The sequence below is a fragment of the Salmo salar genome, chromosome 15 (genome assembly GCF_965601325.2).
Source record: "Salmo salar chromosome 15, fSalSal1, whole genome shotgun sequence".
NCBI classification, from domain to species: Eukaryota; Metazoa; Chordata; class Actinopteri; order Salmoniformes; family Salmonidae; genus Salmo; species Salmo salar.
In genome coordinates, this window is record NC_138305.1 from 88,095,474 (window position 1) to 88,672,189 (window position 576,716).

General features: G+C 42.8%; 15 protein-coding genes, 1 long non-coding RNA gene, 1 other non-coding gene and 2 pseudogenes across 38 annotated transcripts; 11 read left to right on the forward strand and 8 right to left on the reverse strand.

Annotated features, from left to right (window-relative positions):
• Nucleotides 1–2,313: 2,313 nt before the first annotated feature.
• On the forward strand, nucleotides 2,314–7,624 carry LOC106572353 (complement receptor type 2). The gene is made up of 11 exons (XM_014146412.3): nucleotides 2,314–2,446; nucleotides 2,830–3,030; nucleotides 3,386–3,482; nucleotides 3,756–3,829; nucleotides 4,282–4,524; nucleotides 4,656–4,841; nucleotides 5,097–5,193; nucleotides 5,318–5,391; nucleotides 6,584–6,763; nucleotides 7,007–7,086; nucleotides 7,201–7,624. The coding sequence occupies exons 1-10, from the start codon at nucleotides 2,389–2,391 to the stop codon at nucleotides 7,015–7,017; spliced, it is 1,221 nt and encodes a 406-aa protein (XP_014001887.1). The 5' UTR covers nucleotides 2,314–2,388; the 3' UTR covers nucleotides 7,018–7,086; nucleotides 7,201–7,624.
• Nucleotides 7,625–17,136: 9,512 nt separating this feature from the next.
• Nucleotides 17,137–17,189, forward strand: LOC123727494 (U7 small nuclear RNA). Its single transcript, XR_006759489.1, has one exon. It is a non-coding gene; the product is annotated as a U7 small nuclear RNA (small nuclear RNA).
• A 4,834-nt stretch (nucleotides 17,190–22,023) lies between these two features.
• Nucleotides 22,024–137,135, forward strand: LOC106572352 (signal peptide, CUB and EGF-like domain-containing protein 3). 4 transcript variants are annotated; one of them, XM_014146408.3, is made up of 23 exons: nucleotides 22,024–22,445; nucleotides 55,038–55,160; nucleotides 61,759–61,884; nucleotides 75,459–75,593; nucleotides 99,466–99,612; nucleotides 100,568–100,684; nucleotides 108,359–108,406; nucleotides 112,921–113,037; nucleotides 115,074–115,196; nucleotides 123,612–123,728; nucleotides 129,983–130,105; nucleotides 130,238–130,351; nucleotides 130,478–130,573; nucleotides 130,847–130,999; nucleotides 131,292–131,453; nucleotides 131,606–131,809; nucleotides 132,127–132,288; nucleotides 132,443–132,610; nucleotides 132,714–132,875; nucleotides 133,346–133,543; nucleotides 133,908–134,060; nucleotides 134,165–134,244; nucleotides 134,391–137,135. In XM_014146408.3, the coding sequence occupies exons 1-23, from the start codon at nucleotides 22,340–22,342 to the stop codon at nucleotides 134,541–134,543; spliced, it is 3,087 nt and encodes a 1,028-aa protein (XP_014001883.1). In that variant the 5' UTR covers nucleotides 22,024–22,339; the 3' UTR covers nucleotides 134,544–137,135. The 4 variants fall into 4 exon arrangements, with proteins under 4 accessions (XP_014001883.1, XP_014001884.1, XP_014001885.1 ...); XM_014146409.3 differs by having other exon boundaries at nucleotides 130,847–130,963; XM_014146410.3 differs by lacking the exon at nucleotides 108,359–108,406.
• An 896-nt stretch (nucleotides 137,136–138,031) lies between these two features.
• Nucleotides 138,032–152,236, reverse strand: LOC106572351 (specifically androgen-regulated gene protein). Of its 2 annotated transcripts, XM_014146407.3 has the most exons (4): nucleotides 152,072–152,236; nucleotides 145,543–145,728; nucleotides 144,092–144,269; nucleotides 138,032–143,918 (listed from the first exon to the last, which is right to left on the reverse strand). In XM_014146407.3, exons 2-4 carry the CDS (start codon nucleotides 145,645–145,647, stop codon nucleotides 142,282–142,284), a joined length of 1,920 nt encoding a protein of 639 aa, XP_014001882.1. In that variant the 5' UTR covers nucleotides 145,648–145,728; nucleotides 152,072–152,236; the 3' UTR covers nucleotides 138,032–142,281. The 2 variants fall into 2 exon arrangements, with proteins under 2 accessions (XP_014001882.1, XP_082818246.1); XM_082962120.1 differs by lacking the exons at nucleotides 145,543–145,728; nucleotides 152,072–152,236 and adding an exon at nucleotides 144,627–145,535.
• Nucleotides 152,237–154,379: 2,143 nt separating this feature from the next.
• Nucleotides 154,380–159,105, reverse strand: LOC106572370 (major histocompatibility complex class I-related protein 1-like; annotated as a pseudogene).
• Nucleotides 159,106–159,405: 300 nt separating this feature from the next.
• Nucleotides 159,406–279,036, reverse strand: LOC106572349 (ankyrin repeat and SAM domain-containing protein 1A). 9 transcript variants are annotated; one of them, XM_014146400.3, is made up of 26 exons: nucleotides 278,576–279,034; nucleotides 241,690–241,770; nucleotides 241,354–241,510; nucleotides 240,252–240,317; nucleotides 230,278–230,574; nucleotides 229,233–229,308; nucleotides 228,985–229,086; nucleotides 228,758–228,844; nucleotides 228,426–228,595; nucleotides 226,113–226,175; nucleotides 225,626–225,752; nucleotides 224,296–224,342; nucleotides 222,966–223,083; nucleotides 216,316–216,842; nucleotides 191,599–191,643; nucleotides 189,250–189,319; nucleotides 184,698–184,813; nucleotides 170,119–170,217; nucleotides 169,839–169,985; nucleotides 169,250–169,666; nucleotides 169,043–169,114; nucleotides 168,826–168,912; nucleotides 168,229–168,366; nucleotides 165,312–165,494; nucleotides 163,740–163,840; nucleotides 159,406–163,585 (listed from the first exon to the last, which is right to left on the reverse strand). In XM_014146400.3, the coding sequence occupies exons 1-26, from the start codon at nucleotides 278,749–278,751 to the stop codon at nucleotides 163,513–163,515; spliced, it is 3,642 nt and encodes a 1,213-aa protein (XP_014001875.1). In that variant the 5' UTR covers nucleotides 278,752–279,034; the 3' UTR covers nucleotides 159,406–163,512. The 9 variants fall into 9 exon arrangements, with proteins under 9 accessions (XP_014001875.1, XP_014001879.1, XP_082818245.1 ...); XM_014146404.3 differs by having other exon boundaries at nucleotides 159,406–161,312; nucleotides 278,576–279,033; XM_082962119.1 differs by lacking the exon at nucleotides 191,599–191,643 and having other exon boundaries at nucleotides 278,576–279,033.
• On the forward strand, nucleotides 176,193–183,242 carry LOC145860911 (uncharacterized). Its single transcript, XR_014380677.1, has 2 exons — nucleotides 176,193–176,315; nucleotides 181,488–183,242. It is a non-coding gene; the product is annotated as an uncharacterized LOC145860911 (long non-coding RNA).
• Nucleotides 279,037–280,259: 1,223 nt separating the features above from the next.
• On the forward strand, nucleotides 280,260–282,098 carry taf11 (TAF11 RNA polymerase II, TATA box binding protein (TBP)-associated factor). Its single transcript, NM_001141392.2, is given in 5 exon segments — nucleotides 280,260–280,742; nucleotides 280,880–281,010; nucleotides 281,116–281,203; nucleotides 281,318–281,414; nucleotides 281,551–282,098. Coding segments are annotated over 5 exon segments (612 nt in total). The 5' UTR covers nucleotides 280,260–280,577; the 3' UTR covers nucleotides 281,682–282,098.
• A 168-nt stretch (nucleotides 282,099–282,266) lies between these two features.
• Nucleotides 282,267–344,087, reverse strand: LOC106572346 (bridge-like lipid transfer protein family member 3A). Its single transcript, XM_014146391.3, has 21 exons — nucleotides 343,849–344,087; nucleotides 319,905–320,067; nucleotides 317,639–317,677; nucleotides 317,370–317,461; nucleotides 317,004–317,193; nucleotides 312,088–312,228; nucleotides 311,706–311,876; nucleotides 307,012–307,195; nucleotides 306,582–306,668; nucleotides 300,339–300,509; nucleotides 299,986–300,122; nucleotides 298,758–298,899; nucleotides 298,362–298,555; nucleotides 296,743–298,016; nucleotides 296,430–296,593; nucleotides 295,988–296,136; nucleotides 288,680–288,830; nucleotides 286,600–286,856; nucleotides 286,305–286,413; nucleotides 286,080–286,168; nucleotides 282,267–285,474 (listed from the first exon to the last, which is right to left on the reverse strand). The coding sequence occupies exons 1-21, from the start codon at nucleotides 343,890–343,892 to the stop codon at nucleotides 285,358–285,360; spliced, it is 4,065 nt and encodes a 1,354-aa protein (XP_014001866.3). The 5' UTR covers nucleotides 343,893–344,087; the 3' UTR covers nucleotides 282,267–285,357.
• Nucleotides 337,652–342,361, forward strand: LOC145860912 (uncharacterized). The gene is made up of 2 exons (XM_082962121.1): nucleotides 337,652–337,987; nucleotides 339,830–342,361. Exon 2 carries the CDS (start codon nucleotides 340,537–340,539, stop codon nucleotides 341,500–341,502), a length of 966 nt encoding a protein of 321 aa, XP_082818247.1. The 5' UTR covers nucleotides 337,652–337,987; nucleotides 339,830–340,536; the 3' UTR covers nucleotides 341,503–342,361.
• A 127-nt stretch (nucleotides 344,088–344,214) lies between the features above and the next one.
• LOC106572348 (U1 small nuclear ribonucleoprotein C) lies at nucleotides 344,215–347,639 on the reverse strand. The gene is made up of 6 exons (XM_014146394.3): nucleotides 347,349–347,639; nucleotides 346,631–346,673; nucleotides 346,377–346,485; nucleotides 346,160–346,249; nucleotides 345,179–345,286; nucleotides 344,215–344,995 (listed from the first exon to the last, which is right to left on the reverse strand). The coding sequence occupies exons 1-6, from the start codon at nucleotides 347,354–347,356 to the stop codon at nucleotides 344,883–344,885; spliced, it is 471 nt and encodes a 156-aa protein (XP_014001869.1). The 5' UTR covers nucleotides 347,357–347,639; the 3' UTR covers nucleotides 344,215–344,882.
• Nucleotides 347,640–349,085: 1,446 nt separating this feature from the next.
• ilrun (inflammation and lipid regulator with UBA-like and NBR1-like domains) lies at nucleotides 349,086–355,519 on the forward strand. The gene is made up of 5 exons (XM_014146393.3): nucleotides 349,086–349,483; nucleotides 350,887–351,041; nucleotides 351,260–351,457; nucleotides 352,819–353,132; nucleotides 353,277–355,519. Exons 1-5 carry the CDS (start codon nucleotides 349,326–349,328, stop codon nucleotides 353,310–353,312), a joined length of 861 nt encoding a protein of 286 aa, XP_014001868.1. The 5' UTR covers nucleotides 349,086–349,325; the 3' UTR covers nucleotides 353,313–355,519.
• An 8,523-nt stretch (nucleotides 355,520–364,042) lies between these two features.
• Nucleotides 364,043–374,241, forward strand: LOC106572345 (SAM pointed domain-containing Ets transcription factor). The gene is made up of 5 exons (XM_014146390.1): nucleotides 364,043–364,542; nucleotides 367,862–368,310; nucleotides 372,091–372,288; nucleotides 372,526–372,708; nucleotides 372,946–374,241. The coding sequence occupies exons 2-5, from the start codon at nucleotides 367,875–367,877 to the stop codon at nucleotides 373,122–373,124; spliced, it is 996 nt and encodes a 331-aa protein (XP_014001865.1). The 5' UTR covers nucleotides 364,043–364,542; nucleotides 367,862–367,874; the 3' UTR covers nucleotides 373,125–374,241.
• Nucleotides 374,242–375,102: 861 nt separating this feature from the next.
• LOC106572344 (protein kinase C and casein kinase substrate in neurons protein 1) lies at nucleotides 375,103–427,090 on the reverse strand. 3 transcript variants are annotated; one of them, XM_014146386.3, is made up of 12 exons: nucleotides 426,965–427,090; nucleotides 416,638–416,708; nucleotides 386,483–386,612; nucleotides 384,380–384,536; nucleotides 383,592–383,827; nucleotides 382,665–382,820; nucleotides 381,412–381,587; nucleotides 379,832–379,952; nucleotides 379,440–379,555; nucleotides 379,253–379,294; nucleotides 378,178–378,410; nucleotides 375,103–377,675 (listed from the first exon to the last, which is right to left on the reverse strand). In XM_014146386.3, the coding sequence occupies exons 3-12, from the start codon at nucleotides 386,543–386,545 to the stop codon at nucleotides 377,566–377,568; spliced, it is 1,410 nt and encodes a 469-aa protein (XP_014001861.1). In that variant the 5' UTR covers nucleotides 386,546–386,612; nucleotides 416,638–416,708; nucleotides 426,965–427,090; the 3' UTR covers nucleotides 375,103–377,565. The 3 variants fall into 3 exon arrangements, with proteins under 3 accessions (XP_014001861.1, XP_014001864.1, XP_014001863.1); XM_014146389.3 differs by lacking the exon at nucleotides 379,253–379,294; XM_014146388.3 differs by lacking the exons at nucleotides 416,638–416,708; nucleotides 426,965–427,090 and adding an exon at nucleotides 397,021–398,567.
• Nucleotides 427,091–430,695: 3,605 nt separating this feature from the next.
• LOC106572342 (small ribosomal subunit protein eS10) lies at nucleotides 430,696–437,478 on the forward strand. 2 transcript variants are annotated; one of them, XM_014146384.3, is made up of 7 exons: nucleotides 430,760–430,844; nucleotides 431,379–431,525; nucleotides 432,184–432,333; nucleotides 432,519–432,693; nucleotides 436,373–436,459; nucleotides 436,630–436,685; nucleotides 436,793–437,478. In XM_014146384.3, the coding sequence occupies exons 3-7, from the start codon at nucleotides 432,184–432,186 to the stop codon at nucleotides 436,838–436,840; spliced, it is 516 nt and encodes a 171-aa protein (XP_014001859.1). In that variant the 5' UTR covers nucleotides 430,760–430,844; nucleotides 431,379–431,525; the 3' UTR covers nucleotides 436,841–437,478. The 2 variants fall into 2 exon arrangements, with proteins under 2 accessions (XP_014001858.1, XP_014001859.1); XM_014146383.3 differs by lacking the exon at nucleotides 431,379–431,525 and having other exon boundaries at nucleotides 430,696–430,844.
• LOC106572341 (diphosphoinositol polyphosphate phosphohydrolase 1) lies at nucleotides 437,049–443,412 on the reverse strand. 2 transcript variants are annotated; one of them, XM_014146382.3, is made up of 5 exons: nucleotides 442,942–443,412; nucleotides 441,541–441,639; nucleotides 440,644–440,688; nucleotides 440,405–440,489; nucleotides 437,049–440,181 (listed from the first exon to the last, which is right to left on the reverse strand). In XM_014146382.3, the coding sequence occupies exons 1-5, from the start codon at nucleotides 443,038–443,040 to the stop codon at nucleotides 439,982–439,984; spliced, it is 528 nt and encodes a 175-aa protein (XP_014001857.1). In that variant the 5' UTR covers nucleotides 443,041–443,412; the 3' UTR covers nucleotides 437,049–439,981. The 2 variants fall into 2 exon arrangements, with proteins under 2 accessions (XP_014001857.1, XP_014001856.1); XM_014146381.3 differs by having other exon boundaries at nucleotides 441,529–441,639; nucleotides 442,942–443,395.
• An 877-nt stretch (nucleotides 443,413–444,289) lies between these two features.
• On the forward strand, nucleotides 444,290–471,197 carry LOC106572343 (small integral membrane protein 29). Of its 2 annotated transcripts, none has more exons than XM_082962122.1 (5): nucleotides 444,290–444,616; nucleotides 465,588–465,886; nucleotides 466,052–466,077; nucleotides 466,610–466,715; nucleotides 467,388–471,197. In XM_082962122.1, exons 2-5 carry the CDS (start codon nucleotides 465,779–465,781, stop codon nucleotides 467,454–467,456), a joined length of 309 nt encoding a protein of 102 aa, XP_082818248.1. In that variant the 5' UTR covers nucleotides 444,290–444,616; nucleotides 465,588–465,778; the 3' UTR covers nucleotides 467,457–471,197. The 2 variants fall into 2 exon arrangements, with proteins under 2 accessions (XP_082818248.1, XP_014001860.1); XM_014146385.3 differs by lacking the exon at nucleotides 444,290–444,616 and adding an exon at nucleotides 464,619–464,758.
• On the forward strand, nucleotides 458,467–460,519 carry LOC106572340 (suppressor of cytokine signaling 2-like; annotated as a pseudogene).
• A 180-nt stretch (nucleotides 471,198–471,377) lies between the features above and the next one.
• On the reverse strand, nucleotides 471,378–480,533 carry LOC106572339 (high mobility group protein HMG-I/HMG-Y). Of its 5 annotated transcripts, none has more exons than XR_014380679.1 (6): nucleotides 480,136–480,329; nucleotides 479,325–479,434; nucleotides 478,464–478,544; nucleotides 477,281–477,337; nucleotides 476,380–476,457; nucleotides 473,664–476,116 (listed from the first exon to the last, which is right to left on the reverse strand). XR_014380679.1 is itself a non-coding variant. In XM_014146375.3 (5 exons), the coding sequence occupies exons 2-5, from the start codon at nucleotides 479,418–479,420 to the stop codon at nucleotides 473,578–473,580; spliced, it is 300 nt and encodes a 99-aa protein (XP_014001850.1). In that variant the 5' UTR covers nucleotides 479,421–479,434; nucleotides 480,377–480,532; the 3' UTR covers nucleotides 471,378–473,577. The 5 variants fall into 5 exon arrangements, 3 of the variants coding, with proteins under 3 accessions (XP_014001850.1, XP_014001851.1, XP_045552128.1); XR_014380678.1 differs by lacking the exon at nucleotides 480,136–480,329 and adding an exon at nucleotides 480,377–480,533 and having other exon boundaries at nucleotides 473,666–476,116; XM_014146375.3 differs by lacking the exons at nucleotides 473,664–476,116; nucleotides 476,380–476,457; nucleotides 480,136–480,329 and adding exons at nucleotides 471,378–473,643; nucleotides 480,377–480,532.
• Nucleotides 480,534–576,716: the final 96,183 nt, after the last annotated feature.

Below are 576,716 nucleotides of genomic sequence, written 5' to 3' on the forward strand. Positions count from 1 at the left end.
GACTGAGAACCAAAATAAATCAGTACTCCACCTATAGCGATCTTGTCCTTGGATGAGTGGTTCATCAGTAATCAAATGTTGATAACATGGCTAGTCTACACAAATGCACTGAACAAAAATATAAACGCAACATGCAACAAAGTATTTACTGAGTTACAGTTCATATAAGGAAATCAGTCAATTAAAATACATTATTTAGGCCATAATCTATGGATTTCACATAACTGGGAATACACATATGGATCTGTTGGTCACAGATGCCTTTTAAAAAAAGGTAGGGGCGTAGATCAGAAAACCAGTCAGTATCTGGCCACCATTTGCCTCATGCAGCGCGACATCTCCTTCGCATAGAGTTGATCAGGCTGTTGATTGTGGCCTGTGGAATTTTGTCCCATTCCTCTTTAATGGCTGTGTGAAGTTGCTGGATATTGGCGGGAACTGGAACACGCTGTTGTACACGTTGATCCAGAGCATCCCAAACATGCTCAATGGGTGACATGTCTGGTGAGTATAAAGGCCATGGAAGAACTGGCACACTTTCAGCTTCCAGGAATTGTGTACGCTCCTTGCGACATGGGGCTGTGCATTATCATGCTGAAAGATGAGGTGATGACAGTGGATGAATGGCACGACAATGGGCCTCAGGATCTGGTCATGGTATCTCTGTGCATTCAAAATGCCATTGTGTTCGTTGTCTGTAGCTTATGCCTGCCCATACCATAACCTCACCGCCACCATGGGGCACTCTGTTCACAACATTGACATCAGAAAACCACTCACCCACAGTACACAATGCCATCTATCTTGTACAGTTGAAACCAGAATTAATCTGAAGAGCATACTTTTCCAGCGTGCCAGTGGCCATCGAAGGTGAGCATTTGCTCACAAGTCGTTCACGACGCCGAATTGCAGTCGGGTCAAGACACCGGTGAGGACGATGAGCTCGCAGATGAGCTTCCCTGAGATGATTTCTGACAGTTGTGCAGAAATTCTTCAGTTATGCAAACACACAGTTTCATCAGCTGTCCGGGTGGCTGGTCTCGAACCATCCCAGGTGAAGAAGCCAGCTGTGGAGGTCCTGGGCTGGCATGGTTCCACGTGGTCTTGGGGTGTGAGGCCAGTTGGACATACTGCCAAATTCTCAAAATGACGTTGGAGGCAGCTTATGGTAGAGAAATTAACAATCAATTCTCTGGCAACAACTATGGTGGACATTCCTGCTGTCAGCATGCCAGTTGCATGCTCCCTCAAAACTTGAAACATCTTTGGCATTGTGGCCTTTTTTATTGTTCCCAGTACATGGTGCACCTGTGTAAAGATCATGCTGTTTAATCAGTTTCTTGATATGCCACACTTGTCAGGTGGATGGATTATTTTGGCAAAGGAGAAATGCTCACTAACTGGGATGTAAACACATTTTTGCACAACGTTTCAGAGAAGTAAGCTTTGGTGCGTATGGAGCATTTCTGGGATATTTTATTTCAGCTCACGAAACATGGGACCAACACTTTACGTGTTGCATTTATATTTTTGTTCAGTTTTGTACAAATACAATTGGGGACAGTAAACAAGTTGACAAGATAGACTTTTATTAGTCATGTTTTGATAATAAGAAGTTTGGTGGGAACTGGATTGGGTGGAAACTGGGTTGCCCTGCATGTTTAACTACCATCAGGAAACATATTTTGTCTGGCCAAAGCATGTACAAAACAGAGGGTGTGGTAAACTAGTGCTCCCACTACAAGTTCAGTGGCATGATCTTGCCTCACTGCATTTTGTGTGCAGAAGTAAGAATTGTATAATCTTACTAAAATGGGAGTGTTGCTCTCTGTGGACCTGCTCTGCAGAGCAGAAATGTGGGTGAAATTGGAGGAGCAGGAGTGGAGGGGAAGTCAGTGAAGAGAAAGAAGAGGCAGACAATGCTAGTGTTAACAAATCATGTTCTGTCAAGTTTAAAAAATTTTTTAATCTTGTGTCTATGTATTTGACAATTAGATTTGTCCCCAAAGTGAAATTGGCCATAGAGCTTTCCACTCTTGACAGACGTGTGCAACTCGAATTTCAGGAGGAAATTTGATATGTAAAACATATCACCTTTGACTCACTCCTATTTTGGAGTGCATCTTAGTCCACTTATCATACATGATGTACAAATATCAGTGGGAAAACACAGGTTGTAGGCTAGGCCATGCAAAACGAACACGCCCCTTGTGAGTAAAGCCATTGTAGCTGACGTAAATAAACATCTGAATAGAAATAAGCCTACTTGCATGTCTACTCCGCCCTCCAACTATAAAATACAGCCTACTCTAGATAGTATTTCATTAAGCACGATAACATTTCAACGGGTAGGCCTACAGATCCAAATGCACATAAAACGTGGATGAAATGATGAATCTGGGGTATAAAATCATGTTCTTTTTATCAATTGCCATACATCCCTCAGGTAAGATTATTATATTCGTAAACATAACATTGCACAGACCACTGTAACACCGACAATGTAATTTGTAGAATTTTTCCATATTCATCGGATTAATGCAGTGATTCAAATTGCCACTGTTGCTGAGTACTACAAAGCAGGATCAATGAGTTAACCAGCTAGATTTCCTAAATATGTTGAAATAACTTAGTATTTTGGGGGGGAAAGATAAGCTTGGAATGGACATGGTGTAATTGTCTCAACAACAAAAAACACATTGAAGATTATTTCTTAATGAACCAGAAAGTCAATAGTTATTTCTGTTTTTTTTTTTTTTTATCAACGTTGGCTAACTCTTGATTGATTCTGCTTTACCTCTCTGGTGTGGGTCATTTGTTTGTAAACAGCTGAGGTTCCATCGACATGTGGTACGCCGCCGTCCTTTCCACACATGGAAGTCAGGGACAAATACCTGAGACAGAAAAACATATTCAGCAAAGGAGATAAAGTCCTCTACAGATGTGCTGAGGGCTACACTCAGTACAGTGGCATTCGGTCTATCATGTGTGAAGCTGGAAAATGGACAAGGTTATCCATGAAGTGTGAAAGTAAGTAATAGGCTACAGCTAAGCATTTAGCTCAGTATATTGTTGTTGTGCATAACACTGGTTCAATGGATGTCATGTCATCATATCATTATGGTTATGATAAGTGTCTCTGTCTGAGTCTGATGTGATGCGTGGGATGAGATTGTTGTGGCAAGGAGCTATCATTTGACACTACTCTGGTGGTTGCAAAGAGAGAGAATTTGGGAAGTTGAATGTATATTCTCTTCAGTCGTTGAGGGCTGCAGTGTCGCCGTCTTAACACTTCTCTGTATGAGTCTTTATGTTGAGTTTGGCACATCCACCCTGGATTCGTTCCCTGACTGCTCTGCTGTTTTCTAATGTGTCCTCTCCTTAGAGAAAATGTGTGGATCTGCTGGGGAGTTGTTCAATGGACACTATGATTACACGGGGGCTTCGTTCAGGGACAAGGCATATGCAGTGTGCAATGAGGGGTAAGTAACCAACTGGACAAAAACTGACTCAATCAATGTGTTTTCCACATCATTTAACCCAAAAAATCTATGTGATGACATTGAATCAACGTGGAAAACTGATTGGATTTGCAAAAAGTCATCAAAAAGTCATCACCTAAATTTTAAACTAAATGACAGTGAATTATTATTATTTTTCTCGTTGACTTCACATTAGTTAAACTCAACCAAATAAAAATGAAATGGGCCTGTAGCCTGAGATTTGTTGTTATCCTCTCTGTGATATTGGAACAGGTTTACACTGAAGGGGATGGAATACAGAATGTGTAAGGAGTCTGGCTGGAGTGGAGAGATTCCCACTTGTGAAGGTGTGCAACATTAAATGACCAATCTTACAGTAATATGCAGCAATAAGATCTATCCCTTTCTAAGTAGGATACATAACACACCTCCTAATCAATGTAGTAGGCCCTGCTGTATGAAATACCAGACTGGCATGACCCTGTACTTGTCTAAGAGATTGTGGGCACGACACACCAAGATACTCCTGTTGAGACTTGACGATGTTGGCCTTGGACATTCAGTCCGTAGTTGTCCCATCATCACAAAGGCATGATAATATCACATAAACAAACGTTTCTTTAGACTACTACAGCATGGCTAATGTCCTATCTACTGTACTGCAACGCTTTTTACCAAAGCATGAGCTCATTGTCTCCATGGAGGCATCTCCAAAATGAGCCACATTAACAATTATGTCATTATTGATGCAATAATGAATGAAACAAAACCACTAACATTTTAAATGTCCTCATTCTAGAGGGAGGTGAACCACAAGTGGTTCCAGCAGAAGTGACCTGCCCTGCTCCTTCTGTGGCCAACGGTGTGAAGCTGAGTGAGGCTGACTCAGTGTACAGGGTCGGAGACTCGGTGACCTTCACCTGCTCTGAGGGTTTCCTCCTGACTGGAGCCCAGCAGCTTACCTGTGGACCAGATGGGCAGTGGCAGCCCCAGCTCCCACTCTGTCAGGCCTCTGATATAACTCAAAGCTCCAAGCCTGATGGTAAACATAACAACATCCAAGATCTGTCTCTTTGATCATTGAAATATTATGATCCACGTTATGATGCATTGGTATTATACTAGATGTACTTTCTATCTATTGTCAAAATGGTCCATCTCCCTTTCCTTTAGGCAGATGTAGAGTGCCACCGTACCTCCCCAACGCACACCTTTCTGACCGCTACATAACACAGACAGACTTTGGTCCTGGTGAACGGGTCCGTTACAGATGTGCCTTGGGATACGTGAGAGCAAGAGGCACTTACTATAGTACCTGTGTCAGTGGGAAGTGGACGCCAGTAACTCTGAGATGTGAACGTAAGAACGCATAAGGAGAAGTATTAATGATGTTCAGAATATATTAAATGTACATGCACAGTATGTAGTACATAAAGAACATTCAACAAAATGCAGCTGCCCGTCTCATTGGCAGCGTGTTCAGGAGGTTGCACTTCTCTTATTTAACCATTAGGTGGCAGCAGATCCATAGCTAGTCTATATTATATCACTCTGGGGGAGTGAAGGTTTGTGTATTTTGTTCTTTCCCAAAAAATTATTGTTTCTTGTCCAAAGGCAAATCATGTGGATCTGCTGGAGAAATCTCTTATGGTGATTTCATTTATACTGGTGTAAAGTTTGGGGATACAGCTACAGGGGTTTGTAATGAGGGGTAAGTATTCTGTTAGTATGTCTATTTTCTCTCGAGGCTACCTAACCCTCATAATTGTTACAGTGTATAAATAAAATTATGCATTGCCAGATTAAATCACTTTTGGTGCCCATTTTTTAACCAGGTATCAACTGGTTGGACGGGGTGTAAGAAATTGCATGACTGATGGCTGGGATGGGCGTGTTCCCGTGTGTGAAGGTAGGCTGTCACATACATTTTCTAGATAGGCTACTGGGCGATTTCCCACCAGCGGGAGCGGGAAATATTTTTGGTATCTCAGATTGTCCTGCCAATTCTCACATAGCAACTTCATTGGGAGGAAGAATGTTTAACATGTTTTTTACTTTTGTATCACAAAGTAATTTTGAGAAAATCACGATGACATTTTAGGCCCTTTATAGAGCTATACATGCCTCCTGTGAGACCCTATGATCCGTGAACTGTACATGATACAGACATCTTGGTGTCATTATACTCCTTATAGTCTGCTCTAAAATATGGAGTACTTCTACATTCTGAAATACACATTCTCACATTCATTTATTCAACATTGAAAATATTAATATCTCAAAACTACTCTTTTTGATTTTGTTCATTTTAAGACATATTGTTTGTAACAATATGTACTGTACAAGTATATACATACAATTTCCAGAGTGGGCTCTCTGCTAATTCTGAAGGTATTATACATTTTATGAGCACCATCAACACAGTGAATGGGAAATTCTCTCTGCTGGTGACTTGCTGAATGTGCAATCCTAAAGGAGGGCTGTGATTGGTTAATAACCTATAATATCAATTTCTATGTATAAAATGGGTCATGTCATTAAAAGTACCAGAGAGACCATTCTAGAAATGTGACATGTTTGAAGAGTATATTGTTACAAACAATATGTCTACAAATAAGCAAAATGTTGAATAAATGAATGTGAGAATGTGTATTTCAGAATGTAGAAATACTCCATATTTTAGAGCAGACTATAAGGAGTATAATGACACCAAGATGTCTGTATCATGTACGGTTCACAGATCATAGGGTCTCACAGGAGGCATGTATAGCTCTATAAAGGGCCTAAAATGTCCACTTTCATTATGATTTTCTCAAAAATGGTTTGTGATACAAATGGAAAAAGCTTTTCAAGCATCCTTCCTCCCAATGAAGTTTCTATGTGAGATTTGCCAGAACAGTCTGAGATGCCAAAAATATTTTCTGCTCTCGCTGGCGTGGAACCGAATCGCCCTATTGCACCACACGGTATCACACCCGGGTCATAGGTAAATTGCTTTAGGTATCATTGTTTTAGTTTATAGCATCCCTGAACTTCCAATACTGTCACCATAATATTTTCAAAATTGTTGTAATGTAATCATGTAAATGTGTGTCTTTCAGCTGTGCAGTGTGCTGAACTTCCTACGGTGGTAAATGGAGAGACAAATGGCTATTTGGAACCACCTTACTTTTACAGCACTGTGATTGGCTATCGATGTCGCGTAGGGAAACTGATTGGCGCGAAAGAGATCTACTGTACCAAAGATGGGACATGGAGTGATCCACCTCCAGAGTGCAAAGGTTCCAAATCCTTTTCAAGTATATAGCTTCTCCAGCTGCACTATTTTGCAATGTTTTTTTAGCAAACTAGGAACATCCCTTAGGTGTTGAGAACTTGTCCCCGAGAGTAATGTTAGGGAACAAACCACTCATCCCCTTTAAAAACAATAGAATGAAAACATATGTTGTCATTTATATGCTCAATGGACAAGAGGAGCAAGAATGTCTCTTAAGTTTGGTGACTCTGACATTTGTCTGTGATAGGGGAATGGTGATGGATGGACCAGGCACCATCACATGTGGCCTGGAAGGGAAATGGACTCCTGCCCTTCCCACATGTAAATGTGAGTAATTCTGAATGTTCTAATCCCTGACAATATAACACTTTGTAGGCTTGGCTGATACATAACTGGAGTGCATTGTATAAAATTGTATTTAAAAAAAATCTTGTTTTACAGAACAGAAGAAATGAAAGTCAGATACAATTGATCATTATCCTGAATGGCACCAAGTCAACAACTTTACCATAATAACTTTTACCATAATAATTCAACTCAATCCACTTTATCTAGTGGTGTAAAGTACTTAAGTAAAAATACTTTAAAGTTCTCCGTAAGTCGTTTTTGGGGTATCTGTACTTTACTATTTATATTTTTGATAACTTTTACTTCACTACATTCCTAAAGAAAATTATGTACTTTTTTACTTCATACATTTTCCCTGACACTCAAAAGTACTAACTACATTTAGAATTCTTAGCAGGACAGGAAAATGGTCTGATTCACAACCTTTTCACTAAACACATGCTTTGTTTGTAAATGGTGTCTGAGTGTTGGAGTGTGTCCCTGGCTATCAATAAATTAAAAAAAGAAAAAAAGAAAATGGGGCCGTCTGCTTTGCTTAATATAAGGAATTTGAAATGATTTATACTTGTACTTTTATATATTTTAGCAATTATATGTACTTTTAATACTTAAGTATATTTAAAACCAAATACTTTTAGACTTTTACTCAAGTAGTATTTTACTGGGTGACTTTCACTTTTACTTTAGTCATTTTCTATGAAGGTATCTGTACTTTTACTCAAGTGTGACAATTGGGTACTTTTTCCACCACTGATTTTACCTTAGGGCATTTCCATGTAAAAGGACCAATGAGTACAAAGTTCATAGGAGCATGTCAAATGAAACCTAAGAGTCTATTATTATTGTTTGCATTGTGACATATGGTGTCTGAGTGTTGGAGTGTGTCTTCCCTGTGGCTCAGTTGGTAGAGCATGAGGGTTGTGGGTTCGTTTCCAACGGGGGGCCAGTACAAAAAAATGCATGAAATGTATGCATTCACTACTGTAAGTCGCTCTGGATAAGAGCGTCTGCTAAATGACTATAATGTATAAAAATGTAACATATATACAGCCATTTTCCATGTTAAAAATGTGGAATAAGCAAAGGCTTTGATTTCTGGTCAAATATATGGTAAAAAAAAAAAAAAGAAGAAACCCGCACACTGCTCGTGATAGTATCACTGCTCTTTAATGAGCTTTACGTATCAGACCCAAGGCCTTCGTCAGAGCTCCTGACAGTATCACTGCTCTTTAATGAGCTTTACGTATCAGACCCAAGGCCTTCGTCAGAGCTCCTGACAGTATCACTGCTCTTTAATGAGCTTTATGTATCAGACCCAAGGCCTTCGTCAGAGCTCGTGATAGTATCACTGCTCTTTAATGAGCTTTACGTATCAGACCCAAGGCCTTCGTCAGAGCTCCTGATAGTATCACTGCTCTTTAATGAGCTTTACGTATCAGACCCAAGGCCTTCGTCAGAGCTCCTGATAGTATCACTGCTCTTTAATGAGCTTTACGTATCAGACCCAAGGCCTTCGTCAGAGCTCCTGATAGTATCACTGCTCTTTAATGAGCTTTACGTATCAGACCCAAGGCCTTCGTCAGAGCTCCTGATAGTATCACTGCTCTTTAATGAGCTTTACGTATCAGACCCAAGGCCTTCGTCAGAGCTCCTGATAGTATCACTGCTCTTTAATCAGCTTTACGTATCAGACCCAAGGCCTTCGTCAGAGCTCCTGATAGTATCACTGCTCTTTAATGAGCTTTACGTATCAGACCCAAGGCCTTCGTCAGAGCTCCTGATAGTATCACTGCTCTTTAATCAGCTTTACGTATCAGACCCAAGGCCTTCGTCAGAGCTCGTGATAGTATCACTGCTCTTTAATGAGCTTTACGTATCAGACCCAAGGCCTTCGTCAGAGCTCCTGATAGTATCACTGCTCTTTAATGAGCTTTACGTATCAGACCCAAGGCCTTCGTCAGAGCTCCTGATAGTATCACTGCTCTTTAATGAGCTTTACGTATCAGACCCAAGGCCTTCGTCAGAGCTCCTGATAGTATCACTGCTCTTTAATGAGCTTTACGTATCAGACCCAAGGCCTTCGTCAGAGCTCCTGATAGTATCACTGCTCTTTAATGAGCTTTACGTATCAGACCCAAGGCCTTCGTCAGAGCTCCTGATAGTATCACTGCTCTTTAATGAGCTTTACGTATCAGACCCAAGGCCTTCGTCAGAGCTCCTGATAGTATCACTGCTCTTTAATGAGCTTTACGTATCAGACCCAAGGCCTTCGTCAGAGCTCCTGATAGTATCACTGCTCTTGAGCTTTACATATCAGACCCAAAGCCTTCGTCAGAGCTCCTGATAGTATCACTGCTCTTTAATGAGCTTTACGTATCAGACCCAAGGCCTTCGTCAGAGCTCCTGATAGTATCACTGCTCTTTAATGAGCTTTACGTATCAGACCCAAGGCCTTCGTCAGAGCTCCTGATAGTATCACTGCTCTTTAATGAGCTTTACGTATCAGACCCAAGGCCTTCGTCAGAGCTCCTGACAGTATCACTGCTCTTTAATGAGCTTTACGTATCAGACCCAAGGCCTTCGTCAGAGCTCCTGATAGTATCACTGCTCTTTAATGAGCTTTACGTATCAGACCCAAGGCCTTCGTCAGAGCTCCTGACAGTATCACTGCTCTTTAATGAGCTTTACGTATCAGACCCAAGGCCTTCGTCAGAGCTCCTGACAGTATCACTGCTCTTTAATGAGCTTTACGTATCAGACCCAAGGCCTTCGTCAGAGCTCCTGACAGTATCACTGCTCTTTAATGAGCTTTACGTATCAGACCCAAGGCCTTCGTCAGAGCTCCTGACAGTATCACTGCTCTTTAATGAGCTTTACGTATCAGACCCAAGGCCTTCGTCAGAGCTCCTGACAGTATCACTGCTCTTTAATGAGCTTTACGTATCAGACCCAAGGCCTTCGTCAGAGCTCCTGACAGTATCACTGCTCTTTAATGAGCTTTACGTATCAGACCCAAGGCCTTCGTCAGAGCTCCTGACAGTATCACTGCTCTTTAATGAGCTTTACATATCAGACCCAAGGCCTTCGTCAGAGCTCCTGACAGTATCACTTCTCTTTAATGAGCTTTACGTATCAGACCCAAGGCCTTCGTCAGAGCTCCTGACAGTATCACTGCTCTTTAATGAGCTTTACGTATCAGACCCAAGGCCTTCGTCAGAGCTCCTGACAGTATCACTGCTCTTTAATGAGCTTTACGTATCAGACCCAAGGCCTTCGTCAGAGCTCCTGACAGTATCACTGCTCTTTAATGAGCTTTACGTATCAGACCCAAGGCCTTCGTCAGAGCTCCTGACAGTATCACTGCTCTTTAATGAGCTTTACGTATCAGACCCAAGGCCTTCGTCAGAGCTCCTGACAGTATCACTGCTCTTTAATGAGCTTTACGTATCAGACCCAAGGCCTTCGTCAGAGCTCCTGACAGTATCACTGCTCTTTAATGAGCTTTACGTATCAGACCCAAGGCCTTCGTCAGAGCTCCTGACAGTATCACTGCTCTTTAATGAGCTTTACGTATCAGACCCAAGGCCTTCGTCAGAGCTCCTGACAGTATCACTGCTCTTTAATGAGCTTTACGTATCAGACCCAAGGCCTTCGTCAGAGCTCCTGACAGTATCACTGCTCTTTAATGAGCTTTACGTACCAGACCCAAGGCCTTCGTCAGAGCTCCTGACAGTATCACTGCTCTTTAATAAGCTTTACGTATCAGACCCAAGGCCTTCGTCAGAGCCTGACAGTATCACTGCTCTTTAATAAGCTTTACGTATCAGACTCAAGGCCTTCGTCAGAGCTTTTGTGAGTTTAAAAAATAATTTGCATCCTTATGTAGACAGCTCCATCCACATCCGTTTTCTAAGAAGAGGCTACTCTCCACAATGTGACAATGAAACTCTTGATTTGGCATTGGGGAAAACACGAGATGAACTGCCACAAAAAGGACCCACTAGAGCTAAAGAACAGTCTGTAATGTTCACCAGCACATATACTTTGAACTCGCGCAAAGTGGGAGATGCTGTCAAGAAACACTGGCATGTTTTATCATTGGACCCAGCTTTGCCAGCTGAATTTAAGAATCTACCACTTATTGTATATAGGAGAGGTCGCAATTTACGCGATAAATTGGTCCATGCCAACAGCCAGATTTAAAAGAAAATGAGCCAGGCTATTTTACGCCCTCTTCCGACTGGTAGCTATAAATGCAGAGGTTGCTCACAGTGTAACAACATGATGAAGTGTGAATATATCTGCCACCCACATACAGGAAAACGGTTCCAAATGAATGACATTATTACGTGCTCTACCACCCATGTTATCTATATGATTAAATGTCCATGTGGGCTGTGTTATGTAGGTAAAACCTCTCGTTCTCTCAAACAGAGAATTAGTGAACATACAAGTTCAATCAGGAGAAACGACAGGGATTATCCAATCGCAGTACATTTTAATGACCAAAAACATGACATTTCTACCTTTTAGATTTTGTGGCGTAGAGAAAGTCAAGATATCAGACAGGGAAGGAGATATTAATAATACTCTGAGAAAAAGAGAATGTTTTTGGATTTTCACCCTCCAGACATTCTTTCCTAAAGGTCTTAATGATGAAATGCCTATGTATGTGATGTTGTAAATGTGAACATGAATTTTCTATTTTATTTTATTTTATTTCACCTTTATTTAACCAGGTAGGCTAGTTGAGAACAAGTTCTCATTTACAACTGCGACCTGGCCAAGATAAAGCAAAGCAGTGCGACACAAACAACAACACAGAGTTACACATGGAATAAACAAGCGTACAGTCAATAACACAATAGAAAAAAAGAAAGTCAATATACAGTGTGTGCAAATGACGTGAGGAGGTCGGCAATAAATAGGCCATAGTAGCGGAATGATTACGATTTAGCAGATTAACACTGGAGTGATAAATGAGCAGATGACGATGTGCAAGTAGAGATACTGGTTTGCAAAAGAGCAGAAAAGTAAATAAAAATAATATGGGGATGAGGTAGGTAGATAGGGTGGGCTATTTACAGATGGACTATGTACAGCTGCAGCGATCGGTTAGCTGCTCAGATAGCTGATGTTTAAAGTTAGTGAGGAAAATATAAATCTCCAGCTTCAGAGATTTTTGCAATTCGTTTCAGTCACTGGCAGCAGAGAACTGGAATGAAAGGCGGCCAAAGGGGGTGTTGGCTTTGGGGATTACCAGTGAGATATACCTGCTGGAGCGTGTGCTACGGATGGGTGTTGTTATCGTGACCAGTGAGCTGAGATAAGGCGGAGCTTTACCTAGCATAGACTTATAGATGACCTGGAGCCAGTGGGTCTGGCGATGAATATGTAGCGAGGGCCAGCCGACTAGATCATACAGGTCGCAGTGGTGGGTGCTATAAGGGGCTTTGGTAACAAAACGGATGGCACTGTGATAGACTGCATCCAGTTTGCTGAGTAGAGTATTGGAAGCTATTTTGTAGATGAAATCGCCGAAGTCGAGGATCGGTAGGATAGTCAGTTTTACTAGGGTAAGTTTGGCGACGTGAGTGAAGGAGGCATTGTTTGCGAAATAGGAAGCCGATTCTAGATTTGATTTTGGATTGGAGATGTTTAATATGAGTCTGGAAGGAGAGTTTACAGTCTAACCAGACACCTAGGTATTTGTAGTTGTCCACATATTCTAGGTCAGAACCGTCCAGAGTAGTGATGCTAGTCGGACTGGCGGGTGCGGGCAGCGAACGGTTCAAAAGCATGCATTTGGTTTAACTAGCGTTTAAGAGCAGTTGGAGGCCACGGAAGGAGTGTTGTATGGCATTGAAGCTCGTTTGGAGGTTAGTTAACACATGAATGAATGCCCTCATTTCAAATGACTCTGACGTTTTTCTTGCGTTGTACCCAATGATTTATGGAAACTTGCTTGGTGGTTCGATGGCCTCATTGTAGTTTTACGGACGTGTTTAATACGTTTTATGTACACTATTAGAATATTTATAAAATTCACATTGTTATATTTGGTAACACTTACTTATTTTCCCTCGACTCCAAACCCATTCGAAGCATGGTACGAATGTGGGTGGAGCTAGGTCTAAATAAGGGTGCAAAAAACTAATTTTACTCACAAAAGCTCTGACGAAGGCCTTGAGTCAGATACGTAAAGCTCATTAAAGAGCAGTGATACTGTCACGAAGCAGTGTGCGGGTTTCTTCTTTTTTCTCATCTTATTCAACTGTTTCCATGAACCTGCAACAAAGATAGCTCAGATGTGCGAGTGCCTTTTGAATTTTGGTCCAATATATGGAAAAGGGGTCTTAGACAACATCTACCAGAAAAAGTCTTAAAAGTTATTTGAAATACATCAAACACATGAATATTGAACTAAAGACCCCTGCCAACTAATATAAACACATATTTAGTTTTGGGGAAATGATTTAGTTTAAGAAAGTTTAAGAAACATTGCCTTGTGACTAAAAACCCACATATCTTTAATATATTTTCTAATTTCTCTCCCTCATGAGGAGGGAGGATAATAAAAGTTAAAAGAAGTAACAAGTAAAGGTAAACTTACCAATTAGTTATAGTGTTTTAAAATATGTTTTATTGCCACATACACAGGATAAGTGCAATGAAATGGGTTGTTTTACAGGGTCAGCCATAGTATCGGGATGACCGTGGAGCAAATTAGGGGTAAGTCCTTTGCTCAAGGGCACATCGACAGATTTTACACCTTGTCGGCTTGGGTATTCAAACCAGCGACCTTTCAGTTACAGGCCAAATGCTCTAACCACTAGGCTACCTACCGCCTTTCAGGATACATCACCATGAAGAGAACAATATTCATATCCATAGTTATGCATTTCTGTAGCTGACATCCAATTATTTCTGCAGACATCTTTGAATCTTAATTCGGAGTAGATATTTAGATTTTGGAAAATGTGGTCACATAAAAAACTGAGGGAGATTTTGGCGTAATTCTGTATCCAAACTTTGCCTCTACACAGTTCTTCCAGTAAATGTGTTTCTGTGAAATTTGTTGTGTAAATTGTTCAATGTACTCCTTGTGCATAGAGTTGTATGGTTTGTTAAACGTTTTCTGTCTTCTGCAAGGCGTGGTATAAAATATTGTATCAAACGATAACACACGTGAATTTGAAACTTTTTTTTCTTCTCCAATTGCTGCTTCAAGTTTGTATCTGTGGAATTTGGCTCATGTTCGCTGAGGTGGGGCAGCTTTGAGGTGCATGTTGCCTCAGGAAAGAATGAGTGAGAACGTGCCAAACTGACAGTACGCAGTCTGTCTCTGTACCAATGAGAGCCCAGCCTAAGGCACTTCCTCCCTTCACTGTTCAGGCCTAGAGCAGGAGGACCAGGTATAGGGGTAATCTGCGGTTGCTACATAATTGTTTTACTTATAAATTAATTATACCCATTGATTCTTGAAGAATATAACTTATAAATGCCTTATGAGCATACTTCAACTGTTGTATCCCATCATAACCCAAAATATAAGCTTGTTTTACTCCAATGTTTGTAAACAAAGCAAATGTAAACAAACACTATATAGCCTCAAAACATGGTTAAACTACACATGTTATATCATGGATGGTCAGTCCTTGCATCCAGAGCTCTGTCTATTCATTTAAGAGTGGTTACATTTCTCCAACCCCATCCCTCAGCTTTTTACTGAAACAGTGTTATTATACACTTTATTGCTTCAACTGCTGATTGCTTCTTTAAAGGGAATCATTGATGAGCAAATGCAGAAATAAGAGTGCTTTGTGCTTCTCTGTGACATGATTATTATGTTTTATTTAACCTTTATTTTACTAGGCAAGTCAGTTAAGAATAAATTCTTATATACAATGACAGCCTACCCCGGCCAAACCCGGACGACGCTGGGCCAATTTTGCCCTATGGGATTCCCAATCACGGCCGAATGTGATACAGCCTTGATGATGGTGACATGATGATAGAAATATACTATTTAGAACAAACACGCATCTCTGACATGTAGAATAAGGAATCCCATCAGCTCTATTATTGGTATTTCTGCAACGTTAATAAAGAACGTTTTCATACTGAACATGGACAGAAACAGGTGGACAACCTTCAGAGCTTGTGTGAGCACCATGCTGCCACTAGAGGGCAGTCCAGCTTTGTGCTGGATGGTTTCTGCTGAATAGGTCTGTAGGCAACCGTCTGTAAACCTATGCAGACTAGTCTGTCCTCACAGCAGATGTATATGCAGACTGGAACAGTGAGAGACTATAGAGGAGTGCGGTAATTGCACAGTATTGATTGAGGCTGTAACGTCATGTGCTGATATAAGACAACGTACTGTTTACAGACCACTTTATGAAGGACTGCTGGTGTTGCCCTTATTTGCATGTGCACAGCTACACAGGCCTTCTTACAGCTTTACCACTTCACTCACTTAACAGCTGTTGCATTTAACTGCCTGTTGTAATCATAATGTCCCGACAAACATTGATCTGAAATCATTTCAGGCAGGCAGAACAAACAGGCAGGCAGAACAAACAGACTTCAAAACAAATTGATGGGCTTTACCGTCATCCTCTTTCATAACCCCTTGTTAGATGTTCATAATGACCAAATTGCTTCAGAGTGTTTCAAACAGGATTATGCTGCATATGGTGCGGATTTAATGAGGATTTATTTATGTATTTTCTATTGTTGCCGAGAAATGAGGTGATGTGAGCACAGTTATCCAAAAACAAAAGCTACGGGAGGATAAACAGTCTGCAATGTTGCTCTCTCATAGGAAAGAATGCTCCCTGTTACTGTCAAGATTATATTTATATAATGTCATTATAGTTATATTTATATAATGCCATTGTAGTTATATTTATATAATGCCATTATAGTTATATTTATATAATTCCATCAGAATTATGTTTATATAATTCCATCAGAATTATATTTATATAATGCCATTGTAATTATATTTATATAATGCCATTAGAATTATATTTATATAATGCCATTAGAATTATATTTACATAATGCCATTAGAATTATATTTATATAATGCCATTAGAATAATATTTATATAATGCCATTAGAATTATATTTTTATAGTACCATTAGAATTCTCCATCTGTAGGTTGCGAGAGGGAAATAATTACTTTTAACAGCTTTCTCTTTGGCGATTACACAGAGCAATAAATGAGTAGTGAATGAATGTGTTTAATGTGTTTCATATTCCATACCATTTATCATAAGCCATTAAGTAATTAATTTTGTACAAAATGTTGGTAATTTGTACCTCACTAATAAGAGGAATTGCCTCCACTTAAATGAACAGCATGCCTCCAGGTAACAGTATAAATGTTGAACTGTTGAATTGTGTTTTATTTTGCCTTGTATCAATTTTAACCTGCTTCCACTGGAGGTTTAAAATCAAGTCTTAAGGCTGAGTAACAAAAAACAATTTGTTTTGCAGCCTCGAAAAGTGAAACCTTGGCTGACCCTGCCCACCTGAAAAAATACTACAGTATATTGTAGAATTCTATAATGAACTGTAGTATAAGCTACTGTAGAATACTACATTAAATACTACAGTATAATCCGGAAGAAAAAAAACTGTAGTCAATACTACAGTAAAGTCTGCAAAAACAGCACAGTCCGCAAAAACCCTACACTTTTTTAACTATTGTAAATACTACAGTATATAATTTGCATATACCCTGCCCATTCCCCTCCCCCATATTGCAATTTGTCCCACCCCTAAGTGAGAAACCTACAAGCCACATATTTACATTACATTACATTTAAGTCATTTAGCAGACGCTCTTAACCAGAGCGACTTACAAATTGGTGCATTCACCTTATGATATCCAGTGGAAAATAATATAAAATAAATAAAATAATATGGACATATAGTCCATATTGCGTTCCCTACAAGTCATAGAAAAGAGCAGAAGTGCTGAACTATCTGTTCAGATCCCAATCCTATCTACATAGAAATGTTCTGTTTTAGTATTTCTCCAGTAGGTTTTCTGAAGGAGAAAGCCTCCACTTTCATGTCAAAGATAGTAAAACAAAAACACAACAGTAAATACAGTAATGTCTGCAAAAACACTACAGTAAATACTGCAGTATACTACAGTCTACAAAAACGCTACAGTAAATACAGCAGTATACTATCAATCTAATGTATTTATAAAGCCATTCTTACATCAGCTCATGTCACAAAGTGCTGTACAGAAACCCAGCCTAAATCCCCAAACAGCAAGCAATGCAAGTGTAGAAGCACGGTGGCTAGGAAAAACTCTCTAGAAACTCCCTACATTCTGCAAAAACAGCACATTAATTACTATAGTACATACGCCAGTTATTTTACTACAGTATTTATACTATAGTTAACTGTAAATACTACAGTGAATACTATAGTATATATACCATAGTATCCTATTATCATGACGCAAGGTGAGACCCAGATGCAGACACCGAAGGCAGATGGTTGGAGTCTTACAATGTTTATTAATCCAAAAGGGGTAGGCAAGAGAATGGTCGTGGACAGGCAAAAGGTCAAAACCAGATCAGAGTCCAGGAGGTACAGAGTGGCAGACAGGCTCGTGGTCAAGGCAGGCAAGAAGGTCAGGCAGGCAGGTACAGAGTCCAGAAACAGGCAAGGGTCAAAACCCGGAAGACTAGAAAAAGGAGAATGCAAAAAGCAGGAGAACGGGAAAACCGCTGGTTGACTTGGAAACATACAAGACGAACTGGCACAGAGAGACAGGAAACACAGGGATAAATACACTGGGGAAAATAAGCGACACCTGGAGGCGGTGGAGACAATCACAGGGACAGGTGAAATAAATCAGGGCGTGACACCTATAGTATTTCTTCATATGGGAGTGACCCAGAGAGCTCAGAGTGGTGTGGTTGTTTTAATCTCTTTCAGAGGAAACATTTATTTTCTCCAGAGTAAAAAAAGGTTTAGGACTGATCTTGACCTGTGCCACTTAGTCTGAATGTTTTGTATGAAATCTTTTACTCAACAAAGCATCTCTGCATTTGTGTTTTCTCTCGTCGGTTTGCTTGTCAAGGTTAAGTTCTAGGGATCAGACAGAGAGGAGTGAATGAATGCCTTAGAGATGTATTTTCAAATAACGTATTTCTTCAAAAGGAGCAAAGTTTCATGTCATTCTACTGTGAGCGTGCTTTTCTACTTGGTTAAGATACAAACCTAGCAGAAATCTATGACCCTCATCTACTGTAGGCCTTGTTAAATGCTGACTGGGATAAAGGCATACACGTTGTGCCGTATAGCTAGACACTGAGGTCATGGTACTTCCCCATAATCCCTGGTCGCTCTTGGGGCAGGCGTTCGTCATCTGACTGTATCTGTGTGGGAGATTGGCAGGTCTCATCCTGTGACTGTAGCTGTGTTGGAGATTGGCAGGTCTCATCTTGTGACTGTAGCTGTGTTGGAGATTGGCAGGTCTCATCCTGTGACTGTAGCTGTGTTGGAGATTGGCAGGTCTCATCCTCTGACTGTAGCTGTGTTGGAGATTGGCAGGTCTCATCCTCTGACTGTAGCTGTGTTGGAGATTGGCAGGTCTCATCCTCTGACTGTAGCTGTGTTGGAGATTGGCAGGTCTCATCCTCTGACTGTAGCTGTGTTGGAGATTGGCAGGTCTCATCCTCTGACTGTAGCTGTGTTGGAGATTGGCAGGTCTCATCCTCTGACTGTAGCTGTGTTGGAGATTGGCAGGTCTCATCCTGTGACTGTAGTTATGTTGGAGATTGGCAGGTCTCATCCTCTGACTGTAGCTGTGTTGGAGATTGGCAGGTCTCATCCTGTGACTGTAGCTGTGTTGGAGATTGGCAGGTCTCATCCTCTGACTGTAGCTGTGTTGGAGATTGGCAGGTCTCATCCTCTGACGGTAGCTGTGTTGGAGATTGGCAGGTCTCATCCTCTGACGGTAGCTGTGTTGGAGATTGGCAGGTCTCATCCTCTGACGGTAGCTGTGTGGAAGGTCTGCCTCAGGCTGGATCTTAGTTGATCATAGGGGGATTCGTGAAGATTCTTTGCAGTCTGTACAGTAAAGCCACTACTGAGTATGCAGCTCTTACCCAGCCTATTTAGCTCATTCAAATAGGTCACCACCAAAACAGGTGGGAGATAATCACCCATAGCCTTGGAGCACAGTTTTGATGTTCCTGCTCATGCAAAGGTTCCAAATCATCTAACCCTCAATCGATTCTTAGTTTACCTCCCCCATCTGATCCCCTGTGGCTCTGGCATGGTCAATGCCCAAATACCCTGCTGTGTTGCTTGGAGGGAGAAGATGGGGAATGAGTAATATACCATCTTGGTCCTGTGTGGCTCAATTGCTTGAGCATGGCGTTTGCAACGTCAGTGTTGTAGGAAAATGTAAGCAAGCACTACTGTAAATTTAAGCAAGCACTACTGCATGTAAAATGGTATGGTAGAGTGAGTCCCATTGCTGAAGTATATGATGCCATTTGGTTACATAATGGGGCTGTGTGCTTATCTAATAGGAGAAGCCTGTATTGCAGCCTGCAGCTGTATTTTCCCAGTCTCTTTCTTTACCCTACCGGCATACTCTTTCCTTTTCCTCCAGATTCACAGTGTAACTGAAGTCCTTTCATGACGACTCGGGTCATAAATTAAACATTACCTGGGCTTCTCTTATGCATCTGTTCAAGTAAAAATAGGTATGTTTGTGTGTAGAGTGATGCCCATGCACACCCCTCTACCATTAATGAAGTAAGTGTTACTGCTGTACCCATATGAAAACCTATGCATCACTTACAGCTCCCAGGCTCAGGCCCCCCTGCCACTGTGGCCTGACTTTCTCTGGCTCCCCAGTGATTCTCAGCTCATTTGGTTATACAGGGCTCACAATTACCTGGAGATTTGGGGTTTGGGATATGGATATTTACATATTTCTTCTGACAGATGTTATTATAATTACACAGGCCAGGCTGCCAGACTTCACAATTTGGATTTGAATGGTCATTACTATGAATCCTTTCAAATTATGTATGTTACAAGCCAAGAGGGATTTCTTTTAAAGGGCATTTTTATACTTTGTCTGATTATTCCTGGTTATAAAAACAACTCTAGGGAAACCATTAAGATTCACGACATGAAGGTTCACAACAGAGGAGTACCATCCATGTTCATTTTTTTTCTTCAAAATTAGACGCACGTCCATAAAATTGTATATGATCAGGCTGCATTTTACCACCCAAATATTAATAAGGAGCATTAGACATTGCCAGAAAGTGTCTTCCATCCTGCAAGGCAAAAACAAAGAACAAATACTTAATCAAAGATTAAACTTGGGTTAAAAAAAATAAGAAAGAAACCTTAATGTTCCTCTGTACCTTTGAACTATTGAAAAAAAAATAAACATTTTATCAGCCACAGAGAACTATCTTTATGGTCAAGCTTTTATCAGATTGTTTGCTATCAAAAGTTTCCGTTATCTTACTAAGCCTGTAGAAAATAGATTTATTTTTAATCTCCAAATCAATTTTAATGCGATATCCTAATTGCATTTTTGATTAAAGAGAAATAAAACAGGGGAGCTAGAGAACATCATTATTGGGCATTATCTTTCTCAAAACAAATGTCAACTTAAAGCGTAATGCATCAGTACAGCAGATTAAATCCTAGAGGAAATGAAATATAATAAGCATATCTTCTGTCTAATACTGATGCAGAGCTGAATCTAATCTCCATGTTCCAATCTTCTTTTAACTCTTTCAAGATGAAAAGCACCCATGATGCACTGCCACAATGAAAGAACAGGAACATGCTGATTCTTGTTTGCATTTCCTTTTGTTCGGCTTTTATTGATTCTTTTAAAGAGACAAGGGGGAGGTATAGACTAGCTGCAAAACACAAAGACATATTAATTAATGGGACACTTATCCGCTAGGAGGCAAGCAGTATAGGTTTGGCCTGCTGTAAATAAAAAGGAAATGTATCATTTGAGGGGTGTTAACAGGCAGGTGATGGGAAATGTAGGCTGCTTGGAGATAGCCATTGCTGGGTTTTAGAAGATGTGAAAACCTATTTGTGAGGTGTGGCCAGGGAAATGTAATACTTGTTCTGTGTCTGCCTTGTGTAGCCTACACCTGGGTATAGAAATAAGCAAATTCAAGTGGTGGTGCAGACAAATTGGACAGGGTACAAACTCATTTGAAAAAGGAGTAGGCCTGTGTATACAAAAAGATTATATAAAATGCCAGACTTGTGTTTTTTATTTAAGTAAAGCCAGCATGTAAAGCCAGCGGAACAAATATATGAGTAAGATGTGATAATTAAACTGAATCTCCTGCAGGCTATTGCTCAATAGCAGATCATGTCATGGGGTTTATTGCTCTCTAGATCTTTTTGAATGCGATTTGCTCCTGGCTTTTTTGAGGTGGCAAAAATAGGTAATAATAATTTAGTATGAGAAGCAATCATGGGAGATGGAGTGTCCACGAGAGCTCGCGTAGCACACGCAGGGACTACGACCTGTTCGCGGTCATTGTGCATGGGGAGCTATCAACACAACTCCTTATATTTGACATTGTATGTGTCAGTTGCAGGTTTTCATTTTATTTTTTTTCCGCACCGCTCTTTTCCCTTGTCTGTGGGGAAAGTGTCCAAATTGGTTGTGGTGTGGCGCGCGGTCCATAGATTGCACCCAGATTTTGACCTTTCGCCCACGGAAGTCTCCTCCATGACAACCCCCGACTTCGTTCCAACCAGCAGCTGATTGTAAATTCCTGCAGAAAAATAAATACTTGCAAGTAGTTGGAGAAAGAGAGAGAGCGCGTGTGGGAGAGCGAGAGCAGGAGCAATGCGCGGATCCTCATCTCTCCACCCCTTTCCTCCTCTCTGCCTCACTCCATCTCTCTCAAGCGTCCTTCTGCCTCTCTCTTATATTGAAATTGGTCTGGGTCGAACAGGATCACAGAACACCGCTTCTCTATTGCTGCACATTGTCGGGCATTCCGCAAAACCCGATCACTTGAAACACAATAAGCATACACAAAGGAAAGGACATAGTACCACAATATATTTTTAAAGGTGGAACACGTTTTTCTTATAAAAAAAATACCGTCCGTTTGTGCGTGTTAAGCGTTTTAAAGTAGGTGTTTAACTATAACAGTCCAACTACAGTATAAAGTAGCCATGCATCTGCACATTATAATGCGCGCTAGCATTGGATTAGTCGGTTTCTGTCTGCTTGCCTTTGTCCAACAGCCAGCTCGCGCTTCAGGAGGCAAATCCACTCAAGGTAAGTTTTCCCATTAAAATACCTTTATTCCTCCAGGCTTTATCTTTCAGACCCTGGGGAGCAGCTATGATTATTTAGTGCAGATTTCATTACCTCAATCCGCTGTGCATTGTGAATTTGTAAGCTAATGCCTGACCAATTTCTAATTGAGTTACAAATTAGTTCATTTTTAAAGATTACACACACACCAATAAATTCAGCATCTCACAATAAAAAATAAAAAACGAAGTATGCCTCATTAATCCTATTCAACATTATATTATATTTAAAGAACAGGCACACTGGTAAGCAAATTGAAAGCTCTTTTAGTAGGCTGATACAAAATATGTTTATGTATTAAGTACCTAGGAAATTCCACTCTGTTTAAATATTGTTTTGCACTGGCATGTGTCCTGAGATCAGGAAATCGTTTATTCTGTTGCATGCCCAGACTATATTTGTCTCCCCACGATGGTTAAGCTACTGCTGCACTTTTCTGAGATTGGCACAAAAGTGGCAAATTAACCTGTTTTATAGGTCTGATCCAAAACCGTTAATCAATGTTTAAATCCCCCTGACACTCCCGTTTTCTAACCATGAAGATAAACTGGCGACACTTCAAACAACAACAGTGTGAACAGAACAGGTTTGTTGAGAACTTCAACAACAGAGTAGTTGTTAATGAGAGAGAGAGACCATCAAGATGTATTTGTCATTACCAAGCCAAGTATTTGAAAATACTCTGTAACACTCTCATGGAGGAGCAGGGCTCTCCCTAGTCTCTCTGTCAAAGCCTCCACTGAGCTAGGCTACAGTACTGCACTCAGGTTGCTTTCATGTCTTGCCTCCTCTGTTTGATTCATACACAGATTGTGCCTCAAGGCTTTAAGGTGAAAAACTCTAAATCCTCATTGAGCACTCAGACTAAAGATGTTGATGATTATGAGGATTAGGGTAATGAAAGTCATTGAAAATGCATGCACGATGCAGGTCATAGGACAACATTTTACTTGCAGTTATAAGTCATCCATCCACACAATAAAAGGTCTGAAATAAGTTGCTGCCTGAGTGCTGTTTTCTTACCTGTTTACTATTTCCCGTCTTCTGTCTGTTTCTCTCTTTAAATAATAAGAATATGCTTACTCATGTCAATCTGTAGCAACCAGATCTATATATGCCAGGGACAGAGCACAGTGTGTGTGTGCCAGCCTCAGCAGCTTTGATTATGTTTGGTTATGTTTCACACACAGATAGACACAAAAAGACATCCCTCAGCCCGTCAGGCAAGGAGTGTGTGTGGGGGGGGGGGGCTATTTAGCATCCTGGGTGGTCGGCCCCCACTTGTGGGAAAACCGAATATTTACATGTTGCAATTATAACTACTTTTTTCTAACTTAATTTCCCACAACATCGATTACACGCTTGCTTGTCATGTGGAATGTTACCGGAACAGTGTTATCACTCAGTAATGGCATGCACCTGTTTGTAGCCTAAGTGACATAGCCTGGCAGAGAATGGACTCTGTGAAAACAGAAGTCTTAAGAGTGGGAGGATAGTCTATGAATAATGTGCAGTTAGTAATATTTGTATGGTTTTTTATCTTTAGACATCTGTAAGAGGGAGAGATGAGAAGGAGAGATGAGAGAGATGAGAGAGGGAGAAAGATGCGATTGAAAAAGATGAGGAAGCGGGAGAGAGATGAGATAGAGATCGAGAGGAGAGATGAGAAAGAGAGAGAGACAGATGAGATCGAGAGGAGAGATGAGAAAGAGAGACAGATGAGATCGAGAGGAGAGGAGAGATGAGAAAGAGAGAGAGAGACAGATGAGATGAGAAAGAGAGAGTGACAGATGAGATGAGAGAGACAGATGAGATCGAGAGGAGAGATGAGAGAGAGACAGATGAGATCGAGAGAGATGAGAAAGAGAGAAACAGATGAGGGAGAGATGAGAAAGAGAGAGAGACAGATGAGATCAAGAGGAGAGATGAGAAAGAGAGAGACAGTTGAGATCGAGAGATGAGAAAGAGAGAGAGAGACAGATGAGATCGAGAGGGAGAGACATGAGATCGAGAGGAGAGGAGAGATGAGAAAGAGAGAGACAGATGAGATCGAGAGGAGAGGAGAGCGATACTGGAACAATAAAAGGTACAATTTGTCAGGTCAATATTGATTCAACAAAGATGTTGGTGACAAGTCCCTTTGTCCTTCATCAAATTAACTAAGGAATATTGTGGAGGATATGGTGAAGAACAGGTAGAAAAATGATGAAGAAGATTAGAGGTGCAGGTGGAGAGAGAGAAAGCGAGAAAAGAAAAAGGGAAATAGTGAAGGGCCTCGGACAAGGCTAATCACTGAGCCTTTGAGCTAACCTCAAGTTGAAAGTTACTGGCTAGCTAATACAGCACCAAGGCAACCGTTGGTGAGGTCCTGACATGCTGTGGTGCGGTGCAGAGCGGTGGCTGTGTTGGTGTAACCTTTGCTCCTGGGCCCGAGGGTCTCTCTGGAAGGCAAAGCTCCTACTGCAGCCAGGGAGGGAGCCAGAGGCAGCAGCCCTCAGCCCTGAGCCACAATGTGGGAATCAACAAGCCCTGGCCTGGAGGGAGCGACTCAACAAAATGAGGCCCAAGTGGAGTGAGGGAGGGAGGCCTAGAAGTGGTGTGTCTTCCACAAAGAATGGTCTGGAAGGAAGGCCAGCGGTTCCCCCCCTCCCTTTTGCTTTTATCCCTCCTCTTTGTTTGCTTTGTCTTCTTTTTCTTTCCTTTATACTAAATGAATTAGTCATGTCTGATTCCACCGTCTGCCATAGGCTATGGCTGTGTGTGTGTGTTACAGACATGCACAAGCTCTATTTAACGGGGCTCCTATTCCTCATTTTGTTATCCTCTAGTTGTAAATCATTAAACATGTCCGGTCCTCATACATTCTCTGTCGTGGAAGGTGAAGATGTTTATAGATTTGCTCTGCTTTTCTTAGCAAATATTGCAGGCATTTACCTGTGAAAGTCAAAGCTGTACAATTAATGAAGATGTCAAATACCGACATCTCTTGTGATCTCTTGGTAATGGTTCCTGTTAACCACATATGAAGCCACATGAAAATATCTGTTTAAATGGTGCTTTTCTTCCTGCTTAGCTTTCTGGGCTTGGACCACCCTAAGAACACCACAGAAGAAGAATGCAACTATTGTGAAGACAACATTCTATTCTCTGTGATCATCGTGGACCATGGCCAGTCCTTTCCCACTTTGGCACACATCTCATCACATTCACTCTTAGGTGCTGGCTGTGAGCATTCATTTGTCTAGACAGCAGTGGTATTTGTTGTGCTATTACAGTGCTGTTATCTACTCACAGAGTGGATATGTGTCGTAAAGCGTACTGATGCAAAAGTCCCTTTCAGTTTGCCAAGGTATTAGGGACTCAGGGGTGTTGGCATATCTATTTGACACGCAGAACACTTTTTCTTTATTATTTACTCAATATAGCTCCAGGTCACATATTCAAATGGTTGTATGAAATCACATTTACATCTCTTTAGATATTTGCTGCTGATGTGTATGTTTTTCTCTTTGCTGTCCTTTTCTTCTTTTTAATCAATACATCACGGTCGTCATGGAACCATGTCAGGGTCATTGATCTTCATGAGTGTAGAGTAGACAATCAATTTCGCTGTGCTTTGCCACTCTGAGAATGGATATTCGGTTACGACGTGCCTGAGAAGTGGTGCTCCAATACCACTGGACATGTTGTTACAGAGCAGCTGTGTGAAAGGAGGGAGATCATAATCTTTGCAGTGGTTGAGTGGTTGAAACGATTGATTACAGTTCCGTCCAAGACAAATATACAGTCTGAATAGTGAACATGGCTTTGATCTTTAAGGACATGTGGTGATGACGTTAGGACAAGCATAGGTCTGATACTGGTCTAGTTTGCATATTGATATACACTGACTGTATAAAACATTAAGAACACCTACTCTTTCCATGACAGCCTGACCAGGTGAATCCAGGTGAAAGCTATGATCCCTCATTGATGTCACCTGTTAAATCCACTTCAATCCGTATACATGAAGGGGTGAAGACAGGTTAAAGAAGGATTTTTAAGCCTTGAGACAATTGAGACATGGATTGTGTATGTGTGCCATTCATGGGCAAGACAAAATATGTACGTGCCGGTCTGGACTAGGGCTGTTGCAGTCGTATTACCACCACACTGGCAGTCATGAGTCATGACCGCAGTAAAATTCCACAAGACCGTTGAGTCAAGGTAATCTCCTGTTATGCACTCTGGACATGCTTTGGTAGTACCCAACTTGCTAACGACCATCAGGTTCTAATGGCCTGCTACTCAGGGCTGTATTATCCCTCCATCACGTCCTAATGGCCTGGTACTCAGGGCTCTATTGTCCCTCCATCAGGTCCTAATGGCCTGGTACTCAGGGCTCTATTGTCCCTCCATCAGGTCCTAATGGCCTGGTACTCAGGGCTCTATTGTCCTTCCACCAGGTCCTAATGGCTTGGTACTCAGGGCTCTATTATCCCTCCATCACGTCCTAATGGCCTGGTACTCAGGGCTCTATTGTCCCTCCATCAGGTCCTAATGGCCTGGTACTCAGGGCTCTATTGTCCTTCCACCAGGTTCTAATGGCTTGGTACTCAGGGCTCTATTATCCCTCCATCAGGTCCTAATGGCCTGGTACTCAGGGCTCTATTGTCCCTCCATCAGGTTCTAATGGCCTGGTACTCAGGGCTCTATTGTCCCTCCATCAGGTTCTAATGGCCTGGTACTCAGGGCTCTATTGTCCTTCCATCAGGTCCTAATGGCCTGGTACTCAGGGCTCTATTGTCCCTCCATCAGGTCCTAATGGCCTGGTACTCAGGGCTCTATTGTCCCTCCATCAGGTCCTAATGGCCTGGTACTCAGGGCTCTATTATCCCTCCATCAGGTCCTAATGGCCTGGTACTCAGGGCTCTATTGTCCCTCCATCAGGTCCTAATGGCCTGGTACTCAGGGCTCTATTGTCCCTCCATCAGGTCCTAATGGCCTGGTACTCAGCCTGCTATTGTCCCTCTAACTACTCTGACATCAATGCAAATACAACTAAAATCAAACACTTATCATCAAAACATCATCATGCTTTTAAAACTCACCTCACTGTGATTGAAGAATTTGAAGAAGTTAAACAGCAGGTTGAAACTGAGTGGAAAACATGGTCATTGTGGATGTTGTTTCAAAGCCAAACACAACAAAATGGACAGTGCTTTCTAAGGTGATGATTTCTAAGGTGATGATTCATTCAAAACAACCATATGCGTATTAGAGCTTATGCATACGCATAGGCTTATGAGCCCAAGCCCCCCCAAAAAACTGAATTAAAATGATGATTGTGCCGTTATGTTATACATAGCCTACCGCATATTACGCATCTCATTAAAACATAAAACAAAACTGATTTAAGATGTCTTTGGTACATAATTGGTCTAGCCTATACTCCAAAATTAAACAAATTTGAGTAATCACCTTTGAGTGTGGACTGTATTATTATGCATACTGGATGGACTGGTTACAATATGCAATGCTACAAAATGTCGATCTGAGTCTTGGAGAGAATGTGTAGCCCTAGGCCATGCTGTTGGTTCATAGTTTGTGCAGGGCAATTTTGAATAGCCTAGTAATAGGGATTTTTTTCAGATTTTCATAATTAATTGGGTGACACATTTTTAGCTATACAGAATATCTCACCACTATGCATTTCCATCTCCACTTTCTACTTTATTCCTTTCTCGAGCCCGCAGAGGGGCTCAAATATTTTTGTTGTGAAAACATGTTACTGTCGATGTTCCCAAACAGATTTCACTTGGTTTCCCAAATGAAGCACTGGGTAGCTGCAGCAACAAGGTTTGAGAGCCCATGACATACAGAGTTTGGGTGGAATATCCCTCAGCGAGAGTATGCTCCTCAAACAGTGGTTGATGCATGGAGTGAAATAAGTGTTTTTATATTTATTTCTCAGCTGCTCATATTAAGCACATGCTCCACTACTGTATAAAACCGAAGTAGCCAACCTGGAAAAAATGGACCAGCGGAAAGTGCGCAGCCTCCATTTGATATTGGAGTGCATACAGATGACATGTCGTTTTCCCCCTGCCCGGTTCCTGCCCATTTGATAACGGTCCATTCTAGATCAAAACCTTCACATACAGTACCAGTCAAAAGTTTGGACACACCTACTCATTCAAGGGTTTTTCTTTATTTTTTACTATTTTCTATACTGTAGAATAATAGTGATAATAATAATATGGACTTGGTCTTTTACCACCCCTACTTTGTCACAACACAAATGATTGGCTGAAATGCATTAAGAAGGAAAGAAATTCCACACATTACCTTTTAACAAGGCACAACTGTTAATTGAAATGCATTCCAGGTGACTACATTATGAAGCTGGTGGAGAGAATGCCAAGAGTGTGCAAAGCTGTCATCAAGGCAAAGGGTGGCTTTTGAAGAATCTCAAATATAAAATATATTTTGATTTGTTTAACACTTTTTTGGTTACTACATGATTCCATATGTATTTTTTCATAGTTTTGATGTCTTCACTATTAGCCTAATCAAATCAAATCAAAGTTTATTTGTCACGTATGCCGAATACAACAGGTGTAGACCTTACAGTGAAATGCTTACTTACAGGCTCTAACCAATAGTGCAAAAAAGGTGTTAGGTGAACAATAGGTAAGTAAAGAAATAAAACAACAGTAAAAAGACAGGCTATATACAGTAGCGAGGCTATAAAAGTAGCGAGGCTATAAAAGTAGCGAGGCTACATACAGACACTGGTTAGTCAGGCTGATTGAGGTAGTATGTACATGTAGATATGGTTAAAGTGACTATGCATAAATGATGAACAGAGAGTACAATGTAGAAAATAGTAAAAATAAAGAAAAACTCTGAAATGAATAGGTGTGTCCAAACTTTTGACTGGTACTGTATTAGTAAAGACAAGATTCAATTGAGAATAGTATGATGGGTGAAAATATGATCCCTTGATGAGAGAACAGCTGTGCAGCCAGAGGCAAGGAACAGAGCCCAAGCTTTTTTTGCTTCTTTCTCAAACCATCAATAGCCTATTGTCACATCATGCAGCCCATATATTTTTTGATTTCTAAGACATTCTACATTTTGTATCATTCACAACCAAAGTTGCCAAATAACTTTAAATCTACCTGTTTCAAATGATCACTTCTACGCTCAATAAACGTGTTTATGTTAATTAATGGTCAATTACCTTGAGACCGGCAGTCTTTTGACAATAACCGGCTGACAAAATTTCATGACCGCCAAAGCTCTAGTCTGGAACGAACCAAATCTGATCCAAACATAGACATCTATGATTGGTTAGATTTGGTCCGGACTGAACTAAAAAACCAATGTGGAAATCAAGGCCAGTCCGGAGTGCACCAAAAAAAGACGTTGGCGTCGGTCCGTGCTTACTGAGGTGTAGCCTACAGTGTTCCCTGAAATAGAATTTTAGAAATGCCCTTTTATTTGGTAAGCCTACCATTTGTAAAACACCCAAAAAAGACGTCCGGACAGGACCAAATTAAGACGTCCAGTAGACATTGGCTTGTGCTTATTAGGGTGTAGCAACCATGTCAGTCGTAATGGAATTTTATGAACGCTTATCCATGTGGTAGGCCCACCGTTTGTAAAACAGGCCAATGCATTGGTGTTATTAGTCCTGATTCCCGTGACAAATCATTGTGGGTATTTAAGCTCTGAATATCAGCTAACCAACTTTATCAGGAGTTATTGTGAGCCTACTTGCAATGTGTTTACACAGCGGGGACTGCAGAAGTATTTTCTTCTTCGCTATGATCAATTTGTCAAAAATGTACGGATACAAACTTGAAACCACTGATCTTGATAATGGGGTGAAACTCGTGGAAACAGTTGTAATTGTCCATTCCATATTGTTCATTTTACTCTGACCTGTCCAGTTTTTAGGATATGTTGTTTGTTTTACATCACAGGGCATTTTTTATTTGATTGAGCGCCATTTGGGTTGATCAGGAAAACCTGCATGATGAAAAAAGTGTCCATCTCTTCCAATTTTTCAGATCTGAAGACTCATAGTCATTCAATCAATAATATAATACTCTTAGCAAAAATGTTCATCTTTAATTTACAATCTGTAGAAAATAGTAAGGTTCAGAAGAGAGAATAGAAAGGTTCAGAACTCTTGTGAAACATCTCAGCACAGTTGAAAAATATATGACAAATAGAAATCAAAACTGGATGGTGTTCAGAGATAGATGGGAGGGGTTGAGGGGAGCTGAAGGGTGGGACTAAAAATAACAACAACAAAAAAGAGAACTATTGTAAAATATACTGTGTCTGTAAAATGTATATAATATGTATAAGCTAGAAGCAGAATCGTAAGTGTTGTTGTCCATTACTTTACTCCAATTAAGGGAGGGGTAGTAGGGTTAAGGGAAATAATATACATAAAAATATACAGTTGAAGTTGGAAGTTTATATACACCTTAGCCAAATTTTAGTTTTTCAGTTTTTCACAATTCCTGACATTTAATCCTAGTAAAAAATTCCCTGTCTTAGGTCAGTTAGGATCACCACTTTATTTTAAGAATGTGAAATGTCAGAATAATAGTAGAGAATTATTTATTTCACCTTTTATTTATTTAATCACATTCCCAGTGGGTCAGAAGTTTACATATACTCAATTAGTATTTGGTAGCATTGCCTTTAAATTGTTGAACTTGGGTCAAATGTTTCGGGTAGCCTTCCACAAGCTTCCCACAATAAGTTGGGTGAATTTTGGCCCATTCCTCCTGACAGGAAACCAAACTGAGTTTAAATGTATTTGGCTAAGGTATATGTAAACTTCCGACTTCAACTGTATATTTAAAATAATATATTTGGAGGATTGGAAATGATGCAGACAATTTCAATTGATAGAAGTCACAATCTATTTGCAATAAAACAAAAATATATTTTTTAAATTGTCATACATTTTATCTCCTACAGAATAGGCTACAGAAAAAGCCACATACTCTTTATACCATATCCTATATCTGCTACATCATTTATGTTAGATCATTTTTGGACTAAACGTTGGTGGACACCACAGCGATGGGTCTCTCCAACAGCACCCTGGAGAGGTGCTGTTGCTGGGAATGGACAATCAAAATATTTTGCCCCCCTTGGCTTTGACAAAGTGGGAATTGCTTATCACTGGGCGGCATCAACGCTCACCTAAAAAGCCCTAATGCCACTGGTTGAGAGAAATTGCCATTGTTTTTGGCCAGAATTATGTGAGGTTTTATGTGTGGTTGTTTGTGGTCGTCTTGGTCAGTTTAGCTCATAAAATGCCGCCCTCGTTAATCTGCAGCATAATCCTGCCTAATGAGCGGGCCAGCCGTGGTGTTTATTGTCTATGATGCTATTGTTTCTAAGTTTCTCTTTGACAGAGGTTCTAGAGGGGCGTAGTGTAGGCAAAGCATGGTAGAGAACAACACAATCAGCCAGTTAGCATGCATGTTTACAGCCATGTGTAAAAGCTGGGCTGTCTGGCACAGGCCATGACCCAGGCCAGTTCTGTCTCTTGCTTTCATCCTGGCTGCTGGAATGTAAAACCAATACACTTCCTCCTTGCCAACGGTGTGTGAAATATTTAAAGTGTCAGAACTAGGGAAATACTGTATGGGATCACTATTCTTTCTCTGTGACTGATCCACTCTTGGTTACTAAAGAGAAAATGGCAGAAGCGTTCACAGCAAATGTATAGATTTGGCCTGGGTGAAGGGGTAACATTTTTGTTGTTATTGTGTTGGAAAAACACAAGTCTGTTTGCTCTAAGGTGTTTGTTACACTCTAGGTTGCTAAGAAAACACTGCTTGGGTTAGCCAATGAAAACTGTTTGCCAGTACGCAGTGTTGTCAGACACAGGGTCGAATTAATCGGCAGGATTTGGGGCTCCCTCAAAAAGAGAAATATGTATTAAGTTATATGAAATAAGTTATTTAGATTTAATTTGTGAGAAGCCTTCTGGAGTCGGTTTGGGGGTTTGACTGAAGTAGTGCTCCTGCCTTGGTATCTGAGCCTTGTTCTGGATGTGTGAGATTGTGTCTGCAGGTTTGGGTTGTCATGGGGCATTCAGAACCTGCCCACTGCCCAGGGGAAGCAATCAGGTCTGGGTTGTCATGGGGCATTCAGAACCTGCCCACTGCCCAGGGGAAGCAATCAGGTCTGGGTTGTCATGGGGCATTCAGAACCTGCCCACTGCCCAGGGGAAGCAATCAGGTCTGGGTTGTCATGGGGCATTCAGAACCTGCCCACTGCCCAGGGGAAGCAATCAGGTTTTTTACACGCCTCATAACTCTGTCATGGCACCTTTTCTTCTCCCCTGGAGCAGAGAAACCACTTTATCAGCACCCAGCAGATCAACCCCACAATGCCAGCGCTCCAGCGCCCCAGCGCTCCTATGCTCAATTAGGATGGTCTTAATGCTGACAGAGGGGTAGCTTCTACATGGACAGGACAGGACAGTGAAAATCTGTCCCAACATACACACTCACCCTCCCTCCCTTCCTACATAAATACATGGACAAGCACGTGAAAACACCAACATTTACTGACAAGATTACACTCAACACACACATGAAGACACACAAATCCAAATAATGGGGCCAGACTCAGGCTGTTCCTCTACACCCTCCCAAACTGAGACCCCTAGCTCTTAGAAGCCCATTTATTTATTGGGCTGTAATGTAAAAAGTGTGCTTCAAATGAGGCCTGTAATACTTGTTCTCTGCGCTGTGGTGGGACATCTGATAGCTCTCTCTCTCTCTCTGTCTTTCTGTTTCTGTTTCTCTCTCTCTGTCTTTCTCTCTCTCTCTCTCTCTCTCTCTCTCTCTCTCTCTCTCTCTCTCTCTCTCTCTCTCTCTCTCTCTCTCTCTCTCTCTCTCTCTCTCTGTGCCCTTTGTTCTCTGTGCGGAGGCGCTGACAGCGTCCCCATCGGTTAGTGGGAGGATATAGAACATAGTTGATGGTACACTGAACCCAGGCCCTGAGCCCTGGGCCTGAGCCACTCAACAACCCCCTCTTCAAAGTGCTGATGGCTCCAGCAAGGAGAGGAGAGCTTCCAAGCGACTGGATGGCCGGCCTGTCCGTCCCCCGTTAGGAGCCAACAGCTGGGGCTGCTCTCAGATCATTAATCCCCCCATTTTTCTGTTCCATGACTCACTGATTGGCAATGGTGTGATCCACTGAGTGAGTGTCTGCTCTGTGGGATTGTCTGCTTTAGTTCTCTGTTCTCTCCACTACTAAGGCTCAACATGGTTCGAGTGGAGAGGAGTGGAGTGGAGAACAGAGGAGAGCCTTGCTGCCATTGTCCCCGACGTTCCTCCTCCTCCTTACACCTCTTTCTCCTGAGACCCCTTTGGCCTGGCCTAATAATGCAGCTGTGCCTCTCTTTGAATTTTGGGGTCAGTGAGGGACGTCATTAGGCTGGTCTGTGGTGGTCAGTCAGTCAGTTTTGTTGGAGGGGGGTTGGGGGCCCAGAGAGAGTCCTGTTTACAGACTGCTTGTGTTTACATTCCTTGAGGTTAGCGCCAGCTTTGGGGACTGCTGTATATGAAAGGAAATGCTCTTATTCTGCTTAGTAATGGAAAAACACAACACATCAAGGAATGTTTCGTATGAAAAAAACTAGCTCATTTATTTGGTGCAGTACATGGAGTTTGGCTGAAGCTTTTTAGGTCTGAAACGACAGTGGTGGCGTCACTAATAAAACTGATACTTCCTCGGTGAGAGGAGTCATGAGAAAAGCTGTGATCTTCTCAAATTGAGGATAATTGTAGAAAGATATCCCAGGATGTTAACACTTTATACTGTATATAAACCCTATAGCTCGAAGTCTGTGCCAGACGTTGCACTACCCCGTTCGACAACCAATATCTTCCATGTACTCTTAAATTAACAGTTTTCTTCTCTATTTCCCTTTTATTTTATCTTTAGTAGTGTGTTGATAGTTCTATTAGGAGAAGCCAGATGGACTGTCTCACATTGCATTGCTGTTCATGTGAAACAGAGATGTCTAATGGATGTCAGTCACACGTCAAAATTAACAATCATTCCATATACGGTAGTGTTTGTCTCTAATGACACTTTTATGTAATTAGAACGATTTGAGCACAGTGAAGAATGCGTTCTACATCTACTTGAATTTAGGGCTGACCCCATTTAGTCGACTGGTTGATTGCTTGGTCGATAGGCTGTTGGTCGACCAAGATTTCTTTAGTCAAGCAGTCGCAAATGTAAAACAATGTTCCCGGTCCACAAGACACATGTCTGATTGGCGCCTGTCTCAGTGGACTAATCCATTGCGGAGGCCACAGGGATGGCACAGTCCATCACTCTAAGACATGTGTTCCTGAAATTGTATATGGTTATATTATGTACAAATAATGGTGCAACGCTAATAAGTCGAATATTATTTCATAACAAATGTGCTTTCTCCCGGTGTTGGATACGGCCACTGTCCGCGGTTCTGAAACATATTCCTTAGTTCCCAGTAGAATTGGCGCCTTTCCCTATGTTGCTATGTGCATAACAGCAAAGTTAACCAGCATATTGGGATTGAGAACAATGTGGCGGAGGCAGCAGCAGCAGAGATGAGGAAACAGCCCTTGCCTTAGCCTAATTGTCTAAGAAAATTGAGGAGAGAGGAAACCCCAATTTAATTAGCTCTGTAATCAATAATCAAGTGTTAAATGTGCCTGGCTTTATAAATCATCCATATATATCTAGAGAAATAAGAAATATGGCTTCTGTTGCCTGTTTTAGTGTTTGTTTAATAGCCGATTGATTCTGTGAGCACCAAGCCTCATGCAAATGTGAAATGTTGGATATAGTAATTTCACAGATACGGCTGTTTTGAATCTTTGCTATGCTGTAATAAAGGCTTTACTATTTTTTCTCTCTCGATTGAACAGACTGGTATTACTTATAATTTATTTTGATTGTTTCACTGTTCCAAACATGCAGAAAAATGACATTGTAATCTAACAGCACCTGTTTGTCACACATAATATACACAAAGCTCTCGCTCCTATACCCTCCTTGTTCTTGATCTTGTTATTGTTATGAGTACATTTATCATTATGATCATCATTATAATAATCATTAATGTCGTTATCATTAGTAGGCTGAGTATAGTATCCTTGTATAACCACCATCGAGCTGTAGGACTAAGAGCACCTCCTGTTTAGTCTTAATAACCTAACTAACTTAGGCCTATATTTAAAAAAATAGGCTACTGTATCAATCAATCAAGCATTCATTCGTTCATGCCATCACACAGCATACGAGATATTCATGCTTTGAAATGCAATCAAGCATTTTAGTTTTAAAATTAAATAATAAAGGGAGCTTTGAATAATTTGCCAAAACAATAAATATATATGAACAGTCTCTGGTAGACTTATTTATTTACTGTTGTTTACACTGTTGCAAATGGTAATATTGTAATCAAACAGCAACTGTTTGGCACACATAATACTCACACAATCCCTGCTCCTATACCCTCCTTTATCTGGATCTGCAGTAGTTTCCACAACTATGTCAAATGTCTTCCACAGATCTGACTTCCCCTTTCCCTCCCAAGCAACCAGTAAACAAACATTCGCCCGTTTCGAGTTTCTTTTTCACATCTTCCGCATTCATTTTGCTGTCGACATTACTGTGTTCGGAGTTTGTTATAACCAATTTATTGATGTAATTATGATAGGCTATCGGTCAGGCCCTATTGGTCACATGCATGCAATGCTTACATGTTTCATGTAAAGAGAGCAAGGTTGAGGGAATAGGGAATGTTTTCCTAAACAAATTAGGGATTTTGGTAGCAGAACCTTTCAGTCAGAAACAAGTAAGAAACTAATGTTGCAGCTCCAGCACGGACAGCGCAATAAACACTTGCTGTACTGTGGTGCCTTTTCGCTGCTGTAGGGAGGAGAGCAAAACAACGTGCGCCAGTTTCACAGACTCTCACTATCATTTCTTTTAACACAGTGTGACCATCGGGCTCTTTCTTGAGTCATTTGTGTGTCTTAATTATTTAATCAAGCAGTGTGCTTAAAGCATCAGACAATCTCAGTGCATATGTAGTTGATTTTATTCAAACACATAGGGTGTGTCTGCCTCTATGTGGAAAAATAAGTTTAAATATTTTGACCAATCGATTGATCGAAATAACAGGATGATTCTCGGTCGACCAAGATTTTTTTTAGTCTGGGACAGCCCTAATAGAATTTCACTCATCTGGCATTAATTCCTTGAGCTGTATACACTGAGTGTACAAAACATTAGGAATACCTTCCTAATATTGAGTTTCACCCCCATTTGTCCTCAGAACAGCCTCAATTCGTCGGGCATGGACTACAAGGTGTTGAAAGTGTTCCACAGGGATGCTGGCCCATGTTGACTCCAATGCTTTCCACTGTTGTGTCAAGTTGGCTGGATGTCATTTGGGTGGTGGACCATTCTTGATACACATGGGAAACTGTTAAGCGTGAAAAACCCAGCAGCGTTACAGTTCTTGACACACTCAAACCGGTGCGCCTGGCACCTCTACCTCATTGAAAGGCACTTAAATCTTTTGTCTTGCCCTTTCACTCTCTGAATGGCACACATACACAATCCATGTCTCATTTGTCTTAAGTCTTAAAAATCCTTCTTTAACCTGTCTCCTCACCTTCATCTACACTGATTGAAGTGGATTTAACAAGTGACATCAATAAGGGATCATAGCTTTCACCTGGATTCACCTGGTCAGTCTATGTCATGTACACACAGTGTATGTCAGATAAGAACTGCCATGCTCTACTTGCACACAGAAAGTCATTCCCTTTATACTTCATAGTTTGACAGGAAGCAACTAAAAAATATCAGACTAACAGTTCTGCTGTAATTGCTATGTTGCCCTCTTTATAGTTGGTACTGTATCTTGCTAAAGCAGCCGCCAATTAATTTAATTGCTGTGTGCACAGGGGAGAGTGTCATGTCAGTTAGCGCTGGCTGTATAGATATAAGGTATATAACAGCAAAATAAGGTAAATACCAACACTATCAAGTATATAACAACACTATTGGGTATATAGCAGCACTATAAGGTATATAACGACACTGTAAGGTATATAACAGCAATATAAGGTATATAACGGCACTATAATGTATATAACAGCAATATAAGGTATATAACAACACTATAAGGTATAAAACAGCAATATAAGGTATAGTGAGTGATGTTACAGTATATACCTTATATTACTGTTATATATGTTAAAGTGTTGTTATATATCTTATAGTGCTGCTATATATCTTATGCTATATACCTTATAGTGAGTGCTGTTACAGTATATACAGTATATAGTATAAGGTATATAACAACACTATAAGGTATATAACAGCTATATAAGGTTTAAACTGTAACAGCACTCACTATAAGGTATATAGTATAAGGTATATAACAACACTATAAGGTATATAGCAGCATTATAAGGTCTATAGTATAAGGTAAATAACAACACTATAAGGTATATAACAACACTATAAGGTATATAGCAGCACTATAAGGTATTCTCCGCTATGCAATCTGGTTTCAGAGCTGGTCATGGGTGCACCTCAGCCACGCTCAAGGTCCTAAACGATATCTTAACCGCCATCGATAAGAAACAATACTTTGCAGCCGTATTCATTGACCTGGCCAAGGCTTTCGACTCTGTCAATCACCACATCCTCATCGGCAGACTCAACAGCCTTGGTTTCTCAAATGATTGCCTCGCCTGGTTCACCAACTACTTCTCTGATAGAGTTCAGTGTGTCAAATCGGAGGGCCTGTTGTCCGGGCCTCTGGCAGTCTCTATGGGGGTGCCACAGGGTTCAATTCTTGGGCCGACTCTTTTCTCTGTATACATCAATGATGTCGCTCTTGCTGCTGGTGAGTCGCTGATCCACCTCTACGCAGACGACACCATTCTGTATACTTCTGGCCCTTCTTTGGACACTGTGTTAACTACCCTCCAGATGAGCTTCAATGCCATACAACTCTCCTTCCGTGGCCTCCAACTGCTCTTAAATACAAGTAAAACTAAATGCATGCTCTTCAACCGATTGCTGCCTGCACCTGCCCGCCCGTCCAGCATCACTACTCTGGACGGTTCTGACTTAGAATATGTGGACAACTACAAATACCTAGGTGTCTGGTTAGACTGTAAACTCTCCTTCCAGACTCACATCAAACATCTCCAATCCAAAGTTAAATCTAGAATTTGCTTCCTATTTCGCAACAAAGCATCTTTCACTCATGCTGCCAAACATACCCTCGTAAAACTGACCATCCTACCGATCCTCGACTTCGGCGATGTCATTTACAAAATAGCCTCCAATACCCTACTCAATAAATTGGATGCAGTCTATCACAGTGCCATCCATTTTGTCACCAAAGCCCCATATACTACCCACCACTGCGACCTCTACGCTCTCGTTAGCTGGCCCTCGCTTCCTACTCGTCGCCAATCCCACTGGTACCAGGTCATCTACAAGACCCTGCTAGGTAAAGTTCCCCCTTATCTCAGCTCGCTGGTCGCCATAGCAGCACCCACCTGTAGCATGCACTCCAGCAGGTATATCTCTCTGGTCACCCCAAAAGCCAATTCCTCCTTCGGGCCGCCTCTCCTTCCAGTTCTCTGCTGCCAATGACTGGAACGAACTACGAAAATCTCTAAAACTGGAAACACTTATCTCCCTCACTAGCTTTAAGCACCAGTTGTCAGAGCAGCTCACAGATTACTGCACCTGTACATAGCCCATCTATAATTTAGCCCAAACAACTACCTCTTCCCCTACTATATTTATTTATTTATTTATTTTGCTCCTTTGCACCCCATTATTTCTATTTCTACTTTGCACTTTCTTCCACTGCAAATCTACCATTCCAGTGTTTTACTTGCTATATTGTATTTACTTCGCCACCATGGCTTTTTTTTCCTTTACCTCCCTTATCTCACCTCATTTGCTCACTTTGTATATAGACTTATTTTTCTACTATATTATTGACTGTATGTTTGTTTTAGTCCATGTGTAACTCTGCGTTGTTGTATGTGTCGAACTGCTCTGCTTTATCTTGGCCAGGTCGCAATTGTAAATGAGAACTTGTTCTCAACTTGCCTACCTGGTTAAATAAAGAAAAAAATATATATAGTATAAGGTATATAACAACACTGTAAGGTAATTAACAACACTGTAAGGTATATAGCAGCACTATAAGGTATATAACAACACTATAAGGTATGTAGTATAAGGTATATAACAGCACTATAAGGTATATAACAACATTTTAAGGAATATAACAGCACTATAAGGTATATTATAAACTGGGTGGTTCGAGCCCTGAATGCTGATTGGCTGAAAGCATATGGTATGTCAGACCGTATACCACAGGTATGACAAAACATTTATTTTTACTGCTCTAATTACGTTGGTAACAAGTTTATAATAACAATAAGGCACCTCAGGCGGTTGTGGTATATGGCCATTATACCACGGCTAAGGTCTGTATCCAGGCACTCCTCGTTGCGTTGTGCATAAGAACATCCCTTAGCCGTGGTATATTGGCCATATACCACACCCCCTCGGGCCTCATTACTTAATTACAGCACTATAAGATATATAACAGCTTTATCAGGCATATAACAGCACTATGAGGTATATAACAGCAAAATAAGCTATATAGTATAAGGTATATGTCATGACTGTCCTGTGAGGCTCCAAGTAGGTCAGATCAGCTTTGCAATAAATAGCTTCAACCAAACCCGCTCTCACCCACAGAGGGGGGAGAAGGGAACTGGTGGGGGTTGACAGTTCACTCCCTGTTGTAATCAAGGACAGAACATTCAGCTCTCTCCCTCTCCAATGTTCACCAGAGGAATGTGTCTTCGTTTGAACACTAATGTCATATTATGTGTTATTTTGTTATTTAGTCAAAAACAAATGTTATAAAGGAAATACTGTAACTTGAAGTGTCCATCCGATGCGTTGTGCCATAAGAGATAAGAGTTTTACATAACTTTGCACAGTGACAAACCACGCCCCTGAGTGAGGTCAGAGAGCGTGTCAGCCTGACGGAACCTCCCTTTCTAACAAACTGTATAAAATGATGGGTTAAGAATTAACATATCAGACCAGAGAGACGTTGAGCTGCAGCTCACGTTTAAAGTGGTTTGAACTCTGAAATCTCAACACGAGGTAGAGACGATAAAGTCACCTCCCGGACAATCACTGGTACAGCTAATTAGCTATCCTAAGTAAAGTATCAAGAAAAGCAAATTTGGGATCAAGTTGGGTTAAATCAAGCAAGTGGGATCATTCTACTACAAATCACCGTAGTATGCTACTCTCACACTGAGAACCATCGACACGGCTGGCTAGACTATCTTCAAAGAAGCATCTTCCCGAGCAAATGGAAGTAGAATACACTGTAGTTCTGTTCAGGACTACACAACAAGTCACCAGATCCCAGACGACAGTAGAGGAGAACAGTAGAAGACGGGTAGGGACCCCTTTGGACAATCAGAGCCTTAGCGTGCCGTGTAAAGGCCCAACAAACCCCCTTTCCAAGAAGGCCCGGTTAGGAGAGAAACATGTTTATTCTGTGTTACCATTTAGTTAGCTTGTAAATAATTAATTAAATCAATTTGTGTAGTATTGAATCACAAGTAAGGCACTGGATTTTGCTGATGCAAGGTTACGACTGTTCAGAATGATGATAGGATTAATAAATTGACTGTTTATGGATGTGATAGGTAAAGACCTTTAGAGTTTAATTCGGGAGATGGTAACTCTTTAAACAACCGTTCTCGTAGTACCACAAATTCTAATGAGTTAATTGTTACATGATGAATTTAAAAAAGGGTAACAAACAGTCATCAGATTATTGAATGTACAGTCACGACATACTATCACATTTAAGGTAAGACCCAGATGCAGACTGTCGAAGTAACAATGTTTACAGGGGCAAAGGTACAGGACGGCAGGCAGGCTCAGGGTCAGGGCAGGCAGAAGTTGGTAATCCAGAGTAGTGGGGCAAAGGTACAGGATGGCAGGCAGGGTCAGGACAGGCAGAAGGGTCAACGCCGGGAAAACTAGAGGACAGGAACTTAGACAAGACAGGAGCAAGGGGAAAAACGCAGGTAGGTTCTACGAACAAAACAAACTGGCAACAAGCAAACAGAGAACACAGGTATAAATACACAGGGGAAAATGGGGAAGATGGGCGACATCTGGAGGGGGTTGGAGACAAGCACAAAGACAAGTGAAACAGATCAGGGCGTGACACATACAGTACCAGCCAAAAGTTTGGACACACCTAGTCATTCAAGGGTTTTCCTTAATTTTTACTTTTTCCTACATTGTAGAATAATAGAGAAGACATTAAAGCTATGAAATAACACATTTGGAATCATGTAGTAACCAAAAAAGTGTTAAACAAATCCAAATATAATTTATTTTTGAGATTCTTTAAAGTAGCCACCCTTTGCCTTGATGACAGCTTTGCACACTCTTGACATTCTCTTCATGAGGTAGTCACCTAGAATGCATTTCAATTAACAGGTGTACCTTGTTAAAAGTTAATTTGTGGAATGTCTTTCCTTCTTAAATGCGTTTGAGCCAATCAGTTGTGTTGTGACAAGGTGGGGGTGGTATACAGAAAATAGCCCTATTTGGTAAAAAAAAAACGAGTCCATATTAGGGCAAGAATAGATCAAATAAGCAAAGAGAAACGACAGTCCATCATTGCTTTAAGACATGAAGGTCAGTAAATCCAGAAAATGTAAAGAATTTTGTAAGTTTCTTCAAATGCAGTTGCAAAAAGCATCAAACGCTATGATGAAACTGGCTCTCATGAGGAACGCCACAGGAACGGAAGACCCAGGGTTACCTCTGCTGCAGAGGATATGTTCATTAGAGTTACCAGCCTTAGAAATTGCAGCCCAAATAAATCCTTCACAGAGTTCAAGTAACAGACACATCTCAACATCAACTGTTCAGAAGAGACTGCGTGAATCAGGCCTTCATGGTCGAATTGCTGCAAAGAAACAACTACTAAAGGACACCAATAAGAAGAAGAGACTTGCTTGAGCCAAGAAACACGAGCAATGGACATTAGACCGGTGGAAATCTGTCCTTTGGTCTGATTAGTCAACATTTTCGATTTTTGGTTCCAACCGCCGTGTCTTTGTGAGACGCAGAGTAGGTGAGCGGATGATCTCTGTATGTGTGGTTCACACCGTGAAGCATGGAGGAGGAGGTGTGATGGTGTGGGGGTGCTTTGCTGGTGACACTGTCTGTGATTTATTTAGAATTCAAGGCTGGTTTGCGCTTAGTGGGACTATCATTTGTTTTTCAACAGGACAATGACCCAACACACCTCCAGGTTGTGTAAGGGCTATTTAACCAAGAAGGAGAGTGATGGAGTGCTGCATCAGATGACCTGTCCTCCACAATCACCCAACCTCAACCCAATTGAGATGGTTTGGGATGAGTTGGACCACAGAGTGAAGGAAAAGCAGCCAACAAGTGCTCAGCATATGTGGGAACTCCTTCAAGATTGTTGGAAAGCGTTCTAGGTGAAGCTTGTTGAGAGAATGCCAACCGTATACCATGGGTATGACAAAACATACATTTTTTCTGCTCTAATTATGTGGTAACCAGTTTATAATAGCAATAAGGCACCTCTGGGGTTTGGGATATATGGCCAGTATACCACGGCTTAGGGCTGTGTCCTAGCACTCTGCGTTGCGTCGTGCTTAAGAACAGCCCTTAGCTGTGGTATATTGGAAATATATGACCCAACACACCTCCAGGCTGTGTAAGGGCTATTTGGCCATATACCTCACCCCCTCGGGCCTTATATAACAACACTAAGGAGTTTAACAATACTATAGGGTATATAACAGCACTATAAGGTATAGCATAAGGTATATAACAGCAGTATAAGGTATATAGTATAAGATATATAACAGCACTATAAGGTATATAACAACACTGTAAGGTATATAACAGCTCTATAAGGTATATAACAACACCATCAGGTATATAACAACACTATATCAAACTATTTCTGTATGGACCTCGCTTTGTGCATGGGTGCTGCTGAGCAGTTGTTGCTCCTAGTCGTTTCCACTTCACAATAACAGCACTTACAGTTGACCAAAATTTGACAAACTAACTTGTTGGAAAGGTTGAAAGTCACTTAGCTCTTCAGTACAGGCCATTCTACTGGCAATGTTTGTCTATGGAGATTGCATGGCTGTGTGCTCGATTTTATACACGTGTCAGCAACGGGTGTGGCTGAAATAGCCAAATCCACTAATTTGAAGGGATGTCCACATACTTTTTGTGGATGTAGTATAAGCTATATAACAGGACTATAAGGTATATAACAGCACTATAAGGTACATAACAACACTATAAGGCATATAACAACACTATAAGGTATATAGCTGCACTATAAGGTATATATACTGAACAAAAATATAAACGCAACATGTACTGTTCCCTGTGCGCCGAAGACATGGATGTCGATTAAGGCAGCCCCCCGCACCTCTCTGATTCAGAGGGGTTGGGTTAAATGCGGCAGACCCATTTCAGCTGAAGGCATTCAGTTGTACAACTGACTATGTATCCCCCTTTCCCTTTCCTTTCTCTAATGTTGATCCCATGTTTCATGAGCTGAAATTAAAGATCCCAGAAATTTTCCAAACGCACAAAAAGGTTATTTCTCTCAAATCTTGTGCACATATTTGTTTATATCGCTGTTGAGCATTTCTCCTTTGCCAAGATAATCCATCCACCTGACAAGTGTGGCATATCAAGAAACTGATTAAACACCATGATCATTACACAGGTGCAACTTGTTCTGGGGACAATAAAAGGCCACTCTAAAATGTGCAGTTTTGTCACACAACACAATGCCACAGATGTCTCAAGTTGAAGGAGCGTGCAATTGGCATGCTGACTGCAGGATGTCCACCAGAGCTGTTGACAGAGAATTGAATGTTAATTTCTCTACCATAAGCCGCCTCCAACATCGTTTTAGAGAATTTGGCAGTACATCCAACTGGCCTTACAACCGCAGACCACATGTAACCACGGCAGCCCACGACCTCTACATCTGGCGTCTTCACCTGTGCGATCATCTGAGACCAGCCACCCGGACAGCTGATGAAACTGTGGGTTTGCACAACCAAATTATTTCTGCACAAACTGTCAACAACCGTCTCTGCGTACTTGTCGTTCTTACCAGGGTCTTGATCTGACAGCAGTTTAGCGTCATAACCGACATCATTGGGAAAATGCTCTTCCCGGAAGAATCCCGATTTCAACTGTACTGGGCAGATGGCAGACAACTTGTATGGCGTCGTGTGGCGAGTGGTTTACTGATGTCAACGTTGTGAACAGAGTGCTCCTTGGTGGCGGTGGGTTTATGGTATGGGCAGAGATAAGCTACAGACAACGAACACAATTGCATTTTATCGATGGCAATTTGAATGCACAGAGATACCATGATGAGATCCTGAGACCCATTGTCATGCCATTCATCCGCCGCCATCACCTCATGTTTCAGCATGATAATGCATGGCCCCATGTCGCAAGGATCTGTACACAATTCCTGGGAGCTGAAAATGTCCCAGTTCTTCCATAGCCAGCATACTCACCAGACATGTCACCCATTGAGCATGTTTGGGATGCTCTGGATTGATGTGTACGACAGCGTGTTCCAGTTCCTGCCAATATCCAGAAACTTCACACAGCCATTGAAGAGGAGTGGGACAACATTCCACAGTCCACAATCAACAGCCTGATCAACTCTATGCGAAGAAGATGTTTGCCTGAGGCACATGGTGGTCACACCAGATACTGACTGGTTTTCTGATGCATGCCCCTACTTTTTTTAAGGTATCTGTGACCAACTGATGCATATCTGTATTCCCAGTCATGTGAAATCCATAGATTAAGGCCTAATTAATTTATTTCGTTTGACAGATTTTTTATATGAGATATACCTCAGTAAAATCTTTGATGAACTATGCAAGACCTAGTATGCCAAACTTTTCAAGAGATTTTTTTGTAGGCAGAAGGCATCGGAGTAGGATTCTGTTGCATTGACAGGCATGACTCAGGCCCATACTCTACACAATTTACACACAATGCCCCATAATGACAAAGCAAAAACAGTTTTGTAGAAATGTTTGCAAATATTGCATTTACATACTGTAAGTATTCCGACCCTTTACTAAGTACTTTGTTGAAGCACCTTTGGCAGCCTTGAGTCTTCTTGGGTATGACGTTACAAGCTTGGCACACCTGTATTTGGGGAGTTCCTCCCATTCTGTTCTGCAGATCCTCTCAAGCTCTGTCAGGTTGGATGGGGAGCATCGGTGCACAGCTATTTTCAGGTCACTCCGGAGATGTTAGATCGGGTTCAAGTCTGGGCTCTGGCTGGTCTACTCAAGGATATTCAGAGACATGTCCCGAAGCCTCCTGCATTGTCTTGGCTGTGTGCTTAGGGTTGTTGTCCTGTTGGAAGGTGAACCCCAGTCTGAGATCCTGAGCGCTCCAGAGTAGGTTTTCATCAAGGATCTTTCTGTACTTTGCTCCGTTCATCTTTCCCTCGATCCTGACTAGTCTGCCAGTCCGTGCCGCTGGAAAAACATCTCCACAGCATGATGCTGCTATCACCATGCTTCACTGTAGGGATGTTGCCAGGTTTCCTCCAGACGTGACACTTGGCATTCAGGCCAAAAAGTAAAATCTTGGATTCATTAGACCAGAGAATCTTGTTTCTCATGGTCTGAGATTCCAAGCGGGCTGTCATGTGCCTTTTACTGAGAAGTGGCTTCCGTCTGGCCACTCTACCATAAAGGCCTGATTGGTGGAGTGTCGCAGAGATGGTTGTCCTTCTGGAAGGTTCTCCCATCTCCACAGAGGAACTCTAGAGCTCTGTCAAAGTGACCATCGGGTCCTTGGTCACCTCCCTGACAAAGGCCCTTCTCCTCACAATTGCTCAGTTTGGCTGGGTGGCCAGCTCTAGGAACAGTCTTGATGGTTCCAAAGTTCTTCCATCTAAGAATGATGGAGGCCACTGTGTTCTACGGACATTCCTTCGATCTCATGGCTTGGTTTTTGCTCTGACATGCACTGTCAACTGTGAGACCTTATATAGACAGGTGTGTGCCTTTCCAAATCATGTCCAATCAATTGAATTCACCATAGGTGGACTCCAATCAAGTTGTAGAAACATCTCAAGGATGATCAATGGAAACAGGATGCACCTGAGCTCAATTTCTAGTCTCATAGCAAAGGGTCTGATTACTTATGTAAATAAGGTATTTCTGTTGTTTAATTTTAATACATTTGCAAACATTTCTAAAAACCAGTTTTTGCTTTTTCATTATGGGATATTGTGCGTAGATTGATGAGGATTTTTTATTTATTTAATCCATTTTAGAATAAGGCTATAACGTAACAAAATGTGGAAAAAGGGAAGGGGTCAGAATACTTTCCAGATGCTCTGTATATAGCAGCAATATAAGATATATGGTATAAGTTATATAACAGCACTATAATGTATATAACAGCGCTATAAGGTATTTAGTTTAAGGTATATAACAGCACTATAAGGTATATATAGTGGTGTACTTCATTACTGTAATACGTTTTTTTCCACAGTATAGGAGGGTCTATGAGTCAAGTGTGGCCACACGTCACAGCCATTCATCCTAATTATATGGACACAGCACAGCATGGCACCCCAAACACTGGATGCAGCCCATGAAAGCCACAGAGCATTGACCGCCATTCAGAAAGGTTGAGCTGAAGTTGTAGGGTAGCTGTAGGGTAGCTGTTCATTCAAGGCTGTAAAAATAGAATGTCACTCAAAGCATCTCCGGGCACGATGGTCTCCAAGCAACAGATGGTGAGCAAGGACATTCCCACTGGGCACACACTGGTTGAATCAACATTGTTTCATTTCAATTAAATTACATTGAATCAACATGGAATAGACGTCTGTGCCCAGTGATCTTTGTTCTCCGGTAGAGAGAACTTTGTTCTTCTCTTTGTTTTCTGGTAGAGAAAGGCACACATTAATGCACTCCCAGGCCTTATGAGCCAAAGAGCTACACTGTTTTAGTATAACATGAGCTTGAGCTGCCCAACATCTCACAACGTAAGACCCCAATGACATGTCAACATTCTACCCTGTGAGCTTCCTACCCAGTCTCATTTAGTGTCAGTAGAATGGTAGCTACTCCTGGCTAGATATGAACACCTGCCGTGCTGTTTCAAATTAGACCAGGATAATCAATTTGCAGTGCTGCTACAGCTCTTATTTACAGTACACTCTTAACAGTTTGTTTTCTTCCGTCGTGTTCTGTTTTGTTCCTTTTTCTTATTACCGTACAGTAAGATCCATCTACAGTAGACTATTTTGCTGCATGGTTGGTGGACCCAGCTAGGGAGAGGTTTGAAGTTGGTGTCATTGTTTTTAGAAGATCAGGATCAAGTCAGTGGTCATAGTTCCTAAACATTTAGAGTGTGTGAAGGATGGGTGAAACAGCCCCAAATGGAAGCAGTTTATATTTTTATTCACAACTTTTAAAAGCTTTGCCGGACGTCAAACAGTGCATCCCTTCATGAGCTGGAGGGGATTTGGGTGGGGGAGGGGGAGGATTAAAAAAAGTGCACTAATGTTGACGTCTGCATTTCATCAAACCCTTTTTTTAGACCACCGGTCTCCTGCCCCAGTCGGTGCAGATCAGAAGGTGTGCAGATCAGAAGGTGTGTTGATGTAGAGATGGTGTTGAGTCGCAAGCCCCATCAGTACTGCCATTGGTATTCTTAAAAAACGATTTAAGAGTGATGATGGACTGGCCATCCTGTTTATTGTTTCTATTATTACTCTATGACAAAAAAATGATCTGCATTCCTGTCTGGATTTGGGATTACTCATTTTAGTCTCAGACTCTTGACATTCCTGTTGGGCATTATGTATTGGTCAGCCACAACAACACTGGCCTGGCTGGATCACTGTTCTGTTTGCCTTAGTGCTAGCATGCCGTTCTGTTCTGCCAAGGGTCTACCCTATAGGGTGTCCCAGCATTATTCAGTCTATTTCTGTGGTAGGAGGAGGAAGGGGGTTTGCCCAGGACAGGGCAGGGGGCGGTCTGGGTTACTCGAGCAAACAGTCAGGGTCTCAACACACAAAGTAAACATTACCCTGTGTTTGAACTGTACACCTTGAGTTTGGCAAATCTCCCTCACACACTCTCTCCCCTTTCCCCTCAGCCCTGTTCGCACTCACACACCCCTTTCCTTTTAGCTGACCGGCCCAGCTAAATACACCGCTTATCCCTGGACCTGCCCATTAATCAGAGGGGGAAAGCACCTCTGACAACGTCTCACCTCCACAGCCCTGGCCTAGAAGCTCTCTCTGGCTCAGGGGAGTGTATTGGACGTGTATTGGACGTGGCTGCACAGCAGCGGACTCAGAGAGTTGTATGGTTGTTCTTCTCGAAATATCAGAAAAAACTCCTTGACTTGCTGTATGTCTGAGTACTATGATGGTGAGGATGGAACCACATTTGTCTGAAGATATTTGTTAAACCAAGGCAATAATCAACTTGATTCAATCAATTAGTTATCTCCACTTCTGCTCTCTAGTCTAGGAAAAATGTTGTTCAGTCAAGACTAGAGCATGCGTAGTCACAGTGACAGATTTACAGGCTGATGATAGGAAAAGCCTGGAGACACAGCAGTTTTCCTGGATTTGGGTTGTTAAACCAGGGCTTAGTTCATGACATGCTCTCTTTTTCACTTCATACGGTATTAAGAGCACCCAGCCAACCCGGCCCAGCTATGAAGGGAAGAGACCAGACTTTGAATGATGTGCCTCATTACAGGGATTCTACTCAGAGAAAGTGCATTGGCCTACTTGTCTTCCTAGGGATCCAACCGTAGGTTCAAGCTTTGAGCAGAAAGGTCAACTTACTTACATCAAGTTTGTATTTCTGGGCTCCTAAACTTAAAACTGAATTTCTACATGAAAACAGAACTACAGCAACAATACCACATTTCACACATTCATTTCCATGAGGGAATTGGGTAAACAGCTGACCATTTCCCAATTTACATTTTTTTTGTTCTTTCGTTTTGTTGTTTTGACTTTGTTTATTCATCCTTGTCTCAAATCACTGACTTCAACATCTGCTGCCTTAACTTGTTCCCAACAACTTTGATACATCAGCACCAAAGAAAAAAATCTACATACACAGACGGCCTGAAAAAGCAAAGCTTTTCATCTGTAGCATGAGTCAATTTGGAGGGCAGCGTTACTGAATGCATTCGGCAAATTTGTTTCTGAAGTGTTCAGAGGGTTGTCCTCGGGACTGAACCGTAGGACCTATTGATTCTGACATGTTTATTTTCCCAGGGAAAAAGGCCTTTTGGATTTCTAATAACTTCTTTCAGCTTTTGTTGTACATGTGTTAGAGGGAATGCACCCAATTCCCTAGATGGGTGCATTTTTATTTAAACAACCAACTCCTCATTCACTCAGCCTACAGGGTCCACTGGTCCCACTCACACTGAACTACCCTACTCCTTGACCTCTTTCTTCCCTCTCCAGACGAAATCCTGCAACTAGTTATGTCCGGCCACGCAACAATCTACCCTCTTGACCCCATCCCCGCCTCACTTCTCCACACCATCTCTGGAGACCTCCCATTCCTCACTTCCCTTATTAACTCAGCAATGACCACTGGCTGCGTCCCATCTGACTTCAAGATGGCCAGAGTCGCTCCCCTCCTCAAGTGAGACTGCTCTCCTCTGTGTCACAGAGGCTCTCTGCTCTGCCAAAGCTGACTCTCTCTCCTCTGTTCTCATCCTTCTAGATCTATCCCCTGCCTTCAACACCGTGAACCGTCAGATCCTCCTCCCTACTCGGTTTGGGCAGTATCCAGATTATCATACCTTCATACCGACCTTGTGCCATAGCGGGATATTCAGTAATACTGAACACAAGGGGCGCTGTTTTCAAACCCCACTGATACTCTCTAAACTGAAGGTTAGCAATGCTAACAAGTACATGTAAAATCCCATAGAGAATGTTAACTAAATGCTAACAAGCATATTGCAAACATTTTCTACAGTTTCTGACTTAAACTATACATGTATACAAGTAACTCAAAAATGCTACACACACAAAACAAATATTAGCCAGCTAGGCTCTTGATCCAGGAGTGGATTCTCTGCTGTTACCAAGTGAATGCTTGATTTTGGAAGATAGCTAACTAGCTACTAAATTAACAAAAACCAAACGCACAACTGCAGAGCATTTAGCACATTTTAGACAGTTAACTTGATAGTTATAAGATATCTAGCTGGCAAACATTTAGTTGTGAATTCCATACTGTAATTAGATCATCTGGTGCATGCTGCACAACAGTGACTGACTCACAAGGCTGCAGACTCTCGTCGCTATGTGCTTGTAAACAAACACCAGGTGACTGGGGACTACCATAAGCTTCATAATAATGTGACAGGTAAAATGAAGAACGCAATGTTCTTTATCTCCTAACGTATTGCTCAAGTTGACTGCAGGTATTTACTTAACGGTATTGAAAAATGGTATTGAAAAACCATCCTGTGGCTTTTTCCAAATATCCTGGTATACGGTATATATGGTATAACACCCAACCCTACTCCGCACCCTCTCAGGGTTGGGCGTCTCTGCACACTTCTGGATTGCATCCTACCTGGCAGGTTGCTCCTATCTGGTGGCGTGGAGAGGATCTGTGTCTGCACCACGTGCTCTCACTACTGGTGTCCCCCAGGGCTCGGATCTAGGCCCTCTCCTGTTTTCTCTTTACACCAAGTCACTCGGCTCTGTCATATCCTCACATGGTCTCTCCTATCATTGCTATGCGGATGACACTCAACTACTTTTCTCCTTCCGCCCTTCTGACACCTAGATGGCGACACGCATCTCTGTGTGCCTGGCAGACATCTCAGCTTGGATGTCGGCCCACCATCTCAAGCTCAACCTCGACAAAATGGAGCTGCTCTTCCTCCTGGGAATGGCCCGCCTGCTCCAAGACCTCTCCATCACGGTTGACACGGTGTGCCCCTACCTGAGTGCAAAGAACCTTGGCGGGACCCTGGACAACACTCTGTCGTTCTCTGCAAACATCAAAGCAGTGACTCGATCCTGCAAGTTCATGCTCCAAAACATCTGTAGAGTACAACCTTTACTCACACAAGAAGTGGCACAGGTCCTAATCCAGGCACTTGAAATCTCCCGTCTAGGCTACTGTAACTCTCTGTTGGCCGCAGCCCGCCTGTTGTTCAACCTTCAAAGTTCTCCCATGTCACCCCGCTCCTCCGCACACTCCACTGACTTTCAGTCGAGGTTTGCATAATTTTCAAGACCCTGGTGCTTGCCTACGGAGCAGCAAGGAGAACTACCCCTCTTTACCTTCAGGCTATGCTCAAACCCTACTTCCCAACCTGAGCACCTGCACCTGCCCGAGTCCCTGCCCATCTTTCAAAAAAGTCTGAAACCCTACCTGAACCCCCCCCCCCCCCCCCGAAAAAAGAAAAAAGTCACTTCTCTTTACCCACTAACACTTTGCTGATAAATACTTTGTTGAGAGAAAATGTACATGATACAATTGTGATGTCATGTTGTCTCATCTGGCTATCTTAAGATGAATGCACTAATTGTAAGTCACTCTGGATAACAGCGTCTGCTAAATTACTAAAATGTCAACTGTAAACGTATCTGACGTCCTCTTTTCTTTTTTCATGGCTAAGATTCTATTTTTGCTCAAAGTGCCACTTTATTGAATTACTCCTGGAGTATGAGTGACTAACTAACTGCCGTTATTTGTGAGCCATTTAAAAAAAATGACCGTTTCTGTAAACAAGATATGAACTCAAGTAGATTAAAAACATATATATTACTCTGTTCCCTGATCTAACCTGACAGCTCATGAGCTCACAAAGTGTTGGCATAATTATCCACTTCCATCACTCTCGTTTAGCTAATTAGGGGGACACAAATTGCTGTCGCCTTCAAGAACACAGCACTAGCAGAGATGTGCTTGTTCCATGGTAAACAGAAACGTATCAGTTATAGGGGTGTATCAAACTGGAAGCTCATTCCTATACAATGCTATATAATTGTAGAATAATATTATGAGCATTGAACAAATGTTGAAGTTGGAGAGCCTTGGCCTTGCACAGTAAACACTGAGCTTGGCTCTGCTCTGTTCTTAAGTGTTGAGGAGAGGGAGGTTCAGTGTAATTGAATGTTGTCCAGATTTGTGGAAATATAATATCTGTATAAAGTATGGCAGTGCTTGTTGAAATGTTGAGTTTAGCGTCAGCCAATCTAGACAACAGATTAGTTTGTGTAGGCTTTGCTTAGAAATGAGTTTCCCACACACTCTTGTGCATTTTGAGTGAAGTGGTTGCTCGTGATGGTTGGGTCTGCTGATACAGTAGGTTTGCTGATTGAGGAGGTTGATCTCTGCAAGATTGGTGATACAAGAAGAAATAGAAAGTTGAGAACAGTCAGGTCATATAGATCGTAATGAAACTGCACTGTATTAGCTTATAAATGATTTCTGAAGCATCTACATTGGCCTTCTAAATGGGTTTATGAAGTCTGTTTGAAGTTTTTTATTTTTATTGATTTAGTATGTCTGTTAGGAAATACGTTGTACAGTTCACTCGTGGTTTATGTAATACAGGATATTATATTGTCAGCAGCTCAGAGTTGCAAATCAAGCATGATACTTAAAAAGAAGTTTCACATCTTGGTGGTACACTAATAGTCTTACATCTGAATCACTTTAAAGCCTGACTGCATGCACAATTAGGATTTATTTTGACAGATAGACTGACACTCTTTTCAAACAGCATATTAATTAATTCCAAGGTGTGTTGCCTCAAATCCTAAATGGTTGATTTTTGAATGCATAAATTATACCACAGTTTATCTTGTTGTGCAAAGTGTTCTATTGCATCTTGTCTGAGATGTAACAATATATATTTTTTAGAACAATGTGTTAATAAAAACAAAGCATTATTTAGCAGTAAAACCAAGTGCACCTTCTCCAGACAGTTAATGATCTAGAGTTGAATTGATGACCCGGATAGGAGCATTAATGTAAAGTGGAAATGTGAGATTCTTTAGTTTTTGTTGTTAATTAATATTAATCACCATAGAGCCTTAGAATCCTTAAACCTGACTAAAAGATGAATCTGTTTGATGTGGAATGTTGCTTGCTTGACTATCACAGAACCTTTCCAAATGGTGGTTATCCTATTCATCCTTAAGGATAATCAGTGAGGAGAAAAGATCCAGCCTGTTTCTATCCCTGAGGAGAACAGCATGTGTTTTCTAATGTCATTGTCCTCTGTGGTCAGGCCCATGGAAGTGATGGTCTATGGCTCCCAGGGTAGATGCTAAGCTAACGGGGCTCAGATTTCAGCCAGTGTTCCCCTGGGATCAGTCCTCAGGGCCCCAGCAGAGAGAAGATTTGTGATAAGGGTCGATATTGGAAGCTGTGTAAACTTTGTTAAGCTTTTCCACCCTGCGAACGGGGGGTAATCCCAAACATCTGGGCTCTCTAACCGGGATCAGGTGGGATTAGGGAGGAGGGCACCATAGAGCCCACCCCACTCCACCCCACTTCACTCCCCAGTTACCTCTTTTAATAAAACCCATAATTTACCATATCTATGTGCGTGATCTTTTATGAGAATATATGATGAAGTGTTGGGATTTTTACATCCTCCTCTATTCATAAAGTATTTAAATTGATCTCAAACTAATATCCTATTTGTCCTGAGTTTATATTATTTTCTGATCACATGCCTGATTATATATTTATAAACACAATTGTTCCCTCTAACTCTGGTCCATTACCATGGCAGAGGGCTATCTATCTTATCCTCCCAATGAAAGCATTGGCTTCTTACTCAATTTCCTGGCCCATGTATCAGAGGTACAGATTGTTCAAGTCAGCAGCCAGTCAAACAGAGGTTCATCACAGATCAATCAATGATAGACTGTTTATTTACACATTATAATAATTACTCAACTACTTATTTATTGTTATGAAGCAATCGGTTCTTCAAAAACGCCTGAATTAACTGTTTATTAGTACCATGGTTTCCGAGAACTATTAAACTGTCAAACATACCACAATGTAGCAGGGTTTATTGAGCTGCGTTGTTTTGTCTTTATCAAGTGTGACTGCTTGTATTCTCGTGGTGGTCTGTCTGTCTGACCAGGTACTTTACAGAGGTTGTGTATCCACAGTGAACATCCTATATGGTGAATGGCTTGCCAGATGGATGATTGACCCTCCTCCCCTACTGTACATTAGCCACCTGGGGGTAGTAAACATTGTTAGTTGTTATTGTCCTTAGACCTCACTGTTCCCTCCATCTCTCCCTGTCTGTCAGATGTGGATGAGTGTGCAGAGCAAATTGACAACTGCAGCACCGATGCCATCTGCCAGAATACACTCAAGTCATACAAATGCATCTGCAAGTCGGGCTACAAGGGGGATGGCAAGCACTGTGAAGGTAAGGTGTCAGAGACGCACCCATGCACGCACGCCCCACACACACACACACACACACACACACACACACACACACACACACACACACACACACACACACACACACACACACACACACACACACACACACACACACACACACACACACATAATGCTTTACATTTCTCATAGGCTTTAAATCTCAGACCCGAGAGAGAGGATAGAGATGCTGCGTGGAAAGGAGAGAGAGAAAAAGACAGGTGCAGCCAACTGCTCTTTTGTGTCAAATATTAAATGAAGCAGTACATTTCCTACACATTTTAGAGAATAGAATTAAGATAGCGGATGAAACAGCAGCCAGAGGCCTCTGCCTGCCAAACGGTCAGAGATATTTCCACAGCCCAGGGCTTCTTGTGACTCTAGTCTGTCAGACACAACCCTGTTTTTTTAGCAGGGAGCGTTCAAAGCCTCTGGACTGTTATTTCCCTCCATTTTTATTAGTATTACTGCAGAACCATTACTGCAGAACCAAATCACAATGTCATTTTTTCCCCATTGCTATTATAATTCTTTAATTTATTTGACTGTGTTTGTCATTGCTCTTTTCCTTCAGGCTATAAGGTTTGCTTTTGAATTTAACGTAAAAAGGAAAATAAAAAACTGCCCATTTGAAAGGCTAATCTAAGGTGAGGACAGAGTAGAGAGCTGATTTCTGACAGTCTGTGCCTCTCTCTCTTCAATAGCAGCACATCTGTATAGACTCCTCCAGGCCCATTAAAACCATCAGGGTAGTTGGCCATGAGCTGCCTTCCTCTCTTGTATTGACTGGGGTTAATAATTATATTAATAATCATAGAAGGTAGAAGGCAGTGCAGTAAAGTACAAGGCTGTTGGTCCTGCCCTGGTTTCTACCTAATTCAAAGTATACTTTAATCAAAGAAAAACCTGATGTTTTCTGTAAAAGGGTAAAAAAAAACAGTTAAAATTTAACCCGTGTAGGTTTCAACTGCATTCAAAAGCTGCGCAAGTGGGGCAGCAGATGCGATACTGTAGTGGTTGATATGGTGTTCCTGAAACAAACACCTTATACCCTGGCAAAGCATGGGCCAATGGGTTGAATATGCTGAGCTAGAATTACAGCCTTTTCAATCATAACATTTGACGCGTAGGCCTCGTGCTTGTGGGTGAAGAAGTGTGGAAATTGAGATATTAGGATAGCTGTTCAAATATACTGTCCGTGTTACTTTTCAGTTCATTCTGAAACTGTACACACTAGATGATTACTGGTAGTATACACTACATGTCAAGCGATTAGGCCTGACAGTCGGCGTTCCAATTCATCCCAAAGGTGTTCGATGAGGTTGAGGTCAAGGCTCTGTGCAGGCCAGTCAAGTTCTTCCACACCGATCTCAACAAACCATTTCTGTATGGATCTCGCTTTGTGCACGGGGGCATTGTCATGCTGAAACAGGAAAGGGCCTTCCCCAAACTGTTGCCAGAAAGTTGTAAGCACAGAATCATCTAGAATGTCATTGTATGCTGTAGCGTTAAGATTTCCCCTCACTGGAACTAAGGGGCCCAGCCTGAACCATGAAAAACAGCCCCAGACAATTATTCCTCCTCCACCAAAATGTACAGTTGGCACTATGCATTCGGGCAGGTAGCATTCTCCTGACATACGCCAAACCCAGATTCGTACATCAGATGCTAGATGGTGAAGCGTGATTCATCACTCCAGAGAGCGCGTTCCCACTGCGGCAAGCTTTACACCACTCCAGCTGATGCTTGGCATTGCGCATGGTGATCTTAGCCTTCTGTGCGGCTGCTTGGCCATGGAAACCCATTTCATGAAGCTCCCGAAGAACAGTTCTTGTGCTGACGTTGCTTCAAGAGGCAGTTTGGAACTCAGTAGAGTGTTGCAACCGAGGACATACGATTTTTACACGCTACGCGCTTCAGCACTCGCCGGTCCCGTTCTGTGAGCTTGTGTGGTCTACCACTTCGCGGCTGAGCCGGTGTTGCTCCTAGACATTTCCACTCCACAATAACAGCGCTCTAGCAGGGCAGACATTTGATGAGCTGACTTGTTCGAAAGGTGGCATCCTATGACGGTACCACGTTGAAAGTTACTGAGCTCTGTCAGCAACGGGTGTGGCTGAAATAGCCAAACCCACTAATTTGAAGGGGTGTCCACATACTTTTGTCCATGTAGTGTATGTTTTATAAGCTATCGCATGTCTTTGTTATTTACGAGTACTGTATGATTAAACCGCCAACCCTGTCCATGTCCATCCAGTCCAATTAGCTGATGTGTCTGTCTATCATCTACTCTCTATCCCACGTCAGGTACTAGATGAGGATTCTTTGTCTTGGAGGCTAAAGGCGATATTTTATCATACGGTAACGGAGTTAACATCTGCAGAAACCTCATTATGATTGCGGAAACAATTTCATTTTAATGACGGACTCACTCACACGCTAATGAACACGAGGGGAGACAGAGAGCTGGTTTCAAGCGCAGGGCACAGCAGGTGTTTATTTGTAAAGGACCACAGGAGGAGGCAGGTAGCTGGGTCCAGGGGCAGGCAGAAGGTCATACACAGGAGGAGGCAGGTAGCTGGGTCCAGGGACAGGCAGAAGGCCATACACAGGAGGAGGCAGGTAGCTGGGTCCAGGGGCAGGCAGAAGGTCATACACAGGGGGACCAAAAAGGCAACAGTACAGGCAGGGAAAAGGCTAGTAATGTAGTCCGAGAGATCAGGCAATAGGTAGATAACAGGAAATCCGATAGGCTAAAGTACAGGCAGGGAATAGGCAAAAGGCGTCGTGAGGCAGGCAAAAATGATCATACATGGGAGGAGTAAATCACAGGGAAACCCAGCGCTCTGAAAGACGTGTGTCACAAAACAAACAATACCTCACAGTGATGGGGTGCAAAGAACTGAACTAAATAGTGTATGATAATGACATACAGGTGTGTGAACAGGTGATTGGGATCTGGAGAGTGAGCTGCGTTCAGGGGATCTATGTGTTTGAGAGTGTGAGCTGGAAAGTGGCCTGGAAAGTGAGCTGCGTTCAGGGGATCTACGTGTCTGCGGGTGTGAGTTGGAAGCAGACGTTACACACACCAAATGCTCCTTTTATCCCTCTCTCTCTCTCTCTCTCTCTCTCACACACACACACACACACACACACACACACACACACACACACACACACACACACACACACACACACACACACACACACACACACACACACACACACACACACACACACACACACACACACACACACACACACACACACACACACACACACACACACACACAGCCCAAAGCGCCCTGTAGATAATGCTTTCATATATACTGGATTGTATACTGCATGTTTTTGCCTGTTTCTCTGCATGTTTACCCATACAATAACACCAAGGTTGAGCATTCTGTATTCAACATTAGAATACCATTAACAAATGTAAGCCTTCACCGACTGTTAAGCACAGGAACAGTATTTTTACCCTGCTACTATAGGTTCTTAGAGTTCTGCTGAGAGAGGAGAGAATTAAAGCAAAACAGGGAGAGAGGAGAATAATACATATTCATGTGCTAGTTCTAGATATGGTATTTGCTGATGGGGCCTGACTCATGGTGTGTGGAGGGAGCTTTGGTCCTTAGAGTGGTCTCAGGTGACGTGCTGCACTGAGAGTCCTGTTAGCAGTCTGGCAGACATGAGGCTGGCAAACACACCTTGGCAGGGCACACCCTCTGTCTCAAGATGCCAGGGAGGTTGTCAGGGAGAGCAGGAAACAGGAAACATGACAGGCTGGTTCAGAACCATTCTATCCACTCAATCTAGTCTAGTCAATCAGCAGGGGAACCACTGCAGCTGCATCATTCCTCAGTGCCTCTTAGCAAAGTCCCCTGTCCAAGTCATCACAGAGACCTCTCTCTTTCTCTTTCTCTCTCTCTCTTTCTCTCTCTTGATCTCTCTCTCTCTTTTAACCCCTAGAACATGATTTAGTTTTTATCTCACTGGTATTGCCCGTTGAGTAAATCCCCCTGTTTGATAGGAATTTGATGGTGCTGCATTCATGAGTCAAATTGGTCTGTAACAGACTGAACAATGGAGTTGAGTGGATAGAATCATTTTCATCTTGAGAAATGACAGTGTTGTGAAGAAGAGGGAGGAAGCCTCCACTCGTCGAGGGGATGAGATGCTCTTAGCCCGAGGTAGATGAGAGTGAGACTGGCATTAGTGTCTCCTGTGTGACATCATGGGATGGAGCAGCAGAATGTTGTGGTAGCAGGCAGCTCTGGGAGTTAGAGGGATAGTGCACTGGTCCAGGCTCAGCCCACTGCTGTCAAGTCAAATCAAGCACTGAGGCATCTGTACCAGTCAGCTGCAAAGAGGAGCTGAACCACGCAGATTGTTGGCCCTATACGGGCCAACAATCTCTCTTTCTCTCTCTCTCTCTCTCTCTCTCTCTCTCTCTCTCTCCCTCTGTCTCTCTCTCTCTCTTTGCCTCTCTCTCCTACCACCAAAGCATATCTCAGCTGTTATCTTCCTGTCTTCATGGACAAATTCACTTTCCCCATCCACAATTACTGTACCCAGGGGCAAAAATCTGATATGAACTTTGGAGGGGACAATTACATGAAATTTTCTCAAGAGCAATTCCTGAGGGGGACACCAAAAGTAGTGCTGTAACACATAGCCTACATTGTAATATGGTAAATGTATATTGAGGAACCAAAGAAAAAAGGTGTTTGCCGTACTCCTAACTACCGGTACCCAAAACAACACAACTAATCACAACAGCAATACCATTGCCTTTAACAAATCTTAGTTCAGTCACCAGTTTAAGTTGAGAGTGGTTGGTATCCATGGCATTTTCCAATTATGTTCCTATTTTACAAGTCAAAAAAATGGAGAACCTTTCATAATGTTGCCAAACAAAGACTCAACAAACTTACCTGAGACTCCCTGTCTCTGCCAGTCTGTCCCTGCATATCTGTCCCCAACTCTGCTGTCTGTGTGCCATCTGTTGCCTGCTCTGCCTAATGACATCATTGTGAAACATTTCCATTAGAATTTCATTTCTTTCTTATGAGCATTTTATCAAGTAGTCTTTGACATATTAGGCTACTAGGGTTCTTACTTTGCGTTTTGGTGTACTGAAAAATACTCTGATGTCCGTCCTGCCATTTTTCTACCTGGCTGGCTGGCTACACACACACACAGTGTGTGTAGGTTATTTACAGTAGGAGATGGGCTTCTATCATCTTATCTTCTATCATTCTATTTGGGCTTCGATCTAAAAGGTAGCTAGCAAATGTGAAACGGATTAAAATGACAAGAGTTGACAGCTGTATGAGTTCACCATTTACACAACATATGCTGCAACCTTTTGTAATTTTAATAGTTTGTTTCATATTGGCTGGCTTCCAACAATAGCTGAATTTGCAAAGCTAGCGAGCACCAATTCCGTTTCAGTGGTGTTTGCTATAATCTTTGCTACCCGGGTTAAATAAAGGTGAAATAAAATAAATAAATAAAAGTTCCCTTGCGACAATTTAGCTTTTGCAACGAGACCATTAAATATATTTGAGACAATGGTAGAAGAGAGTGTAGTTCTGTTCAGTTTGGACTTCAGTTTATCGCTAACCTTATCACAGGGACTTTGAAGCACTAACTTACATCATCTGCATGCTGATCTTGGAATAAATTGACGATAGCAAAGATTCCATCTTTGACGACGCCACATAAATGGAATAGGTACTAGCTAGCTTAATAATTAATATTTGCCCGCTAGCTCTGCATATTCAGCTAGTGTGTGTGCGTGATTGACTGGATTAACCTCACGTCAGTTACGTTCATTGAGTGCCTTTCAGACAGTAGACACGACCCCTCTGTTACCTTGCCAACTAAAGAACTGTCAGTGGATCAAACCATTGTGAGGCAAAGGGTGGGGGGGTCGCAATCTTTTGAAACTTAAAAACGCGCTATTAAGTGTCTATAATCAGCACAATTGCTTTCATTGCGTATTATTAATATTATTTAAATTACATAGTTATGTTTCAGTGACATATTGGGGGGGACAAATCATATTTTTCCCAGGATGGGGGGGTCGTGTCCCCCCTGTCCCCCCCGGGATTTCCGCCTCTGACTGTACCCTCTCTGCCTGCCTCTAAAGGTTGATTCAACTTGACTTACTAATATTTATAGTACATTAAATATATCACATCAGGTCTTGTTTCATACCCATTTGTCTCCCATCACACCCACTCACTGATTCAGTCTCTTCTCATGTGCATCTTTTTTGTCTTCTGCCACTTGGATTTGTTGTGCTTATGCAGATTTCATGAGGGATACTGTACATGCAACATTTCCGACCTGAATGCAAACAATTGTTGAAATAAAATACTCCTTAAAAATGTCTTACAAGTAGCAAAGTTTGTCATACCAATCTCTGTTTCATTTGACCAACAACACCCTCTCAGGCTATATGCTGAGTGAAACCAAGGGTGGTGGGGTGCAGGTCAATCATTAACATCCCATAGTCTTGACCCATACCCCTTACCCATTTCATAACCCGTCCCTCTGTCTCTTCCTCCCTGCAGATTTAGACGAGTGTGCGAGTGAGTACAACGGTGGCTGTGTCCATGACTGCATCAACATCCCGGGGAACTACAGGTGCATATGCTATGACGGCTTCCGGCTGGCACACGACGGACACAACTGCCTTGGTGAGTGTGTGTGAGTGCGTCCTGGTGTGTGTTTTCTGATGAACAGATGTATGACCTTGTGTCCTTACAGTCATTTTGCTGGATAGCTCAAGGAGAGAACTATACTGAACAAAAATATAAACGCAACATGTAAAGTGTTGGTCCCATGTTTCATGAGCTAAAATAAAAGATCCCAGAAATCTTCCATATGCACAAAAAAGCTTATTTCTCGCAAATTTTGTGCACACATTTGTTTACATCCCTGTTAGTGAGCATTTCTCCTTTGCCAAGATAATCCATCCCACTGACAGATGTGGCATATCAACAAGCTGATTAAACAGCATCATCATTACCCAGGTGCAACTTGTGCAGAGGACAATAAAAGGCCACTCTAAAATGATCCGTTTTGTCACACACCACAATGCTACAGATGTCTCAAGTTTTGAGGGAGCATGCAAGTGGCATGCTGACTGCAGGAATGTCCACCAGAGCTGTTGCCAGAATATTGAATGTTCATTTCTCTACCATAAGCCACCTCCAACGTCGTTTTAGAGAATTTGCCATTTGGCCTCACAACCCACAGACCACGTGTAACCACGGCAGCCCAGGACTTCCACATCTGGCTTCTACATCTGCGGGATCGTCTAAGGAATGGGACCCAACCATGGCAGCGCCCATGCCCAGTCATGTGAAATCCATATATTAGGGCCTAATTTATTTATTTCAAATGACTGTTTTCCTTCTCTGAACTGTAACTCAGTAAAATCTTTGAAACTGTTGCATGTCGCGTTTATATTTCTGCACACATAAGGTCCCTGAGTAGGAAATGCCTGGTTTCCTTTCAACAGCACATGTGCAAGTCTTAAATATTGAACTTGACATAATTCATGTTGTTGCACGAATGTATCTTCCAGACTGGATGTCTATCATACCTCAAAAAAGGGCTTTGGGGCTGGGATGATTTATTTGTCAGGGCTAAAGTGTGACTTTTAGACTACTACCACAGATAGAACAATGAGCCAGATATTTCACCGGATGTATAAATGTGAAGCATCCGGTTGGCGTTTCCACTCACTACCAAATATGGTGATGAGAGGAAGCCATGTGGCCGGCGGTGGGAGAAGATGGAGCGAGATGGATTTTGGTCAGCATTCTGCAAAATTTCTCATCAATAAAATATTTGATCTCCATAGAGTTTTCTGTTTGCAAACTAGACTCTGTAACAAACAGAGTGGATTGCGTTTAGTAGACTTTACCCATTTCCAACGTTTGATTAGGAGAGCAAGGGCCAATTTAGTTGTTGCACACACACACCTCACAGGGTAGGCATTCCCTAATGGAAATATGCAAATATGCTAGAATAAGCCAATAGGATCTCACTAGCTCGTGTTTGACTCTGCCCACTTTCTTGCTCGTTCTGCCCACTATGATTCATTTGCTCCCATTAAAAAGACAGGTTCGGGTCTATCTTGGGTTAGTTCTAAAAATCTTTGCTACTACTGTAGTTCACTTCTGGAAGACGTTTCCTGGTCCCATATAGCAGGTAGACTACGCTCTCACTACTTATTTTTTCCACATGTGAATAAAGCCTCCTGTTTTTTCAACAGGTCAGGGTAGTACTACAACAGTGTGCCATTCATATCAGCCCCGTGGAGCACACCTTTAACTTAAAAGGTTAAACAATTAATTCTTCTCAGGTGCTAAACATAGCCACCCTCCCTTTCCCTCTCCCCCTCTATTCTTCTCTCCCTCTCTCCACAGTCTCCCACTCCCTTTAGCCTCCCTCCCTCCCTCTACCATATCCCCTCTCCCTCCTCTCCCTCTCCCACAGGCTCCCTCTCCCTGCTCCAAAACCTCAAGTCAAACCTGGCTTCTCCTCAGACAGAAACATTGATTTGAACCTCATCATGAAACATTTGAAACTTTTATGTTGTTTGTTGCTGTGTGTTCACCATGAATGAGAATAACTACTCTAATCTGTCATAGACAGGTTATGTGTTGACAGATGTCTCTCTCTTCTCTGTGAGTCATTGTCTCTGTATTATTGTCAGTTTGCAAAATGCTTAATTGGTGTAGGATAGAGTGATTATGTGTTGGTTGTGAATTAAATCAGTGTATTCTTTCTAGCATGGTAACATGAACAATAGATAAACTATTTATCAGCACTTAACCTACAACTTTACTTATCAACATCGTATACCTGCTGTGGGCATTAAAAGTCAACAACCACCCATGTATGTTTCTCATGCCCTTAAAGAACTCAAAGTAGCAAAGTGTCTCTCTCTCTCTCTCTCTCTCTCTCTCTCTCTCTCTCTCTCTCTCTCTCTCTCTCTCTCTCTCTCTCTCTCTCTCTCCTAACTCAAAACAAGTGTACAGTCTGAAGCAGGGTTATTTTCCAAGTCATTTAGCATGGCCTATTTATTTGTGTGTGGATCATTTGCTATGCTGTGGATGAGCTCTTCCCTTGCATGCAGGTGTGTAACTGGAGTATCTGTGGTTGTAAGCCTGCTGCCTCTTCAGGCCAAGCTTCCATCAATCCCTTTGATATATTTCCCTCTGTCTTATCATCCATGCACTTGTTTTATGTGCAGGCACACACACACACACACACACACACACACACACACACACACACACACACACACACACACACACACACACACACACACACACACACACACACACACACACACACACACACACACACACACACACACACACACACACACAGACAAACACAAACACGCACGCAATCACGTACACAGAGATGTACACACCCTTGCACATACTCACACACATACATAGTTCTGTATTCAATTGTTTGTTTGTGTGTGTGTGTTCATGTGGGGATGATTTGTTATGTGTGTATCATCCTATAAATATTCCTGCCATGGTTGTACTTCAGTGTTCTTCACAGATGACCTGTTGGCCAGCAGGCAGAGGAATCATCCAACTGACCCTGCTTTTCCTGTTTTCTCTCACTCCGTCCCAGGTCTCAGCAGCTTTTCGTGGATTTAGATGTATAAAATGACTCCTTGTCCTTCTGCATTACACATGGTGTCCCTGGTAATATGCCGTAGTTAGTCCCCCCGCAGATGTAAATAACAAGTGGATGAATCATCGTTGAATCGTTTGAATCGTTTGACCTCCCATAGAGACAGTGCAATAACACGTTCAATGAAACAGATGTAACTTTTTTTGCACACATTCAATGACTAACAAATGTAAAGCATGTAATTAGCGATAAACTATTTCGAGTGGGTAAGGCATGTAATGGTGCTGAAAAGGTTTCTAGTTTCCGAGCGCCACCTATTATTTCTCAGCAATTACCCTGGCCTTGTGGGCTGGATGAGAGTTTGGAAGATTTGGAAAGAAAACCTTATACATCCCCGCTCCAGAATGCTAAGAGATTCATCCTTACCACAGAAACAGGGGAGGAAGAAGCATTGGTGGGGGTTTCATGTTACCCCTCAATTTCCTACAGGTTTAAGTGCTTTTAGACCCCTTCGATAAGATTAGTTCTGTTGGCCTGTAACTGGAGTGGTTGTGCAGCTGGTGCCCAAAGGAGATCAGACCTAATTGAGCCTCTGGCTAGTGGGTTGGAGAACAGACTGACACATGGACAAGACAGGACAGATGTATCACTTTAATCAGTGAGTGATTCACCTGATCTGATCCTCCAAAGTTCACATAGAGCCAAGTCCCTTTCGCTCTTACCAACAGAAAAATCTGTTTAACACCTGAGGTTGATGATTCACATGCTTGGGATGGCTTTGATTCCCTCACTCCTCTACTCTCCTGTTGCCCTCTCTCACATGGCCCTGGCACTTCCTCTCCCTCCTCCTCTCCTCTCCTCTCCTCTCCTCTCCTCTCCTCTCCTCTCCTCTCCTCTCCTCTCCTCTCCTCTCCTCTCCCTCTCCTCTCCTCTCCTCTCCTCTCCTCTCCTGTTGCCCTCTGTCACATGGCCCTGGCACTTCCTCTCCTCTCCTCTCCTCTCCTGTTGCCCTCTCTCACATGGCCCTGGCACTTCCTCTCCTCTCCTCTCCTCTCCTCTCCTCTCCTCTCCTCTCCTCTCCTCTCCTCTCCTCTCCTCTCCTCTCCTCTCCTCTCCTCTCCTCTCCCTCCTCTCCTCTCCTCTCCTCTCCTGTTGCCCTCTGTCACATGGCCCTGGCACTTCCTCTCCTCTCCTCTCGTCTCCTCTCATCTCCTCTCCTCTCCTCTCCTCTCCTCTCCTCTCCTCTCCTCTCCTCTCCTCTCCTCTCCTCTCCTCTCCTCTCCTCTCCTCTCCTCTCCTCTCCTCTCCTCTCCTCTCCTGTTGCCCTCTGTCACGGCCCTGGCCCCTCCTCTCCTCTCCTGTTGTCCTTTGTCACACGGTCCTGCCCCCTCCTCTCCTCTCCTATTGCCCTCTGTCACACGGTCCTGGCCCCTCCTCTCCTCTCCTGTTGCCTTCTCTCACACGGTCCTGGCCCCTCCTCTCCTCTCCTGTTGCCCTCTGGCACACGGCCCTGGCCCCTCCTCTCCTCTCCTGTTGCCTTCTCTCACACGGTCCTGGCCCCTCCTCTCCTCTCCTGTTGCCCTCTGTCAGACGGCCCTGGCCACTCCTCTACTCTCCTGTTGCCCTCTGTCACACGGCCCTGGCCCCTCCTCTCCTCTCCTGTTGCCTTCTCTCACACGGTCCTGGCCCCTCCTCTACTCTCCTGTTGCCTTCTCTCACACGGTCCTGGCCCCTCCTCTCCTCTCCTGTTGCCTTCTGTCACACGGCCCTGGCCCCTCCTCTCCTCTCCTGTTGCCTTCTCTCACACGGTCCTGGCCCCTCCTCTCCTCTCCTGTCGCCCTCTGTCACACGGCCCTGGCCACTCCTCTACTCTCCTGTTGCCCTCTGTCAGACGGCCCTAGCCCCTCCTCTCCTCTCCTGTTGCCTTCTCTCACACGGTCCTGGCCCCTCCTCTCCTCTCCTGTTGCCCTCTGTCACACGGCCCTGGCCCCTCCTCTCCTCTCCTGTTGCCTTCTCTCACACGGTCCTGGCCCCTCCTCTCCTCTCCTGTTGCCCTCTGTCAGACGGCTGGGCTAGGGCAGGAGTTGCCAACGAGGCGTTCTTCTGGCCCCCACCGGCCGGTCAGCACCACATGACTCCTGGTAATTGGCTCTAGCAGTGTTAATGATGTTGGGCGGCAGTGGCAGGCGGCAGAGCCCTACACACCTCACAAAGACATGAGGAAGTCAGGAATTCAGGTGGAAGCAACGTGATGTCATAGCCAGAGGTCGACCGCTTATGATTTTTCAACGCCGATACCGATTAAGATACCGATTAATCGGCCGATTTGTCATTTTTTTATTTGTAATAATGACAATTACAACAATACTGAATGAACACTTATTTTAACTTAATATAATACATCAATACAATCAATTTAGCTCAAATAAATAATGAAACATGTTCAATTTGGTTTAAATAATGCAAAAACAAAGTGTTGGAGAAGAAAGTAAAAGTGCAATATGTGCCATGTAAAAAAGCTAACGTTTAAGTTCCTTGCTCAGAACATGAGAACATATGAAAGCTGGTGGTTCCTTTTAACATGAGTCTTCAATATTCCCAGGTAAGAAGTTTTAGGTTGTAGTTATTATTAGGAATTATAGGACTATTTCTCTCTATACAATTTGTATTTCATATACCTTTGACTATTGGATGTTCTTATAGGCACTTTAGTATTGCCAGTGTAACAGTATAGCTTCCGTCCCTCTCCTCACTCCTACCTGGGCTCGAACCAGGAACACATCGACAACAGCCACCCTCGAAGCAGCGTTACCCATGCAGATACAAGGGGAACAACTACTCCAAGTCTCAGAGCGAGTGACGTTTGAAACACTATTAGCGCGCACCCGGCTAACTAGCTAGCCATTTCACATCGGTTACGCCAGCCTAATCTTGGGAGTTAATAGGCTTGAAGTCATAAACAGCGCTATGCATTGCGAAGAGCTGCTGGCAAAACGCACGAAGTGCTGTTTTGAATGAATGCTTACGAGCCTGCTGCTGCCTACCACTGCTCAGTCAGACTGCTCTATCAAATCATAGACTTAATTATAACATAATAACACACAGAAATACGAGCCTTAGGTCATTAATATGGTCGAATCTGGAAACTATCATCTCGAAAACAACACGTTTTTCCTGTCAGTGAAATACAGAACCAAAAATATATACTTCTGTGTATTGATTTTAAGAAAGGCATTGATGTTTATGGTTAGGTACAGTCGTGCAACGATTGTGATTTTTTCGCAAATGCGCTTTTGTTAAATCATCCCCCGTTTGGCGAAGTCGGCTGTCTTTGTTAGGAAGAAATAGTCTTCACAGTTCGCAACGAGCCAGGCGGCCCAAACTGCTGCATATACCCTGACTCTGTTTGCAAGAGAAGTGACACATATTCCCTAGTTAAAAGAAATTCATGTTAGCAGGCAATATGAACTAAAAATGCAGGTTTAAAAATATATACTTGTGTATTGATTTTAAGAAAGGCATTGATGTTTATGGTTGGAGCAACGTGTACCTAAGCGATTATATGCAACGCAGGACAGGCTAGATAAACTAGTAATATCATCAACCATGTGTAGTTAACTAGTGATTATGATTGATTGATTGTTTTTTATAAGATAGGTTTAGTGCTAGCTAGCAACTTACCTTGGCTTCTTACTGCATTCGCGTAACAGGCAGGCTCCTCGTGGAGTGCAACGTAAAGCAGGTGGTTAGAGCGTTGGACTAGTTAACCATAAGGTTGCAAGATTGAATCCCTGAGCTGACAAGGTAAAAATCTGTCTTTCTGCCCCTGAACAAGGCAGTTAACCCACCGTTACTAGGCCGTCATTGAAAATAAGAATGTGTTCTTAACTGACTTGCCTAGTTAAATAAAGGTCTAAAAAAAAACGGCCAAATCGGCGTCCAAAAATACAGATTTCCGATTGTTATGAAAACTTGAAATCGGCCCTAACTAATCGGCCATTCTGCTTAATCGGTCGACCTCTAGTCACAGCACAGTGAAGATGTGCATGTGGAGTAAGATGTCTCTGTGGGTCGCTGTATAATTTACCTCATGGTGCGCTCTGTAGTCACTGATGTCTCGAGATCTCTACGACGAGGCACACTGTAGTGCTGAAGTGAAGCGGAAACAATGTCATTATATTCTTTATGAGCGAAACCACTTTTTTTAACGGCCTTTACTGAATTACCACCACAAGTTCATCATGATGTTGGGAGAGAAGGACTTTTTATGCTCTTAAAAGGTGGCCTGTAGGATAATTATTTTTTTGATTTGAATTCAATTCAAAACACACATTCGCATAACAATCAATAGCAAATGCATGATGTCCATTATTCCCCACTAAGGTACAAATGTCCCCACATTGATGAGCTATGTGTTTTCTTTTATATGGTTCTCTAGAACCCCAAATCCTTCTTATCATTGGTATGGTCCATTGGAATTGCTCAAGTAGGGATATGTGGTGCCAACAACTGTATCATTAACATCTGTAGAAGTACACCCTGATGGATTTATAGCTACCAAATCACAAATCCCATCTTTACTAACCTTTGGCCCCGGCAGAAAACCCTGTCTGTCTGTGTTCTCTGGAAGGAAGAAGCACTGCACGGCCGCCCCTGTTCCTAACCTTCCACCACTCCCTCTCCATATCTCTCTCTCCCTAAATTCAATTCAAGGGGCTTTATTGGCATGGGAAACATATGTTTACATTGCCAAAGCAATTGAAATGGATAAACAAATGTGAAATAAACAATAAAAAGTGAACAGCAAATATTACACTCACACAAGTTCCAAAAGAATATAGACATTTCAAATATATAATGTCTATATACAGTGTTTTAACGATGTGCAAATAAAGTAAAAAAACACCATTTACAATGGTGTTTGTTCTTCACTGGTTGCCATTTTCTTGGGTCAACAGGTCACAAATCTTGCTGCTGTTATTGCACACTATGGTATTTCACCCAATAGATATGTGAGTTTATCAAAATTGTGTTTGTTTTCAAATTCATTGTGGGTCTGTGTAATCTGAGGGAAATATGTGTCTCTAATATGGTCATACATTTTGCAGGAGGTTAGGAAGTGCAGCTCAGTTTCCACCTCATTTTGTGGGCAGTGTGCACATAGCCTGTCTTCTCTTGAGAGCCAGGTCTGCCTACGGCAACCTTTTTAAATCTCTCTCTCTCTCTCTCTCTCTCTCTCTCGCTCTCTCTCTCTCTCTCTCTCTCGCTCTCTCTCTCTCTCGTCAGTTGTAGGAGCAGTACCTAGGGTCTCAGACTCACATAACTTGTGTTTAGTTAAGAGAGAACAATATCAATACTATTGCTTATAACACCTTTACTTATGTTAAAGTAACAATATGATTATCCTCAGTCATCTTCTGTCAACAAAGAGCATGAACTACTGTATAGTCAAAGTATTCACTGTTCTTCTATTTCAACCTCAAACCAAAGTTGTCTACATGAAATGTCCTTATTCTCTTTTGTGATAATCCCATTCCCATGGCAACAGCCCTCTGACTAAATGTTTTTCCCCCAATCTATTGTGACAGCTTTGAGTGATCGCTTGGTTGAGCCTGTACCTCTAATCCCCAGGGATCTTGTTCTAAGGCTGGCTAATCAAACTGCCAGGATTCAGCCTGATGTATTATTGACCAGGGGGCTGATGGGAAAGTCCAGTCATCAGAGAGCCTCACGTTGATTCACTCCATCCTCACTCTTTGAAGCACGCATCCTTTGATGCATCACTTTTAAGTGCTTTTGTTACACTTTAAATGGTAGTGTGATAACCCCTCACATGACTAGATTTTGACAGATAGTGTTTTATTCTCTTCTGGACATGAGTAGATTACTTTACCCTCACTGTTCCCCTATGGTCATCATGTGGGTCAGTCTGTTGGCTATCTGAGAGGGAGCCCAGATAATGATGCCTTGGTTAACACCTCTACTCTCCTAGCATGGCCAAGAGGAAAGGCTATCACTCCTCTGGTTTGATCCAGGGGAAATCAAAAAGTCTAAGCTCTTAGTAATAAACGTCCCCTCCACCATCTCTCCATTGCAGATGCAGATACCCAGAGCTATCTAATCAGATACCCTCCCAGTGCAATCAATTTGCTGCTGTTGTGACACACACAGGTCAGGTTTGGGCATGGAGGCTTTCCACAGTCCAGGAAGAGGAGATGGAGGGTGGAGTGAGGAGTTGCAAGGGAGGAGGAGGATTTGGGTTTGGTGTATTAGCTGGCTCCTGAAGAGGATATCAACACTCTCTTTCCCTCAGGATTGTTCGGCCCCATTCACCATGACATGAACAATTCCAGCTGAGCCGACTGGCAGGGAAACTCAAGCCTGGGATTGGGCTTTAGGGATGTAAGCATCCAGCAGACAGCCAGCCGTCAGGGCCTCTTGTCTTCTTGGCACCAGCCTGTTCACCCCAAACACACATCCTGGGGTTTGTTTTTAAAATACTTCCAGACTTCTTTTGGAGGAACTGAGGAATACCATTTGGTATGACCAAAGCTCATTTTTCATTTATGGGATAACTGAGTGAGACAGTGGGAGTTCAGGCTCTCTGTGTATATTTACCAAAAATCGTTACCTGAGCGACGAGCGCATCGTTGGAGGCTGGGTTTCAATCAAAGCAGCATTAGCTTTGTTTATATCGTGTTAGTATGAAAACAAGCTGTTCCACTGAATTCAAATCTAAATACAGCCTAAGCAAAGGCTTGTTTGTTTTTGTGTGTTGTGGTCACGCTAGTCAGGGTTTAAATCATCCTGAGTAAAAGTGACCTGAACGTACAACACTATACATTGGCTTAACCTAAGAAAGTGCATTGACTAAGCAACACAAAGTATCTCTAGTCTAGTAGCACCCCCACTGCTCTGAGTTCAGTTTCTCATCCATCCAGCTAACCGACAGAGAGCATGCGTGGCCTCAGGCAACACATCAACTTGTGCATCCTCCTGCTGACATGTGCCTGATTAGCGCAGTGTGTTTGTTTACACGTGGCCAGTGTCTGTGTGCACTGAGGGCTCCTCTCAGAGCGGCTCGGCTCGGTTCAAACCTGGCGCCGTGGTCACCGTTCAGTGAAGAGGGTGGAAAGAGTCGTGTCATTGAACTCCAGCAGCAATGGAGAGGAAAGAGGAAATCCTCTAATCCTGTTTAAAAGAGAAAGGATCTTGTTTTAATTTGGGACTATGCTCCTTCCTTCCTTCCTTCCTTCCTTCCTTCCTTCCTTCCTTCCTTCCTTCCTTCCTTCCTTCCTTCCTTCCTTCCTTCCTTCCTTCCTTCCTTCCTTCCTTCCTTCCTTCCTCCCATCCGACATTATCCTCATAATGTCTCCTTCACCTACTAGAGCAGCTCAGGCAGCATGCCTTCAGCCTGGCCCTTACTGCTGCCTTATTAGGTAGCGTGTGTTTCTTAAACCCCTGTAAATGAAAATCACAAACAGGGTGAATGGCCGGCCTCGGTCTCACCTCCTCATTTCTCTGTGATGTCTGCTCTGGTCTGGACGACAAAGACTTCTGTCTGTCTGCCTGTGTCTGCCTGCCAGCCTGCCTGCCTGCCTGCCTTCCTGTCTGTCTGTGTCTGTCTGCCGGTTGGGTCTGTTGAAACACAAATCTTGGTCAGCACTGAGGAGGAGATACACATATTTTTCTATTTTTCTCCTCAAAACTCCAGTGCTGGGTCAGCAATAAATGCCCAGAGAGTCATTGAACCCGTTTAGAAAAAAGACGAGCGCGTCTCCAAAATACGGCTTGAGGAGTTTCTGTAACTCAATCGCCATGTTTACACGGCTCTGAAGCTCAGCACAAGGCCAAATGTTATATATACAGTCAAGGCTATCTGAGAAACCAGCGGACATGGCCTCCGCAAACACAACCAATCTCTTAATCTTCCCTTTTCCCCCTCTCCTCCTCGCAGCAAATCGAGGGATAGAATGGAGAGATGTCTCATTTTGCTGAACTGAGGCAGCCCTTTTGACTTCATTAAGACGTTATTCCATCCTCTACAGATATTTTTTTGTTAACGTTTTAAATCCAAATAAATGAGCACTTCTCCTGGCCATGCCAGAATCCTTTTCCGCTTGGAAATATTTGCTTTGGATGCCAGCCTTGTCCAGCACAAAACACAGGTAATTATTGGAGCTATTTGAACAGGAGAGATCTACTGACAGGCGATGCCTCATTTGGAGTGATGAAGGAATCAGGAAATGAAGCCATCATTAATGCACTGGGGGTTTGGAAAGATAATTCCTTTTTGAGGCTGACTGTGTATTTGGTGTGCATTTCTGCATGTGTCATGAGTGTATTTCTGTGTGTGTATGTGTGCGTGCTCGTGTGCACTCATACTTGTGTGTGAGCCCACTTGTGTTGGTGTGTGTATTTGGGCGTATGTTTCATGGGGGTTGGTGTTTGGCTTTACAGTTTATCTGCAAAGGTGCAGCTGCAGGTTCCTTGCAGCTAAGCTGAAAGGTGTTACCGCTGCCACTCTCCCTCTCTCTCACGGTGAAGAAAGACTCTGTCAAGTCAAAGCCAAAGCAGCTGCACTGAGGCTGGGGTGGATTGCAGCTCTGCTTAAATGGAGCACATTACTCCACTACGAAATGACTCCAACTTCTTTAACCTTCATAGACCCTCCAGTCTGTCCTTATAACACTAAGTGTATTTAGCATCTCTTTTCAAGGATGCAGGGACAGACACATCACCTGGATGGCAGTTGTGCTCAGGTTTTCCCAGTGGGTGGGTGACATGATGACATTGTTTTGAGAGGAGGGAAGCATCGGTGCTGATGGAGTGTGAGAACAGAGGACTAGACTTGTGGTCAGGAGGGTCACATGCCACTAACCCACTTAGCTACCCCAGAGGTTTCTGTCTAGTCAGGTTCCACTTTGACATCACTCAGGAGTTTGAGGTGTATGTGTGTGTTTGTGTGTGTGTGTGTGTGTGTCTATGCCTGTGTGTGTGCGTCTGTGTGTGAAAGAGAGGAGGACAGAGTGAAGTTTAGTTTCTAACTATGCTGGGCTGAGAATCCCTCAGAAAGGAAACTTCATCCAGAGGCCTTCTCAGACTGGAAAAATAGGCAGAAAATTTGTTTCACATGACAGTTTCTTAAAAAAAAGCCTTGTGTATACAGCAGATTATTGATGTGTCGAGCATGGGGATGGATAGGGTTCCAAGGACAGAGCACAGGTCTCCAGGGGAGGAGGAGGCCTAGAGTCAAGGCACTGTCACGCAAAGGGGATGCTGGGCTGGCTAGTAACATTACTAATATCTAATGACGTAGAGAGGTCTTTCCTTGGGAAAGAGGTCTTCTGACCTCAATGGGACTTCCTGGTTAAATAAAGGTTAAATAAAAATATTGTATGACACTGTGCAAGACCTTCCATTTTTATAAGGTTTTCTAAGATTAGTGGATGGCCCCAAAGGTCCCTAATTTGATACTGTTAAGTATTTTTTCCGCACCATAAAATGGTGGCTTGATGCTATAAATATAAAAGAGCTTACACCTGGCTGCACTTTGGTCCAATACCCCATGTAGTTACCTGTGAGCTCTGACGTTTTTAACAAGTTGTTCGTGAATAGATGTTGTCCTGTTACCACTGACTGGGTGTAGTCTCAGAACACTTTTAGTAATATCTTATAGAGGCACGATGAAGTCTCAGTGGGATTAAATGCTATGTCAGCACCTACCGCGTTAGAACCTACTCATTAGTCTACTGCGCTATGCCCTGTGGCAAAGCATAGCCCCCGGAGATACCTCTGTACAGACTGCTGCTGTGTGCTGCACTTCACTAGGCTTCAAGTGGCTCACCTCCCTCTCCTCCCCTCTCTACCCCCTCCTCCCTCTCCTCTCCCCTCCCTCCCTCCCTCCCTCCCTCCCTCACCTTCCCCTCCCTTTCTTCACCCTCTTTTCTCTCCCTCTCCCCTCTTCTCCCTCCTCCCTCCCCCCTCTCGTGGCATTCCTTCTTTGGAGGGGCTGACAGAGGCTCGTCATCGACAGGTATTCTGCCCCAGGTGGATCAGGTTACCACTGTCGCCAGAGGAGTGTGCTGCTCAGGCTTAGTGCTGCACAGTTGGAGGCTTTCAAACTGTGAGCCCTCCGCTCCATCTTCTGCCACGCAAGATAACCGTGAACTGAGACATCAACTCTTCCGACGCCTTTAGACAACCCCCTCCTGGCGTCTCTTGTCCATGTCTCATATCTCCCCTCATGTTGTGACCTCTGCAGTCTACACGGCTGAAACCACTAAACCACTCCCCTGGTGCAATTGCATTAATGTGCATGTTATTTTGCTCGTCATTTTCCAGAAATTATAATGAACAACTGTGTTCTCCTGTGTCAACGCTTCCATGACAATAATCTTTCATTTTGTTATGTTGCTGTTACAGTATATCATCATATCTAGTTTAATTCAGTAAAATCTATCTGACTGGGTGCAAAAAAGTAACTGCAGTGTAGATCCCTTACTCCAATTGACCATACTGGTTTATCTCCTTCTCCTCATTCCTGGACCCATTTGTTTTCTATGATTGTAATGATTGTTCACTTCCTGTTTCATTGCAGATGTGGATGAGTGTTCAGAGGGGAATGGTGGATGTCAGCAGATCTGTGTCAACATGATGGGCAGTTACGAGTGCCGCTGCAGAGAAGGATTCTTCCTGAGCGACAACCAGCACACCTGCATCCAAAGGCCTAAAGGTTAGCCTTGCATCCTCAACACGCACACACACGCATACACACACACACAAGCATTCCAGCGAAGGGACTGCTCCAGATTTATGGTGCAGGAGAGGATACCAGTATGATCTCATTAGTCCTGCTCTCTGACCTGAAAGTACCTATTAAACTGCTGGGGTCATGACCTCATTATGGTCCCATTCAGGGGAAGTATCATTTACACTTCAGATGGTGCATTTTCATTAAGCCTTGTTTAAGCATTACTACAAGTGAAAGGCTGTAGGCTGCATCTCAAATTGCACCCTATTCCCTATATAGTGTACTTCTTTTGATCAGGGCCCATAGGGCTCTGGTCAAAAGTAGTGCACTATATAGGGAATAGGGTGCCATTTCGGACACATCACTACTGTAGCAATACTGCTGGCCTGCAGGTATGTCTTCTGTGACTGATCTGATATGATAGGGAATCAAACCGGGTCGTTGACAGCAGGATCCGCCCTAACATGCCTGCCCTGCAGCAAAGGTGAACAAAGGTAACAGTATGAGTGCTTAGAAAACACCTGAGCTGTGAGGAAAGCTGTGTGTTGTTATTTTCTGTCCTTTTCGAATGAGACTGATCTTATCTGGCAGTCTGACAGCTTTTTTGAAGCATAACTGCCAGTGGTATGAATGGCCTTGGGGTGGCTGAGAGAAAATAAACTATTAAATGTGTAGCCAGGAGCGGGAACACCACTTGTTTATGGAGAATTCCTGTGGGATTGGGATGGATGTGTCAGAGAATGGAAGGTGGGGAGCCAATCTTATCATAGTCGTACATAGACATACCTGTAGAGGAACAACAACAATGACTGCTCCCAATAACTTGACTGATAAGTACATTATCATGCCTTTTGTTTGGGTAGCATGTAAATTCATGAATAACAATATTATTTCCACTGAATAAGTCTCGAGATGGAGATGTTTTGTATTTTCATCCACCTGAATAAGGAAGCCCCAAGGTCTCTTTCACAAGGGAAACCTTGAATGCTGTTTTACTCTATTGTTCAGTACCACTAAAACAGAAAAAACTAGCCTCAATGATTTGAGTACAACAGTCTCATGAGGTCTCAGGGAAGGTGAAGTCACAGTGAGGCAGATTATCAACACCTGCTCTCTGTCAGCTCTCTGTCTGCTCCCAGTCTGCTCTCTGTCTGCTCTCTGTCTGCTCTCAGTCTGCTCTCTGTCTGTTCTCAGTCTGGTCTCAGTCTGCTCTCTGTCTGCTCTCTGTCTGCCCCCAGTCTGCTCTCTGTCTGCTCTCTGTCTGCTCCCAGTCTGCTCTATGTCTGTTCTCTGTCTGCTCTGTCTGCTCTCTGTCTGTCTCAGTCTGCTCTCATTCTGCTCTCTGTCTGCTCTCTGTCTGCGCTTTGTCTGCTCTCTGTCTGTACTCAGTCTGCTCTCTGTCTGTCTCTGTCTGCTCTCTGTCTGCTCTCTGTCTGTTCTCTGTCTGCTCTCTGTCTGTTCTCTGTCTGCTCTCTGTCTTCTCTCTGTCTGCTCTCTGTCTGCTCTCTGTCTGCTCTCTGTCTGCTCTCTGTCTGTTCTCAGTCTGCTCTCTGTCTGCTCTCTGTCTGCTCTCTGTCTTCTCTCTGTCTGCCCTCTGTCTGCACTCTGTCTGCTCTCTGTCTGCTCTCTGTCTGCTCTGCTGGCTGCAGTGTGGGTGTGTGAGCCGTTACCCAAGTGTTTTCTCTTTTCTTCTCTGCTCTCTCTCTGTTCTCTGTCTGCTCTCTGTCTGCTCTCTCTCTGTTCTCTGACTGCTCTCTGTCTGCTCTCAGTCTGCTCTCAGTCTGCTCTCAGTCTGCTCTCAGTCTGCTCTCTCTCTGTTCTCTGACTGCTCTCTGTCTGCTCTCAGTCTGCTCTCAGTCTGCTCTCAGTCTGCTCTCTGTCTGCTCTCAGTCTGCTCTCAGTCTGCTCTCAGTCTGCTCTCTGTCTGTACTCAGTCTGCTCTCTGTCTGTCTCTGTCTGCTCTCTGTCTGCTCTCTGTCTGTTCTCTGTCTGCTCTCTGTCTGTTCTCTGTCTGCTCTCTGTCTTCTCTCTGTCTGCTCTCTGTCTGCTCTCTGTCTGCTCTCTGTCTGCTCTCTGTCTGTTCTCAGTCTGCTCTCTGTCTGCTCTCTGTCTGCTCTCTGTCTTCTCTCTGTCTGCCCTCTGTCTGCACTCTGTCTGCTCTCTGTCTGCTCTCTGTCTGCTCTGCTGGCTGCAGTGTGGGTGTGTGAGCCGTTACCCAAGTGTTTTCTCTTTTCTTCTCTGCTCTCTCTCTGTTCTCTGTCTGCTCTCTGTCTGCTCTCTCTCTGTTCTCTGACTGCTCTCTGTCTGCTCTCAGTCTGCTCTCAGTCTGCTCTCAGTCTGCTCTCAGTCTGCTCTCTCTCTGTTCTCTGACTGCTCTCTGTCTGCTCTCAGTCTGCTCTCAGTCTGCTCTCAGTCTGCTCTCTGTCTGCTCTCTCTCTGTTCTCTGTATGCTCTCTGTCTGCTCTCTGTCTGCTCTGCTGGCTGCAGTGTGGGTGTGTGAGCCGTTACCCAAGTGTTTTCTCTTTTCTTCTCTGCTCTCTCTCTAATCTTTCGCTCGTGTCCACATCATGTAGTCTTTTGTATAGAGATAAATAGTAATGGCGTCTTTTTGTAGGCACTTACTCCGCCATGGTTCGTTGGACAAAGCATATGGGGAAAATGAATGCCGTTTTGAATGACTTGGTGCAAGACCTTCCATTTTAAAAGGTTTTCTAAGATGAAATGAATGGCGTTTTTGGAGGGTTTTTGGATAAACACCGAAAATAAGTTTTGTGGTGAACCCAGGCTCAGGAGATCTTATACATTTTGTTCTAGGAGATAATCTTCATCAGCTGACGTCAACTTTTGTGAATTTTGAAGAATTTATGTAATGATAAAAAGCACATAAAGGCTTCATAATTCATAAAAGTCATGTTAACTGACTGATGTTATCTCATAGAAAAAAACGTATAAGCCTGTGTTAACCTCAGAACTGATTTTCGGCATTTATTCCAAAACCCTATTCATTCACCATAATTGTTTTCCATAGGGATGGCTAAACAAACCAGAGGTAACTTATTTCCTGGTTTTAGGACTACAAGCTAGTGAACTCTATTGTCTTGGGGTCTGGGACAGTGATGTCACTACAGGATCTCGTTTCAGTCTCATGTAGTCTCAGAATAGAAAGCCAGGGATCTTGGAAGCCTGGTTTATGAGATCAATATGGCCTAGTGCACTGTCAATGTTTATGTTTCATACGCAGTGTTATTTGAGTGTGGCAAATGGCTGGATCGTGTGCTTCAAAGGAAAGGGTCTGTCTGCCTCGCTGTCTGTCAGAGACACATCCTCAGGACCAGGCAGATAGCACAACCTAACCAGGCTCATTTTACTCTCTCTCTCTCTCTCTCTCTCTCTCTCTCTCTCTCTCTCTGTCTCTCTGTCTCTCGGTCTCTCGGTCTCTCGTCTCCCTCTCTCTCTCTCTCTCTCTCTCTCTCTCTCTGTCTCTCTGTCTCTCTGTCTCTCGTCTCTCTTGCTCTCCCTCCCTCTCTCTCTCTCCCTCTCTCTCTCTCTCTCTCTCCGTCTCGATGAAGTACCCCATTAATGTTACATTTTTCATGTGAATAATATTGGTTTTATTGCTTCCAGATGAGCTCCATATGGACAGAGAGATTAAAGCTGCCATACATCTACAAACTCACTTCACTCAACAGATCGTTCACTGCCTGTCATTTTTCCATTATTCTAGAAAAGACATTGGGAACAACAGCAGGTCGTATTATTATTGCTATTATTACAACAGTGTGTGCTAATAGGGAAAAGGAAGAAGCCAGTCAACCAAGTTATTGGACAATAATCCTAACTCATCCTCAGCATTACCATTCTCAGCGTATTGAAATATTATGTTTAATTGGCAAAGGCTACACTAATAGTCATTTGCGGGTTTTACGCACCAGCCAAACTTCTGGGAGAGCGCAATGGTTCTCTTTTGATTACACTAAAAGTCACAAAGAGAAAATATGGAATTAAACATACATTCTCGAGTGTATTTGCCAAGTTTGCTTATAGGAGACCCTCAGTGCTTTCATAAATACGGCCCTGGCCAGCCAACTCCTTAAACGTGTTAGGCCTGGGGTGCAGTTAGCTTTATCACCCTCATTAGAAAGACATCAGCTTCCCATTCCTTTCATCAATGGATCAGGTGTTACCCGGGTGAGTTAGGGGAGGGGGAGGCTGATAGGGTGGTCTGGGTGTGGTGCTAGGGCTGGTCTGGGGCTGGTCTGGGGCTGGGCAATGGCTTGGCTGGTCTGGGGCTGGGCTAGAGCTGGGCTGGGGTTAGGGCTGGGGCTTGATCTGGGGCTGGGGCTTATTCTGGGGCTGGGCTTTGGCTGGGGCTTGGTCTGGAGCTGGGTTAGGGCTGGGGCTGGGGCTTGGTCTGGGGCTGGGTTAGGGCTGGGGCTTGGTCTGGGGCTGGGCTAGGGCTGGGGCTTGGTCTGGGGCTGGGCTAGGGCTGGGGCTTGGTCTGGGGCTGGGCTAGGGGTGGGGCTTGGTCTGGGGCTGGGCTAGGGCTGGGGCTTGGTCTGGGGCTGGGCTAGGGCTGGGGCTTGGTCTGGGGCTGGGCTGGGGCTGGGGCTTGGTCTGGGGCTGGGCTAGGGCTGGGGCTTGGTCTGGGGCTGGGTTAGGGCTGGGGCTTAGTCTGGGGCTGGGTGATACCAGGCTATTCCCCTGCTGGCTGAGAGCCCTTGTTAGTAGAGAGCTTGGTCAATTAGGCAACAGGGGGCTGCCAGCCTTCACAGCTACTAGCCTGCTGCCCCCTTCAAAAAAGGAATGAAAAACTCTCCCCCCAAATGAAGGCTCCCATCGTTTCACTGGGCAGAATGTAACAGTTAATTTATTCTTGCCCAAAATGTCTTCCCAGTCAAGACATAAAATCTTTGAGAGAACAGCCAAGGTGCTTACAGGTTGATAGGTATGCCATTCAGGTCAGCGAGGGTTCCACTTCTTAGCATTTTATTTCTTGTTTCCTTTTTTCATGTGTTGGGGAGATAACAGGGTCCTTGCTACCCACATATGTGCGTGAGATTGAGTCCGGCAAATTTGAGTGCCTCCCTTAGGAATTCCTTGCTGCTTAGTCAATTCAGACATCTATAATTTCAGTTTCAGTACATTTTTAAATATCTTGTATGGCAGTACCTATGGTGTGTACTGATGAGCTATTATATAAGTTCACATATCCAGTTTCAGCCTGTCTACTTTTTAACTGGCAAACTGCAGATTTTTCAACATTCATTACACAGAAAAGTAACCTGTAACGGTCTGGGTGTAGCTGGTGCAGAGGAGTCAGGCGCAGGACAGCAGAGATGAGTAATAAAAGTAACTTTACTCAATAATGTACATTCCATGTAGTAAATACCAAGCCCACGCAAAAGGACCGAAATACATAAAACAAACAGGCACAAAAACCATAGGGAAAGCAGAGGGTTAAATAATGAACATGTAATTGGGGAATTGAAATCAGGTGTGTAAAACAAAGACAAAACAAATGGAAAATGAAAAGTGGATCGGCGATGGCTAGAAGGCCGGTGACGTCGACCGCCGAATGCTGCCCGAACAAGGAGAGGGACCGACTTCGGCGGAAGTCGTGACATAACCTGACATTGTAGAGAAAATACATATTTACATATACACGTGTACAGTGGCTTGCGAAAGGAATCACCCCCCTTGGCATTTTTCCTATTTTGTTGCATTACAACCTGTAATTTAAATAGATTTTTATTTGGGTTTCATGTAATGGACATACACAAAATAGTCAAAATCGGTGAAGTGAAATGAAAATATTACTTGTTTAAAAAAATAAATAAAAAATGGAAAAGTGGTGCGTGCATATGCATTCACCCCCTTTGCTATGAAGCCCCTAAATAAGATCTGGTGCAACCAATTACCTTCAGAAGTCACATAATTAGTTAAATAAAGTCCACCTGTGTGCAATCTAAGTGTCACATGATCTCAGTATATATACATCTGTTCTAAAAGGCCCCAGAGTCTGCAACACCACTAAGCAAGGGGCACCAACAAGCAAGCAGCACCATGAAGACAAAGGAGCTCTCCAAACAGGTCAGGGACAAAGTTGTGGAGAAGTACAGATCAGGGTTGGGTTATAAAAATATCAGAAACTTTGAACATCCCACAGAGCACCATTAAATCCACTATTAAAAAATGGAAAGAATATGGCACCACAACAAACCTGCCAAGAGAGGGCCGCCGACCAAAACTCATGGACCAGGCAAGGAGGGCATTAATCAGAGAGGCAGCAAAGAGACCAAAAAGCTGCAAAGCTCCACAGCGGAGATTGGTGTATCTGTCCATAGGACCACTTTAAGCCGTACACTCCACAGAGCTGGGCTTTACGGAAAAGTGGCCAGAAAAAAAACATTGCTTAAAGAAAAAAATAAGCAAACACTTTTGGTGTTCACCAAAAGGCAATGTGGGAGACTCCCAAACATATGGAAGAAGGTACTCTGGTCAGATGAGACAAAAATTTAGCTTTTTGGTCTTTCAAGGAAACCGCTATGTCTGGCGCAAACCCAACACCTCTCATCACCCCGAGAGCAACATCCCCACAGTGAAGCATGGTGGTGGCAACCTCATGCTGTGGGGATGTTTTTCATCGGCAGGGACTGGGAAACTGGTCAGAATTTAAGGAATGATGGATGGCGCTAAATACAGGGAAATTCTTGAGGGAAACCTGTTTCAGTCTTCCAGATATTTGAGACTGGGACAGAGGTTCACCTTCCAGCAGGACAATGACCCTAAGCCTACTGCTAAAGCAACACTCGAGGGGTTTAAGGGGAAACATTTAAATGTCTTGGAATGGCTTAGTCAAAGCCCAGACCTCAGACCAATTGAGAATCTGTGGTATGACTTAAAGATTGCTCTACACCAGCGGAACCCATCCAACTTGAAGGAGCTGGAGCAGTTTTGCCTTGAAGAATGGCAAAAATCCCAGTGGCTAGATGTGCCAAGCTTATAGAGACATCCCCCAAGAAACTTGCAGCTGTAATTGTTGTAAAACGTGGCTCTACAAAGTATTGACTTTGGGGGGGGGGTGAATAGTTATGCACGCTCAAGTTTTCTGTTTTTTTGTCTTATTTCTTGTTTGTTTCACAATAAAAAATATTTTGCATCTTCAAAGTGGTAGGCATGTTGTGTAAATCAAATGATACAAACCCCCCAAAAATCTATTTTAATTCCATGTTGTAAGGCAACAAAATAGGAAAAAATGCCAAGGGGTGTGAATACTTTCGCAAGCCACTGTATATGCCTTAAGCAGTGGTTGTTGTGGGCAGCAGGTAACCTAGCGCTTAGAGCTTTAGGCCAGTAACTAAAAGGGACACCCCACTGAAGGTGTCTCAGGGAGAGTTGGGATATGCAACAACACATTTCCAATTCAGACATGTGTATAATACACACTTGTGAAAAAGGACAAATATAAGCACCCACCTAATTATTATTCTATACCTACACTGATAATTATAATCTCCTAGAGCAGGTGTTCTGTGGGAACTCATTACAGACGAGAACAGTGATAGAACTTTTAATGAGTGTTAGAATAATACCTCACACTCCCAATCACACAATCAAACTGATGACAGGTGCTTCATGGCACCAGGCCTAGGCAAAGCGCGATACAGTGCCTGATGGTTTGGTTTAAATATAGAAATAGGAAATGACACCCACACATACTTGTTCACTGAACTCAATGTAGTCTCAGTATATCAGGTTTAGAGAGATCACCTGGAGAGGGCCTTGAGAGCAGTTTGATATCCACTAATAATACCACTCAATTTGCTATATTTTTGAAGCGTGTCGGACGTTTACCACTAAATTCACATCCAGCCATTTCTAGTCAACTACCTGACCATGGGTACAACCAATACATTTCTAATAATCTCTTTCCTTAACTGTAGAACATGAGTGTCTTTGCCGTTCCTGGAAATGTTTATTTTGCCATTGAAAACCTCTTCCTGTGGTTGGAGGTTTCATTAGCTTCCCAGAGGGGTTGTTGCCCCTTTTGCAATGAGACTTGCTGGCAGTGTCTCTCGTCTTGTCTATCATACACACGCGCGTGCGCACACACGCGCATACACAAACAGACGCATGCGTACACACACATACAGACGGATCTGAACACACACAAACACACACACAAGTTTTTAATTGACTTTAGCTTTAGGCCCGGTTCTTGAGATACATTCTATTATAGCATTTGGATGCAGAACACGCCATGTGTACTTCAGGACATCATGTCCAGCCATAACTGCAGCGGTTCATAGAATTTTGCAGTCAATGTGATGAATCCATTACACATGGTGGCATCATATACGCAGTTAGTTTTGCTGCTTCACTGCAGCTAACCGGCTACATTCGTTTAGTATGATGGTATGATGGTGACAGTGATCCCTGACTTTAAAAATTCTTTATCACTAGGGGACATGTAAAACACTTCCTAAACAAAGTAGCAGCTAATGTTCCCTAATTTCTATCACTAATTTATCTGCATTACCGTGGAGAGTGTCAGGTGCTTGTTTTATACATTGCACACAGGACTTTCTGTTACTGTTATTGGGACAGTCTTATTTTCTATTTCTGCTTCTTTTCTGAAAGCATTGACACATTATATTTATTCTTAATATATAATAGGGCATGCCATGGCTGGCTATGGCAGTCATGGGAAAAGAAAAGCCTATATTTCTCCTGTCTGGTGTCCCTACTTTGAAGGGCTTATATTGTCGTTCTTGGAGCTGTGTCTCAGCATGTCTGCTTGCCTGTCTGGCTGTATGCTAGCCGCGGAGCTGTTTTTACAAGTGCAGGAGTGGCTGCTCCATTGCTCTGCAGCCCGACCGTATAACTAGTCTATTTTCCTATTCTGGGGAACGTCCCGCACTCCCATGGCTACCTATTAAGTCTCACCATTAGTCCAGCATCAAAGACTGTTTCTTCACGACACCTACAGTTCAGGACGCTCCACCTCTTCTCCATTCTGTCTTTTTCTCTCCCTCCCGCTTTCATATTTTTCTCTCTTGCTCTTTCTTTAAAAATTCTCTCACTCTCATCCTCTCACTCTCTGCCTTCTCCTCCCTCCCTCCCTCCCTCCCTCCCTCCCTCCCTCCCTCCCTCCCTCACTCACTCACTCACTCACTCACTCTCTCTCTCTCTCTCCCTTTCTCTCTCTCCCTCTCTCTCTATCTCTCTCCCCCTCCCTCTCTCTCGCTCTCTCTCTCTCTCCTTCTTTCTCCCCCTCATGCTCTCTCCTCCTCCCCCTCACTCTTTCCCTCTCTCCTTCTCCCCCTCTCTCTCTCTTCCTCTCGCTCTCCTTCTCTCTGTCTCTAAATTACCTTCAGTTGCTACCCCCTCTTTGTCTAGACTGGGCTTTCATAGGCCCCATGGCTCCCCACGCTTGAAGAAATATATACCTGCTGTACATCACTGGCTTGGGCTCTAGCAAATTCTGGCTGCCCTACTGCTGAATCCTCCATACTTCTTTTGTGGCAGACATCCCTTTTCATAGTGCGGTTTTGTTGAAGGCCATCTCTAAGCTAACCGGGCCAGCATGCCGCAGTGGACTGCCTTAGTGCCGGTGGGATTTTTCCACGAATGCTTTTCTGTCATTGCTTTACCCAGAGGGCCAGCATGAATCATGTCTCCCTCTCCTCTCTGGTCTACCTTTGATTTCAAGAAGAATGTGGCTTTGAAATAACATATCTCTTTTTATTACAGAGAGAGGATAGTTTCCTTTATTTGTGCAGGCATGCTATCCTTCTGGTGTGTTGTGTAGCTTTATGTTGTTCTGTGTTCTTCTCTGTCGGTGGAGGGGGATAATGGATAAGCTTGGTCTGCTGGGAGAGGAGAGGTGACCTTGAAGTGATGAGAGGAGGAGTGAGGGGGAGAGGGGCATGTCCCACAGCAGGTGCTGCAGAATATACTCATATATACTGTAGATGGATGCAGTCACACACACACACACACACACACACACACACACACACACACACACACACACACACACACACACACACACACACACACACACACACACACACACACACACACACACACACACACACACACACACACACACACACACACACACACACACACACACACACACACACACACACACACACACACACACACACACACACACACACACACACACACACACACACACACACACACACACACACACACACACACACACACACACACACACACACACACACACACACACACACACACACACACACACACACACCACACACACACACACAGAAATGCACATACTGTATACAATAAATAACACAAATACATACACACCATCAACAGAAACAATGATAAGAGCAACCACAATAACAACAACATCAACAGCAACAATAAAGAATGTATGCACCCACAGGTAGAAAAGCAGAGTCACAGAAAAAATCAGGTCTAATCTAGTCTGTTACACCAAAAGTATTTAAACCACTTGGCTATACTATAGTTAGGATCATTAGGAAACTATGCAAGGATTGTTTTGGAAACACAGCTATAGAATGTAAATTAACATGTCATTAGGTTTGTTGGTAGCTCAGGTGCCTGTCATCCTAACCACAGACATGCAAATGTATCCTGTAGGAAAATATCATTCCACAATCAACTTCCACCTTCCCTGGCTGAGACCATTTATGCCCTGTCTCTCTTCCCAGTGAGGGAATGTTGCTGCTTCTACTATTAGGCCTTCGGGAGTTGAAGGGAACCAACGGTTGGCAGAAGGGCCCAAACAGTAACGCTTGGCTCAGAGGGCTGGCTCTGCCGTCTCTCTTTGGGGGCATCTGCTTGCCATCGGGACGGCGCTGTGCCGTGACGTGGACCCACTGGACGCCCTGTCACTTCCCGGCCCATGGCACCTCGGCCCGGTCCAGACTCCCTCTCCGCCTTTTCCAACTCTGACATCTTTATCCTCCTGTGAAAAGTTTTAATGGCCTATTATCTATGATGAAGGAATGCTGCTTTAATTGCCTGGTGGCTCCATGTTTAGGCCCTGCTCCCAGTGGCGCCGTATCAAGACCATGGGGCTTCCCTCTCCCTTCCAGGGGCTTCAGTCCTGTATGACGGAGTCTGGGGACAACAAGCCTTCCTGTCACCAGCCCAAACACTTAGACTGACTATGCCTATAAAACCCCAGTATGTCCTATCACTTTACAATCTATCGTGTGGGACTCTCCAAATCAAATCAAATAAATTATATTTGTCACATGTGCCGAATACAACGGGTGTAGACTTTAAAGTGAAATGCTTACTTACAAGCCCTTAACCAACAATGCAGTTTAAGGAAAATACCTAAAAAAATAAGAAATAAAACTAACAAGAGCAGCAGTAAAATAACAATAGCGAGGCTATATACAGGGGGTACCGGTACAGAGTCAATGTGCAGGGGCACCGGTTAGTCAAGGTAATTGAGGTAGTATGTACACGTAGGTAGAGTTATTAAAGTGACTATGCGTAGATAATAACAGAGAGTAGCAGCAGCGTCAAGAGGGGGGTGGGTAGCCATTTGATTAGATGTTTCAGGAGTCTTATGGCTTGTGGGTAGAAGCTGTTAAGAAGCCTCTTGGACCTAGACTTGGCACTCCGGTACCGCTTGCCATGCGGTAGCTGGAGCCTTTGACCATTTTTAGGGCCTTCCTCTGACACCGCGTGGTATAGAGGTCCTGGATGGCAGGAAGCTTGGCCCCAGTGATGTACTGGGCCGCACGCATTACCCTCTGTAGTGCCTTGCAGTCGGAGGCCAAGCAGTTGCCATACCAGGCAGTGATGCAACCCGTCAAGATGCTCTTGATGGTGCAGCTGTAAAACCTTTTGAGGATCTGAGGACCCATGCCAAATCTTTTCAGTCTCCTGAGGGGGAATAGGTTTTGCCGTGCGCTCTTCACGACTGTCTTAGTGTGCTTGGACCATGTTAGTTTGTTGGTGATGTGGACACCAAGGAACTTGAAGCTCTCAACCTGCTCCACTACAGCCCCATCGATGAGAATAGGGGCATGCTCGGTCCTCCTTTTCCTGTAGTCCACAATAATCTCCTTTGTCTTGATCACGTTGAGGGAGAGGTTGTTGTCCTGGCACCACACTGCCAGGTCTCTGACCTCCTCCCTATAGGCTGTTGTTACGCACGCCTCTAGAAAGAGGGAACGCAACACCCTGCTACAACTCAACTCTCCTTGTTGTGAATAAGGTAGGGAAGTGTAGGTGTGAACAAGTATGACGAATAGGCAGAGAATACCGTTAACAGGGAATTTATTCCTTCACGTGGTAAGGTTTGGGAAAAAGGGGCTGGACGGAACCAAAGCAAAGAAAGTAAATATCAAAGCCCCCTCTCCTACCTTACCTGACTACCCACTACTTACCTATCTAGCACCACCTGGTGCACTAACCAAAATACAGGGGATGGTCCGCCCAGGTCTTTCCTAGTGTGCATAGACAGCAAACTACTACGGGTATATGTATGCCCGCGGGCCTCTTGCCTAAACACTCCCTAGGTGCCTTCCCCTTCCCCCCTGGGAACAAATGAAACAGAATAACACAAATGTAAGTCAATAATCAAAACACTGCATCCTATTGACACACACAACCAATCAGCTCCCTCAGCAACAACGGACACAGTACATACCAAAATTCTTGGAAACAACCAACATGCTATAACCCTCAGCCATTAGCCTTGTCTCTCAGCAATCATCTCCCTTCTGAGCAACAGAACTGGGGCTTATATAGCTTCAGAAGAAGTTAGTAATTGGAGACAGCTGCGTCCTGATGAGGGGGGGCGGGGTCAGCTCTCCAAACAATCAATGTTGATTGCCCAATCAGCTGCTCGTTGATAACTTCAGGAATCCATCTCCTGAAATACATACATGATAATACACAAACCACAACAGAAACTGGGGAACGTAACACGCCCAACACAAAAAATGCAAACATACAGTTTGCAATAACAAAAATCAACGCTTCCCCAGTTACTAAACCCGTGATAGAGCGTCGGCAACCACATTTGCCGAGCCCTTCACATAGGCTATCTGTACATTATATCCTTGTACAATCAGAGCCCACCGCATAAGGCGGCGGTTCTGATTGTACATTTGCTTTAAGAACACCAAAGGATTATGGTCCGTGAAGACCATTACAGGCAAGGCACTGGAACCCACATATACCTCAAAGAACTGTAATGCTAGCAATAAAGCCAGCGTTTCCTGTTCAATTGTGGAGTACCTTGACTGACACGAGTTGAACTTACGGGAGAAGAAACTGACGGGTCGATCCACTCCATCTTCATCTTCCTGCAAGAGAACCGCACCCACCCCCACTATACTAGCGTCTACCTCCAACTTAAAAGGTTTGTCAAAGTTGGGGGCGGCAAGCACTGGGGCACTACAAAGTAGCGCTTTAGCGGACTCAAAAGCATAGTTACAGTCCTGGGACCACTTAAATGGTACCTTCGGACTAAGCAGAGATGAAAGGGGAGCTACTACCGTCGAGAAATTCTTACAGAAAGTACGATAGTAACCTACCATCCCCAGGAATCTGCGCAACTGGCGGCGAGTCGTGGGAGCAGGAAAAGCAACAATTGCTTCCACTTTGCCAGTTACTGGGCGCACTTGACCTCGTCCCACTTGTTTCCCTAAGTAAGTCACTGTAGCCTTCCCAAACTCACACTTGGCCAAATTGAGGGTTAAAGAAGCATTCGCCAACCGCTGAAACACACTTTTCAAGGTGGCGAAATGATCAGACCAAGTAGACGAATGTATTACCACATCGTCAAGATAAGCAGTACAATTTGGTACATCGGCAAAAACAATGTTAACTAACCGCTGAAAAGTAGCAGGTGCATTACACATTCCAAAGGGCATCACAGAATATTGTACGAAGTTATCTGGCGTAACGAAAGCCGAGATGTCAGAAGCTCGAGAGGTCAAAGGCACCTGCCAATAACCTTTTAGCAAATCTAATTTACTAACGTAAGCAGCAGAGCCAATTCTATCAATGCAGTCATCTAAGCGAGGTAGAGGAAAAGAATCAGACTTTGTAACGGCATTTACTCGACGATAGTCCGTACATAAGCGAGACGTACCGTCAGGCTTAGGAACAAGAATACACGGGGAACTCCAGGAGCTGTTACTGGGTTTTGCCATGTCATTCTGTAATAAATAAGCTACCTCACTTTTCATTACCTCCCTTTTCTTTGCATTAACCCGGTACGGATGCTGACTTATAGGAACAGCGTCCCCCACATCCACGTCATGTTCCAAGATGGACGTGCGACTTGGAACATCCTGAAACACAGTGAGAAAACTGTTTATCAATAAGACAAGATCCTTAGTTTGGTCTTTATCCAAATGTTCCATTTGAGATGGTAACTTTTTCAGCATCTCTGAATTACATAAGCGTTCACACTGCTGTAACGTATGGCGTAACTCCAACCCATCCTCCTTATCCTCCTCTAGATACCAGCCAGGCTTCAGCACCACCGCAGCCACACTGGAAACGGCGGGCTGGACAGGCTTTCTTGAGGAGCTGTTGGGAGAATCACGCATATAATATGCTTTCAGCATGTTAACATGACACATTCGGGAAGAACGCCTCCGATCTGGGGTCTTTATCACATCATTGGTGTCACTGAGTTTCTTTTCCACAAGATATGGTCCAGAAAAACGTGCTGACAGAGATGAGCCAGGGATTGGCAACAAAACTAAAACTTGATCACCTGGTGCAAAAGAACGGCCAACAGCCTTTTTGTCATAATGCAACTTCATGCGTTTTTGAGTAGAGGAGAGAGACTTTTGGGCTAATGCACCTGCAGCGTGCAGTCTCTCCCGCATCTTACTGACATAATCCAACACATTTTTAGGGGCGCTACTGGGTGTAGGAGATAAGATATGCTCCTTCAAAACCTTTAGCGGACCCCGTGGGGTGTGTCCAAACACAAGGTCAGCAGGGCTGAACCCTAAGGACTCTTGTATTGTTTCCCTAATAGCAAATAAGACAAAGGGCACCCCCTCATCCCAATCAGTACTGGTATCCATGCAATACTTGCGTAGCATTGCCTTCAGCGTCTGATGCCAGCGTTCGAGAGCCCCTTGACTCTCTGGATGATACGGACTGGAGACCTGATGGGAAATACACAGCGTCTTTAACACACTAGAGAACAGCTTTGACATAAAGTTGGATCCCTGGTCAGTTTGGATTACTTTAGGGAGTCCAAACGTAGAGAAGAACTTGACTAATGCCTTCACCACAGTCTTAGCCGTTATTGTCCGTAGAGGAATAGCCTCTGGGTATCGAGTAGCACTGCACATTATTGTTAGTAAGAACTGGTTACCTGACCTGGTTTTCGGCAATGGACCTACACAATCAATTATCACTTTTTCAAACGGTTCCCCCACCACAGGAATCGGGCAGAGCGGCGCACGTGGAACTGTTTGATTCGCTTTCCCAGTGAGTTGACATACGTGGCATGTCTTACAGAATTGGACAACGTCAGACTTCAAACCTGGCCAAAAAAAATGTCGAAGGACTCGGTTATAAGTCTTCGTGATCCCTAAGTGTCCGGACCACGCCTGGTCATGGGCGAGTGACAGCACCTGCTGTCGGAATGGTGTAGGAACAACCACTTGACACACTTCACTCCAGTCACTAACGGTGTCATGAGCTGCCCATTTACGCATCAAAACTCCTGCTTCCATAAAGTAGGCAGTCTCTTTAGTTTTAGCTTCCTCAATGGAAGTTACCGAAGCAAAACACTTGCGAAGACTGATGTCTCCCTTTTGACATTCAATCACCTTCTCGGGGGTGACAGTCAAAAGAATGTCATGTAATTGGGGCGCGATTTCACTTCCCCTGGGCTGTTTGTCAGAGGTGATCAGCTTCTTAGAGGTAGTACACAACCCATCCTCTTGATCAACTTCTTTAAACAAAACAGTTTTTTGACAAATCTATCACGTCACCCATTTGTCTTGCCTGAGCACGAGTGACAGCACAAGCGGGGAACACATGGGGATAACTCTGTGCCAACTCATTGGAGAGAGAGTGGTCACTTTTATCCAACACTTCCAATACGGGTACTACCTTTCCTCCAGCAATATCGTTACCCATTATAAAGGTCACACCTTTTACTGGCAACTTAGGACGTACCCCTACTCTGAATATTCCACTGATTAACTCAGAGTGTACATTCACAAAGTGCAACGGCACTGGGACAAAACCCATTTCAATACCCTGAACTAACACACTGGAACCACAGTATGTATTGTCGGATAAGGGCAACACATCAACCAATATAAATGACTGCGCCGCCCCTGTATCTCTAAGGATTTTAACAGGACGCTGAGATGCTTCGTCATTCGCTATGGACACAAACCCCTCAAAAATGAACGGTTCGTAACTGCGGTCGGGTACTGAGACTTTCAAACTACAGTTACCCTGAGGCACCTGTTTTGTTTCAGACCTCACAACAGTACGAATTAGCCCAACACCTGTTGGCGGCTTGGCACGAAAAGGCATCCCTTGTTTGCGTTTTAGTAGGAAGCAATCATTAATCACATGTCCCACTTTATGACAATAGAAACAGGGACGCTCATTTTTCTGGCGTGCTTGATATACTGTGGGCCGACTGGGACTAAAAGTAGGCAACTCAGTAGCTCTACTCTCAGTATGAGCCGAAAACACACTCTTGTGCGTCAATACAAACTCGTCTGCCAACACAGACGCTTCTGACAGGGAGGATACTTTCTGTTCATTTAGGTATACTACAATGCGTTCGGGTAAGCAATTTTTAAACTCTTCCAACAAAATTAACTCCCGGAGAGAGTTGAAATCAGTTACCTTACTAGCAGCATGCCATTTATCAAACAGATTTCCCTTGTCTCTAGCAAATTCCACATAAGTCTTACTAGGAGACTTTCTATGAGACCTAAATCTCTGTCGGTATGCCTCAGGCACAAGCTCATAAGCACGAAGAACGGTAGCTTTGACCACTTCATAGTTCAAACTATCTTCCAAAGGTAGCGCTGATAAAACCTCTTGGGCTTTTCCAGTTAATTTACACTGAAGTAATAAGCACCATACTTCTTCAGGCCATTTCAAGGCTACGGCTATACGTTCAAACACACAAAAATAGGAGTCAACCTCTGATTCTCTAAACAAAGGTACTAAGGCAATCTGCCTACTAATGTCAAACGTGTTGGAAACTCCAGCTGGTGAGGACGACTCACTAACAGGCACAGTAGGAACAAAGGCTAGCCTCGCTGTCTCTGCCTCCAATTCCATTTGGCGCATTTTGAAATCCATCTGCCGCTGTTCTCTTTCTTTTTCAGCCTCTATTTTACAGATTTCCAACTGCCGCTGTTCTCTTTCTTTTTCAGCCTCTATTTTACAGATTTCTAACTGGAGATTTTCTCGCCTAATTTGGGCTCTCTCTTCCGCTTCCAGTTGAAACTGTATAGAACGGACATCCCTTCTGGCATCACCAGTTGACAGTGGGGAGAGCGGATCAAAACGGGGCAATGTGGCTGGAGCTTTAGCCTCGCCTTCGGTCTCAGAAACCGACGGGCTTACAGGAGCAGCAACATCCCCTACAGGGGTAGTAGGTTCAGGCAGCGGTAACTCAAGCACCTCCTCTTCTAACAATACATTTAACACTAGTTTCTTAACCTCCGCCTTAACTAAATTGTGCGAAATAGACAATGAATAATGGTCAGCTAAGGTCATTAAATCACTTTTACGACACTTATTATACACCTCCCACGACGGGTTATCCAAAAAGGATTGTACATCAAAAGTAGCCATTGTAAACTACTACACCAAACACAAGAGCCAACAAATAGCTAATGCTATGACGCTCAACACTGAACTAACCACAAACTAAACTAGTCACCCTTTACTCACAAATCACAGAAAGCTCAGTGCAGCAGGGTCCGGGGGGGGTTTTAATGGGATCCCGGATGAGCCCCCATTATGTTACGCACGCCTCTAGAAAGAGGGAACGCAACACCCTGCTACAACTCAACTCTCCTTGTTGTGAATAAGGTAGGGAAGTGTAGGTGTGAACAAGTATGACGAATAGGCAGAGAATACCGTTAACAGGGAATTTATTCCTTCACGTGGTAAGGTTTGGGAAAAAGGGGCTGGACGGAACCAAAGCAAAGAAAGTAAATATCAAAGCCCCCTCTCCTACCTTACCTGACTACCCACTACTTACCTATCTAGCACCACCTGGTGCACTAACCAAAATACAGGGGATGGTCCGCCCAGGTCTTTCCTAGTGTGCATAGACAGCAAACTACTACGGGTATATGTATGCCCGCGGGCCTCTTGCCTAAACACTCCCTAGGTGCCTTCCCCTTCCCCCCTGGGAACAAATGAAACAGAATAACACAAATGTAAGTCAATAATCAAAACACTGCATCCTATTGACACACACAACCAATCAGCTCCCTCAGCAACAACGGACACAGTACATACCAAAATTCTTGGAAACAACCAACATGCTATAACCCTCAGCCATTAGCCTTGTCTCTCAGCAATCATCTCCCTTCTGAGCAACAGAACTGGGGCTTATATAGCTTCAGAAGAAGTTAGTAATTGGAGACAGCTGCGTCCTGATGAGGGGGGGCGGGGTCAGCTCTCCAAACAATCAATGTTGATTGCCCAATCAGCTGCTCGTTGATAACTTCAGGAATCCATCTCCTGAAATACATACATGATAATACACAAACCACAACAGAAACTGGGGAACGTAACAGCTGTCTCGTCATTGTCCGTGATCAGGCCTACCACTGTTGTGTCATCAGCAAACTTAATGATGGTGTTGGAGTCGTGCCTGGCCGTAAAGTCATGCGTTAACAGGGAGTACAGGAGGGGACTGAGCATGCAACCTTTTTCCCCTGTTTGAGGATCAACGTGGTGGATGTGTTGTTACCTACCCTTAGCACCTGGGGGCGGCCCATCAGGAAGTCCAGGATTCAGTTGCAGAGGGAGGTGTTTAGTCCCAGGGTCCTTAGCTTAGTGATGAGCTTTGAGGGCACTATGGTGCATTCTCACATAGGTGTTCCTTTCGTCCAGGTGGGAAAGGGCAGTGTGGAGTGCAATAAAAATTGCATCATCTGTGGATCTTTTGGGGCAGTATGCAAATTGGAGTGGGTCTAGGGTTTCTGGAATAATGGTGTTGATGTAAGCCATGACCAGCTTTTCAAAGCACTTCATGGCTACAGACGTGAGTGCTACGGGTCGGTAGTCATTTAAGCCGGTTACCTTAGTGTTCTTGGGCACAGGGACTATGGTGGTCTGCTTGAAACATGTTGGTATTACAGATTCAGACAGGGAGAGGTTGAAAATGTCAGTGAAGACCCTTGCCAGTTGGTCAGCGCATGCTCGTAGTACACGTCCTGGTAATCCATCTGGCCCTGCGGCCTTGTGAATGTTGACCTGTTTAAAGGTCTTACTCACATCGGCTGTGGAGAGCTGATCACACAGTTGTCTGGAACAGCTGATGCTCTCATGCATGTTTCAGTGTTACTTGCCTCGAAGCGAACATAGAAGTAATTTAGCTCATCTGGTAGGCCCATGTCATGGATATGCTTCCCTTTGTAGTCTGTAATAGTTTGCAAGCCCTGCCACATCCGACAAGCGTCGGAGCTGGTGTAGTACAATTCGATCTTAGTCCTGTGTTGACGCTTTGCCTGTTTGATGGTTCGTTGGAGGACAAGGCGGGATTTCTTATCAGCTTCCAGGTTAGGGTCCCGCTCCTTGAATGCGGCAACTTTGCCCTTTAGCTCAGTTCGGATGTTGCCTGTAATCCATGGCTTCTGGTTGGGGTATGTACGTACAGTCACTGTGGGGACGACGTGATCGATGTACTTATTGATGAAGCCAGTAACTGATGTGGTCTACTCCTCAATGCCATTGGAAGAATCCCGGAACATATTCCAGTCTGTCGAAAACAGTCCTGTAGCTTAGCATCTGCTTCATCTGACCACTTTTTTATTGACCGAGTCACTGGTGCTTCCTGCTTTAATTTTAGCTTGTAAAGCAGGAATCAGGAGGATAGAATTATGGTCAGATTTGCCAAATGGAGGGCGAGGGAGAGCTTTCCAATACATGGCCCTAAAGTTTACTGACCAGGCCCTCATGTAGTTGGGAAGCGCTGGCGTGGAAGCTTTGTTCCAGGCGCCCAACTGTCTCCACCTCAGTGAGAATTGGGGACTACAGTATATAACGTGTTTCTTCTTCATTAGCTGAGGGTCACTTTCCACATGGGATCGTAGCCAATATTGTAGCCAAAGGTGGAAAGTTTCATCCTGCAAAACATTTGCAAATAAATAATTTACATAAACTAAAGACTGCCTTAATCCTACTATAACAGTCCAGGGGTATGATTGTACCCTATTCGTTTTACAACCTGTTGTATAATACAGGTAGTAATAACAATTTCCTAAATTGCTCCATTTAGTTGACAGTGTTAATGAAGTGCTATAAGAGGAACGAGTGTTAGTGTAGAATGGCCCATAAAGGCACATTGTGTTTAGTTCCAGATGAATCTAAAGGACTACGTTAGAGGGGTGTAACTGTGGTTACTGATGGGGTCTGAACATTGAGACAAACAGAAGCGTTCTCCAGGCAACAAGTCTAGGCCTATTTCTCCACTCATTATATCCTGTCCTCTTCTATTTCTCTTTTTTTTGGAGGGAAGTGTCCCTGTACTGTAATTGTCAGAGATGCACATAAAATTATTGTATTATTGGAAGCTCTTGAGAAGTCTCCAAATGGCCTTGTTTTTGTTTCTTTTACTGTGTTCCGGTGCACTTTAAAGGCCTTAGCCTTGAGCCTGAACAGTATTGTGTCTGGAGCTGTGAGGGAGAGGGGGATTATAGATGGCAGTATTTTAGCTTTGGGCTGCTGAGGTGGCACTGCAGGACAGTAGTCCTTGAGTTACAAGCCTCTCCTGAGTGTCTGGTGGGCAGGTCATGACCTGTCTTGGTTGGATACTGCTGCTGTAGCTATGTCGCTTCTGGGGAAAAGCTTTCTCTTTCCTGCTGTTCTTTGCATCTAATTGCCGGGTGTTATTTTTTCCACCGTGAATTTATTTAGTCAGTAGTTTTTGATGATCGCTGTCCTTGTTCAATTGTGTGAGAACAAATGTCCAGTCTGTCCCTTGGTAACCATTTGGAAGGTTCCCCTCTGGCTCCATGATTTTAACAGATATTGCTTATCCAGCGATCCGTCTATAAAGTGCCCTGTGATATTTTTTATTGGCTTCTACATATAAAGTTATGTTTCATGGGTCAAAGGCTTGTTTTAGTGGACTGGCGGTGTTTGCAATCCGCAGTCCTATTCTTTGCTTCACAACTTTCCCCAGCTCACTTCTCCACGGGCCGTTTTTTTCTTTCTACGTCCCTATTATTTATTTATATTTCATTTCTCAACAAGAGACCTCGCATAAATTATAATAGCTGTAGTAATAATAATAAAAAATGTCGGTATTTGGCAGCCAGTTGAACGGAACCACAAAGTGTGGTTCCATAGCTTGGCCAGGGAGAAAAGGGCTATTGTGTCAACACTTAGGCTTTTCTAGGTCCTCAGAGAGAGAGCAGGGCCAGGTTTTGGCCCTAGCCCCACCCGCTATTGATGGATGAGTCTGCGGTATTAGGGGACAGGGGTCTCATATACTGTAGGTGGGGAGAGAGTGGGGGGATTTTGGGGGATTCACGTTGTGACACTGGTAAGTGAACTGGAGTCTCTTAGGGGCTGCCAAGTGGGAAACTCTATCCCTCTGTCTGTGTGTTGGGTTCGCCTCCCCCTCAGACAGACACGGAGCAGTGGGAAAGGACCGTTAAGTTTCCCCTCGCACTGACCTCCTGAGGTTTGCTGCACCTTAAAGAGGGTGTGTTGTTATATGGTCAGTGGAGTCCAGTCATCATCCCTGTATTTACTGTGTCTCAATGGCCATGGTGGTGGAATGGTGTTTTTGTTCAGAGTTGACCCTCTGTCCTAGGACTGTTTTTGCACTCAATGTCTGATTGCTCAGCCTCTCCCATCTTTCTGCCTTCGCCATCACCCTTTTTTACATATCAGGAAAGCACAAGCAGAGAAGTCTGTCAGAAGGGCTGAAGCCTGACATCCTATCACCTCTGAACAGGCTTGAGGTGATGGGCAGCACTAATGCGAGACATCAACATCGCCTATGATTCTTGCATCGTCAACTAGATAAAAAGTAGAGAGGGACTGGAAATATATCTGTCTCTCTGACGTCAGCCCTAACTTACTAAGTGAAACTAAATAAAAGGGCCGGTGCAGTTTGTTGGCAGAACACGTGGAAAACAAGAGGGTGTAATTAAAAGAAGCCTATTCAGGCAGGTGTTAAAGTACATAAATAAGTCATTCAGGATAATACAAGGCTCTGAATCTTTGCCATGATTCGTCAACACATTTACACATACTGATAGCATTTTCCCATGTGTCCACAGGGCAGTCACATGAACACACTGTAGAATGATTGTCTATGTACAGAACAGTGCAGTCCTCTATGGCATGTAATTTATAATACTACTACTAATAATAATAATATGCCGTTTTGCAGACACCTTTATCCAAAGCAACATTCAGTAGTTTATGCATACTTTTTCATATGGGTGGCCTGTAAGAATGACGTGGCGCTCCTTGGGCATTATGTGCTTACATGCATGTACACATGCAAACAAAAAGGAGATTTACAATATTCATGTGTGTGACTAGAACAGTATACAGCTCTGAAGTGTAGACCCAAACATCCTTCTGAGAGTCAGCAGGTCCAGTGAGTCTCAATTGAGACATCTTCTGCCTGGGTTGCATCCTGAATGGCACCCTATTCCCTACATAGGCCACTACTATGGACCAAAGCCCTACGGGCACTAGTCAAAAGTAGTGAACTTAATAGGGAATAGGGTGCCATTTGTAAGTCAACCACCGTGTCTGCTCACCATATAGGGGAAGAGGGGTGGGGGATGAGAGATGGATTTGGTTTCTAATGAGACAGTGGGTTTGGGGCTTGTCACTGCATCTGTAATAGTGACATTATCTCACATCGCATGGGGGCAAATCTCAGCTCTGATCCCTAAAGGTGTCACCCGTAATACATAGTGGCATAACAGATGTGCCACTGACTTCTGTTATAATTTATAACACAAGTGAGACCTGGAATGGAATCCTCTTGAGTTGCAGATGTGTTGAATAAGTGACTTTCATACATTTATACATGAGATAAAAATGATGTATCTGCATGGCACTTTGAGAGTAGCTTTGAATAGCTAAAACACTCAGATATTGTGAGATGACTTTATATAATCGAGGCCAACAAAAGCATCCCTTTGTTGTGTTTAGACTCATAACGGATCCATGCATCCACAGAAAACGGACCCATTTTAACTGAACCAAAGCATAGTGGTTAGAGTGTGGTAAACCTCTGAAAATAGATGTGTTTTTTAGGCCTCTCCGCTCTGACCGAGCCCTTCTTGCCTCGAAGCTTGAAGAATTTGTCTGCGAGTTAAAATGTCTACTTCTGTTTGTTAGGGATTACCTCATTTATGCTTACAGGACTACAGGATCAACTCCTGGTGGGAGTTTGATCTGTTCTTTAGGCGGGCTAGTTTTTATAGCCTGACACAATGCAGTGTGTTCTAACAGGCTATCATCCACCCTGGAGATTTACGTGTGTGTGTATTCAGTCATGTAAGGGGGCGTGGCATCGGGAAAAGGAGTTGTACCTAGTACGTGTTGGAAACTCTGATCAGGTCACCTCTAACTCATGTTCTTTTCCCTGTAGCGCGACCAGAGGGCACCAAGGAGGGCCCCACCTGCATGGATAAGAACCATGGCTGTGCTCACATCTGCCGGGAGACACCAAAGGGAGGCATTGCCTGCGAGTGCAGGCCTGGCTTCCAGCTCACCAGGAACATGAGGGACTGCAAGTGTAAGTGTGAACCCCCCCCCCCCCCCCCCCCCCAATCAACCCACATACCCACCTTCATTACTCTACACAATGTACACATTGCCACCACATGATGATCTGCTCTATCTTACATGGGTTTCTAACATGATAATACATGGTCTATGTGGTGCCAACGTGTACATTGTGTAGAGTTATGAAGATACTACCATCCAACAGACGCATCCAACAGATTTTCACACAGCGTCAGAAACAAAGCCATTTTACAGTGATTGTTTCCAAATGAAACTGCCAGTTTATCACACTAAATGATTTATAGCATCCGATAAGATAACCGACAGAACTGGAGTAACTAAGGGAGTGGGTAGCAGGTTTCTGAGAAAGAGCCGTTGTGATGGACAGCACACACTTCCTGTTGCCTTGCAACAGGGCTCGTCCTGTCAGGGCTGGGGTCGGGGCTGGTGGGGGATTTGCCTATGTTTGAATAAGGATTGGAGAAGTGTTATTCTACATTTTTTGGGCAATAGCCCAGGATAAGGCCAAAAGGCACAGGGGTAGTGGTGTGCAGACTGGATGGCGGTGGAAGCCTTGGCTCTGTCATCACAGGTGTATTCAGAGTGGTAATGTTGACACTCAACACACCACAAACTCACAGTGTAACTGACACCCAGATTCGTCTTTTTGAATAGTTATGAACGTTCCAATTTTTCTGTGTCACTCTGAAGAACCAGTATTCTCATTCCAAAGTGGAACTAGTGTCTTCTAGTGAGAATGAAACTCTGAAGTCAATCAGCTCCGCTCCATTAAGTAGGCGACGATTTAGTGGTGTGAGATCCTTCATACCAAGGTGTGAACGGGAGGAGTTTCTAAACATCTTCATCACACTGAGGTTGAGAGGGTGATGATGTCGCAGTACACCTCCAGGCATGGATGACAGTACATCATGTCCCTACTGCTTTAACTGTGTGCTCCTCGGCAGTGACCTGTAACTACGGCAACGGGGGTTGCCAGCACATCTGCGAGGAGACGGACCACGGCCCCAGATGTGCGTGTCACATGAAGTTTGCCCTGCAAACCGACGAAAAGACATGTGTAGGTGAGTCAGCTCACATTTGATGGGTTGTGGAGGAGAATTGAGTAAAGGATGTGATCTGCATGTACTGAATCATTCATCTCCATAGCCTTAGTCACACATTACCAGGCTACTCCGGAGGCAATGTTGAGCTCTATAATGACTGCATACAACTCCTTTCACTTAGATTGACAAGTACCTATTTTATGTCCAAGTCTCTACTGCTGCTTCTTCTCTCACACACAAAATGCAAAATGCTTCCATTCTCTGCTGGTGCTGGTGGTGCTGCAGTCTACAGCTGTGACACATCTCTCTCTCTCTCTCTCTCTCTCTCTCTCTCTCTCTCTCTCTCTCTCTCTCTCTCTCTCTCTCTCTCTCTCTCTCTCTATGCGGCTGCATTTGCTTTGTTCTGTTGTCTCTCCCTGCTTCGCTGGACAGTGTGTTTCCTCTGGTTCTTCTTTATCACCCTATGCAGCCATACACAGCTCCTCTTTCAGACCTAGGGTCAACTCCTCAATGATGTAACACTGAAACCCAACCTTAACCTTCATTAACGTGTTAATATTATTTGCTGTGGTTGACATTAACTAATTAAATAGAGGCTGTGTAGAATGATTTTTAGTTCAGCGCTTGTCATTTTGAAAGTGAACTGAGGCTGTGTGTAGGCTGGTTGGCTGGTTTGTAGTGCTGAGCGATTAACCAAAATGTCAGATATTTTTCAGTTTTTAAACAACTACACAGCACTTGGAAAGTATTCAGACCCCTTGACTTTTTCCACATTTTGTTATGTTACAGCCTTATTCTAAAATGGATTAAATGCAAAAAAATCCTCATCAATCTATACACAATACTCCATAATAACAAAGCAAAAACAGGTTTTTAGACAATTTTGCAAATGTATTAAAAATAAAAAACATTATTCAGACCATTTGCTATGAGACTCGAAATTGAGCTCAGGTGCATCCTGTTTTCATTGATCATCCTTGAGATGTTTCTACATCTTGATTGGAGTCCACCTGTGGTAAATTCAATTGATTGGACATTAGGCACACACCTGTCTATATAAGGTCCCACAGTTGACGGTGCATGTCAGAGCAAAAAGGAATTGTCCGTAGAGCTCCGAGACAGGATTGTGTCGAGGCAAAGATCTGGGTAAGGGTACCAAAAATTGTATGCAGCATTGAAGGTCCCCAAGAACACAGTGGCCTCCATCATTCTTCAATGGAAGAAGTTTGGAACCACCAAGGCTCTTCCAATAGCTGGCCGCCCGACCAAACTGAGCAATCGGGGGAGAAGGGCCTTGGTCAGGGAGGTGACCAAGAACCTGACAAAGCTCCAGAGTTCCTCTGTGGAGATGGGAGATCCTTCCTGAAGGACAACCATCTCCGCAGCACTCCACCAATCAGGCCTTTATGGTAGAGCAGCCAGACGGAAGCCACTCCTCAGTAAAAGGCACATGACAGCCTGCTTGGAGTTTGCCAAAAGGCACCTAAAGGACTCTCAGACCATGAGAAACAATATTCTCTGGTCTGATCCACAGACGATGCAATCTCTATTGCACTCCACACTGCCCTTTCCCACCTGAACAAAAGCAACACCTATGTGAGAATGCTATTCATTCAGAACAATTTACCATTCAACACCATAGTGCCCTCAAAGCTCATCACTAAGCTAAGGACCCTGGGACTAAACACCTCCCTCTGCAACTGGATCCTGGACTTCCTGATGGGCCGCCCCCAGGTGGTAAGGGTAGGTAACAACACAACTGCCATGCTGATCCTCAACACGGGGGCCCCTCAGGGGTGTGTGCTCAGCCCCCTTCTGTACTCCCTGTTCACTCATGACTTTACGGCCAGGCACGACTCCCAACACCACCATTAAGTTTGCCGATGACACAACAGTGGTAGGCCTGATCACTGACAACAATGAGAGAGCCTATAGGGAGGAGGTCAGAGACCTGGCAGTGTGGTGCCAGGATAACAACCTCTCCCTCAACGTGATCAAGACAAAAGAGATTATTGTGGACTACAGGAAAAGGAGGACCGAGCACGCCCCCATTCTCATCGATGGGGCTGTAGTGGAGCCTATCATGGTCCAAACACACCAAGACAGTCGTGAAGAGGGCATAACAATGCCTATTCCCTCTCAGGAGACTGAAAAGATTTGGCATGGGTCCTCAGATCCTCAGAAAGTTCTACAGCTGCATCATCGAGTACATCCTGACTGGTTGCACCACTGCCTGGTATGGAACCTGCTCGGCCGCCGAACGCGAGGCACTACAGAGGGTAGTGCATACGGCCCAGTACATCACAGGGGCCAAGCTTCCTGCCATCCAGGACCTCTATACCATCCGTTGTCAGAGGAAGCCCCAAAAAATGTCCAATGACTCCAGCCACCCTAGTCATAGACTGTTCTCTCTGCTACCGCACGGCAAATGGTACCGGAGCACCAAGTCCAGGACCAAAAGGCTTCTTAACAGCTTCTACCCCCAAGCCATAAGACTCCTGAACACCTAATCAAATGGTTACCCGGACTATTTGCATTTTCCCCCCAACCCCCATTTTTACGCTGCTGCTACTCTTTTTTATTCATGCATATTCACTTTACCTCTACCTACATATTACCTCAATTAACATTAAGCTCTACAGCTGTTGTATTTTGCGCATGTGACAAATAACATTTGATTTGATTTGATTTTGATTTGATGAAACCAAGAATGAACTCTTTGGCCTGAATGCCAAGCATCATGTCTGGAGGAAACCTGGCACCATCCCTACGTTGAAGCATGGTGGTGGCGGCATCATGCTGTGGGGATGTTTTTCAGCGGCAGGGACTGGGAGACTATTCAGGATCCAGGGAAAGATGAACGGAGCAAAATACAGAAAGCTCCTTGATGGAAACCTGCTCCAGAGTGCTCAGGACCTCAGACCGGGGCGAAGGTTCACCTTCCAACAGGATAACGACCCTAAGCACACAGCCAAGACAACGCAAGAGTGTCTTCAGGACAAGTCTCTGAATGTCCTTGAATGGCCCAGCCAGAGCCCGGACATGAACCCGATCGAACATCTCTGGAGAGGCCTGACAGAGCTTGAGAGGATCTGCAGAGAAGGATGGTATAAACTCCCCAAATACAGGTGTGCCAAGCTTGTAGCCTCATACCCAAGAAGACTCAAGGCTGTAATCGCTGCCAAAGGTGCTTCAACAAAGTACTGAGTAAAGGGTCTGAATACTTATGTTAATGTCATATTTCCGGGGGGGGGGCGTTGAAAAATGATTTAAAAAACTGTTTTTGCTTCGTCATTATGGCCTATTGTGTGTAGATTGATGCGGAGAAAAAACAATTTAATACATTTTAGAATAAGGCTGTAATGTAACAAAATGTGTAAAAAGTCAAGGGTTCTGAATACTTTCCGAATGCACTGTAATTGACTGATGTCGTTTCCATTATTTGAATTCCATTTTCTACGTTATTTTTTCTGTGAGCTCGATGCTCAATTTCTGCGAGCTCGATACTCAGTTTCTGTAGAGATAAATCAGATCAAGCCCTACTGTGCGTTGTAGTAGTTGTAGTTTCCATCAGGACAATATTCTACATAGAGCAGAAAATGTGGTCATTAAGTACAATGACCATAATCCATTGCGCGCCCGCTTACTTGTCCAGGCCTCGAGAAGAGTGAACGTACGAGAGGGTTATAAATCAGTTGCTTTGCGAGGTATCTCTACCTGAAAATACATGATCTAGTGATTGATAGTTGGTATTCAGAGGTCGTAAAAGTATGCCTTATTTACTTTGAAGAACTACTAAAATAGTGTTTTAGTCAGACAGCTGCTCTATAGAGATGAGATGATGACTTAGAATGAAATAATAAAATCATAAAATAAAACAAATATTTTATTAAAGTAAAGAAATGTGAAAAAATGATGGTTAATAAGTGATAAGTAGTAATGGGCAGTCAATACCATCATGGGACTTTTATTAATTGTTTTATTCTGTGTTGTTACAGCATTCAACCCACATAGTTTTATTCTGTGGTGTTACAGCATTCAACCCACATAGTTTTATTCTGTGGTGTTACAGCATTCAACCCACATAGTTTTATTCTGTGTTGTTACAGCATTCAACCCACATAGTTTTATTCTGTGTTGTTACAGCATTCAACCCACATAGTTTTATTCTGTGGTGTTACAGCATTCAACCCACATAGTTTTATTCTGTGGTGTTACAGCATTCAACCCACATAGTTTTATTCTGTGGTGTTACAGCATTCAACCCACATAGTTTTATTCTGTGGTGTTACAGCATTCAACCCACATAGTTTTATTCTGTGGTGTTACAGCATTCAACCCACATAGTTTTATTCTGTGGTGTTACAGCATTCAACCCACATAGTTTTATTCTGTGTTGTTACAGCATTCAACACACATAGTTTTATTCTGTGGTGTTACAGCATTCAACACACACAGTTTTATTCTGTGTTGTTACAGCATTCAACCCACATAATGCATACTGCTTTTAATGAATAAAAATAAAATCTAAACCAAAAACCGTGATTATTTTTTTAATAATCGAACCGAAACCGAACCGACCTCAAAAAGCACAACTGGTTTGGGTGGCTGGTTGACTGGTTTGGTTGGCTCGTGTCGGTGGCTGGTCAGCTGGTTTGGGTGGCTGGTTGGCTGGTTTCAGTGGCTGGTTGGCTGGTGGTTAATTGGCTGTTGTAGGTCGCTGCTTGGCATGTTTGCTCAGTGTGTCTGGTTCTACCCTGTCCACCACGGTGCTGATGAGATCCAGACCCATGTCAAGGACTGGTCAGCCACCCTATCATTACTGCCGTACACTAGCGAGGCTGCCGGGACTCCACAAAGCCCGCTGTGGCCAAACTAGATGTCTGAGCCGCCATTACCAAGACCGAAAACATGTGCGCCTGATGTGACAGATTAGGGAGCGCTCAGGCAGTTAGGGTCTTGGGTTTCCCTCCACAGGCTCTGGGGGTACGGTGGGTTGGAGTAGGGGGAGACGGGGGAGACGGGGGACAGGGAGGGGTGGTGGCAGCCCACTCTGTGGTTTAGTGCTAATGCGATCCATCTATCTGAGGGGCTATTAGTTAATAAAACCACAATAAAATAAACAAACCGCCAAACCAGCCCCTGACGGCAGGCTGACTGACAGGATAATTGGGACTGCTTCAGCCAGACACGAACATTACTACAAGCAGACAGACAGGACAGACTGGAAGCTGGAGACTCGGAGTGAAAATACATTTCCTCAGTGAAAATGTCACCAAATAAGGATGGGAGAGGGTTTTCGGAGAAAAAAAATGATAGCGGTAGTGGAGGATGATGGTTGACAAAACAACCAAAGCAATCTTTATGTAAGTTAGAGTATTCTGTTCATATAGCTTCAATATACATTCTAAACTACAGTAGTTTCATTGAACCGGGCTTCCACTTCAATGCTCTCAGTCCCATTAATGACACTGGAACAGAACCAACTAAACCGTTGTTGACCAAGATTAGTTGGCAATATGAACAGCACGGTGGATTTCTGTTTAATGGATATCCCATTAAAAACGACACACTGTCAGTAGTCCTACAGACTGTTAAAGTAAAGTAATGTGTTAAAGTAAAGTAACAGACTGTTGGACTACCGACAGTGTGTCGTTTTTAATGGGATATCCATTAAACAGAAATCCACCGTGCTGTTCATATTGCCAACTAATCTTGGTCACCACCCGGTAGTGGAATATCCATTAAGGGTGGTGTTTCATATGCACTTTACCACATCTTCATTCTGTTGTCTCAGTCTCTCCACACAAACTCAATTACTATTCAACAATAACGGGTAATGACGCAGGCCTCTTTTATTTGAAACGGTTTGCCTTTTCATCTTTCCTATCTATCATTTTTAGTACGTTGTTGGGGGTTTAGAGTTTATAGTGCAAGTCTCAAGACATTTACTTTTACATGCAGCATATCTACATTTATGCTGTCCCTGTCATACACACGCCCACACATACACACACACGCACACGCACATGCACGCACGCACGCACGCACGCACGCACACACACACACACACACACACACACACACACACACACACAAGTTGTATTAACACACCATAATTCCCTCCTGGACTGGTCTCCAGTGTGTTTGCACATACTGCATGTTTCTGTAGAGCAAGAAAGTTAACAAAACAGAAAGGAGCAGCCATCATGTGGAAGTATTCAAGTGGTTCATATAGCGAATCATAAACATCTCCAAATAGCAGGCAGACATGCTCACACACACACACACACACACACACACACACACACACACACACACACACACACACACACACACACACACACATACACACACACACACACGCACACACACACACACACACACACACACACACACACACACGCACACACACACACACACACAAATGTATATGGACATGCACTCACAATCACAAACACATGCATGCACAAAAGAGAGCACACACTCCACTTACTGAAACGCACACACACATACATACTAACTTTTCAAGTGGTCCATACTGTATATCCATTCTTACATACATACTAACTTTTCAAGTGGTCCATACTGTATATCCATTCTTACATATTAACTTTTCAGGTCGTTCATACTGTATATCAATCAAATGTATTTATAAAGCCCTTCTTACATCAGCTGATGTCACAAAGTGCTGTACAGAAACCCAGCCTATATCCATTCTTATGGTGGTTGTACATGGTTTTGACAGTGCTCTGTCTTTCTGTCTGGGGGCGTGGCCTAGAGGCATGGTTGTTGGTGCATGTTGGGATGCAGTCATGTCGGTATAATGGTGACAGTAGATGTAAACAGTGCATGCTGTGTGTGCCGTCTCCTCACTGAGGTAAAGAATCCTCAACCGTTCTCATGCGATGATTCTATGAAAACAGAGAGTGATATGGAACTGTGTGATCCCTCATTTACCTGAATGACATCAGAGGAATAAGAGATTGTAAGCACGTCGAGGAGAGTAGTGTCACACTCACACAACATAACACAACAGTAGCACCATGCTGTGTGACGTCACAACTTCCGGGTCGTCCCCCCCCCCCCCCCCCCCCAAATGCCTGCTAGCAAAGCATGAGGGTGAATCTGACTGTTTCTGACCTGCCTTTCCTTACTAACCACTAACTACCTTCTATAATGGCTTGTAGAGCTTGAACTAACTGAATGACACCCCTGGCGTTACCTCAAGTCTGCCTGCACCCTACAACTCTTGAATGCGTGGCTCTTGTATGTGCATGATGGCTTCTTTCTGCCTTTGTCGTTAGAGGTGACCCTCTTGTTCTAGAGAATGATCTATCATAGACATTTTCTGGTTTGATTTAGAAAGTACACACCATTCTTTGGTCAGTCATTATCAGTAGCGCTGTGTATCAATAGTTTTGCCCTTGTGACAAATCAATGGTTTTCTGCAACTCCTCTGGGCATTGATTCTGAGTAGAAATAGATTACCTATATGATGTGTGTCATGAATATGCCTGCTGAGTCAACCAGCCCAGAAATGGGGGCAATTCCAGTGAAAAGTGTACCACTAATGTACAGTATTATATACATGCAGAATTATTCTCATGATGACATCACCGATGTTTGGCCCATGGTCCTAATTGGAGCACTAAAGCAGTGTTTTTGCAATGTATGTGTATGTGTGTGCAGGGGAGAGGAGTCTCCAGAACCAGGCAGCCCCACAGCTGTTCCCCAATGGTAAATATCTCTGTTCCTCTGGTTCCTCTCTGGGGGCTCCACTGACCATCTGACTCCTGTCTGCGCCCCTTCGTCCGTCTATGTGGGTGTGGGCTGTAGGCTGACCAACCCGGGGGAAACTAACTAAGCTAACACACATTGCACCCCTCCCAAAGGGGAATCATCCCTCTCTGACCCCTGACCTTTGACACCTTCCCACTTTCCTTGTCCATCTGTGAATTCCCTTTCAATAACAATGGTGGCTGCCCATGTCAAACCATGCCTTTTCAAAACAACGCTGCTGTATTAGGAAGAAGCCTTCAACTTACCAGAACAAGACAGTTTGAGGAAAATAAAAGACAGGTAAGAGATATATGGGATGTATTGAATACTACAATATAGAGGCTTTAGAATGGACTTCCTGGAGCTGTATCATAGAACAGCCCTTCCCAACCTAGGGTTAATCCTTAGCCAATCTGTTCTGTCTGACCCTTTCATAAACGTTCTATGCCTTTCTTTTCATAGCTGTAAATGGATGTGCTGGTAATAGCTGGGCTAAGTGAAAGGCCTGACTCAAAGTCTTCAACCTCTCTTCCAATTACTGTGATGGCTGTTTAGAAACAGGCCAAGGAAGGAGCCTGTGGTTTATTTGTGTTTTGATACAACTGCCATGAAGGGAATTAAGCCCTGTGCCGAGCAGCTATCCGTGGCCGGTTCTGAAATGCTATGACAGAGTATTAGTGCTTGAGAGGGAGCCACAGGCATGGCCATGACTTAACAGTCAGCCACACAATAGACGGAACACAGAATACCTCTTTGTTGTAAAGTTTCATGTAGGCCTACACCATCCAACTGTTTGGATGCACAGAATCACGTATTTTGGAAGTTATCATGTGCTGTAAATGTATGCCGTTACCTAGTGTGGAATGTATACTTCCACTTGGAGAAATGTACAGTACAGGTTTTATATTTCTTTCAAGATTTATCTGAACATTTAAGAGGGGGTGCATAGTATATAAAAGTCACTCTTTCTCCATCAAACACAATATTATGATCAATTGTATTGAGAAACAATCAAATATTATTACATAACAATTCAAGTCATGAAAAATACACTTCAACCCAAATTGTCTGCTGGATAAATTGTGCTGTTATGATCTGAAAGAAATGCCAAGAAAAATAAGCACATAAATCTGTATAAATGAATCAGACAATAGGATGATGACAACCCCATATCAGAGAGATTTATGACTTAATTACAAAGCTCCAAATAGTGGGGGAACCTGATGAGAGAGGGGGAGAGAGAGAGCAAGAGAGAGAGAGACCGAAAGCGATAGAGGCGCGTGCAGTGCATTCTCTAAGGAGATTCACTCTCAAGGTATTTTAAGAGAGATAAAGTCATTTTGTCTAAACTAATAGTAAAAGTAAGTTGTTACCATGGTCGCTTGTGCTCTCTGCCGGGGTTTCAGTCAGCTCAAACAGAGCTCAAAGAGCTTCCCTAAATGAGCCCAGAAATCAATACTGCCAAGCCAGACAAAAGCTCACCTTTGGTTGCTTTCAAAGCTGCGGTGGTAGAGGATATTTGCAGACCATTTCAGGGGTTGTCATCATCCTATTGTATTTTTTTATTATTATTGAAAAAGTATTTACTACATTATTTTCCTTCTTTCCAAATAACCTTGTGTACTATTTTCATAATAACCCAATTCTAACTGCATGTCTGCTGCTAGGTGAACTCAGAGGCTTGGATTTGGAAGAGAGAGTGTGTGTGTGTGTGTGTGTGTGTGTGTGTGTGTGTGTGTGTGTGTGTGTGTGTGTGTGTGTGTGTGTGTGTGTGTGTGTGTGTGTGTGTGTGTGTGTGTGTGTGTGTGTGTGTGTCTATGTGTGTGTGTGTCTATGTGTTTGTTTGCATATGCTTATGAAATATTTTGTTCGACTATCCAATTGGTGGGCATTGACCACTTTGGACATATTGCCTATGTCCACCCAAATTCAATTGTATTTTATAGCAGCCAGCTAGATGTATGTCGCCCCTTGGCAAACAACCAAAGCTTATCACCACGTAGGTGTAATTTGCCAGTCAAATGACAACGTATTGCTATTGCTTCAGGGAGAGAGGTGAACTGTACTTTACATCAACATATGGAACTGATAAACACTGTACATATCAGAGCCTTTATGTTGTACAATTTACAAAAGTCTGCCCACAGCTGTGGATGTGTCTGGTCTGCCCACAGCTGTGGACGTGGCTGGTCTGCCCACAGCTGTGGACGTGTCTGGTCTGCCCACAGCTGTGGACGTGGCTGGTCTGCCCACAGCTGTGGACGTGGCTGGTCTGCCCACAGCTGTGGACGTGGCTGGTCTGCCCACAGCTGTGGACGTGGCTGGTCTGCCCACAGCTGTGGACGTGGCTGGTCTGCCCACAGCTGTGGACGTGTCTGGTCTGCCCACAGCTGTGGACGTGGCTGGTCTGCCCACAGCTGTGGACGTGGCTGGTCTGCCCACAGCTGTGGACGTGTCTGGTCTGCCCACAGCTGTGGACGTGTCTGGTCTGCCCACAGCTGTGGACGTGTCTGGTCTGCCCACAGCTGTGGACGTGTCTGGTCTGCCCACAGCTGTGGACGTGGCTGGTCTGCCCACAGCTGTGGACGTGGCTGGTCTGCCCACAGCTGTGGACGTGGCTTGTCTGCCCACAGCTGTGGACGTGGCTGGTCTGCCCACAGCTGTGGACGTGTCTGGTCCGCATCCAGAAAACCCAACCCACACACATACCAGGGCTTGTGTCGCTCTCTTCTTTTTTGGCAAGCCATAATCGTCATAAATGTTTCTTTACCCTCTTAACACATGATCATTACTGTTTTGTGTGGTAACTGCTCCACTAAGCATTTTGGAGGCATGTCGTGACAGTTCTGCATCACTGTGCCTGCCAACTCTCTATGCCTCACAGACAGTGTGCAATTTGAACAAACACACAGGCTGTGCCACTCATCACCACACAACACTACCGTGGTTCACTAGGAATGCTCTCTCTCTCTCTACCCCAGCGCAGAGCCCTTGGTCTTTCACAGGATGGCTGAGCCATCGTCTTTCATTTACAGCCAGAGCCAGGCCCATGAATGCCCATACCAGCAGAACACTGCCTGGGGTCTCTGTCACAGTGTTGCTGTGATACCACTGTCTATCACCAGAAGTGAAACGAGCAACAAATGCTTAAACACTTTCTCCCACTTAGATAGAATTCCTTGATCTATGATCCTTGACGGTTTGGTCTGCCTCGTCATGGCTGCTCGCTGCTGCATAATGTCATGTTAGCCTAGGTATTCCCCCAAAATATAAAGTTATTCTCTGTGGAGACTTGGGCAGCTGTGCTTCCTCTGTGGTGTCACGTGTGAGAAGCCCTCTCCATACCAGTCTCTCAGCAGTCTGTGATGAAGCCCACAGCCAGGCCAGCTGTTCCGGTGCTCTTTATGAGATAGGTTCTTGGGTCTTTAATAGACTTATTTGTGAGTTAACTGCCGACTGGTATCCCTCAGCTTATTAGAAGAAAAGTGATGCAATGTGCTTCTCTGTGAGTGATCAGCTGCCCTTAGAGCAAGATATCGTATATGAGGTTTAGTTTTTTAATGGTGTTATTTTCCCAGAGTGTTTGAAGCTATTGGTGAGGGCTGCCAAAAGAATGTAACATTAGACGGACACCAAGCTCTTTAAAGTGTGATCAAATTTCTTCTCTTCTGCGATTTGTTAAAAATCTCCTATCTCCTACGTGAAATGTGTCAGCGTCTGTAGATGAGGTCATGAGGCATGGCCTGGCAGCCAAGCTGCTCTCCTTTCCCTGACTGACCACCCTCCATTCCTCAAATCAATCTTTCTAACGCACGGACTGGCCTGGCGAAATTGCTTTTTTATCCCCAAAATGCCTGGAAGCTCTTGTCAAAGCCAGGGTAAGAAATATATATTTTGACCACAACTGTCTGGGGGAAGAGCTGGTTTGTCATGAGAGGAATTGGTTGATGTCCTGTGAGGAAGTTGGGGGAGGAATGGGAGTGGGGGGGGGGGGGGTTTAACTCACTGCTCCCAAAAGCAGCTAAACATGCACACACGTACGCACTCATTTGTTTATGTCTTGACATTATGCTCTTAGTACTCTGATCCTCTATTCTCCATAGTGTTGTTGTTAGTCTGGTGCATTATCTAACTCTGTCTTCTTTGTCCACTTCCCCTGAGCAAACAGGAGAAAAGTACTTCAGCACTTCCTGTCTCTTATTTGTCTTGTTCTTATCCTCTTTGAAACTACACTGTACACTAATATACATCTTTTAAACAAGCAACCGGTTTTGGGAACAGTTACACCACCTATAAAATCCCTGTGTGTGTGTGTGTGTGTGTGTGTGTGTGTGTGTGTGTGTGTGTGTGTGTGTGTGTGTGTGTGTGTGTGTGTGTCTGTGTGTGTGTGTGTGTGTGTGTGTGTGTGTGTGTGTGTGTGTGTGTGTGTGTGTGTGTGTGTGTCTAACTGTGATGTATGTTTCTCTTTGCAGAGACGTGTTTAGTGAACAACGGTGGCTGTGACAGCACATGTCACGATGCAGTGACCGGAGTCCGCTGCAGCTGTCCTGTAGGCTTCACTCTCCAGCCAGACCGCAAGACCTGCAAAGGTAACCTAACACACACACCCTCTCACCTCACCCTATCAAACAAAAATCACCTGTCAATCACCTGGTTGCAGATCAATCTTTCTTTCTATGTTTTCCTTTTGATCTATCTTGCTGGTTCCTTTACTGGCCCCCCTTCCATCCCCACAGCACTCCATGTACATTGTGTCCACAGTCACAGTGGCCATGGGAATCAGGGCTCTAACAGACTCTAATCAGGGAGGCATTGTGGGCTTGTTGAGGCGCGTAGGACTGCCGCTGTCTGGTTCCCCAGGCGTGGCTCACCTGACCTCACCTTGCCACCCTACTCTGCCTCCCTCCCCTGCCCTTCCTCATCCCCTCTGCCTTATTGGCTGCCTCCGCCTCTTTCAGAGCTCTCACATTGGGATTGATGAGTAACCCAGGTCTTTCAGAGCTCTCACATTGGGATTGAGGGGTAGCCCAGGTCTTTCAGAGCTCTCACATTGGGATTGATGGGTAGCCCAGGTCTTTCAGAGCTCTCACATTGGGATTGATGGGTAGCCCAGGTCTTTCAGAGCTCTCACATTGGGATTGATGGGTAGCCCAGGTCTTTCAGAGCTCTCACATTGGGATTGAGGGGTAGCCCAGGTCTTTCAGAGCTCTCACATTGAAACTGAGGAGTAGCCCAGGTCTTTCAGAGCTCTCACATGGGGATTGATGGGTAGCCCAGGTCTTTCAGAGCTCTCACATTGGGATTGAGGAGTAGCCCAGGTCTTTCAGAGCTCTCACATTGGGATTGAGGGGTAGCCCAGGTCTTTCAGAGCTCTCACATTGGGATTGAGGGGTAGCCCAGGTCTTTCAGAGCTCTCACATTGGGATTGAGGTGTAGCCCAGGTCATTCAGAGCTCTCACATGGGGATTGAGGAGTAGCCCAGGTCTTTCAGAGCTCTCACATTGGGATTGAGGGGTAGCCAAGGTCTTATTAGGATGCCAACAATTTAATGCTGTGTATATATTTCGTATGACCATAACCCTGAGGTAATGGGTACTGCTTTAGCAGCACATCCTTTTGTCAAGCTGCCCGTATCTTGTTATTGCTGTTAAACACAAATAGCATAATTTTCTCAAAACTTATCAAAAAGCTTTTGTAAATGTATGCAAAGAAGAGCATTGGAGTAAGAAGGATTTAGATTAGGAGTACATTTTGGGAAGATGAAAACCTAGAAGAAGAGACAAAGAGGGAAAAGAAGAAGCAGACGAGCTCTGTGGAGAAACTCAAGACTGTTGATGCTGCCAAGAAGCCAAGAATAGGAGTCTGCTTCCCCTCCAGTGCTCATAACATTAAAGCTAACAACTCTGATAAAAGTACATTGGATTTTATTAGTTTTGTTTCAGAGGAAATAAAAGGAAAACAACCTCAGAGAGCACTGGCACGAGAGGACAAAGAGACAGAGAAAGAGAGAGTGTTATTATTTTATTCCATTTCTGAGGCATTTATTTTAACCAGATGATGGACTGAACTCTCCCTCAAGAAACAAATGCCTCATTTACGACAATGTTTAAGATTTAATCTGAAACATGACCCAACCTGCCAGGCCCGGGTGAGCCATATGATGTATTGATTGGTTATTGACGATGAAAAGAACGGTCGATTTGTGTCGGGCTGTGCTGCTGAGACATAGTTCTCCCCTGGCTGTCTCTGTAAGGGCTGTGATCTATTCTAACAACATGTGGACCCAGATCATACTCGTCTTAATGCCGGCCCTAAGGGAAAATCTCTAATGCACTTTCCTTGTGCAACTCTCTCTTCTCTTTCTGGGATGGATCTCCACTCAGCTGTGTGCACCATTGTCCTCTACTTAACACGCTTGTTCTGTTCTCGCCTGCTGCCTGGGCCCCAGAGTCATCCATCACACATGCATATTTCAGCCATCAAACACACATCACATCCTTACCCTCTATGTCTCTCTCTTCCTCTCTGCCTCTCTCCCTCTCTCCCATCCCCCTCTCTCTCTCTCTCTCTCCCCATCTGTGCGTTAAAGTGAATGCTATGTACTGTATGTGTTTTCTGTCCGCAGACATTGACGAGTGTCGCCTGAACAACGGGGGGTGTGATCACGTATGTCGGAACACAGTGGGCAGCTTCGAGTGCAGCTGCAAGAAGGGCTACAAGCTGCTGACCAATGAGAGGACATGCCAAGGTAGGAGCCCATCCCTTCAACCAATCATCGGTCAGAAAACAGACCTAACAAGACCAGGTCATACTGCTCATGATCCAATGTCCCAGTGACCACTACCTGTTCTGTGTGCCCTTCAGCTAATGACATAGATTTCAGATGTTTATGAGTTCAGCAGGTTTATTCACCATGTTACTGAGGTGAATTGGAAGGTATTAGCATAGTCGTGATAATAATACGTTGACTTCCTCCTCCCTAATTGTTTTGGCTTCAGCACGCTGAGGGAAGCTGCAGAACCAGGCCTCTATCTGGCTTGTTTGTTTCTGAGATTCGGTGGGAGCCGGGGGAGCCAGCTGCAGAACAAATAAAGAGTTTGCCATGCAGAACTATGGAACCATGGACCTATGGAACTGAGCTAACTGACATTCTGAGTGGAAAAATAGACGATGTGCCTTGTCAATCAGTGTCAAGGCTGATGCATATCAGGGACATGCCTTGGGCTCAACACTGAAACACATCATCCTAAACATGCACATCTATACCAAGTATGCTGTCCAACTCACTGTATGGAGACCAACTGTTTAACTTTAGAGCATGTGAAGGTACATCAACCTGACTATTTGGGGGAGCGATCTTTCTCTCCTCATTTGGAATCTATTTACATCATTTTTCAGATGCTTTCACCCAAAGCGTCTCACATTTAACACATTTAATATGGCCCAAGGGAGAAAACACATCTTTAATGTTCCCTCCAACCAACTCAGCCATATGGTTTTGGGAATATTCCGAGGTGAGAGGAGAAGGGTGGTGTTGTGTTATATGTGTGGGGAGCTACTTGGGAACAGTGTGGAGATTGTCAGGAACAGTTTGTTTTGTCTGCAGATGAGGGGTGTTGATAAAGCTGGCCTCTTGTTGAGTGAGGCGTTGTCAGGCCAACATGCTCTGCTGCACCCTGTGCTACACCGCGCCACACTGGCTACAGACTCATCCGTCTAGTCTACTCCGCCAGCCCCTATCCCTCCTGCGCTCCCTGACAACTGAAAAGAAAGAAAAAGAGAGAAAGCTTAATTTCTCTAAATTGCTGTCAGGTTGTTGCAGTAATCCTGGGTGTCTGCTACACCTGGGTGACTGACTGACTGATTGGTCCATGGCAGGGAGACAGGGATTTTAGCAGGTCTATAGTGTTATTCTAGTGGACTGTTTGTTTACAGTGTGTGAAGAGGTGTTTTGTTCCTCAATATATCATGGTTAGGTAGTCCCACATGATCTTACTGTATTTCCTTGATAGGTAACTGTCAATATAGTGCTTGGCCATTTTTTCTAAGATGTTTTTTGTGCAGATCTTTTTTGAGTGGACACCTTTATCCAATGTCCTAACATCAACAGCAATATACTATGCTGAAAAAATATAAATGCAACATTTTTCATAAGCTGAAATAAACGATCCCTGAGATTTTCATACACACAAAAAGCTTATTTCTCTCAGATTTTGTGCACACATTTGTTTACATCCTTGTTAGTGAGCATATCTCATTTGCCAAGATAATCCATCCACCTGGCAGATGTAGCATATCAAGAAGCTGATTAAACAGCATTATCATTACACAGGGGCACCTTGTGCTGGGGGTCAATAAAATGCCACACTAAAATGTGCAGTTTTGTCACACAAGAAAATGCCACAGATATCTCAAGTTTTCAGTGAGCATGTAATAGGCAAGCTGACTGCAGGAATGTCAACCAGAGCTGTTGCCAAAGAATTGAATGTTCATTTCTCTACCATAAGCCACCTCCAACATTGTTTTAGAGAATTTGGCAGTGCGTCCAACCGGCCTCACAACCGCAGACCACGTGTATGGTGTCGTGTGGGGGAGCGGTTTACTTATGTCAACGTTGTGAACAGAATGCCCCATGGTAGCGGTGGTGTTATGGTATGGGCAGGCATAAGCTACAGACAACGAACACAATTGCAATTGCATGTTTCAGCATGATAATGCACAACCCCATGTCGCAAGGATCTGTACACAATTCCTGGAAGCTGAAAGTGTGCCAGTTCTTCCATGGCCTGTATACTCACCAGACATGTCACCCATTGAGCATGTTTGGGATGCTCTGGATTAACGTGTACAACAGCGTGTTCCAGTTCCCGCCAATATCCAGCAACTTCACACAGCCATTAAAGAGGAATGGGACAACATTCCACAGGCCACAATCAACAGCCTGATCAACTCTATGCGAAGGAGATATTTAGCACTGCATGAGCCAAATGGTGGTCACACCAGATACTGACTGGTTTTCTGATCCATGTCCTATCTTTTTTTTAAGGTATCTGTGACCAACAGATGGATGTCAAGTTTCATGTTTTTCATGTCACATGCACAAGTACAGTGAAATTCCTTTCTTGCAAACTCAAAACCCAGCAATGCAATAATCAATAACAATGTAATACTAGAAAAACACACAAGAAATAAGAAGAAATATGAAGAACACAATAAGTAAGTAAGCATACTATATACAGGGTCAGTTCCAATACCATATTCAGAATGTGCAGGTGTTCTGGAGTGATAGAGGTAGAAATGTATAGGGGTAAGATGACTAGGCAACAGGATGTATGATGAACAGAGTAGCAGCAGCTTGTATGTGAGTGGGTGGGTGTGATTGTGTGTAGAGTCAGTATAAATGTGTGTGTGAGTGAGCAGATGATGGAGTGAGTGTTTGTGAGTGTGTATGGCCCTCTCCGTGTGCATCGATACAGTGCAAAAATACAAATAGGTCAATAAAGATACAAGGCTAACTCAGATAGTCTGTGTAGCTATTGTGTTAGCTATTTATCAGTCTTATTGCTTGGGGATAGAAGCTGCTCAAGAGCCTGTTGGTGCCAGACTTGATGTACCGGTGGAAGCAGTGGAAGCAGTGAGAATAGTCTATGGCTTGGGTGGTTGAAGTCTTTAACGATTTTCCGGACCTTCCTACCACATCGCCTGATATAGATGTCTGGGATGGAAGGGAGCTCGGCCCCAGTGATGTACTGGGCTGTCTGCACCACCTTCTGTAGCGCCATGAGATCGAGGGTGCTATTGCCATACCAGGCAGTGATGCAGCCAGTCAAGATGCTCTCAATGGTACAGCTTTGAACTTTTTCAACCTCCTGAGGGGCTGTCTTACTTTCTTCACTACTGTGCGTGTGTGTTTGGACCATTTTAAGTCTTTAGTGATTTGGGCACTCTTGACCTACTCTTGACCTACTCAACTGCAGTCCTCCCCCCCTTGTAGTCCACGATCAGCTCCTTGGTCTTACTGATGTTGAGGGAGAGACTGTTGATCTGGCACTACTCTGCCAGGTCACTAACCTCCTCCCTGTAGGCTGAGTCATCGTCGCCAGTGATCAGGCCTACCACCATCGTGTTGTCAGCAAAGTTGATGATGGTGTTGGTCATGCGTGGCCACGCAGTCCTGGGTGAACAGGGAGTATAGGAGGGGACTAAACACACACCCCTGTGGGGCCCCTGTGTTGACGTCCAGGATCCAGTTGTAGAGGGAGGTGTTCAGTCCCAGGGTCCTGAGCTTGGTGATGAGCTTGGAGGGGACAATGGTGTTGAACGCTGAGCTGTAGTCAATGAACAGCATTTTCACATAGGTACAGTATCTTATCTAGGTGGGTGAGGGCAGTGTGGAGAGCAATTGAGATTGTGTCATCTATGGATCTGTTGGGGCGGTTTGCAAATTGGAGTGGGTCTAGGGTGTCTGGTATGGTCACATACACATGGTTAGCAGATGTTAATGCGAGTGTAGCGAAATGCTTGTGTTTCTAGTTCTGACCGTGCAGTAATATCTAACAAGTAATCTAACAATTTCACAACAACTACCTTTTACACACAAGTGTAAAGGAATTAATAAGAATATGTACATATAAATATATGGATGAGCGATGGCCGAACGGCATAGGCAAGATGCAGTAGATGGTATAGAGTACAGTATATACATATGAGATGAGTAATATAAACATTATATAAAGTGGCATTGTTTAAAGTGACTAGTGATACATTTATTACATCCAATTTTTAATTATTAAAGTGGCTAGAGATTTGAGTCAGTATGTTGGCAGCAGCCACTCAATGTTAGTCATGGCTGTTTTTCAGTCTCTCGGTCCCAGCTTTGATGCACCTGTACTGACCTCGCCTTCTGGATGATAGCGGGGTGAACAGGCAGTGGCTCGGGTGGTTGATGTCCTTGATGATCTTTTTGGCCTTCCTGTGACATCGGGTGGTATAGGTGTCCTGGAGGGCAGGTAGTTTGCCCCCGGTGATGCGTTGTGCAGACCTCACTACCCTCTGGAGAGCCTTACGGTTGTGGGTGGAGCAGTTGCCGTACCAGGCGGTGATACAGCCCGACAGGATGCTCTCGATTGTGCATCTGTAAAGGTTTGTGAGTGTTTTTGGTGACAAGCCAAATTTCTTCAGCCTCCTGAGGTTGAAGAGGCGCTGCTGCTCCTTCTTCACCATGCTGTCTGTGTGGGTGGACCATTTCAGTTTGTCCGTGATGTGTACGCCGAGGAACTTAAAACTTTCCACCTTCTCCACTACTCTTCATGATTACAGAGGTGAGTACTACAGGGCGGTAGTCCTTGTGGCATGAAGCCTTAGAGTTCTTGGGGACCGGAAGGATGGTGCTCATCTTAAAACATGTGGGGATTACAGACTAGGACAAGGAGAGGTTGAAAATGAATATGCATGCCAACTGTTCTGCTCCTGCTCGGAGAACACTCCCTGGATTCTGTATCTGTGTTTGGGCCATTTATTTCAATTGACTGATTTCATCATATGAACTGTAACTCAGTAAAATCGTAGAAATTGTTGTGTGTTGCGTTTATATTCTTGTTCAGTATAATTCTTAGGTAAGTGGTGTGTGGTCAGCACTTCCTCAGTCCAAGGCCCAGCTGGGTGACTGGAGCAGGGACCATCTCCCACGCTAGCTAGCTGAGATCTGGCCTGGCTGGCCATTGTTGTTGGACACTTTGGGGAGCAAAAAGGAAGAGGGAAATGTGGTAAGCATAGGCCCAAATAACACTCTTATCTATACCACATGAAGGCAGTGCCATACGTGAGTAAAATAGCTATAAAAACAATCCTAATAAGTCCTGACTTATTAGAGATGTGGCTGTGCTGTTCGGTAAAAAGAAGAGCCTACTACAGTACACAAAGTGCATACTGTAGTAAGGTGTTGGGATGTATAAACTGAACTCCACAACCCCGTTTATCTTGCTTTGAACGGCCACTGTGTTTCCCAACTGTCAGCGGCCCGCGGCCCATCAATCAAGACGCGACATGTCTGGCCCGGTCCAGGGCTTGGAGGCATTTCTCGACCCTTCCTCCCCCCTACCCTACCCTCCCTTCCCCTCATCCCCTGCTAATCCCTATGAGGGCGTTGTCGGAGGGCCCTTATCAGATCTTACTAGGTCTCCCCCAGGAGGAGCATCAAGGCCTTATCTACTCTGTGTAAACAGCCTCGGCCAGGCATTGTTCCACCATTCTATTGTTGTAACATTTATTTGCTCTGAAGGATTGTTATTTTGTGCAGCTGAGGGGGGAAGAGGAGGTGGTGGGGTGATTCGTAGGCCAGTTCGGCACAGCGTGAGTCAGCGTAATTGCTGCTACGGAGGAGGATTGGTGTAAGAAACCTGTGTCCTTGTAAATAACACAATTGTAGAAATGTGAAATTGTTCAGATTGAGGGAGCAAGCAAGGGGGTTTCTGCCTGTGTTGTGTTAAAAAACACCAGCCACTGTTCCTTCAGTGTATTCCTCATCTGCACGTACACCATGGGTCTCAAGCCCTGCCAACCACTGCATACCTCACCTTACCTGCTGGTAAACAACGAACATAGTCCCAGGCATCCTGAAACATCCAAGCCCATCCCTTACTTTGTACAGTGTAGTACAATACAACACTACAGGTTGCTTCTTCCCATTGAATCATATTGATCAGAGCTGGATAGAGTATGTCCCAGTAGCAAAGCATGTACCCAGTCAACCCCAGTCCTGAGATGTTAGCTAGCATCCCAAAATCCCAGAGGAGTTCTTTCAAACAAAACAAATTATGCCATTTAGATGCCAATTAATTTCTATTTTTGACAGCTAAGTAAAAGTTAGCTCTTAAAGCCCCCATGCAGTCTTTTACATTTTAGATTTTTTTTTAAATCATCACTGTATTTTTAAATCATCACTGTATGACTAATAAATCACTGTGTGTTTTTATTTCATGAAAATAACTCAAAATATATTTTTTATAATTTATTTCCCTGAGCCTCCTTTTGCCATTGAAATGCTCTGTCTGATCGTGTTGGTGTGTTGATACAAATTTAAATATATATACATACACAGCTAGGGCCTACCTAGCTTACCCTAGAAGGGATACAGCTTTTGTCAAATTGCCGTCAAAACTTTTCCTAACCTTAACCTATTTCTCCTAACCTGCTACGTTAATTATCCTAACCTGCTGCGTAAGTTATCTTAACCTGCTACGAAAAGTCAAATCTGACAAATGCTGTATCCCATTTAGTCAAAACCCACTTACCCATTCAAAGTATGAGGATTCATATGCAGATATAAGATGACTGGTCATTGGTCAGATTGGGATTTCATGATTTGGGCCAAAAACTCCATCCCACAGGTTGAAATTCCAGGATTTTTCATTCAAACAGCTCTTACACAACAAGGGCATTATCATAATTTTCACAGTTTCTGAGTGTTATTTCGACCTCATAGTGTGGAAATATCATTAAAAAAAATCTACAATCAAATGTTTAACTGCACTGCCCCTTAAAGCTCTACTCTGCCCCAAAATAATAAACCAATGTGGTAATACATGAAAAGCATTTCTTTCTCAGTAGCCCAGTGTTAAACAGAAATATGATTCCATTCAAGATAGAGAGTTCACAACGTGAACATGAAGTGGAGATCACTTCCAATTCTTTACCTGGATGAATATCTCCTCTTTATGCCAAATTGCAGTAATAAAACCTTTTAGGGGTGTTTGAAATGTTCGACATCAGCCTGTGTTCCTCCCGACACACTGAAGACTCCCTGTCTACTCTTTTTGAAAACGGATCACTTAATGGGCGTGGCGTTTAACTCAACCCAAGCCCACTTCTTTGGTTGGAGGTATTCTTACAAGAGGCTTGCCAAGTAGAAAACTCATTGGCTGTGTCTATGACGCATACATAAAATATAAATGCAACATGCAACAATTTCAATGATTTTACAGTTCATATAAAGAAATCAGTTAATAAAAATGTATGGATTTCACATGACTGGGCAGGGGCGCAGCCATGGGTGGACATGGGAAGCTATAGGCCCACCCACTTTGGTCTCAGACGACCCCGCAGGTGAAGAAGCCGGATGTGGAGGGCTGACATGGTTACACGTGGTCTGTGGTTTTGAGGCCGGTTGGACGTATTGCCAAATTCTCTAAAACGACGTTGGAGATGGCTTATGGTAGAGAAATGAACATGAAATTCTCTGGCAACAGCTCTGGTGGACATTCCTGCAGTCAGCATGCCAATTGCATGTTCCCTCATAGAGAGAAAAACGTTTTCTGTAAAATGTCTGGGATTTTTTATTTTAGCTCATGAAACATGGGACCAACACTTTACATGTTGCGTTTATATTTTTGTTCAGTGTAGTTTGGTAAACTATGATTTCAGAGTAGCTTCCCCAACACTGGTAATTGCAGTCATTTAAATATTGGATGGTAGGCTCCTGAACCCAATGTCCTCCACCTACTTTCATGTATTATGTTAATGGACTCAGCTCCATTGTATTCACAGGCATGGAGAGTGATATCAGAGGTACATGTATGAGTCCAGTGGTGTTCCATTCATCTGATAAAGACAAGCAGGGAATAAGGATAGAGAAAGTAACAATGCAGTGCTGGGTGGCAGGGGCAGGGGCAGGGAAGTTGGCTGCAGAGGTATGGGGTATTTCCTTTAGACAGACATATTCATGACTCTCTGCTTCTCAGACAGATTATTTCCAATTGGCTTCAGAACAAAATAATGAGACATTTGTAAGATAGTGAGCTAGAGGGAATGTTCATTAAATTGTCATTTTTTTTGTGGACGAAACAGTGATATGGGGAAATGATCGACAGGTAGTTCAGGAATTGAAAAATGGTCCAAAGCTCCTGTTATCAGTAGGGGAAACATACTCCTGCTCAGACTCCTGCTCAGACTGTCAACCAATGTCTCATTCCAAACAAAATAATTTTCTATTTAAAAAAACGTTTTGTTATTTGCCAAGTCGCATTGCAATTTATTACTAATTCAAGCTGCAAGCTGCCATAAATATTATTTTTTCTCATTATAAAATCTTAAATGAGTTGTAAGAAGTTGTGTAAGTGAATAATGGGAATTCATACCTGTCTCTCTATATTCCCCCTCTTCCCAGACATTGACGAGTGTTCTTTTGACCGGGCGTGTGACCATTCCTGCGTCAACTCCCCTGGCAGCTTCCAGTGCTTCTGTCATAAAGGCTATGTTCTCTACGGTCTGGCACATTGTGGAGGTAAGGTGACACTTATCCCCCCTCTCCAGGTCTCTGTACACTATTACTCACCCAGTCCACCACACTTTCTCTAGACCGTTATCCCCCCTCTCCAGATCTCTGTACACTATTACTCACCCAGTCCACCACACTTTCTCTAGACCGTTATCCCCCCTCTCCAGATCTCTGTACACTATTACTCACCCAGTCCACCACACTTTCTCTAGACCGTTATCCCCCCTCTCCAGATCTCTGTACACTATTACTCACCCAGTCCACCACACTTTCTCTAGACCGTTATCCCCCCTCTCCAGATCTCTGTACACTATTACTCACCCAGTCCACCACACTTTCTCTAGACCGTTATCCCCCCTCTCCAGATCTCTGTACACTATTACTCACCCAGTCCACCACACTTTCTCTAGACCGTTATCCCCCCCTCTCCAGATCTCTGTACACCATTACTCACCCAGTCCACCACACTTTCTCTAGACCGTTATCCCTCGTAACTTGAATATTCATTGGCATTACTTCATCTAGTTTCTATACCAACTGTATTTTGTGTAGTCTGTTTGTATGGCTAATAATTCCATATTGCTCACCAGACCAGTCAGTCTAATGCTAGCAATCCCGAGTTGGAGGAAGACTGATTTAGCCTTGATTTTGTGACATGAGTAGTAGACAGTAGCACACATGGCTCCACCTGTTGCACTAAAACAAACAGCTCTTATAAGAGGATGTGCTTGATGCTGTGGTAAAGTTAATCTATTCCAGTGTGCTAGAGGTTTGGTAGTTCCAGACGACTGGTGTGTGCCAGATCTGCAGGGCAGAGAGAGAGAGGGACCTGTTTGAGCACATCAGGCTGTTTCAGCGGCCCTTTGATGGTCTGTGTATCACGGGTCTGAATCTGATGCTGTCTCCAGAGACCTCTCAGCAGAGGGTCTCTCAGAGGAGGTGTAGGACATTGAGAGTGAGAGAGAGAGTGACAGAGAGAGAAAGAGAGAGACAGAGCGAGACAGAGAAAGAGGAGAGAGAGAGAGAATTCACAAAATTGGACAAACACCAAATTGAGACTGTATGCAGAATGAAAAAATATCCTCCATGTACAATGTAAAACACCAAATAATGCATGCAGAGCAGAATTAGGCCGATACCCGCTAATTATCAAAATCCAGAAAAAGAGACGTTAAATTCTACAACCACTTAAAAGGAAGCGATTCCCAAACCTTCCATAACAAAGCCCTCACCAATAGAGGGATGAACCTGGAGAAGAGTCCACTAAGCAAGCTGGTCCTGCGGCTCTGTTCACAAACACAAACAGACTGCACAGAGCCCAAGGAGAGTAACACAATTAAACCCAAACATATCATGAGAAAACAAAAAGATAATTACTTGACACATTGGAAAGAATTTACAAAAAAACAGAGCAAACTAGAATGCTATTTGGCCCTAAACAGAGAGTACACATTTGCAGAATACCTGACCACTGTGACTGACCAAACCTTAAGGAAAGCTTTGACTATGTACAGACTCAGTGAGCATAGCCTTGCTATTGAGAAAGGCCGCCATAGGCAGACCTGGCTCTCAAGAGAAGACAGTCTATGAGCACACTGCCCACAAAATGAGATGGAATTTGAGCTGTACTTCCTAACCTCCTGCCAAATGTATGACCATATTAGAGACACATATTTCCCTCAGATTACACAGATCCACAAAGAATTTGAAAACAAACCCAATTTAGATAAACTCCCATATCTATTGGGTGAAATACCACAGTGTGCCATCACAGCAGCAATATTTGTGACCAGTGAAGAACAAACACCATTGTAAATATAACCCATACTTATGTTGATTTATTTTCCCTTTTGTACTTTAACTATTTGCACATAATATGACATTTGAAATGTCTTTGTTCTTTTGGAACTTTTGTGAGTGCAATGTTTACTGTAAATTGTAATTGTTTATTTAACTTTTTATTATCTATTTTACTTGCTTTGGCAAAGTTAACATATGTTTTCCATGCCAATAAAGCCCTTAAATTGAAATTGAATTGAGAGAGACCGAGAGAGAGACAAAGAGAAATAGAGACAGAGAGAGAGAGACAAAGAGAGAGAGCGACAGAGAGAGAGGAGAGAGAAAGAGACAGAGAGAGAGAGACAGAGAGACAGACTATGTACACACACAAAACACATAGCTTTCCAATTATTTATTCTCCATTCTTGTTTGTTTTGACAGGTCTACCAATGCAGGAATGTTATGATAGCATATTTCCAGCACATGGAATGTAAAATGTGTGAATGAGAGGGCAGAGTAGTTGCCTGGCATAAGAGCTGTGTGTGTATCTGTGTGCCATTCTAGAAAAGTCCTACTGGTGATGAATGACTCTCCCTCCCTCTTCTAGTCTACACTGTCGGAACTGTTAGATAACCCTGAGATTTATGTTGCTTCCCCTGCACCTCCTCTTCCACAGCAGTAACCAAGGTTGTGTTATTCCCCACCGTAGTTTATCAGTTGAAATATAGCTGCCAAACACTCCAGAGACTGCTCCTCAGTGCTTAACAATGGACTCACCCTAAATAACCCCTATTAGGTCAGTGACCTGCTGTGGAGGCCTGTCATCACTGGCTTCAGCTGACATCTGAGAGAGACTACCCTGACTGAGACATTAGGAAAACCACATGGTGGAGTTATACTGTGGCGTTAAAGTGAGAGAGGCATGCATTGAGGTGGTACGCTAGCTGTAGAGTAGATGTTACTGTCTGATTATTCTATCTGAATGAATCAATATGTTGTTTACATAAAACCAAGTTGATATTTGATCATTGGAATACAACTTATATATGTGTTCTATTTTACTTGGTTACAATCACTTGATAAGCATTGAGTAGACTTAAACTTCCTAAGGCTAGGTGGGACGCTAGCGCCCCATCTCGACAACATCCAGTGAAATTGCAGAGCGCGAAATTCAAAATACAAAAATCGTTAATATTAAACATGAATGAAAATACATGTGTCATACATAATTTAAAAGCTTATCTTCTTATTAATCCAGCCGCATTGTCAGATTTCAAAAAGGCTTTTCGATGAAAGCATACCATGCGATTATCTGAGGACAGCGCCCCGCCCAAAAAATCTTTAAAATCATTTTCCAAACCAGCAGAGGCGTCACAAAAGTCAGAAATAGCAATAAAATAAATCACTTACCTTTGAAGATTTTCCTCTGTTTGCAATCCCAAGGGTCCCAGCTACACAACAAATGGTCATTTTGTTCGATAAAGGCCTTCTTTATATCCCCAAAAAGTCAGTTTAGTTGGCGCATTTGATTCAGTAATCCACCCATTCCAGTCGTTCAACATGCAGACAAAGCAATCCCAAAAGTTACCAATAAACTTTGTCCAAACAAGTCAAACAACGGTTCTAATCAATCCTCAGGTACCCTAATATGTAAATAAACTATAACATTTAAGAAGGAGAATAGTATGTTCAATACCGGAGATAAATAACGAAGTGCGCGCCCTCAACCATGGGCGCCACAAGACTACAGTCCAAATGAGAGCCACCTTGAAAAAGTACAAATTCTAGCAATCTTTTCAAAAAACAAGCATGAAACCCTTTCTAAAGACTATTGACATCTAGTGGAAGCCATAGGAACTGCAATCTGGGAGGATTTCCTTTGAATATCCCATAGACAAGTGTCTGAATGGGTGGTGACCTCAAAAAACAAAAATTCCGGATGGATTCTCCTCTGGTTTTTTCCGGCCATATCAGTTCTGTTATACTCACATACATTATTTTAACAGTTTTAGAAACTGAGTGTTTTCTATCCAATACTACCAATTATATACATATCCTAGCTTCTGGGCCTGAGTAACAGGCAGTTTACTTTGGGCACGTCAGTTATCCGAACTTCCGAATACCGCCCCCTAGCCCTAAGAAGTTTTTAAGAAAACAAGGTACCCCATTCTCTACAGACATGGTGCCCTCAGTTTACTGTTGACCTTCACAGTCAAACTGTGATTAGCCTATTCTATAGCCTCTCAGTCTCACTGGAGTCTGGGGCAGAAGAATGTGTGTCTGCGTGTCAGGGAGATGACAGGTATTGCTGCCTATTGAAGAAAGCAAGAGCCGGCGGGTGAGCTAGCTCATTTTCATGTTTCTTTTCGTTCCCCCGTGGAGTTGGAGTAATGCCTTTGAAACCAGCGGATGATATCATCCACAGACAATAATGATGCATGAGGTCAGCATACGTCAATCTGAATGTCTTTTTCTTCTCTCTCTTTGACTCTCCCCTCTTATTCTCCAATCCCACATTGGCCTCTGGGATAAATGAGTTGATTTCTTCTGAGCAAACAGAAAGAAAAACAGACAGAGCTAGCTGTAGAGAGGGCTTGACAAAGATTTACTCAAAGTTTTTTTCACATTTCAAGCTTGAGAAGAAAAATAGAAACAACTCTCTCTCTCTCTGTCTCTCACTCTCTCTCTCTGTCTCTCTCTCTCACACACACTCTTTCTCTCACTCTCTCTGTCTCTCTCTCTCTCTCTCTCTCACACACTCTTTCTCTCACTCTCTCTCTCTGTCATTAAATGGAGTTATTCAAGGTGAAGGTCAGATTTCTTCAGACAAGCAGCTTGACAGACAGATGCATCTCCTTTGCTTTGTGGCAACACAACCCCAGCCAAACACTATTGATGAAGTCATCATCTCCATGGTGGGAGAGAGCAGTGGAGGCTTGTAGACTGTTTTATTCACGCTGAATAATCAAGCTAATCGATATTCTATCAGCAGGCCATATCATCAATCACTGTTATTATCTGTGTTTCTCTCCTGGTGTCCCTGTCACTAAGTCTGGCTTGGCCCAGCACCGAGCCACACCCCTTTGCCTTGTCCCCCTCATCCTCAGCACCAAGCCACACTGCCTTGCCTTGTCCTCCTCATCCTCAGCCCCGAACCACACTGCCTTGCCTTGTCCTCCTCATCCTCAGCCCCGAGCCACACCGCCTTGCCTTGTCCTCCTCATCCTCAGCCCCGAGCCACACCGCCTTGCCTTGTCCTCCTCATCCTCAGCACCGAGCCACACCGCCTTGCCTTGTCCTCCTCATCCTCAGCCCCGAGCCACACCGCCTTGCCTTGTCCTCCTCATCCTCAGCACCGAGCCACACCGCCTTGCCTTGGTTTTGGTTTATGTGTGTTAAAAAGTTATTATCATTTACTCCTCTCTGGCTCTGTAAAGTCCCTCCAAGTGTTCTTCTTCCCAAAGAGAGAGAACTTTGGTGGGAAGAGAAGTTTCTGACCAAGGGGAAATGCAAAGCAGTGATATCACGTCCTGGATTGAAATGAGAAATCAGGCCTGTTTATCAAAACAGACATTCATCTTTTGTAGAAGTGATCACTGACAGTAGAACTGAGTGAGTGAGTGAGTGAGTGAGTGAGTGAGTGAGTGAGTGAGTGAGTGAGTGAGTGAGTGAGTGAGTGAGTGAGTGAGTGAGTGAGTGAGTGAGTGAGTGAGTGAGTGAGTGAGTGAGTGAGTGAGTGAGTGAGTGAGTGAGTGAGTGAGCATACAGTACCAGGCAAAAGTTTGGCCACACCTACTCGTTCAAGGGTTTTTCTTAATTTTTACTATTTTCAACCCAATTGAGATGGTTTGAGATGAGTTGGGCCGCAGAGTGAAGGAAGGGCTGCCAACAAGTGCTCAGCATATGTGGGAACTCCTTCAAGGCTGTTGGAAAATGCATTCCAAACCCTTGAATGAGTAGGTGTGTCCAAACTTTTGACTGGTACTGTATGTCTATGTGTTTGATGTGTTTAATTGTTGCCTTGTGGATTTCCACTCATATGAGTGTCTTGGATGCTGGGTCTAGACATACAGGTAACTGTGATAATAAAAGTGTCTGGAACTCTATTGGAGGGATGTGACACCATCTTCCATGAGAAATTCCATTTTGTTGATGGTGGTGGAAAAAGCTGTCTCAGCCACCGCTCCAGAATCTCTCATTGGTGTTACAATTGGGTTGAGATCTGGTGACTGAGACACACAGCCTTTATACCCCCATGCTCATTTGAGACCCATTTTGAGATATGTATTTCTTCTTGCCATGGTAGCCAAAATAATGAGCAACTGGGCATTTTTATACATAACCCTAAGCATTATGGGATGTTTTAATTGCTTAATTAACTCAGCACTGGATTTCAAAATATTTTGTATCTCAAGTTTTTATCTTAAGTATTTACAAAAGTTTACCTGTACATGGTCATAACTGTCCATTTTCCTCTGCAGATATTGATGAGTGCAGTATAAACCGCGGTAGCTGTAAATATGGCTGTGTCAACACTCAGGGCAGCTATGAGTGTACTTGTCCAACTGGATACAAGCTGCACTGGAACAGGAAGGACTGCATTGGTATGTAACAACACCACCACCCGGTGGTCGGGACATAGAAACACACATTATGGCTCTGTTCCAAAGTCATGGAAAGGATGTTGTAATTGATGAGTAGTGTATGATTGTGATGTTGTTTTTATGTTCATCCAGAGCTGGTGAAATGTCTGCCTGGCCTAGCTCCCAAGACCACTCTGACCTGCAGTAAAACGGGCAAGAAGGAGAGCTGCTCCCTCACCTGCACCTCCAAGGCTCACTATCTGGCAGGTAGAGGCATCCATATACAATATCAGCGTTAATACACGTTGTTACAGTTTCTATCTCAAACATTGTGTGCTATTGATTTAAATGACTTCTGACTGAAGCTGTAACGATATGTTGGATCATTTACAGAATCTGACAGCAGCTATACAGTGAGCTGTGGCATCCCCATCCTACGAGGCAAATCCCCAGCCAGACTGAACACAAGCAGCAGTCCGAGCTGCATAGGTACAGCGTCCTACAGAGGCATTCTTAGGACTTAGGTAGAAGGTTGCAGATGTAGCTAGGGTTAGGGTTAGGGTTGCAGCTGGATCTAGGGTTAAGGTTAGGGTTGCAGCTGGATCTAGGGTTAGGGTTAGGGGTTGTGGTCAGTATCAATGGGTTTGTATATTGTTCCTATCTGTGCCACTGCATATATGCATCTGTTGTGGACGGAATGGTCCTATTGTAGTGTGGTCCTCCTCTACACCCATCCACCTGCAATGCTCTGTTTGCCTGTAGAAACAGGGGCCCCTCCAGTGAAGCAGACCGCCTCTTTCAAGATCAAAGATGCCAAGTGCCACCTGCACCCCAAGCTGACAGGCCGGGCTGAGGACAGGGGCCGAGCGCTGGGGCCAGGTGAGGGGCCACATCTGGCCTACATTCCAGACCTTGGTAATGATGGCCTTACAAAAAAACTGACAATTCAACTACAGTGCATTCTTTTTTCTGTATGTCTCATATTCAGTGTGTGCATATTCAACAGCAAATTTGTAGGTAAGTGGGTCTCTGTGTATTTGCTACATAGTAACCCTCACTGTGATTATGTGCAATGAAGGCAGAAATCTGTCTAACATATGCTGCTAACAGACCAACGCTACCACCCCACCCCTAACCCATGAAAGACCCAGCATTGATGTTGACTCCCAGTAACTTACAATGTTGTTTTACAATAATGTGTCTCTAGGAAGTGGACAGCCCTGCAATAACTGCCTGGTTACGTTTGTCAACCTCAAATGTGACTCCTCCAAGAAGGCCAAAGGGCGTCGTGTCCGTAATCCCACCAACAAAGAAGTGACACGCATCACCCTGGAGCTCGAGGCGGAGGTCAAGCCAGGAGACACTACAGGTCAATCAGTACTGAGATTTACAAGATGTCTGCTTTGATATATCTCCCTGACACTGTGATTGACTGATTGATTCATTTTTGATTGCTTAATTCATTCATTGATGAATTGATTGATTGATCTGGTAATATGGACTGTCCCTTCTCCCCCATAGGGAGCTGTAACCTGAGTTGCCTGCGCCAGCGCATGGAGAAGCAGGTAAAGACATACATCAAGGCCCTAAAGAAGTCGATCAACCAGGAGCGTTTCCTGATCCGCGTGGCTGGGCTGGAGTACGAGGTGGCCCAGAAGCTGCCCCAGGTCGCTTCAGGCCACGAGAACTGTGGTCCAGGACGGGAGAAGGACAGTGGACGCTGTGGTAAGAAAGACCAGTTTGGCAGCCATCTTTCTCTGTCACCGGTTACCATGCAGACCATGACTCTGTACGAAAATGTTATTATATCACAGATGGCATAAACAGTCAAGACACTGTCGTGACACAAACCATAAACTGACATAGGTTCTCATGACTATTTATGACTCGTGTGTACTTATGTATTCATATAGTCTCATGTACTGAATACAAAAACATCTCCAGAGCTGTGGTGTGCTAGTTAGTTTGGAGCCAGGAGTTTTTGGTGTCAGTGTGTGTACTGTATAGCTCTCTCACCAGACCCCTCCTGGCTATTCTCTCAGTCAGATGTTTGCCAGGATCGTACTACCACGGGGAACAGGAGCGCTGCATCCAGTGCCCACCTGGCACCTTTCAGGAGAGGGAGGGGCAGCTGGCCTGTGACCTGTGCCCTGGCAGTGATGGGCATGGACCTGCCGGAGCACGCAACATCTCCTCCTGTGCAGGTACATACACACCCCTGATGGCAGACTGCACTAATTATCCATTCATATGTCTGCATGTGCCAACATTGTACAGTAACCTATAGTGAAGTGCAGCACAGGGTACTGTACATCTCTATCTGACTGAAAGTGTCTTGTTACTGTTGTCTTCATCAAGGTCAGTGCCCTACTGGCTACTTCTCCAGTGATGGGTTTCAGCCATGCCAGCCATGCCCGTTTGGCTCCTACCAGCCTGACCTGGGACGGACCCTATGCTTCCCCTGCGGAGGGGGGCTGAGCACCAAACGGGAGGGGTCCAGCTCCTTCCATGACTGTGAGGTCAAAGGTCAGTTACATCATATTATCCTCACATCTGTGCCATCAATATTATTTCACCTCAGATTTGGTTTGTAAGTGTGCATATGTGTGTGTCCCTCTCCTCTCTGCAGTTCAGTGCTCCCCTGGCCACTACTACAACACTACGGTGCACCGCTGTATTCGCTGCCCTTTGGGCAGCTACCAGACAGAGTTCAGACAGAACTACTGCATCACCTGTCCTGGTAACACCACTACAGACTTTGATGGGGCCACCAGTGTCTCTCAGTGCAAGAGTACGTTCCTGATTGTATAAACCTGCTATTTGCATACAGAATGCATTTTCTGACAGAATCACTTTTTATTTTGGACTTTCAAAAATTTAGCCTTGAGCCTTCATTTGCATACCTTTTCTATGAATATTACATTAAACATCCAGGTTGCAAATCCACACGTAACAAATATTTTTTTTTATTGTATCTATCTAGCCAAATAGAAATATGTATTTTATTTTGAAATATTGGCTCTCTTCCCAAAACTCCAGATGGACTCACTAATAACTTGTATTATTTTGTGTGTGTGTGTGTGTGTGTGTGTGTGTGTGTGTGTGTGTGTGTGTGTGTGTGTGTGTGTGTGTGTGTGTGTGTGTGTGTGTGTGTGTGTGTGTGTGTGTGTGTGTGTGTGTGTGTGTGTGTGTGTGTGTGTGTGTGTGTGTGTGTGTGTGTGTGTGTGTGTGTGTGTGTGTGTGTGTGTGTGTGTACATTAGACCGAGAATGCGGAGGAGAGATGGGCGAGTTCACAGGTTACATTGAGTCGCCCAACTACCCCGGAAACTACCCAGCTAATGTAGAATGTATCTGGATCATCAACCCACCCAACAAGCGCAAGATCCTCATGGTGGTGCCTGAGATCTTCCTGCCCTCAGAGGACGAGTGTGGAGACGTACTGGTTATGAGGAAGAACTGTAAGCACCTCTCATATAACCCAGCGCATGTGTTTAATACCATTCCATTCACTACATTCCAGCCATTATTATGAGCCGTCCTCCCATCACCAGCCTCCTCTCAACCCAGTGTGGTGTTCCACAACCACAATACCCATCCACTCTATAGAGATCGGATCTAGGTTTCAATAAACACTGAAAATTCTCAAACAACAAATACTGTACTATACATAGTTCCATTTTAAGGTTTTAGTTTTTAATGCGTCAACTTGAGAAGCTTTCAAGTTGAGGAAATGATCTTAAGAGCAGATTGAGATTGAGTGCCTGCATACCCAATGTGCAAAGTATTTTGTCAATCTTCTGTGTATCTCGTCTGTTCTTCCAGGGTCGGCCACATCCATCACCACCTATGAGACGTGTCAGACGTACGAGCGACCTATAGCCTTCACCGCTCGCTCCCGCAGACTCTGGATTAACTTCAAGTCCAACGAGGCTAACAGTGCCCGAGGCTTCCAGATCCCCTATGTCACCTATGACGGTAAACTCTCACCCAACCACACAGACACCCACTGAGGAAACAGAGGGGGCAAGTCTTCAGATTCTGAGGTGTTTACTGTATCATGTGTTTTTGTGGATTCACAGAGGATTATGAACAGCTTGTAGAGGACATTGTCAGAGATGGAAGACTCTATGCCTCTGAAAACCATCAAGAAATCCTAAAGGTTAGTGCCTGCTGCTAAGATACATACTACTGCATCCCTCAGTGGGTCATGTTCATGTTAAAGTCAGGTATTGTCTGAGTAAACACTTTTGTATACTTGAATACTTGTCAGTAAAGTGTGCTGTGTTGTTCTCTTCTTCCTATCAGGATAAAAAGCTGATTAAAACTCTCTTCGACGTGCTGGCCCACCCAAACAACTACTTCAAGTACACCCCTCGGGAGTTCAGCGAGATGCTGCCGCGCTCCTTCTTGCGCCTCATAAGCAGCAAAGTCTCCGCCTTCTTGCGACCATATAAGTAGTCTCCACATCAAACCCCGCCCCAGAAGGACCAGATCCCGCCCCCCTCTAACAGGCCAAACAACAAACTCTCACAGGACTTCTAACAAGTTGACAGAAATAACTATTTTTTTCTTCTATTTTTTCATACTGTAGGCTTTGACGACACACTTCACTATGCAGCCTCATATGTTGAACTCAATCTGTTTTGCAGTATTTAGTTGTATGCCCTTTTAATTTCTCCAAAACCATGCAGTATCTGAAGCCAACCAACTTGAGTCAAAGTACAGTACAGGCTTTCTTGCCCATCTCTTCTTTCTGAATATTTATCACGACTCCAATATGCTTGTGTCGTTCTATTTTTTTGTTTGTTGCTGTTGTCATTCTTGTTTCTATTATCATATAGCATAGATGGCCTTGTCTGTCATTTTCACAGCAATCCATAATTAGAAGGATATGTGTGCATTTCAGATGACGCATGTTGTCTGTTTGTTGACAAAATGGACAACGGTAGAGGCATTTATGTCAAACAGGAAGAAGGATATTACAAGGGCAATATGTTTGTCACATTTGTTTTGAGCTGGAACAGGATTATCGTAAACGTGCTTTAATAAATAGTCTTTCACTTAAATTCCAGCTTTAACTCTTACCATGCCAGGATGAGTCTGTTTTGATAAATGAGTATCCTTTTGTATATCTATATCCTCCATAAGCAATCCTCAAGGAGAAGGACCTGTCAGTTTCATGTCATTGTTACATTCCATAACATTCAAAGCCTTACTATATCTGAGCTCTTAGAGCAACTTCTTGTTAAGGTATTACTGTTAAAACAGTTATTCAGTTTTTTTCTTCTGTCCAGATTGTATAACTGTCTGTTACCTACCTACAGATATTTTCTGTTAGTCTATATCCAAGTTAACTTAACAAAGTGTATAAATTGTAGTTTATTTTAAAAAATTGAGACGGTGATGGACATTTTGGAAAATAAATAGAAAACTAGATTTGTGAGAATCACAGGAGAGAGACAAAATAATGTCTCTATGGTCCATGACTGGTGAGGATAGAGACAGATAAATGTCTCTATGGTCCATGACTGGTGAGGATAGAGACAGATAAATGTCTCTATGGTCCATGACTGGTGAGGAGAGATACAGAGAAATGTCTCTATGGTCCATGACTGGTGAGTGAAACAGAGATACATCTTAATTAAAGGACAAGGCTCTGTGATACAGAAAATGTCTTTATTGGACACAACTCTGTGAGAGAGAGATAGAGAAATGTCTATGAGGGACATACGTTTGCTGCTTCTTTTAAAAAAGGTCACTTTAATTCTTCAATTTCAAGTCCTCTTTCTGTGCTCGCATCACACTAATAGTCCATTGAATTAATATAAAAGAATGTTGTGTTCAGAGAGATGCATCATAAGTATAAATACAGTCCTACACCTGTCCTCATCCAAGTTGAATGTCATATCACATTTGCATCTCCATCCATGGATTACCAACTGATTGTAATGTTTTTCTTTCTTTCAAAAATTGACACGGTTTGAATCCTTTTTAATCTAAATACACTTGAGCAGATTCTGTCCCAATAAGACCAGCTCTTCCAAAGACTGTCCGCACAGCAAAAGCCTAGTTATTATCTTGTGCACTAGATCTAGAGCCTGTCATCCTACCTTTGTTGTGTAAGTGCAATGAATGAAGTCTCCATTGTGCTACTCCTCTCTTTGTGTCTAAAGAAATACTAAAAAACAATGTTAATATTTGTCAAAACATAACAAAGGATTGTCTTTTCTGGGACTAATTTAAAAAACAAATGTGACTGGCGTTAGGGTTTTGAATGAAGTTACTTTATATTCAGCATCACACTACAATAATGTTGAAAAACAAATATAGTTGATCAATGCAATACTATTACAATGGAATTATTGCAATGTAAAAACAAATGACAATGATAACAAGTAATCCTAATACACTCAAACCTTTGTTGAAGAAGAATCAACATGTTAGCTACTGCTCTTAAATATAAAGGATTTCCCTTGGAAACTCTGTTTTTATTTGATTTTAGATTTTTTTTTTTGTAAATAAAAGAGAAAATGAACAGTGTAAATGGTAAAAGCTATTGTACAATACCTTTAGATAGTTGTAAGCACAGGTGCTTCTGGATAAGAGAAAAGGATTTTCACCACATTGCTAAATTGTAAGACAAGCGTGGCCTAGCCATGCAGACCTCATAGTCAGAAGGAACTGTTTAATACACATCACAGAATATCTGCTATATCTGTATTCTTTTCAATGTTTGTTTTAAAGTTGCCATTAGTATTTATACCACCCTGTTTTTTTTTAAATCCCAACATTTCGATGTCAATAGCAACAGTCCATAGCACTCACTGTTACCACCTGTCCCAACTCACCCTTTCCCTCTCTTCATCCCTCTGTCCCTGCAGCCTGAACACACCAGATGGTTGAGTTTTTTTGGTTTGTTTTTTTTACATGAGTTTGCTATGATGTATCATAGACTTGATAATGGTATTTGCACTTGAAAATTGTTATTGCTCATGTAAAAATGTCTGGATTTTGTATTGTCTTTTTAAATGAATGGAATTGCTGTTCTTACATTTCTTGTAGCTCTCGTTTGTTCTCTAAATGCTCGCCTACTGTGTTCAACCCATGAAGATGAAGATGCCCACATGCATGTAACTTTATCAACTGTAAAAAAAAAAAAAAAAAAAAAGTATGTACAGAGATGAAATGAAACAAGATTATGAGCTTGTTTCTGTCAAAAACACTTATCAAAATAAACATACTGTAATTGAGTTTAATTTCTAATATTATTTGATGTCAAAGTAGCCCTTTTCTTTAAATATGTTCATGAGACTAAGGAGGACATCTCAGAATCCCTGTTTATACCTGGTTCTAACTTGCATCCTTTGTCCTGATCTTGTCCACATTCTGAATGTGCCCACATTTTTTGACAGGCGTAGACAATCAAAAGACACATTGTGATCTGATTGTGATGAGATCCTGCTGCCCGCCTCCGGAGGTAGTCGAACATGCATTGTATAGACATCTCTGGACAGAGAAACCATTTAAATCAGAATTATTCCACCCTCTAAAATCATTGACAGGTTGCTGCATTGACTGATTACATCAATATGTGTCTTACAAAAAAATAACATATCTTATTTTGAAAGAAAAGCTGTGAAATAATGTGCCTAAAGGAAGGGACCAGGATATCTGGTCACAACACAGACACAGTGGACAGATAACATACATTTAAAATACTATGTGTAGACAACACATTTCTGGAAATGTGGGAACAATCAGAATGTACACAAGATCAGGACAAAGGACCCATGTTAGCACCAGGCATAAACGGGGCTAGACAATAACCATCTCTTAAAAACAATTACAGCAGATAAGGGGTGTGTCAGGTATTATTTTGTGTATTAGGTTTGTGTACTGGTCTTTCTGACTCACCCTTGAAACTGGAATGGAAAAAGACAAGAAAATAATTTGAGCATCAATTTAATCCAAAACTGTGCTGAAATTACATCCAGTGCTGTAGAAGTACAACAAGTTTTTAAACCATGTATAATGTCTCTAAATGATAAAATCTTAAATCAAGTCATACTAACACTTGTGTTGTCTTAAAGGTTAAAAAAAAAAAGTTAAAAAAATTACCCCTCACCATGTTTAACAGCAGACAAAGTCCCCTAAATGATATTTTTTCAACTTGAAATTTGCTTACTTTCCTAGAGTGACCCCAACATTAGAAAAAGTGAAACATCGCTTTTGTTCATATTTCCATGAAAGCTGTACACCACCAGGGTACAAAGATTGTCTTAGGGTCATTTTTGACCCGGTAATTATAAAATAATTTACACACCACAAAAACCACAAAGACACACACACACACACACAATGAGAAATTGAGATTGTGTGCTACTGATTGAACTCAGACAAAACTAAAACTTTCTTGTTCACGTTTTTGTATCTATTATCTTATTTTATTTGTATTTATTGTTGTTTATACACCTTGTGGGTGGGGGCAATGGTTAAAGAATGGGAGAAGACTAGTACTTTGTAGTTGAATTCCTCATTGTATATAAGAATATATAAGAATATGTCACTATGTTGCCAAAAACGTTCAAGACTTTTTGTTTCCCTTCTGCTACTTTCTTAGGCTATACTAGTGCTATCTCGTGCTAAAAAATGTGTTTACACCTTTGCAGTACCTTTAGCAATAATAATAAACCTCTACTTTAGTAAAGAAAACAATTGACAGGTGTGTTGTAATAAAAACGAGTGGTGTCCACTGGTTAAATGCCGTCTTTCTGCAATGTGAAGAGGGAAAACCAAGATATTCACAAAGTTTGATGAATGACAGGTTGTTTCTTCATGCAAAATAGATTTGGGGTTTAAAATTCAACTTAGCTGCTTTATTTTAGGGGTTTAGTGAAGGCGGGTCATTTTTTACCCTTAGGACAAGGGGAGTATACAGAATGTTAAGGCTACACAAGGGTTAAACAGTGATCAATAGAATAGAAAGGTCGTTGCAGCACACAAGGGTTAATATGAGCTAATTAACAGGTTCCTCCACTTTTGTGTCATCAGATAAAACTGCTGACACTGCAGCCGTGACACCAATTTGTTGACCGTATACGTGTTGACATGACAAACCAGGGCCTGTATTGGGGACACTCACAGTAGGCAAAGCCCAATGCAGCTGACAGATAAATAGACATAACATTCCTTTACTTTGAAGGGCCCGTATCAACAATGTGCTGTTCTATCTGTAGCCTACATGTCACCTTTTGTTTCACAACAAAAATTCATTGGACCAACCATTTCATTATATTAAAAGCATTATACCCCACTCATAACGTTAAAGTGTTGTCTAAATTGAAGAGGTCATATACAAAGGGTATCAAGGTCTATTCTCTTTCCAAAACAAACCATTGACATGGTTTAGTAAGTCCTGCCATTGGGAACACCCGTTTCAGTCAGATCCGCTTTAGCAAACATCTGCATAGCTGATGTTTTCTTGGTGTCGGAGGTGGAACTGCATTAGAGCTGTCAAATCCACAAGCAGCTCCGGGCATTGTACCTATAGCGGACATTGCCATTGGATGCACGGAGTCGCATTAATATAAATCCCATTCAGCTTTGTTTACAAGTTCTAACACTGGAATGTGAGATATAATCTACACTTCAATTAGGCTAATAGAAATCCTCATTATTTTGTTTAATAATTGTACAATTTGAGCAACATTATTTCTATTTAGCCTAGTTTCTCACTGTAAACTTCTAACACGAGTGGGACGGGTGTGGCTTCGTGACAATGGTCAAGAACAACTGCTCACCAATTTGACAGCTCCAACCGTTACCCCCGACACCTCCAAAACAACATCTATGCGGGTGTAGACTATCGCCGGTTAATGCTTGATCTGATTAAATCTAGACCTTAATGAGCCACTTCAATTCTAAATGCTATACTTCATCATTTTGACTTGAGTATGATGATTTTTGACAGACAATGATTAGAAACCATATGAACCCAACCTGATGGTATTTTAAAAGGGGATACAATTTTAGGAACCACAAAAGAGGAACCAGCTCTCTATCTCAACTAGACAGACCTATATTGCTGCTCAACAACCAGTTTGTATAATGGGTTTTCATGTGCGTCACACCTAAAACCACACAAACCACATTTCAGATTTCTATCACTGACTGGCTGGCTACTGAAGCTTCTATCTACTGTACTGTAGGCTATGTAGTAGTACATTTTCTCTACCTTCTAATTTGGTTCCTTTACAACTGCCAATCACTACACCAAACAAAATAATATGAGCGAATCAGATCATTTTTTCACTGGTTAGCATGGTTCCAAAAACATTGAGGAATTAGAGGAACTTTAGGAAATGAAGTCCAACCAATGCTGTCAATGTTCTTGTCAAAGGATATGTGAAAGGAGAAGTTATAAAGGCACATACCTAACTGTAAAAATACCATCAGGTTTATTCTCCATTTGAAAACACAGCGCAAAGGGTTGTGCATTGTTCTATATAAGAGCACAACATACACTACATAACCAAAAGTATGTGGACACTTGCTTGTCGAACATCTCATTCCAAAATCATGGGCAGTAATATGGAGTTGGTCCCCCTTTGCTGCTATAACAACCTGTACTCTCCTGGGAAGGCTTTCCACTAGATGTTCAAATATCGCTGCGGAGACTTGGTTTCATTCAGCCACAAGAGCATTAGTGAGGTCGGGCACTGATGTTGGGCAATTAGCCCTGGTTAACAGTCAGCTTTCCAATTCCTCCCAAAGCTGTTCGATGGGGTTGAGGCCAGTCAAGTTCTTCCAGACTGATTTGGACCTCACTTTGTGCACAGGGGCATTGTCATGCTGAAACAGGAAAGGGCCTTCCCGAAACTGTTGCCACAAAGTTGGAAGCACAGAATCGTCTAGAATGTCATTGTATGCTGTAGCTTTAAGATTTCCCTTTACTGGAACTAAGGGTCCTAGCCCGAACCATGAAAAACAGCTGCAGAGCATTATTCCTCCTCCACCAAACTTTACAGTAGGCACTATGCATTCAGGCAGGTAGCGTTCTCCTGGCATCCGCCAAACCCAGATTTGTCCGTCGGACTGCCATATGGTGACGAGTGATTCACCACTCCAGAGAACGCATATCCACTGCTCCAGAGTCCAATGGCGGCTGGCTTTACACCACTCAAGCCGACACTTGGCATTGCGCATGGTGATCTTAGGCTTGTGTGCGGCTGCTCGGCCATGGAAACTCATTTAACGAAGCTCCTGATGAATAGTTATTGTGCTGATGTTGCTTCCAGAGACAGTTTGGAACTCGGTAGGGAGTGTTGCAACCGAGGAGAGACCCACTCGTGGTCCTGTTCTGTGAGCTTGTTTGGCCTACCACGTTGCATCTGAGCCGTTGTTGCTCCTAGACATTTCCACTTCACAATAACAGCACTTACAGTTGACCGGGGCAGCTGTAGCAGGGCAGAAATTTGACGAACTGACTTGTTAGAAAGGTGGCATCCTATTACGTTGAAAGTCTTCAGTGAGACCATTTTACTCCCAATGTTTGTCCATGGAGATTGCATGGCTGTGTTTTGGATTTTATACACCTGTCAACAGAAAATGGTGTGGCTGAAATAGCGAAATCCACTAATTTGAAGGGGTGTCCACATATTTTTGTATATATTATGAACGAGTTAATGACACACAAACATCCTTACATAAAGTGTATTATATTCTATTTAGAAAATAGACAATGATCAAATTACTGAATATGTCAATTTAGATTCACAAACAGCCTAACACATTTCACGAGGAATGTACATACATACTCATTGTACTGCAAACTGTAGTTAGAGTAGTATCTCATAGTAGTATGATACTGTAATCATGTTATTCATGAAAGCCAGTCTTGGGGTACATACAACATTTCTGTGCAGCAAGAAGGCAAAAAGACACTCCCCTCTATAAATATACAGGTTTCGGTAAAGCCAAGCAATCCTTCATCAAACAAATAGTGCTCTCTGCATGTTGCTTCAAAGAAGGCCTTATGGAGAGAGTAATATTCCCATAAGTTTCAGTGTCCCAGTGACTAAAAACTAGAGGAGGGCTTAGTTATACAGAATCCATATTAAGAACATTCCTCCTCCTCAGACCTCACCCCTCATATGGATTCCATAATGGTGCAGTTCCATTTCCCCTCTCCCTTCCCTCAGTCGCTCAGCAGTCCTAGCTTCTTCAAGGCCTCTCGTCGGTCTTCTCCACTCTTGCTGTTGGGGCAGATCAGCACACTGATACCATGGGAGCGGGGCAGCTTGTTCTGAGACTCCCCATGACCTGGTTGGGGGTGGCAGGCCTCACCCTGAACATTCATGAAGTCTTTCCCAGTTCCTAGGGAGGCCGGGCGGGGTCTAGAGTTACGCTGGTCTCTGGGGGACAAAGGGACACTGGGAGCCTGGTTTGCCCTGAGGGAGGCATTGCTGGCCATGTAGCTTCTCTGGCCCATGCTGGAGCGCTCCAGAGTGGCTGATTTGACCCTTACGGGAGGGGGAATATGCTTGGGTGGTGAAGGAGGGGTTGCAAGGGGCGAGAGCAGATCTTTGGCATTGTCACTGAATTGGATTGGGGCTGGAAGTGGAGCAAGGGTAGTGGCCCGGGCTGGTACTGTGGTAGCTGGGACAGCAACTGCAGCAGGCACTGGGATTGGGGTATGGAGAGTGGCTGGGACTGGGCCAGGGGTAGCGGCTGGGGAAGTAGTAGGGATTTGGGCTGGGGCTTGGGTCTGGGTGGCAGCTGGGCTGCGAGGAGAGGGTGCCCATGACTTCCGGGATTTGGGTGAAACTACAGGGCCTGAGTCTCCATCCTCACCCTTCAGGAGCCCGAGCTTCCGTAGGGCCTCCAAACGCACCTTCTGGGGGTCAATGATCGACCTGTCAATGGGCAAGGGGAGAGGAGGGCCTGGGTGACTATCCGACTTGTGGGACTTCTGGATGATGTTGGAGGGAAGCCTCTTGGGCTTAGGGGCCACGGCAGGTGGGTTCTTTGTTTCCAGGGCCTCAGGAATGGGGATGGTTAGGGCCTCTGAGGGGGAGGGTGGTGAGTTGGTACTAACAGGTAGAGGCAGATCAACAGGAGGTTTAGAAGGTGGTGCCTGTTGGGCTCCAGGTGAGGCTGGTGGAGCTCTCCTGCGTAGTTGCTCCAGCTCACTGTAGGTCAGTGGAACTCTGAGTTCTGCAGGCACTAGAAGTTCGCTCTCCTCCTCTGGCTCATCATCCCTGAAGTCTGAGGGAGGGGGAATCAGCTTCAGATCCAGCTCAGAGTGAACCTTAGATTGACGTTTTGCAGACTTGCTGTCTACAGAGACTCCTTTAGGCATGCTGTCCACAGAATTATCTGAGGTGGCTGAGGAAAGGCTTGTGTCCGAGGCAGAAGCTTTTGGGTCTGCAGCTATCTCTGGAGTTTTAGACTCAGTGGACAACTCCGGAACTTTTGTAATAGTGTCCAACCCAGGAGATTTGATGTCAGTAATCAACTCTGGGGACTTAGGCACAGTTGCTATCTCTGGAGCTTTACTGTCTGTGAATACCTCTGAGACTGTGGGTTCAGTGACTACCCCTGGAGGTTTGAGATCAGTAAATGCCCCTGGGGTATTGAGCTGGGTTGCTACTACTGGGGCTGGGGCTCTGGGCTCAATTGCTGCAGCTGGAGTAGTGGGCTGGGTGGCAGAAGCTGTCGCTTTGAGCTGGATACTCGCAAGGCTATTTGCCACTCGAAGTGGTGTAGGCACTATGCAGTTCAGAAAGGACTTCTGATCCCTTCCTGAGTCAGCATGCTGGAGTTCTGATACATCTAAAAGGCAAGCAGAAACAGCAATTATTTTACTGTCAAATTCCCACAAGTTCCTAAGCTTGGCTCGCACAATCATGACCCAAAACCTGGAAACATTTGTTAGTCTCCTGCATGATAAATTCCTGATAAAACAACAACATAGAAATGAACAAACTATTTTTGGTGATACTCACCCTCCAGTCTGGTCTGTCCCATAGAGAGGTGGCCAGGTTTGGCTGCCAGGCTGCTGGGGTCTGGCTCATCATTTGACAGGCCACTGTCCTCCTCCATCTCCAGGGACTCAATGGTGGACTCCAGAAACATGAGGCACGCCCGCTCCTCAGCAGAGAGGTGCTCCAGACTGTCATCACTCTGCCCCCCCCCCCCCACACACACACACATACACATGTAATTAACACAAAAGAAGAAACACAGGAACGTAGACCAACTGCAAATGTAGAGAGTTAACAGATTCAGAATAAAGATACCAATGCAATCAAGTGCTCCTCTTTAATCAAGATTACATAGCTATGTTGAGATGTATGCCAGGAATGTCTGTGTACACTATATCATTGTATAATGTTAGGTGAGGCCTTCAAACTATTTTGCCTTGCTTTTCAGTTGTTAATAGTCAGGGTTTATTCAGTCTCCCTGTTGCTTTCAGCTAGGCTGAACATTACATTGAGGCCCAGTGAGACTGGAGACACAGATGATCAAAATGACATTTACCTTTCACACAACACCGATGGAAAGACAATTTACCACAGCACTGCTCCTGGCTAGCTTGTATCCTATACTGCATTGCCAGAGGAATGTATTGCAGTGGATTTCAGTGAGGGGCCTCTGAACAGCTCTGAACTAAACAGACTATGTGGTCTCTCCTCAAAGTGGTCTCTCTCTCTCTCTCTGATTTCTCTCTCTATATTTCTCTCTCTGAACAAACATCTGAATCTCTCACCCACAACCTGAAACAAGCCCAGCAGCTCACTAACTCTTACAATCTCTCACCCCCAACATGAAACAAGCCCAGCAGCTCACTCTTACAATCTCTCACCCCCAACATGAAACAAGCCCAGCAGCTCACTCTTACAATCTCTCACCCCAACATGAAACAAGCCCAGCAGCTCACTGACTCTTACAATCTCTCACCCTCAACATGAAACAAGCCCAGCAGCTCACTGACTCTTACAATCTCTCACCCTCAACATGAAACAAGCCCAGCAGCTCACTGACTCTTAAAGTTGAGAGACAGTGGCTCTGAACCCTATCTACTGTACACTGCGTTCTAGGGAGTTGTTCCTAGCCACTGTGCTTATGCATCTGCATTGCTTGCTCTTTGGGGTTTTAGGCTGGGTATCTGTAAAGGGCTTTATAAAATATATTTGATTGATTGAACATGCCGATTTATAATAGTCAATATTAAATCTAAGATGGGAGTGAGAAAGGCCTTTCAATGTTTGACCTTTTGTCATTTAAATCCTTTCTAAAGTATCCCTAAGTGTTTACCACCAAGGCAGCAGGGCAGCACATCAACTAAATAAACTAGAAACCGGTAAAACCAGGGTCTCAAACATTTTCCTGGTCAGCGAGTGCTAATAACAGTTGGCGTGAAAAGGGGCAAGGCTAGGGTTATGGCAGCACTCACAAAGCCAGAGTTCATGCTAACCACACTGTCACAACTCCCAGTGCTGTCCATACTGATCAAGGATTCCATGGCAACGCTGCCCGGCCACGTGTCACTCTTCGGCATGGCACAGGGACAGGTGCCAGGGGTTCAGGGGGCCTCTGCTAATTGGCTGAAACTCACAGATGGATCCAGATGGGGAAGTAACTGAAAAAAAGAAGGAAGGAGAAAAGAAGAAGTTAACGCGAAAGGCAAAAATCCTTACATCATCATGATGCTCCATTCAGCAGAGCTTCCCTAGCGGAAATGGTGGTATTTCTCTATTACAGCCCAGCCCAATACTAGGACACGTATGTTACACACTCTTATTCATGTTTTTAAACCATGTCTTTTCTTAGCACTAACATTTGATCAGTGATATCATGGTAGAGTTCTACAACAAACAGGCATCCTGTTACACATCTCTAATACAGTACAGTATATCAGTGTACAAGAGGGACAATAGTACGCCAGCCAGCAGCTTACAGGCAGAATTATTACATCACCAATACTGTCTCCCTATTTAGTCTCTATGTGCCCTTATCCAATAGTGGGATACACTGACAAAGCCGTGGACAAAGCTCAAGCAGTGAGCAAAGGACAGGTTATTATTAGCCTTTGATTCATGCTATATCTTTAAACTGCAAAGGAGCGACCGGCATATTGCGGGGTCTTGTTGTGGCCTTCTGCTTCACAGGGATCGAAGAGGAATAAAATCTTTAACCCCATGAGGTTCGTAACCCGGCTACATACTCACTGAAGCTACTAAACCGTATCAAGTGGCACTGTGTGAACCCAATCACCAACATGCCACACCATGCCATGCCACCAACAACCTGTTGACATCTAGGCTTACACTGTAGTTAAAATACTGTAGATGTACTAGTGGTGACAAATATGCATAGCAGGGATTTTTGGGCAGTTTTATTAGAACAAAACATGTCAAATGACATTTTACTATCAGTTCCTATTCGGTTTGCTTTCATGAATTTCTATCCAGGCATAGGCCTATACTGTAGTTCAACACGTTCAGATGGTTCAGTGCCAGTGTCAATGGCAACTGTGTTTTATTACCCTCTATCATTTGATTACACATACAGAAGCATAGAGGAACAGTAATGATAGTGAATTTCCATTGAAGTCATTGTAAAATGCGTCATCGGTCCATCATTAATTCGATTTCCACTGAAACACCCAGACTATGGCTGATCCATGAAAAAGGCACTCAATGCTGCTGAATTGCATGGGGTTAGGGTTGGGACACTTAGGCCTATGTCATTTTGATTACACAAATATAAGCAATTGCCAAATATATCCTGACACTCTGTATAGAGTATCGCCCCACCCAACGATGTCACATTTAGACGTCATAAGGTCCAACTGAACAAAATGCTCTGTTCTGTAGCTGTGAAGTTATTTAACAAGGGAGTTGCAAGTGAAATGTCAGTTTCTTTAAGGAGTTTTCCTTTCAGCCCTTCACCTGGAGGGTTCCAATAAACAGAATTTTCCTTTGCTTTTCAGAATGACATGTATCTGAGTCTACCTGCAGCTTTAGCAAGTCAATAACAATGGAAATATGGGCATGTTGACAGTAGCAAAACATGTGGGTCAATATAGGCCACACAGTACGGTGTTGGCAACAACAAATAGTGGGCTTTCTAGTTCACACAGTATCCCAGGGCACCCTCCTTCCCATTTAGTCTAGTGCTCAAATGTAGACCTACTTCCTGCCCCACCCAAACGAGACATAAAAATACTATGAGCAAAAGACAGAGAGAAAATGTTCCAGAATCTGCCCCTCCCTAGTCTGGATACCAGTCGTTTTAGCTAACATTCCACTCCTGTCAAGGACACAGAGTACAAAATAGCTGAACAGAGACGGCAACCAGGCTTGCACCTCCCAGTGAGTCCCAGCCTACACACCTACAGGGTTGTAGTGGGAGAGACAGCCTCACTACACCAACCTCAAAGCTTTAATACACCTAGGAATGTGACTTTGCCTGCTTCCTAGAAAACATGTTTTGTCATTTAACTAACCGCTCTGGCTGTTGCCCTATGCTCTGACGTACACTCTTAGAAAAAAGGGTTCCAAAAGGGTTCTTCGGCTGTCCCCATAGGGGGACCGTTTTTGGTTTGATGATATGTGCCCTAGCCTACCATGCAAAGACACTATAGATTTATTTTCCCTGGTTGACACAGAAATACTCAGGAAAGTGATATCACAACCTTGTACCTGCCTTCTCGATCCTATCCAACCACCTTCTTCAAAACAGTTTTTAATTGCAAATCTGAAGAAGTGCAAGCTATTGTTAATCACTCCCTGTTCACAGGCACTTTCCCACTGCACTAAAAAAAGGAATCTAGATTCTTCAGCTCTTAGCAAATTTCGGACAATCTCCAACATTCCATTCAAGAAATTGGTTTTCAAACAGCTAAATACAGTGTCAACTGTATTTTTGAAAAATTCCAATCTGTTTTTTGGGCCACCACAGCAGAGACAGCCTTAGTTAAAGTGGTAAATGATCTTAGAGCCAACACAGATACCAAACAGCTCTCTGTCCTTGTACTCTTGGATTTAAGTGCTGCATTCGACACTGTTGACCATGATGTGCTTCTGGACAGACTGGAGAGGTGGGTTGGCCTCTCCGGTCCAGTTCTAAATTGGTTTAGAACGGTCGAGAGTTTTTTTTGTGACCCTTGGTGAACACAACTCAGAGAAAATTCATATCACATGTGGCATTCCACAAGGTTCGATTTTGGGTCCGGTACTGTTCAGTTGGTATATGTTACCCCTTGGCAGCTTTATCAGTAAGTACAACATTGATTTTCTCTGCTATGCAGACGATACACAGCTTTACATTTCTGTGTCACCAGAGGATTTTAGCTCCACGTGAACATGCGATTCGGTGGCATTCTCTCTGTGCCTCTTTACTGTGTTGCCATCATGCTCGATGCTAGGTACAAGGACCGCTACTTCGATGCAGACAAGAAACAGGGTTTACGTGAAATGTTAGACACAGTTGAACAAGATGGAAATGGACACAGTGACAGTGTGCACTGAGGAAGAGGCCACAGACAGACAGAGCTGAAACTTCACTGCTTTACATCTATGATGAAATCCTGGTTGAGACTGAACAAATGAACAACGAAACAGCACAGCAAGTAAGTGAAATAAATAGGTTTTGATTATATTTTACTGGTAATGGGGACATACGTAAATGCCAACAAAATAACTTTTTGGTGTGTGTGTGTGTCAACTATTTAACTGTACTAGAATGCTTAAAAGGCCGCTGAAATGTTAAATATCGGTATCGGGATTTTTTGGGGCAAGGAAAATATTGTGTATCGGCCAAAAATGTCATATCGGTACATCACTAATTTAAATCCCTAATACAGTCTAATCATTTATCCAGCCTCTTGTAAAGTACTTTTGTAAGTTTTAACCCCAACGGTCTGTGTTGACATCTTTGTTGAGCAGGAGTTTCAATGCCATGACAGAGGGTATCACGTCTGCTGCAGACACAGTTGAGCTTTTTTCTCGAGTCAGTTGTTTGAATGGAGCTAGGAGTGTGTTCATGTTTCAAAGTTTCAAAGTCTCAAATGCCATTGAAATGGCAGCAGCAGTATGAGAACCATCACATTCTTGAGCATGCAATACGGCTTTCCTCAGTATGAAATCCTCGTCGACCCACTTTGCTGTCAGACTCCACATGCTCATGGGGCTGACATCGCTGGTCCAAATGTCAGTCGTGAAGCTAATAGCAGTGACACCCATAGCAAGTAGCTCATGGATGTGGGTTTCAACAATACTGTGTAACTCCGGTAGGGCAACATCTGAAAAATAGCGCCTACTTGGTAGTGTGTACCAGGGCTCGAGGTGCTCGACCAGTCGGCAAAAGCCAACATCATCCATGACAGAGAACGGTTGATTGTCAAGGGCAATATTTATTTATTTAATTTTATTTATTTCACCTTTATTTAACCAATATAAACACAACATGCAACAATTTCAAAGCTTTTACTGAGTTACAGTTCATATAAGGAAATCAGTCAATTGAAATAAATTCATTAGGCCCTAATCTATGGATTTCACATGACTGGGAATACAGTGATGCATCTATTGGTCACAGATACCTTAAAGAAAAGGTAGGGGTGTGGATCAGAAAACCAGTCAGTATCTGGTGTGACCACCATTTTCCTCATGCAGCAAGACACATCTCTTTCACATAGAGTTGATAAGGCTGATTGTGGCCTATGTAATGTTGTCCCACTCCTCTTTAATTGCTGTGCAAAGTTTCTGGATATTGGCGGGAACTCGAACACGCGGTTGTACACGTCGATCCAGAACATCCCAAACATGCTCAATGGGTGACATGTCTGGTGAGTATAAAGGCCATAGAAGAACTGGGACATTTTCAGCTTCCAGGAATGGTGTACAGATCCTTGCAACATTGGGCCGTGCATTATCATGCTGAAACATGAGGTGATGGCGGCAGATGAATGGCACGACAATGGGCCTCAGGATCTCGTCACGGTATCTCTGTGCATTCAAATTGCCAAAGATTAAAATGCAATTGTGTTCATTGTCCGTGGCTCATGCCTGCCCATACCATAACCACAATGCCACCATGTGCCACTCTGTTCACAACGTTGACATCAGCAAACCACTCGCCCACACAATGCCATGCACGTAGTTTGCGGTTGTGAGGACGGTTGGACGCACTGCCAAATTCTCTAAAACGACGTTGGAGGCGGCTTATAAGAGCAATTAACATTAATTTATCTGGCAACAGCTCTGGTGGACATTCCTGCATCAGCATGCCAATTGCATGCTCCCTCAAAACTTGAGACATCTTTGGCATTGTGTTGTGTGACAAAACTGCATATTTTAGAGTGGACTTTTATTGTCCCCAGCACAAGGTGCACTTGAGTAATGATCATGCTGTTTAAAAAGCTTGTTGATATGCCACTCCTGTCAGGTGGATGGATTAGCTTGGCAAAGGAGAAATCCTCACCAACAGGGATGTAACAAATTTGTGCACAGAATTTGAGAGAAATAAGCTTTTTGTGCATATGGAGCATTTCTGGGATCTTTTATTTCAGCTCATGAAACATGGGACCAACACTTTACATGTTTTGTTTATATTTTTGTTCAGTATAGAATCCTCTGGAGAAAAGGGTTGTCCATCGACCCAAAAAGTCCTTCAAAGGGTTCACTAGATAGCAGCTTTTTTTCTAAGACTGTACCTCTGTGCATTTCAGGTAAATTACAAAGCAGAAGGGGAAATAGAGAAAGCTGATCAGGTGCACTGTAAATGAAAGGGGTAGCACGGTGTCCACTGTCTGGCCTGCTCTTCCATGCACTTTGAACTGCTGGAAAGCCCTGGGATTCAGGAAGGGGATTGCCTTAGGTTCCATTTCAATGAGTGACAGTGATCTTATTGTGGTGATAAAAGAGGCCAGAGAGAGAAATGTGAAGTATGTGTCCTGTGACACGAAGGACAGGCTGAGCAGAAACATTGTTCCCCCCCTGCTGCTGTCTTGGTTGGACCAGGTATCTCTTCAAAAATATATTTGATCTCAATAAGACTAACCTGGATATGTAATGGTTAAGTAAAGAACTAGTTAATCATTTACAGTAAATAAAGGTTCATAACAGACATTCACACCATGTTGTGCAACTCCCAACCTGCACAGAGTACATGCATGAAGAAATATTCCATTAATGTTTAGCTTGGCAGTTGGCACTCAGTTAGTCTGCACCATTAAAATGTCAATGTCCAGGCTTTGGGAATAGTTTTATTGATTGTCAAACATTGAAATCTCAAGTACGCATTGGCACATATCACTAATTTATAGTCCACACTAGAGCTTGCCTTTTGGTCTGGACCCCATATGACATAACAGTGATTATGATGTTGAATTGTGTCAATCATCTTTCTTGTGGAAAACTTTCCCACAGTACACCTGTTTGATTCTATCTCTCCCATAATTAACCAACTGAAAGGCAACTCAGTGCTTTTATGTTGTCTTCCAGGGTGGTGTCTCAACCATAGCAGTGAACCATAAGATAACATGACCACAACAGTGTGAACGAACATCTGTGTCTGTCAGTCTTCTTGATGAGAGAGATATATACCATGGCAGGCCCCTGATATCATGACAGCCGTGTAAAACATATTATATATAGTAGCCTAGGCTCTTTTACGCCTCCGTATAGATAGGCTCATCCACAACGGGGCCAATAGTTGAACTTTGGTCGTAATAATATAAAAACAACTGTACAGTAAAATATTGTTTTCCTGTTCCATTACCAATACTAGTGTATCCTCAGACTGTGTATAATCTACATATCGCATAGGATTCTAACGAAACATACACCTGTTGTTTACAAAGCATGTGACAAATACAATTTCATTTGATGTGTCAATTCATGCTTGAAAGCATAAAAACAGTTTCTTAGAGGAAAAATACTTCAAAAGAGAATAAAAGTATAAAAAGTGAAACGTACCTGAGAGCAGTAGAATTCCCTGTCCACAAAGTGCATTTGCACTCAAAGAAACGTGCTATCGTCACAATTATCCAAACCCAAACCCAGTGAAATACAATACCAGTTTTCTGTGAAACTATGCAATAAGCCTTTACTAAAGCAGTGCCAAAGACTGGCAGTCGTTGTTGAATTCCAGGTGAGCGGGCGAGGCTCACTTTGTCCCTCCCCCTAATATCTTTGTAGCCAATCAACACATGTTTGATCTACCGTGTTTCCGGAAGAGCCAATGGGGTAACAGAGGAACACCCCCACATTTCAAATCGAATTGTGATTCTGTATTACAGGGTTAATGAACAAAAACTATAATACCATTTTTAATTGGGAACCTGGATTCATAATTGTAATTTTCTTATATCTTGCTCAAATCATTGTTGAAATTGTTCTATGAATTATATAGATTTTTATTGCACGCACATATAATTTGATGCAATATAGATTCTCTGCAACACACATGAACTGCAATGAATTTTCCATTACATATCTCACTCACATTGCTGTCATTCCAAAAATAGCATGCCGATTTTATCAATTCTTGTGATGACATGTCCTTTTCTGAGACTGAAAGCAGGTTGACGTCTTTAGCATATCTATGGAAATCCTAGCTTTGCATAGTATTTCCATTTGAACAAACAGTGATGCCATCTCATATTTGCATGATGATGATGACTGTTGTCCTGGCTCTACCCGAAATAGACACTGATAGTTAATGATGCAGTTTCGTCCATGAATAGAGGTCCCTGTTAATGAGTCTGGTATGAGGAGTGAGGTATATGTTATGTGCTTGCATACCTGTTCCTCAAATATTGAAAATCAATGCTTGTCTTGGCATTGTGCAACCTGAATTTCCACTTATCATTAAGTATCAACAAACACATATCAAGCATTTTGCAAGAGTGCTTTAATAAAGCCATGGTAAACAGAGAGATCTCTTCGGGGAAAGAGTGGTATGGTATTGTTAGCCATGTTGACATTAGGCCCAGCCAGCCAGTCACTAATTAACTAGAGTGAAGACTGGTGCTTCTATAAGTGGATCAATTTTAGAGCTATGAATCCCTAGTTCTGAAAGCACCTGACTTGACAAGCAGCCACACTCATGTTTGATACAAGGTTATGAAGCATATTACTACACACTACAAGGCTGATAATTTTGCCCATTGTTTAACATAAATAATGTTAAACAAATTACCAGCAAATAGGCTAATAGAAACAAAAACATGTACTATACATATGATTTTTTGTTGTTGTTGTATTTTGTGTATCAAATAATGAATAACATATTTTAGATGTTTAATTGACATGTCTCATGGTGCACCCTGCTGTTCCATAATAGCACGTATTTCCACACACTATTTACCATTCATTTTTATTGGGCACAGCATAATCTGAAACACAACCAAAACAAACTGCAAATGCACCTAACAAGTTTGTAGAGTCACAAGCTTAATGTAGTCACTGCGTACTACTATGGGAATATGGGATCAAATACTACAATTTTGGCTACTTTAATACACATAAGTAAAGTTGCCCAAACACTTATGACAACTTCAAAAAGGAGGACTAGATACATAAAGTGCTTTCATTTCTAAACGGTAGAACATACAGTATGGATGAAAATACCCTCAAATAAAAGGTGACAGTCTGTATTGTCGCCTCGTGAAACATTTGATCTCAAAGTATAGAGCCAAATTAAAAGTTTCAGCTTCACTGTCCAAATAAATATGTAGAGGAGTGTATACACAATTCACTTACACAGTTTAGCCAATTACTATTGGCCATATAACAAGTCTCATTAAATAACAACAGAACAGTGCAAAGCTGGCTTGTTCTATTACTTCTGGATTTCTTCATTTTCCTTTTTGAAAAAAGGTGACCATCGTTCACTTCTTTTCATCTCCAGCCGAGGTGGTATTACCATAATATGGTATGATGGTGGTTTGAGTACAGCTGTATCAAGACTGTTGATTCCATCTCTAAAGATGAGTTGCTCTGTTCTATCTCTGGAAGAGAAATGAAAAAACATTGCATTCTTCTCCTTACGATATGAGTAGTATCAGACAGGAATGATTGAGTACAAGCCACAATGATACAATAGGGACAAAGTAAACATAAATTCTAACATACTTTCCAGTACCTTTGGCAGCAAAGTAAGTAGGTCCACAAAATGGAGGAAAGCCTAGAACAACACATTGACACAGGTAGGTCACCAATGGGACGTGTTCTATCGGCCACTAATTACATTGTTGATAAAGATGTTAAACATTAAAGATAGTCATCCTATAAACGTGAAGATATGTCCATGTTAGACCATTCACCACCTGAAGAGGGCAGCCTTATTGCAGAAATCATTGTATTAGTTCAACTAATAAACATCACTACAAGTACAGAAATGAACCCTATCCAAACACTTTTTCTGCATCTGTAACCCCATCTCACCTGTGCGTTTCCACTTCCACATGCCAAAGATAATAAAGGATAGGCCCCCAATCAGAATGAATACCATTGCCACTACCGGGACGACTGCAAGGATGGAAACGCCATCTGGGCCTAATACCAGGATCTGTCAATAAATACAAACAGTATTACAATACTTGTATTTATTATTGGAACAACGTTGTAATTTGTAACCTCTAACAGAGGTGAACTAGGCTAGAGGTGGACCATAGTGGTTGCTAAATAGCACATAATCTGATGATATCTCTGGGCACCCCTTGGTTTTTCGTTTTACCCCAACTGACATCCAACTTGTTGTCCAGACAGATGAGTGGCAGTAGAGGTGTAATGATGTCTCTCTCTCTCTCAGCTCCTGGGCACTGATTGTCAGAATCATCCTCAGCTGGTACAGCCTGTCTCCATTGGGCAGCAGCTGCCCCCCTATGAGATCATGCTCTGCCACTGGCTGGCCATTTCTCAGCAGGGTTAGGTTGATGTGGCATGGGTAGAAACCAAAAGCTTGTCCCCTCCAGAATCTAGGTTTGTTTTCTTCTTTTTTGTTGTTGAATGATTCTAACTCTGGGATGCACTGAGGAAGAGGAAGAAATGTGTATCAATGGATCCACTGTAGATTTGCTCCTGTTGTATTCCTAATGTTTTTTTAAACATGGAATAACAACAGACAATGGTATGTCCACAAACCTCTTCTCATCACATGCATCTCCTCTTTTTTCAGGTAATCTTTTAATGTTTTAATGCAAATGGGGAGGCGAACCTTTTCCAAGGCCCATTTGAATGTACTGTGTCCTATGTTGATTAAACACAAGTTCGGGCCACTTAGGATGGTACTGCAGTTTGTTGAAGTTCAGAGCACCATCAATTCCATTGAAAGATTCCTTTATCATGATTTGGCCCTGCTTGTCGTTGTCCCTCAATTCACAACCACGTCTCTGATTAACAAATATTCCTGTAATAATTTAGGGAGTAAAGGTAAAGAACAAATATTTGAGGCCAAAGTTCTAGATTTCCGGCTAGTCGGAAACTAAGACAAATCTGTTTATTACAGTTTGCTCACCTGATGTGTAGTTCCCCTCTACGTGTCCCTAAACCGGGACGGTTGTTGCTAACGTGCGCTAATGTGACTAGAATGACATTGTAAGTAACAGCCAACTTTCCAGGACATAGACTTGTCTTATATTGGCAGAAAGCTTAAATTCATGTTAATCTAACTGAAGTGTCCAATTTACAGTAGCTGTTACAGTGAAAATACCATGCTATTGTTTGAGGAGAGTGCACAACAACAACAAAAATGTTATCACGGCAACTGGTTTGATACATTCACCTCTGAAGGTAAATAATGTACTTACATTCAGTAATCTTGCTCTGATTTGTCATCCTGAGGGTCCCAGAGATAAAATGTAGCATAGTTTTTCTTTGATAAAATCCATTTTTATATTCAAATGCAGGAACTGGGTTCTACAGTTTGAATCCCTGCTGTGTCTCCTACATTCATTTCACTACAGGCAGTTAGATTTGGGTATGTCATTTTAGGCGAATTAAAAAAAAATAAGGGTTTGATCCTTATTAAAGCGGTGCTGTAAGAAAGACAACTGCTTCCTCATGCTGAGGAACACGCCCCAAAACGTATTCTGAGCTAATGTTTCAAACGCTTCATCTGAGTTCCCATCTGTCTTAGAGACACATATCCATGCATTTGAATAGCGACACAACACAGAATTCAGGAAAGTACAGTTGAAGTCGGAAGTTTACATACACCTTAGCCAAATACATATATTTCCTGACAATATATCCATTAAAAATGTCCTTTCTTAGGTCAGTTAGGGTCACCAGTTTATTTTAAGAATGTAAAATGTCAGAATAATAGTAGAGAGAATGATTGATTTCAGCTTTTATTTCTTTCATCACATTCCCAGTGGGTCAAATACACTCAACTAGTATTTGGTAGCATTGCCTTTAAATTGTTTAATTTGGGTCAAATGTTTCGGGCAGCCTTCCACAATAAGTTGGGTGAATTTTGGCCCATTCCTCCTGACAGAGCTGGTGTAACTGAGCCAGGTTTGTAGACCTCCTTGCTTGCACACGCTTTTTCAGTTCTGCCCACACATTTTCTATAGGATTGAGGTCAGGGCTTTTTGATGGCCACTCCAATACCTTGACTTTGTTGTCCTTAAGCCATTTTGCCACAACTTTGGAAGTATGCTTGGGGTCATTGTCCATTTGGAAGACCCATTAGCGACCAAGCTTTAACTTCCTGACTAATGTCTTGAGATGTTGCTTCCATATATCCACATATTTTTCCTACCTCATGATGCCATCTATTTTGTGAAGTGCACCAGTCCCTCCTGCAGCAAAGCACCCCCACAACATGATGCTGCTACACCCGTGCTTCACGGTTGGGATGGTGTTCTTCGGCTTGCAAGCCTCCCCCTTTTTCCTCCAAACATAACGATGGTCATTATGGCCAAACAGTTATATTTTTGTTTCATCAGACCAGAGGACATTTCTCCAAAAGTACATTCTTTGTCCCCATGTGCTGTTGTAAACTGTAGTCTGGCTTTTTTTATGGCAATTTTGGAGCAGTAGCTTCTTCCTTGCTGATTGGCCTTTCAGGTTATGTCAGTATAGGACACATTTTACAGTGGATATAGACACTTTTGTACCTGTTTCCTCCAGCATCTTCACAAGGTCCCTTGCTGTGGTTCTGGGATTGATTTGCACTTTCCGCACCAAAGTACGTTCATCTCTAGGAGACAGAACGCGTCTCCTTCCTGGGCGGTATGACGGCTGCGTGGACCCATAGTGTTTATTCTTGCGTACTATTGTTTGTACAGATGAACATGGTACCTTCAGGCATTTGGAAATTACTCCCAAAGATGAACCAGACTTGTGGAGGTCTACAATAATTTTTCTGAGGTCTTGGCTGATTTCTTTTGATTTTCCATTGATGTCAAGCAAAGAGGCACTGAGTTTGAAGGTAGGCCTTGAAATACATCCACAGGTACACCTCCAATTGACTCAAATTATGTCAATTAGCCTATCAGAAGCTTCTAAAGCCATGACATCCTTTTCTGGAATTTTCCAAGCCGTTTAAAGGCACTGTCAATTTAGTGTATGTAAACTTCTGACCCACTGGAATTGTGATAGTGAATTATAAGTGAAATAATCTGTAAACAATTGTCGGAAAAATGACTTGTGTCATGCACAAAGTAGATGTCCTAACCGATTTGCCAAAGCTATAGTTTGTTAACAAGAAATTTGTGGAATGGTTGAAAAACAAGTTTTAATGACTCCAACCTAAGTGAATGTAAACTTCCAATTTCAACTGTATGTCTCTCCAAGTATGTGTGTTGCTAACACCAAAAGAGAGTGGGAACCTTTACCTGTGAGGTTAGAAAGCCATTAGTAACTATTAGCAGTGGACTCTAAATTGCAACAATATACTCAGTGGTGTAAAGTACTTAAGTAAAAATACTTTAAAGTACTGCTTAAGTAGTTTTTTGGGGGCATCTGTACTTTACTTTACTATTTATATTTGACTTCCTTCACTTTTACCTCACTACATTCCTAATGAAAATAATGTACTTTTTACTCCATACATTTTCCGTGACACCCAAAAGTACTCAGTACATTCTGAATGCTTAGCAGGACAGGAAAATGTTTCAATTCACACACTTATCAAGAGAACATCCCTGGCCTCTAATCTGGCAGACTCATTAAATGTTGTTTTAGTGTTGGATTATACCCCTGGTAAATAAAAAAACAAGAAAATGGTGATGTCTGTTTTGCTTAATATAAGGAATTTAAAATAATTAATATTTTTACTTTTGATACTTAAGTATATTTTTGCAATTACATTTACTTTTGATACTTAAATATACTTAAAACTGAATACTTTTAGACTTTCACTCATGTAGTATTTTACTGGGTGACTCACTTTTACTTGTGTCATTTTCTATTAAGGTATCTTTACTAAGTATGACAATTGTGTACTTTTTCCACCAATTAATCTACTTATGACAAATCAAAAGACCTTACCTGCATTAACAGTTGAAAGATATGAGAAATAACATGCAGGTTTAATGCTTCATTTAAAAATCCTCCAGCAGGTGTAGAGGCCAGGGTTTCCCAAACTCGATCCTGGGCCCCCCCTTGGGTGCACATTTTGGTTTTTGCCCTAGCACTTCACAGCTGATCCAAATAATCAAACCTTGATGAATTGGTTATTTGAATCAGCTGTGTAGTGCCAGGACCCCCTGGTATAGACTGTCACGAAGCTCCTTAAAAATATTTTACTTCTTGTACCTGTGGCTTGAAAAACACCTTTTCCTTACACCTCTTACATCTTAACGTTACACAGACAAACTCTTTTACCTGTGTATTGGCTTTATGCTCCTAAACACCTGACGAGAATGACACAGCTTAGCTATTACAGCTGCAAATTAAAAGTATAAAGCAATTAAACAAACCCTATCTGTAAAAATGTAAACCTGTCCCATTCCCAACCAATTGTCGAGCTCTTCTTCTGCTCTCCTCCTCACCGTCATTTTATTGAAACATGAAATATATTTGTTATCGACTATCCCGGCCCTCAGTTAACACTACAAACTAAGTCCAATGAGGAATTCATTTTGGTGCATCTTTTGAAACAGCTCAATATCAGCTGCTTCAAAGGATGCACGGTCAAGCCTGTCTGTTTTCCTTGCCCAGACTTGTTCATGTTGGTTTGTCATATTACAGTATCATCACCATTACCTTTTGTCTGTCTGGGACTACGCAAATGTAAAGGATAGTACTATGCAACTCTTCATGGCTGAACGATTGTCATGAAAGAAAGAAAACAGGAATCTGGTTCATCATTTCTTCATTTATTAGTTGTACAATTATGAAAAATAATAAATCATAAAAAGACTGGAAGCCCAAGATTATTTACAATCTTTTTCTTTGTTTCTTTAGTGCGGTCGCTCTAAGTTCTTTCTGTTTGTTTTCAATCGTTGGGTATCATGATATGTTGAACTTTATAAGACGCAGTCCTTTTTCTCTTTACGACAAATGTGGCAAAAAATTACATACATATATATAGATATCTATAAAAGCAAAATCATTCAAGTATCAAAATACAGACTGCTAGAGATTAATTTACAATCCAATATTGTTCTCATCATCATAGTCATCATCAATATCATCAGAATAGTCGCATTGTACTACCAATGATCCTTAGTAAATGTGCAAACGCGAAGATGGGACCAAGTTGATGGCTGCAGGTGCTATCAACCAGCTGAAGCCAGTGTACCATATTGAGTGTACCATAACTAGTCAACATACCAACAGACTCAGCATTCACAGAGTACCCAAAACAGACTCAGCATTCACAGAGTACCCAAAACAGTCTAAGTACCAGGAGAGATAGCGTATGGGGAGAAAATGCTTGGTACATTATTGTACCTAAAATCTTACATGACTGGTTTTGTGGTTTGACTAGTTCAAAATTAATTCAGAAATAAAGTGAGGGGGAATAAAATGCAATCAGTAGGACTATCTCCTAACACCAGCCTGGTCATATAGTATCCAGCATCAGGACAGTTAAAACGTACAAAAAGACAATACATTATTATTATTTTTATCAAATAAAAGCCATTCACCCTGTTTAAATATGATCTGTAGTGTCAGTTTAACAGCCGTCCAAAATTCCTCCCGCACACTATTCCATTATTTATCACAGTTCTGTATGAATGAGGAGATGAAAATAAGGAAGAGATGCTTTGATGTCGCTGACCTGGTGCTTGGATGGATGGACAGGAGAGAGTCTGTGAGTGTACTGCTGCATCTCACATTGTAATCATTTTACCCAATTCTTCCCAAATGTAGCTCTCATTTCCCATAGGTATTGCATTGAAATAGTCAGGTAGGATCTCGATTTTCTCTGCTCAAAATCTATAATTTATGTTGATTACTATCACTGTCAGAGTAAAGAGTAGCTTAGCGTAGCCCTCAGTGAAGACACATTTAAGTGTATGGGAAAGGCCTCTCTGAGGAGGAGTTGTTTGAGGCACCAATCTAGAGGAGGCAACCATCTTCACCTCTCATGGAATGGATAAACAAGTCACAAAATGTCTGGCAAAAAACAACAACTGGGAACTTGTCACTCTCGTACCCATAAATAGAATACACTGTCTGTCTGAACAGCATTCACAGGCCTGTAAAGGATAAACATGCTTCATTTGTACCATGTTTATGTTTAAGTTGTACCATGTTGTACCAAGGTGGGATGTTGAAGTTGAGTGCTTCACAATGAAAGAGGGACACGTACCAAACAAACACCCACCTTTGTGATCTCTAGATAACTGACCAAGTTTTGACATATTGAGTCCATTGTTCAGTATATGTAAGTGGATGCAGTGAGGGTGTTGGTTGATTCGGTTTACTGCCTGGGGGCAGTCCGTCACAGTGCTCAAAGGACAGGACAGGGTGGAAGAAGCCAATAGCTGACTTCCTGTCTGTCTGCTACAGAGCTACAGCGCTGACCCCTGGAGCTGAAGAAGTGGAGGATGAGGAGAGGGCCGGGGGCGGCAGAGAGCAGGTAGGGCCTTCCTGGTGTATGCAAGCACGACCCCCAGTGGGTGGAGGGGTGCATGGAAAGTGGGCCTGGCCTTTCTCTTGATTCCAAAAGGGCATCCTGCCCCACAACAAAATACCATTTGTCTGGGCACCCCTGATCTCTCACTCTGGCTGGGTGTCTGGTCATGGTAGTCAGCTACATGGAATGGAGATACACACCAACACAGCACTGGGGTTAAAATAATGTATAAACATGACGGAGCCAACTGAAAACTAAATGGAGAAGATATAAAAATGATGGATTTTTCTAGATAATGATCAACTGCCGCTTCAATGTTAGCACTCTGAATATTGACTGAGGCAGCGTGGATTCTAAATCAAACACAGACAGACATCCATTAATGACAACATGAACATCAAGAAGGCATGAGTTCTGAAAAGGAAAAGAAGGAAAGGAAAGCCCCCATTCCGCTGGGTTTAAGTTTCAACAGTGGGTTGATTGGGTCTTAACACTATTTGGAATGTGGCGATGAGTTTGAATTTTAGATGGATGTGAACAGTGATTTGAACACTTAATGCACTGAACCTAGCACACCAACAGTAAGTAATGATGTACTTGTATTATGTCTATGTAGAATCAGTGCCTTGCCAACCTAATGCCTTCCTCTTTCAGTCCATTAAGACATGCTTGGATTGTGAACAATGGTATATATATTTGTTTTTACGTACTTCATATAACCTCTCCTCTCCACTGAGAGATATGATGAGCTCTCGTCCTCGTCATTAAGGTTACTGGCACTAATCAGCTCTATATTGACTGATGTACCAGCTAGGCTGAGTTATTACCCTAAGACCATCACCCAGGTCTATTACGGGTGGCTAGAGCAGAATTCACCCATTTCGGCATCTCTTTGGTTCCTACTCTATTAAATGAACAGTCAATTCAATTTCTCTTCATATCATCTTGGATGCACACAATATTTCCCCAGCATCCAAGCACTCACAAAAAGTGCTCATGACACTCCAAATTAGGATTGCACTAGATATTAAATCAAAGTCATCTCAGTCATAAACAGAGAAAGGCATGCTCAAATAGATGTCCCACTAGGCTGTCTGTCTATAACAGTAAGCACCTCTACGTAGGACACTATATTCTGTGTGAGCCTCTGTGTCCTATCCTGCCCACTGTCGTTCCCTAACAAAAGGCCCTGTCAATGTTAACTCCATTAGTTCCCAATAGAGATCTCCTATCACAGAGCTGGACCCTAGCCTCCTTTGGCAGCCTGACACAGAGGGACAGTTTTCCCCAGACAGTTTCCGGTAAACCCACACAAAGAGTGTAAATCAGTCTGACAGGACACGTATGTACGTGCCCTTCCCACTGTTAACCCAAATGGACCAATCCCAGGGGGGGATGGGTTTAGGGTTTAGTCCTGTGCAACAAGGTTGTCATCCATCCCCTTGCAGGGAAACAGGCAATGTTCCTACTAATGTGTGTAGAGTTACAACAATGGAACAGCCTTACAGATTCTTCTAGAAAACAATGTTCATCCAGGTAGTTGATCCTTGGCTGTAGAGAATCATAATTTTTTTTTTAAGCACTGGAGTCAGGAGATTATTGTTCAGAAAACAAGGAGGGAAAGTTCTTCAAGAGCATCTCACAGTGGCCGTCGCCTGGTAGAGCAGGAAAAGCACCCAGAGGAGAAAACAAGATTGATGAGTAAAATGAATGAAAAAGAAAGGAGGGATGTATAGAAGGAAACATGAAGGATTGTTCTAAGAGATTTTGGGGGATAGTAGTTTGTGAGTAAGAGGTAAATTAGAGTGGTGAGAAGTGGGAAGGTACTGTAGGTAGAATGGAGATTGCTACCACTGAACAAACTTAGTCAGTGACTTGTGGATTACATTAGCTGTCTTACACACTTCACAGCTACTGTACTGGATCGGTCAGATAATGCCACTGAGCCTACTAGCATTGGTAAATGCTACAAATAACAGCACCATACATTACAAAATTGAAAGCAGGGCTAATGCAGTGCCAATGTGAATGTGAGGAAGCACAGGGTTCATGAGAAAACGAAACAGAGGGAAGGTTGTAGAAGGATAAGGTCTCATGCTTCTTGGTCACAAAGGTAAGAGGAACTACAGTAAATGCCTGGGGAACGGTTGATGATTGCTTCACAATCATAGAGAAGGTTGGAAGGATTCAGGGCCCAGTAGTTGGCAGGACTTATTAATTAAAGGGAAGCAAGAGGTACGTGTTCAAGTTAGGAGAGCGGTCCAGTAACAGTTAGTCCCCACAGTCAGAGCTGTGGTTGGGGGGAGACAGCACAGTGGCGAGGAGAGCAGAAGGTAGACGTGGTAGACTAAGTGGGGTAGGGATGGGGGTGAACTTCTCAGACAGCAGGGTCCAACAGTGGCAGAGGAGAGGAAAGGAGGTGTAGGGAGACAGGAGAGCAGGGGTCAGGCCTGGAGCGGAGACAGGCAGAGTCACATTGAAAGGCACACAGAAGGAGAAGGAGAGGAGGAAAGGTACAGTAGATTAGGAGGTCAGATCCAAGGTAAAAGGTCAGGAGAGGTGAGGTGAGGAGGCAGATCTACTCAGAATATGGTGGTCTCGTACTTAGTGCTGATTGTCCTCTTGGAGTCCTTGGGGACGGGGTCCACCAGCCACGTGGCACTGCCCTGGGACTGGGAATCCCCCACCAGCTCCAACGGGTCCACCTGTAGGGGTAGGGGACACAGAGGGGGGTCAGACAGGATACAAGTCAGACTTAGGGTGAGAGAGCCAACAAATGAAAAATCGGTGTGCTGAGCTACGTTAGTCATTCTGAGATGATCATTTCCTTTCCCTGAAAGCGTTGTGAAATCAGAGAAATCATCAGAGGAAATGATGACTCATTGTACTAAGTAAGTGTGATTAACAAAATATGAACAGAAGAACCCCTGAGGGAAAAGCTAAAGCACATCATCATCACCAAATCAAAAGTGTGATTACCAACCTGGAATGTTCATACCACTAGGGGGCTCCCAAGGGTCTTACAACTATCAAGGGGTCTAGTAAAGAACAACACAGTAATCAACAGAGTTGATGGTGTTTCAAAATGTCATCTTTTGAAAGAAAAAATAATAATGTGATTCCAGGTTGGGAACCCCGTTGAGACAAAAACAGAGAAAATGAGGTGTGAAGAGGAGAGATAAATGAGTAATGTGGATGGATTGAAGGTGAGGAGAGACAATGTGAAAACTGTATTGGTGATTGGGGGGGGGAATCAAGCCAAAGTGGTAACATTATATAGAAAGGGTAGATGATAGAAGGATGCAGAGAGAGAGAAAGGATGAGGAGAGGGAGAAAGAGCAGCACCTGAGCGGCAGGGCTGGCAGAGTGGTGCAGTGGAAGAAAGGAGGGACGGTGGGTGGTGCAGGTGTGACAGTAACAGCAGTAGTGAGTGTCCAGCTGGGGAGGAGAGCCCTGGGAGAGACAGACAGGACAGCCAGGAAGTGAATGGACAACGAGAGAGAGAGAAGAGAGAGAGAGAGAGAGAGAGAGAGGAGAGAGAGAGGAAAGAGAGAGAGAGAGAGACAGAGAGACAGAGAGGGACAGGGAGGAGGTAGGGACAGATTCTTACAAGACCCTGGTTAGTGGGGGACATGAGATGTGTGTGATTTCAGGTGTGTGTACCGATGAGAGGGATGGGAGTGATGTGCCCATGCTGTGGTGAATCATCCCCCGCTCCACTACAATAACATCACTACATAACTGTCTTTGTGTGGTTTTCATGCCAAGCAAAAATCACACCATTCCCATTAAAGGCAGGATGAGATTGTGTGCGAACACACATTCTGGTTGTTATATCTAATGAATGTTCCCAGCTGTGCGATCGTAACATTATCATTAAGTAGCATTCCATCCGTTAATGTTTTAATGCTAATGGGGTGTTGCTACTGGCAGATTTTCACAATGTATTCACAATGAGAGAATTTTGTGTGCGTGTGTCGGCAGGTAGCCTAGTGGTTAAGAGCGTGGGGCCAGTTACCGAAAGGTTACTGGTTGGAATCCCGAGGCGACTAGGTGAAAAATCGGCTGATGTGCCCTTGAGCAAGGCACTTAAGCCTAACTGCTCCTGTAAGTTGCTCTGGATAAGAGCGCCTGCTAAATTAATAAAATGTAAATGTTTGCGTGTGACAAACTCACCCCTAATTTTCTTACGCTGCCCCGTGGTTTAGGAACGGGCCGGCTGGATTTGGTCTCGATGACCTCTGTCCCAGGTCCTGCTGGGATGCCCTGGTGCTGTTTGGTCCTCTGGGCCTGGAGAGCCAGCTGATAGGCCACCTCAAAAGCTTGTCCCAGTGTCAGGATAATCTCATAGGTCAGGTTCTACCAGAGGGGGAGGAGAGAGAATCCTGCTCAGTATTCTACTCCTCAGTAGGGTTGGGGGAAAGCAGAAACATCCGGTTCTCAGGGATACAGTATGTTCAACCTAGCTTCCTTTTCCCCTGAAAAACGGATGTGGGGACCCCGCTCGGGTGTTTCTTTTACACCTGCTATGTTAAGTTACATGTCAACAGACAGACAGACCTGGTCCTGAATATAATGCTGCTGCATCACTCTACAGCAGACTGAGTCTTAGTCATTATGAAAGTAAACACAGGCATACGGTGCATCTATAATTCCTAGGTAAGACAAGTCAGGGGCTAAGTATGTACAGTATTTAAAAGCATACACATTGAGTGGATGAGACACAACAAGCCACAATCTCAGCTCAGCTCAGTCTCCTCCAAAGACCCAGGAGAGATGCTCAGTCATACAATGGCATCGAATACTTTACTCTAAAGTTGATTTGCCTGTGCAACTTTGTAAACAGACTTAACTCAATGGCAGAGAAAGCAGTCAGGTAGAGAGGAAGTGTAGCGAGAGAGCAAGCAGTTCCCCCCTGACTGCAAACACATGCTACTGCAACCCACTGAGGCTGGAGCTGCACCACATTAAAACACTCAGATTCTACATAGTGGAAAGGTGCAGCTGAAGGTGAACATGCACTTGGGACCAGAGACAAACACATTGGGTGGGGTCCATGTGTGTATTTATTTGTACACCCAAAAAGCCCTGGATTTGTTTTGCATTGAGAAAGATGGATTTTAATGGCTTCCTCTGATACTCTTTGTCGCTGACACATAGAGCACCATGGGAAGCTCAACCCAGTCCAGTGAGACACCACCTGATTGGCTCTGTTAAACATATTCTTGTAAAGTTAAGTAACAAAACAACTCCAGCTTGAGAAAAACAGAAGGCTGATTATTAGTCTCTGTCTCCGAGGAACTTTCTCTTTGTTTATTTCCTTTGATCTGGGATCCGTCCCATTGTGTGGGCTGGTGAAAAATGAGCCTGTGGCGTCCGATAGCAGCCTGGTCAATACTGTTTAAAAGCTCTGATCACATCTCCGGCTATTACACCCCCCCACCTCACCTCATCTCAGATAGTCATCAGCCTACTGCATTACCCCTGAGGCCATTCAGTTCACAGCCCTATTGAGTACAACACAAGCCACAGGGCCAACAGCAGACCTCTCAGAAAGGTGAACTGTCCTTATGTTAGGTCCTGATCTGGCTATGCCAAATGGCTGTGGGCTACACTAGTTCATTTAGCAGACAAGATTTGCTTAGAATTCCGTGGCATTATGATTTGAAAAAAGGCATGAGCTCTGCTTTGTTCTTTGCACAGGATTCACTGTTTATTGCCTTAAGCTGGGCATCATTCACAAGTGATAATATACAATTCACAAGTGATAGGCTAATATTGTCACTCATCAGACTATTCTTAATTTAATCTTGTCTTTACATATACTGAATAATATACGTGTGAAATTTGGTTTGATTTCGAATGGACCATTATCATGCACCTGTCTCGAAACAGAAGTGGAAAAAATACATGTCATCTATGCACTTAAATAGCAAAAGGACAACGCTTTTCACATGGTTCATTTTCATGCCAGCCTGGTGGGCTATACTCCTGTTGTAAATAGAACCAAACGTGCTTAATATTAGGAAAGTTGAGAAATAAATATAGTAGGCCTAGCCTATGGAAAGCTGATGCGATCCTCCTCTTTTTAATAGAGGCCATCACTCTGTTTTCTCATGCAATTGCATAGCGTATAGAAATGTTGCACAACATGAGCTCATGGGCTCTCATGAAGTGTTTGATTAGATGTTCGATTACATTTGCAATGATGTCAGAGTGATTAGCGGGACAATAGAGTGCTGAATACCAGGCGGTTAGCAAGTTTGGTAGGCTACTAATGACTAGCAGCAGCATCAGAGCTTGGAGAAGCCTAATTACTGTGGCTAAACGTTTATGTGGAATTTGACTGCCATCATGAGCCGTGACCACCAGTGTGGCGGTAATACGGTCACCGTCACGGGCCAATTTTGTCTTGAGCAGATGGTTTGTGGCCAGAACATACTTCAAACCTTGATTACATATGATCAAATATGCCTCTCTATTTATGCGTGGGAATACTTGGGACAGATTTTCTAAATTAAAATCACTTTGAGCTGAATTCCTGGTGATTTTACAGTCCTTAATGTCCAACATAATTTTTTTAAAGTACCCCCCAAAACAATTCACTCAGAAAACATGGTTGCCCGCCTATTGGGGAACCCTGGTTTAGACAAACGATCAGTTCTCAGGAGGAACGGTGTGGTGGAGGTTGGCAGTTTAGTGATGGCCACATAGCGCCATGACAGTTGGAAAAAGGCAATCAAGCGTTGCTGAAGTGTGAAACCTCACAGGTAGATAAGCTGGTCTAGAGAGTAAAGATAACAGAGATGCTGTGTTGCTGCCAATCAGAGTCACATCTCCTCTGAGGATTAAAAAAGGTGGCTGGGAAAGAACCAACATGAGGACAGAGGAGAGGACATCACAGACCATTCTGTATGGACCTGCATCTACAGCTGAAAGATATTTGTATATGTACTGTGGCAATATCATGTCTTAGTTTGGACATATTCTGAAACGAATGCGATAGTATAACGTACAATGAAGTCAAGTCACGTCACTGCACGCTGGAGTGATTGGGTTAGAGTGGGATGATTGTTTAGGCATGTATTCTCACCACGTCCACTGTGCTGAACACATGGCAGTAGTGGTGGTTGGTCTGCAGGTCCTTGGTGATGTAGGCAAACGTGCACAGATCCTCTGGGTCCTGGGCCGCACACGAGATGTTCCGGATCTCATGCTCAGCTATGATGTTCTGTATGGGAGGAGAGTCCAACAAGACACTACAATAAGTATACTGTATGTATAGTCACAGAGACATCAATAAATATCACATTCACATCTCCATTATGAAAGAACATGTCAAAATGTTCTTAATTGCAATGGCGACACAGAAGTTTCTACCCTTGTGACCCCTCAAAAAAGGCCTATCGGTCATGTCTATGATACACTTAACAGACACACTTAACAGACAGGGGTGACATTTAGTATGAAGGAGGGAGAGGGTGGGGCTGGATCAATGTGATGCTGGGCAGCCTCTTCCTCCCCTGGTGTCTAGTCTCCCTGGCTGGGACAGGTGTGTGTGTGTGTGTGTGTGTGTGTGTGTGTGTGTGTGTGTGTGTGTGTGTGTGTGTGTGTGTGTGTGTGTGTCTAGTTTTCAGATATCGCCGTATGGTCAGGTCCAAGGTGAAAAAGGGGCACCCAGCCAACCAACCTTATTGGCTGCGTCAATGAACTTCACCCCTTTGTATGTGATGGAGAGGACGATGGTGGGGACCTTCCTCATCTGCTCTGTCGACCTCTGGGGGAGAGAGGGAGAGAGAGAGAGAGAGAGAGAGGAGGAAATTAGTCTGGGTCCTTTCAGCAGAGATAGAGAATGATGTCTCTCTAAACATGAAGAGACTAGAGTAGTAGTTAAAGGCATGACCTACCCTCATTTTGGCACAGGCGTCCTGGGTGGACTCTGTCCCACGTAGCTCCTTAATGAGCATAGATCCCAGGTACTGGATTTTGAGTGAGAGAGTGTGAGAGTGAGAGAGAGAGACAGAGAAACATTAATATAGTAGTACATAGAGTGGGAGACCATATATATTAATGAAAGCCATTAGTGAGTTACTGCAGGAAAAGGTGTCCCTTACATTGGCTTCATAGTCACAGGACTCAAAGATGAGCTTCTCAGGCTGGTGGTGCCAGTTTTGTACAGGGGTGTAAGGGGCTGCCAGGCTGGGGGGTCGCAGGGTCAGACGGGGCTCCCGATGCCGCTCCTCATACCTCTCATGTGAGCGGTGTCTTCCACTTCGGGGCCGGTGGGGGTCCACATCGTAAGCTGGGTCAGGCCCCTTCCTCCTCCCAGGCTCCCCCAACGGCAGGAGGGGGTCCATGGAACGACCCGCGTAGGAGTCCATGTGACTGATGGGAGAGGAGGTCTGTGATACCAGGTCCTGACACCTGATCTGGGACAGGCGGGGGGGCTTGACAGGAGGTTCCTCATAGGGCCTTTCTGCCAGCGAGGCGATGATGCGTTTTCTGTGTCCCAGCAGGGTGATTTTCAGTACCTGGAAGATACAAAACAGTCCTAACCGCTGAACAAACCCCAACACACATTTCAAGTTAAGTCCACAGTAACTCATCGAGCATATTGCCATTTCAATATATTTACTATTAAAAAATGAAATTACTATTTCAAAATGTGCTCTCTCAAAGTAGATTTCAGAGAGACACACTCACGTTGACAATCTCCAGCTCCCACAGGTTCTTGACACAGTCGAGGCTGCGGTATCCGCTGGACAGGAAGTTGTGGAGGTACTCCTGCAGGCCCAGGAGGTCCAGCCAGGAGGTGAGAGAGATGCTGCCGTCACAGCCCAGGGCCTTCACCTGCAGGGGGAGACAGTCACACACTGATCACTCCACTCCCCACATAGTCAGGGCTGATGACACTCGCTAGAGCTACTTCATGGGGCCGTAGGGGAACTCATTAAAGTCAGGAGTTTGGAGAGACTAGGCTCACCTTTGGCAGGGACCGAGCTGCATGCAGGATCTTCCTCCGATGTCCTGGGTCAGTGATGCCTATCTCGCTCAGGTCCTGTTCCTCCATCACATTACTGCCCTGTAACAGACAGAGGACAGGTTGGGTTAAAATGACATCACAGTGACCATACTAACATGGCTTCAATGTTACCGTAACAGGCTTAGCTGTTTAAACTGGACAGTAATTCAATGGAGGTGGTTTTCTCATATTTTCAATAGAAATCTAACACAGCATTTTAGTGTTAAAAGGCTAACCAGACCCAGACAAAGACACACCCACGTGGTTGGTTAGTGAGCTGCCTCCCCTAATGCTGCCATTGCAAAAATAAGGGGTCCATTTCTTTGGAGTGTCAAGCACTTCTCCCTTCTCCCATAGAGAGAACATACAGCTGACTACAGCACTGAAATGAATGTCAATAAATCACTCTAGTAAATGTAATTTAAGTGGATGAGAGAGGAAAGGGGAGGGAGGGGGACAAGCACCAGGGAGCATGAGCAAGGGTCAAACCTTGCTCATGCGGCAGGTAGCCTAGTGGTTAGAGCGTTGGGCCAGTAACCGAAAGGTTTCTAGGTCGAATCCCCAAACTGACAAGGTAAAGAATCTGTCGTTCTGCCCCTGAATAAGGCAGTTAACCCACTGTTCCTAGGCCGTCATTGTAAATAAGAATTTGTTCTTAACTGAATTGCCTAGTTAAATAAAGGTTAAAAAAAACTAAACAAAAGATCTACAGTTCCACACAATACCATCTCCAAGGCTGAGACAGCCAGCGGGAGCAACAGGTGGCTAATCAATGGATCAATCAGGGAACTTCAGGAGGGGGACAGGGAGGAGCAAGGTGGGAAGAGCTGAGTCCTACTGAGTCGACAACCGCAGGCAGCACTAAATGACTTTGACCACAAAGGAAGGTTAGCCTCCCTCCACCGAGTGTCATTCATCAGGGTCACTCGATGGGTCCTTCCGTGGGCCTGACGTGGTCAAATGAAAGAGGAATTACTAGCCATTACTCAAATGACCAACTAGCTAGAAGTCTGCTTGTGTATGAGCATTGTAGACTTGGAAGGTGCTGCTGGCACACACTTAGTAGAAAAGTGTGTGAAGCTCCATGGACCCTGCAACAGTGTTGTGCATGAGCCCTGTCAGTGGGGTGGAGGTTCAGGAGCTGACAAGCTGCTTTCCTGCAAGGGCAAAGGGCGTGAGATGGAGCTGGATAGGAGGGAGGGGGCATCAGTGTGTTACACAGCGTAATCTATACAGGGGTGAAATGAGGACTGTGGCTCAGCCATGGCAGATACCCAGGGATTTTGTGTGTGTGTGTGTGTGTGTGTGTGTGTGTGTGTGTGTGTGTGTGTGTGTGTGTGTGTGTGTGTGTGTGTGTGTGTGTGTGTGTGTGTGTGTGTACTTTCTTTTGGCTCTACTGTATTAACCTGAGCATTCGGGTATTTTCCACTCTGTTAGGATTATGTATGTGTTTATGGGAAGAGGGTAGATACAGAGAGAGAGATTCACAGAGAGAGAGAGAGAGAGAGAGATTCACACAGACAGAGAGAGACAGACAGAGAGAGACAGAGAGAGAGAGAGAGAGAGAGAGAGAGAGAGAGAGAGAGAGAGAGAGAGAGAGAGATAGGAGTGTCAGTGGGCAATCAGACCACAGCAAATTCACAGTCAACTTGAACAGAGCCATACTCAATCATGAGGCATCAAAGCCAAAGGAACTGAGTAATATTAAGAAATGCTATAGATTGAAGGAATGTAGTTTGGAAACTTACCAAACAACAGTTAAGCAACAACAAATTAAATTCCTTTTAGACAACTTCCTGGACAAAACGTTCCACTGTAATAGTGAAGGTGTAAACTTGACAGTATAAAATCTTAACAGTATATTTGACCTCTCAGCTTCCCTATCAAATCTAAAAATCTCAAATAGATAACCGAAGAAAATGAACAACAATGACAAATGGTTTGATGAAGAATGCAAAAATCTAATAAAGAAATTGAGAAACCTGTCCATCCAAAAACATAGAGACCCGGAAAACCTGAGTCTACGCCTTCACTGTGGTGAATCACTAAAACAATACAGAAATACAATATCAAAAAGAAGGAACAGCACGTCAGAAATCAGCTCAATGTAATTGAAGAATCCATAGACTCTAACCACTTCTGGTAAAATTGGAAAACACTAAACAAACAACACGAAGAATTATCTATCCAAAATGGAGATGTATGGGTAAACCACTTCTCCAATCTTTTTGTCACTATAACAAAGAACTAACAGCAAAAACATACACATGATCAAATACAAATCTTAGACTCAACTATTAAAGACTACCAGAAGCCACTGGATTCTCCAATTATCTTGAATGAGCTACAGGCCAAAATAAAAACCCTCCAACCCAAAAAGGCCTGTGGTGTTGATGGTGTCCTCAATGAAATGATCAAATATACAGACAACAAATTCCAATGGGCTATACTAAAACTCTTTAACATCATCCTTAGCTCTGGCACCTTCCCCAATATTTGCAACCAAGGACTGATCACCCCAATCCACAAAAGTGGAGACAAATTTGACCCCAATAACTACTGTGGGATATGCATCAACAGCAACCTTGGGAAAATCCTCTGCATTATCATTAACAGCAGACTCGTACATTTCCTCAGTGAAAACAATGTACTGAGCAAATGGCAAATTGACTTTTAACCAAATTATCATACGACAGACCACGTATTCACCCTGCACACCCTAATTGACAAACAAACAAACCAAAACAAAGGCAAAGCCTTCTCATACTTTGTTGATTTCAAAAAAGCCTTTGACTCAATTTGGCTTGAGGGTCTGCTATACAATTGATGGAAAGTGGTGTGCGGTTAAAATAGTAAAAAACAAACATTTCTTCCCACAGGGCCATGGGGTGAGACAGGGATGCAGCTTAACCCCCACCCTCTTCAACATATATATCAACGAATTGGCGAGGGCACTAGAAAAACCTGCAGAACCCGGCCTCACCCTACTAGAATCTGAAGTCAAATGTCTACTGATGATCTGGTGCTTCTGTCACCAACCAAGGAGGGCCTACAGCAGCACCTAGATATTCTGCACAGATTCTCTCAGACCTGGGCCCTGACAGTAAATCTCAGTAAGGCCAAAATAATAGTGTTCCAAAAAAAGGTCCAGTCACCAGGACCACAAATACAAATTCCATCTAGACACTGTTGCCCTTGAACACACAAAAAAACTATACATACCTTAGCTGTGGTGCTGATGTTTAGGCCAACTTCCACAAAGCTGTGAACGATCTGAGACCCAAGGCAAGAAGGGCATTCTATGCCATCAAAAGGAACATAAAATTCGACATACCAATTAGGATCTGGCTAAAAGCACTTGAATCAGTTATAGAGCACATTGCCCTTTATGGTTGTGAGGTCTGGGGTCCGCTCACCAACCAAGAACTCACAAAATGGGACAAACACCAAATTGAGAATCTGCATGCAGAATTCTGCAAAAATATCCTCCGTGTTCAACGTAGAACACCAAATAATGCACGCAGAGCAGAATTAGGCCGATACCCGCTAACTATCAAAATCCAGAAAAGAGGAGTTCAATTCTACAACCACTCAAAAGGAAGCGATTCCCAAACCTTCCATAACAAAGCCATCACCTACAGAGAGATGAACCTGGAAAAGAGTGCCCTAAGCAAGCTGGTCCTGGGGCTCTGTTCACAAACACAACCCACAGAGCCCCAGTACAGCAACACAATAAAACCCAACCAAATCATGAGAAAACAAAAGATAATTACTTAACACATTGGAAATAATTAACAAAAAAACAGAGCAAATTAGAATGCTATTTGGCCCTAAACAGAGAGTAGACAGTGGCAGAATACCTGACCACTGTGACTGACCAAAACCTAAAGAAAGCTTTGACTATGTACAGACTCAGTGTGCATAGCCTTGCTATTGAGAAAGGCAGACCTGGCTGTCAAGAGAAGACAGGCTATGTGCACACTGCCCACAAAATAAGGTGGAAACTGAGCTGCACTTCCTAACCTCCTGCCCAATGTATGACCATATTAGAGACACATATTTCCCTCAGATTACACAGATCCACAAAAAATCTGAAAACAAACCCCGATTTTGATAAACTCCCATATCTACTGGGTGAAATACCAGTGTGCCATCACAGCAGCAAGATTTGTGACCTGTTGCCACAAGAAAAGGTCAACCAGTGAAGAACAAACACCATTATAAATACAACCCATATTTATGCTTATTTATTTTCCCTTTTGTACTTTAACCATTTGTACATCGTTACAACACTGTATATATACACATAATGACATTTGTAACGTCTTTATTCTTTTGGAACTTCTGTGAGTGTAATGTTTACTGTTAATATTTATTGTTTATATCACTTTTGTATATTATCTACTTCACTTGCTTTGACAATGTAAACATATGTTTCCCATGCCAGTAAAGCCCCTTGAATTGAAATGAGATACAGAGATACAGAGCGAGAGAGATAGAGATACAGAGCGAGAGAGATAGAGATACAGAGCAAGATAAATACAGAGAGAGAGAGATACACACAGAGAGATGCACACAGACAGAGAAAGATACAGACAGAGAGAGAGACACACACAGAGCGAGTGAGAGATACACACACAAGAGAGAGAGGTACACAGAGAGACACACACAGAGAGAGAGAGAGAGAGAGAGAGAGAGAGAGAGAGAGACACAAAGATACAGAGAGAGAGAGAGAGAGAGAGAGAGAGACAGAGAGAGACAGAGAGCGACAGAGAGAGAGAGCGAGAGAGAGAGCGAGAGCGCGAGATACAGAGAGAGCGAGATACAGAGAGAGCGATACAGAGAAAGAGATACAGAAAGAGAGAGATACAGAGAAAGAGAGAGTTACAGAGAAAGAGAGAGATACAGAGAAATGAGAAGAGGAAATAAAACATTGAGACAAAGGCTCATTGTGTTTCCTTTATTCCTCTAATAACTCATAGTGGAATGACAGCTCTGGGGACTTCTACACTCACACCTTATCAGATCACTTCATTCATCTCTCCAGCTGATGATTTAGAGCTGAACAATACAATGATGAGGGGAATGAAGCCAGAGTACAGCTGCCCACATTTTCTTGGAGTGTTTAGAGTTTGGAGCACAGATGGTACTACTGCTGCTGGTGCAGATGAGGCTATAGCTGATCAATGGCTCTTTCTGTGTATGGAATACTAACGGGGGAGTAGCTACCATTCACATCAGCCCCATCCATCCGTCAGCACCAGGATTCAATTACGTTACGCAACAGGTATATCAAAAGACCACTATGGAACACATACTGCTACATTTTTACTGCTGGGCCGGGCTGGGGAGTCAGTGAGAGGTACGAGGCAACATGGTGCAAGGCACCGGTAAATTATACAAATCAGTATATTTTCCCAATCAGGCCATCATATGAGGATCCAAGATGTAAAGGGGAGTTATTCAACAGTGTAGTAGCATTCATAAGACATTCATAAGGTTTTTCTCTATTGGAGACTATGTTTGGAAGATTTAGTGTCCTTCACTAATGGCGTCAGAGGCTGCCGTCCATGTCGACAGAGTGATTTCCAGGACCAACACAGACACACATACTGTAGATCCCTCATCGCTGGCTGACTGCATCTCTCTGATCCTGACACTCACACTAAACGCCTTCTGACAACCCCCCACATCTACACCAGTTACCACAGAGACTAGAGAAGGGCCCTTGCCTCAATGACAAAGGAAACTTGAAATGGATTATCCAATTTCTGATGAAAGGCAATTGAGTGGAGGAAATTCTCTAACTGTCTGATATGAGACAAAATGCAACATTCACCCCAACCTATCCCTGCTGTATAAGCGTTCATTGGTCAACCCACCAAGGCCACAAACTGCAAGAGAACATGTGATACAGTCTTAATCAGACTCCGACGACTGGGAACTCTGGGAGAATCTCTCATGGACTTTGACCTCTTTGCAGAATATAGTGAGAATACATTACATAGAGCTGACTACAGCACCAAGGACTGAAGGGGACATGCTCAGTCTGGAAAACGACTGGTGCAGACAGTCTTGTGCCATGAGCCTGGGGGACTGAGGCAGTTAGCCTGGCTAATGGATCATACCCACCTATGTTATGCCAACCGAAGAAAAAAGTGAGTGGCGGGCTGGAGGGGGTGTGTGTGTAGATTGTGAAAATGTTTTGACAAATGGACCTCAATCAAGAAATTCCCTTCCAACTTAAAGCTAGTCCTTTTTAAATGGCTCAACGCACACAACAATGTAAAAATCTATTAGGTCCTTCCTCCGCTATCTCTGAGTTTACCGGGCGCGGAAGTTAGTCTGTCCTCTCTCTGTAATTTATTCTCACTATAACTCACACACACCACTGCCTCAGATGAATAGGTAATGGAAATATTATTCCCATTAGAGGCTGTGGTGTGTTCATTACGTGACTACTTTGAGCCAAACCAAACAGAATAGAAGAGAGAGACTGGACTGTGAGGATCACACAGGCTGGCGTATTAACAGAGGAAGGACTGGCTGGCTGCTCCTCTCCTCTAATATTGCTCATTGGCATCATTGTGATGTTTGATTACAAGCCGAGCAGCAGTCTGAGCCTCTTCCCTGGGCAATCATTACCGCCACTGTGTGCCTGCGACTTCTCCGCTGATCTCAGAGACTTCAAGGAAATACATTTTCCCTGGCTGCCTTGATGAACACACACTCTACTGCTGTGAAGTCTCACCAACAGAGCGGGAGCCTCAACGAAGATAAGAGATGTTGTGAATGCTAACTCAGTCTCGTTTCTATCACAGTACCGCCTGCCACTAGTAGGATGCTTTTGAAGTTAGAGTAGTCATTTATGTAGAAGGAAGAGATGTCAGTTTCTTGCGACAGGCATTACCAGTCCAGCTGACCGCGTGCAGAGTACAGATGGATGCTTGCTTCTTCCACTCGTTCTCTCTCTGGGTCAATATAGATTCAAGTTTCAATGTCACGTGCACAAATACAGTGAAATGTCTTTCTTGCCAGCTCCAAACACAACAATGCACTAATCAATATCAATGTAGCACAAAAAAAATACAAAGGTAGAAACACAAGAGAAATACAAATAAAAGGAACATGAGAAAGTAAGAAGCTATATACAGGGTCAGTTTCAATACCATATTTACAATGTGCAGGGATCCTGGAGTGATAGAGGTAGATATGTATGGGGGTAAGGTGACTACGCAACAGGATATAAGATAAACAGAGTAGCAGCAGATAAATTAAGATTGTATGTGAGTGTGTGTGCGTAGAGTCAGTATAAATGTGTATGCATGTTATGTGTGTGTTGGCGTGTCAGTGTGCAGAGTCCTGTGAGTGTGCATAGAGGCAGTGCAAAGATCAAAATAAATACAAGGGTCAACTCAGATGGTCTGTGTAGACATTCTGTTAGCTATTTAGCAGTCTTATGGCTTGGGGATAGAAACTGTTAAGGAGCCTGTTGGTGTCAGACTTGATGCACCGTTACCGCTTGCCGTGTGGCAGCAGAGAGAACAGTCTATGGCTTGGGTGGCTGGAGTTTAACAATTTTCTGGGCCTTCCTTTCACACCCACTGATATTGAGGTCCTGGATGGCAGGGAGCTTGGCCCCAGTGATGTACTGGGCTGTCCGCTCCACCCTCTGTAGCGCCATGCGATCGAGGACGGTGCTGTTGCCATACCAAGCAGTGATGCAACCAGACAAGATGCTCTCAATGGCGCAGCTGTAGAACTTTTGGAAAATTTGAGGGCTCGTGCCAAACTTTTTCAACCTCCTGAGGAGGAAGAGGTGCTGTCTTGCCTTCTCCACGATCAGCTCCTTGGTCTTACTGATGTTGAGGGAGAGGTTGTTGTCCCTGCACCACACTGCCAGGTCATGGACCTCCTCCCTGTAGGCTGTCTCATCATCGCCGATGATCAGGCCTACCACCGTCATGTCATCAGCAAACTTGATGATAGTGTTGGAGTCGTGCATAGCCACGCAGTCATGGGTGAACAGGGAGTACAGGAGGGGACTAAGCATACACGCCTGTGGGGCGCCCGTGTTGAGGGTCAGCATGGCGGATGTGATGTTGCCTACCCTAACTACGTAGGGTCAGCTCGTCAGAAAGTCCAAGATCCAGTTGCAGAGGGAGGTGTTCAGTCCCAGGGTCCTGAGCTTGGTGATGAGCTTGGAGGGGACAATGGTGTTGAACGCTGAGCTGTAGTCAATGAACAGCATTTTCACATAGGTACAGTATCTTATCTAGGTGGGTGAGGGCAGTGTGGAGAGCAATTGAGATTGTGTCATCTATGGATCTGTTGGGGCGGTTTGCAAATTGGAGTGGGTATAGGGTGTCTGAAATGGTGGAGTTAGCGTGTGCCATAACCAGCCTCTCAAAACACCTCATGATTACGGATGTCTGTGCTCCAGGGCGGTAGTCATTGTGACATGAAGCCTTCGAGTTCTTAGGAACAGGGATGATGGTGGTCAACTGTAGGGATTTCAGACTGGGACAAGGAAAGGTTGAAAATGACTGAATATGCCTGTGCATGCTCTGAGAATGCGCCCTGGAATACCATCCAGCCCCACGGCCTTGCGAGCCTAAGAGAGCGAGATCACCTGGATCGGTGGGGGCCCTCACGCACGGTTCTTATTGTCGAAGCGTGCATCAAATGTGTTGAGTTCGTTTGGTAGATCACGGCTGGGTCTTCCTTTGTAATCCTTAATGGACTGTAGACCCTGCCACATGCGTTGGGCGTCAGAGCCTGTGTAATAGGATTCCAATTTATTCCTACATTGTCCTTTTGCTCGTTTGATGACTCTGCGGAGGTCATAGTGGGACTCCTTGTACTTGTTCCGGTCCTCAGCCATAGCATCAGGGTGGTCTGCGATGGCCCCATGTGTGGTAGCCCTGTCATTTATTTTAGTGCCAATCTGTTTTAATCCAGAGTTTTTGATTGGGAAAGCAGCGAACCTTCACTGTGGGGACAACGTCGCAGATGCATTTCCTTATGATGCCAGTGACGAAGGTGGTTAGCTTGTTGATGTTATCGGCAGAGTCTCAGAACATTATTTTATTTTATATTTTATTTTAATTTTTTACCTTTATTTAACTAGGCAAGTCAGTTAAGAACAAATTCTTATTTACAATGACGGCCTAGGAACAGTGGGTTAACTGCCTTGTTCAGGGGCAGAACGACAGATTTGTACTTTGCCAGCTCGGGGATTCGATCTGGCAAACTTTCGGTTACTAGTCCAACGCTCTAACCACTAGGCTACGCTGCTGCCCCATATTCCAATCAGTGTTAGCAAAGCATAATCTCTGATTCTGATGATCATTTCTCAACAGAAGCGAGTCACGGGTTCTTCCTGTTTGAGGAAGCAGGAATACGGAGTCATGATCTGATATAGAAACACATCTCATCATTTTTTTAAAGGGCTTTCCTTCACTCGTATCCGACAACACAATCACTGTTATCGTATTGATCTGGTGCTGGGAGCAGCTCGAGGGCCAAGGAGAGATCACAGTACTCAGACTGCTGGAATAAATTGAGTTTAATTAGGAAACTTAAAGGCAGCTCTGTACAACATACATTAAGACACAACACTGACTCCCCCCAAAACCATGGGTAAAATCTTCAGATGGGTTGCTCTCAGATAGCCATCATTTAATTTCACATGCATTTTTGTGCAGTCAATATGAATTGAAGATGGGGGGAAACTGATTAAAATGTATTTTAATTATTTTCTGACAGCAGACTCTTTGAGCAGCTGAACCTAAAAGCTGAGAGTTGTCAGGTAGCTGGAATAGAGGTCTTAATCACACACAAAAAAAAATGTGTGTGTGGAGTCTGTTTTTGTACCCCATTGACAGACATGTGGCAGAGTGACTTAGTGCTGTGAAAGTTTATTAATGAGAAGGGTATATGAGGAGCTTATGCAGCTTTCAAAACCTACTGGTAATGGACCAGGAGATTAATATAAAGGGGTTCAGCTGTCTGGTAAGCACAGTTTTAATTACTTTTGGCAAGGACCATCATCTTCCTTCCAAATTCGGCAACAGATATAGGTCCAGTACAGTTGGCACGAGCAGATAGATATTCTCTCTCTCTCCCTCTCTCCCTCCCTCTCTCTCCCTCCCTCTCTCCCTCCCTCCCTCCCTCCCTCCCTCCCTGATGATTTGTGCACATCCGATATTCATAGCGCATAGGGAGGGATGTAGAGTCACTGGTGCTTAGCATGCCTGGCACTTGTTGTAGGCCCAGTGCTGTCACATCCCTGGGCCAAAATATTACACTTGTTTCTATGTGTCTCAAGCTGGAAATGCTTGATCGATTACAAACCAGTCCACGCACATTTGAAAGACTGTACAGATTCCTGTGGGTGTTTTGGGGGGGGTTGGGGATCTGGAACAAATTGAGAACTCTAAAAAGGTCACCATTTACTGAAATATCTGACAAGAAGAAATGCTACAAAAAGGTTACTGCTTTTATCCAAATCCCTGGGAAAAGCAGGTGGTATCTGAGCCTAATAAAGAGGTAGAAAATTGGCAGTGCCATCCTTTGGAGAGGATTGAGGGAAAGAGGAGGGAGAGAATGAAGGGAGAGGGAGATCAGAGCTTCACGTCAGAGCATTTAACACAGGTACTGATGTGAAAGAGAGAGACAGTTAGCCTTTCCCAACCCCATGTCCTTCTCGCAAGCTCCAGAATCTAGACACTCTATACAAACTTGTCTGTCTGTGCGTTAGAATTTCAAAAGGCTGATCATGGATTGTGCAGAAACCCAGAGAAATAAACCAATCAGGAGGTGAGAGAAAATGTAAACGACTCAGCCCTTTAAAATCCCACTGGAGAATGATCTGCAATTCGCTGGCGTATGCAGAGTATGCACCCATGATGTAGTAGTTCATTAAAGATAATCATAGCAGGTGCATTTTCATGTAGCGTATCCACTCTGACACAGCTGGTCCATTCAGCCATTAAACCAAAGTGGCAGTATAGACAAGGCCAGGGGCAGGTCAGGATCATAAACCCAGGCCAAGCTGCTCCTGGTCAGGCTGCTGTCTCCAAGGTTCTGTTGAAGCCACGGGTGACTTTTTTTCCAAAGTACACCGCAAAGCTGGAAAATACATCAGATTGGCGTTAATTAAACACAAAGTCTAGTTAGTGTCTGTTGTACAAGGGTACATCTAAACCACTGAGGGAGGATACAAACACATCTGGAGTATTTCTCTTGTCTTTTCCGGTGTCCTGTGTGAATTTAAATATGCTCTCTCTAATTCTCTCTTTCTCCTTCTTTCTTTCTCTCTCTCGGAGGACCTGAGCCCTAGGACCATGCCTCAGGACTACCTGGCTTGATGACTCCTTGCTGTCCCCAGTTCACCTGGCCGTGCTGCTGCTCCAGTTCCAACTGTTCTGCCTGCGGCTATGGAACCCTGACCTGTTCACCGGACGTTCTACCTGTCCCAGACCTGCTGTCCCAGACCTGCTGGAACCCTGACCTGTTCACCGGACGTGCTACCTGTCCCAGACCTGCTGTTTTCAACTCTCTAGAGACAGCAGGAGCGGTAGAGATACTCTCAAAGATCGGCTATGAAAAAGCCAATTGACACTTACTCTTGTGTTACTGACTTGTTGCACCCTAGACAACTACTATGATTATTATTATTTGACCATGCTGGTCATTTATGAACATTTGAACATCTTGGCCATGTGCTGTTATAATCTCCACCCGACACAGCCAGAAGAGGACTGGCCACCCCTCATAGCCTGGTTCCTCTCTAGGTTTCTTCCTAGGTTTTGGCCTTTCTAGGGAGTTTTTCCTAGGCACCGTGCTTCTACACCTGCATTGCTTGCTGTTTGGGGTTTTAGGCTGGGTTTCTGTACAGCACTTTGAGATATCAGCCGATGTAAGAAGGGCTATATAAATAAATTTGATTTGAAATTTGATTTCATTCAGCACCTGTGACTGTAGATATTTTAAGGGAAGTAGCCTCTAAATATTCTCTCACAAGCCCACACACACACACACAGACGAACACAGGCACTAACTCTTTTGAGAGGTGAATGTTTCAGGGAAGGTGGGTGTGTGTAGGATAGAGCGTTAAGCCTAGGTGAGGAGGGACATCTTCATTCTGACACAACATGGCTCTCTAATTTACAGCTCCCGGCCCAACGGCCTACTCTTCTGCCTGGCCAGCAGGGACCTCCATCCTCTCCTCCATCAATCATTACTGAAGCTGCTAAAAACCAACATGGCTGGAAAACAACAACGCAGCACATCGGGGGCTGGATAACCCTTGTCAGCCTGGTAACACCACAATAACAGCAACCCACCGGTTATTGGCATACAGTTCAATTATGGTGAGGCAGCAGCTGGTACTCAGGCAGTCAACTGATTGTGAGTGAAAGAATGTGAGACTGTGGAAGTGTTGGCTGAGTAGCTGTAAGGTGAGAGTTAGGCACAATGGGGCTCCCAACAGTAATAATGGCATCAAACACATAACTGCTGACAGCTGCGTGATAACACTGGATAAGAGCGTCTGCTAAATGACGTAAATGTAAAATGTAAATGTGTTGGACTTGTGAACAGGCTGAATAGGTTTTGTGTGTACTGTGCAGCTTTCTGTTCGGCACAGAGCCTAGATACCTCGAGTGTTAAGCCTTTCCTTGTCCCCCTCGCTCAACCCTGACTTGGGTTGCAAAGCTACCAATAATTTACCAAAGTTACAGGAATTTTCTGTAATTTTGGTAATTAACAGAAAATCTATGGCAATCTATCATAACTTTGGTAATGTATAATTGAATAACTTAAAAAAATATATATTCATATATAGTATTCATTGTTTATGTCTCCATATTGTCCATGAGTTTCTAGTAGATAAACCATATGGTTCAATAGAAAATAGCCTAATTAATGAAAAAATCTTAACAATGGCATTATTTTCTATTAACTCTGCAACTCTTCCAACTATTGACTTATTTCGCAACTGCCCCCAGTTTGATGCCAAAACATTGACAACAAATACATATTGACATAGTGAAATAAATAAAAGTGTGTATAAAAAATAATGGTATTCACGGAGTTGATGGTTTATATTTAGGATAATGTTTTACCGCTTTGTCAATGTATGTTTTACTTAAAATCATGTTATTTCATTATTTCAAATATTTTACTTGTGATACGGCCACACAGTGGGCTAGAGATAATTACAGACACCTGTGATAATCTCAAGTACCCAAAAGGGCCACTAGATGTCTTGTGATAGATTATATAAAATCCTTGAAAGATATCAAAATTATGGTAGTTTACTGGTAAAGTTTCCAGTAATATACCCTCTGGTAGTTTACTGGTAAAGTTTCCAGTAATATACCCTTTGAAACTCTAACTGCTCCATCTGCAGTGCTGTGGTGTGCTCTTGGCTGCGGCTCTTTATTAATCACTGCACTTTCCTTGGAAATATTTAACAGTAATTTATTCACAGCAGTTGTGACTGACTGTCAGTGTGTGTGTGTGTGTGTGTGTTAGAAACAGTGTGAGAGAGAGGGAGAGGGAGCCTAGGGGGTTCACTGGTATTTTCATCTTTAAACGCTTTCGTTAATTTCGTTTACAGAGTAATTTAGTAAACAGGAACATCACATTAAGGGGATTCGATGCCAATGTCACCAACCATGTGAACATCATCTAATCAGACAGCCACTGAGAGGGGGGGACCCAATACGTCAACCTCCAAGCATCAAACCAACCAACTGCTACAGTCCTGTCAGAAGGGCAATGCTAAAAGGTGACCTTTCCAATGAGATGATGCATGCATGCCTCAACACTGTACAGCACATGTAATCTGAGCAGGGAATTTGATTAACTGTATTCAATTACCCAATGAGGAAAATTGCATGGAATATTTGGTGACATCACATACATAAACACCCTTTTCAATTCTTTTCAACATAAAGCTTAAATCATGAAACACAATGATGCAATCAATCATGCAATGTAGGCTTTAACCTGTGTGAATGAAGAAACGGCAATTCTTCAAAAAGTTCCTGACGTGAATGAGATTTCTGACAAAGACATCACACGAGGAAGGACAGGACCCCTTGAGGACCTGTGTCTTATTGCACAGAGGAGAATCAGGAATGTGTGATTGAATGAAAGGGGGAGGCAGGGATCTCAGGGGGGATTCAGTAAATTGGAATTTACAGGGAAAGCTAATGGGATCTGCTAAGGCTAATGGATGGCTGCATCGATACTTGATTAATACCCACTGAAGGAAGAAGAGGAGACTGACTCTCTGAGGTCTGACTGACTTTGAAAGGAGGTAGGCTGGCAGAACAAAATAATAGACAGAGTTCCAGAAGATGAGAGAAAGAGGCAGTGAGATAGGAAGGCGGGGGTGAGACAGCCCCAGATTAGCCCCCAAAGGAGTGAGAGGTAGGTACAATTTAAGAGGATAAGGAGAGAGCGAGAGAGAGACAGCGAGAGAGGAAGGAGGGGTGTGTTTGTGTGTGTGTGTGAGATTGACTCACCATGTAGTGCAGGTCGTCAAAGCCATTGAGCAGCAGCTTGCTCTCGTACTGCGGCAGCCCCACGTGTTCCAGCCAGTCTCCCACTGGCTGGTCCAGCAGCCGCCCAGCCGCCCCACCTGCAGACAGAGGGAAGCGCTTGAGCAGGGAGAAGCCTTTGAGCCGGTAGCAGCGGCACTCCGACGACGACACATGGCACTGCCACATCATCCTGGGCCAGCAGAACCGAGCGCACCAGCACCACGAGGGCAGGGGAGACAGCGTGACGGTGGCACCACGAGGGCAGGCGGTGGCTCCCGCACAACAGCGGGGGCCAAACCACTTTCACCTGGGATCGAGTTAAAGACCACTGGGTCTCAGGGGGCGAGGGACTTCTGGTCCCCTCTCCTAGTTAACACCTAGAGTGCTCTGTCCACTCTGCTCTGGTTACCAGCTCAAAACAGAAATAATTCAACAGGGTCGAGAACAGCCACACATGTAACACTGTCAATGGTCCATATACTAGATTTTATTTACACAAGATGAGTTCCCTTGAAACAGGAAATAGGCTATTCTGTCTAAAGTTGCAAGCTTGCTGATTCCTCCTCGCGCTAATTTTCTCCAGTTGTTAATGAGGGAGAGGATCTCTGAAACGAGAGAGAAGCATATCACAGCAGTTGGGGGGTTTGTCTCCCAGTGAAAAGTTCTTTAGAACTCGCACGGAGCAGCAGGAGACGAATGATTAAGACAGTTCATCCGTGGCCCATCCCAGTTTCTCACCACTTCTCCACACGGTCAGCAGATCACACTCGCGCGCGCGCGCCCCCCCCCCCCCCCCCCCCCCCCCCCACACACACACACACACACACACACACACACACACACACACACACACACACACACACACACACACACACACACACACACACACCAGGCAGGAGTCTCCCACCTGATTTACATGTGTGAATCAGGAAACCCAGCGTGGCAGAGAGGAACGACAGACAGCGGTGATAATTGAAAACAGAGTGACAGTAATTAGCTTTAGATGGCTATGATGAATCGATCAAGGTTTCTAGCTGTGCTTAGAATTAACTCAATGTCTACATGTGACTCCTGAAACAGAAAACACTAGAGTGGGATGGGTAAGTGCTGAGATGGGGCATTCACTCTGGACCTGTAAACAATTTAATCTAATACATGAAGTAACTAATTCTGATCAAAGCTAACTCAAAACATGCACTTTTGAGTTAATCCTAACGATTTAGGCTGTAAATGGTCACAAGCTTGCATGACTTGGGATCATCATCACTCATTTAACTCAAAGCTGAATATTAGAACTTTCCAGCAAAAATAATCTGTCCCCCTGTGCAGCCATCTGCCATCACCACTCAAACAGTTGGTCTAGTATCCTTCAAATGAACTGCAAATCATTTCAATATTTAAATAGGGCACTCACTGCTTCCAGGCCAATCTTGAGAATCAATTATTTCTGTGCCAAAATTATGTTATAGATACAGTAGATTTAAGTCATCAACACAGAGATATCTAATGCAAAACAATCTATATTACAATCAATGTTGTTAACCTATAGAAACGCTACTACAACCCCTGATCCTGTCCTGTCAGAGTGTACTACAACCCCTGATCCTGTCCTGTCAGAGTGTACTACAACCCCTGATCCTGTCCTGTCAGAGTGTACCCAGAGTTCTGATCCTGTCCTGTCAGAGTTCTGATCCTGTCATTCTACACAGAACATACTGTACACACACACACACACACGTTAGTCCTCACAGCACACACACACACTTCAGTCCTGTCCACAGCCAGTACACTTCAGATTAGGAACAAATCTAGCAAGTATCCAGAGTCCACTACTTCATGCGGCTTTTAAGACCAGGTGCAAGTCTCCAGGTTAAACTCCTATGCTTCCGGCATGAAGCTTTGAGACCGCAGCTCTTCAGGCACACAGTCTGTTTGTCACTCCTCGAGTCTAACGGCACGCAGCTCTCTTCTGCTTTAACTCACATACACCACTCAAGGTGCTCATGCAAACGGACGGTGCACACACAATCCTAGAGCTGCTCGGGGTGGTGTCCTTCCATTGTCTGGACTGTTCACAGAACAACTGCCTGCAATTCCTCTCTCTCTCCCTCTCGCTCTCTCTTTCTCTCTCTCTCGCTCTCTCTTTCTCGCTCACTCTGACTTCCAACTCGCTTGCTCTTCCTCGATTACTCCCTCCTCTTCCCTTTCCCCTCCCCTCTCTCCTTCTCTCTTTCTCTGAGACACCACAGGGCTGCTGTTCATTGTCTGTGAGTGTGAGCTGCTGCCATTCCTTTCAGCTACAGGGAACCCTGTCACTGCTTTCACTTGTTCTCTGTTAGTCCCTGATCTTTTGATCACCATCTCTTTCTTTTTTCTTTCTATATCTCTCCATCTGCCAGCAGAGAAGAATAGGACAGGGTCTTGGGACAGGTTCTATAGGGACCAGCAGTGGGGAACTTCACAGCTCCGCCGCTATCTACCACCACCACCGTGGAGAAGGAATACACTGAATTCAATCAGAAGAGAGAACAGTGTCTTTTCACATGGTGTGCAACAGAAAGACAGCCTTTCTCAAAGAAGCCTTTCCTAGCAGCAGGTCCCATGAGCCCATGACAGTCAACTCATTGAGATGGCGCTAAGGGGTGTGGCTGGTGGAAAATATGCTTTAGTTGATTTAGGCTCACAGAGGAAGGTTAACAACCCAAACAGCAGGAGCGCAGCAGAAGCCGTCCAGGGCAACAGCTTTACTGCAGTGGGCTTGCCTTATTGCAAGTTTGCAAGGTAAAATGAGCTCATTCCCTGAAATACATGCCTCTTAATATTTTAACAGCTCACTCCAAATGCAGACCACAACAAACAAGCGAAAAACTGCCAGAATGCAATAACGAGATGGCCAACGGTTTTGGAACATAGCCGTCGGCTTAATGTTCAAGGCTGGTTCATCTTCCTTCTGTGACTGTAAAGAAGCAGCATGTTGTGGAGAGGAGGAGGAGGAGGAGGAGGATGGAGGCTGACAGGAATGGAGGCCATGGTTCTGGTTCACTACCACAGTCCCCTGGTCCCTGAGTGACTATCCATCAGAGCTAAAGGACAGGCCAGCTTAACAGGAGAGTAGCAGACTGTACTTTAGGCTAACATAGGTGGTATATTCAGTGCCCATAATCCTGGGACTGCACAGATACCTGTTAATATGGGTCTATAGTAAATCCAATTTACGGAAATACACTCGGTCCCTTCCAAGTTTAACCATATTGTCCTACAGCCACAAAGGAAACGAGGGCAAAACCAGCGAGTGGGGGGTACAGTGTCAGACCCCCAGTGAAGACATTTTGGCAAAAGTGGTGTACCAATCTGGGTCAGAAAACAGTGTCTGAGACAGCCTTAAACCAAGGACAGCCACAGTGTGAGCCAATGGATTCATGTCCTCACAGTAAACCTTCTACTTAGGTTACATAGAACACACTGGGAATTGTTGAAAGTCGTTTAGAACAATGGCTGATTAAACTCAACTATTAATCTACATTCAAAATATGGCCATGTCCTTCACTGGTACTAATGTCATCTCTGGTCAGCCACTATTATAACAGGTCCCTCTTGTGCTATTCAAAGAGCCAGCTGCCACCCGGATGGTACATTTGTGTGTCCGACTCAGTCATCACTAACATCAACCCATTCATCATTTCCCACATGCTCTCTGATTCCGAGGGGTTGGTGTTTAAATGCGGAAGACACATTTTGGTTGAATGCATTCAGACTAGCTATGCCCCTTCCCTCTATGCCGCCAGTGTGGGTATCATGATTCATGTATTACAGTATCTTTCAGTTCCCCGGCTGTAAGCTATTCACATGGCTCAAATGACTGGTCTCCAGGGACCATTACAAAGCCCAAACAGCATACACATGAAGTGGTGGTGGTGGGTCCACTAACAGAATGCCTAAAAGACACACACAAGCACAAATAGGATGCCAAGGCGTGAACAACAAGGCCAACTGAATTACATACTTTATTAAGACTAATGGACATGGCTTTGGAGAAAACAGAAAGCAATGAAATGGAACATTCTGGAAAAAAATGTACGGCCTAAATAGCCAGGCGTGTAATGAAAAGGTTTTACCTTATAGCACCAGGGACACATTGTTGTAATCACAGAGCACACCATTCTAACTGGGATGGAATGTATTACACAAGATGGTAAAGGACGTTAAAAATCTAGAGGAAAGAAACGATCAAATGTATTTATTCTATTTATACCCAACCACACGCAGAACTGACTATAGGAAAGATAATACAAAGCTGGACTTTGGAAAGATGGATCATGGGAGTCTTAACCAGAAAGAGAGAGTTTCAATAGTAGACCAGGGAAATAAAAGTTGACATCAGGTTGGGATGTTCTTAAATGAAAGTGACAGGGGAAATGTAACCTGTACCATGTTCACCAAGCAGAGTAAGTGGATGCATTGCATATGCTATGATAATACTGCATGATAAGTTACGTAAAATGCTTTGGTTCAGGGGACTGTCATCTTACAGTACCTGGGGTAGCGAACTGCTGGTCTCTGGAGAAATCAATGCCTGCGCCAATCAGCGTCATGATCTTCTCAATCTGAGGAGAGGAACAGAGCAGAGTGTCAGAGGGAAAGACAAGATGGCTGCCACACCTCTCACCACCAAGGGGACAAGAGTTACCCACATGCATTGAATCCCACACTGCAGTACAGTAACCCTAAATGAACCCTTAAATAATGTAGAATCTCACTGACCAGATTTGTCTGAGACCTGGGGGCTGTGAGAAGAGAATGGGCTAACCAATACATAGAAATGTTATTAAGAATTGATCAAAAATGACTACACATCTGAGGTTCATGTTACAACTTCATTTTTAGAGGGACTGCAGGGTAGTCTAATTCATTTAATTTCAACATTTCTTTCTTCTGAGCCTTAGCCGCCTGCAGTCAAAACATTGTAACAATGTAGCTAGGCTCGATATTACAGCAGCAGCCAGTGAGCCATTCTTACATTAATTCATTTACAGTACCTGATGTCAAACTGAATCAGACTTCAACAGGAAAGAACACACATTTGGTTAGAGAAAAAGAACTGGGGCTGCATATGATGTAGCTATTATTTCCCTACTTCAGGGACCTCTATGTTTCCTTATTTCTCCTTTCTAAATATACGACAGAAATATGGCAATCGATCCAAACCCATGAGGACTTGTTATTGATTATACCCCAACGAAGCATGCCTCTAACACATACAGAACACTCCTCCCCCATCTCATCCATCTATAGATGATGCCCAGGTACTCTGATGAGGTATAATTCACCATGAATCCACATAAGAACGGAACACACACACACAACACACACACCTGTCCCAAACCCATCTCCCTCACACTCATTCAGCAGCGAAGCAGCAGTACCAACAGGCCGTAGAGCAGAAAGATTAAAAATGTCACACACCAGACAGGCCGACCCAACATGAGAAATAGAATCCCTCATTCTAGTTCTGTGGACCCAGGGCAGAGACAGACGACCAACAAACACTGCTGTCAGCCACTATCACTGTGTCCCCCGAACACTTCAGTCTCCACTTGCAGGACAAATGTGCTCCGTCATGAGAGACAGGCTCTATTGTTTACATGAGGCCCCTTTTCATAGTATGGAACAGATGGCTGTTCCACATGACTGACGCTGAATCAGTGATCATTTTCAAGGAGAGACGTCATTTCACACAGGAATAATTGTAGGGTTTTGATGTAAATGTCAACAGTGCTTTTGCACAGTTGTAAAGAAAAAGGCTAAAACTCTAAAAGCAATGGAATTTCACTACCTAGAGCACTTTATAGTTTATGAAAAAGCCTCGTCTCTATCCAGGTGAGAGGTTAGATGCAGTGCAGAGACTAGCTATGGGCCACTCTGCGTCAGCATGTCTGATTTGACCTCTCGGCTCTACGCTGACCTTTTCTACAAGGAGCACCTGCGCGGCTAAGTTAAAATATGTCGGCGCACGCAAAGAAATTTAGGAGCACAATGGCAAATACTTGAGATATTAAAGCTAGAATCCTTCATTTTTCGAGGCGCACTGGTGCTCCTAAATTAAAATTCCAGGTCGCAGAGGAAAATATTTAGGCGCATATGCAAGTACAATGGTCACAATGTAGTGCCCTGCCTCTGGTAGACACTGCATGCTGCTGCCTGGAGGCACTAGGGGAACAGGAAGCCTTATATAAACTCTTGTTAAAAACTTAATAATACTATCTACCATTCTCAACCACTAGAACTAAAAGGAAGAGATGGGAAGTAATCCCACATTATACACATCGGACCAGAATAATGAAATGTGATTGCCAGTTTCTCAGGTCAATGCACAAAGAACAGGCCTGGACTCTTATTATGTAACCTTACATTTGAAAGGAGGAGAATGAAATGCATTAGTCCCAATTCCACATGAGAGGGCTACCTTGGAAATGACTTTAACTGGACACCTTAGTCAGTTAGACTGACTGCTCACCAAGTGTCAATGTATATTTCCCAGCAAAAAAGATAGTGTATATTAGCGTTCAGAGTGATCACGGTTTAATCATCATGGGAAGAGGTAGCTAGCAATAAAAGAAGTTCACTATGAAATGTCAAGCAATGGAGCCTACTTAGGTAGGGGTCTTGCCTTACAGACAAAGCAGTGAACAACAGACTAAACGGTTAGATTGTTAGAGTAACAAGAATCTCACAAAAAGGTTATTCCCAGAAATGAACAATCGTATTCACCTCCATCAATAAGGACCAAGAAGAAGTGGAAAGACACACACCAGAAAGAGAAGAGTACCACAGGACAAAAAAAAAAAAACACCAACGGAGATATATGAAGGACGTGCTCTCTTACACTTTCAGAGGACTGAGATCTCCGAGGAGGTAGTGTGGGAGGCATCTGCTGGGAGAGAGTCAGGTTGTTGTTTGGTTTTCATTTCCACATTCTCATTTTTTGGCCCAGCAGAGCAAAATGTGTGAGACCAGACCTGACTTCCTACATTAGAAGAACATTCAAAATGGAAAACATAAAACAAAATTCCATATGGCCATGACAAACAGCCTCATTGAAAAGGAGAACATCCTGCATCAAGAACCAAACTGCAATTGTGAGAATACTTTGTTGATAAGCGATGCCCAGATCTTAATGCATATTAGATCATTGCAGAATTATTATTATTTTTTTTGTAAACTATGAACTAGCATCATGCAGCCATCCGGCTGATCATTTAAAGAGCTGAAGTGTGTGGTAGTGCGTGTGTATTACTCTTTTGAAGTTTCCTTTCCCCTTATTCACTTTCAAAGTTAATCCTGCAAGAAAGACACTTCATTTTCATTTCGATGCACGGTGTGAAAAGATAAAAAAGAATTTGATCCATTTCATGCTCTATCCGATCTCAGACTTTTACGTCTCCCTACACTGAGGAGCAGCACACTCCAGAAGCAGCCTCAGCGTCACCCTAGACAGATCAGGACCTGGATGAGTCACACAGCTCTATTAGAAACACCCACACACCTCTCCATGCAGTACCATCAGAGATGGCTCTCGTTTTACTGAGGGTTTTACCCTCCAGGTGTCAAAAACTGTTTCATATCTTTTCTGCCATTTAGAACAATACTGGAGCTGAAGGTAGGCCCGGAAATCTTCCTTGACCCTTCTATTAACATTTTTCACTGACACTATGCACACTCACAGGACTCTACACACTCACTCACTCACAGGACTCTACACACTCACTCACACACACACAGGACTCTACACACTCACTCACTCACTCACAGGACTCTACACACTCACTCACACACACACACACACACACACACACATTCATACTGACTCTACACACACACACACACACACACACACTCACATACAATCATCATATATGCTGCTGCTACTCTGTTTATCATACATCCTGATGCATAATCAACTTACCCCTATAAATATCTACCTCTATCACTCCAGTATCCCTGCACATTGCAAATATTGTATTGGAACGGACACTGGAACTGATCCTGTATATACAGTACCAGTCAAGTTTGGACACACCTACTCATTCCATTTATTTATTTTTTTATTTTTTACTATTGTCTACATTGTAGAATAATAGGGAAGCCATCAAAACTATGAAATAACACATATAAAATCATGTACTAACATAAAATATTTTATATTTGAGACTCTTGAAAGTAACCACCCTTTGCCTTGATGACAGCGTCGCACACCCTTGGCATTCTCTCAACCAGCTTCAAGAGGTAGTTACCTGGAATGCATTTCAATTAACAGGTGTGCCTTGTTAAGTTAATTTGTGGCATTCTCTCAACCAGCTTCACCTGGAATGCTTTTCCAACAGTCTTGAAGGAGTTCCCAAATATGCTGAGCACTTGTTGGCTTCTTTTCCTTCACTCTGTGGTCCAACTCATCCCAAACCATCTCATTTAGGTTGAGGTCGGGTGATTGTGGAGGCTAGGTCATCTGATGCCGCACTTCATTACTCTCCTTCTTGGTCAAATAGCCCTTACACAGCCTGCAGGTGTGTTGGGTCATTGTTCTGTTGAAAAACAAATTATAGTCCCACTAAGCGCAAACCAGATGGGATGGCGTATCACTGCAGAATGCTGCGGTAGCCATGCTGGTTAAGTGTGCCTTGAATTCTAAATAAATCACTGACAGTGTCACCAGCAAAGCACCCCCACACCATTACATCTCCTCCTCCATGCTTCATGGTGGGACCCACACATGCGGAGATCATCCGTTTCACAAAGACACAGCGGTTGGAACCAAAAATTTGGACTGATCAGACCAAAGGACAGATTTCCACCGGTTTAATGTCCATTGCTCGTGTGTCTTGGCCAAAGCAAGTCTCTTCTTATTATTATTGGTGTCCTTTAGTAGTGATTTCTTTGCAGCAATTCAACCATCAAGGCCTCATTCATGCAGTCTCCTCTGAACAGTTGATGTTGAGATGTGTCTGTTACTTGAACTCTGGAGTATTTACTTGGGCTGCAATTTCCGAGGCTGGAAACTCTAATGAACTTGTCCTCTGAAGCAGAGGTAACTCTGGGTCTTCCTTTCCTGTGGCGGTCCTCACGAGAGCCAGTTTCATCATAGGGCTTGATGGTTTTTGCGACTGCACTTGAAGAAACGTTCAAAGTTCTTGAAATTTTCCAGATTGACTGAACTTCATGTCTTAAAGTAATGATGGACTGTCGTTTCTCTTTGCTTATTTGAGCTGTTCTTGCCATAATATGAACTTGGTCTTTTACCAAATAGGGCTATCTTCTGTATACCACCCCTACCTTGTCACAACACAACTGATTGGCTCAAACGCATTAAGAAGGACAGAAATTCCACAAATGAACTTTTAACAAGGCACACCTATTAATTGAAATGCATTCCAGGTAACTACTGTACCTCATGAAGCTGGTTGAGAGAATGCCAAGAGTGTGCAAAGCTGTCATCAAGGAAAAGGGTGGCTACTTTGAAGAATCTCAAATATATTTTTATTTGTTTAACACTTTTTTGGTTACTACATGATTACATGTGTTATTTCATAGTTTTGATGTCTTCACTATTATTCTACAATGTAGAAAATATAAAAAATAGAGAAAAATCCTGGAATGAGTAGGTGTGTCCAAACTTTTGACTGGTACTGTAGCTTACTGGCACTGACCCTGGAACTGATCCTGTATATAGCTTACTTACTTCTCGTGTTTTTGTTCTACTTTACTTTATAGTACTACTGATATTGATAACTGTATTGTTGGGAAAGAGCAAGTAAGAAAGGCATTTCACTGTACTTGTGCACGTGACAATAACTTGAAACTTGCTCACCAACAGAAATGAACATAGCATAACATGCATAAACACATTTTAACCTGTAAAAACATGCGGCAGGTTGCAAATGGGACTTCTATGACAGCAAGCAACAAGCTGGCTGGCACGCTGGCTGGCTCATTCAGGTAGCCTAATTTGAAACAGATGGGACTAAACTACCTTTCCCATCACCATCTGCTGGTTCTCCATATCAGTCTTAACTGGCAGCCTCCATACTGGCTCTCCTCTCTGTGTGCTCACTAAGGATGAGGCACATGCATGCTCAAAAGAAAGGGGACAAGAGGGTTTAGCCTGAACCATCTGTGGAATAGGGGGGTTCACTGAGCTTTTTGATCCCACTCTTTTCTCTCTGCCCCTCCCTCCTCATTAACTAGTCCACTCCATGGCACTGGCACGGTTCTCTTTACAATGAAAACACCATGGAATGACAGATCCCTCCCCCATTATAGATAGATAGGCTATGTACAGTGCCTTTGAAAAGTATTCAGACCCCTTGACTTTTTCCACATTTTGATACGTTACAGCCTTATTCTAAAATGCATTAAAAAAAATGTTTTTTACCCTCATCAATCTACACACAATACCCCATAATGACAAAGCAAAAACAGGTTTGTAGAAAAACGGAAATATCACATTTATATAAGAATTCAGACCCTTTACTCAGTACTTTGTTGAAGTGCCTTTGGGAGCGATTACAGCCTTGAGTCTTCTTGGGTATGACGCTACAAGTTTGGCACACCTGTATTTGGGGAGTTTCTCCCATTCTTCTCCGCAGATCCTCTCAAGCTCTGTCAGATTTGATGGGGAGCATTGCCGCACAGCTATTTTCAGGTCTCTCCAGAGATGTTCGATCGGGTTCAAGTCCGGACTCTGGCTGGGCCACTCAAGGACATTCAGACTTGTCCCAAAGCCACTCACGCATTGTCTTAGCTGTGTGATTAGGGTCGTTGTCCTGTTAGAAGGTGAACCTTCACCCCGGTCTGAGGTCCTGAGCGCTGTGGAGCAGGTTTTCATCAAGGATCTCTGTACTTTGCCCCGTTCATCTTTGCCTCGATCTTGACTAGTCTCCCAGCCCCTTCCGCTGAAAAACATCCCCACAGCATGATGCTGCCACCATCATGCTTCACCGTAGGGATGGTGCCAGGTTTCCTCCAGATGTGACACTTGGCATTCAGGACAAAGAGTTCAATCTTGGTTTCATCAGACCAGAGAATCTTGTTTCTTATGGTCTAAGAGTCTTTAGGTGCCTTCTGGCAATCTCCAAGCGGGCGGTCATGTGCCTTTTACTGAGGAGTGGCTTCCATCTGGCCACTCTACCATGAAGGCCTGATTGGTGGAGTGCTGCAGAGATGGTTGTCCCTCTGGAAGGTTCTCCCATCTCCACAGAGGAACTCTGGAGCTCTGCCAGAGTGACCATCGGGTTCCTGGTCACCTCCCTGACCAAGGCCTGTCTCCCCCGATTGCTCAGTTTGGCCGGGCGGACAGCTCTAGGAAGAGTCTTGGTGGTTCCAAACTTCTTCCATTTAAGAATGATGGAGGCCACTGTGTTCTTGGGGACCTTCAATGCTGCAGAAATGTTTTGGTACCCTGCCCCAGATCTGTGCCTCGACAAAATCCTGTCTCAGAGCTCTAGGGTTGGTTTTTGATCTGACATGCACTGTCAACTGTGGGATCTTATATAGACAGGTGTGTGCCTTTCCAAATCATGTTCAATCAATTGAATTTACCAAAGGAAGACTCCACTCAAGTTGTAGAAACATCAAGGATGATCAATGGAAACAGGTTGCACCTGATCTCAATTTCGAGTCTCATAGCAAGGGGTCTGAATACTTACGTAAATAAGGCATTTATGTTTTCTAAAAACCTGTTTTCGCTTTGTCATTATGGGGTATTGTGTATAGATTGCCGAGGATTGTTTTCATTTAATGAATTTTAGAATAAGGCTGTAAGATTTGGAAAAAGTCAAGGGGTCTGAATACTTTCCGAACGTGTGTTAGACACTCATGAGCAGGGATGTTTATTTTCAAACAGGACAGGTTTATTATATAGAACTCTCTCGGGGTGGAGGAGCGTTGGGAATGAGAAAGAAATAAACTAACTATGAGAACAATGGATGTCATAACCATAAATCATGCTGAATAAAAGACAAAAAGGTCAATAAGGATACCTTCCTGAATACTGGTATTCTCACAGGATGAGGGCATTCTTTTCTAAATATCTATTTAAAGCTTGTGTAAAATATAATTTAGCTCACTCTAGTGTCCATAAATGACATTGCATTGCTTCCCTTCCAAACCTGATGTTGCAATTAAACGGAGAGATTGATGAGTTGGGACAATTATCACCCTGTGGAGGAATGCTAGGTCTCCTGTAAAGTGGTTACACAAAGCTCTAAGTGTGGCCTGCCCAGATAAAGATGACAGGACTGTGGCTTCATTCAGATCTATAGGCTCTCCGTTTGCCTGCAGAATAAAACCCTTGAGTGTCATCAGTTCCCGGTAATGAGCAGTTTTGGACAATACAGCCCAGCCAGCATCCTCTGTCTGTCTGAGTGGCTGTGCTATACGCTGCTGTCTGGTAATCTGGCTAGGAGCTGTGGCTCTCAGGGGAAAATGCTACAGTAATGTTATGCTACATTCTTTCATGGAGGAGATGTCTGGATTCTATCTCCCCCTCCAGAACCTGACTGCCAAACCCTGTACCTCTCTGTAATAGTCTACCAGCCTGTGACTCAGGACAATACCCTGAATACACCTCCTTCGAGCATATTGGACCCGAAAGGTGTCAATAGGAAGAAATGATTGAGTACTGTACATCACACAGCTGTATACACACACCAAGCTGTGCTCTGACACACAGACACGCACATGCACCAAACACACACAAAAACACACACACACTATGCGGTGCTAGCACCATTCAACTTTGATATTTTGGCACCCCTCATCCAACATAAGAATCAGCTTTCAAGGCTGCAGTTGGCTGGCTGTGACAGACAGGTCTAATATACTGTGAGACTAAGTAAATACATCCTGATCTGAGCAGAGGATATAACGGCCTGGTGGTTCCTCAAGGTACAGCCTATAGGCCTACATACACAGCCAAGGAAGCTTCTCACTGGGATAGATACTCATAACCAAACACAACCAAACACAGAGCTGAGACAAGAGAGAAGGTTTTAATCCATATATAGGTCCTACAGACACATCCATTGTGAGAGGGGCTCTCTAGTGTCCATGGGCACCATCGACCTGATAGGATGAGAAGAGGTCAGAGGTCAGGGGGGTGTTAAAGGTCAACAGCTGAGGAAGGAGTGGGTTAGCTACCAGGTGGGGTTGGGGTGATGCAGATAAAAAAAATCAGAAAGCGGGAGGGAGATGGAAATGGAGAGAGAGTGATAGAGAGAGAGACAAAGACAGAAAGAGCCCTGAGGCACTGTGACCCAGGGCCAGCTGGCAAGAGTGTGTTGGAGGTAAAATAAAGGTCTTCCACATGGAAAGCTTGCCCAGACCAAGGAGCCGAGGCTCACATTGGCAAGCTGGCACCGAGAGCAGGGCCTGGAGAGGCCATTCAGAGGGCCTAAACACTAACACAACACCCTCTGAACAGGTGCCACGGGATCTACACTGACACTGGTACACAGCATAATCAATAGTCTCCACCAAATGCCCCAGAGTGACCCTCTGTTGGTCACCCCAGGCGATGACACACCACACAGAGTTTGGTTTGATCCCAGCAGCAGGTCCTAACCCACAGCATGGGGATTTACCGCTCTTATTTCTACAGGGTCTCTAGCCATCTCCTCTCTCAGAGGGAGAATCTGGGAAAAGAGCTTAACCCTCTCCATGCAAACAGAGTTTACATTAATCATGCTAACAGATACAGAAAAAGATCATAGCAACATATATATACTCTCAAAAACCAGCCTGTGGAGACTAAAATGCCACAGAAGATTAAGCAGAAGTCTTGATCAATGAGGTTGGCTAAAGTAGGAAAACATCCTTGGCTTAGTTTTAATAAGATGGAAAAGAAAATGTTACAATATTATTAATATTAATGGAAAAATATCCTAAAAGAAAGAGAGGTAGGCTACAACATAATTTCTATTAATGGAAAATTGAAAGACACTGTGTAAAGAGAATCAATATACTCACAAAAGCTGGCTTCATAGTGGCCATGGGATCCGTGGGGAGCAGGACAAAAAACGAAGCAAAAGTGAAGTGGGCTGTTAGATGACTACCCTTTCTTCTCAGTCTGTCTATGCGTCGCCCTCCCCGTTCTCTTTCTTCTTCTCTCTCTATCCCCTCCCATCTGTGGGTCTACTCTAACTGGCCCACACAATGTATCCCCTGGATTGTCATGTTTAGTATGATCCTAAGACTGAGACAAACCTGCATTAGCATGGGCTTTAAACACACACACACACACACACACACACACACACACACACACACACACACACACACACACACACACACACACACACACACACACACACACACACACACACACACACACACACACACACACACACACACACACTTAAATGCAGAAGCGCAGGCCAAGACCTCATGCAAGTCAAATCTCCTCGTCTGTAAAGGCAGGCTGTGTGTGTAAAGAGAAGAGGGTGTGAGAAAAGGAGGAGTCAGCAGACCCAGACACACAATGAAATAGCTTTTTTTGGTGCCCTGGGACCCCCTCGTCCACACGCTGTCACACAGCTCAGTAGAGTGTTCCAGAGCAGCCAGCCGTGACCAGCAAGATGGCCGCCCGCAGCCAGGCTGGCTGCTCCTTACAGCAACAGTAGGGAGTGAGAGACAGCTAAGAGAGGGATAGAGAAAATAGAGAAGGGCTACACTTTAAAAACTGACCTATTTACAGAGGATATTCACAGGCTTCTAAATAACTAAAACAAAGGATGGGGAAAGTTAGAAAACATACTTTTGCTTAATATTGCTTTCATTTGTTATAAACATTCCATCAATGATGCAGACCGAGTACTTGAGGTTTTCTTGAAAACAGTGTGAGAAAAGAGTTTCAGCTTGAGAAATTGCTCTTTGCTAAGAAGCAATTTGTTTATTTTGCTTGCTTTTGCTGCTTGCTTGCTAACCCGGTCTGCTAACTTGCCAGCCCCGGTCTGCTAACTGCTAGCTTGTTTAACCCCAGCCTACTAACTGTTAGCATCGGCCTGCTAACTGACTGAATCACCGTGTCCCCAGTCATCCCAACCACTCACTGGACCCATATGTTCACTTGGCTACGCATGCCTCTCTCTAATATCAATATGCCTCGTCCATTACTGTCCTGGTTAGTGATTACTGTCTTATTTTACTGTAGCCTCTAGCCCTGGTCAATATGCCTTAACCAACCATGTTGTTCCACCTCCTACATATGCGATGACATCACCTGGTTTAAACGTCTCTAGAGACTATATCTCTCTCATCATTACTCAATGCCTAGGTTTACCTCCAATGTACTCACATCCTACCTTACCTTTGTCTGTACACAATGCCTTGAATCTATGCTATCGTGCCCAGAAACCTGCTCCTTTTACTCTCTGTTCCGAACGTGCTAGACGGCCAGTTCGTATAGCCTTTAGCCGTACCCTTATCCTGCTTCTCCTCTGGTGATGTAGAGGTTAATCCAGGTTCTGCAGTGCCTAGCTCCACTCCCACTCCCCAGGTGCTCTCATTTGTTGACTTCTTTAACCGTAAAAGCCTTGGTTTCATGCATGTTAACATTAGAAGCCTACTCCCTAAGTTTGTTTCACTCACTGCTTTAGCACACTCTCCCTACCCGAATGTCTTAGGGAGAGTCTTACAATTTGAGCTCCTACTAAAACTGCACCTTTCCAGAAACAAGTCTCTCACTGTTGCCGCTTGCTATAGACCACCCTCTGCCCCCAGCTGTGCCCTCGATATCATATGTGAATTGATTGCCCCCCATCTATCTTCTGAGCTCGTGCTGCTAGGTGACCTAAACTGGGACATGCTTAACACCCCGGCCATCCTACAATCTAAGCTTGATGCCCTCAATCTCACACAAATTATCAATGAACCTACCAGGTACAACCCCAAATCCGTAAACACGGGCACCCTCATAGATGTCATCCAAACTAACTCGCCCTCCAAATACACCTCTGCTGTTTTCAACCAAGATCTCAGCGATCACTGCCTCATTGCCTGCATCCGTAATGGGTCTACGACCACCCCTCATCACTGTCAAACGCTCCCTAAAACACTTCTGCGAGCAGGCCTTTCTAATCAACCTGGCCGGGGTATCCTGGAATGACATTGACCTCATCCCGTCAGTAGAGGATGCCTGGCTATTCTTTAAAAAGTGCCTTCCTCACCATCTTAACCTGTTGGGGATAGGGGGCAGTATTTGCACGGCCGGATAAAAAACGTACCGATTTAATCTGGTTACTACTCCTGCCCATTAACTAGAATATGCATATAATTGTTTGATTTGGATAGAAAACACCCTAAAGTTTCTAAAACTGTTTGAATGGTGTCTGTGAGTATAACAGAATTCATTTGGCAGGCCAAAACCTGAGAAGATTCCAAACAGGAAGCGCTCTCTCTGACTATTTCTTGGCCTTCTTGATCATCTCTAACCAAAACAGGGGATCTCTGGCATAACGTGACATTTTCTAACGCTCCCATAGGCTCTCAGAAGGCGCCAGAACGATGAATTGTGGCTTTGCAGGCCATGGCTGAAAAACATTAGCGCATTTGGATAGTGGTCGATCTGAGGACAATGAGACTGGAGGCACGTGCACGAGCCGACACCATGTTTACTTTCTCTCTCTTTGAACGAAAACAACGACTCCCGGTCGGAATATTATCGCTTTTTTACCAACATTTGTTATTGAAGTAGAAGTCCTGGGAGTGCATTCTGACGAAGAACAGCAAAGGTAATCAAACTTTTCTAATAGTAAATCGGAGTTTGGTGAGTACCACACTTGGTGGGTGTCAAAATAGCTAGCCTGTGATGGCCGGGCTATCTACTCAGAATATTGCAAAATGTGCTTTCACCGAAAAGCTATTTTAAAATCGGACATAGCGAGTGCATAAAGGAGTTCTGTATCTATAATTCTTAAAATAATTGTTATGTTTTTTTGTGAACGTTTATCGTGAGTAATTTAGTAAATTCACCGGAAGTGCTCCGTGGGAATGCTAGTCACATGCTAGTCACATGCTAATGTAAAAAGCTGTTTTTTGATATAAATATGAACTTGATTGAACAAAACATGCATGTATTGTATAACATAATGTCCTAGGATTGTCATCTGATGAAGATCATCAAAGGTTAGTGCTGCATTTAGCTGTGGTTTGGGTTTATGTGACATTATATGCTAGCTTGAAAAATGGGTGTCTGATTATTTCTGGCTGGGTAATCTGCTGACATAATCTAATGTTCGGCTTTCGTTGTCAAGCCTTTTTGAAATCGGACAGTTTGGTTAGATTAACGAGAGTCTTGTCTTTAAAATGGTGTAAAATAGTCATATGTTTGAGAAATTGAAGTAATAGCATTTCTAAGGTATTTGAATATCGCGCCACGGGATTACACTGGCTGTTACGTAGGTGGGACGATTTTCGCAAGCGTCCCACCTAGCCCATAGAGGTTAAATAAGCATGCCCCATTCAAAAAATGTAGAACTAGGAATAGATATCCTCTTGAGCATCTGATCCCGTTAGCGGGATCAAAATCCAGCGAAAAATCATATCGCCAATTAGCATTAAAAAATTATCATAATTTTTTACAAAAATAAAAAATATATATTTTTTTTTTTTATAGATACACCTCTCCTGAATCGACCCACGTCGTCCGATTTCAAAAAGGTTTTACAGGAAAAGCAAATCATTAGATTATATTAGATGAGTCCATCGTAAAAAGCAGCTTCATAGCCATTTTCCGACCAACCACTTCCATCACATATTATCAATAAACAGCTAAATGTAGCACTAACCTTTTACAAACTTCATCAGATGGCACCCCTAGGACATCATGTTATACAATGCATGCATTCTTTTGTTCAATAAAGGTCATATTTATATATAAAAACAGCATTTTACATCTCTGTCTGACGTTGACTACCTAATTTCCCCTCAAAAGCGTCCCGGTAAACAATGCTACGTTTCAATAAATTGCTATACTATAACGATTTTTTAAATGTATATTGTCAATCTAACATTTATAGATGAATATCTCTTGAGAACACCCGTCATACCAGATTTTAAATTAACTTTACTGGGTAATCACACTTTGCGATAAAAGGAGATGCGATACTCAGAAAATCAGCTAATATACAGTGCTCGGCGCCATCTTGGATGCAACAGTATGAACCATCTCATCTTCAATAATATTGTCAATAATCGCCTACCTTTAGTTGTCTTCATCAGAAAGCATCCCAGGTCCACAACAGATGTATTTTCGGTCAAAAAGTCCATACTTCACGTTCCATTAGCCTGATGTTGGTAGCGCGTCCTATGGCTCTCTCCAAACGCAGCTCTGCACTTCATACTGAAAGCAATCCTCGCGCATGTAGGTTCGTTCAAACATGTCAAACGTTGTATAAAATAAATGTTCAGGGCCACTAACACCAAGAGAGCCAATAAGATTCGAGGGGGATGATTTCATTGCCTTTAAAACCGTTTCCAAAGGTGGGGGCAGACATGGCCGCCGGCGTCATAATGGTGATGGCCCATCCCCTGTGACCAATTTCAAACTCCTGTCATTCACTGAGTTTTGACTCTATAAGGCTCAAACCACTGTGAAAGGACTGGCGACATCTAGTGGAAGCAATAGGAAGTGCCAAAATATTCCTAAACCCCTGTGTTTTTCAATGGGATAGGTTAGAACTCAATACAACACATCAGGTATCCACTTCCTGTCAGAAAATGTCTCAGGGTTTTGCCTGCCAAATGAGTTCTGTTATACTCACAGACACCATTCAAACAGTTTTAGAAACTTTAGAGTGTTTTCTATCCATATATAATAAGTATATGCATGCCCTATCTTCTGAGTTTGATTAGTAGGCCGTTGAAAATGGGAACGATTTTTTTTCAAAATGCGCTGTGGCGCCCCCTATCCTAGGGTATCCTCAAGAGGATATAGTCCTTGGTTCACTCCAGACCTGTCTGCCCTTGACCAGCACAAAAACATCCTGTGGCATTCTGCATTAGCATCGAATAGCCCCCGTGATATGCAACTTTTCAGGGAAGTTAGGAAGAAATATACACAGGCAGTTAGAAAAGCTAAGGCTAGCTTTTTCAAACAGAAATTTGCATCCTGTAGGATGAACTCAAAAAAGTTCTGGGACACTGTAAAGTCCATGGAGAATAAGAGCACCTCCTCCCAGCTGCCCACTGCTCTGAGGCTAGGAAACACTGTTACCACCGATAAAACCACTATAATTGAGAATTTCAATAAGCATTTCTCTACGGCTGACCATGCTTTCCACCTGGCTACTCCTACCCCGGTCAACTGCCCAGCACCCTCCACAGCAACCCGCCAAAGCCCCCACATTTTTCCTTCACCCAAATCCAAATAGCTGATGTTCTGAAAGAGCTGCAAAAGCTGGACCCATACAAATCAGCCGGGCTAGACAATCTGGACCCTCTCTTTCTAAAATTATCTGCCAAAATTGTTGCAACCCCTATTACTAGCCTGTTCAACCTCACTTTCGTATCGTCTGAGATTCCCAAAGATTGGAAAGCTGTCGCAGTCATCCCCCTATTCCAAGGGGGTGACACTCTAGACCCAAACTGCTACAGACCTATATCTATCCTACCCTGTCTTTCTAAGGTCTTCGAAAGCCAAGTTAACAAACAGATTACCGACCATTTCGAATCCAACCGTACCTTCTCCGCAAATGCAATATGGTTTCAGAGCTGGTCATGGGTGCACCTCAGCCACGCTCAAGGTCCTAAATGACATCATAACCGACATCTATAAGAGACATTACTGTGCAGCCGTATTCATCGACCTGGCCAAGGCTTTCAACTCTGTCAATCACCACATTCTTATTGGCAGACTCGACAGCCTTGGTTTCTCAAATGATTGCCTCGCCTGGTTTACCAACTACTTCTCTGATAGAGTTCAGTGTGTCAAATCGGAGGGCCTGTTGTCCGGACCTCTGGCAGTCTCTATGGGTGTGCCACAGGGTTCAATTCTCGGGCCGACTCTCTTCTCTGTATACATCAATGATGTCGCTCTTGCTGCTGGTGATTCTCTGATCCACCTCTACGCAGACGACACCATTCTGTATACTTCTGGCCCCTCTTTGGACACTGTGTTAACTGACCTCCAGACGAGCTTCAATGCCATACAACTCTCCTTCCGTGGCCTCTAACTGCTCTTAAATGCAAGTAAAACTAAATGCATGCTATTCAATCGATCACTGCCCGCACCTGCTCACCCGTCCAGCATCACTACCCTGGATGGCTCCGACTTAGAATACGTGGACAACTACAAATACCTGGGTGTCTGGTTAGACTGTAAACTCTGCTTCCAGACACACATTAAGCATCTCCAATCCAAAATTAAATATAGAATCGGCTTCCTATATCACAACAAAGCATCCTTCACTCATGCTGCCAAACATACCCTCGTAAAATTGACCATCCTACCGATCCTCGACTTCGGTGATGTCATCTAGAAAATAGCCTCCAACACTCTACTCAACAAACTGGATGCAGTCTATCACAGTGCCCTCCGTTTTGTCACCAAAGCCCCATACACTACCCACCATTGCGACCTGTACACTCTCGTTGGTTGGCCCTCACTTCATACTCGTCGCCAAACCCACTGGCTACAAGTCTCTGTTAGGTAAAGCCCCGCCTTATCTCAGCTCACTGGTCACCATAGCAGCACCCACTCGCAGCACGCGCTCCTGCAGGTTTATCTCACTGGTCACCCCCAAAGCCAATTCCTCCTTTAGTCGTCTTTCCTTCCAGTTCTCTGCTGCCAATGACTGGAATGAACTGCAAAAATCTCTGAAGCTGGAGACTCATATCTCCCTCACTAGCTTTAAGCACCAGCTGTCAGAGCAGCTCACAGATCACTGCACCTGTACATAGCCCATCTGTAAACAGCCCATCCATCTACCTACCTCATCCCCATAATGTATTTATTTATTTATCTTGCTCCTTTGCACCCTAGTATCTCTACTTGCACATTCATCTTCTGCACATCTACCATTCCAGTGTTTAAATGCTATATTGTAATTACTTCGCCACCATGGCCTATTTACTGCCTTAACTTACCTCATTTGCACTCACTGTATATAGACTTTTTGTTTTCTTTTGTCCTACTGTATTATTGACTGTATGTTTTGATTATTCCATGTGTAACTCTGTGTTGTTGTATGTGTCGAATTGCAATGCTTTATCTTGGCCAGGTCGCAGTTGCAAATGAGAACTTGTTCTCAACTAGCCTACCTGGTTAAATAAAGGTGAAATAAATCAAATAAAATAAATTTTGGGCCATTTTCATTGAAAACAATCCAGTAAGGTATTCAATTGTTACCCAGAAATGATTTGATGTTGAGATAAAAACTGTATTAGACCTTTAAGAAAACTGTCCAATGGGTGATGAATCTGGTATAATGTAACCCAGGGAAACCCCTCCTGGGTGACTGAGCATTACAGCCCTATTAACTATTCAATAGACAAAAAAAAGAAGAAATAGAATAGTCATGAAAACGAGGACATAAAAAGAAATCTGAAAATGAACTTTTTCTTGCCAAAGGAAATAACTTGCATACCGTACTCTCTCTTACACACACATACGCATCACGGACAGGCTACATGCTAATCCGAGTGATGGGTTGAAAGGCAACGTTCGGCTGTTATCTTGAACACTGCAGCTCAGGGTTTCTGCATTAGCATTCACCTCGGCTAGGTTGTTGAGCAAACTGTCAACTCTCCGGGCTGCTACACCGCAATAAGTGATCCTACCTGACAACCTTCAGGCTGAGGGGGTGACAGAGAGAGCGACAGGGAGCCTGTGAATACAGACAAGGTGGCAATAATGGGCGATGTAGAAACTGAGATCTCTGGTAACCGTCAAACCTTTACATGAAAGGTGTGTGAAGAAAAAAAAAAGATTGTCTTTTAAACGTTCAAATATGAAGCAAACAAATGTGAAATGACAGTGAAAATAACAGTAGCGAGGCTATATACAGGTGGTACCGGTACAGAGTCAATGTGCGGGGGCACCGGTTAGTAGGGCTAATTGAGGTAATACGTACATGTATACTACCATTCAAAAGCTTGGGTTCACTTAGAAATATCCTTGTTTTTGAAAGAAAAGCACATTCTTTGTTCATTAAAAAAAACATCAAATTGATCAGAAATACAGTGTAGACATTGTTAATGATGTAAATGATTATTGTAGCTGGAAACAACTGATTTTTAATGGAATATCTACATATGCATACAGAGGCCCATTATCAGCAACCATCACTCCTGTGTTCCAATGGCACGTTGTGTTAGCTAATCCAAGTTAATCATTTTACAAGGCTAATTGATCATTAGTAAACCCTTTTGCAATTATGTTAGCACAGCTGAAAACTGTTGTTCTGATTAAAGAAGCAATACACCTGGCCTTCTTTAGACTAGTTGAGTATCTGGAGCATCAGCATTACTGGGTTTGATTACAGGCTCAAAATGGCCAGAAACAAAGCACTTTCTTCTGAAACTCGTCAGTCTATTCTTGTTCTGAGAAATGAAAGCTATTCCATGCGAGAAATTACCAATTGAGCAGCGCAAACTGGCTCTAACCAGAATAGAAAGAGGAGCTGGAGGCCCTGGTGCACAACTGCGCAAGAGAACAAGTACATTAGAGTGTCTAGTTTGAGAAACAGACGCCTCACAAGTCCTCAACTGGCAGCTTCATTAAATAGTACCCGCAAAACACCAGTCTCAACGTCTACAGTGAAGAGGCGACTCCGGGATGCTGGCCTTCTAGGCAGAGATGCAAAGAAAAAGCCTTCAATCAGACTTGTCAATAAAAAGAAAAGATTAAGATGGGCGGGACACAATGCAAATAGTCGGGGTAGCTATTTGATTACCTTTTCAGGAGTCTTATGGCATGGGGGTAAAAGCTGTTGAGGAGCCTTTTGGTCCAAGACTAAGTGCTCCGGTACCGCTTGCCATGCGGTAGCAGAGAGAACAGTCTATGACTGGGGTGGCTGGGGTCTTTGACAATTTTTTGGGCCTTCCTCTGACACGGCCTGATGTAGAGGTCTTGGGTGGCAGGCAGCTTAGCCCCAGTGATGTACTGGGCCGTTCGCACTACCCTCTGTAGTGCCTTGTGGTCGGAGGTCGAGCAGTTGCCGTACCAGGCAGTGATGCAACCAGTTAGGATGCCCTCGATGTTGCAGCTGTAGAACCTTTTGAGGATCTGAGGACCCATGCCAAATCTTTTCAGTCTCCTGAGAGGGAATAGGTTTTGTCGTGCCTTCTTCACGACTGTCTTGGTGTGTTTAGACCATTCTAGTTTGTTGGTGATGTGGACACCAAGGAACTTGAAGCTCTCAACCTGCTCTACTACAGCCCCATCAATGAGAATGGGGGCGTGCTAGGTCCTCCTTTTCCTGTAGGCCACAATCATCTCCTTTATCTTGATTACGTTGAGGGATAGGTTGTTATTCTGACACCACCCGGCCAGGTCTCTGACCTCTTACACTGTTGTGTCATCTACAAACTTAATGATGATGTTGGAGTCGTGCCTGGCCATGCAGTCGTGGGTGAACAGGGAGTAATGGAGGGGACTGAGCACGCACCCCTGTGAAGCTCCAGTGTTGAGGATCAGCGTGGCAGATGTGTTGCTACCTACCCTCACTACCTGGGGAGGCCCATCAGAAAGTCCAGGATCCAGTTGCAGAGGGAGGTGTTTAGTACCAGGATCCTTAGCTGCTCTGTGACTAGATCCTGCCACAGGCAAGGGAACACTAGTCTCCAAGCGGATAACCCTCTGCTTTCCTTTGCTGCTTAGGTTCAACTCCTACATTATGCAACCAGATGCATTGAGGCTATTCTCATTGACGGACATTTAAGGAGAGCAGTGTAACGAGATTTCAATTTACACAAAACATACATAAAATGTTCAGTTTACAATACATCCTTGCCTTACCTTTTCGTTGTGATTGGCAACGTGACATTCTTCTTAAGCTCAGTCAATTCAGATCTAAATAACTAACTGTAGAGAGTAGACATTAGACTGTATAATAAGGGAGAGCCGACCAGGAAATAACATCTGCAGGATTATAGCTGGTGCTGCTCTGATCAGTAGGGACCTGCTGTGGTGTGGCGTCTCCTCTTCCTATCGTCACACAACTGCATCATGACTTAATCCACAGGCAGCCTCTAGGAAAGGCCGAATCCCATCTTCCAGCTCCAGGACTTCATGAGGTGAGGTGTTCAATCAAGCTGTGGGTGATTACAGCGTACAGAGTTGGGTCTGGCTCCTGTGTCACTCATAATGTAGGCTAGTCCCAGTAGCTACAGTATCACCAGGAGGGTATAAAGTAGTCTCATATTGCTGAACGTTTCAGCAGGGGAACTAAAGATTCAAGTCGGCAAGCTGTTCCAGTCTGGTGACCCCGATACCCAGTTGGGACTGAATGCTCTACAACAGAGAGAAGACCCACACTGATAACACTAACACTGTGCCTGCAGGAGGGGACTGGAATGACAGAGCACTTTGAAGTAATGGGACAAAGTTCATTCTCTGCAACTTCTAATGAACTGTTTTTCATTTGAAGTAATTCGATATTGGAAAACGATGTATCTATTTAGAAGGTGAACTCTGAACGACGGCTGCGATACAGACGTATTCATGAAGTTCACAGCATAACATTTGAACAGTAGCTTCATGAAAGTAATTTAAGTGGTGAATGAATACGTTTAATATGTCTTACAGTTGTACAAACAGAATGTTATGACTGGAGTCTCGATACAAAAGTGAAACAGTCTGTTCTCTTCAGTTTATCTTCTCCTCCTCTCTCTCCCATTGTCAGAGTGTAATAGTCAACACAGCAGAGACCACCCCCCCCCACAGTCTACTTGAACAGAACAATGCTGAATGATGAGACATCAAAGCCGAACAAACGGCATACTATTAAGACATGCTATAGATGGAAGGAAAGTAGTCTAGAAATCTACCGGGTCAAAATGTTTCACTGCAACAGTGAAGGTGTAAACTTGTCAGTAGAAAGCCTAAACAGTATATTTGACCTTTCAACTTCGCTACCAAATCAAAACATTTCTATGCAGACAATCTAAGAAAATTAACAACAATGACAAATGGTTTGATGAAGAATGCAAAAACCTAAGAAATAAATGAGAAACCTGTCCAACCAAAAACAGACTTGAGCCTACGCCTTCACTATGGTGAAACACTAAAACAGTACAGAAATACACTAAGAAAAAAGAAGCAACAGCACGTCAGAAACCGGCCCAATGTAATTGAAGAATCCATAGAATCTAACAACTTCTGTGAAAACTGGAACACACTAAACATACAACAACATGAAGACCTATCTATCCAAAATGGAGACGTACAGTGGGGGGAAAAAGTATTTGATCCCCTGCTGATTTTGTACGTTTGCCCAGTTAAAAAGAAATGATCAGTCTATCATTTTAATAGTAGGTTTATTTGAACAGTGAGAGACAGAATAACAACAAAGAAATCCAGAAAAACGCATGTCAAAAATGTTATAAAATGATTTGCATTTTAATGAGGGAAATAAGTATTTGACCCCTCTGCAAAACATGACTTAGTACTTGGTGGCAAAACCCTTGTTGGCAATCACAGAGGTCAGACGTTTCTTGTAGTTGGCCACCAGGTTTGCACACATCTCAGGAGGGATTTTGTCCCACTCCTCTTTGCAGATCTTCTCCAAGTCATTAAGGTTTCGAGGCTGACGTTTGGCAACTCGAACCTTCAGCTCCCTCCACAGATTTTCTATGGGATTAAGGTCTAGAGACTGGCTAGGCCACTCCAGGACCTTAATGTGCTTCTTCTTGAGCCACTCCTTTGTTGCCTTGGCCGTGTGTTTTGGGTCATTGTCATGCTGGAATACCCATCCACGACCCATTTTCAATGCCCTGGCTGAGGGAAGGAGGTTCTTACCCAAGATTTGACGGTACATGGCCCCGTCCATCATCCCTTTGATGCGGTGAAGTTGTCCTGTCCCCTTAGCAGAAAAACACCCCCAAAGCATAATGTTTCCACCTCCATGTTTGACGGTGGAGATGGTGTTCTTGGGGTCATAGGCAGCATTCCTCCTCCTCCAAACACGGCGAGTTGAGTTGTCCTCTGAGTCATTCAGATGTTCATTGGCAAACTTCAGATGGGCATGTATATGTATTCTTGAGCAGGGGGACCTTGCGGACGCTGCAGGATTTCAGTCCTTCACGGCGTAGTGTGTTACCAATTGTTTTCTTGGTGACTATGGTCCCAGCTGCCTTGAGATCATTGACAAGATCCTCCCGTGTAGTTCTGGGCTGATTCCTCACCGTTCTCATGATCATTGCAACTCCACGAGGTGAGATCTTGCATGGAGCCCCAGGCCGAGGGATATTGACAGTTATTTTGTGTTTCTTCCATTTGCGAATAATCGCACCAAATGTTGTCACCTTCTCACCAAGCTGCTTGGCGATGGTCTTGTAGCCCATTCCAGCCTTGTGTAGGTCTACAATCTTGTCCCTGACATCCTTGGAGAGCTCTTTGGTCTTGGCCATGGTGGAGAGTTTGGAATCTGATTGATTGATTGCTTCTGTGGACAGGTGTCTTTTTTACAGGTAACAAGCTGCGGTTAGGAGCACTCCCTTTAAAGAGTGTGCTCCTAATCTCAGTTCGTTACCTGTATAAAAGACACCTGGGAGCCAGAAATCTTTCTGATTGAGAAGGGGTCAAATACTTATTTCCCTCATTAAAATGCAAATCAATTTATAACATTTTTGACATGCATTTTTCTGGATATTGTTGTTGTTATTCTGTCTCTCACTGTTCAAATAAACCTACCATTAAAATTATAGACTGATCCTTTCTTTGTCAGTGGGCAAACGTACAAAATCAGCAGGGGATCAAATACTCCCCCCCCCCCCCACTGTATGGATAACCCACTTCTCTAATCTTTTTCGCCCTATAACAAAGACCAAACAGCAAAAACATACACATGATCAATTACAAATCTTAGAACCAGCTATTAAAAAGACTACCAGAGCCCACTGGACTCTCCAATTACATTGAATGAACTACAGGACAGAATACAAACCCTCCAACCCAAAAAGGTCTGTGGTGTTGATAGTAGGGATGCACAATATATCGGTAAGCATTTCGGAATTAGCCAATATTAGCTAAAAATGGCAACATTGGCATCGGCCCGATGTCTAGTTTAACGCCGACGTGTAAAACCGATGTCAAAGCTGACGTACATATTTCACCCTGCACACCCTATAAACGTAGGTAGATGACGTAATGACCCCACGAAAAATATAGCGCTACACATGCAACACAGCATTCCTAACCTAGCCCACAATGGATGCTGTGTGGATCGAGCAGTCAACAAGTCGAGCAGTCATTTGAAAGAGTAAGAATATTGCAGCGAGACAACTGAAAAGGTGAAATCCATTAACACCATAATGGAATTCCTTGCCCTTGACAATCAACCGTTTTCTGTCGTGGGTGATGTTGGCTTTCGCCGACTGGTTGAGCACCGGTACACACTACCAAATAGGCGCTATTTTTCAGATGTTGCCCTGCCGGAGTTACAAAGTATTGTTGAAACTCACATCCATGAGCTAACGTTACTTGCTATGGGCGTCACTGCTATTAGCTTCACGACGGACATTTGGACCAGCGATGTCAGCCCCATGAGCATTATTAGTCTGACAGTACAGTGGGTCGACGAGCATTTCGTACTGAGGAAAGCCGTATTGCATGCTCAAGGACGTGCTGGTTCTCATAACGCTGCTGCCATTTCAATGGCATGAGAACATGTTTGAAACTTGTAAACATGAAAACTCCTAGCTCCATTCAAACAACTGACTCGAGAAAAAAGCTCAACTGTGTCTGCAGCGGACGTGATACCCTCTGTCATGGCATTGAAACTCCTACTCAACAAAGATGTCAACACAGACCGTTGGGTTAACTTGGAAATGTACTCTACTAGAGACTGTGAACAAGCGATTCGGTGGCATTCTCTCTGAGCCTCTGCTGTGTCGCCACCATGCTCGATGCTAGGTACAAGTATCCAAAATGAAATAAAATACACAGACCACAAATTCCAATTGGCTATACTTAAACTCTTTAACATCGTCCTCAGCTCTGGCTGATCACCCAAATCCCAAAAAGTGGAGACAAATTTGACCGTGAGATCAAAATGAACCTTGGGAAAATCCTCTGCATTATTATTAACAGCAGACACCTACATTTCCTGAGCAAATGTCAAATTGGCTTTTTTAACACATTTCTGTACGGCAGACCACATATTTCACCCTGCACACCCTAACTAACAAACAAACAAAACAAACGCAAAGTCTTCTCATGCTTTGTTGATTTCAAAAAAGCTTTTGACTCAATTTGGAATGAGGATCTGCTATACACATTGATGGAAAGTGGTGCTGAGGAAAAACCTTATAAAATCCATGTACACAAATAACAAGTGTGTGGTTAAAATTGTCAAAAAAAATGCAGATTTCATTCCTCAGTGTCGTGGGGTGAGACAGGGATGCAGCTTGAGCCGCAGCCTCTTCAACATACAGTATATATCAACAAACTGGCAAGGTCACTAGAACAGTCTGCAGCACCCAGCCTCACCCTACTAGAATATGAGGTCAAATGTCTACTGTTAGCTGAAGATCTGGTGCTTCTATCTCCAAACAAGGAGGGCCTACATTAGCACGTTGATCTGCTGCACAGATTCTGTCAGACCTGGGCCCTGACAGGGAATCTCAGTAAGACAAAATGAATGGTGTTCCAAAAAAGGTCCAGTTGCCAGGACAACAAATACAAATTCCACCTAGACACCGTTGCCCTAGAGAACACCGAAAACTATACCTACCTCGGCCTAAACATCAGCACCACAGGTAACTTCCACAAAGCTGTGAACCATCTGAGAGACAAGGAAAGAAGGGCCTTTGCCATCAAAAGGAACATAAAATCCAACATCCCAAATAGGATGTGGCAAAAAAATACTTATAGAATCAGTTATAGAACCCATTGCCCTCAACAGTTGTGAGGTCTGGAGACCGCTCAACAACCAACAATTCACAAAATGGGACAAACACCAAATTGAGACTCTGCATGTGGAATTCTGGAAAAGCATTCTCTGTGTACAACATAAAACACCAAATAATGAATGCAGAGCAGAATTGGGACGATACCAGCAAATTATCAAAATCCAGATAAGACAATCCCCTAAAAGGTCAGCGATTCCCAAACCTTCCATAACAAAGCCCTCACCTACAGAGAGATGAACCTGGAGAAGAGTCCCCTAAACAAGCTGGTCCTGGGGCTCTGTTCACAAACACAAACAGACCCCACAGAGCCCCAGGACAGCAACACAATTCACGAGACAACTAAAATATATATTGGAAAGAACTAAACAAAAAACAAAGCAAACTGGAATGCTATTTGGCCCTAAACAGAGAGTACACAGTGGCAGAATACCTGACCACTGTGACTGACACAAAATGAAGGAAAGCTTTGACTTAACTCCCATATCTATTAGAGATGGAATACGACAGATGGAATACGACAGAGTGGTATTTGCTTTCCCTTTCATACTTCAACTATTTGCACATTGTTACAACACTGCACATAGACAATAATATAACATTTGAAATGTCTCTATTATTTTAAAACTTTTCGCTGTTAATTTGATCGTTTATCATCTATTCAACTTGCTTCAGCAATAGAAACATGTTTCCCATGCCAATAAATTGTATATAAATAAATACATTCCCTTTGCATTGAATGTAATAGCCTTTTGTAGATAAAATAGCTGAGTGTGTTGAGGAGAGGCATCAATGGCTCAAATAAACAGGCTATTGAGATAATGATCTGTGGTTCAGTTCCCTGAGTGGACACTCACTGACTGTCCCTCCACTTCCTCTCTACAGCTGTCATCACAACTATACTACTGGGGCCGAGTCTGAGCTGTGTGTCTGAAATGACACCCTATTCCCTAGGCCTATACAGAGCCTTGGCCAAAAGTATTGCACTATATAGGGAATAAAGTGCTAATTTGGATACAGCCAGAGCCTAGCTCTTGTTATCATTCCTCTCAGCTGAGGTGAAGGTGGGGCACAAAAGGCTCCACTCTAGGTTGATTATCAATCATTTTGGCTGATGGAACAAAAACACAATTCTCTCCTGCTCCACCACCCCTCTTGGAGAGGTCAGGGAGAGGGGTCATCTAAAAGCATACTTCTGTGTAGGACACTCAAGGTCGGGCACACAGGCAGACTCTGCTCTGGCCACCTGCATACTAACCACAGAGAAGAGAAACCAGGATATCGACCCCCATCTCTCCCATTATCACGACTCCCAGTGCCTGTTGGTATAGGGTTGTGTAAAGGTACACCGACTGACCGCAGAGCAACGTGATCTGGTCACTGTGGAAAGCCTGTTACTTGAGCCCCTGGCTGACTCACTCTGCTCGGCATCACAAATGCATCATGGCTGATTCTGCCACAGACATAATAGGGGAATCGAGTCATGCCAGTTCGCAGACAAAGGATGTAAATAGTGGAAGATTTAAAAATCCATGCAGATTGCATCTCAAAATACCATACTGGTGCAGTTACACACGTACACAATGTTGCGGATAACACTTATTCCAAATGGCTCTATTTTAGAATACTGAATGAAAAGTCTCTCTCTCCCTCTCCCCCTCTCCCTCGCCCTCTCGCCCTCGCTCTCTCGCCCTCTGAATATATACAATTTTGAATATTATCTTTTCACTGCAGTGATAGACCGGGTTAGGCTCCTATTTCAGCAGGGTTAATACAGAGTTTAGGGGCAGAAAAACAGCAGATATGAATGTGAAAACCTGGCTAAAGAGAGGGGTGTGTGTGTGTGGATCTCACTCATGCAGGCCTAATGTTCCCGAGTCTCTCAGCTCCATGATGTCATTCTACTGTACAGGTTAACCCCTCGATAACTAGACAACAGCTCCATGATGTCATTCTACTGTACAGGTTAACCCCTCGATAACTAGACAACAGCTCCATGATGTCATTCTACTGTACAGGTTAACCCCTCGATAACTAGACAACAGCTCCATGATGTCATTCTACTGTACAGGTTAACCCCTCGATAACTAGACAACAGCTCCATGATGTCATTCTAATGTACAGGTTAACCCCTCGATAACTAGACAACAGCCCCATGATGTCATTCTACTGTACAGGTTAACCCCTCGATAACTAGACAACAGCTCCATGATGTCATTCTACTGTACAGGTTAACCCCTCGATAACTAGACAACAGCTCCATGATGTCATTCTACTGTACAGGTTAACCCCTCGATAACTAGACAACAGCCCCATGAGGAGGGCTATAATGTGACCATGTAGTCTCCTTTCACCTGTAACACTATATGGTGATGGTATAGAAGTCATCCCGGAGAACTCACCCAGGTGAGTGTATAAACTATGAATACAGAACACCATATTATAACATAAGTCCAACGGAACAGTGAAGCAAGGGTCTTACCTCGTCCCATTCAGAGGTGAAAGAGGGCGACTTCTCCAGCCGCTTCTTGGCTGCGCTGCAGTTGGAGACGGACTCACTCCGGCTGCCCAGCCCTCCTTCTTCCTCGCTAGGCGGCGATACCAGCAGGTCCGAGTCCGACTTGGAGAGGCTGCGGGCCAGCTTCAGGTCCCCAGGGGGACGCATCCTGCCAGCAGGCACAGCCCCAGACCCAAAGTCCCTCATCCTGTCTCTGTCTCTGTCCCTGGGCACCCCCTTAGACACTGTGGCATAGATGGCTTTGGGGTCACAGTCTGTCAGGATGGCAGCCATGTTGATGTTTGGAGGAGGCAGAGGCGGAGCTTCTGTTGTTTTGGTGGGTACCGCTGGAGCTGGCGCCGGCTGTTGGCCCTGGCTGGACTGTGTCAGTACCCCACCTGGCAGCCTGCTGAGGGGCTCCACCTGACAGTCAAACACAGGCGAGGATCCGTGCAAGAGGCCTGTGAACACTTCAGGTACTGCGACTAGGTCCTGGCCGAGTAGGGAGTTATCTGCAGAGATGAGAGGAGACCAGGAGATTTAGGAGGAGAGACTAAAGAGCAGGGAGTTATCTGCAGAGATGAGAGGAGACCAGGAGAGTTAGGAGGAGAGAGTAAAGAGCAGGGAGTTATCTGTAGAGATGAGAGGAGACCAGGAGAGTTAGGAGGAGAGACTAAAGAGCAGGGAGTTATCTGTAGAGATGAGAGGAGACCAGGAGAGTTAGGAGGAGAGAGTAAAGAGCAGGGAGTTATCTGTAGAGATGAGAGGAGACCAGGAGAGTTAGGAGGAGAGACTAAAGAGCAGGGAGTTATCTGTAGAGATGAGAGGAGACCAGGAGATTTAGGAGGAGAGACTAAAGAGCAGGGAGTTATCTGTAGAGATGAGAGGAGACCAGGAGAGTTAGGAGGAGAGACTAAAGAGCAGGGAGTTATCTGTAGAGATGATGAGACCAGGAGAGTTAGGAGGAGAGACTAAAGAGCAGGGAGTTATCTGTAGAGATGAGAGGAGACCAGGAGAGTTAGGAGGAGAGAGTAAAGAGCAGGGAGTTATCTGTAGAGATGAGAGGAGACCAGGAAAGTTAGGAGGAGAGACTAAAGAGCAGGGAGTTATCTGTAGAGATGAGAGGAGATCAGGAGAGTTAGGAGGAGAGACTAAAGAGCAGGGAGTAATGAGTAAGGAGTAGTGAGTCAAGGCAGGCAGGAGGCTGGACTGAGACTGAAGGTAGATATCTAGCAGGACTAATAACACCGCCCCCACAGCCCCAGAAACAGATCTGTGATTGTTTGGGCATGAGAGAGAAGGAGAGACGGACCTACAGAATGCTGTCCGAAGCACTGGAAGACAGATAATTCCAATCCCAGCTTGCAGCCATCTCTCTGGATGTTTGGAAGTTTGTTACATTACTCAATGCTCTGCCATTTTTTCCCCACTCCTCCATCCCAGCCTGTCTCTGTGTGTGTCTCACTCCCTTTGAGATAACCAGCAGCAGCCCCTGTTTGAGGTCAGGTTCCACAGAAATGATACAGCACTGAGGAATCCCCACAGGAAATCAGCAATGGAAGAAACCGGATGGGAGCAAGACAACAAGCATACTCCGCACGCCCCCCCCCCCCCCCCCCCCCCCCCACACACACACACACACACACACACACACACACACACACACCACACACACACACACACCACACCACACACACACACACACACACACACACACACACACACACACACACACACACACACACACACACACACACACACACACAAACAGAAACTTACTTCTGCTTCGAGCTATAGCATGAAAACAATCCCTGCTTACAGATCCTGTACAGCCGATCCAGTTGAAAACAATACGCTTTTCCCCTCACAACAACAGGCCCTCTTTCTCTCCCCCTCGAAGGAGACACTGACACCCAAGCCTGTTTTTCCACCATCAAATCGACCACCGGATGAGAGTTGAGCCAGGTTGTGCCTCTGTTCCCCTTCTGCCTGTCAAGCTCCCCCTCTGTCCCTCCCTTCTTGTACTTCTCCCTGAGCCGGAGCTGTGTAAACCAAAGCTATGTAGTGCTGTAGCTGTGTGAGCTCTCCGCCTGCCTGTACCAACTCACTAGCCGCTGACTGCATCTCTGGGATTGTAACTCTGGGATCACTCCATCCCCTCTGTCTGACTCTCAGCCACAATCCTGATAATTAGGCTTCTGACACATGGTTAATGTGTGTGTGTGTGTGTGTGTGTGTGTGTGTGTGTGTGTGTGTGTGTGTGTGTGTGTGTGTGTGTGTGTGTGTGTGTGTGTGTGTGTGTGTGTGTGTGTGTTGGAAATTGGGTAGGGGGGCTGTTGTGTCGTGCTGCCCTGTGTGTGTGTGTCCTCATTGCCAATTCCGGTGAGAGGGTCGTGGTGTTTGGTGACAGGGAAACTGGGACAGTGTCAGTGACGTCACAGCGGGGCAGTGGCCCCTTCAGTGTGTTTTAGTTTGTCCTTCAGAGCAGAAGACAGCTACAAAAAGACTGCAGTTGCTCCAAGCATTCTAATGAAGCTCTCTCTCAACAGGACATAGGGTTGCCAATACCATTCAAACAGCTCTCAAAACAATATATTCAACTCTAAAAAGAGCTCTGTTAGAGATGAATATCTGTCCAGGGGAAACAGTAAGAGTTACTCCACCCTGTATGTCAGCTTGGTCGTGATGAATACAGTTCAACTAGGAGCTGGTACACTATGCTCTATGCACTGTTTAGCTTACAGGCCATTTGCAGTGAGGCAGAGTACCAACGGCCTGTGCCCATCTACGCTCAGCTGCCTACTACTCAATTTGGAAAGATATATGTGTGTGTGTGTGTGTAAACATATGGAGAGACCACAGCCAAACACCCAACCTGTCCTTGGCAGCTGGAGAGCGTGAATGACCAATGAGCGAATCGCTATGGCTCCCTTCAACAATCCCCCAGTGTGTTACACCTCCAGGACCCAGACTACTACACCCATGATTCAACGGTCCGACCGGGGCTGGAAACACTGAGGTACTCAGTAACCCAATGAGAGACATACGGATATTTACACTGCTTTTATGGAGGGATGAGGACACTGGTTACAGAACACGTGTGTGTGTGTGTGTGTGTGTGTGTGTGTGTGTGTGTGTGTGTGTGTGTGTGTGTGTGTGTGTGTGTGTGTGTGTGTGTGTGTGTGTGTGTGTGTTTCATTTGGTGGCTTTGTGAGCAGTGATGTCATGTTAATTCTACAGTTACTGTTGCACTGATACCACAGAGACAGTATGTATGCCAATTTATTTACAGCCCCTGGGGAAATTGCTTTTCTGTTCTCAGATTTGAGAACATTTTTAGCTCTGTATGTCATGTGTTAGAATGACATTTAGAATCTTCATTGAAAAAAGTCTAAATGATTAAATTGACGTTATATGTTAGTGGGGAACCTGTGTATATGTGATAGACACTGAGGACAGCACTTTGGAATGGACATTGTTGATGTTAAACTGACACACACATTGATTCGTTTGTTTGGGTGCTCGAGAACATCCCAATTCTAGTCATTCACTATTGGCCAAGTGCAAGGCCAGGATGGGCAGTGTGCTCCACTCTCCACAGGTCCCCACAGCAGGCAGAAACCACTAAACACAGCTGTGGTTCTCACTACAGTCAAGCTAGCAAATAGATATGCACTGAGAATTTAGCAGGCTATCATCTATCTAGTGATGCTAGCCTCTCCTGTATGAGTTCACTCTGGCCAAGGCCACATAACCTGATAGTCATAAGATATTATGTCTATGGCAGATAACCTTATCACTATTTAGTATGTGAAATCTCTTCTGCACCCAATTGACTGTGGGTGAGAGTAGTGCACTGTGTGGTTAGTTGCCTGTGAAACAGGAGGCATGTGGAATCTGTTGGGCATCCTCTGTGATTCCTTCCTTCTGAGGAAGGCAGAGTGTGTGTGACAGGTGCTCTGCCTCCTCTCTGCTGCTGCTGACAAGGCATGTTTCCATCACACACACACACACACACACACACACACACACACACACACACACACACACACACACACACACACACACACACACACACACACACACACACACACACACACACACACACACACACACACACACACACACACACACACGATGGGAGAGAGATGTGATGGGGCGGGGGTTAAGAGTAGCAGGGAGTGTGAGCAGGGCCCTAATCCCAATCCCTGAGAGGCAGCTGCTTTCAGATGGTAATGGAGAGGGACTGGGCATTCCTGTTTATATTAGAGTCCCCAAACAGCACACATCTCTATCACAGACACAGTCCCCAAACAGCACACATCTCTATCACAGACACAGTCCCCAAACAGCACACATCTCTATCACAGACACAGCATGCTTAGCTATGTGTCGCTATGTGTCTGTGTTTGCATGATTATGCCCTGCTTGGATATGCATGAGCCTGCTATGGTGTTCGTATCAGAGAACGGGCAAACGCAGCAAGATAAACAAAGAACTAGACAGCAAAATGGAAGAGGATAAGATAAAGATTGTCCAATCTCCAACCAATGCATAAAGTGTACAACGTTGCATTTCTAGTAGTGTATTACTGTAAGTAGGCTGGGGGTTCTTAGATAATAATACACTGTATGGTCAAATCTGACCAAGAATTCTGTTCCATGTAACAAACCAGATTAGTTTTCTTCAGCTGGCTTGCCAGAGAATGTCAATTCAGCCTGATCTAAACAAGCCTAATCCAGAACCAGAGCTGCTGAGCCTCTAGAATGCCAATCATACATTCCCAGACAGCACTAATCCAACCCTACCAATCTCACTCTGCAGTCAGATGCTAATGCATTTCTTACATTACAGCGACATGCACGGGTTATGTTCGGCCAAGTCTGGCGTGTTTCTCAAGCAGATTTCTTGGCTCCTCAGAGTCAGAGAAGAGCACAGAGCTGCTCATGACCCAGTAGCTGTAACTAGAGTATAGCAGTGAGACATCTGGGATAGAAGGATGTTGGATTGGAGCACATTTAACAAATCTGATCTAACAATAAGGATGTTTGTCAAATCCATCATGATTTTTGTATTGTAACAGGCCCACAATGTGTTTTTGCTGCATAAGATTTAGAAGTTGTCCCTTTTCAGGTTTGTGTTCGTGTAAACTGATAGCCTAGCGAAATCGGTGGTGGTAGTCAAAGTCATTTTTAAATGTAATGCAGTTGATTGGTGAAAATAACATGAACATGTATTGGGTTTGACATCCATACAGCATTATCCTCCAATTTTTACCTCAACATAGTGTGAAATACACATATAAACAACAGCCTAAATGTAGGATCATTTTGCTGGGGGGCAATGAGGACATTCGGGATCTTTCCTCCACACGTTTCCATGGCATTTCCATTTTTTCTGCTGAGCGCAAACTTGAACATTGTGAAAATTCTGTGCAACTTCTGGCGCGCGTTTATTGTGAACACTTAGGCTGTACACGCTTTAAGTTACAGTTGTAACAGTAGGCTACTGTGGCTATTTGATCATAACGTAGGCCTATCATAGTGGCCCACTATCAAAAATAATGGAGAAAATTTATCCCAATACATTTGAACAGGGAAATAGTTGTTCTATCATTCAGCCTACAGTAGCAGCCAATGTGTGGTATTTAATGTAGGCCTACATTCCCTGAGACTTATGCAGGGTTTGACATTAACCGGTTTATCCACTTGTCATTCGACAAGGAGGTGACTGAAAATGTGTTGTTTGATGCAAGAAAACACTTTACAAAATAAAGTTCATTATTACTACGATACCATTATTACAGAGAATGAGACAAATTGCTACCCTCTGCCTACTTCGCTTATTCAAGCTTGTCTCAAAATACAACACTGCCCCTTTAAGACAGAAAAATAAATGCTCTTTATCTGACTCACTTTTCAAAGATGGCAAGAAATGACATGTTTTGTGGTCTTGTAGGAAGCAACCGCTCCCCCATTACTGACTAGAAATGCGCTATAACTAGGCTAAAAACCCACTTACTAGCAAAGAATATGAACAAATGTTCACACGTGGCTACATGCAGCTCTCACTTTGATCTCAAAACAAACACATCTACTCACCACCACTCATGCTGTAAACACGGTCCAGTTCAAAGGAATGGCACAGATCCATATATGGCAATGGTCTATTTGCATATAGGTATAGTGCAGCTCTGATTGGTTATGCTGCACTGGTCTGTATAGTATGGGCTGAGTCTTGCCTGTCAATGCAATAGAATCCTACTCCGGTGCCAACAAGAAAATCTCTTGCATAGTTAGTTTTGCATAGTAAGTCTTGCATAGTCCATTTTGTTTCGGTATGTTGCATTGAAATTGGCTTATATTGGCAATTCCCACAATAGAGGGACACGTTGATAGTGTTAACTAAAGGGGAAAACTAGAAAGTTAAGTGAAGTTCAATCTCGTGCTTCTCTGCAGGCTGATATTTCTTATGCTTGGCAGTCCCGTGGAAGCTGTGTGCCCACGCACACACGCAGCTTAGAGGGAACATTGCCCTTTACGGCATCTATGGTCAATGTGGAGCTTAGAAACAAGCACATCTCTCCCACCAGGACTGCCATCCAGTAGGTAGAGCATGTGGAGGGTGGAACTCACCAGCAGTGGAGCGGAGTCCCGTCCGTCCAGGTCCAACCACAGGAGGTCCGGGGAGCTTCAGGGTGTTGCCCGTCTCGCCTGGTGGTCTGAGGTCACTAGGGGCAGTGGGCTTCTGCTGCTGGAGGAGACCAGGGGAGAGATGAGTACACTAACAGCTGTCAATCCCAACTAAAACCACCACCACACTCACTGCTGCCATCACAGCATAGCAGACGATTAGCACAGCCCGAATTAGCCCCACACTATGATATTAAATTAAGAAAGCGCCCCAGTGATCGCTTCCACGTTGCCGTGCATCATCATTCCTAATATGGATGATAGCCTCAAATGGCTGGCTGCTGATTAGAACACAGAGGACACCAGTCAGTCAGCCAGCACAGACTCATTTAAAAAGTTGCTCCAAATAAGAACCTCAGAAAAAACCCAGATTTGAGATGAAGTTATGGGAGGAGGGGGGAGAGCAATGCAAATAAAACCCTATGGCAGCTAACTGTATAATAAAAAGGTAGTAGAAATAGATATGATAGGATAATAAATAGAAAAGACAGCTTTATAGGGCCCTCCGGTTACATAAGATGAGACAGGGATAGGAGAAGGGGAATTAAAAGAGATGGAGAGGAAAGAGAGGTGGAGAGAGGGAGGAGAGGAGTGAAGGGAGAGGCTGTAAATCTCCAGGAGTCCCGGTGGCCAGGGTTGGCTACAAAGTCACTAAACAGAGACACAGAGATTGACAGAGGACCTCAGTCAGGGAGACATATTTCCTGATGAAGTACCTGTATGTAAGATATTTATCCTCACATGGTGGAGCAGTACCATGGTGGAAAAATACATGTTTAGGGAAAAAGGTCAGACGCTATGGTTCGATTTCCATGTTAAAGCAAAATGTGGAGGAGCCCAGGGACCTTTTATTTTACTCTTTGTCCATGTCTTTCTCTGTGGAAGCAGTGTGTGACTCAGGAGAAAAGTTCATTATCATAATTATGAATTGGAAATGTGTTTTTTGCATATCCTACTCTCCCTGAGACACCCTTAGAGTGTGGGGTCACGGCCAGGGTCTGCCATTATCAATTAGGGTTAAGTGCTTTGCTCAAGGCCACATCGGCAGGTTTTTCCCCTTAACGGCTTTTCTGTTACTGGCGTAACGCTCTAACAGCTAGGCTACCTGCCGCCCTGATATGTAGCTACTAGTGGTAAATAACATCTTATTCATCACACAGCGTTCCAGAGCACAGATGAGTCAGATGACAGGCATGGTGGGATGAAGGGAGAGATGGAGGGATGAGGGGATGGATGGATGAGAGGAGGAAAGGAGAGGAGATGCAGGTCATACCTGAGGTAGGAGACTGTTGGAAGACTGTTTGACTGTAGCATTCCCATCTGGGGAGACAGGATAGACAGCAGTTAGTTAGGTCATCATGCGTAAGGTAGTACAATTATCTTATTTCATTTCTATTCAATCTCAAGACTGCCAGGGATGATATTATGCAAAGTGAATAGGAAAGGGAAGCATAATAAAGCTCATGTTTTATGCACATGGTATTATGGGTTGTATTGGAGACAATGGCCAGACACACACTCAGACAGACACACACTCAGACAGACAGACACTCAGACAGACAGACACACACTCAGACAGACACACACTCAGACAGACACACAGACAGACACACAGACAGACACACAGACAGACACACAGACAGACACACAGACAGACACTCAGACAGACACTCAGACAGACACTCAGACAGACACTCAGACAGACACTCAGACAGACACTCAGACAGACACTCAGACAGACACTCAGACAGACACTCAGACAGACACTCAGACAGACACTCAGACAGACTTTTAAAACAGAGAGAAGAGCAGACAATTAAGCAGCCAGCAAAGACAAGCCTTCCTCAAACCAACCCATGAAACATCTTAACAACAGAACAGAGGAACGCAAGTCAAGGACTGGACATCTAGTCATTCATCAACATAAAAGTGATTACATCAGCAATCAGTCTCCACATTCATTTCTATGACACTGTTTAGTGACACACAATTCATTCATTAGGAATGTGACAGAACAGAAAGCCTGGGGGACGGTTTAAAAACATTTATATCAACAGACAGGGACTCCAATGTGCTGTTAATTAAATCCCATTTAATCCAATGAAACGCAGTGTCATTCAAAAGCCAAAGCTAAGGGGAAGGAGTCCTCTGATACAGCTATGACCATCCTGAGTAGGATATCAACATTAGCATATTCCAAGCCCTTTCCTACTGATGCTGTTGAGGTTAAATCTTAGCTGTATTTGAGTAAAGGGTTACAACCAGACAGAGTGGAAGCAAGAGGGGTTTAGGGAGCGGTTGGGAAACTGACCCCCTCTTCATTCCATCCCTGGTGTAATGCTGCTAGGAATGAGGGGTCACACTTGCAAAGCACCAGGGAGGGGGCATGGGGAGGAGGCATGGGGAGGGGGCACGGGGAGGGGGCACGGGGAGGGGGCATGTGGGTGGAGTGGGGGAGAGGTTGCAAGCGCTCCTTATTCTTCAGGCTGAGGGAGCAGTGTTTTATCACACATCATTTTCCATCAATTAGGAATCATGAAGGGATTTGAATATCATCCTTGATCCAATCCAAATCCCTTTCTACACCCCCTGTAAGTGTGTACCTTTCTGGGATGGGGGGTCCAGTGCGGACTGGGGGACTTTGGTCTGGGCGGACAGCAGCAGTTCATACGTGTGATCCTCCTCCTCTGTCTCCCCCCTCTCATCGATGCTGCTGTTAGTGAATAGGGCCTGTGAGGGAGAGATGGGAGAGATGGGAGACAGGGTCAGCACAGTACAGAACACCCATACCACCTCTGTTAGGCTTGTGTAGCATTAATCTCAGACTGTCCTGTGACGTTGAGGACTCCTACAGGGCGATAAGTCACTCCACAGTGCCCTCTCATGGTTGTACTAGATCTCACGGTTTCCACACAGTCCTAGCAGGAACTAATTGATTGCTTTGGCCAAAGGTAATGGAAAGGAAAGGGGAAGGGGATACCTAGTCAGTTGCACAACTGAATGCCTTCAACCGAATGCGTCTTCCGCATTTAACCCAACCATTACAACATGGTCCTTCAAAACGGAGCTTTAATGACCATAGATTCTGACCTCTGAGCTAAGCTCCTCTACATGGCCTGGGGTAGGTTGGGATTGGTGAGCCAGCCGGTCTTTCTGTAATTGACAAACAGAGAACGAAATCACTGACTGTGCTCAGACATTAGCTTGACACATATCTTGAATTACTGTAGAAGGTCGGTACAACTGAAGCCTTGAATTCAAACAGATTTTTGCTTTAACACTAGAAAAGCTCAGAGCATGTCATGTGGACACAAAACGAATGTACTTTTCTAATTATACATTTTAGTCTTGTCCTCCCCCCGCCCACGTTCTTGACTTTTCCTAAACAAGTCTATATAACACACTGTAATTATTTTAATCTTGATATCACAAGCAGAATTTGCTTTATAAGCCGTTTTAAGAGGACATGTCATTTTTTTCTGCCTACCCTCATTCACTGGCAGTCAGCCTGCACAGCTGATAATGGCCCATCAAAACTACACCTGGCCAGTTTATTGGGTACACCCATCTAGTACCGGGTTGGACACCCCTTTGCCTCCATGCAGCCGCGATGGCATCACGCAGTTGCTGCAGCTTGGACGGAGGTACATTCAAGCTGTGAACAGCCTGTTCCATCTCATCCGAAAGAGCCTGTATTGGGTTGAGGTCTGGGGACTGGATTGGCCACTCAAGTAAACTGAACTCGCTGTCATGTTCCAGGTGATGTTTTCCACTCCTCAATTGTCCAGTGTTGCTGATCACATGCCCACTGGAGCCACTTCTTGATTTTAGCTGATAGGAGTGTAACCCGGTGTGGTAGTCTGCTGCAATAGCCCATCCGTGACAAGGATCGACGAGTTGTTCGTTCTAAGTCACCACTGTTCTACTGAACAGCTATTTGTCTGTTTGTGGTCCGCCTGTTAGCTTGCACCATTCTTGCCATTCTCCTTGGAGTTCTCCCATCAACAAGCTGTTTTCACCAACAGGAATGCCGCTGGCTGTTTGTTTTTTTGTTTGTCGAGGTCATTTCTGAGATACTGGATCCGGCACGCCTGGACTCGACAATCATACCACGCTCAAAGTCGCTTAGGTCACTCGTTTTTCCATTCAAATGTTGAATCCAACAGTAACTGAATGCCTCGATGCCTGTCTGCCTAATTTATATAGCAAGCCACGGCCAAGTGACTCACTGTCTGTAGGAGCGATCCATTTTTGTGAATGGGGTGGTGTACCTAATACACTGGCCGGTGAGTGTATATCGAAACTAATTTCACACATATAACTAGCTTAAGAGTTAACTTAAGACAAGATTACATTGGCAATAGTCTGATGGGTGAAAATAGTATCAATATATGAAGAGTCTGATTAACTGCGCAGGGAAACGGAGCTTCAAAAAGTTACTTTTTCAAACTTCTACAGAGTCACAAGCAGGTAAGACATTTTGATGTCTAGCAGATTCTGCAGTTTCCAAATCACTCTTAGAAATGAACCCTTGAGGTCTAATATTTCAAATAATAAACAGGGTAGTTTGGCCCCTCGTTGCTGATTGGTTGAAAGTTGTGGTATATCAGACAATATACCACAGGTGTGACGCAAAATGACTTGTTTACAGTTCTAATTATGTTGGTAACAATTTATAACAGCAATACGGCATCTCAGGGGGTTGTGGTACATGGCCAATATACCACAGCTAAGGGCTGCATCCAGGCACTCCGCGTTGCACTATGCGTAAGAACAGCCATTAGCCGTGGTATATTGGCCATATACCACACCGCCTCGGGTCTTTTTGGCAGAATGATGGCGATTCCATAAACTCCCTACATGCACTCGCAACATTCAAAGCACAGTAATATATTTACACTCAAAATATGCCATTCTGTTCTTTTGAAATGCATTTTCTTAGTTTCATAATGTTCCGTAACAAATTAATAATGAATGATCTTTCAGAATTGTTTTATTTCATGGATTTTAACACTTGAATTGTGGCATTTTAGTAGTTTATTTGTACATATAGCCTACAGTTACATAAACTAATGAAAATGCTACTGTGTACTTTGAAATACATTTTCTTTCGTAGTGTAATGTTACCTAAGACCTTCATAAACACAACCAAATTATTATATGAAATGTATTTATTAGACTGTTAGAATGTTGACGTCCAAAAGACTCGTCATTGTCCCAGGCTTTTCTAGTGTTAAAGAGATATGTTGTCATAATTTCTAAATCCAGTCCACGCAACAACAATTAAATGTAGAGAACTATTGCCCTCTAGTGGAAAAAAAAGATTTTAGCTACCCAGCCACGCAAACTTCTTGAGTCACATGTTGGGTGTTTCTGTGGTGGAAGGCAGAGTTCCAGACCAACCTTTCCGGCTTCACTGTCAGGCCGTCCAGAGTCCCTGTCGGAGGACTTCCCGCTGGCCAGGCTGTCTAGAGAGTGACAGGAGGTGGCCTCAAACAGAGCCTCATACGGGCTCTCTTCCTCAGGCCCCGGGGCCAGCCCCGAGAGCAGTGCACTCACCACCTCCATCTCACCTACAACACACACATTTTAACACACATATTGATACACATACAAATACAGGTGGCAATGCACAGCATCACACAGGTAGAGAGCCTTGGCTGGTGGTTACGTGTTAACACCATATCCTCTAATGCCTCACTTAACTTTAGGTTTTCTGTATAGATACGACATACCTTTTTTCCTCGGACTAGGGCTCTCATTAGGTGGAGGGAGTGGGGGAGGAGGCAAGTCCAAAACAGGGGGATTTCCTGACATATGACCTGCAGAAAGACAAGGAAGAAAAGGTCATTCAAATAATATCACTAGTCAGATAAAACATTTTGGGAAATCAGTTTGTGGTTAAGGTAAGGTCATCTTTCTTTATAATCCCATAGGGAAGCATTATGTCTGTATTTCTTACCCAGAATTAGAGCTGCTATCTGCCGGCTCGTCTGAGAGGGCATCTCTCTGACAGTGTCCAGCGCAGTCAGGCCCTTGTTGTCCACCATGTTGACATTAACCCCTGGAGCAGGATGGGGAAGAGACGCAGAGGACAGAGCAGGGGATTAGGGGAGGAGAGAGAGACGAGCAGGGGGTTATATCTGCATTATTCAGCGGGTAGAAACGTGTTGTGTCTCATCAGCATGTTGACTAAATGGAGTGTCTGACCTTCCCTCAGAAGTTTCAGCACCACGTCAGTTTTCCCAAAGAGAGCTGCTTCATGGAGGGCGCTGCCCTTCTCCGTCTGCAGAGAGACAACAAACAGACCATCATCAAAACAACGCTGTGGCTGAGCAATAACAAAACATGTAGCGACATCAGAGTAGACTCCAGACCAGCAACATACAGACCAGCAGAGGTCAGATCCCTAACCCAAACCCTCCCTGCTGAGAGGAACAGGTATCCCTGCTATCTAGACCGCCACAAAGCTTTGATTCTGATTCCTCTCATCTTGGTCAGCTAGGGCATACAGCTTAAAGCTAAACCAGCAGGATACTTCCTGAACACACAGGACAGGTTTGATCAGCGTGAAATAGAAGTTTGGCTTTGGTTATATATCCCCTGCTGGCCACCATCCCTGTATGTTTTGCTATGGAGAATTATTTGGTTGAGGAATCAAAGTAGATTATTTTCCAGCTCGCTGCGCCATGCTAATGGAAACTGCAGGAAGCAAGACCTGAAGGATTCTTGGTGGCCCAGACCTGCTACAGAGCAGAGATGAGGGAAGTGGAGGTAGGACACGACTGATGGATGGCACAGTCTGGTATAAGAAGAAGAGGGCCAAAAGCCCCCTTAAACAGTGAAATATTGATGGGAAACTCTGTTACGGAGGAATGTAAATGTTTTTTTTTAGGCTGGATCATGTTGTGTTGTTGTATATTTTAATGATGTAACGTATTGATTGTTGCTGCCTTCTTGGCCAGGTCTCCCTTGAAAAAGAGACTCTGGGTCTCAATGGGCTTTTCCTGGTTAAATAAAGGATTCATAAAATAAAACACTGGTTCTTTAGTCTAAATAAAGAGCTCAAGAGGTTTGAGTCAAGAGCCAATGAGTTTGTAGGCCTAAATGCTGCAATGGTGTGTACACAACATAACATTATGGACACATTCAGTCTCTATATATCCACATAACTACACTCTCACAACACCACACTGAACCTGATCATTGAACAGACAGGAGAGACAACAGACCCAGTGTTCTCCTCAGTCCTCACCTCATAGTTGATGTCCATGCCAGCGCCCAGCAGCACCTCCACCACGGCCAGGTGTCCGTTACGTGAGGCCAGGTGCAGCGGCGTGTGTTTCTTGGTGTTGCAGCTGAGCAGGTTGGGGTGGGCGGTGAGCAGCAGCTTGACCACCTCTAGCCGGCCGTAGAGTGCCGCCAGGTCCAGCGGCGTCTCAAACTTGTTGTTCCTCATGGTGGGGTCGGTCAGCTCCTCCAGCAGCAGACGCACCACCTGGGTGTGGCCATACTGGGCGGCACAGTGGAGAGGGGTCTCGTTGTCATTGTTCTGTTGGAGGGGGGAGGAAGGGGGACCAGAAAGGAAATGGGGAGGGATGGGAGGCAGGGGGTGAGCATCCACATAGAGGAGGTAGAGAAAGGAGGTAGGGGTGGATATTGGGAAATAGGGAGGAAATAAGGAAGGGAGGGAGCATTAAGTGAGTCATGGTCCAGCTTCCAGAAAGCAGTGATTGATGACTCATGATTGTGTCACTTTGGATAAGCAAATCGGTGCTTAGCAACCACCATATTAGCCAATATGTCTAAAGGTCACAGAAGAGCACCAATCAGGATGACGAGGCCCAAGGAACGAGCTGGCTAGCTGAGAGAAAGGGATGCTGGGAGAATGCTGGGGAGTGGGAACTGAAGTCATGACTGGGAACAGTCCATGTTGAGTAGAACTGTCTAACAACTGCTTCTTACAGGGCATGGCCTGCTGTAAATGTGACGAAAGGACAATCTGTTGACATTTAGTAAAGGCCACCATATTTAGGAAAGACACTTCTGTGATGATAATATGTCATGTGTTGCTTGGTTGTTTAAGTAACTGCTTCGTGCAGACAGAGATAGGGGTGACAGCCAGTGTGAGGGAGTTGAGTGTTGTGGTGACAGACAAGTGTAGTGAGTATGATCCATGCAGTGCTTCACATGCAGAGGAGCCATTCGTTACCAGGGTGACCCAGCGAGATCGTGCTGGAGGGACAAGGCTCATACGTCAATACAATCTATGGTCCTGAAAGCAGAACAGTGGCTGAGGAACTGGCTTGTCTAGTAACAGAGATGATGGCAATCCTGAGGTCAAAGTTCTGACAGCACAGGGATACAGCCTATGAGTGAAATGGATGGAATATATATATACATTTTTTAAATAGAAATTCTCAAAGCGCAGAGAGCAAGGATCAAAACTATATGTTCACTAGAACATTAAATCAATAGCATTACAAACACAGCTTTTACACTCAAAAAGTGCCCACAACACAAGCAATAAGGTTGACGCTGAGTGAGTTGCAGCATATTCTGTAGCCAAATGTAATCTCTATATCATATGGAGAGAATATCAGAGATAATATCAGAATACTTTGGGAGAGGATCAGACATATGTTCACATTGTAACATAATCACAAACGTCATATCTAGCCTATGTCAGCAGCATATTCAGTAAAGTAGACTTGTGTTCAAATCTCCATTCCTTACTTGTTATTACCAAGCACTACCACCAGCAGCCAGAAGAGGGAGTACACTACAGAATGAAACATCAGCGGAGACAAAATAATGGTCTTAATAACCAATGTATATCCAACTCAGAACATTTTATATGTAGTGACACTATATTGTCTCTCAGATTCATCACAAAGGGTATTTGATGCTAGGTCATGTTCCTAGAAGGGCAGACTGGGAACACTAGATAACACACAGGACATTCCTGTGTCAACTCAAGTGGCTGACAACACCAGCAGTATGCTGTGTACAAAAGTTCAGGTTTGACAGTTTGTAAACACAATAGAAACCTAAAGGTAATGAATGAATAACTGTTGTAAAAGACCAACTATAAACTCCCCCAAGGCTAGCTACTCTGTGCCAGTCCCCAAGGCTAGCTACTCTGTGCCAGTCCCCAAGGCTAGCTACTCTGTGCCAGTCAACAACAATTGTGTACCAGGGTGTGGCAACAATGCCAGTCTGCAACATGCCCTGAGTGCCAGTCATGCCAGTCATGCCACAGACACCTAGGAGCAGCTGACAGCTGGCAGGAGAATACCCACACACTGTGTGCTAGGTTGGGTTGCTCCCTGGAGGAGGAGGTGCCAGCTGAGTCTTTATTCTGCCATCAGAGGCAGGATCATGGAGACAGGGGTAGGGGGGAGGTTACAGGGCACCCAGGACAGGTGTTGGTCCCTCCCCTCTGACTAACACAAAGATCAGTAGGTAACTACTCCTGTATTTATCAAGGTACTGAGAGCGAGAGAGAGAGAGAGAGAGAGAGAGACAGAGACAGAGAGAGAGAAAAGAGAGGTGTCATACTACACTGGCAACGACAGGTTACAGCTTGTGCTGAAAGAAAGGAGGAGAAATAAAAAATGACAATCCGAGGGAATACCAAACAACACCTGCCTTTCTGGAAAGACGGAGAGAGAGAGAGAGAGAGAGACGGGGGGAGAGAGTGGCCGGCTGAGAGTGGCTTGGTCTGACCCTGTGTGAGCTGCACTAAACAAACAAAGACCACAGAGCAGAAGAACACTCCAAAACAAAAAGCCTCTGTTAGGGAAATAAACCACAAGTCTGCTAGGGTTTTGTCAGTTAAGGTTTGGGATTTGACTAATTGTTTTTTCCTGCTTATCCTCTGTGTTTTTGGTCTAAATTAAGGTTTGGGATTTGTTTCTCTCTCAGTCTCCCTCTCACTCTCACTCTCCGTCTCTGTTTCTCTCTCCCCGTTTGATGCAGGAGCATGGCACGACCACACACAAAGGAGCATGGCACAACCACACACAAAGGAGCATGGCACAACCACCCACAAAGGAGCATGGCGTCTCGCATCTGTGACGCACCATCAACTGTTTTGTCATCACAAGCTTTTTAATAGATTCAACTCTCAACTGTTAGATGCAGGCTACTTCAGAGGAACATGTTTAATAGCCTTGGGTATACAGGTTTACTTGCACAGCCTGGATAAATCTGCAATAACAATATCCAAATAGAAACCAGCTTCAACCTCTATGTGCGCTGGCTAACTGCTCGGATTATGGCCGATTTAATTCTACCTGTAAAAACCAAGACTTCCTAAAGATTTACGGCAAAAAGTGAGACAGATTTGCCATATCATCTTCACATGATCAGTGTCTAGTTTTAAGACACCAAAAACCACATCATCACCAATGAAGTCTGAGACTCCAGAGGATCCCCTCCTCTCTGTCTCAGTGGTGTGGCCAGTGATGTTCGTTCCGTGGCTTTGAGTCTGACAACATCTGATCATATTAGCCACGGCTGGCCTCTCCAGGCCGCAGTAGAGCAAAGCGTAGGGTGAGCAGCATGAATCAGACCTTCCCCATGACGCCTCCTCCACTCCACACTAGCCTACTGCACAGGGGTCCACGTGAGCCTGCAAACCAACAGCTGTTCAAATGCTAACATAAGAAAGTAGATGGCCACACACACTCCTGTCCTGGTCACCCACATTGCGGAGTTGACTGATGTGATGGCAGCTACAATCAAGAGAAGGATTAGTACACTATGATGTAATCCAGGATAGTACACAGTATGAAGCCCGTGTGAACAACAGTGGTAGATTGCACAATAGGCGGCAGGTAGCCTAGTGGTTAGAGTGTTGGACTAGTAACCAAAAGGTTGCAATAAAATAAGAATTTGTTCTTAACTGACTTGCCTAGTTAAAAAAATTTTTTTTTTTTAAATAGCATGATAAATGGGCCTTCATCTTAATCTAGACTCCAGTGCGTGTCAAACACACTCAGATCAAAGTGCTTTCTCAGATTAAAGCTGAACAGAACACTAACCAGGAACATCTGGAGATTAGGCCTAACTTCTGCACTGTTGTGATGCCAATCACACTCACACTAGAATGTTCCAGTTCCGGAAGAGAAGAAACGTGCTGCAGTCCGACTATGTACTGTAGGGCTACTGGCTGAGACGGTAACGAGGAGAGACTAGTGACCTCTGGCATGTAATGTGCTCGCTGGGCTGGCGGAGCGAGGAATAGGAGGGGTTACGTCATGCTCTGCCCTCTGGTTAAGGGGGGTGGGGCGAGGGACAGAGGGGCAAGCAGCTGTTGTGGCCACAGGGTTGCCCAAACGCTGCACGCGACTACTCGTAGTATGCACACATATTTGTAAATCCCTGTTTCTCACATGTCCACACAGAGGCAAGCTCATCTCAAATGCCTGGAAACTGAAGACAGCAGATTGGGTAGCCAGGCAACCCAAACTCCTTGATTCGGCCAACAGCTACGCAACACCCACGGACGTTAGTTTCTTCTCCAGAGACAGAACTCAAGTGGGTAAAGCAGCGTTTTGAAATTTCGTCACTGGCTTTGCTACTTTGATTTGTTAGAGATGATCCAATCGCTGATGACTTTGTTTTGTACAACACCCTTCATTTTGACATCACCACAAACGACTTCAACGATGGCAGGCTCATACTGAAGTATGTGGCGAATAGGTTAAATCATCAGGCAAGTAGATAGTAGCTTTCTCCAGCATCTCTCTCTTCTCCTCCACTGGCCACAAGCAACAACTCTATCTACAGCAGAAAACCAGGCATATGCTGGATGTGATTATGCATAAAGGATGAAGGAAAAGAAACCTGTCCATCAACATGGACAGATGCCCTTCTCAGGGGCTCTAGCTTGCATGGATGTATGTAGGAATGTTAAAGGAGGTATGATGGAGAAAAAGGGCTGGTGTCGGATGTGATGTGTGGCAGTAGACAGACGGACACAGGTGCTAAGCTGAAGCCAGTGAGAATGCTAACAGACTGTGGGGCAGTGTGCCTGCAGCGCCGGCTTCAACCCCTATTACCAGCCTGTTCAACCTCTCTTCCGTAGCCTCTGAGATCCTCAAAGATTGGAAAGCTGCAGCGGTCATCCCCCTCTTCAAAGGGGGAAGACACTCTAGACCCAAACTGTTATAGACCTATATCCATCCTGCCCTGCCTTTCTAAATTCTTCGAAAGCCAAGTTAACAAACAGATCGACCATTTCGAATCCCACCATACCTTCTCCACTATGCAATCTGGTTTCGGAGCTGGTCACGGGTGCACCTCAGCCACGCTCAAGGTCCTAAACGATATCATAACCGCCATCGATAAAAGAGTGTACTGTGCAGCCGTCTTCATCGACCTGGCCAAGGCTTGACTCTGTCAATCACCACATTCTTATCGGCAGACTCAATAGCCTTGGCTTCTCAAATGATTGCCTCGCCTGGTTCACCAACTACTTCTCAGATAGAGTTCAGTGTGTCAAATCGGACCTCTGGCAGTCTCTATGGGGGTGCCACAGGGTTCAATTCTCCGGCCGACTCTTTTCTCTGTATATATCAATGATGTCGCTCTTGCTGCTGGTGATTCTCTGATCCATCTCTACGCAGACGACACCATTCTGTATACATCCAGCCCTTCTTTGGACACTGTGCTAAAATACCTCCAAACGAGCTTCAATGCCATACAACACTCCTTCTGTGGCCTCCAACTGCTCTTAAACGCTAGTAAAACTAAGTGCATGCTCTTCAACCGATTGCTGCCCGCACCCTCCCGCCCGACTAGTATCACAACTCTGGACGGTTCTGACTTTGAATATGTGGACAACTACAAATACCTAGGTGTCTGGTTAGACTGTAAACTCTCCTTCCAGATTCACATTAAGCATCTCCAATCCAAAATTAAATCTAGAATCGGCTTCCTATTTCGCAACAAAGCCTCCTTCACTTATGCTGCCAAACATACCCTCGTAAAACTGACTAACCCACCAATCCTTGACTTCGGTGATGTCATTTACAAAATAGCCTCCAACAATCTACTCAGCAAATTGGATGTAGTCTATCACAGTGCCATACATTTTATCACCAAAGCCCCATATACTACCCACCACTGCGACCTGCATGCTCTCGTTGGCTGGCCCTCACTACATATCGTTGCCAAACCCCCTGGCTCCAGGTCATCTATAAGTCTCTGCTAGGTAAAGCCCCACCTTATCTCAGCTCACTGGTCACCATAGCAACACCCACCCGTAGCACATGCTCCAGCAGGTATACTTCACTGGTCACCCCCAAAGCCAACACTTCCTTTGGCTGCCTTTCCTTCTGGTTCTCTGCTGCCAATGACTGGAACGAATTGCAAAAATCACCAAAGCTGGAGTCTTACATCTCCCTCTCTAACTTTAAGCATCAGCCAATCTGTAAATAGCACACCCAACTACCTCATCCCCATATTCCTCTTTCCATATTCCTCTTTCTCTTTTGCACCCCAGTATCTCTACTTGCACATCATCATCTGCACATCCATCACTCCAGTGTTAATGCTAAATTGTAATTATTTCGTCTCCATGGCCTATTTATTGCCTTACCTCCTTACTCTTCTACACTTGTACATAGATTTTCTATTGTGTTATTGACTGTACATTTGTTTTTATGTAACTCTGTGTTGTTGTTTTGTCGCACCGCTTTGCTTTATCTTGGCGAGGTCGCAGTTGTAAATGAGAACTTGTTCTCAACAGGCCTACCTGGTTAAATAAAGGTGAAATAAAATATAATAATAAAAGATATCCTCCCCTCTTCAGACAAGCTGGCCCTTCCGATTAGAAGGCAAAGTCTTTTTTTTTTTAAAGGCACATTGCATTGTCATTCAACACTAGCTCTCATACCTGGTGTGAATCGCAGCCTGACTGAAATTTCACACTGTTCCCTTTTTAGGTTCTCTGGTGTTATTTTCAGGGCACTGTCAGCCTACTGCAAGCAGTATGTATTACACTGTGTGTTTAACTTCGTGCCCCTGCCATCTCATTCTCCCTCTGTGTATAAAGCTGGGAAGCTGGTTGCATGACTGTGTCTGTGTTCATATTTACCGCAGTCAGCCAACCATCTGAAGGTACAGTACATTTTGTTAGGCAGGTGACCTATATTGCAGACAGAGGACTGTTAGACTTGCAGCTTTGACATATTTCAAGAGCAGTACCGCACGTTCCTTGAAAATACCACTATCAGACACCAGGTTGGTTCGATGGAAGACATTGTTTTTAAAATAGGAGACGGGAAATAACAATAAGCAGGGAAATGATGACTAAGTGTTATATTTTATTTGTATATTACAATCAAGCTTCCATGATAAATGGCTTTTCCTTCCAAATCAAATGTTATCAAATCAATTGGGGCACTATCGGAATATCATCAAGTGGCAGGCCCATTAGAATTGGTAACACTGGGAGAACGTTGCAGCAACGCTTAATAAACATTGCAGCTAGGCAGCACTAAGGCCAGGAGGACAGAGAGAGAGGGGCTGTTTGAGCTTTGTCCAGGCTGAGCTACGGTGCTTCCCTGAGGGGGAGAGCCTGCACTTACAGCCCCCTCTTCCTCCATAAACCCATACCCACAACTACCCCTCCCATCTCTAGCTAGCTAACTCCATGACACACACCCCTATCTTCTCTCCTGCTGCGTGTTCCACTGGGTCAGTCATTGCTGCTGCAAGACCAATCAGCCGTGACACCGTTACCATGACAACATCCCACCTCTCCCTTGCTCTCTTCCACAGTGGTGCAGACTCAAAAGCAGAAAAACAGAGAGGGAGAGAGACACTCACACACACACTGAGCAGAGAGCACACTCTGCTTGACATTGATGCAAAGAGACTGTTACACAGAAAAGCACCCTCTCCTTGGAAGACATTTCTCTGGTTGTTACAACAACACTGAGATGTTAGGAACCCAAAGGCCCTTTTGGGGGACCCAAAGAGAGATCCACAGTCACATGATGCCGTCACCATCACTGCAAGAGCATCCATCCATCCTGCATCCATCCAGCCTGCATCCATCCATGTTTCTGATTTGTTCATAACAGCTTATCCATTATTTAGGTCTGCTGTGGCCAGGTACTGGACCCCATACTGCTGTACTCCAAAAGCAACAGAGAAGCTAACCCCCACAGACGACAACTGGTCAGTCTGTCAACTAAACCACATCCTAAACGTTTGCATTAAGAGGAGAAATACTTCTACAGCACTAGAGGACATGTAAGATGATTCAGTGTTTGGTAAACACATGCTGTATGTGGCTTTAAGGCAGCCAAAGCTAAGAGGCTTAAGTTGGCACTGAGGAAATGTGACACCATTTTAAAAATAGTTTGATTTCCAGATGCTTTCCTCAAAACACAAGCGTTGAACTCTCAACACTCCAGTGACGGTATTAGCCTCAATTTGATGTGAAGGTAACATTGCCTCTGTCAGTAAACGAGATGAAGTGTTAATGGTGAAGTTAAATAATTCAAAATCTCCGGGGGAAAGACTCTCTGACTTGAGCTTGACTGTCGTGAATGATGCTTCTACACATACAGTAGGACGTAATGACCCTAGACAAACATGAACACATTCACGTCTAGAACAAGGTCAAATGTAGAGAGAAACACCAAGGAAAACACACAGGTCAGAAATGACTGACATGTAACACCTGTCACTGAAATCACATCCATTCTATGTTGTGGTTCTGTCCCCAAGGGACTAATTGTTCCCCACGATAAAATCTGGAGGAGACTGTGGATCGGTCTCCGTCCATCTGTTCGTACGTTCGTCACACGCGATATTGCAGACAGCAATGGCCCCATTTTTACGAAACTTGGGTGAATAATGTGTCTTACCATAGAGAAGTGTTTCCCAACCCTGGTCCTCCAGTACCGCCAACAGTACACATTGTTATTGGAACCCTGGACAAACACACCTCATTCAACTTGTCAACAAGCCCTCAATGAGTTGAATGAGGTGTGTTTGTCCAGGGTTCCAATAACAATGTGTACTGTTGGGGGTACTGGAGGACCAGGGTCGGGAAACACTGCCATAGAGATCCAGCATTTACAAAATGACACTGATTGGCCCAAGGCGGGAGCTATAGTAATTAACTGAAATTTGTCACACCAGAGAGGAAGAGGTGAAGTGAGAGGGATAACTGGGCCCAAAATCTGTCTTCTACAACAGGTGGTGTTTTTTAAAAGGTTTGTTTTGCTCACCAAGCGAGGACTTTTTGTATGGAGGTCAATGAGTGTCAAATTTGGTTAACAAAAAATGTAATGGCTTGTTTGCTACATGTGGCGTATTTAATGGAATAGAAGCTTCACAATGCTTAGGTTGTTATGAGTGTACGGATATAAGTAGGACACGTGACATCCCGACAACTTTGAGAAAAAACACTTTATATCAGAGTTATGCCTGTTGTTCACAAGCATATCTGCCCTCTCATTGGCTAGAACGGTCCCACCTGATCTTGCCTCCTCCAGACTGCCTTCTAGTCTGAGTAACAGTATCTTTAGGTAAAATGACACTCCTTGCCGTTGCTAAAGACTTGACATGGAGTACACGGAGTGGATTAGTTAAAGAGACTGGTACCCAGGCTAAATGCCATTTTTTAAGAATATTTTTTTAATTGTTACAGCGGCTACTTCAATCTGGTCAATATAATGGATAATCTGTGGTCACACACAATCTCAATTGGCCCAACAGGGGGCTGCATCATTCGTGGGGAAGACATGTTTACTGTTGCCTTACTCATATTTACAACTAATGAGAGAGGACAGTCCCAAAGAGACATACATCAGTGTCCTTCAGCATCACGTGACTGTATAAACAGGAAAACTGACTATGGAACACAACAGCAGTAGTACTAATAACATTGCAAATCCACCTTTCCAATTCTTCTGTTACCAGGTGAAAGTATCTAGAGAGAACCCCAAGAAATCACAAGAAATACCCACAAGAAATACCCAGAAAAGGTGAAAGCAAGTCCCCTTATCTCTACAACAGACTGCCAGTGCAAGCTAAGCAAGCATCAAAACTATGCATCAAACCCAAGCATCAAAACCATGCATGGCGAAGAGATTGTGTGCAACTAGCTGTGTGAGTACAATGGAAGCAGGGAGGAGAATAAGAGGGCAGCAGCCTTCTGAGCAGCTGTCTGTCTGTCTGTCTGTCTGTCTGGGTACACACCTTGGCATTAATATGCAGGTCAAAGGGCCCACAGCGTTTCAACTCTTTGTGCTCTACAGAGGAGCTCTAGGAGGGAAGAAAAATGAAGCAATGGTTTTCACTCACACACAGGCAATGCATGACAGTCAGTTGCAAGGCTGAGTCAAAATAAATGAACAGAAATATGAACAAAGTTGAGTTAATGAACAAACAGATGTCATGAACAGGCATAGAGATGGCTGAGAGAAATGACACAAAATGAGCTGGCAATGGATCAGAGGATTATTCCAATAACATGACTCCAGTGACAGTCTAATAAACTAACATGTCTTTGGAGTACTACTGGTAAGTACTACAGTGATGTCATACTTTATCAGTAGGATCTTGGCTCTATGGCTATGAATTGAATTTGTTCAATTGCCTCATAATGGGTCATTTCTGCCAAAATGGTAAAGACACTAAATATGAGATCACAGACAGGACAGGGTAAATACTGAAGGTGCTGCTGGTGGTTGTGCAGTGGGCAGTCTCTACACACCATGCCTGGACTTTAACACATTACATATCAAACAGAACAATCCATTAGTTCAAACATGACACATTCGCTTGGCTGGTGTCAAGTCACTTCAAGACAAATGTTAGTGCAGTCAAACTCATGATGCAATGCAGTTAATGTGTATGGTCTTGCACTGAAAGAACAAGCCCTGTCCTACTTTCATTTGTATTAAATTATTATTATTTTTTTTCAAAAACGGCAAATGGTTTTTGCAAACCACAGACAGAGCGAGATGAGGAACACGGTCCACAGTGTACCCAGTTAAAAATACATTCTATAGAAATGAGCATAGTGAGGTCAACACTGTAAATGAATGATGAGTTGTATAGGATAGATGTCCATCTTTAATACTGCATGTGACTGGGTGTAACACTAAAGTTCACCGACTCTAGTTAACAGGGGAAATAGTGAAGGGTTATGGGGTGTTAACTGCACCCGACCTGTTACACAGATCAGATCAAAAACCACTGCTGCTGTGAGCAGAGGAAGACAGATTCCTGGAGGTATAAGGGGAACAGATGAGTGAGAAGAAACAGGGAGCCACACTTAGCAGGGGGGAAGTCAGACCTGCTCGTTGAGTTTGGGGTGTGAGGGGCCTTGGTGAATGAGCAGCCTGACGATCCGTTGGTCCCCCTTCCATGCAGCCAGGTGCAGGGGGTAGCAGCCCTTATTGTCAGCGATGTTGGTCAAGGCCTCGTTACGTAACAGTGACTCCACAACTTCACTGTGGAACGGACAGGCAGACACTGTCAGAAGAGTTGAACATTATGTAGGCTGTTGACAGTGTACTATATCAATATTAACCACACAAATATGGCATTTCCCACTAGCTGACCTCAGGCACACATTTGTCAGTTCATCTAAACTCCCATGACAACAGAGCAGAGCTAGCCCTAGATCTACCTGTGTCCGTTTAGGGCTGCGTGGTGTAGAGGAGTGTATCCAGTGCTGTCCACACAGTTCACATTAGGACCCCTCCAGATACTGTGGGGAGAGAGAGAGAGAGGGAATATTAGATCATATAACAGTATAATGCAGCTGAGGGAAGAGCCTAAAGCTAGCGTGAGCAGAGAGACAAGTTCAGTAGGCAAACGTTGTGACATGTTGCCGATCAAAACAGCAGGTCCTAGCCCCTCAGTGTCATTGGCAGTCATGCTGCATTGTAAGTTGTATACCATGGTTTACATCCTAGCCCAGTCCAGGTTCACAGCCCAGCCCAGGCCAGCTCACACCCAGGTGAGAGGCGTTCCCTGAGGAATTGAACCACAGCACTGAGTGAGAGGGAAAGGAATGAGGAAGCATGTGCCAAGCCAGCAGCACCCGGCAGCAGAGGACGGAGGGGGTTGGTATGTACACACACCCACACTAAGACACAGCAGGAGGGCAGTAAAGTTGGTGTCACCAGGGGTAGACTTAGTGATTTGGAGGCCCCAGGCAGAAGCCAGTCTTTGCCCCCCCCCCCATGTATATTTAACAAAATCATGGCAACTGAACGTAGAGCTGTTCGGAGCCGGCTCTTTTAGGTGAACTAAGCAGAATGAAAAGATCTGAAATCTAAAAATAAAAAAAATCTGCCAATTGGATTGGTCCCCTCTACCACACGAAACCCCACTAATCTACAGACGGAAACGCACGAGGTGGCTAAAAACAGACCTCCCTCCATCTTCTGCCAGCTTGCTACCTATGGCCCGGCTAGCTATCTAACTCTCACTGGACCCTTATGATCTCTCGGCTACGCATGCCTCTCCTTAATGTCAATATGCCTTGTCCATTGCTGTTCTGGTTAGTATTTATTGGCTTATTTCACTGTAGAGCCTCTAGCCCTGCTCATTATACCTTATCCAACCTTTCAGTTCCACCACCCACACGTTATGACATCACCTGGTTTCAATGATGTTTCTACAGACAATATCTCTCGCATCATCACTCAATGCCTAGGCTTACCGCCACTGTATTCACATCCTACCATACCTTTGTCTGTACATTATACCTTGAAGCTATTTTAATCGCCCCCAGAAACCTGCTCCTTTTACTCTCTATTCTGGACGTCATAGACGACCAATTCTCATAGCTTTTAGCCGTACCCTTATCCTACTCCTCCTCTGTTCCTCTGGTGATGTAGAGGTGAATCCAGGCCCTACAGTGCCTAGCTCCACATCTATTCCCCAGGCACTCTCTTTTGATGACTTCTGTAACCTTAATAGCCTTGGTTTCACGCATGTTAACATTAGAAGCCTTCTCCCTAAGTTTGTTTTATTCACAGCTTTAGCACATTCTGCCAACCTGGATGTCCTAGCCATGTCTGAATCCTGGTTTAGGAAGACCACCAAAAACTCTGAAATCTTCATCCCTAACTACAACATTTTCAGACAAGATAGAACGGCCAAAGGGGGTGGTGTTGCAATCTACTGCAGAGACGGCCTGCAGAGTTCTGTCCTACTATACAGGTCTGTACCCAAACAATTTGAACTTCTACTTTTAAAAATCCACCTCTCTAAAAACAAGTCTCTCACCGTTGCCGCCTGCTATAGACCACCCTCTGCCCCCAGCTGTGCTCTGGACACCATATGTGAACTGTTTGCCCCCCATCTATCTTCAGAGCTCATGCTGCTAGGTGACCTAAACTGGGACATGCCTAACACCCCAGCCATCCTACAATCTAAGCTTGGTGCCCTCAATCTCACACAAATTATCAATAAAGCTCCCAGGTACCACCCCAAAGCAGTAAACACGGGCACCCTCATAGATATCATCCGAACCAACTTGCCCTCTAAATACACCTCTGCTGTTTTCAACCAAGATCTCAGCGATCACTGCCTCATTGGCTGCATCCGTAATGGGTCAGCGGTCAAGCGACCTCCACTCATCACTGTCAAACGCTCCCTGAAACACTTCAGTGAGCAAGCCTTTCTAATCGACCTGGCCCGGGTATCCTGGAAGGATACTGACCTCATCCCGTCAGTAGAGGATGCCTGGTTATTTTTTTTAAATGCCTTCCTAACCATCTTAAATAAGCATGCCCCATTCAAGAAATGTAGAACCAGGAACAGATATAGCCCTTGGTTCTCTCCAGACCTGACTGCCCTTAACCAACACAAAAACATCCTGTGGCGTTCTGCATTAACATCGAACAGCCCCCGTGACATGCAACTTTTCAGGGAAGTTAGAAACCAATATACACAGGCAGTTAGAAAAGCCAAGGCTAGCTTTTTCAAGCAGAAATTTGCTTCCTGCAACACAAACTCAAAAAAGTTCTGGGACACTGTAAAGTCCATGGAGAATAAGAACACCTCTTCCCAGCTGCCCACTGCACTGAGGATAGGAAACTCTGTCATAATATAAATCCACTATAATTGAGAATTTCAATAAACATTTTTCTATGGCTGGCCTTGCTTTCCACACCGCGGTCAACAGCACTGCACCCCCACAGCTACTCGCCCAAGCCTTCCCCATTTCTCCTTCTCCCAAATCCAGTCAGCTGATGTTCTGATAGAGCTGCAAAATCTGGACCCATACAAATCAGCCGGGTTAGACAATCTGGACCCTTTCTTTCTAAAATTATCTGCCGATATTGTTGCAACCCCTATTACTAGCCTGTTCAATCTCTCTTTCGTGTCGTCTGAGATTCCCAACGATTGGAAAGCAGCTGCGGTCATCCCCCTCTTCAAAGGGGGGGGGGGGGGCACTCTTGACCCAAACTGCTACAGACCTGTATCTATCCTACCCTGCCTTTCTAAGGTCTTCGAAAGCCAAGTCAACAAACTGACCATTTCGAGTCCCACCGCACCTTCTCCGCTATGAAATCTGGTTTCAGAGCTGGTCATGGCTGCACCTCAGCCACGCTCAAGGTCCTAAACGATATCGTAACCGCCATCGATAAGAAACAATACTGTACTGCCATATTCATTGACCTGGCCAAGGCTTTCGACTCTGTCAATCACCACATCCTCATCGGCAGACTCAACAGCCTTGGTTTCTCAAATGATTGCCTCGCCTGGTTCACCAACTACTTCTCTGAAAGAGTTCAATGTGTCAAATCGGAGAGCCTGTTGTCCGGCCTCTGGCAGTCTCTATTGGGGTGCCACAGGGTTCAGTTCTTGGGCCAACTCTTTTCTCTGTATACATCAATGATGTCGCTCTCGCTGCTGGTGAGTCTCTGATCCACCTCTACGCAGACGACACCATTCTGTATACTCTGGCCCTTCTTTGGACACTGTTATCAACCCTCCAGACGAGCTTCAATGCCATACAACTCTCCTTCCGTCGCCTCCAACTGCTCTTAAATACAAGTAAAACTAAATGCATTCAACCGATCGCTGTCCGCACCTGCCTGCTCGTCCAGCATCACTACTCTGGACGGTTCTGACTTAGAAAATTTGGACAACTACAAATACCTAGGTGTCTGGTTAGACTGTAAACTCTCCTTCCAGACTCACATCAAACATCTCCAATCCAAAGTTAAATCTAGAATTGGCTTCCTATTTCGCAACAAAGTATCCTTCACTCATGCTGCCAAACATACCCTCGTAAAACTGACCATCCTACTGATCCTCGACTTCGGTGATGTCATTTCGGTGATGTCAAATAGCCTCCAATACCCTACTCAATAAACTGGATGCAGTCTATCACAGTGCCATCCATTTTGTCACCAAAGCCCCATATACTACCCACCACTGCGACCTGTACGCTCTCGTTGGCTGGCCTTCGCTTCATAATCATCGCCAAACCCACTGGCTCCAGGTCATCTACAAGACCCTGCTAGGTAAAGTCCCCCCTTATCTCAGCTCGCTGGTCACCATAGCAGCACCCACCTGTAGCACGCGCTCCAGCAGGTATATCTCTGGTCACCCCCAAAGCCAATTCCTCCTTTGGCCGTCTCTCCTTCCAGTTCTCTGCTGCCAATGACTGGAATGAACTACAAAAATCTCTGAAACTGGAAACACTTATCTCCCTCACTAGCTTTAAGCACCAGCTGTCAGAGCAGCTCACAGATCACTGCACCTGTACATAGCCCATCTATAATTAGCCCAAACAACTACCTCTTCCCCAACTGTATTTATTTATTTTGCTCCTTTGCAACCCATTATTTCTATTTCTACTTTGCACTTTCTTCCACTACAAATCTGCCATTCCAGTGTTTTACTTGCTATATTGTATTTACTTTGCCACCATGGCCTTTTTTGCCTTTACCTCCCTTATCTCACCTCATTTGCTCACATTGTATATAGATTTATTTTTCTACTGTATTATTGACTGTATGTTTGTTTTACTCCATGTATAACTCTGTGTTGTTGTATGTGTCGAACTGCTTTGCTTTATCTTGGCCAGGTCGCAATTGGAAATGAGAACTTGTTCACAACTTGCCTACCTGGTTAAATAAAAGGTGAAATATATATATATATATATTTTTTTTTAAAGGCTAACTGAAAAAACTTGAAATGCCGTTCACTAGTAAAGGCTTTTTACATCACCACATAGAACAGGGGTGGACAATAATTATGGCCGCACAGATTTGTTTTCTGACCGATTTGTTTGTCAACAGCAATTTGCGGGCCAATTTTTTTTTTATAAAAGAATAATAGGCCTATAGGCTATAGGTCCAGTATAATCTGTACATACAGTAGGCCTACCTTCTAACTGGTTTTAATTAGTTGGGATGCACTGATGTGGAAATTCTGGGCCAATGACTACAGTTGAAGTCGGAAGTTTACATACACCTTAGCCAAATACATTTAAACTCAGTTTTTCACAATTCCTGACATTTAATCCGAGTAAAAATTCCCTGTTTTAGGTCAGTTAGGATCACCATTTATTTTAAGAATGTGAAATGTCCGAATAATAGTAGACAGAATGATTTATTTCAGCTTTTATTTCTTTCATCACATTCCCAGTGGGTCAGAAGTTTACATACACTCAATTTGTATTTGGTAGCATTGCCATTAAATTGTTTAACTTGGGTCAAACGTTTCGTGTAGCCTTCAACAAGCTTCCCACAATATTTGGGTGAATTTTGGCCCATTCCTCCTGACAGAGCTGGTGTAACTGAGTCAGGTTTGTAGGCCTCCTTGCTCGCACACACTTTTTCAGTTCTGCCCACAAACTTTCTATAGGATTGAGGTCAGGGCTTTGTGATGGCCACTCCAATACCTTGACTTTGTTGTCCTTAAGCCATTTTGCCCCAACTTTGGAAGCATGTTTGGGGTCATTGTCCATTTGGAAGACCCATTTGCGACCAGGCTTTAACCTCCTGACTGATGTCTTGAGATGTTGCTTCAATATATCCACATAATTTTCCATCCTCATGATGCCATCTATTTTTGTGAGTGCACCAGTCCCTCCTGCAGCAAAACACCCCCACAACATGATGCTGCCACCCCCGTGCTTCACGGTTGAGATGGTGTTCTTCGGCTTACAAGCGTCCCCCTTTTTCCTCCAAACATGGCGATAGACATGATGGCCAAAGAGTTCTATTTTTGTTTCATTAAACCAGAGGACATTTCTCCAAAAAGTACGATCTTTGGAAACCGTAGTCTTTTTTATGGCGGTTTTGGAGCAGTGGCTTCTTCCTTGATGAGCAGCCTTTCAGGTTATGTCGACATAGGACTCGTTTTACTGTGGATACAGATACTTTTGTACCTTTTTCCTCTAGCATCTTCACAAGGTCCTTTGCTGTCGTTCTGGGATTGATTTGCACTTTTCGCACCAAAGTACATTCCTCTCTAGGAGACAGAACACATCTCCTTCCTGAGATGCATGATGGCTGTGTGGTCCCATGGTGTTTATAATTGCATACTATCGTTTGTATAGATGAACGTGGTACCTTCAGGCGTTTGGAAATTGCTCCCAAGGATGATCCAGACTTGTGGAGGTCTACAATTTTTTTCTGAGGTCTTGGCTGATTTCCCCAGGACGTCAGGCATAGAGGCACTGCGTTTTAAGGTAGGCCTTGAAATACATCCACAGGTACACCTCCAATTGACTCAAATGATGTCAATTAGCCTATCAGAAGCTTCTAAAGCTGTTTAAAGGCACAGTCAACTTTGTGCATGTAAACTTCTGACCCACTGTAATTGTGATACAGTGAATTATAAGTGAAATAATCTGTCTGTAAACAATTGTTGGAAAAATGACTTGTGTCATGCACAAAGTAGATGTCCTAACCGACTTGCAAAAACTATAGTTTGTTAACCTGTTGGGGCTAGGGGGCAGTATTTTCACGGCTGGATAAAAAAACGTACCCGATTTAATCTGGTTACTAATCCTACCCAGTAACTAGAATATGCATATACTTATTATATATGGATAGAAAACACCCTAAAGTTTCTAAAACTGTTTGAATGGTGTCTGTGAGTATAACAGAACTCATTTGGCAGGCAAAACCCTGAGACAGATTCTGACAGGAAGTGGATACCTGATGTGTTGAATTACCTTTAAGCCTATGCCATTGAAACACACAGGGGTTGATTAATGTTTTGGCACTTCCTATTGCTTCCACTAGATGTCACCAGCCTTTACAAAGTGTTTTGAGTCTTTTACTGTGAGATCTGACCGAACAAGAGCCTTGGAACGGTGATGGCCGATTAGACTCTGGCGCGCGAGTTCATGTTGGGTACCCTCGTTCCAATACGTTATAAAAGAGAATGCATTCGTCCACCTTGAATATTATTCATGTTCTGGTTAAAAAAGGCACTAATGATTTATGCTATACAACGTTTGACATGTTTGAACGAACGTAAATATATTTTTTCCCCTCGTTCATGACGAGAAGTCCGGCTGGCTTAGATCATGTGCTAACAAGACGGAGCTTTTTGGACATAAATGATGAGCTTTTTTGAACAAAACTACATTCGTTATGGACCTGGGATTCCTGGAAGTGACATCTGATGAAGAGAATCAAAGGTAATGGATTATTTACATAGTATTTTCGATTTTAGATCTCTCCAACATGGCCGTTTGTCTGTATAGCAAAGCGTATTTTTCTGGGCGCAGTGCTCAGATTATTGCAAAGTGTGATTTCCCAGTAAGGTTATTTTTAAATCTGGCAAGTTGATTGCGTTCAAGAGATGTAAATCTATAATTCTTTAAATGACAATATAATATTTTACCAATGTTTTCTAATTTTAATTATTTAATTTGTGGTGCTGACTTGACTGCCGGTTATTGGAGGGAAACGATTTCCTGAACATCAACGCCATAGTAAACCGCTGTTTTTGGATATAAATATGAACTTGATAGAACTAAAAATGCATTTATTGTCTAACATAATGTCCTAGGAGTGTCATCTGATGGAGATTGTTAAAGGTTAGTGCATCATTTTAGCTGGTTTTATGGTTTTGGTGACGCCTGTCTTTGAATTGACAAAACATTACACACAGCTATTGTCAATGTACTCTCCTAACATAATCTAACTTTATGCTTTCGCCGTAAAACCTTTTTTAAATCGGACAACGTGGTTAGATTAACCTGTTAGGGCTAGGGGGCAGTATTGATTTTAAACAGCGGTTGACATGCTTCGAAGTACGGTAATGGAATATTTAGAATTTTATTGTCACGAATTGCGCCATGCGCGCGACACTTCTTTACCATTTCGGATAGTGTCTGGAACGCACGAACAAAACGCCGCTATTCGGATATAACGATGGATTATTTTGGACCAAACCAACATTTGTTATTGAAGTAGCAGTCCTGGGTGTGCATTCTGACGAAGACAACAAAAGGTAATCAAACTTTTATAATAGTAAATATGATTATGGTGAGTGCTAAACTTGCCGGGTGTCTAAATAGCGAGCCCGTGATGCCTGGGCTATGTACTTAGAATATTGCAAAATGTGCTTTCACCAAAAAGCTATTTTAAAATCGGACATATCGAGTGCATAGAGGAGGTCTGTATCTATAATTCTTAAAATAATTGTTATGCTTTTTGTGAACGTTTATCGTGAGTAATTTAGTAAAATGTTAGCGAATTCCCCGGAAGTTTGCGGGGGGGTATGCTAGTTCTGAACGTCACATGCTAATGTAAAAAGCTGGTTTTTGATATAAATATGAACTTGATTGAACAAAACATGCATGTATTGTATAACAATGTCCTAGGGTTGTCATCTGATGAAGATCATCAAAGGTGAGTGCTGCATTTAGCTGTCTTCTGGGTTTTGGTGACATTATATGCTGGCTTGAAAAATGGGTGTCTGATTATTTCTGACTTGGTACTCTGCTGACATAATCTAATGTTTTGCTTTCGTTGTAAAGCCTTTTTGAAATCGGACAGTGTGGTTAGATTAACGAGAGTCTTGTCTTTAAATAGCTGTAAAATAGTCATATGTTTGAGAAATTGAAGTAATAGGATTTTTAAGGTTTTGAAAATCGCGCCACAGGCTGCAAGTGGCTGTTACGTAGGTGGGACGCTTGCTAGCCCATAGAGGTTAAGGAGATGTTTATCTTTCAAAGGGTGTAAGATAGTTGTATGTTTGAAAAATTTGAATTTTGACATTTATTTGGTTTCAAATTTGCCGCTCTTGAAATGCACCTGCTGTTGATAGGGTGCACCACGGGTGGCACGCTAGCGTCCCACATAGCCCCAAGAAGTTAACAAGAAATTTGTGGAGTGGTTGAAAAACGAGTTTTAATGACTCCAACCTAAGTCCAACCTAACCAACTTTGGCTTTCCTGGATATAGCCACTCTATTGTGATCACTGAATCCAATGGGTACGGATAGAGCTTTAGAACAAAGTTCTACAGTATTAGTAAAAATGTGATCGATACACGTGGATAATCTTGTTCATGTAGTGTTTGTTTAACACCCTGGTAGGTCGATTAATAACCTGAACCAGATTACAGGCATTGGTTACAGTAACAAGCTTCCTTTTAAGTGGACAGCTTGATGAAAACCAGTCAATATTCAGTTCCCCAAGAAAGTCGACCTCTCTGTTTACATCACATACACTATCAAGCATTTCACACATATCATTTAGATACTGACTGTTAGCACGTGGTAGCCTATAGCATCACCCCAAAAGAAAAGGCTGTAGATGTGACAAGTGAACCTGCAACCACAACACTTCAATAACACTTGACATAAAATCTTCTCTAAGCATTACAGGGATATGGCTCTAAATATATACAGCAACACCTCCCCCATAAGCATTTCTGTCTCTTCTATATGTAACCGATGTGAAATGGCTAGCAAGTTAGCGGGGTTCGCGCTAATAACATTTCAAATCGGTGACGTCACTCACTCCGAGACCTTGAAGTAGTTGTTTCCCTTGCTCTGCAAGGGCCGTGGCTTTTGTGGAGCGATGGGTAACGATGCTTCCTGGGAGGCAGTTGTTGATGTGTGCAGAGGGTCCCTGGTTTGAGCCCAGGTAGGGGCGAGGAGAGGGACGCAAGCTAAGCTGTTACATATAGATGTTGTTATCCTTACATTGCTACTGCTGTATCATCAAATGAATTCTTAGTTTCAGAAATGGCTAATATATGAATGTTATCTGATATGAGCAAGTTATTGATTTCATGAACCTTATTTCTAAGGATACATATATTAATATGGGCTATTTTCAGCCCTTTCCTGGGTAGCTTATCAGAGATAGACATAATACTGAAAAGAGAAAATAAAGCAAGAGAAAAAAATATACTTTCAGCAGTCCATTAACTGGTGTGTGTGTGTGTGTGTGTGTGTGTGCGCGCGTGTAGAATAATGTAGAAAATAGTAAAAATAAAGAAAAACCCTGGAATAAGTAGGTGTGTCCAAACATTTGACTGGTACTGTATGTTTTATTTAAATAAAAACACCCGCGGGATAAAATCGGCCCATGAGCCTCGAGTTGGGAAACCCTGCCCTATAGGGTTATGCGTGGGAATACTGATGATTTCGTGGTGTTTTTAACAGTCTTTTATGTCCAACAATGAAAATGCTAAAAAATGTCATGTTTTATTTATTTTTGCTCAGAAAACTTGCAGGGCCAAATAAAATTCAGTCCCTGGGCCGCAAGTTAAGGAACCCTACCTTATAGGGTCCAAAGAGTCTGGACAACACTGCTCTTTATCATAATATAACATCTCTGTTCAGGGATGTCCATAGTTACGAAAAAGTAACAGTATCCAAAATGTGTGAAAAAGCACCTCATTTCGGTAAGCGCATAATTATAGTGCTCAGGGGTCACATTGAACCAGTATCTGGGTAGAGGAGGACACAATGAATATGACGAGTCTTCTCTCTAGCCCAGTTAACTACCATTCATTTCCCATTACACACCTTTGCAAGCGTAATAATGTCAAAATATGTTTCATTATTCACCAAATATGGAGTTTTGCTGGGCAACTATCGTTTACCCTGTATGCTCTTCCAAAAAGCCCTTTTTTTTTATTTTCTTTTTTTACAATCGAAAAACGGTATTGTCTGGAAATAATCTATGTATTGTTTTTGACAAAGTGCACATGTGCCAAATCCACCCCTGTGCCACCCCTGTGTGATATTATTATCAACCCCTCACTTCATTGTATCCTCCACTGCTTGAATTGAAGGGTCTGGACTGGAGGATATATATAGGTCTAGATCTCTCATACACTTAGGGCTGAACTCAGCTGTCAGCTGAGATGGTTTGTTTCTTTTAATCAGCAGATAGAAAGAGAGAAATGGAGAGGGAGTAATTAAACAGGCAAAGGAAGCCTGGGCGCTGGGAGGATAGCATGCCATGCCAGCAGCAGGTCTACAGTACCAATGGGATCTGTGCACACTGAGCACTTCCTAAATAAATAATTTGAAAAGAAAATCCAGCCAAGCACTGGAAAAACAAAGGTCTGAGAGAGAGGAGAGATGGGATGGATCTCGTGAAGATAAATGAAAAGGAGATGAGAGCACTGAAATGGAACCAAGAGAGGGATTCTACCAACAGTGGGAAGGATGATGCTGCTGCACCATGCAACCATGTAATCTATCTAAGATAAAACCCCTGGAATGTATCAGATTAAAAGATGAACATTGATGTTCACGTGACGTAACATTAATCCATATCATCAACGCTGAAAACAAAAAAGAAACTGAAGACAGGCACGCAATGCACACACTTACATACTTAACAATGCTGACATGTTCAATCTCAGAAAGGTCTAATGGCTGGGGCGATGACTGTGACAACATGATGACATCACCATGGCCATTGGAGAGGGGGGCACAAGGCAGAAAGAGGACACGGGCAACAGAATGCTCCCTTCATCCCAGCACAGCTCCACAGTAGCATCGCTCTGATGAGAACCCTCTTGTTTTGTAATGGCCGCTTTTACCCCCTAAAATAAATCTCCCATAATAGCTCTGAGAGCAGCCTGCAATTACCCAGTCGGAGCAGTCCCGTTAAATAAGTGTCTGCATTCTAGCTTTCAGAACAATACAGGCCAAGGCTCTGTAGCCCAAAGAAGAGACGCTGGAAGATTCATCCTTCCCTATATAGTGTCACATACACTGAGTGTACAAAACATTAGTTGCGCCATCTTTTTCTCTCATAACAGCCCTAATTCGTTGAGGCATGGACTCTACAAGGTGTCAAAAGTGTTTCACAGGGATGCTGGCCCATGTTGACTCCAATGCTTCCCACAGTTGTGTCAAGTTGGTTGGATGTCCTTTGAGTGGTGGACCATTTGGGTGGTGGACCCTCTCTAGTCTGTTCAACCCGTCTTTCGTATCGTCCGAGATTCAAAGGGGCTGACACTCCAGACCCAAACTGTTACAGACCTATATCCATCCTGCCCTGCCTTTCCAAAGTCTTCGAAAGCCAAGTTAACAAACAGATCACTAACCATTTCGAATCCCACCGTACCATCTCCGCTATGCAATCCGGTTTCAGAGCTGGTCACGGGTGCACCTCAGCCACGCTCAAGGTACTAAACGATAACATAATCGCCATCGATAAAAGACAGTACTGTGCAGCCATCTTCATCGACCAAGGCTTTCGACTCTGTCAATCACCGCATTCTTATCGGCAGTCTCAACAGCCTTGATTTCTCAAATGACTGCCTCGCCTGGTTCACAAACTACTTCTCAGATAGAGTTCAGTGTGTCAAATCGGAGGGCCTGCTGTCCGGACCTCTGGCAGTCTCTGTGGGGTACCACAGGGTTCAATTCTCGGGCCGACTCTTTTCTCTGTATATATCAATGATGTCGCTCTTGCTGCGGGTGATTCCTTGATCCACCTCTACGCAGACGACACCATTCTGTATACATCTGGCCCTTCTTTGGACACTGTTAACAAACCTCCAAACGAGCTTCAATGCCATACAACACTCCTTCCGTGGCCTCCAACTGCTCTTAAACGCTAGTAAAACTAAATGCATGCTCTTCAACCGATCGCTGACCGCACCCGCCCAACTAGCATCACTACTCTTGACGGTTCTGACTTAGAATATGTAGACAACTACAAATACCTAGGTGTCTGGCTAGACTGCAAACTCTCCTTCCAGACTCATATTAAGCATTTCCAATCCAAAATAAATCTAGAATTGGCTTCCTATTTCGCAACAAAGCCTCCTTCACTCACGCTGCCAAACATACCCTCGTAAAACTGACTATCCTACCAATCCTCGACTTCAGCGATGTCATTTACAAAATAGCGTCCAACACTCTACTCAGCAAACTGGATGCAGTCTATCACAGTGCCACCCGTTTTGTCACCAAAGCCTCTTATACCACCCACTACTGCGAACTGTATGCTCTCGTCGGCTGGCCCTCACTACATACTTGTCGCCAGACCCACTGGCTCCAGGTCATCTACAAGTCTACTGCCATACCTCATTCAAAGGCACTTGAATCTTTTGTCTTGCCCAATCACCTGCTGAATGTCACACACAATCCATGTCTCAATTGACTCAAGGATTAAAAATCCTTTAACCAGTCTCCTCTGCTTCATCTACACTGATTGAAGTGGATTTAACCAATTACATCAATAAGGGATAAAAGCTTTCACCTGGATTCACCTTGTCAGTCTATCTCATGGAAATGTTTTGTGCACTCACTGTGCATTAGTCCAGTCATTCCCATACAGTCAACCCCAATTACAGGCCTGCTAAAGGCATCTCACACTCAGCCATAGTTGAGAAGGATACCAGTGGCTCTGTCAGTGGTACAGGCTAAATCTACACTAGCAAAGTGAGTGAGGAGGAGGATATGATGGGGAAGGAAAGTATTTTGCTAGGGGAAGGAAATCACTCTAGAGGTCCAATGCAAATCCCGCCACACCCGCACCCCCAATGTACCTCAGCTAAGTAGTGAAGAGTACTGCCCAGGACTGACTGGATGTGCACATTTACAGTTTCATGCCCACTGAACACATCATACACAAAAACTGTCCTCTCGCTAGTTGCTGTCCCAGATTAGAAATAGATTTTATATAACAATTTACTTCAAATAATGCATAACCAAATCAAAAAACTGCTCTGGTCGTGCTGCCTGCTTGATTACATACGCAAGTCTGACTGCAAGCATGCAAGGCTGTTTGTCTCTATTGCATGATATAGGCTATGACTGGAAGCAGTGTGAAATGTAGCCTAAAACGTGGCGACAAGAGGCCTTTCTCCTGCCACCTCTAAAGCTTTGTTCACATTGGCAGTTTGAAATGACTCAAATACATATTTTTTGCATATCCGATTTGAAATTGGTTATTTTTCCTGCAGTTTGAACAGCCAGAAGCCGCATGGAATCGGATATTTCAAGCCACATACAGTCAAATACAAATCTGATTCCTGGCCATAGACTGTTATTTGACATACCTTCTTGCTTGCTAGCTACTCTGTTGACAGTTTGACAAGAACATGATGTGGAAGCTAACTAGCTTGTTGTTAATTGTTTACAAATAAAAGGCTTTAAAAGTGTTCTTACACTATGATTTTGAACATTCAAAGCAACTGGGAAATGTCCATGGCAGGCATTGTTGTCACCTTAGCTTGCTACATAATTTCTGAGTGATAGGAAACATGAGCACCACCACCAATCAGCCTACACCACTGTGCTCACACCCGTTGTCACTATGACAGCTAGTGTAGCTGTGTCAGCCAATGACTGCTGTCTGAACACACATCCGATTTAGTCACTTGTAACGTGCTGTTTGGACAGTCAGTATTCCAAAACGTATTTGAAAAACTAAACTAAATTGAGCATCAAGGCCTGTAGTGTGAACAAGGCTTTAGTGTAAGGCTCACCACCTCCCCTGAGCATCTTAGTAGGGCAGAACTCAAGGGCATGAGGTAGTGGCACTTGACAATCCACTTCATCCTCTTATAGCTAGAGCAATTCAGAACCAACAACCGGACTGAGGGAATTCCACTTTGAAAGGAAAGAGCTAATCCTTAATTTCCCTGAGGGAATATCAACTTGATGAGGCTGAAGTCTGAAAGGGATTCTGCAGGCTGTAATTCCGCGTTGCACAAAGCCTTGTCACTAAGAGGACAAATGATAATAATACCATTCCTCTCCCTCTTTCTTGCATTCTTTATGTATAAGGAGAGGACTGCTGAAGCTACTCATGGACGCACGAGACATCTTCACGGAACCTATTCTTTGCCTTTTTCCTCGGTGTCACTCTCCTAAAAACTTTAAAGAAAATCCCTTTTTTAGCCTTTGTTGCTGCCCTCTTCTTGCCATTTGTCTATGTCTCTTTAGGATCCACTACATTAGCATCTACAGTACTGTGAGCCAAACAACCCTCTGGTTTTCAAAGTAGTAGCTAATGTCAAAACAAACTCAATTTCAACAGTACTACAAGATGACAGCTAAAACAACAGCTGGCGAGGTGAATGAAGCAGTGGAAAGGGAAAGCAGGAGTCCCACTGGGGCTAAAGGGATTTAGGTGCTGTGCTCCTGGGAGGAAAGACCAGGTGAGGCTGAGATCTGCTGTCAAATAAACAGATTTGTCCTCAGTCCAATTAAGCAGTGCGACCACACAGATAGGGATTAGCGGTGCGGCAGTGCCCTAGGGCGCCTGGCGCATGGCGGGGGCCAGGGCACTGCCAGGGTAATAGGGCTTAATTAAGCGGAGGGAGGGCTGCCAGCCAAGCATTGAGACCAGATGCACCATTTGCCAAACAGTAGCTCAGCATGCCTTGCAGTGAGTGTCCAACCTGTACTGTACAGCCTCCAGTCCCCATTAGAGAGACTGACACTTCTCTACCTGCCGATGTCCTAGCTCTTACAGTGGATTATACTGAAACACAGCGACTTAATGAGCTCAGGGGGTGTAGAATACAGAAGCATGAGGTCTTCACGGATATACCCGAATCCGAATACCCGAGAAATACAACATTTCGGATTCGACCTGGTCGTATCCCGGATCGGATCCAAAATGTTGTAGTTAACCCTCTGATCCCAGGTCGAATCCAGCTCGGTGGCCACGGATAATATTTGAAGACTTTAGTTCCTAAACAACATAAATGCAAATTTCACACATTTCTATTTTATTCTATTAAAATTATTGGTTTCATCAAACCAAATGTGTGAAAATATCATTGTGACAAAACGGCATATTCTCTTTATGAACACAATCCACTGCGCAGTGCATACTCTGTGAAACAGGGTATAGCTGGTTGTGGGACAGGAAGAAGATGCAGCGGAAGAGAGTGATATCCTAAGCTATAAGGTGAGTTTCTGAAAAATGTAATAGTTCTTTGCTGATGTGAAGAATAAACTGAATGAAAGAGTACGGGAGGAAAAAAATCAACAGGCGAAACATCTGTATGGGCCTCACATATGCACATTGTGGATACAGAGGGGAAAAAGGTTGGTGCTGCGCTTGGCCCATATTTTGAAGACCTGAGCTATTTAATGTATTTGTTTCATTTATAAAATGTGCTAGTTTACATATTACTTATTTGTTGAGGCTTGGCTTATTTAGTAGGCCCATATGCTATTTTGTTAACTAATGTTGAATGACTTTAGTCAAGTTTGAAATGTCAGCGTAAAGATTACTCACTCATACTCTGGTTTTGTGGCTTTTACATTATTATTTTTTACATTTAACCTTTATTTAATTAGGCAAGTCAGTTAAGAACAAATTCGTATTTAAAATGACGGCCTACCCTGGCCAAAGCCGGACGACGCTGGGCCAATTGTGCGCCACCATATGGGACTCCCAATCACGGCCGGATGTGATACAGCCTGGCTTCGTTCAAAATAATTAAGTTATAGTATAATGCAGCATTACCGACACATTCTTTATGGTCGTCGTTGATAAAGAACATTTTGGACCAAGTTAATCTGCTCGTGTGTGTTAGACTGATAGCCTAGGCTTATCTACAGAAAATATTGTAGCCTAATGTTGAAAGGCTGCCGATTTATTGATTGTGTAAGGCATGGATAGGTATAAGAAATATCAGGACAACGTCTCCTGATGAACCTTTAATTAACTATCCGGGCGATAATCCTAGGCTACATCTCTTGTATTCACACCAGACTGTGGTGCGCAGATTACTTTTCTATTAAACCCATCCAAACTAATCTCAGGCTGTATTGGCTAAGTATTTTCAGGAAAGGCTTTATACCTACTATTAATTTAGAACTAACAATTTTAGGCTATTATAATGAGTTAGAATTGAGTTACAGAAATAGCCTAACAATATGTATTTATATACAATACCAGTCAAAAGTTGACACACCTACTCATTCAAGGGTTTTTCTTTATTTTTACTATTTTCTACATTGTAGAATAATAGTGAAGACATCAAAACTATTAAATAACACATATGGAATCATGTAGTAACCAAAAAAAAGTGTTATTAAAAGTAACCACCCATTGATTTGATGACAGCTTTGCACACTCTTGGCATTCTCAAAAACCAGCATCATGAGGTCGTCACCTGGAATGCATTTCAATTAACAGGTGTGCCTTGTTAAAAGTTCATTTGTGGAATTTCTTTCCTTCTTAATGCATTTGAGCCAATCAGTTGTGTTGTGACAAGTTAGGGCTATCTTCTGTACACCTATTTGGTAAAAGACCAAGTCCATATTAGGGCCAAGAACAGCTCAAAAAGCAAAGAGAAACGATAGTCCATCATTACTTTAAGACATGAAGGTCAGTCAATCTGGAAAATATCAAGAACTTTTAAAGTTTCTTCAAGTGCAGTCGCAAAAACCATCAAGCGCTATGATGAAACTGGCTCTCATGAGGACCACCACAGGAATGGAAGACCCAGAGTTACCTCTGCTGCAGAGGATAAGTTCATTAGAGTTACCAGCCTCAGAAATTGCAGCCCAAATAAATTCTTCAGAGTTCAAGTAACAGACACATCTCAACATCAACTGTTCAGAGGAGACTGAGTGAATCAGGCCTTCATGGTCTAATTGCTGCAAAGAATCCACTACTAAAAGAAAACCAATCCGGAGAAGAGACCTGCTAGGGGCACGAAACACGAGCAATGGACATTTGACTGGTGGAAATCTGTCCTTTTGTCTGATGAGTCGAAATTTTAGATTTTTGGTTCCAACCGCTGTGTCTTTGTGAGACGCAGAGTAGGTGAACGGATGATCTCTGCATGTGTGGTTCCCACCGTGAAGCATGGACGAGGTGTGATGGTGCTTTGCTGGTGACACGGTCTGTGATTTATTTTGAATTCAAGGCCCACTTAACCAGCATGGCTACCACAGCATTCTGCAGCGATACGGCATACCATCTGGTTTGGGCTTAGTGGGACTATAATTTGTTTTTCAACAGGACAATGACCCAAAACACACCTCCAGGCTGTGTAAGGGCTATTTGACCAAGAAGGAGAGTGATGGAGTGCTGCATCAGACGACCTAGCCTCCACAATCCTCCGACCTCAACCCAATTTAGATTGGGAGGAGTTGGACCGCAGAGTGAAGGAAAAGCAGCCAACAAGTGCTCAGCATATGTGGGAACTCCAAGATTGTTGGAAAAGCATTCCAGGTGCCTACCTCATGAAGCTGGTTGAGAGAATGCCAAGAGCATGCCAAGCTGTCATCAAGGCAAAGGGTGGCTCCTTTAAAGAATCAAAAATATATTTTGATTTGTTTAACACTTTTTGGTTACTACATGATTCCATGTGTTATTTCATATTTTTGATGTCTTCACTATTATTCTACAATGTAGAAAATAGTCAAAAGAAAAGAAAAACCCTTGAATGAGTCATCGCTGGCCAAAGCTGATTCAACGTCCTAAAAATCACCACAAAACAATATTTTGCGGGTCCAATTCGGTTTGAATCTCAATTTCGGTATCCGAGAAGACCAGTAGCTTGAGGCAAGACTGACAAGTGTGCATGTCATGTCTGGGACTGGAATAATGATGCAACACTGAAAATGAAGGGAAAGGGAATATTTCGAACGTTTCTAATGACATGGTCTTATATTCAAGTCTGAGGTCTTAGCAAGTAATTTTGCTCAGACCATGAAAGATTTGTTTAATATTGTGGTTTCTATCTCTGCCCATTTAAAGTTGCATTTCTCCTGGAAAGAACAAAACGCATTGTTTTACCATAATATTGCATACAGCAAAAAAAACATAAGTAAAATTACAAAGCACTGACTTTACAAGTAGTCTTATCACTCACAGGGAGATTTTTAGGATAAGAAAATGTATTTTGACAAGGGGAACATCCTTGCCATTAGATCAATACATTTTCAGCAGTATAGGTTCATTAGCCATCATATACTGAACAAAAATATGAACGCTACATGTAAAGTGTTGGTCCCATGTTTCATGAGCTGAAATAAAAGATCCCAAGAATGTCCATACGCACAAAAACATCCCTGTTAGTGAACATTTCTCCTTTGCCAAAATATTCCATAAACCTGACAGGTGTGGCATTTCAAGAAATTGATTAAACAGCATGATCATTACACAAGTGCACTATGTCCTGGGGACAATTAAAGGCCACTCTAAAATGTGTAGTTTTGTCACACAATACAATGCCACAGGTTGAGGGAGCGTGCAATTGGTAGGCTGACTGCAGGAACGTCCACCAGAGCTGTTGCCAGAGAATTTAATGTTCATTTCTGTACCATAAGCCGCCTAAGTCGTTTTAGAGAATTTGTCAGTACATCCAACGGCCTCACAACCGCAGACCACGTGTAACCACGGCAGCCAAGGACCTCCACATCCGGCTTCTTCACCTGTGGGATCGTCTGAGACCAGCCATCTGGACAGCTGATAAAACTGAGGAGTATTTCTGTCTGTAATAAAGCCATTTTGTGGGGAAAACTCATTCTGATTGGCTGGGCCTGGCTCCCCATGGCCACGCCCCTGCTCATTCATGTGAAATCCATAGTTTAGGGCCTAATGCATTTATTTCAATTGGCTGATTTCCTTATATGAACTGTAACTCAGTAAAATCGTTGCATGTTGTGTTTATATTTTTGTTCAGTATAGTTAGTGGACAGTTTTAGCTAGTTGTTAACTCAGAATATTTTGCAACAGTTCAGCCTCTGTGTCTGGGCAGCACGATTGAGTCTTTATTGCACGTGAACAGCTCTCAGTGAGCGTCTGTTTCACACATCATCTGTGATGCAGCAGAAGGCAAGGATAAACCGCTTACACCACACGCCGCTCTGACAGCAGAGCATGTTAATGGGCCAAAGGAAAACCAGAAAAACCACATCCCTTTACAAAGAAATGCTGGTACCAAAAAGGAAGGGAAGAGAGAAAGATTTTGAAAGAGGTGAGGTGTAAAATAAGAAATTGAATTTCACTCTTTCTTTCAGCATGTCCCTCAGACAGGCTGGCGTTTCCCACACTGATTTCCCAACAGATGCCACAACAGTAACTATACATCCCTGACAATCTTACGATCCAAGCTACAGTGCCTTCAGAAAGTATTCATACCCCTTGACGTATTCCGAATGTGTTACAAGCTGAATTCAAAATGTATTAAATGTTATTTTTCCCCTTACCCATCTACACAAAATACCCCATAATGACAAAGTGAAAACATGTTTTCAGAAATGTTTGAAAATGTATTGAAAGTCTTTACACCCCTGTCTCAATACATGTTAGAATCACTTTTGGCAGCAATTACAGGTGTAAGTCTTTGTGTAATTCTCTAAGAGCTTTGCACACCTGGATGGTAAAATATTTGCCCATTATTCTTTATAAAAATTCTTCAAGCTATGTCAAGTTAGTTGTTGATCATTGCTAGACAGTCATTTTCAAGTCTTACCAAAGATTTTCAAGCAGATTTAAGAAAAAACTAACTCAGAAACATTCAATGTCGTCTTGGTAAGTAACTCCAGTGTATATTTGGCCTTGTGTTTTAGGTTATTGACCTCGTGAAAGGTGCATGTGTCTCCAAGTGTCTGGTGGAAAGCAGACTGAACCAGGTTTTCCTCTAGGATTTTGCCTTTGCTTAGCTCTATTGAGTTTATTTTTTATCCTAAATAACTACCTAGTCCATGCCGATGAAAAGCAAACCCATAGCACGATGCAGCCACCACCATGCTTGAAAATATGAGGAGTGGTTCTCAGTGATGTGTTGGGTTGTGTTGGGTTTGCCCCAAACATAGCATTTTGTATTTAGGACATAAAGTTAATTTCTTTGCCACATTTTTTGCAGTATTATTTTAGTGCCTTGTTGCTAACAGGATGCATGTTTTGGAATACTTTTATTCTGTACAGGATTCCTTCTTTTCACATTGTCTATTAGGTTAGTATTGTGGAGTAACTACAGAACCAGTCAAAAGTTGACACCTACTCAGTTGACATCAAGGCAAAGGTTGATAGTGTTTTTCTTTATTATCCATGCAACACATTATGTGATTTGTTAAGCATACTTTTACTCCTGAACTTATTTAGGCTTGCTATAACGAAGGGGTTGAATACTTATTGGCTCAAGACAATTAAGCTTTTAATTTTGTATTAACTTGTAAACATTTCTAAAAACATTATTCCACTTTGACATTATGGGGTATTGTGTGAAGGCCCGTGACACAGAATCTGAATTGAATCCATTTTTTATTCAGGCTGTAACAACAACATTTTGAAAAAGTCAAGAAGTGTGAATACTTTCTGAAGGTTCTGTATAACCTCTATCAACATTTTGTTTGAAATAGTGAGCTGCTGTTTAGTTTCAGCTACAATCCAACCGGACGGACCAGGCAGCAGCAATTCCCAGTGATGCCGATGACCCACTTCTCCCATCTTGAAATAGCTCAAGAACTTGTGTATTATCTAGTTCGGCAAGGTCCAAGTTATTTTGCCAACTAATGCTTTGGCTGAGTATAGAGAAAATGTAATATCTTTATAAAAAGCTGCAATGTGAGAGCAACACCTTCGGGCCTGAATGATGAATCAGCGATGGAACGGAAACCCTATGTATCAGCCGACAGTAACCTCACAGGACCCAAGCTTTCACCTCATATCTCTGCCTTTCCTCCCTACTCTGCTGGATGTTGGCCACAGACACCATATCAGACGTATGTTGTACGTAAAGAGAGGTGGGGGGGGTGGGGGGAATTACTTTATCTCAACAGATCAGGCTAGGGAAGGAAGTGTCTAATAAAAAATAAATGTCAACCATTAGTCATCATACCGACATCCAGAATACACTGAAGAAACCTCAACATGATGGTGGGAAGTGCAAATAGACTCTGGAGAATACAGATTAGGCTGGTTTGTTCAAGACAACCATTTTAGCGCTGACATTTATTCATTTTTAAAAAAAGACTTCCTCAGACAAAATAAATAAGACTGGGCTAGCAAAGGCAGGAAAGTGAAAGCAAAGCAGAAGTTAAAACGAGCTAGGGATAATTGGTGGCTTATGTGCATATTATTGAGGAAATGCATTTTTCTCTTCTGACTCCAAGTAAAACATGTTTGAAGTCTGGGAGTAGGGGATGGTGCTTTCAGAAGTCTTGCCGCGGTGCCAGCAGGTGGGCAGGAGACTGCTGAGAGCAGCAGGGAGGGAGATGGAGAGACACCAGCCAGGGCAGGCCGGGGAGACCATACCCACTGGGCACAGACGTCAATTCAACGTTGGTTGAACGTCATTTATTTGAAATGACGTGGAAACAACAAGTGTGTGCCCAGTATCTGGGGCAGGAGCTTTTTTCAGAATTTTTTATTTAACCTTTATTTAACTAGGCAAGTCAGTTAAGAACACATTCTTATTTACAATGACGGCCTACCAGGGAACAGTGGGTTAACTGCCTTGTTCAGGTGCAGAACGACAGATTTTTATCTTGTCAGCTCGGGATTCGATCCAGCACCCTTTCGGTTACTGGTCCAATGCTCTAACCACTAGGCTACCTGTCGCCGGGGCGGCAGCGTAGCCTAGTGGTTAGTGTGTTGGACTAGTAACCGAAAGGTTGCAAGTTCAAATCCCCGAGCTGACAAGGTACAAATCTGTCGTTCTGCCCCTGAACAAGGCTGTTAACCCACTGTTCCCTGGTAGGCCGTCATTGAAAATAAGAATTTGTTCTTAACTGACTTGCCTAGTTAAATAAAGGTTAAATAAAAAATACATGCCTGGATGAAACTGTTACTGTACGTCTCTGGACCTAGTTACAAACACACTTTTTCAAATACTTATGCACACGTCATGCCACACAGAGGGTCTAAAATGCATCAACTCTGTATTTCACATTAGGGAGACACACATTTGTCCTCCAGTGCTGTTGAGGCTATTCACTGTAAGGGGTGAAAGAAGGGTGGTACAAACAAACACATGGGAAAGGGTTCATTAGAGGTGTCTGTTTCTCTTGTGAAATACCAGGCCCATCGTGGAGAGGCGGAGGCCTTTTCTGTTTGTTTTAACACAGTAAATGCAGTGGGAGCCTATAAATAACACTAGTTTCTGTCGGGAACCAAGTTCTTATTTGGAACTAACGCGCAGTAGTTTTCCTGTCAAGATTAGTTTCTATTTCTGCCTTCTCATTTTGGGCTGAGAAAATAACAATGGAATTTAAACATTTTGTGGAAAGGCATCTTTTCTGGAAACTACCCTAAAATCCCCCACCCAAATTGCAAAATCAAATTTGATAACCCAATTATGGGCAAGTTATATTCTGTTTAGGCTCCCAGTCCACAATGATGATCATTTAAAGCAATGACTTAAGTTAACCTTTTTCTTACATACAGTCTTTTGCTTTTTGAAAGATGAACAGCAATCGCAGTTCTGCAGTGAAACAACCTATTTAGAGATGTGTAGCGGCAGCAATTGTCACGGTCACAGCAAAGAGAATCCACCACTGTACATGACAGGGCCAAGAGAGGCCTCTTCACAGAAGTATCTCTGTCTTCCCCCCTCCCCTACCCTCCACACATCTGTGGAATTCATCATGCATAAAGGAGGGCTGTCAGCTGCATCTATTAGCCTAGTGCTTTCTCTGACAAGACAAACATGTTGGTCGTACACCATACATGGCCTGGCATTCACACGGTCAGTGTCACCCCTAATTCAAATACTTCAAGAATGCCAACACGGGTGTTGGATTTCCCAGCTACCACTTCGCTCTCCTGGGTGGAACGACAACATGGAAAGACCGTTCCGAGGTCCTCCTTCCATCCCCTGAACGTGACACTTGCTGCATGCTGTTTGCCAAACTCATAACTTGGCTCTTAGCTACTGGAGACAGACAGGCAGCAGCTATTCAACAAATACCTGGGTGCCAGGCACTCTATTTAACTACCATTTCATGAGCATTCTCTTCCTGCTTCACCACATGCCTGGGTGGGTAGTGTCATGTTGTTAACATTAAACCACAGACACACAGATGCTGGGAATTCAGAGTGACAGAGTGGTATGTGGAGACACCATGCTCACCTGAGTGGCTGACATGACTGAGTGATTACTCATCACAACATCCTTTTCTCTGATTCACTGCCTCTCTCCCAAAGACAGATATGAACACTCAATTGCACAAAGTGGACAAGCCAGTCATGCTGAATTAAAGATAAGAGGCATGCATATCAGTTTACATATGTGTATCATTGATCCCACAGCAACCACATTTGTTGTTATTGAACAACAAATGTAGCCTAAGCTAACATGCGCTAACAAGGCATTGGCTATTTTGTCTCGAGGTGTTAGCTAGCAAGTTACAGAGTAGCTTCCCAAACACTGCTAACAGGGAAAAATCCTGACGGGAGATAACAGCTCAAGGGTAGTCCAAACTACGCAGAGACCATCCAGAAACCCTGCAAGAACATTTGAGAGGTCGCAAATTCACTTGCTGCAAACCGTTGTGGCTTTCACAATTACAGGCTTATCGTGATCACCACTCTGATTTGAGCAGAAGAGACCTCCACAGCTGAGTAACCTGAACCTGGCTCGCTCGCACACACGCACGCACACCTCTCTCCTCCTAGTCCCTTCCTCTGTGGCTACGGGTTAGAGTTCATCTGATGTCTGCACTCTGCAAGCTCTGTTTAGCCTACATTTATTCTGTCAAATGTAGTTTTTATGCAGATTTAAGAAAATTCTGAGTCACTCAGGGCAAGGACTTAACTCAAACTTCCTAAAAAGTTACTAATGGTGACTAAAAGAGGCTAAATGCACTGCTTACTTATTTTAGTTGGCCTACTTGAACAACTTAATCCAACCCTCATCTAGCCCTAAAATTGGCCGATTCTATTTCGCTTCCTTGACTGACTGATGTGGATCTTTCCCTTTCAAGACAATTCAATACGTGTCTAGATACATGGGCTCCGATACCATAGAGGAACGATACGTTGAGCTGACTTGTGTGTGTGTGTTATATATATATATATATCATGCGCCTGAGCTGAGCCATAAGGGAAACTGGGCATCTACCACCCCACTATCAGATAAGGGGGTCAACGTTTGCTTTTTGTCCCCCCAATTTTGATCTGAAATCACCATCAGCAATTCATTTGTCATTTTTGCAGATTCAAAGTGTTTGAGCTAGTAATGTATCAATATTTACCTTTAAATTATTTGCAATGACATAGTCAATGAATATACTGCACAACTTTGGATTTAACCTGTCTCAAAATCAAATGGTTAAGACCCTTTCGAAGTTCTCTTTTCCTCCCACTTTGCCAGTGCAGTCATGGTTGCCATGTCCGTGGTTTTCCCCAAAATTGGGCTACTTTGAAAACGATGTCGTGGGTGAAAATGTATTGGTCGCAGGTTTATGGGATACTTCTAAATTGCACTGTGGCCACCATGGCATTTCTCTTTAAAAATTATATTTATATTAATTTCACTGTGACCTGCTACTGCTGACTGCCTATGAGACAGTGTGGCAGGATGTTGTCGAGTGAGTCAGTGAGTGGTTGGGGGGGGGGGGGGGGGGGTGTTGAGCACAATCATTGGTGTAGAGAGAGTGCTGAAGCAGGCAGTCATGACAAGTAAAGTGAGAACAAACAAATTAACTAGCTAGCTACATACTTCTACGTCATAATTCTAGTTTGCCTCGTTCGTTGTATCCTGACCACCCCCAGTCTTACCAATCACTTGCCTACTACAGCCAACAGAATGGGACAAAAACAGTCAACAGTTTCAGAGAGAGGGAGAGCGGATCAAACAATGTGCTTTCTCTGTGGGTATGTAGCCAGGGCTCGAAATTAAGGGTGTCCTGTTATTCCGGGATGCTAAAAAAAAATTAAGACAGTTCAAACAGACTCTGGGACAGTTCTGGGAGGATAGATACAAAATTCATACAACTATTGAACATCAAAAAATATAAATAAATAAGCAATGAGGCTAATGCATCAGATCAGAACGTTTAGCTTAAAACCTGTTGGGGATAAGGGGCAGTATTGACACGGCTGGATAAAAAACGTACCCGATTTAATCTGGTTACTACTCCTGCCCAGTAACTAGAATATGCATATAATTATTGGCTTTGGATAGAAAATACCCTAAAGTTTCTAAAACTGTTTGAATGGTGTCTGTGAGTATAACAGAACTCCTATGGCAGGCCAAAACCTGAGAAGATTTCAAGCAGGAAGTGGCCTGTCTGAGAAGTAGTGTTTCATCTTGGCTCTTTTTATTGAAGACTCAGGATCTGTGCAATAACGTGACACTTCCTACGTCGTCCATAGGGTCTCAGAGCCCGGGAAAACGTTGAACAATATCGAGGCAGGCTCTGGCTGAAACACTTTATCGCTTTTGGCAAGTGGCCACTCAGAGTACTATGGGCTTAGGCGCGTGCCCGCTTTGACCGAATGCTTTGTTTTCCTTTGTCTGTTTATCTAAACGCAGATTCCCGGTCGGAATATTATCGCTTTTTTATGAGAAAAATGGCATAAAAATTGATTTTAAACAGCGGTTGACATGCTTCGAAGTACGGTAATGGAATATTTAGAATTCTTTTGTCACGAATTGGGCCATGCTCGTAACCCTGATTTAGCCTTTAGGATAGTGTCTAGAACGCACGAACAAAACGCCGCTGTTTGGATATAACAATGGATTATTTTAGACCAAACCAACATTTGTTATTGAAGTAGAAGTCCTGGGAGTGCATTCTGACAAAGACAACAAAGGTAAGAACATTTTTCTTATAGTAAATCTGACTTTGATGAGTGCTAAACCTGCTGGGTGTCTAAATAGCTAGCCCTGTGATGCCGGGCTATCTACTGAGAATATTGCAAAATGTGCTTTCACCGAAAAGCTATTTTAAAATCGGACATATCGAGTGCATAGAGGAGTTCTGTATCTATAATTCTTAAAATAATTGTTATGCTTTTTGTGAACGTTTATCGTGAGTAATTTAGTAAATTCACCGGCAGTGTTCGGTGGGAATGCTAGTCACATGCTAGTCACATGCTAATGTAAAAAGCTGGTTTTTGATATAAATATGAACTTGATTGAACAAAACATGCATGTATTGTATAACATAATGTCCTAGGGTTGTCATCTGATGAAGATCATCAAAGGTTAGTGCTACATTTAGCTGTGGTTTGGGTTTATGTGACATTATATGCTAGCTTGAAAAATGGGTGTCTGATTATTTCTGGCTCGGTACTCTGCTGACATAATCTAATGTTTTGCTTTCGTTGTAAAGCCTTTTTGAAATCGGACAGTGTGGTTAGATTAACGAGAGTCTTATCTTTAAAATGGTGTAAAATAGTCATATTTTTGAAAAATTGAAGTAATAGCATATCTAAGGATTTGAATAACGCGCCACAGGATTCAACTGGCTGTTGAGTAGGTGGGACGCAAGCGTCCCACCTAGCCCATAGAGGTTAAAATGTTGATAAAGTATTATTTCTTCACATTATAAGCGCAGCAATGCGCACATGGCAGTCGGCTACACGCAAACGTTCCAAAATGCAATTAGCGGGAACACACTATTCTAAAAAGCGCACGGCCCATGTGACATAGATGTAAATATCCATTAGAAATTTTGAAAGAGGGGAGCTCTAAAGATGCAACAACTAGCATTGGTAGCTAATATGACTAGGATTGTGTCTTTGCCTGCTGAATAATGAAAGAAAGTTGATTTGAAAACGAATAGAAAATGCTGGCTTCAATTACTTAAGTGTTTATAAAAGAATTCCATTAACATATGATCTGATTTTAGCTAGGCTACTTTGAAACAAGGTTAAATATGCCTCATAAAATGACATAAAACCTCCAGATTTTAAACAATTATCTATATGGTTAAATAGTTGACAAAATCCTGACTGCCTCCACTCAGATTACAAGGTGTGTGTGCGGTGCAAAACAGGCGCGGGCCTTTCTCTCCACTCGTGACCACTTGATCTGAACAAACCGTGCCTCGAGTATGTCAACAGAATCAAGCTAATGGAGGTTAATGTTAATTATAATTGTCAAACATGACTGTTGTTCAGCCTATATTTATGTTATTAAAAGTCTCATTAAAAAGTTTGGCTACATTTTCTGGTACCTCCTTCATGCCAGCATCGTTGTGGACATGAGGCTGTAGCAGATATGCATATAAACTAGGCTACAGTTTTACATGTAGGCTCATTATTTATATGGGCCTACATTTCTGAAAAATACTATTCCAAAGTTTGACCTTTTTAGAGACAGTTTTAAAATATTTTTTACGTGAATTTCTGGCTCAGTTGGCAGCCGTGTTTATTAATTTCAGTAGTAGGCTACTCTTTCAAATTACTGTGAATGACATAGGTCCAATGAGTAGACCCATGTTTGCATATCAAAACACTTAACCTACATTACAATTTTTGAGACAGTTTAAATTGCACTTCGGGACGATTCTGAGATGGTAATGAAACGTTAGCTTGCTACATATAGGGCTCAAGACTAACATTGGCCAGAAGTTGAAGTCAGAGAAGAGAGAGAGAATGTTCTGTAGTGGCGCAGAGGTGAGGACAGAGAGGAACCGATTAACTTCATCACTGACCATCAAATTGTAATAGGAATGACTGATTAATTAATAGTGGAATAAAACTCGATGTACTAGACATCCTCTCTCTCTTTTCTTTCCATCTTGCTCCAGAGGGATGGATGACTGGGACATCAGGCTGCAGCCACAGATGAAGACATTTCTTTATGAAATAAAAGAAGCCAAAAACCAAATGCTTGGGGCTTTTAGACTGTTATACTCCAGTTGAAAATACAATTATTTTAGAGAAATGTTACTTAAAATTAACACCATTTCACAATGTTTAACATTGTGTTAACACCATTTCACAATAATGTTTTCTGGAAAAACTTAAACATAACTCTTAATCATTCACTATCAATCACTTCTATACTTAAGATTAAATAATTGTGTGATGAACCAATAAAGGGAGAAATGCAGATTACGAGGCAAAGCAATTTTATCAATTGTATTTAGATTGTCATTAAGGGTGATGTAGCCAAGGGTGATGTATGCCTATTGTTTCAATATTGCGATTCCCCTCTTGCTGCTAACAAACATTTTTGGCCTAGTTTTCAGGCCACGGGACCGGTTGTGTTGTCATTGGGCTGGACATTTTTGCTAGACCTAGCAACCCTGCGTGCAGTGCAGGTAGAAAAAGCGATTGTTGTCCTCGTTATGAAATTATCAACATTACCTTGTATACCTAAAAATGACCATATGCACTGATTGTTCAGGTTCACCATCAGCAATAGTTTTGGTAGTTTTGCTTAAAACAATCAAAATAACATCTAAAGCCCCAATCAACAAGTGGGCTATATAGAGCACTGTAGTACGAGTCATATTATCCATAATTTTTCCCATGTTTTTAAAAAAAATAAACACTTCAAATTAGTGCTGAGTTTCGTGTAGGCTTACGCTAGCGTGATGTGATAACCGTGTAAATTGCTCTCGGACAATGTGACTTCTATCAATATGTTCGCCTGTATTTACCCCTCAAAAATGAACTGCTAATTAGCTGCTAATGTGACTATCATACAGACCTTAACTACAAATGCCTGTATCAAGCTTCACATCACTCACCAGGGCCATGATCTGGACGAGACTGCCAAATCGAGTCTCTGGATTAACTATCTAATGTAAGCTAAATGTAGTACCCGTTATCTAGATAGCTAGCTAGCTCAAAATTGATATCTATCGATATCTATCATTATCGTTATCGTGATATCGTTATCTAGATAGCTTACTAGCTCAAAATCGAGTCTCTGGATTAACTATCTAATGTAAGCTAAATGTATTACCCGTTATCTAGATAGCTAGCTAGCTCAAAATTGGCAACATTAATCTGGCTACATCAGCCGTCTATTTGTCTGGCCATTTAAATGCATGAGAAATGTTTTGTTTTGTACACTTTGTACAAAATAATAAAACGCAGAACTACAGGATGTTTCTTAACATAACTCTTTATTAACTAGCTACAACTACATGTTAGCCTATCTCCAACCACGATCAACTGCCCATGACCTAACCGTCTGGGTGGTCTTAACCAATCACCGCACAGTATGATACGGCGGTAAAATGCATCCAATTATAATTCAGTATGTATTCACATATGAATATTACAAGAAAGTTTCTAAAACAACGGAGGCAGTTTATGTTAGAGAAATTAACATGCAATTCTCTGGCAAAAGCACTTGTGGACATTCCAGCAGTCAGCATGCAAATTGCATGCTCCCTCAAAACTTCAGACATCTGTGGCATTGTGTTGAGACAAAACTGCATATTTTAAGGTGTCCTTTAATCGTCCCCAGCACAAGACGCACCTGTTTAATGATCATGCTGTTTAATCAGCTTGTTGATATCCCACACCTGTCAGGTGGATGGATTATCTTGGCAAAGGAGAAATGCTCACTAACAGGGATGCAAACTAATTTGTGCACAAAATTGAGAAATACGCTTTTTGTGCGCATGAAAAATGTCTTAGATCTTTTATCTCATAAAACATGGGACCAACACTTTACATGTTGCATTTATATTTTTGTTAAGTATATAATAGGAATATATTTGCATCGTTTACTATTTTTATTTAGTTAAAGCAATGGAACTGTTGGAGGAGTTCAGGTGTTTGACGGGTGACTAGGTGCATTGTCGTCAAATAAATATGATTCATTCATAATTATGGATATATTCTGCAATGAGTTAATATGGCTTTGAATCTGCCACACATGTCAACAAGTTAGTTTTGAATTGCTTTAACAAAGTAGAGCAGTCTGACAATAGGAATTTAAATAGATTTCAACTCGTTCATAAAGTTGGCAGAAATAAGGGATTAAATATAGACATCCACCAGCTAAAGGAGGATCTGGTAAAATAAGGGTATGTTGCCAAAAAGGGTTGCAAAGGGTCGGTAAACTTTCCGGTGTATTTCCTGAATTTTTTGGGAAGTTTTCCATGGGGAAGATAAACCCGGGAATTTTGCTTAAATTCATCAAAGTTAGCTTATAACAGTGAACCCCTTTTGTGGGATACACAAGGCAATTCTAGGTCTAGTGGCATATTTTGGTTAAACTATCCCCAATTCAATGGAATTGCAACCCTCTGCATGCACATTGCATTCTTCCATCACATGTATAGCCGATTCTTGCCCTCTAATGAGATGCTATTGGGCCCACATAACTACACTGTCTGAGCCAGGGACTATATGCTTTCTGGTAAGTTTTGATTACAATACTGGGTGGGGTGAATATATTTTATGACACATGATTTGTTGTTAACTAGTAGCCTACAGCAAAGTGTGTTTAAAGCATTTCTAACTTGTTAACAATTTCTGCTAGTTAGTTTTTGCTACCATGTGGGTTTTAGCTTGCTTGAACCAGCTAACTCAGTGTTAATTCGTTTCCATACGTTTCATTTTAAAACATTTATCTTACAAAGGAGTTGTTTAGTCTAACTGCTTAAATATTTATCTGTAAATGGAATTGTATGTTTTTTTTTTAAACTAATTTTTTCCTAATCTTTACAGGGAAAAGCCTCTATCTGATGTGGAGACATTTCACTGCAGCTAATGTAGAAGGAAAAGCTATGTACATTTGCAAATACTGTGCCAAATCATATGTGAAGAATGCAACAAAGATGCAGAATCATCTGGCCAAGTGCATAAAGTCCCTGCATCGCTCACAACAAGCAACCTCTGACAAAAGTCTCTCTACTTCTATTCGAGGTGAAAATGATGAATCAGACACCTTATCGATGGCAACAGCTCAGGGTCCTCCTGGAATCAGAAGTTTTTTTGACTCAATAGAGGAACGTAGTCAGAGATGCTGATGAATGTCTTGCTTGAGCTGTGTATGCAACTGGTTCACCTCTGATGCTCACAGGCAATGTGTATTGGAAGAGATTTCTGAATGTTCTTCGCCCAGCATACACCCCTCCAACCAGACAGCCCTCCAACCAGACATGCTTTATCTACTCATTTGCTGGATGCAGAGTTCAACAGAGTTCAAGTGAAGGTCAAGCAAATCATAGAGAAAGCAGACTGTATTGCAATCATCTCTGATGGGTGGTCGAATGTTCGTGGGTAAGGAATAATTAACTACATCATCTCCACCCCTCAACCAGTATTCTACAAGAGCACAGACACAAGGGACAACAGAAACACCAGAGGGGAGGAGCAGATGCAGAATTGCTCTGTCCAGTGTCTGTCTTCTTCGGCCCATCTTAATCTTTTATTTTTATTGGCCAGTCTGAGATTCTAAGCAATTCTGCTTAGAAGGCCAGCATCCCGGAGTCACCTCTTCACTGTTGACGTTGAGAATGGTGTTTTGCGGGTACCACTTAATGAAGCTGCCAGTTGTGGACTTGTGAGGTGTCTGTTTCTCAAACTAGACACTAAATGTACTTGTCCTCTTGCTCAGTTGTGCACCAGGGCCTCTCACTCCTCTTTCTATTCTGGTTAGAAAAGGTTTGCGCTGTTCTGTGAAGGGAGCGCTGTACACAGCGTTGTACGAGATCTTCCGTTTCTTGGCAATTCCTCACATGGAATAGCCTTCATTTCTCAGAACAAGAATAGACTGACGAGTTTCAGAAGAAAGTGCTTTGTTCCTGGCCATTTTCAGCCTGTAAATCGAACCCACAAATGCTGATGCTTCAGATACTCAACTAGTCTAAAAGCCAGTTTTATTGCTTCTTTAAATCAGAACAACAGTTTTCAGCTGTGCTAACATAATTGCAAAAGGGTTTTCTAATGCTCAATTACCATTTTAAAATGATCAACTTGGATTAGCTAACAACGTGCCATTGGAACACAGGAGTGATGGTTGCTGATAATGGGCCTCTGTACACCTAGATATTAGATATTCCATAAAAAATAAACATTTCCAACTACAATAGTCATTTACAACATTAACAATGTATACACTGTATTTCGGATCAATTTCATGTTATTTTAATGGACAAAAAAAAATGCGGTTCGGTTCGTGCTCCTCCATGTTAACTTCCCGTAAGTGGGAAGGCCAGGCTCTCTCTTGCTCTCCCTGGCCTGCCATGGACTCAACTTACCCTGGCCCTGGCCCAGCCACAGCAGCTGGGGCTGTTTGGACAACCTGGTACAGGAAGTGCCGGAGAGGAGCTCTTCCTGTGGACCTCCAGGATCGAGACGGGTCATGGAGCCCAAGTGAGATCATGGCAGTATGTCGCAGTAAATGTACAGTACACTATTTGTAAAGGCATAGCTTGCAGTTAATGTATGACATTCAGATTCGTTTCACCACTTCTGCTTCTTTACTTGATCTTAAGCCACTGGATTAAAGCACCTCCATTGGCCTAGGCCCAATCACATGTTTTATTGTAGAGAGGACGAGCACAGTGGTAGTCAAAACAACACATCAGCAAACAAAAATAACAGAGGTCAATTATATTGAAATGGAATTCAATTCAGGAAGTGCATTGATATTCAACTAGTGAACTGAATACCACATGGTTATTCTGGCATTGACAGTGAAATGTCATTGAACCCAACCCTGGTGAAAAGGAAGCCTTATCAGGCACCGCTCCGCTGCTGTTCAGTCTGAAAGGTTGTTATTGATGCCGAGCAGGGAGCTGGTAATGTTGACACTTTGGGCTGCCTGTCTCCTACCATGATAGCTGTGGGGAATACCATCCAGTGCCAGTCCATTCAATTCTCTTTCTGTTTCAGAGTAATACAAAGCACACGTGGGTCTTCTGAACATGACGGGCTTGTGTCTGTCCAATTGAGTCTTCCATTCAGGAAAAGTAGACATTCTGCAGAGTGAAGCTGTGCTCCTGCCTGGTTACAAAAGCAACAAGTCTCAACACATGCTCCATTCCAAAGAAAGAACTGCAAAAAATTCAGCACAAACACACCGTCGCCACTGATGATAGTAAATGTGGGAATAAAAAAACTGTTGCATGCATTATGCAAAGAAGAACAACTACCTATGCTGTGCCTGTGCTGTAAACAGATGGCAGTGTTACAACCTACAGTAGCTGGTGGGGAAGTAGTGCAACATCAAAGTAGAATATGCATAGATTTGGGCCTAGGCCTATAGGTTAGTGCTTTTCCGTCATGAAAATAAGTTGAGCAAGCTGCACACTACACAGGCCAACCAACCATCTTTAGGGTAAATCCATTTGAATTCAATCACTTTATGACATAATCCATTTTGATTGAAACAAAACTTTCCATACATGTTTGCCCATGGAAGAAGCGGTCAGAAAGTGCATTTTTTTACCTGAATGCCAAAACATTCAGGAGGTCAAGGTGTTCCGTGTGGCTCAGTTGGTAGAGCATGGTGTTTGCAACGCCAGGATTGTGGGTTCGATTCCCACGGGGGACCAGTACGCGGGAAAAATGTATGAAATGTATGTATTCACTACTGTAAGTCGCTCTGGATAAGAGTGTCTGCTAAATGACTAAAATTTAAAAGTGTTCAAAGTTGACAGATATTGCATACCCCACCATGATAATTTATTGTATAAACGAGAGGCTGCCTGGATCTTTAACTTAAAGACCCTTGCTCCCTTCGGTCTCAACATAGACTTTGATCTGAAGCTATTCTTGTGACTATTGTGACTTTGCCATTGTAATTGTTTGTAAGCTTGTGTAGTCTAAAATGAATCTATGATCGTATGGTATCCATTTGTTTTTTGTATGCTGTTCTTTGTATGCCATTTTTATATTTGAGAATTAACCAATGATATTAGGCCACACTTGGCCATGGTTAGACACCTGTGTGTCTTCTGACACTATATAAACGAGTCATCTCTCAGTGTTTGTGATCATACCCTGATGAAGACAGCTTGGCTGTCCAAACGTTGGATATTACATTTTTGCATCTGAGCCCCTAGTGTGCAGCTCTCCCTTATTTTCAAGTTTTCTACTCCGCTAGCCAGCACCTCGCCTTAATAGGTGTGTGTTTCTTTTCCTTCTAGAGCATACCCCACCATACCATGAGACATTCATGTCTTAGTCACTGGAAATGATAAACGGTTGAGTTTGATAACATTTAAAACCTAACGAACAGTGTTGTCAAACGAATGGTAATTCACATTCATGCCCCTAAACGTATTGACATTTTCATTACGTGTTAAATTAAATGTCACATACAATAGCAAACACTACCCCTGAGCCTCTCTGTGGTAAACATGTCAATAAATCTGTATAGCTCCCATATACTTAGAGACAATGCTAATGGTATATTGTAAAGGCTGAAGGGCCCACAGGCTTTCAGAGAACTGAGGGATATTAGGCTGCAGTAGTGAAGCTTTTAACAGTCAATGGTTAGACCATCGTTTTTATTTATTTCCAACAAGTGCTAGCCAATCATTTCCAAGAGGAAGGTTGGCAGCCATTGATTAAGCGAGCCAGACCAGATGATACAATGGGCTCTTCAGTCCATGCCCGCCCACAGATCAGTAACAGAGAGGCAGGGATGGAGGCAGCCTTGACTGAATCATGACATCCCTGAATTTCCAATTAAGAAGGTTTAATGTAATTAGCTAGAGTACAGTCAGTGTAGTGTACAGCCTGGCATGAGTAGCACAGCGATGCATCACCTAGGGGCTTTTAGCAAACACTTGTCTCAGCCACGAGACGTAGGCACCCTGATGAGGCTTATAGGAGGTTGATTGACAGGGCTGCTGCGCACCTGTATGTTGCCAGCATCCTGATTGTCATCGGTTTATCTGGTCCTAGAATGCAAAATAACAAATTAAAGCCCTTTCCGTGGTTAACACGGTTTCTTAGCCAAAGACATGAGATGGAAGGCACATCATGGCATAAAACCTTTAAGAGTTTAAGAGGGAGGCCCATGTTATGACCATGTTACCTCCAATCTTCTTCCATGTTAAACTTTACTGTGTAGGGTTGGGCAGTTGGTCCTTGTGCATTTTCTGTAAAAGGTTAAGGTCAGGAGGTGCTTTACCAACCCAACAGCACACAGTCCTTTGCTAGCTTCCCAAGTAGCAAAGGACCATTAACATGGCAGGTTTAAAGCACCTTGGAGTATGTTACTGAGTAGACAATAAAGGGCACCACAGGTCCCAGGGCAATGAATGACTCAAAGCCCAGTGGAAATGGCACTGACAGTCTCATAGGGCTTGAGTTAGCCTAGGTCTAGGGCATTGTGTTTTCACTGTTTTCCTTTCTCATGCAACCTTTACCTGAAATGGCTGTAGAGGTGCCACCAACATTATTATTTCTGACATTGTCACCCCTCAGTGGGCATTCAAGTGCACTCACTTCAACTATGCCTATGTAATTCTATCAGCACAAAGAACCCTGAGTAAGATGGACTGTGGTTAAAATAAACCAATATTTTTCCCTGCATGATCAAGTAAAAAACAGCATGCAACTGCCCAGGCCGTCGACAAACTGCATTCCACCCACTTGCTAGTAGAGACTAGCTCCAGGAGGGCATGGAACAACAATGCCAGGGGAAGAATGTTCTATTTCACTGACAGCTCGTGTTTCATTGCCTTTATCGCTGTTTATGTGAACCAAATTAATCGTGGCATATGAGAATGAATGGGTCTGGCGTCAATATGATCAGAATACTAGAATTATGTTTGGGCGTTTGTAGATAATTTTTCTCAATGACAACGGTCCAAAATGTTTAGACAAACCAAAACCATTGACTAGTTAGCTACGATTAAATGGAGGACTAGAGTTTGCAATACGACATACTGGTAACATTATGATATGAATATCTTGCGTATGTAACAAGGATTCTGTTGCATATGGCATTTTATTTATGTATTTTGCACTGACGATCATCTAACAAAGAGGCACTCCATTGCGCATGCAACGTTAATGTGTTATTATTAAACATGGAAAGGGTCCACTGCATGGATGCAAATTAGCAAATGAATATCTACTGCTGTGATTGCAACCGAAATACAATAAAATGATTGATCAGGGGGGTTGTTTACTGAATGTGGCTTTGCCGTTTACAACACACTTTATGAGCACCGACCGTTCTAGGTCGGAACCATCTCGCTCTGCCTTCCATTCATCCACTGCTCTCCCCTACCTGAGAAGGCTGGAAAGCGGGTGCGAAGCATTGTGACCACTGCTATTGCTGCTTCCACCAGTCCCTGATGATCCACTTCCACTTCCAGTCGATTGTCGTTTCCCAGAGAGAAGCTTTTCCACGGCGGCAAGATTTCCTGTGCGCGCCGCCTCTAGGAGTTCCTGCTCCTTCCCCATCTCGGATCGAGAAGGGGGTCAGAGGATTTGGGAAAGAGGGGGTTAGAAAGCGGGAGAAAAAATCCTTTGCGGTCCTCTACTAATCTCACAGGCGTACTCGTTCTTTCAACGCCGAGGAAAACGATGGTTCCCTCCACAGCTGGATCAGTCTCTCCAGCGTTACAATTTCACAGAATTTCTAATCCCCGACTGTGGCTCCGGGGAAAACTTTAGCTAAGCACCACAGAGCCAAATGAAACTTCCTTCGCCCAGTCTCAAGCGCGCGTCACTTCCTCAAAACTGCCCCTATCTGACGACGTCGATCAATCAGTTTGTTCATAATCTTGCATTGTTGTATTTAGTTGGTGATTATTGTATTCCATTATATTCTACTACCAATGTTGAAGAACATAATCATTTTCCTACAACTACAAAAGCACATAATTCATCCAAAACAATTTTCTATGTACAAAATATATAAATGCTGAAGTGCACAGTACATGGTCATTACATTTACATTTTTGTCATTTAGCAGACGCTCTTATCCAGAGCGATTTACAGTTAGTGCATTCATCTTAAAATAGCTAGTTGGGACAACAACCACATATGACAGGCATAATAAGTACACGGGTTAGGGTTTGGTCGGCGTAGGCCGTCAATGTAAGTTAGAATTTGTTCTTAACTGACTTGCCTAATTAAATAAAGGTTAAATAAATAAAACACCTCCTCAATAAAGTGGCTATCAATAAAGTCAGAGCTAGAAAGGGAGGGGTGGTTCAAGGTGAGGAGGGGGATTATTTAAGATACTCTTTGAAGAGGTAGGGTTTCAGGTGCATTCAGAAGATGGACAGGGACTTTGCTGGCCAAGCTTCAGGGGAAGCTGGTTCCACCATTGGGTGGTCAGGACAGAGATGAGCTTGGACTGGGCTTAGCGAGAGCTGCCCTCACATAGGGGTGCAATAATAAAGGTAAAGAAATATGTTTTATTTTCACATACACTGGACAGGTGCAGTGAAATGTGCTGTTTTACAGGGTCAGCCATAGTAGGTCAGCACCCCTGGAGAAAAGTAGGGTTAAGTGCCTTACTCAAGGGCACAGCAACAGATTTTTCACCTTGTCGGCTCAGGTATTCGAACACGCGACCTTTCGGTTACATGTCCAACGCCAACTCGCTCTTTCTCCTGACATTTTTTTTTTTGCGAGATGCTGGAGGAGTAATCATAAAACAAAAAATATCCTTATGGGTTCCAGAGAGTTAAATGTATTTTAAAGTTAATTATCGAGCCTATTGACATATTGACATAGTTTAAAACGTCGATTACTTAGAGCACTGATCATCTTTCCCATTTAAACAAACACTGTAACAAGTATGACTAGTTGAATGGAAATACGCACTGGACCAAATATAATGGAATGTGTGTATCTTTTCTCAAATGTTGCTGTGCCCTTATATATATATATATATATAAAATGTTGTCAACGCTCTCTTAGTAAAGGACAATAGAAGGTTTAAGCCGGAAGTTGATTTCAGCAGCAGCTTCCGGCCTGAATGTTCTCCATGTTGTTTTTTTGATGATGCTTCAAAACGTTTCTCTTTCGCGCTTTAGCTAATATTTTGCTAAAGTAACGGTTTTATTTTCTTGATCAATAAACGTGGTACACAAAATTCCACGAGGATAGTAAGTCACGAGGATAGTAAGTCACGAGGATAGTAAGTGAGCGTAGCTGGCTGTGGAGTTGTTTGCTAGCAGTTAGCTGACTTGTTGATGTTTCTCGAGTCAAACATTTCCGTTTTGACTGTTGCATAATTCTACATTAGATTGGTGTGGTAAGATTTCGAATGAGTTATGGCAGACCCAGCTAGGATAAAGACTGAATCCAACTCGGAGAAATCATTGGCTGCTAGAGAAAGCCCTAAAACCGAAGACACTGAAGAAGTGCCTGTGACCTCGGATGCAGACACCGAATCAAAAGATCCCTCCTCACAATCACTCAAACGCGAACACAAACAGGTAAGTGGCTTATTAGAATAACTATAAAAAGTGTATTGAAACATTGGTCCTACATCCACATTCAAGATATAGTAAATAATTTCTTACTTTTCTACAATATCTACAATCCTTTGTTTACTTTGCATGACCTGTTGAAGGACTCTGTGGCTGGAGATGATGAGGATGAGGGAACCTCAGATCAACCTGCTTCCAAAAAACTAAAAGTGGAGCCTGAGAAGAAAAAGGAGAAGCGCCAAAAGGTTGACGAGGATGAGATACAGAAGATGCAGTAAGATTCTGATACTGTACATTGTGTTTGTGTGGTAACGGCACTAAGACAATTATTTGTTGCAAGCATTCATACATTAACATTTTTCCCTCTGGTGTTGTCCAGGGTTTTGGTCTCATCCTTCTCTGAGGAGCAGCTTAACCGCTATGAGATGTATAGACGCTCTGCTTTCCCCAAAGCTGCCATCAAGAGGGTAAGACCTTTAGGCACATCTGTAATTATATTTAATCAGAATTAGTTCAATTTTAATTACATTTCACTGATGCTTGTATTTCAATGTATGCTTTTCTTTACCTGGTTGATACAGCTGATACAGTCCATTACAGGATCCTCAGTCTCTCAAAATGTGGTTATCGCCATGTCTGGTATTTCCAAGGTCTTCGCTGGAGAAATAGTGGAGGAAGGTCAGTGAGGGACATCAGAGTTAATATTGACTAGTTGGCCAGATATGAGATCTGGATCGTTTGTCTTGTATCTTCACCAACGAAGGCTTTGAAGCATATTGACTACACTGACATGCTTCTCTGTTTGGTCCTGCAGCTCTGGATGTGTGTGAGAAGTGGGGGGACACGCCTCCCCTGCAGCCCAAGCACATGAGGGAGGCTGTCAGGAGGCTGAAGAGCAGAGAGCAGATCCCCAACACCAAGCACAAGAACATCCTCTTCCACTGAGCCACTCATGCCCTGCCGATTATAGATAGATCAGAGCGGTGATGTATTCACCTTTCAGATGGTGGCATCTTACACACCACTTTCATGTTCATTCTCTATTCCAATGTCTATTTGTTTGGCCATGAAGGCAAGTGCAGTATACTGTTGTCAGGAACTCCAAAGTCAACCTTTGTGTTACATTTGAGGGCATTTCTTGGATATACTAATGGTCAATAATAAAATGACCACAGCATCAATGTTTGTGCCAATGTTCTAAAATACATCTTATTATTTGAGCCGTTGGTGAAGCATGGACGTATCCAAAACTGGTCACTTCTAGTACTTCCTGGAAAAAAGTTGTTTCAGTTAAAGCATTTTATTAGACCTCAAGTCAATAATTGTGGGCCATATTTCAATAAATAAAAGGACACATTTGTTAATGATTTGTCTTCTCTTGTTAGATGAAGACCGGTAAAGTCTCGTAAGATGAGCTTGTCTGACTTTAAACCTGCTCACTGGCCAATAAATGCGTAATACAACCATACTGAGTAAATAGTCACCCACCACCCCACACTGAATATAGACGGCACACAAATAATGACAAAGTTGGTTCAATAGTTTATCACTTTGAAACATTTCGCATACTAATTTGGTTCACAGAACCAAGTCTTATTCAATGATGTGATGACTAAACAAGTGTTACACAAATATTACATAATACTGTCAGAGGGCCTCCCACAACATTAGTATCAGGAAAATATCAGGGATGATCCTCTAAGTGATTCACATTAAGCAAGTGCAATTTCTAGTGAACATACCACACTTAAAAGTGCAAATAATCCACAAGGTATAGAGCAAAAGAACAATCAGTTCAGTTACAATGCATGCACTCACTCCTTCCACAACAATGATAATATTTTTGCAAAGTCATTCTGATGACTAAGATGGAAGAAGAGAAAGCAGCCCATGTAGGGGACCCCCATACATCATGGTAACCCAAGCAAGATAAGGGATGCAGTAGAAGTGTAACTTGACAGGCAGTGAGGAGGGAGCTGGCTGGGGGCAGACTGGGCACCCTGCTGTGGACAGAGAGGTACTAACAGGGTTGTTCTAAGGAGGGGGTGAGGGTTGATTTTTAGACACACTTAGTCACAGTCAATCACATAACTGCATCCTTCCAACTGGGGGATGTCATTTTCGTTCCCCATCACGCTGACAGCCAAGGCCATGCCAAAAAGCAAATATCAGCAAGAAAATTGGGGCGCAGCATGTGTTTGAGGGTTGCTGATATTATTGAGAACGGAATCACTGCTTTGTTACACTGACTGACCTTGAGGGAATTTTCAAATACAAAACATGCAGGACGGGAAAAAAACAACCATTAGACTATTTTTATTTGATAACTTTAGGCATTTGAACATGCCTAAAAAAATACAAAAAAAACTGTTCCCTCAGTATATGGGCAAAACAGACTTCCTCCTATTGCTTCATGCTACTTCCCACAATTAGAAAGTAACACGGTCATTCATATTCATATTGGAAGGCAACCAGAAAAACAGTGGCATATTATTCTGACCACCAGAGGTCTCAAGCTACCACTCAAGAGATTAAGAGAGTGGAGAATGATGCTAAAAGCTCAACTGAGGGTTGTTTAGTTAACTTGTTAGCACTGTACCACATACACAAGTCTCTTGACCCATTTGAGTTTCTCACAACTCACATTTGTTTTGCAGAATGTGACTTGGATCTAAGTAACGTTACTCCAATGTCTCTCCTCTCCCTCATCAGGACCAAATACTAATCTAAATACAAAAAAAACATACAAATAATAAAACTTAAATACTTTTAAAGTCACCGCCACATCATACCCTAGAATTGCTACAAAAATATATAATTAAATCATAACCACATCATTAAATAATACTAGAAATGATTCCAATTAGTACAAAGGCTTCACGACTTTTACATAGTAATAGAAAGGTACCCAATGGGTGGAATACATCAACAAATTGGCATTAGTGCACCTGTCAGTTTAACTGTAGATAAAAGGATTAGTATTATACATATATTGTGCATATATAGACAATTAAGATTCATTATCTCTATTCTTTGATCTGATGGTTGTGCCACTAGTGTTTGTTTGAAATGGCTAGTAGCTACACTGTCTTATGGAAAATCATTTAAAAAAGACAATAGCTGCAAAAAGTAAAATTCATGTTACATGCCTGTAAAAGTTCATATCAAAAGAATAACACTACATTTCATCCATGCAGTGAGGTATTAGTATATGCATTTCTCCATGCAGATGAGTGAGTTAAGGAGATCAAGTAATACCGGTCTGAGGGCAGGGTACACCTCATGTAACAAACTAAATGAGTTAACGTACCGCAACTATTGTGGAACCTTTCCTCAAAAGGCATGCGTCATCTGAACATTAAACGAAGAATACAAATATAGTTTTACAGTCACAAAATGTAATACTTTTTTATGATGCAAAGATAACACTGGGGAATGACCTGGTGTCTGAAAAAGTCTGAACAGTGTGGAGACAGCTTGCCCTACCCTCTGATACACAACCAATCAATCAAAGGGATAGGTATGCAGGTTTGTCTGGTGCTCCCATTCACAGGAACTCTATGGATACAGTGCAGTACTGCTTGAAGTCAAAGTGCTTTTCTTTCCCTACTCTTCTATTTAATACACTATGGTCCTAAACAATGGTTACATTAATGCATCTAAGATACCAGCTCCTAACTATACAGACCTACAGTTATGTACAACTATGGACAGGACCTACTTAACATTGACAAGCAGTTTTATCTTTGAAGCTTTGTGGATGTTTGTAAACCCACACACCAAGATTCCTAAAACACTAGTGATCTTCACACAGCATGCCTGACAGTGAATGATTTGTACAGAAAAACATATCATCAACAGACTTCAATTACAACTCTGACTGTTCTCTGGCATAAAAGACACAGTGCATATAATTAAGCAATAAGGCACAATGGGGTGTGGTATATGGCCAATATACCACGACTAAGGGCTGTTCTTATGCACAATGCATTGCGAAGTTCCTGGACACAGCCCTTGGTATATTGGCCATATACCACAAACCCCCGAGGTGCCTTATTGCTATTATAAACTGGTTATCAACGTAATTAGAGCAGTAAAAATTAAATGTTTTGTCATACCCGTGGAATGCGGTCTGATATACCACGGCTGTCAGCCAATCAGCATTCTGGGCTCTAACCACCCAGTTTATAAGACACATTTTGGCATGTGTTCTTCAAATCAAAGATAAATGGCCATTGAGTTGCAGCCCAACAATGAGTTAACTGTTCTCTATGGTGGTTTAAATTAAAAATGCTTTTGTACAGCAGAAGGGAACACGTTTAGATTGTCAGATGAAACTAGTACCTGTTATGTACCTCAGAGTGTAAAGAGTGACTCCAGTGGGGCTTCTTGTTAATACAAGGGCCCCCTATGTGTTCTCTGGAAGTGACATGCTGTTTGTACAATTCATTACAAGAGCTTGAGCTTTCGAACTACCAGGGTGGATTCCACCATTGGGTGCTCATCTTTGTTGTTTACAAATTGTCATATGCCTGGGTCCAGACATTTCATTCAGTTCCTTTACTCAATAATTGACGCAGTGTCAGTATATCGCCCTCTGCTGGTCGGGGGAGTAAAGCGGTCACAGGTCAAACATGGGGTCGTACTTCCTGACCTCCAGGAGGAGACGTTCTCGGTCAGTGAGGGCTTGAGAGAGGGCCAACTGAGCCTCCAATAGCTGGGACACCAGGGACGGACTCTGAAGGGAAAATGTTATCGGCTTTATTAGTTTTCACTTCTAGCTAACGTTTCTCTGCTAGGGCAAGTAGCCAGATATCTCTTCAGCTATAATTGGAATACCTGCTGCCCTGATTTGGCCCCTCATAGCCTTAACAAGATAACCAGAACAGGAGAACTACAACTGTCTCGTTGGCAACAGATCCTTCAACTATTACAACAGGATCTGTATAAGTAGATGGAATTGTGGACTTACCTTCATCTAATCATTCATCATTTAACTTACAGCATTCCATCTAAGCCCTATGAGTATGTGTTTCTAAATCAACGGTTTCACACACAGTTAAGGTAAAAAAAACCATAGCTACTGTAAGTACAATGCAACTATTGTAGGGACTGTGCTATCATAAATAAACACCATCTATGCAACGCTTTCATTTTACACGGTGGTGAGAACTAGCCTAATCCTTACTCACCCTAACACAATCATGTTTTTGTTAACAGCTTGTGCTGTCTGTTTATCTTGAGTCATTATCTTGAGTTCATTAACCCTGTAATAATCTGTAATGGGTGAGTGAGTCAGTGGTTATAGAGAATGTAAGTATTTAGGTTTTTGAATGCTCATACCGTGTTCTGCTTTGGTTGGACAGAGCAAGAACTGTCTGGTTTCTCCAAACATACTACAGCACCCCCTACAGAGTCTGGGCCTGCACCACCTGCAAGACCGACAATATATATTTAAAAAACAGATGACTCATAACTGTTATTCCATATCAATCAAGCAGTGAGAGACAAAATAATTGTAATCATGGTGATACTCAAAGGCATGTCCGTGTCCTCTCCTCCAGTCACCTTTGATTCTCAACAAGCCATCATCAGAGCGCTCCAGAACCACCTGGTCTACGGTAAAGGTGGCAGGTTGGGGCTGGGGGGCCGTCGGGTAGATCTTGGGACCATCATCCTAAACAGGAATGGACAACACTGGTTAGCTCCATGGTATGGATAGCAGGCTAACTGTCATTTATTTAATCGGTCTCCTATGGATCGCTGTTGGGGTCTTACCACGTATAACAACCATAGGGTGCACGTCAAATGGCGTTATTTGACCCCAACAGAGTTCCATAGTCTCCTTGTGCCACCAGCTGACCTTCAGAGTGATGGTGACATTGTCCAGGTGGATCTTCATGGGCTGGACATCAGCACTGAGCTCATCCTCCAGGAATGGCCCCAGGGTAGCCAGGGTGGAGGCCAGGAGCTCCGCCTGACAGCCCTGCACACCCAGCTCCAGGTGACCTACCAACGCAGAGAGGGGACCGTGCCGTGCTGCAGAGGGACCCATCTCCATTCGCATGCCCACCACTGGAGCTGACCTGCAGCCCTGTCTCTGGCCCAGGGTGGACCCACCTGGAGATTAGAACATCAAGGAAAGCGTGAGTTATATAGTCAGAGAATGGATACTACGGATATGGATCCCTGCTAGTCCGTTGGTTTCCACAATGACAACTTGTCCATGTCACTTCGGTTAATTGTGGGTTCTTGAGTGGCTCAGGAGTCCGAGTTTTGAAGCGCAGACTCTGAAGCATGAAGGACAGACATGTGCTTCCGCTAGTGTTGTTGGTCCGGTTGTGTGGGAATGGTGCTTTGATCTGGCTACAGTTAGATGGTTGTTTCTGTCCCTCTCGAAGTGGTCTACTGCTGTGTGGGTTTTGGAGTGCCAGGTGGATCGGTTAGAGGTGATGTCTGTGAGTTGGCTGGGCTGGATATGGCAGAAATTGAGGTTGTGTTTAAGGTTGTCTTTGATGCGCTTTTTGGTTGGCCTGTCTTCTGGTGCCCCTGCTGCTGCTCGCTAAAGAAGATCCTTCTTCAGAGACGATGTTGGGGCATCCTGATGGTGTGGCAGGTCCATCGAAGCTGTGTCTTAATGATCTTAGCTTTAACGCTGGTGCTGTTAGATTTCTGCAGTATCTCCAGGTAGGATACCTTGTCTTGCCACTGGATACCCATTATAGATCTCAAAGATTGTGTATGGAATGTCTCCAGCTGTTTGACCTGGAGACTTTACAGGGTCCAAGTTTCACAGCCATACAACAGAGTTGGGACGACTACTGCATTGTAGATTTTCATTATTGTGGAAAGTGTGATGATTTAGTATCCTGTTCCTCAGCCTCCCAATGACTGGCTTGCTTTCTGGATTCTGCTAGTTATTTATTGGTTGAGTGAGCCATCCTTGGAGATGGTGCTCCCCCCAGATATGTGAGGTGGTCAACATTCTGGAGCTCAGATCCACTTAGGTGGATGCTGTGGACCACTGGGTTGGACAGGGATGATGGTTGACTGAAGACTACAGTTTTTTCTAAGCTGATGGTAAGACCGAAACTCTTGCAAGCTTCAACAAAGTTGTCTGCGAAAGACTGCAGGTCTGCCTCCGTTTGCGCGATTAGGGCACAGTCATCAGCAAAGAGGGCCTCACGGACAAGATGTTCTTGTGTTTTGGTCTTTGCTCTGAGCCTGTGCAGGTCGTAGATTGAACCCTCATCTCTGTATCTGATGTAGATGCCTTTGTTGAGGTCCTTAGTGGCGTGGTTGACGAGGGCAGTGAAAAAGAGGTTGAACAGCACCGGGCCCCAAGACACATTCTAACTTGATGCTGTTGGAGATGGGAAAAGCTTCAGAAATGTCACCACCACAGTGGATCTGGCCTTGCATGCCGTCATTGAGTAGGATGTTGACTAGTTTCTGTTGCCTAGATGCTCGTAAAGATGTAAGTGGTTCGTCCAGGTGATGTTGGATGGCCTTTTGGGGCATCAGGTTTATGGCTGAGGGGTCGACAGTAGATGTTCTGTTCACGTGATTGTCTAAAAGTAGCATTGAGTCTTCAGTTGTAACATTGGATCGAGAGAGTAAGATGATTACATGAGTCATTATGTGACTATATGAGTGTATGAGTGATTCCCCCGATGGAAGAGAGAAATTAAGAGTAGGTTGGGAGCGTTCTTTAACAAAAATAACAGCTATTATTGGAGATGTTGAGTGACAGTGGCTTGTGACAGTTGTTCAGTTAGACCGATGCTATAGTAAGGTGCAGTGTCTTTAGCTAGATACGTTCTATTTCATTCTGGATGACTGTCAAGAGGCAGTGTTTATTATCCAAATCCAGTGAAAGCACTGCCACTGGCGGTCATCCAGAATGAAATAGAACCATCGTTTTTTCCGTAACTTGAGGTTACCTGGCATTTGTCTGGCCAGCAGGTCAGAGACCCTTACGTTGCCCATCTGTCTGGAGGTGAGATGCTGGACCTCCACTGCCACCACCAGGTCCTCTCCCTTCAGGTCCGCCACGCAGGCAATACCACTGAGCACCAGCAACAACACAGAGGCCTGCACAGCACAGTACAGGAGAGGTAGTTACCCACAATAAGAATTATGCATTACCTAACTTACAGGTACAGTATGATTGCCGAGCATCCCTTCCATGCATATACAGTGAGAGTGCTGACTAGGTCTGTGGCGGTCCTTACATTTTGTCAACCAGTGATTATCATGCAAATAACTGCTGGTTTCATGTCTCACGTTAATTGACCGTTAATTAACATGTTTATCATCTCCTGGCTTCCACACAAGCCACTGATGCAGACCGTTGGAACATCTACATTTTAAAAAGTCTAATAAATCCATTTAACAAATATCCATTATTTATTTTAGACAGGTCTAAAGAAACATAAGAAAATGTATCCTATTTCAGAAGAACAGAATAGCATATGCCTGTGGGCTACACTAGTTCATTTAGCGTACGAGATTTGCTTAAAATTCCATGGCATTATTTTATATTATTTTATAGTATGAAAAATCAATTGAACATAGCTGAATAAAATAGAATGGATATTTTCTCTAAACGATTTCCGAGGGAGTGCGCACATGCGGCTATCCTGTTTTGAGCGGTTAACAAAGAAACAGGCCCTCCTATATACTTAACTTAGAGTTATTTATGCAACTTTAGTTGTGATGCAAATGTTAGTTAGGCTATACAGTATGTTTAGATTTGTTATTCATTCTAAGGCTGCATGATCCAACTCTAATGATAATTAGAAAAAAGTTGAGCTCTGCTCTGTTTCTTGCACAGGCTGCACACTCAGACATCAGTCTCTCATTCACAATTTGACAAGCACTTGATAATATTCTCACCCATCAGACTATGGTTGGCCCACAAAAAAAAAAAAAAAAAGCGCATCCATAAGGCCAGGGGAAGCTTTTCCTAAAGTAAATTGAATTGTCAAAATGATATAGCCTACTTAGCCTACTTCTGTCTATACAGAAATAAATTAAAATACAAATCGTAGGAAAAATATTGTTTGGAAAGCAAATGGTTATTGCTGTAAAGAGAAGACAAAGAAAAGACTGATCTGTATTTCAAATAAAAATTCTCAACTTAATTGAGTGAAAAACTGTATAGCCCATCTTATTGGCACCAGTGGAGAGCTTGGCAATATCCCCAGTGAGTGTGCATTGCACATATTCACTATTTATCACTGTTGATTCAGTGCTACTTAAGTTTGTTTTTAGATGGACGTCATATTCCATGTGGGTCTCCCCATCTCGTAGGCCTATTATATGGACAACGTTGTCTTTATTGATCTGTTTGTCAGTGTCAGCAGAGTAGGCTATCTAGCAATTTATTGTATTAAAAAACATTCTGCAAATGTCTCCAGTCATATGAAGTGTAGTAGAATTGCATGAAATGTGTTTATAAAAAGCCACATTTTTCCCATGCAAAGAAAGAAGAAACGTATCTGGTATAGCCTAGGCCTACTCTACGCTATATGCGCTCAGCCATCGAACAGTCTTTTTTTATAAACAGTGATTGAGTTATATTACTAGCCTAAATTATGACTATCCAATCTACTCATCACATTATGAATAATAGTAGGCTATCTTGCAATCTACTGCAGAGATAGCCTGCAGAGTTCTGTCATACTATCCAGGTCCGTGCCCAAACAATTCGAGCTTCTACTTTTAAAAATCCACCTTTCCAGAAATAAGTCTCTCACCATTGCTGCTTGTTATAGACCCCCCTCAGCCCCCTGCTGTGCCCTGGACACCATATGTGAATTGATTGCCCCCCATCCATCTTCAGAATTCGTACTATTAGGTGACCTAAACTGGGATATGCTTAACACCCCGGCCGTCCTACAGTCTAAGCTAGATGCCCTAAATCTCACACAAATTTTCAAGGAACCTACCAGGTACAACCCTAAATCCGTAACCATGGGCACCCTCATAGATATCATCCTGACCAACTTGCCCTCTACAGTGAGGGAAATAGTATTTGATCCCCTGCTGATTTTGTACGTTTGCCCACTGACAAAGAAATGATCAGTCTATAATTTTAATGGTAGGTTTATTTGAACAGTGAGAGACAGAATAACAACAAAAAAATCCAGAAAAATGCATGTCAAAAATTGTATAAATTGATTTGCATTTTAATGAGAGAAAAAAGTATTTGACCCCCTCTCAATTAGAAAGATTTCTGGCTCCCAGGTGTCTTTTATACAGGTAACGAGCTGAGATTAGGAGCACACTCTTAAAGGGAGTGCTCCTAATCTCAGTTTGTTACCTGTATAAAAGACACCTGTCCACAGAAACAATCAATCAATCAGATTCCAAACTCTCCACCATGGCCAAGACCAAAGGGCTCTCCAAGGATGTCAGGGACAAGATTGTAGACCTACACAGGGCTGGAATGGGCTACAAGACCAAGCAGCTTGGTGAGAAGGTGACAACAGTTGGTGCGATTATTCTCAAATGGAAGAAACACAAAAGAACTGTCAATCTCCCTCGGCCTGGGGCTCAATGCAAGATCTCACCTCGTGGAGTTGCAATGATCATGAGAATAGTGAGGAATCAGCCCAGAACTACACGGGAGGATCTTGTCAATAATCTCAAGGCAGCTGGGACCATAGTCACCAAGAAAACCATTGGTAACACACTACGCCGTGAAGGACTGAAATCATGCAGCGCCCGCAAGTTCCCCCTGCTCAAGAAAGCATATATACATGCCCGTCTGAAGTTTGCCAATGAACATCTGAATGATTCAGAGGACAACTGGGTGAAAGTGTTATGGTCAGATGAGACCAAAATGGAGCTCTTTGGCATCAACTCAACTCGACGTCTTTGGAGGAGGAGGAATGCTGCCTATGACCCCAAGAACACCATCCCCACCGTCAAACATGGAGGTGGAAACATTATGCTTTGGGGGTGTTTCTCTGCAAAGGGGACAGGACAACTTCACCGCATCAAAGGGACGATGGACGGGGCCATGTACCATCAAATCTTGGGTAAGAACCTCCTTCCCTCAGCCAGGGCATTGAAAATGGGTCGTGGATGGGTATTCCAGCATGGCAATGACCCAAAACACACAGCCAAGTCAACAAAGGAGTGGCTCAAGAAGATTCACATTAAAGGTTCTTGAGTGGCCTAGCCAGTCTCCAGACCTTAATCCCATAGAAAATCTGTGGAGGGAGCTGAAGGTTCGAGTTGCCAAACGTCAGCCTTGAAACCTTAATGACTTGGAGAAGATCTGCAAAGAGGAGTGGGACAAAATCCCTCCTGAGATGTGTGCAAACCTGGTGGCCAACTATAAGAAACGTCTTACCTCTGTGATTGCCAACAAGGGTTTTGCCACCAAGTACTAAGTCAAGTTTTGCAGAGGGGTCAATTACTTATTTCCCTCATTAAAATGCAAATCATTTTATAACATTTTTGACATGCGTTTTTCTGGAATTTTTTGTTGTTATTCTGTCTCTCACTGTTCAAATAAACCTACCATTAAAATTACAGACTGATCATTTCTTTGTCAGTGGCCAAACATACAAAATCAGCAGGGGATCAAATACTTTTTTCCCTCACAGTAAATACACCTCTGCTGTCTTGAACCAGGATCTCAGCGATCACTGTATCATTGCCTGTGTCCGTAATGGGTCTGCGGTCAAACGACCACCCCTCATCACTGTCCATCGCTCCCTAAAACAGTTCAGCGAGCAGGCCTTTCTAATCGACCTGGCCCGGGTATCCTGGAAGGATATTGACCTCATCCCGTCAGTAGAGGATGCCTGGTTGCTCTTTAAAAGTGCTTTCCTCACCATCTTAAATAAGCATGCCCCATTCAAAAAATGTAGAACTAAGAACAGATATAGCCCTTGGTTCACCCCAGACTTGACTGCCCTTGACCAGCACAAAAACATCCTGTGGCGTACTGCATTAGCGTTGAATAGCCCCCGCGATATGCAACTTCTCAGGGAGGTCAGGAACCAATATACACAGTCAGTTAGGAAAGCTAAGGCTAGCTTTTTCAAAGAGAAATTTGCATCCTGCAGCACTAATTCCAAAAGTTTTGGGACACTAAAGTCCATGGAGAATAAGAGCACCTCCTCCCAGTTCCCCACTGCACTGAGGCTAGAAAACACTGTCACCACCGATAAATCTATGATAATCGATCATTTCAATAAGCATTTTTCTACGGCTGGCCATGCTTTCCACCTGGCTACACCTACCCTAGACAACAGCTCTGCACCCCCGCAGAAACTTGCCCAAGTCCCCCCCGCTTCTCCTTCACCCAAATCCAGACAGCTGATGTTCTGAAAGAGCTGCAAAATCTGGATCCCTACAAATCAGCTGGGCTAGACAATCTGGACCCTCTCTTTCTAAAATTATCAGCCGAAATTGTGGCAACCCCTATTACTAGCTTGTTCAACCTCTCTTTCGTATCGTCTGAGATCCCCAAAGATTGGAAAGCTGCAGCGGGCACCCCCCTCTTCAAAGGGGGAGACACTCTAGACCCAAACTATTATAGACCTATATCCATCCTGCCCTGCCTTTCTAAATTCTTCGAAAGCCAAGTTAACAAACAGATCGACCATTTCGAATCCCACCGTACCTTCTCCACTATGCAATCTGGTTTCCGAGCTGGTCATGGGTGCACCTCAGCCACGCTCAAGGTCCTAAACGATATCATAACCGCCATCGATAAAAGAGTGTACTGTGCAGCCGCCTTCATTGACCTGGCCAAGGCTTTCAACTCTGTCAATCACCACATTCTTATCGGCAGACTCAATAGCCTTGATTTCTCAAATGACTGCCTCGCCTGGTTCACCAACTACTTCTCAGATAGAGTTCAGTGTGTCAAATCGGACCTCTGGCAGTCTCTATGGGGGTGCCACAGGGTTCAATTCTCGGGCCGACTCTTTTCTCTGTATATATCAATGATGTAGCTCTTGCTGCTGGTGACTCTCTGATCCACCTCTACGCAGACGACACCATTCTGTATACATCTGGCCCTTCTTTGGACACTGTGTTAACAAACCTCCAAACAAGCTCCAATGCCATACAACACTCCTTTCATGGCCTCCAACTGCTTTTAAATGCTAGTAAAACTAAATGCATGCTCTTCAACCGAATGCTGCAAGCAGCTGCCCGCCAGACTAGCATCACTACTCTGGATGGTTCTGACTTAGAATATGAGGACAACTACAAATACCTCGGTGTCTGGTTAGACTGTAAACTCTCCTTCCAGACTCACATAAAGCATCTCATAAATCTAGAATCGGCTTCCTATTTCGCAACAAAGCCTCCTTCACTCATGCTGCCAAACATACCCTCGTAAAACTGACTATCCTTGACTTCGGCGATGTCATTTACAAAATAGCCTCCAACACTCTACTCAACAAATTGGATGTAGTCTATCACAGTGCCATCCGTTTTGTCACCAAAGCCACAAACACTACCCACCACTGCGACCTGCATGCTCTCGTTGGCTGGCACTCACTACATATTCGTCGCCAAACCCAGTCTTTGCTAGGTAAAGCCCCGCCTTATCTCAACTCACTGGTCACCATAGCAACACCCACCCGTAGCACGCGCTCCAGCAGGTATATTTCATTGGTCATCCCCAAAGCCAACACCTCCTTTGGCCGCCTTTCCTTCCAGTTCTCTGCTGCCAATGACTGGAACGAATTGCAAAAATCACTGAAGCTGGAGACTTATATCTCACTCTCTAACTTTAAGCATCAGCTGTCAGAGCAGCTTACCGATCACTGTACCTGTACACAGCCCATCTGTAAATAGCAAACCCAACTACCTCATCACTATATTTTTATTTTTTTATTTAATTATTTTGCACCCCAGTATCTCTACTTGCCCGTCATCATCTGCACATCTATCACTCCAGTGTTAATGCTAAATTGTAATTATTTCACCTCTATTGCCTTACCTCCCTAATCTTACTACATTTGCACACACTACATAGATTTTTCTATTGTGTTTTTGACTGTACGTTTGTTTATTCCATGTGTAACTCTGTGCTGTTGTTTTTGTCGCACTGCTTTGCTTTATCTTGGCCTGGTCGCAGTTATAAATGAGAACTTGTTCTCAACTGGCCTACCTGGTTAAATAAAGGTGAAATAAAATCTTACATAAGTCTGCAAATGAGATAATGCCTGGAATGCTTTATTATAAAGGTTACTTTTTATCGTGAAAATTTGCTTCCGCAAACTTGAAACTCACACGTTGCCTATGAATGCCAGGTTGTAAAGCGGATTAATGTGCTTTATTTTAAGAAGTGAGCAATAAATATAGCAGCACGAGAAAGCACGATCCTCTTTTAAAAAATGGCCAGTCAAAACTCTGTTTTCACATGCGATTACGCAATGACTGTGCTTATAGGAACACGTTTCACTAGGCTCTGTGCTCTCTAACCATGTTCCAGTGGTCCTCGGCCTAGAGGCTACGTTTGGAGTTACTTGGCCAAACCTTATCAAAACATATAGGCCTATGGGCTAGGCTACATGACATGTGTGACTATGATTTAAAAAGTCACAAAAAAAGGCATATGCTGTTTCTTGATGCTGGGCATCATTCACAAGTGATAGGCTAATATGGTCACCCATCAGACTATTCTTAATTTAATCTTCTCTTTACATATACTGAATAATATATGTGTGAAATTTGATTTGTTTTAGAATGGACCATTATCCTGTGCCTGTCACCACAGGGGCAGGGACAGAAAATGTAATCTATGCACATACATAGTGAATGGAGGACGCTTTTCCTGCAGCGCATTAAAATGCCAGCATGTAGGCTATACTCCTGTTGTAAAGCAAAGCAACGTGCTTAATATTAGGATAGTTGAGAAATAAATATAGTAATGGGCTCTCATGAAGTGTTTGATTTGATTTTCGATTGCATTTTCCTTTATGTCAGAGTGACTAGAGGGACAATAGATCGCTGAGTACCAGGCCATTAGCAACTGGCAGTTAGCAAGTTTGATAGGCTACTAATGACCATCAGCAGCATAAGAACGCAGTTTTGGAGAAGCCTAGTTACCATGACTAAACGGTCAAGTGGAATTTGACTGCGGTCATGACTCGTGACTGCCAGTGTGGTGGTAATACGGTCACCGTAACAGCCCTATTTCTGACAATGCCTCTACTGTCGGTCTCTGTAATGTCACACTGGACAGTGTGTGTATGTAAAATGGGACTGACTGTGTCCTGTGTGATGTCCTCAATGCTCTGGGACAGGGAGCTGCTCAGGTCGGCTGATGACCCCCCCTCTGTCCCCGGGGCAGCGCTGCCTCCACTGGCCATGGGCCCCAGGGTGCTGTTGGGTTGCATCATGGACTCTACTCCTGACTCTGAAATCACAACAGAACACACAGGGGCAAAGAAAAGTGGGATTCAAGACTAATCAGCCTATTGTTTTGAAACCATGTTACTAGCGAGATAGATTCTGTTTCTTTTCAAATGTTCTGTCTTTGTGTGACTGTTCTTGTCTATCAGTGTTTTGTTACTTGTCATGTTTTATGTTTTTGTCTGGACCCAAGGAAGAATAGCTGCTGCTTCTGCAAAAGCTAACAGGGATCTGAATAAATTAATAAACTATTGATACAATATGCATCTATGTTGTGGAGTTTGGATGAGGAGTTACCATCCATGAGAATGTTGTCGCTAGTGTCGCTGTCCACTGATAGGTGGTCGTCGGGCAGGCTTCCGTCCAGGATGGCGCTGTCAAATGAGTACTGCGAGAGAGACAGCTTCATGGACTGGAGCCGCAGACTGGCCATAGGGCATCCCTCCTCAGGGCGCTGCTCCCTACACAAACAGAAAACAGGAAACAGCCTTTATGGTCATTCACACCAGTAAAACCACACATCCATACAGTTGACACTATCGACTTGATAGACCTTAACCATATGGTGTAATGACAACAGCAAAGCAGGAGAGCATGCTGGGAAACCTACTTGGCCTGTGTAGTGAAGAGCTTGCTCATCCCCGACCCGCGACTCATGAAGCTGAAGGCATCTTTTGTGATGGAGAACGCCCCTTTAGTCAGGTCCAGGGAGGCACTAAAGGCATCTTTGGTGACGTCTTTGGTGGCGGTGAGGGCGTTGGACAGCTCTTCCTCCAGGCTGAAGGTAGAAGGGTCCCTAGACAGAAGGGAGGGATGGTGTTCAGGGGAGAAGGGAGGAGAGGGGACAGAACCATCCTCCTGGGTTGTCTCGCCCTCCATGACCTCTACTGCCTCGCTGGCCTCCTCTACCACACCATCCGGTTCCTGCTCAATGGGAGGAGAGCTGTTGACGGTGGCAGTACCATTTCCTATCCCACTGTCCTCAAGAGGGCCTGGCGATGTAGCCTGGTGAGTGGGGGAGAGGTTGGAGTCTGTCAGGCTGGGGCTTTCAGATCCTGGGGTGTGGGCCTCCTCCTCCTCTGGCTCTGTGGCTGCAGGTGGTAGCAGGAGCCCCAGCTCCACTGAGTCCATTAGGAGGGCTAGGCACATCGTAGGGGGCTCAGACTCCTGACCCCTGGCCTGCTTAGCGTCCCTGGTGTCCCGGCCCAGCTCGCCCCCCAGCCTGGCCAGGGTGTCCTTCATCCGCAGCAGGGCCACATACTGGTAGTGGTTGAGCCATACTTTGACCGGTGTGATGGCCTGGGCCAGGAAGTGAATAGAGGCCACTGGAGCATCCTTTTTACTGTCCTGGTTGTGGTGGTCAGGGTTGGAAGGGAGCTGGTTCTCCTGCTCTGACGATCCATGGTTGGGATCTACAGGAGCTGGTTCACTGGGAGAGGAGACCAGGGAACAGCCCTTAAATGCACATGGACGACATATCCACACAGACATGGTGAAAGGCTCCACGAAGGGGTGAGCTCTGCCCTTGTTGCTTTTCCGTGCCCCTTCGAAGCTCACGGACAGGCGGGAGAGACTTAGGGACCAGACGTCCTTGGCCCGGAGGGGCCTCATCTCAGAAAAGGGCAGGGGCTCCATCTCCAGGGAGTGCTGGAGGAAGGCAGAGGGTAGGGGGAGAAAGGCGCTCTGATCTCGGGGGAAGGAGCAGGGGGGAGCGGACTGGAAGAAGTGGCAGGTGGAGAAGCTGCTGTAGGTGGTGTTGAGGTCGGCCCGGGTGCCGTGGGGGGAGTGGCAGGTGTTGCTGAGGACCGTCTGGGGAACAGTGATGTTCAGGGACTGGGGCCTGTCTTGGTGGTCCATGATGGATGACTCCAGGGGAATGATCAACTGCAGACAGACAGGGGCGAGGAACAGAAACAGTCATCTACTGACCTGATACATTAACCTAACAATAACATAAACTCCAACGTTTACATGATGTGCCCCTAGAGAGAAAACAGCTCATCATAAAGACACAAGCCGCATTATAAAATGGTGAAGGGCCAAAATTTGGCAGGTTTGCAAGGTTTCCATCTAATTTTCATGAGCAACACTACCTGTTTGCAACATTTCCAATGACTTAAAAGTTGTGTAATGAGCTGCAATACTCTGCTCTTAAAAGGGACACAGACTGCAACGATGCAGCTCTCTTCCTCCTGACAACTTGGCCTGGTTTCATTCATTCAATCTCACCATGATCTGTGCTGCGTCCATGCGGATGTCCACGTGCTCCTCTGCCTTGCTGCCGTCCTGGAGTTGGTAGAAGGCTTTGACCTGCTCCAGGGTATGCAGCAGGCCCCGCGAGAACAGGTTGACCCACAGCAGACTGGCTGGGTCTAGGCACAGCTGTAGGCCGTTCAGCTGGACATACAGGTTAGTGTTGGGTACTGGGGAATGAGAGGGGGATGGAGAGAGGAACATTTGTTCAGTTGTTGTAAGACAATATTCTAATGGTTTGTTTTGTTCCACAAAAAAACGGAATATTAAATCGGAGGATCCGCAAGAAAATACTGTTTCAATAATTTACTAAGATATTACCAGTTTACTATAAACACACAACAGTATATACACAATGTGGTCAGCTCATACCAGGCAAACCGGGGTTGTCAGGAAAGTAATACTCTGTGAATTGCAGGTGGATGGCTGGTATATTGTCTGCTAGGTTCAGGGCCTTGCGGTTACATGATAGTAAGGACTGGGTCTTCTTGCTGTGGCGTCCCCCTGTAGACACCTGTGTGAGGGGATGGTGTGGCAATAATGATTCATATGAAATTGATCTCTAAAGTGCTTTTCTCGCATCGAAAATGTAACAATCGGCAGGAGTGAAGTAATGAGTTTTCTGTCACAGTGAACGGAACTCAAGAGGAACTTAATTACTCAATGCAGTACTAACTATACACCAGGGTTCCGTAATAGACGACCCAAATTTGGCCCGGGGGTGATTTTATTTGGGACCCCCAAGCTCAAAGTGATTTTAATTTAGGAAATCTGTTCCCAAGTATTCACACGCATAAATACAGGCATATGCGATCGTGTCCCAATGTAATCAAGGTTTGAAATAATTCTGTTTTTGTCAAATACTATATCTGTTTGACTTTCTTATGGTCAATTTGCAGTGTACAAATGATCTAACTATGTTCCGGCCCCCCGACCATCGTTCAAGGAAAAATTGGCGCACGGCTGAATGTAATTGGGGATCCCTGCTATACACCATAGAATGCAAAAAAATATGTTATTTATTTTCAGAGAAAAAGGGGAACTACTACCAACTCAACCCAAAAATACCCATAATCATGTCATGCTGCATTTTAAATCTGTTTTCTTCTATGGCTGGAAAATAAGAAACTGCTGAGCTTTATTTATGGTGGCAGGGGTTTTCTACATCACAGCTGACATGTTTTAGGGTAGTCGAGCATGACGAGGTGAAAAGGATTTCCTCTCTTAAGCGCTCCGCACAGTTCATGCGCGTCAATTTGCACTTGGGAAGAATACGATTTTTTGGAGCAACGCGCACCTTTTGGTAATATGATACTTTGCCTGTCCATGAAATAGCAACATTCACAAGGGGGCGACAGCAGAGATTTCATTTCTGTTGTCTTCCCATTTGTGGTAAAGGCAAATAAGAATGATGTTGAAAATATCCCCACTGTAAACTAATTTGAAAGAAAACCAACTGCATATTTTTTTATAATAGCAACATGTAATGAAAGTTTAGGTTTGTTTTACATTACCTCTTTTTGTGCCTGCCAATAGGCTGTAGGCTACTCTGACAACAACTTGCTAGCTGGCTAAAAACAGAAAGCAAGCACAGTCTCACCTGATGGATATCGAGGTCGTCCATTCGTACCACCACACAGCTAGAGCGGAGCCTCTTCAGAGGGTTCCCCGGGAGAGGAGCTGCTATTGAGTTCCTCCTGGAGCTCTGATCCCTGTCAGGGGGGCTGGGCTGTCCATCTGTGTCAAGAGAGAGCCAATTGGGGCCCGATAATGACACAGTGAGGACAAAAAGACCACATCAAACATTCCTATTCAGTATCTATCAACACCTTTTCTCTTTCCTTATTAATAACTTAACTTACACAAGGTAGCTATTCTCATCACTAGGTACAGGTTTGTCTGTTGGTGGATCAGATCCATACTACAGTAAGATAACCTGGTAGTGAGTCTCACCGTGAGCCCTCTTGGCGGGGGAGTCCTTGGCCTGGTTGGGGATCTCAGAGTGTAGACCAGGGATACCTGACGCCTCCACCCTCCTCTGGAACTCCTGCAGCAATCTGCAAGCCCACTGGGCTCGGGCCTCCATTGCTCCACAGTGACGCTCCCAGTGCTGACAGCCATCAGCTGCAGGTCAAATGTTATTTTTATTTTATTTAACTAGGCAAGTCAGTTAAGAACAAATTATAATTTACAATGACGGCCTACCCCAGCCAAACCCTAACCCGGACAATTCTGGGCCAATTGTGCGAAGTTCTATGGGACTCCCAATCACGGCCGGTTGTGATACAGCCTGGTTGGATTCCAGCCTGGAAACAATGCCTCTAGCATTGAGATGCAGTGCCTTAGACCACTGCGCCACTTGGGAGCCCTACGTTATGTCATACAAAGGTCATTCATTAGAGTTATACAATAGGGTTCAGTGCATCCCCAGGGTTATTATTGAAAGAATCCCATTTCTCATACTAATCAAAATATTTAAAAAACATACCAGTTATACACATCAACTTCTCCAAAGATTCTGTTTTACTATTTGATCTGGGATTTTGCATGATTGCGCAAGCAAACCACTCCACTCTCTCTTAAAATGGGTTTTCTGTAATTGTGTAACAGACCAGTAGTACCGATGAAGTGAAGTGCAGAGTTCTGGAAGGGATTGTGGTTCCACTGAGAATAATAGCAATGGGCATGCAACCTTCCCCATCCAGGCTATTAGTTTGCATGAATGAATGGCGATGAGGCTTACTAGAAGTCTGAATGGAGGTTGAAGTTTCAGTGGGAGTACTATCTAGATAGCAGTGAATAAACATGAGCTCTAATTATAACAAATAGGAGCACAAGTCTCTTGACAGAAAGGGGGAAGTACACCAGTGTTTCCTCTGGAAAATGTTGTAGCAGTGGGACGAAAAGGTTGCGGGGGGGGATCATTTTTGGAAGTAGGACTGAGAAGCATTTTGTTACGTTACAGCCTTATTCTAAAATGGATTAAATAAAATAAAAAATCCTCAATCTACACACAATACCCCATAATGACAAAGCAAAAACAGGTTTTTAGAAATGTTTGCAAACGTATTACAAGTATAAAAAAACGGAGCTCAGGTGCATCCTATTTCCATTGATCATCCTTGAGATGTTTCTACAACTTGATTGAAGTCCACCTGTGGTAAATTCAATTGATTGGATATGATTTGGAAAGGCACACACCTGTCTATATATGGTCCCACAGTGACAGTGCATGTCAGAGCAAAAACCAAGCCATGAGGTCAAAAGAATTGTCTGTAGAGCTCTGAGACAGGATTGTGTCGAGGTAGAGATCTGGGGAGGGGTAACAAAAAAAAGACCTTCAATACCTGCAGTATTGAAGGTCCCCAAGAGTTTGCCAAAAGGCACCTAAAGGACTCTAAGACCATGAGAAACAAGATTATCGTGTCTGATGAAACCAAGATTGTACTCTTTGGCCTGAATGCCAAGAGTCACGTCTGGAGGAAACCTGGCACCATCCCTACGGTGAAACAAGGTGGTGGCAGCATCACACTGTGGGGATATTTTTCAAAGGCAGGACCTCAGACTGGGGTGAAGTGTCACCTTCCAACGGGAAAACTACCCTAAGCACACAGCCAAGACAACGCAGGAGTAATAAAAAAATAGAGTTTAAGTTACCTGTGATGAATGTTGAAAACAAAAACTGTAATTTCTATATGCAGGAAATATTATTTTAATAATGGGTATGGTAAGAATTGACTACCAAAGTGTGAGTCGTAATTCTCATGACACCTTCCAGCAAAATCTGAAAAGTGGTTCCTTCATTCATTTATTCCATAGGATATTTTTAGATTCACTTCAAATAAGGTCTGTGTTTCGTGTAGGCTTACACCACCTTGCCAATTTGATAACTGTGTAGATATCCATAGGACAAGGTACCTCTGATCAATATTGGCTAAATATCAACACATTTTTTTTTTTTGTGGAGTGGATTTATTATAATATGCTGACAAACGTTACCTTATCCTAGCGAGATTTACACGAGTATCAAAACACCTAGGTTGTTTAAGCCTGCATGAAACACAGACCTTATTTGAAGTAGATCAAGACATTCCCTATGGAAGACATGAACGGTAAAATAACGAAGGAACCCCTTTCATGTTCAGCCGCAAATTATTCTAGGAATTATGACGCGTCAACTACTTCTTTCTATACCATTTGTATTTCATATATCTTTGACTATTGGATGTTCTTATAGGCACTTTAGCATTGCCAGCCTAATCTCGGGAGTTGATAGGCTTGAAGTCATAAACAGCGCTGTGCTTCAAGCATTGCTAAAAGCTGCTGGCAAACCTAGTAAAGTGCTGTTTGAATGAATGCTTACGAGCCTGCTGCCGCCTACCACCGCTCAGTCAGACTGCTCTATCAAATCATAGACTTAATTATAATATAATAAACACACAGAAATACGAGCATTTGGTCATTAATATGGTCAAATCCGGAAACTATAATTTTGAAAACAAAATGTTTATTCTTTCAATAAAATTCGGAACCATTCCGTATTGTATCGAACGGGTGGCAACCCTAAGTCTAAATATTGTTGTTACATTGCACAACCTTCAATGTTATGTCATAATTATGTAAAAGTCTGGCAAATTAATTACGGTCTTTGTTAGGAAGAAATGGTCTTCACACAGTTCAGAACGAGCCAGGCAGCCCAAACTGCTGCATACACTATGACTCTGCTTGCACTAAACGCAAGAGAAGTGATACAATTTCCCTAGTTAATATTGCCTGCTAACATGAATTTATTTTAACCTCTTCACTATAGGGGGCAGTATTTTCACGGCCGGATGAAAAACGTACCCAAATTAAACTGCCTCCTACTCAGACTCAGAAGGTAGGATATGCATATTATTAGTAGATTTGGATAGAAAACACAATTTCTAAAACTGTTTGAATGATGTCTGTGAGTATAACAGAACTCATATGGCAGGCAAAAACCTGAGAAAAATCCAACCAGGAAGTTTGACCTCACATGGTTGTAGTCATTTCAAATGATGTTCTATCTAAACTACAGTGTCTGTGATGTCATATTGCACTTCCTAAGGCTTCCACTAGATGTCAACAGTCATTAGAACCTTGTTTGAGGCTTCTACAATGCAATTTGATTGAATAATACCCGGAACAGTAAGTGGTCGACCTGTTTTTATTGACTTACTTCGTGCGCGCTCACGTAGGGCTAGCCATTTTTATTTTTCTTCTGTAATGAATCTGCTATTGTCCGGTTGGAATATTATCGAAATTCTACGTTAAAAACACCCTAAAGATTGATTGTGAACATGGTTTGACATGTTTCTACAAACACTGAGGGAACTTTATAACTTTTCGTCGACGGTGGATAGATGCATTTTGGAATGGTGATCTGGATGCGCCATCAAAACTGATTTATTTCGACATAAATTATGGACTTTATCGAACAAATGAACATTTCTTGTGGAAGTGGGAGACCTTCCGAGTGCATTCAGCCGAAGATCAGCAAAGGTAAGATAATATTTTTAACATATTTCAGCGTTTTGTGGATGCCGTGGCTGGACGGCTAACTGAATAGCTTGGGGCTCAGTACTCAGAATATTGAACAATGTGCTTTCTCCGTAAAGTTATTTTGAAATCTGACAAAGCGGTTGCATAAAGAAATAGTTCATCTATACTATTTAATTAATTGTTACATATTTTGTCAACATTTATGATGAGTATTTCTGTAAATTATGGTGCCCATTCACTGGGAATTTTAGGGTGAATACATTTCCTGAACGTCACGCGCCAATGTAAAATGGTTTTTTTGGATATAAATATGAACTTGATGGAACAAAAAATGCATGTATTGTCTAACATAATGTCGTAGGAATGTCATCTGATGAAGATCGTCAAAGGTTAGTGCATAGTTTTAGCTGGTTTTGTGCTTTTGGACGGCTACCCTTGCTTGGAAAATGGCTGTCCTTGCTAGGAAAATGGCTGTGTTGTTGTATTTTTGCTGTGGTGGTATCCTAACATAATCTAATGTTTTGCTTTCGCTGTAAAGCCTTTTTGAAATCGGACAACGTGGTTGGATTCAGGAGAGGTTTATCTTTCAAATGGTGTAAAATAGTCATATGTTTGAGAAAATTGAATTGTGGTATTTTAGGCGTTTTTGTATTTCGCGCCATGCGATCCCATTGGCTGTTGGCTAGGGGTTCCGCTAGAGAAGTTTTAACTAAATAGTTTAGAAAATATATACTTCTGTGTATTGATTTTAAGAAAGGTTCATTTGTGCAACGATTGTGCTTTTTTCGCAAATGTGCTTTTGTTAACCTCTCTAGGGTATGTGGGACGAAATCGTCCCACCTACTCAACAGCCAGTGGAATCACGTGGCGCGATATTCAAATACCTTAGAAATGCTATTACTTCAATTTCTCAAACATATGACTATTTTACACCATTTTAAAGACAAGACTCTCGTTAATCTAACCACACTGTCCGATTTCAAAAAGGCTTTACAACGAAAGCAAAACATTAGATTATGTCAGCAGAGTACACAGCCAGAAATAATCAGACACCCATTTTTCAAGCTAGAATATAACGTCACATAAACCCAAACCACAGCTAAATGCAGCACTAACCTTTGATGATCTTCATCAGATGACACTCCTAGGACATTATGTTATACAATACATGCATGTTTTGTTCAATCAAGTTCATATTTATATCAAAAACCAGCTTTTTACATTAGCATGTGACGTTCAGAACTAGCATACCCACCGCAAACTTCCGTTGAATTTTCTAAATTACTCACGATAAACGTTCACAAAAAACATAACAATTATTTTAAGAATTATAGATACAGAACTCCTTTATGCAATCGCTATGTCCGATTTTAAAATAGCTTTTCGGCAAAAGCACATTTTGCAATATTCTGAGTAGATAGCTCGCCATCACGGGCTAGCTATTTTGACACCCACCAAGTTTGGCCCTCACCAAACTCAGATTTACTATAAGAAAAATTGGATTACCTTTGCTGTTCTTCGTCAGAATGCACTCCCAGGACTTCTACTTCAATAACAAATGTTGGTTTGGTTCAAAATAATCCATAGTTATGTTCAAATATCCTCTGTTTTGTTCGTGCGTTCAAGACACTATCCGAAGGGTGACGAAGGGTGATGCGCCCGACGCGTTTCATTACCGTACTTCGAAGCATGTCAACCGCTGTTTAAAATCAATTTTTATGCGATTTTTCTCGTAAAAAAGCGATAATATTCCGACTGGGAAACCCTGTTTTCGTTCAAAGACGAAAAAATAAAAACATGGTGTCGGCTCGTGCACGCGCCCCCAGTCTCATTGTTCTCTGATCGACCACTATCCAAATGCGCTACTGTTTTTCAGCCATGGCCTGCAAAGTCATCATTCAACGTTTTGCCGCCTTCTGAGAGCCTATGGGAGCCGTAGGAAGTGTCACGTTACAGCAGAGATCCTCAGTTTTCAATAAAGAGAGTGTAGAAGGCCAAGAAATGGTCAGAGAGGGCACTTCCTGTAAGGAATCTTCTCAGGTTTTTGCCTGCCATATGAGTTCTGTTATACTCACAGACACCATTCAAACAGTTTTAGAAACTTTAGGGTGTTTTCTATCCAAATCAAACAATTATATGCATATTCTAGTTTCTGGGCAGTAGTAATAACCAGATTAAATCGGGTACGTTTTTTATCCGGCCGTGCAAATACTGCCCCCTACCCTAGAGAGGTTAAATCATCACCCGTTTGGCGAAGTTGAAGTAGGCTGTGATTCAATGATAAATGAACAGGCACCGCATTGATTATATGCAAGCTAGTTAGCCTAGTAATATCAACCGTGTGTAGTTAACTAGTGATTATGTGAAGATTGATTGTTTTTTATAAGATACGTTTAATGCTAGCTAGCAACTTACCTTGGCTCCTTGCAGCCACAAGGTCCTTTTGATGCTGCACTCGCATAACAGGTGGTCAGCCTGCCACGCAGTCTCCTCGTGGATTGCAATGTAATGGCGTCCAAAAAGGCCGATTACCGATTGTTATGAAAATTTGAAAATCGGCCCTAATTAATCGGCCATGCCTCGGCAGAAATATTTGTTCATGTTTCATATTATTTTGCTGTAGCGCAGCGCAATATATAAATGACTGCAGTGGAAACACTGAAGTACACTCACCAGGCCGGTGGATGGGGTAGTAGTCAAAACCCAGCTTGCGGAAGGTCAACTGCATTGCACCCTGGGAGCCTGGAGGTGGAGGCTCATCTGTGTGACATAAGAGGTCAGAGGTCAAAAGCTTTGTTCACCTCTGACAACTAAGTTCCAGCATCAAGATCCTAATTGTTTTAATTAAAGAGTATTAGGAAAACCAGAAAGTATAGATTGGATCTCTTCAGGCAGAAAAGGTCATACTCTCCGAGGGTGTCTCAGGGGGAGTAGGATATGCAAAAACTAATTTCCATTTCGTACCACACACTTGTACAGGTTACACACTTGTACATGTGTGAAACAGGGAAAAAATAAGCACCCCCCTATTTGGCCTTTGTTATAGGCTAATTCTGTGCACTGACATTTTTGGGGTGTCTGTGGGATAGTCTGTGGGACTAACCGGGGTCTGCTGAGGAGCTGTCGTTGCATATGTGCAGGTCTAGACGAGAGATGAAGGTGTGGTAGGAGGACTCTTTGACGTCGTGTTGATCAAAGTACTGGTCCAGGGTACTGGGTACACCAACGCTGGGAGGGGGTGATGGGTCTGTCCATAGATTGTGGATACCAGGGGATGGGGGTGCAGTCTGTAACACAAAATCATACCATTATTATCTCTAACTATCACAAAGACTATTATAATATCTAGACCAGCCATACTCAACAGGCGGACCCAGAACGGGGTCAATACGGACCATGGGTCCCGACAAATTTTTGAAATTAGTCAAGCTTTTACCTTAGGCTACTGATGTTGAGAGTAGTTAGAGTTTGAAATGTGGTAATGCATGGGCAGTTTGTCATTCCCTGACAGAATTTAGGGAGCTACTTATAACCTGTCATAAATGTCCAGTTGATCAACTAGCTCATGTTAGCTTTGTAGGTAAAATATAATAACCAGCAATCTAAATCTTCTAATTACCATGGCCAGATTATGTGCCCAAGGGTGTCACACCCTGATCTGTTTCACCTGTCTTTGTGATTGTCTCCACCCCCTCCAGGTGTCACCCATCTTCCCCATTATCCTCTGTGTATTTATACAGGTGTTCTCTGTTTGTCTGTTGCCAGTTCGTCTTGTTTGTCAAGTCAACCAGCGTTTTTTGTATCAGCTCCTGCTTTTCCCAGTCTCTCTTTTCTCGTCCTCCTGGTTTTGACCCTTGCCTGTCCTGACCCTGAGCCCGCCCGCCTGACCACTCTGCCTGCCCCTGAGCCTGTCAGCCGTCCTGTACCTTCGACATGGTCTGCATCTGGGTCTTACCTTTATCCTGATAAAGGGCCTCGACCCCAAGAGGGCCCCCATTGATTTTGTTGAGTCACTCAGGTATCATAATTTGTTTTATTTACTCTAACAAATGGGGTGTAAACAGTTTGGGGTTACATGCATTGCGAGGAGGGGTTCGTGGGAGAGGTGAAGAATGTTTTTTATGCCCCATTCTCCGGGAGAGAAGCTGCCCGGGAGCTAATCCAGCTTCGGCAGACTCCTGCAGTGTGTCTGACTATGCGGTGGATTTTCACACATTCGCAGTGGAAAGTGCTTGGAACCAGGAAGCACTGTTTGATATGTTCCTGCACAGCGTCTCGGAGGAGGTCAAGGACAAGCTTGTTGCTCGGGAGTTACCTACGGATATCGATTCCCTCATCGCTTTGACCATCCGAATCGATGGGCGACTACGGGAATGACGGAGGGAGAGGAAATTCGACTTCACTCGCACGTCCAGGGATTCCACCTTGCCTCCGAGTTGTCCCGGAAGTCTCCGATGATCCCGTTGCCGAGAGAACCCGAGGCCTCCCAACCTTCCCCCAGAGTCATCGGAGAAGGCTGAGTCACCGCTTCCCGAGCCGACGCAACTAGGTAGAGCTGGGCTATCGCCAGTGGAACGGCAATGCAGGATTTACATTAAGAGTTGTCTGTATTGCAGGACTTGGTCATTTTGTGTCCTCTTGTCCTTTAAAGAGATCAGGCTCACTGGTAGGAATGAGTACTTTGGTGGGTCATATGGAGAACTTTCCCGCTTCCCTTGCTCGCACCCCTGTTCATGGCATTCTGCTGTGGGGAAGCCAGTCTAAAACTCTCCGGGTCCTCATTGACTCTGGGGCCGATGAGTTTTTTTGGACGCTACCCTGGCTTCCGAACTGAACATCCCCACTCAGCCCCTCTCCACTCCCATGGATGTTAGAGCGCTGGATGGGCGCTCTACAGGCCGGGTCACTCATTACCACTCCCATAAACCTACGGGTGTCAGGGAATCATAGCAAGAATATTCAATTCCTGCTCATCAAGTCTCCTCAGATTCCCGTGGTATTGGGATTCTCCTGGCTCCAGCGACACAATCCCCTCATCTACTGGTGCCATCATGGGCTAGAGTCCGTTCTACCACGTCCAGTGTCTGAAGTCAGCGCAACCTGCCCTGGGACGTCTTCCTGGGGGCTCGGAAGGTGCACTGGATCTCTCCACCATTCCCGTAGAGTACGAGGACCTTCGGGAGGTGTTCAACAAGGCCCGGGTCACTTCGCTTCCGCCGCACCGACTATATGACTGCGGGATTGACCTTCTACCTAGCACCACTCCGCCCGGGGGACGACGGTACTCGCTGTCGGGACCGGAGACCAAGGCTATAGACACCTACATTGGGGACTCCCTAGCTGCAGGATTTATACGTCCTTCGTCCTCTCTGTGCCCGTGCATCGACTACCCGGGACTCAATGACATAATGGTGAAGAACCGCTACCCACTACCACTCATCTCATCGGCCTCGAACTGCTCCAGGGGGCCACCGTGTTTTCCAAGCTGGATCTACGGAACGCCTACCACCTGGAGCAGATACAGGAGGAGAATGAGTAGAAGACCGCCTTCAACACGGCCAGCGGCCACTACGAGTATTTGGTCATGCCATTTGGCCTCACCAACGCCCCTACAGTGTTCCAGGTTCTGGTAAATTATGTTCTCCGCGACATGTTGAACCGGTTCGTCTTCGTCTACATTGATGACATCCTCGTCTTGTCCCGCTCCCCCAAGAACGTGTGCTCCATGTCCGACAGGTTCTTCAACACCTCCTGGCGAACCAGCTGTTTATCAAGGCAGAGAAGTGAGAGTTCCATCACTCCACCATCCCCTTTCTGGGGTACATCATCTCCGCTGGGAGTGTCCAGATGGATCCCGGGAAGGTGAGAGTGGTGGTGGATTGTCCCCAGCATTCGTCCAGGGTGCAGCTGCAACGTTTCCTGGGGTTTGCCAACTTCTATTGCCGCTTCATCCGGGGTTACAGCATCCTGACTTGCCCCGTCAGCACTCACTTCTCCCAAGGTTCCGTTCACATGGTCCCCTGCTGCTGACCGGGCGTTCCGGGACCTCAAACATTGCTTCACCACTGCTCCCATCCTGATTCACCCTCACCCTTCCCGTCAGTTTGTGGCGGAGGCCGATGCGTCGGATGTAGGAGTGGGGCGGTCCTGTCCCAGCATTCTGCCCTGGGCCTGAAGCTACATCCCTGCGCCTTCTTCTCCCATCGCCTCACCGCCACGGAGAAAAACTACGATGTAGGAAATCGTGAGCTTCTTGCAGTGAAGATGGCGTTGAAGGAATGGAAGCACTGGCTGGAAGGGGTGGAACTGCCGTTCATCATATGGACCGACCACAAAAATCTGGAGTATCTCCGCACTGACAAACGCCTCAACTCCAGGCAAGATAGATGGGCTCAGCTGTTCACACGGTTCAACTTCTCCCTCTCATATCGGCCGGGATCCAAGAATGTCAAGCCGGATGCACTGTCTCGCTGTAAAAGCCCCACAGCTATTACCCCGGAGCCCGAGACCATCCTTCCCACCTCATGCCTGGCAATGTCACTCAGCTGGGGGGGGGGGGGGGGGGGGGGGGTTCCGATAACCGGATGTTCGTGCCTGACGCGGGCCGCTCCGCGGTCCTCCAGACTGACGCGGTCTGCTCCAGTCCTCCAGACTGGCCTGTCACCCAGGTTCCCGCCAGAGCCTAGCATTTGTGCGATGACACTTTTGGTGGCCCACCATGGTCCCTGACGTCTCCGCATTTGTCGCCGCTTGCACAGTGTGTGCTCAGAACAAGACTCCTCATCAAGCTCCGGTTGGCCTTCTGCAACCTCTGCCTGTCCCTCACCCTCCTTAGTCCCACATATCCCTGGATTTTGTCACGGCTCTCCCCCCCATCTAAGGCAAACGTTGCCATCCTGACTGTGGTCGACCCGTTTTTCAAGGACACCCACTTTGTTCCTATCCACAAAAACCCTCGGCCAAGGAGACGGCCCAGGGGACAATGATCTCCATCCGGGGTCCTCAGTTCTCATCCCAGTTCCGGAAGGCGTTCTGCACCGTCATTGGGTCTTCAGCCAGCCTGTCCTCTGGGTTCCACCCCCGCCAACCCCACAACCTGGAGCCAGCAGCTTGTGTGGGTAAAATACGCACGCAACACCCTTCTCTGCTCTGCCACGGGCCTATTGCCCTTTTGAATGTTCCCTGGGGTATCAGCCCCTGTCTCTTCCCCGAGCAGCCCGGTCGGCCCTCCTCAAGACCACCTCCAGGTATCGATGACAAGTGGATTGTTGATACCGGCTCCCCGGTATCGTCAAGTGAAGAAGGTATGGCTATCCACCCGGGATCTGTCCCTCCGGGTGGAATCCCGCAAACTCTCCCCCCCAAATTTGTCATCCAAGTCTGGCATTCTCTGGATTTATGGTGCTTTCAAGACAACTGGGAACAAAGAAAAAAATAACAAGGTTGAATCATAACGTCAGTGATGTTCAGGTCGGAGCGCTAGAAAGAGGCCAGAGTTCCCGACTTGGAATTCTGATTTGGAGCAGGCAGGGGAAGCAAAATCATGATTGTTTTGCGACGCTCGCAGATAGCCAATGATTAGCCAACAGATAGCGCTCGCAGATAGCCATATGTTTTACTTGTTTTAGCTAAATAAGCAGGGCTCAAAACAGGTTGGGCTCTGCCCCACCTACCCTGAATGACAGGTCGCCAATGAATATAGCTAGATTTGACATAGAACTGCAGTACAAAATAAGTGCAGGCTGCAGACTCTGTGCTGTTGTTAACACATATAAAAGGAAGGCGGGAGGACGGTACCTGTAGGGACTCTGCAGCCATATTTTTCCTCTGCTGGGCAGACTTCTCCATGGCCTCACTCAGGGACTTGGCGTAGTGGATGACAGCTTTGAGCTGAGAGTCCGTCAGCACCCACAGCAGGTCGTCCAAAATGAAGAGCAGCTTAGAGGCCAGTACATTACAGTCCTTCACCTGGGATATGATTAAAGACAGAGGAGAAACCTAGTTAGTCATCATGTTACAGAGGAAGCCATTTTACATTCATACAATGACAGTGTGTTTATTTACTCTGAAGCACTTTGAGAACAGTTGCATGTGAGAAAGAAAGTGTAACATGGTTAAAAAAAAAAAGTCACATCAAGTAAACCCCACCCTCCCTGGCCCACCCATGGCCCAGTCTTACCCTGCGCTTCAGGGCGATGCGGATGCGTCCCTGGTTGGTAATGAGGCGTAGTGGGATACTGCCCAGGTCCTGGTCCTCACTCTCTATGGCATCAGCCTCTATACGCAGACTCTGCCAGTTGATCTCCTTAAACGTCAAAACCTGGGGAGTTGCACAAAACATACACAGACAGACAAAGACACAGACACACGTATATACATATTAGGGAACCAGTGTATGGGACGAGCTACAAGTACACTGGCATAAAAGTCTCTTTACGAGAAAAACAGGGAGACCATGTAAATGAGGTCATTTCTAAGGATAACGCAACCGCATTTCCTGATCTCAATTAGAGGGGATGGAAATCATGTCCAATAAAACGCTGAACAATTGGCCGAATTAAGTGATTTATTGCTGGCCTGAAAAACAAATACAGTGACTCTGTAGGCTGGACATACTGTACTAACTCTACCATGAAACCTGGACATAGTGTACTAACTCTACCATGAAACCTGGAGATACTGTACTAACTCTACCATGAAACCTGGACATACTGTACTAACTCTACCATGAAACCTGGACATACTGTACTAACTCTACCATGAAACCTGGAGATACTGTACTAACTCTACCATGAAACCTGGACATACTTTACTAACTCTACCATGAAACCTGGACATACTGTACTAACTCTACCATGAAACCTGGACATACTGTACTAACTCTACCATGAAACCTGGAGATACTGTACTAACTCTACCATGAAACCTGGACATACTGTACTAACTGTACCATGAAACCTGGACTTACTGTACCATGAAACCTTGACTTACTATACTAACTCTATGTCCAGGTTTCATGGTAGAGTTAGTACAGTATCGCCAGGTTTCATGGTACAGTTAGTACAGTATGTCCAGGTTTCATGGTACAGTTAGTACAGTATGTCCAGGTTTCATGGTAGAGTTAGTACAGTATGGCCAGGTTTCATGATACAGTTAGTACAGTATGTCCAGGTTTCATGGTACAGTATCGCCAGGTTTCATGGTACAGTTAGTACAGTATGTCCAGGTTTCATGGTACAGTATGGCCAGGTTTCATGGTACAGTTAGTACAGTATGTCCAGGTTTCATGGTACAGTTAGTACAGTATGTCCAGGTTTCATGGTAGAGTTAGTACAGTATGGCCAGGTTTCATGATACAGTTAGTACAGTATGTCCAGGTTTCATGGTACAGTATGTCCAGGTTTCATGGTAGAGTTAGTACAGTATCACCAGGTTTCATGGTACTGTATGTCCAGGTTTCATGGTAGAGTTAGTACAGTATCGCCAGGTTTCATGGTAGAGTTAGTACAGTATCGCCAGGTTTCATGGTACTGTATGTCCAGGTTTCATGGTAGAGTTAGTACAGTATCGCCAGGTTTCATGGTACAGTTAGTACAGTATGTCCAGGTTTCATGGTACAGTATCGCCAGGTTTCATGGTACAGTTAGTACAGTATGTCCAGGTTTCATGGTACAGTTAGTACAGTATGTCCAGGTTTCATGATACAGTTAGTACAGTATGTCCAGGTTTCATGGTACGGTATGTCCAGGTTTCATGGTACAGTTAGTAAAGTATGTCCAGATTTCATGGTACAGTATGTCCAGATTTCATGGTAGAGTTCATGGTAGAGTACAATCTGGACACTCTAGACCCAAACTGCTACAGACCTATATCTATCCTACCCTGTCTTTCTAAGGTCTTCGAAAGCCAAGTTAACAAACAGATTACCGACCATTTCGAATCCCACCGTACCTTCTCCGCTATGCAATCTGGTTTCAGAGCTGGTCATTGGTGCATCTCAGCCACGCTCAAGGTCCTAAACGACATCATAACCGCCATCGATAAGAGACATTACTGTGCAGCTGTCTTCATCGACCTGGCCAAGGCTTTCGACTCTGTCAATCACCACATTCTTATTGGCAGACTCGACAGCCTTGGTTTCTCAAATGATTGCCTCGCCTGGTTTACCAACTACTTCTCCGATAGAGTTCAGTGTGTCAAATCGGAGGGCCTGTTGTCCGGAGCTCTGGCAGTCTCTATGGGGTGCCACAGGGTTCAATTCTCGGGCCGACTCTCTTCTCTGTATACATCAATGTTGTTGCTCTTGCTGCTGGTGATTCTCTGATCCACCTCTACGCAGACGACACCATTCTGTATACTTCTGGCCCCTCTTTGGACACTGTGTTAACTAACCTCCAGACGAGCTTCAATGCCATACAACTCTCCTTCCGGCGCCTCCAACTGCTCTTAAACGCAGGTAAAACTAAATGCATGCTATTCAATAGATCACTGCCCGCACCTGCTCGCCCGTCCAGCATCACTACTCTGGACGGCTCTGACTTAGAATACGTGGACAACTACAAATACCTGGGTGTCTGGTTAGACTGTAAACTCTCCTTCCAGGCTCACATGAACCTGTCTGGGCTAGGGGGCAGTATTTTCACGGCCGGATGAAAAACATACCCAATTTAAACAGGTTACTACTCCGGCCCAGAAACTAGAATATGCATATTATTAGTAGATGTGGATAGAAAACACTCTGAAGTTTCTAAAACTGTTTGAATGGTGTCTGTGAGTATAACAGAACTCATATGGCAGGCAAAAACCTGAGAAAAATTCAAGCAGGAAGTGGAAAGTCTAAGAATTGTAGTTCTTCTTTTGATTCTCTATCGAAGCTACAGTGTCTGTGGGGTGACGTTGCACATCCTAAAGCTTCCATTGGCTGTCTAAAGCCTTCAGAAAGTGGTTTGAACATTCTCCTGTCACTGGGCAGAGTATAGGAGCTCATTCACTGAGTGGTCTGCCTGGCAACAAAGGGATTGGATATGCGCGGTCACGCGAGCATGCCGTTCCTTCTTTTTCTTCTTGAATGAATATGCTATTGTCCGGTTGGAATATTATCGCAATTTTATGTTAAAAATACCATAAAGATTGATTTTAAACAGCGTTTGACATGCTTCTAAGTACGGTAATGGAACATTTTGACTTTTCGTCTCTCGTTCCGCGCTCGCGTTATGCCTTTGGATAAGTGATCTGTACGCACAAACAAAACGGAGGTATTTGTACATAAATATGGATTATTTGGAACAAAAACAACATTTCTTGTGGAAGTAGCAGTCCTGGGAGTGCATCCTGACGAAGATCAGCAAAGGTAAGAGAATATTTCTAATACTAATTCTGAGTTTAGGTTGCCCCGAACTTGGCGAGTGTCTGAATAGCTCACCGTGATGGCTGAGCTATGTACTCAGAATATTGAAAAATGTGCTTTCTCCGTAAAGTTATTTTAAAATCTGACACAGCGGTTGCATCCAGGAGTAGTCCATCTATAATTCTTTAAATAATTGTTATATATTTTGTCAACATTTATGATTAGTATTTTTGTAAATTGATGTGCACATTCACCGGGCGTTTTGGTGGGAATACATTTTCTTTACATCACACGCCAATGTAAAATGCTGTTTTTGGATATAAATATGAACTTTATCGAACAACACATACATGTATTGTGTAACATGATGTCCTAGGAGTGTCATCTGATGAAGATCGTCACAGCTTAGTGCTTCATTTAGCTGTGTTTTGGGTTTTATTGACACATGTCCTTGCTTGGAAAATGGCTGTGTGATTATTTTTGTCTATGTACTCTCCTAACATAATCTAATGTTTTGCTTTCGCTGTAAAGCCTTTTTGAAATCGGACAATGTGGTTTCATCAAGGAGAAGTGTATCTTTAAAATGGTGTAAATTAGTTGTATGTTTGAGAAAGTTGAATTATGACATTTTGTTGTTTTTGAATTTGCCGCCCTGATATTTCACTGGCTGTGTCCCGCAGGTGCTAGCGTCCCACCTAGCCCATAGAAGTTAATCATCTCCAATCCAAAATTACATCTAGAATCGGCTTCCTAAATCGCAACAAAGCATCCTTCACTCATGCTGCCAAACATACCCTCGTAAAACTGACCATCCTACCAATCCTCGACTTCGGTGATGTCATCTATAAAATAGCCTCCAACACTCTACTCAACAAACTGGATGCAGTCTATCACAGTGCCATCCGTTTTGTCACCAAAGCCCCATACACTACTCACCACTGCGACCTGTACGCTCTCATTGGTTGGCCCTCGCTTCATACTCGTCGTCAAACCCACTGGCTACAGGTTATCTACAAGTCTCTGCTAGGTAAAGCCCCGCCTTATCTCAGCTCACTGGTCACCATAGCAGCACCCACCTGTAGCACGCGCTCCTGCAGGTATATCTCACTGGTCACCCCCAAAGCCAATTCCTCCTTTGGTCGTCTTTCCTTCCAGTACTCTGCTGCCAATGACTGCAACGAACTTCAAAAATCTCTGAAGCTGGAGACTCATATCTCCCTCAATAGCTTTAAGCACCAGCTGTCAGAGCAGCTCACAGATCACTGCACCTGTACATAGCCCATCTGTAAACAGCCCATCTAGCTACCTACCTCATCCCCATACTGTATTTATTTATTTATCTTGCTCCTTTGCACTTAACTTACCTCATTTGCACTCACTGTATATATACTTTTTGTTTTCTTTTGTTCTATTGACTATGTTTTGTTTATTCCATGTGTAACTCTGTGTTGTTGTATGTGTCGAATTGCTACGCTTTATTTTGGCCAGGTCGCAGTTGCAAATGAGAACTTGTCTACTAGCCTACCTGGTTAAATAAAGGTGAAATAAAAAAATTTAAAACCTGGACATACTGTATCATGAAACCTGGACATACTGTACCATGAAACCTGGACATACTGTACTATATATACTGTACTATATATACTGTACTAACTGTACTATATATACTGTGGCTTGACAGTGAGGAAGTTGAACACGGGGTAGATGTATGCATAAATAATAGTGTTCATTTAATTTTGTGGGTGTACCTCTCCTCTCTTGGGGTCTGTGATGCGGGTGTAGCGGAGGTCAGTCTTCTGCCATTTGGGGTTGAGACTGTTACCCTGGAGCTGCCAGAGCTCGAAGGAGGCGTGGAAGGCACGGGACTGCACCTTGATGGTGATGGAGTTGATGATGACAGACATACCCTCCACCACCTTCTCAGCAAAGCCATACTCACTGCAGCAAGACACAAGAATAGACAGATGAGAATATGACTGAAGACAGTGGGTTTACAGTAAATTATATTTGTCCAGAGCAACAGTTATATACAGTATATAATAGTATAAAATAAATAGGATCTATCACAAATTTCCCTCAAAAGGTTTCAAACAGACAGAAAAGGTAAGGCTTACCTCTGGCCAGCAGTGATGGCAATAGGGGAGGGGCCATTTGGTGCACGGGGCTCCTCACACGTTCTCATCTCCACCTCCACCTTGTCCAGGAACTGCGGGAGTTTGAAGAAGGGTGCATAGTTACCATAGTTCAGCACAGCAGGGGTGGATGCAGTATTACAATAGTAAATCAATACACTTTACAACAGGAGAAATAAAACGGAGAGAGAGAGGGAGAATGAGCGGGACAGAAACTCGTGGAGGAATAGAACAAAGGGCAGAATTCATACCAGGCAGATGGGGCTGGTCTTCAACTTTGTCCATTGTATCTGAGGGAGACAAAACAGCAGGGGACCAGTCAGGATGGCACAAACGCTTTCCTCAGCACTGTTCTACTGGACTGTTTATCATTCACTGTGTACAAGATACACAGAGTGGCTAGTGCTTTTAGACCTCTCCTTGTAGATTTATACCCGACCTAGACTGGCTTCTAATTAGTCATCTTGAAGATAAAACATTAATAAGGGGACATCTGATCTGGGCCATACAAAGACAACCCAGCTAATTTCCAATCTGATCTGCAGTCCACATCTTTCTAAACAACAGGTTGAGCAGGTCATTCAGGGCTTCGGTGTGGTGCTGTGCTAGCCTCTGGCCTTTTGTGTCCTTCCCCCTCATGCTGCTCTCTCGCTGTTATCCGCTCTGGATAAGAGCGTCTGCTAAATGACTAAAATGTAAATGTTATCTGAGGCTAGCAGTGGGCCTGGAGATGTGTCCACTGATCTTAGTGTTATTAGACAGTAATGCTGCTTATCTCTGCCGTGCTGCCAGTGTGTGTAGCCTATGCCCTCTGCAGCGTTCATTGATGTAGCTAAAGGCTACACTGTGAAACCCCAATGACATGGTCTTGTCAAACCACTCACCATACGTTTTACTGCTTTCATGTTAATCTGCCATTGATCAGCAAATATGACCAAGTGTTTCCCCTATATTAATTTAGCAGTGGCGGGCCCTCGCTGCTAAATAGTTGCCGCCAAGAAATATGAAAAACATTGGGATGGTAAAACATTGTCAATTAAACTTAAACAACTAAAGCCAGATATAAGGTATGTAGAAATGATAAAAGAGCTAAATATTTTTTAAATAAGATAATCTTTGAGAACTAACAATCACCAATAAAAACTAGGAGTCAGAGAGAATCTAAAATTCCCAAAATGTTATGGCATGGAGCCCCCACTGATTTTGTTATAATGTTTGAGACACTCAGATAGCACAAGAACACGGCATAAGCCATGGCAAAATGTATAGAATTGCAGGAAATTTGCTTTAAAACTGTTGTTTTTTTCTCTCAGCCCCATGACAGAATGTGTAGAATTACAGGAAACTAGCTTTAAAACTGGGACATTTTCTCTCCGCCCCATGGCAAAATGTGTAGAATTGCAGAAATGTGCTTTGAAACAGCAAAATGTCTGCAGCTGTCACGTCCTGGCCAGTATAAGGGTTAATTGTTATTGTAGTTTGGTCAGGACGTGGCAGAGGGTATTTGTTTTATGTGGTCCGGGGTGGTGTTTTGGTAAAAGGGTGTTTGATTTAGTATTTCCGGGTTTTTCGTTTATGGTCTATGTTTATGTATTTCTATGTGTAGTCTAGTAAGTGTGTTTCTATGTAGAGTTAATTGGGGTGGACTTCCAATTGAAGGCAGCTGTGTGGTGTTGCCTTTGATTGGAAGTCCTATATTAGTTGGGTGTGTTTGTCTGTGGGAGATTGTTCTGTGTTTAGCCTTGTGCCTTGCCAGACTGTCTGTATATCGTTCGTTCACTTGTTTTGTTATTTTGGTGTTCATTTTGGGAAGTTAATAAACGTCAAGATGAGCTTACACATACCTGCTGCGTTTTGGTCCTCCATTACCGACGAAAACCGTGACAGCAGCAAAGAGGAGGGCCTTTAAAATCTTTGGTCAGAGACTGAGTAGTTGGCCACGTCCACTACCACGCTGCCCACCACACTATCTTTTCCACTGCTGCTGAAAAAATACTGACCTTAACTACTAAATTAATGCAGTGACATAATTCTGGAACACTCTTTCTTATCTGTACGCAGCCATTGCCATCGGGGAAACACATGGTTTATTATAAGAATAACACAGTTGGGGCCTCCTGAGTGCCGCAAGCGGTCTAAGGCACTGTATCGCAGTGCTAGAGGCGTCACTACAGACCCGGATTCGATCCCGAGCTGTATCACAACCGGCTGTGATTGGGAGTCCCATAGGGCGGCGCACAATTGGCCCAGCATTGTCCGGGTTAGGAGAAGGTTTGGCCGGGGGGCTTTACTTGGCTTATCGTGCTCTAGCGACTCCTTGTGGCGGGCCGGGTGCCTGCAGGCTGACCTCGGTCGCCAGTTGAACGGTGATTCCTCCGACACATTGGTGCGGCAGGCTTCCGGGTTAAGCGGGCGGGTATTAAGAAGCACGGTTTGGCGGGTCATGTTTCAGAGTACGCATACCTGGACCATCGCCTCCCGAGCCCGAAAATAAAAATAATAACACAGTTGTCTCACCCTGATTGCAGCCTTGTTGCAGTAGACCCGGGTGACAGCCAACCAGGTGGGCAGGTCCAGCATGTTCTGCAGCACCTCCTCATCCAGCTCCAGGTTGGACAGCTGACCTTCGCCCTTCAGTGTGCTCAGGTTGATCTTGTCTGGAGACAGGTTCTTGGTGAACCTTCATACAAAGGAATGAGAGAGGGGTAAGTTCAAGAAACCATAAAACCTGGACATACGGTACTAACTGTCAGCATGGAGCCCCCATTGATTTTGTTATGTTTGAGTCACTTAGATAGCATAAGAACATGGCATTAAAACCAGACTGATCACCAAAATAGTTTACACGTCATGCATGTGTGGTTAACGAGGGTTCGGAGGCTATGTGAGACAGTGTAAATGAGGTTAAAATTAGATGCTAGGGTGACCAAGGTTGGATTTTTGCAGAAATATTGGCAATGAGATGTAATTGTGAGCTTCATGCTGTAGGCCTAATTGAATCCCAGGCTGCAGTACAGACCGTGTCTTTTCCAGATTCCCACCATAGGACTTTCCCCATCTGGCTTCATTGACCTTACCCTCCACTAGAGCTAAAAATGAACTGCTGAGTCATTTGCCAGAGCAAAACTTCACACAGTGAAACAGCAGTGGTGAGGGATAGGCTAGCTGTAACGTATTCTGAAAAGATGATGAGGCAACAAACAGACCATTTATAGTTCAAATCTACCACACTCACCATGACTGGATAATTATGACCTTTACTCCACACTCAGTCTAACTAAAACCTGACATTTCAGACTCCAACACAAAGGCTGGTGTTTCTTGGGCTTTGGCAGGTGGTGACAGAGCTAAATGCCAATACACAAGAGGTCTGACTGTAGTGCTGGACTGACTCATCAGTCCACTGTCTGGGTAACATATTGTAATGCTACTGAGACAAGTGAGACACTGGTTCAAGATGATGTTGTCAGGGGCTTTTCTAGTAGCCTAGTGCTGCCTTTGGTATGTAGCAAGTCTCAGAATTCCTTTAACTAGAGGGCTTCATTTGAAAAGCTGAGATACCATCATAGAGTAGAGCATCAACCTCAGTCCAACAAGATTTGAATTAGCCTTCCAGTAAAGGAGCATGACTATTACCAGTCATCAGCTTTAAAGAACAGTGATATACGAGGTTAACCAGCCCACATTAATGAGTGCTAAGCTATAAGGTGAACAGGTGAACCACTCCACCCCTCAACCATACCTCAATCTCTATCCCAGTCGCAATACTGGTCTGTCATTGACTAGGCTGCTGTAATGAGATTAAAGCTACTCCACTATGACTAGGCCTATGCACTCAGAACCTCGTTCCACTGAGTGCACACAGCCTGGACCCTCTCTCTCCCTGAGGGAGCACTTTCACTCCACCCAACACTCCTACAGACCACTTTAGCACCCCATGATGAAATGTCCAAGTCTGAAAATAGACCTTCACCAGGGAGAGGTGTCCAAGCCTCCTCCTGAAGACCTACAGCGTATGCAGGGTTTTGTTCCAGCCTTTAAAGCAGGGCTGGGCAAAAGCCTGCATACCCAGTAGCTTTTATGTGTACACTAACCCTGCTCAATAATGAGAAGAAAATAAGACATTCCTCATTCAAAACAGCATCCAACATGTCCTAGCTGGGGATTCAACCCTTTTAACAATACTGCGTTTGCATTTTAATATGCTATTTCTATCCTTTAAGAGCGGTGAAAATAATAAAGAATAGCCTGAAGGGTTAGGGTCAATTCCATTTCAATTACGGTAGCCTAAATTCAGAAAGTAAACCAAAATCACATTTTTCCCAATGAAAAAGCACTGAGGAGAATTGGAATTGGAATTTCAGTGTACTTCCTGAATTGACATGGATTTGAACCCTGATAGGCTGTAGTCTGGAACACCACACAGACTATCATGGTACTAATTCAAACTAGGCTACAGCTATTTTGGGGGGATTAGCATGGTTTAAGAGGTACAAAAATTCTAGGGTTTATGCAACCCATAATGGCCTGGCTTGATTTTCAAACCATCTTCCAGACAGTATGAAATAGGCTATGCTAAGATTGTTACTTGTTGGATTGTTGAACGAGCAATTTCAGAAAGAGAAATTTCAGAGTCTGGAATATAAATATACACTAAATATACAAAACATTAAGAACACCAGCTCTTTCCATGACAGACTGACCAGATGAAAGCTATGATTCCTTACTGATGTCACTTGTTAAATCCACTTCAATCAGCGTAGATGAAGGGGAGGAGACAATTTAAAGAAGGATTTTTAAGCCTTGAGCCAATTGAGACATGGTTTGTGTGCCATTTAGAGGGAGAATGGTCCAGACAAAAAAATGTAAGTGCCTTTGAACGGGGTATGGTAGTAGGTGCCAGGCGCACTGGTTTTTCACGCTCAACATATTCCCTGTGTGTGTAAAGAATGGTTCACCACCCAAAGGACATCCAGCCAACTTGGCACAACTGTGGGAAGCATTGGTGTCAACATGGGCCAGCATTAGTCTTATTCTAACATTTATTAAATTGTTTTTCCCCCCTCAATCTCCACACAATACCCCAAAATGACAAAGCAAAAACAGGTTTTTAGAAATGTTTGCACATTTATTAAAAACATAAAAATTAAATATAGCATTTACATAAGTATTCAGACCCTTTACTCAGTACTTTGTAGAAGCACTTTTGGCAGCGATTACAGCCTCGAGTCTTCTTCGGTATGACACTACAAGCTTGCCACACCTGTAATATGGGAGTTTCTCCCATTCTTCTCAGCAGATCCTCTCAAGCTCTGTCAGATTGGAAAGGGAGCGTTGCTGCATAGTTATTTTCAGGTCTCTCCAGAGATGTTCGATCTGGTTCAAGTCCGGGCTCTGGCTGGGCCACTCAAGGACATTCAGAGACGTGTCCCGAAGCCACTCCTGCATTGTCTTGGCTGTGTGCTTAGGGTCATTGTCCCGTTGGAAAGTTTCACTTCACCCCAATCGGCGGTCCTGAGCGCTCTGGAGCAGGTTTTCATCAAGGATCTCTCTGTACTTTGCTCCGTTCATCTTTCCCTCGATCCTGACTAGTCTCTCAGTCTGTGCCTTTGAAAAACATCCCCACAGCATGATGGCACCACCACCATGCTTCACCGTAAGGATGGTGCCAGGTTTCCTCCAGACGTGACGCTTGGCATTCAAGACAAAGAGTTCAATCTTGGTTTCATCAGACCAGAGAATCTTGTTTCTCATGGTCTGAGAGTCCTTTAGGTGCCTTTTGGCAAACTCCAAACGGGCTGTAATGTACCTTTTACTGAGGAGTGCTTCTATCTGGCCACTCTACCATAAAGGCCTGCTTGGTGGAGTGCTGCAGAGATAGGTGTCCTTCTGGAATATTCTCCCATCTCCACAGAGAGACTTTAAAGCTCTGTCCGAGTGACCATTGGGTTTATGGTCACCTCCCTGACCAAAGCCATTCTCCTTCGATTGCACAGTTTGGCCAGGCGGCCAGCTCTAAGAAGAGTCTTGGTGGTTCCAAACTTCTTCCATTTAAGAACGATGGAGGCCACTGTGTTCTTGGAGACCTTCAATGATGCAGACATTTTTTGATACCCTTCCCCAATCCTGTCTCAGAGCTCTACAGACAATTTCTTTGACCTCATGGCTTGGTTTTTGCTTTGACATGCAATGTCAACTGTAGGACCTTATATACAAAGGTGTGTGCCTTTCCAAATCATGTCCAATCAATTGAAATTACCACAGGTGGACTCCAATCAAGTTGTAGAAACATTTCAAGGATGATCAATGAAAACAGGATGCACCTGAGCTTAATTTCAAGTCTCATAGCAAAGGGTCTGAATACTTATGTAAATAAGGTATTTCTGGTTTTTATTTGTAATAAATCTTCTAAAAACCTGTTTTCGCTTTGTCATTATGGGGTATTGTTTGTAGATTTCTGAGGATTGTTTACTTAACCTAACTGTTATATTATAAAATAAGGCTGTAATGTAACAAAATGTGGAAAAAGTCAAGAGCTCTGAATACTTTCCGAAGGCACTGTATATACATATAGAGTATACACACACACACATACATAATGATGTGCATAGGCAGTATGGACAGTATATGAATAGAGTAGTTGTGTATAGCAGTAGTTATATAGAATGAGCCATGACTAGAATACAGAATATACACATTTATACAAAGGGTGGGTCTAATCCTGAATGCTGATTGGTTAAAACTGCATTCCAGCCGGTTGTCTATTCCACAAGTTACCAACGGCTACATCTATAATGTTAAAATGCCTATTTACTCTGTTCCATCTAACTGCGCAATCCACTGTCTCATCATCCCAGGCAGGGAAGTTATACACTTGATCTCCACTAGAAAAAGCATCTGGACATTATCTCACATTTCTTTTAGACTAACATTTCGTTTCAACAGCGGAGATTTGTATAAATAAACCTTGCTGTCTGTGTCTCTGACATTTGCAACATTGTTTCAATATTAATATTCAATCTCCAGCTGTCCCATAGAAATGAAGGTGTCGGCGCGAGACAAGACAGGCAGGCAGGCAGCGTTTCTCAACCAGTCGAAATCATGAATCAGCTGGCATCATTTTTATGAATATATACAAAGGTAAACGAAACGAAGTGCATCTAGCTTGCAGTCTTTCCAGCTTCAGTTTGAAGTAATTGTGTTAGCTGTGTTGTTGGCTAGCACCTCTGAAAAACAGTGTCCTGACGAGTGAGCAATTTTTCTGTGCCAGGCGAAATCACACTTCATTAGCTCATTGTTATAGATGTATCCATATAATTGTCTCTAGAAAACAGCTTAAACAAATGCAAATGCAGCTACTTAGCTGTTTTTCTGGCTGCACTTTTTGATGTGACTAAGTCAGCCATAGTTGGCTAGCTAGAAAGCAAGGAATAAGAACGTTGTCAGCCAGTATGGCAATGCAACATTTAGAACAAACAACTGGGATACAGAACATAGATACAGAACAAAAAGACCGTTGCGGTGACCATATTACTGCCACACCGGTGGTCACGAGTCATGAAGGCAGTCAAATACCACAAGACCGTTTAGTCAGTAATTAGGCTTCTCCAAGCTCTGATGCTGCTGCTGGTCATTAGTAGCCTACCAAACTTGCTAACTGCCTGGTACTCCGCACTCTATTGTCCCGCTAATCACTCTGACATCAATGCAAATGTAATCGAAAATCTAATCAAACACTTCATGAGAGCCCGTGAGCTCAGGTTGCGCAACATTTCCATAGGCTATGTAATTGCGGGAGAAAACAGAGTGATGGCCACTAATAAAAATACAAAGATCCCATCAGCTTTCTATAGGCTAGGCCTACTATATTTATTTCTCAACTTCCCTAATATTAAGCACATTGCTTATACTTACAACAGCAGTATAGACTATCTGGCTGGCATGAAGAGAAAAAAACACTGGGAAAAGCGTCCTCCATTCACTAATTAAGTGCATAGATGACATGTATTTTTTCCCGCTGCCCCTGTTTCGATACAGCTGCATGATAATGGTCCATTCTAAATCAAAAATGAATTTTACACATATACTATATAGTAGAGTTGAAGTCGGAAGTTTACATACACCTTAGCCAAATACATTTGAACTCAGGTTTCACAATCCCTGACATTTAACCCTAGTACAAATTCCCTGTCTTAGGTCAGTTAGGATCATTAAGAATATGAAATGTCAGAATAATAGTAGAGAGAATGATTTATTTCAGCTTTTATTTCTTTCATCACATTCCCAGTGGGTCAGAAGTTTACATACACTCAATTAGTATTTGGTAGCATTGCCTTTAAATTGTTTAACTTGGGTCAAATGTTTCAGGTAGCCTTCCATAAGCTTCCCACAATAAATTGGGTGAATTATGGCCCATTCCTCCTGACAGAGCTAGTGTAACTGAGTCAGGTTTGTAGGCCTCCTTGCTCGCACACGCTTTTTCAGTTCTGCCCACAAATTTGACTTTGTTATCCTTAAGCCATTTTGCCCCAACTTTGAAAGCATGTTTGGGGTCATTGTCCATTTGGAAGACCCCTTTGCGACCAAGCTTTAACTTCCTGACTGATATCTTGAGATGTTGCTTCAATATAGCCACATAATTTTCCTACCTCATAATGCCATCTATTTTGTGAAGTGCACCAGTCCCTCCTGCAGCAAAGCACCCCCACAACATGATGCTGCCACCCCTGTGCTTCATGGTTGGGATGGTGTTCTTCGGCTTGCAAGCCTCCCCCTTTTTCCTCCAAACATAACGATGGTCATTATGGCCAAACAGTTCTATTTTTGTTTCATCAGACCAAAGGACATTTCTCCAAAAAGTACGATCTTTGTCCCCATGTGCAGTTGCAAACTGTAGTCTGGCTTTTTTTATGGTGGTGTTGGAGCAGTGGCTTCTTCCTTGCTGAGCAGCCTTTCAGGTTATGTCGATATAAGACTCGTTTTAATGTGGATATAGATACTTTTGTACCTGTTTCCTCCAGCATCGTCACAAGGTCCTTTGCTGTTGTTCTGGCATTGATTTGCACTTTTCGTACCAAAGTACGTTCATCTTTAGGAGACAGAAAGCGTCTCCTTCCTGAGCGGTATGACGGCTGCGTGGTCCCATGGTGTTTATACTTGCATACTATTGTTTGTACAGATGAACGTGGTACCTTCAGGTGTTTGAAAATTGCTCCCAAGGATGAACCAGACTTGTGGAGGTCTATAATTTCTTTCTGAGGTCTTGGCTGATTTCTTTTGATTTTCCTGTGATGTCAAGCAAAGAGATGCTGAGTTTGAAGGTAGGCCTTGAAATGCATCCACAGGTACACCTCCAATTGACTCAAATCATGTCAATTAGCCTTTCAGAAGCTTCTAAAGTCATGACAATTTTCTGGAATTTTCCAAGCTGTTTAAAGGCACTGTCAACTTAGTGTATGTAAACTTCTGACCCACTGGAATTGTGATAGTGAATTATAAGTGAAATAATTATAAGTGAAATAATCTGTCTGTAAACAATTGTTGGAAAAATTACTTGTGTCATGCATGAAGTAGATGTCCTAACCGACTTGCCAAAACTATAGTTTGTTAACATGAAATTTGTGGAGTGGTTGAAAAACTAGTTTTAATGACTCCAACCTAAGTGTATGTAAACTTCCGACTTCAACTGTAAACTGAAATTAGGCGAACTACACTGCTCAAAAAAATAAAGGGAACACTAAAATAACACATCCTAGATCTGAATGAATGAAATAATCTTATTAAATACTTTTTTCTTTACATAGTTGAATGTGCTGACAACAAAATCACACAAAAATAATCAATGGAAATCCAATTTATCAACCCATGGAGGTCTGGATTTGGAGTCACACTCAAAATGAAAGTGGAAAACCACACTACAGGCTGATCCAACTTTGATGTAATGTCCTTAAAACAAGTCAAAATGAGGCTCAGTAGTGTGTGTGGCCTCCACGTGCCTGTATGACCTCCCTACAACGCCTGGGCATGCTCCTGATGAGGTGGCGGATGGTCTCCTGAGGGATCTCCTCCCAGACCTGGACTAAAGCATCCGCCAACTCCTGGACAGTCTGTGGTGCAACGTGGCGTTGGTGGATGGAGCGAGACATGATGTCCCAGATGTGCTCAATTGGATTCAGGTCTGGGGAACGGGCGGGCCAGTCCATAGCATCAATGCCTTCCTCTTGCAGGAACTGCTGACACACTCCAGCCACATGAGGTCTAGCATTGTCTTGCATTAGGAGGAACCCAGGGCCAACCGCACCAGCATATGGTCTCACAAGGGGTCTGAGGATCTCATCTCGGTACCCAATGGCAGTCAGGCTACCTCTGGCGAGCACATGGAGGGCTGTGCGGCCCCCCAAAGAAATGCCACCCCACACCATGACTGACCCACAGCCAAACCGGTCATGCTGGAGGATGTTGCAGGCAGCAGAACGTTCTCCACAGCGTCTCCAGACTGTCACGTCTGTCACATGTGCTCAGTGTGAACCTGCTTTCATCTGTGAAGAGCACAGGGCGCCAGTGGTGAATTTGCCAATCTTGGTGTTCTCTGGCAAATGCCAAATGTCCTGCACAGTGTTGGGCTGTAAGCACAACCCCCACCTGTGGACGTCGGGCCCTCATACCACCCTCATGGAGTCTGTTTCTGACCGTTTGAGCAGACGCATGCACATTTGTGGCCTGCTGGAGGTCATTTTGCAGGGCTCTGGCAGTGCTCCTCCTGCTCCTCCTTGCACAAAGGCGGAGGTAGCGGTCCTGCTGCTGGGTTGTTGCCCTCCTACGGCCTCCTCCACGTCTCCTAATGTACTGGCCTGTCTCCTGGTAGCGCCTCCATGCTCTGGACACTACGCTGACAGACACAGCAAACCTTCTTGCCACAGCTCGCATTTATGTGCCATCCTGGATGAGCTGCACTACCTGAGCCACTTGTGTGGGTTGTAGACTCCGTCTCATGCTACCACTAGAGTGAAAGCACCGCCAGCATTCAAAAGTGACCAAAACATCAGCCAGGAAGCATAGGAACTGAGAAGTGGTCTGTGGTTACCACCTGCAGAACCACTCCTTTATTGGGGGTGTCTTGCTAATTGCCTATAACTTCCACCTGTTGTCTATTCCATTTGCACAACAACGTGAAATTTATTGTCAATCAGTGTTGCTTCCTAAGTGGACAGTTTGATTTCACAGAAGTGTGATTGACTTGGAGTTACATTGTGTTGTTTAAGTGTTCCCTTTATTTTTTTGAGCAGTATATTACAATTTTAGCAACCAGGAAATCGCAGAGCGATTTCTGCATAGTGGCTTGGTTTTTGCTCTGACATGCACTGTCAACTATGGGACCTTATATACACAGGTGTGTGCCTTTCAAAATCAGGTCCAATGAATTGAATTTACCACAGGTGGACTCCGATCAAGTTGTAGAAACATCTCAAGGATGATCAATAGAAACAGGATGCACCTGAGCTCCAATTCAAGTCTCATAGCAAAGGTTCTGAATACTTATGTAAATAAGGTATTTCAGTTTATTTTTTAATACATTTGCAAACATTTCTAAAAACCTATTTTCCCTTGGTCATTATGGGGTATTGTGCATAGATGGATGAGAAAAATGTATAATTTAATCAATTTTAGAATAAGGCTGTAACGTCAAGGGGTCTGAATACTTTCTGAATGCACTGTACGTCGTGTCTGAGCCATTGAATTGTGACTCCACTTTGTCCCCTTACGGTTGTTTTGCCTCTGATTGCCTTATGGTGGTCATTGCTGGTTTGTAGACTAGGGCTGGGTTTTATACCGTATTTGACTATATACACCGGTATTTATGCACAGAACGGTTGGAGTTTTTACTTTACCTTCTATAATGGTATATGTTTGGTTTGTTAAATGTGATAAGCAACTCCGGCATGTATAATGTCTGTTTTTATATTTTACTTGTTTGCTACTTGAGTCCTCTCTCCTTCTCCTGCATGCCGCTAACCACACCAAGCCTTGCCCCGTCACTCAAGGAGAGAGCAGTTTCTCGACCAGAGTTACAAGCACTTTCTTGCCATTCACTCTGCAAGATCAAATGATGCAACAATGTTGGTGACATGCTGCTTTCCACAAGTGTTCTATAATTACACTATTAGTTTGTGTATCTTATTTTCTGTGTTACATGAGTAGGAGAGAGACGAAGCAGGTACGGGGAGTAACATATAATAAATAACGGACATATAACAAGACAAGCACAGCGTCAGCAAACAGAAACTAAGACAAAAAAAACAATCAATGCAGCAGCGGGGAACAGAGCTGGGGAACTGTCAAATATAGGGGAGGAAATAAACAGGATATAAGTGAGTCCAATAACGCTGAATGCGTGTGACGAGGGAAGGCAGGTGTGTGTGATGGATGGCAGGAGTGCATGATGAAATGTCATCTGGCTCCCTCAAGTGCCTGGGGAAGGGAAGAGCGGGAGCAGACATGACAGTACCCCTCCCTCTTGGGATGCCACCTGGTGTCCCACCTGGGCGAACCGGCCGAGACATGGGCAAGCCAGTTGGGGCGTGAAAGCCCAGCGAACCGGCAGGAGTGTGAGAGCCTGGCGAGCCGGCCGAGGCATGAGAGTCTGACGATCCGGCTGAGGCAAGACGCCTGTCGATACCGCAGCAGAAGGGGAGCCCGATAATCCAGAGGAGTGTGTCGTGGGATTGGAAGCCACCGACCCAGGAAAACCTCTCGAGCCAGCCAGGGCGTGAAAGCCTGACGGGCTGGCTTAGGCACCCCGGTTCCATCAGTGGCAGAATCCACCCCGACGTCACCAACAAAACAAAAGACAAACAAAAACTCCTGGACCGGCTGGGCGAACAAGAACTGACGATCCGGCTAAGGCCGACGTGGGATGGACGCCATCCGAGCCAACCGGGGCAAGGAAACCTCTCGAGCCAGCTAGGACGTGAAAGCCCGATGAGCTGGCTAGGCTTCCCCGGTTCCATCGGTGGCGACCCAGAGCCGCTGCCACCACTCCAACCAGAACGCCAGTACTCCCCGATGCTTCGTATGTTAGGCTGCTGCATTCTGAGTTGATGCTGGAGAGACGAAGCAGGTACGGGGAGTAACATTTCATAAATAACGGACATATAACAAGACAAGCACAGCGTCAGCAAACAGAAACTAAGACAAAAAAAACAATCAATGCAGCAGCGGGGAACAGAGCTGGGGAACTGTCAAATATAGGGGAGGAAATAAACAGGAGATAAGTGAGTCCAATAACGCTGAATGCGTGTGACGAGGGAAGGCAGGTGTGTGTGATGGATGGCAGGAGTGCGTGATGAAATGTCATCTGGCGCCCTCAAGCGCCTGGGGAAGGGAAGAGCGGGAGCAGACGTGACAGTCTGAACACTACTGTTTAATAGTTTGTCTTTTTTTAGCCAGGTGTTGCTAAAATAATGTGTTAGCCGCTAATGCTAATCGCTAGTTAGCTGGCTAAATGTACTAAGAGTCAGAGCAAACGTAGCTAGTTAGCTTATACTGCCTGGTACCAGTGCTGGTATAGGCCTATATAAGCATGTTTGTGCAAAGGTATCTTGTCAGAGAGGAATAGGCGAAGCATGAATATGTTGGTTAGCTTGCTAGCTACATGAAGTAAGAAAGCATGAAATGTAACATCTAATTAGGGTCACCTGGAAACACTGACCAGCACTTTGGTTCCTACCCTGTCAATAATTCCTCACTGGCTTATTCATTCGTTGTCATGTCAAACAATGTATTCAAGGTGCTGCCCACTATATTCCAACTATAGAATTAGAATAATCATTATATTTCCATGATTCCAACACCAATTAACTACGCCTACATTTTTTGCCCAAACCATGCTGCGTGACACAGTATGGAAGTTATGATAAAAGTGAAAGAAATGCAGAAATTTATGAAAATGCTGAAAATGATTTTTGTTTAGAGTTGGATTGAATAATATAAATGGAGAAAGCCCCATTGAAATCACTTATAATTTGTGTTGCCACCCTAGGGTCATGAGATACTCAGAAAGCATATTTAGAACATTTATTATTCAAAAACATAAAATACCTTCAAAAAAATTGTAATATGCTATTTTGTCCATATCGCCCAACCCTGCTGTACACATCCATGTTCCCAGTCACCTTGCTGTGGTTAAATGTGGGGGTTCGTGCCTTTAGCTTTGTGCGAATGCTGACATCTATCCACGGTTTTTGGATTGGATAAGTTCTAATTGTCACAGTGGGAACAACATCCTCTATGCACTTCCCGATGAACACAGTCACAAAGTCAGTGTATGCGTCGATACTATTCTCAGAGGTGAACCGGAATATTTCCCAGTCCACGTGATCAAAACAATCTTGAAGCATGGATTCTGATTAGTTAGACCAATGTTGAACAGTCCTTACCACGGGTGCTTCCTGCTTAAGTTTCTGCCTATAGGTGGGGGAGGAGCAGAATGGAGGCGTGATCCGATTTGCTAAAGGGAGGGTGGGGGAGAGCCTTGTAGCTGTTCCAGAAGGGAGAGGAGCAATGGTCCAGAGTGTAGCACGTGAAGCAGGAAATGTGTAGATAGAATTTCAGTAGCATTTTTCTCAGATTGACTTTATTAAAGTTCTATTTCCATCAGCCTTCTGCCACAACATAGGGCCTAGATTTGGTAGAATAGGCCAAGACGTTATCTCCCAGTCTTATCTGTTATTCAGAGCAGACAGGGCTCCTGAGCTCCTGGTCATCTCAGTCACAGAGCCTGTCTCTAGCAGTGACGTGTCCTGCGCTTGGGTGAGCCTGGTGATTTGGTTCTATTGTCATTCTGCCAAGTGGAAGAACCAAGATTGCGTGAGAGAGGGAAGGGATTGAGTGGGTGAAATTGAACATGACAGAATATTCTGCAGTGATGTTGACCTCCACTCTGCTTGGCCAACAAATAGTGTCCTCTCCTCTCTCCGCAGCAGACATAAGCAATATGTTCCCAGATAGCACACATACGTCTGCCCAACATAGGTACGAGGATACTAATCTGGAAGATGCCGTTAAGACAGCGTTGCTCATTGTCAAGACGTCTTGCAGATGTATGTAGAATGCCTACATTGTAAATTCTGCAGTTCTACATCGTTTATACGTCGGCCAGACATCAACATTTTATTCTAATGTCTCGCCGACATTTTCCCAATGTGCAAACAATCTCCAAATTCCATATTTTCCACACAATTTGATAGGTTGATTAAATGTGTGCGTGTTACCTTGGTTTGGAACATCAAATCGCAAAATTGAATCGCAATATGTATAGAATCGTGAGAATTGCAATACATATTGTATCGGCATCAAAGTATCATGATAATATTGTATCGTAAGGTCCCTGGCAATTCCCAACACTACCAACAAAGCAGGGCCACATCAACAACGCTACTGGAGTGAAGGAGTTTTGAAGCCAGAGGCAGGTGAGTTGCGGAGTGGGTATAATGGGACTGAGTGACCAAAGACAAGCTCAAACATGGCATCTGCATCTTCCTCACACGTACAGGACTGAAACAGCCAGCCACGCTAACCATTACACACAGTAGTCTCTTTGTGAGGTGTTAACACTCCAAGAGAGGTATGTTTTCTGACAAGCCTTTATTATAAATGTGTATGCAAGGAGGGGGAAGAAAACAGTCATACATTAGCCCAATGCAGGCCATGGGTCATACTAATGCACTCCCAAAAAGAGCATTCAAAGAGAACAGAAGAGATTTCCCCACAAAAATAAGCTAGTCGAAAACAACGTTGCTTCTTTGATTAAATAAATCACTAAGCTACACAAGTCTGAATAAAATGTCCTATAATCACCAAAGCCCTGGCAGTAGCAATGAATAGACCATGCCCTTAAATTATCCTTATTTATTCTGTCCCATAACGGAGAGAGAAGGTAAGGATGTTTAAGCGTTACATTTGTCAGCATGCAATCCAGAGGCTAGATGTTCTCAATGCCATTGCGAATTGGCTCATTCACCTCCTCCCATCTAGTACGCAATCTTTCTAATTTATTCAACAGTCACCACAACGGACAAACAGAGCAAAGCCAAAATGTGTCAAACTGACACACTGGAAATAGGCCAATGTCTTATGAACAAAAACACCACACTCTCCAGTCTTAGCCTTTTCCCCATACAGCTGAATGAGCTCATCACATTTCAACACAAAAAACCATGCCCTTACTGACAGTGATTGCCAATTTGCCAGGCATTAAAAAACACAGAACAGTCAGAGACTTAGGCACAAACCGATATTGCTGCAAATAAAAGCTTAACGCTTTTACATAACTCAACATTCAAAGGAGTGCAGCTGTAGACTACATTTAAAGACAAGTGACTTCATAAGCCTGCGTAATGGCTTCAGTAAGTGGGATGCGGCCTATCAGGTAGATACGAAAACCAGCAGGCTCCGGACTTGAATACCCCTGCCCCAATCTAATCTTACACAGAAAGTCTGATACCCAAATCACCATACTGATGCATGCCCAGCTTTAGCTCCTCTGTATGGCAGGGAGAAAACAGTTAGACACACTGTGACATCAACAACTAAAAGACAAACAATTGGACCATCTTCTCAAAATAGCATAGCAGCAGCAAATACTTTTGTAGTGATGGGGAGAGGGAAATCGATAGTTACATATCGGGATATTATTTTTGACAATATATCGTATTGTTTTGACAATATCGCAATATAATTTTTTGCACTGATTGGCTGTACCTGTACCTTCACCAAAACTCCATTATTTTTGCATCATAGCTTGTTCTCAATCTTCTTTTTAAATAGGGAGCTACTTTGTTTTCAGCACTTTTATTTACCTGACAGATCAAACTTGTTTTCTCATGTTCTCTCTTGTCTCTCTTTAGCAGACTTTAATTTATTTAACCTTTAATTAACTAGGCAAGTCAATTAAGAACAAATTGTTATTTTACAATGATGGCCTACCCCAGCTAAACCCTCCCCAAGCGCTGACGACGCTGGGCCAATTGTGCACCGTCCGATGGGACTCCCGATCAATGCCGTCTATAGTGACGCCTCTAGCACTGAGATGCAGTGCCTTAGACCGCTGCGCCACTCAGGAGCCTTATGGTGAACAATATGTTGAAATCAAATTGCAATGAAAATCACAGTATCAAATCACAATACATATAGAATCGTGAGAATTGCAATACATATTGTCCTGTACAAAAATGAATTTGTTGCGGCAAACTTCCCCCAAGTTTGTGGCAAACTTGCTGCAAACGAAATAGTGTGCCACAAAATGTTGCCAGTAGTTTGTAAATGTTTGCCACGAGTGGTGAATCTGCAACAAGCCTTTGGCAACCATAATATTTATTGCCACTAGAGACAAACAGTTCACCCAGAGTCTTTTTTTCTAGCAAAGAATTCTCTCAAGATTCTATTTGAATCTGTGGCAACAATATTTATTGCCACTTGCGGCAAACAGTTTACCAGAAGCCGTTTCTTGGGAACACATAAGTTCCAAGACCAGTCACCGTTGACGACCAATCAAGGGGATTAGAAAAATATGTTGGAAAATGGAAACCAAGCCATCTAGCTAGCTTTCTACCAAAGTTGTAATAAGTTAAACACTCACCGGACATTTTAAAATTGTGTTAGCTAATTGATGCCTAGTTAGCAATGTCATGTTTTATGGGATAGAGAAACACATTTTGTTGATACCAGCTTCAATATGTTTGTGTCACTGACTGGCTGGCGCTTATCTAGACATGATATTAGCTATTATATTTTTGCGCAATTAATGTAATAGCTAGCTAACTAATGATTTCCCTAAACACTTACATTTTTAGGTGAATACGTTGTTGTCTTTTAATACCAATATGCATGTTAATATGCTGGTGTCACTGTTCAGTAGCATATTAGCTAGCACAACAGCTAAGGTAGCAACAATAGGAGCTGACTTGACATCAAAGCAAAACTTAACTTTTGCAGATGGATACCCTTCCCCTACCCATGGTGTTGAAAGAGGTTGTATTGGGAGGAGGATGCATCAACACCCTGGAAAGATGTTTATAATGCACCCACTCATAACACTTTTGAGTGAATCGTCTTCGAGCTTGAAAAGGTAAGCAAATGAATGTATTATTCTCAGAAATGTAGCCCATTCTTTGTAACAATTCGATCTTTCATTGCTGTAAACTAGTAGCTAGCTCATCTTGATCATGTGTTGTTCCTTCTCTCTTTCTAGAAGCCATCAGTTACAAGGCAAAAAGACAGATTGAGGCCTTTAATCAAACTGAGGACAGAGAAATGTGCACCAGGGCAAGGCTTTGTGCATGCATGGCTTTGAGATGTCAGTTAACAATTATTCATTTTGGAAACATAATATACATTTCCATATTAGGCATAACTCAATTTTATGTTGCGTTTTCTTTTGAAGTCCCCAATCTAGGTTGAATATCATAATTAGTTGATTAGTTTGAATCAATTGTGTTGAGGGCTGGAAAAAAATCTTGTATACTGTGGCCACACATTTATACAAGGCAGAAACTTTATTTCCTTGCTGAAACATATAAAGAATGCCAGTTCCAGTGAGAAGCATAGCAACATCGAGGTAACTTTGTAACAGCTGACCCAGTTTTTCAAAAGCCAAACCCACCCGCCAATTAGCCGCTGAGTCTACCTTTTAAGATGCCAAAATATAAAATGTTTCAATATCTTGTTTTTGTTTTCTGATCATTTCAGTGCATCCATTCAACAAGCATTGGATGAAGGGATGCCACAGGGCCGCCATCTCCAACATACACTCAAAAAGGCAATAGTTCTGAACTGGGTTCAATTTAGTTTTTGTTGGTTTAATTATTTATTGTCAATTATCTTATCTTTTAAACATCCATTGGTTGAAATATATTGCTCAGTAATCACTTGGCTCATGTCAATTCTGTATATGCCCCTTTAAACAGCCTAAGATCAACATCCCCAAAGTGTTCACATTTGTGACTCGTTTCAGGAAACTAGTCGTATGTCACACTATTTCACAGGAGCAAAATGTTGTTTTTTTCTAAATGTGTTTTTGGCAGAAATGCCTTCAGGAACATGTGAACGTTTGTGCCTTAATAACAAACATATTTCATCCATAAATACAAATAAAATGGTTAAATTACGAGCCTAGTTGGTTTAGCCATGGAAAAAGACAGGAACCTTCCCACTAGCCATAATTGGCTAAGAAAATGTATGGGCTGGACATGCCGGGAGATGAGTTTGGATTGGTCTGCTATGTAGCTCGCTTCTGTATATAACATGAGCTGTTCACAGTATGTGTTGACAGTCCTTTCTACCGCGCCGTTTTTGAAAGATATAACGTGACATTTTTTGCTACTTTTCTCAACAACATTGATTCCTTGAATTTAGCAGGTGCTATCGACAGATCAGTAGGAAAAAGTGATGGGCTACATTCTGCACACGCTACGGTCAGTGTGAACCGGAGTTAAAAATGGTTCCTGTCTGCCGTGTAGCGTTCATGTATACAGGTAAGAGTCTAGCTACATTTTTCCATATATAAGTTTCTAATTTTGTCAGTCATTTTTATTGCAAGTTAAAGCATACTTTTAGTCATCTAGCAAACATTAGCTTGCTGGATCACTAGCTAACATTACGTGTATGATCTGTGTAGTAATATTATTCGAATCAGAAATGTATTTGCATTGCTAGTTATAGCCTAATGTTAGCTAGTTGACATTGAACCTAGTTTGTTAGCTTTAGCAAACTGCAGATTCATAATACAACTGACAATGTTTGTATTGGTAGTGGTATGAGTTGGGGTTACGTCAGTTCATTGTCTAGCTAGCTAGCTACATGTCTAAACAAAAGACTACACTTTGGCTGGATTATTACATGACCCATCAAATTAGCAGGTGTGTCTGGGGGTGATAACGGCCCTCGATTCTATTGTATTTTGTGTACATGTGTACATGTCTAGACAATAGTGACCCATTCACTTAGCTAGATGTGGGTGAGGGGTGGTTAAAGCATTTCCTGCACATGACCCATCAATTTAGACAATTGTGTCAGGTAAGCGTAATCTAATAACGATAAAATATTTTTTATCTGGACACTTTCTGTTTTTGGATATTGCCACTATGCAAGTATAATCACTGTACCGTTTACACCTTCTGTTTATTTGTGCATGTGACAAACTTAGATTTTACCACATGGCCTCACATGTGATTCCTTAAAGAGATGGGTGGGACTAGGGTTGCAAAGGGTTGGAAAAGTTCTGGTAAATTTACGGAATTTTTTCATGGGAAGTTAAGCTTGGGAATTTGGGGAATTTTGCTTAAATTCATCAAAAATCATTAGCTTATAACAGTGAACCTTTTTTGTGGAATACACATAAGGCAATTCTAGGTCTTGTAGCATATTTTGGTTAAACTATCCCCAATTCAATGGAATTGCAACCCTCTGCATGCACAGTGCATTCTTCCATAACATGTACACTCATCCATCACATGTACAGCTGATCTTCAAGATCTTGCACACTAAAGAGATGCTATTGAGCCCACACTACTACACTGTCTGAGCCAAGGACTACATGGTTTCTGGTAAGTTTTGATTACAATACTGGGTGGGGTGAATATATTTTATGACATATACTACCGGTCAAATGTTTTAGAACACTGACTCATTCAAACGTTTTTTCTTTATTTTTACTATTTTCTACATTGTAGAATAATAGTGAAGACATCAACACTATGAAATAACACATGGAATTATGTAGTAACCAAAAGTGTTAAAGGGAGAAAAAAAAAAAAAAAATATATATATATATATATATATATATATATATATATATATATATATATATATATATATATATATATATATATATATATATATATATATATATATATATATACATTTCAGATTCTTCAAATAGCCATCCTTTGCCTTGATGACAGCTTTGCACATTCTTGGCATTCTCTCAACCAGTTTCACCTGGAATGCTTTTCCCACACTCTTGGAGTTCCCACATATGCTGAGCACTTGTTGGCTGCTTTTCCTTCACTCTGTGGTTTGACTCATACAAAACCTTCTCAACTTGGTTGAGGTAGGGGGATTGTGGAGGTCAGGTCATCTGATGCAGCACTCCATCGCTCTCCTTCTTGGTAAAATAGCCCTTACACAGCCTGGAGGTGTGTGGGTCATTGTCTTGTTGAAAAACAAATGATAGTCCCACTAAGCGAAAACCAGATGGGATGGCGTATCACTGCAGAATGTTGTGGTAACCATGCAGGTTAAGTGTTCCTTGAATTCGAAATAAATCGGTGTCGCCAGCAAAGTACCATCAGACCTCCTCCTCTATGCTTTAAGGTGGGAAATACACATGCAGAGATCATCCGTTCACCCACAACGCATCTCACAAAGACACAGAGGTTGGAACCAAAAATCTCCAATTTGGACTCCAAACCAAAGGACAAATTTCCACCGGTCTAATGCCCATTGCTCGTGTTTCTTGACCCAAGCATGTCTTTTCATCTTATTGAAGTCCTTTAGTAGTGGTTTCTTTGCATCAATTTGACCATGAAGGCCTGATTCACACAGTCTCTGAACAGTTGATGTTGAGATGTGTCTGTCACTTGAACTCTGAAGAATTTATTTGGGCTGCAATTTCTGAGGCTGGTAACTCTAATGAACGTATCCTCTGCAGCAGAGATAACTATGGGTCTTCCAATCTTGTTGCAGTCCTCGTGAGAGCCAGTTTCATCATAGCGCTTGATGGTTTTTGCGAATGCACTTGAAGAAACTTTCAAAGTTCTTAATGTTCCGTATAGACTGACCTTCATGTCTTAAAGTAATGATGGACTGTCATTTCTCTTTGCTTATTTGAGCTGTGTCACAACACAACTGATTAGCTCAAACGCATTAAGGAAAGAAATTCCACAAATTACCTTTTAACAAGGCACACCTGTTAATTGAAATGCATTCCAGGTGACTACTTCATGAAGCTGGTTGAGAGAATGCCAAGAGTGTGCAAAACTGTCAAAGGCGAAGATTGGCTACTTGAATAAACTCAAATATACAATATTTTGATTTGTTTAACACTTTTTCTATACTACATGATTCAAAATGTGTTATTTCATAGTTTGTCTTCACTATTGTTATACAATGTAGAAAATAGTAAAAATAAAGAAACCCTTGAATGAGTAGGTGTTCTAAAACTTTTGACCGGTAGTGTACATAATTTTTTTTGTTAACTAGTTAGTTTTTGCTACCATGTGGGTTTTAGCTTGCTTGAGCCTGCTAACTGAGTGTTAATTCACCTGTTTCCATACACGTTTCATTTTAAAACATTTATCTTACAAAGGAGTTATTTAACTGCTTAAATATGTATCTGTACATGGAATTGTATTTATTTTTTACAAAAAACGATTTAATCTTTACAGGAAAATGCCATGGGCACTATCTGATGTGGAGACATTTCACTACAGCTAATGTAGAAGGAAAAGCTATGTACATTTGCAAATACTGTGCCAAATCATATGTGAAGAATGCAACAAAGATGCCGACTCATCTGGCCAAGTACATAAAGTCCCTGCATCGCTCACAACAAGCAACCTCTGACAAAAGTCCCTCTACTTCTATTCGAGGTGAAAATGATGAATCAGACACCTTATCGATAGCAACAGCTCATGGTCCTCCTGGAATCAGACGTTTTTTTGACTCAATGGAGGAACGTAGTCAGAGATGCTGATGAATGTTTTGCTCGATCTGTGTATGCAACTGGTTCACCTCTGATGCTCACAGGCAATGTGTATTGGAAGAGATTTCTGAATGTTCTTCGCCCAGCATACACCCCTCCAACCAGACATGCTTTATCTACTCATTTGCTGGATGCAGAGTTCAACAGAGTTCAAGTGAAGGTCAAGCAAATCATAGAGAAAGCAGACTGTATTGCAATCATCTCTGATGGGTGGTCGAATGTTCGTGGGCAAGGAATAATTAACTACATCTCCACCCCTCAACCAGTATTCTACAAGAGCACAGACACAAGGGACACACCAGTCACTACATTGCAGATGAGCTGAAGGCAGTCATCAATGACCTTGGACCACAGAAGGTATTTGCACTGGTGACAGACAATGCTGCAAACATGAAGGCTGCTTGGTCTAAAGTAGAGAAGTCCTACCCTCACATCACACCCATTGGCTGTGCTGCTCATGCATTGAATCTGATCCTCAAGGACAGCATGGTACTGAAAACAATGGATACACTCTACAAGAGAGCCAAGGAAATGGTTAGGTATGTGAAGGGTCATCAAGTTATAGCAGCAATCTACCTCACCAAGCAAAGTGAGAAGAATAAGAGCACCACATTGAAGCTGCCCAGCAACACCCGTTGGGATGGTGTTGTCATCATGTTTGACAGTCTCCTGGAGGGGAAGGAGTCTCTCCAAGAAATGGCCATATCACAGTCTGCCGATACGGACAGCCCCATCATCAGGATCCTCCTGGATTATGTATTTTGGGAGAGAGTGGTAAGCAGCCTGAAACTCCTGAAACCTATAGCAGTAGCCATTGCACGGATTGAGGGAGACAATGCCATCCTGTCTGATGTTATGACTGTTGCAGATGTAAGAGGAGAAATCCGTACTGCCCTGCCCACTTCACTGTTGCGCCAAGCAGAGGAAACTACAGTTCTGAAATACATCAAAAAGCATGAAGACTTCTGCCTGAAGCCCATACACGCTGCAGTGTACATGTTGGACCCCAAGTATGCTGGCAAGAGCATCCTGTCTGGTGCAAAGATCAACAAGGCCTATGGTGTCATCACTACTGTGTCTTGCCACCTTGGCCTGGATGAGGACAGGGTTCTTGGCAGTCTGGTGAAGTACACTTCCAAGCAAGGGCTTTGGGATGGAGATGAGATATGTTGGCACTACTGCCATATTACATCAGCCACCTGGTGGAAGGGACTTTGTGGATCTGAGGCTCTTTCCCCTGTTGCCTCCATCATCCTCCAAATCCCACCAACATCAGCCACCTCAGAGCGCAACTGGTCCTTGTTTGGGAACACACACACCAAAGCACACAACAAGCTGACCAATACAAGGGTTTAAAAATTGGTGGCCATCCGGGCAAATTTGAGGCTTTTTGAGCCTGACAACGAACCATCCTCAACAAGGTTGGAAAGTGACAGTGAAGATGAGGCCTCAGAGTTTGATGTTCAAGAGGTGGACATTGAGGAGGTCCAGGGAGAAGACATGGAAGCCTGAGAGGAACACAACCAAAGCTTTAGTTTCTAGACTATCATTTTACAGATGTATGTTGAAAACGTTTTTGGGAGATGCGATGGATCATTGGGGATCATTCAATATTCCCTTTTGTTGTTCAGTAAAATCATCCCATGTGAAGAGTCAACTCATTTAATTAAAGTTCAATTCATAACTAAATGTTTGTTTTATTTATTTATTGGAAGGATTTAATCATTTGCAATTTTGTCTACTTATTATAAAGGTTTGTTTGTCTCCATATGATATGGTAAATATATCCAATGCAAAAAACATCTACATTTAAATGGTATTAATATGAATTTGCATATATTTCCATATTCCTGTTAATTCCAAAGGAAAGTTTCCACCTCTGAATATTCCCCAAAATGTGCAACCCTAGGTGTGACTAAGGCTTATTAAGAGGGTGTGAACGATGCTGAATGGGTGTAGACAAAGAACTCTCCAGTCGGTGTACCAAAACATTCAAGGTGCATTTTCTCAAAAGTGGGGTTTCAAGTTTATCAACTTTCAAAGCAGAATTACTTTCCCATTGTTCCTCAACTGCAGTGTATGATATTCAATTTTCTAGCTCTGTGTGTCTGGTTTTATCCAATGTAAAAAAACACTTTCAAATTTTGCTACATAAGGCCACATCCCTCATGTTAATGTTGTAGCTACATACAAATATTAAATAAACAATTTATTTGGGAAATATCCAGTCTGCTCTTTTCTTCATTAGCATTCTGATTTCAAGCTGTATTGGATTTACTTCTGTTAAGACATTGAATACATGTTGTTTAGTATATTTAGATCTGTGAGAAGCAAGTTCATTTAAAGTTGAGATTTGGTTTATATAGATACAGGGGCACAACTTTCACTGGGGACGTGTCCTCCCCCCCCACACATTCTGAAATTGCATTTTTGTACCCCCCAGTTCTATCATTGGAATGTGACACAAAACGAGGCTACGGTGTGCTTTAGGACCATGCGGACGCCTCCAAGCGGTCGGCTCTGACTGGATTTTAAAAAGCGGTATTATAATAATTGTCCTCCCACACTTCTAAAACCAAAGTTGCACCCCTATGTGGATACATTTTAATTATAACACACAGTAACACAAAAACGGATCTAATTTCCATATTCTGACATAGTTTGCAGCAAACAGTATGTTTCCCAGAATTGTTAGTCAGAAGTTCACAAGTTGCCACAAAACTAATTTGCATGAGAAGATATGGGCTTGCAGCAAACTGGCCAAAGGTTTGCCAGAAGCCTGTTTTTTGGTAAGGGGTATCGACACCTAAGAATCGTGATAATATTGTATTGTGAGGTCCCTGGGAATCCCCAGCCCTCACTGATTGATGTTAATTCTATCACATGAGATCCTTGTGAGATGTAAAGCCATGTTAGTCTAACCACTGTAATAAGGTGATGACAAATTACACTGAATGAAGGGCTGGCAGCCATTCAGCACCAACTTGGAATGACACCCAGTCGGCATGTGTCCTCACAAGCACCCAGTGTGGTTTGACCAACTACAAGGACTCAGTCTGATTCTGAGACTATTTTCTGACTCAAACAAGGAACATTTGTGTAGTAATAGTCCTGAAGTTACCTGAGCTTAATTTCTCTATAAGGAGAATTTCCACTTACTCAATTGCTTACCAAGGATATCAGAGGCTTGACAATTGTTTAAACCCCGTTCAGGAGCTTAGACTGTGGCTGTACTGCTGTCGGATCGTTAGGCACAGTGCTGACAGGTCCTGAAAAGTCTACATAAAAGCAACGTCTATTGGTTGACTGACAGTGTTATGTTCCAAGCAGAGAACTTGAAGGTAAACATAACATTCATCTCTTATTTACAGTCATACTCCGGAGAAATGGTACCATTATCAATACTGGTTTCATTTCTTTACAGTCAGCAATATTGCTTAATTATGCAAGGTGACTGACAAATCTCTCGTTTCTCTTCTTCCAATAGCTAAAACGTCTGTTGGCATGCATCAATCAGCCTTGCACTACCAGCTAGCGAGTTTGCCAGCAGACGTATAAAGCACAAAATACATAGTGGGCTGTTACAAATAATGAATATGTTGCAAGTTATTTGGCCACCTCTGGTTGACATACCTAGTTAGTAGCTAGCCAGTCAAAGCAAAGATGTTAACGTTAGCCGAGCTAGCAAGCAATCTTTCTTACCTGGACAAATGTTTCAAGATTTGTTTTTTTATTATTCCTGCCATAGCGGTATTGGGGAGAATAAGATCGCTAGCTAAATTGTTTATTTGTAGCTAGCTTATTTGCATCTCTTCACATTCCACGCCCTCTTATCTTCAGTGAAATGCCCAGCTGGCTGCCTTCTCTCATTCATTACGATTGCACAGTCATTTGTCTAAAAGTATTTTTCCCATAAGACATAGCGAACAAAAAACATGCTGCCTTGGGTTCAGGTGCCTGGGTCACAAATATTGCATTCTAGCGCCTCCTGCTGAATTTATGAAGAGATACGTATACAAATGACAGCGGTGTTGTTCAGAGATTAAAACATTAACGTCCAAACAGAGAGAACTTTGCTTTTTCGTTTAATAGACCGTAATACAACAAATTCAAAGCCAATAGTAACGGCTCATAAAATTGTAAAAAAGAAACTGCTGGCTCATCTGACTGGTACTACCAACAAAATAAAACCAAATCAAATGGGAGACCTTATAATACACCTCTAGGTGAATGATAAAACACATTCAACAACATTTTCATAACTTCCCGTTTTGTCTTGGGCACTTGCCAAGACACCAAAATAACAATGAGCAGGGAAATGGGAATAAGCAGAGGGAACATTATAAAATCTGTAGAATAATAAAAATGAAATCCATCCAGGGAAAATGGATAGTACAGCAAAGGCAAGATAACCAACACATTATGTAAAGTGAAGTCCAAGAACCAGTTGTAGAGTGGGGAGGGATTTGCCAAAAGGTTAGTTTGACAGGATCAGTAAAGCTCCTTACCTTCAAATCTACTTAGTAGAAGTTTGACGCAAAGTTACCAATAATTATACGATCAAATAGCTACATGTGAGCGACTGTGGCACTTGTCAGAGACAAACATTTTATATTTGAGACCACCTTATTCAACAATAGATTTCCCTAATCTAACCGATTTTATAAGTGAGAAAATAAGAGATTTACTGATCATGTGGAACAAACCCATGGTGTGTTTTAGGGAGTCGGGAGAGTTTATCGGTCTGGCCGTGCCATCATTGGCCGCATCATCATTGGGTGACCGGGAGGCCGCATCATGTGATGTCCAGGCATCATCTGCATTCGGCCACCCATTGGAGGTCGCATACCTGAGAATGTAGGAAAGAAAGCATTTACAGGTGGTGGTTTCAATCATTTATTTGTTCAGATTATAGTATTTAGTTTTAGATAGTGGTATGTTTCCTCCACAATATTGGAAAACTGAAGTATACATCGATTCAAACAAGTGACGAATATGTATATCACAGAAATAAGAGTTGAGGTTATCCTACCTGGTCCACCCATCATTCCAGGTGGTGGTCCCATTCCGCCCATCATGGGCATCATTGGAGGACCACCCATCTGGGGTGTTGGTAGCATCCCTGGACGTGGGGGGCCATCTATTGGTGACACATTAACAACAATTACCACCAGGAAACTCAGACCATTAGAGCAAAAATATTGTTATATAAAGTAAATGGGTTGTAAGATTTGCTTTCCAAGAAAGGACTTTCGGTTGCTCTTGGATGCGATCTTCGCATCCTAACAAACATACTGAACAAAAATGTGCAACATGCAACAATTTCAAAGATTTTACTGAGTTACAGTTCATAAGGAAATCAGTCAATTTAAATAAAATTGGGCTCCCCCATTCTGTAGCCAGGCCCTGCCAATCAAAATTATTTTCCCCCATGAAAAGGGCTTCATTAGAGACAGAAATAATCCACAGCACCCCCACCCCCCCTCAGACAATTCCACAGGTGAAGAAGCCAGATGTGGAGGTCCTGGGTTGGCGTGGTTACACGTGGTCTGCGGTTGCAAGGCCGGTTGGATGTACTACCAAATTCTCTGAAACGACGGAGGCAACTTATGGTAGAGAAATTAATATTACATTATCTGGCAACAGCTCTGGTAGACATTCTTGGAGTCAGCATGCCAATTGCACGCTCCCTCAAAACTTGAGACATTGTAGCATTGTGTTGTATGACAAAACGGCACATTTTAGGCCTTTTATTGTCCCCAGCACAAGGTGCACCTGTGTAATGATCATGCTGTTTAATCAGCCTCCTGATATGCCACACCTGTCAGGTGGATGGGTTAGCTTGGCAAAGGAGAAATGCTTACCAACATGGATGTAAACAAATGCACACAATTTGAGAGTTTTTTGTGCATGTGGAATATTTCTGGGATCTTTTATTTCAGCTCATGAAACCAACACTTTACACGTTGCGTTTTATATTTTTGTTCAGTATACATGGCCTTAATGCACTTACTGAGGTTTGGTGGAGGGATCATGGCACCCCCTGTAGGTGGGGCTCCTGGGAATGGTGTTGGGGGCATCTTCCCTTGTTGGAAGGCAGCAGCTAAGAGAAACACAATGACAAAGTTAGAGCTCCTGACATATTAGCCTTCAGGCCCCCATTCACCTAAGACGGTATTGGCTTAACACAAGGTAACAAAGACAGGTCAGTCTTTTTGTGTGTTACTCACTTGTTTTGTCAATGAGGCTCTGCGCTTGTTCTTCCATCCATTTCTGGTAGTAGTCTTTTACATTTTCTTTGTGTTTGCGGCCACTGCAGTGTGTTTTCCTCACAGAGGGCTGCCAAACACAGAACATTCATCAATGTTGACCAACATAACTTATAGGGTAAAAGAAGAAAAAAACTCATCACATTCAGCTTAATGACAGAATCAACCACATGCAATCAGGAAACAATTCCACTAGCAATGTTATGCAGACTTACCGAGTCATGAGTAAGGTAGGTATCACAGTAATCACAATAAAACCTGATGATAAACAGACATATTGAGTGGTAGATCAATTTGTGTAGGCAGAACCAGATAGTATAAAAACAAATAAACAATGATGCTATTGCTGCTGGTTATCACTTCCTTCCCAGCCAACAGAGTTAACACAGCCAAAGTAAAACATTGACTAGATCGTCAAATCGTGAAAACCAAAACATGCTTTTTAATCTTAAGGTTAGGCATAAGGTTAGCAGTGTGGTTTTGGATATGTTTAAGATCAAATTGTAAGAAGAGATCACTCCAGTATCCCTGAACATTGTACATATGGTAATGGTCTGACCATGTATATAATAGTATAAATACTTTCTCGAGTTCTTATTTCACGTGTGTTTTTGATCTATTTTTATTTGTAGTATTACATTGTTATTGATTACTGAATTGTTGGGTTTAGACCTTGAAAAAAATACATTTCACGGTAATTCTGCACGTGACAATTTGAAAACGTGATATTGTAGAAATAGGCGGGGTTTATGACTTTGAGGCTGTGGTAACTAGTGACGACCCCAACAAAGGTAGCTGAAATATGAGGCCGGTTGAATAAACTACTATAACTTCGATTCGTTAAATTAGATATACATGTTCAGTCTTCATTAAGGTCAAATACCTTCAAAAGAGAATAAATGCTCTACTGAGAGACAAAAGATAAATACTTACTTCGGCATTTTGAGCAGCCTTGCTAACAAGCACTGAAATATGTTAAAAACGGCCCTTTACCGGAAGCCTAAGTAAACGACGACTCTTTTCAAGGAAAGAGGTGCGCCATAATGAGAGTCCTCATAATAACTGCAGCGCCACCACCCCCACTACAGGTGTTGCAAATAATACAAACTATACCAGCAGGGCACTGACTGACTCAACAATGTTTTATACATTACTGTATTGGCCATTTGGAATTATCTTGTGAAGGCTGCGTGCATTTCTAATAATTCCCTTTCCAGTGCAAAACAATCCTGAAATCTGATCATCTTAGCACAACTACAATATACGCGGGTGCGTTAGTAAATTCCCTCTGGCACTCTTTTCTGATTTCAGAAGACTCTGGTTTGTGGGTACCAGAGCGCAAAATAATGTATGTATTTACGAACGACCTTGAACCCGGTTGTTATGACACGTGTCAGTAAACATAAGCAAAAAAAAAAAAAATTGGTGCCAGTTACACAGTTAGCCATTAACCCTCGAGACAACATGAAAACGTATAACCAGCTCTGATAGGGCAAGTACAATGGCCAAGTCTAAATGGGGACCACTGCAGGCTCCTCAGATGCAGTGAAGAAAACAATATGACAACAATAACGTCTAATGTAACTGGCCCCTCTAACAGTACAACTGGCTCCAGCTTGCCCCCCCCCCCCCAGTTGAAATGGTCTAGAACCGCCACTGCTAACCTGTATCCCCACTCATTGACTCTGTATTGTTATTTTATAGTGTTACTTTTTTCTGAACTCTATTTATTGAACTGCATTGTTGGTTAAGGTTTTGAAAGTAAGCATTTCACGGTTAGGTCTACACCTATTGTATTCGGGGCATGTGACAAATACAATTTGATTTGATTTGAATCTTAAACGACAACCGCCACTGGTAGGGATGTTTCAAGCATTCCAGATAGCACTCACCCAAGTAAAATGGTCAGAGTGAGTATTCTCCCAGGGGTGTGCTCATAAATTCACTATGGAGAGAGCTCTGGGACGTTCGTAAATTGAGTGTAGCTGGATTATCCATTCGTAAATTCAGAGAATTTCGCTCTTGGAGCACAGTGCACACTGCGGAAGCTCTTGCAGAGGAGTAGGGTTGATCCGAGCGTTCTGACCTTACAACGGCATTCAAGCACCGAAGCTAATTTACTAAAATTGGCTAGCTACTTCCAGACACAAATGAGAGAACCTTTCACTCTTACCATTTTATTCGCCCTAGCAGAACTATTTAGGCTGTTTTCATGTTATCTAGATCATTGGTAACTGCGCTGCTGGCAACAATTTAATAACTTTTTTTTGCCGTTGTTGACTGACACCGGTCATATTCAACGGGTGTTGCATGTTGTAAATTCATCAATTATTCTGCGCTCTAGCACAGATTTGAAATCGGATTAAACAGCCAGAGTGAATTTACGAACGCATCCACGTGTTAGAAAGTATTGTATCTAGCAAGCTAGATAGCTTGACTGCTTTGTGAGGTCAGAACGCTCGACCTGAGAGCGAAACGATCTGAATTTACGAACAATCTGACAACGCTCTAAATTTACGAACGGCCCAGAGCGCACTCCATAGTGAATTTATGAACGCCAACTGTGGCCTAGTTCAAGAAGGTCGGCCTGAACTAGGCGCTGCGTGGATTCGATTACAAAATACAATGTGTATGTGTTCACCACATGTTGTTTGATATTAAAGCCATTTACAGATTAAATAATCTATTATGTGTAATAAAATAAATAGCGGACAGTCTGAGACCTGAACTCAGATGTTTTTGTTGCAGATTATCTTGCTACATCGACCATCTTGAACAGGCCATGGGTTGACGTAGTCGCATAATTGTCAATGACATGCGCATTTGGGTTGTTGTTGAGTTTGTTATGACAGGTTGAGGCCTCGGACTAAATTAGGAAAGGAACCCTGTCTATGTCCAGGGAAATCCACGATGGAGGGCATGGATTTGGACCTGGACCCGGAGTTAATGCAGAAATTTAGCTGCATGGGCACTACCGATAAGGACATCCTCATAGCCGAGTTTCAGAGAATGCTTGGGTTTCAACTGAACCCGGCTGGATGCGCCTTCTTCTTGGACATGACCAATTGGTGAGTTCGGGGAATTGTGGCCTCTCTGTGATTGCTAATACTAGGATTTTGTTAGTTGCATGACGGATAGTCAGCACTGTTTATTTATTTGTGACTTTGTTTTTATTTACAATTCAACGAGACAAAACTGTATTGTCTTGTGTATATTCTTAAATGGAAAATGTAATTAAATTGGGTTGTCATTTGGATTGCATACTAGCTAATTGGCTACAGCCAGTATAGTCCTTCCTTGGTTGAAAAATCATTGACAGATCTGGGTCTATTTTCTATCATTTTATACAGGGGAACGTGTCAGTTACATATCTTTATTTTCCAGTGTTCAGTTGTGTTATGGTCAGACTAATTCTAATGTCTGGAGAGGGTCTTCTTGAATTAACTGAGCCTAGTATAATTAGCAAGAGTAATCATAGCTAGCTAGCTAACTAACTACTACAGAAGGCTTCAACCAACGAGGTTCGTTTGTCCATTCTGCTTTTCTTTTTCAACTATGAATTTCTTTCCACATGAAAGTGCCCAGTCATTACAAGACCGCTAGTGCTATACGGGATACTTGGGACGTACCTACCCTAAACACTACCCTTAACACTACCCTTAACACTACCCTTTACAATTGTAAATGTAAACTTCAATGGAGTAGGGACATTCCAAGGATCTCTGATAGCAAGGACCTTTACAAGACCACGGCCTGCCTCACGACAAGGTTCCAAGACCCTCCTTTAGATCAGGGAACATGCCCAAGTTTCATGGGCAACAATGTTACAGGTGGAAGCTTTGCCCCCACACATCTGTGTTCTGCAGTGGAAACGTGTCACAATTAGTTTTTTAATGTAATTGCGCTTGCAGAATGAGCTGTCTATAATTAGAACCGCTGCACTCACAGCTACAGTATGACAGTAGGTATGTTGTTGCACATTCAGATTTCTGTAGTGTTGCTCTGAAGAACATGCATAATTCAAAAGGTCAATGTCCACTCAGACATCTGTCCAAATTGTATGAGGAAGGAATGTTTGAAAACCCTCTTATGTCAGAGAATTTCAGAAATATTTGGAATATTTGGTTTAATTCCTGTTGACCAGCTTGTTAGTAAAGGCCTTTAGGGGTGGTGGCTTAAGTAGGCTTGACTCCCTGTCATTATATCCATGTGTCACGGGAGGGATCCAAGAGGCAATACAAGTTTCACTGCTGAGATTCATATTTGACATACTGACTTGACTTAAACCAATTTATTCCATAAGGAGCATAGGTCATCCATAAATTGGCCAGTTCAATAAGCAGGCCTTCTTTTGGTAAAAATATGATACTGATTTTTGCTTCTAGTTTCCCCCTCTTTTTATCCTCTGGGGATTGTTGTGTTCTACTAACTGATATTTATTCCTTTCCCTAAATTGTTACGTCTCCTATAGGAACTTACAAGCAGCCATCGGCGCCTACTATGACTTTGAAAGCCCCAACATCAACGCACCATGCATGTCTTTTGTTGGGGATGTGACGATCGGGGAGGGGGAGTCTGTTCCCCCTGACACGCCATTCACTAAGACGTGGAGGATACAGAACACAGGTTGGTTGTAGTGAAAAAAACCTTTAGGAGCTGCACACAGTCATAGACAGTGTTGACAACAGTGTTGACAAGGCCTTACTGTTAGCTTTCAGGCTGTGAAGTTCCATCCTAGTAGTAAACAGCATCCCAAACAAGCTACTGATCGTTACTGGAGCTGGCAGTTGAGGTTATTGTTTATTAATTTCATCGTGCATGTTTTGTTTATTTGTCTCTTGCAGGAGCCGAGTCTTGGCCCCCTGGGGTATGTCTGAAGTATGTTGGAGGGGACCAGTTTGGTCATGTGAACATGGTGATGGTGCGCTCATTAAACCCCCAGGAGATGGCTGATGTCAGCGTGCAGATGCGCAGCCCCCTTTCCCCTGGCATGTACCAGGGCCAGTGGAGGATGTGCACAGCCACCGGACTCTTCTATGGGGGTGAGAAACTTCATTTGTCAACCAGCTTAATGATAAGCACACAACTGTTGTTAACAATTTAAACAATTATAATAATCTGTAAACTAATTTATCGTTTAAAGCTTTTATACATCTTTTATAAAGTATACTTTAATGTAAAGTGTTACCGCAGTCTAATGTTGAATACACCAAAGTTAGCGTTTACATCACTCGAATATATTGAAGGTCTAATCAGGGCTCTGAAGTGTGACAAAATATTTTGCTGTGTGACCAGGATAACAATTTTGGGAGCACTGTGCAACTAGGAAAAAAATCTCCCAGATAATAATTGTTGTAATGATAAGGCTTCGCTGTACTGTTGTTTCCGAGTGCCCTAGGAAAAAAAGCACCATTACTATAGTGAAAACGGCTTGCTGATAGATCAACCAGTGGTGCGTGTGTAAATTGCCTCCAGTGTGTCAGTGCGCTCTGTGCCGTTCGTACGTTGAGCGTATTCAGATTGTTTGTTTGTAAATTCAGAGCATTTCGTTCTCGGAGCATTCAGAGCGCACACTGGACACTGGCCGATGAGTAGGGTTGATCCGAGCATTCTGACCTCACAACGGCAGTCAATGGCCAAATTTATCTGGCTAAAGTTGGCTAGCTTGGTAGCTACTTCCAGACACAAATGAGAGATCACCCCACTCTGACCAATTTACTCGCCTTAGCAGAGCTGGTTAGACTGTTTTCATGTTATCTAGAGCTTTAGTGACTGTAACTGTGCTGCTGGCAGCAATTTATTTAAAAACATTTTTGCCGATGTTTACTGACACCTGTCATATTTAACGTGTTGCGCTTTCGTAAATTAATCAGTTATTTTTCACTCAGGCACACTTAAACGAGAGTGCTCTGTAATCGGAGTAGATGGCAAAAAGTGATTTAACAAACGTACCCCAGGTCAAAAGATCTGACCCATATTACAGGCGCAACATTTTTTATCTTCCTATGGCGGGAATGCATTTTACATTCATAAACCATGTTGTGGGCCGTTGTAAAACTACTTGCGCGTCGTTAACCATTTGCTTACACTTTGTTCAGTCATGTTACCTAATTGGCAAGCTAACTTTACCAGTATATCCAAACATTTGGGGGCACAGAAACCTAATATTCCACAAATGACTTTGTAATTTCAATAACAGGGATTTGTATCAACATTTTAGCTTTTATAATAATCTAATGTCTTTACAGTGTTACATATTAGTTTCTAGGGCATAACATGTGCTTTAAAAGTAGATAGAATTCATATAGGCTGTATCTCAATCTTATTTTCTGCTGCTTTAAAGTTCAGAGCACCAATTCTACCAATGAAAAATGTGGAGTGTTAATGTCTCTCCCCACTGTAGATGTGATCTGGGTAATCGTCAGCGTGGAGGTGGGAGGCCTCCTGGGCGTGACGCAGCAGATGTCCTCCTTCCAGGCCGAGTTCAACACCCAGCCTGCCCGCAACGTGGAGGGAGACTACAACCCCTTCGCCTCGCCACAGAAACACGCCGGTGGCCACGATAACGGTCACCGTGACGACAGCGGCCTCAAGGACCCTGCGGACGTCTGGGAGGGTGGCCCGGACCGAATGCAGCAAGAGCAAAATGGACTGTCACACAACTCTGTGAATATAGCAACAAACGGGCTCCAAAGCAACCTAGTGACTTACAGTCAGGTAAGGCCTATGTGAAGCAACTGCAAACTTTTTAGGGATACCCTTCATTGTTCAATTATACCATAGCTCATCAGTACAATCACAACTTTGTATTTATAAAAAAAATCTAGATCCACAAAATGTTTCTTTATCTTTTACCCACAGGGTATTCGCGAACCCTATCCTTTTGGGCAGTCTTAAAACATGGGAAACATCGTCACATCCAGGTAGCACTGTGTTCCTGGATTCACACCATCTATTGAGGGAGGAGTCTTTACTTGTGGCTGGTGGAGTATCCTGAGATTCATACAAACACTTATGCAAAGTTCCCCCTCCACTTTACGCAACACACACGGAAACCAGAAGACAAAGCTGCTCTGTTCTCCCAGCATACGACTCAACCAACAAGATCCCACATCCAGTGTATGCATGTGTGAATGCTAAGTTAAAAATGAGTGCTACAAATCTTTTTTTAAAGAGATGAGATACAAGTATTTTTTTTTTGTTATTTAGTTGTCGTGTCCGAATGCTGTTGAGACTACACTGATGAAAGGAGGAGTGTGTGTTTGTGTCGGAGTGTGCATGTGCGTGGGTATGTGTGTTTGCGTGGTTTATGCAACCTGAAAGAGACAGACTAGGGAGGAAAAGCCATTTATTTTGCGTACTGATCCTCTAGTTCCTAAGCTGACTTTTAAAAAAGTAACCTCTCTTCTTTTCATACTTTTTAAAATCCTAATTTCACAGTGTATACTTTTTAGGGACAGGAGAATAATTCAGCAAATTTAGCAGCCTGATAAGCATGTATTGTTTTTTATGTTTTTCTGGTAACAACAAAGTAAGAACAGCTTATTCACATGCAAATCCCATTTGCTGTAGCTTCACTTTTGATTGTTGGTTGGTTCTGTTACTCTGAAGTTGAGCTACAGTATATCCATCCACTAGAGGGAGGTCTTAATCAAAATTGCAGTTTCCCACTTACCAATTGGTTAAAAAAATAACCATAAACTAACATTTACTCAAAGGACCCTCCATGTCAGGATCAATACTTGGAAAGTAGATTATATCACCATCCTGTAGGTTCAATTTGTTTTAATAGGGCTTCATCATTTTGTTCTGTGAGATTGCAAAAGTCCACATGTTGCAAAGCAGTGTCGTTTCTTGGTTTTGTAATCTTGAGTTGAATGTATTTGCTGAATGTAGAGCTATGTTGTTTTGAAGCATTTTTGTTTTATCTGCCCAAAGATCTTTTACATTTGCCTTGAAGACACAGCTTCATTTAAGGTTTTCAGATTTTCTAGCTATTTTTGTTAATTATTGTTTATTCCAAAGCCCAGGAAAATGAATCTGTTCTTGAGAGAACATTCTGAAATTACAATTAGTGTCCTCTTGCTCAGACAATGTTAAACCCAATCATTTATTCAAGTATACAGGCCTTCAATTCATTAGTCCCTCAAAAGACTATATTTTAAAGAATGTTTTAAATTACTTGCACTAACTGGCTAATCTCTATGCACTGAGTAGTTTGGCCTCTAGCCCAAACGGGAGATATTTTACTATTGCTCCTTATGATGGCCAGTTGTCTTTATGCTTCAGTTTCATGCCTGGTAGGCTACATGCCTGGTAGGCTACATGCCTGGTAGGCTACATGCCTGGAACACTACATGCCTGGTAGGCTACATGCCTGGTAGGCTACATGCCTGGGACACTACATGCCTGGTGGTAGGCTACATCTGTGGTCCTCCTCGGTTTTGTTATCTTTCCATCTGCAACCAGTGATTGACTTTGAAAACCTGGCTTGCAAGATTACATTTTTCAAATATTTACTATTTACTTCATTACATTGGGGCAGTTGGGCAACAAACGGCAGCAAACTCATTTGCCCCCAGGGATGATTGCCTCTACTTTGACAATGTCACAGCAGTGTCATTGTCCAGAACCACACCTCCTGTCATAGCTAATCTGCCTATGTTACAGTTATGCCCTGAAAGCATTTAGTAATATCTTCGATCAAGTGCATGTGCTCTTCAAATTTATGAAGCAAGGTAATGACAAATGTTTCTCCTCGTCGTAACAGGTATACACTGCCCATTAATCTCCTTGGTTGTGTCTCAAATTTCCCCCTATTCCCTTTATAGTTTCCTTACTATATAGGGAACCATAAGGGACACATCCCACATTCGTATGTTTTTTGTTTACAGTCGGATGTCACGTATTGAGTGATACATAGCTTTTTTTTTTAGGGGGTATGATAGATTTTTCTTTCTGTGAAGTTTTCAGGGGTCAGAATGGTGAATGGATGACTTTTGGAATTCTACAGCAGAACATATACGAGACAGAGTCAGAGCAAAGCCTTTTTCCTGTATGTTTGAACGAACGTTTGTATGATTAAATTATCACTGAAAACAAAATGCAGGGCGTTTCTCCGTGGTCTTTATTTTGCACATACTTTAGATTTATAGACTCAGTAAATGTTTTTATTTTATTTTAGAGTTAATTTTCAGTTTTATGATTTTAAAAGAACTGGAATGTTAACTTATCTTGCTTTGAGTATTTTTGCAGTTACTACAGTAATACATTTCTCTCCAGATGAATTTCTTCAACTGATTAGCTTTAATCATGCACTGGACACATGAGGACAAAAAACGTTTATTTACTGTGTACAGGTAGTGGAAATGGATGCCTGTAATATTTACCAAGCAACTTGAGAATGAATAACTTGCATTCATCAACTGTACATTTTCCTCTACTAATGTCAATAAGGTGTCCAAATCAAAGGTCCTAAACTCAGGTTATGACGACAGTCACTGGTTTTTGTTCAGGTTCCCACTCCACAATAATGGATTATTTTCCCTGCACCAAATGTAACAGAGCCTCATTCATAAATTAATCCCAGCCATCAGTCAGTCACCTTGTGGGTGATTGAATCTCAGGTAGCATTGATCTACATGTTTTTGGCATGGTAAAATTTGTCTGAAAAGTCAGCCAATTTTATGAATAGCCAATACATATCCAATTAGACCAGGATATAAACGTCATTATAAGGTAAAGCTGCATAGGTATAAGGCATGGATAGTGTAGAGCTCTGACTGAAGAAAAGGGGGATAGCTTCCACATACAGTCGTCTGTGTCAAACCCCCAGGGCATAATTGATGGACAGGGTGGGTGGGTGTTTCAACCAAAGTGCTTTTTCAGTTAAAGAGGTTTTTGGTTACAGTCACTAGGTCTGCGGGGCTAACTTGCCAAAACGCTACAGTTCACTAGTTTCTGTTTATCTGCTGAGGACACAGCCTCAGGGAACGCTGCTCATTTGAATGTTGGCGACCTTGAGCATTATGTAAATATCTTCGAGCTCATCCACCTGAGATAGCAGGGGAGAAGGCTATTGCAGAGCGTGATAATGACAGTGAAAATACGTTTGAAGACAAGATGAGTTACTTACTATGATATTATGTAATAGTAGGTTGGATCAAGGGTTGAGTGGATGGAAGAGGTTACCCACCCAGTTCAACGGTTAGTTTTGATTTCCGTGAAATTTCGACAAAATTCCCTGACATTGTTTACTTTTTGCAAATCCAATAATTTTGCCACGTTGATTAAACGTCATCACATCTATTTATTTGTTGTTGAAAAGATGTAGAAACAACGTTGATTCAATCCGTTAGTGTAACAGTGTTGTTACTCTTCTGCACCTTCCATCTGCAACCAGTGATTGACTTTGAAAACCTGGCTTGCATGATTACATTTTTCAAATATTTACTATTTACTTCATTACATTGGGGCAGTTGGGCAACAAACGGCAGAAAACTCATTTGCACCCAGGGATGATTGACTGTACTTTGTCAATGTGACAGCAGTATCATTGTCCAGAACCACACCTCCTGTCATAGGCAGATCAGCTATGTTACACTTTTCCCCTGAAGGCATTTGGAAAAATCTTAGATCAATTGCATGTGCTCTTCAAATTTATGAAGCAAGGTAATGACTAAAAATACAACATTTCCTTACATTGATGAGTTTTTGCAAATCCAATAATTTCCCCACATTGATTAAACATCATCACATAGATTTTTTGTTGTTGTTGAAATGACGTAGAAACAATGTTGATTTACCTAGTTAGTGTAACAGGGTTACTCTTCTGCACTTTCAACTCTTCAATGAAAATATATTACAAAAATAAAGTATATGCTGTTGCAGGGTGGGGGCCATTGAAACAAATTCAATGACAGGTTTTTACATATTTTAATTGCTATAGGCAAGGGGCATAATCTGTCATTGGCATCAAAACAACACTGAGATGTTAGATGTGTCTATTAACTTACTCTGATGATTCATCCAATTGCGTTGGCACATGGTAGCTCTTTAGAATATTTCAACAGCGCTGCACAAACATTGCTCTTTTGTTTAAGCAAATATTTGCGCTCGCTCTCTTACAATATTGCTGTTATACAATTTCTCTGAACATTTAAATGAGGGATATCACCTTTTCTGTGACAGACATTTCATAAATGTCTCCGTCTTTTCAGTACAGCTCTCACACACACATAGCCTGATTGAACACACAAGTCCCTCAATTAATTTGTCATTGTGATTCTGTGGGCTAAGCTTTAGCCTCTTGTGTTATACCTCTGTCCCCTGGCTCTGAACATGTATGTTAATCAAGAACACTGGCTGTAACTTACCCCTAACCCTGACTGGTTAGTTAGTTCTCAACCTCACCAGACTGCTCAAACAACTCTAAAGCGTGTGCTTGTCATCTCTGTATCCCTTCAAAATAGTTTGACCTAAAGTTGGCCCCCTTTCCAAATAAAAGCATACCCTGGTACTATGACACTTTCAACTCATGACAACTTTCCAAGTAGATTTGAATGGCATGATTGTGGTAGATGGAAGATTGGTAGAAGTTCCAGGAAGATTTACAGATTGGGAAAGAGGTGAATTTGCATCTTAAACTTCCCTGTGGAAGTCTGCATTTCCTAATGCCATTTTATCCTAGCGACATCACTTTTAACAACAGTTCATCAGAAAGTTGCAGATCCTCCTCAACTTCACTGCAAACTGTTGTCATGAGAAAACATAGTTTGGCTAGTGACCACATCAGACAATAGAAAATGGTGCAATGAATTATCTTAGATGCCACAAAGACAGTTTGAGTATATAAAGAAAGTGTGTTTTAAACACATTTAGGGAATTCCTGGATCTATACCTTGTGAGTTGGTTTCTGGCATAAAATTGCTTTGCTTTCATTTTCTGTTGTGCTAGTCCTACTATCACGATGTTAACCAATGTGTTTTGTAATGTCTTCGCCTCAAAGTGAAGAGAATAACCATTGTTTAACACCTTAAACACCTCATGTATGTTTAGCAAAAGCCAGCTTCTCATTTTTATTTATCACCTAGATAAATAGAACCAGCAATATTTCTGGTCAGCCTCTCTAACCTCAAGTCCAGGGCCCAGTCCCAGTCAATTATCAGACTGATCAGACAGTGTTTGTGTGTGACAGGGGAGGCTGGTAGAAGGAGCTATAGGAGGAAAAGTTCATTGTAATGGCTGGAATTGAATACGGTGCATTCGGAAAGCATTCAGACTCCTTAATTCTTTTCACATTTTGTTACGTTACAGACTTATTCTAAAATTGATTAAATAATTTTCCCCCCTCATAAATCTACACACATGACAAAACAAAATGTCAAAACACAAACAGAAATACCTTATTTACATAAGTATTCAGACCCTTTGCTTTGAGACTTGAAATTGAGCTCAGGTGCATCCTGTTTCCATTGATCATCCTTGAGATGTTCTACAACTTGATTAGAGACCAGCTGTGGTAAATTCAACTGATTGGACATTATTTGGAAAGGCACACACCTGTCTATATAGTGTCCCACAGTTAATTGTGCAAGTCTAACGAAAAAAACAAGCTATGAGATCAAAATAATTGTCTGTAGAGCTCTGAGACAGGATTGTGTCGAGGCACAGATCTGGGGTAGGGTACAAAAAATGTCTGCAACATTGAAGGTACCCAAGAACACAGTGGCCTCAATCATTCTAAAATGGAAGAAGTTTGGAACCACTAAGACTCTTCCTAGAGCTGGCCGCCCGGCCAAACTGAGCAATCGGGGAAGAAGGGCCTTGGTCATAGAGGTGACCAAGAACCCTTTGGTCACTCTTACAGAGCTCAAGAGTTCCTCTGTGTAGATGGGAGAACCTTCCAGAAGGACTACCATCTCTGCAGCACTCCACCAAATAGGCCTTTATGGTAGAGTGGCCAAACGGAAGCCAGTCCACAGTAAAAGGCACATGACAGCCCACTTGGAGATTGCCGAAAGGCACCTGAAGAACTCTCAGACCATGAGAAACAAGATTCTCTGGTCTGATGAAACCAAGATTAAACTCTTTGGCCTGAATGCCAAGCGTCACGTCCAGTTGTGGAAAAAGTACTCAATTGTCATACTTGAGTAAAAGTAAAGATATCTTAATAGAAAATGACTCAAGTAAAAGTGATAGTCACCCAGTAAAATACTACTTGAGTAAAAGTCTAAATGTATTTGATTTTAAATATACTTCAGTATCAAAAGTATATGGAATTGCTAAAATGTACTTAAGTATCAAAAGAAAAGTATAAACCATTTCAAAATCCTTATATTAAGCAAACCAGACGGCACATTTTTGATTTGTATTTTTATTTTTTATTGACGGATAGCCAGGGGCATACTACAACACTAAGACATAATTTACAAACGAAGCATTTGTGTTTAGTGTGTCCGCCAGATCAGTGGCAGTAAGGATGACCAAGGATGTTCTGTTGACAAGTGCGTGAATTGGACCATTTTCCTGTCCTGCTAAGCATTCAATATGTAACGAGTACTTTTGGATGTCAGGGAAAATGTATGGAGTAAAAAGTACATTATTTTCTTTAGGAATGTAGCAAAGTAAAAGTTGGCAAAAATATAAATAGTTAAGTACACATACCCCAAAATCAACTTAAGTAGTCCTTAAAAGTATTTTTACTTTTTTACAACTGGTCATGTCTGGAGGAAACCTGGCACCGCTCATCAACTGGCCAATACCATCCCTACGGTGAAGCATGGTGGTGGCGGCATCATGCCGTGGGAATGTTTTTCAGTGGTAGGGACTGGGAGACTAGTCAGGATCGAGGGAAAGATGAACGGAGCAAAGTACAGAGAGATCCATGATGAAAACCTGCTCAAGAACACTCAGGACCTCAGACTGGGGCCAAGGTTCACCTTCCAACAGGACAATGACCCTAAGCACACAGCCAAGACAACGCATGAGTGGCTTCGGGACAAGTCTGAATGTCCTTGAGTGGCCCAACCAGAACCCGGACTTGAACCCGATCGAATATCTCTGGAGAGACCTGAAAATAGCGGTGTAGCGACGCTCCCCATCCAACCTGACAGAGCTTGAGAGGATCTGCAGAGAAGAATGTGAGAAACTCCCCAAATACAGGTGTGCCAAGCTTGTAGAGTCATACCCAAGAAGACTCAATGCTGTATTCGCTTCCAAAGGTGCTTCAACAAAGTATTGAGTAAGGGGTCTGAATACTTACAGTGGCAAGAAAAAGTATGTGAACCCTTTGGGAATACCTGGATTTCTGCATACAATTGATATGATCTTCATCTAGATTACAACAAGAGACAAACACAGTCTGCTTAAACTAATAACACACAAAAAATTATAAGTTTTCATGTCTTTATTGAACACACCGTGTAAACATTCACAATGCAGGGTGGAAAAAGTATGTGAACCCTTGGATTTAATAACTGTCTGACAGTCCTTTGGCAGCAGTAACCTCAACCAAATGTTTTCTGTAGTTGCGGATCAGACCTGCACAACGGTCAGGAGGAATTTTGGACCATTCCTCTTTACAAAACTGTTTCAGTTCAACAATATTCTTGGGATGTCTGGTGTGAACTGATCTCTTGAGGTCATGCCACAGCATCTCAATTGGGTTGAGGTCAGGACTCTGACTGGGCCACTCCAGAAGGTGTATTTTCTTCTGTTGAAGACATTCTGTTGTTGATTTACTTCTGTGTTTTGGGTCATTATCCTGTTGCATCACTCAACTTCTATTGAGATTTAATTGGCAGACAGATAGCCTTACATTCTCCTGCAAAATGTCTTGATAATCTTGGGAATTCATTTTTCTGTCGATCATAGTGTCCCGACTTCCGCCGAAGTCGCTTCCTCTCCTTGTTCGGGGGGCTTTCCGCGATCGACGTCACCGGCTTTCTAGCCATCGCCGCTCCATTTTTCATATATCCATTTGTCTTGTCTTGTTTCCTTACACAACTGGTTTTCATTTCCCAAATTAAGCTACTTGTATTTAACCCTCTGTTTCCCACCATGTTTTGTATGTAATTGTTTTATGTTGCTGTGGTGTCTTTTTACGCCCTTTACTTTTGTTATGTTCCGTGTTTTTGAGCACATTTGATTTATGTTGTGCTCTCGTTTTGGAACTTTAATAAAGTGCGCCTGTATACATCACGCTACTCTCCTGCACCTGACTTCGCCTCTTTTACACATGCTGACACATAGCAAGCTGTCCAGGCCCTGAGGCAGCAAAGCAGCCCCAAACCATGATGCTCCCTCCACCATACTTTACAGTTGGAATGAGGTTTTGATGCTGGTGTGCTGTGCGTTTTATTTCTCCTCACATTGTGTTCTGTGTTCCTTCCAAATAACTCAACTATAGTTGAATCTGTCCACAGAATATTTTGCCAGTAGCGCTGTGGAACATCCAGGTGCATTTTTGCAAACTTCAGATGTGCAGCAATGGGTTTTTTTGGACAGCAGTGGCTTCTTCCGTGGTGTCCTCCCATGAACACCATTCTTGCTTAGTGTTTTACGTATTGTAGACTCGCCAACAGAGATTTTAGCATGTTCCAGAGATTTCTGTAAGTCTTTAGCTGACATTCTAGGATTCCTCTTAACCTCATTGAGCATTCTGCGCTGTGCTCTTGCAGTCATCTATGCAGGACGGCCACTCCTAGGCAGAGTAGCAACAGTGCTGAACTTTTTTATATTCAATTTGTCTTACCATGGACTGATGAACATTAAGGCTTTTAGAGATACTTGTGTAACCCTTTCCAGCTTTATGCAAGTCAACAATTCTTAATCTCAGGTCTTCTGAGATCTCTTTTGTTCGAGGCATGGTTCACATCAGGCAATGCTTCTTGTGAATAGCAAACTCAAATTTTGCGAGTGTTTTTGATGGGGCAAGGCAGCTTTAACCAACATCCCCATATCATCTCATTGATTGGACTCCAGGTTAGCTGACTCCTGACTCTAATTAGCTTTTGGAGAAGTCACTAGCCTAGGGGTTCACATACTTTTTCTAACCTACACTGTGAATATTTAAATGATGTATTCAATATAGGCAAGAAAAATACAATAATTTGTGTAGTATTAGTTTAAGCACACTATGTTTGTCTATTGTTGTGACTTAGATGAAGATCGGGTCAAATTTGATGACCAATTTATGCAGAAATCCAGGTAATTCCAAAGGTTTCACATATTTTTTCTTGCCACTATGTAAATATGATATTTCAGTTTTTATTTTGAATACATTTGCTAAAATAAAAATCAAAAACAGTTTTTGCTTCATCATTATGGGGTACTGTGTGTAGATTGACTAGGAAAAAAATACATTTTAGAATAAGGCTGTAATGTAACAAAATTTGGAAAAAAGTGAAGGGGTTAGTGTTAGGTTTAAACAAACATGGTTTCCATATGTTTGATGTGTTTGATACCATTCCATTTATTCCATTCCATACATCACAATAGTTACTTCCACCAGCCTCCTCTGGCGTGTGCGTGTGCGTGTGCGTGTGTGGGTGTGGGTGTGTGTTTTCACAGGTGTGTCTGAGATGTAGTTTGTAAGCTGCTTTTTCTGTGCAAACAGTGATATACAGACATACTGTATGAATACCATAACACTGTAGCGATCCAAAGAACCTCCAGCTGTGGTTCTGTTCTCTTGCAGATCATGGCTCGCCTCCTGCTGCCTCATCACATCTGATATGGCACCGTTGAATAGGCTGGGTAACACTATATCCAGGAAAAAGACAAACAAATATTTATGTGGTGTAAATTACTGTGGTAATTTGTGCTGGTAAGGACGGTTATTTAGAGAAAAAAAACCCCCCAAAACAAACAAAGTACACTCTATAGCAAGTGTCAAACTCATTCCACGAAGAGCCTAGTGTCTGTGGTTTTTCGCTCCACCCTTGTACTTGATTGATGAATTAAGGTCACTAATTAGTAAGTAACCCTCACCTGGTTGTCTAGGTCTTAATTGAAAGGAAAAAACAAAAACCTGCAGACATTCGACCCCGTGGAATGAGTTTGACACCCCTGCTCTATTGGCTTTATACTCCAAAATATTGAAAGGAGAGAAATATACTGTATATGTAGAGAGTTTGTGACTTTCTTAATTTTTTTCTCAAATTCACCTTAAATGGCAAAAAGTAGAAAGCTTGTATGTCAAAAATCAGTGCATATTGTAATTGCTCATTTGGTAGACAAATGTGTTGTTACCTGCCTCTTATTAAGACAATGCAGCCTGATTCATTATCCCCATTTTTAAGTGATGAGAATTCTTCGAAAAATCCCCTCAGGCCAATGGAATGTTGTCTTATTCACAAATCACAAACATTGTATAGATTATAACAAATACTGAAGGGAACACTTTTAGAAAACTCGTCCTTTCACTATGAGAAGCCATGGTTGACAGCAAAGAGTTAACTGCCACTCTTCTTAAGAGGGGAGGAAAGCTACAGATGTCATCACAGAGTTGCTCATTCACCTGTGGCTAGGCAGAACCACATTATTCATACTGTTTACATAGGGTAAAATGTCTCCTTATAAATATGACTTGAAGTCACATTGAAGCAAGTATTCCTAGGCACACACTTGCTTGGGCACACACCCTCCTCTGGCATGAATTTGTCAGTATTGTGAGAACTTTATTACAGATAAGGCTGGCCGGCAATGACCAATAACCTCGCCTTACACTCAACCAATCAAGCCAGCTGAGGACTCCCTCACAACTGTCAGAGCATCAGACAGAGCTCCGACCACCTGAACGTTTTTGAGACACGGCTCCAGGCATCCTAATGACCCTCTCTTTGACACATCACTGCCTCATGACCTGAGGGCCACCATCATCTGTTACAACCTGACGACTGCGACAGCCAACCAGAGAGGATCACTGAGGTAAAGCCTACATATTAGACTCATCCACCACCAGAGGAGCTTGGGACTTGAGCTTCTGACTGCTATCTGTATTGTGACTCACTGTGGAACGCCTCAGCACTTTGACAAGAAGACAGTCCTTTGACAGACGCTCAGACAGATATCCAGAGTGACAGTCTCAGCTCAGACAGAATCAGCAGCCTACACCCCTGACCAGGTAAGTCTACGGGCACACCTGGGCTTGGGAGAGATGTTTATCATTTTGTAATTTTTTTATTTAACCTTTTATTTAACTAGGCAAGTTAGTTAAGAACAAATGTTTATTCACAATGACAGCCTAGGAACAGTGGGTTAACTGCCTTGTTCACGGGCAGAACGACAGATTTGTACCTTTTCAGCTCGGGGATTCGATCCAGCAACCTTTCAGTTACTGGCCCAACGCTCTAACCACTAGGTGGATTTTTAATGATGAAGTGGTAGACTTGCTTGAACTATGTAAGGATGTAGAGGTGGTGATTTTGATCAGTGTGATTTAAAAGGAGTTATATTCATGAGGATAGCAAACTATGGAACCAGTTTGATAGGATGTGTTTCAGCCAGGGATTGAGACTGTTGCAGTGGACTATTGGTGTTGTAGCTACAGTACCAGGCCATTCTTTACAGAAGGGGTCACAGTTCAAGACACTGATGATGCATGTTTGAAGGAAACACTAAGTTTATATTCACTTTTTCACTCTGTTACAGTTTTTGAGCACTTACAGATTCCCTTGTTTTTACTCTTGTGTTGCAATATCAGAGGTGATTCTCTTTTTTATGGCGTTTTCATTCCCCTCAGATATAAAGTGCAGGTGATTTTCTTTCCTTTTGATGCATTGACATTTCCTGATCTTTTCTGCATCCATGGCAAGTGCACAAAACTGCTTGTTAGTAATCACTCACTAGCAACGTTTTTCATTTTTATTAACAATGCCCCAAGGGGAACCAAAGCAGTTCAACAGGTTGCCATGAGAGTTTAACCACTCTCTGCTAATGATAATGTGTGCCTGAATTCTGATTGAAAGTTTAGAAGAATACAAACACACTCCGATTTTTTTTATGCTGGTAAAGTAGCTAGATAAAGAAATAGGTGTGCATTTTAAAGTAGCCCTCCCTTTGATTAATGTGTGGGAGAATGCAATGAGTAATACATGACCAAATATCTTCATATCGACTGAATTCCTCTGATATCAGTTTACCATTGTTATCCAGCAAGGTATATTTTTGGAGCCAGTGCTTTGTTCTAAAGCAATATTTCTTTCATGTGTAGTACAATAGTCACACATGCATGCACACATACCCACAAAGGAAAACATAGAAATGGAGCATGACTGTAAGACACTTCAATAAAGGGAAAGTATTCTTTAAGTATAACAGCATGTACAAATCATTAATGTTTTAATAGTTTTGAGAATCAATTGAGATGTATTCATTCTAATGAACTATTTCATTTTCCATAGAAGATGAAAGGCCCCCATTTTACAGTATTTAGTCAATTAACTTCCCTGTAATAACTCACCAATTATGTTACACTTAGTCTTGGAAACGATAAGCCATATGATCTGACCAAACCCCTCAAGCACTAAATAGTAATAAAACCTAGCGGTGTAAAGTACTTAAGTAAAAATACTTTTAAGTACTACTTAAGTAGTTTTTGGGGTATGTGTACTTTACTTTACTATTTATATTTTTGACAACTTTTACTTTAACTCCACTACATTCCTAAAGAAAATTATGTATTTTTACCCGATACATTTTCCCTGACACCCAAAAGTACTCGTTACATTTGAATGCTTAGCAGGACAGGAAAACAGTCCAATTCATGCACTTATCAAGAGAACATCCCTGGTCATCCCAACTGCCTTTGATCTGCCGGACTCACTAAACACAAATGCTTTGTTTTTAAATGATGTCTGAGTGTTGGAGTGTACCCCTGGCTATCGGTATATAAATAAAAAAGCTAAAATATCGTGCAGTCTGGTTTGCTTATTAGAAGTAATTTGAAATTATTTTTTACTTTTACTTATGTTTTAGCAATTACATTTACTTTTGATACTTAATTATTTTTAAACCAAATCATTTTTTACTTTTACTTATGTAGTATTTTACTGGGTGACATTTTCTATGAAGGTATCTTTACTTTAACTCAAGTATGACAAGTGGTTACTTTTTCCACCACTGTAAAAACCTAAAAGTCTTTCCCATGTGATATCTGGAAGGGCAGGTATTTTAACAAGCCATGTTGTCAGCAGTAAAATTTTATTTTATGTGATATGGATTTTCTAAGATAATTGGCATGAAAACGTCTCATGGTCTTGCGTGCCTAGTCCATCACCCAAAGACAAAAGCACCTGAAAACACACACCTAGGGGTAAGTATCTCTTCCATGATAATCTCTCTCAACTCTAGTCATCTTGGGAGGAAACGCTCCTAGGCTCAAACAGCTGCACTATACTGTCGTTTGTACACCTTAGTGTCAATGGCAACAGTACAAGATACAGCATAAGTCATACATAAGGATGGTGCATTCTGGTTTTGGTGCCCAGAGGCACAGCACTTCTCAGCAGTGTAATCCCTCCCGCTACATGAGCATGGCCAGGGCAGCATTATGAGCTGTTGCGGTCACACCATGGATATGGGCTGGGTTATTCATTATCCACCTTTTATCTAATATGCCATGAGGGCAGGGACTTTCTTTTTACAATTAAGCTCAAATCAATCTTGGTGCCTAAAAAACTTAACCCTGTCAGTGTCCACCAGCACATGAGCAACCAGCCAGACATCCTAGGCCTAAGGCCTCAGTTTATAAGTGCTGATTCAGCTGTCATTGATACAGTATTGCATGACGTTATTACTTGACATTACAATATGTCTGTTACCTCAGGGTAAGATAAGAGGGCCCCCCCATCGTAGAATTAACTGTCACTCTGGTATCCAACTGAACTGTCGTTTCACCTGCAGGGTTTCATCCTATAGGGTTACTAATAACATGACAAAAAGTCACACCACACTCAAACGTGCTACTCTACATAATGAAATGATGTTTTTATGAAAAGAGATTGTTTAATTCAACATTTTGAAGAAGGTGCCAACAGACCAAAGAAAATGTATGAAATGTCATATTTGCTTTAGGATTACTACTGTTTAAATATTTGGGCATTTGGTCATGGTTTAAATGCAGAATAAAGACAGTACTGTCTGAGAGAATATAATTCCATGTGAATTGAAGGAAAATAAAACAGTCAAACAAAGTGACTAGAAAAGTGTAAATAGAAAGTGTCACTCATGGATGGCAGTTTCTGTTCTTCATCAGATATGATTACAAAAAAAGTTTGTTCTTACACATCTCATTTACTATGTCAATATATGAACAGTTTGCCATTGAGTTCGCTATTGTCTCCAATTGAGCCTCATGAGATACCGAAATTATATTTAGGTGTATCCAGTATAAATCCCTTTATACAACATGACTGATGAAAGTCTTCCTTTGTTTTCTCCAGCACTGTTGAAGCTATGGGGAGTCCAGGCTGTGACCGCATGAGAAGCACAGTGCACCTACCCCTGATGAGTTTCAGTGATTACTCCCACAGTGGGTCTGCCCTGAGGGCCTGGGAGGAGGAGGAGGACACCAAGCCGCCCCGGGGACTGATAAGTGTGCCTAAACACACCGCTCCTGAATGCAGCCTGCAAGGGGTCTTCCTGCCCTGCTTCGACATGCTCCTCACTGAAAACAGCTCGTGGCTGTTGAAGAAGTCTGAAGCAGCGCCCCCTGTGCCCCCCTGTAAGGCCCTGGAACAGTGCCCTGTCATCAACAGCCAGGGCCTGGGGCTCCCCTCTGGGCTAGAGGGACAGGTTGAGGAATGCTGTCTGGAGCAGGTTCAGAGCATGGTGTTGGGAGAGGTACTGAAGGACATAGAGACTGCCTGCATACTGCTCAACATTACTCCAGGTAGGAAAACTGTTAAATTACCAAGCTATTGTTTGCCTATAATTTGTTACAATACCATGTTATTACCACCTTATCCTGTCCTATAAACTGTGTTACCGTTTCATATGTTAAGTTCTCCAAAAGGTATAGACCTCATGCCTCTATCAGTCTCATGGTCTATTATGTTCACTACAGTTGAGCATGTGACCTGTCACTGTCAGTAGATTGGCTGAGGATAAGGACAAAAGAGCACAGAGAAAAGAGCACCTTTCATGCACTACTTTAACAGTTGAAGTACCCCCTTATGCACTATTGGATCTTACTTACAGCAAAGCAAACAAAACAGTGAAGGTCACCATTTAGGTTGGTCTTTCTTTATGTGACACTCTGACTTTATGGCAATGCCACTGACGATAGGCTAAACTCAATGAAAGGAAGTGTCTGGGGCCTCCCCGCCCTGTGCAAATGGCTCTGTTGACAATTCATCATTTCACACACTCACCAACTCGGTACCTGTCAAAAAGAAAATAAACAAATATGAGTTCAGAAATTGCGTACAGTACAATGCACACACACACACCTCATCTCCTTCTCCTCAAAGGCTCCTTAAAGATGCACTAGCTCACATTTGAATAGGTAACCTATGCATTTGCATGAGTGCCAACCAGTGATTTATATATAGACTAGATGACTGCAGGGGTGCTGTTTTGAAGCTTCTGCGACTCCATCTTGGCACTCCCCCACCATTGTTAAGCTATAGAAATGCATTTGTTCATGTTTACATTTGTTTTTGCCACATTTATTATATTACAGACACCTTAATGCATACATTTAAATTATATTATGTCAGCTAAACATACAAATAAAACATGAAAATACAGTGGGGGAAAAAAGTATTTGATCCCCTGCTGATTTTGTACGTTTGCCCACTGATAAAGAAAGGATCAGTCTATAATTTTAATGGTAGGTTTATTTGAACAGTGAGAGACAAAATAACAACAAAAATATCCAGAAAAATGCATGTCAAAAATGTTATAAATTGATTTGCATTTTAATGAGGGAAATAAGTATTTGACCCCCTCTCAATCAGAAAGATTTCTGGCTCCCTGGCTCCCAGGTGTCTTTTATACAGGTAACGAGCTGAGATTAGGAGCATACTCTTAAAGGGAGTGCTCCTAATCTCAGCTTGTTACCTGTATAAAAGACATCTGTCCACAGAAGCAATCAATCAATCTGATTCCAAACTCTCCACCATGGCCAAGACCAAAGAGCTCTCCAAGGATGTCAGGGACAAGATTGTAGACCTACATAAGGCTGGAATGGGCTACAAGACCATCGCCAAGCAGCTTGGTGAGAAGGTGACAACATTTGGTGCGATTATTCGCAAATGGAAGAAACACAAAAGAACTGTCAATCTCCCTCGGCCTGGGGCTCCATGCAAGATCTCATCTCGTGGGGTTGCAATGATCATGAGAACGGTGAGGAATCAGCCTAGAACTACACGGGAGGATCTTGTCAATGATCTCAAGGCAGCTGGGACCATAGTCACCAAGAAAACAATTGGTAACACACTACGCCGTGAAGGACTGAAATCCTGCAGCGCCCGCAAGGTCCCCCTGCTCAAGGACAACTGGTGAAAGTGTTGTGGTCTGATGAGACCAAAATGGAGCTCTTTGGCATCAACTCAACTCGCCGTGTTTGGAGGAATGCTGCCTATGACCCCAAGAACACCATCTCCACCGTCAAACATGGAGGTGGAAACATTATGCTTTGGGGGTGTTTTTCTGCTAAGGGGACAGGACAACTTCACCGCATCATTTTGACCGGGCCATGTACTGTCAAATTTTGGGTGAGAACCTCCTTCCCTCAGCCAGGGCATTGAAAATGGGTCGTGGATGGGTATTCCAGCATGACAATGACCCAAAACACACGGCCAAGGCAACAAAGGAGTGGCTCAAGAAGAAGCACATTAAGGTCCTGGAGTGGCCTAGCCAGTCTCCAGAACTTAATCAAATCAAATCAAATGTATTTATATAGCCCTTCGTACATCAGCTGATATCTCAAAGTGCTGTACAGAACCCAGCCTAAAACCCCAAACAGCAAGCAATGCATGTGAAAGAAGCACGGTGGCTAGGAAAACTCCCTAGGAAAAACTCCCTAGAAAGGCCAAAAACCTAGGAAGAAACCTAGAGAGGAACCAGGCTATGAGGGGTGGCCAGTCCTCTTCTGGCTGTGCAGGGTGGATATTATAACAGAACATGGTCAAGATGTTAAAATGTTCATAAATGACCAGCATGGTCAAATAATAATAATCATAGTAGTTGTCGAGGGTGCAACAAGCACGTCCGGTGAACAGGTCAGGGTTCCATAGCCGCAGGCAGAACAGTTGAAACTGGAGCAGCAGCACAGCCAGGTGGACTGGGGACAGCAAGGAGTCATCATCCCAGGTAGTCCTGAGGCATGGTCCAAGGGCTCAGGTCCTCCGAGAGAAAGACAGAAAGAGAGAAAGAGAGAATTAGAGAGAGCATATTTAAATTCACACAGGACACCGGATAAGACGAGAAATACTCCAAATGTAACAGACTGACCCTAGCCCCCCGACACATAAACTACTGCAGCATAATGCCATAGAAAATCTGTGGAGGGAGCTTAAGGTTTGATTTGTCAAAACATTAGCCTCGAAACCTTAATGACTTGGAGAAGATCTGCAAAGAGGAGTGGGACAAAATCCCTCCTGAGATGTGTGCAAACCTGGTGGCCAACTAAAAGAAACGTCTGACCTCTGTGACTGCCAAAAAGGGTTTTGCCACCAAGTACTAAGTCATGTTTTGCAGAGGGGTCAAATACTTATTTCCCTCATTAAAATGCAAATCATTTTATAACATTTTTGACATGCGTTTTTCTGGGTTTTTTGTTGTTATTCTGTCTCTCACTGTTCAAATAAACCTACCATTAAAATTATAGACTGATCATTTCTTTGTAAGTGGGCAAACGTACAAAATCAGCAGGGGATCAAATACTTTCCCCCCCCCCACTGTATATATATACAGTTGAAGTCGGAAGTTAACATACACTTAGGTTGGAGTCATTAAAACAAGTTTTTCAACCACCCCAAATTTCTTGTTAACTATAGTTTTGGCAAGTCGGTTAGTACATCTACTTTGTGCATGACATAATTGTTGATACAACAATTTTCCAGCAATTGATTACAGACAGATTATTTCACTTATAATTCACTGTATCACAATTCCAGTGGGTCAGAAGTGTCACGTCCTGACCAGTAAAAGGGGTTGTTTGTTATTGTAGTTTGGTCAGGGTGTGGCAGGGGGTGTTTGTTTTGTGTGTTTCGAGGTTTTTGGCTTATGTTCTATATTTTCTATTTTGGTTCTAGTTTTCTATTTCTATGTTTCTTTTTCCATGTTTAGCCGAGTATGGTTTCAAATCAGAGGCAGGTGTTTTTCGTTGTCTCTGATTGGAAGCCATACTTAGGCAGCATGTTTTTTCCTTTGGGTTTGTGGGTGGTTGCTTTCTGTATAGTCTGTGTACCTTGCAGAACTGTTGATTGTTGGTTTGTTGTTTAAGTGTTCACTCTCATTAATAAATTACGAAGATGAGCACTATACCCGCTGCGTTTTGGTCACCTTTCATCAACGCTTGTGACATACATAGCATCAGCAATACAGGGTTTATATACATCATTGGTGCCAACAGTGCCATTGTATTTAACTGTATATATAACTTGCTGTGGATAAATGTTTACCATTATATTGGTCCATCATGAACAACTCATCTCCTGTGCAGACCCCATGGAGTGGAATTGTGGGAACGTCCAGAAGTGGCTGCTGTGGACAGAGCACCTGTACAGACTACCCCAGGTGGGCAAGGTGTTCCAGGAGCTCAGTGGAAAGGATCTGTGCTCCATGACAGAGGAGGACTTCAGGCAGCGCTCGATGCAGTGTGGACACCTGCTGTACGCTCATCTGGACATCTGGAGATCAGGTAGGACAACTGATAACCTTCAATGGGTCCATTTACTTGTACTGTGGTATATATAACATGGCATGTATTTCATCTTCGGTGTGAGTCATTCCATTGTAAAAGTATTGCGTGTTTTATAGCCACAAGCCGAAGGAATACCAGGCTCATTCACCATATAGATTGTGCTGTAGTTTTCAGGTATTTTCTTGTGTCGAGATAACAAATGTGTAATTCTGTTCTATGTTGTTTTTGTCACAGCTGCATGCATGAAGGAGCCCTGCACACCAGGAGATAACAGGTTACATGGTGCTGAGGAGTCGTGGCCAAAGGCAGACTCCTCCTGCTCAGGCCAGCCCATCCACCTGTGGCAGTTTCTTAGAGAGCTGCTCCTCAAGCCGCACAACTACGGACACTGCATCCGCTGGCTCAACAAGGAGAAAGGTGAGTGGGCAGGGAGAAGCCATAAGGGTGGAGTGCATGCGGGTGTATGGTGTACATTTCAGGGCAACCCTCCTAGGTTTGAGGCTGAGGGTGTCCTAAAATGTACACAGTACGGGTGAGAAAAGTTTGCCATGGGAGCTGACTTGGGTTATTCAACATTGGGGCTTATTGTGCATTGGTTGCTGAAAAAGGTTAAATGTTCCATCTCTCAAAAATAGTTTTTCTTATAATCATCAGGAATCTTCAAAATAGAAGACTCGGCTTATGTGTCCAGGTTATGGGGCATCAGGAAGAACCGTCCAGCTATGAACTATGACAAGCTGAGTCGCTCTATCCGACAGTACTACAAGAAAGGCATCATCCGCAAGCCTGATGTGTCCCAGAGACTGGTCTACCAGTTTGTCCACCCTGTATGAACCTGTGGGGCAGCCAGCCAGAAGAGAAGATTAGTGTTGATGATGACTGGAGACCACTATCTAGCCAAACAGGTTTTGGCAAAAGTGTTGTTTTAGCTCCAGCAACGCAATGTATAGACTGCCTCCTGCATTGTGCACTCCTGCCTAATTCCAATATTATTAGGTAAACTGATTGGATATGGGGTTTTGTCATTTTTTATTGCCACATTGCATTAGATATGCAAAGTTTTACATTTCCAATATTTCCAATACTATTTGTCCAATATTTCATTTTCACGAAGGTCAAAAACATATGTCTGTATTCTTTTTCTCTGATTGTGACTTCACATTACTGTAACCACCATTATTGACTTTAAGGTGGTTTCTCTTTCATTTACATTACACAATGTCCCTCGGATATAAAAGCATTGGTACAGTCCATGGCATTTTGTTACAGGCCGGGTGAATATTGGAGTGAATGTGTGCAATGTGGTTACTACTGATCTGTAGTGGTATTCCCATGTATGGGGCTCTTCACGAGTCACAAGTAAGCACAGCTGTTAACCACACAGATCTGATGTTTACGTTGGTAATTTCATTTAAGAATAGAGAAATGATTTGACTCCGGTGCCCGTTCACTGGCGGAAGAATCAAGTCTAATAGGAATTTGTGAATACAGTAAACTACTGTAATATAAGCATTTCAATACCATTGCCACATTTCAAGTGCTAGAATCCATATGTAGAGACAAACACCAGTGACAGAAGCCCTGTTTATACCTGGTTCTAACATGCTGCCTTTGTCCTGATCTTGTCCACATTCTGATTGTGCCCACATTTTTAGACAAGTGAAGACGATTAAAAGAAACATTGTGATCAAATCTTATAAGTGTAAACAGGCAAGATCAGGTCAAGATCATGACGAAGGACGCGTGTTAATGGCAGGTATAAACAGGGCTAGAGATTATTGACTGAATACATACTGTACACATGTTAGAACATAATATTGAATATTTATAATGAGAGTGTGAGCAAGATGTCTTTTGTAAATATTGAGGTATAATGACCTAAAGCATACTGTATATCCTTCTATGTGTTTACATACTGAATGTGTCTAAAATAAAATGACACAATGTGTATTTTTCTGCTTTCTCATCAAGCACCCTGAGACTACAATCATAGCATATCACAATGTACAGTCAAAATCCATTCAAGAAACACACAAATGACACAAAACGTTTTGTTTGTATTCTCAACAAACTTGTTTTCCCCTTTCAAACCAATATCGCAATATTGACACCATCACAACAACTTTGATTCAGGATTTTCATTACTATCATAAGTATTATCATAATCATAATCATCTTTATGCATATTTAAATGAACCTTTTGTTACATTAAGATGAACAGGCACTACACCAGTTAGGAGATCAAATTACATCACTAACTATAAACATACATACACTGCTAATACAGGGTTTTCACGACATGAGCCGTGTCGCCCTTGTGTGCATAAGGAAGAGAAAAATCAACATAAAAAAGCATTTACATATACACTGTTTTTTACTGCCTCAACATAGTTAGGTTTCCTTTCCAACTCAACACAGTTGTACAGTTACAATATAATATCATCTTTAAATTACATCATCATATACAAATTTGACAGCGTGGGGTAACGTCACGCTCTGGTACATTGACAATTCCATTGCAATGAAATTCATACGATATGGTACCTATAACGTAATATGCTTTTCCATTGCTGTTATTTTGTTGTAACACATTTACATGTATGACACTACATTTTTCTTAGTATTTGATCACTTGCATTTTTTTCATTTTTTTCTTTACAATTACACAACTCATGATGATAAGGATGTTTGCCCCCAAAATATCTACCCGAGATGTGTGTGTGTGTGTTCCTCTGTGTGTGTGTGTTCTTCTGTGTGTGTGTGTGTGTGTGTGTGTGTGTGTGTGTGTGTGTGTGTGTGTGTGCGTGTTCCTGTGTGTGTGTTCCTCTGTGTGTGTGTGTGTGTGTGTGTGTGTGTGTGTGTGTCAGTGTGTGTTCCTCTGTGTGTGTGTGTGTGTTCCTGTGTGTGTGTGTGTGTGTGTTCCTGTGTGTGTGTGTGTGTGCGTGTGTGTGTGTGTGTGTGTGTGTGTGTGTGTGTGTGTGTGTGTGTGTGTGTGTGTGTGTGTGTGTGTGTGTGTGTGTGTGTGTGTGTAAACGACATAGGATATCTCGATGATATTAGTTATTTTTGCTAGGCTGGACAGCTTACACTAATACACATTACTTGTGAGCTGGTGATATGATCTCTCAACAGTGATACCAAGACCTGGTGAAGTCTCCTCTTAAGCCTTAACCTAAACACATCCTGTCGTTAGAAAATGTTCTACGACATCAAACTTGAAGAGAGACCTACTGTATAACCTCATGTTCATGAGCATTCTGCTCTCACAACATCATCGCATGTGTGATTTAAATAGCTTACCATTGGCAACAATATTTGCATCGGACAACATCTGATAAGTTAGATTTCTCAACAAGTACTGTAGTGTTTTCTGTATATTTAAGCAATAAGGCACGAGGGGGTGTGGTATATGGCCAATATACCACGGCTAAGGGCTGTTATTACGCACAACGCAACTCGCAGTGCCTGGATACAGACCTTAGCCGTGGTATATTGGCCATATATCACAAACCCCAGAGGTGCCTTATTGCTATTATAAACTGGTTACCAATGTAATTAGAACAGTATAAATAAATGTGTATTCAAAGCAGGGGCTGCATTAGGTGTGAGCATGTGAAGTATACTACTGGGAGCAATCTAAAGTAGAGTTAATTACTGTAGACAAAGAAATGATTTCTGATATACTGTGGTCACTGTTGTATGCAACTGGCCTACCTGGTTAAATAAAGGTGAAATAAAAAATAAAACAAAAATGCTCTTGTCTTCCCCCATGTGGATCGCCTATTGAATGAACACAGAAATATTCAGAGGACAGGAAGCAGTTAGTTGCATGAGTTGCATCTTGACAAGAAAATCCTTGACAGGGTTATGTGATATGTGAGTTATTGCATGGATAGAGAGAGTTTTATACATTTTCGGATTTCGGTCATTCTTTGGCCTAAGTAGGTAAATGGGCTCAAAACCACTTTTTTTCTGGTAGCGTTCTCTATGACAATGGAACAAAACATGCCTAGTTAAACACAGCATGTCTCCTTCCATGCCCCTACAATAGTACATTCATGTCCACGTTTCCATTTTAAGACAAGGATCTGCAGCATGGTACCGTCAAGATTGATGATCCTATTTTACAAGGAGACAACCATCAAACAGTAACATAGTTCAAAACCATTTTTCCTATATGCTGTTTTCCCCCTACAGCAGGAAAACAACTAAATTCACATTAAATATGCCTGAATACATCACCTGAACAATCAAATTGTCCAAAACGTTCTTGTCAGCACTGACAGATTAAATCAAAGCAAGCTGGTGATAATACCTTGCCTACTGACCCTAAAATGCAGAAGTTCCCTCACAGGTATTCTAGATATAACACAGCAATAGATCGAAATGAACAGATATTCTAAAAATACCTCGCAATTAACGGAAATGAGATGTTTGGATTCAATGGTGGTGAAAAAAATCTATCCACCCTCTCCACTTCCGGGTATGAAGGCAGACACAAGCTCATGGTGCTATTCCAATGCTGTGTCTGTGTCTAATGGTGAACTTCGGTCCTCTGCATTGGTCATATCAGGGGATTAGTTGCATCTTGTAGCCTTAATATGGCTTGAAGGTTAAGGGAATGCATGTTGCATAGCACATGCTGCTATTGCAAACCAATTGAGAAACAGAGACAAACAGATACTGTACCACTGCACAACTGGTAAAAGGGATGAGACCAAATCACAAAAGAGAAAATAATCAAATCTAGGATACATTTTGTGGTACTTTTAACACTACACAGCATTCCCAATGTAAGGAGGAGGACTGAACACACACAGCATCGAAACTGCTACACAAAACGGTGTCATATATACACAATGCAGGCTGAGTAGCTTGTTCTGGTTAAACCGGCAGGTAAATAGAATTGGGTACATTATCGTCACACTGTTATAGGAGAATATACTGCAAAAACGTTGAATCATCTGCATGATCTTTATATTGAACACAGCTACACAAATGTGTCCCTGCATTGGCTTGATGTTACAGTATGTTTGAGTGTGTGTACACTGGAATAAATGCTGCTCCTGTTTTAGTGTTTACGTCCTCCTCACTCCAAATACTGGATAAATATAATATACTACTAATATACTAAGATTTTATTTAGGCAAGACTCTGATTGGCGCATCTGTTGGGCAAGGGATGTGTTGCTCGTAAGTCTCTGGCTATGTGCAGTGCGATTGGATGAGACAGTCCGAGCTGCCTCCAATGGCATGTCCTCCTCCTTTGGGGTCATTAGATCTCCTCGACGTAATTGGCCGGGTACAGTCCCTCTCGGCCTGTATCCAGGCGACCTCTACACCAGCCTTGGTCATCTTCATCCTCAGTCTTGGTCAGTTCATCACCTGTGAAGAACATATGTACATTAGTTCTTAATCAACATGCATTCTATGCTCTTTTCCATGGTCAATAGTACATTTGGTCACCTTCATTGTTTCCTTTATCATGTCACTATTAGCAAAGATCAGGCAGGATGTGCATCATGTTGTTAGGAAGGCCCTACTAACACCATCTAACATAGGGATTTTCAGAAGACAATTGCTAATAACTAGCAGGTGCCTGTAATTGAAGGAAGTGGAATGTGGCCATCATTGACTAACCACTACTATCTTCCTCCAGGAATAGAGGAGCTTCGAAATGGGATGAACAGAGATAGCGGGACATTTCCTGTGACCTCATCTCCACCCCCCTATCAAGCCAGCCTGTTCATGATATACCATGTGATACTGATAGTGTCAGTTCCAGAGTTTGGCTTACACTGTTGGACTCAAGAATAGGCTTTAGCTGCGAATGCATTGTAGCCAAATGAAGAGACATTAAAGATGGTGAAGTGTTGTCGTTGCTTACCAGCTTTGAAGGTGAGTTCATCTTGTTCCTGTCCGTCATAATCATACAGAGCACGCACTCGCACCCCGGACGCGGTCCCGGTCCCAGCACCCCCTTTCCCTGCACTGCCAGAGTCTTCCTCGAAGGAGTTACCATTTCCACCCCCGTTGGTCTCACCGCCTGAGTAGGCTGCAGGCGCATCGTCATCGGACCACTCAGTGGAGTAGGCCTGGTTCTTCTCATAGCTGCTCACACTGCAATGGAAGAGTTAGAGAAGATACAGGGGTTTGATAGGGAGAATTTAATCAAAAATACAAACATTACTGTACCGTAGACTAGAGCAACTGTTATTAACAGAGTGAATGAAATACATAAATAATCAACATCAATCCAGTTAATTATATGGAGACTGCAAAAAAAAGTCACGGCATCATGTTAGATCCCAGGGTGTATGATACAATTTAAGTAGTTGGACTAAGGTAGGTCCCGGCGTGGCAGTAGCTGGTGTGTGGCAGTAGCAGGTGTGTGGCAGTAGCTGGTGTGTGTGGCAGTAGCTGGTGTGTGGCAGTAGCAGGTGTGTGGCAGTAGCTGGTGTGTGTGGCAGTAGCTGGTGTGTGTGGCAGTAGCTGGTGTGTAGCGGTAGATGGTTTGTGTGGCGGTAGCAGGTGTGTGTGGCGGTAGCTGGTGTGTGGCAGTAGCTGGTGTGTGTGGCAGTAGCTGGTGTGTGTGGCAGTAGCTGGTGTGTGTGGCAGTAGCTGGTGTGTGTGGCAGTAGCTGGTGTGTGTGGCAGTAGCAGGTGTGTGGCAGTAGCTGGTGTGTGTGGCAGTAGCTGGTGTGTGTGGCAGTAGCTGGTGTGTGTGGCAGTAGCTGGTGTGTGTGGCAGTAGCAGGTGTGTGGCAGTAGCAGGTGTGTGTGGCAGTAGCTGGTGTGTGTGGCAGTAGCAGGTGTGTGTGGCAGTAGCTGGTGTGTGTGGCAGTAGCAGGTGTGTGTGGCAGTAGCTGGTGTGTGTGGCAGTAGCAGGTGTGTGGCAGTAGCAGGTGTGTGGCAGTAGCAGGTGTGTGGCAGTGGTGTTTGATCAGTGTTTTGGTCCTCTCACCTGCCACGGTCACCAGGTGGTGCCACATGATCAGCGCTGATGCTGATCAATTGAAGGAAGACAGAAAAACAAATGATATGGCATCATAGGAGATATCGATATGAACCCTGGCATGTCATTGTGTGTGTGTGTGTGTGTGTGTGTGTTTGTGTCAGTAGTAGTTTGACCAGTGGAGTGGTCCTCTCACCTGCCACGGTCTCCAGGTGGTGCCACATGGTCAGTGCTGGGGGTCGGTGGGGCCCCAGCCGGCTTCTGCACCTTCTCCCTCTTAACAACAGCAGCAGTAGCATCTGGGTTGTACTCCTGGAGGTCAGAGCAGAGGATAAATACTTCTGAAAGTCTATACTGAAGCAGAGCCTCAGATCTGGCCAATGTCCTTCACTTTTCCTTTTAAATCAGAAAGTAGGCTAAATCAACAATCTTACAAATGCATGAAACTGTATTAAGAAGTCGTATCAAAAAGCAATATTTGCATCTGGGGGGAATTAATAAAAAAATACCTGAACCTTTGTTACATGTTGTAAATAATCCTGAAAAGCAAGTATATGGATGAAATGCGGAGAATATAGGCCGCATTACCTCGAACATTGGCCAGTTCATATGCATGCCAGGGCCATGGTGGTTGCTAAACCACTGCAGGTCCTCCTGTGTGTTGGCACCCAGGATGGTGCGCTCCAGTTCTCTGTACACTGTACTATAGCTGGGGAGAGGAGGACAGAGAGCACATTGTGACACGCAGAGAGAGAAGGAGCCTGTTTAATTAAGCAATAAGGCCCGATGGGGTGTGCTATATGACCAATACACCACGGCTAAGGGCTGTTCTTATGCACGACGCAACATGGAGTGCCTGGATACAGCCCTGACTGTTTTGTCATACCCATGGTATACGGTCTGATATACCACGGCTGTCAGCCAATCAGCATTCAGGGCTTGAACCACCCAGTTTTTATGAGACAATAACACATTAGGGCTGCCAGCGCCAACTGTCCAGCACTAATGGTGCTGTTTCCTGTAGAGTTTCTAGTTGTTTATGAAGCTCCACTACTCAGAACAGCGTGGAATGGTTGAAAGACAAAGCCATTCGATCAATTCATAGCATGAGGTGAAGCTACACAGAACACAGACAGTACATTTGCATTCAAATTGGCGTAGTGAGGTAGTCGCGACAGATGGGTATTATTCCACCAGAAGGTGGAGACAAAAACACAGAATAACTGACAGTCAAGCCCTACAAATGACGACATTTCATGGTGATACTGCCAAGAATTGAGGAGTAAGATGCTATAATGGACAATAAAATGGACGATTCAAATGCACCACACCACATAAAAGTTACAAGGGATTTTTCTCTTTTCACCGCTGTCACTGGGACACTGTCTGTATCTGCATAACTGTATTAGAGGGAGCTGAGACCTGGGTTTTTAGTTATTAGCTTACCATTACCCTGTCTATGGTTGATTTATGGGTTATCACCAATACTGTGGTCCAAAAGGCCCATGTTAGTACTCCACACCACACCATAAAAGCCTATACTCATCCTGCATTCAGATCATAAACCAAGACTATGCATCCAGGAAACAGCTTGAATTAACTCCTTATTCCAATCACCATGGAACCTGACTTTGTATCACATGCAATTTGGTCCACAGTCAAGAATATGACAAGAGTTCACTCTGACATGATGCAATTTGGCTGAAATGTCATTAACTGCATCCTCTGTATAATTGGTGTTGTGACTCTGAAAGACTGAAATGTGTTGAAATTAATCTATTTGAAAGGAACTGTAATGAAAGCAACATCATAAGCACATTGGAGTAAATTCCCTCTGAATGTAATATTTCAACTAATCCATAGACTCGACTAATAACATAAAGCAAAGAAGAGATCAATACTGTAATGAAGGTATTCTGACTATATTAGATACACTAATGTAGAACATCTTTTCAAGGCAGATTTGCTGTTGTGTAGATGAGTCCAAGTCGATAATATGTACATACGTATACGTACTGTACCAACTGAAATTGAAGACAGACATGTTTTTCCTCTATAACCTTTCAGTTCAAAGGCCATGTGGGAGGAAAGGTTGATGGAGATGATTTAATACAGCAGGATGGGCTACAGTATGTATGGGACGATAGAGGATAACACCAGTCACTGACCTTTGGTTCTCAGTGAGATTGAGGTGGCGTTTGATGTCCAGCAGGATCTCCTTGAGGAAGGTGAGCCTTTTGACCTCGTGCTGCTGGCACTGGTCAAACACCTGCTCCATGCTCTCCTGGTACGGGGGAGTGACAGCACTCAGCTCCGACAGAGACTTCTCATACTTCTCCTTAGCCTGGAGGATGATAAGGACAATATCAGCTCTGACAGAGACTTCTCATACTTCTCCTTAGCCTGGGGGATGATAAGGACAACACGAGGAGTTGGACACAGTGTATTTCATCCAAAAGAGGTAAGAAGAGCTATGCTACTGCAGATAGATGTAATGTATCATTCTAATCAACAACAGGCAGTGCAAACATTTCTGCTCTTTTTGTTACCAGAGCTCCATGAATAGAGTGGGAGATCCACCTTCATGGATGATTGGGGCAGCAGGTAGACTAGTGGTTAGAGCATGGGACCAGTAACCGAAAGGTTGCTGGATCGAATCCCCTTGTACAAATCTGTCGTTCTGCCCCTGAACAAGGCAGTTAACCCACTGTTCCTAGGCCGTCATTGTAAATAAGAATTTGTTCTTAACTGACTTGCCTAGTTAAATAAAATAAATGTCCTGTCTGATCACGAGAGTAATCTGCCACACTGCATTGATTCTGTTTTTCACAGCTTATTTCACTTAAGCCGCTAACAGAAACAGACTAATGTACTTAGTATACTGCAATAACACACACACCATGGTGTTAATAGCACCATATATATTTTAAAACAGATGGAATGACACTAGATTACATGGAATTTTCTCCTGTTTGATATGTAGAACGTCAAATGGCATCGTGTAAATTCAGCTCGAAGTCTTACCTTTTCATACATTTGTACAGAAAAGGTTGTCTCTCTGGACAGCTTTAAAAATAAAGTAAAAATATGTTTGATGTCTACTGTGCCCATATGAATAACCCCTATGATGTAACCGGAATGATGAGATAGATGTTCTTCTTCTCTGTTTTTGTTTTATTATTTCACTGCCATACTGTGTTCGATCTTGTCTAGCCATCTTGTCTCAAGAGGACCACAATGGAAATAAGTCCCAGACTTTATTGTGCGTTATCCTCCATGATTTTATTCACGTGCATGTATGGCTTTTTGTTTTATGTGTGCTTGTTTTTTTTTAAATGGTCAAATGAATAAACTAAACAAAAAAAAAAAAAATGTGTTGCTCTATCTTCCATTTGTTAGACCCTGAGCCTCTCTGTCTCACCTTCTGCACGTCGTGTTTGCACTTGTCTGTTTTCTCATGGAGTTTCTTCTGCTGGTCAGTTGTGACGGAGGCCTGTGTCTTCCCATCTGCCTCGCGGGTGGCGGCCAGTTTCTCCTCCTTACATGCCATGTGGTATGTTTTCTTAGCAGTCTCCATCTGTGGAAGCACATACAGAATCTTAGTATCCCTATAGATAAACTGTATAAATACTAATACATCTAAGTGACTTAATTGAGTTACTTTCACAAGGCAATGTTGTTCTCTGATGCTAAGCTTGGATGAGTGATGCAGCAAGAGTCATTATGGTACACAAAACAGAACTAACACATATGCCAATAGCTATAGTACCTAGCTGTTTGGCAGAGCAACTTGTATGTTGACTCAGATGTAGGTCAAACGGCCATTGCTTTGAAGATGGCCTCTGTAAACCCTATTAGGCCTGATTCCAGTGGGTTCCAGTCCAAGGACAACTGTGTAGTGTGCGTCACCTATCCTACACCCATACAGTACCTTTGCAGCCAGACACACTCTTCGGAAAAAAGGAGCTATCTAGAACCTTAAAGGGTTCTTCGGCTGTCCCCATAGAAGAACCCGTTGAATTCCCTTTTTCATTTCAGGTAGAACCCTTTTGGTTCCATGTAGAACCCTTTCAACAGAGGGTTCTACCTGGAACCAAAAAGGTGCTCCTATGGGGACCACATTTTTTCTAAGAGTGCAGACTGATGCACAGCCAAATGAACTAATCTAACCAGTTGTGGTCTCAGAGGTCAGTCATGAAGACAGCCAAGTGCATCAAATGCCTACTCACATATCAAATATAGTGTACCCTGTATTGGATTTAAGAATAAAGTGGTTTTCCTGTTAGAAATGCAAGTACACATGGAGGATACAACAGATCCCCTTCCCTAACCCTTCCAGTCAATTTACCTCTTTGAGCTTCTTGGCCCATGGTTTCTGGGCCTTCTTGAAGCCCTCGTCGGCCTCTTTGGCCTCCTTGAAGCCTCCGATCATCTGCTTGTGGTACGCCTCCTTCTGCCAGTTCTTCACCTTCTCCAGGTCTTCGTTGAGCAGGCCGTTCTTCACCTCCTGGTGCAGCTCACTCACCTTCTCAGCCTCGGTCATCACACCCAGCCAGGCCCTCTCCACAGTGCCATACTGGGGTCCTGGGGTTAGAGAATATCACAGGGCAACATTCAATCACAACATATAGGTGACAGAAAAATATGATGGACAATATGAACGTGACTAACTCAGTGTCAGCCCTGAGATTGGAAGGTTGGAAACTTGATCCCTGACCAAGTCATGCCAAAGATTGTAAAAAGAGACCCAATGCACCTGTGCGTGGCACTAAGCATTAAGGAGATAGATTGGGGTTAAGGCCCTGCAATAGACTAACATCCTGTCCAGGGGATGTACTTGTACATCAAGCTGCCTCATGCTACAGAAACAGGAAATAGGCTCCTGCTCCTATGAGGTGTTCCGGCTCGTGCAAGGCTACTTACATTCAATCAAACATATAGGTTTCAGAAAATATGATTGTTGTCATCTTACAGAAAACACTCACAATACAGCTGAGCAGTGAAATGAATCAAATGAATTTAATATGGGATGAAGACCTCAAAACAGACTGCAACAAAAACCACCATATGAGAAGCTTCTAATCCACACAGTAAGGTTTGGTTCATTGATTGAACCTCTCCAATCCCGAAACTGACCTTTCTCGATCAGCTGTCTCCATCTCTTGGACCAGGCGGTCAGCTGGTCACCATAGGCCTTCTCAATCTTGGCACGTTCCTGAAGGCAGCCCATGAGGTCATTGCAGAGCCGGTGGCCGTCGTCAATCCGCTTGACGGCACGCTTGTAGTTCCCCACCTGAGAATAGTGAGAGGTTAGATTAAAGGTCCAAGTTACATAAAATAGGAAAACACAAGGCTTCCCTTGAATTGACATACTGGTATCAAAGATTGAGGAGGAGGATGCAGTCATTTGCACACAAAAAATCTAAAATATGCAAGTGCAATACGCCAAATCTTTAATACCACTAAGACATTTTCAAATGGAAATAACTAATCTGATGGGCCAACATAAACTGTAAATGCATGTTCTTTCTTGAGAGAGTCAAATTAGAAATGTATTCAAATGGAGTTAAATACTACAACTCTGATGTAGTGATGAAAATTATATATTATCTATTAATACCCTTGAGTAACAAAGAATCATCTGTACTCTCTTTCATCATTCTCATACTACCTTAAGAGATGCCACCTTAAGAGATGCCACCTTAAAGACGTCATCCAGTGATTTTGGAACTATTCCTGCTGAAAAGTGATATCCCAAGAATGATGACAGTAAAGTACACACACTAAAGGGTCAAAAAATATGTTTTTAGCAAAATAGTGTTTTTTAGACACCTGCAAACTTCAAGGAGTAGGCCATTCTAGGAGTTGGTCTGATGGTGACTTTGTGATGTCATCGGCCTCCCCCCTTGCTTGAAGAAAAATAGAGGAGCGATAGAGACCAAAATAGGAAAGGCCCACCCCCCACTTGTGCCATGTCATGAGGATACCTGGACCACCTTTTGAGATGTGCCTTTTATTAAGTAAATCAGGTCTTAAATGAGGTGAAAGGGAGACTGGAATAGGACTTTATTATACGCAGTACAGAGATCTGAGGCCCCTCCCCCCTGTGCCTGCAGGGGGCGTGAGCTCATGGTGCATGACGGAGGGAGGGGGGGCTCGTGCCTGTGCATGTGTAGTTATGCAATGGCAGCGGCTTTGTGTGAGTGTGTGTGCGCTCTGTGTGTGTGTGTGTGTGTGTGTGTGTGTGTGTGTGTGTGTGTGTGTGTGTGTGTGTGTGTGTGTGTGTGTGTGTGTGTCTAATGGCCCGTGCATGTATGTGTGTTTGTCCCTGTGTGTGCGCACGCACGTCTGTGTGTGTGCTTGTGCACTGTGACTGCTATAATCCTGTACTCTGCTCTAATGCAGGCAGACAGATTATCAGGGATAGGACACTGACAGGACGAGGCAGAGACAGGAATGCAGCCCACAGTCACAGACCACTCTGTCCATTCAGACAGGATGGGCCCTGGGCTGGGTGGGACAGGTGTAGGGTACAGGGTACAGTGATTGCATCTGATTGCAGCAACAACAACCTGACACACACAAACTTGAGTTCTCCACTTCAGGTTATCAACAGTGTCTGTAGCCATACATTGTCCTCTATGTAAGATGAAAAACAAAGCCCCTTTGAGCAGAGTTGACAGTATATAGATGATATACAGATTTGTATTTGGTGTGTTTTTTGTCAGATATGTGCTTTTCATATCAAAACATCTAGCCCTGTGAGAGTCATTATGCTATTCACGATGTTGTGTCCAGGGCTTTCTTGGCCACATAGAGATCTATACAGGGCAGGTGCATGTGGGCTGAATGGCTCCCTCAGTGCTGCTTCTAACTGAGAGGCTCTGTCTGTCTGTGTGTCTGTGATCCTCCTCCATACGAAGACACAAAAGGGTCTCTGTGTTCAGTGAATTCATTAGCACTAATTGGATATTTTCTGTGCAACAACAACAATATCAACGCATTGGAATAAGCAACCATATTCCTATGGATCTTCGCGGAAATGAAATGACCTATTGTATCATGTTTGTTTTCTGTTGTCAATAACCTTTTCAAACAGAGAAAAGAAGATGGTGGCCAGTCATGCCTATGTTTAATGTCTCCTAAAGAGGGATTGTTGTGTGTGACTTGGCTTATAAAGGTCGATAGGATTTCCTTCATAGCCCAGAAGAACAGTATGGATGGTGTTTTCTGAAGTACCTCCCAAAAGCTGTCCATAGCGTCGTCAGCAGCAGCAGCAGATTCATCGTAGGACCCCGACATTTTCCTGGTTGTGGCAAAGCAGGCTAAACTCTAAATGTGTCAGCAGCAGAGCTGGGTTCCTCATGCACTGGAAGAGAAAGAGAGAGAGAAAGAGGAGAAAAGGAAGAAAGAGTGAGAATGCATAGATATAATTTCTACATAGTATAAAATGCAATACAGTAGAACATCCTACACTCTTAGAAAAAAAGGTGCTATCTAGAACCTAAAACTATTCTTCGGCTGTCCCTATAAGAAAACCATTTGAAGAACCCTTTTGGTTCTTTTTCGAGTGTACAACATTCATCATTTACGACATGATGTGATATGATATACAATACTTGGGCTCTCTATGGTATTCAGAAACCATATGTTTTCCATAACCACTCAATGAGCAGCACTGATGAAAGGCTTCCTTTGGAGGCTCTGAGATAGCTCTAATAATAAGGTGAAAATAGTATTCTCTCCCCATGAATACTGCTCCCTGGCCCCAGGGGAAAGAAAGGCCATTTTCCACATGCCTGTCCCAGAAACCATAGCACAGACACCACAGGGAACACAGCATCACTGTCATCATGGAGGTATGACCCTGCATTGTACTACATAGTAGATAAGCATAAAGTGTTCCTCTACCCTGACATATTCCATCTGGAAGACTGCAACACTACACACTGACTGCACACAGACATGAAGGCATACTAACACACATGCACGTGTGCAAACGCACGCAAGGCGTGAGCACATTGACACAAGCACACACATGGACACACACAGACACACACACGGGCACTCGTGCACGCATGCACACACACACACGCACAACTGGATTTCCGTTTGGAAAATGTGGCGCCAGATAACGTGACCTGGAAGATTTTAATTTACCTGCCATTTGAGAAATTTACCGGACCCATATGCATTGAGTGCATAACCCATTAGTTCGTCCATCCACAGAGCTCAGAATGATAGAAATCCCATTTAGATTATGGAAATATTTCTAACAGAACATGCAACTCATGTAATGAAGCAGCCAATAAAACGTCATTTTCAAATATTAGCCGAAATACAATTCGCGGGAAAACACCATTCTAAACAGCGCACATGATAGCGGTTCCATATGTGACATACCGGGGAATCTGAAGATGCAAGGTAGGTTGGGTTGCTATTATGACTAGGATTGTACTTTCGGATTCTGGACAACGGAAGAAAGAATGATACTAAAACCAATAGAACAGAAGAGAAATGGCAAAGCGGTGGGTCCAACAGGGAAGTAAATTGAAATACATTTGACAAAAGAATATAATTACTCCTGTCTATACTAAAATAAAGAAATAATTTAAAATACTTCACCAGAAAGGAAGACCTAGCAACAGAAGAATCATCATTAGCTTATTATGATTTATTTTGGGCTGTGGATTGTTTCAAATCACAAGCTCGTAGGCCTATGCCTATTAGGAAAAACCCAAAATTGGGCAATAGGCCAAGTTGATTATTTAGCTGTGGCTGTCAGTGAAAAGTATCTAAAATATGTCTGAAGATAATGTGTCTTGAGTATAATTTCAAATGTTGAGACAAGAAGGGAGGGGGGTGTGGCAAAGATACAGGCGAGTCTCTCTCCAGAATGGCTCAACTGTCTCTTGCCAATTCTTGCACATTCATTGTTTCATTGTGAATTGTTTGCCCTTTGATAAACATGTTTTATAAATTCCCCATTACATACAGTACCAGTCAAAAGTTTCGACACACCTACCCATTCAAGGGTTTTACTTTATTTTGACTATTTTCTACATTGTAGAATAACAATAAAGACATCAAAACTATGAAATAACACATATGGAATCATGTAATAACCAAAAAAGTGTTAAACAAATCAAAATATATTTTATATTTGAGATTCTTTAAATAGCCACCCTTTGTCTTGATGACAGATTTGCACACTCTGTGGTAGTCTCAATCCTATAGAAAATTTGTGGGCAGAACTGAAAAAGCGTGTGCGAGCAAGGAGGTCTACAACCCTGACTCAGTTACACCAGCTCTGTCAGGAGGAATGGGCCAAAATTCACCCAACTTATTGTGGGAAGCTTGTGGAAGGCTACCTGAAATGTTTGACCCAAATTAAACAATATAAAGGCAATGCTACCAAATACTAATTGAGTGTATGTAAACTTCTGACCCACTGGGAATGTGCTGAAAGAAATAAAAGCTGAAATAAATCATTCTCTCTACTATTATTCTGACATTTCACATTCTTAAAATAAAGTTGTGATCCTAACTGACCTAAAACAGAGAATTTTTACTAGAATTAAATGTCAGGAATTGTGAAAACTGAGTTTAAATGTATTTGGCTAAGGTGTATGTAAACTTCCGACTTCAACTGTATGTTATTTCATAGTTTTGATGTCTTCACTATTATTGTACAATGTAGAAAATAGTAAAAATAAAGAAAAACCCTTGAATGAGTAGGCGTGTCAACTTTTGACTGGTACTGTATGTCACCAGTTGTCACGGCCTGACCTTAGAGATCCTTTTATGTCTCTATTTTGGTTGGTCAGGGCGTGAGTTGGGGTGGGCATTCTATGTCCTTTTTCTATGTTTGGTATTTCTTTGTTTCGGCCGGGTATGGCTCTCAATCAGGGACAGCTGTATATCGTTGTTGCTGATTGGGAGCCATACTTACGCAGCCTGTTTTCCTTTGGGTTTTGTGGGTGGTTAATTTCTGTTTAGTGTTTTGTTATACCTGACAGAACGGTTTGGCTGTCATTTTCTTGTTTTGTTCAAAGTGTCTCGATTACAATTAAATATGAGCACTCAACACGCTGCGCCTTGGTCTACTCCTTCAGACAGCTGTTACACCAGTAGTAAATGTACTATTAATCCCTGTCATTTGGTTACATACATTTATGTTAATACATGTTTTAATTACAGTAATTTACCATTCTCAGAGTGTAAACATTGTTTGCAGAGTTCGCAATCTAGTAGACGTGTGAGAAACAAGTTTTGGTTTATTTCATAACCATAATTTATTAGATTTGACTTTTTTTCATTTGTCTTTTGTTTGGAGTGCTCCATGTGAGCAATGAGAATGTGTCTGTTTTCTCCTTCCTGATGATGTTGCAGGAGTACACCCACCTGAGCACACATACGAGGTCCTGGCCTGCTGTGCAGAAATGTAGGGAAATGTATATATACATTTGTTTTACATCAATTACAAATTATAACATTAAAACTATAGTTCCTCACAGTAAGCTATTTGAAAAATCTTTCCAACAATCTCCCCCTCAGTAATCCCCAATCCTCGGTGTGATATAGCAATGGAAGTTAAAGCATTTTTTTGGCTTTTTTTCCCTCCAGGTCATTTTGGCCAGCAACAGTTTTATTTATCGCCTTTTCATTTTTTTAATCGCCCAAAAGCCGGCTATTGCCGACTAATGGAAACCCTGATGCACACACTGTATATCCGTTCTCTGAAAAGTCTACAAGAAGTTATACAGCCCAGATATCAGAAGGTAAAAGAGACCAAAAAAGACATTTATTTCACATTAACATCTAGTGTAAGTTTATACAACTGTAGGTGCCCTCTAACAATGTGATTCAACTGCCAATTACTTTGTAAACCTTTCCACTTTCTAAAAAATATAGTGCTTCCTGGCTTTCCTCCAAGATTTGAGATGAATAGACGATTAGTATCTATTCCTTTGACGGCTGGTCGATGTTTCCCTGCGAATAATAAAATAGCACAGACTGGTTGGCGCTATTCTTGTATTGAGCTCTAATTGAAACCTAATCTATTTTGCTCTCCTTTCCTGTCTCAATGAACTATTTATTAGTGGCACCTCCTTCAGGCCTAGAAGTCTCCACAACTACCCAGTGCAAAATATCAAGCACATGGAGGGATACACTACATACAACAACGTTAAATGTTCCCTAAACAAGGAAGGACATGTCTTAAAGACAGAATCCTGAGCATGTGTGCCAGCCCAACAACAGCCCCAATACTTGGTTTGAAACAGAACAAGCTACATAACAAGCTTTGGTTTATTTACAAAAACATAAATGACAAAACATAAACAATGGAACAATACAATCTCGGATTTGGGTTGATCGTAGAGGAAGACGCTAAGTTAGTAAGCCATTTAGACATTATATTTTTCTCTGGTAATGCTCCCTAAGAGGACAGAAGTAAAGGTGGCATGTCTGTTCGGTCTTAGGCTGTCTTTGCCATCTAGCATCTGTGTCACAGGGAATCACCAGGTGAACTAACTTACACACTGACCATGTTCAGTAAATCCTTAGAGGGACCAACATAAGGTGAGTGTTGTGATCAGTTTGAGCCAACTTGACATATTAGTGTCTTTAACACCTTCAGATGAGGATTGGTGGAACTCAGAAGCCAAGTTGTATGCACATGATAGATAACAGCTACACATTTTCAGCCTTAATCTGTTACAAGGCCACCATAATCATGAACAGTCTACATTAAGACAGAAATTGTGTGGTTTGTGTGGTTGTGCCTGGGATTCTATAGCAGTGGTTCCTAACTCCGCTCCTCAAGTACCCCCAACAGTACACATTTTTGTTGTAGCCCTGGATAAACTCACTTGATTCAACTTAACAGGACTTGGTGATTAGTTGACAAGTTGAATCAGGTGTACTTGTCCAGGGCTACAATAAAAATGTGTGCTGTTCGGGGTACTCGAGGAGTGGAGTTGGGAAACACTTGTCTATAGGCTACTTGATATAGTATGCAATAGAGAGGCAATATAGATAGACAGTAGAGGTCGACCGATTAAGCAGAATGGCCGATTAATTAGGACCGATTTCAAGTTTTCATAACAATCGGAAATCGGTATTTTTGGACGCCGATTTGGCCGATTTAAAACATTTTTTTAGCATTTATTTTTTTAAGACCTTTATTTAACTAGGCAAGTCAGTTAAGAACACATTCTTATTTTCAATGACGGCCTAGGAACGGTGGGTTAACTGCCTTGTTCAGGGGCAGAAAGACAGATTTTTACCTTGTCAGCTCAGGGATTCAATCTTGCAACCTTACGGTTAACTAGTCCAACGCTCTAAACACCTGCTTTACATTGCACTCCACGAGGTTACGCGAATGCAGTAAGAAGCCAAGGTAAGTTGCTAGCTAGCATTAAACTTATCTTATAAAAAACAATCAATCAATCATAGTCACTAGTTAACTACACATGGTTGATGATATTACTAGTTTATCTAGCCTGTCCTGCGTTGCATATAATCGCTTAGGTACACGTTGCTCCAACCATAAACATCAATGCCTTTCTTAAAATCAATACACAAGTATATATTTTTAAACCTGCATATTTAGTTAATATTGCCTGCTAACATGAATTTCTTTTAACTAGGGAAAATGTGTCACTTCTCTTGCAAACAGAGTCAGGGTATATGCAGCAGTTTGGGCCGCCTGGCTCGTTGCGAACTTAGAAGACTATTTCTTCCTAACAAAGACAGCTGACTTCGCCAAACGGGGGATGATTTAACAAAAGCGCATTTGCGAAAAAAGCACAATCGTTGCACGACTGTACCTAACCATAAACATCAATGCCTTTCTTAAAATCAATACACAGAAGTATATATTTTTAAACCTGCATATTTAGCTAAAAGAAATCCAGGTTAGCAGGCAATATTAACCAGGTGAAATTGTGTCATTTTGCGTTCATTGCACGCAGTCAGGGTATATGCAACAGTTTGGGCCGCCTGGCTCGTTGCGAACTAATTTGCCAGAATTTTACGTAATTATGACATAACACTGAAGGTTGTGCAATGTAACAGAAATAACGTTTTGTTTTCGAGATGATAGTTTCCGGATTCGACCATATTAATGACCTAAGGCTCGTGTTTCTGTGTGTTATTATGTTATAATTAAGTCTATGATTTGATAGAGCAGTCTGACTGAGCGGTGGTAGGCAGCAGCAGGCTCGTAAGCATTCATTCAAAACAGCACTTTTGTGCGTTTTGCCAGCAGCCCTTCGCAATGCATTGCGCTGTTTATGACTTCAAGCCTATCAACTCCCAAGATGAGGCTGGTGTAACCGATGTGAAATGGCTAGCTAGTTAGCCGGGTGCGCACTAATAGCATTTCAAACGTGACTTGCTCTGAGACTTGGAGTAGTTGTTTCCCCTTGCTCTACATGGGTAACGCTGCATCGAGGGTGGCTTTCGTCGATGTGTTCCTGGTTCAAGCCCAGGTAGGAGCGAGGAGAGGGACGGAAGCTATACTGTTACACTGGCAATACTAAAGTGCCTATAAGAACATCCAATAGTCAAAGGTATATGAAATACAAATCGTATAGAGAGAAATAGTCCTATAATAACTACAACCTAAAACATCTTACCTGGGAATATTGAAGACTCATGTTAAAAGGAACCACCAGCTTTCATATGTTCTCATGTTCTGAGCAAGGAACTTAAACGTTAGCTTTTTTACATGGCACATATTGCACTTTTACTTTCTTCTCTAACACTTTGTTTTTGCATTATTTAAACCAAATTGAACATGTTTCATTATTTATTTCAGGCTAAATTGATTTTATTGATGTATTATATTAAGTTAAAATAAGTGTTCATTCAGTATTGTTGTAATTGTCATTATTACAAATAAATAAACGTTTAAAAAAATCGGGCGATTTTAATCGTCCTCCAATAATCGGTATCAGTGTTGAAAAATCATAGTCGGTCGACCTCTAATAGACAGTGTGTTTACTTCTTCAAACACATTTCTGCAGTATATGACCTCGAAGCCTTGATGATGGGCTACTCATCTCAATCGGAACCCTGGAACATTTTGTACCCTGTGTGATGAATCGTGACTAGAAGGAGCGCCGAGCAGCACAGGCAGGGCAGCTATACCATAGTTACAGGACAGCAATGTCTGCATCAGCCCCGCAGTAATACAAACACAACAGTTATCGTCACTGCGCATCACACTGTCTTGCGTAAACCCAAGGCAGTTACACTACTGGTCAAAGGTTTTAGAACACCTACTCATTCGAGGATTTTTCTTTATTTTTACTATTTTCTACATTGTAGAATAATAGTGAAGACATCAAAACTATGAAATAACACATATGGAATCATATAGTAACCAAAAAAGTTTTAATATTTTATATTTGAGATTCTTCAAATAGCCACTCTTTGCCTTGATGACATATTTGCACATATTTGCACACACATATTTGCACACTACTCATGAGCTAGTCACCTGGAATGCATTTCAATTAACAGGTGTGCCTTCTTAAAAGTTCATTTGTGGAATTTCTTTCCTTCTTGATGCGTTTGAGCCAATCAGTTGTGTTGTGACAAGGTAGGGGGATATACAGAAGATAGCCAAATTTGGTAAAAGACCAAGTCCATATTATGGCAAGAACAGCTCAAATAAGCAAGGAGAAACGACAGTCCATCATTACTTTAAGACATAAAGGTCAGTCAATATTGAACTTTTCTAGAACTCTTCACAGAGTTCAAGTAACAGACACATCTCAACATCAACTGTTCAGAGGAGACTGTGTGAGTCAGGCCTTCATGCACGAATTGCTGCAAAGACACCATTACTAAAGGACACGAATAAGAAGAAGAGACTTGCTTGGGCCAAGAAACATGAGCAATGGACATTAGACTGGTGGAAATCTGTCCTTTGGTCTGGAGTCCAAATTGGAAAGTTTTAGTTCCAACTGCCATGTCTTTGTGAAACACGGTGTGGGTGAACGGATGATCTCCGCATGTGTATATCCCACCGTAAAACACGGAGAAGGTGTCATGGTGCTTTGCTGGTGACGCTGTCAGATTTATTTAGAATTGAAGGCACACTTAACCAGCATGGCTACCACAGCATTCTGCAGCAATATGCCATCCCATCTGGATTGGGCTTAGTGGGACTATCATTTGCTTTTCAACTGGACAATGACCCAACATACCTCCAGGCTGTGTAAGGGCTATTTTACCAAGGAGAGTGATGGAGTGCTGCATCAGATGACCTGGCCTCCACAATCCCCCGACCTCAACCAAATTGAGATGGTTTTGGATGAGTTGGACTGCAGACTGAAGGAAAAGCAGCCAACCAGTGCTCAGCATATGTGAGAACTCCTTCAAGACTGTTGAAAAAGCATTCCAGGTGAAGCTGGTTGAGAGAATGCCAAGAGTGTGCAAAGCTGTCATCGAGGCAAAGGGTGGCTATTTGAAGAATCTCAAATATAAAATATATTTTGATTTGTTTTTTAACTATGTACTCTGAGAGTCGGGAAGGAAGTTCAGGGAGTGAATACAGAAGCGGACCGGTCACCCCTGCTAAGGCGCGGGAGCATGATGACCTAGAGCACCAGAAAGAGAGCATATGTGACAGTACCCCCCTCGGCACGTTCGGCTCCAGCCGCAGGACGCCAACCACAGGGACGATCCCGGGGATCCAGAGCGGACCGGTTGCCTCCGCTGTTTACTGTTTACTGTCACAGAGTTATTGCCTTGTAGTTTTATGAGCAATAAGATCTATACCAGGCATGGTCATCAGAAGTCGTGACTCAGCAAGGCATTAAATCTGTTTGATATGCTGCAGACAATGTTTCAGCCAGGGGAACCAAGACATTTCACACTTTGACCCGCTGGTCAGGTTCTCTAGATAACCTCAACCACAAGCTAGGACCCGGCCATTATTATTGGTGCGCTTCTCATTTCAGTGAAATCATAGGTCCAACTACCTGTCTGTCAGTCTGGCCCTCCAATTAGCCTCTGGATCCCTGGCTAAGAGGCATGCTGTCCTCCAGAGCCGGCTAAGCCCCTGCAAGACTCTAAAAGCTGAGCTCATGAAGAAACCCACATGGCTCTATACCGCACACTACTATAATATAGTTATAAAACCATAGTGAGGCAGTTTCTAAATGTGAATAAAGCTAGATTATGCTTTCAACATTCATTCATTTGGGTGAAGAATGTGAATGTGAAATGTCATTGTCAAACATGCTCCATTTTGCAGGCATTTCCATACATTGAATTCTATTGGATAAACACTCAACCACACCTAAACATAACTTTATACTCTTTGAATAAACTGTATAAAACCTTAGCTTTTGCATTAAGTTATTTACTGTATTTTTGTGCAAAAACAAAAAACATTTTACATTATCAACGCTAATACTGTATATTTACATGTAAACACGCTTGTGACATTGAAAGGCTAACTAAGCACACCTAACCTTCAGCAGCATTACCATTATTGTGAAATAACAAGGGAAAAACAGAACTCATACCATTCCAAAATCATCTTGTGAGACAAGCTACACGGAAGGTCACAGTCCTTTCATGCATGGTTACTGGCACAATGTTTGTTGATACTAAAGGATAATGTGGACACAAAGGTCCTCAGGCTCAGATGGTCACACAACAGAATGAGAATACATCATCCTCCGGTACTCAGGGTTGTAAAGTGGCATGTGCCACAAACAAAAGTGATCATCACTTGAGGGGATGTGTACCCCTGCACATTGAATCGGTACCGGTACCCCCTGTATATAGACTCTTCATTGTTATTTTATTGTGTTACTTTTTTTAAACTTCAGTTTATTTAGCAAATATTCTCTTACATAAAAAATGCAAAATACAAAAAAGTAAGCATTTCACTGTTGTATTCGGCGCATGTGACAAATACAATTTGATTTCATTTAATTTAATTTGGGGGGGTAGGGAGACATGCTGCTTAGTTATTTTGGTCAATCCGCCAGTAGATTGTCTTCCTTTGCAATGCGTGGTAAGAAGGAGATGAGAAAGACAGAGAATAGCCTAATTGATTGAAACATCAATTGATGTTCAGTATGACAGGTGTCAAATCTAAACATGAAAATAGCTATATCAAAGTTTCAATATATTGCACATAATTTTCATGTTGCTTGTGGTTTCAAGGCCACTAAATGTGCCAGTCCAAACAGATTCTACTTCTCCTTTTCAGAACAAGACTCAAAAGGTTATTTTCACTTACTGTACCTAAAACTGATACAGTAAGCTGATCTTAGTATCAAGCCTTTTCCACCATAAAAAATGATTGAGTATCTTTTGCTCAATGAGGAGAATATGCCTATAAAAATGATCCAAACAGTTCTAATAGGCTACTACGATTTCTTGACAATTTATCAAACCATATCTCTAATATAAACTTGGTGCCCATATAAAAAACACGACCAGTACACAGTCTCTCCCTCAATAACTAGAGGATAGACGATTTGACCAACTGAAGGCAAATTTAAATGACTTGGATAAGAGACATACATCCGAATGTCATATAATTGGGTCCATTAGAGTTTTGATCCAATCCTTGGGCAATTAATGAATCACCGACCGCTCTTGAAGACATAGCTTGCAGGATATTGCACTGTACAATCAACATACTAGGATCTGTCTAACAGCACAGCCAGAAGGAAATAAAGGCAAAGGTCAAAGCCATTATGGCTCAGAAATGAGCAACAATATTAATGATTTTCGCTTACCCTATTTGCACCCATGAAAACAGATTGAAGGACACTATCAAAAAGAAAAGTATATCCACAAGCCCTTGTGGGAACCATACACAGGCTACTCCCTCTTCAAGTCTTATTTTGTAGTCCAGATTTGGCTTCTGTTTGAATTCATTAGCAGGGAGAACAGTGGGCTCTGTTGAATTTCTTTGTTTTTGGCCGTCTTAGCCAGACCCAATGTGAACAAGCCAGTGTTTCTCAATGGTGGACAGATAATCCTGCAATGTTCCAATTGAATGGCTTAGAAGGGGAGGGAGGGTGAAGAAGAGGATAGGAGAAGATAGGAGGAGCAATAGAATATAAATGCATTGCAGAGAGTGTGAGAGAGAGAAGGATGCAATGAAGGAGTCTGAGATTACACTAACTACCAGGATGTGATTATGTATTGACAGGCTAGCTAGCTAAACGTGCAAGGCATCCCAAATGTGTGTGTGTGTGAGAGAGAGAGATATATTGAGGCTGTGCTCAGTGTGTGTGATTGTGTATGCAAAAAAGCAGCATGCAAACCTACTGCCTGAATACAGATGGTTTATGCTTAGATGAGGCGACTGGTGTGGAATAATGAAATAAGGAGTGGTATTGTTAAACATGATGATGTATTATCTATGACTTCGTATATTGTGTAGCATGGGAGACCATGTTCATACCTTCGTCAAAGGGCTGTTCGTCGCTCTTCTAAAGCCTTGTGAGTGAGAACCACAAAACACTTGTAAACCTATTACAGTAATCAGATTTCAGTCAGGTTCTAACTTCATTCTCTCACACCTTACCATCCCCCTTTCTGACACTTTTTAGAAATGAGGCTGATTACCAAACCAGGTAGCTTACTCAAATACGCCTGAATCCATCTTTAACTCACTCATCCAAACAATATGAATTCCATGAACACTGGTGGTTGTCTGGCACCCCAATACAACTACAGTATCTGTTATGTTCTTTCTAGAATGATCCACTCTACCTGTCATGGCTACTGTTGGACAGAAATACACTCTGAGAAGACCTTCAACTGAGAAGCTGATAGGGAGGACACTCAAGGAGAGAGAGGAGGAAAGAGGAGGAACTGGCGAGAGAAAGTGATAGGGAGGGGGAGAGTGAGGCTTCTGAAGGAGAGAGAGAGAGCGAGAGAGTGAGAGAGAGACAGCGAGGAAGGGAGGTAGGGAGATGAGACTTGGTGGAGCAGGTGCATAGAGCAATGGAAGCTGTTGTGAGAAAACAGTTGGTGAGCGGAATAGAGAGTGCCACCGGGTCAGAGTGGTAGCTAAATAGATCAGGATAGAGACGTGATTCATCTCCGGGCGTGCGGGCGCTGCGGTTACAGCGGCAGGGTGGAATAAACAGGCTGTTGAATGTTGCTAGGAGACTGACAGAGCTACAGCGCTGTGTGCACGGGCCTTGCATCATCACAGTGGAGATGAGATGAGGGTGGGAAGCTGGCCATTATCCACATTCAGGCGAAAACATAAGGGGTGGTTAGGTGGATGAGTGTCGTCAGGTGACTCTGCAATCAACTCCTATAGGGTCTCCTCATATCCATAACAGCACAGCACCTGCACTCCAGTGAAAATGAGCAGGCTATATCGGTAAAAACATCAGGCATTCAGCGGTGTGTGTAGAGGGAGGATGGGTGTTTGGAAAAGAGTGTTAGAAAGGGAGGGGCAGAGGGTGAATGTGAAGGGGGGTATTGTTGTATTTATCAGTGGAATGTGTTCTGCAGTGGGCCCTGTGCTCTGCTCTGCTCGCTGGGCCATGGATTGTGAGAGTCAAATCAGAGCTGACATGGCCATCCAGATGGGGAGACTGCAGCAGCATCTGAAAAATAGCCTCCCTCTCCCCATGTACCGTCTCCCCTGTCACACAGACAACAGAAGATGTTCATAGCCTCCCTCTCCTCTATACCTGTACTCCTATACCCAGACAACAGAAGATGTTCATAGCCTCCCTCTCCTCTATACAGTACCTGTACTGCTATATCCAGACAACAGAAAATGTTCCTTGAAACGATTCAGGGGAAAACTGGACAACAAATGTATTTTGGGTCAAAAATATCTGTCTCTCAATCATGTACAGTTCTATGCAATGGCTGCTTACAGTAGTCTCGTGTTGCCATACCTCCAAAACCACATTGTTGTCACGCCTCCCTTTGAGGTTTGGAGAATGTTGTATTGCAAAAAATTGTTTGAATGGTCTGCTGGTACCAGCGGCACAATTTTGATTGTATGTTTCATTTCAAGACCCCTCCCTTGACACGCCCATAAAAGGGGTGCTGTAAACGTTACTGTTTTCCTGTCGGGGTAGTTGCTGCCTATGCTAGTTTCAAGTGCTAGTTTTCAAATTATAAAGTGTGGGCGACAGTCTGTGATTTAAATTTATTGAAAGTTAATTATGCTGCTAAAGCCAAACGTCACAACACGTTCTAAATCGCTCTAGCGACACTTTATTTTCCATTCACCATTCAATGTGAGCAAGACAAAGGAGCTGATCGTGGACTACAGGAAAAGGCGGGCCAAACAGGCCCCCATTAACGACGGGGCTGTAGTGGAGCGGGTTGAGAGTTTCAAGTTCCTTGGTGTCCACATCACCAATGAACTATCATGGTCCAAACACACCATGACAGTCGTGAAGGCACGACGACACCTTTTCCCCCTCAGGAGACTGAAAAGATTTGGCATGGGTCCCCAGATCCTCAAAAAGTTATACAGCTGCATCATCAAGAGCATTCTGACCAGTTGCATCACCGCCTGGTATGGTAACTGCTCTGCTGATCACACTGCTCATGTCGCGTGCGCTCGCGTTGCAAAATACATTTCCACACGTAATTCAATCATTGCACCCACGCTGCTCGCGCATGCCAACGAGCGTCTGCATTGCCAGGCGCTAAAATAGAAGTTGCTTCTATTTGTGACGCAGATTGCGCTGCAAGTCCTGCCTCTCCCATCTCCTCATTAGTTATACCCACGTGGGTGATTGAAAGATGAACTGAGGTCGGTCGTCGTCATGGTAATAGTATTAGATGCCAATCGCCATATAAAGTCCAAAGAAGAAAAAGCCTGGAAGGAGGAGAGATGACTAGAAACAATTCAGTTGACCGTTTTATGTGTGGATTAATTGTCGGAGTAGAGGACCTTGTGCATTTCAGGTAAAACAACAACTCAACGTTTATATCCCAAGACAAATTAGCTAGCAATGGCAAGCTAGCTAAATAGGACAAATTAGCTATCAACTGCAAGCTAGCTAGCTAAATTGCCATACATTTTTTATGCTTTTCGACCTGTCCCCAAATTAATATAATTGGTTCAGAGTTTTGTTTTGATATTTTAACCTGCGTGTTGTGATCGCGTTTGGTGTGGGGGGACAAAATCTATTTGCGCATGATGGCGCACGCACAAGGCCGGTTTGGGTACGGTGTAAAGTGCTACAGAGGGTAGTAACCAAATGGCCACCGGATTATTTATTATTGACAACCCCCCATTTGTTTTTTACACTGCTGCTTCTCTCTGTTTATTATCTATGCATAGTCAGTTCACCACATGTACAAATGACCTCGACTAACCTGTACCCCCACACTATATAGCCTCGTTATTGTTATTTTATTGTGTTACTTTTTAGAATTTTTTACTTTAGTTTATTTGGTAAATATTTTCTTAACTCTTTCTTGAACTGCACTGTTGGTTAAGGGCTTGTAAGTAAGCATTTCACGGTAAGGTCTACACTTGTTGTATTCGGCGCATGTGACAAAAAGTTTGCTTTGATTTTGATTTGATCCATATGGTTGCTGGCTGCGCTTTGCTACAACCAAAAATATTGTGAAGATTGTCCATTATTTCGTTTTTGTAAGAACCCAAAAAACAGAGGCAGTGGGAGAACCTATTCAAGTGAGTAAATACATTTTTTCAATAAAAAACTATGTATTATACGATAGATAGCTAGCTAGCTGGCTACAGTAGGCCACTTTGTAGGCTAACTCATCTAAGCTGCTAGCTAGCTAACTAACTAACTTTACACGCTGTTTAGCTAAGTGAATTAAATGTCATCAGCTAGCTAACTTCCTATTAGTTAGGTATCTTGATGTAATCAATGTAAATAACAAATGCAGTCTCCAAATGCATTTGTAGATAATAGCCATGGAAGAGGGTGAAATTGCAGCTCCAGCTGTCAGTAAAGGGAGAGTGTAGCCTACTGGATAAGGGAGGTCATTTTTTGGAAGGACATTTTTAAAAGATTCTCCAGTTCCAGTCCCTAGAGGGGAAAACTTTGAGCACAGAGAGATAATAGCAACATAATGTTAAGTGCTGTCTAATTTGAGTATAATGAAACCAGTTTCTTTGTGATGTTTTCTGTCCTCAGATATGGAAAGCTGTGAAAGCCTGTTTGCAAATGAAGAGAGAGGTCCCAATGAATGTCCTAAGAGACTAATGGTATATCCTAAATGCCATGGGTTATATGTGTAGGCCTACCTATGTTAGCAAATGTTGTATACAAAAATACAGTTAATCACTCACAATGTATAAACCTATTACAATTGGAGCAGGCCAACCTTGCTGGAGGTCTGCTGGGTGTGCAGGGTTCTGTTTCAGCCCAGCAATAACACACCTGATTCAACTCAAATCAAATCTAATGAGTTGATAATCAAGTGTGCTATTGCTGAGCTGGAATAGAAGTCTGCTCACCCAGTAGATTAGGGATCAGTGGAGCAAGGTTGGCCACTGCTGGTATGGAGTTTTCTATTTACCTGAAATTATGCTTTAGTAATAATAGCCTACTTGTTACTACTCAATTATCTATTGTTGTTTAGACTAAGATGTTTAATCTTTACATACAAGTTAGCTTATTTGTACATTTTGAAGTGATGAAGTGTTGATTCTTTGAAGTGAAGTGTTTATACTATTATTCAAAATGAACTAGTGTCAATGTTGATTAATCACCTATCACAATCCTGCAATAAAGAGGGGAAGGGGTTCTGTCTGTAATGGGTCCGTGTTTCTGTGTTGTGTTCTCAAATCAACATTTCCTTTTTGTCTAGTTCTAAGATCTCCAATCTGTTTTATTTGATTGTCACACACTCTCATTATATCAACGATGTGAATCCATTTTGCAGCTTATATGGCATGCATCGCCAATGCAGCTGTAGGCCTATAGTATGACAGCATTACTGGCTTTATGGGCATCTGTCATCTGAAGCAGAGAATAGCTAAACTCACACATGTTGAGCTCTATGTTCTCAATTCAAAATGATACCAGTAGACAATGTATATGAGGCAAACCATATACCAGATGTTTTACATGCCTTTTAAGTGCTGAGAAATACAATTGTTTAGTGCAAATCCAACCCTTGTAATTTAGGTAGAGTATGAAAATAAGGAGATGACAATTAGGCTACAGGAGATGAGCATTACAAGGCATTAACATTTTATGAGGTTCATTTTTTAAAATTCATTACAATAATGTCGCTTGCAAAATGATTGCAGTTGTTCCCATAGATACTGTAGACAGTACATGGTGTCTCTATGTATCACTGTCTCTGGATAAGCTAGAGACACAGCTAACCTTCTAGGTCAATAATATGCTGTTTTTATTCACATTTTGTTGGCTTTATAATCGTGAGAGAAATTGAACTAGCTATTAAGCTATACCTAGGTAGCTAACAAGGTCAGCAGACTTTTCTCAAAACTAACCTGTGTTGGTCCAAGAAAGTGCATTCGGAAAGTATTCAGACCCCATGACTTTTTACACAATTTGTTATATTACAGCCTTATTCTAAAATGTATTTCATTTTCCTCATCAATCTACACACAATACCACATAATGACAATGCAAAAACTGTTTTTTAGAAATGTTTGCAAATGTATTAAAAAAAACTATTCAGACCCTTTACTCAGTACTTTGTTAAAGCACCTTGGGCAGCATTGAGTCTTCTTGGGTATGCCACTACAATCTTGGCACACCTGTATTTGGGGAGTTTCTCCCATTATTCTCTGCAGATCCTCTCAAGCTCTGTCAGGTTGGTTGGGAATGTTGCTGTACAGCTTTTTTCAGGTCTCTCCAGAGATGTTCGATCTGGTTCAAGTCCGGGCTCTGGCTGGGCCACTCAAGGACATTCAGAGACTTGTCCAGAAGCCACTCCTGCGTTGTCTCGGCTGTGTGCTAGGGTCGTTATCCTGTTGATTGGTGGAGTGCTGCAGAGATGGTAGTCCTTCTGGAAGGTTCTCCCATCTCCACAGAGGAACTCTGGAGCTCTATCAAAGTGACCATCGGGTTCTTGGTCACCTCCCTGACCAAGGCCTTTCTCCCCCAATTGCTCAGTTTCGCCAGGCAGCCAGCTCTAGGAAGAGTCTTGGTGGTTCCAAACTTCTTTAATTTAAGAATGATGGAAGCCACTGTGTTCTGCAATGCTGCAGAAATGTGTTGGTACCCTTCCCCAGAACTTACGTAAATGTAATATTTCAGTTTTTAATTGTTTATAAATTAGCAAAAATGTCTAAACCTGTTTTTGCTTTGTCCTTATTGGGTATAATAAAATGACCCCGGAAGAAATGGAAGCAGTTTTACAGGCGCCCAACCAATTGTGCTATTATGTAGTTTTTTTTGCGTTATTTGTAACTTATTTTGTAAGAGCTTCTGGATATCAGGACAGCGATCACTCACCTCGGATTAGACGAAGATTTTTTCTACAACAAAAACGATGCACAAGACATTCTCCAAACACCCCACAGGACCGACATCCCGTTATTTGCAAGAGGAAGCGACGCAGGTACAGAGGACAAAGAGCCGGATGCCTGGTCAGGACCCGGAGAAGGTGACTGGGAAAGCTGCCGTTACCGTCAATACTACTCGCCAACGAGCAATCATTGGACAATAAATTACACGAGGTACGATCACGAATATCCTACTATCCTATCCTACTACTATCCACGACTATCCTACCAACGGGACATCAAAAACTGTAATATCCTATGTTTCACTGAATGACGACATGGATATTCAGCTAGCGGGATATACGCTGCACCGGTAAGCTAGAACAGCACACTCCGATAAGACGGGGGGGGGGGGGGGGGGGGGGTCTGTGCATATTTGTAAACAACAGCTGGTGCAAGAAATCTATGGAAGTCTCTAGATTTTGCTCGCCTGAAGTAGAGTATATTGTGATAAATTGCAGGCCACACTACTTGCCTAGAAAGTTTCATGCAGGAAATCAGTTCTACCAAATTTCTATCAACATGTTAAATGTGCAACCAGAGGGAAAAATATTCTAGATCACCTGTACTCCACACACAGAGACGCGTACAAAGCTCTTCTCCGCCCTCCATTTGGTAAATCCGACCACAACTCTATCCTCCTGATTCCTACTTACAAGCAAAAATTAAAGCAGGAAGCACCAGTGACTCGGTCTTATAAAAAAGTGGTCAGATGCTAAACTACAGGACAGTTTTGCTATCACACACTGGAACATGTTCCGGGATTCTTCCGATGGCATTGAGGAGTACACCACATCAGTCACTGGCTTTATCAATAAGTGCATCGAGGACGTTGTCCCCACAGTGACAGGTACATACCACAACCAGAAGCCATGGATTACAGGCAACATTCGCACTGAGCTATAGGGTAGAGCTGCCGCTTTCAAGGTGCGGGACTCTAACCCGGAAGCTTACAAGAAATCCTGCTATGCCCTGCGACGAACCATCAAACAGGAAAAGCGTCAATACAGGGCTAAGAATGAATCATACTACACCGGCTCCGACCCTCGTCTTATGTGGCAGGGCTTGCAAACTATTACAGACTACAAAGGGAAGCACAGCTGCGAGCTGCCCAGTGACACGAGCGTACCAGACGAGCTAAATCACTTCTATGCTCGCTTCGAGGCAAGCAACACTGAGGCATGCATGAGAGCATCAGCTGTTCCAGATGACTGTGTGATCACACTCCGTAGCCGACGTGAGTAAGACCTTTAAATAGGTCAACATACACAAGGCTGCGGGGCCAGATGGATTACCAGGACGTGTGCTCCGGGCATGTGCTGACCAACTGGCAGCTGTCTTCACTGACATTTTCAACATGTCCCTGTCTGAGTCTGTAATACCAACATGTTTCAAGCAGACCACCATAGTCCCTGTGCTCAAGAACACAAAGGCAACCTGCCTAAATGACTACAGACCCGTAGCACTCACGTCCATAGCCATGAAGTGCTTTGAAAGGTTGGTAATGGCTCACATCAACACCATTATCCCAGAAACCCTAGACCCACTCCAATTTGCATACCGCCCAAACAGATCCACCGATGATGCAATCTCTATTGCACTCCACACTGCCCTTTCCCACCTGGACAAAATAAGCACTTATGTGAGAATGCTATTCATTGACTACAGCTCAGCGTTCAACACCATAGTACCCTCAAAGCTCATCACTAAGCTAAGGATCCTGGGACTTAACACCTCCCTCTGCAACTGGATCCTGGACTTCCTGACGGGCCGCCCCCAGGTGGTGAGGGTAGGTAGCAACACATCTGCCACACTGATCCTCAACACTGGAGCTCCACAGGGGTGCGTGCTCAGTCCCCTCCTGTACTCCCTGTTCACCCACGACTGCATGGCCAGGCACGACTCCAACGCCATCATTAAGTTTGCAGATGACATAACAGTGGTAGGCCTGATCACAGACAACGACGAGACAGCCTATAGGGAGGAGGTCAGAGATCTGGCCGTGTGGTGCCAGAATAACAACCTATCCCTCAATGTAACCAAGACTAAGGAGATAATTGTGAACTAAAGGAAAAGGAGGACCGAGCACGCCCCCATTCTCATTGACGGGGCTGTAGTGGAGCAGGTTGAGAGCTTCAAGTTCCTCGGTGTCCACATCAACAACAAACTAGAATGGTCCAAACACACCAAGACAGTTGTGAAGAGGGCACGACAAAGCCTATTCCCCTCAGGAAATTAAAACGATTTGGCATGGGTCCTGAGATCCTCAAAAGGTTCTACAGCTGCAACATCGAGAACATCCTGACTGGTTGCATCACTGCCTGGTATGGCAATTGCACGGCCTCTGACCGCAAGGCACTACAGAGGGTAGTGCGTATGGCCCAGTACATCACTGGGGCTAAGCTGCCTGCCATCCAGGACCTCTACACCAGGCGGTGTCAGAGGAAGGCCCTAAAAATGGTCAAAGACCCCAGCCACCCCAGTCTTAGACTGTTCTCTCTACTACTGCATGGCAAGCGGTACCGGAGTGCCAAGTCTAGGACAAAAAGCCTTCTCAACAGTTTTTACCCCCGAGCCATAAGACTCCTGAACAGGTAATCAAATGGCTACCCGGACTATTTGCATTGTGTGCCCCCCCCATCCTCCCCAAACCCTCTTATTACGCTGCTGCTACTCTCTGTTTATCATATATGCATAGTCACTTTAACTATACATTCATGTACATACTACCTCAATTGGGCCGACCAACCAGTGCTCCCGCACATTGGCTAACCAGGCTATCTGCATTGTGTCCCGCCAACCCCTCTTTTACACTACTGCTACTCTCTGTTCATCATATATGCATAGTCACTTTAACCATATCTACATGTACATACTACCTCAATCAGCCTGACTAACCGGTGTCTGTATGTAGCCTCGCTACGTTTATAGCCTCGCTACTCTATATAGCCTGTCTTTTTACTGTTGTTTTATTTCTTTACATACCTATTGTTCACCTAACACCTTTTTTGCGCTATTGATTAGAGTCTGTAAGTAAGCATTTCACTGTAAGGTCTACACCTGTTGTATTCGGCGCACTTGACAAATAAACTTTGATTTGATTTGATTGTGTGTAGATTGATGAGGACATTTTTTAACCAATTTTAGAATAAGGCTGTAATGTAACAACATTTGGAAAAAGTCGAGGGGAATACTTTCCAAATGCACTGTATATTCTATTTGTTGAGATTGACAGTCTATTTATTGTGCTATTGGTTGTGTGGAGCATTGGCACACAAACCTATTGGTGGATTTTTTTTGGCATATATTTTATATACTTATAAATATGGCATCAAAATGTTGAAAATCTAATTTTTCCCAAGCCGATTATTGTCTGATTGTAGTGTAGGCCTCAATGAAACAGGCAGGGAGAGTAAGCTCGTTCGTTGTGGTCAGTGAACCCTCAACCTTCTGGCCCGTAGCCCTGAGGGGCATTGACTTTACCACAAAAGCATGTTGAATTGGCAAAGTCGATATCCACGTTTATAAACACAAGATCGCTACAGTTATTGTCATTTGTGGTCATAAACATTATTTTGAGTTAATTCTATGAAGGGGAAGGGTGTGCTCATTTTTTACAGTACAAGGGGAGAGTCATGTGAAAATACTTTTTATCTTGGGGAGGGGGATGCACTTTTTTGACACCTTCAATTGGGCCAGTCCCTATGACACCTTCAATTGGGCCAGTCCTTATGACACCTTCAATTGGACCAGTCCCTATGACACCTTCAATTGGACCAGTCCCTATGACACCTTCAATTGGGCCAGTCCTTATGACACCTTCAATTGGACCAGTCCCTATGACACCTTCAAATGGGCCAGTCCCTATGACACCTTCAATTGGGCCAGTCCCTATGACACCTTCAATTGGACCAGTCCCTATGACACCTTCAATTGGACCAGTCCCTATGACACCTTCAATTGGACCAGTCCCTATGACACCTTCAATTTCTAACTTTCTCTAATCTGGTGCACACCTTCAGAGCTCCGCCCAAGCAAGGCATTTCATTGGTTTGACGTGTTGCGAGGTGTCACTGATTTACATCGGGTTCCGACCCATCTTTTTAGCTGATTTCTGCCATGGAAGTTCCCAGCAATATAAGGAGGGAGAAACGTCATATGAGGACGACGATGTCAAATGTCCTCTCAGAGACAGGGAATGAAGAGAGAGAATGAAGAGAGGGAATGAAGGGGCTGCAGCACTGAGTGAGATATAAGTTCTACAGGCTGCTCTTTGGAAGCTCTTTCAAGAAAGGACTGGATCATTGACTGGAAGCAAACCTAATCCAAGGCAGAATCTGAGCAGTATTGAGCATAATGTGAATGCACTGCAGTTTGTGTGCGTGGGATGCATTCCTCCTCGTGTGAGTGGGAGGGAAACCAGTATGGTGCAGAAATGCATGTGGGCGGGACTGCGCTATACACCATCACAATGATCATAATGAACTCAGCCAGAGTGATTCAGTACAAATACACCAGTAACCATTGCATTCACATTGCCCCTAAATGTCTACTCAGATCTGGCCTTAACAAACAGACACACAGATGTAATACATCCTGCTCATACAACTAATCTCTGTCATCATGTATACACACACCCTCTCTCTCGCTAACTCACATAGGAAAAACAAATGAATTACCATTAGTAAATATTTGATTTTTCTCTTTCGTTACTGCAAAATATTAAAACATGTTTTAAAGCTGCCTAAGTTGTCTGTCTGCACAGAGCAGTCTGGCTGGATGGGATCACTATTTGGGGAGACAAACGTGTGACTCAGTCCTCTGATTCAGAGGTGGCCTACAGTACAGTCGTGGCCAAAGGTTTTGAGAATGACAAATATTAATTTTCACGAAGTCTGCTGTCTCAGTTTGTATGATGGCAATTTGCATATACTTCAGAATGTTATGAAGAGTGATCAGATGAATTGCAATTAATTGCAAAGTCCCTCTTCACCATGCAAATGAACTGAATCCCCCAAAAACATTTCCACTGCATTTCAGCCCTGCCACAAAAGGACCAGCTGACATCATGTCAGTGATTCCCTCGTTAACACAGGTGTGAGTGTTGACGAGGACAAGGCTGGAGATCATTCTGTCATGCTGATTGAGTTCAACAGACCCGAAGCTTCAAAAGGAGGGTGGTGCTTGGAATCATTGTTCTTCCTCTGCAATCATGGTTACCTGCAAGGAAACATGTGCCGTCATCATTGCTTTGCACAAAAAGGGCTTCACAGGCAAGGATATTGCTGCCAGTAAGATTGCACCTAAATCAACCATTTATCGGATCATCAAGAACTTCAAGGAGAGCAGTTCAATTGTTGTGAAGAAGGCTTCAGGGCACCCAAGAAAGTCCAGCAAGCGCCAGGACCGTCTCCTAAAGTTGATTCAGCTGTGGGATCGGGGCACCACCAGTGACCTGGTGTCAAGAAGGGCAGCGAAGAAGCCACTTCTCTCCAGGAAAAACATCAGGGACAGACTGATATTCTGCAAATGGTACAAGGATTGGACTGCTGAGGACTGGGTAAAGTCATTTTCTCTGATGAATCTCCTTTCTGATTGTTTGGGGCATCCGGAAAAAAACTTGTCCGGAGAAGACAAGGTGAGCGCTACCATCAGTCCTGTGTCATGCCAACAGTAAAGCATCCTGAGACCATTTATGTGTGGGGTTGCTTCTCATCCAAGGGAGTGGGCTCACTCACAATTTTGCCTAAGAACACAGCCATGAATAAAGAATGGTACCAACACATCCTCCGAGAGCAACTTCTCTCAACCATCCAGGAACAGTTTGGTGATGAACAATGTCTTTTCCAGCATGATGGAGGACCTTGCCATAAGGCAAAAGTGCCAGGAAACGTGGCCAGGAAACTCCCCAGACCTTAATCCCATTGAGAACTTGTGGTCAATCCTCAAGAGGTGGGTGGACAAACAAAACCCCACAAATTCTGACAAACTCCAAGCATTGATTATGCAAGAATGGGATACCATCAGTCAGGATGTGGCCCAGAAGTTAATTGACAGCATGCCAGGGCGGATTGCAGAGGTCTTGAAAAAGAAGGGTCAACACTGCAAATATTGACTCTTTGCATCAACTTCATGTAATTGTCAATAAAAGCTTTTGACACTTATGAAATGTTTGTAATTATACTTCAGTATTCCATAGTAACATCTGACAAAAATATCTAAAGACATTGAAGCAGCAAACTTTGTGGAAATTAATATTTGTGCCATTCTCAAAACTTTTGGCCACGACTGTAGATAACAGAGCTCTAGGGCTTGCTGCAGGGCCAGGTCTTCTGCCTCTCCATCTCTCTCTGGATGGTGGAGGAACAAAACCACCACACCCAGCCCCCTCACATCTTTCCCTGCTTCCCTCCCCATTACGATGAGCTCTCATGCTAGATATTTCATCCTAGCCTGCCCAGCCCAGGCCCAGCATTCCGTTAGAGTACAGCAGGAACAGCTGCTGATGTCCTTGCTCCAGCAGGCAAGAGCCACTGACCTGGTCACATGGGACAAGCTTAGCCTGGTCAGTATTGGGCTCTGTGGTCTTGTTAAGATTCCAGGGACAGACAGATTTGGCCCTCTGTCCCTGTCAAAAGACTCTCTGCCTTTCTTTCTCATTATGTCTTTCTTTTCTTTCTCCTTAGAAGATGAAGATGGGTAAAGCAGATTCAACCCATGTTCTCAGGGGGACTTGATTCATTTCCCACCTTCACACCACATACTAAATCACTCCTGTCAAATCAACAAGAGTCAATACACAGTGTCAACAAAGAGCTGATCCAGCCCTGAGCATGGTACTGAGAACAAACACAGCTACAGGATGAGTATAATAGCCACAGTAAATGTCTATATGCTACAAGACAGGCCAGAGCCAAGTAGACTAGCCATGCAGCAAAGCCAAAACCTTGCCATAATGTTAGAATAGCAATATCGGAATATATCCCTCACGACGCCAGGACAGCGGAGTCAATCACCACCTTCCGGAGTCACCTGAAACCCCACCTCTTTAAGGAATACCTGGGATAGGATAAAGTAATCCTTCTAACCCCCCCTTGAAGATTTAGATGCACTATTGTAAAGTGGTTGTTCCACTGGATATTATAAGGTGAATGCACCAATTTGTAAGTCGCTCTGGATAAGAGCGTCTGCTAAATGACTTAAATGTAAATGTAAATGGAATAAGCAGCTTTGAGTTTTTTTATGTGATTTTATTAGGATCCCCATTAGCCGACGCCAATGGCAACAGATAGTCTTACTTGGATCTGACGCGTAACAAAAAAGACATTACAGACAAAAGCCTTCACAATTTACATGCATTTATGAAACTTAGCAGAAGCTCTTATCCAGGAGAAATTAGAGGTAAGTGCCTTGGTCAATGGCACAGGCAGATTTTTTTACCTAGTCGGCTCGGGGATTCAAACCAGCGACCTTTCGGTTACTGGCCCAACACTCTTAACCGCTAGGCTACCTGCCGCCCTAGCATCTGGGCCAACGCGGGAACAATGAGCTACTTCTCTGGAGCAATATAGACATACTATCATTCCCTGTTAAACATTGAACGCCGTACACCTTAGTGTGATGTTTTATGTGGAAAATGATTTTGTTAATTCATGAGCTACAAGATACCATTTTCTATTAGAATGTTATATTTAAGTACCATTGCATACTCCATAATCCCTGAGGGGCCATTGACTGACTGGTCCGTTGTGAAAAAGCTCTTAAAAGAAAAGGAGAAAAAAAAAGAGAATGTACATAAAATAACTCACAGTCAGTCTATCTTGGAGCTGTAAGATGGAGGAATGTCACAATTACAACATGAAGAGATCAAAGTCAAGGTATACTGAACATTGTTCCATTCAATGTAATTGAGAGATTAATAGAGCTTAATGCAAGGTTTGAATAGCAGTTTTCTATCAAGAGCCTCAGAATTTACAGGTATGAATTCCCTGTGCACATACTGCATTACACATTTCTTTCTGTCTTGAAAGTCCTCACTGCACACACTGCATTATGATTAGCATTCATTTTCATTACAAAGCTTCAAGGAGAGCAAAATGTTGATGCAAATTTAGAGCAGAGTACAATGGAGCAGCGTGGTTTTCATTATTCTGTTGCTGGCTGTTGCTGGCTGTGTGTGCAATTTAAGGACTGCATGTCCCCAATATTACAGAAGCATTATTAAGCAGCCACTGTGTAGCATCATACTCATATTCTACAGCCCTGTCCAGGTAACAGAGAGAAAGAAAGACAGAGAGAAAGAAAAAGAGAGAGGTGTTGAATGGATAGTGTGCAGATCCCCAGGCTTGGCACTGCTGATATCGCACAGTAGGCAAGCTTTGTTCAAGGCACAAATTGCAGAGTGCACATACGTTGGACACACACACACACACACACACACACCCTTAGCACATGTGACTCCTAGTCCTGATTTAACACACCCCTGTCCAGATAGTGCTGCTGCAATGCTTATGTAACCCACAAGCCTCCTGGTGACATTGAGTGTGGTAAAGAGATAAACCCATGGAGGGAGGGAAGAGAGTAGGATGGAGAGCCGAGGAGGATAAAGAGAGAGGAGGAGGAAGACTGAGATATTTTAAATGGTTTTAAAGGAAGGGAAGAAAATGAGCTGCACCAAAGATGATCTCGCCTCTTCCTCTTTGGCTGCACTGTACAGGAAGCAGCAACGGCTGTCCGCTCCACCACTTCCTTCTAACTGGGAGAGAGATAGTGAATGTGGACAGGGCTCTCATGGCCCTTCGCACCGGTCCAGGTTTTCCCAGAGCCGGGGCTGAGATACAGAGACAGAGGGAGCAGGGAAAGGAGTGAAAGGAAGGAGGCGATAGTAAATCTGTGAGCGGAGCTCTTCAAACACCAGCCTTCTTCTTCCTTCTCTACGTTTAACTGCCTGTCGCTCCCCAGAATACTGATGGGGGCTCTTCAAAGGCACGGTAAATACTGCCAAAGTGTGTGTGTGTGTATATTTACATTTACATTACATTTAAGTCATTTAGCAGACGCTCTTATCCAGAGCGACTTACAAAATGGTGCATTCACCTTATGATATCCAGTGGAACAACCACTTTACAATAGTGCATCTAAATATTTTAAGGGGGGGGGGGGGGGGTTAGAAGGATTACTTTATCCTATCCTAGGTATTCCTTAAAGAGGTGGGGTTTCAGGTGTCTCCGGAAGGTGGTGATTGACTCCGCTGTCCTGGCGTCGTGAGGGAGCTTGTTCCACCATTGGGGTGCCAGAGCAGCGAACAGTTTTGACTGGGCTGAGCGGGAACTGTGCTTCCTCAGAGGTAGGGGGGCCAGCAGGCCAGTGGTGGATGAACGCAGTGCCCTTGTTTGGGTGTAGGGCCTGATCAGAGCCTGAAGGTATGGAGGTGCCGTTCCCTTCACAGCTCCGTAGGCAATCACCATGGTCTTGTAGCGGATGCGAGCTTCAACTGGAAGCCAGTGGAGAGAGCGGAGGAGCGGGGTGACGTGAGAGAACTTGGGAAGGTTGAACACCAGACGGGCTGCGGCGTTCTGGATGAGTTGTAGGGGTTTAATGGCACAGGCAGGGAGCCCAGCCAACAGCGAGTTGCAGTAATCCAGACGGGAGATGACAAGTGCCTGGATTAGGACCTGCGCCGCTTCCTGTGTGAGGCAGGGTCGTACTCTGCGAATGTTGTAGAGCATGAACCTACAGGATCGGGTCACCGCCTTGATGTTAGTGGAGAACGACAGGGTGTTGTCCAGGATCACGCCAAGGTTCTTAGCACTCTGGGAGGATGACACAAGGGAGTTGTCAACCGTGATGGCGAGATCATGGAACGGGCAGTCCTTCCCCGGGAGGAAGAGCAGCTCCGTCTTGCCGAGGTTCAGCTTGAGCTGGTGATCCGTCATCCACACTGATATGTCTGACAGACATGCAGAGATGTGATTCGCCGCCTGGTTATCAGAAGGGGGAAAGGAGAAGATTAATTGTGTGTCGTCTGCATAGCAATGATAGGAGAGACCATGTGAGGATATGACAGAGCCAAGTGACTTGGTGTATAGCGAGAATAGGAGAGGGCCTAGAACAGAGCCCTGGGGGACACCAGTGGTGAGAGCGCATGGTGCGGAGACAGATTCTCGCCACGCCACCTGGTAGGAGCGACCTGTCAGGTAGGACGCAATCCAAGCGTGGGCCGCGCCGGAGATGCCCAACTCGGAGAGGGTGGAGAGGAGGATCTGATGGTTCACAGTATATATATATGTGTGTGTGTGATTCGTTTAACATGGCTGAATTAGGATTTTCATTCATTCTAAGTGAGACAGCTTCAATAGTGAATTTCTCCATTTTGTTCTCAGAGTTCCCACCTTCTCTCAAATGTTCCCCTGGCTTCAATAGGTCTTAATAACCTGAATACATGTCTGTAATAAGAGGATATAGAGAATCTAAAAATGTTTGTGTAATAGCATACATGATGGATGGTTAACAGCGCTGAGGTGCAAATTGACGTTGTGATAACCAAGCAGAGACATTACATACCTTGACATGCTCTCACAATAATCCCATGTTAATCTAGAATTATCACAGACACGGTATGTCAACGGAGTCCCTGCCCATCTTCCAAAAACATCTGAGACCCTACTTATTCAAAGAGTATCTTAAAAAAGACATCTCAGTCTTAGCCCCCCTTCTTCTTTTCCTACTGGCACTGACTTTGCTGATTACTTCTTTATTGAGGAAAAATGTGCTTACTACGACTGTGATATGTGGTTGTCTCACCTAGCTGTTAGATTAATGCACTAACTGTAACTTGCTCTGGATAAGTGTGTCTGCTAAACAACTAAAATGTAAAAATAACTCAATGTAAATGGAGGGTAAAAATAAAACGGCAGAAGCCCTAATTCAATTTTTGTAAATATTTTTCTTTTCTTTCTTTTACTTTTCTAATTTGTTAATTCGTTTTTTTTTTCAGAAGGACTAATGATGACTGACATTAATCTACATGCTATCTAACACCATGTTTAAACTACTGACAATCTACATGCTAACTACCGATATTAATCTACATGCTAACTACTGACATTAATCTACATGCTAACTACCGATATTAATCTACATGCTAACTACCGATATTAATCTACATGCTAACTACTGACATTAATCTACATGCTAACTACTGACATTAATCTACATGCTAACTACTGACATTAATCTACATGCTAACTACCGACATTAATCTACATGCTAACTACTGACATTAATCTACATGCTAACTACTGACATGAATCTACATGCTAACTACTGACATGAATCTACATGCTAACTACTGACATTAATCTACATGCTATCTAACACCATGTTTAAACTACTGGCATTAATCTACATGCTATCTAACACCATGTCTAAACTGCTGACATGAATCTACAGCTTAGTCTTTGTAACACCTATACATAACACCTACATAACTGCCTTACTACAATGATTATGTTGTGTCAGAGAGAGTTTAGCAGATGCATACATACAGAGCAAAGTGTACGGGATCTACTACGGGTTTGGTCGTATCACTCCAATCACAACCTCAAGTCAATCAAGGCAGTATATGAGCAGCACTAAACAGACATGACCAACCATGCCTGACAGTTGAGATACAAAGACAGGAGCTCTGTCTAAATGTGCAGACCATAAGCATCTTATGCTTCTATTAATACACAACTCTTAAGTCCACAGAGAGATCAGTCACTTTAAGGTCTAAGGTCTTGGTTGATCAAGGTTAATCTGACTATCGTTTACAGTCAGTGTATGCATTATGACTCCAAAAGAACAATGGGTAACTTGACTAACTATTTTCATTCTTGCAGTTTGTGCATTTGATGGATCGCACGCTATTGATTTACAGGACTTCATGCATGTACATGCACAAACACAATTCCTAGAGTCCCTATTTTCCCACCAACACAGATCAGTATGCGTGAGTAGTTTGGAGTGTGCAGGTTAGGTCCCCTGTGTTTGTTCTAGGCTCCAGTTTGCTCCCATGCAGCTCCCTTCTATTACCCAGCCCAGACAGCTGTGCTTCCTGGAGTAGAGTAGACCCACAGAACCGGGCCACGATGTGTTGATGATGAGCAGAGAATCCACTCTAACAACCCTGCATATGCAAACAACATGTCTGTGCTAACCAAACACAGCCTACTCTCATCACCTCCCGGGAGTGGGAAGGAAGGTGCTCTCTTACAGACCACAAAGAGCAAGTGATCAAACAAGGAACTCTGTAATTATTCCAGAATTATTGTTTGACGGTGTTTGTGCTATTCTAGGGGATATGATGAAAGCACTTGTGAATGTATAATTTACTTTGCCTGCAAAACTGCAAGGGGAAGTCAGCAGTAAAGGCTTGAACTGCAATCCATAGACCAGGTGAGACCAAATTTGGAATGAAGGGTTAAATACTAGAGGACACCAAGGCCAAGTCAGAGAAGGCCTAGGGTATGTGGACATAGGTAAGTATTTACTGTATGTCACAGGTTACATTGGATGGAATAGAATGGACAGGAAATAGAATGGCCTGTTTATCTGAGTGCAGTGCCCTCTTACAGGAAACCCCCAGTGACCCCGGGGCTATAACGGAATGACCTCCTCATGAAATATTAGTGGGGTTGCTGATGTGCTTTTTATTAGCCCAATGGGAGCGCTTACTTAGTTAAAGATTCATGACCCAAACGGCCATTAGAACAATGCTTCAGAGACTAAATGACAGCCAACAACATGTGGTTCCTCTGATAAGCCTGATGACCACTGCAGTGCTATCCCATGTAAACAGACAATCATACTAAATCCTACAGAGAATTAGACAAAGAGGACAAGGTTGAAGACTCACCTTCACCGCTGGATGAGAAATCAGGTTTCCATAAACCCTGGAGAGAGCTGCTGTCCTTTACAGGAGGTCACCTACACAGAGAGACAGACAGAGAGACAGGTTCAGGGATACGTGTAGCAGACGCCTTCTATTTTCTGCAGTCTTATTTGAATAAAGCTGATCTGACCACGATTCAGCATGTGGAAGATAAGATGGCAGTGTGTCACCTTGGCCAAACACAAGACCACCAGACACAGCACAAAGGATGGGATGGACAGTCTATGGATCTGAGCCAATGACCAGCTCTTATAATTCACCAACACAAGAATTGTTACTGACCATGATATTTTCTTCACTCTCCTACACTCACACTCTTTCCATGCATTTTAGCAAAACTGTGGAAATGCATTTTTCTGTTTTTTTTAAGTCACATTCAGCTCCCTGGAGTAAATTCTAATTGTTCCTGAAACCGAGAGGCAAAGTTTTCAAAGTGATACTTTGAAGCCGATAACAGTCATTTTGGTAGTTACAACAGTAAGCCCATACCCTCCAATTGCTCCTCCTTGACTGTGGAGCCATGAGTTACAAATCCTTTAAAAGGGTAACACAGCCCATTATTTCTCCCTTGTGCCCTCCATGTTCCTCTCTAATGTGTGACTGCATGTCTAGTCTGCTTACTTACATTTTGGAGGACACAGTCTGTGTGTTTGACTCTGTGGCAGGCCAGGAACCTTCTGGGAAAAGGAATTATGTGAGGCTATAAAAATATGCAGTGCCTCTGATATCATACCACTCCATGTGCATCCCACACAGACCTAGTGAGAGGGAACCGACCATAGCCAGGATTCTAAGCAGCACAGTTGATCAAACATTTAAAGAGACACTGCCTCTGATATACGATGTCAGTGTGGGCATCACTATGAAAACCCCACATCCACACACATATAGGCTGCTCATGCCTCTCACGCTGAACTGAGGACACACAAAGGCAACATTACATTATGGGAAAAATATCTGGAACATTTGAAGAGAAGCTAATGCACACATATGCAAACAGATACACCTCAAATGTTGACCAGTTCAAATGGTGAGGCCTACATTAATGAGGAATACAACCCCTAGTGTTCAGAATGACACACCTGATACCCAACCCTTCAGTGTGTAACCAACCCTGGGTGGTTACAGTATTACCACCATAGACAAATGTGTTTATATACATCCTTGATTACCATCCATCCGAAATTAAATGAAATAAAATAAACAAACCAAAGCCAGGAGAAAATGCTGATCGTTGAATGTGACAGACGGGCCATGTAGGTGAGACAAACAGGCCATGTAGGTCGCCATTATGGGAAGCCCAAAGCCACTTGTATGACAAACTGAGTCAGTCCATCCCTTCACGCTGGGGCTGAAGCTGAGTCATCCAGTCCATCCCTGCAGGCTGGGGCTGAAGCTGGGTCAGTCCAGCCCATCCCTGCAGGCTGGGGCTGAAGCTGGGTCAGTCCAGCCCATCCCTGCAGGCTGGGGCTGAAGCTGGGTCAGTCCAGTCCATCCCTGCAGGCTGGGGCTGAAGCTGGGTCAGTCCAGCCCATCCCTGCAGGCTGGGGCTGAAGCTGGGTCAGTCCAGTCCATCCCTGCAGGCTGGGGCTGAAGCTGGGTCAGTCCAGTCCATCCCTGCAGGCTGGGGCTGAAGCTGGGTCAGTCCAGTCCATCCCTTCAGGCTGGGGCTGAAGCTGGGTCAGTCCAGTCCATCCCTGCAGGCTGGGGCTGGAGCTGGGTCAGTCCAGTCCATCCCTGCAGGCTGGGGCTGAAGCTGAGTCATTCAGTCCATCCCTACAGGCTGGGGCTGAAGCTGGGTCAGTCCAGTCCATCCCTGCAGGCTGGGGCTGAAGCTGAATCATTGTCATCTTTTTCACAATGGCCAACGATCATGTTAAGATAAAATGTCAGAGGTTGGAAGATAAAGCATTTTGTCTTAAGCACAGACAAGAGAATAATGATTATTAGCTGTGCCTCAGCTACCTATTGGTGAAGGCCTTCATCCAGCCAATAAAGGGAGATGTCACATTATTACTTCCTTCCTGTTCTCCCCGCAGCCTGGAGAGATAAGACAGCCGGGCTATCCTTCAGACTCACCATTCTCACATTCCCTCCTTTCCCTCTTCCACTTTCACAGGTTGTCAGACACCACCGCCTGCTCTGAGAACATGACAACTCCATACAGTCACAGCAACAGCAAATTACTATCACCTCCCACTAACAGATTGGCTCTCACGGTGGGACCCCTTGGACCCGCACCATTCCAGAGCTTCTCTCTTGGTAACACTATCACATAGATCATGTCCACACACATTATATGATGTACAAAACATTAAGAACACCTGCTCTTTCCATGACATAGACAGCCCAGGTGAACCCAAGTGAAAGCTATGATCCCTTATTGATGTCACTTGGTAAATCCAGTTCAATCAATGTAGATGAATGGGAGGAGATAGCTTAATAAAGAAGGATTTTTAAGCTTTGATACAATTGAGACATGGATTGTGTATGTGTGCCATTCAGAGGGTGAATGGGCAAGACAAAATATTTAAGTGCCTTTGAATGGGGTATTGTAGTAGGTGCCAGGTACACCGGTTTGTCTCAAGAACGGCAACACTGCTGGGTTTTTCCATGCTCAAAAGTTTATTGTGTGTACCACCACCCAAAGGACATCCAGCCAACTTGACACAACTGTGGGATGCATTGGAGTGAACCTGGGCCATCATCCCTGTGGAATGCTTTCGACACCTTGGAGAGTCCGTTCTCCAATGAATTGAGGCTATTCTGAGGGCAAAAGGGGGGGTGTTTCTAATGTTAGGTATACTCAGTTTGTATGTGACAAAAATGAGAGCTGTAACAAGATAGAGAGACACTCAATAACAGCATGCCTGTCCTGTGAAAGGTCACCACTACCGTGGCTTTTAAAATAAAATAAAATAAAAATGTAACCTTTACTTAACTAGGAAAGTCAGTTACGGACAAATGCTTATTTACAATGACGGCCTACCGGGGAACAGTGGGTTAACTGCCTTGTTCAGGGGCAGAATGACAGATTTTTACCTTGTCAGCTTGGGGATTCAATCCAGCAACCTTTCAGTTACTGGCTCAACACTCTAACCACTAGGGTACCTGTCGCCCCGGCTTTGAAGCTGCAATATGTAACTTTTTGGATGACCGGACCAAATTCACATAGAAATGTGAGTTCTCATTAAAAGCAAGTCTAAGAAGCGGTAGATCTGTTCTATGTGCAGTATTTCTATGATTCCAGTTCTTAAGTTTAGTTTTTGTGTCTTTTACTTTCGGTTTTGTACACCAGCTTCAAACAGATGAAAATACAGTATTTTGGGTTATTGAAAAGATATTACACAGCAGTTTAGATGCTACTGTCACGTATTCTCCCTCTCCGGCCTCTAGGTCATCAAGCTGCTGATTATCCCGCACACCTGTCACCATCGTCTCGCGCACCTGCGCCTCATGACAATCACCTGGACTCCATCACCTCCTTGATTATCTTCCCTGTATCTGTCACTCCTCTTAGTTCTTTCCTCAGGTATTATTGACTCTGTTTGTCGATGCGTTGTTTGTGTCTCGTGTGCATTGTTTCTTTTATTTATTAAAACACTCACTCCCTGAACTTGCTTCCCGACTCTCAGCGCACTCGGTACAGGTACAATGATTCTCTACACTTGCTTGTTTTTTCACATAAACTGAAATTAGGCAAACTATTAGAATTTTAGCAACCAGGAAATGGTAGAGTCATTTCTGCATACTGCACCTTTAATAATAAGGCCTCTGGCTCCAGAGGAGCAAGAGCTCTCTCTCTTCCTCTGGTATTTCAATTAATGAGATCTGAAGTGAACATCAACTGATCAAACCAAAAGATGTTACCTTGGCAACAGATTTCCTAATCTGAGTAAAAGACATAGACAAAACAAACAACTGTATTTGATAAGTAAATCTACAATGGAAGACTTTGCATTTGAAAAAAAAAATGTTAATAACATAATAGTTAATAGTGCAACTTCTTGTTCCACTTTTGGAACTTTAATTTTGGATGATTACAGAGGAAGGCGAGACAATGATGCCTGTGAGTCATGGCAAATGTGAAAGAAAATATAATGTCAGTGTACCGGGCGTGAATTTGTTATGTTTTTTGAATCACTGGATAATTTGACTGAGACATGAGTAAGACTTCCTAACATTTGGTTGGGAAAGTCAATATGGCCGAATCAGGTTAGCAGGAGTTCTCAGAGGAGCCATTCACCATCCAAGCTCCCAGCTTCCTAGATAGGCCTACTCGAATGGAGGCTGCTGAGGGTAGGACGACTCATAATAATGGATGGAAGCCATGTGTTTGGTGTATTTGATGAAGGTGCCACCAACCTCCTGTGACCTACTCCCCATTATCTTGCTAGAGAGTCTCCTCGGAGCAGAACCTATGAGAGAAAACGGTCGCTGTCTAGGTGCCGAATCTGCTGAACGGCCGCTGTCCATTCTAGTGTCACTGAAACGCTGATAATACTGTTTTGTTTTATAAACAAAAATGTATCCACTCACTATAAGAGCATCTGCTAAATTACTCAAATTTCAATGTAAAAAAATAATATTAATAATACTGTTTGTTAAAGCACCACTGACCCTTCGCTCTTAATCGTGATATAGTCACCACAACAACCTCTTCATGAAAACAAGGTTCAATCTTTGAGGATCATCCAATGTTCTATATTAATGGAGACTGGTATTCTCTTATTCTGTTAGCAAACAAACCCAACATTGTGTTTATATTTGTCCTGTTTCGCACATGTACAACCATGTAACCTATACAAGTGTGTAGTGTGAAAAGTGCATATCCCACGTCGGCTCAGGGATTTGAACTAGCAACCTTCTGCAGCCCACTGGCTGCAGAATTAAAGAGCATTCCATTACTCTCTGGATCAGTGGCATTCAAAGTCGGGGACCTGCAGTGGGGTCGGCAAAATGTAAAACAATCATGTCATTTTTTTAGGAACAAAATTAGTGTATTGGACAATATACAAAAGTTTTTGAGAAAGATGTAAATGTAGTTATTGGTTTAGTTTCATTTTGATAAGAGATACTAACATCAAGGCGGTGACCCGATCCTGTAGGTTCATGCTCTACAACATTCGCAGAGTACGACCCTGCCTCACACAGGAAGCGGCGCAGGTCCTAATCCAGGCACTTGTCATCTCCCGTCTGGATTACTGCAACTCGCTGTTGGCTGGGCTCCCTGCCTGTGCCATTAAACCCCTACAACTCATCCAGAACGCCGCAGCCCGTCTGGTGTTCAACCTTCCCAAGTTCTCTCACGTCACCCCGCTCCTCCGCTCTCTCCACTGGCTTCCAGTTGAAGCTCGCATCCGCTACAAGACCATGGTGATTGCCTACGGAGCTGTGAAGGGAACGGCACCTCCATACTTTCAGGCTCTGATCAGGCCCTACACCCAAACAAGGGCACTGCGTTCATCCACCTCTGGCCTGCTGGCCCCCCTACCTCTGAGGAAGCACAGTTCCCGCTCAGCCCAGTCAAAACTGTTCGCTGCTCTGGCACCCCAATGGTGGAACAAGCTCCCTCACGACGCCAGGACAGCGGAGTCAATCACCACCTTCCGGAGACACCTGAAACCCCACCTCTTTAAGGAATACCTAGGATAGGATAAAGTAATCCTTCTAACCCCCCCCCCCCCCCAAAAAAATATTTAGATGCACTATTGTAAAGTGGTTGTTCCACTGGATATCATAAGGTGAATGCACCATTTTGTAAGTCGCTCTGGATAAGAGCGTCTGCTAAATGACTTAAATGTAAATGTAAAAATGTAGATATAAATGCAATGAATTGAAGGTTATTTGTTGATGTAAAACATTTTTTTTACTGATTGTGTCATTAGATTTGGGGTGGGGTCGCAAGTATTTTTTTGGGGGAAAATGGTGTCCCCCAAAAAATTGGGTCCTTGCTGAAAAAGCTTGAATACCACTGCTCTGGATGATAACTACAGTGATGTGGTAGAGCCGTTTGGATGCATGAGCGCAAATCATAATTGAATGCTAAAAAACAAACTTTCAAGCTCTAAGCAGCAGCAGTTTCCACAACCACACTGAGAAGCAAGAAAAGTGAAGCATATTATTATACCTACCTACACAGTGCTTGACTTGGACTGAAATAAGTGCCGATACTCATTTTCGGTGCCGGTACTGTTTATATTTAGGTGCAGTAGCTCCAGAATACTTTTGAGCAAATTTTCTACAAGAGGAACAGGAGCTCAAGCAGTAGGACATTTGAGGTGCCGGTACTCAGCTCCGGTGAACTCTTGTCCAAGTCAAGCACTGGACATACAAAAAAAACACAAATGTGATTGTGGATAAAACTCACATACATACAGTACCAGTCAAAAGTTTGGACACACCTACTCATTCAAGGGGTTTTCTTTATTTTTTACTATTTTCTACATTGTAGAATAATAGTGAAGACAGCAAAACTATGAAATAACATATATGGAATCATGAGGTAACCAAAAAAGTGTTAAACAAATCAAAATATACTTTATATTTTAGATTCTTCAAAGTAGCCACCCTTTGCCTTGATGACAGCTTTGCACACTCTTGGCATTCTCTCAACCAGCTTCATGAGGAATGCTTTTCCAACAGTCTTGAAGGAGTTCCCACATATGCTAAGCACTTGTTGGCTGCTTTTCCTTCACTCTGCGGTCCAACTCATCCCAAACCATCTCAATTGGGTTGAGGTCGGGTGATTGTGGAGGCCAGGTCATCTGATGTAGCACTCCATCACTCTCCTTGGTCAAATAGCCCTTACACAGCCTGGAGGTGTGTTTTAGGTCATTGTCCAGTTGAAAAACAAATGATAGTCCCACTAAGCGCAAACCAGATGGGATGGTGTATCGCTGCAGAATGCTGTGGTAGCCATGCTAGTTAAGTGTGCCTTGAATTCTAAATAAATCACAGACAGTGTCACAAGCAAAGCACCCCCAAACCATCACACCTCCTCCATGCTTCACGGTGGGAACCACACATGCAGAGATCATCTGTTCACATACTCTGCGTCTCACTAAGACACGGCGGTTGGAACCAAAAATCTCAAATTTGGAATCATCAGACCAGAGAACAGATTTCCACCGGTCTATTGTCCATTGCTCGTGTTTCTTGGCCCAAGCAAGTCTCTTCTTCTTATTGGTGTCCTTTAGTAGTGGTTTCTTTGCAGCAATTCGAACATGAAGGCCATGAAGGCCACACAGTCTCCTCTGAACATTTGATGTTGAGATGTGTCTTTTACTTGAACTCTGTGAAGCATTTATTTGAACGAGATATGGTGCAGGTAACTCTAATGAATGTATCCTCTGCAGCAGAGGGAACTCTGGATCTTCCTTTCCTGTGGTGGTCCTCATGAGAGCCAGTTTCATCATAGCGCTTGATGGTTTTTGCGACTGCACTTGAAGAAACTTTAAAAGTTATTGAATTGTTCCACATTTACTGACTTTAATGTCTTAAAGTAATGATGGACTGTTGTTTCTCTTTGCTTATTTGAGCTGTTCTTACCATAATAAAGACTTGGTTTTTTACCAAATAGGGCTATCTTCTGTATATCCCTCTACCTTGTCACAACACAACTGATTGGCTGAAACGCATTAAGAAGGAAAGAAATTCCACAAACACAATTTTAACAAGGCACACCTGTTAATTGAAATGCATTCCAGGTGACTATGTCATGAACCTGGTTGAGAGAATTCCAAGAGTGTGCAAAGCTGTCATCAAGGCAAAGGGTGGCTTCTTTGAAGAATCTCAAATATTAAATAATGTAGGCTATTGAAGATAGTGTGAGCTAGGGAAAACAGGCAAAGGTTAGAAAGGCCTACCGGGATGCAATGGCCATGTGGATTGTGCAGATATTATAATTGCCCACCACACACTTCTCTGATCTCAGTTACTATATGTCATTACAAGAAAAAATGAATTGCAACAGGTTCTCAGAAACTAAGAGCACAATACAAGTCCAGAAATCAATGGCAGTTGTGTTTGCCTCTGACAAGCTTTGTGTTGAGGCCCGGTGCCCCATTTTTATTAACGCCTCCTTCCATCACAACAGAGACGCATAGACACATTTTCCAGATGACTCATATTGCATGATGGGCCCTTGGCACACATGGCACTTGTAGCAGTTTGCTTTTGAATCGTGCAATCATGTCACTGCGGGGGCTTCCCTGTCTGCTTCCATTTTAGGAAGTTATAGGAACTGAGCATCTCACCCACAGACATGTAATTTTGGTTAACCAAGAACTAAAGTATCACGTAATTGGTCATATGTAGTCTTCCTACAAGAGATTAACAGACATGACACTGAGAATCTCAACTAATCCAAGATCAGTGACAAACTGACATTGTCTGAGAGAACAAACAAATGGGTGAAGGCAGGACACAGTTTATGTCAAGAGACTTGGATGCAGTGCATGACCTCTTTGAATGTTGGCGCCAGCTTTAGACTAGCTTTCCCTCCAAGAGATTGTGTGGGCACTTGGAACACTGCAAGTGCGTTTTTGCAATGCACAATGAATAAAGAAAAGATTCAAGATTAATCCAAGCATGGACTCAGTTTCAATCAACAAGAGAGATTCCTTTTAGTCAACTGATATTGAAGGGTTCCTGTTGAAAGACTCCACTCCAAGGTATAGGAGAGTGCATGGAGTCAGCTAATTAAAAGAAAACCCTCTACAACTGCTTATGGCGCACTACAATTGGATTATTCCCCTCACTGCATCATGTCCATCCTCTCCCTCTGCAGCCATATCTCGTTCACTCAGGGGCACTGGCACCTTTGCTGACAGGTTTACAGACAGCGCGGTCCACCAGAGCTCAATTTCAGCACCATGGACAGCTCCCAAGAGACAACGGACAGAACAGATGGCGGTAATAGGCTACCTTCCCTTCCTCAGCATCAATAAACTATGCTGAGGCAGTCACTCCCCTCATGGACAGTGTTGACACCCTGATGAGCGAGGCATAAACAACCCGTTTCTCTAAAGGGCCTGACATCCCCTTATTCACACAGCCAGTTCTCAGTTGTAGGCTATCTCCTACAGCCATCACTAGTGGTGCAGAAGAATCACTAATGATATAAACATCTCCAAACTGCATAAATGTTTAGGCATGTGCATTCTACCAGACTATCTTCTGTTTTGACTGTACTGAGATATATTTCCTTAAGACACACGATAGGAAATACAATTCCATGAATGGCAATAATGTTATTGATACGTGAGGCGAGCAGCAGTGCTTCCGCCGAGAAAAACAATGTCGATAGAGTAACGAAGGCTCCTCACTGTGCTATGACAGGCTATTACATAACAGCAGACCGGAATGCCCTCATTAGTATTCAATACCCTATTCTGCATTACGATTTTCTGGCATTACACATTACAAATGTTGCACCTGATAGGCTACTAAACAATAAATATAGACTACTATTCGTCGTTGGTCGACTGCTTTATTAAATAGTTTTCAGAAGCATCGTCGCGACCTTGCTTATTCGTCCAGGCTACCTCAATTGTCTAGTTTCTCTCACTGTTCGTGCTAGGAGGGGGCATAAACGGCAATCTCACAACCTTGGTCAGTCAGTTTTTAAAAGGACGTGTGGTGATAGCATCTGCAGAAGATAGGATAAAAGACTACAGGCTAAATTAATTCTATTCATACACAGGTTAGGTTACGTTGTTACAATTACCCCCAGAAAACGCTTAGCCATGCTTCAATTTCTCAAGGAAAACATGAGCCTATATAGCACATATAAGGTCAAAACTCAGGAATAACCAGGCAATCTAACTTAATAGTGACAGTATATGATCAAAGAGGAAAACATATGCATGGTGGAAAACATAATCTCTCGTAGAATCTCATAAAATAAAAAATTGTAATTAAAAAAACATTTACGGAGCCAAAAGCAATAAGACAATTGCCAAATATGTTACAATTTAGCACAACCACATTTTTGATATGACATGTGAAACATAAAAGTCTACAACATACAAAATAACATACCTGGCATAAGATAGGCTATATCAAGGTCTTGACAACAATACATTAGAGTATTCATTTCATAATTATGAAGAATACGTCGTTTAGAGATCGAAAACACAACTGGATTGCAATCTGACGCGGTCGAGAAAAATGTATGGGAAGGAACCATGCGAGAGATTCCTTCATCCCTGTGTTGCCCTAGCGTTATATAACCATGGACAGATACTATGTAACGCCAACAATGGACGAACATGCACGGCTGACTTACCAGGGTGTAGGCTAAGCGTGTTATCCAAATATATTCTAAATGTTTATCAGCTCTCTTTTTGGAATGACAGAAGGTGACCCTGCTTCTTCTGCAAGAGGCTCTGCATCTGCGAGATCACGATGCACGCAGCAAGGGGGAGCTGCAAAGCACTCGCGCACATTGGGGGATGGTCCAACAAAAAGCTATCGCTTGTATCTTTAAATGCTTCAATATTGTCCACCATCAGAGTTCTGTCATGAACTTAATACGATGGATTGGAAACATTTTGGTCTGGTCATACAGTTATTTCGATATAGTCACATTGTAGGCTATGGTGTGATATGATTGGCGAATGCTGCGGCGAGGCTGTAGCCCACTATGGGTCATGGGCCATTTCTATGGGCCCACTCCTATAATTAAAAGTGCAATCAAGATGTCCTGCTACATATTGGTAATTGCAAATGTTTTGAATACCCCTTGAATATGACATAAATGTCTCAATGGGCGGTAGTACAACTCATACAAGGCTATGTCTGCCTAATTAGACATACACAAAAGTAAATGCTATTCATGTGTAATTACATGATTCTGACACTTAGTACATCTGGAAAGAAGACATCTGGGAGTTTGTGAGGAAATTATCAGAAGATAGATAGCAGTTACATAATTCAGAATACATAACATCAAGCACACATAAAATACTTTTTTGTTTGTTTTTTAAGTCATCTTTCATTGACAAGCTATAAGTGAATTATTGATGCCCAAAGCTGGAAACACATCAGATGGCTTGCACAACATGTGAATGATATCAGAAAAAATGGGATTGACAGACCTAACAACTAGAAATGGACAGATGTTTTAGTAAGTGGTATCAGGTGTGATCATGAGATGTTTCCAAGCCAGATAGCAATAGTTCGCATTACATATAAGTTATGTGGCTTGCTTTGTCCCACCCAGGTCAACTGCATATCCCTGGAAAGCTTATCTCATTGGCTACAAGACTGTCAAGGTGCCATAGTAGCCAATCCCCTGTGTAATGGATGCCTACAGCGCTTAAGCAGGCAACATCAAATACATAGTCACTCATTGGACATTCGATGTTGCTATTAAGTCATAGATCATCAGATAACATTGACAATAGGCTAGATTTGTTCCTACCAACCGAAGGATTAATTTGAAGTAGCTATAGCTCAAACACAGACCAAATCGAAGCTTACCTTGTAAGATGTGTGCTGTTTGGTGAAAACAATGTGTAAAATAAACATTTTAACTCTTGGGGCTGGTGATCAATAATGGTAGGTCACAGGCAGACAAATAAGATATAATCATGATCTGTGGAGTCCAGGCTTTCGGTGTATATCAACGTATTCCGTGTTTAATTTGTTTATGCTTCACAACCTTAACCGGAATGTAGGTAGCAGCCATCTAGAAAGGAGGTCATCTGCTCTGCCTGCCCTTATTCATTCGTATGCCCATATATGGTAGTAAGTCACACGAAAGATATGAAGACACCAATCAATAGCCAAGATACTCAGCTTTCCACATACACCCTGCTTTTGCAGATAGAACGGTAGCCCCTCATACCAGACTGAATTGAATAAAACAAATCTAATAGGGTCCCCAAATATGGGGACTTTACATTTAAGAGGTTAAAAGTGCAATCAAGATTTCCTGCTACATATTGGTAATTGCAAATGTTTTGAATACCCCTTGAAAATGACTTAAATGTCTCAATGGGCATAGCATACTAGTACTAGGCTATATTTGTAAGTGTAAACAACAGGTTTACGGGTTTACATCTGACATAACACAACATAACAGATAAACTACACTGTGTGTTGCTCTCTGACAGTTAAAGTGCCTTCAGGGAGTATTCACACCCCTTGACTTTTTCCACATGTTGTCATGTTACAGCCTGAATTTAACATTGATTAAATAGAGATTTTTTTTGTCACTGGCCTACAAACAACATCCCATAATGTCAAAGTGGAATTATGTTTTTAGAAATGTTTACAAATTCATTAAAAAAGGACAAGCTGAAATGTCTTGAGTCAATAAGTATTCAACCCCTTTATTATGACAAGCCTAAATAAGTTCAGGAGTAAAAATGTGCTTAACAAGTTACATAATAACTTGCATGGAATAACTCTGTGTGCAATAATAGTGTATAACATGATTTTTGAATGACTACCTCATCTCTGTACCCCACACATAGAATTATCTTTAAGGTCCCTCAGTCGAGCAGTGAATTTCAAACAAATATTCAATCACAAAGACCAGGGAGGTTTGCCAATGCCTCACAAAGTAGGGCACCTATTGGTAGATGGGTAAAAATAAAGCAGACATTGAATATCATTTTGAGCATGGTGTTATTCATTACACTTTGGATGGTGTATCAATACATGCAGTCACTACAAAGATATAGGCGTCCTTCCTAACTCAGTTGCAGGAGAGGAAGGATTTCACCATGAGGCCAATGGTGACTTTAAAACAGTTACAGAGTTTAATGGCTGTGATAGGAGAACACTGAAGATGGGGTCAACATTGTAGTTACTCCACAACACTAAGTTAATTGACAGAGTGAAAAGAAGGAAGCCTCTACAGAATACAAATATTCCAAAACATGAATCCTGTTTGCAACAAGGCACTAAGTCAAACTGCAAAAATGTTTCCAAAGAAATTCACTTTATATCCTGAATGCAAAGTGTTATCTTTGGGCCAAATCAAACACAACACATCACTGAGTACCACTCTTCATATTTTCAAGCAGGATGGTGGCTGCATCATGTTATGGGTATGCTTGTCATCAGAAAGGACTAAGGAGTTTTTTATGATAAAAAGAAACGGAATAGAGCTAAGCAGAGGCAAAATCCTAGAGGAAAACCTGGTTCAGTCTGCTTTCCAACAGACACTGGGAGACAAATTTACCTTTCAGCAAGTCAATAACCTAAAACACAAGGCTAAATATACACTGGAATTGCTTACCAAGACGACATTGAATGCTCTTGAGTGGCCAAGTTACAGTTTTGACTAAATCGTCTTGAAAATATATGGCAAGACTTGAAAAGGGCTGTTTAGCCATGATCAACAACCAACTTGACAGAGCTTGAAGAATTAAAATAATAATAATGTGCAAATATTGTACAGTCCAGATGTGCAAAGCTCTTTGAGACTTACCCAGAAAGACTCACAGCTGTAATCGCTGCCAAAAGGGGTTCTAACATGTATTCACTCATGGGGTTAAATACTTATCTAATCAAGACATTGTTTTATTTTTCATACTTTTTTTGTACAAATCTCAGAATTTCTTCCACTGACATTACAGAGTATTTTGTGTAACTCATTGAAAAAAAAAGAAAAAAGAAGACAATTAAATCCATTTTAATCCCACTTTGTGACACAACAAAATGTGGAAAAAGCCAAGGGGTGTGAATACTTTCTGAAGGCACTAATGGCTGGGGTGGGGCCATCTTCTTTAGCTTATCATTGCCTTGGCAAAAGCTGATCAGGCTGGTATTCCGGTTGTCCACTCACAACAGGCATTTCGATATTTGCTAATATCATAAAGTACATTACATAATTAATTTCCTATGAAATGTAGCCTAATCATGAGTGCTGCTGATGCTACTGATGTGACGTCACCACAGCTCTCAGTATCCCTCGCTCCCTCCCTCCCTCCTTGTCCTGTACCTGGCTGAAAAATAAATGTAAAATATAGACAACCATAACACCCAAACAAAATGCCATAGGCACACCTGCACAAAAATATATGAATGTTGAATAATGCATTGACAGTTCGATAATCAGGGATGTTTTCATTTATCATGGCTGTGCTGCATAAAATCACATCAATACGCATGCATCGGTCTCTCCGGCTCCGGTCTCAAAACACGCATTCAAGGTACAAAAGCAGCTTACTTTAATCATCCTGTATGATCCCAAACATCATGAGACATGGCGTTGTCATAACTGAAAGTAGTGTCTGAATTGTGCTTCTTGGAACAGTCTAACATTTACGCTTAAATGTTATTTTATGGCCCTTAATGACTGTCTCTACGAATACTAAAGAGTTAGCTGCACTACTTATAACTATGCATGGCGGCTGCTAGCTAGTTGGCTTGCCCTGCTGTATTCGTTCCACTGATACAATAATACAATTTAGCATAGTCTTGGTTTTATAACAAGCTAATTGTAACGTTATCGCCTATATCGGTGTATGCCTTAAACATTGTGTCTGATGTTTAAAAAAAGTGTTATAGGGACCCAGGCATTATGTAGCTAGCTAGTTGGGTAACGTTAGCAAAGCGAGTAGTTAACTAGTTAGTTGTAACTACCAGTTAGCTAACTAGGCATACTTGCCATGATTAAGAGACACTGACAAGTGTTCAACCTTTCTGCCATATTTGGTTAATCTCTTCTATGTGGTCAATTTTAGGTTAGAAGTGTTTGCTGCCGGCTAGTTAGTGTTAGCTAGCTCACTACTAGCGGACTGAACTCGCTCATGGTGAAGGAAGTTCCCGATGTCCAACCGAGACCAGGCAGCAGGCTTTGTGGAATCTTCTGACTACATGATTCGCCCAAGGTCAATATTTAAAAAATAATTATGGAACGCTTAATAAACCTTGTACAGATGTTTATCTGTAGTTGCATGCCTTTATTAGCTGACATCCATACTTTTTCAATAAACGTTCATGAACTACAAGACTGTCCTTGTTGAGATTCAATTGGCATTTGAGCTGAGTTGTCATCTTATAGCAACAGAAATTAGCAGTCAGTTGTATTTGATTGTTTATTGAAAAAGTATGGATTTCTGCAAGCTGCTTCAGAGGACAAACATGGGCACATGACATGGTAGGTGATTCATAATTACACATTTTGTAAGTATTGACATTGGGCAAATCGATGTAGTTGGAGATAGATTCCACAAAGCCTGGTCTCTGCTCCACTGTTGGAGTCATCAGAAACTTCCTTCGCTGTGTAGTTTAGTCAGCTAGCTAACTACAAATCCTGCATTTTTGGATACACACCCAGAATCAGACATTTATTTGATTCACCCTGTGGGTCAATTCAGTTGAGGTAGCCAGCATTCCAAGTATCTTTAGCTGCCATATGACCATTATCTTACACGCCATGGAGGAAGTCTCAACAGCACAGCTGATGCCTGTTGACCTTTCTTGCATGTAACGTAAACTTGAGCGTAGTTAAACAGCTGACGGCCATGTATTTCTCCGCCCCTCCAGATGCTGATGCCCAAGAAGAATCGTATAGCCATCTACGAGCTCCTCTTCAAGGAGGGAGTGATGGTGGCAAAAAAGGATGTGCATCTGGCTAAGCACCCGGAGCTGGCCGATAAGAATGTGCCCAACCTTCACGTTATGAAGGCCATGCAGGTTAGATTTTGTACTCTATTCTGGTGCCTCATATAGTGTCACATGATTGAAAATGAAACCAGGATAGGATCAACTTTATTGTCCCTAAGGGGAAATTTGTCTTTGACACCCAGTATTGTAGCTGTAAAAAAATTATACTGGTTAGTTGGTAAAATGTCCAACTGAATGTGACCCTCCCTCTGCAGTCTTTGAAGTCAACTGGGTATGTGAAGGAGCAGTTTGCCTGGCGCCACTTCTACTGGTACCTGACCAATGAGGGCATCCAGTACCTGAGGGACTTCCTGCATCTGCCCCCAGAGATTGTTCCTGCCACTCTGCGTCGCCAGATGCGCCCTGAGACCGCTCGGCCCAGGCCTAAAGGTAGGCTGCATATCATGACTGTGGCCTTTTCTCATTTGGGGAAAAAGTCTTTCCTCCATGACCCGGAAACCGATAAGTGGTTGAGGAGAGTTTCCACATTCAAAACAACTGGGAACTCAGAAAAATACGAAGTCATGTCAGTGATCTTCAGGTCGGAAAGACGGAGTTCAAGAAAGAGGCCCCAGTTGGATGACCATTTTTCCCAGTCGGAGCTTGTTTTTTTCTCCTTGGTTCCAAGTTGTTTTGAACGCACTAAAGTTGGAGATTTTCGAGTTCCCAGTTTTGAATGCGGCAGGTGTCAATTCGTTATTAGGCAAACGGAAGACTGTTCTCCATTCCGATAGCCTCCTTTTGGCAAGGAAGCACAACTGTATCCTACCAGAGTCCTTTGTGGAAGAGTTTTCAAATCTGCCACAACCTTTGAATCTGCTTTTGTTTTCTTGAAGGTGAAAAGCATGCAAACATTTAAAAACAATACGCTATTTAAATCTATAAAATGTATTGCATAACTAGCCAAATGTTTATCACTTTATACATTTATTTTGGGATTCCAACCTGTAAATGTAATTTGTCTGACGCGTGATTAGAGGAGTCTCATTTTATACAAGCGCATTTTCATCCACTTGCCCTCTCCGCCACTCCACAATTGCCTTTGACCTTTTTCCAATTGTGAAAAGGCCCATCTGCGTGAACATGCCTTTGGCATGCTGCAAGGAGGCATGAGGACTGCAGATGTGACCAGGGCAATAAATTGCGATGTCTGTACTGTGAGACGCCTAAGACGGCGCTACAGGACGGACAGCTGATCATCCTCGCAGTGGTAGACCACGTGTAACAACACATGCACAGGATCGGTACATCCGAACATCACACCTGCGGGACAGGTACAGGATGGCAACAACAACTGTCCGAGTTACACCAGGAACGCACAATCCCTCCATCAGTTAACCTTTGCGAGGCTGCCGGCCCAGATGGCATCCCTAGCCGCGTCCTCAGAGCATGCGCAGACCAGCTGGCTGGTGTGTTTACGGACATATTCAATCAATCCCTATCCCAGTCTACTGTTCCCACATGCTTCAAGAGGGCCACCATTGTTCCTGTTCCCAAGAAAGCTAAAGATAACTGAGCTAAACGACTATCGCACCGTAGCGCTCACTTCCGTCATTATGAAGTGATTTGAGAAACTAGTCAATGATCATATCACCTCCACCCTACCTGACACCCTAGACCCGCTCCAATTTGCTTACCGCCCCAATAGGTACACAGACGACGCAATCACACTGCCCTAACCCATCTGGACAAGAGGAATACCTATGTAAGAATGCTGTTCATCGATTACAGCTCAGCATTTAACACCATAGTACCCTCCAAACTTGTCATTAAGCTTGAGACCCTGGGTCTCGACCCCAACCTGTGCAACTGGGTCCTGGACTTTGACGGGCCGCCCCCAGGTGGTGAGGGTAGGAAACAACATCTCCACCCCGCTGATCCTCAACACTGGGGCCCCACAAGGGTGCGTTCTCAGCCCTCTCCTGTACTCCCTGTTCACCCATGACTGCGTGGCTATGCACGCCTCCAACTCAATCATCAAGTTTGCAGATGACACTACAGCGGTAGGCTTGATTACCAACAATGACGAGATGGCCTACAGGGAGGAGGTGAGGGCCCTCAGAGTGTGGTGTCAGGAAAATAACCTCACACTCAATGTCAACAAAACAAAGGAGACGATCGTGGACTTCAGGAAACAGCAGAGGGAGCACCCCCCTATCCACATCGACGGGACAGTAGTGGAGAAGGTGGAAAGGTAAGTTCCTCGGTGTACATATCACAGACAAACTGAAATGGTCCACCCACACAGACAGCGTGGTGAAGAAGGCACAACAGCGCCTCTTCAACCTCAGGAGGCTGAAAAAATGTTGGCTTGTCACCAAAAACAAACTTTTACAGATGCGCAATCGAGAGCATCCTGTCTGGCTGTATCACAGCCTGGTACGGCAACTGCTCCGCCCAAAACCGTAAGGCTCTCCAGAGGGTAGTGAGGTCTACACAACGCATCACCGGGGGCAAACTACCTGCCCTCCAGGACACCTATACCACCCGATGTCACAGGAAGGCCAAAAAGAACATCAAGGACAACAACCACCTGAGTCACTGCCTGTTCACCCCGCTATCATCCAGAAGGCGAGGTCAGTACAGGTGCATCAAAGCTGGGACCGAGAGAGAGAAGCTGTTTTTCAATCTCAAGGCCAGACTGTTAAACAGCCATCACTAACATTGAGTGGCTGCTGCCAACATACTGACTCAAATCTAGGGCCTCTTTAATAATAAAAAATTGGATGTAATAAATGTATCAATAGTCACTTTAAACAATGCCACTTTATATAATGTTTACATACCCTACATTACTCATCTCATATGTATATATTATACCATCTACTGCATCTTGCCATGCCGTTTGGCCATCACTCATCCATATTAATATGTACATATTCTTATTCATTCCTTTACACGTGTGTATAAGATAGTTGTTGTGAAATTGTTAGATATTACTGCACGGTCGGAACTAGAAGCACAAGCATTTCGCTACACTCGCATTAACATCTGCTAACCATGTGTATGTGACCAATAAAATTTGATTTGATTTCAGTGCTCAGACTGTCCGCAATAGGCTAAGAGAGGCTGGACTGAGGGCTTGTAGGCCTGTTGTAAGGCAGGTCCTCACCAGACATCACCGGCAACAACGTCGCCTATGGGCACAAACCCACTCCACTGTTACTGGACCAGACAGGACTGGCAAAAAGTGCTCTTCACTGACGGGTCGCGGTTTTGTCTCATCAGGGGTGATGGTCGGATTCGTGTTTATCGTCGAAGGAATGAGCGTTATACCGAGGCCTGTACTCTGGAGCGGGATCGAGTTGGAGGTGGAGGGTCCGTCATGGTCTAGGGGCGTTGTGTCACAGCGTCATCGGACTGAGCTTGTTGTCATTGCAGGCAATCTCAACGCTGTGCGTTACAGGGAAGACATCCTCCTCCCTCATGTGGTAGCCTTCCTGCAGGCTCATCCTGACATGACCCTCCAGCATGACAATGCCACCAGCCATACTGCTCATTTTGTGTGTGATTTTCTGCAAGATAGGGATGTCAGTGTTCTGCCAGGGCCAGCGAAAAGCCCAATCTCAATCCCATTGAGCATGTCTGGGACCTGTTGGATCTGAGGGTGAGGGCTTGGGCCATAAATGTCCGGGAACTTGCAGGTACTTTGGTGGGGTAACATCTCACCGCATGAACTGGCAAATATGGTGCAGTCCATGAGATACACTGCAGTACTTAATGCAGCTGGTGGCCACACCAGATACTTTTACTTTTGACCCCCCCCCCCCCCTTTGTTCTGGGACACATTATTCAATTTCTGTTAGTCTGTTAGTCACATGTCTATGGAACTTGTTCAGTTTATTTCTCAGTTGAATCTTATGTTCATACAAATATTTACACATGTTAAGTTTGCTGAAAATAAACAGTTGACAGTGAGGACTTTTTTTTTAACTTCCAATCAGTAATAGAGGGTTGACTGATTCCTTTACTTAGCATGTTTCCTTCATGGATGTATAGTGTGGTGAACATTGCAGGTGTTATGCCTGTTGTATGGAGATGAGTAGTGTAAAATGTCCTCCTGTTTCAGGTATGGAGGGTGAGAGAGCTGAGAGGCCAGCCAGGTTTAACCGTGAAGGAGGAGACCGAGACAACTACAGACGTTCTGTTGCACCACGTGAGTACCCAAATCACCTGTTTTATGTTCGATAAGCATGCGTCAATATGGAAACATTGGGCCAATACCAATATTTGCCATGGTGGCTAACCTACGTTGCAACACATGGTAATCTGAATGAAAGTTACCTAATTCTTTACTTGTCTGATGATCATACTTTGTCCTTTTAGCTGGTGCAGACAAGAAGGCTGAAGCAGGTGCTGGTGCAGCTACTGAGTTCCAATTTGTAAGTAAATACTTTTCCAAGCATTTGAATCAAGGATGGGTGCCATGCTATATTGTAGCCCAATAGAGATCTTCAAGGACCGAAAACATACCAACTTTGTGTTGCAGAGAGGCGGTTTTGGACGTGGCAGAGGACAGCAACCACCACAGGAGTAAAGCAGACTGTTCTTGTACAGTATAATAATAATAGGTGATTGAGATTACACCAATGTGTCATGACTTTAATTGCATGAGACGTCAGTGAATCATTATCATGATGTATACACTTGAATTTGAAAGTAAGCTTAGTCATTACCACCTACAAAGTAGGTTAGTTTACCAACATATTGCTCCATCAGCTGAAAGAAACCCAAAGAAAAGAGAACACTGAAATACTGGTGTTTTTATTAATTGGCACAATTCATTTTACATTCAGGCTTACACTTTGTACCCATTGAAGAAATCTGAGTTGACAACATGGAGATGTTTAGCCATTTAATTGCAAGGCCAATTGAACAAATGCCTGTCTGATTTGCCTGATTGGACCATTGCATGTAATGACAAAATTTCTGAACACCAGTCTTCAAGAAATATTTCCTCATTTGATTTATCCTGTTAAGACCCTTAACCTTACCATTAAACTGAAGTAATTATGAATGGGGGAAACACTGCGATAACTACCATCACCTGGTTAGATTACCCATAGCCAGTAGATGGCACAACCTCATGACAGGCCTCAGACATGGGCATACTGAGGAAAATAATGAAATTCCTACTGGCCCTATAGTGGGGAAATAAAGCCATGTATGTCATTACGTCCTGGTGCGATATTATGACTTTAGGCCTAACCCTTTCTATTTTTACATGTGCCATAGGCAAGTAGTCAAAAGATATTAAAATGCAGTTCACATGCAAACATCACATTCTTATGTTCAGGGTCAATGTTGAAAGGAACCAAAACTCCACATGATAGGCATTAAACATTGGCAAGAGACAGTTCAAAGATGAACAAAAGGAGGCTGAAAACTGAACAGCTCTTTGTACCAGATCAGTTGGGTCAATGTGTACATTTTGACCAATGCAGCTCAGCAAGAATATTCAAATTCTTGCCTAAATGCTCAGTGGCACAAGCTGTTCTGCCAGAGCCAGTCAGTTTCTCACACCATGGACAACATGACACCTTACATTGTTTGTTCTTGGCAGGGTAACTTGGGGGGCCTGAAACAATCACATACCTAGCCCATCAGGGTTTTGAGCTGTTTATCACAGAGGTCTCAGGAGTAAGTACTTCATCAAAACCAGCTAGCAACTACAAGATGACAAGTGTGAGCGAAGAAGAATCTACACATTCATTTGTGGGCCAGGGAGACGAGCAAACTACAGTACCAAACTCCAGGGTCAGTAGCAGAGTTTGCTCTCTGCATTGACAGACTATAGCTCATTAACATATCTACCAATCCCAGTTATTTGTTCCCAAGTCCTGACAAGGCCAGAATCACTATGGTTCTGAGACTCGGCATCCATCCATTCGTCAGAAATACGGCTTTTAAAATATTTAAATGATTAATTTGAACAACCAATGAACATACCAAAAGTAGACATAATATATTAAGACCTGTTAAAGTATTTTTAAAGAAACAAAAAAAACAAATCTCACTGACAAAAAACAAGTCCAGTGTTAATTTAAGGGAAAATGCAGAACTACATCACAGTGTAAACATTTGTTAGGAATACAATTTAGAATTGATGAAATCACGAGTGTAAATGTACTCACCAACGTGCAGGTGATTTACCTTGGCATTGCATCTCAGGTTGTGCAACCTCTTTTCCTGCATCACACACTGGCTGCATTTTGACAGACAGCCCAATTCTGATCTTTTTCCACTAATTGGTCTTTTGACCAATCAGATCAGCTCTGAAAAAGATCTGTGACTGGTCAAAAGACCAATTAGTGGAAAACAAATATCAGAATTGGACTGCCTGTCTAAATGCAGCCATAGTCACACACGCAAATACACACCAATCAGCCCTCAACTTACACAATACACACACAGAAAGGCTATAAGTACAGACTGATAAATGTCCATCTGCAATCAATCACCATGATAACATAGGAAAATAAATATGAATATTAACAAAGTAAATTGATAAGATTATCGAATAAAGTGGAAACCATAACATCAATGAGTGGGGTCTAGAGTGGGGTCCACATGTTTTGCAGCAGTGGCATAATCTTCCTAGTGCCATTTTAAATTAGCCTTACTATTCAAGCACAAACAACGACATCACTCCCCACCTCCTGATACACAACCAGATTCAAAAGACTGGTCTGGGTCCTTGTTCCTTTCCCCTGAGGATCAGATAACATGCACAATTCTGTCTTTCTGGTCATTGAATTATAAAACCAATCAATAAATCATCTTCATAGTCTGAAATAGACTGACAAGATGTGAGACAGCAGATTACTTAGATTTCAATGTTCTGGTTAGATGTGCCCCAGTGTGGTTAAAGGCCCAAGCTACTGTGGGAGTAGTTTTTCTTGTCAGCCCCTTATCAAAGCTTCTCTTTCAAAACACCATACGCTTGTGCTACCTTCACAATGTAATACAAAGGGAGACTGTTTGTACCAGATAATTCCATTCCTACAGATTGCGTCACACAAGACACACCCATGTAGCTTTACCACACATGCAAAACAAGAAACTTTCCCACAAGCCTATCTAACCTAAAGCCATTCATTCTTAAGGGATTAGGAAATATGAAAAAAAAATAACAATAGAAAATGTCACACTGAAATAGACTGTCATACTTTATAACTCTTAACACAGTTGGGAGTAGGTATTACACTAATGATCTGTCACGGTATATGGTGAGAGGTTGTCATTCTTATGAATGCCATATAAAAAGGGGTGTGGCAACTTCAAGTAGTGTTAGCAAAACAAGACCATGGAAAGCCTGTTTTCTTCTGTAAACACATTCAATACCAATACTTTACGTCGCCAAAGCAGAAAGTTTCATTCATCAAACCTCAGATTTATGAGAGAGGAACCGAGGTAAAGGAGGACAAGAGTTTGGGAATATCTCATGCAATCACTAGTAAAAAGCAACAAAAAAAACATTCAAATTACAAAGTGTTATATCTTCTTCGCCCAACACTTGTCAAGTCTGTACCTCCACTCTGGCACAAGAAGGCTGGCAAGGCAAACATTTCTGTTGATATTTTGAAGGTAAAAAAAAAAGGTAGTAGGAGCAGGATTAAGTAAGAAAAAGAAGCAGGTAAAAGATGTGGAGAAGTCTCCAGGAGTTTCTGTGTTTTAGTTATCTTATACTCGATCTGGAGCTCTGGTTGATATTGTAGGTAGGGGAGTGCTCTTCTCCCCCTATCATGGTCACCAGGGGTGTCCCGTTGCTGCTCAGGCTGCCCTGTTGTAGGGCCTCAAAGTACGAGGCCTGCACAGGCTTGTGGCACTGCAACACTCTTCTGGCATCCTGAGTATTAAACCATTCCCTTTTTCTCCCTGTCAACAGAGGGATAAAGACCAAAGGGGAGTCAGGAAGGGGGCAAAAAAAAACAACAAAAAAACAGGTTTAGTCTAGATTAACTCAGGGATGAAACATGACTATGAAGAATCTACAATAGTAGTAGGATCTACTGGCTAATCCATGTGTCAATGAATCAATTTGATAATAAAAATGATTGTCCAGTCAACATAGCTTTCACAAACCACAAAAACAACATACCAATATTCACAGAGTCCTCCCAGTCTTCCAACATCTCTGTAACGATGAGGACATAGACATATGTTCTGTGCTTCCTGTCTGTGTTCTGAGTAAGAGTAAATCGAGAAATTCTCAGTGCTCAAGGTTAGGAGGCAAACAGTGGAAATAAATGAGCAGTTACTCCCACCCAAAGTTTAAAGACAACCACACAGACATGAAAAAAATGGCATTATGTAAAATCTTCAACTTTTTCAGCTCACCTCGAAAATTCCTAGTAGACGCCCCAATGTCCCCTTGACACCAGCCTGGAAAGACAACATGGCCAGTGGGAATGAAACAGCAGATAAAATCATTATTCTTAGTAAAAGCTGGACACTTGTGATAATGTTTTTGCATTTTCACCCGATGAGACCTGGGGATTCTGAGAATTGATGCCATTTTCAGTCACGGGGTGGGGGGAGGCCATGGTTGTGTATGGTCATGAAGGAGAGGGAGAGATCAGTTCCTATTAACATGGCGTCATCGTAGTACTTTCTTCTTCAGGTTACAGTTTCTCTATTTATAAACATGGACTCTCAATCAAGAGGCTCCTCCATCCCCATTTACTCCATAGCTTCCATAGAGGAACATCTAGACTCAAAGAACGCATAGATTTTTCAGGCTTGAAATAAGGGCTGCCAAGGTAACGGGTATAAACTTGGTACACTCACAAAACCCCCAAATCCTGCAAGAACATTTGGCAAAGACAACAATACATCAGATTGTGTTTCACTGACAAATGAGCTCAATATCAATCACAAGGAACTCACAAAAGAGGCTGAATACACTTAATGGAAAAGCAATAAACTTAAAATGACAGGAAGATCCCATTTGTTATAAGAGAAAACACTAACTTCAGTTAGGGAGAAGTCAAATACGTTATATACCCTCCTTAAGAGCTTTAGGCAACACTTTAGTATGAGCGTAACCCTTCTAGAAAATGTTGCTGAGGGACAGGATTTTGGGGGAAATCGGATCAGATTAATAAGCCTATACCAAACCATTTAAAGGCCACCTGTGCAAAAGTGAAATTATACTTCCCATGAGCTCCTTGCTTAATAAAAACTCTGAATGCACAAGTCAAGTTGACAAGTAATTCAGCCTACCTCTTCACACACCTCTCGAACAGCAGCAACATTGGGCTCTTCCTCCGGCTCCATCCCTCCACCAGGGACGATCCACTTGCCTGGATGCCGGATACTACTCACCAACAACACCTGTATGATTGACAGTTATTGAAATTCAGATAATATGCCCCTACCTTCACAAGATTGAGTTGCTCTAATTGAATACCATTACTTGAGCACTAATATAGGCATATAAGAGAAATCAAGCACTTGAGCCCCCAGGTGTTATAATACCCACAAAAAACCTAGCAGTCAAACAGGGAAATGGTTCCAATAATTTTCCACCTTTCATTTTCTCATAGGGAATTTTAGAAACACTTAAAATAAGGGCTGCGTTTCATGTAGGATTACCCTGGCATGATGTTTTGATAACCAGGCAAATCTCTCTCAGACAAGGTGACTTTTATCAATATACTTCAGCTACATTTACTCTCAGATTCGAAAATTCCAATTAGCATCAAAGTAGACATCAAGCAAGACTACAAATCCCTGCAAGTCATCTCCAGCTGCCACCTTTGCTAACAGGTATTGTGTCAATTTAAATATTGCACAAGACAGTTCACAGAAATGTAAATTTAAGAAATGTAGCCAATTTCTTCATGACTACATTTAGCTAACATTAGATAGTTAATCCATAGATTTTTATTTTTGCCTTCATTGGGCAGTCTCACCCAGGTCATCATGACATTTGCAGTTCTTTGTGATAGCCACATTAGCAGCTAATTAGCGGTTCATTTTTTTTGGGGGGGGGGGACACAGACGAATATATTGATACATATCACCTTGTCCGAGAGATTTACATGTTTATCATCAAAACGTCACACAAGGGTAAGCATACACGAAACACAGCCCTTATTTTAAGTGTTTCTAAAATCCCATTTGGGATAAATTAATGGTGGAAAAACGATTGGAACCATTTCCTTGTTTGACCACTAGGTTTTATGGGTATTATGACTCATACTGTGGTACTCTATTTGCATAAGCCATGTCATGGAAGCATTTGCGCCATGCCTTACATTTTTTGTTGGCCCACTCCTTTGATGATATGCACACATTGCAGAATTTGTTGCAATGGCCCAAAACTAAATGGAAACTGCATTGCATAAACTCACTGACAACTCTGGGGAAATACAATTATATTATATTTAGTCTAGGCGTCTACGGTTAATGTCAGTTTGAGAATTGAAATAGTTTTTGACACAAAAACATGGCAACCATGTTGTTGCCATCAATTCTATTTAGGCCTTCTCGCCACCAAATATATGCCTTTCGTTGACAACTCGCCCTCTTCTCTTCATTCGGAATCGCTACCCCCAGACTATCTGCTGGCAACGTGGCAAACTGTTTATTCACAAGGCCCGTTCCACCACACCACTCCAGCCTCGGACTTACCTCCTCCTCACTCTCGTTTCTGAAGCACAGACAGGCGGCGCGCTTCTTGTAGCCATCCCCGTCATATGTCCGCGTTTGATTCGATTTGATCTTCATCATTTCGGGGTCTCAAAAAAGAAAAAAGTGAACAAAATCACTGGAAGACGTTCACAGCCCACTTACTGAAACCCTGTATAAGTCTCAATTTCTAGAATAGACTTCTTCTCCGCTTCATTTTTGAAGACCTGGTCGCATCTCTCGTACAGACGCCATTATTAAAAAGCTGCGTAAATTACGCACCACCGGAGATAGAATAGTCAAACGTAGCATAGGCTACACATTTCGGTATTCACGTTTCAATATTTGAGAATAAGCGCAGTTGTGATGTTTCTGGTTGGTCTAGTTTTACCTGGTTTGTATTGTATTCTGAGTCCAGGAGCCACACCCGGCTTCCCCCTAGCCCCTCTCCATCATCCGCCTTCTTAGACTGCGCACCTAGGTGCCTCCTTTATTTTATTTAACTAGATAAGTCAGTTAAGAACAAATTCTTATTTACAATGACGGCCTAACCAGGACGACGCTGGGCCAATTGTGCGCAGCCCTGTGGGACTCCCAATCACGGCTGGTTGTGATACAGCCTGGAATCGAACCAGGGTCTGTAGTGACGCCTCTACCACGGAGACATTTTATGCACAGATTTGATTGTACTGTACGTTCAAATCCACGCCAACGTTGGAATTTATCAACCTTGAATTTGGCATTAATTTTTTATGTTTTTTTTTTTCATAAAAAAAAACATAGAAAAAAGCAAGTAGGCAATAAAAAGAGGGTTTTGTAACAAATAATATGGCAAGGATCCTGTTCCAACCCTCAAATAAGATAAACAAACCTTTAGGTACCAAAGAAGGCTGATGGGAGGAGTTATGAGGACAGGCTCATTGTATTGTCTTCAATGGTATAAAACATACGGAAACCACATGTTCTACTCCATTAGAATACTCCATTCCAGCCATTACAATGAGCCCATCCTCATATGGCTCCCCCCACTGGCTTCCAAGTCGTGTTTATCCTCTATATACAAGCACAAAATAGCCTATGGTATAGGCCTATTACCATGAAAAAAGAATAGCATTATAGCCTACTGAAATTAAAGAGATCTGGCCAATTTACAAATAATGTTTTCATTATGAGTAAATAGGCTATGCATTGTAAGCATGTTATTGCCACTATTCCGAGCTATGATGTAAAGTCATATCGCACATTTTACGGAATGCACCTGTCAGTGGGGCCGAAACCCTTTTCCGTTCGCTCCACTGTGGATGACTTCATTGTCTGTGCCATGGATTGCTGGAACGGTGCCAGACCAAATCACACACACGTGACCGGTCTTTCTGGGAATGTTCCTGGAAAGACGTGCGCTCGATCAACAATTACAACTAGAGAAGGAAACATTGTAAAAAATAAAAAACTAAGCGCCCAGACCCCTACTGGTACAGACTGATAGAGGGTCAAGTCGTGCGTTTAGACGGCAGCTCGTGGGGAACATTGTGGATTATTTGTTGATTATATTCGTGAAATGTTCTGATTATACAGCAGGAAACAAAACAAGCGCTCCAGACCAGATCTTTCCATCGTTGTGTCCGCTCAAGGCTTCAATCATGAATTTCGGAGGACATGACCTGTTCAACCAGTGCAGGTAAAATTAATGATCAGTTGTAGCAGCCAAACATATATCTTCTGTGTTATTGAATGTATGTTGGCCAAACAGGAGTAACTGCCATGCGATTTCTATGACAGGACATGGCTTCATGCCTCAAGAAGACGTGAGTTGAGATTCAGCATAATATTTTGTTTGCAGCATTAACATGAATACTCTTCCAGTTCAATCCCATCACACTTTACGCAGAATATTCATTAGTATATTCGTAAGCATGTTCTATATTGCCAATTGACAATGTAGGCTATATAGAGCCTATGTATCCAGCCTAACCGTTTCGCAAACTACACAATTTTCATGTAAAATTGTGAAACGTTGAAATAAACTGTGAAAAACGTGAAAAGTTGTCATTTGGTTCTAGGAGTTAGAGAAGATCTTCTGAGTAGGCTATTTCAAGGGTTGAACCACAGAACAATGAGATTTAGTTACTTATAAAAAAAATATTGGGTTGGCCCTTTGGGGTCTTCCAAGAACGCACTTAGTAGGTGAGAAATAGCACACTTTCAAATGCCGATATATAGGACTATGTATGTATGTATGTATGTATGTATGCATGTATGTATGTATGTATGTATGTATGTATGTATGTATGTATGTATGTATGTATGTATGTATGTTAGCCTACAAGTTTAGTCTAAGATTTGTCCAACGACCATACTATTCAATATAGTGAGTGGAATTATTAGGACACATGTAGGACGCATGTACAGTGCCTTTAGGGAGTATTCACACCCCTTGACTTTTTACACATTTAGTTTTTACAAAGTGGGATTCAAATTGATTTAATTTACATTTTGTCAACGATCTACACACAATACTAATGTCAAAGCGGATTTTTTTTTGAACATTTGTAAAACATTTATGAAAAATAAAACACTAATATATCTTGATTAGATAAGTATTCAACCCCCTGAGTAAATACATGTTAGAATCACCTTTGGCAGTGATCACAGCTGTGAGTCTTCCTGGGTAAGTCTCTAAGAGGAAAATTCACTGTCTTATTGGTAAACAACTCCAGTGTAGATTTGGCTTGTGTTTTAGGTTATTGTCCTGCTGAAAGGTGGATTAATCTCCCAGTGTCTGTTGGAAACCGTTAATTTTTTTATCCTTAAAAACACCCCAGTCCTTAACGATTACAAGCATAGTCATAACACGATGCAGCCACCACTATGTTTGACGACATGGAGAGTGGTACTCAGTAATGTGTTGTATTGGATTTGCCCCAAACTTAACATTTTGTATTTAGGACAAAACGTTAATTGCTTTGCCATATTTTTTTTGCAGTACAACATTAGTGCCTTGTTGCAAGCAGGATGCATGTTTTGGAATATTTCTATTCTGTACAGGCTTCCTTCTTTACACACTGTCAATTAGGTTAGTATTGTGTAGTAACTTGAATGTTGTTGATCGATCCTCAATTTTCTCCTATCACAGCCATTAAACTCTGTAACTGTTTTAAAGTCACCATTGGCCTCATGGTAAAATCCCCAAGTTGTTTCCTTCCTCTCCGGCAACTGAGTTAGGAAGGACGCCTTTATTTTTGTAGTGACTGGGTGTATTGATACACCATCCAAAGTGTATTTAATAACTTCACTATTATCAAAGGGATATTCAATGTCTGCCCTTCTTTGAGAGGCATTAGAAAACCTCCCTGGTCTTTGTGGTTGAATATGTGTTTGAAATTCACTGCTCGACTGAGGGACCTTACAGATAGTTGTATGTGTGGGAGAGAGAATAAAGTAGACGGCATCGGTCAAAATCCTGATTTATGACCCTATGTCCAGATGGCGCCTACATCTGGTCAGGACATGATGGCGGGAAGGTGTCACGTGGTTAGGGCCATATAGTTGCATCCTGTTCTGTCACGTGTTAGAGTGTGTGTTATTTTATATCTATATTGCATCTATTCCTTTGAAGTTGTCATGATGATTGATGTGTAGGGACCTCGTTGAACTGGGGGGTTGTGTTTGAACATTTCAAAGAGGATGACCCCACACCCCACCTATTTTATAGCTCTTAGGGTTGTTGTCTATAAAGTAGGAATGTGGGGGGGGGGGATTGTGTTGGAGGCAGACGACTTATAAATAAGACCCAGAACAACACAGAACACTAAACAAGATTTTAAAAATAAAACCCTGAACATTAAACAGAAAATTATGTTTCCTAAGCCAATTCTCGGGGTACTATGCGCCTCTTGTCGCGAACCCAATGATAAAAGCATCGAGGATCTTTTGGGTGAGGCCCCAGAATGTTTTAAAGCGTTTTTGGATACCAGTGATGGCCATATGACTTACATATTCAACTGTGAAGATTTTCACAGACAGCGGCCCCAGCCCCCTTTATCAAGCAAAACCCGGGAGTTTTTCTCCTGCACTGCGTATGAGAGAATGGCTTAAGATACGGCTAGCACTCTGTCAAATTGAACAGGCCCTGAGTGGTACAAACGTGCCAGGCTATGCATTGGAAGAGCTTGTGGGTGGGCGCAATGATTTGAAAGCCATAAGGATCTCTTCAATGGCTTATAGTCCCGACTCCAAAAAGACAATTTTACCATGTGAACAATTTGATAGTACACATGCAACAAAGTCTGTCAGTTCATATGTATTTCCCAAAGCCTGCAAGGATGTCAACTTTTTTATGCCTGTGTTTAGCTTTAAATGGATTGATTACCCTATATTCATAACCCTGATGAATAAGCTGGACAGTCTTTTCCAAAATCGTGAACAATTACGTTGCTGGCCGCTTCTATCCTTAAGACATACACAGACTCTACATGCAAGATGTTTGATCTATCCATGGAGTGAAAACTTACGGAGTCTTGACACGGGAGAATTGGAAACAGACAGTGGGTGGGGTCAGTGACAACCCTATAACCTGGGGGCCTTTGTCTGTAAGAAAGGAACAGTAAAATGTTTTTTTAAAAGGTCTGTACTAAAGATTTACAATTAAATAAAGGGTATTAATGCTACCCCTTAACGAACGGGAATCTGTCATTTCTCTCTCGCCCCGGTCTGTCGCAAAGAAATGCAATGTCTTATTTCATACGAATAGTCTTTCCTACAACAACATGTCTTTCCTACATTACATGTGCCCGGTAATGGTGGCTGACCTGCTGTACAAACATTGTTTATACATAAAAAACATTATTGCCTGTTTCAATATTGCGCAGTAAACATGTAATAATTACTTAAACATGTTTAAAATGGTCTGTACTAAATATTATGAATTAAATAAATGGTTTTAAAGCTGTATCTCACCTTTAACGAAGGGGCGGTGCATTTTCAAGCCATCCACAAGCCTGTCCCAAAAGGATTCCTGAAAGACTTGTGCGTGCGCGGGGGTGTGTGTGCGTGTGCGGGAGTGTAGGTGTGTGTGTGTTTCAAAACAAATAGGGGGTGGGGGTTTGTGTCTCTGCATGGGTGGCTTTTGAAACCAGAAAAAGTGTGTGTGAGTTTGTTTAGGATTGTGTGCGTCTCTTCAATGGGGCTTGGGCACTTTCGATTTTATTACCACACAAGCCTTTCAAATGCGTATTTATCTCACCCCCAAGGATGTGGGGCCTAAAAAGTCAAACAGCCCAGTCAGAATATATCTTGTCTAGACAACCTCCTACGGTTTAAAACACATGTTATTTCTAATCAGCGCAAATACTAACGGTCCCCCCACCCCGGGATATACATTTACAACGGACACCCCCAAGCGGTGCTATGAAGCATAAATACAGTACTTGCATACAGAATATGTCGAGATATGGTTTTTGGGTCTCTAGACATTCGTGGGTACTTTATATGACCCTTTTATGCATACAGGATGTCGCCTGAAAAAACGGCACCCCCGCTCTGTAAGCTCATTACAGAATATTTCTCGTTAGAGACACGACCTCGGAGCGAGGCTAGGGAAACAGATAATAGCCATTCTGTACGACAGACAAAAGCGCAACTCCAGACATCAGGCCAACAGCCCCGAAGAGTTAGCACCCCCGGACAGCTAAAAGATCATCTGTGAATCCGTCCTAATGGAGCTTTCTGAAGGTGAGTTAGTGAAAATAATATATTAGATTTGGAGAAGTATTGTAAGGATATTTAAAATTTGAAAACTTTCTGAACATCAAGATTGTGGTTTTGTACCACAGTAGAGCTAATGCAGCTCTCTTGAAATTCCAAAACAACCCAAAACCTCATACTCAGATTCTGTACTTTTATGTGCAAAACGACCATTATTATGCTGTTACCAACATCTGCGCGTTTTTAGGCGCACCTTATGTGTCCAGCCTGTCATACCGGCTACACCCGAAAGGGGGGGCACTCGTGCCGTTATAACTGTTACGTATGTCTGGATGAAAATTGTCCGATGCAGCCCTTAAACCTGACACCCTGTGAGGATTGTCACAAGACATGTCGTTCAGCCTACTGTTACGAAAAACACAAAATTGAAACATGGCACCCCAAGGTCTGTAAATCTGTAAGCAGTTGTGACATTAACAAGAAATGTCCAAAATGCCATTGCAATTACAACCTTAAAATAGACAGCCCTAAACCTCGTGTGTGGAATCATACATTGCCCAATCTGTAAAGGGCCTTTAAAAAGCAGAGACTCTGAAGTGGTTCAAGAAGTGCCACACGAACGTTATATTCAACCCTTGGCTGAAGATGAACATTCAGAGAAATACGTTTTTTATGATTTTGAGACTAATCAACAATCGGGGGTTCATTTGCCTATTTTTGTATCTACCCTGACTTTCAAGGGTGATAAGTGGTCAGCAGAGGGACACAATTGTGCACTCCTCTTTCTAAAACACTTCAGAAAACCCCAGTACAGAAACTTCACATTTATAGCGCACAATTCTAGAGCATATGATTCATACCTTCTTTTGAACCCTCTGATACAGCAAGGCGTTGCACCCAGTGTCATAGCTCAAGGTAGTAAAATCTTGTGTTTTGTAGACCCCGCTTTCAACCAGAGATACATTGACAGTTTAAGCTTCTTACCCATGAGATTGGCTCAAATGCCTGAGGCCTTGGGTTTTGAGAACTCTGTGAAAGGTTGGTTTCCCCATTTTTTTACATCTGAGGAGAATCTACATTATATTGGCTCTTATCCGAGACCCGAAATGTACGGGTGTGATCAAATGTCTCCCAAAGAGCGAGAGAGATTCATAACATGGTACGAGACAGTATGTCACAGCACTTTTGATTTCCACAAAGAGATGGAGTCATACTGTGACAACGATGTAGTTATACTTCGTGAAGGATGCCTCAGATTCAGAGAAGAGGTAATCAAAGATGCAGGCATTGACCCCTGGAGTTGTACAACTATTGCATCGGCATGCATGAAAACCTATCGTACACACTTTCTACCTACAGCATCTATAGCTATCCCCTCACCTGACAACTACCGACGCCAATTCAAGTCATACTCTAGTGGCTCCATTCAGTGGTTGGAGTACTTGACCCAGGATAAAGACATTTTTATTCAACATGCTTTGAATAGGGGTGAGAAGGCGTTTGGGGCTTATCATATAGATGGATACACACAGATTGACGGTGTTGAGACCGTGTTTGAGTACAACGGTTGTTTCTTCCATGGTTGTAAATCTTGTTTTGAGCCACAGGCCATGCGTGTCCTAACCCAAAATACTTTTGGGGAAATGTACCAAGAGTTTCAAGACAAATTGGAATCTTTACAGGCTACTTACGGTTTGAAAGTGAATGTTATGTGGGAGCATGAGTGGATCGCACTCAAAAAGTCTGATCTTCATGTTCGAGCTTTCCTTTTCAGCTTTGACACATCAGAACCCTTGGAACCACGACAGGCCTTGTATGGAGGCCGTACCAATGCTTTGACCTTGCGGTATGTAGCGCAACCAGACGAGACAATAGGATATGTAGATTTTACATCTCTTTATCCTCATGTAATGAGTTCCTCATGCTATCCTATGGGGCATCCTGAAATTATTCACCGCAACTTTGACTTACCCCAAAACTATTTTGGTCTGATCAAAGCAACTGTCTACCCTCCTAGGGGTTTGTTTATAACAGTGTTGCCTTACAAGGGACCTCAAGGAAAACTTTTCTTTCCCCTATGTCGCACCTGCAGTGAAAACAACAACCTGGAAAAGCCTTGTGATCACTCAGATCAGGAAAGAGCCCTGACAGGAGTATGGGTCACGGTTGAATTCTCTAAGGCTCTGGAGATGGGGTATTGTGTGGCCAAAATCTTTGAAGTGTGGAACTTTTCCAGGAAATCAGACACTCTTTTTAAAGAGTACATCAAGACCTTCTTGAGATGCAAGAAAATGGCTTCAGGCTATCCGGCATCGGTCACAGATCAAGAGAGCAAAGACAAGTACATTCAAGACTATCACGACAGAGAAGGCATACTTCTTGACCTGGACAGAATAGAGGTCAACAAGACCAAACGAAATGTGTCGAAATTGTACTTAAACTCGCTATGGGGGAAGCTTTCGCAGAGATGCGATATGCTAACAACGTCGATCATTAAAGACCCCGAAGAATCTTTGGAATTTGTTTTTTCGGAACAATACGAAATGTCACATTTTTCATTTTTGAGTCAAGACATTGCCCTGGTGCAATGGAGACATAACAAGAAGTGGGTTCTACCCCGGGGTAATGTAAATGTGTTTCTTGCAGCATTTACCACGGCCTATGGCCGACTTGAACTGTACGCCCTCATGGAGCAGCTTTAGAGGTGGGTTCTTTACCATGACACAGACTCTGTGGTCTATGTAAGCAAACAGGGTGACTGGAGCCCCCCACTTAGCAACTATCTGGGTGGTTTAACAAGTGAACTCAAAGATGGTGACCATATCACAGAATGGTCCTCCTGTGGGCCCAAAAGCTATGCTTTTAGGACTAAAGACAATCACGTGGTGTTGAAAGCCAAAGGCGTGACTCAAAACTACGAAAATGCCCCGCGTGTAAACTTGGAATCAATCACAAGCTTGGTCGAGGGGTTCATAAACGATCGGAATAGTGACTTGGAGATTTTGAGCTCCTACAAAAAATTGTTAGGGATAAAAAGGGCTTCCATCTCAGGATTGCCCCACTTACTAAAAGATTCAGGGTAGTCTATGACAAGAGACTGCTTTTACCTAACGGGACCACATTGCCCTTTGGCTACTGACTTATGCTGCAAGCCCCAGTGTGTCTTAAAGCTTAAGATATAATGGCTGCTGTAGAAGGTTTTGACCCCCGGTTGCAACTACCATTTTCGGCCTTAATCGCAGGCCCCTCCAACAGTCGTAAAACTTGTTTTGTAAAAAGTATTTTAGAGAATTCTGAACATGTGTTATCTCAGAAGCCTGACAATATTGTGTGGTGTTATTTGTGTTATCAACCTTTTGTATGATGGATTGTTGAAGAAAATAAAAATCAAGTTTGTTGAAGGAATACCTGAATCCCTGTCTGATGATGAACTTTTACCTCCTCATAAAAACAATCTGCTGGTTTTGGACGATATGCTATTTGCAGGTAGCGAACATCCTGAAATTGCACAAGCTCTTTTACCCAATATACTCATCATAGAAACCTGTCCGTGCTTTACTTGGTGCAGAATGTGTTTCACCAAGATAAAAACAGCCGTACCATTAGTTTGAACGCCAATTACATGGTTTTGTTCAAAAACCCTAGAGACAAACTACAAATTGACACTCTAGCTCAGCAGATGTATCCGGGAAGGAAATCCTACTTTATGGAGAGCTATGAGGACGCTACCAAAGCGCCATTTTCTTATTTAATCGTGGATTTAAAAGCAAATACTCCAGAACACCTGAGGCTCCAAACCGGCCTGTTCCCGTGGGAGTGGCCGGCTGTGTACATTCCTAAAAAGTAACCGCTATGTCGCTGCGTTTAAAAAGAAACCTGCCCCTCTTGAGAAGCCTAGTTGGGGCTACAGCTAAAGAATGGAAGGCCATCTTGGGTCACTGTTCTTCAGATCTCATATTAACCCTATGTGAGATTGCTTTAAATCTTCTCAAAGGGCGCATTCCACTCACCCTGACCCAATTAAAAAAATTAAAGAGACAAAAGACCACGATCAAACTCTTTGCCAATAAAAGAGCCAGTCTTCAAAAGAAAAGACACAGCCTACAACAGTCTGGGGGGTTTTCTTCTGCCGTTGCTAACTATAGCTGTGCCCTTCATCACCAGCCTTATTGCTGCCAGACGTGGGGGTTGAACACATAGTGTGATGGCAAATAAAATATACTTGGTGCCTCAACAAGAGTTGGATAGACTAAAAAAACAAATGCAGGGTCCTGAAAATATCAGACAAACAGCGGAAAATGATTTGGATACAGCCATGAAGGATATTTTGAACCGAAAAGGATTGGACCCCTATGATAAGGTCCAAAAATACACAAACCTCTTGCAAAGGTATTTGGCCTTGGTAAAACAAGGTGAGAGAGATACCAACCGTTTAACGCTTTCCCTACAGGAACCTTTAAAAGATGACGCGCCTAGAGAGACCCAAGCCCCTGTAATGCCTGTACCGGCGATCTTACCGGCTGAAGATCAAATGCGTGTTGAAGATAATGTTATGCATGACATGTTGACATGTTCCGGCACGTAACAGGAAAAATGTTAGATACATTATGAACAAGATAAAAGACTCAAAGGGGACCGTTACTTGGAATGACAAAGGAGAGTTTATCCTTCAGGGCGCTGTTGTCAAGGGTTCACATATGCTTGACTTGCTTAAAAGTACCACGGCAGCCCACAAGGTTGCTGATGACAGAAGACCACCAGGGTGGCGTCAGTTTCTTAAAGCCCTGGTGTAACCGATGTGAAATGGCTAGTTAGTTAGCGGTGGTGCGCGCTAATAGCATTTCAATCAGTGACGTCACTGATTGAAACTGTTACATTGATGCTGTTGACCCGAATCATTGGTTGCTGCGGAAAAGGAGGAGGTCAAAGGGGGGTGAGTGTAACCGATGTGAAATGGCTAGTTAGTTAGCGGTGGTGCGCGCTAATAGCATTTCAATCAGTGATGTCACTCTCTCTGAGACTTGAAGTAGGGTTTCCCCTTGCACACATCAACAAGGGCCACGGCTTTTGTGGCGCGATGGGTAACGATGCTTCGAACCTGGGTCCCTGGTTCGAGCCCGGGTTGGGGCGAAGAGAGGGACGGAACCTACACTGTTACATTGATGCTGTTGACCCAAATCATTGGTTGCTGCGGAAAAGGAGGAGGTCAAAGGGGGGTGAGTGTAACCGATGTGAAATGGCTAGTTAGTTAGCGGTGGTGCGCGCTAATAGCATTTCAATCAGTGATGTCACTCTCTCTGAGACTTGAAGTAGGGTTTCCCCTTGCACACATCAACAAGGGCCACGGCTTTTGTGGCGCGATGGGTAACGATGCTTCGTGGGGTGTCAGTTGTTGATGTGTGCAAGGGTCCCTGGTTCGAGCCCGGGTTGGGGCGAAGAGAGGGACGGAACCTACACTGTTACACTGGCAATCCTCAACATTCCCCTCTCGGGGGTACCCAACCATAAGCTTCGTCACTAGATTCAAGCTTTAAAACAAAAACCTTCACCGAGCTACAGCACCCCTAAAGATGTCCCAACAACCCCTCCCCCCTATGAAGGGGATGATGATGACTCATTTACCCCCATGAACTAATCCCGATCTCTCGGGGTGGTTAGACTTTTGAATGACTTTTGAATGACTTTTGAACGACTATGATTAAATTCAATAAATGTTATTTAAAAAATTAAGCAAATTAACATTTGTGGCATTCTTGAAACATTTGATGTGAGCATACACCTTGAATACACGGTCTTAAAGGACACATATTTGAACACTTTTGATATTTTCTAACAAAACAAGCTACAACGGTATCATTACTTATTAAATCATCATTATAATGAGACATAACATCTTCAAAAGAAACTCCACGGGCTCTTTGGCATAGGTAGAATACACAGAGTTGACCACATGTAGTGGAAAGGTTATCTTGCACTTGTTTGATGCTGAAGTAGATCTTTAATCCGTTTTTGGTCAAAGATTCTTTAATAGATTTGGGAAAATGTGAAAAACCGGGGGGAACGCCGTAGGAATCAAAAAAAGTTGAGATTTTTCTTCCTCCTTCATCTTCTAGTGTTACAGCTATCCAATGTTCAACCGGCATGTGTTTTAGGATGGGTATTGACAATAAACATGGCCGGCCGCTCAGGCCATTTCTCAATAGGTAATTCATCACAAGCCCACACTCCATAAAATTGTTTTCCAATCAAGCGGGTCATGAGCCCTTCCAACTCTTGGGTATTCATGTCTTTGCTCAACGATCCTTAATAATAATCCACTAAGACCTGTCTTCGGGCATTCACTTCCAAGATTGAATCAGAGCATGCATAAACAATCATGCTAACTGTACAGGCTAAACGTGTACGGAAACGCATTTCCAGCCTGAGGTTACCTTGGGACACCACTGACAGGTTTCCTGAGGTGTCATCATCAGGGGATAAATTGAAAGCATACAATGTGTAACCCTCTGCAAAATCATTTCTGTCAATAGGTAAAGAGAGATCTTTTAGATGCCTCCCGGTAGCCAGGAATAGATTGTAAAATTCTTGCACAGATATGTTGTTATTAAATTGCGGTTGGAAAGCCTTAGCAGGGACCTGACGTCCGTCCTGACAGAGAGCTACATACTCTGCATTGAAGTGTTGAAAATTAAATGGGTTTTTATGTAAGCTGCCCGTATTAGAGGCGTGATCAACCAATCTTACAACCACGTAGCGGGTTAAAGGGCCTAGAAAAAGGTTTTCTTGACTGCAGATTCTACTGCCCACAGGTATGCTAAAGGTTTTCATAGTAATTCTTTGGAGAGGGTAAAGGGCATTTCCTTTCATCAAAGCCTGTGTGTGACCCAGACGAACTGCCGGAGATACAGACACTTTTTTAAATAAAAAGCGTTGCCCCCAAAACCTTTAAACTAAAGTCACCGTCTTGGGCAGACATCAGACAAAACTCATCCTTAGCCCTGGTTAATTTTAGTCTTAAATCAACCGAATTTAAGAGTAAACGTTCTTGAAAGAAAATGTCAGTGTATAGGCCCTAGCAGATGAAACTCTCGAGATTCGGCACAGTAGCGAGCGCGCGTGCCTCCAGTCCTTTGTTTGCAACAGTGGAATGGTCTATCGATTCCATAGAGACTCCTGCAGTATCCTTGCTAAATAGCCCGGCGCTAAATTGTGTCTTGAGAGTGTCTTCGGAGTAGTTGAGTAAACACTCCATGATGGCCCTATAGGGGTATGTGGCACTGCTTTGACTGATTAGGCGTTCACCCAAAGTCACATTCACTTGGGAGAAGATGGTGGCCAAGGGGTAATTAATGAGACTCACTTTGGCATCGTTTGCAATATTAGTACCATCTCTTTTGGTCACTTTTAGACGTAAATGCACCAAGGTGTTGTTGAGGTCCAGATAGTTGTCACCATGGCCTGGTATGAAAAAATCTATAGGACCGTTGTCGGTAATGGCAGAGAGTGGGGCTATCTCCACATAACTGGACCTATCTATTGAATGTTGGGTTAAGGGGGCCGTGAAAAGATCGAGCTCTGTCTTTATAGCTTCAGAGGACATGCGGCGTAAAAGAGACATGTTGCTTGTTCTTTTAGAAAATACTTCAGAGTATTCTTTTTGCCGTTTTTGGTCCAGACCTCCTCACTTTACCACGTCTTTGAGTTACTGAGTTTCTTTTAACGGTTAACCTCCGCTTTTTAGCGGCAGGCCTGCGCCTTATACCCGGAGGTCTCTTTTTTGGTCTTCGAGACAACATCATAAGCCCCGAGCCTTCTTGATGCTCGGCATCTGGTGGGTCATAGCATTGGCTACAACCTCACTTACTATATTTTTAGCCGCTGATTTTAAAATGGGGTTTGGCTATGCTGAGGCCTCTCTTCATAAACGGTAAAACCATCCTAAAGAGGTTACGAAATATACCTCCGGATCCATGATAGCCGGGTAACCCATTACCCACTTGATCAACATAGTATGAGACATAGCGGTTAGGGTCGAGATGGTGGTTGTGTTCCATAACCATTTTAATTTATTTGTATTATGTTTATAAAAAATGTAAATAATAATTATATCGGGGGGGGGGGGGTAATAGTTATGCATGCTTAAGTTTTCAGTTTTTTTGTCTTATTTCTTGTTTGTTTCACAATAAGAATATTTTGCATCTTCAAAGTGGTAAAAATCTATTTTAATTCCAGATTGTAAGGCAACAAAATAGGAAAAATGCCAAGGGGGGTGAATACTTTTGCAAGCCACTGTATAAAAAAATGTATGTAAATATTAAATTTACATAAGTATTCAGACCCTTTACTCACTACTTTGTTGAAGCACCTTTTGGCAGCGATTACAGCCTGAGTCTTATTGGGTATGATGCGACAAGCTTGGCACACCTGTATTTGGGGAATTTCTCCTGTTCTTCTCTGCAGATCCTCTCAAACTCTGTCAGGTTGGATGGCACAGCTATTTTCGGGTCTCTCCAGAGATGTTCGATCGGGTTCAAGTCCTGAGCTCTGGCTGGGCCACTCAAGGACATTCAGAGAATTGTCCCGAAGCCACTCATGCGTTGTCTTGGCTGTGTGCTTAGGGTCGTTGTCCTGTTGGAAGGTGAACCTTTGCCCCATCTGAGGTCCTGAGCACTCTGGAGCAGGTTTCCATCAAGGATCTCTCTGTGCTTTCCCTCGATCCTGACTAGTCTCGCAGTCCTTGCCGCTGAAAAACATCCGCACAGCATGATGCTACCACCGCCGTGCTTCACTGTAGGGATGGTGCCAGGTTTCCTCCAGATGTGACAATTGACATTCAGGACAAAGACTTCAATCTTGGTTTCATCAGACCAGAGAATCTGGTTTCTCGTGGTCTTAGAGTCTTTAGGTGCCTTTTGGTATTCTCCAAGCGGGCTGTAATGTGCCGTTTACTGAGGATTGTCTTCCGTCTGGCCACTCTACCATAAAGGCCTGATTGGTGGAGTGCTGCAGAGATGGTTGTCCATCTGGAAGGTTTTCCCATATTCACAGAGGAACTCTGGAGCTCTGTCAGAGTGACCATCGGATTCTTGGTCACTTCCCTGACTAAGGCCCTTCTCCCCCGATTGCTCAGTGCGGCCAGCTCTAGGACGAGTCTTGGTGGTTCCAAACTTTTTCCATTGAAGAATGATAAAGGCCAATGTGTTCTTGGGGACCTTCAATGCTGCAGAAATGTTTTGGTACCTTTCCCCAGATCTGTGCCTCGACACAATCCTGTCTCGGAGCTCTACGGACAATTCCTTCGACCTCATGGCTTGGTTTTTGCTTTGACATGCACTGTCAACAGTGGGACCTTATATAGACAGGTGTCTGCCTTTCCAAATCATGTCCAATCAATTAAATTTGCCTCAGGTGGACTCCAATCAAGTTGTAGAAACATCTCAAGAATGATCAGTGGAAACAGGATGCACTTGATCTCAAATTCGAGTCTCATAGCAAAGGGTCTGAATACTTATGTAAATGAGGTATGTTTTATTTATTTTAATACATTTGCTAACGTTTCTAAAAACATGTTTTTGCTTTGTCATTATGGTGTATTGTGTGTAGATTGATGAGGAAAAACTATTATTTAATCAATTTTAGAATAAGGCTGTAACGTAACAAAATGAATACTTTCTGAATGCACTTTAGATGATTTGTGTGTCTGTTTGCGTTCTTAGTGCGTGTCTAAAATAGCAGACAGTGACTCCTACCAGACCTCGGGTCAACAAACAAATTGAGAACCATTGGATGCTCAAATCCTCAAGTGTTCCATTGCTGTCATGCCCAATGATTATACCGACCAGTGCCCCCGATAAATACCTCAACGCAATCTGGCTAAAGGACTGCAAGCTGGAGTCATGTCGAAGTGCGTCAAGACTAAGAGAGGATGCCGCACGGTTGCAAAGAGCCATGTCTCACCTTCGGGAGTCAGGTTAGCATATTTTCATTATTGTAGGCCGACATTTCGATTAATGGACTATTTCAGTTGCTGTGTAAGGACTCTGAACACATTTTCCATTTTATTAGAATATTCAGACTACATTGAATTACAACAGATTGAAATGTCTTTTTTTTAATAAGCAGAATTGAAACTTTATAGCCTGCTATATCTGACATGAATGTAGCCTAACATTTAAATTCAGATGACATTATGTAAAGAATATTTGCCAGCCTAAACGTATTGCACACTTATGAATCTAATATTTTCAGCCGCATGTCCCTCTCCCTCTTGCTCATGCTCCCCTCTCTCGGTGTTCTTCAGGCTGGTACTGGGGCCCCCTGACAGCTACTCAGGCTAAACAAGTTCTGATTAAAGCTCCAGAGGGGACTTTCCTGTTGTGGGACAGCTCCTACCAGGGCTACCTCCTCACCCTGTCTGTGAAGACCAGCCTTGGCCCCACACACCTCCGCATAGAGCATGGCACTGGCATGTTTGTCTTCGACTCTGTGATTGTGGCATGGCCACGAATGCAGAGGTTTGAGGGGGCTGTAGATCTGGTGCAGCACTATGCCTTGACTTTATAAGCATCTGGCCAGTCAAAAGGAGAGACTCAGGGCTCAAAAGGAAACAGGAGGGGCAAACCCTTCGCCCCCTGTAGAAAGAACTCTGCAGCTCAAGCTCATCCGCCCCCTGTAGAAAGAACTCTGCAGCTCAAGCTCATCCGCCCCCTCCATAAAGTCTCCCCTAGTCTCCAGCACCTTTGCCGCGTCACTATTAACCAGCATTCTCGCTGTCAGCAGGACTTACCCTTGCCAGGGCGGCTACATGATTTCTTGCTGGAATACCCTTTTATGCTGTAGGAAATGTTCATCTGATGTTTTGATATTCCTGAATTAGACTTAAATTGGACATCAATGATCAATGTCCTAATGTAGTGTTGAAAATTGGCTCTCAGCTGTATACACGCTGGTTCCTAGATGATAATTTAGCAAATCCCTACATGTATTTTTACATTTACACTTGAGTCCTTTAGCAGACGCTCTTATCCAGAGCGACTTACAGGAGCAAAAGGGTTAAGTGCCTTGTTCTAGGGATCATTGACAGATTTTTCACCTAGTCGGCTCTGGGATTCGAACCAGCAGCCTTTTGGTTACTGGTCCAACGCTGTTAACTGCTATGTATCAGAGACTAAATTCACCTACTTATCACCATCTTAGGTTAGTTAAAATAAATGAACAATGAGAGTACTGAAATGGAATGCTGAAATAAATAACCGTTAGAAGAACATGACAAGCGGGAATAGATAAAAGCTTTGTTATTGTTCTATAAACAGTATAAAAGAAAGATTATTTCATAATGGACCACATTCATTAAAAACACTATACAGTATTCAACCAATTCACCTGATGTACCATGGCTTTTATTATGGGGGATTTTTTTATGCTGATGTGAAAAGGGCTTTATAAATAAATTGGATTGAATTTGATTGATGTGGATTCCAGACCATCGTCTTGCCTTAGTTGTCTTATAGTGGACATGTCTTTATGCTGCAAAGGTGGTTGATCTGAGTGTCCTATCCATTCCCATTTTCTCTGAATCCTTTAGTGTAACTTGGTCATTATCAAGGTTGTATAGTTTCAGCTGATCACACTTTTAGTTGTTTTTTAAGACTGTCAATGTGTTACTCAATTTCAGGTCTAAATTGGGGTTCCTTTATAGATCTTCGAGATGCTGAAATAACCATCTCTTGAAATGAGCAAAAATACTTCCAAAATCCTTCTACACCTCCTTATGTACAGTGTAAATGAGCCGCTTATGGTATTTGCAACCATTTGGCAGAGCCATTGGGATATGGCATTGATCTGTTTTCATGTGTGACAGAAGCTAAAGTAAAACATTTTTTTTTAGATAAGCCATAGAAATTTGATATTTTATAACTGCCTATTTTATAACTGTTTCTGTATCTGCCACTTGAGAATGATTGAGAATAGCAAAAGTACATTTTAACCGTATTTTGCTTACCGTAATTTCCGGACTATTAAGCGCACCTGAATATAAGCCGCACCCACAGAATTTTTACAAAATTATTATTTTGAACATAAATAAGCCGCACATGTCTGTAAGCCGCAGGTGCCTACCGGTACATTGAAACAAATTAACTTTACACAGGCTTTAACGAAGGCTTGTAACAAAAATAAATAGGCTTTAACGAAACACGGCTTGTAACAAAAATAAATAGGCTTTAACGAAGGCTTGTAACAAAAATAAATAGGCTTTAACGAAGCACGGCTTGTAACAAAAATAAATAGGCTTTAACGAAACACGGCTTGTAACAAAAAATAAAACATTTGCAGTAAACAGTAGCCTACCAAGAAAGTCATTGGTCACCATCTTCCTTCTCCTGTGCACTGAAACCATCTCCTTCGGTGTCGGAGTTGAATAGCCTCAGAATTGCTTCATCCGATATTGGATCGTTTTCATTGTCGCTCTCGTCACTTTCATCCGGAGGCAAATCCCCCGCTGAGCCCTCTTAAACATGCAGCAGTCCAGCCTTTCGAAACCCGTTGATGATAGTGGATTTTTTGACAATGCTCCACGCTGTCAGGACCCACTGGCAGACTTGACCATAAGTTGCTCTTCATTTACATTTACATTTAAGTCATTTAGCAGACGCTCTTATCCAGAGCGACTTACAAATTGGTGCATTCACCTTATGATATCCAGTGGAACAGCCACTTTACAATAGTGCATCTAAATCTTTTAGGGGGGTTAGAAGGATTATTTTATCCTATCCTAGGTATTCCTTAAAGAGGTGGGGTTTCAGGTGTCTCCGGAAGGTGGTGATTGACTCCGCTGTCCTGGCGTCGTGAGGGAGCTTGTTCCACCATAGGGGTGCCAGAGCAGCGAACAGTTTTGACTGGGCTGAGCGGGAACTGTGCTTCCTCAGAGGTAGGGAGGCGAGCAGGCCAGAGGTGGATGAGCGCTGTGCCCTCGTTTGGGTGTAGGGACTGATCAGAGCCTGAAGGTACGGAGGTGCCGTTCCCTTCACGGCTCCGTAGGCAAGCACCATGGTCTTGTAGCGGATGCGAGCTTCAACTGGAAGCCAGTGGAGAGAGTGGAGGAGCGGGGTGACGTGAGAGAACTTGGGAAGGTTGAACACCAGACGGGCTGCGGCGTTCTGGATGAGTTGTAGGGGTTTAATGGCACAGGCAGGGAGCCCAGCCAACAGCGAGTTGCAGTAATCCAGACAGGAGATGACAAGTGCCTGGATTAGGACCTGCGCCGCTTCCTGTGTGAGGCAGGGTCGTACTCTGCGAATGTTGTAGAGCATGAACCTACAGGATCGGGTCACCGCCTTGATGTTAGTGGAGAACGACAGGGTGTTGTCCAGGGTCACGCCAAGGTTCTTAACACTCTGGGAGGAGGACACAATGGAGTTGTCAACCGTGATGGCGAGATCATGGAACGGGCAGTCCTTTCGCATGCGGCCCGTTTTAGTGAAGGATTTCTCCCCACTTGTCATCCAAGCCTCCCGCTGAACACGGAGCACCACCTTAAATGCACGATTTACACTGATGTCGAGTGGCTGCAAATACTTTGTTGTGCCCCCAGGAATCAGGGTGACAAAATGACTCCCGTAATCAGAATGATGGGAAGTTTGAGAGCGCTTGATTTAATCTAAACAGTAAACAAAAAAGACGTTTGACCTTAACCCGTTCGGCAATTTCATTGGTCTAATGAAAGCTTCATGCCGCCAAAAAACTGAGCACGTCTGTTAAAGGAATTTTATATCTTGATGATAATAATCAATAATCAATTCGCCTTGACTAATGCCCAAGGTTTGTAAGACAATGGGTTAAATAATTAGGCAAGGACTCAGCTTTCTGCAAAAGGTTTCTGTAGCTTTATTCAGAGAACGTTCTGGCGTCAGGATAACAAAACAGTCATTTTATAGTTCTTGCTTACTTACGCACATGCATTTACACACAAACTGTTGGTGACCTGCATCCCCCATTGACTTCACACACACTGTTTATCACCATCTAGCTCAGCCTGTTCCTTTCCCTCAAGGTTAGGAACCCTTTGAAGTTTTACTCCCTTTACCATCTGTCCCCTGCTCTCTATACTAATTGCATACACACATTTCTTTCCCTCTCCAGTGGTTCCTGGACTTTCTGGAACTAATCAGAACAATCGATCACTACATTGATCATTACATTGATTATTCATTAACCATGCTGTATGACTAATAATTCATCATGGTTTATTGATTCATTTACCTTTATTAGATAATTCTCTTATCAACGTCACAGAATGTGTTTTTTTTTTGAAAAAAAAATTGAAAGCGGGAAAAATCCATATATTAGCCTCGTCATTGTTTAAGCCGCTACGTTAAAAGCGTGGGGAAAAAGTTGCGGCTTATAGTCCGGAAATTACGGTAATCCCTTGATGTTTACTTAGCTCAGTTTGAGCTCACCGCTCTTTCTAGGAAAATAAAGACAGGGAAAATGCAGTGCTCTTTGAGGAAACCATAGAAACTGAGAGAGAGCGTGTGTTGCAGGGAGTGGGGGAGTCTTTTACCTTTCCCAGAATGATTAACCCTGTTTCTGTTTGACTCCAGTTCAACCACAGACTCTTTGTGAAGTGTCTAATTTCAATGTGGACATTCATTGATTATTGTACAAAAACAATCTCCCCCTCGTAGCTTACATCATTGCAGAAAGATGCTGTGAGTGTGCACAGAGAAGGTTGGGGCTTATGCTGTAGTAATATGGTATTTTACTAAGGCAGAGGTGTGTATGTGTCTGAGTGAGTCTGTGTGTTTATTTGTTGAGCCGATTGAATGACTCAGTTCCTGGAATGAGGATTCCTGGAGGCTGCTGCACAACTCACCCACACCGGATTCCCACTCAAAGACCCAACTACAGAAAAAGAGAGAAAGAGAAAAATAGACAGAAAGAGAGGGGGTGGGTTAAGATAATTTTGAACAATGACTTTTCATGCCTTTTTTCACAATAATTTGCCATATTCATTCTTGTCTCATCAAACATCTTTATTACAGTTCTTTATAGCTTTACTACACATTCTTATCTACTGCTTACTTACCAGTAAGTGACTGTCCTTGAACAAAACACTGTAAATTATTGAAATAGCAGGTATGATTAATGTAAACACATTTCTTATTTTTTTTAAATTATAGATTGAATAAACACCTCTTTTTTTCAGAGTTCATGCTCTTACTCCGCTGTAGATAGGCTCTTTATAACTGCCCAAATAATCAAAATGTTCTAGGTTCAAATCACGCATAACCAGCAGAGCAACCAGTCGATGTACAGTAAATGCCCATGCCTTAATGTAGGTTTACATAGACCCACAAGTACAAAGATGATTTCATCTCCCAAGCACCAACATGAGTGGAGGTCTCCCACCAGTACAAACTTTCTCAGTGCCAAATATGATTGCTCTTTACTTTGTCCATCCTCTCCATACCTGAGCAAGGACTCATCTTTTTTTCTTACGTTTACCATAAGTCACCATGGTCTACTTAGTGTATGGTTCACACTGTACATGTTTGTTTCCCCCCCAATTTGACCAAGCGTGGTCCATTATCCGCCCTGGGCCTTCTCTCATTGTGTCTGCCTGCAGTTCTTGGTATTGAACTTCGTATTGAACTGGCTGCCTATGTGCCAGACAGAGTCATCTGTTTACATGAGCTATGTTTTCGAGGGCCTAGTGAGGGGAAGGGATTGGTGGTGCAGAGCTTAATGGGGAGAGGGATGCGGAAAAGAGTTGCTCTGAGAAAAAATGTAATTGCAATTCCATCTGTCTATATTCATGGAAGGAGAGTCAACCCTCTCACTGCATGGACTACCTCTTCCTCCATACAATAGGCCCACTAAAATACCAGAGTATTTGGTAAATTGATACGACAGTCCTTAATAAATGGTGTACAGTATGAGTTTGGCGACACGTACCGACGCATCAGGTGCATAGCACTCAGCTTCTCTGTTCCAGAGACGCTTCATTGGCTGCATTCCTCCGTCTCCCATTCCTTGCTTTCGTGAGTTGGCTTGTCAATCAAAGGGCTATTATGTTTTCATCCTGGTTAGCTGCAAAGTGAAAGAGGAGTAACGTTCGGTGAGTGTTCATTACAACCACTTTCCTGATTAAGGTAAATTGGACAAATAATTTAGAGCGAGCAATATGGTTATCCGCAGAGGTACTCTTCTAAGACACTTGCAATACGCCAAAGTGAAAAATAAATTGAGCTGCGCTACCAGGTTGGTCTGTGACAACGTTAGCTGGAGCTGTTCATTTCAGCAAGCTAAACACACGATGCATGACATTGCTTGCGTAGCAACTTTAACGAGCCAAGTAATACAGCTAGTTACTAGGTTACCTAACATCGGGTTAAGCCCGGTTTGACCTACACGGTTTTGGCCACCCAAAGCCATCATACAACCAAGTGTAGTGGTGGCCAGCATATTTCATGTATGCTATTCACGTGCGTCGGCCTGGGTGATGCGCACATTCGCTAAATCGGAATCTTTTAAATTTATTTGTAATAATTTAGCTCGAAATTTGAGTATTAGTTTGCTAAAGCTAAATCAGATAGTCCAATCTGAGCAGCATTTTACCCGAGCCCACACATGTGAATAATATGGACATTGTTGTGTGGACCACATGATTACTTGGTAAAAATGTAGGACATATCCAAAAATGTTACGTCAATTATGGGTCATGCTCTCTACTATTACCGTTTCATGTGGAAACGGGTGGCTAGAAAGCAGATTAGAGGCCCCCATAAAAAAGCTTGCCATCATAGCTAGCTGTTAGTGAAACTATTTACTCCGTGCACTTTGATCTATCTGTATCAAATTTGTGTGAAGATTTCTCTGCCATTTTTCCTCTTTCTCGTATGCTTAACCATGTGATTTCTACTTGTTTTGTCTTTTGGCCCTCTCAGGCATATTTCACACTGATTAGTGAAAGGGGAGAGACCATGTGGAAGTCACATGAGCGACAAGGATGAGGAAAAAACAACTGGGAGAGGACTGCTCCGCCTAACTTCTCAATCGGACTGGGGATTTGCTGATTCCGAAGCTTGGCTGGGACAGCCTAGCAGCCCCTGACTCACCCTCTACCCACACATATGCAATGAACAGCACTACTCAGCCCCCTGCCCCCATAGACAGGGATGTGGCAGTCAGCTCCGTGTTGGTACCATTCTTCCTGATCACCTTCATCGGGATAGCAGCAGCTGTGGTGAGTGGCTAACAGGAACATCACATGTTGGCCTACAGTGATACAGTTAAGAAGTACTACTTTGATGAGCTAAAGCTCTTGATTTAATAACCTTTAAAATGACCACATAACAACTCCTGCATTTTATTTGAACCAGCTAAACTAGTCATCTTTTTTTTATTGCAGGTGCTGTATGTGCGCAAGAAGAGAAGGTAACTTCCTTTTATTCTCTTCCTTATTGCTCTCAGCAGGTGTATGGTTACTTATTAAAGCTACATTATGTAACTTTTTGGGTGACCTGGCCAAATTCACATAGAAATGTTTGTTATAGGTCTTTCATTCTCATTGAAAGTCAGTCTAAGAAGAGGTAGATCTGTTCTATGGGTGCTATTTCTATGCCTTCCTTAAGTTTTTAGTTTTTGTGTGTTTTGCTTTTGATACTGTACACCAGCTTTAAACAGCTGAAAATAAAATATTTTTGGTTATGGAAAATATATTTCACAGCAGTTTAGATGGTACAAGGATTCTCTACACAATGTCTGCTTGTTTTGTCACATAAACTGAAATTAGGCAAACTATTATAATTTTAACAACCGGAAAATGGTGGAGTGATTTATGCATAGTGCACCTTTAAATTGGCCAATTCCTTTTGAACAATACACAGAAATCTTACAATAATGTCAAAAAATGGTCGTCTTGCATTGGTCACCATGTCACAGTGTCCTTTCCTATTGTGTGTTTCAGAATTGACAGGCTCCGGCACCAGTTGCTTCCAGTCTATACTTACGACCCCTCTGAAGAATTACATGAAGTTGAACAGGAAATGCTGTGGAAAGAGGAAGATACTAAGGTATGATTTCACCCTCGTCTTTGTCTATGAATCAATTGATAGACTACAGTAACATCTGAGCTCCTTCCCTATGTGGCACTTTTACAAACACTAGATGGCGACATTGGCTACGTATAAATAAAGGCCTTTTTATGTAATGTAGTAGTATCAAATGGAGCCGCTTTGTAAAAAAATAAAAGACCAGTTCTGAAAGTGGAGCTGTAGGATAATCAGTGCTGCCTTTTAAAAATATTTTATGAATGAAGATATTAACGAATGTAGACATTTGAGAACTTGGTCAACCGGATAAGTGTGTCTGCTAAATGACTATAATGTAAAGGTAGGTTTATTTTGCGGAGATGCGGTACGACTATGTACCCTCGCGCGTCGGATGCCTATCTAACTTTCCCAGAGAGTCTTGTCACCCGACTTGGTATCACTTTACGTTTCTGCTCGGTATAAATTGCGTATCGGCCGCGTGGGGAAAACTCCCCTAGCTGGATTTGTTGGAGCTTGAGCTGTCGTTTCCAACTTTGGTGTAAGTCAATTCAGCTTTAGGCACACCTAGTGGGTCACATAAGATATTTGCACACAGTGTTTATTTCAAATGCATGCCATATACAACAGTAATGAAGAAAAACTCAGGCGACAGTCAGATTATCTGAAAGCTAGTATGTCACTTTGTGTCTGCAGGTGGTGAAGGGTTGGGCACGATCATACCAGCAGCAACGTCCCCTGTTGATGAAAGATACCCACGCATGAGTGTGTTGGAGCAGGACATAGATCTGTGACGACATACAGATCAGTGGAGTTAACCCTTGAGATGCCAGATTTGTCAGTCATTCAACGTAAAGGGGTTTTAGGAAAAGCATGGACAAGCATGGAGAACAGCCTGTCAAGCATTCCGCATCATGCACCTCCTCAGTCATCATCATCTCTGTTGGAGCATTTACTTTGTACAGCGTCAGCCTCCAAGCTAAGAGGAGGTTGGTTATTATGTGATTGTGAACCTCTGATGCCATGCCCCTGTGCCCGAAAGCTGTGGCATACCCGAAACCACGACATGTTGGCTAACTACTGGTGGACATTTATTTATTTGAGATTATTTATTCAAGTTTTTTTAGTTTTTTTTACTGTGTTTGTGTGTGTCATAATGTGGGCGTTACTGAAACTAAGATGGTGCCATCCATCCAAACTAGACACTGGTGTTACATTTGCCTTAAATGTCTGTTTTAAGTAGGCGTATACCAGCGAGGTTAGCGAAGCCTTGACCTTGGGTGGGATGCTTACCGTTGTACTACTAGTTTTAGTGGTGTAAAATTAGGTTACTATGTCCCGCACCTCATTCAATGTAATAGAAGTTACACAGAAGGTATGCAGTCAATCAATTTTAGTTCTTAAGTTGCTGTTTTGTTTCCCTGTTTGTGGCACCTTGAATGCCATTATGAAAGCAACCAAAATAATACCTCATCATCATACAGATACTGTATGTTATGATGAAAAGGTGGTGAAATCAGAAGGAGGATGTATAGAGAGAGAAGAGATGGCAAATTAATGTAACTAGTCAACCAACCTACCCCACCCACTCCTCTTCACTATTTAGCTGTGACTACTGCCCTAAAAATGTCCTGTTGGGAAGACAGGGCACCAGGAGGATTGTTCTTCTAGCAGAAGAATCTCTTTCGAAGAATGCCATAGGCCTGACTGTATACAGTACTCAGGAAACCTCAGCCACCCATATCTTTAAAGAAACAAGTGACCAGTGATTCATCCTTGAATGAATTATATGTGCTCTAAGTTTACCCCCCTTTCCTCCTTGCATTTGTGAATGTCATGTATTCAGGATGAGAAGGATGAAGGCTTCCATTGAAATCAATCAACTTATCAGCGCATGTATATGTACAGTATGTTGGAATCCACTTGATAAGAATTTAAACATAGCTATATACACTGTACAAAGCATTAACAAGACCTTCCTAATATTGAGTTGCACCTTCTCAGAACAGGCTCTATTCGCCGGCGCATGGACTCTGCAATGTGTCGCAAGCGTTTCACCGGGATGCTAGCCCATGTTGACTCAAATGCTTCCCACAGTTGTGTCAAGTTGGCTAGATGTCTTTTGGGTGGTGGACCATTCTTGATATACACGGGAAACTGTTGTGTGAAGAACTCAGCAGCGCTGCAGTTCTTGACACACTGGTGCGCCTGGCACCCACTACCATACCCCATTCAAAGGCACTTAAATCTTTTGTCTTGCCCATTCACCCTATGAATGGCACACATACACAATCCATGTCTCCAGGCTTAAAAATCCTTCTTTAACCTGTCTCCTTCCCTTCATCTAAACTGATTGAAGTGGATTTAACAAGTGACATCAGTAGGGATCGTAGCTTTCACCTGGATTCACCTGGTCAGTCGATGTCATGGAAAGAGCAGGTGTTCATAATGTTTTGTACACGCATTGTAGATCAGGTATTTCCATTTATTTTAATGTGGAATTGAAACTTTTGACATGAATAGTTGACTTTCTCCTGAATGCGAACTGCTACATATTACTCTCTACTATTTATAAAGTCTATGATTTAATTCCCATGGACATTAAACATATACAGTTGAAGTGGGAAGTTTACATACACCTTAGCCAAATACATTTAATTTCAGTTTTTCACAATTCCTGACATTTAATCCTAGTAAAAATTCCCTGTTTTAGGTCCGTTAGGATCACAACTTTATTTTAAGAATGTGAAGTGTCAGAATAATAGTAGAGCGAATCTTTTATTTCTTTCATCACATTCCCAGTGGGTGAGAAGTTTACATACACTCAATTAGTATTTGGAAGCATTGCCTTTAAATTGTTTAACTTGGGTCAAATGTTTTGGGTAGCCTTCTACAAGCTTCCCACAATAAATTGGGTGAATTTTGGCCCATTCCTCCTGATAGAGCTGGTGTAACTGAGTCAGGTTTGTAGGCCTCCTTGCTCGCACACACTTTTTCAGTTCTCCCCACAAATTTTCTATAGGATTGAGGGCAGGGCTTTGTGATGGCCACTCCATCTTTGTTGTCCTTAAGCCATTTTACTACAACTTTGGAAATATGCTTGGAGTCATTGTCCATTTGGAAGACCCATTTGCGACCAAGCTTTAACTTCCTGACTGATGTCTTGAGATGTTGCTTCAATATATCCACATCATTTTCCATCCTCATGATGACATCTATTTTGTGAAGTGCACAGTCCCTCCTGCAGCAAAGCACCCACACAACATGATGCTGCCACCCCTGTGCTTCACGGTTGGGATGGTGTTCTTCAGCTTGCAAGCATCCCTCTTTTTCCTCCAAACATAACAATGGTCATTATGGCCAAACAGTTCTATTTTTGTTTCATCAGACCAGACATTTCTCCAAAAAGTACAATCTTTGTCCCCATGTGCGGTTTCAAACCGTAGTCTGGCCTTTTTATGGCGGTTTTGGAGCAGTGGCTTCTTCCTTGCTGAGCGGCCTTTCAGGTTATGTCGATATAGGACTCGTTTTACTGTGGATCTAGATACTTTTGTACCTGTTTCCTCTAGCATCTTCACAAGGTCCTTTGCTGTTGTTCTGGGATTGATTTGCACTTTTCACACTAAAGTACGCTCACCTCTAGGAGACAGCGTCTCCTTACTGAGCGGTATGACGGCTGCGTGGTCCCATGGTGTTTTTACTTGTGTACTATTGTTTGAACAGATGAACGTGGTACCTTCAGGCGTTTTGGAAATGGCTCCCAAGGATGAACCAGACTTGTGGAGGTCTTGGCTGATTTATTTTGATTTTCCCATGATGTCAAGCAAAGAGGCACTGAGTTTGAAGGTAGTCTTTGAAATACATCCACAGGTTCACCTCCAATTGACTCAAATTATGTCAATTGGCCTATCAGAAGCTTCTAAAGCCATGACATAATTTTCTGGGGTTTTCCAAGCTGTTTATAGGCACAGTCAACTTAGTGTATGCAAACTTCTGACCCACTGAAATTGTGATAGTTAATTATAAGTGAAATAATCTGTCTGTAAACAATTGTTGGAAAAATGTCTTGTCATGCACAAAGTAGATGTCCTAACCGACTTAACAAAACTATAGTTTGTTAACAAGAAATTTGTGGAGTGGTTGAAAAATGAGTTTTAATGACTCCAACCTAAGTGTATGTAAACTTCTGACTTCAACTGTAATAATGCATTTGATTAAAATGCATTGCACTGTTCCAAACATGGCAACCCTGCTTGCTATTAACAGTTTATTTGGGGAATTGCAGTGGCGAATTCTGAAGAAATACAGGATATAAACTACTGATGAAAATACATTTTTTTAAATGTAATTTTGACTGTTATCAAGGTTTCACACACTTGTTAAAAGACTGATTGTGTTGCTTGATTGTACTGTCCATGAGGTAAACTTGTATATATCTTAGAGTGAGATTATGGACTTTTTATGGATGGTTTGGTTGTAAAGCAAAAATAAAATGGAAAGAGTACATATCCAGGCTTTGTAATCATTTGATAACGTCAGTGACAATTGGGAGAAACTGGGAAAGAGCTGCAATAAGCCAAGGATAAACTATGTGTAATAGATCTATACATTAGTCTAGCTTTTGTTAGTCTCACAACATAGGCCTATATATTTTAAGTGAAGAGGATACAGGACAAGACAACCGAACAAATTATACATTCTTGTATTTATTGACCATTTCTGGATACAAATTGTCATAGGGCACAATAGAAATATAGACATTGTACATTTATAGACAGTGTACATTTAAAGAACGATCCCATCTCAACTTTGCATGAATTAATGTACATGGATGATGTTGGTACATAAGGGCATTGTACATTGTCAAAATAGTTGCAGCTGTGATTGGATATATTTCATTACCGGAGTTCCACATGAACATGATGCCCCTCAAATGGTACCCTATTCCCTATATAGTGCACTACTTTTGAACAGGGCTCTGGTCTAAAGTAGTGCACTATAAAGGGAATAGGGTGCCATTAGGGACTTATAATGGAAAGGAGCACGGTGCCAAAGCCGTACGAGGCCTACAACGGAATTACAAGCTGGAGAGAACACCCAGTTTTTGTCACTAAACACACACATGACAATCTGAACAACCTGAACCAAGCTAACATTTCAGTGCACCAGAAGTAAGATTTATTAAAAAGATAGAACACGCTGGCTAATCGACTACAGTCAGCGAACACAGTTTGCAAAACTGCCAGATCTCCCTGACTTTACACATCGGCTTAGTGACCTGTCTAAGCTAGGTTTAAAAACGGGGTGGTGGGGGCAAATGAGCACACTTTCACTAGTAGCTAGGCAGTTGTCTTTAAAATACCAAGCTACAGTCAGATTAAAAAAGACAGAAAATACACAGACTATGTAATACAAACATTTCTCAAACACTTGCAAGAGGTTACATTGTACATTTGAAACCAGTTGAAGAATGCAATATGGGAAAGTTAAGTGAGTATGAGATTCTGGGCCTTGTCAGGCACAATGCAGTTTTACGGGTTTTTATAACTGAGTTTGTAGCAGCTTGTAGGTTTGAGGAGAGACCCAGTAACTGGACTGTGATCTAGAGATCCCTGACACTGAGAAACACAACGAAACAACAACAAAAAACAGTTTTTCTAGAGTAGACAGCAGACACTGACTGTATCCTCACAGACAGAGCAGAGTATTTCAACATCCTGTACAAAGTGATGATGACACAGAACGGGCCTTGGGCATGTAAAGAGGTGAAATGGAATGATCAGCTATTATACAGACCCATTGGATAAAACAGTGCCACAACAGTAACAATCCAGCTCCTAGTTTGGGCAACCACAGTTTGTTTCACCTAGAACTGACCAAATGGCGATGGGTCGCAACAAGTACTGTAGACTGGAGGACCACATTAAGAGGAACAGCAGATGCCAGAGTTAAATAAAAGCTCCCTGGAGTGATGAGAGAATGTAGCTCCCCACTCAATGAATGCCTACCCATCCTTAAGCCATTATGACATTACTATGTTGAGTTTTCGTAGACGTCAAAGCAGCACAATTCCTCAGGTATTTGAGGACATGTAATGACCCGGAGGAACACGATAAAAAACAGTCTGATCAGATCTTTGATTAATAACAGTACACTTTAGTTTACACAAGCCTTTTCCAGTGGCGCCCCAAAGAGGCTATAGGGAGACAAGCACAAGTCACACCAGAGAGACTAGTAAGGGACAGCTTATTTTGGGTGGGAGGGAGGAACAATTCTGCACAATCAGGAGTAACAGGGAGATGTCTACTACAGAGATTATACATGAATAACATTGCTATAACCATATATTTAATGATCATACTGTATATCCTCGAGATCACTGGTAAGTAGGTGTAATGGATAGATTAACCACTTCACACTTAAAAAGCAAGTATAGGCAAAACTCACCTTTTGTCCAATAGAAAACCTGGAAATAAGTGTATATGCCATACCAGCTCAAGATACCGGTGTTAAGGAAAAAATAGTACCGCTAAGCCGAGAGAATGTCCTATACACTAGTCTTTTGAAAGATGTGTGTCCAAAAACTCATCATCAGAGCATACTTTAGTCCAATATAAAAGACTTGCAATACCATGACATACCCACAGAGAAAGTGTTGTCTGTCACCTGTCCTGTGATTCTTTGATAGATATATGCTTGTCGAGAAACATCCATTGGTTTTCCAGTGCATTTGCAGATAGAGGTTGGATGAACTGTGTTGTTGACCTTCCTTTGGCTAGAAGGCAAGAAAGTGAACAGTAGAACAGGGGTTGGGGTGGCACCAGTATTGGAGATTCAGTCCAGCTCTGGTTGACAGGAAGTCAGTATGTTGAGTGAGGTAGCAAGTTTACTGGTCTTCCTCCTCCTCTCCTTCTTCAGATGATGATTCCTTCGCTGTCTGTTCCTCCTTTTCCTGAAAAGACACCAAACACAGACCGGTCAACCCATGTTTCTCCTGGTTCACACCAACGACAAAACGGAATTGGATTTAATATACTCTAAGTCACCAGCAGACAGTGCATCAATCTTTCAACTACAATAACTGATTTGCAATACAAACAACAGTATCTATTAGGAGTCAATTATACTAATCGGGTCAAAGACTCACTCAAGACAAACATTTTCAGTGCATGTTTTATTCTCAATTAACTTAACATACATTTGTGCAAAAAAAATAGTAACAACAACAAAAAGGGTTGGATGTGTAAATATGTAGAAAATAGTATGTACATAATACAAAGCAGATACAATACAATATGAATGAAGTAAAATTAAAGACCAGCTGATCTGTGTTTCAGACAAGTAACAGTGGTTCACTCTAGTGCACTATCGACTCAATAAAAGCATGTCTGTAAGGCAAAGACACATTTTCTTTCTTTGTAAATAAAATGGCTGATAAAGTTTTGAATTTGACAGTTCCTCAATAGCTCTATAACAGAACATACAGTTCAAGTCGAAAGTTTACATACACCTTAACCAAATACATTTAAACTCAGTTTTCATCATTCCTGACATTTAATCCTAGTAAAAATTTCAGTTTTAGGTCAGTTAGGATCAGCACTTTATTTTAAGAATGTGAAATGTCAGAATTATAGTAGAGAGAATTATTTATTTCAGCTTTTATTTCTTTCATCACATTCCCAGTGGGTAAGAAGTTTACATACACTCAATTAGTATTTGGTAGCATTGCCTTTAAATTGTTTAACTTGGGTCAAACATTTCGGGTAGCCTTCCACAAGCTTCTCACAATAAGTTGGGTGAATTTTGGCCCGTTCCTCCTGACAGAGCTGGTGTAACTGAGTCAGGTTTCTAGGCCTCCTTGCTCGCACACGCTTTTTCAGTTCTGCCCACAAATTTTCTATAGGATTGGGGTCAGGGCTTTGTGATGGTCACTCCAATACCTTGACTTTGTTGTCCTTAAGCCATTTTGCCACAACTTTGGAAGTGTGCTTGGGGTCATTGTCCATTTGGAAGACCCATTTGCGACCAAGCTTTAACTTCCTAACAGATGTCTTGAGATGTTGCTTCAATATGTCCACATAATTTTCCATCCTCATGATGACATCTATTTTGTGAAGTGCACCAGTCCCTCCTGCAGCAAAGCACCCACACAACATGATGCTGCCACCCCCGTGCTTCACGGTTGGGATGGTGTTCTTCGGCTTGCAAGCCTCCCCCTTTGTCCTCCAAACATAACGATGGTCATTATGGCCAAACAGTTCTATTTTTGTTTCATCAGACCAGAGGACGTTTCTCCAAAAAGTACAATCTTTCTTCCCATGTGCAGTTGCAAACCGTAGTCTGGCTTTTTTATTGCAGTTTTTAAGCAGTGGCTTCTTCCTTGCTGAATGGCCTTTCAGGTTATGTCGCTATAGGACTCGTTTTACTGTGGATATAGATACTTTTGTACCTGTTTCCTCCAGCATCTTCACAAGGTCCTTTGCTGGGATTGATCTGCACTTTTTGCACTAAAGTACATTCATCTCTAGGAGACAGAATGTGTCTTCTTCCTGAGCGGTATGATGGCTGCGTGGTCCCATGGTGTTTATACTTGCGTACTATTGTTTGTACTGATGAATCTGGTACCTTCAGGCATTTGGAAATTGCTCCCAAGGATGAACCAGACTGGTGGAGGTCTACAAATTCTTTTCTGAGGTCTTGGCTGATTTCTTTTGATGTTCCCATGATATCAAGCAAAGAGGCACTGAGTTTGAAGGTAGGCCTTGAAATACATCCATAGGTACACCTCCAATTGACTCAAATGATGTCAATTATCCTATCAGAAGCTTCTAAAGCCATTACATTTTCTGGAATTTTCCACGCTGTTTATAGGCACAGTGTATGTAAACTTCTGACCCACTGGAATTGTGATACAGCGAATTATAAGTGAAATAATCTGTCTGTAAACAATTGTTGGAACAATTACTTGTGTCATGCACAAGGTAGATGTCCTGACCGACTTGCCAAAACTATAGTTTGTTAACAAGAAATTTGTGGAGTGGTTGAAAAACGAGTTTTAATGACTCCAACCTAACTGTATTTAAACTTCCGACTTCAACTGTACATAGTGATGCATAGCACGCCTTAATAAGTCTCTCAGTCCAGTGCAGGCTTGCCAAGAGTTCCTTGAGCTCTTTCCGCTGGCGCTCAATCAAGCCCGGGAGATATACAGACTTAAAACATTCGCACATCTCTGGCGTACAACTGGCCACTAGTTGCATCATAGCTTCCACCATATCCCTTGCATAAGAACTATTTCCTAGCCTCCATCCCTCCTGCTCCAGCTCTTTGTCCTGACATAAATACAGAGCAAGCATTTTGCCGCTGGCAAGACGATGCTCATATTTCTCTCCAGAGTCCCAGGTCTCCACCAGTGTTTGTTCCCCCTTAAAGATAAATAAAGAGTTATGACATGAGATATCATGAAAGGATAGTTATCTACAGTTAGGTACAGCTAAAGGTTTAGGTTTAATCAACAACAAATTCAATACCACAAAACATCTAGTGAACACATTCCCCTTAATGCAAAACACAACTACTTCAAAACAAGCAAAACTATATTGTCATATATGTAAGTCTTAAATAGTTTTATTTTACATAGAGTGTTGAGTTTAGAGAATTCAACAATCATTGCTTACCCCGTCCTTACCTGTCTTCAGAATCGCATGAAGACGAGTCCCACAGGTCAGCTTTAGGTCAAAATGTGTCAATTCCTCATCAGAACTATCTGTGTTTGTTGCAAAAAAGTCATCCTGAATGTTTCTTCAATGCAAGTTGTCTGGAATATTTATTGTTTCAAATCAAGCACTATACACCAGGTGTAGTTGACTTCACATCTGGTAGCTGGTTGTTGCAAACAGAAAATGTTAAGTTGAATGTTTTAATTTACACACAATAGCTGCCATGTTTTTTTGTTGATGGCTGAATATCAGTGGAAGATAAGCAGCAGCCACGGAAAACCCTCCCCCAACTTAATTCAACCAATCACAGGGGTGGTGGGTTTGGAGTTCACCTGGAATGAGTTTGCTAGGTTACAAAATTGTGTCTGTTTAGGACACGCCAGGGAACAGGCCGGATGACGAGTTTGATTGTTCGTTGTACATAATTTTGTTTGTATGAACTAGCCATAAGCATTCTAACCTTTGGGATTTCTGGCAGCAGTGAGCATGTGGAGGGGAACAGTGGCGACTTAAAGGAAAAATCCATTCAAAAACTATTAGTCCACTGTTGATACAGTCCCAAAATGTTTTGCATGTCAGCAGTTTTTAAGATTTTCAAGAAGCAAAGTGTCACTTGCCACATTATCATGACTATGTGTTTTGCAGCACCATGATGATGTGTTTTGCAGCATCATGATGTGGTACGTGAAACTTTGCTTCTTGAAAGTCCAATATCTTAAAAACGTAGCTACTAACATGCAAAACATTACAGAACTGCAATAACAGTGGACCGATGAAAAAAAAAGAGTGTGTCAGAGTCAAGGGACATTACTGAGGGAGGCATTAGTTAACCATAATATTAAGACCTATGATAATAAGAATTACTCTTACCTCCTTCTTAGGTCTTCCCCTGCGTTTCATCCCTGCAGTTGAGGCTGCTGGTGTCTTCTGTAGAAACCGAGGGAAGAAAAACAAACAATTAATCTAACTGCACAGAAACCTGCTAATCTACTGTCACTAGAGGGCACTAATACTCCTATAAGAAAGCAGATGGCTTGAGGGCATCAGGTTCATTGGCTATTATCTTGGAAGCTGACAGGAACGGCACACAGGGCACTCCAGTTCGCTGGCCACCTGGTCTGGGGCTCAGAGACAGCTGGTGAAACTGGGCAAGAAGAAACGAGTCCACTTCAGATCTATCCTTGAACCTAAACACACATGCATATATACACATATATCCCTTCCCTGAGCCTACTTCAGATCTATCCTTGAACCTAAACACATATTCATATATACACATATATCCCTTCCCTGAGCCCACTTCAGATCTATCCTTGAACCTAAACACACATGCACATATACATATACACATATATCCCTTCCCTGCACATACACATAGACACACCAACACACAGCGCTTAGAGGAGCGTGGGGGTTGGGGCGAGGAATAGAACTCGCCTGTTGCTATGGTGACAACAGGGAGAAAAGAACTAGGGATGTGTGTTGGGGGGGGGGGGGGGGGTAATGTCAGCTTGGAAACAGTCTTGCAGCCTGCTGCACCTGCACCACACTGTGCATGACAAGCTACAGGAAGCTGGAGGACAGGAAGCCAGGAGGAAGTATTAACTCAAAACTGAGTGTCTCTTCAAGCGGCCAGTAAACCAAGATCTTAGAAAGGGAAGCTCTGGTCCTGTTATTTTTTACACTTGAGGCGAGAAGGGCCAAAACAGGTACAGTTAACGTATAAATCGTACTTAACAACAGGACATCCTTTGAACCTGATGAGGTTAGCTACCCTTGTGACAACAAAAGGGTCATCAACCGTCATAGGGACATGAAAGTTACTTAGTGCTTGACTATGAGGATGAGAGTGAAAACTCAGGTAATATCAAGTTAAAACCATAGGGGCAGCTAAAACTATAGGGGCTTGTGACAGCTGCTCCATCTGACCCTAATGGTAACCTGTGGTCAACAGGGGCCTGCAGGTTTCGGCAGGATGACTGCTAAGCGTAAGTGACAGTAGCAGGTCACATTCTCTCAGTTGTGTAAAAATAGGGCTACCAAATTGCCTTACCTTGCCCTTGGTGACAGTCTTGTTCTTGCTGCCTTTTGGCCTTCCCCTGGGCCTCTTTGGGGTAGGGGACCCACTGGGTTCCTGAAAGAAAAATATGGGAAATGGTCAGGCATTGTGCACAACATTACAGCCAAAGATGAAAACATGTAAATGGTGGTTCTATAGATGTTGCATCCCAAGGTTTGACACTATGGGCGCAACAATAAATGAAGTGTCTTTTTTTGGAGGGCAAACACAACATGGTATATGATGTGAAGCACACACCTTCTTAAATTGAATACTTTATTATTCAAGACACAAAGAGTGTGCTGTTCAAGGTCAGTGCAACTGACACCCGTTGCTACTTTAGGACTAACAGGTGGTCACAGCCACAGGCTGCCAAGTTCTATTAACTGTAACAAGCTCTAGAGAAATGACAGTGGTTTAAATCAGACCATACAACAAGAGGTATGTAGGAAGTAGTGGCTTACTATAACGCAACAATAATATAGCTTTATGAAGACCAGTGAAGACTGCTACAGGAAAACATTGCTTCTACTTTGCTTACATAAACCGATCAGTTAGAAGCAGAGGGAGCGTATGTGGGTTACTACTGGTTTAAGGGGTTCAGGTTACACATCACGGACAACCTGCCAGAACACATGATGACCATTACAGATGTACACAGCCATGGCTGGTGGAGGGGGGGACTGGTTAATTACCTAACCAGGAAAACCCGGGGCTCGAGTTGGGTGGTCATAGCCAGGCCTGGGAGCCATAACCAACTAGGGCCCTTAGTTTATCCTCGGCAGGCAAACTCCAGGGCCTACACATGATCTATCATACACAGAGAAACTAATGTTGTGTTACAAAGACACTTACATCAGAACCACTTTTCACCGGTGGCTGTTTCCTTGGCCTTCCACGTCCCCTCTTCTCTGCTCCCTCTTTTGTTGAGATGGTGCCCTTATCACTCATGTTGAGGTGTAATCCTAAGAAGAAGAAGAATAATAGTGTCTATTTTCACAATGCATGTAAATTGCATATACTACAATCTCTATTGGTGAATGTAAAACTGACACTTTACCGTAGGGTTCTTATTAGTGTTATTACATAGTAAGTACAGTGACATAAGCATTTGACACGTCCCAATGTATTTGCAGCACTATTTGTGTCTCATCTGCGCTGTATTCGTGGACTACTGATAAATAAACGGGGGTGACATCAACCGGTTGTATATAACACTACATACAGCCGGAGTACGCGCACAATGGAGACAGTCTACCAAGGAAATCTTTATTTAAGCGAAAACAATGTGATGAATGAAATTGCCACAATTCAAGAACCGCACAAATAGCAATAATTTAGAAATACAAATTGCATGCGAGGCTACAGCAGAGTGAAATGTCCTAGTTTGGTATAGGCTGAATGTTTAAAGCCCAGTCGCTACGGGTGCCCCGTTGCTCCATGAAGCACAATACTCAAACGAAAACAAAAAGAGGAAATTCAATCGGAATAAGACTGTATGCAATATCGTTATTTTAGTCCAAAAAATCGGCACCACTATGTTATCGAAGCACATTTACAACATTTACGCTTCCAGCCTATCGAATCCTATGTCAAAATAGCATGAAAACGTGACCGAATGCAAGGTCAGTTTTGTGTTCGTTGCAATAGGTTGGATTGCTCCTACCTTGATCCCTTGAAGATTATGGCCCTCCGCCGAATTATAACGAATGGTTCACCCACAAGCCAGTCGCTTGTTTTACCGGTTAAATCCTTTTGCTAAAGCTCTTGTTTTATTCGACAGACTAGGCTACACAAAATCCGCCCCTTTAAATTCCAGTGTGCAGCACAGCTAATATAAGTATGCTATACAAGAGAATCCCTAGACAAGAGAAAGTAAAAAATATTTTAGGATTGTTTAAAATTACCTTATTTAAAATGAAGCAGGCGAAAGTGCAGATCCAAAGCGTGCTAAAAATAGCTGTCTGTCTTTCTCCAAGATAAAGAAAATGCGCCAGTCTCAAGGAGTTTAGGGCAATTTAAAGAGGCGTCCTCACAGGAGCTATAACATTGGAGGGCGGAGATATGATAAGTGGGCCACCATCATCAACCCAACACCCCAGCCCCTTCATCCATCCCCAACTCCCATTCACATCCAGATGTATTGTTTCAGTGTCCAGGTGGCTAACCTGTAGTCTGACATTTCTTTATGCCTCTATTCCTACAGCCAGGTTAAAGCTGCAGTCTGTAGTGTTCCCACAGCAATATTAAATAATGAAATATTTCCCTTGGTTTGAAAGAAATGATGTACCTTGAAATCACGTTTTTACAAAGTTTTGCTTTCATGGAAAGTAATTACTGGATGACTACATATAATAGAAACCAAGGAAAAAGTTGTATTGTAAGTAGGCCTAGTAGGCTTGTAGCCTATCACATTTAGCATGTTCTCCATTTATAAAATTAAAAATGGTGTCCCACTCTTTGAGTGTATCCATACATTAAGGAGTTTGCTTTAATAGTGTGGTTAATGGTTTCAATTCATTCAGGACTGTGTGCCATTAAATAGCTTCTTTTTTTAAGTCCTTTTTTAGCTTAAGGATTCATATCATGAGCTATAAACTTGGCTTAAGGTGCATTCTGTGAACTGTAACAAGAGATTTAAATCTATGAGATAGACAAGCTAGATAAGAAAACATTAAATGAAAAGAAACAAAGGAAACCTCTGTCTGTTATCAGATAGATTATGTTTACTGGCGTGATTACTGCATGACGTAACTGCCACCGTACTGTATGCATAGTCACCCTCCTCCATTGGTAGACCTCTCGACTAGACCTATAGCTTTACTTGAATGTAAATCTCCCCCCAACCTGGAGTTGATGGGTTCACAATGAATGTGAGAGAGATAGGTGTCAAACCATTAACTGATGTCCCATTGGAACACACATTTTTAGCGGCAAATGGCTCCACATCCCCCACTCTGCCCAAACATAGAATAAGGGACAGATGACAATGAGCCATCTACTGTGGTGAAGTGTATTATACCTGGCCATCTTTCCCCCAGACACACACCTCCCATCCTCCTAAGCCGGAACAGGAACACTTCCCAATCCCCCCCGCTCAACAAATGCTTTCCATGTGCCTGCTAGGCTGCTATATAGTTATCTTTGGTTCCATCTGACTGTCTAGGACTCAGTTTCACACCAATAAGCACAAATAAAACAACAATTATTGCTGGAATGTACATTTGCTTAAATGTACTATGTGTTGCTCAAGTAGGCATTTTAAAGAAACAGTGAACAGCGAAGTAAAATGTAGTAATGCAGTAATTACAACCATCAGTGTGATATTTTTATTTAGCAATTGACACATTATTGAATAATTTCAGTAATAGCTGGTACAACTGAAACATTAAAACAAAAAGCCGTTTCACAGGATACTTTTAACACATTTTCTGACCCAGTTTCAGTTTGTTTTTAAAAGTATCTTGTTTAAAGAAATTGTGTTAGTTTCAAAGGTAAATAGTTAGGTGAACAAAATAGTTAGGTAAATAGAGATTTTAGTTTATGGTGAATTGCTTAGTACAGGGGCTTCAGAGTATGAGCCTGTGTGTACAGTATCTGGTGAGATATACAGTGTATGTATACTACTGTACATGGTGGTCAGACAGGATGAGTGGGTAATGGGGGAGATTAGATGGGGAATGAATGGAGAGAAGTTCTCTTTTTCTGAATGAATCAAATGTTCTGCTCAGCATGTGCTTGCCTGGCACGCCAGCTCCCCCTCTCATTTCCTTCCTCTCTTTTTTCCCCCAGTCCCCCTAACTCATCCACCCGCACCCCCCCCCCCCACCCCCCCCATCCTCCCCAAGCCGCTGCCATGCTCTCTATACTGATGAACACAGGGCAAACAGCCCAGTGAGTGTGTGTCTAAGGAATGTCCTCCACCCAAAGATGGGATGAGCCTTGCTGCTTAAAGACTCACTATTTCTTTACCTTTCCTGTTGAAAAACAATATCCCATGTATAAATACAATAATTTACACTCTTTTTTTTTTTTTCTTCATGGAGTAAGCCAACTCAAGGAGTTGGTCTGATGGTGCACTCTGATGTCATCAGCCCCCCCCCCCTTGCTTGAGGAACAATAGAGAACAAAAGAGGAAAGGCCCTAGCTGTTAGCTGTAACTATAGACTTCCAGTTAGCAATTGCGCTAACGCTAGTTAGCAACTTCCTTAAACTGCACGAAGAGTCGCAGAGACATACAAATCCACGAGTTCATCTGACTCTGGGGATGTAGATATTGCCAAAATCCTGAAGTATCCCTTGAAGTAAATAAGGTGATAAATGAGCTGAAAAGAAGACTGGAGTAGGACTTTAACCATGCAGCATGTACAGCCTGGAGCAGGAAGGGGTGATGATGGGCAGTAGCTGATGTACTTTTGCTATAAAACATTTTTTTAGATTAGACATGGCAGAACTGAGTAAAAGTGTAGTCCATAACGGAACTGTGTTCAAATAATATGTTTTCACATGGAAAAAAGTATTCTCAAATACCTTTTTCAAAAACTTTTCCTCAGTAAAGCATTTGAAATACATACCCCAAATAGTATTTCACTGCAAGTAGACAACACCTGTATTCTAATTGTGAGTTGGGTTGCATTAAAAAGCAGTCTGTTGACAGTTAACACGCAAGCTTGAATATAAATACTTTCATTTCAATGGATAAATAATCATGCAGAATTCAGCATTACAAAGTGATAAGGAAACTCTCCTAGTTGCAGCTGAACAAAAAACAAATGGCTTTCTTATCACCAACCAGTTCAAATTCAGCAAAAACACACAATGTAACACACCAAAAAGCCAATCACTTCCATTCCAGACTTAAAGCACTCTCTGGAGAACCGTCTCCTGGCCTGTGGACGATCACAGGCAGTTCTAGGCTATGGGAATCCTAATAAACTCTGGGGGGGTCTTGGCCCACTTTGGCATGCTAACCCCCTTTCTCCTATCTTTCTTCCTCCTTTAGGCTCTGTGCAAACCACAGAGCTCTGCAGCCAGACCGACTAACAGATGTGGACCAAAACATCCTATTCCTGCCTGCGCCTTGGTTTCCCCCTGCGTGTGCGGCTAGTATTGTCCCAGGCTGGATCTGGAAATGACTCATACTACGCACACACTCGTCCTGCAAGAGGGAAATACAGAAAGAGGGAGAGTGAGAAGGAGTCAGAGAGAGGGATAAAGAGAGAGAAAAGAGGGATACATATAAACATACACTTAGCACAGTTCTCCAGACAGGACCTCGGGAGGGGTGAACGAGAGAACAGGGCATGCAGAGGCAAGGCAAGGTGGGCGGGGATGGGAGAGAGGGTCATTTTTCTAAGCGGAAGGGGCGGGTGGAGGTGAGGTGGCAACGGATGGGGGCTGATTCACTGAAGTTCATGATGAGTAATGGCTGACTCACACAAACACAGGAAGTGGCGTGTGCTGCTCATTTAATGAATAAAGTGCTGGTATTTATTTGAAACTGAAATAACATATCGCACTACCTAATTTCACCGTGATGCATCATTCAGAAAAATAACTTCCTGTGCTAGTCAGAGCTCCACTTTAATTTTCACATCCTGAACCCTCTAGGTAAGGATCCTCTGGGTGACATTCCAGGGTCAGACTTTGGTGCCAGATAGGCATAGCCCTACATCTAATGCTCTTTATTATGCAAAGGCTATCATTTCCAAAACTTTACAATAAAATTGGGTTGACTCGCAATTACTCTGACTGATATGTGAATCCTTTCTGATGTAAGTATAATAACAGCAATAACAAAATGCATCTTTGAATCTAAAATTGAATTTGAATTGCATTCAAATCTCACCGCCTATACCAAATCAACCCCTGCCCCTCCTCTACTCTTCTATGCACTATGGTAGATCTGAAAGGATTGGATAAATGTAAGCAATATGTAGTATTGGGGAGTAATGAACTACATGTAGCTCAACTAGTCATTTGCAGAAACCTGGTGGTTGTTGAGCTAAAATTACATTTTGGTAGTGTTTTCAGTAGTTCAAGACTTATTTTTGCCATGCAGTGATGTAACTAACTACTGAAACCACACACTACTTTTTTTAGCAAAAATGTAATAAAATATGGGTGAAGTAGGCAATAATTTATTTGCATTTCCGGCATCAGACCTGCTTAACTCTCACTTGAAACCAGTGAAGGCTGCTGAGGGGAGGACGGCTCACAATAATGGCTGCAATGGAGTAAACGGAATGGTATCTAACACATCAAAGATGTGGTTTCCATGTGGTTGATACCACTCCATTGACCCCATTTTAGCCATTACTATGAGCCTTCCTCCCCTCGGGAGCCTCCACTGCTTGAAACATAGTTTTTGTGTTTAATGGGCTAAATTAAACATTCTGTTAACATCTGACTCCAGAGTGATATGTTCTTGCAATTTTTAATCTATGACATTTCAGATTTCAATATGATAATTTATCACGAAGTAGTTTGAATGTGGTGAACTACTTTTTCAAAGTAACTTTAGTTAAGTAAACTATATTTAGCTTTAGTGTATAGCTTAACTTCTTCCAGCATGAAGGAATTGCTAGCTTGGTAAATTATATTTTCAGAGTAGCTTTCCCCAACACTGGCAATATGGCAGACAATCTACTGAGCCTATCAGAGGCCATGGTGGAACTATTAGCATATTGCTTATACCTATACAATCCTTTCAGATCAATAGAAATACATACACTACATAACCAAAAGTATGTGGACACCTGCTCGTCGAACACCTCATTCCAAAATCATGGGCATTAATAGTGAGTTGGTCCCCCCTTTGCTGCTATAACATCCTCCACTCTTCTGGGAAGGCTTTCAACTAGATGTTGGAACATTGCGGTGGGGACTTGCTTCCATTCAGTCACAAATGCATTAGTGAGGTCGGGCACTGCTGTTGAGTGATTAGGTCTGGTTCGCAGTCGGCGTTCCAATTCATCCCAAATGTGTTTGATGGGGTTGAGGTCAGGGCTCTGTGCAGGCCAGTCAAGTTCTTCCACACCAATCTTAACAAACCATTTCAGTGTGGACCTTGCTTTGTGCACGGGGGCATTGTCATTTGGGCCTTCCCCAAACTGTTGCCACAAAGTTGGAAGCACAGAATTGTCTAGAATGTCACTGTAGCATTAACATTTCCCTTCACTGGAGCTAAGGGGCCAAGCCCGAACAATGAAAAACATCCCCAGACCATTATTCCTCCTCCACCAAACTTTACAGTTGGTACTATGCATTGGGGCAGGTAGCGTTCTCCTGGCATCTGCCAAAATCAGATTTGTCCTTTGGACTGCAAGATGGTGAAGTGTGATTCATCACTCCAGAGAACGCATTTCCACTGCTCCAGAGTCCAATGGCAGTGAACTTTTCATAGGCTTGTGTGTGGCTGCTTGGCCATGGAAACACATTTCATGAAGCTCCCGATGAACAGTTCTTGTGCTGACATTGCTTCCTGAGGCAATTTGGAACTCGATAGTGAGTGTTGCAACCGAGGACAGACGATTTTTACGTGGTATGAGCTTCAGCACTCAGCGGTCCTGTTCTGTGAGCTTGTGTGGCCTACCACTTCACAATAACAGCACTTACAGTTGACCAGGGCAGCTTTAGCGCGGCAGAAATTTGACAAACTGACTTGTTGGAAAGATGGCATCCTATGACATTGACGGGGCGGCAGGTAGCCTAGTGGTTAGAGCGTTGGACCAGTAACCAAAAGGTTGCTGGATCAAACCCCCAAGCTGACAAGATAAAAATCTGTCGTTCTGCCCCTGAACAAGGCAGTTAACCCACTGTTCCCCGGTAGGCCGTCATTGTAAATAAGAATGTGTTCTTAACTGACTTGCCTAGTTTAAAAAAAATGATATTGCCACGTTGAAAGTCACTGAGCTCTTCAGTATGGGTCATTTTACTGCCAATGTTTGTCTATAGAGATTGCATGGCTGTGTGCTCGATTTTATACACTGTCAGTAACGGGTGTAGCTGAAATAGCCAAATCCACTCATCTGAAGGGGTGTCCACATATTTTTGGCCATGTAGTGTACATGGCTGAGTAAGGGCTTGAGTCTGGCGACAGTATGGTGTATGGCACCGTCTTGTGGACGTAGTAGCACAGTGGGAAGCAAGACGTTTCAGGACCCTTGTAGGTATAAAAAATATTAAACAATTATTTGATAAAATCTTGAATTTGTCCCATATGAACGCACTGAATAACACATTAATAAATGGCACAACAGACAGTCAAAGAGCGATCAAATGTGATGAAAATCTGACCAAGGAAATATTTTTGGTTGGTATCAGGGAATTTAAAACAGTTAGGAAGGGAGACATTGAAAACCGGATTAAGTGAATTAGCAGCAAATATGTTAAACGAGCAACTAATGAGCATGGAGAGCCTCACATGTTTGACAAAATCTAATATGTCTAATATAGTTATTTATTTACTTTCGTAGCTCTTATGCCAAAAGCATATTTTTTTTAACTGCCCTCCAAGTTTAGCTGGAATTTAGACCGAAAGGATTTTACAAACGTGATCGGTTGGTGAATATAACATTGGTTGACATATCACCTGCGCTGCACAGAATATCAGATCTCAACAACGAATGGAGAAGTGTTTAACATCACCAGTATCATCCTTATGATTTATATACTTTCAAAATAGCAACGTTACTGCAAACAGAGATCTGCACATAATGACGAGATGCTCATGTCTCCACCCTAACAAGGAGCCGTCGTCACAAAGGCGGGAAGGCGGTCAAAAAGCTTAGGTCCAAAATAAACCCAGAGAAACGCATTGGGTTTATTTTGGACAGATTTTGGCGAGAGAAATTTTTCGCTTCGCCTCGTGCGCTCTGCTGCAAAAGAGACAGGCTGGCATGCCTGACTGAAATACGAAACAAATGCACCTTTTTTTGTAAATGAGTGGTGTTAGAATATTTTTAATAAAATGTGGGACATCATTGTTTGGTTGCGGGATAAAGGGCCCGCACAATCCGGGACATGTAGTCACCCTAACCAGCACCGGGTTACCTTCAGACGAGTCCCGTGACACTTGTAGGGGTCATAGAGTAAAACGTGTTCGTGACAATCTCATATGTTCATAGAGTGGTAATATTAGTTTGTAGCCCAAATGGTTCGGATGCTTTAATTGAAATTACGTGGAAACAATGTTGATTCAACCAGTGTGTGCCCAGTGGGATTGTGCATATCTCTCTTCGCCACCATCAACACCAACAATCTCTGCAACCCTCCCCCATGCCGTCTGATTTAGTCTCTGTATTCTAGCAAAGCAACATCATATAGAATTGGAAAACCAGACATGGCCAAAAGAATCACTCTGATTAACTCTTTAGTCATATCCCAGTTAACCTATTTGCTTATGGCCCCACCTAACGACTGTTTAAAAAAAAATATATATAAATGAGCAAAAAATATTACATTTTATTTGGAATGGAAAACCAGACAAAATTAAACTGGCCTATTTATATGTAGCTTGTTTTTGGTCACAGGTTCTGGAATTGCTGAAGAATTGCAACATTTACCTGGAGCTAACTGCAAATAGCTCTGCTGGGTGATTTAAAAAGTCATAGTCAATTGATCAATAATATAATAATACTCTTAACAAAAATATTTTTCTTTAATTTATAATCAGTAAAAACTATGAGAATAGAAAGGTTCAGAACTTTTGTAAAACATCACAGCACAGTTGAAAAATATATGGCAAATAGAAATCAAAACTATATGGTATTCAGCGATAGATGGGAGGGGATGAGGAGAGCTGAATGGTGGGAGAAAAAATAAATAAAAAAACAAGATAGATTACGAATGTATAATATACTGTGTCTGTAAAATGTACAGTACATTTGGAAAGTATTCAGACCGCTTGACCTTTTCCACATTTTGTTATGTTACAGCCTTATTCTAAAATGGATGAAATTTGGAAAGTATTCAGACCGCTTGACCTTTTCCACATTTTGTTATGTTACAGCCTTATTCTAAAATGGATGACATTTTTGCAAATGTCTAAAAAAAAAACTTCAATATTACATTTACATATTGCTGCCACCACCATGCTTCACCATAGGGATGGTGCCAGGTTTCCTCCAGACGTCTCATAGCAAAGGGTCTGAATATTTATGTAAATAAGGTATACCTGTTTTTTTTATTTTTAATCAATTTGAAAACATTTCTAAAAACCTGTTTCCACTTTGTCATTATGGGGTATTGTGTGTAGATTAATGTGGAAAAAAACCAAGGGGTCTGAATACTTTCCGAATGCACTCTTTGTGTAAATGTATTTTGCAACGCACTCAACGTGGCCGGTGAGGTTTGCATGTTAGAGTGGTCGCTGCCATTACTCTACAGATACTAGAGCAGAGATATTGGATATAATGACGAGACGCTTGTGTCTCCACCCATTGTCCACAGAGCGAGACGGCGGTCTGTCAAGCTCCAAGCCCATTCTTCTATTTGTGTTGGTGGATACGTCTCGTTATTTTAAGTCTTTTTTGAATATTCAATGAAGGGTGTTGACGTTAACCGCCTGTATTCAATGATGAGTGATGTGCTACGCTAGCCTCATGAATACCCAATGACCGTCTCGATTCTCAATAGGACCACCACGATATGAAGTGTTTTTTTTCTAAAAGTTTCCGGGATGTCACGTGCATCACAATTATATCAGTACACTCGTAACAACCTAAGCATTGCGAAACTTCTATTAGATCAAATAAGCCTCACGTATCAAAATAGCAATTCATTTTTATTTTGACTAAATTCAACACTCTCTCATTGCCCCCATACTAAAACTCTTCGTTTGCGTAATAATTAATTATCTGCTTAACTTGGACAGATTTTGGATGGAGTAAACCCTCTTGCTTCACCTCTGGAGACAGACATACTAGAGTGCTCTTTACATGAACTCCAGCAGAGGGTAGTCTTGCCTTGATAAAGATAGTGTGATCAGTTTTAGCAGCGGGACTTGTGTGATTAGGGAAGCCCTTAGGCCTAAATCGTTTTTACATTAAAAATACAAAAACAATAAAACAACAACCAAAAATTGTGCTGAGGAAAATTAATCACACCTTAACCTGCATTTGTTGTGGCACCCGCACATATTGCAAAACTTACATGACCTTCAGTTTTGTGAAAATCTTGAACACCTTTGAAACTACAATCAAGGGCCTAAATAAGGTAATCTGTTTATCTAGGCTAAATTACTTTGAGCCAGTCTACACCAAACCCGAGGAGGGATATGGAACTCAGACAACATCAATGACTCTGACGAGTTTATGTTCAGCTCTGTTTGGAGCTTTAATGGATGAGAGTCACCTTGGCGACAGTACATCTGGAGTTTTAGAATTCCTCCTATCCTTCTCACCTGATTGATCGAAGGTGAGAGGGTGCCCGCCTGTCGCCTCCCTCCGTGGCAGCTGTAGACACAGGGGAGGGAGGGGGTGGTGGTGGTGTGCTGCATCTGTGCTGCTGGTTACTTACTGACGCAGTTCGTGCTCGGATTTATCATAGCCTTTATCTTCTACCAGAACAGACAGCAGGTTATCTCTACAGAGGGCTGTGATAAGACACATTTGAGCCAGACTCAACAGCATAGAGATACATGGAATACAAATATGTTTTACAAAGGTGACTGAGTTGCAGGTGCAACTTTTAACATTTGTTCCTCTGCATTGAAATCCCTGCAAACAAAGTAGAAGAGGGGTGAATATCTAAACAGACAGTTTAATACTGGAGTTCCTCTAAATGCAGATAAGGAAGGTTGGCAGACACTTCCTCCTTTCTTTTGGTCTGAAGAGGCACTCTGTCTGGGAAAGAGAAGAACGTCAATCACAAGCTGAAGTCAATACAGTTTTCCTTTACTGGCATCAATCGTGAGGAGATTGCCAAGTGTAGTATGGACCCTCCCAAGAAATCCAGCTGTAATCATCAGGCCAGTATCTGGAGTGATATCAGTTGTCAGATCAGACCCCCCCCCCCCCCCCCCCTCTCTCTCTGACACCAGGCAGCCGGTCTCTAGCCTTGACCACATCACAGTGCTCAGTGTCTCCTGGGCTGTCTTCCAAATGGTGCTCTATTCCCTACATAATGTACTACTTTTGACCAGAGGCCTATGGGCCCTGGTCCCTGGTCAAAAGTAGGGTACTATTTGAGGAATAGGGTGCCGTTTGGGACGTAACCCCGTACCCTGGTGTCAGATTGCTGTCTATCGATGAATGTTTAGGGTTTCTGTCTGAAAACAGACTGTGGTGCTACTGCCTGGCCTGCAGGGCTCTGGGCAAGACGGATGGCTACATTTGTAATTCAGATGGGGGCCGCACAGCTCCATTAACTATTAAAGTGTGGTTATCTCTGGGTAATGGGACCGCAGTATCTGAGAGAGAAAACCCTGCCAGAGATTGCGTAGTCTGAGCTTTGATGTATGAGCCTTCCCACTCTACATTATAGGCTCCTCTCTGCACCATACTCTGACTGACTGTAAGTAATCATGATATGTGTGGTGTCATTGTGATGAAAGATTTATGGGCGACATACAGTATAACATGTCAGGTGATATAGGCTCTTGATAGGGCGTCAGGTAGCCTAGCGGTTAAGAGCGTCTAGGTGAAAAATCTGTCAATGTGCCCTTGAACAAGGCACATAACCCTACGTGTTCCTGTAAGTCACTCTTAAAATGTAATGTAAAATGAGACAATCATTCTGGATACAGGCACACTTAAGGAAATAACCAGAATAACTCTCCTATTTGTGATGACTTAGTATGAGACGCTTTGATCAAATCAAGACCAGCTTTTGCCTTTTATAACCCTACAGACAAAAAATTACAGCTTTCTCATTGCTTAGTATTGCTACGTGTCATGGCGGAGCATAGCTGTACCCATCTGAAATTCAAGGCATTTTAGACAGAGTACTAATTATACAAATCATCACCAGGCCTGTACCCAATAATGGGATCACACCATCATTAGTAAGCATATTTGGCAAGTGTCTTCACTTATATTTTCAACCTATCCCTTACCCGGTCTGTAATACCAACTTGTTCCAAGCAGACCACCATAGTCCCCGTGCCCAAGAACGTCAACATAACCTGCCTAAAGGACCATCACCCCATAGTACTCACACCTACAGTATAGCCATGAAATGCTTTGAAAGGCTGGACATGGGTCACATCAACACCATCATCCCAGACACCCTGCACCCACACCAATTTGCATACTGCCCCAACAGATCCGCAGATGACGCAATCTCTATTGCACTCCACACTGCCCTCATCCACCTGTGCAAAATGAATACCCATGTAAGAATGCTGTTCATTGATTACAATGCGTTCAACACCATAGTGTCCTCCAAGCTCAGGATCCTGGGACTGAACACCTCCCTCTGCAACTGTATCCTGGACTTCCAGATGGTCCGCCCCGAGGTGGTGAGGGTAGGCAACAACACTTCCTCCAAGCTGACCATCAACACGGGGGCAGCTCAGGGGTGTGTGCTTAGTCCCCTCCTGTACTCCCTATTCACCCAAATCTGCGAGGCCATGCACGACTCCAACACCATTATCAAGTTTGCTGACGACACGGCGGTGGTAGGACTGATCACGACAATAAGGCAGCCTACAGGGAAGTCAAGTTGGGAACTTGAGTCGATTTACAGTGGCGTCCATAATTCGAACCTTCAGAAATGAGAACAGGTATGCAACTATCTAATGACTATTTTAGCATTACAGTAATGTACTGTAAAATACGTATGACTGCATAGTATTGCATAAACATTTGTAACTCTAAGCCATCCATTTACTGCACTGCATTGAATGAATGAGGTTGGTTATCATGCTGTACTACATTTTTTTGTACATTGTTTACAGTTCCTATGCTGAACACATACTGTGTTTGAATTCTGCTGAGTGGAAAGGCAAAGACATCATGGAGGACGAGGACGCTTGTTTACAGATGTACAAGAAACTGCAATTATAAATATGGTTTTGGCCAACAATGCAATTAGGATTCGAGAGATAAGAGAGCATATCTTGAATAATGACACCATATTTAACAACATCGATGCTGGAAGTCTGTCGACCATACAACGCATCCTCCAACGGCACCGAGTGACGATGAAACAACTTTACAAGGTGCCATTTGAGAGAAACTCTGTCAGAGTCAAGAATATGCGACATGACTTTGTAGAGATATGTATGCCAACACTACTTCCAGTACTTTAGACATACCATATTTACTCATCTGTATATCCTTTTGTCTGTTACAGAGAGTATTGGAGCTGGATGCCCATGTAATTCGCCATGAATTTATTTATGTGGATGAGGTTGGCTTCAATCTCACCAAAACCAGGCGCCGCGGAAGAAATGTAATAGGACAGAGGGCAATTACCAATGTCCCTGGACAGCGTGGGGGTAATATAACTATGTGTGCTGCCATCACTCAAAACGGGGTCCTCCATCACAATGCCACACTGGGTCCGTACAACACTGGCCATATGCTCACTTTTCTGGATGCAATTTACACAATGCTTGTCCCTGATCCAGATCAGGAGCCTGCTAGATTTGTGGTTTTATGGGACAATGTTAGTTTTCACCGGGCTGTTCTGGTCCAAAACTGGTTTGCCACCCATCCACAATTTGTAGTTTTGTACCTACCCCCATATTCACCTTTTCTAAATCCCATAGAGGAATTCTTCTCAGCCTGGCACTGGAAAGTGTATAATCGCCAACACTATGCCCGCATGCCGCTTCTCCAGGCAATGGAGGGGGGGACATAGAGGTTGCCTCTGTCCAAGGTTGGATACGCCATGCTAGGAGATACTTCCCTCGATGTTTGGCAAGAGAAAACTTATCTTGTGATGTGGACGAAGTATTGTGGCCAGACCCAGCCCGGAGAAGAGATGAAGCGTAACTTAGCACTGGTGACTGCCGCCCCCCTACCAATTCCTGGACTGCCCCCCCGGGACCCCACACACACAATTGTGTTCTTTACTGTATTCTAAAGAATATACTTTTGATTTACATATGTTTATGGTTTTGTTGTATGCTACTGTATACAACAGTAATGTTTGGCCTAATAAATATTTTCTGTTTCTACATTGCATTGGTGTTTACAGTGTACTTGTTACCCCTCTCAGCAGATTACTTTCACTGTAGAACATTGTATTGAAATGTAGATATAAGCCTATGAAAGACCAAAGAGCTTTAGATTTAGAACAACAGTGTTTTCATGGTATATCCAAAAATGTACTATTATGAAAGCAGTGTTTGCCATTTGATGCAAATGCTTCATTCTGACATGTGTTTATGGCATTTTGAATGCAGTGTTACATTTTGAAGGAGATGTGAGGCATTTTGCATTTTGTGTGTGCAGTTTTGGGAATTGTGTGTAGAGTTTTGAAAAAATTAGACCGTTTTGAAAACGTGTGTAAGCAGTTGGAAAAAACTGTAAAGCTGACAGTCTGCACTTTAACCTCATTGTCATTATATCATAAAAAATAAAAAATGTGTCACTGTCCCAATACTGTTGGAGCTCACTGTATAGCTACTGTACCTCAATCACCTCATACGCACATCAACACTGTACTTACTGGTACTACCTGTACAGTGACTATACAAAACATTAAGAACACCTGCTTTTTCCATGACATAGACTGACTGGGCGAATCCAGCTGAAAGCTCCTGTATAATCACTTATTGATGTCACTTGTTAAATCCACTTCAATCAGTGTAGATAAAGGGGAGGAGACAGGTTAAAGGAAGATTTTAAGCCTTGAGACAATTGAGACATGGATTGTGTATGTGTGCCATTCAGAAGGTGGGCAAGCTAAAATATTTTATTCCCTTTGAATGGGGTATGGTAGTAACTGCCAGGCACACCGGTTTGTGTGAAGAACTGCAATGCTGCTGGGTTCTTCACGCTCAACAGTTTCCTGTGTATCAAGAACGGTCCACCACCGAAAGGACATCCAGTCAACTTGACACAACTGTGGGAACCAATGGAGTCAACATTGGCCAGCATCCCTGTGGATCGCTTTTGACACCTTGTAGAGTCCATGCCCCAATGAATTGAGGCTTTTCTATGGGCAAAAGGGATACTCAGTGTATATAGCCATGTTATTTTTACTCGTTATTGTTATTCATTATTCACTGTGTATTTATTCCTTGTCATTATTTCCTTTTTTTCCTTATTTTTTTTACTCTGCATTTTTGAAAAAGGACCCATAAGTAAGTATTTCACTGTTAGTCTACACCCATTGTTTAAGAAGCATGTGACAAATACAATTTGATTTGATCTGTCTCGAACCCTCAACTGTCCAGAGCAGGCCAGGATCATGTACAGGAATCACACCATCAATGGCTCTCCCTTACTGTTCTACTCTCCTCTGGACCCTCCTAAGTGTATCTGGGGAGTGTGACCTTTCAGTTGGTCGGCCTTAGGGGATGCAGGAGTAGCTGGGGTAGCGAGTAGCAGGGAGAAGCTGGGGTACAGGAGGGAACCATCCATCCAGCCAAGTAACCGGGCATGCGGTTGAGTACCTGGGGGCAGGGTGGCATTCCACCTGGCTGGCTAGATGCATACATCATGCCATTATGCTATTCTGCAGCTGCAGTCCAATTAACCTACGGGGACCCTGTGAATGTAGTTACAGCCAGTGATTAATTACACTGCACTGACAACAGACCAGAGCTCACACACTCCCAAAGGGCAGTTTCATGGCTTCATTCTGGAGTTTTTAGTTTCTCAATGAAGTACTGAGCTGTTGTTATAATGTGTTGTCGTGTTTTGGTGCGAGGGTTCTCTGCCTTCCATGTCTTAAAATGTTATTGATTTCTACCTGAGTAAGTGGTGGGTAGTGAGATGGCACAATATACTGTACACAGACACACAGACAGGCAGGCTGCAGGTACACGTACTCACTAACACCACCAAGCATACACAATCAAGAGTATTGAAAGCAGTTTGCAATAAAAACAACATACTCTGCAACTTATTAAAAACTATCCATACAAAGAACCTCCACCTCTTGATAGCACACCTATCAGGATACAGTTAGGTGCAATTATTTCCTTAAACATGATCTAAGACAAAGCCGCTGTTCTCCCCTCTCCCTACTAATTTGAATGGTGGCCTTAATTGAACATGAAAAGGCAGGGAATGAGGTGGAAGAGAAAGGTTAATGGGACTGACACAAAGGGCAGAACAGACAGCAGAGAAGGACTAGCCTTAACTGTCACATCCAGACTGTTTCACAGTCTGTGCCGTATCACAGTCTCCAGGAGCCAATTAAAGCCAGGGCTCCATCCAAAATGGCACTGTATTCCATATATAGCGCAATACTTTTGACCAGGGCCCAACCTTTGTTTTCTCTGAAAGTACAGACCCTCTCTGAGAGCAGAGCTTGTAATGACCTCTAGCTTTCTCTCAATGATGTGTACACTCAGGGTGAAGTCTGACTGCCTCCACATCCAATAGAAAGGTCACGGATGATGTAACAGAGGAGAGGGGTGGAGGGAACAGACAAGTTCTTGGGATTTAATAACAAGAGGGCAGTGGATTGGGGACCCGTGTCTATTCTTTGGTTTGTGGCTTGGGTTGGAATCAAAAGCTCTATAAGCACTGAATCAATATGTTTTTGTTTTGAAGGAGTGAGATGGCGGGTCATTGCAAGTACAAAATCAAAGAAGAGGCACAGGTGCCTTGATTGGTGTACGTCACACAATGTTTTTGTCAGTGTGTGTGAGTTTGTTTTGTTTTCATCATGATTGTGTATGCATTTGGCTATGTCTGCAAATCCTTATGCAGAAAAACATCTTACATTCCATGTTTCCATGTTTCCATGTTTGAATGGTTTTATTATGTGGTTTATAGTTTTTACCACTTTGCTTCTTAGAGGCTCATCCAACTTAAATTGAATGTATTGTTGTTGTTGTTTTTCGACTAGCACTGCTTGAATTGAGATTAAAACCACATACTACTCATGCCTGATCCTGCTTCAATAGCAGAGCTGCCTTGGTATACCCAATAGGTAGGGTCATGGAATACATACAGTAACAATAACACTCAGCTGCTGCACCACATACTTCTGTAAATTAGATTATGTTCACACAATGTGGTAATAATTTGGTACTGTATACGTACACCCCTCTCTAAGATGAGCTGCAGAGACTGATAAAGGAGAAGCACTGAGGAAGCTCCATGGATATCTCATGAACTACAATACATTTTCAACATTGTAGCTTACAGAAGGTATAAGAGCCCGTGTCACTTCCTGCTTCCAGCCCATGGTATTGTTTGTGTTTCTAGAGCTACAGGGGAAATATGAAAAACTGCAATGCATACCCAATGTGGTAAGTTTCAAGTTTTAATGTCACGTGCACAAGTACAGTGAAATGCCTTTCTTGCAAGCTCCAAACCCAACAATGCAGTAACGAACATCAATGTAGCACTAAAAATAACAAGCTACATCAAAACACAATAAATAAAAATAAGAAATAAGAAGAACACGAGAAAGTAAGAAAGCTATATACAGGATCAGTTCCAATACTCTTCACATGAAGCTCCTCTTATACCTGGGTAATAACAATGCAATTACCCATACTCCCAAAATCCAAATAGTGAATTGTCTTCAATACGTGTAATGGCCACTCATGTAAACCTGAGGACTTTACGTAAAGTCACACCCGTTTTCTTTACCTGCCCTATTATTTTCAGCTACTGCGAATGGTGTGCCCGCCATACATCGATCAATATGCTTTACAAATGTGCACTTTACTTGTTTTGCTAGTTGTCAGGAACAGTATTTAGTATATGGGTTGATAACATACAGTAGTTTCCAATAACAATGTTGACTGTCTGGATTATAGATGATGGTCCTCACTTATTTAGTAGTCAGGTTTGATAGAATAAAGTCTAATGTAAAAGGAAGCAGTGTTTAGGAAAGGCCACCTGCAGCCAATTGGCATGGGAGGTGATCCACGGTGCCAAGGTAGGGCTTCCTCGTGGGCAGGGCTCGGTGGCGCAGCTCTGCAGACAACCTGGCATGTCCCTGATTTGGTGTCCAGAACCCTACTCTGAGTCATTGGGCTTAGCACTCGTCTATCAGTTCCTGGGGGTCACACTTTCCCTACAGCACCGAACAAAAGAAACATCTCCACCTCCTCTGTGAGGTGGGTGTAGTTAATGTGTGTGTGTGTGTGTGTGTGTGTGTGTGTATACACTGCCTTCGGAAAGTATTCAGACCCCTTGACTTTGTCCACATTTTGTTACGTTACAGCCTTTATTCTAAAATTGATAAAAAAATTATATAATAATCATCATTAGCAACCTACACACAATACCCCATAATGACATAGCGAAAACAGGTTTTTAGAAATGTTTGCAAATGTATTAAAAATAAAAAACAGAAATACAAAAAGTATTCATACCCTTTGCTATGAGATTCAAAATTGAGCTCAGGTGCATCCTGTTTCCATTGATCATCCTCAAGATGTTTCTTGGAGTCCACCTGTCCACCTGTGGTAAATTCAATTGATTGGACATGATTTGGAAAGGCCCACATCTGTGTATATAAGATCCCACAGTTGGCAGTGCATGTCAGAGCAAAAACCAAGTCACGAGGTCAAAGGAATTGTCCATAGAGCTCCGAGACAGGATTGTGTCGAGGCACAGATCTGGGGAAGGGTACCGAAACATTGCAGCATTGAAAGTCCCCAAGAACACAGTGGCCTCCATCATTCTTAAATGGAAGAGTTTGGAACCACCAAGACTCTTCCTAGAGCTGGCAGACCGGCTAACCTGAGCAATCAGGGGAGAAGGGCCTTGGTCAGGGAGGTGACCAAGAACCCGATGGTCACTCTGACAAAGCTCTAGAGTTCCTCTGTGGAGATGGAAGAACCTTCCAGAAGGACAGCCATCTCTGCAGCACTCCACCAATCAGGCCATTATGGTAGAGTGGCCAGACGGAAGACATTCCTCAGTAAAAGGCACATGACAGCCCGCTTGGTGTTTGCCAAAAGGCACCTAAAGGACTCTCAGACCATGAGAAACAGGATTCTCTGGTCTGATGAAACCAAGATTGAACTCTGTCCTGAATGCCAAGCGTCACGTCTGGAGGAAACCTGACACCTTCCCTACGGTGAACTATGGTGGTGACAGCATCATGCTGTGGGGATGTTTATCAGCGGTAGGGTCGGGGCAAAGACGAACAGAGCAAAGTACAGAGAGATCCTTGCTCCAGAGCGCTCAGGACCTCAGACTGGAGTGAAGGTTCACCTTCCAATAGGACAACGACCCTGACCACAAAGCCAAGACAACGCAGGAGTGACTTCAGGACAAGACTCTGAATGTCCTTGAGTTGCCCAGCCAGTGCCCAGACTTGAAACCGATCGAACATCTCTGGAGAGACCTGAAAATAGCTGTGCAGCGACGCTCCCCATCCAACCTGACAGAGCTTGAGAGGATATGCAGAGAAGAATGGGAGAAACTCCCCAAATACAGGTGTGCCAAGCTTGTAGTGTCATACCAAAGAAGACTCAAGGCTGTAATAGTTGCCAAAAGGGCTTCAACAAAGTAATGAGTAAAGGGTCTGAATACTTATGTAAATAGAATATTTCAGATATTAAAAAAATGTGCAACATTTTTAAAAATGTTGTTTTTGTCATTATGGGGTATTGCGTGTAGATTGATGATGAAACCTAGTTTTTGGGGGGAAAAGGTCAAGGGGTCTGTATATACAGTTCCGGTCAAAAGTTTGGACACACCTACTCATTCAAGGGTTTTTATTTTTGTTTTACTATTTTCTACATTGTAGAATAATAGTGAAGACATGAAAACTATGAAATAAAACATGGAATGATGTGGTAACCAAAAAAGTGTTAAACAATTCAAAATATATTTTAGATTTGAGATTGTTCAAAGTAGCCACCCTTTGCATTCCAGGTGACTACCTCATGAAGCTGGCTGAAAATATGTCAAGAGTGTGCAAAGCTGTCATCAAGGCAAAGGGTGGATCATTTGAAGAATCTCAAATATAAAATATATTTTAATTTGTTTAACACTTTTTTGGTTACTAAATGATTTCATATGTGTCAGGTATGCGTAAATGGCTGTACGGGAGTCAGGCGCAGGAGAGCAGATATTGGGTAGTAAAATGAGCCTTTTATTTAGGCGAACAAAAAACACACGGCACAACGAACACGAAATACAATACGGGTTGACATAACCCAGCGCAACCAGTCTAACGTGCGCATACATGAAACAATAAACAATCCCACACAAAGACATGGGGGGAACAGAGGGTTAAATACACAACAAGTGATTGAGGGGATTGAAACCAGGTGTGAGGAAAACAAGACAAAACAAATTGAAAATGAAAAGTGGATCGATGATGGCTAGAAGACCGGCAACGCTGAGCGCCGAGCGCCGTCCGAACAAGGAGAGGACCCGACCTCGGCGGAAGTCATGACAAGTCATGACAATATGTGTTACTACTTTCTACAATGTAGAAAGTAGTAAAAATAAAGAAAAACCCTTGAATGAGTAGGTCTGTCCAAACTTTTGACTGGTACTATATGTGAATGGGCTTTTGTAAGAATCACCAGCAATAAGGCTTGAAACATATTGTGAAGATACCCTATTTTTATGGTGGGGATTAAAGACAGAGAATCACATTAGAAGTCGTAATAGTTAGGAAAGTTTGATAAAAATGTTCTTGAACAAAAGAGCTTGTACTCTCTCTGGTTCTCTCTCTGTGAGTAAAAGTGACAGGTTATGCCGCAAAATATGAAAAACCCTCTTTTTACAACTATTAGATCATCAGTAATAGATTGCTTTTCTTGAATCAAGAATTATGAATGGCATGTTATGAGATCTTTGCTGCTGGGTTTCCTGGCCATCCTTAGCACCTTGACCTCGAGATGTGGAAATCAGTGACCCGGCTATATGGAATGATTCTGTAGCCCTTCGGCACCACAAATCCTTGCTCTGACCCTGCTGGGTAAGGGAGATGGGTTCTGCTCTACCAGTCTCTTTCCAACATGCAGAGATAAGTTCTATGTTAGGAAGTCTCAACTATCCACGTACAAGTACAAGCGAGTTGAGTGGCGACGAATGTGGGTGGACTGGAGCTCCAACATTGAGTCGCTTTCAGTTGATACTTGTACAATTTTCCATCTTAAACCATTACCGTGTACCTATGTTTGTTCTGTGATAATCTGAATCGTGAAAGTAGTGAAAGGATTGGTAGTGAAAGGCTTGGAGTGCAAAAAAGATGCACAGCTTCCTAAACTATTGCTGGTAGACTCACAGGTAGTATCTGAGAAAATCTCTATTCTTTTAATCAGCATTTTCATGATGCAGGTCGATTATTTGATAGGGTTAAAGGTCAAATTTAACCCCCTGCAAAATTACATGACACTCCCGAGCACTTCTTCTACTGGTTCTCCTTCTCTCCCTTCTCTTAATGAAATCCTCAAGTTGTGGAAACAGCCTTTGTCCTACTTCTTTTTAAAGGAGGTGATCCCACTCCACTGATCAACTTTTGGCCCATATCTAAATTGCCTGTTTTGGCAAAAGTATTGGAGTCCCTAGTCAATAATCAGTTTAAAGACTACATCCAAGAAAACAATAGTTTGAGTGGTTTGCAATCAGGTTTCAGGTCAAGTCACAGCACTGTTACAGCAACTTTGAAGGTTTTGGATGATATTCACTGTGCCCTGGATAAGAAGTTGCATTGTGTATCTGTGTTTATAGACTTGTCATCGGCATTTGACACTGTGGACCATACTGTCTTGGTGCAGAGACCGAAGTGTATTGGGATTACTGGTCATGCTCTGGAGTGGTTTGTGAACTACCTGTCAAATAGAACCCAGTGTGTAAAGTCTGACATCATGGAGCTGCACTCTGGTGTGCATCAAGGATCCATTTTAGGTCCGCTGTTGTTTATTGTCTAGAACAGGTATTCCCAAATTTGGGGGCTGGGGGTACGTGCAATGACGTTTCTTCAGATTTTCAAACAGTCCATTTATATTTTCCAACGGAGTTATACATTTGGGTGAGGTTTTTTTCTCACCTGAGTAGCCTCGTTTCACTGCCAAAAATAAAATTAAACCATCTAATGTTCAGCGAAATAACATCACAATGTCAAATACAGGTAGCCTAGTCAAATTATTAACATCCAATCACATTAACCGTTACTCTCTCGCGGGAATTCCACTAACGGTCCGTATGTAGCCAAACGTAGCTGCTGCTCATTCCGTTTGCTTGAAAATTTATAAATTGTTAAAAAAAGTAAGGCCTGCATCCATAGAGACACATACCAGCTCTACTGGTAGTACTGCTACTACCAGCAGAACTACACCTGCACCTGTCGACGACACAAGTTATTCTGCTTCCACGAGCACATCCAATGCTAGCATCAGTAATTCTACATTTGTTGTTAGCCCAGCTAGCATGGACACTGACAGTTGTGAATCTGATGCAGCCAAAGAGCTAATTCCCACTTACCCGGGAAAGCACCGAACAACAGACAGGGACGTTGGACCATCGCAGAGGTGCAAATATGATGAGAACTACATTGATTTGGGTTCACTTATATTGGGAGTAGTGCCTTTCCTCAGCCACAGTGTGTTATATGTGCAAAAGTACTATCTCACAACTCGATGAAACCTTCACTCTTGCGCAGACATTTAGAAACAAAACATGCTATTTTGAAAAATAAGCCACGGGAGTTTTTTCAGTGTGAATTAAGAAGACTTTCGAGTAGTATGACATGTAATAAAAGCAACAGATACCATTAATAAGAAGGGGCTAGAAGCGTCTTATATTGAGCTACCGAGTGGCTAACACAGGCAAGCCACATACTATTGTGGAGGACTTAATTCTTCCTGCTGCCGGGGATATGGCTGGGACAATGCTGGGGTAAAAGGCCCAAAAAACTATACAGGCAATGGCTTCATCAAACAACACTTTTTCACAACACATCAGTGACATGGCAGGAGATGTTTCAAAATAATTACTGCTTCGCATACAAGCCAGTGAATTCTTTGCGTTACAGCTGGATGAGTCAACAGACGTGGCGGGCCTAGCACAGCTCCTAGTGTCACGCCCTGACCTGAGAGAGCCGTTTTTTTCTGTTTAGTTAGGTCAGGGTGTGATATGGGGTGGGCGTCTATGTATTTTATTTCTATGTTTTGGCCAGGTATGGTTTCCAATCAGAGGCAGCTGTCTATCGTTGTCTCTGATTGGGAACCATACTTAGGCAGCCCTTTTTCCCTCCTTGAGTTGTGGGATCTTGTTTTTGTGTAGCTGCCTTTGAGCAGCCCCAGAACGTCACGTTTCTTTCTGTTTATCCTGTTTATTGTTTTGTTCGGTTTCACTTCTATATAAAGGATGTGGAATTACCGGCATGCTGCGCCTTGGCTTATTTATGACAGGGAGTTCGAGGACAGTGATCGTGACACCTAGTATATGTCCGTTATGTTTATGGGGGGTCAATTAAGGAAGACATCCTCTTCTGGAAACCAGGACAACAGGAGAGGATATTTTTTAAGTACTGGACAGCTTTGTGACATCAAATGGACTTTGGTAGTCAAGATGTGTTAGTATCTGTACTGATGGCGCAAAAGCCATGACAGGGAGACATAGTGGAGGGGTAACGCACGTGCAAGCAGTTGCTCCCAACGCCACTTGGGTACACCGAGAGGCTCTTGCTGCCAAGGGAATGCCTGACAGCTTGAAAGACGTTTTGGACGCTACAGTGAAAATGGTTAACTTTGTTAAAGCAAGGCCCCTGAACTCTCATGTATTTTCTGCACCATGCAATGATATGGGCAGCAACCACGTAATGCTTTTACAACATACAGAAGTATTGACACATTTTTTTGAATTGAGAGACAAGCTTAAAGTTTTCTTTACTGACAATCGTTTCACTTGTCTGAACGCTTGAATGATGACGAGTTTCTCACACGACTGGCCTATCTGAATGATAAAATTGAGGCTATGATTAAGAAGTTGGAGCTCTTCTCTGTCTGCATTAACAAGGGAAACACAGGTCTTTCCATCATTGTATGATTGTTTGTGTGCCCTTTATCCCTTTCATGCCCTGCCTCCAGTCCACTTACCAATATCTGAACAAGAGAGCCTCATCAAAATTGCAACAAGCAGTTCTATGGAAATGTTATTTAATCAGAAAGTCAAACAGTAGTTTGACTTTGGCTTTTGAAAAAGCTCGGGCAGCTTTTAACATCATACATTTATGAGAGGTATTGACATGTTCAATGCACCGAGCTGTCTGTCTAAACTACTGGCACACAGCTCAGACACCCATGCATACCCCACAAGACATGCCACAAGAGGTCTCTTCACAGTCCCCAAGTCCAGAACAGGCTATGGGAGGCACACAGTACTACATAGATCCATGAACTCTATTCCACATCAAGTAACTGACGCAAGCAGTAGAATTAGATTTAAAAAACAGATAAAAAAACACCTTATGGAACAGCGGGGACTGTGAAGCAACACAAACATTGGCACAGACACATGCACACACACACACACGCACGCACGCATGTTCACATGCACGCACGCCACACACACACACACACACACACACACACACACACACACACACACACACACACACACACACACACACACACACACACACACACACACACACACACACACATGATTACATACGCACTATACATACACATGGATTTAGTACTGTAGATATGTGGTAGTGGTGGAGTAGGGGCCTGAGTGCACACACTGTGTTGTGAGATCTGTGAATGTATTGTAATGTTTTTAAAATGATATAAACTGCCTTAATTTTGCTGGACCCCAGGAAGAGTAGCTACTGTTTTGGCAGCAGCTAATGGGGATCTATAATAAATACAAATACAATAGAATCTGTATGGTTGAAGCTTGTTGGAATTCCTCAAAAACAAAGTGCATGGTGTTTTCCAACACTCTGATAACCATGTCATTGCTACCTTGGAAGGAAATTCCAAGTCAAAACCTACAAATATCTGGGAGTTTGGATGGATGAGAAGCTGAGCTTCACTAATCAGCCTGAGAACCTGGTAAAGAAGCTCAAGTTGAAAATAGGTTTTTATTACCGGCATAAGGCTTGTTTTTCTTCGGAGGCCAGAAAATAGCTGGTACGGTGTACATTCCTGTGTGTCTTAAGACTTTATATGCAGACCTCAAGTACTACCCTGAAGGCACTTGATTACATATATCATGCAGCCCTTAAGTTTATTACCAACCAAAAGGATTTGACACATCACTGTGATCTCTATAGTGCTGTTGGCTGGTCTTGGTTGACTCTATGTAGGCTTAAATATTGGTATACTATGATCTATAAGAACATTTTGGGAAAACTGCTGCTTTATCTCTGTCAGAAAATAAATAACAGTTACGGTCTCACGCCTACTTACTTTAATGGTTTCTAAAATCAGAATGGATCATGGGAAAAAGTGTTTTAGTTACTCAGCTCCATAATATTGAGATTCTCTCCAGACCAGCTAAAAACTCCAGGATCTTGTTTCCTTGGAGGAGTTTTAAAGTTTGGTAGACTCACATGTTACTGAGGAATGTTATTGTCATTAGGATATCATGTGGTGGTACATATGATAGATTTTCTATCAACGACGCTTGTATGTTTCTGTAATATTAATGTATGTGTGTCTACATAAAAAAAAATGGTGGGTATATGTCTGTAAGTTGTCTATGTCTGTATTTGTCTGAAACACTGTTATCCTCTGCTACTGTCTTGGTTGGACCAGGTTTGTCTTGAAAAATATACAGTTGAAGTCGAAAGTTACATAGACTTAGATTGGAGTCATTAAAACTCGTTTTTCAACCACTCCACAAACTTCTTGTTAACAAATTAAAGTTTTGGCAAATCAGTTAGGACATCTACTTTGTGCATGACACAAGTAATTTTTCCAACAATTGTTTACAGACAGATTATTTCATTTATAATTCACTGTATCACAATTCCAGTGGGTCAGAAGTTTACATACACTAAGTTGACTGTGCCTTGGAAAATTCCAGAAAATTATGTCATGGCGTTAGAAGCATCTGATAGGCTAATTGACATAATTTGAGTCAATTGGAGGTGTACCTGTGGATGTATTTCATGGCCTACCTTCAAACTCAGTGCCTCTTTGCTTGACATCATGGGAAAATCAAAAGAAATCAGCCAAGACCTCAGAAAAGAAATTGTGGACCTCCACAAGTCTGGTTCTTCCTTGGGAGAAATTTCCAAAATGTCCGAAGGTACCACATTAATCTGTACAAACGATAGTACGCAAGTATAAACACCAATGGACCACGCAGCCGTCATACCACTCAGGAAGGAGACGTATTCTGTCTCCTAGAGATGAACGTACTTTGGTACGAAAAGTGCAAATCAATCCCAGAAAAACAACAAAGGACCTTGTGAAGATGCTGGAGAAAACAGGTACAAAAGTATCTATATCCACAGTAAAACGAGTCCTATATCGACATAACCTAAAAGGCCGCTCAGCAAGGAAGAAGCCACTGCTCCAAAACCGCCATAAAAAAGCCAGACTACGGTTTGCAACTACACATGGGGACAAAGATTGTACTTTTTGGAGAAATGTCCTCTGGTCTGATGAAACAAAAATAGAACTGTTTGTCCATAATGACCATCGTTATGTTTGGAGGAAAAAGGGTGATGCTTGCAAGCTGAAGAACACCATCCCAACCGTGAAGCACGGGGGTGGCAGCATCATGTTGTGGGGTTTGCTTTGCTGCAGGAGGGACTGGTGCACTTCACAAAATAGATGGCATTATGAGGGAAGAAAATTAGGTGGATACATTGAAGCAACATCTCAAGACATCAGTCAGGAAGTTAAAGCTTGGTCGCAAATGGGTCTTCTAAATGGACAAGGACTCCAAGCATACTTACGAGGTTGTGGCAAAATGGCTTAAGGACAACGAAGTCAAGGTATTGGAGTGACCATCACAAAGCCCTGACCTCAATCCTATGGAATATTTGTGGGCAGAACTGAAAAAGCGTGTGCGAGCAAGGAGGCCTACAAACCTGACTCAGTTACAGCTCTGTCAGGAGGAATGGGCCAAAATTCACTTAACTTATTGTGGGAAGGCTACCCGAAACGTTTGACCCAAGTTAAACAATTTAAAGGCAATGCTACCAAATACTAATTGAGTGTATGTAAACTTCTGACCCACTGGGAATGTGATGAAAGAAATAAAAGCTTAAATAATTCATTCTCTCTACTATTATTCTGACATTTCACATTCTTAAAATAAAGTGGTGATCCTAACTGACTTAAGACTGGGAATTTTTTCTAGGATTAAATGTCAAGAATTGTGAAAAACGGAGTATAAATGTATTTGGCTGAGGTGTATGTAAACTTCCAACTTCAAGTATATTTTATCTCAATGAAAATGACCTGGATAAATAAAGGTTGAATTAAAAATAATCATAAAAAAATAAATCAATGTTACAAGGGAAGAAATTAATAGGAGTATTCTGTAGTATAAATATAGTTCCCAGTCCTAATTTGAGACGGACATATCTTTTTTGTTTTGATCACCATTATCTGGGGCTGCTATGGGTAATACTGCTATCAGGAATATGTTAATTACATAATGTATGTTATTCAGTGAAGGCTATTGAATGGTTTGAGAATGTTCCAAAAATAGAATTGCATATGGAATAGAACCTCTATGGTTTAAAATGACATAAATATCCTACTCAGTGTTGTGGTAATGTTCTGAGACAGACACCCAAACAGGAACCATTTGTTGGAATGAGGCTGTTCACTCATTATTGGAAGGACGCACTAAACAGACCGATGAAGTGATCATGGGACTAATGAATCAATTTCTGCAATCAGGAAGATAATGACAAACATAAGCAGCCTGAGCTTAATGAACAATGAAAAGCCTGTTCTGGATTAACCTGGGGGAGGACAGAGGTTTCTAATCATTATACATATAGGATGGTGTGTGTGTGTCATATTTGTTTATTCTTCTCGATTGAAAGATATTGGTGTTCCAATAACCAACCACTAACTGAGTAGCCTAACAAGAATGTCAGCACTCAGAAATTATGTTAATCTACGCATCGAAGGTAACCCCACACTGGGCACAGACGTCAATTCAATGTCTATTCCACGTTAGTTCAACGTAATTTAATTGAAATGACGTCGAAGCAACGTTGATTCAACCAGTGTGTGCCCAGTGTGCCAAGACTCTAGATGAACAGCATGTTGTTGACCAAACTAGGCACTAGTCGGCGCCTTCCACCTTCAGAATGTAATGCAATTCATTGACCAATCGCAGAGGAAAATCCTACTGCACTCCACCTACCCCTGTAGTTCCACCACACAGTCTTTCAATCAAAGAAAACCTGCATATCAAGGCATAAATAGCAAGAAATGTTCCTCCAGCGTATCATTTTGCTCTCACAATGTCCTCTTCTTTAATTAGTCAAGGACAACTTCTCACGTTTGCAGATCCAAAGAGTCGAGCAACGTCAATGCAGTCAAAGTTTGGCCATGTAGCGGTTATTATTATTATAGGTGTATGCATTGTTGCATTTAGGCCAAATATTTATCATTTAAACTTTACACCACAAAGTGTCAATATATTGATTTGCTTTACATTGGAACATTTGGTATAGATTAAATATTACCAGGGCTGGCTCCAGGCATAAGCGACATAAGCGGCTACATAGGGACCACCGACCACAAAAAATAAATAAACAAACATTTTATATTTTGGGGGGGAACTCAGCTGGGTTCTCAACTTACTGTTGAGATTTAGAATAATAGAATACACAAGGTGTAAGTTCAAAATTTGGTTGTCCATCAGCAGTTTTTCTCTTGTTTGGTCAGCCACTGACAGTGACTTAATTAGCGATGTCAGCTAACAATTTTCAGATTGGTAAGTTAGTCTATCCAGTTATCTAAACTTGTAGTAATCATGGCCAAATACTGACCGGGCCCCCATTGATTTTGTTAGTCACTCACTCAGATATCAATAACATAGCATGACAAAATGTGTAGAAATGCTGGAAAGTAACTTTAAAACTGTAAACATTTATCTCCACCCCATGGCAAAATGGGTAGAATTGCAGGAAATTGACTTTAAAACTTAAATGTGTCTCTCAGCCATAAAGCGGGGGCCACCTATTGTTTTGGGCCCCTTGATGGGGGGGGGGGGGGGGGGGGGCAACCACATCTCACTTAGGGCCATCAAAATGCTAAAGCCGGCCCTGAATATAACACATTTGTGGGCAAAAAATATTTTTTCACAATACCATGACAGGGCTCGGATATCCCAGAAGCGAACTGCGTGTCACTGCCCCAAAAGTACCTGCATAACTTAAGTGCTGAAGCGCTCGATATAATGCAAATAGCAGCGTGAGTGAGTGCGTGCGTTTTTGCAGCATCCATTGCTCGCCAAGAGCCCGAAGAGAATGGCCAGTGTGACTTAAGCTCATTAAAATCTCATTTTGTCAACCATAAACCCAATATACACTCCGACATGTTGTTCATCATAACCAGTGAGGAGATGGTAATGCAAACGAGAACAAAAAATGTGCTGGAAAAAGGCATCCAAGTTTGTCTAGACACCTGAAGGAATCTCTTCACTTACATGTGCATATTTATACATAGTAGGCCTAAAGCTTCTTTCGTAGGCTTTAACACAAGGCTAGACAAAAGTGTGTACAAGATTAGAGAAGATTCGTGGGTGTTCAACATTCCCTGCTTACCATCTTTCTAAAGTTAATTCATAATTCGTTTGTATGTCACCACTAAGGATGTTTTCTAGTCGCTTGCACCGAAGCATGACCTCGGGGACTTTAAAACGCAACTGATTTGGATTTTATATTTACTGTATCGATGTTGCGGAGCCTCTCTCCTCAGCATGCTGCAATGGAGCATTCTATTTATTATCCATCACTCTCATTGACAGTGTCAGGATTGAACGATAAACCTGAGCATTCGGAGGGATTTCTTGTGGTAAACCGTTAAAGACTAATTTCCTCCAGTGTGGGAGGGGGTTGCTTCGTAGGCTACAGTCACAGAAGGTAGAACATTTCCAGCGCAGGAATCCCTTTCAGCACCACTCGCCAATGGACAGCGGTTTCAGGATGCATAATCATTGTGCAGTTTTGCTGTCGAGAAGTGACAGGATTTGTTAGGGGTTCTAGAGACCAGTGAGATTTGGAGAGCCTTCAGGACATGTTCTATTCTGGAGGTTCTATTCTAATGATTTTTTTCTGCACATACTTTGTATCCCGCACAACAGGACTAAACATCTGCATTGTATCCAGTTACACCTGTTTTGTGCGAGCTCGGGTTCTAACGATACAGGAGTGCTCTCGGAAGAATCCGTAAATCTGCACATGCTGAAAGACATTCTTTGAAAACAGACATTTGGACGCTATCAATTCAACTTTGTCTTATAAGCTCACTTTTCTGAAATAAAATCCAGTTGGTTTCATTCAAAGGTAAGAGTTAATTTTCTCTCAGCTCATTCAAAGAATGATGTGGTCTGCTACACGTGATGATATTTAATTGAATGACTACTTATCCAATGCATATACATTATGCATCGGCTGATATGATTTTTTTTGTCTTCAAATATAAAACAAATATTTATTTATGATGGCTGCAGAATAGCTGCGCTCTGTTGTAGATTTGCATCCTTTAGATGACTGAAAAAGCTTGGGGTTTGGGAGGAAGATTACGTTATGTTGTCCTGATGTCGGATGGATCGTGATATTTGAGTTATGAAAACAGTTGGCTTGATTAATTATTGCGCACTGGAGTCCAAAGTGAGAGTACGGTCAAAGCAGTCTATTTAAAAAAGTTATTCGATGTACCTTGACATCAAGTGAGCTGAATCCAGAGGGTGTGAATGCTTGTCTATCTAAATGTTTGAGGGATATTCACTGGTTTCATTTCAGTGTGCGTGTGTGTGTGTGTGCGCGCGCAAATCCGTTGCACCAGCCCGTGTGTGCACTCATGCAGTGCACATACATTTATCCCTTTCTATTGTTTTGGTTTGTCACCTGATGAATCACCTCCAAGGACTCTAAAGCCCAGTGGGCTCGGGCTGTAATAGGCTAACACTCTTCGTTACAGGCTACACAATACAATGAGCCCCTTCATCAGCTGTGTCAAAGCAAGCCCCCTTAGCAAGCCCCCCTGTTTTCTCTGCTCTATTTAGCAGCTATTCAGACGAGAATAGATAATGGGATTTAATCAACTGAAAAGCAGCAGGTATGAGTCAGAATAGAAATCAATTAATTAAATTAAGATTCTATTCATGTGAGATATTTGCTTTGTGTGCCTGTTAAGATTTTAATGTTGAATATTGGATTTAATTAAATTCCAAGATGTGCTGGAATGTATTGGAAAACCTTATCACCAGAAGCATGTAATGGGATATGCCTGTGTGTGGCTATACCAGCTTTTCAATAATTCCAAGTTCTGGTGTTCGTCCCTTTTCTTTTCAAGTGTCAATGCAACAATGATTCTATATAATATACAATGTTTGTTTAGGACAGTATCTGGCAAGGTTGTCAGGTCCAATCAGTTTCAGCATTGTATTAAGAGAGAGAGGAAAGAGAGAGAGGGTAGAGAGACATAAATAGTTTGTATTGAGAGTAAGGTAAGTTTTATTGAGAGAGAGAGGTTGTATTGAGAGAGAGAGAGAGAGAGAGAGAGAGAGAGAGAGAGAGAGAGAGGGAGAAATAGAGAGAGAGGGGGAGAGTGAAAGAGAATCAAACTGGATGCAATACAACCTCACTCTTTCACATCATCTTGGCTAAGTGGATTTATTGTCTTGTGGGAGAGATATTTTATATCTGCTCAGGTTGGGATCAGTTAAAAATGTAATTCTGTCACGGGTGTTGTAGGGTAGAGACCAAGACGCAGCGGGAAAATGTACACTCATCTTCTTTTTATTTGGTGAAGGAGGAAAACACATATATATCGTATACAAAAACACAAATGAACTGGACAGTCTTGTCAGGCAAACAGCTAAACAAGAACAATCTCCCACAAAATCCCATGCCAAACACATACCTATTTATAGGACCTTCAATCAGAGGCAACGATAGACAACTGAAGGCCCCAACACCAATTAACTAAACATAGAAATACAAACGACTAGACTGAACATAGAATTAAACTAACATAGAACAATAACAAAAACCCTGGACTAATAAATCAAATACCCCTCTACATACATAACCACCCCGAACCATATAATCTACATACCCCCTCTACATTACCACATACACAAACACACCCTGAACCACATAAAACAAATACCCCCTGCCACGTCCTGACCAAACTATAAGAACAAATAACCCCTTTACTGGTCAGGAGGTGACAAATTCAGTCAATTCAGGAGATTAATTGAAATTGTGTGGGGATTTTCAATGAACAATTTTTTAGTTTAAAACACAATTCATTTTCTGCACTGACAGAGTTCAAAGTGCACCGCCCCACTCCCCTACATACACCTGTTGTCCCTCTTACGTCACAGGTTACAGTTAGAGTATGCGAAGTCAAGGATCTCAACGAGTTCCTCATGATCCCTTTTCAGGTTCATTGGGTGTTATTGAACATGTCAACATGCTGTTTACTGGATCCTGCTTTGACTAGAAGAGCCAAAACAACATATTGGGGGAGCAGACCAGCAGACCATCAGATGCCACTTTGTTCCCTCAAGTCAAAATATTTGGAGGTTTGAGACAAGAAGTTTCTTTCCTTTGGAGTTTTCTAATGACTCCATGTTCATGGAGTGTCCGGTCCACATTCCGGTTCAGCTCATCTGCTGCTCCTGGCTACGGCCATCTGTTCATCAGGGGGTCTGGTGTCTTCCGAGCGTTTATCACACTCTGATGATCTCTCAGCTCCAAAACAACATGCCCCTAAAACCAGATCAAAATGCTGCCTGTCTTTCTAATATAGAGCAATTGGTATTTTTTTTCCTTCGGTTTGTGTCCAACTTTTACAGTTTCTGAGTCCACGTGACATCATTTGGCACATAGTCATGACCCATTGAGGATTGTATCAAGCAGAATTTGGACACAGCTTGTGGTCTTCAGTTACAATAGCAACCATTTGATTATACCTGCACAACCACATGGCTCTGCCAGTGGGTGGGTATTTGCGATTTGTCTATGTTAATATGATGTCAACGTGTGAAGGCCCCTACTGCTGTCGGTGTTGGTTTGTGTGCTTGCTTGTGTGTGTGCATGTCTCTACACTGTGAACAAACAGTGTCTAGTCTGATCACACAAGTGCATGAGAGCTGAAATGTGCCCACAGTTTGATCCACTTCATTAGAAGCCTATTGACACTGATCAGAGATGACATCTGTTTGCACTGTGGGTAATTCCTGAGATTTACGATATTAACAATGGACTGAACAATCTATTCATCCCGGTATGGCGATACAGCTTCCCCTCTCTTAACTCACGAGGGGGCCTCATCATCTCATAAGTCGAGGCATTTGTCATTGTTTTAGGGGGGATGTCATAATTCACGCCTGTTGTTTCCCTGAGCACACTCACTCAAGTTTTCATGGGTGTCTCTGGCGTCTCACATGTATGCAAACATCCATACAAACATGATTAGGGCACAGATCCATAAATGGAGAGTGGCTCTCTCAAATCAATTTCATCCATGGCAAGCAAGCAGAAATCTTGAAAAGAATTGATCTTTCATTCCCCAAGACCTGATAATGTCCCTTTCTATTGTGATTTGTCTTATTTAGACAAATAGGTTTTATATGGAGCAAAATACATTGATTTACCCTGTTTACCTGATTACCCTATTATAAGGAATGTCAGAGTCACCCACCTTTCTCTTGCAAAAATACTTTCTGTGTCTATTTGTATCAATTCCAGAAAAGCAGCAATGCTCTCAGAACGTGACATCTCTTCAGCCTATGTGCAGGGGCTAGTGAGAGCCAGAGTTAGTACTTCCTAAGTCATGGCTCACACTGCCTAGAACAGCCACTACAGCCACTACAGATTTAACAATCAACCAGCTCTTGCTCCTCCCACTGGTTTGATTTCTTTTCATATGTCTCAGCAATGGCTGCCTCCAACAACACATGGAAACATGGAAGAAATTAACTATTATTTCGCCTTCCGGGGATCTATTTTAGCGTAGGAACATGACTATCATATCAGCGTTGATGCTCTATTGCCTGAAGGTTTTACATGGAATATTGTTGTCTTTAATTGTGTGGTTTAATGTTGGAGTTCTTTAAAGCCTTTGGTCCTAGACTCTTTTAATATGATTTAACTATTGCACTGGTGCAATACATTTTGTAATTTTTTTCTTAACCTTTATTTAACTAGGCAAGTCAGTTAAGAACAAATTCTTATTTACAATGACGGCCTACCCCGGCCAAACCCGGATGACGCTAGGCCAATTGTGTGCCGCCCTAAGGGACTCATGGCCGGATGTGACGCAGCCTAGATTCGAACCAGGGACTGCAGTAACGCCACTTGCACTGAGTTGCAGTGCCTTAGACCACTGCGACACTCAGGAGCTAAACTGAGCTAAACTTACCAAGACCCAAGGTCTTACTCTGGACTGCCCATCTGCACCTTAAACACTTATAGATCCACTGTTCACATCCACATTTCTTATTAGCCTGGCAGTGCCTTACAGAGAGATGAATGCAAAAGGCAGCAGAGCCATGTAGGTTTCACTGTCAGCACACACTGGTCATGACTCACTATGCATCCCTATGCTCTCCTTGTCTTCCCATAACTCTACAATCGAATGTGGACAAAACAATAGGAAGCTAGGGACAAGGGAAAGGAGAAGTAGCATCAGTTCTTGTAGGGATATGTTAGCTAACTTACTGTCTGGTTGGCTGTTCTCTTCTCCTCCTCAGCAGATGCTCATTCATTATCTGGCGTGATTAAGATAAGTACGAGACAATAACTTGAAGTGTGTGTAGCATCAGAAACCATACTGTAACCACTTGATTGACATAATTGAGTGCTCAGCTCAGCTTGTTTTAGAGTCTTACTTGCTTCATCAAACTCACACATTTAGGCCTAAAGAAAAAGTATCTTGGTCGATCAGACTGATCATCGACAATACAGCCCCTTTATATTATTATTGTTGCAGACGTTTCACAATGGATAGCATTTCTATATTGTTCATACTCAGTGGCGTTTTTAGCATGTAAATCTTGGTGGGGCAAACTCCCCAACATGTTTGGAGATGCATGCCAGCAAAGCCACTACACAACACAACACTAAACAATACATTAATTGCACTATAACGGTGACAAACAGTGCCCACAAACTGTTAGGGCCAACATAAAGCTGTCCCAACATCAGAGCTTTCTTTTCAGCCACTGCTAAACCTGGCTATCAGCGAAACAGTTAGTTCAGCCTCATTTAATGCCTTTTAAAAAAACACAGCCGATATGGCTGACTTGCAAATGTGGTTTCTACTGACAATTGAGATGAAGAAGCTATGGCATAAGGGGCTGATGAGCGGACGAGAGGCAATCCGTAATTTCGATTAAGATATTAATTAGCGAGCTAGGACGGACATAGTCAATATAACTATTTGTTCAGCACTTTTGAAATATACAGCGACAGACTTTTTGAGCTCTACCCATGATTTTGCGGTGACGTAGTGTCCCCATGATGACAGAACACTGGGCCAACCACTGCACAACGAGAGAACATTACCAACCCCTATGTTCTATTTTCCGCTGTCTGCCCCACCACCACATAAAGCACTGAGCTAGGCTGAAACACCTGCATTTTGGAGCTGCCTTACTCAAGAAAGCAAAAATGAGACCGTTTGTATGCGGGTTTATAAACTAAATTATATATATATTTTTTTTTACATTGTTTGCAAACTGATATGTGACACATATAATTGCAAAAATAACATGCAAAACAGAAAAAAAATGCAAATGTTTTTATTTGTATTTATCTTTTTAGCGAAACAGGTGGGGCTCAAAACAGGTGGGACTCGACACCACATGCCCTGAATGAGCATCGCCACTGTTCATACTAATGTACTGTGCACACACCATAGAGCAAATTAGCATGCATTTCCCTTTCCGAACACAAATGGGCTACACTCTTCCCTGATACTGTACATGTGTAAATATTGTACTATAAATTGTGCCTTATGCTAAAATATTTATTCTATTCTACTGAGCCATTTACTTTATGTTCATATTCTTATATTTGATTATTTATTAGTGTTCTTGCATTGTCGAGAAGGAACCTGCAAGTAAGCATTTTGATGGACAGTGTATACCATGTGTATCCTGCACATAAGACGAATAAAACTTGAAACATCGTGATAAGAAGCAGGTGGCTGATTCCTCAGTTCTTTTACTCTCTACATGCTGTGACTCATTATTGGTTTGAAGGGCTACTGTGTGTAGGCCATATCTCATAATGGGGCTTGGATAATATGTGAGAGCTTCTTACTCAGAGAGAGAAGAATCATCATTGACCATGGCCTTTCTCCTCTTCATTCTCCAGCTAGCGCCACATTTCAGCTAGCTGTTAATGAGACGTCTTTATTTACACTGCTGTTAAGTCACTGATGAATAATGCAGAGGCCTAGTCAGTGACACAGGATATGTCTGTCTAACACCCATATCCCTCCTCTGTTGAGCTCTTGTCTCACACCTCTGATCTCTCTTTGTAATATAATTATGACTACCCACTACCCACAATACAATATTTAAAAACATCCTCCTGAGATTCGAGATCCTGAAGCTTGCTTAAACTCTTTAAACTTGGGTCCCTGACCCAATCTCTGGCAGACTGGATCTCCTTTTTGTTAGGGTGATATGTTTTGTTCATCTAGAAAGTGCAAAGGTGCAGGCAAACACAATCAAATATGACAGGTTTTTCACCATGTTTGTTCAACATACTTCCATAGAGGCATGTTGCTCCAGTCTACTGGCACCTGGTGTGAGGTCCTCATCATTTCGGCTGTATCTGCTCTTTGTTTACACCTGTGCTGAAATAAGGACTTTGTAGACTCTCCCCAATCAATACTAATGCTATAGCATGGAAGCAGGCTCCGACAGCATCATAACCTGAAACCTGAAAGTATTAAGTGCACCATCAACTGCCGCTCTCTTCGAATGCTTCAGGCGAACCATCCCTGAACGTCTGATTCATGCAGAGGAAATATTCCTCCTACATGTCTGTGAGTGCCTTTAATGCATTCATTTCATTTGAAAGGAACATTTCTAAAATGTTCAACTTCATATTCACCATCTCCAGCACCACCCCTACATCAACATATGTGAAAATGGAACGTTTCTATGTTTGTAGTGAAAAAAGGTAGAGGAAGAAAAGTGTTTCCAATGACATCATCGGTGTGCACAGGGCCGGCCCACTCATTAGGCAGGATTGATGAGGGTGGCATTTTCTGAGTTAAACTGACCAAGATTCACCTCCAACAACACATAAAACCTCACATCATTCTGCCCCAAAACAATTACATTTTCTCTCAACCAGTGGCATATGGGCTTTTTAGGTGAGCTCTGATGCCACCCTGTGATAAGCAGTGTCCACTTTGTTTAAGGCAGGGGCGCAAAATATTTTGCTTGTCCATTCCAAGCGCGTCTCTCCAGGTTGCTGTTGGAGAGACGCATCTTTGCAGCGCTCCACCAACGTTCTGTCAAAAAAATCATCTAACATAAATCATGTAGCAAATATAGGATATGGTAGAAAGAGTGTGTGACCTCTTTTAAGCTTACAGGCTGGAGATACAATGTATGACAATGTAATGAGATGGAAACTTTTTACATCATGCAGGTTTCTCCGTTCAAATAGCCTAACCTAAATGGTGCCCAATCAAATAAAACATTTGTTGACATGTTAACAAAGAATATATCCTAAAAACAGGACAGAAGTAAATGGACAATATGGAATGGACAATCAGGCTACTCACAGCTGCTGTCCAGGATTTCATCCCATGGGCTATATTGTCATGATCAGTAGTTTCAAGAAAATACTTCTGCATTTCCCGCTGTGTAAACAAATTGCAAATAGGCTCAGGATAACTTCTCCTGATAATGTTGGGTAGCTGATATTCAGAGCTTAAATAGCCAAATTGATTAGTCACAGGAATCAGGACTAATAAAGCCATTGGAACGGCCAGCTATACAGACGGTGGGCCTACATGGATGGGCATTCATAAAATTCCATTGCGGGCTGACACTGTAGGCTATTCCACAGTTTTACCAATGGTAGGCATTCCTAAAATTCTATTTCAGGCCACACTGTAGGCTATACCTCAGTAAGAACGGACCGACGTCAATGCCTTTTAGATGCCTTTTTTTGGTGCAGTCCGGACTGGCCTTGATTTCAACGTCCACTGACATAGATCATTTTTTTCATTATATCTCCATTTCTTTTCATAGACGTCTATGTTTGGTTCAGATTTTGTCCGGTCTGGACCAGCCTGAATTGGCCCAAGTATAGACGTCTATAAATGACGTCTTTTCAACTTTCATTCAGAACCAAAAATGAACCTGATTTCAAACATCAGGAAAATAAGTATTTTCCACATTTGGATTTTTATATGTATTTTCGGTGGCTCCAGATGATTTCCTTTGTAATTTTCCATCTTGAGGGGTATCCTACAGTCTGTATTTTGACAGAAATGGACAGTATAATATACTGCTCAAAAAAATAAAGGGAACACTAAAATAACACATCCTAGATCTGAATGAATGAAATAATCTCATTAAATACTTTTTTTCTTTACATAGTTGAATGTACTGACAACAAAATCACACAAAAATAATCAATGGAAATCCAATTTATCAACCCATGGAGGTCTGGATTTGGAGTCACACTCAAAATTAAAGTGGAAAACCACACTACAGGCTGATCCAACTTTGATGTAATGTCCTTAAAACAAGTCAAAAGGAGGCTCAGTAGTGTGTGTGGCCTCCACGTGCCTATATGACCTCTCTACAACGCCTGGGCATACTCCTGATGAGGTGGCGAATGGTCTCCTGAGAGATCTCCTCCCAGACCTGGACTAAAGCATCCGCCAACTCCTGGACAGTCTGTGGTGCAACGTGGCGTTGGTGGATGGAGCGAGACATGATGTCCCAGATGTGCTCAATTGGATTCAGGTCTGGGGAACGGGCGGGCCAGTCCATAGCATCAATGCCTTCCTCTTGCAGGAACTGCTGACACACTCCAGCCACATGAGGTCTAGCATTGTCTTGCATTAGGAGGAACCCAGGGCCAACCGCACCAGCATATGGTCTCACAAGGGGTCTGAGGATCTCATCTCGGTACCTAATGGCAGTCAGGCTACCTCTGGCGAGCACATGGAGGGCTGTGCGGCCCCCCAAAGAAATGCCACCCCACACCATGACTGACCCACCGCCAAACCGGTCATGCTGGAGGATGTTGCAGGCAGCAGAACGTTCTCCACGGCGTCTCCAGACTCTGTCACGTCTGTCACGTGCTCAGTATGAACCTGCTTTCATCTGTGAAGAGCACAGGGCGCCAGTGGCGAATTTGCCAATCTTGGTGTTCTCTGGCAAATGCCAAACGTCCTGCACGGTGTTGGGCTGTAAGCACAACCCCCACCTGTGGACGTCGGGCCCTAATACCACCCTCATGGAGTCTGTTTCTGACCATTTGAGCAGACACATGCACATTTGTGGCCTGCTGGAGGTCATTTTGCAGGGCTCTGGCAGTACTCCTCCTGCTCTTCCTTGCACAAAGGCGGAGGTAGCGGTCCTGCTGCTGGGTTGTTGCCCTCCTACGGCCTCCTCCACATCTCCTGATGTACTGGCCTGTCTCCTGGTAGCGCCTCCATGCTCTGGACACTACGCTGACAGACACAGCAAACCTTCTTGCCACAGCTCGCATTGATGTGCCATCCTGGATGAGCTGCACTACCTGAGCCACTTGTGTGGGTTGTAGACTCCGTCTCATGCTACCACTAGAGTGAAAGCACCGCCAGCATTCAAAAGTGACCAAAACATCAGCCAGGAAGCATAGGAACTGAGAAGTGGTCTTTGGTCACCACCTGCAGAACCACTCCGTTATTGGGGGTGTCTTGCTAATTGCCTATAATTTCCACTTGTTGTCTATTCCATTTGCACAACAGCATGTGAAATTTATTGTCAATCAATGTTGCTTCCTAAGTGGACAGTTTGATTTCACAGAAGTGTGATTGGAGTTACATTGGAGTTACATTGTGTTGTTTAAGTGTTCCCTTTATTTTTTTGAGCAGTGTATATATATATATTTTAAATGATTGTGTCATTAGCATATCGTTTTCACACTCTAGTATGTTTTCTTAGATTTTACTTTGCTATGATTTCAAAATAGTAGTAAGTACGGTAGCTCGCAAGTAAGCATTTAATTGCATCCTTTAAACCCCACTGTGTCCCGTGTATATGATGAATAAACTTTGATTTGATTATTAATACTGCAGTTGGGTCTTGATAAATCATCAAAAGAGACAGTTGTTTGGAACGTTGTTTATCTGATTCAGCTACAATTTGAGGGCCCAGTTTGAAAATGTACAATGTCACAGTTAGATCGTCTGATGCCTTTCCTTGAGAACAAAGACAAGAAGAGGAGGAAGCTGCTAACACAAACACAGGGCTAAATAAAGCTCCAGCTAATTTAATCAGAGAGAAGCTGTGAAACTGAACGGCATCACAGGGTTGTGATCCTCACTGACTTCACATGGCAAGGCTGAGGAGGGGAATGTGGATTCTCATACAGCTCAAAGGTTTTCCTCAGGATGGCTAACAGAAATCACAACCCTTCATGCAAAGTAAAAAAGAACAAAGACTTGATTTGAGTGCAGACTCACATTGTTCCAATGTCTCTAGTAAAATACTTACAGTATCTCATGAGCATCCCCACTAGTCCTTAGATTTCTCACAAATGTTGAGTTCGGAGGAAACTTTGTGTACTGTCTGTCATGCATTGGTGGAATTCTGTGCCCTGAACTTAACACCACAGTAAAAAAACTAAAACATAAATAAACTGTGTTTGATCCGGTTATGCTGGAATACACAAGAGTAAACAAAATGTGAGAACCAGTCACTTTTCTTTGTCAAATCAAATAAGCCCTCATAATATTTTGTTGTGATGTTAAATGGTTGCTTTTGGAAATGATTTAACCCAAATGTGCATAGTCTGAATGGAAAGACTAATGGGTGGGCATTAGACAGAACCCAGATGTCCCCTGGTAACAAATCCCCAGAGTGTCTTCAACACAGTCAATATTTACAGAGACGTTTTCTTGCTCCTCTTTTTCACAGTAAAACATCACAAGCTTGCATAATATTGGGACATGCAGCATGCTCTGGGTCAATAAAGATGAAACATTTACAAAAGAAAGACATACCATGGTTGCGTTGTACAAATATAAAACAATTCTGGGAGAAGTGCTGAATTATATATGGGATATTCTTATCACAACAAACAGTTTAGAGCAGTCACTAAGGAGAAGAAAGGCCCCAGTGTCTTAGGGTTTATTGAGGGGTGAATACAGGATTATTAGAGGATTGTGTCAATGTAGCTGAGGTCAGCTAGGAGGAGAGCATAATGATGTCATTCAAAAGCCCTGTACATCAATAGATAATGCTACTTAGTCTTATTATACAAACTATGTGCCATTGTAGTACATGTAGTTTATAGCACTTTTGTAATAGAAAAGTTAACAAAGAGGTCACGTTTGGAAGTGGATTTCATATCTCAGGTTTTACTTAGTTTTGTGTTGAGCAGAGGCCATTTCTGACATAAAGTAAGTACATCATGTACTGTCCATGTACTGCTTACAGTCAACGTGCCTCAGCAGACAGCCCTTAGCACTCATATCACTGTCTGTAAAGCTATCAGATAACGTAAGAACACTGATGAAGCTCTGCTCTCCCTGTTGAATCAATCTCTAGAGATCCTGCTGCTTGGCTTTCAGTTGTAGCTTGATATGGCTTTAAACCAAACAAAGGGGCTCAGGAACAAAAGGCTTGTGAGAAAGTGCTGCTCCGTCTCTCTCTCTCTCTCTCTCTCTCTCTCTCTCTCTCTCTCTCTCTCTCCACTCCCCTTTGTCACATGGTACATGTCTAATCGCCTTAAAGCAAGTGATAAAGTGATAATATATATGAAGAACTGAGGAGAGAGATAGACAGTTTCTATTAGTTCCCTATCAAGATGGGATGAAGGCGGGTTGGAAATTACGCATGTAACAAGAGAAAGCACTGGTACCCCCAGAGCTCAGAGCCAGGGCTAGTGGAGGATGAAAAGCCTCAATCAATGGGAGGGGAGTACCGGTGACAGGGCACCATGATCTCTCCTCATGTCACAATCCAGGAGATTATTGCCAGTTTCCTGATACGTCCTCTATAGACACTGCAGGGAGGGGAGGAGGGCGCCTCTCCCTTTCACTGCCCCCCCTCTTTCCTATCAGACGTTTAGGTAATTTTTTCCACGTTTAGGTAATTTTTCTTATTTTCATATTTGCTGGGGTGATACACACTTCCTTCTTCGTTCAAGGGGAGTACACAGGTGGAGCAGGCCTCAGGAGGGACACGCTTAACTGGCCTGTTAAGACAAATTATGATTCTTTGTAGTAAAGAAATGAACTCATCAGAGTCACAAGCTACTATAAGAGAAAGACAGGATTCACAAGAAGAAAAAAAACATAAATTCATGTTTTTTCCCTCTGATATCAGTCTGTTGCTCTTGTTGACTTCTCCATGCAGCTTTCTGAATTTATTGTATTTCTCACCAAGACATCATTTCACAATTATCATACAGCTGTCTGTCTGTTTGTCCTTTTCTACTCATGATCAGACTCAGAAGCCCATTAGTTTGAATTAGTCAGCTGCCATTATCAGAGGGTACAATATAAACACAGGTTTTTATTTCTTATAAGTTGGAAAAGGGTATTTATCTCTGACCTGATTCTAAGAGAGCGTTAGAATTCTACAATTTCTCAAATTCAACGTCTAAAATGTTGTTCTTCAAACCACCTAGCTACTGTATATCTATGAAATATTTCCTGATCTTAATTTTTTAACAAGGATTCAGATGAGGACTGCATCATTAAATGTTGGAATCACTTCTACTCCTTCCTTCACCAGCCTACACTGAAATGCATATAGACCTATTGCGCTGAGAGAGGGATCAAGAGCACTCATTGGAGGGGGCCATCACCTCAGAATGCCAGCACTGTTAGCACAAACACAGCTTTCCCAGCTGTTGATCCATACTTGGCCTGTCCTCCATCTAGTGCCAGAGTACCAGGGTTGCCAGCCGAACCCAGTGGTTCCTCTGCCATCCCCTCCTCGACGGGGCACAGGCTGATAATTAACATGATTAATGGCCCAGGTCCACGGTGGCAGCACTGGCAGCTGAGGTAATTAACAATTGAGTGGGCAAATACTTCCATATTGGTGGAGTGGACTATTTACCACATACCCATGCAGACAGGTGGGCACCACAGGCATGCCAGCGTGTAGCCTCTGTTCCCTGTATGAAAATATATGTTCCTGCCAAAGCCTGAGTGAGGGAATAGGACACATGTAGGGCCGGTTTCACAGACCCAGAGTGAGGGCCCTAAGCCTTGACTGAAGAGTGTTTTATTCTCAATCGTAGCAGATAGACATTAAACTGTTAAAGACAATCTTTATTATACCCCATGTAGTCTCTGTAACCACAGAAGGAAGAGCGAGCTGTGTATGGGCATCTTATGTCTCTCCCAGACATTTTGTGTCTGGCCTACCAATAGCTACAGTAGCTAGCCTTCATTAAGGGATATCTGCCTGTTAACTGTTGCAGCATCTGTTGCATATTCTAGTTGCTGCCAGTGGGTTACATAACAAGGGCTGCCTTCTGGGGTTGTGCCATAGCAAAGCAAGGGATCCTGTGCTCTCTTCTGATTAAGTGCCAAGAAAGAGTACCCAGGGTTATGAGGAGTGAATTAGTCTGGGTGCCAGTCTTTTTAAGCTAACATTCCAGTCCTTGCCACTCCTGTCATTTGCCAAAGAAGAATGGATATTCTATAGAAATGTTGTGACCAGTGTTCTGCATACAATGAATATTCTATAGAACCATGTGACCAGTTGTTCTGCATACAATGAATATTCTATAGAACCATGTGACCAGTTGTTCTGCATACAATGAATATTCTATAGAACCATGTGACCAGTTGTTCTGCATACAATGCATATTCTATAGAACCATGTGACCAGTTGTTCTGCATACAATGCATATTCTATAGAACCATGTGACCAGTTGTTCTGCATACATATTACTATATACTTGGTTGTACCCTGATGCTCTGATTCCTGGAGGATGTATTTTGTGCAGAATTGTGAGACATGTCACCCTGGCTGTTAGAGAGGGGATGAGGGGATGGCCAGGAACTGTGACAGGGCTGTGGGAGTGTAGGTTGGTAGAAAATCCCATCAACTGAGGAGGGGTCACCATTTATCCAACCATTATGTAGAAATTATGTTGAATATAATAATAAACTACAATCATCAATATGACTTATTATTATGTGAATAAATGCCACAGGCCCTGTACGTCTCTGGAGGATCTAGTCAAGGTAGCAAGCCTTACATCTCCTCTCAGTGTGACCAGCCATGGTTTAATTGTCTCTCTCGCTCTGATCCTGCCTAGAATAATGCCTTGTAATACTTGTTAATGCTTTGTAACTTAAGCTTATGCCTTGTATAATGTTCATTTTACAAAGTATACTGAACAAAAATATAAACCAACATGTAAAGTGTTGGTCCCATGTTTCATGAGCTGAAATATAAGATCCCCGAAATGTTTAATTAGAAAATATGCAAAAAAGCTTATTTCTCTCAAATGTTGTGCATACATTTGTTTAATCCCTGTTGGTGAGTATTTCTCCTTTGCCAAGATAATCCATCCACCTGACAGCTGTGGCCTATCAAGAAGCTGATTAAACAGCATGATCATTACACAGGTGCACCTTGTGCTGGGGACAATAAAAGGCCACTCTAAAATGTGCAGTTTTGTCACACAACACAATGTCACAGATGTCTCAAGTTTTGAGGGAGCATGCAGGTGCCATGCTGACTGCAGGAATGTCCTCTAGAGCTGTTGCAAGAGAATTTAATTGTTCATTTATCTACCATAAGTCACCTTCAATGTCTTTTTTGCGAATTTCGCAGTACGTCCAACCAGCCTCACAACCGCAGGCCACGTGTATTGCATCGTGTGGGCGAGCGGTTTGCTGATGTCAACGTTGTGAACAGAGAGCCCCATAGTGGCGGTGGGGTTATGGTATCGGCAGGCATAAGTTACAGACAACGAACACAGTTGCATTTTATCGATGGCAATTTGAATGCACATAGATCCCATGACAAAATCCTGATGCTCATTGTCATTCCATTAATCTGCCGCCATCATCTCATGTTTCAGCATGGTAATGCACGGCCTCACGTCGTAAGGATCTGTACACAGTTCCTGGAAGCTGAAAATGTCGCAGTTCATCCATGGCCTGCATACTCACCAGACGTGAGATTCTCTGGATCGACATGTAAGACAGCATTTCCAGCAATATCCAGAAACTTCGCACAGCCATTGTAGTGGCTCATTCCACAAGCCACAATCAACAGCCTGATCAACTCTATGCGAATGAGATGTGTCGCGCTGCATGAGGCAAATGGTGTTCACACCAGATACTGACTAGTTTTCTGATCCACGCCCCTACCTTTTTTTTTAAGGTATCTGTGATCAACAGATGCATATCTGCATTCCCAGTCATGTGAAATCCATCCACTAGGTCCTAATGAATTGATTTAAAGTCTAATTAAATACACTTGTATTCATTCTCATGACCGTTCCTTGATCTCAGTCAGCTAAATGCATAATACTTGATTGCACATGGTTTAGTCTCTTGCATATTGCTATCTTATGGAGTCAGATAATTCCTTTATTGGGCTAATTGCTTAGTCATATTATGAGTTGCATGTGAGGTATAAATAAATAAAATGCATATATTATCATTATTACCCCACTACAGGAGCCAAAGCAGCTTGTCTGCTGCCTCAGCCTGGCTGAAACTTAATGCCTGGACTGATCCAAAATGGCAGTCATACCCTGCCTCAACCATAGTCAGACATCTTTCAGGGGATATTTTATGGTTATTGCTGTGTCTGCCTTTGCAACAAACAGGGCAGGATTAATCATTTGAAATCTTTAATTGGTAGGCAGGATAGTTCTTCTCAGTGGCCTGTGGTTGCACCCTTGGCTGTGTTAAATTACATCATTTCAAGACATAATTGAAAGGAAACAGCTCTGAGATGAGTTTACTTCACAGGCTTGACAACACATGGGGACAGAATTACTAAGCTTTGACACCAGGTGAAAAGTTTGCACCTGCTGTTTTTGGTGTTGTTACAAGCACCAAAACAAAGCTAAACCATGAAACTGTTCATTTACAATTGACCTTGATCGTTTATTCTTTCTCCTAACCTTATGTTACCTTTTGTCTCTGTCCCCAATGTTTAATTCGCGTTGCACCTGGTGCTAGCACTGAGTAAATCTGGAAATAACAATGTACTCCCAGTGTGTTTAAACTGTGGACACATAAGTGAATTATAACCATATTATCATTCAGCAACTTCAGTTATTGTTTTTCCCCAGCATTAATATTCTGGACAGTGTTGGCGTCGTGCTGGTGGAGGACCTCTCCTCTGCTCCTCTGGTCATGCCTCCATGGCTGCCTGAGGTCTTGGTTGGTAAGGGGCAGCTCCCCGCATCAGAAGCTCAGAGGGCTGTGCACAGTTCCCCTACTGCCAGTTTAATGGATTGGATCTGGCTTTCCAGTGAGGCCGTGGAGACACAGCTATTTGCTGGTCTAGGCTTAAAGTTGAGAGCAAAAGGGACTGCTCACTCTCTATTTCTCATTTGCTTGCAAAGCCTCTCTCTCTAAGTCTCTGTCCATGTAGTTTCAGGAATTAATTTGTTCTCTCGCCGTGTCTTATTGAGACACGAAAAGAAAGTCAATATTGAGATTCCTCCTGTTACAGGCAATGAATCACACCCTGGTTTATAAAATGATTGCTTGCTTGAATCAAAGCCTAAAGTGAATCTCAACAGCATAATTTCACACAAAATGTGTGATTTATCAACTTGAATATCATGATCTCACAGAATAAAGTCTCACATCACACAGGGTCTAGCATAGAATAAAATCTAGAGAAGTGAAGTGGCATGAAGACATAAAGAACATAGAAAGGCAACAATGAAGGAAACAGCCAAGCAACAGTGGATCGATGGATCGGCTTAATGTGCAAATCCAATGAAGGCTGTTTGTGTGACTGTGCTGTGTTCCCTAATGAACCACGCTCTAAAGAAAGCCCAAATAATACAAAGTCTGGGGCGTATTCATTACACCGATTCCGTTGCAAAACGTTTCTTAAACGGAAGCAAACAGAAGGCGAAGGGACCTACCTGAATTTGTCCAATAGAAACTCTCATTTTAGTTGCAAAACAGAACATTTTGCAACTGTTTGACTAATGATTACACCCCTGATACACTTCAATGAGTTGTCAGCATGGTGTCCCAGGTAATGGATCACCTACCCTCTCCCTCTCTCCTCTCAGAACAGATAAATACACTCTCTTTTGTTAAAGACTCCAGCTACCCAAGTCATAGACTGTTCTCTCTGCTACTACACGGCAAGCGGTACTGATGCACCAAGTCTAGAACCAAAAGGACTCTGAACAGCTTTTTACATTTTTTCAAAATTATTTTTTATATCACCTTTATTTAACCAGGTAGGCCAGGTGAAAACAAGTTCTCATCTACAACTGCAACCTGGCCAAGATAAAGCAAAGCAGCGCGACACAAACAACAGCACAGAGTTACACATGGAATAAACAAACATACAGTCAATAACACAATAAAAAAGTCTATATACAGTGTGTGCAAATGAGGTAAGATAAGGGAGGTAAGGCAATAAATAGGCCATGGTTGTGAAATAATTACAATTTAGCAATTAAACACTGGAGTGATAGATGTGCAGAAGATGAAAGTGCAAAAATAAATAACAGTATGGGGATGAGGTAGTTGGATGGGCTATTTGCCGATGGGCTATGTACAGGTGCAGTGATCTGTGAGCTGCTCTGACAGCTGGTGCTTAAAGTTAGAGAGGGAGATATGAGTCTCCAGCTTCAGTGATTTTTGCAAGTCGTCCCAGTCATTGGCAGCAGAGAACTGGAAGGAAAGGCGGCCAAAGGAGGAATTGGCTTTGGGGGTGACCAACGAAATATACCTGCTGGAGCGTGTGCTACGGGTGGGTGCTGCTATGGTGACCAGTGAGCTGAGATAAGGGCGGGCCTTTACCTAGCAAAGACTTATAGATGGCCTGGAGCCAGTGGGTTTGGCGACGAATATGAAGTGAGGGCCAGGAAACAAGAGCATACAGGTCGCAGTGGTGGGTAGTATATGGGGCTTTGGTGATAAAATGAATGGCACTGTGATAGACTGCATCCAATTTGCTGAGTAGAGTGTTGGAGGCTATTTTGTAAATGACATCGCCGAAGTCAAGGATCGGTAGGATAGTCAGTTTTACGAGGGTATGTTTGGCAGCATGAGTGAAGGATGCTTTGTTGCGAAATAGGAAGCCGATTCTAGATTTAATTTTGGATTGGAGAGGCTTAATGTGAGTCTGGAAGGAGAGTTTACAATCTAACCAGACACCTAGCAGAATGGTGAACTTACTAAATGAAATGAGAGGTTGACTGTGTGATATTAGGTTGCTTCTTGTGTAAATATTTTCTGTCTGGATTTTACCAATTTCACAGGTCCCCCCCAAAAAAGGTAGTAAGACCTAAATGAAGAAACAAATCAGAATTTCACATTGAGCTAGCTAAATAAGGCAGGTCATAGCTAGTGTTTCTATATGGATATAGAAAAGGTATAATGTTTTAGATATGACTTGTTCGTGGCTCAATTCATACCTGCATACCTGTCCACGTATTCTAAGTCAGAACCGTCCAGAGTAGTGATGCTGGACGGGCGAGCAGGTGCGGGCAGCGATCAGTTGAAAAGCATGCATTTAGTTTTACTTGCATTTAAGAGCAGTTGGAGGCCACGGAAGGAGAGTTGTATGGCATTGAAGCTCGTTTGGAGGTTAGTTAACACAGTGTCCAAAGAAGGGCCAGAAGTATACAGAATGGTGTCGTCTGCGTTGAGGTGGATCAGAGAATCACCAGCAGCAAGAGCGACATCATTGATGTATACAGAGAAAAGAGTCGGCCCGAGAATTGAACCATGTGGCACCCCCATAGATACTACCAGAGGTCCGGACAACAGGCCTTCTGATTTGACACACTGAACTCTGTCTGAGAAGTAGTTGGTGAACCAGGCGAGGCAGTCATTTGAGAAACCAAGGCTGTTGAGACTGCCGATAAGAATGTGGTGATTGACATAGTCAAAATCCTTGGCCAGGTCGATGAATACAGCTGCACAGTTTTGTCTCTTATCGATGGCGGTTATGATATCGTTTAGGACCTTGAGCGTGGCTGAGGTGCACCCATGACCAGCTCGGAAACCAGATTGCATAGTGGAGAAGGTACGGTGGGATTCTAAATGGTTGGTGATCTGTTTGTTAACTTGGCTTTCGAAGACCTTAGAAAGGCAGGGTGGGATAGATATAGGTCTGTAACAGTTTGGGTCTAGAGTGTCTCCCCCTTTGAAGAGGGGATGACCGCGGCACCTTTCCAATCTTTGGTGATCTCAGACGATACGAAAGAGAGGTTGAACAGGCTAGTAATAGGGGTTGCAACAATTGCGGTGGATAATTTTAGAAAGAGAGGGTACAGATTGTCTAGCCTGGCTGATTTGTAGGGGTTCAGATTTTGCAGCTCTTTCAGAACATTGGCTATCTGGATTTAGGTAACGGAGAAATGGGGGAGGCTTAGGCAAGTTGCTGTGGGGGGTGCAGGGCTGTTAACCGGGGTAGGGGTAGCCAGGTGGAAAGCATGGCCAGCTGGAGTAAAATGCTTATTGAAATTCTCAATTATCGTGGATTTATCGGTGGTGACAGTGTTTCCTAGCCTCAGAGCAGTAGGCAGCTGGGAGGAGGTGCTGTTATTTTCCATGGACTTTACAGTGTCCCAGAACTTTTTGGAGTTTGTGCTGCAGGATGCAAATTTCTTTTTGAAAAAGCTAGCGTTTGCTTTCCTAACTGCCTGTGTATATTGGTTCCTAACTTCCCTGAAAAGTTGCATGTCGTGGGGGCTATTCGATGCTAATGCAGTACGCGTCAGGATGTTTTAGTGCTGGTCAAGGGATATCAGGTCTGGAGTGAACCAAGGGCTATATCTGTTCCTGGTTCTACATTTTTTGAATGGGGCATGCTTATTTAAGATGGTGAGGAAAGCACTTTTAAAGAATAACCAGGCATCCTCTACTGATGGAATGAGGGCAATATCCTTCCAGGATATGCAGGCCATGTCAGTTAGAAAGGCCTGGTTTGCTGAAGTGTTTTAGGGAGCGTTTGACAGTGATGAGGTGTGGTCGTTTGACCGCAGACCCATTATGGACACAGGCAATGAGGCAGGGATCGCTGAGATCCTGGTTGAAGACAGCAGAGGTGTATTTGGAGGGCAGGTTGGTTAGGATGATATCTATGAGGGTGCCCGTGTTTACGGATTTGGGGTTGTACCTGGTAGATTCATTGATAATTTGTGTGAGATTGAGGGCATCTAGCTTAGATTGTAGGACGGCCGGGGTGTTAAGCATGTCGCAGTTTAGGTCACCTAACAGTACGAGCTCTGACGATAGATGGGGGGCAATCAATTCACATATGGTGTCCAGAGCACAGCTGGGGGCAGAAGGTGGTCTATAGCAAGCGGCAACGGTGAGAGACTTGTTTCTGGAAAAGTGGATTTTTAAAAGTAGAAGCTCAAATTGTTTGGGCACTGACCTGAATAGTATGACAGAACTCTGCAGGCAATCTCTGCAGTAGATTGCAACTCCGCCCCCTTTGGCAGTTCTATCTTGTCGGAAAATGTTATAGTTAGGGATGGAAATTTCATGGTTTTTGGTGGCCTTCCTAAGCCAAGATTCAGACATGGCTAGGACATCCGGGTTGGCAGAGTGTGCTAAAGCAGTGAATAGAACAAACTTAGGGAGGAGGCTTCTAATGTTAACATGCATGAAACCAGGGCGTTTACGGTTACAGAAGTCAACAAATGAGAGCGCCTGGGGAATGGGAGTGGAGCTAGGCACTGCAGGGCCTGGATTAACCTCTACATTACCAGAGGAACAGAGGAGGGGTAGGATAAGGGTACGGCTCAAGGCTATAAGAACTGGTCGTCTAGTGTGTTCGGAACAGAGAGTAAAAGGAGCAGGTTTCTGGGCACGCAAGAATAGATTCAAGGCATAATGTACAGACAAGGGTATGGTAGGATGTGAATACAGTGGAGGTAAACCTAGGCATTGAGTGAAGATGAGAGAGCTTCTACCCCCAAGCCATAAGACTGCTAAATAGTTAACCACATAGCTACCCAGACTGTCTGCGTTGCCCCTCTTTTGACTCGTCACTTACGCTGCTGCTACTGTTTATTATCTATCCTGTTGCCTAGTCACTTTACCCCTACATACAGTATATGTATATATCTTCCTCAATTACCTCGTACCCCTGCACGTCGGCTCAGTATTGGTACCCCGTGTATATAGCCAAGTTATCATTACTCATTGTGTCATTGTCATTCCTTATGTTATAATATTTTCTATAATTTTTCTATTTTTCTCTCTGCATTGTTGGGAAGGGCCCGAAAGAAAGCATTTCACTGTTAGTCTATACCTGTTGTTTACGAAGCAAGTGACAAATAATAAAATAATATTTATTTGTCTATTTTACTCTCTCTGTCTCTCTCTCGCCCTGTATCTCTCGCCCTCCCTCTGTCTCCCTCTCTCCCCATCATCTCCCTCCTCTCTCCCTCTTTCACTCCCCCCTCTCTTTCTCTCTCACCCCCCCTCTCTCACCCCCCTCTCTCTCTCTCTCTCTCTCTCTCTCTCTCTCTCTCTCTCTCTCTCTCTCTCTCTCTCTCTCTCTCTCTCTCTCTCTCTCTCTCTCTCTCTCTCTCTCTCTCTCTATTCAATTCAATTCAATTCAAAGGGCTTTATTGGCATGGAAAGATATGTTTACATTGCAAAATCAAGTGAAATGGATAAACAAAAGTGAAATAAACAATAAAAAGTGAACAGTAAATATTACACATATTTCCAAAAGAATAAAGTCATTTCAAATGTCATATTATGTCTATATACAGTGTTGTAGCGATGTGCAAATAGTTCAAGTACAAAAGGGAAAATAAATGAATATGGGTTGTATTTACCATGGTCTCTCTCTCTCACTCAATTTCAATTAAATTCAATTTAACGGGCTTTATTGGCATGGGAAACATATGTTTACATTGCCAAAGCAAGTGAAATAGATCATAAACAAAAGTGAAATAAACCCCCCAAAAATTACAGTAAACATTACACTCACAAAAGTTCCAAAAGAATAAAGATAGTATTGTAATGGTGTGCAAATAGTTAAAGTACAAAAGGGAAAATAAATAAACATACATATAGGTTGTATTTACAATGGTGTTTGTTCTTCACTGGGTGCCCTTTTCTTCTGGCAACAGGTCACAAATCTTGCTGCCGTGATTGCACTCTGGATTTGGATTTGTTTTTTAAATCGTTGTGGGTCTGTGTAATCTGAGGGAAATATGTCATACACTTGGCAGGAAGTCATGAAGTGCAGCTCAGTTTCCACCTCATTTTGTGGGCAGTGTGCACATGGCCTGCCTCGTCTTGAGAGCCAGGTCTGCCTTCGGCAGTCTGTACATAGTCAAAGAGTTCCTTAATTGTGGGTCAGTCATAGTGGTCAGGTATTTTGCCACTGTGTACTCTCTGTTTAGGGACAAATAGCTTTCTAGTTTGCTCAGTTTCTTTGTAAAATCTTTCCAATGTGTCAAGTAATTATCTTTTTGTTTTCTCATGAATGATCAAAATCCAGAAAAGAGACGTTAAATTCTACAACCACCTAAAAGGAAGCGATTCCCAAACCTTCCATAACAAAGCCATCACCTGCAGAGAGATAAACATGGAGAAGAGTCCCCTAAACAAGCTGGTCCTAGGGCTCTGTTCACAAACACAAACAGACCCCACAGAGCCCCAGGACCACATCACAGTTAGACTGTCCTGGGGCTCTGTGGGGTCTGTTTGTGTTTGTGAACAGAGCCCTAGGACCAGCTTACTGGGAGCATGCAGAGTCTCACATTTGACTTCAGATTCTAGTAGGGTGATGCCGGGTGCTGCAGACTGTTCTAGTGCCCTCGCCAATTCATTGATATATATGTTGAAGAGGGTGGGGCTTAAGCCGCATCACTGTCTCACCTCCCGGCCCTGTAGAAAGAAATGTATGTGTTTTTTGTCCATTTTAACCGCACACTTTTGTTTGTGTACACAGATTTTTTAATGTCATATGTTTTTCCCCCAACACCACTTTCCATCAATTTGTATAGCAGACCTCATGCGAAATTAAGTCGAAAGCTTTTTTGAAAAGATTTTGCCTTTGTTTTGGTTTGTTTGTTTGTCAATTGGTGTGTACAGTGTGACTCCGTGGTCTACAGTATGGTAATTTGGTAAAAAGTCAATTTTACATTTGCTCAGTACATTGTTTTCGCTGAGGAAATGTAGAAGTCTGCTGTTAATGATAATGCAGAGGATTTTCCCAAGTTTGCTGTTGACGCATATCTCCCGTTAGTTATTGGGGTCAAATTTGTCTCCACTTTGTGGATTGGGGTGATCAGTCCTTGGTTCCAAACTCTCTCTCTCTCTCTCTCTCTCTCTCTCTCTCTCTCTCTCTCTCTCTCTCTCTCTCTCTCTCTCTCTCTCTCTCTCTCTCTCTCTCTTGCTCCAATCAAACATCACTGAAGTTTTGCACACTATGGAATTCAAGGCTTCCAGAGCTATTCGATCTAAACAGCTTACTTTGACAAGTGGTGTGACATGAGAATGAATGTGAATCCAAGATGTCTTTCTGCTTCTTACATTTAATGCTGAGCTTCAAAACCTTGAAACTTTGCAACTTTAAACCCTTGAAATCGAAGATGGGTTGCAACCCTGGTGTGTATTGTTCTGTATCAGGGCAAACTTTCTGAACTACCGAAAAGATGATCAGCCTGGAAAAACTACCTTAGCAAGACAGTGGACTTGACTGAACTTGCCTTGCCTTTAAATATCACACATTTATCTATTGGACAGATTTGTTTCAGATTCAGTTATTTTCCATAGATGTCAATTTCCATGTGTGTGACTAACAGAGAGGTGAGTGGCACTATGGCAAAGGAACTGAGTTAAGGTTTCACTTGCAGTCCTCTTGGGGAAATGTCACAGTGTCCCAGTGTGTCTCTTCACAGTCCCCTTTGAGCAGTAAGGTGTTCTTTGATGAGGTTTTTTAATCTGCTTTTATTGCTAGCTTGAGTTACCTGGGGTGGCAGAGAATTCCATGTAGTCACGGCTCTATTAAATACTGTGCGTTTCCCAGCCTTTGTTCTGGACCTGGGGACTGTGAAGAGACCTCTGGTTGTATGTCTTGTGTTATAGCGATGAGTGTCTGTCTGTGTGCCAACGGCTTGAACAGACAGTTTGGTACCTTCAACACATCAATACCTCGTACAAAGACCAATAGTGATGCAGTCAATCTCTTCTCAACTTTGAGCCAGGAGAGATTGGCATGCATGTTACTGACACTTGCCCTCCGTGTACATCTAAGTTCAATACGTGCTGCTTTGTTCTGGACCAACTGCAATTTACCTATGTCCCTCTTTGCCGCACATGACCACACAGCTGGGCAGTAATCCAGTTGCAACAAAACTAGGACCTGTAGGACCTGTCTGGTCGACTGAGGTGTCAAGAAGGCAGACCAACACCCTATCATGGACAGACCTCTTCTCATTTTAGCAACCATTGAGTCTATATGTTTTGACCTATCTAGGGTTACACCCAGCAGTTTAGTCTCCCCAACTTTCTCAATCGCCACATTATTCAATAATAGTTCTAAATGAGGTTTAGCGTTGAGTGAATGATTTGTCCCAAAAATTATGCTTTTCATTTTTTTTATATTTAGTACCAGCCTATTGCTAGTTACCCAGAATCTGTCCAGAAGATCTAGTTGCTGCTGTAGCCCCTCCTTTGTTGAGGACAGAAGCACCAGATCATCAACAAACAGTAGACATTTGACTTCAGATTCTAGTAGGGTGATGCCGGGTGCTGCAGACTGTTCTAGTGCCCTCGCCAATTCATTGATATATATGTTGAAGAGGGTGGGGCTTAAGCCGCATCCACGTCTCACCTCCCGGCCCTGTAGAAAGAAATGTATGGGTTTTTTGTCCATTTTAACCGCACACTTTTGTTTGTGTACACAGATTTTTTAATGTCATATGTTTTTCCCCCAACACCACTTTCCATCAATTTGTATAGCAGACCTCATGCTAAATTGAGTCGAAAGCTTTTTTGAAAAGATTTTGCCTTTGTTTTGGTTTGTTTGTTTGTCAATTGGTGTGTACAGTGTGACTCCGTGGTCTACAGTATGGTAATTTGGTAAAAAGTCAATTTTACATTTGCTCAGTACATTGTTTTCGCAGAGGAAATGTAGAAGTCTGCTGTTAATGATAATGCAGAGGATTTTCCCAAGTTTGCTGTTGACGCATATCTCCCGTTAGTTATTGGGGTCAAATTTGTCTCCACTTTGTGGATTGGGGTGATCAGTCCTTGGTTCCAAACTCTCTCTCTTTCTCTTTCTCTCTCTCTCTCTCTCTTGCTCCAATCAAACATCACTGAAGTTTTGCACACTATGGAATTCAAGGCTTCCAGAGCTATTCGATCTAAACAGCTTACTTTGACACGTGGTGTGACATGAGAATGAATCTGAATCCAAAATGTCTTTCTGCTTCTACATTTATTGCTGAGCTTCAAAACCTGGAAACTTTGCAACTTTAAACCCTTGAAATCGAAGATGGGTTGCAACCCTGGTGTGTATTGTTCTGTATCAGGGCAAACTTTCTGAACTACCGAAAAGACGATCAGCCTGGAAAAACTACCTTAGCAAGACAGTGGACTTGACTGAACTTGCCTTGCCTTTAAATATCACACATTTATCTATTGGACAGATTTGCTTCAGATTCAGTTATTTTCCATAGATGTCAATTTCCATGTGTGTGACTGACAGAGAGGTGAGTGGCACTATGGCAAAGGAGCTGAGTTAAGGTTTCATTTGCAGTCCTCTTGAGGAAATGTCCCAGTGTCCCAGTGTGTCTCTTCACAGTCCCCTTTGAGCAGTAAGGTGTTCTTTGATGAGGTTTTTTAATCTGCTTTTATTGCTAGCTTGAGTTACCTGGGGTGGCAGAGAATTCCATGTAGTCACGGCTCTATTAAATACTGTGCGTTTCCCAGCCTTTGTTCTGGACCTGGGGACTGTGAAGAGACCTCTGGTTGTATGTCTTGTGTTATAGCGATGAGTGTCTGTCTGTGTGCCAACGGCTTGAACAGACAGTTTGGTACCTTCAACACATCAATACCTCGTACAAAGACCAATAGTGATGCAGTCAATCTCTTCTCAACTTTGAGCCAGGAGAGATTGGCATGCATGTTACTGACACTTGCCCTCCGTGTACATCTAAGTTCAATACGTGCTGCTTTGTTCTGGACCAACTGCAATTTACCTATGTCCCTCTTTGCCGCACATGACCACACAGCTGGGCAGTAATCCAGTTGCAACAAAACTAGGACCTGTAGGACCTGTCTGGTCGACTGAGGTGTCAAGAAGGCAGACCAACACCCTATCATGGACAGACCTCTTCTCATTTTGGCAACCATTGAGTCTATATGTTTTGACCTATCTAGGGTTACACCCAGCAGTTTAGTCTCCCCAACTTTCTCAATCGCCACATTATTCAATAATAGTTCTAAATGAGGTTTAGCGTTGAGTAAATGATTTGTCCCAAAAATTATGCTTTTCATTTTTTTTATATTTAGTACCAGCCTATTGCTAGTTACCCATTCTAAAACTGACTGGAGCTCTATGTTAAGGGCGTCAGTTATTTATTTTACTGTTGCAGCCGACGTGTATACTGTTGAGTCGTCAGCTTACATAGACACACAGGCTTTACTCAAGGTCAGTGGAAGATCATTAGCTTCAGCGTCTGATCCTGTTAGCGGGATCAAAATCCAGCGAAAAATCATATTGCCAAATTAGCATAAAAAAAAAATCATAATTAAAAAAAATATATATATATATAACATTTTTTTTATTTTTATAGATACACCTCTCCTGAATCGACCCACGTCGTCCGATTTCAAAAAGGTTTTACAGGAAAAGCAAATCATTAGATTATGTTAGATGAGTCCATCGTAAAAAGCAGCAACATAGCCATTTTCCGACCAACCACTTGCATCACAAATAACCAAAAAACAGCTAAATGCAGCACTAACCTTTTACAAACTTCATCAGATGACACACCTAGGACATCATGTTATACAATGCATGCATTCTTTTGTTCAATAAAGGTCATATTTATATATAAAAACAGCATTTTACATCGGCGCGTAACGTTGACTGACTATTTTCCCCTCAAATGCGTCCCAGGAAACAATGCTACAATTCCCTAAATTACTATTCGAAAACGATTTTTTAAATTTATATTGTCAATCTAACATTTATAGATGAATATCTCTTGAGAACACCTGTCATACCAGATTTTAAATTAACTTTACTGGGTAATTACACTTTGCGATAAAAGGAGATGCGATACACAGAAAATGAGCTAATAAACCGAGCTCGGCGCCATCTTGGAACAATCGCATGTCACATCTCATCTTGTATAATATTGTCAATAATCGCCTACCTTTAGTTGTCTTCATCAGAAAGCACTTCCAGGAATCCCAGGTCCACAACAGATGTATTTTCGGTCGAAAAAGTCCATCATTTATGTTCCATTAGCTTTCTGTTGTTAGCGCGTCTGAATGCTGTATCCAAATACTCTGCCGGGCGCGGCACAGCCGTTTCGAAATAAAACATTTTTTTCCCATTTAGGTTCGTTCAAACATGTCAAACGTTGTAAAACATTCATCTTCAGGGCCTGTAACACCAAGAGAGCCAATCAGATTCGACGGGGACGGTTGTAGAGTGTTTTGAAATGTTTCCAAAGGTGGGGGTAGACAGGGCCGCCGGCGTCATAATGGTGATGGCCCATCCCCTGTGACCAATTTCCAATGCGTGTCATTCACTGAGTTTTGACTGTATAAGGCTCAAACCACTGTGAAAAGACTGGCGACGTCTAGTGGAAGCAATAGGAAGTGCTCACTGAACCATTGCTCACGGTGTGATTAATAGGCAAAGATGAGAAGTCGAGTCCACAATTCAGAATTCCACTTCCTGGTTCAATCGGTTCCTGCCACTTGAGTTCTGTTATACTCACAGACACCATTCAAACAGTTTTAGAAACTTTAGGGTGTTTTCTATCCATATATAATAAGTATATGCATGTCCTAGCTTCTGAGTTTGATTAGTAGGCCGTTGAAAATGGGAACAAATTTTTTTCAAAATGCGCTGTGGCGCCCCCTATCCTAGGGTATCCTCAAGAGGTTAAAACAGAAAACAATAATGGCCCTAGCCGGGTGCCCTGCGGTACACCACAATCAACTGAATTTGTATGAGAGAGGCTTACATTAATGAAAATTCTCTGTGTTCTATTAGATAGGTAACTCTCAATCCACAATAAGGCAGAGAAAGCAAATCCATCACACCTACGTTTTTTCAGCAATAGGTTATGATCAATGACATCAAAAGGGCCGTTACTGAAGTCTAACAGAACAGCTTCCACAGCCTTCTTACTATCAGTTTCTTTCAGGCAATCAACATTGGTCCCCTGGTGCCTGGTTATCCATCATTAAAGGTCAACATGCTAATGATGAAGATTCCACACCAGTGACATCTTCCATGTCATCATGGCATGACCAGCATTATAGCTACACCTGCATTATATGCCTGTGGGTTCCCCTGGAGCAAAGGCGGCTAGGATCCCATGAAACATTAAAGCCTTACAATAAGGTATGGCGCTCCCTAAAGGGAGCGAGCAGATGCTGAATACATGTTCCACAGTTGCTTTTAATCAGGTTATAAAATCCTTGGTTGCTTGTGCAAGTGTGGAAATTGTAGGATTGGCACAGTGAAGCATGCAGGATTTGCAATAGTTATGCTTGTAAATCTACTCAATACTGTAACGGTATGGCCGACTGCTCAATGTATAGAAGTACTTCAATCACAGAGTAGGCAATGCATCACCTCAAAATGAATGCCTTCGATTGCCCTTCAAAATGTTTTATTGATCAACAAGTTGCTTACTCAACAATTTACAAGGCCATGCATTCAACTTTTTGTATCTTTGTAGATGATTCAATCAGTATACAATGTGTGCTCTATCCCAAACAAGATATATCAGTTATAAGAAGATGGCTTCACATGCCACACACCCTTTAGGAGTGAGTGTGCTGGTAATCATACTGTAGTTACGTTCTGGGCTGGCTGGTTGACTGGGCAGACGGCATGTGTTAACTCAGGATGGTGGGCCATCTGGTCCAGTCACTGAGACTGATGAAGGGGATAACTCTGTCCAGTGGAAACAGACAGAGAGACTTGGAGAAAATATCAGCAGCCCATATGCTGAGGATATGAGATACTATTTACAACTGAGTATCACCAAGGAAACTTCACAGTTGAGATCAATGATGTCTGGGGTTCATGAACTTGCGATTCTGCCAGTCTTTAGATATAATAGTCTCATTGTTGTCTGATGGTCATGGTTTTAATTTAGGTTGACTTTGTGCACACATTTTTCTTCCAAACCCATGGTTCCAACAGCCAATATCAAGAATGGAATTTAATGTCAGTTAAATCACTCAGTCACAGACTTTTGGATTAAGAGTACAAATGACACATATTGGCAAACTCTAGAGCAGGGACCATCAACTAGATTCAGCCAATGTTTTTGTGAGTGGATGGTCGGGGGGCTGGAACAAAACAGTGGAGCAAAAAAGTATTTAGTCAGCCACCAATTGTGCAAGTTCTCCCACTTAAAAAGATGAGAGAGGCCTGTAATTTTCATCATAGGTACACTTCAACTATGACAGACAAAATTGGAGAAAAAAAATCCAGAAAATCACATTGTAGGATTTTTTATGAATTTATTTGCAAATTATGGTGGAAAATAAGTATTTGGTCAATAACAAAAGTTTATCTCAATACTTTGTTATATACCCTTTGTTGGCAATGACACAGGTCAAACGTTTTCTGTAAGTCTTCATAAGGTTTTCACACACTGTTGCTGGTATTTTGGCCCATTCCTCCATGCAGATCTCCTCTAGAGCAGTGATGTTTTGGGGCTGTCGCTGGGCAACACGGACTTTCAACTCCCTCCAAAGATTTTCTGTGGGGTTGAGATCTGGAGACTGGCTAGGCCACTCCAGGACCTTGAAATGCTTCTTACGAAGCCACTCCTTCGTTGCCCGGGCGGTGTGTTTGGGATCATTGTCATGCTGAAAGACTCAGCCACGTTTCATCTTCAATGCCCTTGCTGATGGAAGGAGGTTTTCACTCAAAATCTCACGATACATGGCCCCATTCATTCTTTCCTTTACACGGATCAGTCGTCCTGGTCCCTTTGCAGAAAAACAGCCCCAAAGCATGATGTTTCCACCCCCATGCTACACAGTAGGTATGGTGTTCTTTGGATGCAACTCAGCATTCTTTGTCCTCCAAACACGACGAGTTGAGTTTTTACCAAAAAGTTATATTTTGGTTTCATCTGACCATATGACATTCTCCCAATCCTCTTCTGGATCATCCAAATGCTCTCTAGCAAACTTCAGACGGGCCTGGACATGTACTGGCTTAAGCAGGGGGACACGTCTGGCACTGCAGGATTTGAGTCCCTGGCGGCGTAGTGTGTTACTGATGGTAGGCTTTGTTACTTTGGTCCCAGCTCTCTGCAGGTCATTCACTAGGTCCCCCCGTGTGGTTCTGGGATTTTTGCTCACCGTTCTTGTGATCATTTTGACCCCACGGGGTGAGATCTTGCGTGGAGCCCCAGATCAAGGGAGATTATCAGTGGTCTTGTATGTCTTCCATGTCCTAATAATTGCTCCCACAGTTGATTTCTTCAAACCAAGCTGCTTACCTATTGCAGATTCAGTCTTCCCAGCCTGGTGCAGGTCTACAATTTTGTTTCTGGTGTCCTTTGACAGCTCTTTGGTCTTGGCCATAGTGGAGTTTGGAGTGTGACTGTTTGAGGTTGTGGACAGGTGTCTTTTATACTGATAACAAGTTCAAACAGGTGCCATTAATACAGGTAACGAGTGGAGGACAGAGGAGCCTCTTAAAGAAGAAGTTACAGGTCTGTGAGAGCCAGAAATCTTGCTTGTTTGTACGTGACCAAATACTTATTTTCCACCATAATTTGCAAATAAATTCATAAAAAATCCTACAATGTGATTTTCTGGATTTTTTTTCTTCTCATTTTGTCTGTCATAGTTGATGTGTACCTATGATGAAAATTACAGGCCTCTCTCATCTTTTTAAGTGGGAGAACTTGCACAATTGGTGGCTGACTAAATACTTTTTTGCCCCACTGTAATTACAAATCATTGACTGCAATTTGACCACAAGAATCCCAAACACATATAATATTTGACAAAAACATGATCATTTCAAACCTTCCATACATTTGTATATGATCACGTGTCTCTTTATTTTACATGGGAATACTTGGGAACAGATTTCCAAAATTAAAATAACTGGTGTTCTTACAGTTTTTTTATGTCCAATAAAAATAAATATATATATTTTTCTCCGAAAAATTGGAGGGCCAAATAAAACCAGTCCTGCGGGCCACCAGTTGGTGAGCACTGCTCTTGAGTGGTTGCAATTCTACTTTAAACACAATGTCCTATCTACAAGATCTCTGTGGCACACAAGTGGTTAAGTGTATGGCCATCACATGCATTATTCAGTCTGATAGATATCATGTGAGATGGATATTTATCTTCATGACACAAGACTTATTGTCATATCCTGGGTACCTGTCTGTTTGTGCCATCATGCCACTCCTTGCCACTCATTGGCATTCCAAAACAGGAGTTGACATGAAAGCGCAAACAGATCTGGGACAAGGCTAGTATTGTCATCCATCACTTTATGATTGTATTAGTGTCCGTGAATTCTGAAAGTGACAATATTAAGTAGAAAGTAACACTATTTGGTGCTAATCATTGTGGGTGTAGGTCACAAACCATTTAATTTGAGTGACCAGCAAGACAATGGCTGTATGCTTTGGCAAATTTTTGCTATGCTTACTATGCTTCACAAATCTGTTTTTTAATGTGCCTATTACGTTGATTAAGGTGAACATTTGTTTGATTAATATGGAGTCTTTTATGCCTTGTTCAGGAGTAACTAACTAGCTACAACATGGACATTTAATGGGCACACTTAGCTACATGGTGTAGATTTATACCTCATGCAATAATTACATCTGTTCAGAGATCCAGCCTTGCAGGTAAACGTTCTTTAATTGCCACCTTTGTCGGAGTTCTACAGTAGTCTGAAGGGATAATAACAGCTGGTCACACTGATTGTTACTCATTTGTAGAATTGTGCTGCTGAACCTTCTCTCTAGAAGCTGGTTTATTGTTCCTCATAGATGTTGAACCATTACCTAAACTCAAAGAATATGTGCTAGTATATTATGCACATATCATATAGTCATGTCATTTTTAGGAGTTTAGGGAATAATCTGCCTCAAATCGCTTTATCTCTACGTCTTACTGACATTGTAATCGTAGCAATTCGACTGTAAAGCTGGTCCAGAATGTAGGTGTGTTAGCTATGCCAGAAGGAGGTACATGAGCTCTTCTTGCAGGGATTCTACCATGTCTAAAAGAGAGAGAATACTTTTGTAGATGTTCATGTAAACGTCCATATCACTTTAATCAAAAGAAGCAGACGAGAGGAGAGCCCCCTGTTCAGTCCGGTTGTGTTGTGTGGTGGAATCGATGTGCTGCTCAATGAGTGTGATTAAAATCTCAGCCATTTCACTCCCACATTTTCACTGTCAGAGCTAAAGGAGGTAAAGAGAGAGGAGCATATTATTTGTCTCTGCCGTGATTGTGTTAACCTGAAATGAGCTGAAATAACCTAGTCATTTTTATCTAGCCTTTTTGTTGTGGATATACGGTAAATGAGCTGAGATGACCTAGGCATTTCTATCTAGCCTGTTTGTTGTGGATATACAGTAAATGATCTGAGATGACCTAGAAATTTCTATCTAGCCTGCTTGTTTTGGATATACGGTAAATGAGCTGAGATGACCTAATAATTTCTATCTAGCCTGTTTGTTGTGGATATATGGTAAATGAGCTGAGATGACCTAATAATTTCTATCTAGCCTGTTTGTTGTGGATATATGGTAAATCCTGATCCAATCAGGAGACAATCACATGGACTTTTGTGATTAACTAACCAGGGAAATTCATCTGGTCGATGATCGACATTCAATTCTGAAAGCAGGATTTTCCAGGTGTTCCATGGAGAGAAGCTGTACTGATTTCCATTCTAACAGAAGTTATGCCATTTTCCACAAAATGTAAAAAGTAAAAGAGAAAAACCCCCACTGAAATGCAGAGTGAAAGCCTCTGTGAACACGTGATGCCTGATCCGCAGAGAGAGAGAGAGAGAGAGAGAGAGAGAGAGAGAGAGAGAGAGCGAGCGAGAGAGAGAGAGAGAGAGAAATGAAAGACCTGCCATCGCGTTAATGCACCATTAATCACACAGGTTAAGACAACAGCCCGGAGGGCTGCGGACCCCCTCGCTCTAGGGGCAGGATGGGTCAAACAATAGGGCTTCCCGTACATCCGTCCATGGGTAATGTGGTGAGGAGACCTGTTGTATTACTGTAGGTTAACCTACCTGAACCTCTCCGCACCCTCATGTTGTGTGTGTGCTATGGAGTGTGAGCCTCATGAAGAATTGAAATCCCTATGCTGACAATCCCACCTCTTTACCTGTCGTGGCTCATCTGCAAATCCCATTTCACATGTCTCTTTGTGCGGCTGCAAAGCGCTTTTCATGGCTCACGTCAAACCCCGAATCGGATTTGATTGTGGTAAGTTTGTGAAATTCTTGCTGTACAGGTATGTGGTCTAAGATGATAAAAGTAGCTAAAAAGAAAGTCCAACTGCGCTTTCAAGGTAGTGTAAAATATATGTCCAAAAGTGACCTGAATTATTTGGTTTTGTACTGAGCTATTTATTTGTATCCACCTGGGTACTGCCACACTTTATCAGACATTTCGCTCAGTTGGGGATAGACTGACTGCTACTTTGAAGGCTCTTTCCAGTCCGCCTTGCTCTCTGTACTCTCGTACCCTTTTCCTCCCTCGCTCCCTCCTGCCTCCCTGAACTGAAATCAATGCCCTGGCCCTTTCATCCTCCCAGTGTAGGGAGCGCTTGGACAGGAACCATACTGACTTTTTCCTGCAGCTCCTACACCTACTCCTACACCTTGGGGGTGCATAATCCGGGGGGTGAAATTCCCCCGGGTTCTATGATTAATATGTCCAGTGGTTGTGACCCTTGTTCTCTCCCCGTGATGCCTCGCTTCGAGCCCTGGGAGTTATGTGTGAGAGCAGGGGAGAGGCCTGGCAAAGCAGCTGCTGGCAACATACACTTATAAAAAATGGTTCCAAAAGGGTTCTTTGGCTGTCCCCATAGGATAAACTTTTTTGGTTCCATGGAGGAACCCTTTTGGGTTCCATGTAGAACTCTCTGTGGAAAGGTTTTTACCTGGAACCAAAAGAGTTCTACCTGGAACCTTCAATTTACATTTTCTATAGCGACAACTGAACAACTCCTTTAGGTTCTAGATGGCACGTTTTTTCTAAGAGTGTAGATATAAACTGACAGGACTTTTATTATCAGATATACAGAGCTTTATATTACAAAGACAAAGCCTGTATGTATTAGCCCTGGCTCTACCACCACACTGTGTTCCCTGCTGGTCTGCAGTGTTCTGGTGTGCACTGCTGAGCACACATGCTCCAGCTCCACATTGATGGGTTAATGCAGGGAATTTACTGGTACTCTGTGCAGTGTATGACTACAGCACACATTTGTAACTGTGCAAATCTCTCTGCCTTGCTTGAGAACAGCTGTACAGTAAATGTGGGTGCAGGTACATTGAAGACAGCCTCCTTCAGCTGAAACCATCTTAGTGGAATCAGTGGCTCTCAGATGATAATTGGGCCATTCATTTCAAAGTTTCTAACTAATGCAGACATCGAAAAGGACATTTTTCTCAGGAGTGTTTCTGATGTGCTGTTTTTTCATTAACTTCTCTATAGTACATATTTTGTAGTCATATCAACTGAGAGGTTTTTTGTTCTTTAGACTCTTATGCCTTTATTTACCTCCATTTCTCAGCTAGAGACTGAACCACACAGAAAAACTGCATGGGAAAGCGTAGTGGCCGTGCAGACTGGCAACGGAGAACAGCATTAGTTGAGGTCTCTTCAATCTTCTCATACTGCCTGCCAAGGACCTCAATTTGCTCGGAAGCACTGTGGTGCTGTTTGAGTGCTATTTGGTGCAAAATGTAAATTGATCCTATACCAACTGCTGAATGGCAGTCTGAATAGCATGTTACGAATATGTAGTATAGGTCATTGTTGGGTCGTTTTTCATCAGGCTTAACCAAAGATTGTTTGTCCTTCAAGACTGAGCAAACAGACCTTTCCTACAGACTGCACTAGACTACCTTGGCCTGCAGTCTATCTCAGCATGATCAGTTCCTCTACCTCACCTACAGATGTAGGATCTTAATTTGAGTCAGTTTGGAAAATTATCCTGCAGAACAGGACGTCAATTATTCTGTGGATTATAATTAATGGACATTTTTTGTAGGGGGTTGAACGATTTTTTGTTAGGGCAAATCAAGTCTGACGTTTGAAAGTGTAAATGACAAACCTTAGAAGCATTTTTAAACTTTGGATACACTACAAATTCTCAGCAACATAATAGTGATCAAATGAAGATTCTACATCTGTAGTATCTAGCAACCACACTGTTTTTCAAGATACCAAGTTCCCCCAATGGCTTTACTGGTATTCAGGGACTCCTCTACCTCTAAAGTAGCTCTTTCCTCTGGCAGCTCTAACAGCCTTCATCCCTGTTTAACATTTCCTACTAGATTTGTTGAGTGTTCAGTGTCTGACTCTACATCCTGGTGGATCCGCAGAAACATACATGGATATTCTCCTTGTATTCTCTTATGTTAATGACTTGGACTTACCCGGATAGATATCAAGGTTCAATCTAATTGGAGGTATTGTTTTCAGGAGGATCCTGTTTGTAGGACACTTTAACTACCTATGAATAGGCGCTTCATGTTTATAACCTTTTTTACTCCTCTTCTTCTGGCCAGGAGAGTGAATACTTTATCTTCAGGGTGAGCTGTCACAAAGTGATAAATGCTAGCAGACGAGTTGTTCTCAAAACCTGCATACATTATTAAAGGTAATCTTCAGAACCAAAAATATTAAAGCACTAAACAGGCTGTAGTAACAAGCACACAGTTATGTCAGCATTAGCTAAGATGTATCAATGGATTTAGCTAAGATGTGGTATCAATGGAGTGCATTGAGATTACAGTTGTGTTATAAGAGCTGTCAAAGCTCCTAAAGTCCGGGGACTTTAATGCAGGGAAACTTAAATCAGTTTTACCTCATTTATATCAGCATGTTAAATGTGCAACCAGAGGGAAAATAATTCTAGACCACCTTTACTCCATACACAGAGACGCGTGCAAAGCTCTCCCTTGCCCGACAACTGGCACATCTGACCATAACTCTACCCTCCTGATTCTTGCTTACAAGCAAAAATTAAAGCAGGAAGCACCAGTGACTCGGTCTATAAAAAAGTGGTCAAATGAAGCAGATGCTAAACTACAGGACTGTTTTGCTAGCACATACTGGAATATGTTCCGGGATTCTTCCGATGGCATTGAGGAGTACATCACATCAGTCACTGTCTTTATCAATAAGTGCAATGAGGACAGCAAGGAGCGGGACTCTAACCTGGAAACTTATAAGAAATCCCGCTTTGCCCTCCGACGAACCATCAAACAGGCAAAGCATCAATACAGGACAAAGATCGAATCGTACTACACCGGCTCTGACGCTCGTCGGATGTGGCAGGGCTTGCAAACTATTACAGACTACAAAGGGAAGCACAGCCGAGAACTGCCCAGTGACACAAGCCTACCAGATGAGCTAAATAACTTCTATGCTCACTTCGAGGAAAGTAACACTGAAACATGCATGACAGCATCAGCTGTTCCAGACGACTGTGTGATCACGCTCTCTGCAGCCATTGTTTCAAAAAATGTATATTTCACCTTTATTTAACCATGTAGGCCAGTTGAAAACATGTTCTCATTTACAACTGCGACCTGGCCAAAATAAAGCAAAGCAGTGTGACACAAACAACACAGAGTTACACATAAACAAACGTACAGTTAATAACACAAAAGAAAAGAAAAATAGAAAAATCTATGTACAGCGTGTGCAAATGTAGAAGAGTAGGGAGGTAGGCAATAAATAGGCCCTAGAAGTGAAAATAATTACAATTTAGCATTAATACTGGAGTGACAGATGTGCAGATGATGATGTGCAAGTTGAAATACTGGGGTGCAAAAGAGCAAGAGGGTAAGTAATAATATGGGGATGAGGTAGTCTGGTGTGCTATTTACAGATTGGCTGTGTACAGGTACAGTGATCGGTAAGCTGCTCAGACAGCTGATGCTTAAAGTTAGAGAGGGAGATATAAGACTCCAGCTTCAGAGATTTTTGCAATTCGTTCCAGTCATTGGCAGCAGAGAACTGGAAGGAAAGGCGGCCAAAGGAAGAGTTGGCTTTGGGGATAACCAGTGCAATACACAGTTGAAGTCGGAAGTTTACATACACTTAGGTTGGAGTCATTAAAACTCATTTTTCAACCACTCCACAAACTTCTTGTTAACAAACTATAGTTTTGGCAAGTTGGTTAGGACATCTACTTTTTCCAACAATTGTTTACAGACAGATTATTTCACTTATAAATCTAAATCAAATCAAATCAATTTTTTTGTCACATACACATGGTTAGCAGATGTTAATGCGAGTGTAGCGAAATGCTTGTGCTTCTAGTTCTGACCATGCAGTAATATCTAACAAGTAATCTAACAATTTCACAACAACTACCTTATACACACAAGTGTAAAGGAATGAATAAGAATATGTCCATAAAAATATATGGATCAGCGATGGCCGAACGGCATAGGCAAGATGCAGTAGATGGTATAGAATACAGTATATACATATGAGATGAGAAATGTAGGGTATGTAAACATGATATAAAGTGACATTGTTTAAAGTGGCTGGTGATACATTTATTACATCCAGTTTTTTTTATTATTAAAGTGGCTAGAGATTTGAGTCAGTATGTTGGCAGCAGCCACTCAATGTTAGTGATGGCTGTTTAACAGTCTGATGGCCTTGAGATAGAAGCTGTTTTTCAGTCTCTCGGTCCCAGCTTTGATGCACCTGTACTGACCTCACCTTCTGGATGATAGTGGGGTGAACAGGCAGTGGCTCGGGTGGTTGTTGTCCTTGATGATATTTTTGGCCTTTCTGTGACATCGGGTGGTGTAGGTGTCCTTGAGGGCAGGTAGTTTGCCCCCGGTGATGCGTTGTGCAGACCTCACTACCCTCTGGAGAGCCTTACGGTTGTGGGCGGAGCAGTTGCTGTACCAGGCAATGATACAGCCTGACAGGATGCTCTCGATTGTGCATCTGTAAAAGTTTGTGAGTGTTTTTGGTGACAAGCCAAATTTCTTCAGCCTCCTGAGTTTGAAGAGGCGCTGCTGTGCCTTCTTCACCACGCTGTCTGTGTGGGTGGACCATTTTAGTTTGTCCGTGATGTGTACGCCAAGGAACTTAAAACTTTCCACCTTCTTCACTACTGTCCCGTCGATGTGGATAGGGGGCTGCTCCCTCTGCTGTTTCCTGAAGTCAACGATCAACTCCTTTGTTTTGTTGACATTGAGTGTGAGGTTATTTTCCTGACACCACACTCCGAGGGTCCTCACCGCCTCCCTGTAGGCTGTCTCGTTGTTGTTGGTAATCAAGCCAACCACTGTATTGTTGTCTGCAAACTTGATGATTAAGTTGGAGGCGTGCATGGCCACGCAGTCGTGGGTGAACAGGGAGTACAGGGGAGGGCTGAGAACCCCCCGTGGGGCCCCAGTGTTGAGGATCAGCGGGGTGGAGATGTTGTTTCCTACCCTCAACACCTGGGGGTGACCCGTCAGGAAGTCCAGGACTCAGTTGCGCAGGGCGGGGTCGAGACCCAGGGTCTCGAGCTTAATGACGAGTTTGGAGGGTACTGTGGTGTTAAATGCTCAGCTGTAGTCGATGAACAGCATTCTTACATAGGTATTCCTCTTGTCCAGATGGGTTAAGGCAGTGTGCAGTGTGATTGCGATTGCGTTGTCTGTGGATCTATTGGGGCGGTAAGCAAGTTGGAGTGGGTCTAGGGTGTCAGGTAGGGTGGAGGTGATATGGTCCTTGACTAGTCTCTCAAAGCACTTCATGATGACGGAAGTGAGTGCTACGGGGCGATAGTCATTTAGCTCAGTTACCTTAGCTTTCTTGTGAACAGGAACAATGGTGGCCTTCTTGAAGCATGTGGGAACACCAGACTGGGATAAGGATTGATTGAATATGTCCATGCTCTGAGGACACGGCTAGGGATGCCGTCTGGGCCGGCAGCCTTGCGAGGGTTAACACGTTTAAATATTTTCTTTTTGTAGTCCGTGATTGACTGTAGACCCTGCCACATACCTCTCGTGTCTGAGCCGTTGAATTGCGACTCTAAGTTGTCTCTATACTGACGCTTAGCTTGTTTGATTGCCTTGCGGAGGGAATAGCTACACTGTTCGTATTTGGTCATGTTTCCAGTCGCCTTGCCCTGATTAAAAGCAGTGGTTTGCACTTTCAGTTTTGTGCGAATGCTGCCATCAATCCATGGTTTCTGGCTGGGGAAGGTTTTAATAGTCACCGGTGCACTTGCTAATAAACTCGCTTACCGAAGCGTATTCATCAATGTTATTGTCCGACGCAATGCGGAACATATCCCAGTCCACGTGGTCGAAGCAATCTTGAAGCGTGGAATCCGATTGGTCGGACCAGCGTTGAACAGACCTGAGCACGGGCGTTTCCAATTTTAGTTTCTGTCTATAGGCTGGGAGCAACAAAATGGAGTCGTGGTCAGATTTTCTGAAAGGAGGGCGGGGGAGGGCTTTGTATGTGTCACAGAAGATAGAGTAACAATGATCCAGGGTTTTACCAACCCGGGTCGCGCATTCGATATGCTGATAAAATTTAGGGAGCCTTGTTTTCAGATTATCCTTGTTAAAATCCCCTGCTACAATAAATGCAGCCTCCGGATATGTGGTTTCCAGTTTACATAGAGTCCAATGAAGTTCTCTCAGGGCCGTCGATGTGTCTGCTTGGGGGGGATATTCACGACGGTGATTATAATCAAAGATAATTCTCTTGGTAGATAATGCGGACGGCATTTGATTGTAAGGAATTCTAGGTCAGGTGAAGAAAAGGACTTGAGTTCCTGTATGTTGTTATGATCACTCCACGTCTCGTTAATCATAAGGCATACACCCCCGCCCTTCTTCTTACCAGAGAGATGTTCTTTTCTGTTGGCGCGATGTGTGAAGAAACCAGGTGGCTGTACAGACTCTGATAACGTATCCCGAGTGAGCCATTTTTCCGTGAAACAAAGGACGTTACAATCTCTGATGTCTCACTGGAAGGCAACCCTTGCTCGGATTTCGTTTACCTTGTTGTCAAGAGACTGGACATTGGCGAGTAGTATACTCGGGAGCGGTGCGCGATGTGCCCGTCTACGGAGCCTGACCAGAAGACCGCTCCGTCTTCCCCTTCTGCGGCGTCATTGTTTTGGGTCGCCAGGCTGGGATCCGATCCATTGCCCTGGGTGGTGGACCAAACAGAGGATCCGCCTTGGGAAAGTCGTATTCCTGGTCGTAATGTTGGTAAGTTGACATTGCTCTTATATCCAATAGTTCCTCCCGGCTGTATGTAATAAAACTTAAGATTTCCTGGGGTAAAAATGTAAGAAATAATACATAAGGAAACTAAATACTGCATAGTTTCCTAGGAACGCGAACAGAGGTGGCCATGTCTGTCGGCGCCGGAAGTTAATTCACTGTATCACAATTCCTGTGGGTCAGAAGTTTACATACACTAAGTTGACCGTGCCTTCAAACGGCTTGGAAAATTCCAGAAAATGATATCATGGCTTAAGAAGCTTCTGATAGGCTAATTGACATCATTTCAGTCAATTGGAGGTGTACCTGTGGATATATTTCAAGGCCTACCTTCAAACTCAGTGCCTCCTTGCTTGACATCATGGGAAAATCAAAAGAAATCAGCCAAGACCTCAGAAAAAAATGGTAGACATCCACAAGTCTGGGTCATCCTTGGGAGCAATTTACAAATGCCTGAAGGTACCACGTTCATCTGTACAAACAATAGTACGCAAGTATAAACACCATGGGACCACGCAGCCATCATACCGCTCAGGAAGGCGACGCGTTCTGTCTCCTAGAGATAAACGTTCTTTGGTCGAAAAGTCCAAATCAATCCCAGAACAACAGCAAAGGACCTTGTGAAGATGCTGGAGGAAACAAATACAAAAGTAACTATATCCACAGTAAAACAAGTCCTATATCGACACAACCTGAAAGGCCGCTCAGCAAGGAAGAAACCACTGCTTCAAAACCGCCATAAAAAAGCCAGACTACGGTTTGCAACTGCACATGGGGACAAAGATCGTACCTTTCAGAGAAATGTCCTCTGGTCTGATGAAACAAAAATAGAACTGTTTGGCCATAATGACCATCAATATGTTTGGAGGAAAAAGGGGGAGGCTGGCAAGCCAAAAAACACCATTCCAACCGTGAAGCACGGAGGTGGCAGCTTCATGTTGTGGGGGTGCTTTGCTGCAGGAGGGACTGGTGCACTTCAAAAAATAGATGGCATCATGAGGGTGGAAAATTATGTCGATATATTGAAGCAACATCTCAAGACATCAGTCAGGAAGTTAAAGCTTGGTCGCAAATGAGTCTTCCAAATGGACAATGACCCCAAGCATACTTCCAAAGTTGTGGCAACATGGCTTAAGGACAACAAAGTCAAGATATTGGAGTGGCCTTCACAAAGCCCTGACCTCAATCTTATAGAAAATTTGTGGGCAGAACTGAAAAAGCGCGTGCGAGCAAGGAGGCCTACAAAGCTGACTCAGTTATACCAGCTCTGGCAGGAGGAACGGGCCAAAATTCACCCAACTTATTGTGGGAAGCTTGTGGAAGGCTACCCGAAACATTTGACCCAAGTTAAACAATTTAAAGGCAATGCTACCAAATACAAATTGAGTGCATGTAAACTTCTAACCCACTGGGAATGTGATGAAAGAAATAAAAGCTGAAATAAACAATTCTCTCTACTATTATTCTGACATTTCACATTCTTAAACTAAAGTTGTGATCCTAACTGACCTAAGACAGGAAATCTTTACCAGGATTAAATGCCAGGAATGGTGAAAACTAAGTTTAAATATATTTGGCTAAGGTGTATGTAAACTTCCGACTTAAACTGTACCTGCTGGAGCGCGTGCTATGGGTGGGTGTTGCTACGGTGACCAGTGAGCTGAGATAAGGCGGGGCTTTACCTAGTAGAGACTTATAGATGACCTGGAACCAGTGGGTTTGGCGACGGATATGTAGTGAGGGCCAGTCAACGAGAGCATACAGGTCGCAGTGGTATGGTAGTGTATGGGGCTTTGGTGATAAAATGGATGGCACTGTGATAGACTACATCCAGTTTGTTGAGTAGAGTGTTGGGGGTTATTTTGTAAATGACATCGCCGAAGTCAAGGATCGGTAGGATAGTCAGTTTTACGAGGGTATGTTTGGCTGCATGAGTGAAGGAGGCTTTGTTGTGAAATAAGAAGCTGATTCTAGATTTTATTTTGGATTAGAGATGCTTAATGTGAGTCTGGAAGGAGAGTTTACAGTCTAACCAGACACCTAGGTATTTGTAGTTGTCCACATATTCTAGGTCAGAACCGTCCAGGGTAGTGATGCTAGTCGGGCGGGAGGGTGCGGGTAGCAATCGGTTGAAGAGCATGCACTTAGTTTTACTAGCATTTAAAAGCAGTTGGAGGTCAAGGAAGGAGTGTTGTATGGCGTTGAAGCTCGTTAGGAAGTTTGTTAGCACAGTGTCCAAAGACAGGCCAGATGTATACAGAATAGTGTATACATCTGTTATTATCGCTGCATAATCACTTTAATAACTCTACATATACATATACATATTACCTCAATTACCTTGACACCGGTACCCCCGCACATTGACTCTGTACCGATACCCGCTGTATATAGCCCCGCTATTGTTATTTACTACTGCTCTTTAATTATTTGTTATTCTTATCTCTGACTTTTGTTTTAGGTATTTTCTTAATAAAACTGCATTGTTGGTTAAGGGCTTGTGAGTAAGCATTTGACTGTAAGGTCTGTTGTATTCGGCGTATATGACAAATACGATTTGATTTGATTTAAAATGACTTCTTACGGTGTAGGCCTAATCAAGGATGATGACCTTGGGTTCCTATGAGATCATACACTTGGTAAATCCATGCAGTGTAGATTAAGTTGATCATGCATCAGTGTAAGTTTTCTGTTGCCTTAAGGCAATTGATACAGCAAAAGGTATTTAAATTGCCATCGATCCACCCTTATCTTCCTATTCACTTAGCTACCTTTTAATGCTACTTTCAGATAGTGAAAGATTGTTATATTACCCATTCAAACACACCCAGTAACTTTCTCTGTAATTCCTGCACTCTCAGCTGCTTTTCAGCAGGTGCACACCCAGTGTTACCACTCAAGTGACTAATTAATTAAACGTAATTTCTACTCAAGCACAGCACAGCTGGCTGTATTTCGGGGCTGCTAACCTGTCTACCTCTTAGCCAGTAGGCTAGATTGTAGTGTCCCATTCATGCTTTGCCTCTTCTTGTTTGATGTTATCTGATGAAAGGGGCAATTATCAGCTCCCAAGCTCCACTTAAAGTTGTGCCTTACATGGAATTGGTGTGGTACATGCCAAGCTCTGCTACAATGAGGAGGTATTCTCTCTCTTGTTTTCCACAGTGGAGAAGTCAGCAAAAGAGACAGAGGGGAGAGATAAAAAGAGAGAGGGACTGAGATAAAAAGAGAGAGGGACTGAGATAAAGCAGGAGGAGGTAAATAATTAAGGGGTCGTATTTTGTTTTAAAACCTAGGATGCACACAACAAGCCTGTAAATAAGAGAATCAGTAGCCTTCTAGGGAGAGGTGGAAAGAGGGAGGGAGAGAGCGAGAGAGAGAGTGTGTGGGAGGAGAGAGAGACCACTACAACCTGTCTCTCATTCTCCACAGTTACCTTATAAAAATAATATAATATTTCAGGGATGCGTGCTCGCACGAGGGGGAAAGATTTTGGCCCTGAACCAACTGTAAAAGTTAGTCAGAAAAGCACAAAGAGTAAATAGAAGATTGTGGGGTACGTACACAGGCACCTCTGTCATGGGGAAAACAGAGAGAGCCTCTAGTGCAGCGGCTCCCTAACTGTGGTTCAATGCGCTTGACCTCTATAACTTTGATGATGATGATGAGGATGACAATGATGCAGATTATTTTCCTTAACAGAGTTAAAAGTAGAAGGAAGATGAAAACTGACAAGAGGCACTGCTTTTCCATTTCATTTCAGTTAACACCGACCATGGATGCTATGCTATGGTCCGATGCAGATTGATGGACAGTTAGACAGGCTGTCATCACCTCTCAATAGCCCATTAACACTGTACAAATCTTCCAGCCGCCAATTAGTCCCTGTGATTCAGAGCTCTGGGTGAACGACAGCTTCTGACAAGTCACTGAAACCTCTGTATAAACCCATCAGCTGGCGTCATACAACCTGTCCAGTCCAGGGCTCTGGTCAAAAGTAGTGCACTATATAGGGAATAGGGTGCCATTTGGGACACAGCCCAGGTCAGTCAGATGGTTCTATTCAAAGCCCTCCTCTTCATGGCAGGCTAGGCTGGATCAGAGAATGACAGGGCCCTAAGGCTAGCCCAGAGTCCATTGTCAGAGCATGAACAGCTAGACAGGGACTGTGAAGGCACTACGCTGGAGAGATATGACATTCGGCCATGCACCTTGATCTTATGTTTTTGAAATGTAGAATTCTATTGGGCTTTGTGGTCACTGAGTCTCGTTGCCTTTGAAATATTTACTTGCGAAGTCTCAACGTAACAATACTACCCCAGTATTCTGTATTTCCTTTGTACGATATCAATTGTGAAGGATTGCCACAAATGTAGTTTTAATTTCTATAAGAGCACGTTTTCCTCCCAATTCAGCTGACATGTGGAGGCTTATGGCCCGAGAGCCTTTGAGGATCTAGTAATAATCACTTTACTTAGCTTCCCCAGGCTCCTTCTGACATCTCCACAACAGGGTGGTTCAGCTTCACCCCAGTCATGCAGCATATCTCCCATATTCACATTTCACACGGAAAGAACACTGCTATAAAACCTTTAGTCCAGGGATGAAATCCATGTCATCAAGACCAAAGGCTCTCCAAGTTCCCTTTGAAGCTGGGAGTAGATCACTGTAAGATGAATCGGAAAACAAAGGAGAGACTCAAGGGTTGGCAGATGGCGTCAGCTAGCCAGAGCTCTAGCTCTGGGAATAATTCAACATGCTTAATGCTTTAGTAATGATAGCAGTGAAAAGGGAACATTACGGCACCAGAAACGTGTTTGTCTGAAAGGGACTCACTGTGATATTGACAGAGACTGCTGATAATCAATCAAATTTCAATCAAATGTATTTAGAAAGCCCTTTTTAAATCAGCAGATGTCACAAAGTTATTATCCAGATACCCAGCCTAAAACCCCAACCAGTAAGCAATGCAGATGTAGAAGCATGGTGGCTAGACAAAACTCCCTAGAAAGGCAGGAACCTAGGAAGAAACCTAGAGAGGAACCAGGCTCTGAGAGGTGGTCAGTCCTCTTCTGGTTGTGCCAGGTGGAGATTATAAGAGTACATGGCCATTAAGGCCAGATCATTTTTCAAGATGTTCAAACGTTCATAGATGATCAGCAGGATCAAATAATAATCACAGTGGTTGTAGAGGGTGCAACAGATCAGCACCCCAGGAGTAAATGTCAGTTGGCTTTTCATAGCCGAGCATTCATTGGTCGAGACAGCAGGTGCGGTAGAGAGGGAGAGAGAGAGGGAGGGAGAGGGAGAGAGTGTCGAAAACAGCAGGTCCGGAACAAGGTAAAACGTCCGGTGAAAAGGTCAGGGTTCCATAGCCACTTGCAGAACAGTTGAAACTGGAGCAGCAGCATGACCAGGTGGACTGGGGACGAGAACAGCAAGGAGTCATCGGGCCAGGTAGTCCTGAGGCATGGTTCTAGGGATGTTAGAGAGAGAGAGAGAAAGAAATGGGAGAATTAGAGGGAATATACTTAAGTTCACACAGGACATCAGATAAGACAGGAGAATTTCACCAGATAGGACAGACTGATCCTAGCCCCCCGGCACATAGACTATTGCAGCATAGATAGAGGAGGCTGAGATGGGGGATTGGGGGACACTATGGCCGTGTCTGATGATAACCCCGGACAGGGCCAACCAGACAGGGTATAACCCCACCCACTTTGCCAAAACATTGCCCCCACTAGATATCAACAGACCACCAACTTACTACCCTAAGACAAAGCTGAGTATAGCCCACGAAGATCTCCTCCACCACACGAGCCCGAGGAGGCACAAAACCGGACAGGAAGTTCACGTCAGGGACTCAACCCACTCAAGTTGAGTATAGCCTGGCACGACGTGATGCACCTTTCCTTGGGATGGCATGGAAGAGCATTAGTAAGCCAGTGACTGTAATAGAGTCAGAGGAAGAGAATCCCAGTGGGGAGAGGGGGGCCGGCCAGGCAGAGACAGCAAATGCCTTGCCGTTCACCTTCGTAGCCCTGGGTCATAAGACCTACTGAAGAGATGAGTCTTCAGTAAAGTCATAACGGTCAATAGGCAGACCATTATCTCACATGGATAGGCAGACCATTCCATTAAAATTTGAGCTTTATTGGAGAAAGTCCTACCTCCAGCTGTTTGCTAAGAAATTTGAGGGACAATAAGGAGGCTTGCATCTTGTGACCGTAGCGTACATGTAGGTATGTACGGCAGGACCAAATTGGAGAGATAGGTAGGAGCAAGTCCATGTAATGCTTTGTAGGTCAGCAGTAATAGCTTTTCTGCATAATGTTTGGACAAAAAGTTTCAGATTTTTGCAATGTTACGAGGATGGAAAAAATCTGCCCTTGAAATATTCTTGCTATGTTTGTCAAAAGAGAGATCAGGGTCCAGAGTAATGACGAGGTCCTTCATAGTTTTATTTGAGATGACTGTACAGTCATCAAGATTAATTGTCAGATCAAACAGCAGAAGTCTTTGTTTCTTGGGACCTAGAACTAGTATATCTGTTTTGTCCAAGTTTAAAAGTAAAAAAAAACTTCCTTATGTCTGAAACACAGGCTCTGATGCTGCTGATTGTCATTAGTAGCCTATCAAACTTGCTAGCTGCCTGTTACTCACAGCACTCTATTGTCCCTCTAATCACTCTGACAACAATGTAAATGTATTCGAAAAATCGAATCAAACACTACATGAGAGCCCATGAGCTCATGTTGTGCAGCATTTCTATACGCTATGCAATTGTGTAAGAAAACAGAGTGATGGCCTCAATTAAAAAGAGGAGGATCCCATCAGTTTTCTATAGGCTAGGCCTACTAAATGTACTTCTCATCTTTCCTAGTATTAAGCACATTGCTTCTCTTTATAACAGGAGTACAGCCTACTTGGTTGGCATAGATACATGTTTTTTTGGGGGGGGTTGCACCTGTTTCGAGACAGGTGCATGACAATGGTCAATTCTAAATCAAAACAAATTTCACACATATATTATTTAGTATATGTAAAGACAAGATTAAATGAAGAATAGTCTGATGGGTGACAATATTAGCCTACCACTTGTGAATTATATATTATCACTTGTGAATGATGCCCAGCTTGTGAGTAGTAATTCAAGAAACAGAGCATGTCTTTTTTTTGCGACTTTTTCAAATCATAGTCGCACACCTCATGTAGCCTAGCCCTTAGGCCTATATGTTTTGATAAGGTTTGTATCACAACTAAAGTGGCCAAATAACTTCTTAAAATTAAGCACATTATTAATCTGCTTTACAACGGGTGTAGTGCCTTACTGGCATACATACACAACGCGTGACTTTCAAGTTTGTGGAAGATCATTTTCACCATAAAAATGCATCTTTAGAATAAAAGCATTAAATGCAGAATCACATTTGCGGTCACTTTTGAGAATGGTGTTTTCCCGCAAATTGAATGCATTTTGGAACATTTGCACTTATAGCCTACTGCTGTGTGCGCATTACTGCGCTTGTAATGTGAAAAAATATCCTAATAGTTTATCAACATTTTAAAGTAAATGTTCTGATCTGTTGCGTCAGCCTCATTGGTTAAAACATTTTTTTTATGCTAGTGGTTGTCTTAATTTGGGATCTATCGCATCCCACAACTGTCCCAGACAATGTTTGGAATATTTATTTCTCACACAGAATAGAATAGGTAAACTTTTGCACTATGGGGGATATTAGATAGCAGATTGACATATGTCAATCTACTATCCCCATAATTCAAAAGTTGATAAGCCAGTGCTTTTGCTTTTCGTTAGGCCTACTCATCTTGTTGGCTGACCAAAAGTAAATGTTGGACAGTTCTTCCAATATCTTCAATATGCGCCTCGGAATTGGATAAGGATGTGTGTAGTTGCGTCCCTGATGTGTCTGTCTTCACTTGTAGCCTGTGAGAAATACCCGATTACGTGACAGGCATTGGCTAATAAGAATTTAACTATTTTAGAGAGCCATGTGAGTGATAGGTGCTTTGGAGCATGCAGCCGGCAGAAGGGAATAATCATTATTATTTTCAGCCCAAGGACACAACAGCCACTGGCGCAAAAGGCATAAATCTTTTTAGGGTGCATTACTGCCCCACAAAGGGGATGCCGCGGGGAAATTTGAGGCACTATCAAGTGGTTGTCAAATTGTGAATGAGAGACAGCCTGTGTGTGCAGACTGTGCAAATAACAAAGCAGGGCTCATGCCTTTCATGTGACTTTTTCCAAATCCTCATTAGTCGCATCATGTAGCTTTAGAATGTATTAAAAATCAAAACGTAGAGCACCAATGTTTGTAACACAACTAAAATAACTGTTTCTTTGTTAACCGCTCAACACAGAATAGCCACATGTTCGCACTCCCTCAAATAATTTGGAGAAAATATCCTTTCTTTTTTATTCAGCTATTTTCAATTGTATTCTTCATACTATAAAATAATGCCACAGAATTCTAAGGAAATCTTGTCTGCTAAATGAACTAGTGTAGGCCACAGCCATATGGCATAGCCAGATTAGGGCATAACATAAGGACAACTCAGAGTATCCTGTTCTGTTTTTCTTAAAAATATTACATTTTCTTCATATCATGTTTCTTTACACCTGTCTAAAATAAATAATGTATTTATTGTGATGGTGTAGACTATATTACATTCATCTATTTGACTTTTTAAAATGTAGATATTCCAAAGGTCTGCATCAGTGGCTTGTATCCTATGCGTGTAAGCCAGGGGAAACTAAATGTGTTTATGTTAATTAACAGTCAATTACTCTGAGACCGGCAGTTATTTACTTGACAATCACCGTCTGACAAAATGTAATGACCGCCACAGCCCTATTGGACAGCTGCTCGTCGAACATCTCATTCCAAAATCATGTGCATTAATATGGAGTTGGTCCCCCATTTGCTGCTATAACAGCCTCCGCTCTTCGAGGAAGACTTTCCACTAGATGTTAGAACATTTCTGCCGAGACTTGCTTCCATTCAGCCACAAGAGCATTAGTTAGGTCGGGCACTTAGGCCTGGCTCACAGTCGGCGTTCCAATTCATCCCAAAGGTGTTAGATGGTCGGCGTTCCAATTCATCCCAAAGGTGTTAGATGGTGTTGAGGTGCAGGCCAGTCAAGTTCTTCCACATCGATTTATGCACGGGTGCTTTGTGCACAGAGGCATTGTCATGCTGAAACAGGAAAGGGCCTTCCCCAAACTATAACCACAAAGTTGGAAGCACAGATTTGTCAAAGAATGTCACTGTATGCTGTAATATTAAGATGTACCTTCACTGGAACTAAGGGGCCTAGCCCGAACCATGAAAAACAGCTCCAGAACCTTATTCCTCCTCCACCAAACTTTACAGTTGGCACTATGCAATCATGCCGATAGCGTTCTCCTGGCATCCGCCAAATCCAGATTTGTCCGTTTGCCAGATGGTGAAGCATGATTCATCACTCCAGAGAACGCGTTACCACTGCTCCAGAGTCCAATGGTGGCGAGCTTTACACCACTCCAGCCGACGCTTGGCATTGCGCATGGTGATCTTAGGCTTGTGTGCGGCTGCTCCGCCACGGAAACTCCTTTCATGAAGCTCCCGATGAACAGTTCTCATGCTGACGTTGCTTCCAGAGGCAGTTTGGAACTCGGTAGTGAGTGTTGCAACCGAGGACAGATGATTTATACGCGCTATGCGTGTCAGCACTCGGCGGTTCTGTTCTGTGAGCTTGTGTGGCCTACCACTTTGCGGCTGAGCCGTCGTTGCTCCTAGAGGTTTCCACTTCACAATAACACCACTTACAGTTGACCGGGGCAGCTTTAGCAGGGCAGAAATTTGACGAACTGACTTGTTGGGAAGGTGGCATCCTATGATGGTGCCTTGTTGAAATTCACTGAGCTCTTCAGTTAGGCCATTCTACTACCAATGTTTGTCTATGGAGATTGCATGTCTGTGTGCTCAATTTTATACACCTGTCAGCAACGGGTGTGGCTCAAATAGCCGAATCCACTAATTTGAAGGGGTGTCCACATACTGTTGTGTATATATAGTGTATCTTTCCGACAGATAAGATCTAAACCAGGCAAAAACGTACCTGTGTAGCCCAATTAGGGTTTCCAATCTTTCCAAAAGAATGTGGTGAACGATGGTGTCAAAAGCGGCGCCAAGGTCTAGGAGCACGAGGACAGATGCGGAGTCTTGGTCTGATGCCATTAAAAGGTAATTTACCACCTTCACGAGTGCAGTCTCAGTACTATGATGGGGTCTAAAACCAGACTGGAGCGTTTTGTAGACATTATTTGTCTTCAGGATGGCAGTGAGTTGCTTTTTCAGGAGAGGCTTTATTCCTGCCACTTTTAGTGAGTTTGGTAGACATCCGGAGGATAGGGAGCTGGCCCTCCTATGTTTAACATAGGAGGGCCAAGCACAGGAAGTAGCTCTTTCAGTAGTTTAGTTGGAATAGGGTCCAGTAAGCTGGAAGGTTTAGAGGCCATGACTATTTTTGTGAATGTGTCAAGAGATACAGGATTAAAAAACGGGAGTGTCTCCATTGATCCTAGGTCCTGGCAGTTCTGTGCAGACTCAGGACAACTGAGTTTTGGGGAAATACACAGATTCAAAGAGGAGTCAGTCATTTTCTTTCTAATAATCATTTTGTCAAAGAAGTTCATGAATTCATCATTGCTGAAGTGAATGCCATCCTCACCTGGGGAATGCTGCTTTTTAGTTAGCTTTGCAACAGTATCAAAAATGTTTTGGAGATTTTTTTATTCTCCTCAATCAGTTTGTAAAAGTAGGCTGATCGAGCAGCGTTAAAGTGCACAGCACTATAGTAGTGCACAGCACTGTCTTTCCAGGCTTGTTTGGTGGAAAGCCATTTCTGTTCCAGATTTCTGCAAGCTTGCTTCAAGGCTCGGGTAGTTTCTGTATAAAAGGGAGTATTTTTTTGTTTTTAGAGGTATGACTGCATCTAGCGTCTTACGCAAGGTTAAATTTAGATCCTCGGTTAGGTGGTTAACAGATTTTTGTACTGGAAGGGCATCTAGGTATCTTTCGGTTATCCGAGAATTTATAGTGCAGCTTTTGATAATCCTTGGTTGCGGTCTGAGCATATTATTTGTTGCGATTTCAAACGTAATAAGATGGTGGTCCAACAGTCCAGGATTATGAGGAAAAACATTTGGAACCACAATATTTATTCCACGGGACAAACCTAGATCCAGGGTATGACCGTGGCAATGTGTAGGTCTGGAGACATGTTGGATAAAACCCAATGAGTCGATGATGACTCCGAAAAACTTTTAGAGTGGGTCTTGTGGACTTTTCCAGGTGAATATTGAAGTCACCAAAAAATAGAATATTATCTGCCATGACTACAAGGTCTAATAGGAATTCAGGGAATTTAGTGAGGAACGCTGTATATGTCCCAGGATACCTGTAAACAGTAGATGCATAGATTTCATGACTAGAAGCTCCAAAGACGAACATGCAGTCATTTCTTTTTTGTAAATTGAAATTAGCTGTAGTAAATGTTAACAACAGCTCCGCATTTGCGGAATGCGCGGGGATATGACCACTAGTGTAACCATGAGGAAAGGCCTAATTTAACACAGTAAATTAATCAGGCTTGAGCCATGTTTCATTCAGGCCAATCACATCAAGGTTATGATCAGTGATTAGTTAATTGACTATGACCGGCTTGGAAGTGAGGGATCTAACATGAAGTAGTCCTATTTTGAGATGTGAGATATTATCACAATCTTTTTCAATGATGACAGGGATGGAGGAGGTCTTCATTCCTGTGAGATTGTTAAGGCGAACAGTGCCATGTTTAGTTTTTCTCAACCTAGATCGAGGCACAGACATGGTCTCAATGGGGAAAGCTGAGCTGACTACACTGACTGTGGTAGTGGCAGACTCCTCTAAGCTGGCAGGCTGGCTAACTGCCTGCTGCCTGCCCTGCATCCTATCTCATTGTGGAGCGAGTCGAGTTAGAGCCCTGTCTATGTTGATAGATAAGATGAGAGCACCCCTCCAGCTTGGATGGAGTCCGTGGCTTCTCAGCAAGCCAGGCTTGGTCCTGTTTGTGGGGGAGTCCCAGAAAAAGGGCCAGTTATCTACTAATTCAGAAAACAGTTTTTGAGTTGTGTGAGTCTGCTGTAGAGCTTATCACTCCCCCTAACTGATAACAGCGCAGGAGTGCAGGGGAGCGTGCCACACAGCCAAGCTTCAACCAGCCAATGCATGATGTGCCATAGGCTTGCCACACCACACACAACACTGCAGCAGCATGTGTAAGAAACTGCCATAGCTGTGTGTGAATACCATGCAAATGACTGGATTAAAGACGAATTGGAATGGGGTACATATCCACTCCATGTGTGTATTCCTCTAATCATACCGATCATCATGTCTTTGTGTGGGGGGCTGATGTGCGTCAATGAATTTGTTGATATGCATGGTTTGTGCTCTGAGCTCCATGTTTTTGGTGGATTAATTATCTCAGATTCACGCAATAATTAATCTGTTGAGAAGAAAGTAAGCTTGTTAGGGGTATACTGAAATCTCAGTACTCCATCTGCAGTGGAAATACAGCACAATGTACAATGTTTTCCAACAATGCATTCTGTGACTTCTCCTCTAAGCAAATGTTCAGGTATATCCCTCTTCCCTGGCCTGCAGGTGTAGAAAAGCATCATAGGTGAATGGAAAATCTCTCATGCTAAAGATCCCTACCTTCTCCATCCATGTGTGCCTTAACACTCTTCGACAGGTGGCGAAATACAGAGGGGATGCAGTATTCATGCCTGCTGTTTTTAGGACCATAAACCCAGGCTATATTTGGAACAACCGTGGCATTCCCAAGACTTTGGAATCCTCCTCACGAATACAGTTTGTCATATATCCCCTTCTCTCAATCCCTCATTCCTTCACACCCCTCTTCTTAGCGGCTGGGAGGTGTCCCTAGAACAGTGACAGAGCCATTGTGTGATTCCTAAGCCTTTGGAATCCTCCTCATTAATACAGTTTGTGGTCTCTCTCCCCTTCTCTATCCATCCCCCACTCTTCCACTCCTATCCCGTCAAAAGCTGCTGGGAATTGTCCCTAGAATAGAGGCATAGCCTTTGCCTACTCAGGGCCCTGGGACACTGCCACCACCTGCCCTGGATGCATCGCTGCCTCCAGCTTCGTGATGTGGGAGCATTCGGTTGTTGATGTTGCAAAGTATCTCCCCTGGAAGCTTGTTTTTCTCTTACAGATGTAGAATCACCCTGTTGCAGGAGAACTTTCCTGCAATGCAGGACATTTTGACCTCTTTGGGGTAGGTGGGACGCTAGCTTCCCACCTGGCCAACATCCGGTGAAATTGCAGAGTGCGAAATTCAAAACACAAAATTCGTAATATTAAACATTCATGAAAATACAAGTGTTATACATCAGTTAAAAGATTAACTTGTTATTAATCCAGCCGCTTTGTCAGATTTCAAAAAGGCTTTACGGCGAAAGCATACCATGCAATTATCTGAGGACAGCGCCCCGCATTCAAAAGCATTACAAACATTTTCCAATCAAGCGAAGGCGTCACGAAAGTCAGAAATAGCGATAAAATAAATCACTTACCTTTGATGATCTTCCTCTGTTTGCAATCCAAAGGGTCCCAGCTACATCACAAATGGTTGTTTTATTCGCTAAAGTCCTTCTTTATATCCCAAAAAAGTCAGTTTAGTTGGCGCGCTTGATTCAGTAATCCACCGGTTTCCCTCATTCAAAATGCATACAAATGAATCCCAAAAGTTGCCAATAAACTTTGTCCAAACATGTCAAACAACGTTTCTAATCAATCCTCAGGTACCCTAATATGTAAATAAACTATAAAATTTAAGATGGAGAATAGTATGTTCATTACCGGAGATAAATAACGAAGTGCGCGCCACAATACTACAGCCAAAATGGGAGCCACCTAGAAAAACTACAAATTCTAGCTAATTTTTCAAAAAACAAGCCCGAAACTCTTTCTAAAGACTGTTGACATCTACTGGAAGCCCTAGGAACTGCAATCTGGGAGGTATTCCTTTGTTATTCCCATAGACAGCCATTATAATGAGTGGTGAGCTCCAATTTTTTCCCCCCTGATGGATTCTCCTCGGGTTTCACCCTGCCATATCAGTTCTGTTATACTCACAGACATTATTTTAACAGTTTTGGAAACTTTAGAGGGTTTTCTATCCAATACTACCAATTATATGCATATCCTAGCTTCTGTGAATAAGTTGTAGTGTATTTGAGGTTTAAAAAGGCTTCTGAAGATTGTAATTTCCACTTAAACATTTCAGACTTGATTTTCACATACGAAAAATGTATCAACCCCTACAAAAATGTCCAGTAATTATAATCCACATAATAATTTCCTTTTGCTGCAGAATACATTTCCCACACACACACACACACACACACACACACACACACACACACACACACACACACACACACACACACACACACACACACACACACACACACACACACACACACACACACACACACACACACACACACACACACAAATCGTCTGCATTAATTTAAATAATACTCCTCCTCACTCGCCTTGCACCCACTGAAAAGCACATTCTTGCAACAATTATTTGGCGGAAAGAGAGGTGTTTAGAAAGGAGAGAAGGGATCCTAGTGATTGGTTATCACTGATACAATGTCTGGAGTCTGGACTGTCATTAACAATTTCAATTGTATGTCTGTCCGCTCTGCCAATGTTTACACCAAAGCAGACTTTGACTTGTGACTGATGACTTCAAATGAGCTGGCCAGATTTTGTAATGTTTTGTCACTCATTTTGTGGCACAGAGTCTCCTTGGATTAGACTCCACGCAGCCAAAGACATTAGCCGCAGCATCGCCCTTGCAAAAATAACGTGCAACAGATTGACTTGTGAATTGCACACTCGGCCCTCTGATTGGACCAGCAAACTGTCAATCAACATGGGTCGGGTGAAATAGCTAGCGAACAGATTGCTGATTTGCTGTATAGCTATAGGATTGGGTGCAGCGTGAATGTCAAGTTGTAGGGAGAGAGGATTGCTCCCCCCCCCCCCCCCCCAAATCCTCATCAATCTGCACACAATACCCCATAATGACAAAGCAAAAACAGGTTTTTAGACATTTTGGTAAATGTAAATAAAAAACAATGGAAATATCACATTTACATAAGTATATAGACCCTGTCGTGTCTTTGGGTTACCATTAAACGGAAGATATGTTTATCAATTAGCTCCCTGTAATTATTATCACGCGATTAAACTGAGATTAATCGTTTAATTGTAATTAACTAGGAGATCGGGGCACCAAGGAGAATATTCAGATTACAAAGCTATAATTTTCCTAAGATAACTTTCCTGTACTATAATATTATATTCTATTATAGTATAGGCCGATTATCTTCTAGTTTAATTGGTGTATTTTACCTCTAGTCCAGTCTCATTCCAAACGTCGTAAATTGTTGTATCTGCACGAACCCAGTCTTTACTAAAATCATCCATACATCAATTGTCTTAAAATCATTTATTTACTACACTAAGTAATTAACAGAAAAACATACAAACAGTAATTATCGTCACAAAGGATTGGTATAGGAATGTGCCCTTGTGGGCTAAACAGGCAGGTCGGCCTGTTGAACAATGGATCATAAAAGGTCAGCTGTGGCAGTTACACAGAGTTCATTAATATTAACAATTGACAATTGAAGGCTCACTCATTCGGGAACAATTGCAATCAATATATATTTACGCTCATGTGTCGTCGTGATCCTTGTTCGAGAGTTCTGTTCGGTTGGGGAGTTTTGTCCGCGTTCTCTCTCTATCTCTCTCGGTTAGAATGGATCTTTCAGAGCGACATTCATTAACCTGTTGGGGCTAGGGGGCAGTATTTGCACGGCTGGATAAAAAAATGTACCCGATTTAATCTGGTTACTAATCCTACCCAGTAACTAGAATATGCATATACTTATTATATATGGATAGAAAACACCCTAAAGTTTATAAAACTGTTTGAATGGTGTCTGTGAGTATAACAGAACTCATTTGGCAGGCAAAACCCTGAGACATTTTCTGACAGGAAGTGGATACCTGATGTGTTGTATTACCTTTAAACCTATGCCATTGAAAAACACAGGGGCTGAGGAATATTTTGGCACTTCCTATTGCTTCCACTAGATGTCACCAGCCTTTACAAAGTGTTTTGAGTCTTCTGGAGGGAGATCTGACCGAACAAGAGCCATGGAACGATGATGGCCCATTAGACACCTGGCGCGCGAGTTCATGTTGGGTACCCTCGTTCCAATACGTTATAAAAGAGAATGCATTCGTCCACCTTGAATATTATTCATGTTCTGGTTAAAAAAGGCCCTAATGATTTATGCTATACAACGTTTGACATGTTTGAACGAACGTAAATATATTTTTTCCCCTCGTTCATGAAGTGAAGTCCGGCGGGCTTAGATCATGTGCTAACAAGACGGAGATTTTTGGACATAAATGATGAGCTTTTTTGAACAAAACTACATTCGTTATGGACCTGTGATACCTGGAAGTGACATCTGATGAAGAGAATCAAAGGTAATGGATTATTTACATAGTATTTTCGATTTTAGATCTCCCCAACATGGCGGCTAGTCTGTATCGCAACGCATATTTTTCTGGGCGCAGTGCTCAGATTATTGCAAAGTGTGATTTCCCAGTAAGGTTATTTTTAAATCTGGCAAGTTGATTGCGTTCAAGAGATGTAAATCTATAATTCTTTAAATGACAATATAATATTTTACCAATGTTTTCTAATTTTAATTATTTAATTTGTGGTGCTGACTTGAATGCCGGTTATTGGAGGGAAACGATTTCCTGAACATCAACTCCACAGTAAAACGCTGTTTTTGGATATAAATATGAACTTGATAGAACTAAAAATGCATGCATTGTCTAACACAATGTCCTAGGAGTGTCATCTGTTGGAGATTGTAAAAGGTTAGTGCATCATTTTAGCTGATTTATGGTTTTGGTGACGCCTGTCTTTGAATTGGCACAACATTACACACAACTCTTGTAAATGTACTGTCCTAACATACTCTAAATTTATGCTTTCGCCGTAAAACCTTTTTGAAATCGTAAAACGTGGTTAGATTAAGGAGATGTTTATCTTTCAAAGGGTGTAAAATAGTTGTATGTTTGAAAAATTTGAATTTTGACATTTATTTGGATTCAAATTTGCCGCTCTTGAAATGCACCTGCTGTTGATGGAGTGCACCACGGGTGGGACGCTTGCGTCCCACCTAGCCCATAGAGGTTAATGTCGTCATCGAATGGTTGTTTCGTTGGTCTTCGCGTTCAATGATATAATTTACTTAGCTGCAGACTAATAATTAATATCAAAGACTTGTTCTTATTCTGTCAGTATCAATAGTCTAAAAGTTAACCACGTGGTATGGTTCACTTTCAGTAGAGGAATTGGAAGGTAAAACCTATTAGCCAACGGAGTGTAGGCCTGGTCTGAAGAAATGTAAATCCGGGGGTGTTTTATAGTGCCCATAGAACATGCTTGTCAAATGACGCCTGGTCCTGTATGGGTCCCTGGGGGCATGCCTATGACTGAGTTAGATTTGGTTACAGAAATACAATTCTATCACATTACATCAGTACATAGCATCTCAATGTCTTACAAAAGCTTTATCCTTATTAATACATTCTATACAACCATTATGATGCTATTATATAAACAGTTTTATGGTAATATGGCTATATTGTCTCTTCTGAGTATCACAAAATTGTACCAAGCGGATCAGTTCGTAGCTGGATTCTTCACCAATCTTCCATACCTTCTCCAGAACACAAAATGTCGCTTGGCTCTCCAATTCTATGAGTTGGAGGAATTTCCTGTGTCTCTCTATGGGCCATGTGGCCAGAGACTCTCCTGGAATTTTAGAGTTTTTACGACCCTTTACACACAGGGTGGATTGGGTGCAAAAGGGAGGGGTCAACTGTCCTCCCTGTACCAAAAGAGGCCAACGTCATGACAACCCTTTACTCAGTACTTTGTTGAAGCACCTTTTGCAGGAAAATAGCCTGGAGTCTTCTTGCGTATGACGCTACAGGCTTGGCACACCTGTATTTGGGGAGTTTCTCCCATTCTTCTCCGCAGATCCTCTCAAGCTCTGTCAGGTTGAAAGGGGAGTGTAGCAGCACAGCTATTTTCAGGTCTTTCCATTCAATTGGGTTCAAACCCGGGCTCTTGCTGGGCCACTCAAGGACTCGGGAGACTTGTCCCGAAGCCACTCCTGCGTTGTCTTGGCTGAGTGCTTTGGGTTGTTGTCCTGTTGGAAGGTGAACCTTCGCCCCAGTCTGAGGTCCTGAGCGCTCTGAAGCAGGTTTTCATCAATGTTTCCCTTGATCCTGACTACTTTTCCAGTCCCTGCCGCTGCAAAACATCCCCACCACATGATGCTGTCATCACCATGCTTCACCGTAGGGATGGTGCCTGGTTTCCTCCAGACGTGATGCTTGGAATTCAGGCCGAAGAGTTCAATCTTGGTTTCATTAGACCAGAGAATCTTATTTTTCATGATCTGAGAGTCCTTTAGGTACCTTTTGGCAAACTCCAAGCAGGCTGTGTAAAATGTGCCTTTTACTGAGGAGTGGCTTCCGTCTGGCCACTCTACCATAAAGGCCTGATTGGTGGAGTGCTGCAGAGATGGTTGGTTGTCTGGAAGGTTCTTCCATCTCCACAGAGGAACTCTGGAGCTCTGTTAGAGTGAACATCGGGTTATTGGTCACCTCCCTGACCAAGGCCCTTCTCCTCCAATTGCTCAGTTTGGCAGGTGGCCAGCTCTAAGAAGAGTCTTGGTGGTTCTAAACTTCACCCATTTAAGAATGATGGTGGCCACTGTGTGCTCGGTGACCCTCAATCCTGCTGACATTTTTTGGTACCCTTCCACAGATCTGTGCCACGACACAATCCTTTCTCAGAGCTCTACGGAGAATTCCTTCGACCTCATGGCTTTGTTTTTGCTCTGACATGCACTGTCAACTGTGGGACCTCATACAGACAGGTGTGTGCCTTTCCAAATCATGTCCAATCAGTTGAATTTCTCACAGGTGGACTTCAATCAAGTTGTAGAAACATCTCAAGGATGATCAATGGAAACAGGATGCACCTGAGCTCAATTTCGAGTCTCATAGCAAAGGGTCTGAATACTTACGTAAATAATGTTTTTAAGTTTTTTATTTGTAATGTATTTGCAACAATTTCTAAAAACCTGTTTTTGCTTTGTCATTATGGGGTATTGTGTGTAGATTGATGAGGAAAATGTTTTATTTAATCAATTTTAGAATAAGGCTGTAACGTAACCAATTGTGAAAAAAGTCAAGGGTTCTGAATACTTTCTGAATCCACTGTGTATATGTCTAGCTTAAAGTGATGGATTTTGATGAGTGTTTTTAAAAAAAAATCTTAGATTGATGCATGGGTGCATCAGTAGACTCTTATAAGCTATAATAAACAGTATGAGAGTATGACTCTTTGGTCATATCCCAGTTTACCTATTTGCTTATGGCCCTGCTCTTCATCAGGCATCCGTATCCCAGGTGTGGGTGGAATGTCCTATATATAGGGGCAGTACTCAGTGACATCACTTCCTGAGACAGGAGGTAAAAAATGTGTAACATAGTTTCACAATATTAACATTGAATGTATCAAAATATATGATTATACACAGGGAGTGTGATCAATATTTACAGTAATATACATACAATATTCAATTAGGATAAAAAACAAACACAATTTAGACATATTGAAACTATCAAAACGGTTTCAAGTCAAACTCCTCATTAAGGCCAAGCGGAGACAGTGTGTTGAGCCTGTGCATTCAGAAAGATTCCCTTCCCCTCAATGTTCCCTCCCCTGCGTGACATCTTGGCCATTTCTATTCCAATGTATCTCAGAGAGCTAATTGGATGTCCAGCTTGTACAAAATGAGCAGCAACCAGATTTTTTGACTCACCCGTCCATGTATTGCTGCGGTGCTCACTGATCCGTGTCTTAAGGCTTCTATGGGGTTTCCCTATGTAAGACAGACCACAAAGACATTTCAACATGTAAATAACATTGGTGGACATGCAGGTAATCAGGCCCTTGATCTTAAATCTTTGACCTGTGCGGTGGTGGGTAAATGAGTTATATTTGTACGTAAAGCTGCACTGAGCACATTGGCCACATTTTTAATTACCCTCTGGAACCTTGTCCAAAACAGCTTCCCTTTTCTCTGGTGGGTAATCAGATTTAACCACAATATCTCTCACGTTTCAGAGGCTTTTAAAAACCATATGTGGGGGATATTTAAAAATGGGTTTCAATTGTGGGTCAGTATCAATAATGTACCAGTCCTTCCTGATAATGTCCTTAAATGCCTCCCCCAATGATGAGTATTGGGTAAAGCATGATGGGACATGTTCTGCTTTTTCTTTGACTTTTGATTGAAGGCTTTCCACCTATGTTAGACCTTCAAAACGATCATTGGCATGTTTTACCCAATTGTCTTTGTACCCCCTTTCCTTAAATCTTTGTATGAGGTCCGTGGTCCATTTCTGATAAGCAGCATCAGATCTGCATATTCTTCTGATACGACTGAATTGACTTATAGGGAGACTTTTAATAAGTGGACGTGGATGAAAGCTGTCACCTCTAAGGAGGGCATTCCTGTCCGTAGGTTTCCTATAGAGGTCTGTAGAGAGGGAGGGTTTGTCCTTAATAACCATCACATCAAGAAAACTGATTTGTGATAGGTCATAGTTAATGGTGAAGTGAAGGTGTTCATTCATAGAGTTTAGGTAAGGATGGAATTCCAAAAGTTCTTCCTGGGTGCCTGTGTAGATCACAAAAATATCATCCAATATCTCCAAATTAGGAGAATATTGGAGAGAAAAGGGTTAAGGTCTGGATTCAGTACCACCTGTTTTTTAAACATTCCTAGATATAGGTTAAAATAATTAGGAGCCATATTGCTCCCCATCGCTGTCCCTTTGGTCTGGAGGAAGAAGTCTCCTCTGAAGAGAAAATAGTTGGAGGTTAGTACCAGTTCAACCAAGTCCACAATACAATTGGTGCTGGGTAGAGCATTAGGGGGACGTTCACTGAGGTAGAACATCTTGGCCGCCCTGTTGCGGGATCTTAGTATATAGACTGGTAACATGAAAAGTACACAGAATAGAATTTTCAGGTATATAGTCCACATATTTTAAAACATCTCTAGTATACGTGGGGAGGGAGATAGCACAGAGTTTCACAAAATGGGCTCTGTCAGAGATCCATTACTACTCACAATGGGCCTGCCTGGAACAGGTGGTGTCATGCTCTTGTGAATTTTGGGTAGAGAGTATATGAGAGGTGTAGTTGGGCAGTCAATTTTCATAATCTCATATTCGGTCTTTGTAATTTCCCCTTCATTCAAAAATGTAAACAATTTATCATGGATCAGAGACTTGAATTGATTAGTAGGGTCCTTTGGGAGTCTTTTGTAAAATTCATCATCACTAAGTTCTTTTCATAGTCTGCTGCATTTAGTATCACTATTGCACCTCCAATGGTGGCAGGCTTTATAATGATACTGGAGTCATTTTTCAGTTCCATAAGATATTCTTTCTCTGCTTTGGACATATTGTGGAATACCTTGTATTCTTTTTTCTTAGCCAGGAGATTATGTACATCTTTCTCAACTAGGTCGCAATATGTTTCAAGGGAGGGATTTCTTTTAGGTGGTAAAAATGTTATTTTCCTGTTAAAATATGTATTTTCCCTTGTCATGTCCTCAGAGCAAGAGTCAGGTTCATTGTCATTCAGGTTATCAATGGGAAAATATTAGCACTGTTTCCTGTCTGGTTACTAATATTGTTCAATAGATTAACATTGGCAGGTGCATAGGGAGCAAACCCATTACCAAAAAACTCAGTCAATCTCAAACTGGGGAAAAACTTTTGAAAGTCTATAACTGTATCAAAGTCCTTGGCCTATGATGTTGGGACAAATGATAGTCCCTTACCTAGGGCAGACAAACATGTATCAGATATAGACCTGTTGGACAGGTTTATTATTGTGTGTGGGGCGGGGATTTCGGGTGTTGCTGTCTTCTTACGTAGTCCTCTCCTGCATTTATTGCGGGGACGCAAGGTGGGTGGTGGTCGTGATGACGGCTCATTCGATGACGTCGTCCATCGTGATTTCTCAAAAAAGAAGATGCTCCGGCTCTGGATTGGTCACTGGAGTCAGATGTGAGGGAATTGGTTGATCGCCACATTAGTGGCTCTCTAGGATTATGGCTGGGCTGACGTTTACCCTTCCTGCTTGCTCGTGGGGGAGTGCCAATTAGCTGTTTTCCTTTCTGATTTCCATGAGTTTGCCTACAACTCCAGCACCTGCGGAAAGTACCTGGATGTGCGTATATGTTCTTCAGCTTTTGTACATAAAATCAAATATACCAATTATAAAAAATATATATATATTTGGAAAATGTTCTTTTTTTTACGGTTTAATATTTGTAAAGGACATCATAAATAGGACTGGTGAGGTTGTCACACATGCAGCTAACACAAATATATTGAAATGTCTGCTATATCCAAAATTACAACCAACTAATTGCAGCATTACCGCAAAAATGGAAGAGGCAAGTGGAAGGGGGAGAAAGTAATGAACTTGTCTGTCAGCCCTGCCAAAATTGGTTAAAGAAAATTGTGATAAATCAAAAAGTATTCCAGTTTCATTTAAGGACCAAAAATGTACAGCTGTGCCATGCAGATTGCAAAATATCTGGGAAGAGATTTTCGATTACTGATTCCATGGTACATGTTTATGAACTGATACACAAATGACGCCGGATTCAAAACTTAGGATTTATTATACAAAATTCTTGCATCCAATATAATGATATATAAACATATATATATATATATATATATATATATATATATATATATATATATATATACATACATACATATATATATATTGTGGCAAACCTCTTCAACGCTAGGAGCGTTTGTCACAAATTAAGTGGGAAACTGTCACCAAAGTCAGCCCAGAATTAAAGTTCTTTCGAACCTGACAGTACCTGTGTGTTTGTTACTCTGTCCTGGTCCACCCAGGCCACAGGTAAGGTCAAGGATAGCAGGGTTCGGTACACAAATCTGGTTCTCGGTAGGTCCAGATCTAAACGCCAAGGAACTAGTGCTATTGTTCACCAGGGTAGGGGTCCCAAAGGAGATCCTTACTGACCAGGGGACCCCCTTTATGTCCCGCCTTATGGCGGACCTTTGTAAATTGTGGCAGGTGAAACAGTTGAGGACATCGGTTTACCATCCACAGACGGACGGGCTGGTTGAGAGATTCAACCGGACCCTGAAGTCAATGCTCAGGAAGGTAATCGACAAGGATGGGAAAAACTGGGATTGCATGTTGCCATATCTGATGTTTGCCATTAGAGAGGTTCCTCAAGCCTCGCTGGGGTTTTCTCCCTTCGAGCTGGTATATGGGAGGCACCCCCGGGAATCTTAGACATCGCCCGGGAAACCTGGGAACACCAATCCACCCCGTATACTAGTGTCATAGAGCACGTCACGGCAATGCAAAACAGGATAGCCACAGTCATGCCCATCGTCAGAGAGCACATGAGACAAGCACAAGAGCACCAGCGGCACACTTATAACCGGCAGGCTACCCTGAGGGAATTTCAACCGGGAGATAAGGTGTTAGTGCTGATCCCCACGGTAGAGTGCAAACTACTAGCCACATGGAAAGGACCATATGCCCTGCACATCTCTGCCATTTATCACTCAACCCCCTTCTTTGCCACAATATATACATACATACATATATACACATATATATATATATACACAGTGGGGGGAAAAAGTATTTGATCCCCTGCTGATTTTGTACGTTTGCCCACTGACAAAGAAAGGATCAGTCTATAATTTTAATGGTAGGTTTATTTGAACAGTGAGAGACAGAATAACAACAAAAATATCCAGAAAAACGCATGTCAGAAATGTTATAAATTGATTTGCATTTTAATGAGGGAAATAAGTATTTGACTCCCTCTCAATCAGAAAGATTTCTGGCTCCCAGGTGTCTTTTATAGAGGTAACGAGCTGAGATTAGGAGCACACTCTTAAAACCTGTTAGGGCTAGGGGGCAGTATTTGCACGGCTGGATAAAAAAATGTACCCGATTTAATCTGGTTACTAATCCTACCCAGTAACTAGAATATGCATATACTTATTACATATGGATAGAAAACACCCTACATTTTCTAAAACTGTTTGAATGGTGTCTGTGAGTATAACAGAACTCAAATGGCAGGTCAAAACCTGAGAGATTCCTTTACAGGAAGTGGCCTGTCTGACCATTTCTTGAACTTGTTTTCCATCTCTATCATTTACTAAGGATCTCTGCTCTAACGTGACACTTCCCACGTCTTCCATAGGCTCTCAGAGCCCGGGAAAAAACAGAATGTCGTCATTCCAGCCCCAGGCTGAAACACATTATCGCCTTTCTCAAGTGGCCGATCAAGGGACACTGGCTTATGCGCGTGACCCCGACCGCCCCCGCCTTTGGGATTTTTTCCTCTGTTTGCCGAAAAGGAGATTCCCTGTCGGAATATTATCGCTTTTCTACGAGAAAAATGTCGTAAAAATTGATTTTAAACAGCGGTTGACATGCTTCGAAGTACGGTAATGGAATACTTAGAATTTTATTGTCACGAATTGCGCCATGCGCGCGACACTTCTTTACTATTTCGGATAGTGTCTGGAACGCACGAACAAAACGCCGCTATTCGGATATAACGATGGATTATTTTGGACCAAACCAACATTTGTTATTGAAGTAGCAGTCCTGGGTGTGTATTCTGACGAAGACAACAAAAGGTAATCAAACTTTTATAATAGTAAATATGATTATGGTGAGTGCTAAACTTGCCGGGTGTCTAAATAGCGAGCCCGTGATGCCTGGGCTATGTACTTAGAATATTGCAAAATGTGCTTTCACCAAAAAGCTATTTTAAAATCGGACATATCGAGTGCATAGAGGAGGTCTGTATCTATAATTCTTAAAATAATTGTTATGCTTTTTGTGAACGTTTATCGTGAGTAATTTAGTAAAATGTTAGCGAATTCCCCGGAAGTTTGCGGGGGGTATGCTAGTTCTGAACGTCACATGCTAATGTAAAAAGCTGGTTTTTGATATAAATATGAACTTGATTGAACAAAACATGCATGTATTGTATAACATAATGTCCTAGGGTTGTCATCTGATGAAGATCATCAAAGGTGAGTGCTGCATTTAGCTGTCTTCTGGGTTTTGGTGACATTATATGCTCGCTTGAAAAATGGGTGTCTGATTATTTCTGGCTTGGTACTCTGCTGACATAATCTAATGTTTTGCTTTCGTTGTAAAGCCTTTTTGAAATCGGACAGTGTGGTTAGATTAACGAGAGTCTTGTCTTTAAATGGCTGTAAAATAGTCATATGTTTGAGAAATTGAAGTAATAGGATTTTTAAGGTTTTGAAAATCGCGCCACAGGATAGCAGTGGCTGTTACGTAGGTGGGACGAATTCGTCCCGCCTAGCCAAGAGAGGTTAACCTCTTACATCTAGACGTTCCGCTAGCGGAACACCTGCTCCAATATCCAATGATAGGCGTGGCGCGAATGACAAATTCCTCAAAAATACAAAAACTTCAATTTTTCAAACATATGACTATTTCACAGCATTTTAAAGACAAGACTCTCCTTTATCTAACCACACTGTTCGATTTCAAAAAG

Bases quoted from the DNA above. Each gene is read 5' to 3' on its own strand.
- LOC106572353 (XM_014146412.3), top strand. From the start codon at position 2,389: ATGATGAATCTGGGGTATAAAATCATGTTCTTTTTATCAATTGCCATA. The intron at 3,031-3,385 runs GTAAGTAATAGG...TCCTCTCCTTAG, and splicing joins GTTATCCATGAAGTGTGAAA to AGAAAATGTGTGGATCTGCT. The intron at 4,842-5,096 runs GTAAGAACGCAT...TCTTGTCCAAAG, and splicing joins AGTAACTCTGAGATGTGAAC to GCAAATCATGTGGATCTGCT.
- LOC106572352 (XM_014146408.3), top strand. From the start codon at position 22,340: ATGCATCTGCACATTATAATGCGCGCTAGCATTGGATTAGTCGGTTTC. The intron at 61,885-75,458 runs GTGAGTGTGTGT...GTTTCATTGCAG, and splicing joins CGACGGACACAACTGCCTTG to ATGTGGATGAGTGTTCAGAG. The intron at 130,106-130,237 runs GTATGTAACAAC...ATGTTCATCCAG, and splicing joins GAACAGGAAGGACTGCATTG to AGCTGGTGAAATGTCTGCCT.
- LOC106572351 (XM_014146407.3), bottom strand. From the start codon at position 145,647: ATGCCGAAGAGTGACACGTGGCCGGGCAGCGTTGCCATGGAATCCTTG. The intron at 144,270-145,542 runs GTGAGTGCTGCC...GGGGGGGGGCAG, and splicing joins TTAGCATGAACTCTGGCTTT to AGTGATGACAGTCTGGAGCA. The intron at 143,919-144,091 runs GTGAGTATCACC...CTTGCCTTTTAG, and splicing joins GGGACAGACCAGACTGGAGG to ATGTATCAGAACTCCAGCAT.
- LOC106572349 (XM_014146396.2), bottom strand. From the start codon at position 278,751: ATGGGGAAGGAGCAGGAACTCCTAGAGGCGGCGCGCACAGGAAATCTT. The intron at 216,843-222,965 runs GTGAGTTCCACC...TCATCTCTGCAG, and splicing joins GGGACTCCGCTCCACTGCTG to ATAACTCCCTACTCGGCCAG. The intron at 168,913-169,042 runs GTAGGTCATGCC...TCTCTCCCCCAG, and splicing joins ACGCCTGTGCCAAAATGAGG to AGGTCGACAGAGCAGATGAG.
- LOC145860912 (XM_082962121.1), top strand. From the start codon at position 340,537: ATGAAGGCTGCTTGGTCTAAAGTAGAGAAGTCCTACCCTCACATCACA.
- LOC106572346 (XM_014146391.3), bottom strand. From the start codon at position 343,892: ATGGCAGGAATAATAAAAAAACAAATCTTGAAACATTTGTCCAG. The intron at 306,669-307,011 runs GTTAGTCCCACA...TATGTCACACAG, and splicing joins CAGCTCCTCAGCAGACCCCG to ATGAGCCTCCACCTCCAGGC. The intron at 298,017-298,361 runs GTGAGATTGAAT...GTCTGTCTGCAG, and splicing joins TGGACGCAGCACAGATCATG to TTGATCATTCCCCTGGAGTC.
- LOC106572348 (XM_014146394.3), bottom strand. The intron at 346,486-346,630 runs GTAAGTCTGCAT...TGTGTTTGGCAG, and splicing joins CCTACCTTACTCATGACTCG to CCCTCTGTGAGGAAAACACA. The intron at 345,287-346,159 runs GTAAGTGCATTA...TGTCACCAATAG, and splicing joins GATCCCTCCACCAAACCTCA to ATGGCCCCCCACGTCCAGGG.
- ilrun (XM_014146393.3), top strand. From the start codon at position 349,326: ATGGAGGGCATGGATTTGGACCTGGACCCGGAGTTAATGCAGAAATTT. The intron at 349,484-350,886 runs GTGAGTTCGGGG...CGTCTCCTATAG, and splicing joins TTCTTGGACATGACCAATTG to GAACTTACAAGCAGCCATCG. The intron at 351,042-351,259 runs GTTGGTTGTAGT...TGTCTCTTGCAG, and splicing joins GTGGAGGATACAGAACACAG to GAGCCGAGTCTTGGCCCCCT.
- LOC106572345 (XM_014146390.1), top strand. From the start codon at position 367,875: ATGGGGAGTCCAGGCTGTGACCGCATGAGAAGCACAGTGCACCTACCC. The intron at 368,311-372,090 runs GTAGGAAAACTG...TCTCCTGTGCAG, and splicing joins ACTGCTCAACATTACTCCAG to ACCCCATGGAGTGGAATTGT. The intron at 372,289-372,525 runs GTAGGACAACTG...TTTTTGTCACAG, and splicing joins TCTGGACATCTGGAGATCAG to CTGCATGCATGAAGGAGCCC.
- LOC106572344 (XM_014146386.3), bottom strand. From the start codon at position 386,545: ATGTCGGGGTCCTACGATGAATCTGCTGCTGCTGCTGACGACGCTATG. The intron at 379,953-381,411 runs GTCAGTGACTGG...TCCTCTCCCCAG, and splicing joins AATCTCACTGAGAACCAAAG to CTATAGTACAGTGTACAGAG. The intron at 379,295-379,439 runs GTGAGAGGACCA...TCAATTGATCAG, and splicing joins CCACCTGGAGACCGTGGCAG to CATCAGCGCTGATCATGTGG.
- LOC106572342 (XM_014146383.3), top strand. From the start codon at position 432,184: ATGCTGATGCCCAAGAAGAATCGTATAGCCATCTACGAGCTCCTCTTC. The intron at 432,334-432,518 runs GTTAGATTTTGT...CTCCCTCTGCAG, and splicing joins ACGTTATGAAGGCCATGCAG to TCTTTGAAGTCAACTGGGTA. The intron at 436,460-436,629 runs GTGAGTACCCAA...TTGTCCTTTTAG, and splicing joins CAGACGTTCTGTTGCACCAC to CTGGTGCAGACAAGAAGGCT.
- LOC106572341 (XM_014146381.3), bottom strand. From the start codon at position 443,040: ATGATGAAGATCAAATCGAATCAAACGCGGACATATGACGGGGATGGC. The intron at 440,689-441,528 runs GTAGGCTGAATT...TTGTCTTTCCAG, and splicing joins TTCGAGAGGTGTGTGAAGAG to GCTGGTGTCAAGGGGACATT. The intron at 440,490-440,643 runs GTGAGCTGAAAA...ACTCTTACTCAG, and splicing joins GTCTACTAGGAATTTTCGAG to AACACAGACAGGAAGCACAG.
- LOC106572343 (XM_082962122.1), top strand. From the start codon at position 465,779: ATGAACAGCACTACTCAGCCCCCTGCCCCCATAGACAGGGATGTGGCA. The intron at 465,887-466,051 runs GTGAGTGGCTAA...TTTTTATTGCAG, and splicing joins TCGGGATAGCAGCAGCTGTG to GTGCTGTATGTGCGCAAGAA. The intron at 466,078-466,609 runs GTAACTTCCTTT...TGTGTGTTTCAG, and splicing joins TATGTGCGCAAGAAGAGAAG to AATTGACAGGCTCCGGCACC.
- LOC106572339 (XM_014146375.3), bottom strand. From the start codon at position 479,420: ATGAGTGATAAGGGCACCATCTCAACAAAAGAGGGAGCAGAGAAGAGG. The intron at 478,545-479,324 runs GTAAGTGTCTTT...TTTTTCTTTCAG, and splicing joins CGGTGAAAAGTGGTTCTGAT to GAACCCAGTGGGTCCCCTAC. The intron at 473,644-477,280 runs GTAAGAGTAATT...GTGTCTTTTCAG, and splicing joins GGGGAAGACCTAAGAAGGAG to GAAAAGGAGGAACAGACAGC.